The 576716-nt window shown below is 43.1% G+C and overlaps 14 protein-coding genes, 2 long non-coding RNA genes and 4 pseudogenes across 41 annotated transcripts in view; 9 read left to right on the top strand and 11 right to left on the bottom strand.

Annotated features, from left to right (window-relative positions):
• The window catches only part of Myo9a (myosin IXA), a 191584-nt gene extending 133322 nt beyond the window's left edge, over window positions 1-58262 (bottom strand). For all 4 annotated transcript variants that reach the window (XM_032909329.1, XM_032909330.1, XM_032909331.1 and 1 more), the window contains exons 1-6: window positions 57859-58262; window positions 20210-21120; window positions 16732-16826; window positions 12147-12209; window positions 8019-8118; window positions 6412-6468 (exon numbers count right to left, since the gene is read on the bottom strand). In XM_032909329.1, the coding sequence (XP_032765220.1) occupies window positions 6412-6468; window positions 8019-8118; window positions 12147-12209; window positions 16732-16826; window positions 20210-21049 (1155 nt within the window). In that variant the 5' untranslated portion in view covers window positions 21050-21120; window positions 57859-58262. The remainder of the gene's footprint in view (window positions 1-6411; window positions 6469-8018; window positions 8119-12146; window positions 12210-16731; window positions 16827-20209; window positions 21121-57858) is intronic.
• Window positions 19206-19390, top strand: LOC116907144 (annotated as a pseudogene).
• A 286-nt stretch (window positions 58263-58548) lies between the features above and the next one.
• On the top strand, window positions 58549-72769 carry Senp8 (SUMO peptidase family member, NEDD8 specific). 2 transcript variants are annotated; one of them, XM_032909325.1, is made up of 3 exons: window positions 58555-58626; window positions 70098-70117; window positions 71211-72769. In XM_032909325.1, the coding sequence occupies exon 3, from the start codon at window positions 71247-71249 to the stop codon at window positions 71913-71915; it is 669 nt and encodes a 222-aa protein (XP_032765216.1). In that variant the 5' UTR covers window positions 58555-58626; window positions 70098-70117; window positions 71211-71246; the 3' UTR covers window positions 71916-72769. The 2 variants fall into 2 exon arrangements, with proteins under 2 accessions (XP_032765217.1, XP_032765216.1); XM_032909326.1 differs by lacking the exon at window positions 70098-70117 and having other exon boundaries at window positions 58549-58626.
• On the top strand, window positions 66750-67227 carry LOC116906588 (small nuclear ribonucleoprotein Sm D2-like). The gene has a single exon (XM_032909327.1). The coding sequence runs from the start codon at window positions 66773-66775 to the stop codon at window positions 67127-67129; it is 357 nt and encodes a 118-aa protein (XP_032765218.1). The 5' UTR covers window positions 66750-66772; the 3' UTR covers window positions 67130-67227.
• A 19362-nt stretch (window positions 72770-92131) lies between the features above and the next one.
• Window positions 92132-126571, bottom strand: Gramd2a (GRAM domain containing 2A). The gene is given in 13 exon segments (XM_032911472.1): window positions 92132-92240; window positions 93337-93497; window positions 93602-93826; window positions 95229-95291; window positions 95894-95965; window positions 96242-96340; window positions 96933-97036; window positions 97591-97666; window positions 97997-98054; window positions 99255-99347; window positions 114817-114908; window positions 114940-115241; window positions 126550-126571. Coding segments are annotated over 13 exon segments (1476 nt in total).
• On the top strand, window positions 111729-112175 carry LOC116907843 (histone H3.3A-like). Its single transcript, XM_032911032.1, has one exon. The coding sequence runs from the start codon at window positions 111729-111731 to the stop codon at window positions 112137-112139; it is 411 nt and encodes a 136-aa protein (XP_032766923.1). The 3' UTR covers window positions 112140-112175.
• A 1441-nt stretch (window positions 126572-128012) lies between the features above and the next one.
• Pkm (pyruvate kinase M1/2) lies at window positions 128013-149504 on the bottom strand. 2 transcript variants are annotated; one of them, XM_032909251.1, is made up of 11 exons: window positions 149225-149504; window positions 140505-140671; window positions 139930-140021; window positions 137384-137515; window positions 136924-137110; window positions 136096-136366; window positions 135100-135250; window positions 134722-134874; window positions 131850-132016; window positions 129213-129394; window positions 128013-128658 (listed from the first exon to the last, which is right to left on the bottom strand). In XM_032909251.1, exons 2-11 carry the CDS (start codon window positions 140656-140658, stop codon window positions 128552-128554), a joined length of 1596 nt encoding a protein of 531 aa, XP_032765142.1. In that variant the 5' UTR covers window positions 140659-140671; window positions 149225-149504; the 3' UTR covers window positions 128013-128551. The 2 variants fall into 2 exon arrangements, with proteins under 2 accessions (XP_032765142.1, XP_032765139.1); XM_032909248.1 differs by lacking the exon at window positions 131850-132016 and adding an exon at window positions 131307-131473.
• A 2924-nt stretch (window positions 149505-152428) lies between these two features.
• On the bottom strand, window positions 152429-152603 carry LOC116908447 (annotated as a pseudogene).
• Window positions 152604-157866: 5263 nt separating this feature from the next.
• On the bottom strand, window positions 157867-189938 carry Parp6 (poly(ADP-ribose) polymerase family member 6). 10 transcript variants are annotated; one of them, XM_032909427.1, is made up of 24 exons: window positions 189784-189938; window positions 188488-188728; window positions 184972-185166; window positions 184304-184381; window positions 183434-183528; window positions 183027-183087; window positions 182706-182796; window positions 182081-182147; window positions 178804-178953; window positions 177485-177695; window positions 176921-176974; window positions 175344-175439; window positions 174761-174853; window positions 173001-173126; window positions 172162-172227; window positions 170967-171034; window positions 168774-168822; window positions 168415-168527; window positions 167667-167739; window positions 166984-167053; window positions 159220-159299; window positions 158783-158846; window positions 158554-158638; window positions 157867-158227 (listed from the first exon to the last, which is right to left on the bottom strand). In XM_032909427.1, exons 3-24 carry the CDS (start codon window positions 184972-184974, stop codon window positions 158125-158127), a joined length of 1896 nt encoding a protein of 631 aa, XP_032765318.1. In that variant the 5' UTR covers window positions 184975-185166; window positions 188488-188728; window positions 189784-189938; the 3' UTR covers window positions 157867-158124. The 10 variants fall into 10 exon arrangements, 6 of the variants coding, with proteins under 6 accessions (XP_032765318.1, XP_032765322.1, XP_032765323.1 ...); XM_032909431.1 differs by having other exon boundaries at window positions 177545-177695; XM_032909432.1 differs by having other exon boundaries at window positions 168415-168524; window positions 177545-177695.
• An 11330-nt stretch (window positions 189939-201268) lies between these two features.
• Window positions 201269-230693, bottom strand: Celf6 (CUGBP Elav-like family member 6). Of its 8 annotated transcripts, none has more exons than XM_032909772.1 (13): window positions 230218-230693; window positions 226060-226142; window positions 217469-217517; window positions 205137-205265; window positions 204966-205045; window positions 204687-204830; window positions 204455-204587; window positions 204224-204373; window positions 203951-204013; window positions 203605-203685; window positions 203372-203515; window positions 202221-202376; window positions 201269-201641 (listed from the first exon to the last, which is right to left on the bottom strand). In XM_032909772.1, the coding sequence occupies exons 1-12, from the start codon at window positions 230477-230479 to the stop codon at window positions 202249-202251; spliced, it is 1446 nt and encodes a 481-aa protein (XP_032765663.1). In that variant the 5' UTR covers window positions 230480-230693; the 3' UTR covers window positions 201269-201641; window positions 202221-202248. The 8 variants fall into 8 exon arrangements, with proteins under 8 accessions (XP_032765663.1, XP_032765664.1, XP_032765666.1 ...); XM_032909773.1 differs by having other exon boundaries at window positions 203605-203682; XM_032909775.1 differs by lacking the exon at window positions 203951-204013 and having other exon boundaries at window positions 203605-203682; window positions 230218-230692.
• A 13550-nt stretch (window positions 230694-244243) lies between these two features.
• On the bottom strand, window positions 244244-270338 carry Hexa (hexosaminidase subunit alpha). The gene is made up of 14 exons (XM_032909515.1): window positions 269918-270338; window positions 254816-254908; window positions 253582-253647; window positions 252550-252596; window positions 252076-252186; window positions 251341-251442; window positions 250252-250384; window positions 248618-248798; window positions 247552-247635; window positions 247242-247314; window positions 246522-246705; window positions 246255-246345; window positions 245629-245733; window positions 244244-244843 (listed from the first exon to the last, which is right to left on the bottom strand). The coding sequence occupies exons 1-14, from the start codon at window positions 270168-270170 to the stop codon at window positions 244780-244782; spliced, it is 1587 nt and encodes a 528-aa protein (XP_032765406.1). The 5' UTR covers window positions 270171-270338; the 3' UTR covers window positions 244244-244779.
• Tmem202 (transmembrane protein 202) lies at window positions 270131-295909 on the top strand. 2 transcript variants are annotated; one of them, XM_032909516.1, is made up of 7 exons: window positions 270131-270226; window positions 283443-283588; window positions 289530-289736; window positions 289934-290180; window positions 294191-294340; window positions 294797-294928; window positions 295282-295909. In XM_032909516.1, exons 3-7 carry the CDS (start codon window positions 289656-289658, stop codon window positions 295500-295502), a joined length of 831 nt encoding a protein of 276 aa, XP_032765407.1. In that variant the 5' UTR covers window positions 270131-270226; window positions 283443-283588; window positions 289530-289655; the 3' UTR covers window positions 295503-295909. The 2 variants fall into 2 exon arrangements, with proteins under 2 accessions (XP_032765407.1, XP_032765408.1); XM_032909517.1 differs by having other exon boundaries at window positions 270167-270226; window positions 283447-283588.
• A 2536-nt stretch (window positions 295910-298445) lies between these two features.
• Window positions 298446-325573, top strand: LOC116908183 (annotated as a pseudogene).
• A 299-nt stretch (window positions 325574-325872) lies between these two features.
• Window positions 325873-425848, top strand: Arih1 (ariadne RBR E3 ubiquitin protein ligase 1). Of its 2 annotated transcripts, XM_032909513.1 has the most exons (15): window positions 326442-326581; window positions 343608-343675; window positions 360273-360340; window positions 378396-378540; window positions 387221-387313; window positions 387722-387777; window positions 398977-399043; window positions 400806-400912; window positions 404655-404697; window positions 405137-405208; window positions 406791-406921; window positions 411115-411172; window positions 417949-418209; window positions 419498-419610; window positions 421043-425848. In XM_032909513.1, the coding sequence occupies exons 1-15, from the start codon at window positions 326551-326553 to the stop codon at window positions 421125-421127; spliced, it is 1398 nt and encodes a 465-aa protein (XP_032765404.1). In that variant the 5' UTR covers window positions 326442-326550; the 3' UTR covers window positions 421128-425848. The 2 variants fall into 2 exon arrangements, with proteins under 2 accessions (XP_032765403.1, XP_032765404.1); XM_032909512.1 differs by lacking the exon at window positions 343608-343675 and having other exon boundaries at window positions 325873-326581.
• A 9863-nt stretch (window positions 425849-435711) lies between these two features.
• Window positions 435712-469273, top strand: Bbs4 (Bardet-Biedl syndrome 4). 2 transcript variants are annotated; one of them, XM_032910291.1, is made up of 16 exons: window positions 435712-435997; window positions 445513-445564; window positions 447429-447508; window positions 449048-449111; window positions 450331-450442; window positions 451461-451533; window positions 457136-457189; window positions 459590-459717; window positions 461959-462013; window positions 463460-463528; window positions 464451-464603; window positions 464701-464872; window positions 466477-466546; window positions 467070-467211; window positions 467621-467822; window positions 468229-469273. In XM_032910291.1, the coding sequence occupies exons 1-16, from the start codon at window positions 435974-435976 to the stop codon at window positions 468339-468341; spliced, it is 1563 nt and encodes a 520-aa protein (XP_032766182.1). In that variant the 5' UTR covers window positions 435712-435973; the 3' UTR covers window positions 468342-469273. The 2 variants fall into 2 exon arrangements, with proteins under 2 accessions (XP_032766182.1, XP_032766183.1); XM_032910292.1 differs by lacking the exon at window positions 435712-435997 and having other exon boundaries at window positions 445545-445563; window positions 447427-447508.
• On the bottom strand, window positions 436965-438289 carry LOC116907142 (60S ribosomal protein L13-like). The gene is made up of 2 exons (XM_032910111.1): window positions 438274-438289; window positions 436965-437685 (listed from the first exon to the last, which is right to left on the bottom strand). Exons 1-2 carry the CDS (start codon window positions 438287-438289, stop codon window positions 437012-437014), a joined length of 690 nt encoding a protein of 229 aa, XP_032766002.1. The 3' UTR covers window positions 436965-437011.
• Window positions 469274-470575: 1302 nt separating the features above from the next.
• Window positions 470576-472721, bottom strand: LOC116907357. The gene is made up of 4 exons (XR_004388818.1): window positions 472370-472721; window positions 471963-471996; window positions 471655-471726; window positions 470576-470854 (listed from the first exon to the last, which is right to left on the bottom strand). It is a non-coding gene; the product is annotated as an uncharacterized LOC116907357 (long non-coding RNA).
• On the top strand, window positions 471568-474150 carry LOC116907358. The gene is made up of 2 exons (XR_004388819.1): window positions 471568-471730; window positions 473127-474150. It is a non-coding gene; the product is annotated as an uncharacterized LOC116907358 (long non-coding RNA).
• A 599-nt stretch (window positions 474151-474749) lies between these two features.
• Window positions 474750-500514, bottom strand: Adpgk (ADP dependent glucokinase). 2 transcript variants are annotated; one of them, XM_032910289.1, is made up of 7 exons: window positions 500230-500514; window positions 493734-493959; window positions 487418-487480; window positions 479982-480102; window positions 477170-477366; window positions 476535-476633; window positions 474750-475567 (listed from the first exon to the last, which is right to left on the bottom strand). In XM_032910289.1, exons 1-7 carry the CDS (start codon window positions 500460-500462, stop codon window positions 475019-475021), a joined length of 1488 nt encoding a protein of 495 aa, XP_032766180.1. In that variant the 5' UTR covers window positions 500463-500514; the 3' UTR covers window positions 474750-475018. The 2 variants fall into 2 exon arrangements, with proteins under 2 accessions (XP_032766180.1, XP_032766179.1); XM_032910288.1 differs by having other exon boundaries at window positions 474750-475570; window positions 500230-500462.
• A 42012-nt stretch (window positions 500515-542526) lies between these two features.
• LOC116907014 lies at window positions 542527-543384 on the bottom strand (annotated as a pseudogene).
• Between the last annotated feature and the right edge of the window lie 33332 nt (window positions 543385-576716).

Genomic DNA, 576716 nt, shown 5'->3' with positions numbered 1-576716 from the left:
TGAAGTAGCAACAAGAACAATTGCATGGTTTTCCAATTTAATCCAAGACCTCCCTAATATGAGGAACTGTATTACAGGGTTACAGCACTAGGAAGGTTGAGAACCACTTTGCTAACGGAACATAAGAATAAAATGACTCCTAATGACATATTGCTATATAGCACACAGATCAGCCCTTATCAGATAAGCTTCTTCTTGCAGTAGATGGGAAATACAGAGGAGACCTACAATATGCAAAAGGTAGAGGCTTTGGACTGGGCAACCCTAAATGGAATGAGTGTCTTCATCAAAGCCCTCCTCTCAAGGCTCAAGGATCTACATGAAGGATAGAGAAATATCATACGAACCAGAGGTGGTAGATGGCTCCAAAGAAACAGCATTTACAGATACAACAAGATCGATGCCTATGAACTCCATAATGAGAAAGTGACCACAAAGTTACACCAAAAAAACTATTTGGAACTGGTAACTCCTAGGAAAGGGAGCATCAGTTTTTAACAAATGGGGTGACACTGGGGTATATCAAAAATACCCCAAAACAGGCCTAATGCCCAGGAGTAGTTGGCCAACACAAACAGGATTCCAGACTTTCTGTGTACTTTTCAGTTTAGTTTGCTTTTGGATTATTTTTATTATTTTGTATTATTGTGTTTTTATTTACTTTGTTTTTCCGTTGAGAGAGAGTTGTGTATACATCAAGCTAGGTGAGTAAGAAGGTAGAAAACATCTGGGAAGAATTAAGGAGAGGAAAAAGAATATGATCAAGTATATCATACAAAAATCTCGGGGTTGGGGATTTAGCTCAGTGGTAGAGTGCTTGCCTAGGAAGCGCAAGGCCCTGGGTTCGATCCCCAGCTCCAAAAAAAGAAAAAAAAAATCTCTTATATAAAAATAAACACAATTTCTCTCTGGAGTTCAGGCAGGCCTGAACCCACAGCAAACGTCTTGCTTCAACCTAAAAGTACTGGGATCACAGATGTAGACCATCACACTTAGTCACATATGTAAACAGTGAAACATTTTTAAAGGTTTTTATTTAACCAAAGGCCTCCGTTTATTCAATTTAAAGTGTATCATGCATTTTTAATAATATGACAGAGAGTATAAGCATGTTTATATAAATGCAACATATACAGCAGTGAGTCACAAATGACTTGGTTCTTATTTGCTGCAAAAGTGAGTGAAACAGGAACCTAACATACTGGGAAAGTGAAGTAAAAATAATGCTGAAAGAGAAGAGAGATCTATCATACTTGCAGTCATCCTCAGTCAAACTTTTTTTACTCACAAGTATAATATGGTCTCAGGAAACACTTTTTTAAAACTATCTTGATTTCCGTAACTGTTTCTGTAATGAGAGTTGCAGAGAAAAAGCAAGGATAGACTTGACTTCCTACACCAAAACTGTCCTTATTTTACAAGAGACCCAGTAGCCAGTCTTAAAACACACTGAGATTCAAAAACAACTAGAGGAAGAAAAAAATCTAAAATATGGAAAAGGTAGCCTAAACATCCTGATGAAAAGCAACTTAGAGGAAAAAAGTATTTATTGAGCTTATAGTTCCAGGACAAAACCCATCATTTCAGGGACATCAAGGCAGGAACTTAAAGCATCATATCATCAGTCAAGAGCAGAGAGAAAATAAACGTATGAATCCTTGCGTGTCTGGCTGCTTACTAGTAGTGCTCACCTAGTACTCTCTATCCTCAGGCAGGAAAGAGCCCTAAATTATGAAATGGCACCACCTACAATGGACTAGATCTTTCTATATCAATTAACAATCAAACAGTCCCTCACAAACAATGCCCAGAAGCCAATAAATTTTGACAATTCCTCAATTAAGACTCCTTTGTCAGATGATCTAGGCTGTAAAAAACTAAAAACAACCATCCCAGTGTATTACTAGAACTTGATCCCAAAGCTACCTCTGGGAAACAACATGAAACTAGAACTGTGAGAGTTGTAAGCACTGTTAAGTGTAAACATAAACATATTTAAGTATAAACGTATACTTATCTCTAGTTTTTAAAAAATAATTTTTTTGCTAAATCATGAATAAACTGGAGTCTTGAGAAAATAAACAAACAGAAAAGACTTTGAACAATTACAAGGCTGGCCTTTAGACTGAAACTGCACAGAGCAGGATTAAGTCACAATGGGAAGAGATAATAACATCTTATCAAGCTGGGCATGGTGGCCTATTATCTAAGCATGAGGTCAGATGAAGCTCCAAGATTGCCTCAGACTTGGAGGTCATTCTGAGCAGCAGTGAAATCAAGGCAAGACAAAAATAACAAACACAAAAACATCACACAGTGTAAGCATTTTATTTATCGTCCACATTTTATAATTGACAAAGCAAAGGCCAAGAGAGCCTAAAGATAATGAAAAGACATCTGCATATGCTATTAGCCATTGAATATGGAAAATATACATTTACTAAATATCTACCCACCAGTCATATCATCTCTTAGTCAGATATACTCTCTATAATCTCAAGATGAAGAAACAATCTTATATATAACAAAACAGATTACAAGTTCAATAGTTGAATACCTTATAACTAATTAGCTAGTCAAACCATAATGCATCTGTTGCAAATACTGTTTTCTCCCAAGCAACAGTACTCCTTGAATTGAACACAATAACTCTAATTAACTTAAAGAACTATATAACGAACAAATGTCACTCCTTAAAAATAATTCTCTCACTATATGTCCCCTTGAGACTATCTGTGTATGGTGTGTGTGTGTGTGTGTGTGTGTATAACATACAATTCTGTTTATAATACTAGTCATGTAAGTTCAAATAACTTACATGGGACAATGAGGTTTAATTTATTCCCCAAACATACTATGAAGAAAATCTAATAGGAAAGAATAAACTATAAGATACACAGAATGATTACTTGATTTTTAGAATTCACTCAGAAGAAAAGAACCAAGAGCGGGGTGTGGTAACGAATGTCTTTAATCCTAAAGGCAGAGACAGGAGGATTTCTGTGAGTCTGAGGCTACCAGGGTAAGTGTTAACATTAATACATATAAGCATAAACATATATTTATCCCTATTTTTTGCTAAATCATGAATAAACTGGAGCCTTGGGAAAATAGACAGAAAAAATTTAAACAATTACATTACATACCAAGTTCCAAAACAGCCAGGACTAAATAGAGAGGTAATCATGGTCTGGCTCTAATTATTTGAAAAGTATAATAAACAGGACTAATTGTGCTGAAAGTAGGATTAAGAACAGGAAATTATAGGCTGGGGCAGTACTCCAGCAGGTAAAAAATTTGATCTGCAAGCTTGAGTTTAATCTCTAGCATCCACATTTTTAAAAGTTGGGCATGATGGCAAGTGTCACTAGGAGGTGCAGAGAAGTGGGTCTTGCTGGCCAGCCAATCTAGCCTACTTCCAAACTGCAAGCCACTGAAAGACATGGTCTTAAAATAAATGTGGATAGCACTTGAGAACAACAAAATTGTTCTCTAGTTTCTACATATGTGTACCTACACAAATAAAAACAAACAAACAAACAAACAAACACACACACACAAAGAAATTATGGCTACAAAATTCCTTTAAATAAAAAAGATGTACTCCGATTCAAATGATGGCAACAACTATAGAAGTAACATTTTTTTCCTAGCACTTCAGTGTTCAGTTCTCTATTAAATTCTACATATATATTGTCAAATTAATACAAACTCTGAAGACCATTTTTGAAAAATATTTTTTGTTTGTTTTTAGAAAATTTCAATATTTAGCTCAATCTGGCCTCATAGTTGTTAAGTAGCATAGGCTGGTCTAAACTTAACATATTCCTGCCTCAGCCTTTCTGAGTGCTAGGTTACAGGCCTATGGTTTTTTGAGAGAGTCTTGCTATATATCCCAAAATGCAAGAACACTTGCATGGTGACATGAACAAAACTACTGTTCTCTGAAATAGAAGGCAGAAATAAAAGGAATTACTAAAAAAAAATTAAAAGAAAAAAAAAGAATTATGTGAGCTTCTGAAGGTGTCATCATCAGTAAGTGGATGAGCTAGTGTCCTCACAGCAAACCCTTTAACTTCAGACAAATGCAGACCAATCCACAGTTCCATAGCAAAGTATGAACTAATAATCAATCACATTTGCAGAGAGTTTGCAGTGGTCTACCTGCTTTCCAAAGAGGCATGATTCACTTGATGTGATAAATGAAAGATAGACCAGAAGAGCTTTTTTGGAGTAAAATAATTATTTCTTTTTATTTTAATTCGTCAATAATACATAAACTGAAATGTCTATTTCCCAAAATATTGTCTGAAACCAATACATTCTTGATTATGAAATGGTGATGAAAGTATACTTTATCTGGAGGAAAAACCTAGCACCCACACATGCTGATGCTCCACAAGTGACATAGGCAAACTTTGCAATTAGTATTGTTTATAATGACATGCAATGAGAAAGCCGAGAAAGCAAAGATTAAGACATGCTATGTTTAGGAGAAGAATAATTTTAAAACCTAATTCATTAGTTAATAAATATAGCTAGATGTTAACTATGCTTTCAGCCTTTATATAAGTGACCTAACTGTAGACTGAAAGAAAGTCATTTTTGTCATCCTTTATGGTTACAAATTTGTACTTATATAAAGTATACCATAGTTACACATAGTCATCTTCTACCACATATGCCTTTATGTAACTCAGTTAAAACCTCCCGTAATCTTTTAAGATTTTTATTTCTGTGTAATGTCCATGTATCTATGTATAAGTATATAGACATGAATGTAGGTTCCTTCAGAGAGCAAAATAGTACACAGGTCCCTAGACACTCGTGAGTCAACATGAGTGCTAGGAACTAAGCCATGGTCCTCTGCAGTAGCAAAAGTGCTCTTAACCTCTGAGACATCTTTCTAGCTCCATAAAATAATCTTTTGTTAAAATGTACATTAGTGTTTTGCCTGCATGCGTGTCTGTGTGAGAGTGTCATATCCTGAAGTTACAAACAGTTGTGAACTGCCATGTGGGTGCTGGGAATTGAACCCTGGTCCTCTGAAAGATCAGTCAATGCTCTTAACTACTGAGCCATCTCGCTAGCCCAATAAAATAATCTTGCTTATAAGAATATCAACAATTTGGTGGTGATTAAGGCAGAAGGTTTTGTGTTTGGTTGTTTGTTTGTTTGTTTGTTTTTCAGTTTTTGAAGACAGGATTTCTCTGTGTAGTCCTGGGTATCCTAGAACTCCCTCAGTAGACCAAACTGGCCTCAAACTCAGAGAGATTCACCTGCCTCTGCCTCCCAAGTGCTGGGATGAAAGGCACCTTTTCCCTGCAAAGCAAAAATTTTATAGGAGCTTCTCTTATACATTAACAAACAAAAAAAAAAATCAGAGAAAAGGAACATTTATTATAAACATTTATTATATGAAAAAGATTAATACCCAATACATGTGAAAGGCAGAAACTGACATCAGGTGTCATCCTCTAACACTCTCCACCTTATCTATTTGCTACAGGATCTCTCAGACTTGTAACTTATTATTTCAGTTAGAATGTCTAGCCAAGGAGTTCCTGAGGTCTGTCTTTGTATGCCCTCAGCTGTGGAGTACAGACCTACACCACACCAGGATTTTATATGGACACTAAGAATCTAAACTCCAGTATTCATGTTTGTACAAGAAGCATTGCCTCCAATGAGCTTTCTTCCTAGTTCCTAAAAAGTGAAGTCACTTTATTTTCTAAAGATTTATTTTTATTTGATTCATATATGTGTATTTAAATGTGAATGGGGTATATACCCTCAGAGGCCAGAGGGCACATTAGATCACCTGGAGCTGGAGTTACAGACATTTGTAACAAGCCACTTGAAACTGGGTGCTTGGAACCAAATTCTCACCCTCTGGAAAAGCAGCAAGCACTCTTAACCACTAAGCTATCTCTTTAGCCCACTAAAAATAATTCTAAGAAGTAAGTATCAAACTAAGGATGAAGCTTAATGGTAAAGAACATAGCTAGCAGTCACACTGCACTAAAACAAAACAATAAAAACCTCAAGGAGGAAGGGGAATTACTGGAGTTGAAACAGAGCCACTTCAGTGCTGGAAATCAGGTACAGTCAATTTACTGTTCGTGAAAGTGAATGTTAAATCGATTAATAAAATATATAAATATTAATAAAGTATATAAATTTATAAATATATAAATATAAAATGTATGAATATATAAAAATAGAAAAATGGGCTAGCAACAAACTATTACATGCAAATCAATCATTTAAAGTAATAAAAACTAGTGATCCTCTTTCCTCTCACTGTTGGTGTATCAGCTCATTTTCATGCTGACTGATGATGGTGAATGCAAATGAGCAATGTGAAGTCCCTTTAACAGGAACCAAAAATATTTAGGTACTTGTACTGACCGGCTCAGAATCATAGCAATAATCATCCCAGCTCTGTCTGAGGGGTTTCTTTGTTATCTGAAAGTAAGGCACATTGATTAGGTAGAAGTTATTAGGGTGGAATGATCCTTCTGTAATATCTCTGAGATGCAATATTCAGAAAGCAAGACTATTTACTATCCAAAGAATAGTTATTTTGTATAGTAACATACTCTAATAAAAACTAGATAAATATTCAGATTCTAGGAGATTGTATGTTATTCTATTCAACTTATACATGTCTTTGCCCAGTGGCTCTGATATTTGTATTAATCACTAAGTTCTTTACTATAAGTACTGATATTATGCAAGTATGCCATAGCCATTCATTACACAAAAAGTCAGAAGGACTATAAAACACTGAGTCAGTAAAAACTATCATCTCATTCCTAAGTGCTTACAACATGGTTTAAAAAAAAAATTACTCAGGGGCTGAATTAGTAATTTTTAAAAATACACTTAATTTTGTATAGTTAAAAAATTCTAGCATTCAAACAGAAAGTGATGTAATTTCTAACTTCTGAATCTATTAACATAAAGTTAAGGTAGTTTATATTAATATGAAGTTGTAAAGTTAGAAAATACCAGGTAGAGCACACTGTACATTTGAGGAAAAGTCCATTGTGTTGCTTTTAAAATGTTTAATAAATAATTTTTTACTCACTCAAGTATATTTTAAAAAATTCCTAAGGGTATTTTTCATTGTCATACAGAATTTTTCCCATAAATATTATATTTTCCCTCAAATAAAATGAGGGATTATTTTATTCTTTAAGTGATATAATATAGATTATTTATTCTTTAAGTGATATAATAATTCCATTACTAATTGGATTTAGAATTTTAATATGAAGAATAGAAAAATAGAGAAATCTATATCCTGAAAATGCATGGTCATTCTTCAATATGGAAGTTTAAAGCTGAATTTTTAATTTTAAAGAAAAAATATATTCTCTAAATCTTTGCTTCTGAGAAATTTCATAATGATGCTTTGTTATATTTTGTTTTTACCATGAGATGACAATGTAGCCCAAGCTGCCCTAGAATTCATTACATAGACCAAGCATGGTAATCCTCTTGCATCAGCTTCCCAAATGATAGAATTACAGGAATGAGCTATTATGCTTGGGTTCCTTCCTACAGGATGTTTAAGAGGACTGTTCATTAAATTATACAGTGATACTCTATGCCACTATCATAGCATGCAGGCATATGTGCATTAGATTGCAAACCATGCAAATCAAGTTCAAAGCATCTCTTTGCAATTCATAAGCATTAATCAACAGTTACACTTAATATCCTGGGGTATGTAAAAGGTCAGTCATGACAAAAAAAAAAAAAGTAACATTTTTCTGATAAGAAAGTACCCAGCTTAATATTCTTAAAAGAATCACACAAAATTCACATAAAACATACATAATTTTATCACTATCTGAAGTAGATAATCCTTTTTAAATTTGGAAGGCATACCACGTAACTTTTTAAACAGTCTACATAAATGCAAAACATACAAAGGCACTACAAAACTTTCTCAGTAATAAAATTTTAATTATTCCCTACATTTCAAAATGTTTTTCATGAATTCTTACCTGGTTGAGAAAATGATACTCCTCAGGCTGCTTAAGGTGGAATGCTAACCTCTCTTCTTCACTTGCTCCTGCGAGGAGGTAATAGAATACATGATAGTTCCTGTTGGGAACAAAGCACAGAATGAACATTCTAGTTACGTTTTTTATTTTGTTTTGTCATAAAAAAGACAGTTGTCTTTCACCTGTTCCTACTTCCTGCCTAATTTGCTTCACCTGATGCTATTTCCAGAGACTTGCTCCCAGAACAACTTCAGAAATACCTGCTGATTCCTGAGGACCTCAGTTCATCCAGACTTTCAAACAGATCCAGTCAGAACATCAGTCTAGCCCTGAACTTTTTAAGAATATAGAGTGGGGCTGGAGAGATGGCTCAGTGGTTAAGAGCACTGACTGCTCTTCCAGAGGTCCTGAGTTCAATTCCCAGCAACCACATGGTGGCTCACAACCATCGGAAGTGTATGAAGACCAACTACAGTGTACTCACACATAAATAAAATAAATCTTTAAAAAAAAAAAAAAAAAAGAAAGAAAGGGAAAATAATTCTAAAAGAAAGTCCTTTTTTTTTTTTTTTTTAAAGATTTATTATTTTTTTATTTATATGAATACACTTTAGCTGTCTTCAGACACACCAGAAGAGGGCATCAGATCCCATTACAGATGGTTTTGAGCCACCATGTGGGTGCTGGGAATTGAACTCAGGACCTCTGAAAGAGCGGCCAGTGCTCTTAACCACTGAGCCATCTCTTCAGCCCCCTAAAGCTAGCTTTCTTAAGTCTAACCTCTTTTTCCAATTTTCCTACCCCTCCTCAGCCCTTAAAAAAAATAATATTCATTGCCACAATTCAGCAAAAGAAGCTATGGAGGGGTTATCCCGATTTGTTGGATTTGGGTGTCTAGTTATGGTTATTTTGTAAATTATAAATTTTCATTTTAAGGGATAATTTGAAAATGATCGTAATTTTGGGCAGGGAAAAACTAAATAGTGAGCTTAGACTTGGGAATTTCTGTCTTTCCTCTTCTCTAGCCTTTCTTTCTTAGGTAAAGGAAAGGGAGTTGAAAAGAAAAAGAAGGGTAGAGTAATATAAGAAATTAAGATAGGGGTTGGGGATTTAGCTCAGTGGTAGAGCGCTTGCCTAGCAAGCCCAAGGCCCTGGGTTCGGTCCTCAGCTCCGAAAAAAAAAAGAAGAAAAAAAAAAAAAAAAAGAAGAAGAAGAAATTAAGATATATGGGATATGGGATGGATTACTAAATTTACTCTTATACAAAAATTTTACAGCCATAATCTTATATTGGTAGAACTCAGTAAATTCTGATGCAGAATTGAAGTTATATTTTCCTTCATTGATACAAACTATATACAATGATACAAGTTTAAAGTTTTCATTGGTATAAATCTTTGTATATTGATACAAATTTTAAATTAATTTTGTTACAGTTAGATAGGCATTGTGCCTATGCAACTCATTCAAGAATACAAAGTTAGACCCAGTCCTTCTAATAGCTGCTATTACAAACTATTTAGGATGATTAAGTAATGCAAGTAGGTCAGGTAGTAAACTCATGGTAATATTAGATTCTGATTTAATTATAATAAAATGTTTTCAATATTATTCAAATAGTAAATAGCTAAAGGTGTAACAGTTTAGATACATTATATACATATTGATTTGTCTTCAAAAGCATCAGAGATCCACAGAATATGACATATAAAATCAACTCATTATTAATAGATCTTTTGACTAGGAGACATGTCTGCTAAGCCCAAGTCACAATTCAAAGACACAAAGCATCATTACCTCCATATGGAGTTGCTCCAATTGTGGCAAGGTAGCCACAGGGCAAGAACTGCAGACAGAAAATACTGTCCAAGGGTTGGGGATTTAGCTCAGCGGTAGAGCGCTTGCCTAGCAAACTGAAGGCCCTGTTCGGTCCCCAGCTCCAAAAAAAAAAAAAAAAAAAAAAAAAAGAAAGAAAATACTGTCCAGGGGTTGGGGATTTAGCTCAGTGGTAGAGCGCTTGCCTAGCAAGTGCAAGGCCCTGGGTTCGGTCCCCAGCTCCGAAAAAAAGAAAAGGAAAAAAAAAGAAAGAAAGAAAATACTGTCCAGCAAAGGACACATGTTGATTGACAACAGCTTAGCTCTACCAATACAGGGTAAGCTAGTCCTTCATAATTCCTGCTTCACTTAAAATCTGTCAGATGGTTCTGGGCCAGAAGGCTGAAGACAGATGCTCCAATGTTATTAGGACTAGAGGGGACTGTCCAAGCAATAAGCTGGCTCTACAAATTAAGTTTTGAAAACAATGTTTTTGTTCTGCGTACATATTCATTTAATATTCAATTCATTCTCAGACCGCTGACGGGATTGAAGAATAGTTATATAGCCTCAAAATCAAACTTAAGTTGTTTAGCATTCAGGAAGATGTTCTAGATTTGAAAGGGTAGTTTTCAGATGGTAATAGTTAAAATCAAAACATAGTTCAGGTATAAAATTGTAAACTCTCTAAGACTAAATGATAAGAGTATTGTATCTAAATTGACAAAATTGATGCACTAGATGCTATAAATGTATACAATTTACATAATTGTTATAACTGTGCTCAATTTATATCTGAGAGAAAAGAGCATTTTTAACTGGACAAAAAGGGGGGAATGCACCATCAGGAAAAGTTAATGTCAGGCTTGGCAAAATGGCTCGGTGACTAAGAGCATGGCTCTTTCAGAAGAGCTGAGCTCAGTTGCAACACTGTCAGGTCATTTATACCTGCCCTTAATTTCTGCCCCAGAGAATTGAATGCCCTCTTCTGGTCTCAGAGGGTATCTACAAAGTGTATATATCCACACATAGATACACATATACACATAATTATAAAATATTTGTGGGCTAGAGAGATGGTTCAATGGGTAAGAGCATTGAGTGCTCTTCCGGAGGTTCTGAGTTCAATTCCCAGCAACTACATGGTGGCTCACAACCATCCTTAATGAGATCTGATGCCCTCTTTTGTGTCTGAAGACAGCTACAGTATACTCATATACATAAAATAAATATTAAAATAAACAAATAAAATATTTGTATTATATATTGTATATATTGTATATGCATTTATTTGTACAATCCTTTAACTTAAAAGAATCAATGTCCATTTTGGATGCAAAATGATGTTAGAAAGGAGAATCACTTGCATAGTTTTCAATCTGTAATAAGAGTTTAGTTTTACTTCTTATATTTTATCTCAAAATAAAAAAGTTTGCAACTTTTAAAAAAAGGGGGGTAATGCTTTGAGTTTGGACTAATGCTACTTGTATTATGTTAATTTGGGTCCCCAAAATTGCACAAGAATCTACACGTCCACATGTAAAACACTGAGAGAACCCTGCCCCCAGTTGGTTTTGTTTGGTAAATAAAGTTGCCAGTGATCAATAGCTGGACAAGGAAAACAAAAGCAGGACTTTTAGGAATTCCAGGCAAGGGACAGAGGAAGGAGAAGGAAAGGAGAACTGTCATGCTGAGAAAAGGAGAAACAAGACTCTGAGCCTGAGAATATGCGGAACAGAGAGCACAGTCAGCATGTAGAAGCTAGGGAAGAGTGGCCCCAGGAGGGCTGCCCAACTGGGTCCAGGGTAGCTAAAATGTAGTATAAATTTTAGTAAGTAATGACTTGGGAATATCAGAGAGAGGTGGATTAGCCATGTGGACATTAGGAAGTGGCCCAACCATTGAGCTATTTAAGGAATATCAAAATATAAATGCTGTGTGTATGTGTCTTTCATTCGGGAACCCAGAACATTGGGGCATGTAGTGAGGAAAGTACCTCGCACTGCTGGGATCAATTGGAGTATCTACCTGGGTACTGCTACACAGATGTCTCAAGAATAAATAAATAAGTAAATAAACTACGTTCCTGACCTAAATTTATCTAGAACGAAGAAAGAATAACAATTCTGCATATCCAATAAAAATCTTCCACCTGAATTTAGAAATATAGCATTCTACCCAAGAAATAGTAGTTAATACAAATACAAAATCTATACATAATATACAGTGAATTAAGGATAATAACATACAAATAAAGAAAATCTGTATTATGCTGCAAATTTGATCTAATTATACAAATAAAAAAATATATACCGTTCATTATGCTCTTGATAAACAAGTCTAGATTTTTCCAGAAGATATTTTTCAACATAGGCCCTAGAAAAAAATAAAATTGGTTGAAATAATAAAAATTAGTTCATATAAATAATAAAGTTTAATATACGGTAGATTTTATTTATTTAGAAATTCAAAACTAAAAGGATCATTTTCTAGATGCACATTCACCATTACAACTGTTATAGATGATATTAGCATTATCCATGTTAAATTCTCAAAACCCTAAGTCATCAAATAGCTAATGAGTGAGATAAGCAGGTGAGCATATCAAGAGTAAATACACAATGAAACCCTGTTTCAAAAAAAGAAAAAACAACAAGACAAAAGCATCCACTAGTAATCAGCAACACAACCACTGTAGAAGTATGAACCCATGCCTGATTTCACTACAAATCAAATCATTCAATTTTACTATTTCCTAGACATCTCTTTTTCTTTTATCCTAATCTCTGAGTTCTACTAGAACAATAATTACCAATTCAGAGAATGAGATAGTCATATTATGCCTCTACATTTATCTGCTCACCACAATGCTGAGCATATCATATGTGTTTGGGATTCCATTTAAAACCAGCATGGAAAAAGAAGAGACAGATGAATTAAATATGGCAAGACTTAATCATTGTTGAATCTACCTAGGATGTCCTTTCTCTGTTTTTTCTCTATTTTGTGTATATTTGACTTTTAAAATAAAATTATCTAAAATTTACCTCACAATGTCAAGATTATTATATTAGTTTTATATTCAATTTGACCATCTGACCTCTATGACAATGCTATACCCATTTTTCTTGCCTCTTCAACTACAACAAGATGTTGTTATAATGGCAGTCATTTACTAATGATAATTCCTCACTTCATAAAATTATTTCCTAGTCCTTCCACTTGGCAAATTTTTAATACCCAACATAAAACCAATATTTTCCATAAGGCCTCCAGAAACACACTTCAGTCAACTTATCATTTACTGTAATCAATTTATGAGTATCTATTTCCCCAACAAACAATGAAAATGTCAAAGGTAAAAAGAACATGCTTACATGGGGTTTTTTTAATCTTCAATATTTAGAACAATGCCTGTTACTCAAAATGCACCCCACAAATCTATGCTTAATAAATAAAACATGATGCTAAGCAACCAGAGCTTCCAGGACTAAGCCACTACCTAAAGACTATACATGGACTGACCCTGGACTCTGACCTCATAGGTAGTAATGAATATCCTAGTAAGGGCACCAGTGGAAGGGGAAGCCCTGCGTCCTGCTAAGACTGAACCCACAGTGAACTAGACTGTCGGGGGGAGGGCGGCAATGGGGGGAGGGTGGGGAGGGGAACACCCATAAGGAAGGGGGAGGAAGGGGATGTTTGCCCGAAACCGAAAGGAATAACACTCAAATGTACATAAGAAATACTCAAGTTAATAAAAAAAAAAAAAAAAAAAAAAAAAACTCACCCGAAATGACAGCTGAGGTTAAAACATAAAAAATAAATAAATAAATAAATAAATAAATAAATAAATAAATAAATAAATAAAACATGAGGGGTTGGGGATTTAGCTCAGTGGTAGAGCGCTTGCCTAGGAAGCACAAGGCCCTGGGTTCGGTCCCCAGCTCCGAAAAAAAAAGAAAAGAAAAGAAAAAAAAAATAAATAAATAAATAAATAAATAAATAAATAAATAAGCATGAGTTAATAATAATGTTCAATTCAAATATGTTGTTTACTCAGTTTTTGTTCACCATGGAAAAGTTTATAAACTTCTTTATGCAATCAACAGAAGCGCCTGCATTCCTTCAATAAAGGAAACTAGACATCTATTTCCTAATTCACTATCTTATTCAATGAAGATTACTATTACATTTGAGGTTAAAAGCAATATACATGACTTTACCTATTACCATTCTCTTCTGAAACACAATGCTAAGCCTAAGTCCTTGACTATATCCCCCTTTTAAGAGAAAAAGTAACAAATGAGCTTTTATAAACTAGTAAGTCTTAAGAACCAAGAGAAGAAATGACTTATGAAACAGCTATTGAACATCTCTCATGGACTTTTGTGGTTGTTCATAACATTGGTTTTAGGTTCTTCATAGATGGGCCAAAGTATTATATACACAGTAGTTTTGGCATGCTTTTTTTTTAATGCAGAAGTATATAAGACTGAGATATAATTCAAATAGCATAAAAAATAAGCTGTCGTCTACCTATTACTTGGGATATTAAAATCATAATGATAACCATCAAACAGAAAAATAATAATTTATATGTATGGTATATATGCATATGTTTGTTTATACTAACAAATTTTTCTGAAATGCAAAATAGTTCAATATTAGGGAGAAAAAAGTACAGTATCAATGTATCTCAGAAGGAAGACATGATATCTACATACAGCCCAAAAATAACTGATGAAATTTAATATGCAAAATTAACATGAACTCAAGACAACTCAAATTAATATTGAATTAGTTAATACAATAAAAGTTCTTTAGCTTGAGTTTTACTTAATGGAGAAGATAGTATTGACATAAAAGACAAAAATAACATAGTGGTATGTGTAATGGCCTGGCTTTTAAATCCTCTACAAAGGATCATAGGCTAAAGACTGAACCAGCAGCCTATAGTACTAGAAAGAAGGAGGCAGCCTCAGTGGAAGAAAATTAGGTAATTAAAGTATGCCCTTACAGGGGATTCGAGCATCTTCCTCTACCTTTCCCTCTTCTTTGCTTGCTTTCTAGCCATGTTGTAGTTATCATCATGTAGTCTATCCCACAATCCCAGCAATGATACTCTTGCCTGCCACAGAACCACAAACAATACAGCCAATAGATCATGGATTTATACTTCTACAAAGACGACTCTAAACAACATCTTTCCTCTTTTATCTCAGGTATTTTGTCTTAGCAATGAAAAGTTGGCTATGTTAGTTACATTTTCTCATTGCTGAGGCAGAATATCTTATAGAAAAAAATCTATGAAAAAAAATGATTTCATTTTATCTCATGGTTCAGAGACAGACCACCATGGCAGAATGGCTTGGTTCAGAGTGGGAGCTTAGAGCAGTTTGTTCCTCTTCTCAGCAGCACCAGAAGCAGAGAGCTAGGGCCAGGAGTAGGACTAGGATATAACCCAACGGCCAAGCCCAAGTGAGCTACGGGTCCTTTTACAAGTACTATAATACGCTTTGAACAATCAAGACAGCCAGTAAAGTACCATCAGTACATCAAAGCACTGATGTAAAACTATAAAAATCAATAGATTCACCCACACGAACAATAAGCAGTAAGAAACCATTATGCAAGAGAAAAATCACACCCATAATAATATACTTAAAAAATAAACTCAAATATACAAAAAAATTAAGTACTTCTAAAAAGTACAAAGATGTCAGTCATCTCTAAAATAACCACGAAATTAAATGTTAAGTCAATAAAAGTAACAGCTATAGAAGATCCTTAAGTACACAGTTACCAACCTGAAAAAGCTGCATACAATATGATTCTATCTCTACATTTTGGAAAAAATGGTATGGAGATAGGCAAAGGTCAGTAATTACCAAGACCTGAAAGGTAACGAGGCTGAATGAGCCAAACGCAGACTGTTCTGAGCACAGTGAAGCTATGCTGTCTGTACTAAAATGACAACTGCAAATGGCATCTCTGCAGTTCTCAAAGCCAAAAGAATGTAAAACACAGTGAGCAAACTTTAATACAAGTTATGGATTTCACAATTAACATGGATGCGGCAACAACACTGCTCATCAACTTTAACAAACAGAGCACACCAACACCAAATATTTATAGCAAGGGAAGCCATGCTGGAAGAGATGGAAATGATACAGGTAACTCTATAACTTCCATTTCCTTCTGCTATGAATCTAACTAAACCTGGTCTAAAGAATTCTCTAGAACGTTACTACAACAATCAGATGACTTGTCACAGAAAATGTAAAGGTTTTTATTGTATCAAAATCAAATACCTTGATTGGGAGAATACTAATTTGGATATGTAGGAAAGTGTGATTATCTTCAGAAATAAAATAATTAAAGTGTCATTTCCTAACTTGAAAATAAATTTTTGAAAATTTATAATATGAACTTAAATGCATGAAACTGTTAACAGTTAACAAGTATAAGTATGTTAAGAATTATAATTAGTTTTACAACTTTCTCAGTTTAAACCGACCAAAAATGAGGAAACAATTTTTATGCAGATACCAAGGTCATAATTCATAGTTTATGAAACTAGTAATAACTAAAATACAAATAAGCTCCAGGAGCTGGAGAAATAACTCAGCAATTAAGAGCACTGCCTGCTCTTTCAAAGGATCTGGGTATAATTCCTAGCTCTCACATGGCAGCTAACAATCATCTGTAACTCCAGTTCCAGGGGATCTGATGCCCTCTCTTCTGTCTTCCAAGGACACTGAATTTATGTGGTATACACATACACTGAAAATAAAATAGATTTTAATATATGTATGTGTATATGTACCAAACACGTGTGCATATATAATACATATACATGTGTGTGTGTGTGTGCTTCTAAAGTAGCAGTACTTACCCAAGTACAGTGCCTGTTTCTTGGTAATTTACTTGAATAAACTTGCCGAAACGACTTGAATTGTTATTATGAGCTGTCTTTGCATTTCCAAAGGCCTGTAAAAATAAATAGTTTTTATTTAAAAATAACTTTTAAGCATTCTTTAGTCTTTAGACTAATGAAAAAACAGTAAGGCATATTTGATGGAGAATAAAAGAAAATAATGGAAAGCTGAACAAAAACCATAGATTTTCACCTTACTCTAATAAAAAATAGCTCAGTTCTTTAGAGCACTTGCTGTGCAAGTGTGATGTGAATTCAGATAATAACACTCTTGGAAAAAGCCCAGTGTGCAGATGAACAACACCTGTAATGCAAACACAATAGGCAGACAGAGAGGGGGAAGGTCGAGACTTGCTGGCCATTCAACTGGTTCCAGATTTAGTGAGAGACCCTACCTCAAAGGAATGATGACAGACAATCTATGTCTACAGGTATCTCCACCCACATACATATGTGCATATAACATACATCCATACATATGTACACACACAAAATTAATAAAATGAAAATGTTTCTTTGCCAGGCCATGCCTTTAATCCCAGCACTCAGGAGGCAGAGGCAGATGGATCTCTGTGAGTTCGAGGCCAGCCTGGTCTCCACATCATTCCAGAACAACCAGGGCTACACAGAGAAACCAAACACTATCTAGAAAAACAAAAACAACAAACAAACAAAAAAAACCATGTTTTTTGGTCCCACCAACCTCAGAATCATGGGAGCCATAACAGCAACCACAACTGTAAGCACCAGAAGTACCCAAGAGGTTTAGGAAATGCTGATGGCTTAAATCGCCATAGGACCAAATACAACAAATATGGGCAGGTGACTCTAAACGGCACACTACCAGTTAAAGAGGAACCAGAGTTTCTGCCTGTCAACTTTGGAAAACTTTGGACATTGGTGAGTGAATAGACATTGGTAAATGCTGCCTAAATCAGGACTAAGGCTGCCCATCACTAATGTGAGGCTGCATAAGCAGCCTGTCACTGTGAAGACCAGATGCTTATGCAGAAAAGCAAAGGAGAAAGTAAGGATATAGAGTGGGTTTTTCCCAGAAAAGGGAGGGTTGGAGTATGCTGATGGCTTGAAGCCACTCAAAGAGGCTCACTGAATACTAACAAATTCTTTTAAAATAAAATAATCTCATTAATGTCAAGATGTCTTCATATTCCAAGGACAGCACATTTCTTAAGTTTATACTAAAGCATTCTGCAAAGCTGAAAACACTTAAGAAAATAGTTATATAAAGACTGATCATTCTAGAAGTACATAAATAAAATTCAATTAAGGTATTATAATTATCTATTTAAAACAAAGCTATTGTACAGATGATAAAACAACTATATGCTCTCTGTATCATGACCCAAAGTGTATACCAGCTAAGGGAATAATGGCAAGCAATGTGGACACCTCTAGATAGGGCTGAGGTCATCACGATTTAACCTGTCTACCATTTCCCAGGAAAACTCTCACTCTAAGGGTTGTCTTTATTTAAACCGACTTACTGATCACTCACTGAAAACAGCCTCTCCATACCCATAACCACCATGTTTGTTTCTCCAAAACAATCAGAGGCAATTGTTTAAGCACTGAAAATACCTAAGGTGATAATAATAAAGTGAGGATTGGTGGGACCTCATAATTACATGTATAAAATGGGCTTGAAAAGGTATGAAAGACAGGACTAGATAGGCGACTTGGCAGTTACAAGCACTGACTGCTCTTAGAAAGAACAAGGATTCAATTCTAATGGGGCTAATATGCATTGAGAACTTCAGCTCCCAGAGATCCAATATCCTCTTCTGGCCTCTGCCAGCATTGAACACATACAAACATGCATGCAGACAAAACACTCATATACATAAAATAATGTAAAATTTCTAAAAGAAAAAAAGGTATTAAAAATTGCTATACATAGGGGTTGGGGATTTAGCTCAGTGGTAGAGCGCTTGCCTAGCAAGCGCAAGGCCCTGGGTTCGGTCCCCAGCTCCGAAAAAGAAAAAAAGAAAAAAAAAATTGCTACACATGTAGAAAGACTTTTGCAAGGAACATATCTATATTCAGGAAAGCGTTCAAACTTGTGTTTGAATTTGAGGCTGCATGACAGTAGAAAATAAAAGAGAAAAATTGATATTTACCAGATTAAGGGTGAAAAGAGTGCTTCAAAGAACATACAAAATCTCAAAGAAAAACCTGAGAACATTAGTATGTATGGGCATCTCTACATGTTCCCATTCTATCATAACCACACAAAAAAAAATGGAGAATTATATGATCCCATGTAAAAAAGAATACAGTATTTAAAATATTTGTTCACAAATCATAAAACAACCAAACAGGAGTAACAAAACTAATAGGTCTCTTGTTGCAGCAATGCGAGTGGGAGCATCTGGAGCACAAGCTCAGAACGAGAATCCACGAGTTGTAAGAAAATGGCAGACAAGTCAGACATGGGGGAGATCACCAGCTTCAATAAGGCCAAGCTGAAGAAAATCTGACACAGGAGAACACCCTGCCGACCAAAGAGACCACTGAACAGGAAAAGAGGAGCGAAATCTCCTACAAGCCTAGGAAGATTTCCCCACCCCACCCCTTCTTCTCCAAGACCCCCTCGTGAGGTGGACGAAGAGCCACCTGCAAGATGGATGGGAGCCACAAGCTGCACTGTGAACCGGGGCACTCCGCGCCGATGCCACCAGCCTCTGGGTCTCTGAAGGGGACTCCCCACACACACTAATCAGACTGCCAAATTTCACTGGTTTGCTCTGGGATATTATAGAAAATTATTTGTATGATTGATGAAAATAAAACACACCTCGTGGAAAAAATTAATAATCACACCTCCTGGAGAAATTTTATTTCCAAAAGTATCACATTAAATTCCAGTTTTCATCTCCTTTGTCAAGCCAAATACAAATAGAATTTTGCCCTGCTTCTTTGTAAAGAGATAGACAACTATTCCAGTGACTTAAAAGAAACTCTTTTGGCTTTCTTCTTTTGATGGTACTGGTATTAGAATCTATGGTTTGCACTTATCAAGTAATGTGTGCTTATCACTGAGATTCAATCCTAACTCATATAAGAATCCTATAAAATTAAGTTATTACTATCATAACTGCCTTGTTTCTTTGCCACTTTGAGCTTCCCTTGGTCACAAAAAATGATGTCTATTCTAGTAGTTTCATTTCATCTTCTCAGATTTACCAATCGTTTCTTTTAGATTTAAGAAAAGTACTTCTAGCTGACTGTGGTGGCACATGCCTTTAATCCCAGAACTAAGGAGGAAGAGGAATGTGGATCTCTATAAGTTCAAGGCCAGCCTGGTCTACATAGTGAGTTGCTGGACACATGACAGCTAGAGCTATATAAAGAGACTTTGTCTTTAACAAAAGGGAGAGTGGGTTGAGAAAGAGAAAATTATTTCTATATACCTTACCTCAAGTACTGGTCCAGCTCCAAGAATAATCTGTTCTACTCCACTGGCAAATCCTTTCTGGCTGAGGGCAGTAAGGTGATGAATAAGAAAGTTTGTGCTTTGAGTCTTCCCAGAACCACTCTCTCCTGAAATCACAATACACTGATTCTTTTTGCGCTGAAGCATGGCATGATAAGCAACATCCGCCACAGCATATATGTGGGGTTCAAGTTTTCCCAGCTGGTGGTTATCATACATTTTGACATATTTGGGGTTATAAATAGGAAGAAATTTGAATGGATTAATAGCTATTAGAATACTGCCAACATAAGTATAAATTTTTTCATGCTTAAAGCGATTCCGTAGGTTTTCTAAGAGAGTTTTCTCATTCAAATCAGGCAAGCTACATAAATCATCAAAGTCTTTCTGTTGAGGCTGTGGAAGAAAACCCCGCTCCATCATCCTTCGGCGTTCTTCGGTTACCCGTAGCCATGACTGGAGGCTACCATAATGAATTGATCCATCGAGGTTTTTTTCTCTCAGAAGAAAGCGGTAGTCCTCTCCACTTAGGCGATTTTCCAAAGCCATTCGGGGCCACAGCATCATTCGCTGAACTGGACAGTCGGTTGGATTGAGAATCCATTCTTCTCCACCAAATTCCTTTACCTCTGCTAAAACGTAGCATTTTGTCTTGTCTAGGTGAAGTCTGTTTATAAGGGAGTCAATCACCTCAGCAGCTGTGGAGTTTTTTCTGGCAGGAATTGGACAGTAAATTGTTCCTTCTGAAATTGTCCCAGGATATATTCGCAATGTGTGTTCATTATCCTCAAAGCGTCGTCTTCCTCCATCACTTACATTCATATTGGATCTTGTCCCATCAGAAAGGACAGTATGTGTTCAGGACTGGGCAAACCATTTTCTTGGCAAAAGAACTGGAACACAAAAGATAGAAACATGAGCAGTCTCATTGAATATTATTTTCTGTATCCAAAAATGAAAACCTTAACAACCACATTGACTGCAGCTTTCTGAACATAACTCATAACTCACTGTATAAGAACAAGTATTAAGCCAAGCATGGTGACACATGCTTACAATACCAAGAAGAGGCAGTAAAATTAAAGAGTTCTAAACTATCCTTGGGTATCTGATAACTTTGTGGTCAGCCAAAGTTACTGAGATCTTCTTTCCAGGGGGCAGAGAAAATAATAAGTATCAAAAATAGTCTCATTGAAATCATATAACAATTAAGTTTTATTGTCCAAGTCAGGGTACTTTCTAAAAACATCAATGCTAAAATATGTGGCACTATTTTGTTATTCAACAATAACCCAAAAAGTAAAAACAAATTACTATTCTGCTATATCTTTGAAGAATTTCACTAAAGACTGAATTAAGGGGACAGAATAATTACACAAAACTGATTAATCATCTTATAAACAAAAGCCCTTAGAAATAATGCAAAAATAAAAAAGATGTCATCAATGAAACATGTTTTATGAAACTAGAACAGAAAGATGAAGGGGGAATAAAAATTAAGGTTATAGGGCTGGAAAGATAGCTCAGTGGTTAAGAGCACTGACTGCTCTTCCAGAGGTCCTGAGTTCAATTCCCAGCAACCACATGGTGGCTCACAACCATCTGTACAGAGATCCGATGCCCCCTTCTGGTGTATCTGAAGACAGCTACAGTGTACTTATATATAATAAATGAATAAATCTTTTTAAAAAAATTAAGGTTATAAAAGAAAACAATCAGAAACCTACTATTTAAACATTTTCAGGGAATTCTTGGGCCTCTAATGGTCAAGAAAAGGGATTTAACAGGATCAACTCAAAGATCATAGCCTTAACTTGTTGAGCAAAGCTGACAAGATTACAAGTAGGTAACATTACAAATTTTATTATAACCCTTCTTTGTCCTTCAATGCTACTGATCTACTTTTATCAACTTGATTCCATTTTTCATATCCTTATAATTTCTAAAATTCTATATACACTACTTCCAGATAAATTATTTTAATTTATACAAGTAACCTAAAACCTTATTTCCTTTAAATGGTTTCTCTACCTCAATTTATTAAATCTCTTCACTACCCTTCTGCTACTATCTACAAAAAAAAAGCCTTTCTAAAACTAACAAAAGCTTTTCAACCTTCATTTGTAATTTATCCATCAAGTTAAAACAAACACACACTTGGGTTAAGGAAATGGTTTAATCTGTACAGTGCTTGTCACACAAGTTCAGATCTCAGAACCCACAAAAAAAGCCAAGCGTGATAGTGTATGTCTTTAACCCCAGGAGCAGGAGCAGCAAAGAGGTAGGTCCCTGGAACTTTCTAGCCAACCTCTCTAACCAGATTAGTGAGCTCAGGTTCAGTGACAGACCCTGTATGGAAAATAAAGTAGAAAAAGACAAGGAAGACTCCCAACAACTGGACCTCTGTCCTCATCTACACACGCGTTCGCGCGCACATATGTACCACAGAATATTCTTTCTTGTTTTACTTATTTCATCCTTTAACATAAAAATAAGGGCTTGTTTAAAAATTCTGCTGGAAAATGGGATAAAATGCTTAACCCACAATGCAAGGGTGATGGAAAGAAATAAATTGTGGGGGTTTCCTTTTCATTTAAGTTCAACTGTAAGTCATTCATGAATTTATGTCTACTGTAATTGTGTTTGTAACTTTCCACTAGAATGTGTTTTGGATGATCTTGTAAAATTTCAAAGAAAATTCATAGGCTTCTCCCCCAGCGTTCAATGAGAAAGCTGAGCAGCCACATAGCTGTAATGCTTGGTTTATTTATGTGAAAATTATAGAATATATTAATGAAAAAAAAAATTCTGCTGGAAACTTGATCTTATACAGCCAAATCAGCCTTGAAATAACTGTGTATATAAGGATACCCTGAGCTCCTGATTCTCCTGCTCCTACTTACAAAATGCTGGGCACATGTGCTGCTATGCCTAGTAAATGCGCAATTTTTAATTTCAACATTTATTTCTTTGTACATGTTTGTGTGTGTGTTCCATGTTTGTGTGGGTCCTATTAGTGGCCAGAAGACAGCACTGAATCCCTTGTACCGAGTCGTAAACAGTTGTCTACCACCAGTCATGGGTAATGGAAATTAACTGGGCTCCTCTGGCAGGACAGCAAGTACTCTTGACCACTGAGCCATTTCTCTAGTTCCTAATGTACTCTTTTCTAAAAACAAAAAAATTTCAGTTGCCTTCATTTTGTGCTGCCACATATTTTGCAAAGACCTCTGCCCAGAAATAATCTTTACTTTTATCCTAGATGGCCTCTAAACAGATACATAAAAGATAGCCATATATCCATGGCTCCAATGCAACAAGTTTGGAACATAACCATTATCCTGAGGTTGGTATTATGTTGATACATGTTTATTACCTGGATAAGTTTCCATAAATTATATATAATATTGTTTGCTTTTTTTAATGGATGTGCAAACAGTGCAGATTGCTTGAAGGTTTCAGAGAGGAAAAGAGACTGTAGGAAACTGCACTAGAGACCATTCAAGCTATGCTCTGGCAAATAATCTGGATGTATTCTGTATTCTGAAAACTTGACTGAGAATGAATTCAAATGCAGTTTGCATTATGAGATAGCTAGCTATGAGCCTAAGGGAGTTAGGCTTAAAATTACAGATTTGAATGGGAAACATCCACCATGGGCTCACGTGGTTCACTCACTTGACTCACAGACAGCAGCACTGTTTGTAAAGTTAACACATACTAGAAGCTCTCATCACTATCAACAAATTCTTAGCTGCCATGCCTCCTTCACCACGAAACTTAAAATCCATCTTCTCTTAAGGTACTTTTTGTTCTAGAAACTAATGAATGAACAATAAATGAAATAATCTTCAAAGCAGCATTTGAGGGTAACTGAATTATTTCAAATGGTTTAGTAATGTCACTACTATTCTAGGAAAATTAAAACAAGTCTCAAAGAAATCCTAAAACAACTTAAAGCACAATGTATTAGACTAATTTTCACTTTGCCAAAAAATAAACATTGAGAAACATAATTCAGTTTTGGAAAATGCTACTATAACTGAAAGGAATTTTTCTTACAGACTATAAATACTATTCCCTAAAACATAATGGGAATATGCTTTTTTATGAGATCAAACATTTCACTTTAAAGCATCAAAATTCACAAAACTGTACAATCCTAAATATATTCTAAGCTTAAGTAAAGATAAAAATTTATTCTAGTAATTAGATAATTGAAGTAAATAATAATCTATTAACTTAATTGATTTACTATAGTAATTCAGATCAGTGTTCAATAATGATTTGTATGCATACAAATGGAAGAAAATTTAATTATTCACGTGTGATGAAACAATACCCTTTTAAAATCTTGGGAGTAGAAGTGCAAGAATCACAGATCAAAGCTATCCAAGGCTACATGGTGGGGTACAGTAGAACGGGCCTGTTAATTCTAGCTTTAAAAATATACAAAGAACAAAAAAAAAGCATATACTATCTAGGCAAGACTATTTAAGAAAATATAAATGATTTGCCTACAACTGTAAATATTATGGGGAATAAGCCATTAAACATTTTGAACTTATTTTAGATTCATGACTATAGGAAAATAGTGTTCAAGACCTAATATTAGAACTGGGGAAATGAGTGGCTAAAGCTCTTACCATACAAGCATAAGGAACCTGACGTCCAACCTCCAGAACCCATATAAAACCAGACACATCAACACACATTTGCTGTTACAGCACTTCTATAGTGAGATGAGAGGTGGAGACAGGAAATCCCCAAAAGCTCAGGAGTGGACCAGCAGGCAGTAAACTTAGCAGTGAAGAAGAAACACTGTCTCAAACAACGTGAAAGGCAAGGACCACCATCTAATTCTGTCCTTTGATTTTCACACATTGCAGATTATGCTCAAATGGGAATTCCTAAAAAGAAGCTTTCCCTTATTCCAAAATAGCCCTATAGAAAGAAATAAAACAAAATTTTAACCAAAATAATCCTTTACTGTGCATTTTCCTATCTGTATCTCCCCTTTCCCTGACTTACTTATTTTTTTAAAAAAGATTTATTTATTTATTTATTTATTTATTTATTTATTTACTTAATGTATGTGGGTACACTGTCACTGTCTTCAGACACACCAGAAGAGGGCATCAGATCCTATTACAGATGGTTGTGAGCCTTCATGTGGTTGCTAGGAATTAAATTGAGGGAATCTGGAAGAGCAGCCAGTGTTCTTAACCACTGAGCCATCTCTCCAGACCTATTACTTTTTAATCAGAGAACTTAATACACAACCTAAACTTACAATTATTATTTGGGGTTTTTGTTTATTAAGTTTGGCATGCCCACTAAAAGGTAAGAGAGTTCCGTGATTTCGTCAGGAGTATTCATACCTTAAAACACATGTAAGAGGAAAAGAAGATGGCTCAGTTGTTAAGAGCGCCTGTTGCTTCTGCAAAAAACCTGGGTTCAGTTCCCAACACTCATATAGTGGCTCAAAACCATATGTAACTCCAATTCTAGAAAATTCAATACCCTCTTCTGGCCTCTGCAGGCACCTAAAATGCCCATTACACACATACATACATGCAGACAAAACATTCACATGTACAAAAATAAGATAAATAAATCAAAAATGATTTTAAATATGTTAAACAGAATAAGAAAATCACCTATTAATAAATATGTCAAATGAGCAAACATTTTTATTAAGTTAATCTTTTTATTGAACTAGTTAGCTTTCCTCCTTTCCCCCACTTTGTCTAGTCAATTTTTGAAACAGGGTCTCCCTTGTGGCCCTGATTGGCCAGGAACTCACTTTATAGACCTTGAACCCACAGAGGTTAGACTGCCTCTGCTTCCCAGAATGCTGGCACTAAAGGAGTACATCACCACATCTGGTCCTTATTTCTTTTCCTATTTATAACATTTGCACACTGCTTTTATCTGACTTCCTACAAGAATTGTCTTCAATAGTCACAGATGACATTGTCTAGCTTGTATGTAGGTACTTAGAGAATAGGTGCACAGGATTTCATGAAATAAGTGTTATCAATACAAATGGACATTGGATCTGAATTTTGTGAATATTTTGGGCATTTGGGAAAAAAAGATGGCACAGTAACACCAATGGAAGCTTATATTCCTAAAATTTCATGCAATTTGAGCTTAGTGGCCTTATGGAATTTAATAAATCTCCAACACTAAGAAATTATTTATTTTATGTGTACAATTAGCAGTAGGCATGTGCCAAGGTGTGCATGTGAAAGTCAAAGGACAAATTGCAGAAGTCAATCCCTTTCCTTCCATCATCTGGGTCTCAGTAATCAAACTCAGGTTCAGGCTTAGCAGCAAATGCCTTTATCCACTGAGCCACCTCACTATTCCTACCTCAATTTATTACTGTTGTTTTCTTTTGTGAGTCAACATATCCCAGAATAACCTGAGCTGCCCTCAAATTCACAGGATTCCTGGGGCTAAGATGAAAGACAAGCACCAGCTAACTTAAACACTTGAAAATCTTAAGATGATTTCTAAATTACTGATAAGGACAAAAGAAAATTCATACTATTCAAAAATACTGTTATAAAATAATACTAATAACAAGAAAAATACTACCTTGCAATCCAAATTCAATAATTCATTGAAAAAGATCATGTATCATGACCAAGTTGGCTTTAATTCAGAGATACAGAGGCTATTCACTAAATCAGTAAATGTACTATAGAAATTACATGATCATCTCAAAAGATGAGGAAAAGACCTTTAATAAAGTTCAGTGCTCTTTCATAATGAAGGCCCTAAAGAAACAAGGAAGAGAGGCAACAGCATTTTAAAGGTTATATATGACAATCTATAGGCAACGGTGGTGATTTAAATGAGATGTCTGTTCCCTATAATATGTCTTGGACATTTGAGTTTGTGGTCCCCAATAGATAGTCTTGGTGAAGGGATTATGTAACGGGGGTGGGCTCTGATATTTCCAACAACTCAGGCCATTCCAAGTGTGCCATCTCTTTTCTGTTTGTGGATCAAGATGTGAACTCTCAGTTGCTGCTCCATCACCATGCCTGCATGCCTGCCTGTTACCATGATCCCTGCTGTAATAGTGATGGACTCTTACCAATCTGGAACCATAAATCCCAAATAAACTTCTACAATTTGCCTGAGTCATGGCACTTTATGACAGCAATAAGTAAATAACTAATACCAAAATGAGCTATTGCTGATCATGTCGTGGAAAACTTTGGGACTTCAGATCAAAAAAGCAGTTGAATGTTGTAAGCAGAGGGCTTATAGGGCCATCCTAGTAGAAGCTTAGGATAGTATTTGACAGCTTTGTGGACTGTGAAGGCCCAGCTCAAGAGGCTTCAGAGGGAATCTAGAGTTTTAACAGTATCTGAATTAGTGGCCATTCCTATGATATTTTGGCAGACTGTGGGTCTACCCTAGTCGTAAGAATTTGCCTGAGGCTATGTTGAATAGTAATGGACTAATTTCTTTGGTGGAAAAGATTTGAAGACAGTTTAATAAAAAAAATTAATGTTGACTCTGTTACATGGTTATTATTTATCACTCTGATGCAAGTCTAAAGTTGAAAAGAGCAAGTGAAGCCAGGCATGGTGGCACATGCTTTTAATCCCAGCATTTGGGAGGCAGAAGCAGCAGGAACTCTGAGTTCAAAGCCAACCTAGTCTACAAACCAAGTCCAGGAGCACCAGGGCTGGTGTCATACAGAAAACCCTGTCTCAACACACACACACACACACACACACACACACACACACACACACGGGGGGGACAGAGAGAGAGAGAGAGAGAGAGAGAGAGAGAGAGTGTGTGTGTGTGTGTGTGTGTGTCAGGGACAAAGAGAAAGAAGAAGGAGGAAAAGAGCAGGAGGGCAAAAGGAAATACAAAATATACAATTCAAAGAGAAAAAGAACACTAAAAATGGGGGCAGCAGTTCACACCTTTAATTCCAGCACTTGGGAACCAAATACAGGGAGATCTGAGTTTGAAGCCAGTCTGGTCTACAAAGTGAGTTCTGAGACAGCCATGGCTACACACGAAAGCTTGTCTCAAAAGGAAAATGGTGGTGGTGGTGGTGGTGCCAAGGTCTGTGCTAAAAAAGATAAGGACATTAAGAAGTAAGATCCAAAATGGAATAAAGGGAATGAAGCCCATAAGGCAAGATAAGATAAGCTTCCAATTTATGAAAAGAAAAGGCCTAAAGAACTTTCTGCCCCTAAAACACAACAAAAAGGAAAGCTGCTGAAAATATGATTCAAGAGAGGCAGGCTCCATCCCAAGTAGGCAGCTGAATGTGGCAACATTGTCTATGTGGATTTGGCTTCAGAGTCATGAAGAATACACAAATGGGTTGTAGAATCTTCTTCCATGGTTAAAGAAAGTCACTGAGGCCAGGCACATGGCAGGGGAGACCCTGAATGGAGGCCCCAAGAGACTGTGAAAATGAAGCATAGATTAAGTCAGAAACTCCAAGACGTCAGAGGTACCAGAGCCATGGAGAGATGCACACAGGAAGTGGAAACAACACAAGAGAGAGAAGTTTGTTGCAAGCAGCAAAACCAGAAGGGCAGAGTCATCTCTCTGACATCAGACTTGGAGCTTATATTGTGAATGATTGTCCTCCAAGACAAGCAATAGCCATATTGAGGAGTTGAGCTGTGCCCCTTGCAAAAGACTATCCCCAGCTGAGCTAGTTAACAGCATAGACCCAGGCACAGAGGCATGAAGTAAAGTCTGAGAATTTTTTCCCCTGAATTTTCAACTGCTCCCTACCACCTGGCAATGCTGAACATGAGCTGGAGGAGGAGTTAAGAGTACATAATACAGGGTTGGGGATTTAGCTCAGTGGTAGAGCGCTTGCCTAGCAAGAACAAGGCCCTGGGTTCAGTCCCCAGCTCTGAAAAAAAAAAAAAAAAAAAAAAAAAAAATCTTTTTTTTTTTTTTTTTAATTATTTTTTTTTTTGGTTTTTTTTTTAAAAAAAAAAAAAAAAAGGGGGGGGGGGTTTTCGCCAGGGGGGGAGCGCTTGCCCCCTTAGGGAGCGAAAGGCCCGGGGTTCGGTCCCCCACCCCAAAAAAAAAAAAAAAAAAAAAAAAAAAAACATAATACCCACAGCTCACTGCTCCCAAACCCCTTGGGAGAGAGCTCACCGCCCAAAGAGGTGGGCACTCCCGAGACTGCAGAGCAGGAGAGACTGCCACTTCTGCCCACCTTTGCCCACATCCCTGGCCCAAGAGGAAACTGTATAGGGCCTCTGGGAACAAGAAGATAGGGATAGTCAAGCTGCAGGAGCCCTGGGGTCCAGACTGCGCCCGGATCTGAACGACCCGGTCAAACAGCTCCCTGCATCCAAACCCCGTGGGACGGTGAGCTAGAACTTCAGAGGGCAGACACACCTGGGAAACCAGAGGAGACTACTCTCTGTCCACATTTCTGACTTTAGAGGAAAATGCCTAGTGCCATCAAGGCCCCCTGTGCAGAGGGACCCAGAAGTAGGAGCAGGCCCTTCTGGTTGCTGCCCTCACAGAGAGCTGAAACCCAGCCCCGAGGAGTGACTTCAGGCCCAAGACCAGAAGTAACACCAACTTTTCTGCTCCAAGTGACCTGCTTGGTGGACTCAGGACACACGCCTACAAGAACAGCTGAAAGCCAGTGGACAGGAACGACTACACTCCTGAAAGCAGAACACTCTGTTCCCATAACTGGCTGAAAGAAAACAGGAAAACAGGTCTACAGTACTCCTGACACACAGGACTATAGGACGGTCAAGCCCCTGTCAGAAATAGCAGAACAAGGTAACATCAGAGTCAACCTGATGGTGAGAGGCAAGCGCAGGAACCAAATCAAAAGAAACCAAGACTACATGGCATCATCAGAGCCCAATTCTCCCACCAAAGCAAACACTGACTATCTAAACACACCAGAAAAGCAAGAACTAGATTTCAAATCACACATGATGGAGGACTTTAAGAAAGACATAAAGAACTCCCTTAGAGAAATGCAGGAAAATACAAGTAAACAAGTAGAAGCCCTTAGAGAGGAAACATAAAATTTCCTGAATGAAATACAGGAAAACACAATCAAACAGGTGAAGGAATTGAAAATGGAAATAGAAACAATAAAGAAAGCACAAAGGGAGACAACCCTGGATATAGAAAACCAAAGGAAGAGACAAGGAGCCATAGATTTAAGCATCACCAACAGAATACAAGAGATAGAAGAGAGAATCTCAGTAGCAGAAGATTCCATAGAAATCATCGACACAACTGTCAAAGATAATGTAAAACGGAAAAAGCTACTGGCGCAAAACATACAGGAAATCCAGGACTCAATGAGAAGATCAAATCTAAGGATAATAGGTATAGAAGAGAGTGAAGACTCCCAACTCAAAAGACCAATAAATATCTTAAACAAAATCATAGAAGAAAACTTCCCTAACCTAAAGAAAGAGATGCCCATAACATATAAGAAGCCTACAGAACTCCAAATAGATTGGACCAGAAAAGAAACTCCTCCCTTCACATAATAGTCAAAACACCAAATGCACAGAACAAAGAAAGAATATTAAAAGCAGTAAGGAAAAAGGTCAAGTAACATATAAAGGCAGACCTATCAGAATCACACCAGACTTCTCACCAGAGACTATGAAAGCCAGAAGATCCTGGACAGATGTCATACAGACCCTAAGAGAACACAAATGCCAGCTCAGGTTACTGTATCCAGCAAAACTCAATTAACATAGATGGAGAAACCAAGATATTCCATGACAAAACCAAATTTACACAATATCTTTTTATAAATCCAGTGCTATAAAGGATAATAAATGGTAAAGCCCAACACAAGGAGTCAAGCTACACCCTAGAAAAAGCAAGAAACTAATTGTTTTGCAATAAAACAAAGAGAAGAAAAGCACACAAACATAATCTCACCTCCAAATACGAAGATAACAGGAAGCAATAATCACTATTTCTTAATATCTCTCAACATCAATGGACTCAATTCCCCAATAAAAAGACACAGATTAACAACTGGATACGTAATGAGGACCCGACATTTTGCTGCCTACAAGAAACACACCTCAGTGACAAAGACAGACACTACCTCAGAGTAAAAGGCTGGAAAACAACTTTCCAAGCAAATGGTCTGAAGAAGCAAGCTGGAGTAGCCGTTCTAATATCAAATAAAATCGATTTTCAACCAAAAGTCATCAAAAAAGATAAGGAAGGACACTTCATATTCATCAAAGGAAAAATCCACCAAAATGAACTCTCAATCCTAAAAATCTATGCTCCAAATACAAGTGCACCTACATACATAAAAGAAACCTTACTAAAGCTCAAAGCACACATTGCACCTCACAGAATAATAGTAGGAGATTTCAACACCCCACTCTCATCAATGGACAGATCATGGAAACAGAAATTAAACAGAGACATAGACAGACTAACAGAAGTCATGAACCAAATGGACTTAACAGATATTTATAGAACATTCTATTCTAAAACAAAAGGATATACCTTCTTCTCACCACCTCATGGTACTTTCTCCAAAACTGACCATATAATTGGTCATAAAACAGGCCTCAACAGATACCGAAAGCTAGAAATAATCCCATGCGTCCTATCAGACCACCATGGGCTAAAGTTGGTCTTCAATAACAATAAGGAAAGAATGCCCACATACAGATGTAAGTTCAATAATGCTCTCCTCAATGACAAATCAAAAAAACCCTGAGATTTCACCTCACACCAGTGAGAATCACTAAGATCAAAAACTCAGGTGACAGCAAATGCTGGTGGGATTGCAGACTGGTACAACCATTCTGGAAATCAGTATGGAGATTCCTCAGAAAACTGGACATTGAACTACCTGAGGACCCAGCTATACCTCTCTTGGGCATATACCCAAAAGATGCCCCAACATATAACAAAGACACGTGCTCCACTATGTTCATAGCAGCCTTATTTATAATATCCAGAAGCTGGAAAGAACCCAGATGCCCTTCAACAGAGGAATGGATACAGAAAATGTAGTATATCTACACAATGGAATATTACTCAGCTATCAAAAATAATGACTTGGGGTTGGGGATTTAGCTCAGTGGTAGAGCGCTTGCCTAAGCGCAAGGCCCTGGGTTGGTCCCCAGCTCGAAAAAAAAAAAAAAAAAAAAAAAAAAAAAAAATGACTTTATGAAATTCATACATGAAATGGATGGAACTGGAAAATATCATCCTGAGTGAGGTAACCCAATCACAGAAAAAACACACATGGTATGCACTCATTGATAAGTGGATATTAGCCCAAATGTTTGAATTACCCTAGATGCACAGAACACATGAAACTCAAGAAGGATGACCAAAATGCGAATGCTTCACTCCTTCTTTAAAAGGAGAACAAGAATACCCTTGGGAGGGAATAGGGAGGCAAAGTTTAGAACAGAGGCAGAAGGAACACCCATTCAGAGCCTGCCCCACATGTGGCCCATACATATACAGCCACCAAACTAGATAAGATAGATGAAGCAAAGAAGTGCAGGCCGACAGGAACTGGATGTAGATCTCTCCTGAGAGACACAGCCAGAATACAGCAAATACATAGGCGAATGCCAGCAGCAAACCACTGAACTGAGAATAGGACCCCGTTGAAGGAATCAGAGAAAGGACTGAAAGAGCTTGAAGGGGCTTGAGACCCCATATGAACAACAATGCCAACCAACCAGAGCTTCCAGGGACTAAGCCACTACCTAAAGACTATACATGGACTGACCCTGGACTCTGACCTCATAGGTAGCAATGAATAGCCTAGTAAGGGCACCAGTAGAAGGGGAAGCCCTTGGTCCTGCCAAGACTGAACCCCCAGTGAACGTGATTGTTGGGGGGAGGGCAGTAATGGGGGGAGGATGGGGAGGGGGAACACCAATATAGAAGGGGAGGAGAGGTTAGGGGGATGTTGGCCTGGAAACCGGGAAGGGGAATAACAATCGAAATGTAAATAAGAAATACTCAAGTTAATACAATGGAAAAAAGAAAAGAGTACGTAATAGTTTAGGGAAGACTAGAATAAGGGGCTCCATCTATGCAGCTAAAGAAAAGCCTTCAGCCCTGCTTGTTAAAGACTTTTTAGGTGTGGCAGATTTGGAGAGGAGTACCCACACCCCTGTAAGTAACCCTTCACCCAAGCTTTGTCAGAAAGCCCAACAAATTAATTGGTTCCTTTGAGTGAATTTTGGTGGAAACATGTCTGGGTTTCAGGGAAAAGAACCCTGGGAGGAAGTTTAGCAACAGAACTACAGAATTTGAAGTTTGTTTTGCTGGGTTTCCTTCTTGCTTTACTGGAGTACTTCCCCTCTATTCCCCAACTTCTCTTTTTTAGAATGATAATACCTAATCCATGTCACTGTATGACGGAAGCATGTAAGCTCACTTTATAGGGGACTACGGTTAAGAAACTGCTCAGAAGAGATTTTGAACTTTGGACTTTGAACAGATAGACTGAAAAACTATGGAATTATTTTTATGAATTATTTATTTTTTGTATATGAATACACTGTAGCTGTCTTCAGACACACCAGAAGACGGCACTGGGTTCCATTACAGATGGTTGTGAGCCACCATGTGGTTGCTAGGAATTGAACTCAGGATCTCTGGAAGGGTAGTCAGTGCTCTTAACTGCTGAGCCATCTCTCCAGTCCCCAACCATGAAATTTTTAAAGTCGTACTAAATGTATTCTTCATTATGTTATGGCCACAAGAGGCCAAGGGTAAAATATGATGGTTAGAAAAATGTCCCTATAAGTCTCATGCATGTGAATATCTGGTTCCAAATTAGCAGCTGTTTGGGGAAGATTCAGAGATTGGGCCTTGATGGAAGAAGTATGTCCCTGGGTGTTGGCTTTACGGAAACCCAGTATGCCCTCTCTCCATGCTGTTTGTAGATCAGGATGTAAATTCTGAGTGGCTGTTCTATCACCACCTCTGCCTGCTGCTGCCAACCTTCTATATAGTCTTTGTGCCCTGAAACAATAAACCCCAAATAAACTCTTCCTTAAGTTGACTTGGTCACAGTATTTTATCACTAACAATACAAAAGTAATTAATACACCAGTATTACACTAAATTGAGGAAAATCAAACCCATTTCCTCTAAAACCAGGAATGACACAAGAATGTGCATTTTTTTCACTTTTTTAATACAGTGGTTGAAAACAACCAAAGCAGTATAAATAAGGAAATAAGAACTCAAATTATCCTGTGCTTAAAAGACCCTACAGGGATCTGGAGAGATGGCTCAGTGATGTTCCACAAAAACAAGGAGCTGAGTTGTTGATCCCAGCATCCATATAACAAACTAGGCAAGGTCCTGTGCATACCTGTAACACCAGCACCACTGGAGTAAGAAAAACATGGAGACAAGAGGACAGCTGGCTTGCTGACTGCCAAGCTAGATGAAAAGTAAGTTCCAGGTTCAGGGAACCCTTCCTCAAAGGAATAAGGTGAACAGTAACAAGAGGGCACTCAAAGCCCCCCTCTAGCCTCCATACAAACACACACAAGTATAAATACACACTCATGTATACACCACACAGAGACAAAAAAGAAAGAAGAGATTTTAAAAAAGATCCTAGAAATGATGCAGCCAGAAAATTCTCAATTCTGATGTTCTGATTAACACTTTCAGCAGTAGTAGGATAAAATAAATTAATAATCAACATAAGGAAAACAGCCTTTTTCATACAGTATTAAGCATGCTGGAAAAAAATCGAATCAGGAGACAACTCCATTCACAATAGCCTAAAACAGAGGTGAACAACTACAATGAAAACTTTATACTGCCAACATTAGAATATAAAAAGATGCCCCATGCTCATGGATCAAAACTAGTATCATGGGAAGAGAAGATGGTTCAGCAAGTAGTTCACCCTTGTAACATAAGCATCTCAGAGTTGAGATCTCCAGAATTCACATTCAAAGATGGATAAATAAGGCAACCCATTTGTAACGCCAGCAGATGAGCATAAAGACAGGGACTCTCCAGTGCGAACTGACAAGTAGACTAACTAAAACAAGCAGCTCCAAGTTAGGTAAGAGAATTTACCTTAATAGATAAGATGGAAAAAATAATTAAGAGACACAAGAACCTACAGCTATCTGCACACACAAATGAACTTTCATACACACATGCAGGTAGGACATGCAAACATATAGAAAAAACTAATATTGTAAAATAGGCTTTGTTAGGACTTGAGAGACAGCTCAGGTCAACATCACTTGCTCTTCTAGAATACATAAAAAAATTTAGATGTTAAATAATAAAAGTAAGCTATATATTTAACCCAATCATCACCAAAATGGAGGAGAGGGGGTCAGAAGCTTCAAAACATTTACTCCTTATAATAAAAGTATTTAACATTTTTCAGACATTACTATTTTTAATGATGTATTAATGGTGAACATTACTATTTTAATGATGTATTACTAGTGAACAATTATTGATGTTATTAATAATGAATAACTGATAATTGTGTGTATTTTAATGATGTACGTGTAAATATGTATGCATGTGTAGGTATGTCCTTCCTGACACTTTAGGACTCCTCACTCTTTCTCCAAAGCTTCTACTCCACCTCCTTTTGCATGTGACTGTTTACCAATCCTCCATGCCTAACTCACAAAGTCACGGTTTTCTCTCTTCCTTTTCTCCATCTCCTTCCTCCAGGCAGTTTTCTTGCCTTTGGACTTTTCTTTTAGACTGTAACAAAAATATGTCCTCAAGCTTTTAAAAAAAGGGGTGGGGGCTGGAGAGATGGCTCAGCGGTTAAGAGCACTGACTGCCCTTCCAGAGGTCCTGAGTTCAATTCCCAGCAACCACATGGTGGCTCACAACCATCTGTAAAGAAATCCGATTCCTTCTTCTGGTGTATCTGAAGACAGCTACAGTGTGCTTATATATAATAAATGAATAAATAAATCTTTAAAAAAAAAAGGGGTGGGAGTTAATACAATAAATGTCAAACTATTACAACTGTCGACGTAGGCAACAGATCAGAAGGACTAGTAGAGCTTAGCACTTGTGAGGTAAGAGAGGGTTAGGGGAGAAATCAGAAAATGGTAATTATAGGTAAGAAATAATATATATTACTTACACCCAGCAGCAAATTTAGAAGTAAAGCAAAGTAAAATAAGAGTTACTTTCTTCATATTTTATTTTTATCCTAAAATTTATTTTTTATTAACTTGCATTTACACACTTCTTTGGTGTGTCTTGGGAATCAGAACTATGGTGAATATATCCACAGCTACTTATGACTTCCATAAAGTCTACATAGTTAATGAAGACATATGTACTTAATTGAGGCAAGACAAAAAAGAAAAATTACTGGGTTGCAAAAATGTAAAGAACCATTCACCTTCAATCTAGTTTGTGATTCCAGTTGCCTAAGACTCAAAAAACTTCTTAACTAATGATATGACATTCATTTTCCTAAAGACATCTTAAATAAGGATGTCTGAAACAATAAACTATGTTTGCTTAGAAGCAAAATACCTGTAACCCTGAGTTTAATTGTAGGAGCACTCCTCTCTTATTCTTAAACTCAATTCTTTCAGTAACTCATATATTTTTAAAGAGCAACCTCATATAGTTTCACTTAACTTTCTTTTTTTGAACTTTGCTTAATTTTTGAACCTTGTAAATTACAACTTTAGAAACTTATAAAGACACAATCACACATAAACACAGCTATTATAAAGATACCAAAACTATCTTCTCTCAAGAAGATATACCCATGGCTCAGGAAATGAAATGGATATTTCATTCGTGTCCCTTTTCTTAAATGTCTGTGCATTTTCAAATCTAAAGCATATACTTCCCCTTATCTCTACTTAATAAATTCACTAACTTTGCTGTAGTCTATGAAACAACCGAAAACTCAGCTTTGCTTTAGTGGAATCCGTAGAGTGTTGATGCTTCAGGCTACTGGTCTCAATACTAAGCTGTCTGCTTGTCACAATATGAACATTCAGCATCGCTTTCTACATTCTCACATCTATCCATAAGGACAGCACTTATTCGGGATGACATCTTTCAACTCAAGTGGTTTTTCTGTGGAACACATGCTTCCACAATGGGATTGTGTGCATATGGTTAGTGACTTTTCAGACGTATCAGTTCAACAATTTAAGAGATATACTTTATAGACTTATATTTGTACCTCTGATATATACAATTATGATACTTGTTCAGTCATATTAGCTGATTGTTTAACAAACCACCTTTGTCTATTTTGGAAGAAGTCTCAACTACCATTTTTATCACTTGGTCTTCTGACCTTCGAACTACACTTACATTTTTGTTTTGTTTTGTTTCATTTTGTTTTTTGCTCAGTTCTTTCACACAATCAACATTCCAAGACTCAACAAGAAAATGTGGGAGGGTGAGAGGGTGGGGTGGAGAAATGGCTCAGCAGTTAAAATCACTGATCGATCTTCCAAAGGTCCTGAGTTCAATTCCCAGCAACCACAGGTGGCTCACAACCATCTGTAATGGGATCTGATGCCCTCTTCTGGTGTGTCTGAAGAAAGCAATGACAGTGTACTCATATACATTAAACAAATAAATAAATCTAAAAAAGAGAAAAGAAAACATAAGGGAGAGGGTGATGGGCAAAGCTAGGAAAGAAATTAACAAAGTAATTTCATAAAGTACTTTTCTGTAAAGGGAAAGAAAAATAGTAAATATTTTATACTTTGGAGAACAGAATCACAGTAAGGTTTTCGTTTGTTTGCTGTTTTGTAGCTTTAAAAACATGAAAACTATTTTTAGCTCTCAGACAAGACAAAATCAGAGCACCATTAGGATTTGGCTTGTGGGCAACAGTTTGCCTATCCTTATACTAAAGAGCTCCAGCATGCTATTTTATTTATCAGAGGCATTCAGTAGTTTCTGCAAGGCAGGAAAGCCTAGAGGGAATGTTGAAGCCTATTATACTAATTGGGAGATGTGCTTCAAGCTACAAGGAATGAAGAAGACAAAATGTCTCAATCAAGAATAAATTTGGAACTTTTGAGAAATGAAAAGGAATCATTGTAGTTCAAGACAAGGAGAGGAGTAAAAAGATTAGGTCAAGCACACAAAAAGATCATATTACACAGTACTTTGTAGTCTGGGGTTCCATTCTAAATGCAAAAGAAGATACCAAGAAGATGCCTCAAGATGAGACCCATATGGTAGAAGGATACTGTAAGTTGTCCTTTGAAGTCTGGGCACACAGGCTCGCACGCACACACGCACACACAATGTTTAAAGAAGTAAGTGTAGGGCTGGAGAGAAGGCTCAGTGGTTAAGAGCACTGACTGCTCTTCCTAGAGGTCCTGAGTTCAATTCCCAGCAACCACATGGTGGCTCACAACTATCTGTAACATATTCTGGTGTATCTGAAGACAGCTAGCTACAGTGTACTCATATACATTAAATAAATAAAATATTTGTTTAAAAAAGAAATAAGTGTAAAAGAAAAGTCCCTGTGTTTCTGGTTTTGCTATTTTTTGATTTTGTTTTTTTTTTTTTTTTTAAACACAGTTTCTTGTATCCCAGGCTATCCTCAAATGCTATGGATTGTCCTGAATTTCTGATCCTCTTGCCCCCAATTCACAGGTGCTGGGATTACAGGCATGCACAACCATACACACACTGCTGTAATGGGGCCTAGAGAGATGGCCTCAAATTAAGAGTACTTACTGTTCTTCCAAGGGGACCAGGACCGAGTAGCTCTGGGGAATCTGATCCACAATTCTATCTTCTGCAGGCTACCCATGAATGTATATGGTACACAGACATACATGCAAGCAAAATACCCATATGCATATTTTCTTAATTTTAAAAAATGGTAATAACGATAGCCAGTTTTTTAAAAATATTCCAGTAGGGAACACTGAAGAATGACTTGGTCTAAGTGTTTTGCCATACAAACTAAGAATCTGAACTGGGATTCCCAGACAAATATTTAAAAAGCAAGAGACTGCCTAGAGACCCTCAGAACTGGGAAGGTGAAGAGGATCCCTAAGTCTTCGCCAACCAACCTGACTAAAATAGTGATTTCCAAGGTCAGTGAAAAGTTGTCTCAAAAACAAAGTGGAGGGGTTGGAAAGATGGCTCAGCAGTTAAAAGCACTGGATGTCCTTCCAGAGGTTCAGCTCCAGCATCCACATGGTGGCTAGAAACTGTCTATAACTCACTCCAGTTCCAGGGGTTTAACACCTCCTCTAACCTTCATGGGCACTGAGCACACAAATGATATGCAGACATTCACACAAGCAAATCATTCTCACACACATACAAAATATAAATAGCTGAATCCTTTACTATTTTGTTTTGTTTTTTGTTTCTCTGTGTTCTGGCTGTCCTGGAACTATGTAAACCAGGCTAACCTTGAATTAAGAGATCCACCTGCCTCTGCCTCTGAGTGCTGGAATTAAAGGTGTGCACCACCACTGCCAGGCTATAAGAAATATTTTTATTTTGGTTTATATGTAAGGGTGTTTTGCCTAAATAAATCTTTTTTAAAAAATATAAGGTGGACGACATCCAACATCAATATCTGGCCTACACACAAAAGTATAAATAAATGCATATATATATATATATATATATATATATATATATATATATACACATACACACACACATATATACACACACAAAACTGCATACATGTATATACAAACATACCAATGTGTATACTCATATAACCAAGATATTCTAATTGCTTGAAGGATACTAGATTAAAGTTGGGGGGTCAGGGAGAACAGTTGTGGGTAAAGCTCAAGTATCACTTTACATTAATCATTTAAGCTCTAAAGATCCTAAGACTCTGCTGGTGCTTTGTACCCACTTCAATCTCCAGGTCTGTCTCCTGTCTCCTATCTCATTCCTCAGTTGGGGTGTTGTGGATGGAGGTATTAAAATAAATGTTATAGTCAGTTTTTACCAAAACAAAAAAAATCCTAAGACTTACACTTGCCTGTTTAAAAGCTCAAGTATTATGGGAAAAAAATAACTTATGGAAAGGGAGGTTTGACAAACTATTGCTTGACAAGTTATTACTGTACTTCAATAACAATAAAAAAATCATAAACTCCTATAGCTTCTACCATCTTCAGTGGAAATCAGAAAAAAAACTTAAGTTACCCCATCATTCCAGCAAATACTGAGAATTTTCACTCTAGTCTGAATATAGGTCACAACAAAATCTCTAACTTACAGTAAGAAAAAGAAAGGGCTAGATAAACTATAAAATCAAAATTGTAAAACTCATCTGACAGCTGAGAATACAAAAACACAAAACAAAAACCTAAACAAGTTCAATTCCTGGCAGCAAGAATGAATGTGGTGTACACAAATTCATGTAAGCAAAATACCCGTACATATAAAACAATATTTAAAAAATATAATTTAATGTACCCAAAGAAAAACACCACATTATTTTGAGAGTAACAAGAATACAAACAGCTGCTTTCCACAAAAAAATAACAGAAGCTAGAAAACAAGAGGTAACACTTGTCTTAGGTTGTTATGCTGTGAACTAACACCATGACATTTAGTCCAGTATCAAGGTGGGAGCATGACAGCCTCCAGGCAGCCATGGTACAGGCTGAGCTGAGAGTTCTACATCTTCATCTGAAGCCTGCAAGCAGAATATTGTCTTCTTGGTAGCTAAAGTGGGGGTCTTACGCCCACACCCACAGTGACAGACCTACTCCAACAAGGTCACACTTTGTAATAGTGTCACTCCCTGGGCCAGGCATATACAAACTATCACAACACTTAAATTTCTAAAAGAAACAATCTGCCAACATAGAAATCTAAACTCTGAAAAATATCCTTTTCTTCCGTTTGGTGGTTTTTGTTGTTTTCTTTTTGTTTTTCTGGACAGACTCTCTGTGTAGTCCTGGCTGTCCTCAAACTCAGAGATCCATTTGCCTCTATCTCCTGAGCGATGGGATTAAAGGTGTGTTCTACCACTGCCCAGCTTAAAAATGTCCTTATATATTTAAATTAAAATGTTTATTTTCAGACAGACAAAAGCCAAGAGAATCAATACTAATAGACATAAAATACATGAAATGTAAAAAGAATTTTAGTTCTTTAATAGCAGAAAGAAAATTATGTCAAAAAGAATCTGAAGGAAAGAATATACTAGAAAGACTAAAAGCCTGATGGCTCTATCTACTCCCATCGTTTCTATTCGCTATTATAATAGGGTGATAGACAGTGTCAAGGAGGGAAAAATAAAAATTATCTTTAGTATCAGACTATATGTCATATATAAAAGACCCAAAGGAATACACAAACATGTAAAACTGACAAATGAATCCAGAGTTCAAAGGACACGAACAAATAAATTTCTCAACAATGAAAAGTGAAACTTGAAAAGCAGTATCTAAAAAAGATTTTAAAATGAGTATTTAGCAGTAAAGCTAACAAAAAGATACAGAAAACCTCCAAACAGAAAACTATAGGACTTTCTTGAAAGAAATAAATACCAACAAATGTAAATATATACAGAAAGATAAGTATCCTTACAATATAAATTTTACACAAATTGATCTACAGACACAATATAATCCGAATCAATACCACAGCAAGATAGTGCCTACAGAAACTAATTGTAATTCCAGTTACCTGGGAACATGTAGTGGGAAGTTTAATGTCCGTATGGGCAACAAGAACCCAGAAAACGTAACAAGACAATCTCAAACAGAAAAATAAAAATTAAAACAAAAAAAAAAGAAAGGAAGGAAGGAAGGAAGGAAGGAAGGAAGGAAGAAAGGAAGGAAGAAAGGAAGGAAGAAAGGAAGGAAGGTCTGGAAGTATAACTCAATGACATGTTGACCTAGCATTGTTCAAGAACTCTAGCCTCAATCCGTAGCATTAAAAGAAAAAAGAAGCTTTCTGCCATCTTCTCTCGCCACCACCATGGTGCGAATGAATGTTCTCCCAGATGCTCTCAAGAGCATCAATGCTGAAAAGAGAGGCAATCACCAGGTCCTCATCAGGCCATGTTCCAAAGTCATCGTTTGCTTTTTAACTGTGAGGATGAAACATGGATATATTGGTGAATTTGAGATCATTAATGATCACAGAGCTGGAAAGATTGTTGTGAACCTCACAGGAAGGTTGGACAAGTATGGAGTTATAAGCCCTAGATTTGATGTTCAACTCAAAGAACTAGAGAAATGGCAGAACAATCTGCTCCCATCACAACCGTTTGGTTTCTCTGTGTTGACAACCTTGGCTGCATTATGGACCATGAAGAGGCAAGATGAAAACATAAAGGAGGGAAAATCCTGGGATTCTTTATTTTTTTCTCCATCTTTATTAAATTGGGTATTCCATATTTAAATTTCAATTGTTATTACCTTTCTTGGTTTCCAGGCAAAAATCCCCCTAAACCCTGCCCTTCCCCTTCTATGAGAGTGTTCCCCTACCCATCCTCCCCACATTACTGCCCTCCCCACAAGAATCCCATTCACTGGGAGTTCAGCCTTGGCAGGACCAAGGGCTTCCCCTTCCCTGGTAGCCTTTACCAGGCAATTCATTGCTACCTATGCAGTTGGAGCCCAGGGTCAGTCCATGTATAGTCTTTGGGTAGTGGCTTGGATCCTGGAAGATCTGGTTGGTTGGCATTGTTCTTCAAATGGGACCTCAAGCCCCTTCGCCTCTTTGAGTTCCTTTCTCTAACTCCTTCAACGGGGGTCCTATTCTCAGTTCAGTGGTTTGCTGCTGACATTCGCCTATATATTTGCCATATTCTGACTGTGTCTCTCAGGAGAGATCTACATCCAGTTCCTGTTGGCCTGCACTTCTTTGCTTCATCCATCTTATCTAGTTTGGTGGCTGTATATGTATGGGCCACATGTGGGACAGGCTCTGAATGGGCATTCCTTCAACCTCTGTTCTAAACTTTGCCACCCTATTCCCTCCCAAGGGTATTCTTGTTCCCCTTTTGAAGAAGGTGAGAAGTATCTGTACTTTGGTCATCCTTCTTGAGTTTCATGTGTTCTCTGCATCTAGGGTAATTCGAGCATTTGTGCTAATATCCACTTATTAATGAATGAATACCATGTGTGTTTTTCTGTGATTGGGTTACCTCACTCAGGATGATATTTTCCAGTTCCATCCATTTGCCTATGAATTTCATAAAGTCATTGTTTTTGATAGCTGAGTAGTATTCCACAGTGTAGATGTAATACATTTTCTGTATCCATTCCTCTGTTGAAGGGCATCTGGGTTCTTTCCAGCTGCTGGCTATTATAAATAAGGATGCTATGAACATAGTGGAGCATGTGTCTTTGTTATATGTTGGGGCATCTTTTGGGTATATGCCCAAGAGAGGTATAGCTGGGTCCTCAGGTAGTGCAATGTCCAATTTTCTGAGGAACCTCCAGACTGATTTCCAGAATGGTTGTACCAGTCTGTAATCCCACCAACAATGGAGGAGTGTTCTTCTTTCTCCACATCCTCGCCAGCATCTGCTTGTCCCCAGAGTTTTTGATCTTAGCCATTCTGACTGGTATGAGGTGGAATCTCAGGGTTGTTTTTGATTTGCATTTTCTTTATGACTAAAAATGTTGAACATTTCTTTAGGTGTTTCTCAGCCATTCGGCATTCCTCAGCCATGAATTTTTTAGCTCTGAACCCCATTTTTTTTTCTTTTTTTCGGAGCTGGGGACCGAACCCAGGGCCTTGCGCTCGCTAGGCAAGCGCTCTACCGCTGAGCTAAATCCCCAACCCCTGAACCCCATTTTTTAATAGGGTTATTTGTCTCCCTGCAGTCTAACTTTGTGAGTTCTTTGTATATTTTGGATATTAGCCCTCTATCAGTTGTACGATTGGTAAAGATCTTTCCCAATCTGTCAGTTGACATTTTAACCTAACAACAGTGTCCTTTGCCTTACAGAAGCTTTGTAGTTTTATGAGATCCCATTTGTCGATTCTTGATCTTAGAGCATAAGCCATTGGTGTTTTGTTCAGGACATTTTCTCCAGTGCCTATGTGTTCGAGATTCTTCCCCACTTTTTCTTCTATTAGTTTGATTGTATCTGGTTTGATGTGGAGGTCCTTGACCCACTTGGACTTAAGCTTTGTACACGGTGATAAGCATGGATTGATCTGCATTCTTCTACAAGATGACCTACAGTTGAACCAGCACCATTTGCTGAAAATGCTATCTTTTTTCCATTGGATGGTTTTGGCTCCTTTGTCAAAAATCAAGTGACCATAGCTGTGTGGGTTCATTTCTGGGTCTTCAATTCTATTCCACTGGTCTATCTGTCTGTCTCTGTACCAATACCATGCAGTTTTTATCAATATTACTCTGTAATACTGCTTGAGTTCAGGGATGGTGATTCCCCCAGAAGTCCTTTTATTGTTGAGGATACTTTTAGCTATCCAGGGTTTTTTGTTATTCCAGATGAATTTGCAAATTGTTCTGTCTAACTCTACGAAGAATTGGATTTGAATTTTGATAGGGATTGCATTGAATCTGTAGATCACTTTTAATAAAATGGCCATTTTTACTATATTAATCCTGCAAATCCATGAGCATGGGAGACCTTTCCATATTCTGAGGTCTTCTTCAATTTCTTTCTTCAGAGGCTTGAAATTCTTATCATACAGATCTTTGACTTGCTTGGTTAAAGTCACACCGAGGTATTTTATATTATTTGGGACTATTATGAAGGGTGTCGTTCCCCTAATTTCTTTCTCAGCTTGTTTCTCTTTTGTGTAAAGGAAGGCTACTGATTTATTTGAGTTAATTTTATACCCAGCCACCTTGCTGAAGGTGTTTATCAGGTTTAGTAGTTCTCTGGTGGAACTTTTGAGATCACTTAAATACACTATCATATCATCTGCAAATACTGATATTTTGACTTCTTCCTTTCCATTCTGTATCCCTTTTATCTCCTTTTGTTGTCTGATTGCTCTGGCTAGGACTTCGAGAACTATATTGAGTAAGTAGGGAGAAAGTGGGCAGCCTGTCTAGTCCCTGATTTTAGTGGGGCTGCTTCAAGTTTCTCTCCATTTAGTTTAATATTAGCTACTGGTTTGCTTATATGGCTTTTACTATGTTTAGGTATGGGCCTTGAATTCCTGCTCTTTCCAGGACTTTTATCATGAAGGGGTGCTGAATTTTGTCAAATGCTTTCTCAGCATCTAATGAAATGATCATGTGGTTTTTATCTTTCAGTTTGTTTATATAGTGGATTACATGGATGGTTTTCTGTATATTAAACCATCCCTGCATAAGCCTACTTGATCAGGATGGATGACTGTTTTGATGTGCTCTTGGACTCGGTTTGCCAGAATTTTATTGAATATTTTTGCGTCGATATTCATAAGAGAAATTGGTCTGAAGTTCTCTTTCTTTGTTGGGTCTTTGTGTGGTTTAGGTATAAGAGTAATTGTGGCTTCATAGAAGGAATTCGGTAGCACTCCGTCTGTTTCAATTTTGTGGAATAGTTTGGGTAGTATTGGTATGAGGTCTTCTATGAAGGTCTGATAAAATTCTGCACTGAACCCATCTGGACCTGAGCTCTTATTGGTTGGGAAACTTTTAATGACTGCTTCTATTTCTATAGGAGTTATGGGATTGTTTAAATGGTTTATCTGTTCTTCATTTAACTTTGGTACCTGGTATCTGTCTAGGAAATTGTCTATTTCCGCCAGATTTTCAAGTTTTGTTGAATATAGGCTTTTGTAGTAGGATCTGAGGATTTTTTTGAATTTCCTCAGATTCTGTTGTTATATCTCCCTTTTCATTTCTGATTTTGTTAATGTGGACATATTCTCTGTGTCCTCTGGTTAGTCTGGCTAAGGATTTATCTATCTTGTTGATTTTCTCAAAGAACCAGCTTCTGGTTCTGTTGATTCTTTGTATAGTCCTTTTTGTTTCTACTTCGTTGATTTCAGCTCTGAGTTTGATTATTTTCTGCCTTCTACTCCTCCTGGGTGTATTTGCTTCTTTTTGTTCTAGAGCTTTTAGGTGTGCTATCAAGCTGCTGACATATGCTCTCTCCTGTTTCTTTCTGCAGGCACTCAGCGCTATGAGTTTTCCTCTTAGCACAGCTTTCATTGTGTCCCATAAGTTTGGGTATGTTGTACCTTCATTTTCATTAAATTCTAAGAAGTCTTTAATTTCTTTATTTCTTCCTTGACCAGGTTATCATTGAGTAGAGCATTCTTCACCTTCCATGTATATGTGGGCACTTTTCCTTATTGTTATTGAAGACCAACTTTAGCCCGTGGTGGTCTGATAGGACACATGGGATTCTATCTTTCTGTATCTGTTTGAGGCGTGTTTTGTGACCGATTATATGGTCAATTTTGGAGAAAGTACCATGAGGTGGTGAGAAGAAGGTATATCCTTTTGTTTTAGAATGGAATGTTCTATAAACATCTGCTAAGTCCATTTGGTTCATAACTTCTTTTTTTTTTTTTTTTTTCTTTTTTTCGGAGCTGGGGACCGAACCCAGGGCCTTGCGTTTGCTTGGCAAGCGCTCTACCCCTGAGCTAAATCCCCAACCCCGGTTCATAACTTCTGTTAGTCTGTCTATGTCTCTGTTTAATTTCTGTTTCCATGGTCTGTCCATTGATGAGAGTGTAGTGTTGAAATCTCCTACTATTATTCTGTGAGGTGCAATGTGTGCTTTGAGCTTTAGTAAGATTTCTTTTATGTATGTAGGTGCCCTTGTATTTGGAGCATAGATATTTAGGATTGAGAGTTCATTTTGGTGGATTTTTCCTTTGATGAATATGAAGAGTCCTTCCTTATCTTTTTTGATGACTTTTGGTTGAAAATCGATTTTATTTGATATTAGAACGGCTACTCCAGCTTGCTTCTTCAGACCATTTGCTTGGAAAGTTGTTTTCCGGCCTTTTACTCTGAAGTAGTGTCTGTCTTTGTCTCTGAGGTGTGTTTCTTGTAGGCAGCAAAATGTCGGGTCCTCATTACGTATCCAGTTGTTAATCTGTGTCTTTTTATTGGGGAATTGAGTCCATTGATGTTGAGAGATATTAAGAAATAGTGATTATTGCTTCCTGTTATCTTCGTATTTGGAGGTGAGATTATGTTTGTGTGCTTTTCTTCTCTTTGTTTTATTGCAAAACAATTAGTTTCTTGCTTTTTCTAGGGTGTAGCTTGACTCCTTGTGTTGGGCTTTACCATTTATTATCCTTTATAGCACTGGATTTATAAAAAGATATTGTGTAAATTTGGTTTTGTCATGGAATATCTTGGTTTCTCCATCTATGTTAATTGAGTTTTGCTGGATACAGTAACCTGAGCTGGCATTTGTGTTCTCTTAGGGTCTGTATGACATCTGTCCAGGATCTTCTGGCTTTCATAGTCTCTGGTGAGAAGTCTGGTGTGATTCTGATAGGTCTGCCTTTATATGTTACTTGACCTTTTTCCCTTACTGCTTTTAATATTCTTTCTTTGTTTTGTGCATTTGGTGTTTTGACTATTATGTGACGGGGGGAGCTTCTTTTCTGGTCCAATCTATTTGGAGTTTGGCTTCTTATATGTTATGGGCATCTCTTTCTTTAGGTTAGGGAAGTTTTCTTCTATGATTTTGTTTAAGATATTTATTGGTCTTTTGAGTTGGGAGTCTTCACTCTCTTCTATACCTATTATCCTTAGGTTTGATCTTCTCATTGATTTCCTGTATGTTTTGGACCAGTACATTTTTCCGTTTTACATTATCTTTGACAGTTGTGTTGATGATTTCTATGGAATCATCTGCTCCTGAGATTCTCTCTTCTATCTCTTGTATTCTGTTGGTGATGCTTAAATCTATGGCTCCTTGTCTCTTCCTTTGGTTTTCTATATCCAGGGTTGTCTCCCTTTGTGCTTTCTTTATTGTTTCTATTTCCATTTTCAATTCCTTCACCTGTTTGATTGTGTTTTCCTGTAATTCTTTCAGGGATTTTTGTGTTTCCTCTCTAAGGGCTTTTACTTGTTTACTTGTATTTTCCTGCATTTCTCCAAGGGAGTTCTTTATGTCTTTCTTAAAGTCCTCCATCATCATGATCAAATGTGATTTTAAATCTAGATCTTGCTTTTCTGGTGTGTTTAGATAGTCAGTGTTTGCTTTGGTGGGAGAATTGGGCTCTGATGATGCCATGTAGTCTTGCTTTCTTTTGATTTGGTTCCTGTGCTTGCCTCTCACCATCAGGTTGACTCTGATGTTACCTTGTTCTGCTATTTCTGACAGGGGCTTGACCGTCCTATAGTCCTGTGTGTCAGGAGTACTGTAGACCTGTTTTCCTGTTTTCTTTCAGCCAGTTATGGGAACAGAGTGTTCTGCTTTCAGGAGTGTAGTCGTTCCCGTCCACTGGCTTTCAGCTGTTCTTGTAGGCGTGTGTCCTGAGTCCACCAGGCAGGTCACTTGGAGCAGAAAAGTTGGTCTTACCTCTGGTCTCAGGCCTGAAGTCACTCCTCGGGGCTGGGTTTCAGCTCTCTGTGAGGGCAGCAACCAGAAGGGCCTGCTCCTCCTTCTCCTGGGTTCCTGTGCACAGGGAGCCCAGATGGCACTAGATGTTTTCCTCTGGAGTCAGAAATGTGGGCAGAGAGTAGTCTCCTCTGGTTTCCCAGGCGTGTCTGCCCCTCTGAAGGTCTAGCTCTCCCTCCCACGGGATTTGGATGCAGGGAGCTGTTTGACCGGGTCGTTCAGATCCGGGCGCAGTCTGGACCCCAGGGCTCCTGCAGCTTGACTATCCCTATCTTCTTGTTCCCAGAGGCCCTATACAGTTTCCTCTTGGGCCAGGGATGTGGGCAAAGGTGGGCAGAAGTGGCAGTCTCTCCTGCCCTGCAGTCTCAGGATTGCCCACATGTCTGGGCAATGAGCTCTCTCTCCCTCGGGGTTGGGAGCAGGGAGCTGTGGGCTGGGATCAGTGAGGTTCGGATGCCACTCCTTTTAACTTTTCAATGTGAGTAGGTTTTATAATTTTAAAAATGGGGTGGGGAGCTAAACTAAAAGAAAATAAAATTGCCAACATTATTCAGAAAAAAAATGATTGAATCACTTATAAAGATGTCTAATCTGGTGAACTTCCTTACATTAAAAAGAGATTATTCAGCCTACTATCAGATGATCAATAAAAGTAAGCAGATTTCAAACAAATACTTAACACACTACAAATAGCAATAGTACTAAATCTGTCAATGATTTAAGGAATGTCTGTCATTGCCAAACTGAACACATCCTGTAATGAGAACCTCACCCAAAATACACTCTAATATCCATTAACCCTGCATACTGAGATAACAAGAAAAGTCCATGGTTTTACCAGGAATCTCACTTACTAGTAGCCCTTGGCTAGCCTGGAACAAACTGTGTAGACCAGGCTGACCTCAAACTTGCAGCAATCCTTCTGCCAAGTACTAAGATTAGGATATTTAGCACCATGCCCAACAACATATTTCTTCCAAATATTTTGAACTATAAAATATGGCAACTGAAAGATAGCTTATAAATTACCCTACCATTTATTTCTGTTGACAAAAATAACAAAAAAGCCACAGTAATTAGCCATTTATCCTAATGAAATTCCTAAACATAACAAAGGATACTGAAGAAAGCTTTTACATACTCAACTTCAGGCAGGCTCTGACATTCACCTGTAATCCCAACTGCTATGGCCCAGGAAGTCTGTAAACAGCCTTGCCAAAAACTTATCAAGACCCCACCTCCAGCCTGACAGTGGTGGCCCACACCTTTAATTCCAGTACTCAGGGGACACAACAGGTGGATCTCTGTGAGTTCAAGGCCAGCCTAGTCTACAGAGTGTGTTCCAGGGGACAGCCAAGACTACATAGAGAAAACCTGTCTCAGGAAAAAAAAAAAAAAAAACAAAACAAAACAAACAAAAAGATCACACCTCCAAAAACAGAAAAGCTTAAAAACCATGTGAGGAAAAAATACTATCACCCTACAGAAAATAAACATACATCCTGAAGCGCTCATGTGTTCAGTAAGTGACTAGAATTTGAATCCAAATCTGTTGAAATTCCAAGGTTTAAGAGTCCATACTCTTAGCCTGGTGGGGGTGGGAGCAGTGGATCTCTGAGTTGCAATTCCAGGGCAGCCAGGTGACTACACAAAGAAACCCTGTCTCAAAAAGAAAAGAAAAAAGCCCAGATTCTTTTTTATGTAATTAGACAAAATGGATTTAATATTAATGGAGAGAAAAGTCTAACTAAGGAGAAAGTATGCTTAAAAGAATACCTAGAGATTCAAAGAAATATAAATACCTTATGGTTTAAAAAAGTTAACAATTATTGCTAGTAGTTAAAAAGAAGCATTTTTTTCCAAATTTAGCTATGACACAGGACTTTCCTCACTCTGAGGAAAATTACACTCCAGTTGCCTCCTCGATGACCCGGGTACTCCTGGTTGACAACACACAGCAACATAATTCATATTAAAATCCAAATGCCAAACACAATTTTGAAAATAATCTGTATGTTTACTGTACCTATTCTAAGTATGTTCACCATTAAAATTAATGTTACTTTCACCAAATATACTTCAATTTGTCTAATCTTTTATACCACTTTACTCCAACAAATCCTTCCAAATACAAACCTTCTATACAATAATTTTAGTATAATGTGGTTTTCGCTTGTCTACTGCATAAAAATAAAGCAACTGTGTTTTTTTAATATAAGTTATATATGGTCTCTGTACAAACACTAGAGAGATGGCTCAGCCGTTAAAGGCTAGGCTCACAACCAAAAATAGATGGTCTCTGTACAAAATCAAACTCCTACCTATCATGCCTATTTAAAGATATACTCAGGCTGGAGAGGTGCCTCAGCAGTTAAGAGCACCGACTGCTCTTCCAGAGATCCTGAGTTCAATTCCCAGCAACCACATGGTGGCTCACAACCATCTGTAATGAGATCTGATGTGTCTGAAGACAGTTGCAGTGTGCTTATATATAGTAAATAAATAACTCTTTAAAAAAAAAAAAAGATATACTCAAAAGCTGCGTGTGGTGGAATACACCTGTAATCCTAGTACTCAGGAGCCAGAAGCAAGTGGACCTTGTCTCAAAGACAAACAAACAAAAATTTAATTCCAGCATTTGGGAGGCAAAGTCAGTCAGATCTCTTGAGTTTAAGGCCAGCCTGGTCTACAAACCCAGTTTCAGAAAAGTCAGAGCTACAGAGTAACCCAGTCTTAGAAACAAACAAACAGAGAGAAAAACCTTTATGTTGAGTTATTACATTTAAAATTAAATCCTCTATGAAATGGATTAGGATTAGAAGGCATAAGGTGGCTTGGAGAATTCTAGTAATATTCTGTTTTGAGATTCCAAGTACTGTTACATAAATATTTACACGTGATGAAAACTCACTAAGCTGTACATTTATTATCTGTGTACTATAGATGGAGTTAATTTATAACAGTTGGACTGTCTCATGGTACAAAAGCAGTACTGTGACACTAACCAACAATGGTATTACCAGGTTTAGTTGTGTTAATATTTTTAACTTACAATGCTTTATTAGAATGTTATAATTTCATGGGAAATTTAAAGTATGCAAGTAAATGCAGCCCTATAATTCTAGCACTAGAGAGACTAAAATGAGAGGATTGCTGTGATTTTGAGGATAGCTTACACTACTCCTTAACCTGTCTCAAAATGAGTGAATACATACATACATACAAGAAAATAGGTCAGTAAGATGGGCTCATTTGCTGCCAAGCCTGATGACCTGAGTTCCAATCCCAGAAACCTATATAGTGAAAGAAAAGAACTGACTCCATTAAGTTGTCCCCTGACCTACACAAGGCCCATGTGTGCCCACAGGCATACATACACACAATAAATAAATAGAACCTACAATCTACATACCTGTGTTATTATAGAGCACTTATACTATCCCCTTTACCAAAAAAAGTAAAACCTAGAAAGAAAAATAGCCCACAGAGGTCTGTCACAGACAAAAACACACTTTAATCCAGAAGGAATTAAAAAATGTTTCCTGACAAAAGATATACCTGAACTGAATCCTGGAGGTCAGACAGGAACTAACCAAGCAAGGAAAGAGTTGAAAGGAAACAGAGCATGAAGACAAGGAAACTAAATTCAGTAAAAATGCATTAAAGAATTCAAGGGAGACAGCAAAGGAAGAAAAGCTCAGAAGGCTGAGGTAGGACAGGCCATATTCAAGGCTAGCCTAGGGTACAACTCAAAAAAAAAAAAAATCCCAGCACTCAGGAGGCAAAGGCAGACAGATCTCTGAGACTAAGGTCACCCTGGTATACATAGAAAATGACAGGACAGCCAGGACTTCACAGAAAGACTGTCTCAAACAAAGCTAGAGAAAATGTGAGTTCTGACACCCCATGCTACAGCTCAAACTCTATCCTGAAAGCAACAATAAAGCACTGTAGACCTTTTAACTGGAAGGACAATTAAATGTGCATTGGTATTATCCATGTCCTTGACATTACCTTCAATGCTTACCATCCCATTTTATAGGAACTAGCCTGCATACTACCATATACTTTGCCCTATGCATACATGTACAAATATTACATAACCAATACTGAATGGCCAGGAATAGTCATTCAATCTTGTTAGCAGCCATTGGGAAGAGGAGGGGAGGGAGGGAAAGCAAACAAAAGAACTGAGCCAAAGAAATTGTTTTGTGAGCACTCAAATCAAAAAGATCCTAGACTGCAAAAGATTTGCTCAAGAATTGAAGTGTAAAAGAGAGTAAATCAGAAAGCAAGGTGTTGCGGTTGGGGATTTAGCTCAGCGGTAGAGCACTTGCCTAGCAAGCGCAAGGCCCTGGGTTCGGTCCCCAGCTCCGGGGGGGGGGAGAAAGGTGTTGGCATGGTAATGACATGGTAGTTACAAAAGACAGAAATGGGGATTAAATGGAAGCTATAAGACAGAAGAAAAAGGGGTTGGGGATTTAGCTCAGTGGTAGAGCGCTTGCCTAGCAAGCGCAAGGCCCTGGATTCGGTCCCCAGCTCTGGAAAAAAAAAAAAAAAGACAGAAGAAAAAACGATTATATAAAAACTAATAATAATGCAACAACTAAACTAAAGTAAAATCTAGGTCTTGAGTGTGGCTCAGTAATAGTGAATAGCATGCACAAATCCCAGGTTCTGTTCACAGCACTGCCATAAATTAAAGTGAAATGTCTTCTCCTGCTTCCAACTTAATAGGTCCTTTTCTTACATCAACTTGTTTCATTTTTCCTGGGTTCGTTCTTGCATGTGCACATGTGTTTTCCAAAAGCACTCCTTAACTACGTAAGATAATCTGAGTCTTCTCCTTGCAACTGTAAGAACCTAAAAATATTTTTAGAACACTTATTTTGGCAGCAATGAAAAGAATATACAAAAAAGTATAGTGAAACCAACAGCAGAAAGCAGAAAAACAAGACCACTTGGAAAGCATCACGGAAGCCTAAAAGGCATTTGAGTTCATTTAAAATAAAGAATACAGGAGAAAAGGAACAATAAAGATGTAAAATATTTATTATGATAAAGAAGGTGTGAGATATAATGACAAACTGGATATTGGTAGTATGACAGACTAGAGTAAAAGATGATTTTCATGGGTTCCTGAAAACTTCATGAGAACAGAAGGTGCCACTGCCATTCAAAATGAGAAATCAAAATCAACTGAGTTGCAGTTTCTATCTGCTCTGTTCCTAGTTTTGTGGGGAAGAGAGACAGAGAACGTTCTGTATTTTTGGACTGGAGTACTTACAAACTAGGACATCATGTATGTGGTCTATTACCAAGTGGTTTACAGAGGTGTAAAGGAAAGACAAGGGTTATAAACAGCCTCTGTAGACACAAGAATCAATATGTAAAATTAATGTGCCTTTGTTGTCAGGGAATGTGTTTTGTTGTTGTTTTGAGAGCTATTTGTTCTTTTATGGAGACGGAGTATTTCTACATAACCAGGTTGGTCTTGAATTATTAGCAATTCTCCTGCCTCAGCCTCCCAAGTAATGGAAGTACAGGTCTATAATACCATGCTTGACTCAAAGTTGATGTAGTTTTAAAATAATCTGAAAAGACTGTTTCCTTTAAACTGTTAATATACCTAAGAAATTCAATAATTCAAATTTTAAAAGTATTAAAATTCTTGGTCAACCTTATTCTCAAACTTTCTGGACTTGTTTGAAAATATTAAAGATTGACAAATATCTACATAATTGCAAATGATTTAAAAAGATGGGGGCTTATTATTACTAATTTCTACCATAGCTATATTTCTTTTAAAGGATGTAAATTTAGCTGATCATAATGATACACACTTGCAGTTCCAGCTATCTAAATTAGGTATTTGAATCAAGAAGATCAACTGAGCCCAGAGTTCAAAACACACCAATAGCCATGTACAATGCATCAAGATCATCATCAAATTAAAAAACAAAGTAAAACAAAACCAATGAATTTAATACCACCTCCTCAAAAACAATATACTACTAAATTAACTAAAGAAAAAAATTGTTTAAAAACCATTGTGCCCTCTGTGGTAGCACCTATAATCTGAGAATTTAATATGCTCAAGACTCTGAGACCAGACAAAGCTAAATTGAGAATTCTAGGACAACTAGGCTAAATGAAAACACTATTTCAAAAAATAATCAGACTTGAGACATAGCTCAATTGATAAAGTGTCTGCCTAGGTACACACAAAGTACTGGGTTCAATCCCTAGCACTCCATTAAACAGACATGGTAGCACATTCATGAAATCCTAGCATTCCAGAGGTAAAGATAAGGAGTTCAAGGCCAGCCTAGGCAACATGGTGAGTTTTGAGGTCAGCCTGAGGGGCATGAGACCCTCTTACAAAAAGTAATGATAGTGGGAGCAGACATTGTTCAGAAGTTAAGATCTCAACCTGCTCTTGTAGAGGACCCAGAACCTATATCCAGTTGCTGCAATTTCCTCTAACTCCAGCTCTTCTAGCCTCCAAAAACAATGCACTCAAATGCACATAAGCACACACAGATACTCTAATAAACAAAAACAAATATTTAAAACAGTAATAGTAGTGGTAAAAACAACACATTAGATTGTGATTTATTTTCACAATAATTAACTTTTGAAGAGAACTTAATCTAGGTATTTATGTGCTTTAAATATTGAGTTTCTGCCTGAAATCTTTTCCTTCTAACTATACATCTTTGCCTCCAAAATTTACTACTGACCAGAATCTGACATTATGAATTTCTGCCGTAAATTCAGCTACCTAGTAGCCATTTATTTAACATGCCACATTTAAAAATTAAAATCTTCATCATATGGATCCTCATATAAGGAAAAAGAGTGACCGGATATCTACAATTTTGTCCTCTCTGTATCCTTTTCCATCAAATCACCAAGACTTGTCAACTACCAATATCCGAATTCAGAATCATCATCACCCTTCTAATATATTTCTGGCTTTAGCTTTATTCTACTTTTAATCTACTCTAAAGTGACTCTTAAAAATGCAAATCTGAACATTTTGGTCCCTCACTTCAAATACTTTAATAATTTTTCTGATAAATATAATTACATCAAAGCTAGTCACACAGTTGTAGCTCAACAGAGTCCATGAGAATTTTACTTTAGATACACTTCTTTGTAGGTTCAATATAAAAAGAATTATCAGATTTCTTCAAACCATGAAAAGCATTTATACATATAATATCTGATACATTTTAGAATAAAATCTTGCAGTAATTTTTAGAAAAAGGACTAAAAATAAATCCAAGTCCATCAAAAAGGAATACTATCCAACCAGTAAATGAGACTCTTCCATGAGTACTACTGCTGAAGGATCTCTAGGACTTAGCAGTATTATGTGAAAACGGAACCATTTGTGTATAGTTTGTGAGTCTTTAAAATGTGAACAGATATATGCTTATGAATGTTGGAAATATCACATCATACCAGTTATAGAAGCTAAAAGATAGAAAATGAATAGCTGGAGACCGGAGAAAGAGAGACTTTTTACTACACTATTCTTCTGACTGTTTTTGACTTTTAAACTGTGTCTCCTTAGAATCTACAATATAAATTGGTTTTTCTCCCTAGATTACATGCACGAGTACACACAGAAAATGAAAAAAAAAAAAACTTAAGAACTAACTACAAAGGGGTTGGGGATTTAGCTCAGTGGTAGAGCGCTTGCCTAGGAAGCGCAAGGCCCTGGGTTCGGTCCTCAGCTCCGAAAAAAAGAACCAAAAAAAAAAAAACTAACTACGAAAATATTACTCCCCACCCTTACATAAACATTAAAATCATACACTTAACACTTAACATTACGTTTCCTTCCTGACATCTCAGGAGTACAATTTCAATATTTTATTCAATACTTTACTACTGAGAAAGCTGTTAATAATGACTTCAATACTGAATGACATTTATACTTGGTCCTTGGAGAAGACAGCAGCACTGGCTGTTAAAATTACTAAAAATACTAGTCGTCAAGGATTAAGAAACAGCTATAAATCCTGTTTTTCTAACAAGTTCAAAAACAGTAAATCTAAAACTCCTCTGGTTAAAAACCTATGTATCTGTATAAATCTACAAAGTGTTGAGACAAATACTATATGAAGAGTTACTTATCTTCATTGGTGTTAATGCAACTTAATGCTTACAGAAGCCCCAGAAGTGTCAAGACTTAGACTGGTTCTCTCATTCTACTGAAGAGACAATGAGGAGCAAGCAGCTTGCCCTTGTAACAGCACACACACCCTCCCTTGCTGGGCTTCCACACTCTTTCCCCTCTTTCCTTTTCAGCATCCAGTCCTGAGGCTCCAAACATAGGTCTCAGTCTGACTTCTTAAAATCCAATGGAGTGAATACACTAGACTAAGTAAATAACCCCTTCAAGTTTTCCTGGAAATTTCTTTTCAAACAAAGATCCCGATTGGGTAGAAAACAGGTAACAAGGTCTGCTTAAGAAGAGGTCTTCTAGAGAAGTGTAGACCAGGACAGGGGGGCGATCCAGCACTCTGACGGTGATTTGAAGGGCTGACCGGAGACCTACCAGGTAAGAACATCATGACATTGGGACTATCTGAAAGCTTGTATGGGTAGGGGGAAACCTAGCAAACCGGGCTGGAAGTAAGCTGCGTGAGAGTCCCTATGAAGGCTCAGGTAGCGATGATTCGTAGGAAATCCAAAGATCTGAGACATAGCAATGGATTGGGAAGCAGTAGTGGCCTTGGCTCCAGCACTAGAATCCGCTCAGACATAACGGAGTCTAGAGGCTCCAGTCAGAGTCCTAGGAGAGTCTAAAGGGGTTCTAGCAGGAGGTGGAAGGGGGCCGGTGACAGAACCGCCCCGGCCGCTGTTGGACAGAATGGTGTCTGGCCAATGAAAGGTATGAGAGAGTAGGTAGAGTCTGGGGGTGGAATCCGGGCAGTATTCCGGCGTTCGCTAGGCTTTAGGGGCAGAGCTGCTGGCGGGGCGTCTCCGCCGGGGCGGGGCGGGGCAGCCCTCCGGGAGCCAAAGAGCCGAGCGGGAGACGTGGGCCGGGCCAGGCCAGGCGGCAGGGCCGCTGGGTGCTGGGGCGGGTCTTACCTCTGGCTGCGCCGCGGTGGCCACCACAGCCCCTTCCTCTTCGGCGGTAGCCGCTTCCCCGCCTCGGTTTCCAGGGTCAGGCCGGAGAAAGCAGAGGCCAAGGCCGCCGGGGGTAGGATGGTTCCTCGAGGGTGGGCCCAGCCGCCTCAGGGTCCGAGAGAGCGGCGGCCGCGCATCCCCCGCCCTGTCAGAGAGACTCCGCCCGGCCTGGGTAGGCACATCCCCCGCCGCACCCCGCCCAGAGAGCACGCGTTGGAACGGCCGCCTAAACCGCGGTCTCTGCTCTTGCCCGTGGGACCCGTATCTCCGCCGCAGTCCCTCCCTGTCCTGCCAGGACTTTCCGACAGCCACCGCCAACTGCCTCCGCGTCCACAGTCCGCTTGGGCCTGCGCGCCCCCGACCCCGCTCACGCGGCCCCGCCCCGCGCGGCTCTCCAGCAGCAGTCGAGCAGGCGCGCGCGCACTTACCTCCCACGCCCCCTGCTGCCAAGCCTCAGGCAGCCCCGCCCGGCCCCGCCCCCGCACGTGACGCCTCTGGAGCGTGCTGCATGCGCTTGCGCAGACACGCCCAGTTTCCTCCACCCTCCGATGGCCCCGCCTCCTCATTCCTTCCTCACTTTACGGCTGAGGGTAGAACCCCGTGTTAGAGTCTCTACTGCTAGTCGTAAGGTTGGAGAGGCAAACTCTGGGTTTACGACCTTAGATCTCACTTTCCGGTCAGTACCGAGATCCCTGAAGGCTGGTTGGGCTGGTGAGGCCTGAGGAATAGGTAAGAAGCCTCCTCCCTACTTAGGTTTGTCTCAGTTTGTGGAAACAGTGGATCGCTTTGCAGTCCACGCAGACTCTAGTGTATCCGAGGCCCTTCCCCATTCTGCGGCTGGATTCTCAGCGCCGCCCCTTTTCCACACATGCACGCCCCTCCCCCCACTTGTTCCCGCCCCCGTGTTCAAGTATTTCTTTCCATTCATTCCACAGACTTTTCACTGAGTTCTTTCTATGCTGTAAAACCCAAAATATTGAAAGAAAATTAAGTAATCTCCGCTTTTCGAAGCGCTGTGATGGAGGGGAAAAAAAGAATCCGCAATTGTAACAGTAAAATAACATGGGATGGTCTGAACACAAACTGGGGGGTCGGGGGGATCCTTGATTGCAAAATAGGACTTTTCCCAAATGACTTTAAGGCCTGTGGAGAACTTGTGTTAGAACCCTGCTGAGTCGTAACTGGTCAGAAAGAAAATGGGAGAAGTAGAGAATGGCTAGTACAAAATCATGTGACCGCGACCTAGAAGACTAAAAGCAGAAAGATTGACATACACCTAGTAAAAACCGCGCAGGTAGACTTCCATTTGAAACAACCAGACTATGTAGCGAGTGGGTTTAAGGCCAACCTGGAGTACGTAGCAAAATCTTGATCACAAGGGGGTAAAAACTTACTATAACGAGTGAAAGAAATGAACCAGATGCATTCGCAAAGGCTGTTTTTAAATATGACCAATTGTCTGGGTTGTCTGGCCTGTTAGCTCCTGAAAGAATAAGGCAGCTAGATCGACAAACGGGAAGCCAGTCTGAACCAATCGGGGGGGGAGGCAGATGCGGTGGTACACACCTTTAATTGCTACATTTGGGAGCAGAGGCAAGCCAGCCTGGTCTGCATGGAGAGTTTCAGGCTAGCAAGGGATACATAGTGAAACCCTGTCTCAAAGAATAAAGAGTCGTTTAGCTCAGTGAGTAGAACACTAGATTCTGGTCTGTGGTTCAGTCCTGACTTGAGGGGGTGGGGGGCAGTAGAACGTGAGGAGTGAGTGAAAAGTGAACCATGGTACCTGAAAGTGAGGAGAGGTAGAGAAGAACCGCAGAAGAACACGAGCCTGTTTGTTCATCAGAATCACCCGGGATGCTTTTTATTTTAAGTAAAACTAATATTATTGATCCCCTCCAGTAAGCTAAAGCTCACTGGGTGACTAGCGATAAGGATGGAGCCCATCAAACTACACAGTGGAGTGATGGGTGGTGGGAACAGACAAGAGGTTGAGGGGGTTGATTTCGCAGCCTTAAACGTTGGAATCCTTTAACAACAAAGAATTGAAGATGAGAAGCTCAAGCAGAATACTGAAATAAATAACTGCTCTGGGAACTGAGAGAAGGAAGCCACGGCGTGGGAGAGGATGGAGGGCATGAAGGCGGGAAGTTTGCAGCTAGTGCTTTGTGCCTGCTAAGCATTGCTCTACCTCTGAACTCTAACCCCAACTTCTTTCCGGTTTTTTTTTTTTTTTTTTGGTTTTTTTTTTTTTTTTGCTCTTGCTTTTGGTTTTTGCAACAGGGACTCACTGGGTTGCCTAGTAGCCTAGGCAGACCGTAAGCTTTCGGATCCTCTTTGCTTCAGCTACCAGTTCTGCTTCCCATCTCCAATCCTAGTCAGATCCACCTCAGTTATTGACTCTTCCTCTTCCTGGTAACCCGGTTTATAAGCTATATGTCCAGGCTCAGAGCTCAAGAACCATCTACATTTTTTCATTCCCTCCCCCAAAACAGAGATGAGCCAATGATAAAATTCTATGCCCAGCATCCACTCCACCAAGACATTCCTGTACCCTCTGCCTGGACAGTTTTAAGTGTCTTGATCATTTATTAATTTAAGAGCAAGATATAAAGATGTTTAAAACAACCCTCTCACAGTCACACAGTATTGGGGGAAACAGGCTTTTAAACAAGGAATAATTCACTTGACAGTTAGAAAAAAATTGTATGAGGGAAAGCCCAAGAAAGCATAGCTGCAGTATGTTAACTAGGGTTAATCAAAAACCTGTCATTCTGCCTCCAGATAAGAGTGTTGTCTGATAAGGTGAAAGCATAGTATGAGGGAAGAGTAGAGGTGGGAGAAAGATGAAGATGATAAAATGTGAATATATTATGAAGAGCCTTGAAATCCATGTTACAGAACTTAAATTATCTACTCTAAGCAACTAATAAGTATAAGTGACCAAAAACTCTTAACCTCTTACAGTCTAGATGCCTTTGGAAGTTTGGTTTGTCAACCTGATCTCAGGAAATTCACTTAAATGTATACAATAAAACACGTAGAAATAAGAAACCAATGTTAAGTACTTAAACACCTTAAAATATGCAGCGTAGTTACAGATGTATTTCTTTGCAAGTTAAGTAGCGTGTAGCAACAGGTCTAATTATACAATGTCAAAATAGTAATGAATATAAATTATATTGAGATAACCTGCAACAACTTTAATATGATGTGAAAATAGCAGATTTTTGTGACAAAGACTGTTAAGACTACAGTGATTGCCTATAATTATTGAAGAAAATGCTAAATGTTAGCCAGGATGAATTGTAAATAAAGGTAGATTTTTTTTCCCCCATCCAAGCTCTTAAAACCCTTCATTTTTAATCATGCCCTGCTTTATGGATCCCCAGTTTCAAAATCCCCAGTGTAATAGTTCTAAACAAAAATATGGCATAGTAGATCTGAAATTGGAAAAGAAGATAGGTTGGGGTGAGCATAGAGAAGTGGTTGATTTTCTGTTCCCTAATAGCCAGAACCTTCATTGGCAATAACGTTTTGTGTACAGGGGGGCTGGAGAGATGGCTCAGTGGTTAAGAGCACTGACTGTTCTTCCCAAGGTCCTGAGTTCAAATCCCAGCAACCACATGGTGGCTCACAACCATCTGTAATGGGATCTCATGCCCTCTATATAATAAATAAATATTTTAAAAAATAATAATTCAGGAAGGTAAATTGGAGCTATTGTTAGGAAGTATTTATGGCAAGCTACAGCTTCTGCTTCATCAGAAGATAATGAAATGTTACAGTTTTGGAAGAATATGATTACAGTTCTGTTTGAAAAAGTTAATGCAGAATAGTGCCTAAGTTAGTTGTTAAAAAGAGAAGATAGGGGTTGGGGATTTAGCTCAGTGGTAGACCGCTTACCTAACAAGCGCAAGGCCCTGGGTTCGGTCCCCAGCTCCAAAAAAAAGAAAAGGAAAAAAAAAAAGAGAGAGAGAGAAAGAGAGAGAGAGAAGATAGAGTTGGTGTGGTGGCAAAGGCTTTTAATCCCAGCACTGAGGAGGCAAAGGTAAGTGGATCTCTGAGTTCAAGGCCAGTCTGATCTACAAAGCAAGTTCAAGACAACCAGGGATACATATGAAGACCCTGTCTCGGGTGGTGAGGTAGAAATCAAATGATTAGCTAATAAAAATAATTTGACACTTGAGACTCAATAGGATATTGAATATCTGTACTCCCAGCACTTGAGAGGATAAAGCTGGAGGATCCCTGAGAGCTTGCGCTGGCTTGAGACTCTATCTCAAAAAACAAACAAACCAAAAAAAAAAACAACAACAACAACAATAAAAAAACCTAGATTGGAAAAAGCACATACATCCCCAGTCTGCATCAACTGGTATCTTATGTGACCGAGAGGTAAGCCCAGCCTTTAATATTACTAGTTCTTTAGTATTATTAGTACTTCTGTAAAGCAAACACTTAACCACACGCTCAGAGATATTAATAACAGGTTCTCGATCAAACTGCATCTGTACATGTGTATATCGTGTTAGACTTGAAGTCAAGACACCTGTTTCTCATCTACAGCCATACCACCCTACAGAAACCAGATCTCATCTGATTTCAGAAGCGAAGCAGGGTCAAACCTGACTATTCCTAAGATGGGAGGACACTTCTCTTCTTGCCAATCCTTTCAACCCCTAAAATGAATAAAACTCATTAAGGAAAAGATTCTCAAGGCCCAGATAACGATCTCCTTCAGACACCAATGGGTTACCAACTTACTGCTCAAATCCCAGTTGGTACCCAAATTATGTGCTTGTTAAGTGTACTTAAAACATGAAAGGGGGTTTCAGAACGACTAATCAGAGTGAGTAAAGTTTCTTAACTTCTAGAGCCAGTTTCTCTGAGAAGCCATCTTCTTTAGCATAACTTGCTTATACTGACTTTCCTTTCAACAGACTAAAAACTCAAGCTCTGTAAAATGTGAGGTTCTGCTATTCGTCCCCTTTGTGAGGTGGGTGATGGGAACAAGCCTATCTGACATTGGAAATAACACTAAAAGCTAGTGAAGCATTTTAAGAATTTCATTACTTACAGAAAAATCTCTGTAAGGTCCTTTCTCTAACTTCCAATTAAATAGCTGCCTCTTCCATAATTATCTGTTATAAAGGTACTGTATCATACTTTGGACACCGAGAAACCCTCAGTTGTCTCAATTATAGCTATTATCTTGAGAATCTGTATTATAGGTTCAAAGATCTCCTACCTTCTCTGGTGGCCAATGAATAAAACTCTCTCAGAGTGGTCTGATAAACTCTGTTCTACAAAACAGAGGCTTGGGAATTTCTACCCCTAAGCTCCTTTCTTTCACAAGTGTTTTTGTAACAAATTTTAAGTTTACATTAACAACTAAACTAAATAACTCAAAATAGCTAGCCCTACTTAATATATGATTCAACCTTGGTCCACTACTGTGTAAGTGGCTGGTTGGTGGGGTTGTCTGTTTTGTTGTTGTTGTTGGTTGGTTGTCCATTTGTTTTGGTTTTTTATTGTTTTTTTCTGGCGGTTGGTTGTGCTTGTTTTTAAGGCAGAGTCTCATCTTGAATTCACTGTATAGCTGAAGCTGGCTTTGAATTCCTCATCCTCTTACCTATACCTCCCAAGCATTAACAGAAAGTTGTAGATATCACGACTAGATCCCATTAGAGTCCATATTTCCTTATTATAATAACACAAAAACATGATTTCTATTACTCATTAGCTATATACTAAAGCCCTACTATGTCTGTGTGACTCCAGTAATTAATTACCTCTTCACTGCTAGGCTTTGAATTTTACAGAAAACATTAAAAGATGTCCCCGGCATCATGATGCACATCTTTAATCTCTATGAGTTCAAGGTCAGCCTGGCTACCTAGTGAGTCTAAGGTGACCAGGAATACATGGAGAAGCCCTATCAAAGAAAAAAAAAGACCCAGGCATGATAGCATATGACTGTAATGCTATCACTAAAAGATACAGCAAGACCATCAGTTCAAGGTCATCTTAAGCCACTTTGCAAATTCAAGGCCAGTCTAGGCTACATGAGATCCTGACCCTCAACAAAGGATTTAATAGTACTTTATACAAACTAAGTTTACATTAAAGGCAAGAAAGCATGACAGTCATAAATTGTACTCCTGAAGTCAAAAAGCTAAGTGATGAATAAAATTCCTTTCATGGTCTATTTTGTGTGTGTGAGTGTGAGCGTGCTTAGACTTGGATTTAGTGTGCTGTGCATGCTTTGCAAATGCTTCACCACTGTGCTATATCCCAGTCTTTTGTTTTTGTTTTGTTTTGTTTTGTCTTGAAACAGTTTCTTAAATTGCCTGCCTAACTGACCTCAGATTTGAGATTATAGGCATGGGCCCTATGCTCAGCTGAAAATATTCTCTTATTTACATTGGTGCACCTTTCTCTAGAAGAAATTCTTCAATGTGGAATTGCTGGTCTTAAGGATGTATACACTGTAAAGTTTAATAGCTACTGCTTAAAGTTCTTTTTCAAAAGAATTATAACTCCTCCAGCAGTGCAGTTTTCTTAGACGTTTTCCATATATTAGAGATTATTAGTAGTACGTATGTGTCTCCCTATAGAGTAAACTATCATTCCTACTGGGAAAAAAATAGGTGTATTTTTGTTTTATGTATTTTTTTTTGCCTGCATGTGTGTGTACCATGTGCATGCAGTGCCCTTAGAGGCAAGCAGAGTGTCAGATCCCTGGGAACTGGAGTTCCAGATGTTTATAAGCTGCCTTGTGGGTACTGGGTATCAAACCCAGGTCCTCTAGAAGAGCAATCAGTCCTCTTAACTGCTGAGCCATCCCTCCTGGCCCTATGTCTTAACCCCATTCTCTTTAGTGATGAAAATGAAAAGCCTACTGGCATTTTTTTTTTTTTTAAGATTTATGTAATTATTTTATATGTAAGTACACTGTAGCTATCTTCACACACCAGATGAGGGCATCTGCTCACATTACAGATGGTTGTGAGCCACCATGTGGTTGCTGGGAATTGACCTCAGGAAGAGCAGTCAATGAATGTTCTTAACCGCTGAGCCATCTCTCCAGCCCCATATTAGCATTTTCTTTGTTTTATTTTTTCTCTATTATATGTTTGTAACTTAGATCTGTTTTGTTAATTTTGTCTTCTCACTTTTCCTTTTTAAGAACTATTTTCTTATAAATACTGCAGATAGTTTATATGTATAGCAAATATTCTCCATCTTTATTACTTGACATTAAAGATGGGTTTATTTTATGTTTTTATGTCTGTCTTGTATGTCTGCAGGTATTTCTGTCATTCTGCTTTATAGTCTTGGGTTTATGTATTTTAGTTACATGGAAGGCCTCTTCTACAAGAATAAAAATTGTGTTGTGTTGGTTTGAATGAGAATAGCACCCAGAGGCTCAATATTTGAATACTTGGTCCCCTGTTGGGGAAACTGAGAAGGGTTAGGAAATGTGGCCTTGTTGGAGGAGGTATGTCACTGGGGTGGGGGAGGTGGACTTTGAGGTTTAAAAGGCCTTGGCATTCCCAGTTAACTCTCTCTCCTTGTGGTTGTATCTCGGATAGCTCTCAGTGACTGCTCAGCACCATGCTTCCCTCCCTGTTGCCACACTCCCTGACATGATGGTCATGGAGCATGATGGCATGACATGGAGGTCATGGTTAAACCTCTTAAACTATACCCTAAATAAATTCTGCTATAAGTTCTTTAGTCATGCTATCTCATCAGAACAGATAAGTAATACTTTCAGAACTTAATGTTTTAACTTTAGGTTTTTGCCCATTGAAACTTTTCCTAAGTTTTTGGAGGGCTAATGAAATAAGTCATCATGAATCTAGACTAGAGTTGAACTCATGATCTTCCTGCCTGTGCATCCTCAGTGTTAGAATTACAGGCATGTGCTACCACACCCAGCAGCTGCAGAACTTATTTTTAATCATTTGAAGTCCAGTTTTATCTTCTTTGTCACCCTTACAGACCCATTTATATTCTCAAGCTGTTTAAGAATGGCATCTTGAGCTGGAGAGATGGCTCAGTAAAGCACCTGCCACAGAAACACAAATACTTGAGTTCAAATCCTTAATACCAATGTACAACAGCAGACATGGTGGCTATATCCCTGGTCCAGAGCATAACAAGGGGCAAGCCAGATGGCTCAGTAGATAAAAACACTTGCCTCCAGTCCTGAGTTTAATCCTCAAAAGTCTCACTTGGCGGAAAGAAGAAATCAACTCCCAAAAGTTGTCTTCCTCTGACTTTCATGTGTATGCCATGACACGCATAACCTCTAACATACACTAAATAATAATTGTAAATGTTTTAAAATACGAGCGAAGGCCCAGCATGGTGGAGCATTCCTTTAATCCCAACACTTGAGAGACAGAGGCAGGCAGATCTCTGACATTGAGGCTAGCCTGGTCAACAGCGTGAGTTCCAGGACAGCAGGGCTACACAGAGGAACCCTGTTACAAAACAAAACAAGAAAATTTCCTTTATGATAGTTTTGTGTTTCTAAGAAGTTTTCAGAAGGAATTCTCTATTTTACTCAGGTAAAATATCCACTTATTAAATCTCTCCAGTTTGAGAGGTATTAAAAATATATGACTCCTTAAAATACTTGAAAGAGGGGTTGGGGATTTAGCTCAGTGGTAGAGCACTTGCCTAGGAAGCGCAAGGCCTTGGGTTCGGTCCCCAGCTCCAAAAAAAGAAAAAGGAAAAAAAAAATACTTGAAAGAGTTATATATAACTTGATGGTAATTTTTATACACCTTATACAATCCCCAATGCTTTAGGGGTCCATTAAAAGGAAATATCCAGGGAGTGATCTGCTAGCGAAACCTTCACCATGAGTCTCCTCAATAAACCCAAGAGTGAGATGACCCCAGAGGAGCTGCAGAAGCGGGAGGAGGAGGAATTCAACACAGGTCCCCTCTCGGTGCTCACACAGTCGGTCAAAAACAACATGCAAGTGCTCATTAACTGTCGAAACAGCAAGAAGCTCCTGGGCCGGGTGAAGGCCTTTGACAGGCACTGCAGCATGGTGCTAGAAAATGTGAAGGAGATGTGGACTGAGATCCCCAAGAGCAGCAAGGGCAAGAAGAAGTCCAAGCCTGTCAACAAGGACCCCTACATCTCCAAGATGTTCCTGCACGGGGACTTGGTCATTGTGGTGCTGCGGAACCCGCTCATCGCTGGCAAGTAAAGTGGAGGCCAGCCTCAGCCCTCTGAGAGCCTGCTCCCTGCCCAGCCGAGTCCTGCAGAGCCCTGCCCAATGAGTTAGAAATAAAACCCTGTGCTTTTTTTTAAAAAAAAAAAAAAAAAAAAAAAAAAGAAATATCCAACTAGGGGAATGGAAACAAAAGATAGGTTCTCTCTGTGTAGCCCTGCCTGCCCTGGAACTCACTCTGTAGACTAGGCTGGCCTAGAACTCAAAGATTCTCCTGCCTCTGCCTCCTGACTACTGGGATTAAAGGGTGTGTGACCCAGCTAGGCCTGATCTATAAAGATCAAGTTATTTTCAAATGTTATTTTTGAACTATCTCCCCATCCTCTGACTGTAAATCTTTTGATGACATAATAGATATCTATTACAATCTTATGCCTTAATCTTTATCTTACTGATATTTCTTCATTTTACACTGACATACCCTATGATAAAAGTTGTACATTGATAGTCTCACTTTCCAGAGGATGAAATTGTGACTTAATGAAAGTAATTTGTTTTACACAGCTGATAACATAACAGAACATGTAAATATTTAGGTTGAAAGTTTAGAGTTCTTTCTTGGTCAGGGTGGTTTGGCCTAAGCCTAGTTTAGTTCTGTTTTCATTAGAATTCAGGGTGTTGAACTATCATGGTTGTACTATATGAAGTTAAATCAATCTTTGGTCTATATACTTGATTTTTTTAATTTGTGTCTATGTAGGTCTCTGTGTGTGTGTGTGTGTGTGTGTGTGTGTGTGTGCGTGCGCGCGCGCGCACATGTGTGTGTACACGCGTGCGCTCGCGCATGCATGTATATGTGTGCATGTGTATGCGCACACCCAGTTACAGAGAAGTGAGCATCAGACCCTTTGGAGTTAAAGACATCTGTGAGCTGCCTAGGAGAGCAGTGAGAACTCTTAACTGCTGAACAATCTGTCCAACCCTCATATTGGGAGTTTTAAACTCAGACAAATCATAAAACTTTTCCCCTGTTTTTAGGTGCTGGGGATCAGACACAGGGCTGTGTATATACCAGGCAAATTTTCTCCTATTGAGCTATCCATAAAAACTATTTGAATAAAATCTGAGCTTCACTAGGAATGGTGATTGACTCAGAAAGCCAGCTAAGGCTGGAGAATCAGCCAAAGTTCGGACAATCTTAGACTACATGAAACCTTGCTTCAACAAACCAGTAAGTAAATAAATAGGAAAAATGCCTTTAAGTATGTAGAGTGTGAGTGGAATAGATGGAGTGTAGACAGACACAAATTAGAAGATGAGTATATGGTAGGTAGTGACAGACTGAACACCATGTGTAGTCTTGTAGTCACTTCCTCCAAGGTGAGGCAAACTGTTGGGGTACTTGTCTTACAGGCTCATTTATATTTGTAACTGGCTACTAACATGAGGGTTGGAGAGAGCTAACAGCTCAGATATTTCCAAGGTTATATATCCTGACATGCACCCCTATACTATAGTTCTTGATGGTATAAAACAGTGGTTCTCAACCTTTAGTAACAGTTCCTCATGTCATGGTGACCTCCAACCATAAGATTATTTCTTTGCCACTTCATAACTATGATTTTGCTACTGTTATGAACCATAATGTAACTATCTGACATGCAAGATATCTAATAATCAACTCCCAAAGGGGTTGCAACCCACAGATGGAGAACTTCTGGTATAAAGGAGGACTGTGTCCAGGAAGCCTAGCTTGGCATATGTGACTAGCCATTCCCTTTATAATAATATAATCTTATATCAAGTCCAAGTACTTAGTTTCCACCAAGCTGCACTAACAAACTGACTACACTGTCATTTGGTGTCAGCCTTAGTATTAATAAGATCATGTTTCAAACAATCTTATTTCAACTTTTACATCTGTCATAAAGAGCATACAAATTATGGTATAAGATGTTTTCTTTTATGAATATCTCTTGAGAAAAAGAAAAAAAACTATCAAAAGCCTGAAGTGATAGCTTATGCTGGTAATCAACTTGGGCGGCTGAGACAGAATCACTGTGAATTAGAAGCCAGCATGGGCTACATAGCAAGTTCCAGGCCATTCTGGACCCTGTCTCAAACACAAATAACAAAACTCTTAGATAGTGCTACAAAGGATGCTGTTACATCTCCTGAGTAAGCATTTTATTTTTATTTTATGGACATTGTGAATATTTAACTCAACTCTCTGATTAGCTGCCAAAAAGCTTCAAGCCAAGTTTGTGGCTTACCCATAACCAATGTGCTCTATGCCTCGTTGACTTCACTCTTGACTCCAGTTGGTCTGAACTCTAGTTATTCTTTCCTCTTCATACCCCCACCCCCACAGTCAGTGTTCTTAACTACTGAGCCATCTCTCCAGCCCTCAAAATATTTTTAATCTCTTAATTTATGGCATTCTATGTATTCAAAAATACATGTAGTTTCTCATAAGCAGCCTTATATTGTTTTTGAAGTTTTTCAGATTATCACGTGCTGGGTGTATATAGGACTGTCATTATCACCTCATTTTACTTCTTAAGATACTGATACCATTAACCGCCTCATTTTACTTTAACATTTTGTCTTGAAAGGTATTTTTTTATATACAACTTTTTGTGGGTTTTGTTTGGCTTATCAAGACAAGGTTTCTCTGTGCAGCCCTGGCTTTCCTGGAACTGGTTCTGTAGACCAGGTTGGTCAAACTCACAGAGCTCCACCTGCCTTGCCAACCAAGAGCTGTGACCTAGAGTTATGCACCACCACTGTCCAGCTTTGCTTTGAGATTTGTATGGTATGGTTTTGATTACATGGAATTGGTTATATCAAACTTGTATGGCTTTTTGAAGTAAAACCAAATAGTAAAAATAATTGATCTAATAGTTAGGATTGGTTAGATTAATATCATAATTCTGTTTTCTTATATTATGCTTTGTTTTTTTCTTTCAATCTGCCTGTGACTCTTTCTGCTCTCTGGTTTTAGAAGTACTGCTGAGTGGCCAGGTCAGTGCACAGCAGTTATCCAGTCCCTCAGCTGTCTGTAGACTCAAGTAAACCATCTTCTACACCTGCAGACTTGCCTTTGTTAGTACAGCCTTGGCTGTTCACATGCATGTTAATCCCAGAGACACCTTTCCTGTGTTTCCTCTGAATTAACCAACCTGTTAATTAAACAAGTAAATATGAATATTTTGTTTCCAGCCCCCATTTGCTTTAATTGGTTTGTAGTGCTAGTTGGAGTTTCTGATTATGTCCATGGTGTCATCTAGTTGATAGCCTGAATATTATATGTACAGCTTTTTAACTCTTTAAATTCTGGGCTTATTTGATGTATGCCCTTAATCCCAGCACTCAGGCAGCAGAGACAGAAGGATTTGTTTGTATTCAAAGCAGATCTTCATAGTGAGTTCCAGGCCAGCCAAATCTATATAGGAAGAGCCTGTCTCAAATAAATAAACTTTTTAATTATCTTCATGGGAACTTATTTGGCCTTCTTTGCAGCTCTGAGTTATGTAATGTTCTTTTTTAAGATGTTCTTTTTACTGGTGACCAAAACCAAGACAGTGGGTCAACAATGTAGGTTATCAAGAGAAAGCACTTGCAATGCAAGCCTGGTCACGTGAGTTCAATATCCTGAACGACAAGATGGAAGGAGAAAATTAACTCCCGCAGGTTGTCCCTGACCGCCACATGTGCATCATGACATGCACAGTATAAAATTAAAATTCTATGTTGTCTCTGAAATTTTTTGTTTTCATTCTAATTATTCATGTACAGTACATAAACTAAACTTTCTTTAGTGTGTTTTTTGTTTGTTTTCTTTTCAAACAGGGTTTCTCTATGTAGCCCTGGCTACCCTGGAACTCACGCTGTAGACCAGGCTGGCCTTTAACTCTGAGACCCACCTGCTTCGGCCTCCAAGTGCTGGGATTAAAAGCCTGCACCACCAGTGCCAGGCTGTGGTGTTTTATGATGTTAGCACTGGTGGAAATTATTGAATAAAAGCTGTAGAATTATATGTCATATTTACCACAATTCTGTAAGAGTAACCCAATATCACTTCAGCAGTAAATACTGTCTTCTGACTCTCCTTCAGCTTCTGGGATTTCTGAGAAGCCCTGCTCAATACAAGATGGACCCTGTGGTCTTGAGTTATATGGACAGTCTATTGCGACAATCAGATGTCTCACTATTGGACCCTCCAAACTGGCTCAACGACCACATTATTGGGTTTACCTTTGAATACTTTGCCAGTAGTCAGTTTCATGATTGCTCAGACCATGTCTGCTTCATCAGCCCTGAAGTCACCCAGTTCATTAAGTGCACCAGCAGCCCTGCAGAGATTGCCATGTTCCTTGAACCCCTGGATCTTCCCCACAAAAGAGTGGTATTCTTAGCCATCAATGATAATTCTAACCAGGCAGCCGGAGGTACCCACTGGAGTTTGTTGGTTTATCTCCAAGATAAAAATAGCTTCTTTCATTATGATTCCCATAGCAGGAGCAACTCAATCCATGCAAAACAGGTAGCAGAGAAACTGAAGGCTTTCTTAGGGAGCAAAGGAGACAAACTGGTCTTTGTGGAAGAGAAAGCCCCAGCTCAACAGAACAGCTATGACTGTGGGATGTACGTGATATGTAACACCGAGGCCTTGTGTCAAAATCTCTTTAGACGACAGCCGGAATCCCCACTGCAGCTCCTCACCCCGACATACATCACAAAGAAGAGGGGAGAATGGAAAGATCTAATTGCCAGACTTGCTAAAAAAAAAACCAAAGTAGCTACTGAAGAATGCTTGTGATGTTTGAAGTCTGGTCTTTCTGCCTTTCTCTATGGTGACAGCCTCAGTGCCTGAGGGAAAAACACTAGTAGATGAAAGTTTACTATTCCTGCTTCTTTATTGTTCTGAAAGAATGTCATCCTCTGCGTTCTCTGAATGGGAAGTTTCACTGTAACCCTGAGGAGAGCAGTGCATTCTGTGAAAATGTCTGGAACTTATGTACCAAAACCTTAAAAAAAAAAAAAAAAAACTCATTACACAGTTTCAAGTAAGAGTCTTCTTTTCTTGTTGGTATAAAACTATTGTCCCTTTTGGTCTCCCTTCCTCGTTGGCTTATTCCAAAGAAGTGATATTCCAAAGCAAACCAATAAGATATGAGATCTAAAGATGTGCCTGAAGAAAACAACAGAAGAACCAACATCTTTGTCTCATAGCCATAGTGAGAGGCATCTGACTGGAAGTGGATCGTTACCTAACTCCATTTATGGCCTTCGATTTATAAAAATAAGGTATTCTCTGGTGCAAAGGCTTTCCTGTCTGCAAATAATATAGATGCCTTTAGCTCATCTTTATCTATTTCCTGGAATGCTTTAAGAACATGGAACTTCATTAAAATAAATGCCTGTGGGCTGGGAAATAACTTTGAGGAAGAGCACCTGCTGTGGTGTGCAGGAAGCCTTGAACTCAATTCCACACTGCAGTAAATTTAACACAACAACCCCCCTGCTGGCGTGTGGCGCATCTCTTGTTTCCCTCAGTGAATAGGTGACTCAGCTCTAAGTGTAATGACTTCCCTTTGCTGTGTCCTTTACAGGTACATAGTCCCTCCCTTTATCTCACATGCTTTGGTTCTAAAACTCACAGTTGATAACTAACCAAGATTAGCTGTTATTTCAGACATGTTTCTACTTTTGGTAGCTATAGCTTTTACACTAATCTGGCATAATTGTTTTCAGTTATGTCGTGGTAATCTCCATACTGTCGATGATCTGAAACACAGAGGCAGTTTATTTTTTAAATATAAAGAAAGAAAAAAGTCACCTTTCTCAAACTTAATCCAAAATGCAGATGGTATAATTTTAAAATACGGAACTGGGCTAGAGAGATGGCTCAGCAGTTAAGAGCTCTTCCAAAGGCCCTGAGTTCAAATCCCAGCACCTACATGGTTGCTCAAAACCATCTGTAATGGGATCTGATGCCCTCTTCTGGTGTGTCTGAAGACAGTGGCAGTGTATTCACATACATGAAATAAATAATCTTTTTTAAAAAAGTGAAAATACAGAACCAAGACTCAGAAGAAATGTTATCCCCCACAAAGCTATTGATAAATTTTTCTAGTTGTTTCAAATAATTTACACAAAAAGTTGGACACACACATTAACTAGACCCCGATAACAATTTGTAATGCATATAGGATATAAAACCCAAAGATGTGATTCACCCACTGAAACTGACTTCAGCTACTTCTCCACTCTAATCCTGACCCTAGCCTTAATGACCCAGAATAACCTCTCCAGTCAGCAACTACAGAGGTGGATACTCAGTTCCCTGGAGCCAGGAAGGGGAAGATGATAAAACTATAAAAGCACAGGCTACACACAGGCTTCAGTGTATGGGATCTGAGGCAAATTAGAAAAAGCCAAAACAAAAGGGCGGGGGGGGCCCATTTCAAGTTAGTCTGTTTCAAACCAAGAGACTTAATAAAAGATAGGCAGGAAAATGTTAGAAACTGGCAATGAGCCATAGATGAAACAAACAGAACAGGGACACCAAGTATAGGGACATAGGTTCTGATAGGCCACCAGTGGAGACAAAGGCAGCAAGCAGTGTCATTTCAGTGACTGTTGACTTAGGCAGTTGATCTCCACGTCGGAGAGTCTGCCCTCTCAGGGGAAGGTTATCTTTCTTTCTTATTTATTTATTTATTTATTTATTTATTTATTTATTTATTAATATGTAAGTACACCGTAGCTATCTTCAGACACACCAGAAGGAAGCATCAGATCTCATTACAGATGGTTATGAGCCACCATGTGGTTGCTGGGATTTGAACTCAGGACCTTTGGTAGAGCAGTCAGTGCTCCTAACCACTGAGCCATCTCTCCAGCCCGGTTATCTTTCTGATAATACAAAGTCTACTTGTTTGTTTAAACATCAGCCTGTTTCCCCTTTAAAAGCTAATGCATGTGAGAGCACTCTTGTCTAATTCCCTAAGGTTTGTCCAGAATTATTTTTTAACTAAATTATTGTCTTTATTTAAAAATATAGAAATGCACAGTCTTTTTCTAAATACATAATGTGTTTGAAATCACACATTATGATAGTCTTTTTTAAAAAAAAAATATGTTGAGTAGCCTTTGTGAGACAGCCCAGAGGCTTAAGACACTTGTCACTAAACCTGATTTGACCTCCAGGTCCTACTTAGTAGGGTGGGAGAATTGGCTCCTTGTAAGTTGTCCTGTCTCCCAATGTACACCTTGGCACCCATGTAACTACTCACAATATATATAAATAAGTGTAAGAGAATCTTGAGTATATCATTTGAAAGTGTTGGCATTGTAAATAACAGATTTTGAGCTGACATATAGTATTTCACTAGATACTAGAATAGTCCATGAGCTATATACCTGCTTGACCATACACCATTAATGTAATACTAATAATTCTATACTACTAATATAAATAATTTAATGATACTATTAATATATTTTGATTTCAAATATCCTATTGTGCTGTTCCATAAATATATTTGAATATGTCTAACTGGGTCTCAACATGGAATTGAGAAGTTACCATATATAAACCCAACATTAGCTGGGTATTAGTATTACATATGTATTCTCTACCTCAGGGCTACACTTTGAGCCCTATTTTTTATTTTTTGACTTCATGTTTTTGGTTTGGTTTGGTTTTTTGAGAAATAGTTTATGTAGCCCTGGAACTCATTTTGTAGACCATTCTTTGTCCCATAAAATACATGTGCACATATTGCTATATTTTAAAGTACTAGATAACAATACAAAGGTTTTATACATATATAGTCATTTTTTTCTTGTCAGTTGTTTGTTTTCAGGGGTAGAGGAATTGAAAGTCTCTTGTAGCCCAGGCTGGCCTACAACATGATAGATAGACTCACCTTGGACTACTTCTGATCCTCAGACCTCCAGCTCTGGAGGGACAAGATTCCAGGTAAATGCCACCACCCCTGGCTAATCTCATTTATTCTAGCATTTTCCAGGTGGTCTTATTCCTGCCTTATAATAAGTAAATGCAACATCAATCATGCCGGCCTCTGTCTCCTCAGTCCCAGACCAATGCCTGGTAGTCCTTGCTTGAACATTTTCTAGTGCAGTCTTGCTTTCCATTCTGAATTGAACATGTTCTGCTGGTTCACTGCAGGAAGCAGCAATATCCACCATGTAACTGCTAGGCAGCAGAACCTGAAGGGTTACTGGCTTTGTTTTATACATTAGGTCATCTTTGGACTGACTCCTGATGTCGATGTACTGATCTAATGTTCTGGAAAAAACCCTACAGTGCACTTCCTATTTTAAATGGCCTTTCATATTCTTATATATGAAATATGGAGAATAAAACAAGAACAGACATCTGGATAATCTATTAAAAATGGGAAAGAAGGCTTTAGGAATGTGTCAAAAAGTCAGTACTAAGCAAAAATAAAGCGATTCTCCACAACATAGGAAAAACCAGTCACCAAGTTCCAAGATGAGGCTGAATTTTCACTAAGGAAAATGAAGTGTTAATGTACTCAAAGAGAATGTTCTTGTAGCTGGAGTCGGCTCAGTGGTTGAAAGCACTCACTCTTCTTGCAGAGGACCCAGGTTTGATCCCCAGCATACACATACATGGTGGCTCACAACCATTGAACTCCAGTTCCAAGGATTTGACACTCTGAATTCTGCTGGCACCAGGCACACATGAGGTACACACAAATATAGGCAAAATATATTTTTGTAAGTAAAATTAAAATGTTCCTGAGTTAGAAGCAACTAACAGGTCTGTGTGTCAAAGGACACAGCAACTGTCTTTAGTGCCCAAAATAGGGGGATGTTTTTATGCTGGAAAACAAAATTACTCTTAAACCCTGCAGTTTGTGTTAAAAGACAAGAAGGGCAGCTCTCTGGGTTTTCTTCACATACTAGTAACTAGTAATCCCCATGTAGGGCGGGCCCTTTCCCCACAGGGCAAGCTCAGACAAGATTTCTGAAGCAGTTCTGACCTAGACTCTGCTCTCCCAGCTCACACTCTGCTCAGCCCACACTTCACTCACACCCTCAACTCACATGCTCCTCACCACTGCCTTCTACCTGTGTCCCACCATCTCCGAGTTTCCACTCCTGACAGCTACCCTCTCCATCCGTGGACAGGGACTTTGTGCAAACAATTCCTTTATACATATATCTTTGGCCTTCACACGTTTCTGGCCAACAGCTTTAAATGTGTGAACTCTTATCTTTCAAAATCCATGAAGGCATGTCTCCCTCTAAATACTAGCTTGTTAACTTCCTCCTCCTCGGGGCCTCACCCAAGGTGTCTGTACTGGGCTTTGTAACTGCTTTCCTTCCTCCGGGTTCTCAACCCACTTTAATCTGGATTCTGCTCCTGTTCCTCCACATATGACCCTCGCTAGTACTTGTTATTTTATTAGCAGAGTACATAGCATTAAATCCTCCTTCTCAAACCATTCTTCCTTTAACTCACGTAAGACCCAGTTTTCTCTCTCCTGTCACTTTCTTGCCAATTTTTTCCCCCACACCCTGTATTCTCAGGGTTTAGTACCACAGCCCTATTCTCACCGGACACTACCAAGACTGATGACCAATGTTGGCACATAAGACCCATACTCCTCTTCCAATCTTCATCCTGGATGTCCATGTGCCTGCTGTGCATCTTCACATGGGGCTTCCCTAGCATCCTCACATGCACCAAATCCCAAAGCTCAACCATCTTTCCCCATCCAACCTGTTCCCCATTCTCTCCAGAGTCTCCTAGAAGTCCTCCTTTACTATTTCTCTCACATAACCACACCCATCTGCTTTCTAGTCCTGTCGATTCTACATGCAAATATCCTCTAATTCATGTTCTTCTGTTTCTGTCTCTCTGTGTGTCTGTCTGTGTCTCTTTGTGTCTGCCCCACCCCATTCCAAACAACCACTCTCATACCAGGTATGGTGATGAACACCTGTCATCCCAGCCCTTGGAAAGCAGAGGTGGGAAGAATATTGAAAGTCTGAGCCTGGTCTACACAGTGACTCCCAGGCCTGTAGTTCAGATGATTATAGAATGACAGCCCATCTGGAAAAGACAGAAACAAAACTGAGAAGACAGCCACTCTAAAGTATATTCCAGGGCGCTCATGCTCCCCAGACTCTACTCCTCTCTGTCTTCTGCCAGTGTCTTCAATACAGAGCTGGTTCCCCTACTCACCTCACCTCTTCACCAGCCCCTCATTCTACCTTAGACCCCTCTGTCCCTATTTTTTCCAACACGCACATTCTTTCCCCTAAACGTCTCACACAGGACTTGATTTGGCTCCGAGGTAGAGTGCTTGACTACCTAACACACATAAGGCCCTAGGATAGGAAGAGGAAGGACAGGGAGGTAGGGAGGGTTTAGTGAGCACCAGTCTGCTGATCCTCCTCAGGTGAATCCTCTCTGAGGCCCCAGACCCATTTGCTTCCCTTGTTTATTCCCAAAATCAGAAGTCCTCTCAGTGGGTCCAAATCATATCATTTTTGGTATTGTGTCTCTCCTACTAAGTTGTAAGAGAGACACCACAAAAGTACTCCATATGGTTTGCTAAATGGATAAATGATAATATAGAAACTATTTATCAAAGGAAAAAAAAAAAGAAGCCCACCTTCCTTCCGTGGCACAGCCACAGAAATCAAATGCTACACTAATCTATATGACTTTGCGCGCTTGCTTAAGACTGAGTTATCGGGGGAAGAGTCGATGAACTTAAGTAACCTGACAGAAAATAAGGAACCCACCAAACTGGCCAGTCTAGCTACGGACATCTTCTCAACTGCCCTGCTGCTTTCTCGGGGGTTTCACATTTTACCTAATTCCAACCCATGTGCAAGCACTATTTTAAAGGTAACAGGGAGTTAGTTATATCAGGCTAATAGAGTCATTTTCTAAGCCATGTTTGTCCCACTGTTGGATTTGGTTAGTTCTAACTTCAGGCTCTTAGGAATTCCACTGGTATAGCGATGCTTCAGTGACTTTCTTTTCAATTTTTTTCCCCTTAAAGGGCCAGGGAGATGCCTCAGTGGGTAAAGCATTTGCTGCCAAGTCCAGCGTCTGAGTTCAAACCTTGGAGATTCACATGGTGGAAGAAAAGCAACTCCTAGAGGTTGTTCTCCAATCTCTCCAGGTGCACATACAAAATAAAGTATATTAAAATGTTAGGTAAAATACTTAAGAATCAAAATCTCCTTGAGGAGTAAAAAGGTATGGTTTAGACATCCAAGCACTCTAGAAGTAGGTATAGTTACTATGTGTCAATTAAAAGAACATACCAGAGCAAGGGATGGTGAAACATGAACTATAATTCAGATCTTAGGAAATGGAAGCTGGAGGATCAGGAGTTCAAGACCCAGTCTCAGCCTCATGAGATCTTGTCTCAATGTCCTGCCCAATTCCCTCAAAAAAGCTATCAAGTATATGTACAGTTTACATTCTTTCAGATAGACAGCCAAAATGGTCTAAAAAATCAGTATGGACTGTTGTATAATATAAAACTATGTCTAGCTCCACATAGCTCTGCCAGTTTTAAGTTTTATGTTTGTTTATTTACTGACTTTTGAGACATACTATGTAACCCTGGCCAACCTGCAACTTGCTGTATAGACCAGGATGATCCTCAAACCTAAGGCACTCTTCCTACCTCCTGAGTGTTGGAATCACAGATGTGCACCATCATAAACAGCTTAAATTTCTTTTTTTTTTTTTCTTTTTTTCGGAGCTGGGGACCGAACTCAGGGCCTTGCGCTTGCTAGGCAAGCGCTCTACCACTGAGCTAAATTCCCAACCCCAACAGCTTAAATTTCTTTCTTGGAATTTAGCAGATAATAACTAATGTTTGTTTAGTCCTTTCTACATCCCAGGAACTTCTGAGGATGTGGCATGAATTTTCTTGTATGATAATCACTGTTGATCTGAAAGGAAAGCTGAGGTTAGATAGCTCTTACAGGGTTTTCTATTCCTCACCTCATACTGTACCCAAAAACTCAGATTTGGGAGCTTGTTGGATTTTGGATTACGGAAGGCTCAACCTGCACCATGTTTTATAACTTTTTTTTTTTTGGTTCTTTTTTTCGGAGCTGGGGACCAAACCCAGGGCCTTGCGCTTCCTAGGCAAGCGCTCTACCACTGAGCTAAATCCCCAACCCCGGCACCATGTTTTATTATCTTTAATTATTTGTAGGTATGGGTGTGTGCACTGGGCAGCCAGTGCCCACAGATACCAGAAGCATCAGCTCCTCTGGAGCTGAGGGTACAGACAGTTGTGAGCTGCCTGATGTGAGTGCTGGGAACCAAACTAGAGTCCTCTGGAAGAGCATCAAGTGATCTTAACCACTAAGCTATCTCTTCAGACTCAACCTGCCCAATTCATCCTTCTTTTGGAAAAAAGGACACTGAGACTTGGAGTTGCTCAAGCCAAGTAAATACAAGTTTAAATGCAGATATAGTGATTCCAAGTCATGTGTCCCTTTTCTGGTGGTAGTGGCAGTGCTGCTGCTGCTGATGATGATGATGATGATTGTGGTTGTGGTGGTGGTGGTGGTGGTGGTGGTGGTGGTGGTGGTGGGTGCATGAGAGAGGTGAGGGAGAGTTAGAGTTAATTTGTCTAGTGAAGCCCAGCCCAGGATAGCTTTAAACTTACTCTGTAACTGAGGATGACCTTGACCTCCTGATCCTGCCTTCCTTTCCCTCCAGTGCTGGGATTTACAGTGTGTGGCTCCAAGGCCAACCAGAATTTATGTTCTTAACCAACATGTGTTATTTCTTGATTGTTAGTGGTATTGGTGCTTTTTCTGTTTTCTTCAGTAGAGAGAGAATACTATTAGAGACAAAAGCTCCATGTAGCCTCCCTAGTCTCCAAGGGTGGAAGTGCACCCCTTTAATCCCAGCACTCAGGAGGCAGAGACCTTGGATCTCTGAGTTCAAGCCCACCCTGGTCTATAAGAGGGAGCTCCAGGACAGCCTGGGCTGCCCAAAGAAACCCCGTCTTGAAAAATCAAAATTAACTACTTAACTAATTAATTTTAAAAGGAGGGACTAAAAAGATGACTCAGTGGTCAGAGCACTGGCTGCTCTTACAGAAGACTTGGGTTTGATTCCCAGTGCCCACTCGGCAGCTCACAACTGTCTGTAACTCCAGTTCCAAAGGATCTGGTACTTCTCACATTTTTGGGACTCACACATATATATGGTGAACATTTCTGCATGCAAGCAAAATACACACATAACAAAGAAGTCTTAAACTTGACAGGTAAAGCAAAAAATATATTTTAAAAAAGACTAGTCATATGTGGACCAGGAGGATACAACACAGAGCAATTATTACAAATAATGAAGGAAAAGAAATTTGGGGTTGTCAATGGATATCTCAAATCGAGTGAGGCCTAGAACAGAAAGTCATGGTGAATGTCACGGAGATGGAAGCATTCTAGAAGCAGGCAGAAGACAGCAGGGGCTATGCAGGACACAGCTATTGAGGAATGTCTTACTACTGTAGAGAGTGGCTGTCCAGTTTCTCCAGTCAGACATCTACATGCTCAGTTTGAAGCTTTCTACTATGTACTGTAGCATTTTGCTAAGTCTATCAGGCATGTCCAACCTTTTGACATTGCAATGTGATGAAATTATTTACAAAGTTCACAGTGGGGAACTGTGCAATTGAGTTACCAAAAAAAAAAAAAAAATTGAAGAAAAAAAGGAGAAATTAAATGGCTCAGCACATAAAAGTGCCTGCTCTGCAAGCCTGAAGGCTGAGTGGGGAGACCACCATGACTGCCACCAACTCCTGACTGCTACACAGGTGCCGTCACACACACACACACACACACACACACACACACACACACACACACACACACACACACACTGACCTCTGAGATTCCGGTCAGTCAGTGCTACATAGTAAGACTCTGTCTCCTAAACAAAAATCCACAGAAGATACCTCTAGGCTTCTCCCCTACACTCAGGCTTCCTAACCCATCGCTCACTTAACATTCCCACTTGGCTAAAACTTGTCTCAGATTTAGCATGTTCAATACTGTAATTTCCCTTAATTATCAGTGGGGGTACAGTCGGATGACAGCTCAGGGAGTGGGCTGTCTCCTTCCACCCTTCGTGTCCCTGTGGTTAACTCAGCTTGTCAGACTTGGCAGCCTTTGCCCCCTGAGCCACCTCACCTCCCTCCAACACTCCATCTCCAATCTGTCTCTATATCCTTTCGAGCCACAAATCATGAAGTCCTGCTTAAGGTCCACAATTCCCTATCTCTGGTTTAACCTGCGTTCTTGCTTTCACATTGAGAACATATGCAAGATCAGTCCATTCTGTTTGTCTCCGCTTTTGGTCAGATTTTTTGGCATTCCCTAGTTTAAGTGCCTCTTGGGTAAGACGGGCTTGGGGGTAGATTGGGTAGGAACTGAATCCTGCTTTCAGCTACTCTCTTATCTCCAGGACATTATCTATCACATCAGTCTCTGTTCTGAACTGTTCTGATGCTCCTAACAACCTACTTCTGAAACCTCTTAGGCCCGGAAGTTCCTTAGCATCCAGATTTCCTGTGCCAAGGAAATGATTTTACTTTATCAGCTATTCCCAAAGTCAATAGACTTGATCGGAGTGCTAAGAAAATGCTTGCTGAGCTGGCTGCTGTTGCCCAGGGGCCGCGTGTATTCAGTAGTGTAGCACAAGACCTGGGTTCCCTCCCCAGCACTGTGCACACACGTGCGAACACACACACACACACAGCAACAACAAAAGTTTAAAAACCTGTCAATAGTCTGATGTAAATCTTTAATTACTGCCCATCCAGATACGTGATTTTTCAATTGGAGATAGTTTGTCCTCTCTACAAGAGACACTTGGCAATAGGAGGGGATAGTTTGGGTTGTCACAATCAGAGATAAGGGGTATATCAGCATGATATGCCTAAGCATCTTAACATAGAACAACCCCCCTATAATGAAGAATTATCCAGCCCCAAACACAAGGCCAGTGAGCAATTCATCTAGACTATTCTATGAGACTTTTAAAACCATCAGCTTATTCATCATTCCTAAGCTGTCATTCAGTAGCTCGGAAAGACTGAAGAAGTCTCACATCTTCACTGCAACATCGGATCCTAAGAGCTTTTGCAGGAGCCCTGCCTCTCTGAAGGGCTCACCTGCCTTCCTTCCCAACCCCATCCCTTTCTGACCTTACCCCACAAGCACATGACTCTCCTCTCATCGAAATCTCACTCAGGCTTTGAAGCCCACACATGCTGCACACCTATCCGCTGACTCAGTCTTACCCATAAGTCCCAAAGTTAGCTCATGCCTCTAGCTTGCCTCTCACTAAACTTCCTGAAGGTGATCCATGTCATATCTCAGACTTAATCTGTCTTAGTATTGACAGCCAAGTGTGAAAGCTTTGTGGCTATTCTAAGAGTCAAATGAGATACTGAGCATAAAAGCGCATTGTACAGGGCCTGATGTGCTGTTAAATGTTCAGAAAATGATAGTATCCTAGTATCTGCAGAAGCATACATTCAGGAGCTAATAAACTGCTCACATATAGTTGTGTGCTGGAGAGAGCATGGCATTCTGATTAGCCTGCTATTTGGAACTAGCAGCAAAGAAAAACTTCCATCAGAAATCCTACACCAACTAATACGCCTTCACGCTCCACTGAATCTAGGAGCAGTGGGTGTCACATTTTCCCAAGCCGTGCCCAAGCCAACCTTTCTGCGTTTAGCAAGTTAATGAACAGCTTGTGAGTAACTCTTGGCCCACTCCAGCCCAATTTAGAAGGCTGCCACGGGGATAAGATATCAATACGGCACAGCCTCTGCTCTGCTGGGGACCCAGCTCTGTAGTGTCCTCCTCTCCCCACCTGAGTGCTCCTGTGTTCTGTCACAGGAGAGTCTGAGGTCCTTAGAAAGAAGAAGTCAGCCCAGTGTGGTGAGGCCTCACACAGGCCTGGCCTTTCCCCCAGGCAGAAGAGAGACCTCGTTGGAGATCCTGTGAGAGAAGCGAGTGGGGGCATCACATTCCAAGCAGCTCCAGGTTTGGCTGGGAGCCAGGTGCTAAGTGCCAAACAAGAAGGAACACATTCCAGGGAGTCAGGGAGCCCTGCCGACATGAAGGGGCCCAGTAAGCAGGGCCCCCGCTGGGCACCAGGTGCTGCTCATCTGGAGATCAGTCATGCAGGGGAAGAACTCCAGTTTCTCTGGTTATTGATTCAGAGGCTTAAATGCCAACCCCCTTTCTCACACTGCTGGCAGACAAAGCATCTGTAAAAGTCACATGTCAAACCACCCTGTGTAAAGTAGAAGGAGGGTGCTGTTGACATCGTGCTTCACACCCAACCGGAGCCAGATTTCTTTCATTCTGTGCCCAAAAGAGGATGCTAATAACGACAAGGTCGGATGGGAGCAAGGAACCTGGGTTCTGTGTCCTTAGACACTTAGCTCCCCACCCTTGGCGTTCCACCCATGCTTTTCAGACACACCTGCCCTTCACACCAGCCAGCCCGTCTTCTTGGCAGCCAAACCTTTAGAAAAGCTAGAGGATCCTTGAAAGTGCTTGCCGGCCTTTCTCTACTCCGGGAGGCAGGCGGAGGCAATGAGGGGGCAGAGGGCAGAGCTATTTCTATTGGGGGGAGACGGCCCCACCAACTGTCTGAAGAGTCTGTCCTTCCATTACAAACCAGAAGCCTGGGCCAGATTTCACCCAGCAAGGAGATAAACTGGGAGGGACTTGTGCTGAGAATGACGTCTTGTTGCACTTTGCTGCCACCTGGTGGGGTATTTTGTTTTCTCTCTATCTTGCAGAGCAAATGTCCTGGAAGAAATTTCTCTTAATCATTATCTTACTTCTGTGGCAGAACAGCTGTGGGGAGCTCATCTACGTGGCAGGTGTCCTAGGGACACGGTAGTCAGTTGCAAGGGCCCTGCTGGCTGCGTGGGCACCTGGGGTGGAATTCTTAGTCTCATGATACTTTGGCTAGGCTGAGATTCGTGCACCCCTCACTCCTGAGAGCTCTTTCCACTAGAATCCCTCTCCCTTTGGGACCATGTCCCCTCTACTCAAGCACTACCACGGATATTCATCTCATGATCTCTGCCAGTAAGATTAGTTCATTTCAACAAAAACTGAGAAAGATGGGATCGATTGTGTGCCCTGCCTGCGACGCTGCTGCTTCTGAGGATGAGAAGTGGGAGTGTAGTTTGAAAAGGTTTCTTGGACTTTTCCTACGTTCTTCAGAAGTCTGCAACTGGTCAGCCATATTTTCCAGTTACATCCAAATGTTTATTTCTTCTAGTCCCAGAAAGCACTTGGCTTCAGCAACCACTAAACAACCTACCACCCCAAACTTTCAACTCCTTTGAGTACATATCTGTGGTGATTTGAGAAGGAATGGTCCCATAGGTTCATGTGTTTGAATGTTTGACCAGAGGCACTATTAGGAGGTGTGGCCTTACTGGAGGAAGCATCACTATGGGGGTTAAGGTCTCCTATGCTCAAACTATGCCCCAGTCTCCTTCTGCTGCCTGAGGATCAGGATGTAGAGTGCTCAGCTCTCTAACATCATATGTCTGCCTGTGCACTGCCATGCTTCCTACCATGGTAATAATGAACTAAACTTCTTAAACTGTAAGCCAACCTCAAAAGTTTTCCTTTATGAGAGTTGCCATGATAGTCATGGTGTCTTTTTGTAGCAATAAAACCTACTAAGACAGTATCCCAAAATGAATGACTAGGTTATCTATTTTTAATTTTTTGTTTAGATTAAAAAAATCATTTGTCTTGTCACAGCAGCAATGGCCTTCCTTCCCTTGGTGCTGGGAAGGAGTGCAAGGTCTTGATCAAGCCACTCGTGCGTTCTCCTATCCCAGCCATAAGACACATGCCCTCCTTTCATCAGAGCAGCAGAGGTCAGTGCACCATCTCCTCGTCGACACCTGTAATTTTCTGCGTGACAGCACCTTCCTAACCATTGTGACAGCCTCTTCGTGATTTTTAACTTGAGTAGAAAAGCTGATCGGTTTTTTAATTGGGTATTGACTATTTTCTAAAAATCCTTTGCCTATTTTCTAATTGGGTTATTTGTTGTTGTTGTTGTTGGTGTTGGTGGTGGTGGTGGTGGTGGTGGTGGTGGTGGTGGTGGTGGTGGTGGTGGTGGTGGTGGTTGTGGTAGTGGTAGTGTGAAATGGAAATTTTTGGTTTCTTTGGAGACTCAGTTGTGGTTTTGATGTTTTTTTCTGGAAACCGTTGATATTTTGCTGAAGCAGACACATAAGAGGATGTTTTGCTGAGGTGGACATGTGAGAGGATGTGTGATGTTTGGAAGGAGTATAAACAGAACCTAACAGTGAAGGATGCTCATTGGTTCGCCTCACAGCACTTTGCTCGTCTTTGCTGATCTTCACTTGTTGTGACTTTGTAGAGAGAAAAGCATCATGGAACTTCTTCCAGCTGCTTCTTGTCGCTTCCACAGACACCTGCCAGTTTGGCCGAGCTTCCATTTTTCTGGATCAAGCTGCTGCACTGATTTGTGTTTGGTGTTTGCTGATCAGGCTGGACTGCCACTAAAGATTTGTGTTTGGAATCACCCCAAAGAACTACTTCTAAACTCTCCACATCCCCCATTTCCTTATGAACCTCTCTTCTCCTCTACTTCTGGTCAGTGGGCTAGAGGAGAGGTTGAAGCATTTGAGAACTCTTATTAAAGTAGGTTTTGAAAAATCTAAGCCTACAGTGGTGGGTGGTTGGGGTTTTTTTTGTTTTGTTTTGTTTTGTTTTTGTTTGGTTTGTTGTTGTTGATTGTCTGAGGTAGGGTTTCTCTATTTAGTCCTGGCTGCCTTGGAACTCACTCTGTATATCAGGATGTCCTGGAACTTACAGAAATCCCCCTGCTGTGCCTCCTGACTGGTGGGATTAAAGGCATGCACTACCACCATGGTAGTTTACTTCTCTAGCCTCTTTAAATTTAGTTCTGTTATTGTATTATTGTTGTTGTGTATAGTGCGTGTGTAGGCACATGAATGCCATGGTATGTTATGTGGAGTCAGTTCCCTGTGCTCAAACGAAAGTAGTCAGACATGTATGACAAATGATTTGCCCACTTAGCTGTATGCCCAGCCCTCCAGCCTCATTTTTTAAAGTATTTTATTATTTACTTATTAGTATTGTGAGTATGTGTTCTTGATGGGGTTGGGGTGAGTGCATGTGTGAAGCTCAGAGCACAGTTTTGTGGTCAGTTCTCTGCTTCCAGCTTTACATGGGTCCCAGAGTCCAAGTGCAAATGCTTGAGGCTTGTGCAGCAAAGACATCTACCTACTGAGCCATCTCATCAGCCTCTCACACGTTTTTTATTACTCCTACCACACTTAACTGGTATTCTAGAGTCATGTAGATGGTTTCTCTGTTTCTTAAACATAAATGTTCTTTCCCAACTGAACCCACTTGCAGAAATGGCTCTGGTTCCAGCTAAGTGTGGTGTCAGAGGACTTTCTTGATGACCCTGCATGAAGCCAGTTTCCTCCTTATCTTACATCACAGCTTTTCCTTTATGGAACCCAACCAGGAGCTACATTACCCAGCCGTGCACACACTTATTAGAACTCACCTTTATGTGGAACTCCATCTTCATGTGAAATTTAAGTCAAGCTCCAGTGCCTAGCATGCTGGCACACAGTGTGGATTCAGTAATATTTATTGAGTGAATACCCTACTAGAAGAGGGCAGAAAGGTTGGAAGAAAAGGTTGATATGGTCCAGCGAGAGGGCTCTGCAAGTAAAGTGCTTGCTGCACAAGCCTGCCAACTGGAGGTCCATCCCCAGAATGTACACATAACATAATTTAAAAATTATGGTTAAGGGCTGGAGAGATGGCTCAGCGGTTAAGAGCACCCGACTGCTCTTCCAGAGGTCCTGAGTTCAATTCCCAGCAGCCACATGGTGGCTCACAACCATCTGTAATGGGATCCAATGCCCTCTTCTGGTGTATCTGAAGACAGCTACAGTGTACTTATATATAATAAATGAATAAATCTTTAAAAAATTATGGTTAAACTAAAAATGTTATATTAGTCAAGCATGGTAGCATATACTTGAAATGGCAGCCCGCAGGAGGCTACTGCAAGAAGATAGAGTTCAAGGGCAGCCGAGGCGACATAGCCAGATCCTGGGCCAAAGGAAGTTTTAAGAGGGATGGGAAGATGGCTCCACAGATAGAAGTGCTTGTGTGCAAGTATGAGGCCCTGAGTGCAGATCCTCAGAACCCTGTAAAGGCAGATATGGCACCAGATGTGGCAGTGTGAATGTCTGCAACCCCAGTGCTCCCACCCAGGGACAGAAGGCAGAGACAGAAAAGTCCTAGGAGCCTTGGTACAAGCAACCCTGTCTCAAACAAGATGGTCTCCATATACCTCATGGCCATGCACACCCACATTTATATACATGACTTTGCAAAAAATATTAAACAAAGTTTTAATTTTAAAAAGGTAAACGTGGGGCTGGAGAGATGGCTCAGCAGTTAAGAGCACCCGACTGCTCTTCCAGAGGTCATGAGTTCAATTCCCAGCAACCACATGGTGGCTCACAACCATCTGTAATGGGATCCAATGCCCTCTTCTGGTGTGTCTGAAGACAGCTACAGTATACTTACATATAATAAATGAATAAATCTTTAAAAAAAAAAAGAAAGGTAAAAAAAAAAGATAAACTTGACCACAGGCGTGCACCATGATAAAGCAGGCCATGTGAAACTGTTGCTTTGAACTTATAATGAGCTTATGGAATGAAACATATCAATATCCTTCTGTAACTTCCTTTTCTGTAATAGTTTATCTGTGAGGTAAAATTTTGTAAAGAACTTTTGTCTAAGGTTTAAAAAAAAGACTAAAAAAAAAATAATCATGGCTGTTGGGTTCTCCCCCATCTACCGTGCTATCGTGTGTGTGTGTGTGTGTGTGTGTGTGTGTGTGTGTGTCTGTTTCTTCCTTCCTTTTTTTCCTTTGTTACTTTTTCTTTTCCTTTCTCTGTGAAATTACCAAAAGCCATCAGCTTTTGGACCCAGAATAGCAAGAGAGAGTTAAATTGCCAGAAATCATTAGCCTCTGACCACCAGAACAGTAAGAGAGAATTTGCCTGCCACTGTGTCCCACCTCAGTACCTGACCCTGTTGGAGCTAGCCCCTGGCATGCATATAAGTATGAAGGATAAAGATCAATGTCAGATGTCTTCATTGATGACTATCTTTAAAAGAAGAGTGTGGGTGCGTGTGTGTGTGTGTGTGTGTGTGTGTGTGTGTGCGCGCGCGCGCGCGCGCGCGCGCGCCAGAGCACAAGCATATATGTGCCTGGTGCTCCTGGGGAGGCCAAAAGAGGGCATCAGATACCCTGGAATTAGAGTTGCACATAGTTGTGAGCTGTGTGTTGTGGAGGCTGAGAACCTAACCTAGTCCTCTGCAAAAGGACCAAGAAGTTGTAAGCCCTGAGCCATCTCTTCAGCCTTCCACCTTACTTTTTGAGACACAGTCTCTGCAAACATGGAGTTCATTGATTTGCTTAGGCTGGCTGTTCTGTGAGTCCAGAGATTATCTATCTCTGTTTCTTCCATGCTGGGTGACCAAGTGCGTGCCCAGTTTGTTTTTGTTTTGTTTGATCTGACCTCAGGTCCTTATGCTTACCTGCTAAGTACATTACTGAGTTGTCTCCTACCAAAATAAACAAAAGTGATTTTATATGTATTGGCGCTTGGCCTACACGTGTGGCTGCTCTTCTTGAAGACTTGGATTCAGTACCCTAACTACTGTCTAACAACTGTCTGTCACTCTAGTTCCAGAGGATCGAATGCCCTCCTCTGACCTCTGTGGGTACTGTATACATGTGGATAGACACCAGGTAAACATAAAAAATAAATAAAATCTCAAAAAAATTAAGATAAAAATGGGGACTGGAGAGATGGCTCAATGAAGTGCCAGCCACACAAGCATGATGGCCTGAGTTTATCCTACCACCTAAAAAAGCCAGGTATGGTGGAGCATGCTTACAACTGTAGCACTAGGAAGATGAAAACAAGATCCACTGGGGCTGACTAGGCTAGGCTAGCCTACTCTCATCTCAGTACAGCCCATTGAGAGATCCAAGCCGGCCCAACTGACCATCTATTCCGTGAAGTACTGGAGCATGAAGGGGTCAGTCCTGCAGGATCTGAACAACAACAGGATCCGACAGGAGTCCCAGTGAGGATCCAGTACTAATGGTGTAACAGAAGCCAGAGGCCTCCAACCAGACCAATGCCTCGTTGCAAGTAAAGTTGCATGAACAAAAGTCCACACTGCAGTTTCCATGGAGAAATTTTTTTAAATGCACTAATTTTTTTTCTTTCGGGGGGGAAGATTGCAATTATAGAAGGCAGATACAGAGGGATAGGGGAAATGAGTGGGGTTGGGGTGCATGGTGTGAAATTCAAAAGAATCAATAAAAAATTAAGAGAGAGAGCTCCTGTCTCAAAGTGAATGGTGCCTGAAGAACAATACCCAAAATTGTCCTCAAATACACAAACACCACACACACACACACACACACACACACACACACACACACAAGCATGCACAAAGTGAAATCCACAGGACACTAGAAAAATCAAGGTTTTTATTTTTTAAAAAACATTTTTTTCAGTACCTGGGAATTAACCTGTTTTTCAAAGGCTGATGCCAGGGTGGAACAGCCCACTCTTGTTGAACCAAACCCTCAGAGAACCGGAGGGGCATTAGCCAGTGCAATCAGGAATGTATAAATACCCACAGATCATGAATGATCACAACTGTCACACAGCTCCTCCAGAGGAGCAGGACGGGCAACCACGGGGAGGAGCAAAGAGAGGACCCTTCAGAGGCATGGACACACCCATATCACTCAAAGCTCTGGCCTCAAGTCTACCTCCAAAGTCAGCTAGCTGCCCTACAGCCCGCCTCCTGCCCTCTCAGCCATGGTTGGAGAATGGGCTTTCCAGAGCATGTTGGCACAGCCTTGTGACTTGGCACCTCTCATGAACCCTGGCTCAACCTAGCAAGGCTCAGAGAATGGATCCGTACTCTCACGTCTCAGCAGGGACCAGGGAGGGAAAGCACTGGGGCAAGGAGGATTGTTTCTGTTATATGATGGGAAACACAAAAGGATGGATGGGCACTGGAGGATGGGCATCTGACAGTGTGGCCCTGGAAGGAGGACCAAATGGGCACTGGGCTTCACCTGAGATGTAAAGATTTGGTACAAATAGCATACAAGGCTGGGCTCCATGTTCAATCCTAGGAACCAGAATAGGGAGATGATGGAGAGCCCTCCAGTCTAAGCTCAGGAAGTTGTCACCCACTGTCCCTTTCTCCAGTCCTGCTGGGATTTGTCCTGAATGAGACAACCACAGCCCTGCAATCATTTCCACCAGGGTTTCCTCCCCCAGTTAACTTGACAGCACAAGAGGAAGGGGGAACAGTGGCTATTCCCAGTACCACTCCACCCACCACCTGTACCTTTCCTTAATACCACGGACTTCCTCCCTAAGACCCTTCTAGAACCTTCAAAGCCACTGTCTTAGCAGATGAGAGTCCTGAGGAGATGAACAAGAGTTCTTTTTAGGAAAAAAGTAGATGGGGAAGATTCTCTACGGCAAAACCATCAGTGTGCACCAATCTCACCATCTACCCATCCTCTCCCACCAAGGGAGTCAGAGATCTCCTCACCTGGTCTCTGCATGGAGCCTGTCCTTACTTATGATCACTGGAATCCTATGGAATGTCCTAGAGCACATGGACTGCAGGTCCATGGCATGAGTGAGCTCTGCCAAGAAGGCCACCGCTGCAGCTGGATCTCACTGCCCAGTCAAACCACCCCGACAAGTGCAGGTGGCCATGCAGGAAGTATACCAGCCACTAGACCTTAAATAAAATTCCCTGCCTTCCTATTGCTAATGTCTAGGACCTTGGGAATGTCTGTGACCAATGGGAATAGACCTACCACCAAATACCCAAGTACCGGTTCCCCTTGTCCTACCAAGGAGGAGACTGCTCCAGAATGGGAGTTCTGGGACCTCCAATCTCAGCCCTACACCCTTCCTCTCCTGCAGGTGGCATCTTCCCAAATTCAGCTAGACAACTCTTGCAGGGCCAGCCCAGAGTCACCCAGCTCAGCTCAGAACACTAAGATTGGTCTCTTGATAAGCCCTGCTCTCTTCTCCACATCCCAATCTTCCCAAAGGCCCCAGTGCTCCCTGAAGGAAAGTCCTGTGGGCTCCAGAACAAAGATTCTGAGAGACCTGAGTGAGATCACAGAATGCTGGTAGGGATGCAGCAGAGCCCACACAGCAGTTTGTGCCTCCGTTATTTCTCCAGCACACACACACACACACACTCCCTACACTCACTAGAGTGTGTCATGTGACAGCAAGCAGCAATCCAGGTATCAAAGCCCTTCATCCCCAGAGGTGGCCCCTAGGGCTCTGTAGGTGTGCCAGAGCCATTGCTTACAATAAAACAAGGTGAGTGGTCGCTGGAGCTTAGTGTGCAGAACTCTTCAACTGATTAAAACACAAAAACAGTCTAACATTTTGTTTGAGTCCAAAAATTGTAGGAGCCAGTTAATCTGTAAACAAGTACTTCAGATCGCGCACTGGGGAAGAAGTGTTGGGGGAGGGGTCTGGAGGAAGGATCTAGAATAAGTTCTTCATACTCAGTCCCAGCACAGCTGCAGTATAAACCCCAGGAATCCTTGGCAGAGACAGCACCCAGAGCATCCTTGGTTAAGGTGTGCAGATGAAGACCAAATGGCTGTTACCTGCACACAAGAAAGATGCTTAGGTCAGAGGAAAGGCCTGAGTGAGATCTGTGTACCCTGCACACACACCCAACCCTGCTTAGGACCAAATTCAATCAGTGGCACCCTGGCCCTTCCCTTCTATCCCAAAGGTATTGGGAAGAGAAAGGGCCTTACCTGTCCCTTGGGAGTGGACTGCCCCAGTTCAGGGAACATAACTGCTGCTCCAGCCGGGAGATTCGGAATGCCAGATAGGACGAGGACAGGACTAGAAAGCAGATCCTAGAGAAACAGACAACGAGGGCTTGACTCTTGTCTTGTTCTTGATTTTCTGGCTTTGTTTTGATTTAAATATTTATTTGTATTCATGTGTGTGCAGAGGCCAGAAGAGGGCATCAGATCACCTATACCTGGAGTTCCAAGTGGTTGTGAACTGTCTGCTGTGGCTGCTAGGAGACAGAACTCCCGTGTAGACTTAACTGTCTGCTCTGATTAAAGAACTCTATTTTGGAGGTGCCCATCCTCCACCCTCTTCTCCCATATCATCTCAATTCACTCCATCTAACATTTGGTACCAAAACCAGGAAGGGGTTTTGGGGTCCCACATCCCAGCCCTCCCTCTCTGGGTGCCCTTTCCTATCTCCCCTTACCCACCTCCATCTTTGTGAGACCCAAACCACTGAGTGCACGGCTGCTTGCCCAGCTTACTAGGTCTTAACAGCCATCCATCTCAAGCTGAAACCTCTGAGGTTTTAGTCCAAGTAAATGAGTTTGGGTCTTCTATCTGCCTTCCTTTTTCTATCCTGCCCCCTTTACTATCTCCCAAAATCAAGAGCAGAGGCTCACTGCCAACTGTCTACTGGCTTGCACCCACCCCAAATCACTGGAAGGGAAAAGACACCGAATGTTAACCTATGGCTTTCATGTGCATGGGCATATACATGCACTCACATACATTTGAACATGCATACATCATATGCATGTTAAAAAATAAAATAAAGCAGGAGAGGGAGGCAGACAAGCCAGGGGTCCTGAAAAGTGTCCTGACAATAAGCAGTGAGGGAACGTGTGTTTCCCTGGCTACTATTTCTCTCAGTGATCTGATGGGCTCCTTAATTCTGTTAGCCCCTTCTCTTCCCAAGCCAGGGAAGCAACTGTTCCTTTTCTCAACAGTTTGCACTGTCTCTTATCACAGCACTGCCTGAATTCTAAACACAGGAACTCAGAAATAAAGCTGGAAGGATGAGCCACGAGGCCTTCAGAAACCGCCCAAGAGCTTGAAGTTGACTTGAACATTCCCTCGAGTCTACGTAATAACCACTCCACCCTCTAAACCCTGATTTCAAACACCTAATCCCCCCCCAGTATAAACACCTACATCACAAAGATGACCTTGAGGAGCCGGGAATCCCACAGCCTCAACTCCTGGTCCGTGGTGGGCTCTTCCTCCAATGCATCTTTCTCACAGACGGCCTCTGCAATGGGAGAGCAGCTAGATATCTTCCTGGGGCGTGAGGGGCCCCAGCCAGAGTGGGGCAGCTCCCCTCCCACCCAGCCCCCACATCATGTGCTGAAGCTGCCTGGGCTCTTGGATTTTCCATATGGAATTGGACAAAGAAAGAAACGCCTCTCAGAAGCCTGGCCAGCCATGCCGCGCCCTTTGCATAGAAGAGAAACGGTTAAGCCTCGAAAGCAGTTGCCACAGATGAGATCCTGAACTCACCAGACCCTGGAGGCTTCATGGAGGAAAAGCAGCTATCGGTGGAGTCTGTGGGTATCCGAGAGACACAAGAGATGTTGTCTGGGAGTGACAGGGATGGGGAGGCTGAGCACGCTTTTCTCCACTTCATCTCAGGGATGAGGACTTCCTGCAGAGAAGACAGAACTGAGTATCTCTTCCTACAACACATCTCTCTTAGCTACCCTCTGGGTGTACCCTCCCTCTGCCAAGAAAACATCTTCTATGTATTAATAACTTTAATTATATTATTCAGTATAATTACTAAAATGACATTTGGTTGAATTTTACATCACTTAAAATAATTTCAAACATGGGAGAGCACCAACTGACTACTCTTCTAAAGGTCCTGAGTTCAATTCCCAGCAACCATATGGTGGATCACAACAATCTGTAACGGAATCCAATGCCTTCTTCTGGTGCATCTGAAGACAGCAACAGTGTACTCATATACATAAAATGAATAAATAAACCTTAAAAATAATAATTTCAAACATATATACAATGCATCATTTCTCCTACAAGCATGGGCAGCTTGCCAGTAGTTAAATCACCAAAGAAAATAAGAACCCCTCCCCCAAAACAATATCTGTGAAGTCCACAGTGGAAAAGTATAGTGGCTATGTTAGGTCAGACAATCTGGTACATGCTCAGATCTGAGTCCAAGACGGCCTCGAATGGTACAAATTATGGCCTCTCCTAAACCAGGCTCTTAACTGAACCAGCCACTGACCTTGGCAGAGGTGACTTGCAGTTCCTATCAATACAGCAGGGAACATCGCCTTCTACCCCTTGCATGGTGTTCCGTATACCCCATGCTTGGCTAAATGCTTAATAGTTACTGAGGAGGGGCCAAACACCTTGAGGCCACTGTCATTCCATCCCTGCCCTCAAACTCAGCTCTCCCTACCCCAGGGCCTCAGCTCCCAGAGACCACTGGAATCTGGAATCTCAGCAAGGCAGAAGTCTGGGTTGTCTGTGACAGCCTTGAGGTTCCTTTTAAAATGGTTTTGTGTGTGTGTGTGTGTGTGTGTGTGTGTGTGTGTGTGTGTGTGTGTGTGTGTGTATCCCCTAGAGCTCGAGTTACAGATGGTTGTGAACCACCATAAAGATGCTGAGAATTGAACTCAGGTCCTCTGCAAAAGCAGCAACCACTCTTAACCACTGAATGCTATTAACACTGAGCCACCTCTGTAGCCCCTGGCCTTGGAGTTCCTCTCTAAGAATATGTCTGTGGCTTTGAAGGTCCTCCCTCCTCCACCAGAAGAAAGAGTGGATGACTGGCTCTGCATCCATCTGGCCCAGCTGGCCAGTGTTGGAAGGATAGGCTTCTGTTCGGAGAGAGCTAGTCTGCTAAGGGCCTCTGTGGTCTGCTAAGGGCCTCTGTGGTCTGCATGGCATGTAGTCTAGGACACTCTCTGACACAATATGGCCGCTGACTCTAGAACCTGGTGCGCTAATTCTTCATGGTGGTCCCAAAGTTTTGAAGACCTGCTCGCTCTTAGGCCCTTGCTCCCAGCCACAGCTCTCACCGGGGACTCGAGTTCCGCTTCTTCCGGAAATTTCCGTATACTCAGACTCTTCTTGCTGGAAGGCTAGGGAGAAAAGGGAACAGGCAAGATCAAACCTGTGAATAAGGTACCTGGTGTCAGGCAAAGCCCAGGTCACGGCAGTGTGTTAGGGCGTATTTCATATGACTGTAGAGGGGCAAATCCCAGGCAACTAACTCTTTTCCTTCTATACCCCTGCTCCTCCCTACTTCTCCTTGTTCACCCTGGCCAGAGGACATACTGAGAAGCAGCCATGTGCTCCTGTCTATTTGCATACCGAGGAGGCACGAGTGAGGCAAACGTACACATGAGCACACCCAAGGACAAACCAAAAGATGTTCAGTGATGCTCGGTCCAAGTACAGCCTCTGGTGCTCTGAGCCCCCACGTTCTCCCATTCTCCTCTCCTCTCCCATCCCCTCTTCTTCTTCTTCTTCTTCTTCTTCTTCTTCTTCTTCTCCTTCTTCTTCTTCTTCTTCTTCTTCTTCTCTCTCTCTCTCTCTCTCTCTCTCTCTCTCTCTCTCTCTCTCTCTCTCTCTCTCTGCCCCCATTCCCCATGCTAGAGAGACAGGCTAATCTCCCCTAACAGCCTCCTCCCAAGACCTGAGTGCAGTCTCCCAGCTCAACCCTTGCCTCTGGGTTCCATACCTGTAGGTGAGTGCAGACCCTCCTCAGCATGTCATATACGCTGTCCCGGGAAAGCAGAGACACAAACACATACTGAGCCGTGAAAAGAAAACAGAAGCACTAGGGTAAGCTGGGACTTCTTAATCCAGGGGCTGGGGAGGGGGTAAGCCCCGAGGTTTATGGGGCCGTGGCAACCAACAAGACCTCCCACCTGGGAAAGCTTCTCCAAGCTCATTAGCCTGAAACACCTGCTGGAATGCTACCTTGCAGGGACAAGTAAGGGTCTAGGAGTAGGCCAGTGTTGGGACCTGAATTTCTGGAGCTATGATGGGGAAAGGACAGGAGATGTTGGCCCAGAGACTCACAGACCTTCTGGCTGGTGTTTGTGGTGATGGCCAGTCCGTTGGGAAGGAGCCGTGCCATCTTGTGCTTTTTGATCAATTGCACAGATGCCACAGGAATGACCACCTGAGAGAGAGAGAGAGAGAGAGAGAGAGAGAGAGAGAGAGAGAGAGAGATGCTTCTCTTAGGACTTACCCTACAAGAACACAGACCCTCAGCTCTCTCCACTGGCTCTCCATAGCTAACACTCAGCTAATGTTGCTCACCCTGGGGAAGCCATGTTGTGTGTGGTAGCAGGCAGGCATCTAGAACTTCCACTTTCTCATTTGGGGTGCCCTTCCAACTATTCCCCCTCCTTGCCCCAGCCTTGATAACTCACTGCTTTAGAGTCCGAGTCCCCTGAGCTGGCTCTTAGTGACTCCCCCTAAAAAGGACACTGTCCTCGGACCCTGAAAGCATTTCTGAAATACATGAAGCTAGCATAACTTAGCTGTCACTGTTCAGGCCAGATGTATGGTCAAGATCAGGCCTATGTTTCAGAAGAACCACTTCCCTGCACATGGGATGAAATAACTTGATACTGCTCATCCAACCAGTGACAGGCCTCACCATGTGCTGAGCACACAGAGGGACAGGAATGGCTTGAGGCATGCCCACAGGACAGAAGACCGTCCCTGGGCAGGGGCCTTCCTGGGTAACAGCAACTCATCATTACTACCTTGATATCCTTGCCAAAGAGGCTAGCATGGAAGCAAAGCCAGTTGGGCGAAATATAGAGCCGACCATGGAGAAGGAGGTCTCTCTGGAGGGCACAGGAACACACTGAGAAGTCACAGGAGAAGAGACAGCCATGAGTAAGGTTATCCCAGAGAACCAACTTTTCACCTGTCCTCAAACTCTCCTGTCCCCACCCCAAACAATCTATCCACAAGCACTCGAAGGACCCTTCCAAGAATCCTGAGTGTCCCACCCCACCTCACCAGACTGCTAGATGTTTTCTCTTTCTCCATTACCCACGAGGTCTAAACAACTTCCAGTCCAGATCTCCAGCACTGGATTTCTGTTGCCTCAGGATGAGACTTTACCCTGCCCTGAGAAGGGGGTCTAGATTGTGCAAATATCCCTCCATGCTCAGTGAGAGGCCTTGGAAGGGGACAACACTCACTGGTGAGAGGGAACAGAAAAATGGCAGTCTCACCTTTTGTCAAGCAAACCTGTCTAATTCAACTCTACATCCCAAACCACCCCGATTCCTCATGCTTTTGAAGAAAAAAGGACCAAGTGCCTCTAAATTGTTCCCTTATGTAAATTAAGCATAAAGGTAGCCCAAGTAGATGACCTGGGTGCTCACCAGCCATGTGCTGGAAACTGCTCACCTTTGACGACCATCTCCTCCAAGGGGATATCTTTGAACAGCTTGTGGTATTGTTGGTTGTATTTGTTTAGTAGTGTCTGCAAATGTAAGACCAGCTCTGTGATGCTACAGGCTAGAGATCAGACCAGACAGGGCCTCGCTCCAGCCCTCAGGAGATAACCATAGGGACCCCCTGGGAAACAGGTATGAAGGGCTAAGCCTAGCTCATCCTGTTAGAGTTGAGTTCTGACAGGGAGCCAGTGACTAGAGGGGACACATTATCCCCACCAAGGCAAGGGCACTCACTCAGGTCTCCTGGGTTCTTGCTATAACAGGCTTGTAGTGTAGCCAAGGGGCCAATAGTGAGTTTGGGCATCCCAGGGCACTTCCCTCAGTGAGCAGTACAAAGGCAGCCCACACACACTTACCCCTTCCCGGCCATACTTCTTTATCTCTTCACCCTTTGAGCCTTCTGACCAGTGCAGACTGCAAAGGAGACATTCCATTCCAGGCACAAGAAACCCTTGAGTCCTGCCCATGTATCCTCAGTGCCAATTCTGCCCTGGCTTTGAGCCAGAAGATTGGAGCAGAGATTGGAGACTAAGGCCCTTCTCTAAGAAGCACCGTAAAGTGATAAGAACTTCAAGCACACTGCTCCTCTCTGGGGAAGGGCACTCACAGGGCCCCTTCTCAAGAAGAAGCGCCACACGCAGGAAGGTATGCTTGGCCTGAGCAGCCCAAGATGCTGGGTGCAGACACTCGGATTTCTCTAGCCAAGGAGTGAGCAGAGGCACAAGCAATGCGGATTCAGGGACCACAGTTGGGAGGTAAACAAGGTGGAAGCATTAGACTCACAGCTCCAGGGCCATGATCTGGACAGATCTGTCCTCCTTGAAGCCTCCTTGGGCAGCCTGCAGTTCCTCATTGAGATACTCAGCACACTCAATGACTTACTGAGGCTGCTGAACTCACTGAAATGCTTAGCTTTGCCCTGGCCAGGTGGGCGGGGTGAAGACGAGTAACCTGAGAAGCCTGGCCCTGCTAGGTCCCACTGCACAGGGGCGGGCTGGAGGGTGGGAGGAAGAGGCCTCAGCAGTCTGGGTCCAACCTATAAGGCATGCTAAGGGATCCCCCTCCCCTTCCATCCCTCCATCCCTCCCACTCTCGCTCTGTCTCTCTGTCTGTCTCTCTGTCTCTGTCTCTATCTCTCTCTCCCTCTCCCTCTCCCCCCCTCTCTCTCTCTCATTTGTATGTGTGCAGGTATGCATGCTTGTGTGCTTGTGCTTGTGTGTGTATATATACTTTTATATGAGAGAGAGAGAGAGAGAGAGAGAGAGAATGCACGTGTGTGCATGCCAGAGGATAACCTTGAATGTCATTCTTAGGAAAGCTTTTCACCTCCTTTAAGGCAGTGTCTCTCACTAGTCCAATTAGGCCAGACTGGCTGGCCAGTAGGCCTTGCAGATCCTCCTGTTTCTACCTCCCCAGAATTACAAACACACACCAACATAACGGGCCCTTTTCCTTTCACATGGGGCTTGGGATTGAATTCAGGTCCTCACGCTTAGACAGACAAGTACTTTGCTAGCTGAGGCATCTTCCCAGCCCCTTAAAGTCCCCTTGATAGCCAGGTTATAGCCTGACAATCCCCACCCTTCCCAGTCCCTGATTGGAAAGGGGCCTCACCTGCTATCTGGGGGCTCCTGGACCTTTCCTGGTTTCTCCATGCAGGACACATGGCTTTTCAGAGGCGCCATCTTCCCATGCATTTGTTGGTTGCTAGAGGGAAATGTGTCCGTGTTAGAAAGGGAACTTTGGGGGCATCTTTTCCTATTAGCCCCACTGTGCCCAGGGCAGCTGCTCTGACTCTCTCCCCTTTGATGTACAGAGTAAAGTTTAAGATGTCATAGTTTGGAGCCACCTTCAAATGCTGTGCCCATTAACCCAGTGGCCAGCATTCCGAGAGGGGACTCATGTCTCCACACCCAAGCACTACCCTGCTTTTCTCACCCCAGCAATCTGAAAGGCAAAAATACATCCTCTTTATTTGCATGTTGTCACTGATAGGTGTCTTCCACAGCACATTGCCTAGAAACCTAAAACTCAGTTAATGCCTGGCCCAGAAAAAAATAAAAATCAGTCTGTCAACCTTCTTTTAACTCCTAGGCAACTGCTAGTCCGGCAGAGTGGAGCCTCCTGCCCCGCCCTTGAGGAAGAACACAGACTTGTTCATACTGAAAGCAGAAGTTTGAAAGGTGCCCAGGCAGCTACTGTAAACTATCAGATTCTGGGAGAGGCCCCTTTATCAAATGTTAGAGATGTGGAGGGCGGATTGCAGTCTGCCTACCTGTGAGTGTAGCTGGGATGGGTGCGGCTGCCCCAGACTAGGAAGTGGTGGCCTCAGTCACCTTCAGACAGTTGGAGTACCTCAGCCATAATAGCCAAACTATTTAAAAAATGTCTCAACTTGGAAGGAAGGAAATGTCCTTCCCCTGGGCAGGTGGGCCCCCCAGGAGTCCCACAGACTAGGATTCTTCCCTTCCAGCTTTTCCATCAGTAAAGCCTGAGATTTCAGCATAGCCCCAGCTGAATGAACTTAGGTATTCTTAAGGAAGAAGGGTGGCCAAGAAGCAGGGTCAAGGCAGGGCAGTTCAGAGTCTAGAATATGTAACAAGGTCCTGTGTGCTGGTCCTGCTGATGTAAACAGCTGTTGGCTGAAGCCTGAGAATCCCAAAGGCTCAGTTCCTCAGTTCTGTGACCAGACCACGGCAAAGCTCTCTTTCTTCAGGCTGGGGAGAGAGCTCAGTCTGTGAAGTATTTCCATGCAAAATCAAATCTGAGAACCCACCTAACAGAAGACGTGGGGCACACACATTGAAACCCCAGGCCTGGGAAAACAAAGGCAGGCAGTGGGCTCACTGGGCAGCTAGCCAGACCTACTAGGAAAGCTTCAGGCCAATGAAAGATTGTCAGCTCCTGAGGAACACCACCCAACGCGGCTGATCTTTGACTTCCACATGTGTCTGCACATATGCACATATACAACTGCAACATATGTGTGTGCCCTCACATACAAACAAACAAGCAGCTTATCTTCTTTAGAATTACAGTCTTAGCCCAAGGTCTCCCAGGACCCTTGGAGTTTTTCCACTCTGACATCCCCCAACCATAATACTGCCCATGTCAGGAAACTTAACCCCATTAAGGGACAGGCCCTGTCCAGGGTTACATTGTAAAGGTCCAGGCAAACCTCACTCATAAAACTGGCCTAGTCACATGTGACCTGGTGACCTCTGTACTCAACCTCACAGAAGGTTTGACACATACATCACCATACACAAGTATACACTGTGTGCCATTTCAGTGGGTGATGGGCATCTCGTATCTAGCACCTGAAGATCACCCCACCCAGTGATGTCACAGGCATCCTCCACCATGTTTGCACAGCAGCAAAATCTACTCCAGACACAGTTCTCAGTATAGTTCTCTGTGGTGAAATGAGACATGATTGTATTTTACCAAATGAAGTGACAGGTTATGTTAGTGATTCGACCCTCAGATCCGAAGGTTAGTTTCTGGCTGGATGTGTCTGGTTTTATCACTTTCCACATCACAGAGGTTTTTTTCTTTTTTTTTTTTTTCTTTTTTCTTTTCTTTTTTTCGGAGCTGGGGACCAAACCCAGGGCCTTGCGTTTGCTAGGCAAGCGCTCTACCACTGAGCTAAATCCCCAACCCGAGGTTTTTTTCTTAACCTTTATGTATTCTCTGTAGAGAATATGCTAAGAATAAAGCACTTATAAATGAAGCCATCCATTCCATTACAAAATTCCCTAATTGCTGGGGAGCGGTAGCACACATCTTTGATCCCAGCACATTGGAGGCAGAGGCAGGTGGATCTCTGTGAATTCAAGGCCAGCCTGGTCTACAGAGTGAGTTCCCCTGGATCTACAGCTGCCTGTGACTGGGAGCTGCCTCATGTAAGTGCTGGGTAAAACCCAGGTCCTCTGCAAGATCAGGACATGCTCTTAACCACTGAGCCATCTCTCCAGCCCAAAATTTGTATTTCTTCACTCAAAGCCACAATAATGAAAAGGATGGAATGGGGAAATGGCAACATCTTTCAACAGTAAAGGGAGGACCAAGAACTGGAAAACTCAAGGTTCTCTCCTGAGCTGAGCCAGGTCTAACCCAGGCAAGCAAGCCTAGGGGAGGGCGCAGCAGGGGTCTGCAGCAGGGGTCTGGAGCCCTTGGCAGGTACAGAACTCCTGCCCAATCCCATCCTTTCCTCCCACCTTCTCTCCTACACTCCCTCCCTCCCTCCCTCCTTGGAAACTTACTGAGGTTATCACTGCTCCTGGCCTGGGGTCTAGCCTGGGCAACAGAGTGGGTTGGGCAGCAGCAAAGGGAGAGGCCGAGAAGTGGTGGTGTGAGAGCAAAGAAAGGCAAGGGAGTCAGGAGCGAGGATGCAAGTCTAGCTGCCTCCCACAGACATCACAGAGAGGTCCCATGGGTCAATATCCTCCCTGACAGACACTCCCAAATCTAGATCTCTAACCTGGACAACTCATTCCCTGCTGAGTCCCAGTGACCACAAAAGGGTCGACCTCTCCCCAGTTACCTCCATCCAGAATCCTCAGCTCATTCTCTTTCCACCACCATCACCACCACCACCATGATGCCCCCCACCCCACCCCATGGTTCCGAAAGTGTGACCACCACTTAATCACAATGTCTATTTCACCATTGAAGATACAGCAGGCAGGCCCACGCAACCTCTCCCTGGCCAAGCCTGCCCCCGCCTCACCCTCGCTCACTCTCTCTCTCCAGCACCCACAGTCATCTGCAACCCAGATCTGCCCCTGCCTTTCTCTGCTGACTGCCCTGCAGCTCCTGCCTGTGGCCCACTCTCCTAGTCTTCCAGTTTCTCCTCACCCCTCTCTCTTTGCTGATTTTTTTGGGACAGGCTCTCACTATGGAGCCCCAGTTGTCCTGGACAGACTTAACTCATTGTGTAGACCAAGTGGGATCTCAAAGACACCCACCTGTCTCTGACTTCCCGATGCTGGAATTAGAGTTTGCCACCATGTCCAGCCCTGAAGCTCTTTCTCCACTCACAGTTGCTGCTCTACCTCAGGCACTCACTCTCCTTGCCAGAGCCCCTCACAGTGGAGCTCCCTTGCCCTGCTTATCTACCAGGAGAGTTCCGGGCCTCCTTTGAACTGTCTCAGCCCTCCCCTGTACGGAATGTGTGGGCCACTCCCATCTCCCTCACTGGCCCCTCCCCTCTGTGCTCCTCACCCTTCCCCTGCTCCGTTCACTCCTTCCTCAGGTGACTCCAGGCTCTGCATCCCTCACCATCAGCAGTCAGTGCTGGAGAGAGAAAGAGAGGACACACACACACACACACGCATGCGTGCAAGGACACAAGGACATGGACACACACAGAGAGAGAATATGCATGCTATTGCCTAGTGGAAAAGGAAGAGAAGGGACGGGCAGATGGACAGATGGATGACAGAAGCTGGCAAGCTCACCCACACTGGATCCTTCCTTTCAGGAGCCCTGGTCTGTGAGGGAGGCAGGCAGTCCTGGCCTAGCACCAGGCACTAACTCAGCCTACCTTGACTGACTGATCTAGAGGGACACAGACGGCACATAGAAGCACAAAGAGAACCAGCTGTGGTGCACACATCTGTAATCCCGCACTCGGGAAACAAAGGCATCAGGACCAGGATTCATGGCCATCCTTGACTACACACTGAATTCCAGGCCAGCCAGGATATGAGAGACTGTCTCTAAAATAGAAGGAAAGAGAAGAGAAGAGAGAATAAGGGGGAGAAGACAGGGAGGAGAAAGGAGATAGGTAGGAAGAGGAGGAGGAGGAGAAAAAGAGGAAGAGAAAGAAGAGAAGGAAAAGAAGTGTTTGGTTTCAGACCCTGGGACAAGGGGCTGAGGTGCATATTTTACATATCAGGATCTCCCAGCATCCCTCAGTCCCCACCTGGCATACCCTACCCCTAAACTTGAACTATCCAGACAGGGGCTGCACTGCCCTTCCCCAAGAAGCTCTTCCCTATAGAATCTAGACATTTTGGTCTCTCACCCTCTCTCCCCTTCGCCTTCTCTCTCTTCTCTCTCTGCGCCCTTTCTCTCTTCCTCTCCCCCTCCCCACATTTCTCTCTCCCCATGTTAACTTCCCTAGTCTCTTGGGGCCTTGGGGCCAGTGAACTCACCTGAGAGCAGCTTCCCAATAAACCTGCCTTTAGTAAAATCTAATCTGGCTTGAACTGGCTCATTTCATCAATGGAGAAATAGCCTATCAAGAAGAAATAGAAGGAGAAGGAAGAGGAAAGAAGACAACAGGAGAAGAGGATGATCACAAGACGATGTGAAATATCTATTGTGTTGAACACATAGACAAACCCTGCAGCCTCCATTGTAGGAGGCTGCACCCCTCCAGGCCTGTCTGTGCCCCCTAACAATGCTCCCCAAGTTTACTAGCCCCTTCCCAACCTCAAAGCAGTGCTCATCTGAGCCCCTGCACGTAGCAGTGCCTATGGGCTGAAATCTCAGCCAGGCCCTGATCCCCTGAACCAGAAGGGCCCTACAGCTCCCAGGGGAGTGGTGACTTCTCTCCTAGGAAGGTACCCACACTCTCCCAGGTTGACTTCTTGTGGATTTCTGAAGTACCGGAGCTCCTTGTGGGTCCTGCCAACTCTTCTCAAAGCCAGGCCCAGTGCCAATGCCACCTTCACAGTCAGCCAAGACACTAAGCCTCTGTGGTCTCCAGGGAGAGAACTGCTAACAACACTGCTGTCCTCAGACAAAGGCCACATCACCATGCAGGCCCCTGACAAGACAAACCCGAAAGATGTGGAAGCGGCCACAAGGAACAGGAAGCTGGGTAGACTTCTGGCCTGGGTAGAGCTTCTAAAGCCAAGGCTCGGCAGCTGAGCTTGGGTTGAGATTCTGCCAAATCCTCCAAGCCTCTCCTCCCCACTCTCATGTCTCAGCTCACCTCCCACCTAACAGAGGAAGGACACCTCGTGTGAGCATTGATGTGGAATCTTCTCACTGATTCACTTTCAGATGACAAGACAGACGAACAAACAAAAACAACGCTGTGGTTGGACAAGTCCTTAGTTCCTGCCCTCAGAGGCTAAGGCAGAGGGAGGCGAGGTCAAAGCCATCCTACAATATATAGTATGTCTAAGGATAGTCCGAGCTATATCTAAGAAATAAAAGTGTCTGAGAAGATAACCCAGTGAGTAAAGCATTTGCCAGGCAAGCATGAGGATCTGAGCTCAAATCCTCAGGACCCAAGCAGAGCTCACTGTAACTCAGTGCTCTGAGAAGCTGAGACAGGAGAGTCCTCTGAAGCTTGAGGACCAGCTAGCCTGGCTTACAACAGCAGTAGAGCTCCAAAATGAAAATAAAAATAAAAATAAATTTAAAAAAGAAAGAAAGAAAAAGAAAAGAGCCTGTTTCAAACGAGATGGGAGGACAGCACTGACACCTTAAGCTGTCTTCTGACCCCCACTTATCTGTGCCCACCCACACAAACACCTATAAAAGAAAAAAAATAAAGAAGAGGAGGAAGCCTGAGCCCTCCTGTTTAAGAGTAGTTACCTCAGTCTCTAAAGTTGTACTGTTCAATACTTCACTTTTCCTTCCTGCCTGCCTTCCTTCCTTCCTTCCTTCCTTCCTTCCTTCCTTCCTTCCCTCCTCTCCCCAACCCCCTCTGATAGGGTCTTTCTATATAGCTCTGGCTGTATTGCAACTCACTAAGTAAATCAGGCTGGCCCTGAACTCGAGATCACCTCTGGGGTTGAGTTTAGCTCAGGACTAAAGGTGTCATAAGGCCATCAGTTAGGTCAATCAAAAAAGAACACAAAAAAAAAAAAAAATCACACCTTGGGGGGCTGGAAAGAGATGGTCAGTGGCTAGAGCCCGACTGCTCTTCAAAGGTCCTGAGTTCAATTCCCAGCAACCACATGGTGGCTCACAACCATCTATAAAGAAATCCGATGCCCTCTTCTGGTGTATCTGAAGACAGCTACAGTGTACTTACATATAATAAATGAATAAATCTTTAAAAATAAAATCACACCTGGACACCAGCCCCCTCTTGTGCCTTCTGGCTTTGCCCCTACCATCCCAAGAAGCATCATCCTGACATCCGACAGTTGACTCCCTGTGCTTCCTGTCCGGCAGAGTGGGACTACATCATCTGTCTCCCAGTGCATTTGAGAGACTGAAAGGCACACCCACAGTGCTGTATGTCTGTCTGTTTGGGTCTTGATTTTTTTGAGACAGTCTCCTGTAGCCCATGTTGGCTCGGAACTTGCTATGTAGCTGCAGATAACTTCGAACTTCTGATCTTCCTGCTTCCATCTCCCACATGCTAGGGTTACAGACCTATGCCACCATGCCCAGTTCATGCACTGTTAGGGATTGAACCATAGGGACGAGTGCAAGACCTTGTGCTAACGTGTTAGGCTGGCACTCTTCCAAATGAGTTCTATCTCTAGCACATGCCGTATCGTACGTGTAAAGTGCATTTTCACTAGCCCCTCCACTGTATGGATACACTGTAACTGAGTGCTTCCCCGTTACTAGCGACAGGCTTCTTCCCGTTACTAGCGACAGGCGTGGGCAGTCTCCAGGTTTGGCTTGTTATGAAAGCAACAAAACCTCTGCTGCGGGCCTTGTGAACCCAAGTCTGCGCTCCTGTGGGTGACACTGGACGGCAGCATTGCTGGGTCACAGGGCAGGTCACAAGCTTCTGGCTTTCAAATGCTCCAAGGTGAACTGAAATCAGCAGCCAGAGTTAAGAAGCCACTGGAAGAACCCGCCCACTGTGTCCTCTCTTTGGGGTGCACAGGGAAGAACATGCCTCCTTCCTCCCAAGGCCAGTTGGCTTGACCGGACCAAGAACCTAGGGTCCTGACCATACCAAGTTTCAGGCACAGACAGGGTGGGAGGCTCCCCCTTGTCTGCCAAGGCCACGAAGCCCATTTCCCGTGCTCCGCCAGGAAGTGTTACAGGTTGGTTTTTACCATGTGGCACAAGGTAGTTTGGTATCCCTGGAAGAATAACACAGAATTCTTTGAATGGCAAGATCCCCCTGAGGACAAATAGGACAACATGTATGGAGTCACTGATATGCTAAAATGTGAGGATAAAAAGGGTTTCCTTCTTGTGCAAAAATAATTCTGTGGTTGCTATCTTTTTTTAAAAAAAAGATTTATTTATTTATTTAATGTACACTGTCACTCTCTTCAGATACACCAGAAGAGGGCATCAGATCTCATTACAGATGGTTGTGAGCCACCATGTGGTTGCTGGGAATTGAACTCAGGACCTCTGGAGAGCACTCTTAACCACTGAGCCATCTCTCCAGCCCCCTGTAGTTGCTATCTTGAGGCTACACCTAGACAACATGTTTATTGAGAAAATGGCTAAACTCTTCTGACTAGAATGGGGAGGGGGACAGAGACAGGAGAATCCCACAGCTAAATTTCATACTGGTACAGTGGGGCAGGATTAGTAAATTGGAGGTCCCGATCCAATGGCCCCAACTCAGCAACTCTGGAAAATGGCTCTCAGAGGAACTACACTTGTCATAGGCCCTGCCCAAAGAAGGGTCTGAGCCATCTAGACTAGGAATGGACTGTTTCCTTTTACTGTTTAGGGAAGCTCTGAGAGGAAACAGGTATGTGGTGGGCAGAGGCTCTTTATCTGGAGACGATAGAAAGATCACACCACAGCAGCCAGAAGCGCGTGTGTGCTCCAGACCCAAGCAACGCCATCTGCACTTGGCCAGGAGTTTCCTGGTAATCACGTTCCCTTTCCAATGAGGCCAAGCTGGGAAACGGAAGATGGGGGCAGTGTGCAGTCAGTGCGAACAGCAGCGGGAGCTGTGCAGATGGTCTATAGGAAGGTCTAGAGCCAAGCAAGAGACTACAGAGTACAGACCCAGGGGGTCACAGGCCAGACCTCCAGCCTAGGAGAGAGCAGAGGGATCTGCTGTCCTTGGCTGTCCGTTAACTTCCACTTCTGCTTGCAGTGCCCAGTGCTTGCAGCCAAACCTTCAGGCCAGGTTTGCCCCAAACGTGTACCAGGCACAAAGGTTAGATGTCATTTAGGCCATAGATGGGGCAAGTTGTGCTGCCTGCATTCCCTGGCTGGAGAATGGGAAGCAGCTGGATTCTGTGACCTTATGGGGCTGGACCACCATGGTGAGTCCAACAGCTAACCCTAGGTCATGGCCACATGGGCATGAGTCTCGAGGGCCAGGAAGAGGAAGGACTGAAGGGCACATTCAAGCTTCCTTAGCCCAAGGAACTATGTTCCTTTCTGGGGTGGTCTATGACAAACAGTGAACAGGTCCAGCTCAGGTTGCCGACCATCTGACCCTCAGTCCAGCTCTAGCCCTGTGAGAACAAAGCACTCCCAGCTAATGGCCCTCCCTCGTTCCTGAGTACCTGGAGAACATCATATGATTCACACTCCAGTCTAGACGGTTGTCCTTCTTTCCTGGTACCATGTATCCAGTAGCCTCAACTCACATTGTAGGACAACCTTGGATCTGAACTTCTGTCCTCTACCTCTAGAGTGGCTAGGATTACAGTCATTTGCCACCAAACCCAGGATCAGTGGTGGGGACAGAACCTGGAGCTTCATGGATGCTAGACAAGCACTCTCCCAACTGAGCCACATCCCGTGCCCATGGTGCCCTTTTCAATATAGCACACTCCAGAGATTCTGCCCCACCCCTTGTAACTTTCCCTGGATGCAGGGTAAGGCCACAACTCCTCGAATAGACCCTAGGAGAGAGGATTGTAAAGAAACCAAAGAGGTACTCCGGAGCTGAGGGGACGGCCCAGAAGCCCTTCTGGGGAACGGAGCTCTTCTCTACTCAAAGAACAAACAAGCTAGGCGAGCTAGCAGCTCAGGCACAGGCATGGGCAGGCTCAGCTACCTGGGAGGTGGATGCCGGCTAAACAAGAACGAGCTCTAACCCTATCAGGAGTTTCTCCTCCCTTCAGGGAGCTCAAAGACCCCTGTTTTCCTACCCGGTAGAGAGCAAGGGTTGAGAGCAAGGCTGCCTCCATCTTCTTACTGTGGCAGCTAAGGTATTTATTTGCCTGTGTGTCTTGCTTCAGCCCAGATCTGCCCTGCCCCCCAAGTTCTTCACTGCTTGGGTGACTGGACCACCCCCTCGTGGTCTGAACCCTTTTCTCCTGTTTCCTGACCTCCAAACCCAAGTCTGGGCTCTGAGGCTGCCAAAGGGACATAGCTCCTTGTGAAATAGAGGTCACAGCAAGGTGCTCAGCTGGCCTCACCCTGGAGAAGAGGGGGTGGGGCGGGCTGATAGCTGCTCTTCTCAGCTGTGGCTGGGCTATGCTTGGCCAGCCTGCTCCTGCCCAATCCCCTTGTCCTCGTCCTCTAGCACCTCTCCTCCCTGAAGCTGTACCTGCGTCCAGGGATAGAAGTGACCTCCATCCTGTCCCGAAACGTCCTGGGCTGAGTCCTAGCACTCAGTCTCTCACATTCCAGGGACTTGCCCAGTTCCATGCATACAGTTAGTGCTCAATAATAGTCCAAGGGCTAAACAAACACTCCCAGCCGAAGGGCTCCTCTATGTGTACAGTTTGTTCAGAAATGGAGGGCTCTTAAGGTACAGACACAAGCCTGAGGTGATAGCATTCTCTGGTTGGACCTTGAACCTCTGGAGATCCTGTCACTGCTTCAGAGCCTCTACAAAATAAAAGCACATAAAATCCTCTTGCTTATGTGCTGTATGATGATCTGAAAGGGGTCAAAGTGAAATCCGAAGTGGGGAGGGGTCCCTACAGCCCTGCCCTTTGAGCTTCTAATCCCTTACCAGTACAATGAGAGCTATAGCCCCATGTCCCACCACACTCCTTGAAGGATTCATAGAGGTCTAGCTAGCTCCTTCCCCACAGAACTAACAACATGGGAACACGACCGGGCCTCATGGGCACCCACAAAGCTCCATACATGCCTTGAATGCCTAAATCTTTCCTTTGACCTATGACACGAGGAAGCAAGGGGCTGCAGGAAAAGGCATTTGGGCTCCTAGGCTGCACCAACAATGGGCTCCCACCTGCCTACCAGGAGACACAGCTCCTCAGACCCAGCCACCCTCACTGTCCCTCCCTCCTCCACAGGAAGTTTTCAGACAGCCATTGCTGTTTCTGTCCTGCACAGAGCACAAACGTCTGTGGAATGGAAACAGTCACTAGGAAGACAGTCAGGGACAAACAGCTGAAACCCAGGAGCTCCCCTTATGGGACACCCAGACTTTCCTACGGAGCCTGGGCCACATTGGGGGAAGCAGTGGGTTCTGCAAACCGACTGGCTGTCACCAAGCCCAGCAGCAGTGCCCACAGCTGGGGCAGCATCTGTTAAGCTGGCCCCCCTGGATCTGATGACAGACCACTTTTTTTTGGCAGGCTCCTTGGGACCTAGCCATCTCCACACAAGAAGCTGGCCATTCAGGTCTAGAAACAGACTTGCATTCAGTCAGAAACAGAACACCCCTGTACTCCCAGTGGCTACTCTTCTGAAGGGAGGTGCAGACAACCTTGGCCACACAGATCCCCCGACTCAGGCTGCCAGGGGTGTGGCTAGTCTCCAATGACAAGTCAGCTCTGTCTACCGTGGATACTGTCCAGCAGAACCCACTCTAGCCTCTGAGGATGTCCATCTCAGAATTGCCGTGGCCCCACAGACGCACCAGACTCTGCTCAGAACCACAGGCAACTGCAAGGCCCTAGGGCCCTGGGAGAGACAGGGTGGGGTGGAGGCAGGGAGGCAGGCCAGGAACCACAACTTCTGCCGGGGCTTTGAAGAAGCCGCTGTCGCTTTCTGGGACAAGAAAGTCTCCACTTAGGAGGTAAAAAGCAGAGGCCAGGAAGCTAGATGACCTACCCTGCCCTCTGTTAGAAGGACTTCTGACCCAGAAGGGGAGCATGCTCAGAGGACTGCCAGCTCCCCTCCCTCCTGCCCTCTTTCTACAGATACCAATTGTAAAAGGAATGCTTGCCATCTGACTTTGGGTAAGTGCTGTGTGTTCCAGGAAAGGAAAGTAAGGGCCTACCCACAACACGCCTGCCCAGGGAGGCAGACACGAAACAAATATTTACATAAACCAGTACGTAATTATAAGTCTATAATGTACACCCCGAGGAAAATCACGGGAGCCAGGAGAAACTCTGTCAGGGGTGGGGCTCACCTGCAGCCGGCAAGGGTGACTCTTCTAGCACAAAGGCCCTGCAGCTGATCTCCACTGGATGGGTCACCAGATGGTGGTGGCCACAGAGGGGTCATTAGAGAGGTCAAAGGGCAGGAGGCCAGAGGTGTGGGACTGCATGAGGCACTAACAGAGGCCCTGTGAACAGTCCTGATGAATAGTAAGGAGGTGAGTAGTGAGGCCAGAGGTGGCCAGAGCTGGATACTACAGACCCTGTGAGCCTCAGTGTGAGTCACTACCCACAAGCAGTGGGTTCCCAGAGAAGGGATTTAAAAGAAAGGGAGAATACTAGCGACTTTGGGGTATTTTTAGCATAAATATTTTTATTAAATTATTTATGTGTATAGATGTGGATGCATGTGTGCCTATGGAGGTCAGAAGGTAACTTCAGACAGTTGGTTCTTTCCACCATGTGGTTTTCAGGGACTGACTTAGGCTTGTTAAACCATCAAGCTGGCTCAACACTAAACTGTATCTTTAAAATGGTTAAGAGGCTAAGTTTTATGTTATGTGGATTTTGTAAATCACACTGCATTCACTCATTCATTCGTTTCGAGGCAGGGCCTCACGATGTCTCACAGAAGTCAGCTTGCCTCTGCCTCCCAAGTGCTGGGATTAAATGAATATGCTACCAACACCCAGCTTGACAGTTTAAAAAAGAACCCGCAACCCAACAGAAAGACCGATAGCCCTATTAAAGAGTGGCACATATTTGAAGCACTTTCTCAAAAGAAGATACTAATGTGCAGGAAGCGTGTTAAAAGGCCATCAACAAATTGTGTTCGCGCGCTGCCGCCGCTCTCTAACACCAGTGCCGCCTCTCGCTTGCTGAGCTCCAGCCGAAGGAGAAGAGGGGTGAGTAAGGAGGTGCCCATAGCATGGCTCGTACAAAGCAGACTGCCTGCAAATCCACCAGTGGTGAAGCACCCAGGAAACAACTGGCTACAAAAGCCGCTCGCAAGAGTGCGCCCTCTACTGGAGGGGTGAAGGAGCCTCATCGTTACAGGCCTGGTACTGTAGCACTCAGTGAAATCAGATGCTGTCAGAAGTCCACTGAACTTCTGATTCCCAAACTCCCCTTTCAGCGTCTGGTGCGAGAAATGGCTCAGGACTTCAAAACAGACCTGCGCTTCCAGGAGGCAGCGATTGGTGCTTTGCAGCAGGCAAGTGAGGCCTATCTGGTTGGCCATTCTGAAGATACCAACCTGTGTGCTATCCATGCCAAACATGTAACAATTATGCCAAAAGACATCCAGCTAGCACGCCACATACGCGGAGAACATGCTTAAGAGTCCACTATGAGGGGAAACATTTCATTCTCAAAAGAAATTTTTTTCCTCTTCTTCCTGTTATCAGTAGGTCTGAAAGTTAGTTATTTTTTCCATGGGGTCAAAGGTACCTAAGTCTATGATTGGGAGTGGAAACACAGGGGACAGAATCAGGTATTGGCAGTTTCTCCACGTTCATTTGTGTGTGAATTTTCATATAAATGCACGATGTAAAGCATTAATGCAAGCAAAATGTTCAGTGGACACATTTCAATACTTCAACTTTATAACAATTATAAATAAACCTGGTAAAATTTTCTGGACAATGCCAGCATTTGGATTTTTTTAAAATAAGTAAATTTCTTATTGATAGGGGGAAAAAAGCCATCAACACCCTTCATCACCAGGGGAAGAGAATCAAAGCCACAAAGCATGCCACTCCACGTCCCAGAAGATGGCTGTTGATGAAGGTGGGGGTGGGACTGTGGAGAGCAGGACCCTTTCTCCCACTGGTAGGAATGTGAAATAGGGCAGGTACTTTGGGAAACAACCTGGTGGTCCTTCGAACCGCTGAAGTTACCATACAACCTGGCAAACAGCCGAAGGCACATACAAACAAGAGTGAAAATGCGTGTTCAGAGGCTGGAGAGGGGGGCTTGTCTGCTCTTCCAGAGGACCAGAGTTCAGTTCCACTACCCACATCACAGTTCACGAACACCCGCCACTCCAGCTCCTGGGCGCCTCTAGGCCTCTGTGGGCACTTCACATGCACATACCCACGCACAGACATCTCTCCAGCCCCCAATTAAATAATTCAAAGCAATGAAACAGATAAACAAAAGTGCGTGTCCACACAGAATACTCTGCATGAGTCTACAGCAGCATTATTCAGAAAAGCCAAGGGATAAAAATGGCCCAAACCGCCAAACACTCAACAGATAAACAAAATATTTCTATTTAGCTCTCAAATAGAGGCCCAACAAACAAAAATCACTGACACGCTAAGCTCAAATGGGTCTTTAAAAAAACAAACAAAACAAAACAAAAAACAAAACCTCATGCAGTGGCATAGGAAGGGGTGGCTGATTGCAGTGAACACAGATGAGGGAAGAGGACGTCAGGTCCCCGGAGCTAGTTACGGGTAGTCAGAGCCAGCTGGAGCAGGCTGGGAACCCAACCTAGCCGCTCTAAACTACAGAGCCATCCCTCTAGCCCCCATAAGAAGACCTTTACAGGGCTGGAGAGATGGCTCAGTGGTTAAGAGCACTGACTGCTCTTCCAGAGGTCCTGAGTTCAAATCCCAGCAACTACATGGTGGCTCACAACCATCTGTAATGAGATCTTATGCCCTCTTCTGGTGTGTCTGAAGACAGCTACAGTGTACTCACATATAATAACTAAGTAAATAAATCTTGTTTAAAAAAAAAAAAAAAAGGGGTTGGGGATTTGGCTCAGTGGTAGGGCGCTTGCCTAGCATGCGCAAGGCCCTGGGTTCGGTCCCCAGCTCCAAAAAAAAAGAAAAAAGGACCTTTGCAATGCTGTTAATGAAAGAAGCCAGTCACAAAAGACCACTTACCCTATGGTTACATGTGTAAAGAAAATACAAAACTGGCAGATCTATACACAAACAGAAAGCCAACTGGTCCTTTCTGGGGGACAGGGCACGAGCAAGCCAGTTGTGATGCCTAACAATACATTTAGTTTCTTTGCAGGGCAAATATTCTGGAATTAAACAGTGGTCTTGGTTACACAACTGTATGAACATTATAAACATCACTGGAAGGGGTTGGGGATTTAGCTCAGTGGTAGAGCGCTTGCCTAGCAAGTGCAAGGCCCTGGGTTTGGTCCCCAGCTCAAAAAAAAAAAAAAAAAATCACTGGATTGGACAGGCAGCAGATTGCTTTGTAGCACACGTGCTTAAGGCCCTAGTTTATCTCTAGCACTGAATAAAAAAAGCAAACAACATGAATTTTATGGTTATAAATTCTATCTCAATGTAAATGAGGAAGAAAGGAGGGAAGAAGGAAGAAGAGATCCAGGACTTAAAGACTGTATAGAAGAAAAAGAGAGGGGTAGTCCCCAGAAGAAAAAAAGCCAGGCAATGTTGGCACTGGCCTTTAATCCAGGCACTCAGGACGTAGGGACAGATTGCTGAGTTCAAGGCTAGCCTGGTCTACTGAGTGAGTTCCAGGACAGCCAGGGCTACACAGAGAAACCTTGTCAGGAAAAATAAGACAAAACAAATAGGAAGATATAAAGTTTCAGGTGAGTACATTGCCATGAAACAAGGAAGCATTTCCGAAGGACTGGGCGAGCATCAGGACAAACTGTGTTGAGGTTTGCTGAGAGTAAGTAACGGCAGAAGTGAAGGACAGACCTTGAATTTGGACATGTGGACGTGTACCGTAACCTTAGCAAGGACACTTTGGTGCTGTGATGGGCCTGGCTCCTCCTTCCTTCCTCCCAGACTGGTGACTGGGAGGGACAGTGAGCCTCTGACCACATGTGAGGAAACCGGGACACCAGCCAGCTCAGCACCACAGCAGCCTGGGATGATTGCTTCTCCTCACTTCCCGTAAGAGATGGTTGCCGGGGTTGGGCAGGGCTACACACTTCTCCTCTGGTCCTAAAAGGTTCTTGGAGACCAGGTGCTGCCTCGCTGCCTGGTCACATCCCCCCACCCTCCAGCCACTCTCACCTGCAGCTCCTCCACCCCAAGGACGCACCAACCACAGTTTCTTTGCTAAACCTTCCCTGGAAAGGACCGGGAAGACCAAGGTCCCTCGATCCCTGGTGGCAGCCACACCCAGAATTCCAGTACCACACTTAGTGGTTCCCAAGGCGGCGCCGGCAGCGACACTGATCGCGTCAGTATGGCGCGGCCCGGCCCTCTGCCAGTTGGTGAGTCGAGCCGGTAGCACAGAGTACATCGGGAGACCTGACGTGAGGGCAGGAGCAGCGCCCCCACCAACCGGCTTCCCGGGATGCTAAGCCTGCGCTGGGCTCCTGGAGTGGTGCCCAGTACCAGAGCTGGCAGCTGGCCGCGACTGTGCACACCCCTGGCAGGGCTGGAGTCCACACCCTGCCGCAGGCTCTCGACAACGTGGCTCCCCAGGCAGATTCCTGACCAATGATCCAGTCTTGAGCAGCTTACTGGGTCCTGGGGCCTCTTCCCCAAGGAGCACCCCAGACTATGCAATTGATAAAAACTCCTAGGGAGTGCCAGCTCTCACCACTGTTAATTCAACCCTTGGAGGTTGTACCTATTGTACAAAGGTGAGAAATATAAAGATGTATGTATTTAAAAGAAATTGTTGGGCTGGAGAGATAGCTCCACTGTTAAGAGCACCGACTGCTCTTCCAGGGGTCCTGAGTTCAATTCCCAGCAACCACATGGTGGCTCACAACCATCTGTAATGAGATCTGATGCCCTCTTCTGGTGTGTCTGAAGACAGCTACAGTGTACTGACATATAATAAATAAATAAATAAATCTTTTTAAAAAATTGTTATTTGATGGTATAAGGAAAAACCTAGGGGGTTGATGAGATGGCCTAATCGGTAGGAACACTCGTCATGCAAGAATGAGGGCTTGAATTTAATTCGGAGAGAGGAGATGGAGAGCAATTGAGGCAGACACTTGACCTCCGAATCAAGTGAGCAGGAGAAGCAGGCACACGCACAGGCCCACGGAGAGACAGGGAAACTGGAATACCTTGACCATCTTGACCGTACATAACTAACACAGTAAGAGATGCCCGGAGTCCACTGAGGGGTTCGGCATTACCCACCTCGCTGTGCACGGATTCTACCACCCCACCCAACTACATCCCTAACCCTAAGAGTTCACTACTATTCTAACTGCTACAAGAGCAACACGAAATCTACAGCTGGCTGTAGTGGGCCATGCCACATGATGCTGAGGCAGGAGGATCATGAGGCTGAGTTAGAGGTCCACCTAGGTTACATAATGGGAGGGTTGGGGGAGAGGTAAATTCTTCTGAGTTGACTAAATGGCCTTATGTTTCATTTCATCTGGAAGACTGTATGCTTAAGAACAGTCAAAAATTTTTTGAGAAGAAAATGTGAGGTTTCACTTAGCCAAAGATCAGAATAAATTACAAAGGTATTACTCACTTACAGACAGAGAAGCCAGCAAATGATCTTCGGATGTAAGAATTTTGAGTGTATAATGAAAAATATTTTGAGAAAGAGAAAATAAATTGTCTAATGAATGCGATAGGACATGGGCCATCACACGTCACTCACAAAAATATATCCCAGGCACAGTAAACATCTGTATATCTCGGTTAAATGAGACAGGGTCTCGGTCCCCAGCTCCGAAAAAAAGAAAAAAGAAAAAAAAAAGAGAGAGAGAGACAGGGTCTTGCACTCAAGCCAATCCTCCTGCATCAGCTTTCTGCATGCTGAGATTACAGGCATACATCATCACACCCAGCTAAATACCTATAAGTCTAAATCTATAAAGAGTTAGAAAAAATAGAAACTTGTTTTAATATCAGAAGAGTTTCCCAAGTAAGATACAAGATCTAGAAAACATAGATTTAACTGTACAAGGGACTGCAGAGATGGCGCAGTGGTTCCGCACACTGGCTGCTCTCCCAGAGGACCCAGATTCTATTCCCAACACCCATATGGTGGCTCACAACTGCCTGTGACACCAGCCCCAAGGGAGCATACACTTTGGTACTTGAACTCACAAATATATACGCATTGCAGACACGCAGACACCTATGCATAGTTTTACAGTAATAAAGCTCCCCCTACCCCCCTCATTTGGTTTTTGAGACAGGGTTTCTTCGTGTAGTAGCTCTGGCTGTCCTGGAACTTGCTCTGTAGACCAGGCTGGCCTCAAACTCACAGAGATCCACCTGCTTCTGCCCATCCCACCCCCAAGTGCCCAGCTACAATAATAAAGTTTTTAATTGCATAAGAAACGTTAAACTATTCTACATCAAAATGTAAACTTTGATGAACAAATCAAAGCTGGGCTGTGAAATGTGCCCATCGTTCAATGCCCTGAGACTAAAGCAAGCGACCTGGGCAACGCAGTGGGAACTGTGTTTCTGAAACATTTGCACAAATGATTAGAGTTTGTAAATATACAGTGAATATATCCAAGTCATTAAGTAACTTAGTAGAAAACAGTAACACACACACACACACACACACACACACACGTAATACATAACATTTTGAAAATATAAAAGAAATAGAGTTGAATTTGAGTCTATGATTATGTCAAAAGAAAAAGCTTATTTTTGAAAATTAACTTGGGGCTGAAGAGATGGATTGCAGAGCTGGGTCCCCATGCCGGTTTGACCACTCACACCTCTAACACCAGCTCAAGGGGGATCCAAAGGCTCTAGTCTTCGAAAGCACCTACATGCAAGTGCACATTCCCCCACACAGACACATACCCACATTTTTAAAGAAATGAACTTTGGCTGGGGTTGGTGGCACATGCCTTTTATCCCAGCACTTGGGAGGCAGAGGCAGGCGGATCTCTGTGTGATCAAAGTCAGCTTGGCGTGCGGAGTGAGTACAGAGTGAGTTCTGGGACAGCCAGGGGTGTAGAGTAAGACACTGTTTCAAGATGCATAAGGAGTAAGTAAACTCTCATCTGGTGTCCTAGTGCTTGTTGCTTTGCATTTGTCTGGCTGGCTGGCTGGCTGGCTGGCTGGCTGGCTGGCTGGCTGGCTTTCTACAAGCTCAAGAGCTAGAGTTCTCTGAGAGAGAATCACAACTGAAAAAATGCCTCAGTAAGACTGGCAATGGAGAAGCCTGGCAAGGGTTTCTTTTCTTTTTCTTTTCTTTCTTTCTTTCTTTCTCTCCTTCTCTCTTTCTCTCTCTCTCTCTCTTTCTTTCTTTCTTTCTTCCTTCCTTCCTTCCTTTTCTTTTTAAGATTATTTATTTTATGTGAATACACTGTAGCTCTTTCAGACACACCAGAAGAGGGCATGGATCCCATTACAGATGGTTGTGAGTTACCATGTGGTTGCTGGGAATCGAACTCAGGACCTCTGGAAGAGTGGTTAGCGCTCTTAACCACTGAGCCATCTCTCTAGCCCAGGATCTTCTTAATTAGTGATTGAGGCAGGAGGACCCAGGCCCATTTAGGTGACTCCACACTACTCAGATGGTCCTGGGTTCTATAAGAAAGCAGGCTGAGCCGGCTACGAGGAAGGAGCCAGTGAGCAGTGTCCCTCCATAGTCTCTGCCTCAATTCCTGCCCCAGGTGCCTGCCTTGAGTTCTTGCCCTGGCTTCCCTCAGGGATGGAGTGGGGCCTGAGAGCTGTGAGCTGAAACAAACCCTCTCCTCTGCAAGTTATTTCTGGTCATATTTCATCACAGCAACAGAAACTGTAACTAAGACCTGGGGGTGTGGCTTAACCGTAGAGTGTTTGTCTAGCTTGTGCAATGTCTTAGGTTTATCCTGAGCACTGCAAACCGTAAGTAGAATGAACTTTACACCTTAAAAAGGAAGCCAGAGGAAGTTCTTAGAGCTGACTCTGAATCATGAGGGATCCTTCCAGCTGGAGGCACTTCGGAGGAGATACTTTTTGGTGAGCAAGTAGTCTCTCTCAGTTCCACAGCCTGGGGAGGTCTGACAAAGCCACAGTTAATGGCTGACAAACAGTGAATGAGGAGCTCAGAGGTGAATCCTGTACAGTAGGACCTCAGACCTAGATCTCTCTGAAAACTTGGATTACTTGTATGGCAAGTTATATTGACTACCCGGAAATGACATAATGGACCAAAGAGAGAGAGAAAGAGAGAAAGAGAGAGAGAAGGAGAGAGAGAGAGAGAGAGAGAGAGAGAGAGAGAGACAGAGACAGAGACAGAGACAGAGACAGAGACAGAGACAGAGACAGAGATAGATAGAAAAGCCCACCCCCCTACACATTCACACCTTTGTTTGAGACAGGGTTTCTCTGTGTAGCCCTGGCAGTTCTGAAACTTACTCTGTAGACCACGCTGGTCTCAAACTCAGAGATTTGCCTGCCTCTGCCTCCTGAGTGCTGGAATCACGTGCACACATACACACACACACACACACACACACACACAGAGCTCAGGGTATGAATACGGATAAGTGGTAAGAGTTATGGCCTACTCTGAGGCCCCAGGTTCAATCTGCAGAACCAACACAAAGCAAAAGACGTACCCGAGTACTTGAGTACTCCAAAGATGGAGTTGGATTTAAAACAAAATGTGGGCCCACTCCAATAGTTTCATCCTCAGGCATGTGACTGCAGCCATGACTCTAAAACCCAAACGGACCATCCTCTAGTTGGTGACCCTTCACCCACAACAGTTCTGTCAGTCAGCTGCTTCTCTGATGGAACTTAATCATTCCTAGTCTGATGGGTGCAGCCAAGGCCATGTCCCACCCCCACCCCCACCCCCACCCCCACCATGTTGCCTTCTCACTTTCTGCTCCTCCAAAGTCTCTTCCCACAGTCCAGACCCCAGCTGACAGGCTAACCCAGTGGTTCTCAGCCTTCCTAATGCTGTCCCCCTTCAATGCAGTTCCTCCTCTTGTGTGAACCCCAACCATATAATTATAGCCTTTGCTACTTCATAACTATACTTGTGCTACTGTTATGAGTAGAAATGCAAATATCTGATATGCAAGATATTTGCTACATGACCCCCAAGAAGTAGCTGGTTGACCACCAAAGGGGCCTCGACCCACAGGCTGAGGACCGCTGGTCTAATGTAAGCCACATTCCCTCTGGGGTGGACACAGGTTGCAGTGCAGAGGTGTGAACTCCTGGGGGGGGGTGGCAGAAATATCCTTAAAACCTCATCATCAATAAAACAGATTCAAAATGCAGGCCATGAAAGGATATTACAAACACACACATAAACAAGAAATAATAAACCCTGGCTTCACTGTGGTCTCTGAGTGCCCTCCCCAGGAAAAGGAACAGGGTGTCTTAGCCAGCTGATTCTGAATCCGAAGGAAACGCACAAATAAGCCAGAAACATCTAAACCTACCCAAAATGAGGGAGGGAGGGAGGGAAGGAGGGAGGGAGGGAAGGAGGGAGGGAGGCATCAAAACTATAATCATGGCAAAGACTCATCCACACCTTTGAAAGTTTGAGTACCAAGGAGAATGCTATTTACAGTGGACTACAATATACACACCATGCTGAGATCTGTGAGTCCATGATAACACAAGCACTGCTGAACACTAGAGACCCATCTCATAACTTTGAAAAGCAGTAAAGTAATTCTTTGAGATTTTATTTTATTTTAATGATTTGTTTATTTTTATTTTATGTGAATTGGTGTTTTGCCTGCATATATATATCTGTATGAGAGTGTCTGATCCCCTAGAACTGGAGGTACAAATAGTTATAAGCTGTCATATGGTTGCTGGGAATTGAACCTGGGTCCTCTGGAAGAGCAGTCAATGCTTTTACCACAGAGCCATCTCTCTAGCCCCCAAAAACTAGTGAACGAAAAGAGAGAGCCAAGTGTTTATTGTGTCTGCACAGTACTAGCTATCCTCAGAGTAGCCACATAATCAAAGAGGGGACCCTTCTTTGAAAAGCAAGAGTCCACCTGATAAAAGAGCAACTTGCAGAATTAGATTTGTGACCCTTTTGGTCTTTAATGAAATCAGTTTGGATAGAACCAGACATTGGGGTTTTCCTGAAGTGTAAAATACCCTCCCTACTTGCCCAGGGACCTAGATCCACCATCCCGGGGTCTGAGAAGTCTTCCTTGTATGTATGTTTGTCTGTCTGTGCACTCTTGCAAGCCTGGTGTAGAAGCAAGAAGATGGCATCAGATCTTCTGCAACTGGAGTTACAGATGGTGGTGAGCCACTGCTTGGGGGCTGGGAGCAAGCCTGAGTCCTCTGGAAGAACGGCTAGCGCTCTTAACTGCTAACCAACTGCTAACCAACTGCTAACCAACTCATCAGCACCATCGATATTTTAACCACCACCACCAACGTGGGACTTAGGCACTGTGACTCACACCTGGAATCTCAGTGTTTGGGTGGCTGAGACAAGAGAATCCCCACGAAATCCATTTCAGGGCAACCTGGGCTACAGTGATATTCTCTCTCTCTCTCTCTCTCTCTCTCTCTCTCTCTCTCTCTCTCTCTCTCTCTCTCTCTCTCTGTCCCTGTCTTCCACCTCTCTCTCATATACACACACTCTTAAATGAAAATTTAAAAATATTAAACACAGAAAAAAATTTCAGTTTCTTTGGTAACAAAGGAAGCCTTGTGATTCTGAATGTCACTGAGTTACCATAAAATTAAGTTTCTGAGTAGGCCTTCAAGGCTCAAAAGTTATTTTGGGAGCTTGGGACATAGTTTAGTGGTAGAGTGAATGCTGAGTGTGTATGAGTCCCTGATTTAGATTCTCCAGCACCACCAAAGAAAAACCAAAAAGTCCCATTGAAGGTAACAACGTAAATAATGTTTTGTGTAGCCTGAGTGATCACTGGCAAGCTCTGAGTCATTTTGGTTAATTCAAACACAGTTGAAAATATAGAAAGCAACAGTCTTATGACCAAAGACAGTCATTTGCCCAGGCAAACCAAGGTTGCCACTGACCCTCAGTCAGAGAAAACAGGGAGCTGATGAAACGAAATACCAGAAGGATTTTGACAACTATTTGATAAGCCTTTGATAAGCTATGTCAGCACATGAAGAAGGAAAGCAATTCACTCAAGACTTAAACAAATTCTTCAAGTGCTTTTTATTTAAACTTTAAAAAAAAATAGTTTCAAGCAGGCCTTAGAGCCATGAGCTTGGAATTCTCGCTCCTCAGGAGAATTGAGAGTTCAAGGACAGTATGGGCAATTTATAAAAACCATTAAAAAAAATTTAAAGGGCTGGAGAGATGGCTCAGAGGTTAAGAGCACTGACTGCTCTTCCAGAGGACCTGAGTTCAATTCCCAGCAACTACACGGTAGCTCATGACCACGTGTAATGGGATCCACTGCCCTCTTCTGGTGTGTCTGAAGACAGCTACAGTGTACTCATATACATAAAATAAATAATTCTTTTTTAAAAAAATTAAAGAGCTGGGAAGCCAGATGTGGGGGACCAAGAGTCAGTGGCAGGCTGGCAAGATAGCTGAGACAATCCCTGGCAAAAGCCTTGCAAGCCTGAAGACTTCAGTTCCTAGAATTTATTATGGTGGGAAGGAGAGAACCCCCCAAATTTTTCCTCTGGCATGTATTGAGGTGCATGCCTTTAATCCAAGCTCTAAGGAAGTAGGTATTCTCCTCCATACACATGAGCCTGAGACTGTACACACACGCTAATGAAGAATATAAAAGGGCTGGAGAGATGGCTCAGTGGTTAAGAGCACTGACTGCTCTTCCAAAGGTCCTGAGTTCAATTCCCAGCAACCACATGGTGGCTCACAACCATCTGTAATGGGATCTGATGCCCTCTTCTGGTGTGTCTGAAGACAGCTACAGTGTACTCACATACAATAAATAATTCTTTAAAAAAAAAAAAGAACTGGGGTTGGGGATTTAGCTCAGTGGTAGAGCACTTGCCTAGGAAGCGCAAGGCCCTGGGTTCGGTCCCCAGCTCCGAAAAAAAAAAACCAAAAAAAAAAAAAAAAACAACAACAAAAAAAAAAAACTCAGGGTTATTTTTTAGCTCCACATGAAGTATGAGATTAGCCTTGGTGACATGGAGGTCCTGTCTGAAAAATCAATAATAAATAATAAAATATATTTTCTTAAATAACTCTGAAAGAGTTGGGGATGTGGCTTAATGATAGTGTACTTGCCTAGCCCTGGAGCTGATCCCTGGAGCTGCAAGATAGGCAGATAGGTTGGTTGGTAGGTAGCCTAAAGTAACTTTAAACACCATTGAGGAAATACTAACTTAGAACAAGGATTTAAAGGTCAATTCAATTACTATAAGTTATTCCAACTAGGTCTAAATTCTAACCAAGTATTTCTCAAATAACAAAATTGGGCACGTGTGGGAGAAAGGGGGAGGGGAGACAGTTTGTCCCTTTGAAGCCTTTATGCTTAGAAGAATGCACATTAAAACACACATGGTGGGGTTGGGGATTTAGCTCAGTGGTAGAGCACTTGCCTAGCAAGCACAAGGCCCTGGGTTCGGTCCCCAGCTCTGAAAAAAAAAGAAAAGGAAAAAAAAAAAAGAAAGAAAAGGAAAACACACATGGTATGCACTCACTGATAAGTGTATATTAGCCCAAAAGCTCAAATTACCCAAGATGCAATCCACAGACCACATGAAGCTTAAGAAGAAGGACAACCGGGGTTGGGGATTTAGCTCAGTGGTAGGGCGCTTGCCTAGCAAACGCAAGGCCCTGGGTTCAGTCCCCAGCTCTGGAAAAAAAAAAAAAAGTACTGACTGCTCATCCAGAAATCCTGAGTTCAAATCCCAGCAACCACATGGTGGCTCACAACCATCTGTAATGCGATCTGATGCCCTCTTCTGGTGTGTCTGAAGACAGCTGCAGTGTACTTATATATAATAAATAAGAAGAAGGACAACCAAAGTGGGGATGCTTCAGTCCTTCTTAAAAGGGGGAACAAAAATATCCATAGGAGGGGATATTGAGGCAAAGTTTAGAGCAGAGACTGAAGGAACAGCCATTCAGAACCTGCCCCACATGTGGCCCATATATATACAGCCACCAAAACTAGGTAAGATTGATGAAGCTAAGAAGGGCATCCTGACAGGAACTGGATATAGATCTCTTCTGAGAGACACAGCCAGAGCATGTCAAATACAGAGGTGAATGCTAGCAGCAAACCACTGAACTGAGAACAGGACCCCTGTTGAAGGAATTAAAGAAAGGATTGAAAGAGCTGAAGGGGCTTGTAACCCCATAAGAACAACAATGCCAACCAACCAGAGCTTCCAGGGACTAACCCACTACCTAAAGACTATACATGGACAGTCCCGTGGCTCCAGATGCATATGTAGCAGAAGATGGCCTTATTGGGCACCAATGGAAGGGGAAGGCCTTGGTCCTGCCAAGGTTGGACCCCCAATGCAGGGGAATGTCCATGGGTGGTGGTAAGGGGGGGTGGATGGGGAAGGGAACACCCTTATGGCGGAGAGGGAGGGGAGCTTATGGACAGGAAACTGGGAAAGGGAATAACATTTGAAATGTAAATAATAAGATATCCAATTAAAAAAAAGAAAAGGGGGTTGGGGATTTAGCTCAGTGGTAGGGTTCTTGCCTAGGAAGCGCAAGGCCCTGGGTTCGGTCCCCAGCTCCAAAAAAAAGAACCAAAAAAAAAAAAAAAAAGAGAACTGACTGCTCTTCCAGAGGACCTGAGTTCAATTCCCAGCAACCACATGGTGGCTCACAACCATCTGTAATGAGATCAGATGCCCTCTTCTGGTGTGTCTGAGGACAGCTACAGTGTCTACTTACATATAATAAATAAATAAATAAATCTAAAAAGAAGAAGAAGAAAGCATACTGCCACGACAGGCAGGTACAGTGGGGGAACTGTTAGTTCTTGATGATGGAGGAGGTTCATTCCTGTGTGTGTGGTAGGTGAGTACCTGTGCACATGCAAGGAGGCCAGAGGAGGACATCTGGTGTCCTGCTCCACCACTCTCTTCATTCCCTTGAGATGGGGTCTCTCAGAGCCTAGACAGAGGCTGGCAGCCAGTGAGCCCCAGCAATGTCTCGTCTCTCCTTCCTATAGTGCTGGGGTTACACGGCAAGTAGCCACTCCCAGCTGGAACTCATCTTTAAGCCACGGTTGCTATCTATTGTGCCATCTCCCCGGCCTCGGGATTTCATTCTTGGGGTTTTCTGCCCTAATCGCCATCCTCCATTACATTAGTAGTAATGCATCCTGCTGTCAGGACAATAATCCTACTGTCAGGTAGGATTAGTCAGAGCTTACAGGTTAGAGACTAGGAGCTGAAGGAGCCCTACAGTCTTCCTGAAGAGGTACGGAGGCCAAACCTGACCTCTATCGAGTTCATAAGCATATCAAAAATGGTTATGGAATTAAGGGAAACTTGCCCTCTCCTCTCAGAGAAGGGTGAACACATCATTTTCCAGTCTCCAGACTCAGATACCTGACACGGAAGTGGCACCATACACCCTTTATGATCTGATGGGCTTCCGAGACTTGTCACAGCAAAAGGAAGAATAAAAAAAGAACTGAGACACCTCTAGGAGTGGAGGTGGAGACTCGTTAGGTAGAACCACTGACTGTGGAGGGGTGATCTTTAGGGAGCCCAAGTCACATCTCTTCTTACTTTATGGTAAAGCAGGCCCTGAGACAGAAGTGATTTGTTCCAAGTCGTGGCAAAATGGGAAGAGTGTTTGAATTCATCTCTGACTGAGTGAAGAAGCTGCTCGTGTCAGTTTTATAAATAGGGGACTTGCCTCTCAACAGCCAGAGCAGCAGCTTAGCCAGCTTAAGGGCTGGGTGGAGTCACCTTGACGGGCACTAGCAGATCATGGGAGAGCTAGCTCCCTGGAGGCTACCAGGCATAAACCGTCCTGAATACTGTGTCCTCACCCCTAGTGGGGTCACCAGAACATCCCCAGCAAGTGAATTACCATACAGGTACTTCTAGTCCCAAATAAAGTTTTGAGGACCAACCTGAGCTCAGAAATTTTAAAACAAGCACCAACAGGAAGGCCTGGGTGGTGCTCAGGCTGATCTCTCCAGGCTATTTAGAAACTTCTTGCCCTCTGGGAAGCCAAGAAGACTTCGATTTGGCCCCAGCAGACACCTCCTGGAGGCTCAGGAACAACTTGTCCGCTTCGCCTTCTGGATCTGCTGGCTTGCCCCAAGGTGCCCACCGAGAACCTTTATGACTGTCAAACTATAACCTTTACTCTAAGAGTGCCCCTCTATGTTGCAGTCCCACTGGCCCTGAAGAGACTGCAGAGCAGTACACGGGGTGAGAGACACCCATCTCTTTTGGCAATACTTTAGTCTTTACTGCTTTAGGAGTAGGAGGGCACCTTTGCACAACCAGCCACGGATGTTGGAGGAGGCAAACACAGAGACAAGGGCTGATAACAGCTAACTGGACAACCCACTCCCTCAAAGCCCTTAGACGACTGAGCAGTTAGCTCCACACTCCTATGTATCAAGACTGATGTGAGAACATCACATTTGTCCCACCTCAATCCGTACTGGGTGGCCAGTGATGTCCAATTGTGCAGGCTTGGGGCTGAGCGCGAGTAAGAATTTACAGTTTCATCAATGGGCTGCATCTTCCCCCAAATAGCTGGACCTGAAATCATTATGTAGACCATTCTGTATCTCAGCTCATGTAAGCTTCCCAGGAGCTAGCAAACATGAACCATCTTGGATACAGTGCTGGGATTGTAGATGTGCATCTATGAGGATCAAATCCAGGACCTTATGTATGCTAGGTAAACACTAGACTCCCAGCTACCATTCTTGATGTCATCTGTCATGTCGCCTCCCCCCTTAACACCCCCCCCCCCGCCCCGCTTACTCTCCACTACCTGCAAGAACTTTCCTTTCCTTCCAAGTCGACTTTGAACCAGCTCTCTGGGCTTGGAGACCAGCCCCAGCCCGCCCGGGCCTGGTGCACGGGTGCGGCCGAGTCGTGCTGGGACAGCTCCACGTTGCCTTCTAGAGTAGATCCCCGCTGGAAGAGGAGAGGAGAGGAGAGGAGCTGATTTTGCAGGGGCCCACAGGGGAGCACCAGGCTGGGTGTGGAGACAACCGGGACGGGGATTCGTTATCGTGAGAAATGAATGAAAATACAAATGAATGGACCGCGAGGGTGGCTGACGAGGTGAGCCCAGGAGTGCTCGCCTGAAACCACTATACCCTCGGACACATCGCACGGGACTCGCACACCTCAGTCCGGCGGAGGCGCAGGGTCCCCTCCGCACCGCTTGACCGGAGCCGAAATTCTTGCGGTTGGGAAGTGCCCAGCCCGCAGGCAGAAGGCACTCAGGCGCGGCGCTCCCAGAACCCGCCCTGACCCTCGCAGGAGCCTCCGGGATCCGAAACCCCAGAACGCCTCCCTTACCTGCTCGCCTCGACAGGTTCGCTATGGCTCAGGGCGATCATCCCAGCGCCTTCTCCAGGAGCCCGAGGCCGTGCGCCAGACCCAGTGCTCTCCTGGGACCGCCCACCCCGGGAAAGACCCGCCCCCACACGCCTATTGGCTACTCGCGGGGAATGGGCCTGGCTCAATTGGTGAAGCCTCCCTGCTCCGAGAGCGCCCTGATGGGTCGCAGCTGCAGGTAGGTCTTCAAAATTCTGAGGTCCCGGAAGCCAGGGCCGGGGTCTGCAATTATGGTCCCTCACATCACAATGTGAATTCCCTCAGGGCTCTTCAGTTCGGTCTACTGCGACTTCCCACCTCCTTTACTCCTTAACCTGAGCCCTGGGTGCTCCAACTTCTCAAGTTCACAGGCCTCAGCCTCCGACTGGGTCACTTGGCTGTTGGGAGTGGCCAGGAACAAGTAAGGTTTATGCAGTACCTTATTCCAGAGAAGGCAACAGGAAAACAAGAGACCCTTTGTGCTGAACTGTTATGGGGCCTGAGGGTTTTGTGAAGTTTTTTGTGAAGTATCAAGCAGGATGAACTCATCCTATAGCTCCCTCAAAGGGCCTCTACCACAGGGGTCAGCCCACCAAACCCCTCCGGTCTACCCACCATTACAGGTGCTAGCTGAACCTGTCCTGTCCCAGACCTTTCCAGTCTGTGTCCTGAAATAGAACAGTGAGCTTTCCAACACATAGAGAGCCCCACTTGGTGCTGTTGGAGGAGGCAACCTATATACTCGGCTCCAGGCTGAGCCTTTAGGCCGGTTGTCATTTTCGACTGCTCGGAGGATAGGCCTCAACCACGCCCCCCAGGAAGAAAAGAACCGAACACAGGTGCTTCCGCTGCCGTTTATTGACATTCAGGTGGGCACTATAGCAACAGGCCTGGAGACGCTGCAGAGTACAAGGTGGAGAGTGGAACATCTGCAGGGACAGCAGTGGAGTGCACGAGGAGGAGGAGAGAGACCAAAGCTGTTGGGAAAGCAAGTCAGGGCCAGGGCCAAAAGTCATCTACATGGGAACCCTGGGCCCCCAGCCTCTGTTCTTGCTGTCTCCTGATTCCAGGCCAGGGCTGGGAATTCTCTGGAAAACTTTCTACAGGAGCAAAGAACACAGAGATAATGCTGCCCTTCTGTGATAAAGTCAGAGGGTTTCCAATCCTGCATTCCTCCTTCACCCCTGGCTCAAGTAGGGCCATGAAAAAATAGCTGGGCTCTATTGCATGTTTCAGAGGCATTAATTTTCCCTGGTGTCCCAGCCCACCAGCGCCACACTATGGCCCAGAGTGAGCACTACAAGCGTTGCTGGCCTAATGGATAGGATAGGGGAGGGGAAGGGGCAGGGGCTAGAAGAGGAGCTCCAGAGGATCATCATGGTACAGGCACTACACGCATGGTGTTGGTGAAGCCAGAGCCAGGGCGCCATCCGGTCAGCACAATGACCACATCTCCCTTCTTGAAGAAGCCTCGTGCCTTGCCTGAAGGGAGAAGGAGGTTGGTGAGTAGAGGTATATACAACACTTGGGGATAACTGCAAAGCCCTACCCAGTCCTAACTGAGCAAACAGTACTCTCTCCTACCACAAGGTGGTGCTTTCTCCCAACCCAGACACAAGCCTAACCAGGCAGGTACAAATGCCCTATTGTTTCTAATCCGAGTAGGAGAGCAGGTTGCCAGTTACTTCTTTTTACCACAAGGTGGTGCAAGTCTCCTAGCCTAAACAAGGGCTGAGGCAAAACTCAGACTGCAGGGACCTTTGGACACCATTCAGTTTAGACTCTAGAGTGCCCAGCCTTGCCCAAGGTCAGGGTCAGCTGCTTCCTTGTCTCTTGATATCCATCCTTATATAGGAACAAAGACCACAACAGCTTGTGTGCCCCACCCCACAGGGCAGTAGCTCCAATTAATCTTACAAGAACCTAATGAGGCAATTAATTTTGCCTTGGGCCCAAAATTGGGTGAGGGCTTCAGAAAATGGTAGTTTTAGGCTCCCCATTTCCCAGCACCCCATCCCTTGCTTCCAGCTACATACCAACATTCATGGCCAAGTTCACACGAAGATCAACGTCCTCGGCCCAGGCATCCAGTACGGCATCCTTACACAGCACAGGGAAGATGCCACGGTACAGATGGGCCTGGCGGGCTGTCTGGGGATTGCGTGTCACAGCAATGATAGGAGCCCTTGGGCGGTACCGGGCCACTTGGTGAGCACTCCTGAGATGGTGGGAAGAATGGCCATTAGGTATGTGTCACGAGACCCTTACAGTCAGCCAAAGGTGGCACCCTCTAGTTCACCTCTAGGCCACAGGCTTTGCCCACTTACAACTTACTGTTTCAGTGCCTGGCCACCCCCTCAGACCTGTCCTGTCCTTTTTAGCTCATTGTCCTGATCTCAGTGTGGGCAGTCCCATAGGACCACGGCTGGCAGAATCCCTCCCACACTGTGAACCCTTCCATCAGGCAGTGAGGCAGCTCTGGCCTAATCTCACCAGAACCATCCTGTAGCTGCCAGCAACTTTTACAATCCGAGCACCACGTGCCTAGCTCCTGACTTCTGGTATCTGCAAAGACCCTGGAAGTGGACAGTATTTGCCAGAGCCGTAGTATGCTGCTCCTTTGGGAGTCTTATCAGCTAAACTTGGTGCTAAAAGAAACCTCTGAATTTCTATGGTTTTTGGAAATCTAGGTGTGACCAGGCATGGTTAATATCTGGCCAATCAAGATCCTTTGGGAATGTAGGGAGCCCCTCTCTTCTCAACCGATAACAAATGATAGTGTTTACTTCTATCAGATCTGTTTCAGGCTTACTGAATTAACTAGGCATCTTGAGGACACACAAGGTATTGGGGGATGTGGCATTCCACAGCAGAAAATACCCTGCTTCATGCTGGCCTACACGGGCTTTGAAGGAACCAGGAACTCTTCAGAGAAAGTCCAGGATTAGCATAGAACTTGTATCTTGGAGCTCTCGAAACTCCAGGACTTCAGAAAATTAGTTTTAGGGTCCCCATTTTTCAGCACCCCATCCCTTGCTTCCAGCTGCATACAATGTTCATGGCCAAGTTCACACAAAGGTCAACATCCTCAGCCCACACTGATTTTCATGTGTTTGGCTTTCTGTATCTAGGCTGTTGCAAAATTTGCTCAGGTTAGACATATCTTGTGATCTTTCTACCTCTGTGCCACAAGTGCTGGGATTACAGGCACACAGGTGTGTTGGGCACCTTCCTTCCCCTCCAGCTGTCTGGGTATTCTGACCACATGCATCATATAAACATGTATGGCTGGAAGTTAGAAGAGGGCATTAGATTCCCCCCAGGACTGCAGTTAGACAGCTGTGAGCTGTCACGTATGTGTTGGGCTTCTGAAAGAACAGTGCTGGCTGGAGAGATGGCTCAGCGGTTAAGAGCACTGACTGCTCTTCCAGAGGTCCTGAGTTCAAATCCCAGCAACCACATGGTGGCTTACACAATCTCTCGAATCACCCTCTTCTGGTGCACTGAAGACAGGGACAGTGTATTCATATGTAATAAATAAATCTTAAAAACCAAAACCCCAGTGCTCCTAAAGGCCTAACCACTTCTCCAGGTGACTTAAAAAAAAAAAAAAACAAAAAACCCAAACAACAACAACAAAAACCCACAGGTGCCAGATCCAAATCCAGATTGCCAACACTTTATCCACTGAGCTCCCTCCAAGTGGGATGAGAAAAAGCGTTACTGTATATGTCCTTGGGCACGCTTGTAAGTTACCTTTCTCCCTCCTCCATGGTCTAACTTGTGTAGCAAGTAGTATTTACCAGCTGAGTTATTTTTGTGAGCTAGGGCTCTGTCCTGGAACTTGCTTTGTAGACCAGACTGTCCACGAATGCAGACATTTGCCCACCTCTTCTGCCCGAATGCTGGGAGGATTAAAGGCATGTACCCATGCCCAGCTTCCACACTGTAACTAACTAAGCAAACTGCATATATGCCTCAGGCCCTGAGGCAGGCTGTGCACTGGCACTGGAGCCACCTGATCTGGTGTACCTGGGAGTGCTGCCTGGAGTCCTTTGGTGGCAGCCAGGGGTCTTAAATCAGCCCAGAGCTGCTCTGGGGATCCCCAGGGAGCCACTGCCGCCTCCTACCTGCCAGACTTGGTGAGCACGATAATGGCCCCACTGCAGCACTTGAAGGAGGCCTCCACGGCACCCACGGCGGCAGCTTCTGTGGGGTCGCTGGTAATGGGCGCCAGGCGGCGGAGTTCCTCGAATAACTGCAAGTGGTAGATGGCAGCCTCTGCCTCTCGGGCAATCTAGGGGAGCAACATCCGTCCAGAGGGACGAGGAGGGGGGACAGGGCTTTGTCAGAGCTTTGTCACAAATGGAGAGGGAGGAAAGGAGTCACAGGCAACTGGGAAGGAACATGTCCCTGGGCACAAAAAGCCAGGAGAAGATGAGTCACTACACGTTCTGAACTGAGCAAGATTAGAAACTCCACAGGAACCGTCCTGAGCCAGTGCCTGTGACTTCCACTGTACCCACAAGGGAATCCTTGGTCCTGCCCTATCGTGGCCTCCTTGGCTGCCTTCCTGCAGGAGAGAGGGCTATGCCCAGGCTCAGGCACACAGTGGGCCCTAGTTGTGTGAGAAGCTGGTTATCTTATAATGATACCTGCCCTCAGGGCCCTACCTGCCGGATTCCGTCAGAACTATCAAAGCTGCTGCTAAACATTTATAAGAGGCCTCCACGCTGCCCATGGCCATGGCCTCCAGGGGGTCTGTGGATTGACTGGAGGCTCTCGCAAGCTCTTCAAACAGCAGGCGGTAGAACACGGCTGCCTCAGCCTCTCGAGCTATCTGTAAGGTTTAGGGTAGGAAGGATAAGGAAGAAGGATGAAGGCAAAAACAAGAGACAACACATGGAAAGACAGGGAACTAATGAGAGGAAGGAACTCTTAGGTTAATCTTTTCTTCTTCATGCAGATGCAGAGGCAGGGTGGTCAACGCCCACGGGCTCCTGGAATGGTATATGTGGGATTTTGGGTGGCTCTCTTTTCTGTTCAAACACAAGGAAAGATCCTTCCTTCCCTTCTGGAAGGATAGTATCCTTTTGGGATTTTCCTGTTTCTAAAAACAAACAAAACAAAAAAGCCAATTCTCAACCCCACACAGGTTTGAATAGGATCTTACCATAGCACCTACTGGCCTTGAACTTGCCATGGTCAGCCTCAAAACCCCACCATTTTCTTTGCCTCAGCCTCCCAAGTGCTAGGATTAATAGGCACGCACCATCCATCATTTCTTTTGTTTTTGATTAAAGCTGAGAAAGGGACCCTGGCATGGAAAGATGCCGAGGTGGAGCCAACTACACTTCCGCTTGACCACACTGCCTCCTGACACAGCTTATAGGAAGAAAAAGGCGTCCCCTCCTCACATGGCTACGTGGTTACAAGGCATCCAACTCCGCCTACACACAAGAGTGAGCGCTTGCACTTGGCTTGCAGTGGAAACACTCGGGCAGCTCTGAAAGCTGGGGGTGAGGGTCAAAAGAGCCAAAGTTGCAGTGCACAAGTTCTAAACAGAACAGTGGTCGGCTGGCTCACTTGAACACGGTACACTGAACAGCCATGGGAGGAGGCAGACGCCTGGGAAAGCACGCAGGCCTTTCAAGACACAGATTCAAACTCAATAATTAAAACGGTTACAAGATAGCAAATGTGTTATACACAGACTACCTGTTCAAGGAAAACCAGGCATTAGAAATAAAGTTTTAGAGAGTGCAATTCCAGGTATCTTAGTACAGGAATGACATGAAACCAGCACTCGATTTTATTGGTAGCATTAGCAGATTTGCAAGTGGAAAGTAATCTTTTGGTTAAGCATGGAATGCAGGCAAGCCCAGAGGACAAGAGGCATGGACAGGAAGCAACCACAGCTGGGATGTCTAGCTTTTAATTACAGGTTTTGAACTGCATCAGTTAGACACAGGAGGAAACAGCAAACAGATAAAGAAAGGGGAGAAGCTGTCCTAAGTGTTAACTGATAGAGAAATCTGTATCCCCTGAGGGGGTAGCCACAGTCTAACCCGGACTCTGTGACTCATCTTCTGAGCAGGGCCATGCAGTCCCAGCCTCGAGGTTCTAAGGTGTCTGTTCACAGGAAAGACCAGGGCATGAGGAAAGGACAGGACACCAGAACTAACTCATACACATATAATTAATTGTAATTAATCCCATCAACCGCCACTTTGGGCAAGGTCTTCTTGAGCTATCCAAAAATACATTTATGTGACTGCATGCTTTAGAATACCTGGTCAAAGTCCTGTTCCTGACCACTGTGAGGCCAGGGAAGTAGAAAAGGGGTTTTGGTGTAAACCAGGAAGGCAGCTACTGTGGGGGAGACTGAAGGAAGGGAACAGTCTTCTGGGAGAGAATGCCTGCATGAGAAGCTATGAGGACGAGCTCACAATACCAACCAGATCAGGTGATGACCAGCCGAGTCTAAGGGCTGGTCTGTTTCAATATAGGCAAACATCTGGCTACAGCTATAATTCAGATAAACCATGGGAAGATCATGGAATCTACAACGCTCATACACAGATAAAGCAAGGTAAGACGCCCAATCCAGAGGGTGCTGGCTTTCTTTTCTTTCACTTGTCTTAAGTTTGGGGGGCTTGTGGGAAACTGGAGCCACAAAAGATACTGTGGTTCTTTGTTGGCTGAAAAGGGAATAGGAAACCACCAAAAAGCTAATCCACCATGCCTTCATCAGGCAAAGGTCCCTAACTGATGCCCCAGATAACTGTTCTGCTCAGGAAGTTCTGGAGCAGAACACAGAAGACGGAGGCCTGGGTGGAAGGTCAGCAGGGACAGGGCAGCTGACGCCTGTTGCTTCTACAAGATGTCTTATTCCAGTCCAGCCTAGCCTCAAGCTATCTCCCTGCCTCTGGCTGATCGCTGGAATTACAGGCTTGAGCCAGACCCTATCTTACTGAAACCAGAAGACTTAATCAAAAGAGCACATATATGCCTGAGAAGTCTTTATAATTCCTAGTCCAGATAGAACCTGCTAAATTCAGCACCCATTCCCCACCCCCAGAGCTATTTGTAGCCCTGCGTTGGGTCTGGCACAGCAAGGGAGGAAGTCCCATGTCACTGGCACCATGCAAGGCCAGCTTAAAGCAGCTCAGTATGGCTACAGCCTGCAGTGGAGAGAAGCATCTGCCCATGGGACAGACCACCAGGAGATCCAATGAGAAGCTAAACAAGGAGAATAGCTGAACAAACTCTTGGTTCCTTTAGAATAGAACTTGGCCCTCTGGGTGGTCCACAAGGAAGGCATCCCTTGACTGCATCCTAGGACCTTGATATTTTAGCCAGATGTGGCCTATGTGATCCCCAGAGCAGGACAAGGGGCGGGTGCAGGCAGTGAAAGCACAATGAAACTCAAGCACACCTCCACAAACCTCACTCTCCTTGCTGTGATGGGAGCAACGTAACAAGACTGGACAGAGGCCTCTCCGGCAGAGCTGCTTCTACCCCAGGCTCTGAGGACTTACTCACCAGGTGCTGCATGCGAACAGCCTCCAGAGGGTAGTCCCCTTTGGCTGTTTCTCCGGACAGCATGATGCAGTCAGCTCCATCTAGGACTGCATTGGCCACGTCACTGCCTTCAGCACGGGTGGGGCGTGGCTTCTTGATCATGCTCTCCAGCATCTAGGAGGGGACAAGCAAGGGCTTTTATTAAGTAAGAGACCACCGCTAAATGAAAGTCACTAAATAATGGAAGAGCAGGACATCTTCAGTGATGATTGCCAGGGCAATCCCCCGAAGCTTGCACAGGTACGCAGGTCATAGCTGTGTGCGGGTACGTGTACCTAAAGGCCAGGTCAAGACCAGGTCTCCTAGGTGGAGAACACAGAAGGAAGGGATAGCACATGCCTGGGTGGCGCAGATGACCGGCTTTCCAGCTCGGTTGCATCGTCCAATCATCATCTTCTGAGCCAGGAAGACCTTCTCTGCCGGAATCTCAATGCCCAGGTCACCACGAGCTACCATGATCCCATCGCTGGCCTCCAAAATCTCATCAAACCTGATAAAGAAAGAGAAAGATGCTATAGAACAGGAAGTACAACCAAAGAATGGACAGAGCTTTCCTGGGGCCCTGACAGAGATGCCCTCCCACCACCTTGATGAAACCCACAGCACAATAACCATTTTATTTGCTGGGCTTCTGAAACACCTCTATGGATACATCAAGGGGATGAGGTTCAGTTCCATGGGTGCTTCGGTCTGCATCTCACAACCCCTGTATCATACTTCCCTAATCAGCACTTCAAAGACAAATTGAGGCCCACAGACCTACAAAGGCCCATGCTCCATTTAGTTAAGGGTCCTTACTAGGGTTGTTAGTGCTGTCCTTTGAGCTGTTCCACTCCCCACCTCCTCCAGGGCTGAACAAATACCAAGGCCACCAGCACCTATGGCTTATCAAGAGGGAAAAATTGCCCAGTACAAAGGACACAGAGCCAAGGACAAGTGTGTGTGTGTTAACAATTACCGCCCTAACTCTTCCAAGCCCACTCGTAACCCACAGAAGTAGGTCTAGGGGAAGTGAGAGAATGCCAAGTATGTATCACTAAACCACTCATCCTTATGAATGACATCTTAACTAAAGCATGCCTCCCTATGGGAAGCTGAATGGGCCAGTCTTCCTCAGCACCATTGTCAGGCCAGATGACTTCCAAGGCTCTATCTAGGTGGACACCAGGCCCGAGTTTCCAAAATGATGACTAAAACTACTTGGCCTTTCCAATGCTGACCCAGATGTTCTGGACCAGTCCTGGCAGGCTTTATTTTGCTGAGGACACAGCACAAACACACCTCTCTCTCTCTCGATGGCTGGGTAATGTGAAAAGGGTCTCCACCAGGACTCACCTGCGGACACCTTCATGGTTCTCGATTTTGCTGATGATCTTGATGTTCTTGCCCTTCTCTCCCAGGACCTTCCTAACCTCATGCACGTCAGCCGCCTTGCGGATGAAAGACGCAAACACCATGTCCACGTCCTGCTCCACCCCAAACTTCAGGTCCTGGATGTCCTTTTCTGACACGGCAGGGAGGTCCACAGCAGCACCAGGCAGGTTCACACCCTTCTTGCTGCCCAAGGAGCCACCATTTTCCACTTCTGTCACCAGGTAGTCAGCACCTGTGTGAAAGGGATCAAGACCATCTATCTCAGTTTGCAAGAAGCCACCAAGAGAACTCTAGAGCCATGATTAAGCAAGCTAATAAATCAGTTTCCTCACTTATAAACCCCTGCCCACAGGCTGCTAAGAAAATCTGAGTTTTTGGGGTGGCAGCGCAAGAGGCACATGCAAACAGATCAAGTTCAAAACCAGCCTGGCCCACACAGTTAATGCCAAGTCAGACGAGTGAGACCTTGCCTCAAAATAAATGAATAAACAAACAGCCCTGAATGGTGATGTGTATTCTTAATGCTAGCATTTGAGAGGTGGAAACAGGAGAAGCAGGAGTCCCGAGTGCTGGAACTAAAGGGTAGCGGTGTACACCACCTACATAGGCCTCTGTAGGTTATTTGTCTTTTTTTCTCAGGCAGTGTTTCAGACAGGCCAGGGATGCAGACCAACAACAACCTTAAACTTTTGATCCTTGGGAGACCGATTCATACATGCTAGGTTAAGTGCTTACCAGAGTTCTGGGGATGGGAGTGGCATTGGGCCATGGACTGTGCACCACACATACCTTTCTCCTTCACCTGCAGGGAGATGAGCCCATCGTCCACGTAGATCTTGCTGCCCACCTCCACCACCTTGCAGATGTTCTTATAGTCCAGCCACAGGATGTTCTCGTCGCACTTCTCCATGTAGGCGTTGTCCAGGGTGATCTTCAGCTTGGCTCCCTTCTTCAGCTCCACCTCTGCGGTGCCGCTCTAGATTAAAGACAGCACAGGCGTGTGACTGCGGACGCCAACACCCTGATGGCGGCGCTCAAACTCTGGCTCAAAGCCCCAAGAAACCGATTTACCTTTCTGTAAATCCTGAATTTGTATATTGAGGGAAACAAACAAAACAAACAACAAACCAGGTCCCCAGAGTGAGACTTAAGTATGTTATTCACATAGCAAAAATGTGCACCTATAATAATTCCTACCAGGCAGATGAAAAATATTCTCATTTAAAGACCTAAACTCCTGGATACTCACGCCCTTGATGAGCCCAGTCCGGATCTCAGGTCCCTTTGTATCCAGAGCCACCGCAATGGGTCGGTAGAGAATGGGATCAGATGCAAAGCTTTCTGTGGCTGCACGGACATTCTTGATAGTCTCTGCATGGTACTGGAGAAAGAAGGGGAAATTGACAGGTGTTCTCCACACCCAAGTCCAGTTCCCATGCCCGGAGACCCTGGAGCCAAAGATGATCAATTAGCCAAGAAAAGTATGTCCAAGTCCTGAACCTCACCTTACCAAGATCCATTCTCCCCTCCACATAACAGCATCAACTCCAACTCGAAGAGTATTAAACCTGTCTTACTGTGTGTCTTCTGTTGTTCTAGTGTCCCTAGGACTCACCAAAGAATGCTAACAACCAGGACAGGCAAAGACCTAGGACTTGTGTTTGAAGATTTGCGCCCTGGCTGTCTGTATCTGTTTTCACTATCGATCCCAACCTCAATTCAAACTCAAAGCTGTTGACTTTGAACAATGGCCGGAGCTGAAGAGCCCATTGCTCTGGTCGTGCAAACATTGCTTTCACAATCACTTTCTCCGACCAGTAGCCTGCCCCAGTGGAACTACCTTTGCTATTCTTCACTTGCAATAAAGTTCCCCCAAACAAAACCTTTTCCCTTTCCTCTTTGGGACACAGAGCCACGATGGCAAAATAGTCTGTTGCCAATGTGCCTCCAAGTGACACAGCTGACAGCAGACCATTCAATTCAGCAATGACAAACTTTCTACTGCATGTATGTAAAACTGCATTAAGATTAAGTGTCTGATGGTCCAGCAACCTTCTCTACACGGGAACACTTCTGGGAGGTAGACCGTGCTTTCCACTATCACAGCAATGGTTTTCCTGGCACACAACCAAATGGTGAAGACGAGTAGCCATCAGTGCTGTCCTTGTAGAGGCTCTAAATTTAGGCTGCTTAAAAGTCAGTGTGGGAGTGCAGCACTGCCTGTTCAGCAAAAGGGACACATCCTGACCATGTGAAAAGCAGGAGACGGGAACTAGAAGACACTGCCAAAACTGCCCAGGGATCAGGTGCAGCTGACTGGTCCCGTCAGAGGGAAGGAGCTCGAAGGAGCTCGATTCATTCCGTCTCCAGGAATGGTTAAAACCAAGACAGACAGCCACAGCCCCTCATCGAAGGTGCACATGGAATAAGAAAGCCCTGGTGAAGCTTTAATTATGTGACATAAAAAGGTTCAAAGTACAGCTAATCTCTAATGCCTTAGAGTTAGAATCAAGGCAGAGCTGAGCTGCCCAGTGGTCTGGACTGTCTCACTGTCCCCTGTCATGTCGGGGCTGCTGCACGTGTTATTTTACTGGATCTAAGAGCCCTAAAGGTCAGTGTCTCCAAATCTATTTTTGCCTGGCTGAACAGACCTGAGGACCATGGCAAATGGATCTAGTTCTGACTCAGCTATGCTTACCTTTGCATTTAGTCCTGGGAGCTCTGATGGAGAGCAACAGAGCCCGGAAAGCAACGACCTCTCTTGGTTTGCAATAGGATCTTAGTATGTCACCTCAAGCTGGCCTTGAACCCACATTCTGTAGCACCAAATCCAGCAAGAATGTATCAAGTACTGCTTAGGTGCCTGAGGGACCATCGTACTCCCATGACATTTGGGGGCTAGTCTACAAGCTATTTATAGAATATGGGTTAGGGAATCTATGAAGATCCTTATGTTCTGGGAAGGAAGGGTTCGCTTCTTGGACTGTTCTTCTCCATCTATTTTTAGTCCGAACAACTTCAAAGGTCAGAAGGCAAAATAGCACAGGGTTAATACTTTTACTCTAAATAGACAGAGAAACCAAGAGGCAGGAAGGAGTCTCTCCCTCCTCCATCAGTGCCAGTAGGAAAGGCTGTCAAGTTAGAAAGTCAGAAGGCGGATCATTGGACGCCCCCACCTACCCATCTGCTCAGAGCGGGTTGTTCTCAAAGTGAGCAGGGCCAGGAATGGACCCTTCTAACAGCTGCCACCTGCTTCCTAGGCACAGCCTCTCCATCAGTGGGGCCACCTAATAATAAACAGCCCAGGTCATCCCTACCTCACTCCTAGGGAGGGAAACTGATGATGGGCAGACAGTGAGTGCAGCAGGAGTAAGTGGGATATCCCCAGACCGCACTGCATTTGTGTGTTAGACTCGGTCTCACGGGAAAACCATCTGCACCTACCTAGCCATCTGGGACCTGAACTAAGCCAGAATGTCTTCTGCATGACCTTTTGGTTCACCGGACTCACAGGAGCCACTGTAGAAAGCCCGAGGCATGGGTGCCAAGTGCAGTCGAGACACATGATGGCCTAGAGTTTCCAGCCAAACCCTTACATAAAGGGTTTCCTTCACAAAGCTTGATGGTAGGGATAACCCTGGCTGGCGACAAAGCAGGCCAGGTTGTTGATGCCAATGAAGTTGGCCAGAGGGGAAGAGGGAGGTCAATGCTAGCTAGAGCAACACTCCATTCACTGAGAAGCCTGGAGCACAGCAGCAACAAATCCCGAACCTCCTGGATCAAGCTGCCACTCACCTCATGGGTTCCATGAGAGAAATTCAGCCGAGCCACATTCATCCCAGACTTAATCATCTCCTTCAGCATCTCCACAGATCGGGAAGCAGGGCCTACCAAGAAACATTTAGAGCCACAGGAAGAAAATCATGATTCTCAGGTAGGAAAGTATATGAAATCTGCTCACTATCAAAGCAACTCCTTGTCCTTTGTTTTAAATCACCTCCACAAATTTAGAGAAAGGTCTTTCCAAAGTCCAGAAAGACTACTGTGCTAGTCAACTCTCTTAATTTATATGTAAGGAAGAACACTATCATTTTCTATAAATTCTGCAGAAAGTGGAGGGAAAACAGTTTTCTCTACCTTCAAGATGTCTGATTGTTAGTGACAGCACAGGAAAAAGATCTGAAGTCCCTGAACTACTCCTGCAAAGGCCCACTAAGACCACCCTGAACCTCGCCAACTGCAGAAGAAGTACACCAATACTTCCTCTAAAAGTGTGGACAGTGTCCCTCAGAACCTAGGTTAGCCCTGCAATGGTTATTACGCCTTTCAAACCAGGCAGAAGCCCTGTGGAGGGGGCCACACTCACTCACCAATGGTACAGATGATCCCAGTGTTGCGGGCCGTGATGGGTGCAGAGTCAATGTCCAGGCGGCACATGTGTTCCAGGAAGGTGTCAGCCATGGCTGCATGGAGCTGCTGGGTCTGAATGAAGGCAGTCCCTGCTTCGCTGTCTGGCTTGGGCATGGTTTCTTCGATCCTGGATCCCGGAGATTTGAAGAGTTCAATTAGACTAGGCAGTGCTTAATGAACCACTTGGCATAGGAGGCTGTCTCCCGCTTACACATTAACCCAATAAGACTGCTTTGTGCACAAGTCACTCAGAGGCCTGGCACGTGCTGGTTATGTGGGTACTACTCAAATTGGGCAAAGGGCTCCTGTGACTATGAAGGAACAGCAAAGACCTTGGTGAACAAAAGTAGCTCCCTTCCCAGTGCACATACACACCCTGGGAGCCAGTTTAAGGAGGCTTCTTACACCAGCTGCCATCTATTTGAAGAGCTTTCACACCAACCCTAGAGAGAGCATCACCTTCCCACACAAGGAAACCTCCCGACTCCTGCAGAGCACGTAGCTAATGTGTCAGCCCACGAACATCTGGGAAGCCTATCACGACAATGTCAAAACCTGCTTTGGCACTGACATAGCCTCTTTATCATGTTCGCCATGACCTAAAGCGATCCTGCTGCCAAGAGACGAACCCTGTCCCAAGTCCTTTCTTTTTAAAGTCCTAGGTTTAAGGCGTCACATAAATGTATTCCTTAGCCTCTATCCGACACAGGAATAAGGTCCAAATTACAGGCAACAAGTTTTTTTCTGGACAAGAAGCAAAAAACAGCACCATGTACAAGATACACAAAGCAAATTTTGCACAAGGACATTGAAATGGCTCCAAAGTCATTACAACCTCACCAAGGAGTCTTCAGTAACCTAGGAGATGGAATCACACAGTAGCTAGTCTATGCTGGCCTGAAATCCACTGTGCAGCCGAGGTTGACCTTGAAAGTCACTGCTCTTCCCAAGGGCTGACATTAGACCCAGCTTTCCCAGCCCCAGTTCTGCTATCTAGAGTCTCCTCTGTCTGATAGGGACCGCACACAGTAGTCTGAACATCTGTTCCAGGCAATTAACCACCCAGGTCACAATCCCAACAGCTGCCCTGACCTTTGCTTCTACTTTATTACGACTTACAGCTAAGCACTCACTGAGCTGGATAGTCGGCTGAGTAAGCGAGAAGCTGGGATGTACCTCACAGAATACCAGAGACTTGAATCAATTTTCAGGCCACGAGGCTCCTTTCAAACTCCTGAGCACACAGCCTGCACTCCACATCTCCTTGCTCTTCCCTGCCTTCCCAAAGACCCGCACTCTACCCTGGACAACGGCTTTTCTGGATACCTAAAGAACACGCACCCAAGCCTGGCTCTGCCACCTGACATTGCAGCCACCCACTAGTGATCAAATATCAGAGGCCTGGAGATGAAAAACTTTGAGGCAAGTTCTCATATACAGCCCAGGCTGGCCTTGAACTCATGACAGTCCTGACATTCCAGCTCTTGGGTGCTGGGATTAGAGGTACACCACTACATTCCTTGCAGAATTGAGAACTTTTAAAGGAAGAAGAAACCAGTGGCCAACATTGGTCATTCCTAACTCTACAAGACACATTAGGTACCAAGATGTCAAGTCAACCTCTTTTCCAGGGTCTACTAGTTTTCCCTCTCCCCAAATCTGAGGAAGTCCTGCATATAACAGGATATCCTAGGCAGCCAGGTCCTTGGTCTACTCATGGTTGAAACAACTCATGGTTGGCAAACCCTCATGGCTCCCAGCCAGGCTTAGGTTAAGTGGCCACTAAGGGACAGTACAGATGGTACACAAAGCCAAAGAGGCACAAAGGCCTTGCTGTGACCACGATGGGACTATGAACTATGAAGTCCAAATGAGTGGGGCAGACATTAGAAGAGTGTCTGAAAAGTACTGAAAAGCCAGCCACTAGGCCCTTCTCTCCACCGGAGACAAGTGTATCTTTGCAAATTCCTGCTCAGGGCCAGGCGATCAGGTCATACCTTTGGATCTCTGGGTCTGGGCTTCTGTTGACATATTGCCGTTTTTTTGACCCAGATTGGCTTGATGGCCCCACTTGGAAAGACAGCTCAGAGCTGAGTATGCTCTGCCCTGAAGAGCTACAAGGATTAAGGGAAAAGCTGAATGTGACTAAGCTCTTTGTGAAAATGACCTTAATGACAAGGTAAAAGTTACTTTTAGAGATTCAATTACATTAAAATAGATGTATACTGGAGAAGACAAAAACCCGGTGGTAAGTGACCCCTCACTGGATCCCCTGAAGTACTTTATTCCCAACACTTAAAATTTACTATTTAGTTTTAGGGGTTACATGGTAGACGCCGTATAGAGATCAGAGGACCACAAGTCTTCTCATTCCTTCTATCTCTCAGGTTCTGGGGATAGAAGAACCTGAGTCAGCAGAAGCAAGTTCCCATGTCCTCCCAGCCATCTGTCTCACTGACCCTCGTTGCTTTGTTTCCCCCTTCTTCATTACCTGAGTGGTAGCATGTATTATGACATTCCCTCCCCCCTTCTGAGACTGTTTCTTACTATGTAAGGTACAACATAGGCCAGAGTGGTCTCCAGCAAAATCCAACCAGCATATCCTTATTAATAAAGAAACTGTTGATGTGAAATTAAGAACAGTCTTTGGAAATGCACATTTATTTCCATGCATCCTATAAACTCATTGCGAAGTTCCACACATCAGCCCTGTGTCCTTCGGAACTACCCTAAGATTCAGTAACAGATGTGTTCTCTTTGCCCCCCCCAAGTGCTCAAGCTGGGCAGCTTCATTCACCTGGGAAGGGCAACTTAATCCATTGATTTAAAAAGCCACCTTCCCCAAAGTGTGTCTAATCCATGGAAAAATTTCATGACCACAACCTATCAGTTCCATGCCAGAGTCCAGCAATTTTCTTTTCCTGTTTTGACTGGTCTCAGGCTTGACAGAACAATCTTTGTTGTGCTGACAAGAATGTTCTGGTAGACAAGCACTGCTGCCTCCAGGGCTCAGGGCACAGTCTAGCAGGTAAAATCTCAAATATACAACCCATTTCTCTATCTAGAATTAAACCTGAAGTCTGCAGAGTGGACTTATCCTGCTACCAGATACAAAGTGACAAGTGGAAATACATGTGTTTCAATGGATTGATACAAAATAGACTTCTAACAAAACTCACAAGCGTTCCAACTCTCCTACTAACCTTATCCCTAGAACCCAGTTCTTTTCACTCAAGGCTCTGACCCCCCACTCTCACCCACCCATAGCTCTTCTGCCTGTCCCATGGCATCCAGAGCCCCAACTCCAGCCAATCACCTACCTATAGTATAGTATAAATAGAACACCCTACTCTTGGTGTCTTTTCCTGGTCCACCTTTGTCTCAGAGTAGGGGGCCCTCTGGGCAGGGCTCAAACTATTGGCTAAATACCTGCATAGATTGATAGCTGTGACTGCCAGGACATGCGGCCCCACCCATGCCAGCGCAACTCACTACAGCATCCTCCTTAGGAGGCACCCACATGCACAGCCAACCTCCAACCAGCAGCAGAAGCCCGGTGTGTCCCACGGCAGCAGCAGACACCATGCCCAGAGGCAGGAGCCTTACTCTTGAACCTGAGGCCCTGCAGCAGGATGTTCCTCAGAGCCATTGCCCCTCTGTGAGAAAGGAGACACACCAGCCCAGGCCTCAGTGCGGGCTGCAGGTTGGAGCATGCACAGGCCCGGCTTGGCTGATTACCTGGTTCTGCCCTTTCCTGTCTCGGGCAGTTCCTTGGCCCTTCACATTCATTTCCCTCGTGTCAGGAACAAAGGTCACTTAAAAAAAAAAAAAGTCCAAAACCCCAAATGCCCAGTGCCACCCTGCTTTTTATAGAGCCAACTCTTGTAAGGTCATGCCTCACTCCACCAACAACTACATCTTCATGTAGGTCCGAACCATTGCTTCCTAGGCACGGGGCTTTGTAGCCACCATTTTTTTGATGTCATCTGAAGCCTACTTTCTCCAGTACCCAAGATCACCTAGTTTCATCCATCAGAAAGGCTGCAAGATGACAGGCAACATGCTGGTCACCCTGCTCTCTAGGAGCTTCCTCTGGAGCAAACAGAAGAGCTACAGAAGTGACCCTAGCCCACAGGCTACACCAGGGTCCAAGCAGCTGACAATTCCACCCCCAGAAATTGGTATGGTCTGGAACACAGTACCCAGAATACAACAAAATTAAGTCATATATGGTATTGGGGGTACAGATCACTTAGGCAGAGATTAGGTTGGGGGTCAGATTCTAGACAGGGTTTCTCTGTGTAGCCTTGGTTGTCCTGGAATTCAATAGACAAGGCTGGCCTTTAACTCAGAGACCTGCCAGCCTCTGCTAGGTGCTGGGATTCCAGGCGTGTGTCACTACAGCCCAGATTATTTGACTTTTTTAAGACGAGGTCTTACTATCTAGCCCTGGCTAGCCTCTGCCTCCTGAGTGCTGTGATTAAAGGCATATGCTACCATGTCCAAAGAGAGTATATTCTCTCAGAAAGGCCTGGCTTACTAGGCTACCACCTGGTGAAGTCAAGTTAAACTCCCGTGGTCAAAACTACTAGAGAGAAAAATAAGCAAAAACCAACTTTTACTTAACCTTAACCTGAACAGTCCTACTTTAAACTCTTTCCTCAAAGAGAGGGATTTCCTGGCTTCTAGCTCAGCTGTGCAGAGCAGAGAACTAGCTAGAACAGGAAGGAGGGGATTTGCAGAAGTCTCTGTTCTGTCGGCACATGCTGTCTTCCTTAGCAGTTAGAAGGACCAGTGTTTCTGGGAATGATGCCCGTGCCCCTCTAGACCCTGGAGGACCAGGTGTAAGCAGAATGCACAATGGCCTCAGCAACAGGAGGCACTGGCTCAGCATTTAAAGTGCCCTGAGCCACAGTTGGGGGTGGGGTGGGGGTGATTAAAGAAGGCAGCACCAGCTGTCCAAGAGCACTGACCTACTTACTACTTCTGCCTACAGGGGTTGCCTTTTTCCCAAGGAGGAGTGGAATCCAAAACCTATTTCTCCCACCTAGAACTTAGCATTATCACAGATTTGTGTTTTTACATTTTCCAAAAACGAAAAAGGATTCTGATTTTAATAAATTCATACACAAACTTGTTTTTTTCCAACTCATAACTTCTCCAATCCCATTGTCCTTTGCTCCCACCCTCAGCTTGATTACAGACACGTGCTACTATGAGCATACTATGTAGTACTAGGGATGGAGCAAGGCTTTATGCACGATAGGCAAACATTCCATCAGATCTCTATTACCAGCTCCTTCCCTACTTTTTTTTTTTTTGAGACAAGGACTCTCTACATAGCCCTGACTGTCCTCGAACTCAGTTCCTCCTGTCTCTGAGATTAAAAACACATGCCACCAAGCTCAGCCCTTCTTTACTTAAGGTCAAAACTTTGACTCCTCCAAAATGGGCATGGCATGGGGTAAAATCTCTTACACTCATTGCTGGAGACACCAGGAGTTTAAAGCCAAAATATGACTGCAGGTCAGTCACACATTTGGAATACTGCTTCCTTTGGAGGCCTCGGGAGATGCTCAGAGCTCCCGAGAGGCCACTGAAGGTACTGCAGCCCAGACCTCCCTCCTACGTGCAGACAGGCACAAACCACAGCAGGGGTGTGGCCTCACTGCATAGCTAGTGGTGGCCCTAAGACCACTCCCCAATCCTCAGCTGTTACACCAGGCCTTAAGATCAGGCAGAGGTTTGCAGGCCATGACCATGTAGGCTCCCCTCTCCCACTACTAAGTCTGCCTCTTGGTAAAAATTTCAAGACTCACGAGAGTTCCACAGCAGGAAGAATGTTCTTTGTCATATAGTCTGTCATTTACTCCTATTATAGTTTCTATGAGCGCAGTTTACAGAGATGACTCGGTCTTTTACCAGAAGCGGTAAGGGGAAAAAAAAGAAACCAACAAGTTAACTTGGCTCTGGGTATTTGGGATGATTCAGAGACTGAAAGACATGAGTCATTTTCCTCTACCCCAATCTCGAACTTAGTTCTTGCCCAACTCATCTCGACTTGCTGCAGAAAAGCTAAAGATGCTAAAAATAAATAAATAAATCCAAGAAATGAGTTTAATTCGAGAAAGTTTTTCTACCCTTCTGTCCATAGCTGCTTCCTCATTTCTTCCACTCAATATTAAGCAATCAACAGCTTTAACAAGGTTCCTGTGTAGCTCTGGCTGTCTTGGTACTTTGTAGACTAGGCTGGCCTTAAACTCAGATCTGCATGCCTCTACGTCCTGATTGCTGGCAAAGATCTCCTCATTATAGAACAAATTTCCCTACAAATAATTTAAAATATAAGGCTTAAAATGAAAATAGCTAGGTACTAAATAAGTGACTAGCATTCATAGAGTTTGGCTTAGGCAATAACTCAGAAACGCATTCCCAGAAACTGCCGTTCTGGATACTGGTGGTTCTGAGAAGCTGCTGTGTCACTCAAAAATGAAGATATGCAGACTAAAAGCAGCCACTCCACACTTCCGCTCCTATGGCAGCATAAAGGTCACCTTCATTTACTTGATACCCACCACCTACATGGTCTCAAGCTCACAGGTCTAGCCCTTCTTCCTCAGTGCTGGGATTAAAGCCAAAGGCACACCACACTCAGTCCTGGTGAGACGTTTAATTTAGGGAAATGAACTATAGTATTTGACTCACTTAAGAGGGGATCTTACAACACCTTGGAGAACAAGTGTGGTTTCCCCACTCACCCAAGGAAGAAAATTCTCTCAAAAGCCTCTAAGTTGAAAGGTTGAGTCATCTTGCCCAGACCCGGTGATGGTTTACACTTTCCCACAGAACATTCTCATTGCCTTCCCTACAACATACTCAAGCCAGCAGAGGGCAAATTATTTGCTAACAATGCTACCTTCAGTGTTGACCTAAGGCCTCCCCTCTGTACCCTAGAATGTAGCCACACCCCGAATTTGGAGGCAACAGTACTGCAACAGTAGTACCAAATGTAACTTCCTGCAAGCCAGAAAGCATAAAAGTCTTACATGAACAGAGACCAGACTCGGAAGGCTATCTGGATACCTGTTTCTTTGTTTCTACCCTCACAGCCAAAGACAAAGGCTGCACAGATTTCTCCTTTTAGATGGTTTTTTTCTCAGGAGAGTTGCAATGTAACATTAGTTACTTTGTAAACACCGACGGGGTTCCAGAGAGAATTTGTTTCCATGTGAATAAGTATTCGGAGCCTACGGGCTTCCCCAAGCATAACCTTAACCTGCGTAAAAATGGCAAAGAGACAGACTGAAGTTGGTGGTCTTCAATGTAACTACTTCATTGACAAAAAGGATATATGCATTCCCTTTTGGGCATTTCACCAGAAATTAGGTCGAGGATGTCGTACACACAAGGAGATAAGTAATTTAGCAGCCTGGAGTAAATGTTTCCACTCATGACACAGGACGAAAAAACCTCAGATATTAATAAATGACAGCGGATTCTAAAACGCAGCTGCCGCCACATACGAATGAATTTTCACTATTAGGTTCACTTTTTCCGAACTACCAATGTCCTGGATTTGGAAAAGGTGATCGAGAGATATCTTACTATGAATGGGTCTTTATATAGCCTCCAGACTAGAAGATGCCCGGCTCCTTCAAACCTACTATGCCGGCCACCTTGTGCATGCAGCCCCATCTTCCTCATAGCACTGACTTGACAAATTCTGCTTCCCTAATTAGACTGAGCTCTGCGGGCTGTGTGCATTCGGGTCGCGTCGGGCTCCAGCTTCTGTCCGGAGCAGGTATGAGTTGGCCGCCCACCCTCCCCTCTCCAGCACGTGGGAGCAGACGCCCCGCAGTACGTGCAGGCCCGCCGCCGCAGGATGGAGCACGGGAGCACGCAGGACCCTGGTGCGCCAGGAGCCTAGCCCATCACCACAGAAATCTGCGGGCGCACAAAATAGGCAGCAATAGGGCCAACCTTTCTTGCCTGGCCACCGGAATTACAAAAATTACATAATTTGTAGCTGCATTACCTAGGATTGCTAGTGATTGCATTCTTCCTACATGCAACGGACCACGAGGGCCAGAGGGGAGTTCGCGGACGTGACTAGAATGAGGGGGAGGGGAAAAGCTGCGGGGAGGGGCGAGGATAGGGAGGCTGAAGGGATGCTATGGCGCGGACGTGACCAGAAAGGAGTGGGGGAGGGGCGACAAGGAGCTGCTAACCCAGGCGCGGGAAGAGCACGCTGACCTGAAAGGAGGATGAACGTCGGTGCTGAAGCGGGAGGGGGGGTGAGCAGGGGAGTTATTTCAAGGAGAGATTACAAGGAGAGCACCGAATGATGAGGGCACAGAGCTAAGATGAAGGTCGAAAGTACTAGTGAATGTAGGAGGATGAGCACTGGAACAAGGTGGCGAGGATAGCAATAATAAAATAAGAAGTTGGAACCAGATTGAGAAAGGAGAGCAGAACCAGTACGTGGGAAAGGAGCTAGCCGCCCCCCCCCGCCTCAATTTGGAAGATTAGTACTTAGACTCAAGTGTAGCCTCTCCCCCAACCCGGAATGGGATGCTCGATGCCAGGCGCCTGGGTCCAGCGTGGGCAAGCAAGAAGGCCTGCGTTGCGCACTAGTGGGCATCGGCTCTGGGCACAGATGGCACAGGTTCTCCCCGCTCACCTCGGGCGTACTTCGGATCCTGTTGCAATACCTAAAGCAGACGTCTGTCGACTTAGGACCGGTCGCTGCTGTGCGGGGCTGCGCAGACTGGGCCTCAAGGTTATCACTGCTGCGGGCCGCCGCAATCCCTCCGCAGCCCCGCCCCTCGCCCAATCCGGGCAGCAGCTAGCAGAGCCCCGCCTCTCAACAGGCACCCGCACCTTCTGAGAGAGTCGCAGGGTAGGCGGGACAAGCAGGTTGCCCTTTTGAGGGGGACTACCTTCCGTGGCGGAAGGACATTGCAAACCAAAATTGCGCATGGGTTATTCTGATGGCCAATGGGGAAGTGGTGAGGGAGCAGGACCCGCCCTCGGGTCCACCGCCGCCACCACCCCTAGATCCCGGGGTGTCACCGCCACCTGTTGCTTTAGGACCTCAGCGGCTACATAATCCCATTTTGGAATTCTGCCCAGGTCTCCCCATCTGCCCTGGCCTACCAGGGCGTTGCCCAGATTTATAGGTCCCGGACATTCCTCCAGCCCCGCCCGGTGACTCTCCACCCTCCCGGCGCTCGCCCGGGTACACCCTCAGAGGCTGAGCGGAACGGGAAGCTAGGGTGATGGGAGCAAGAGAGTGGTGGAAAGTCTGGGCTGCTTCCTAGAGGGTTCCAGACTTAGAGACTGGGTAGGGGGAACTTAGTCTCTCTTTTGGAAAGTGAGCGCGACCTCCTAACAAGGAGAGCCAGATTGGACCCATGCTAATCTTTGAGTAGGATCTCAAATCTGCATTCTTAAGATGCCGGGAAGCAGCAATCCAAGGTAATTAGTGCAGAACTGACCTTCGCGAAGCCATTATCTGTTCTGGAGTCAACACTGGTTTTTGACTCAGTTGTGTATGTATTTAAATTTATAGTATTGGCGTCTTCTTTAACAAATATTTTCCCTACAAGGTATTTTCTAACTTCCCAACTGTTAACGCTGGTCTCCATTCCGCAGTTTTGAAAGCAGACACAATGTTGCCACATTCTAAATGGGAAGACTGTACCTTAGTGGGGGGGTTTTGGTTTTGTTTTGTTTTTTTTTTTTTTTCTTGGAAAAAGAAGGGTGTGACCAACTCAGGCAGACACTTCTTTGTAGCTGAATCACAGGCCTTCATTTCATTTCCTGTCAGTTTAGATTAGAGGGGAGGGTAACAGCATAAACACAATTTGTAGTGAAATAAAGTTTAATTTACTCTGTAAGCCTTTCGCGGTCCCCTTAGTTTAGGGGAGGAAGTAAATGCTTGGTTATTAAGGTGGAAAGAACTTGAAGTTGGAAAAAAAAAAACCCGACTATATCTGTGGAGAAAATCAAATTCCTTTCTGCCAGAGAAGGGGGTAGAAGAAATGATCTCTTTGTGCCTTGAACTGAAAAAGACTAAGAACCATAGTGCACAACATGGTGACAGCTATCTACTCATGCTGAGGCTCACTGTTCACACTGAGAGTCAAGCATAGTGGCTCACACCTGTAATCCCAACACTCAAGAGGCCAAGTCCCGAGAAACTGCGGAGCCAAGGTCAGCCTGAGATAACACTGAGCTCCATACACAGTGAGATCTAGGCCCACCCCCACTAGAGTTTTGGTCATAAATTCATTCATTCTCTCCCTCCTTACCTTCCTCTCCTCTCTCTTTTACATGAACACACACGCACGCACACACAAATCTAGATTCAAAACTAGGTGTGCCCAAGTCTGTTGTCTTGGCACTTAGGAGACTGAGGCAGAACTGAAGGCCAACCTGACGTGCATATCTATTAAACTGGAGACTGGTGGCAGCTGAAAATTGCTCTTCATCTGGAGGTTTTAATGACCTGATAGTTACACAAATGGGATCCATGGGAAGTGGCAGACTATGGTATGTCTTGTTCACATTAGATGACAGAATGTGTCAGAGTGACTTCCTAAAGGTTACTGTCTTACTTCTGCTGAGAAATCGACGTGGTATAGAAGAGTACATAGTTAGGTTGTATCTTATCTTTGTTATAGTTTAATCACTAGCCCTATGACTATTCCTGTAATTTAACATCTACAGTCCGTTAAAAGTAACTTGAGGACAATCCCTATTTCACAGGGTGGGGTTTGATCAGATAGTTATATGTGCATGAGTCCAACAGTGCCCAACAGGCAACTTCTTCCTCTAGTAACTGCAGTCTTAGAGGACTTTCTGTTGACCAGAGCAAGACTGCTTTCTGAATTCAGATTTGCCTTCTCTGAACCACCCTTCTGAAACTTCAATCTACAGCAGCCCCAAGGTCACAGGAAACCAGGGTTGAAGGACACAGGCCTCTCATCCAGCCTGAAGTAAGCCCTTCCTTTGTGTTTACAGATTTGGTCAGGATGGGAGGGTAAGCTGCTAGACTCACTCATTGTTCTGCAAATTTTTGGCCAAAGGACCACAGGATCTGGTTTGATGGCTTAATGGTTTTTAAAATTCAATGGGAGTTCTTTGGGGGAAGGTATGTCGTAAAAGCCATACTCCAATGCAAGATCTGCAAAATAAACTTTGGCCCTGCTGGAATGGTGAGGTTATAAAGTGGCCCATATATCATATGACTTCTTGGTCCCTGGAAAAGGTAGGGTCATTTCTGAGGACAAGACAGACTGCCAGAGCAGCCCACGAGCTTTGAACATCAGGTTTAAAGTAGAACTTAACACTTCAGACCTACCTCCTCCTTCTAAAACTGGACCTACTGGACTTGTTTTTGAGATAGGGTTTCACTCTCTATATAGCCCGCTATGATTGTGAATTCATATGAAAATCTGAACCACCGTCACAGCAAAATTTCTCCCAGACAAACCCTGGAAAGGAAAAAACATGATGGATTTTTGGAGTTAAGGATGAAGAGAAAAAGAGTTTGTCTCTGTGGGAAAGAGGCAGCTTCAAGGAGAAAACATTTTAGCTGCACATGAAAGATTAGTTTAGGTATGGAGGCCTCTCCAGAAGTTGAATATTCAGTGCATGTAACTTCATTAAATACTGAAACTATTCAAGTGTTCTGAATGCAACTCTGTGTCTGGGCTTTCCCAGCATCTTGCAAATGCAGCATCAGCAGTGAAAGGCGGAAAGAGATAACAGCTGTGTGATGAGATTGAGGATGGGTCTCAATCAAGATTTGGAAGACTAAGGGTCACGAAGGGCAAGATGACATCCACCAGCAAACTCACCCAGATAGTGACGTCACATGGCCTATCAATAAAGTCCCCTTGCAGAAGAGACATTCCTAAACTCAATGCCTCAGAAACATTGAGGCCAGTGGGCTTCCCTGTCTCCTATGACTTTATATCATTCAAGTGTTCAATTAGCAATAATCGCGCCTCGGATAAACCTCATTGGCTACGATACTGCCACTGTGCAAAGCTTATATCATTCAAAAGGACATATATCTTCAGGTTGCTGCTAAGTCAGGGGCAACCAGACACCACAGAAATATTAAAACTATTACCTTAGAAACACCTATGACTCAAGAAGAAATGGGCTTTATCCATGTGAAAGTCCAGAATGATCATTGTGGTTACTGTTCATCATCAGACAGAATGATTATCTCCAATAAGGGTCTTTCAAAATGATCAGTGAAAAATTATATATTAAACCACTTTAACATTCTGCAGCTGTGCAGCGTGATGAACTCTTCTAATCCCAGCACTCAGAAGGAGGCAGAAACAGGTGAATCTCTGAATTTGAGGCCAGTCCAGTCTGCAGACTGTTCTAGGACAGCCAGGGCTACACAGAGAAACCTTGTCTTAAAAAAATAAACAAGGGGCTGGGGATTTAGCTCAGTGGTAGAGCGCTTACCTAGGAAGCGCAAGGCCCTGGGTTCGATCCCCAGCTCTGAAAAAAAGAACCAAAAAAAAAACAAAAAAAACAAAAAAAACAAAAAAAAAAAACCAAATAGGGCTGGAGAGATGGCTCAGTGGTTAAGAGCACTGACTGCTCTTCTGAAGGTCCTGAGTTCAATTCCCAGCAACCACATGGTGGCTCACAACCATCTGTAATGGGATCTGATGCCCTCTTCTGGTGTGTCTGAAGATAGCTACGGTGTACTCACATACATAAAATGGATAAATAAATCTTTTAAAAAATTAAAAAAAAAAAACAATAAAAAATATTCTGGAAAAAACAAGGAAGACAGAAAACAATAGCTCAAATGCACCCTTCCTAAAATGTGTTCCTTTTCCTTAGATGTGTTTTTCACATTATGTCTGTCCTTACAGACTGGTTGCCTGATTCATTCATTCCAAGTACAACTAAAACTAAAGAGACTGTGGGTCATCTCCTGTGCAAGTTATTTCTGCAGAAAGTTTTAAGAAGCAGCATCTCGGGCTGGAGAGATGGCTCAGCGGTTAAGAGCACCCGACTGCTCTTCCAGAGGTCCTGAGTTCAATTCCCAGCAACCACATGGTGGCTCACAACCATCTGTAAAGAGATCTGGTGCCCTCTTCTGGTGTATCTGAAGACAGCTACAGTGTACTTATATATAATAAATGAATAAATCTTAAAAAAAAAAAAAAAAAAAAAAAGATTTATAAAAGAAGCAGCATCTCTGGCCCTATGGTGGTGACAGTGTGAGGTGGTCTGAAACTCAATTTGTGTAAAGTCCTATGCTGTAGAGGCTAATACGCTGTCTAAATGAACTGAAGCCTACCTTTTTCTCATCCATGGGGCTGGAGGGCTCCAGTGGAATTGTGTCATCCAAGGAGCTTTCTCCTCACCACCTCTAAGAAGCCAAGATATTCCTAAGTCTATCTGGAATAATTCTGTGAGTCCGTGAGAGCCAGTAATGACTCAGCAGCAGACTCAGCTGCTCCTTCCCAGCTAGAGGTAAAGGCAGAAGGAAGCTCCTCCCCAACCGATGGCCACATCCTCACCACAAACTGAGTCATGGCCACACCCAGCCTTTATGGAAAACTACCGAAGGAAGGAAGGAAGGAAGGAAGGAAGGGGGAGGGAGGAAGGAAGGAAGGAAGGAAGGAAGAGAAGTTCAAGGAGTTTTTGACTTTGGAGTCCAATATACTCTATGTAGCACTGGAGAAAACAGTTTTTTCCCTACCCTATTCCTAATCAGGTATGTCTAGGTCTAAGTGAGGCAAGATTGCTTACACCCAGGTAAGTGACAGGTGGGCTGTCACTGTGTATGCAGTAAGAGCTCTGGCCTCTGGAGCTCACACCTGTCTTCATGGACCCCAGCCCTTTCACCTAAGTAGCCAGGCCCTCAAGTCTCCCACCATGGTTGTGAGCAGGTAGCTCTTGAAAAACACAGGACCCTACCAAGCAATTTGCTCTGCAGTGAGGGCATTCGTCTGTCTGATAAGGCTTTTTCTTCCTTACACTGTTGAGGAATGAGCCCAGACCTTTTAGGTATTAAGCAGAGGTCCAATACCTAACCACAGCCCCTGCTTTCAGAATACATTCTTGATTTTGGCTAGAATTTTTAATCTGATGTTTTGAATTATCAGGCATTATGACCTTCTGAGATCAGCTTTTCAGTAGAGAACTATAAAATATGTACGATTTCACTGATAGGAAATGTTTATAAGTAGGAAATTTTTCTTAATTTCTAAAATTGGCAAAAATGTTTTATAACACGTGAACAGCCACGCACCTAAGGTCCAGGTAGGGCATCAGGTGATTGAGTTTTGGGTGCCCAGTGTGGTGGGGCATGCCTTCAATCCCAGCACTCTGGAAGGAGAGGCAGGATTTCTGTGAGCTGGTGTATAGATTAAGTTTCAGGCTGGCCAGGGATACATAGTAAAACTCTTTCCCAAGGGCAGCATATCAGATGTGCTGCACATCACATATTTATATTGCAAATTATAAAAGTAACAAAATGAGTTATGAAGTAGCAACAAAAATAACTTCGTGGTTGGGAGTCACCACAATAGGACAAACTGTATTAAGGAGTTGCCACAGTAAGAAGGTTGAGAACCATTGCTCTAGACACATTTAAGATCTCTGAAGGAAATGTGTCTTCCACCTTTGCTATCAGCAGTAAATGTGGCTATAATCACAGAACCAGAAAAGGAATTCTGGAATCAGGTTATTATGATTAGCTGTGGAATACAGCAAATTACTTTTCCTCCAAGATTATTTTCTCATCTGCAAAATGGGAATAATAGCACCCATTTCTGAGGCTTTTGTGGGAATTAGGAGTCAATATATGTAGCATACTTACAACAACATATACTAACACAGAAATATGTTATCAAAATATTAAGGTACTTTGCACACTACCTGGAAGCTAATTTATGAGAACTAAAGTATGTTAGCTATCTCTGATACCTTATTATGGGTTACAGAGTCTTCCCGGGAGGATTTTCAGTTGCATGTCCCACTGATAGTAATTTATTTGGTGAACTATTATTTCTGTTAGGCCTGAGCCTTGGAAGACTTGAGAGTGTTAGAATATACTAGCTATTTCCTTTTTGAGATGGGATTCTTGGCTAGTTGCTCAAGTTGGTTTTGAAAACCTGAGGTTAACTGGTTCTCCTGCCTTGGCCCCAGGGGATAAGCTGGGACTATAGGTGAACCCTCCCATACTCATTTATAATGTACTAGTCAGAAGGGCTTGGGAAGACAATGGAGACGGGCTTTAGGAGTGGCACTGACTTGTTCAAAATGTCAGGAACTACAACACAAGACACCTAGATAAGAAGGTGCTCTGAAACAGAATGAAGGTCACAGAAAACAATAACTAGTCTACTGAAAGCAAGAGCTATAGAAGATATGAATTCATTATCACTGGAAAGCTGGGCTTTGCCAGACATGATGTTGTGCCCACCTTTAATCTCAGCTCTTGGGAGGCAGAGGCAGGCAGATCCTTGTGAGTTCCAGGACACCCAGGGTTGTTGCACTGAGAAACCCTATCTTGAAAAAACATGAGAGAGGGGGGTGCTGGCTTTTAAAGTTTTGTGATATTTTCTGTATTTACATCTGGTTTTCATTAATATCTAATAAAATATTTGGAAATGTTCGACACATCTCAGCTGTGCTTAGAATTAGAGAAGGGCACCCGGCATGGCAGTCACACCTTTTTTTTTTTTTTTTTTTTTTCAGAGCTGGGGACCCGACCCAGGGCCTTGCGCTGCTAGGCAAGCGCTCTACCGCTGAGCTAAATCCCCAACCCCGCAGTCACACTTTTAATCTTAGGGTCTAAGAGACCCAGGCAGGTGGTTCTCTCTCAGTTTGACACCAGCTTGGTTTATACATAGTGAGTTATAGGCAACCCAGGGCTACATAGTGAGACCCTATCTTAAAAATTAACTAAGGGTTTTTGGGTATATGGAACAAGTCTGAAAGGCCAGAAGCTTCCTTGATAAGACAAACTAAATCTTCTATGGTTAGCCAGAGGTAAGAAAGGCAGTGGTTTCAGGACACCTACCTTTCAGGGAATTCCAACATTTTCCTGGTGAATTCTCACACCAAACCCTGACAGCCCACAGCCCCCTTAGGGCATCATGCACACTAAGCAAGCATTTTACTACAGACCTATAAGCCTTTCTTAAAGGACTTCCGGTTAGAGAACTTTCTCGTACCTGCCAACTTACCTCCACCCCTTCTCTTCACCTCACTTATCCCAACTAAAGGCCAGGCAGGGGAATAATGAAGAGTCTAGCATCTGAGATACAGAGCAGGCATGGCTGACAGGGCTGCTTTGGTGTAGAAAGCAGCCGATCCCGAAGGTTAAAAAACAAACAAACAAACAAAAAACCTCAAAGCGGCTCTGGCTTCAAAGGCCCATTTAAATCCTGAGTGACAGTCATCAGTTGTATGCTTACCCTGATTATTTCATCTACATCACTGATAAACTTCACTTTTTAGTTATTTGGTTAAAAATACTCACATATGAGGCTGGAGAGATGGCTCAGTGGTTAAGAGCACTGACTGCTCTTCCAGAGGTCCTGAATTCAATTCCCAGCAACCACATGGTGGCTCACAACCATCTGTAATGGGATCCGATGCCCTCTTCTGGTGTGTCTGAAGATAGCAACAGTGTACTTGTGTACATACAATAAATGAATCTTTAAAAACAAAACAAAACCTAGTTCCACTGTAGAAGTCATCTGGCCGTTGTTCTGTGTGTTCTGGGCTGGCTGTCACATGACACGGCTTGATCGTCACTATGCCTTTCCAGCTAGACCTCCCAGCTCAGAGGCATCTCACACCCAGCCGTTTGGCATGGGCCTTGTCTGTCTGATATTTAGGTATTTTAGGTACTGGGATATAGCAATGAATAAAACCAAATTACTTCCTTAAAAGAAAAGCCTAGGGCTGGAAGATGGCTCAGTGGTTACAAGCATTGACTGCTTTTCCAGAGGTCCTGAGTTCAAATCCCAGCAACCACATGGTGGCTCACAACCATCTGTAATGAGATCTGATGCCCTCTTCTGGTGTGTCTGAAGACAGCGACAGTGTACTTATGTATAATAAATAAATAAATCTTTTTTAAAAAAAAAAAGAAAAGCCTAACATACCTGTAGAATACAAAGCTGACTAATCGATCAGTGCATCTCTTACTTTAGGAAACACACAGTTCCAACCTTCAGGATATTCATTCATTCTCAGATCAAAAACCTTTGCCTCAGACCTTAGATAGGTGCTGAGCCCAGGCTAGTCAGACCACAGTGATCATATCCAGTCCACAGCACCTTCCATTTTATTGTTTTATTTACAAACAGGGTGAAGTCAATTGGGCAAATCAGAGGTGGGAGTCAGTCAGGGCCATCTAATGTGGAGTAGTTCCTGGATCAATCTCCACCATGAAGGCCACCTCTTCTTTTCTTGCCCCTTGGATTTCTCAGGGCAGCCTCACTTGCTGCTCCTGAGCCCTTTGACAAGGGCAGATGGATCCTGGGGGAACAGGGTGGTACGAGGGCTGGGGCCCCCTCAGTTTGTGTAAACCTGAGTTCCGATCACACGCATGATTTCCTTCTGTATCTTGGGGTCCTGAGTATTAATGTTGGCATCGCCCACTTGCCCATCCTCATATCTGCCAAAGACAGCCAAGTGTAAGCATAGGAGGAAGTGAAGTACCAAGGTAATGTCCACCAGAGGAGCTGTGTTTTAAGACATGGCCATTTCATCCTGAAGTCAAAGATCTCGTCACTGCTCTTCAGGATGAAGGGGTCAGCTGAGCAGTATTCCTCTACACAGACCCAAATAACCTATCCTACCCTAAGGAAGAGTCCCAGTGCTAAATCAGACAGCAAGGGAAGGGACCCAGACCACAAGATAACGTCCTCAACAGTCACACACCCCCCACCCTACCCCCTACCCTCATTCCTCAAGGAATTCCAAAAGCTCCTTTGGACTCACACAAAGAAGAACCTTGTGCAGACATGGTCAGACACAGGGCACACCCAAATGTTTCCATGCTTCTGGAGGTCCTTAGATGTAATCACTGGAAGAAAAGGAGCCAGAAGTCACAGATAAGTTCAGACAGTCCAGGTAGGGAAGAAGGACATAAGGTTTCAACATAATTTTTGGATGACTCATGTGCCACAGGGCATGAGAAATAAAGCCATGAACTGGGCGAGTTGCATACCTTCACAGAGTGCTATACAGTTTAGATTCCGACTCTGCAGGAACCTTGACTGAATGGATCGGGTCTGAAATAGAAAGAAGCAAAGGAGAGTAGAGCAAGGTAAAGTGTTAAGAGTTTGCTCTCAAAATGGTCAGTTAGTTATTGATTATGGGGATGACAGGGATAGGAACTCAGCCTCCTAAGCTCCAACCATTTGAATCTGCTTACATACAGTTACCTAATGGGTCCACGGCCTCCATGTTCATCTTTTCAGTTAAAAGCCTGCCTTCGCTCTCATACAGACAACACAGATAATATATGACTACAGTAAGATCGTTACAACCTGTTTAATGCCTTTAAATGATTGACAGTGACCCAGCTCTACTATTCCCCCATCCACTATTTTTAGCAGGATACAGGGGAAGATTCCTAACTTAGGCAGAGCCAACAAACAATACCTGGGGGATGGTGTTCATCCTGTTGTATCTCTGGACCAGCTCGTCCTTGGAAGGCATCCTGTGCTGTCCTTTGCCCATTCCTGTCACAGAACAACCACCTCAGTTAATTTGCCCATTTCCTAAGTATTTACCGATGTAGTTACTATATATGACGGATACCAACCTAAGATGCTTGGTGACGCATGGTGAGTAAAACAAGCCTTTTTCTGCGTAGAATTTGGTCTAGTGGAGACCGCAGGCAAGGAATAAGTAATTACAGCACAGTGTAGTGAGGATCATGATAGTTTATAGAGCATTGTGTGAACCCTGTGAAGGGGAACCACCCTAGCCCAGAGTTTGAAAATGTCCTGATGCAGTAAGGAAGAGTTAGTATAATAGAATATGGAAAACACAAACATAGATAAAGCCACAGGACTTAAATTGCACATATTAGGAATGAATATTAGGAAAATGGGAAAAATAATGTAATAGATGTTAGCTAGGGTCAGATCAAGCAGGGCTTATGGGCTATTAAAACAACTAGGGTTTATCCTCTAAAAACTTCAGGGAACCACTAAAGGGTTCTATTACACAACTTAACACATGGCTCAGGAAAGAGGGGCCTAGCAGAATAGGACACCTCAGAATCAAATGACAAGCCAGAGATATGAGTTAAGAGAAAGCAAGTAGAAGAAGTTCAATAAGCTGTAGTTTAAAAGTTACAGAAAAGACTGGCCATTCATAATAAAAGGAAAAAGCTGAATCCTTCCACATGCATTCTCCACAGATATTTACAATGACAACCACCTTGAAGAATCCTACCTTTAAAAAAAGTACCAACTCCCTCTCATGTCTACATTTCTACATTATTGCAGTGCATAAATTCTCTACCGTTTTTCTTTGTTGAAACAAGGTTTCTCTGTGTTCACAGCCCTGCTGTCCAAAAACACACTTTATAAACCAGGCTGACCTCGAACTCACAAAGATCCACCTGCCTCTGTCTCCCAAGTGCTGGGATTAAAGGCATGTGCCACCATGCCTGGCTTTTTTATAATAATAATAATAATAATAATAATAATAATAATAATAATAATAATAATAACAACAACAACAACAACAATAATAATTCTCTATCATTCTTAGCAGTTACAGAGGAGACCTTGTTTAGAGACTGAAAACAGAGTTCTTACTTAGGTATCAAACAGTACCTGTATGTTCCTACTCCCAACTCTCTTTTGGCCTAAGGACAGGATTTCAGTCTGTTTCTAGGCTTCTTATAAGTACAGCCCTACCAGTTAGGGGTATGTAACCAAGGAGATGGGATAAACATGAAATCGATGATATGATCATTAAAGCCATGAACAGGGTTCCAACCTCACCATTCTACCTCATCACAATTTCACTCTGATTTAATTCTTGGTTTTGCCACTGGCCTTTTATTTCAAAAGTTTAAACTTAATTTTATTTATTAGGTGTCTGTGATGTGAGTGCAAATGCACATTGGAGGTTAAAAGACAATTTTTTGGGTTTTGTTGTTTTTATTTTGTTTGGCTAATCTAGAATTCACTATGTAGACCAAGCTGGCCTCAAACTCATAGAGCTCACCTGCCTCTTTGAGTGCTGGGATTGGTGCTGATCACACCAAGTTTAGAGGATTGTTTTTAAGAGATGGCAGTGATCAAACTCAGATTATGAGGCTTGGGCATCAAGCACCTTACCAGTTGAACTATCTCAGCAGCTTACTCTTGGTTTCATCAGTGGTGTGGGGTAGAAGGTGGTAACCACTGGACTTCAATCCTTCACTGAGCAAAAAGACTGTCAACTCAACACACACTTATTTTTTTGTCAATCTCATGACAAATTCACGGCCTGAACAAAATTCAGCTTCAACTGCCAATCCCTTCCTCCTAGGACAGAAACCCTCTACTTCCACAATCCTTAACAGGGCTCAACTCTGCATCTAAACATCACGACTTCAGCCCAGATTATTTCATTGACAACATTCTAAAAGAAATTACCATTCAGGTTCTACTCCAGAAAAAGCAGGCAGAAGAAAAAATAATAATTTTATTTCTCCGGTGAATCATAGAGACGGCACTTGAAGTAACTGAAATCTTGTTCTGTCTCAAACCTGTGGTACTGTCCCATTCATAATGACCAAATGATTAATCTATTCTTGTCCTGGGACTAATAATCTCTGGAAACTTTGTGTCCAGAATGAATCTCTAAACAGAACTAAACAAAGGAAATTTCCAAATCCATTCACTGTCCCTAATTTCTTCTGATACTAATGGCCAAGTTATCAGCAGTGCCATTGGTCAAATGCATGCTCTCTGTTCATATTGATTCCCACCTGGAAAGCACATCCAATGTTGCCAACCCAAAGGTACCCTGAGGAAAATGAAACAGAAAACCAGAGCAGACTAGGGAGAAGAGAGCATATATGAGAGTTGGTCAAATACCAGAGTAAGAGGAGTAAATGGAACATTTGTGTACCCAATGTTGCAAGATTCCTATTCATCTTCTGGGACCCCCCCCCCAGACACAGTGATCCAAACAAAGCCTCCCCTTTTCAGTCCAATGTAATAGTGAGAACAATGGCCTAAAAGTCAGGAGACTTGGATTCCAGTCATATCTCTGCTACTCAAAGCTGTATGACTCAGAAAGTGTTTGCTTTTCTATATATCACTTTCCTTATCTATAGAATAATGAGGAATTGGACTAGATGATCAATAACTCCAATAGCAAATCCCTACTGAAATCCTTTGGTAGTCTGGATCTATATTCATTGATAATTTCCAAACCACTGATATGGATTGAAAAGGGCGGTGTGATACGATACTTTAATGTAATTGGTAAAGTGTTAAGGAATGACAAGAAAGAATCTATAAAGATTCCTAGCTCCATCTGGTAACTGAAGGTATTCAAGCACCCACTGACCTGAAGAAAATAAAAGAAAGAGAAGAAAACATCTTAATAAAAGGTAAGAAAAAGAAAGGGAGAGAACATAGACACTAAAAGTCATGAAAATCTGATTACTTGGAAAATAAGCAATTAATCAGAGGAATGCTCAGGCTGGAAAAAAGATAAACCCTGAAAATTCTGACAAAGAAGACAAAAAAGACTAATTCAGCCCCTTTCCTATTTGAATCTGAAACACAGCACATGATTCACTCACATATTCCGGATGCATTGAGCGCCTACCCTGTGAAGATTAAACAAGCTATTTCAAGACACTGACTCTAATCAACAATACGTCTTAGAGGAACTGCTGCTCTGGAACTTACGTAACATTTATTCTGCAGCACTGGGAACTGACCCTAGAGCCAACACGTGCTGGGCAAGTGCTCTACCATGAATGACATGCCCAACCCAGGGTTTGAATTCTTTCATATTTTCATTCTTATCAAGTTTATCATGTATGCCCCTGTTAAGTTTGATTTTGTCTGCCTTTGAGCAATATAAACACACACCACACAGCCTTCTGAGACTTGCCATTTGTCAGTATTTACTTATTTATTGTGCATGTGAATCCAAGTGCATACATGCCACAGTGTGTGTGGGTGTCAGAGCACAACTTCAGAAGTTGATTCTTAACAAATCCACCTGGAGGCAGGGTCTCTGTTGTCGTCTCTGCTGTGGCTAGCACTGAAGCTCTCAGGTGATTCTCCTGCTTCTGTCACCTATTTGTTTTTTCTTTTAAGATTTATTTATTTTATGTATGCAAATCACTATAGCTATCTTCATGCACACCAGAAGAGGGCATCAGACCCCATTACAGATGGCTGTGAGCCACTATGTGGTTGCTGGGAATTGAACTCTATAAGAACAGCCAGTGCTAACTGCTGAGCCATCTCTCCAGCCCGGATCTAACCTTGTTGTGTAAGTTCTAGGTACTAAAATTGGGCCATCAGGCTTGTCCGGCTAGCACTTTAACCTACTGAGTCAAGTCCTCAGCCTGACTTGCTATTTTTAATCAACATTATGAAGAATGTTTATGTTACTTCATGCTACTGATGTCCTTCATTTTCATTGCTCAATAATTATGTGATTAGATCAAATAATTTGTGTCTTATTCCGATGATGAAGATCTGCTCTATTTCTAAGGTCTGTTGCTGCAAAGAGTCTCGTGAGCATTCCTGTACATCACTGAGTTTGCATATATAGGAACAAAAATGCTGGGTCAAGACTGAACCCCCAGTGAATGTGACTGTTGAGGGGAGGGCGGTAATGGGGGGAGGATGGGGAGGGGAACACCCAGAAAGAAGAGGAGGGGGATGTTGGCCCGGAAACCGGGAAAGGGAATAACATTCGAAATGTAAATAAGAATTACTCAAGTTAATAAAAAAAAAAAAAAAAAAATGCTGGGTCAAAGAGATAAACTATGTTGCTTTATAAAGTAAAGTCAAATTGTTTTTCTGGTCCAGAAAGATGGCTCAGTGGGTAAAAGCACTTAATTATAACCAAGCTTCATGACCTAAGTTGGACCTCTAGAACTCTCAGTAGCAGAAGACCGACTCCAGCAAGTGATCCTTCTGACCTCTAAAAGCACAAATACGTGTGCACACACACACATGTGCACCCACATACACATATAATACAATAAATGAACAAGAAACATTTTTCCTAAAATGGCTGTGGAGACAGTAAAGGAAATCTTGTGGATTTTTACAGCCTTTAATATAATTTGGTATTATCAGATTTCTTACTTTTTATTGATCCGCATGGGTACTAAATAACAAGTCACTTTGGTTTTATTTTATTTCCCTCTAGAGGTTACACAGCTTTCACATGAGGAGGAACACTTCTCATTTATATTCTCACCATGTATATATTATTTACTTGCTTTTCTAATAAGCTCTGCAGACTAATATTCTTTTTCACATCACTTGAGACTGAAACTCAGGACTTGGTATATGTTCTACCACACACACACACACACACACACACACACACACACACACATATATATATATGCCCTTCATTTACAATCTGAGAGGTCTTGTTAAGTTGCCCACACTATCCTTGAACACACACACACACACACACACACACACACACACACACACACACACACACACACACACACAGCTCACAAAGGCCATGTAATTGTGATCATGCTTCCCAAGATACAACTGTATGCCACTATACCTGGCTAAGAAATTTTAAGCTACAGTTTAAATTATTTATTAATAGATGTGTAAAATATTGTGCACATAACTGTGCACTATGTGCAACTCCTCAGAAGCCAGAAGAGGTTATTGGATCTGAAACTGTGTAGATGCTGGGAATTTAATCTAAGTTCTCTGGAAAGCAGTCAGTGCTCTTAACCACCAAGCAAGCCATCTCTTCAGCATCTTTCAAATACATTTTATGGTCAATCTTCTGTTTTATGCATCTTACAGGTGCCTTCCCCAGTCTGTAGCATGTCTTTACACTTCCTTTAAAATACATTCTTATGCCAGGTGGGTCTCTGAGTTTGAGGTCAGCGTGATCTACAGAGTGAGTTTCAGGATATCCAGGGCTACATAAAGAAACCATCTCAAAAAACCAAAAATATAAGTGTGTGTTTGTGTCTCTGTTTGTGCACATGCACACTCTGATGGAGAGCTTTAGTTTCTAACAATCTAACAAGTTTTAATTAGTTTTTGCAATTTCTCTATTTTCTAGACTTTTATTTTCTAGACTTTTACCTAAGATTAAAACAAGTTGCTCCTTTATAGTGTAAGACTTGTAAGATTATGGGGAGAGAGAGATAACTTAGAGTGTTATCTCAATACAGTGTTTATCTACTCTGTTCCAAGCCTGAGTTCCATCCCTAAAGAAACAACCAAAACCCCAAAATACTGTCACATTTTCCTAGCTTTGTCAAAAAGTTTCAAATGATTGATTTAACATTTACAGACTTTACCCCTGAGCTTTAAAAATGGTTTCATCTGGAGGTATGTTGGCTTCTTGGTTCCCATTTCTCCAACTCTTAAACTAACCATAGGTCTATCAGTTGCTTTCGTTGTGGCCTCACCACACGTGCTAGGCAAGCACTGTACCACTAAGTCACATCTTGGTCCCCCATCTTTTAGTCTGTTTGGCTTTTGAAATAAGGCCTCGTTGTGTAATCAAGAGTGGCCTGGAACTTATTTTATAACTCGGATGGCACTAGAACTCATAGAGGCCCCCCTCCTCCAAGTCTACCTCCTGGGGGCTAGGATTAAAGGAATGAGTCACCAAGTTGCTTAAAAGAATCACCTGGTGTTTTCAGTCCTGCCCTAAGGCCTCTGTATCAGCACACTCATTTTTCTTTCTACCTGTCATTGCCTCTTCCTTCTTGATTGGTTTGTTCTATCATTAAAAAGGGTTCTAGATTTGTTTGGTTTTTATAGTACTGAAGATTGACCTTAAGGATTCATGCATGCTAAGAAACACTGCACCATGAACTTATATTCCCAGACATTCTATAAGTTTATTTTAAAACAGGCTCTCAATAAGTTGCCAAGACAGACCTCAAAGTCATGATCCTCTTGCCTCAGCCTCCTGACTATCTGGGATTACTGATATATACCACCATAACTAGATTATTAGTTTTGTAGTTATGTGATTCTAGATATGTTTTCTTATTTTTGTAATGACTATAATTACCAAAAATACTAAATAATAATTTAGAAGAAAGATCTAGTGTAATTGCCTTCTTATAGAGCACATGCAACTGCATGGTGACCATTGATCTACTGATCAAGAACAAAGCAGACCAGAGAGGAACATGACCCTAAATAAACTCAGAGTCCCGATTCTAGTTCTTTTTCTGAGCTAGATAATGCTAGAATCATCACCTTAGACTCTGGACCTCATTCATGTCTTTCTCTTGTACTCAATGTGACTATTATAATAATGTGTGATTACAGACTATTTAAATTTTAAAAGGGGGTTGAAGGAGAAAATAATGTCTTCAAAAACATAAGGCCAAAATAAAATCTCCAAAAATTCTAAGACTCTAACACTGGAGAATATTCACACATAAATTCACATGTACACACATAATTTAAAATTGTTCATATCAAAAATGTAGTTTACAGGGGTTGGGGATTTGGCTCAGTGGTAGAGCGCTTGCCTAGCAAGCACAAGGCCCTGGGTTCGATCCCCAGCTCCGGAGAAAAAAAAGAAAAAAAAATGTAGTTTACAGGGCTGGAGAGATGGCTCAGCAGTTAAGAGCACTGACTGCTCTTCCAGAGGTCATGAGTTCAATTCCCAGCAACCACATGGTGGCTCACAACCATCTGTAATGAGATCTGGTGCCCTCTTCTGGCCTGCAGTCACATATGCAGGCAGAATGCTGTACATAAAATAAATAAATCTTTAAAAAAAAAAAAATGTAGTTTACATGGGCGTGGTGACACATGCCTGTCGTTCTTAGGAGGATCAGGAGTTCAAAGTCATCTTTGGGCACATATTGAGTTCTAGAACAGCATGGACTACAGAAGTCTGTCTTTAAAAAAACAGAACAAATCTGGTCTGTCTATAAAAATTCTTTTTTTTTCTTTCCAGTTCTTCATTTACCCATCCCCAGGGCCTAGTTCCTACACTGCAGAGAACGCCATTTTTAACAATAACTACTCTTGCCTCATAATCTAAGTTTCTAGTGAGAGAAACTGGAAAGAGACAGATTATATGTCCATGACTGGAGAAGGTACTGACAAAGACCAAGTACCCACGACGAGAGAAGAGACAGCACAGATCATGTGGTCACAAATGAATGCAATACAGAGTCAAGGTAGTCAGAGTATTGCTTACCTGAGTATCCAAAGGAAATACTGGAGATGGGGCTCAGGTAGATGCCTTTGCCATAGGCTGCTCCATGCAGCTTGCAGGGAAACACCAGGATGAATATATGAGCCTGGGCCCCCATGGCTGTATATTAGGCATCCACAACACTTAACAGCTGTCTGTCCTTCCATCTACCTACCTTCTCACTCATCCAAGTAACTCTAGGTACCTGCTCTGAAAGCTGATTGGCTGGGAAGTGGGTAAGGTTAAATTGCGTGCTTACAAAGCACTAGAGATCACTGCCTTAGAGAATGGGGAATAGCAGAGCCGTTGAGTCATGGCCTCAGCATTCACACTTCTGACCTTAGGCCTTCATACATTTTCATATTCTCAAACAAAGGGACTATGGAAGAGGTAGCAGGAAGAGGAACAAAAACCACTCCCAGTAGTTTCCCAGGACAATGAAATAAGTCTTTGTAACAAAACCCTGAAGAGCCTTAAAATGGAAATTCACTGTCATTATAATAGGTTAATTCTCATTCCCCAAATTACCAAAACACACAGCTCAACCTAAAATATCAACAGCCACATTCATTCCTAGGCTGGGGATGAAGATGCCAAGGCAGGAGCGGGTTTCAAGTACTTTACAGCAGACTACCATAAAGGGAGTGAGGGAGGGAGTGGGAAAGGAGAAAGGGGCATAGCCTCACCTGCAGTTTAGTGTAGGATGCATTGACCAGCCCATTGCGCAGGATTGAATGCCAATTCTCAATGTGGGACCCACTGTAAGGCAGGATACTACATGTCTCCTCACTGTATGAGATTCCTAGTACTTCAAAGACCGATATTCCCACCCTCCTTACCCACACAGTCTGTGCAGACGGGCAGACACACCTATGACTGACATGCTCACAGACAGAAGCACACACACACAGTCATAAGCAGCAAGCTGTGTGTGTGGTTAAACCTTACATCTGCGTTCAGCTAACCACATCTTAAACCACCACCTATAGGCTCAGTATTGTCATTTGTCTATTGTTTTGGTGTTTCAAATTCAAGAAATTCATCTCAAATCCAACAAACTTATCACTGATCTCAAATATTGTTTTCTGGTCTGAAATCATATCGTATTTTTTTTAAAAAGTACTCACACTCCCTCTAATTTACCCTTAATACTTTTCTCTTTCTACACCTGTTAGAAATACATTGTAGATTTCTTTCCTTCTAGCCTTCTCATCTGTTCCTGTACATACATGTAAATATTCTTTCTATTCAACTATATCATAAGCAATTTAAAAATAAAAACCATGTCATATGTAGCATTTTAATCCTTTATAACACCTACCACAGTAGCATTTAATAACTGCTGATTGGTGACAATCGTGAGAAAACATAACTCATATCCCATGCCCTACTCCCCTATCCCACCTACTGCTGCCCAGCCTCCACCTTCCTTACTGGAAGGCAAAGGTGCTTCCGTAGAGCTTCTTGGCGGTCCGGAACCGAGCCTCCTTGGCAGGAGGGCTGCTCAGCAGGAGGAATTGGTGTGAGGTGTGCATGAACTTCAGCTGCTGCCCAGGGTGGGGGTGGGATAAAAAAACAGAGCAAAAATAGAGATCAGGGAGGGAAAGGTTGGAAACAGGAAACAAACCATATTTACACTAACCCTGAACAAAAGAAATTCCTTTAGACTCAAAAGACTTCTAATGGGCAGTACCAACCAAACTAATTAGAGCAGAAGATGGTGAGTGGGCCTAGAGCCCCTCCTTGCCTCTCACCAGAAGTTTGAAGCTTACAGAGGGAGACTAATCACTTACCCTGCTGAGAGGTAGTTTGACAATGTGTGACCTGTTGCTAGAAATTATCCTGGGAAGAAACAGAAAATGGGAAGGGACAGAGTAAGTACAAGGTAAAGCTATCCTGAAAAGCAACTTACTTCTAATCTGGGAACAACTGATAAGACATCAGCGTCTGAACTGTGTGCTTGTATCCAAGCCATATTGCTATTCAAATGATGCTTATATATAAACTATATATATGTATACACTATATATGTATTTATAAATATCATCATATATATAAATAAATTTTAAAGAGAAGTTACCAACCAGACCAACTAGTTATCAAGGATTAAACAATGGATAAAGGAGTCAAGGGGGAAAGCTGTTAAATACATATAGGGAGAGAAAAGCATAGAATAAAAAGAATGTTAGTGTTACCAATTAGAGAGGTGGGGGCCAGGTTAGGTCTGACTCAAAAACAGCTAAACTTGTGTCTGGGGTTTAAAGTCTCAAAACTTAGACTCAGGAATCATCTAACTTATGTTCAAAGGAATCATAAAGGCTCTCAGGGATGGGAAAATAGAAAGATACTATACAGCTTGGGGGAGCGGGGGACCCAGAAGAAACTAGAATGGTTTCTGAGGAGTCAAGGGCAAACTGGGCTGTCTATAGGCTAATCACAGAGGGCAGGAGCACAAAAGCATTAAACACTGAGGGTTCAGCAAGAACACTATTGCCTACAGTGGATACAATGTATTTTCTGTACCTAATCTAAGTATTTATTTTGTGGTTGTTTAAATTTTTGTGTATGTATATGCAATTGTACATTGGGTAGGTGGCACAGACACACATGCCTGTGGAAGCCAGATGTCAACCTCAGGTGTTGTTCCTTAAGAGATGACCACCTTGCTTGTATAATTAAGCCTTTCACTGGGACCGGGGGCTCACTGATTAAAGCACTTTGGCTGCCAACGAGCCTAAGGATTTGCCTCTCTCTGCTTCCCAGTGCTGTGATTACAAGTGTATGCCATCATGCCTGGTTCTTTTGTGGGTGATCACACTCAGGACCCCATGTTGTATGGTAAGTCTTTCACCGACTTAAGAATCTCCTCAGGATCTCACCGTGAACTTGGGAGTCTATGTCTGGTAATTACTCATGCTATGAGGGAGTAATTACTGCACTGGCTTCTTAGTGTCAGAGGCTGACTTGGAAGGAAGCAAACTAGAGAGAAGTGTCAGGAAAATGGAGACTTCAGCAGGAGGGAGGAAGAGGAATAGAGACTAGTCCAGCTCTTTGCTAGCTGTAGAACAATAGCTTATCTGGCTCTAGCCCCTACACGGCAGAGAAGGAGATAGCAGATGGAGATGAATTTCTCTGAACACACAGAAAAGTTGAAATGAACTGGGATGTGATAAGAAACTCAAAACCTACGATAGTGGCAGCTATAGTTAACAGCGTTAGATTTTTGAAAATTGCTAAGTCATCCTGGGCAATAACAGCACAGCAACCAAAAGCCTCTGATGAACCATTTTATAATGCATGTTGTACATGACACATAAACATATTGTATATATTTTAAAACCTTACAATTAAAAGAGATAAGAAAACCACCAGGCTGGAGAGATGTCTCAGTGGTTAAGAGCACTGACTGCTCTTCCAGAGCTCCTGAGTTCAATTCCCAGCAACCACATGGTGACTCACAACCATCTGTAATGGGGATATAATGCCCTCTTCTGGTGTGTCTGAAGACAGCAACAGTGTACGCACATATGTTAAATAAATAAATAAATCTTTGAAAAAAAAAAAGAAAGAAAACAACCATTGGGAGAAATCATGTCAGAATGTGTGAACTCTTCGTAGGATTTCAGTTACTGTTCAAGTCAAGCCTTGCCAGCATATCACCAAGAAAAAGCAGTCATACTTATGACCTGGTAAAGAATGCTGAAATGCCTCTAGAAGAAGATACAGACCTGGGCTGGGGAGAGGGCTCAGTGCTTAAGAGCACTAACTGCTCTTCCAGAGGTTGTAACTTCAAATCCCAGCAACCACATGGTGGCTCACAACCATCTGTAATGGGATCTGATGCCCTCTTCTGGTGTGTCCGAAGACAGCAAGTGTACTTATATTTAATAAATTAATAAATCTTTTTTAAAAAAGCAGGTGCAGATCCATGCCTCACAACTCCATCCTTCCCCACTGCCTATGAAGCCTAGCCACTGTATCCATACCACTGCAGAAGAGGATGGGCCAAGGGATCCAGCTTGTCCATCTGCTTCTTGATTTCCAAATATGAGCCCTGTAAGACAATGACCATAGATTATCCCCCAGGACAAGAAGGGCCTCTTCCACTTTCTATAGACTACTGGGACTCAAAGCAAGACAGGCAATTGGAGGAATGAAGACAAGGGGTTCCCACCCTCAAAGAGGCCCAGGTGGGTTGGGAAGACTCATAAATATGAAAATGCTGAAGATGCTTACAAAACAACATGCAGGTGGGTCTCCCTCATTTTATGCAATTCCTACAGCTCTAAAAAAGTTGCTTATAAATCAAAAAATAAATAAAATCAATGTCCCCCCAAATTAGGCTAAAGAAACCTCTATATCTTCACATAAAACAGTCTTTCTAATCAGTATATCATCCCTTCTAGGTGTACCTTCTGTGTTAATCTGCACTGTGATATATAGGATTTGCTGAGAAGAGGCCCACCTGTAAATGTGAGTACAAATGAATGTCTATCATGCGGATACTGCAGACGAGGGGTGGGGAAATCTGGTGAGGGACAGCCTTGAGTCAAAGGATGATCACTGCTCCGTGTGGCTGCCCCACCCCTAGAAGGACAGAAGATGCAGCCCCTGGATCTAGCTCCTCATTTTTGAGCCTCCTCTTCAACCTCCCAACCTCGAGCAGAGGTCTTTCCCTCACTTCTCTAATTCCCTAAGAACTATGGAAAACATTAGCATATGGACCACTTGTGAAAGATCAGCAGCAAAGATAGTGTTGAAAGCAGAAAGAGACGCAAGGAATGAAAAGAACTGGGGTAGAAAGCTAGCAAAATAAAGAACAGGAACTGGGAAGGTTACAAAGGGAACATAAAAAAATCTGGGGTTGGGGATTTAGCTCAGTGGTAGAACACTTGCCTAGCAAGCGCAAGGCCCTGGGTTCAGTCCCCAGCTCCGGAAAAAAAAAAAAAAGAAAAAAAGAAAAAAAGGAAAAAAAAAAAAATCTAAGAATTGGGGTTGGGGATTTAGCTCAGTGGTAGAACACTTGCCTAGCAAGCGCAAGGCCCTGGGTTCGGTCCCCAGCTCCGAAAAAAATAAAAAAAAAAGTCTAAGAATCTGAGCATCTTCTCTGAATCCTTATTCTAGTACCGTGAATTACAAGCAGGAAAGGGTGTAGGGCTAAGCAAAGAGAAGGCAAAATACCTGGGTCATCTCCCGAATGGACATCACACTATCCAGAGCTTTCTGAAGCCGCTCATAATTCTTCTTCTGTTGATAGTCAATGAGAAGAATCAGAAGAAGAAATACAAATCAGATACAAAGATACAATGAGGAAGAAGGTAAGTTTAAGTCTGACCTAAGTGTGCCATGGAAATACGAATTTTATTAGGAAACTCTGGAGATACATGCTGGTCCTCTTTTAGCAGCTGTAATTAAGTGAGTAAGTCATTGAACACATTTACAGTTATTCACAGCCTTTTAGCTGTTCTTCTGGAGAACCCCCATAGGGTATTTTATATATATTACCTCTCGTTTTTATAATAATCCCAAAATAACGGGCAGGGCAGTTGAAAATGAGAAAGATTAAGTACCTTCCTAGCACCAGTCTACTAGGAAGCCAAAGGTTTTCTGATGGAATCTAGGTCTGGCTGGCTCCCAAAAAGCCTATCTCCTTCACTGCTGTTCTGCTTTAATTTCCTTCCAGTCATGGTCAGCCTGAAATTTACTATGTAATCCAGGCTGTCCTCAAACCATAAGCAATTCTGCTGCCTCAGTCCAAGTGCTGGGACTGCAGGTATGAACCACCACATCTAGCCCACACCTATGTTCTCCTCCTCATGATTATAACAGGTACTATTTTTCTACCCTTCTTCTGACAGCTCAGCTATTTCATCAGATTAACCCTAGAGTTAAAGAGTACCCAAGAAACAAGCATTCCATCTCTTCTCTCCTTTACTTCAATGTAGGTACTGAAATGACAACCCAACCTCCCACCATTTACCATTTCTATTCATTAGCTTTTCCTTCTCAAATGACTATACCTTAGGGTTAAAGGCCAGAGTCTTGGGATCAGTGGGGTCCACCACAGAGGGATAAGGCTCGAAGATGATGCTTTTTCTAGGGGACTCCAAAGCTGCTCTACACATGGCCACCAGCAGATCTACCACCTTAGGAGAAAAGAAAGGGGAAAAACTAAATGACTGCCCAGTTCTGGGAGTCAAGTGGTCTCCAGACTGCAAATACTTTTTCATACATTTCTAATTAGAAAAATACAAAATTATAAAAATACTAGGTCTTCAGAAATGACTCAATGGGTAAGAATACCTGATGCTCTTGCTGAGGACCAGGGTTCAGTTCCCAGCATCCACTTGACAGTTTACAACAGTCTGTAGCTCTAATTCTAAAGGATCTGATACCTTCCTTCTGACCTCTGTGAATATCAGCCACCCACAGAGTACACACACATACATGCAGGAAAAACACTTATACACATAAAATAAAAATAAATCTTTACCTGAAGTTCAAATACTAGCAAAATGATTAAAGAAAAGAAATACCGGAGCTGGAGAGATGGCTCAGAGGTTAAGAGCACTGATTGCTCTTCCAGAGGTTCTGAGTTCAATTCCCAGCAACCACATGGTGGCTCACAACCATCTCTTCTGGTGTGTCTGAAGACAGCTACAGTGCATTCGTATAAATAAAATAAATCTTACAAAAAATTAAAGAATCAAATAACTGTGGTCTTGGAATGTTGACTCAAAAAATATAAATAAAAATTAAAAAAAAAGAAAAGAAATACCATCTCAAATTCCCAAACAAATTAATTTCTTCCCAACTAACTATAAAATTTGATGAGTATCCTTCCAGATATTCTTTTTTTTTTTTTGGTTCTTTTTTTCGGAGCTGGGGACCGAACCCAGGACCTTGCGCTTCCTAGGTAAGCGCTCTACCACTGAGCTAAATCCCCAGCCCCCCTTCCAGATATTCTGATATACAATCTGTTCTTTCTTTCTTGAGCAAAGAGGGCTGGGAATGATCTGAGGACCTCACCTGTGCTAAGCACTTGCGACTTTTTAACTGAAGAAACCCTCCTGCTTTGGCTCTCCAAGCAGCTAGGAAGCTGAAGGAACATGTCACCACCACAAGCCTGACTTGGTGTTTGATTTTGGACATAACTGTGTATTACAATTTAATGTGTATAAATAACATATATAACATATATTTATATGTTATTTATATAATAACATATAAATAATATCTGTACAGTATTTTCAATGTAGGGATAGGCCATAATTTGAATGGACCTCCTATAGTCTATTATCCATTTTTAAAGAATATTTTATAAAGATTTTTATTTTTATTTATTATGTATATAACATTCTGCCTACATGTACACTGGTAGGCCAGAAGAGGGCACCAGATCTCATTATAGATGGTTATGAGCCACCATGTGATTGAACTCAGGACCTTTGGAAGAGCAGACTGTGTTCTTAACCATTTTTGTTTCATTATAGCTTTATATTGTAGTGAACACCATTAAGCATAAAAGTATATTTGGAGGCTAAATTCCAAGGAATGAAATTGCTGGATTCCTTTGCTTTTGTTTTGGCTTTGTTTTGAGATAGGGTCTTGCTATATAGTTCTGGTTGCACTGAAACTCATATAGAGACCAAGCTGGCCTCAAATTCAGAGAACCTCCTGCCTCTGCCTTCCAAATCCGGAGATTAAAGAAAGACATGTGCCATCATGCTTGGCCTCTTCTATTGTTCCTGATTCCAATTCCCCAGTGTCTTTTTCCTACCTCTGCTCCTGTAGCCACTTCTTCTGCAGCTCCAGACATGACTCCCAGTGTGTAGAAGGAGAAGACACATAACTCCCGAGTACAGACAGCTGGCTAAAGGGACACATAAAACAGACAGTGGAGCTATGGGTTATGCATTGGGAAGATGTAGGGAGATAGAACTGACTTTATGCAATTCTAAAGTAAGACTAGAATCTGGGGTGGGCAGGGTATGTTGAAAGGGACTATTAATCAAACTTTAAGTGCCTTACTAGTAAGTGTGAGTGATTTTTGTCTACCTGTAAAGTTTTCTCTGGTCTTGAAGGTATTTAGAGGTTCTCTCTTCTGAGTTTCTAGAACTCTGCTCCTTACTCTTAAATATATACACATAGATTATAATTTATAGCTAAGCGTTCTGCCTACCCACTGAGATTTGGAAACAGCCAAATGCACACAGATCAATACCAGACCCTTGTCTGTAGTCCAGAGAAAATAACTATTTGTAGAGTTTACAGGATTGAGGACAGAACTCATCCTTTAATGCAGGCCGAGGAAGAAAAGAGAGACGGTCAAGGAAGAGGGTCAGAGCAGGGCCTGCCTATACCTTGAGCATGGACCCATTCTGGAAGACGTGCTGCTCATCACACACCACACAGTACTCATTCAACGTTGGAATCCTCTGCTCTGCATACTTCATAATCTGGAGAGAGAAGAGACCCATGTCTTTTGGAATTACAGATATTATCTGGTTGTTTGGAGACAATGGAAACAGTTTAAGCTTTTCTAGCGTAGATCTTGAATTATACAGTAAAAACAGTATGACCTTTGAGACAGAACTCTTGAGTTGACTTCTACATCCGCTATTTACTATCAAACATGACTAGGAGAGTCAGATAAATTTAGCCTTGTTTTCATTTATAAAGTGGAACATTATGCACCTCATAGGTATGCTGCAAGAAATGAGATGTATCTATGGGAATATTCAAATTCTGGGGGAGGGCGTCAAGCCTGTGACCCATATACAGAAGGAAAGAACCAACACCCACAAGTGTCTTATGACCTTCACATAAGTGTTATGGTAAACAAGTGTGTGCATGCATACACACACAAACACTCTCTCCCCCTCTGATTAATTAAATTTAAAAGTGAAATTTTAAGCCAGGTACCAATGGTGCATGCTTTTGATCTGAGGACTCCTGAGGCAGAGGCAGGTGGATTTCTGAAAGTTCTAGGTCAACCTGGTCTATATAGTGAGTTCCAGGACAGCCAGGGCTATTACATAGAGAGATTCTGTCCTTGTACCTTACCATGCACTCTGGGAATTTGCACAACAAGTGCTTTTTACCAGCTACGCTGTTTTAAAGGCTCCCATGAAAGTATTTTATTAACAGGTACTAATTAATCAGCTGAAGTGGTTATAGTCACTATAGACTTTTTATTCAAGATTAGATGTTGGAAGGCAGAGCTTAAGCCATTTCTACCATCTAAGGCAATTAGCCCATCTCCTACACTACACTACACTACACTACACTACACTACACTACACTATACTACACTCACTCACACACACACACACACACACACACGCGCACACACACACACACCATACTAGGAAGATGGCACAAATCCAGAGCTCTTACAGCAATATCTTAAAACTAGTTGGTTTTAAATTTTTTATTTAACACTGACTTAATTTGTTCTTGTGTATAAATCAGGCTGTTCACATTTACATGTTTTGGGGCTATTTAGCCTATAAGTCTGTGGTTCTAAGCTTGGGGGTCAAGACTCCTTTGGGAGTGGAATGAACCTTTCACAAAGTCATTTAAAACCATTGGAAAACACAGAGATTTACATTATGATTCATAACAGCAAAATTACAGCTATGAAGTAGCACCAAAAATAATTTTATGGTTGGGGGGGGTCACCACAACATAAGGAACTGTACGAAAGGGTCGCATACTAGGAAGGTTAAGAATCAGTGCTGTAAATGCTCTCAATAATGCTGTGACCCTCTGAAGGATGGGATGCAGGCTCTCTTTTCTCTTATTTACTCAATCAATACTCATAGTTTTGGGAACAAATCAACTCAGGAAATAAGTAACTCAAGAGCTAGGAAATTAAAGCAGTTGGATGGGTGAGCAACAGGAAAGAGCTCTGGAAAAAAGATCTGAACTTGTTTACCTGTACAAGGAATCCATACTCCAGAGTGGGGATGTTCTTGCAGTGACCACTGACCTAGTGAGAGGACAAGACAAGAGGCCATTAGTCTTCAATTAAGCGGAACTCAAACACACCTCATTCAAACCCAAAACCCAGGTTTCTCCTAAGATTACTAAGCCTTAGCTCACATCAGCCTAAGTAATCACAAGGCTGGAAAGATCTTTAGAAGTTTTTATTAAAGCTTCTGAAAAAGTTCATCTGTCTTAACCATCTTCAAAGTTAGAACAGGCTCACACAGCAACTTACTACCAAGTAGTAACCATGACCTACACTATACATGAATTCTCCTTGTCACACCAATCTCCAGACTCTGCTTTATAAACTACTATCAGACAAACCTATCAGACATGACAGTTTAGATACAAGAATTTAATAGTTAAAAACTATACTGTTCTATACATTCATGATGTGTGTCTGGACTTGACAGGAAAGCTCTACCCCACTCCACCCCTTTAAAAAGTTATCCCCTTCATTCCCACCCCTACCCATCTGATGCCCACATCAAACCATCCCCAGCCCATGTACCAAAGGAGAAGTCCGAGCTGGGGGAGGGAGGCCCACGTGCTGGGGGCACAGGAGACCTGCCTGGGGGCTGGGGGGATAGCCAAACACCTCTACTTTTGGGTTCTTCATGGTGCAAGAAATGGAACGATTCATAAGGCGTCCAACTCGAAGCTCTGGTACACCCAGTTTGCCTTTCAGCATGGAGTCCTGTATGATAGGAAAACTGGGAGACCTTCAGAGAAAGAGCAAAGAAAAAGTAATCAAAGCTGAGCAGTGGAGACGAATGCAGAAGATCTCTGTAAATCTGAGGCCCACCTATCTACAGAGTGAGTTCCATGCCAGCCAGGGCTACACAGAGAAACCTTGTCTTGAAACACACAGACACACAGACACACACACAGACACACAGAGAGACACATAATAAAACTTGGAATTCACTATGAGCTCTAGAGGAGTACAGAAAAGAACATCACAGGCTACCAACGATCACAAACCCAAGCGACAGCCTATTGTTATCTTAAAGTGTCAAAAGAGAATAACAACGATTAGCTTTCATATCATTATTTTTATATATTTTAGGTTGTAGTATAGAAGAAAGACGGAGGCAGAGTCTAAGTCACCATGTCATTAAGTATGGCTAAGTATATTCTTTGACAATGATCTTTTATTGTGAGAGAGGACTAAGCATTCAGTACTACGCTAGGCAAGTAGCTGCATCCTAAACCTTGCCTAATGTCAGCTGTCCAACCATCAGTCGTGATCCCTGGGACACCACAAATGTAGCTTTGTGTTCACCTTCAGGGAATCACAAGACACTAAACTGTAGAACTATAGAACCGGGGTCAAAAAATGGAGCAATGTTTCTTTCCAGAGCCTAGAAATCAGTACATATGAGAAAGAAGTTGGTGTGTATTACTCTGTCTATGACAAGAAATAAGGAAGCGAGAGCTGAAGATAAGATGGAAAAATGAAGGTCTGGGAAGATGGCTCTGCTTTTGCAAAGGATGCAGGTTTAATTCCAAGCACCCACATGGCAGCTTACAGCCATCTGTAACTCCAATTCCAGGGGATATAACAAACAAACTTTAAAAATAGGGACAATGAATACACATGCCTCCAAAAGCTAGATACTGTGCTTTACACAAGGGATGAGTTACAAATACTGAATCGAAGCAAAGGGTAAGGATACGAAGAGGACCAGAACCTTATGTTATTATCACTAGCTTTAGGGACGCAATTCAGTAGACTCAGAGAAAAGACAGAAGAAATTAATCTAGGCATTCGAGAAGGAAACAAGACAGGTATTCGGAAATTATAGACTCTACGGAAGAAATGCTTACTTGGGAATGGGTGAGAAGATGCTGAGGCCAGCTCGGAACTTCTTGATGGTACCACTCGCCTTGAACCAACTGTGTCTCTTCTCTTGCTGGGTCTTCAGGAAATCATTGCTCAGATGCTTCCATTGTTGGGATGTAAACATACACAGGATTCTGGGGAAGATCGGGCAGAAGAATAGGACTAATCCACAGCCTCACAGAATATAGAGCTAGTGATGATAGAATAATATATGACTAAAGCTCCTTGATATCACACTGGTACATGGAAATACTGTCCTAAAGCACCTTCTTTATCCTAGGAATACTCACTCCTATTACCTAACCCAAAGGGCCAGAACATTTCTGGAGAAACCATAAAGGTGAGTCTTTGGTCTGGAAAGGTTTACATTGAGAAGAGAACAGAGGTGTTAGGATAGAAGAGAATACAACCTTCTGCCTGGCAAATAGTGCAGTAATTATGGCCATGAGGTACCTACTGCCAGTGTTAGGTGAATCCCTGAATGTATGGTTTCACCTGGCAAACCAACTTGAAAATCATTTGTCCTGGACAAACTCTTTGTAGGATTACTCTATGCTATTGAGATAAAAATCTCATCAGCTTCTTCAAACTCAAAACTTGACCTATAACCAATCATCTCTTTTTCTTCTCATTAGAGAAAACCATGAGGTGTCTGTTTCCCTAATTTTTCAATCCTAATACAAAATCTATTTCTACTTCAACTCTTATCTCCAACCCTTCATTTCTGGAGACAGGTGATCCTCCTAGGTAAGCCTGACTTCTCTATTTGGGCTCTATCTATCTCTGCCTCTTCTTGTCTTTAGGGATCATGATCACACCTCCCTCCCCAAACTCAATAAAATACTTCAGTTCCTGCATTTCAGCTAGGCCATGCGCTCTGCCTCTGAACTGTTCCTGAAGGGTCCAGATTCCTCTGACCTCGTTTCTGTGTTCCTTCTTCCCAGTCTACCCTTTTGAAAGCTTGCTTCTTGGCTACTTCAGGCGTTTAAACATTTCTGGCCCTTGATTCTATTTTCTTTTCACCCTCTCATTCACCTTTAAAAGTTGCACTTCCACTGTTGGTAAGTCCCACCCACACTGATGCTTTCTTCCAACCCTAACTGCTGCTGTAAGTTATCAACTTGATATATCATAGAGTACTGTGTATATTCCAAAGCTGCCCTTTACCAGCATGTTTAAAGCGCTTATCCTACAAACATGTTTGTCTTCTTAACGTCCTTAGTAGTACTGTAAGGTTACCCAGATATTTGGATTAGAAACCAGGAGTAGGGTTGGGGATTTAGCTCAGTGGTAGAGCGCTTGCCTAGCAAGCGCAAGGCCCTGGGTTCGGTCCCCAGCTCCGAAAAAAAGAAAAAAAAAAAAAAAGAAACCAGGAGTAATTTTCCAGGATTTCTAGATTCTCAGAACATTCAATATATCTAAATCAGTACTAAGTTTATATCCTGTAAATCTTCTGTTTGCATATATGTAGGAAAAACATTCACATATAATATGAGTAACTCTAGTTTTTCTGTTGTTTGTTTCTTTTGAGACATGGTTTCTCTGTGTAGCCCTGACTGTCCTAAAACTCGATCTACAGAGGTCAGGTTAGCCTTAATTCTGAGATCCATCTGCCTCTGCTTCTGGGATAAAAGGCATGAGCTACCACCAGTCAACAATAAAATTTTAAACAAAAGAAAATTATTGTAGTATTTTGCATGCTGCCAAAGTGGTTTTCGAAAACAAAATCAGACCATGTCCTTTCTTGGCTGAAAGCCTTTTGGTGGAGGCTGGAGAGATGGCTCTGTGGTTTAGAGTGCTGGCTTGTCTTCTAGAGGACCAGGGTTTAGTTATAGAGCCCATGTGGGCTCTTACAACCACTCTTTAACTCCAGTTCCAGGTAATCCAGCAACCTCTTCTGGCCTCCACAGGCACTACCACACTTAAATACATGTAGGCAAAATAATACACATAAAAATGTTTAAAAAAAAAAAAAAAACCAACCAAATTTCAACAGAGGCCGACAAGATGACTCAGTAAATAAAGACTTGAATTTGATTCCAGGAACCCACGTATTAGAAAGACAATCAACTCGCACAAGTTCTCTTCTGATCTACATACACACACTGTGACACATGTACAATGACACAAACATGCCCACATAATAAATGTATAATTAAACAAACCAACCAACCATGTTTCAGTGTCCCCATTGCCTAAGCCAAAAGCTCAGTGTCTGCCTGGATTTGAAGCTTTCGTTTCTTGCACTTTATCATCAACATCTCCCACATACAAGATGCTTCCTATGGCCATATTCTTGCAAGTGTCAGCCATTCAGTCTATATGAAGGATTCTTAGCCATATTTAAAACCCATTCCTCCTCCTCCTTTCATTCCTTCACTCATGGTCCTTCCTTCCCTGCCCATCCGACCTTCCTCTCTGTCCCTCTAAACTGTTAAATATGTACTGACCTTCATGGGAAGGAAGAGAAGGTAGGAAAAATGTACGTAGCTCTTTTTGTGCACCAAACACTCAAATATCAGACCCTTAGCATAAAAATCTTAATACATTCAGTTATTTAAACTTGTCTAAGCCCCCTGGATCCCCACTAAGGAAACCACAAAAGAAAACCATAGTGTGGCTCCGATTCCAGGACTGTACTTTTCCTTAAGCACTAATGACAAATATCTCCTTGAAATTCCAGAAAGTGTCACATCAGACACCCAAAAATCACAGGCTTTCCCTCCAAAACCATAAGTCTGGCTTCCCAATTTTATTTTAACTTTTCCAGGGAATATTTGAGAGGAAGATTTTTTTTAGAAGAAAACGTGACATTCAAGGCTCTGACACATCTGCTGTTATAGTCTAGACTATGACTGTCCACTAAAGGTTAACATGCTGAAGGTTTAGCCCCGAGTCTGCAGCACTATCGGGAAGTGGGGGATTATTGGGGAGGTGGAAATCAGCAGAAGGAAGTTATACCCTTGCAAGACAGATTGGTACCCTGACCCTCGTGTGTGCATGTGTCTGTCTGTCCATGTTTGCCAGCCACCGTGAATTAAGTTCAATAGACCCTTTCTACCACATGCTTCCACAATGATACAGCAGCATGCTGTCAAAGATCTAAACAGGGTCAAGAACTGTAGGCTGACACCTTCAAATTGTGAGCTTCTCTTCCCTCTAGGCTGAATAATGCAGGTATATTGTCACAGAAATGGAAAGCTGTCTAACGTACATTTCTCCCTCACATGTCCCTGACCAAAAGAAAAAAAGAATTCTTACTTTTTCAACTGAAGACCTAGCCCAAACCCTTCCTTATTCGAAGGCTGGAAAACCTCGATTGATGGTTCTGCAGAGAGAAAAGAAAATTCCAGTATGTGCAATCTCTAATTTCCACAGAGTCCTCGGATTCTAGACATAGGAGCTGTTAGGCACTCAGACACAGCCCACTTGCAGCGAAGGACAGCTGTGATGTGGCAGCTGAACGCAAACCTGCAACTGACGTAAAGTGAGGAGGCTTTTGCAGTGGTGGGGTAAGTCTAGTGCTCAGTTCTCGAGTGTGGACTGTGAAGAGGACAGTGTTGGAGTGTCAAGGAGCTGGACATGTCTACATGGTGGTGAAAGAAAACCTGAGACAGCAGTAGATCTAGAAGGTATTTAATAAATGTTGAATATCTTCATTAGAAAGAGGAGAGGTTATGGGAAAAATAGATATCATCAAAGGAAACAATTCCATAAATCAAGAAGAACACTATCAGATGACTGGGGACGAAGATACTGTGAGAAAAAATGGAAACAGACGAGCACAAAAGTCTTATTTTTAACTTTATCTCTACTTCAGTTAACTTAGGACTTTGGATCAGACCACACTCAGGTTACCCACTTGCCCAAAGTCACTGCCCTTTACCTGGTCCATCAAGGTACTGGGAGAGAGAAAACCGTAGCCTCAACACAATAGGTTCTGTTCGGAGGACCTTCCAAGCTGTAGATACTTCTTCCTAAAAGAACAAGGAAATTACTTCTGGTTTATAGCTTCTGGTTTATAATGGACTAGAAGTTTCCTCTATATGTCACACACATGCACACAACAGTAGAAAACACTGTTTGTTGATGGAGGAAAGACAGAGATATAGAATATATGTTCCAAATATAACACTCAAGAACAAGACACAAAGTCTATATGGAAGAATCCACAGAGCAAGCTACATGTGCTGTTGGCACTACTTACATCGAGGAAGCTGATATTAATGTGAAGGTCAATGTCCACATCATCGATAGTTCCATATTCTCTACAGAGACAGACAACCACAGGGGAGGCTCATTAAGAGAGAAAGAAAGCAACAGCGTCAATGTAAAGAACTGAACCTGGCAACAGGAGAAAGGGTGCAAGGTAGCTTGATATTTAAGAGCTTAGCTACATGTCAAGCCTTTCTCAAAGGTGACACTAATGGAGTAGAAGCATTGGGAATGAAAGGGAATAATTAAGAAGTGGTTCTAACCCCTAGACCCTCTTGTCAGCCATCTTTAAATACTCGGAACAACCTTTTATTACTACATTCATAAATTCATCAGTCCATCATGCCATAAGAAGGAAATTCTAGCCTTTTGAAGATCCTTGTCACCCTGGAGTCCCACCTGATGGACACGGAGTTCTCGCTGTAGATCTCCTTCACTGCTTCAATGTCTGCATCAAGCTGTGGGTGTCTATAAAGGTCAGCTGCACAGCTCCCCTGATAAAGCAGTAAAATTATGGATGGTAGCAGGGATAGATGGAGTTAGAAAAAGGAGAAGAAAGAAAGAAAGAAAGAAACAAACGAGAACATGAAGATACACCAGGAACAGGAGACATGATGTGCAGAACACAGGTTCTTGGTGGTAATCCTAGCACAAATTTCACGAATAAGTCTCTAAGAATACTTCAGCAGGTCAACAGATAGACTTTGTTTAAAGAGTGTGCATGCTTCAAGCTCCAGCTTTTCCTCTCTAACTTTGTCTTCTATGTAAAGTCGAAGAATCCTCTCTGAAGGGCATTCTGAAAGTGTGAGCAGCTTTGCTCAGGCTGTGTTCTAGGTAACAATGAGCACTCTCTAGGAGCCACTAGGATTTGATCCTAAAGATGACATGACCACCTCTGGCTAATGAGAGAAGAAAACGATTACTTTTTTTTTTTTTTTTTTTTTTTTTCGAGCTGGGGACCGAACCTTGGGCCTTCGCTTGCTAGGCAAGCGCTCTACCACTGAGCTAAATCCCCAACCCCAAAACGATTATTTCTAACTAGCATTTGGGTAGCTTTTGCGTAAGGGACGTAGTCGTCGTCTACTGTTGCAGCATGACAAGTCCTAGGCATGAGTAAGGACAATGGATCAGTTCTGAAAGACTCATGTCAGACCACATCAATATTACATCTCATTTTATTTCTGTTCAGCAGAACTTCTTTCTTTCTTGATGTACCCAGCAATGAAATCTAAACCATCAAACACTGAGTTTTGGGGAATGCAACCTCACCTGAACTCCATACAGAAACTCCTCTGATTCATTATCTCCTTCTGAATCATCATCATTCCAGAACTGGCCTTTGATGTCCTGGAGATAAACAAACAAACACAAAACCAGAGGCACATTCCTTTGTTAGATCCTTGTAAGTGCATGAACTAGAACAGAATAAAGAACAGGGAGACAGATGCTCACATTCCTTGGGACAGAATGGCTGGAGCCTTAGTCCTTTTACCCTTTGCACGTCTTTCTTCCTGAGTCCAACAGCACCCACAGCCTAGCTGACTCAGTGGGACAGGGGACAGCACACTACGCGCTGCCTCATCACTCCCTCAGCTCTTGTTTTATGTGCTATCTCTGAGGCACAGTCTCACTCTGTAGCCCTGGCTGGCCTGAACCTTGTAGCAATTCATCTGCTTCAGCCTCCCAAGGGGGGGAGGGGGGAGGGTAAGCCACCACAGCCAACTCTTAGAGTGTTTACTTCTCCCGCCCCCTTCCTTTCAAAGAGAACAGTCCTACACACAGCTCAAGTAACACTGTTTCCACACTCCTCCTTCCTTCAACTTCAAATAGCTACTGTCAAAAGGGCAAGAGGGAAGAATACCAGAAAAAGGTGGTCAGATTTTTGTCTATCTACCCCTTAGATGATCAGTTAGTAGAGATGAAGAGTCAGTCCTCACCATTGGGTCAGTGGGTTTCACACACACTCTCAGGTCAGTGCTAAGCAGCACCCCTCCATACCACCAACTAAATCCAAGCCAACGAGATGAGCATTTAGCAGACCACAGAATGAGACAAAGAAGGGGATGATGTCATAGGTGCTGGCAATCTGCTGGGGATGGCAGGCTCTGTTGTGGTGGTAATAAGTCACTGTCCTGTGGAAAGTAGATAACAGTTGGGTTCACCACCTACTAGCTCGGTAGTAGATATACACATATGTTTTATCCATCTATAGACACATGTAAAGAGGCATAATGCATGCAAATATACATACACATGTATGCATGTGTGTACATGTACACACGCATACACACACATACAATTTGTAGTAGTTCTACAACCAAACTGAAAGCACTCTACAAATAGAATATACATCTTTCTGTTCCACTCAAAGTTGCAAGTTGGGACTGGAGTTTCTGCTCTAGTTTATAAGGTCACAGTAACCTTCAAACCAAAAGAAACAGAGGAAGGATCAACTACTAATGCTTCTGTATCTAATGAGTTCATTATGAATGGCTTTCACAATACTAATCCCCAGCAGCCCTATTAGACTCTTTTAGACTCTTGGCTCCTATTTTTCCATATTGGGGCATTATCACTTTTTCCTTTATATGTATATATATGAAGAAGAAAAAAGGTCTCCAAGGCTTACTTCAATCTTTCTTAATCATTCTCTGCCTGAGACAAGGTTTCTCAATAAACCTGTATCTCACCAATACAGGTTGGTCTAGCTAGCCAGCTGGCTGAGATCCTATCCCCACATTCCTAGAGCTGGAACTACACATAGCCACCATGCTCGCCTGACATTTATGTAGGTTCTGGTGACCCACTCTAGTCCTCACACTTGCATGGCAGACATTTTAACCAACAAGCCGTATCTCTAGCCCCTCATTATTGCTTTTAAAACTTCAGTTTTAGTTGAACTCCATGGTATACACCCATAGTCCCAGCAGTAAAAGGCGGGGAGGGAAGGGACAGAAGACCACATGTTTGAGGTCAGCCTGGACTACTCAGAGGATAAATCCAAGAGGGCTGGAGAAATGGCTCAGTGGTTAATACTGCTAGCTGCTCTCATAGAGGAGTCCCAGTATGGACTCCTTGTGGCTCATAACTGCTATGTAACTCCGGTGGATCCCCTACACAAACATTTATAAAACTAAAAATAAATCTTGAAAATAAAAAGCAACATTACTACAAACCTTTCTATAACAGTCATCTAACTTAGAGCTCTCAGTAGCACCAAGGATGCTCTGGTAAACACTGAGCTGTCATGACTAAACAATGCTCCAGGGTCATCTTGGAACCTAACTTCCACAGTTACAGCAATGGTCCAATGGGCACTCAGAAAAGACTAACCTCCTCCTCGCTTCTAGTCCTAGAAGACCTCCATCCTATACCAGCCTATTTTCAGCCTCACTGAAGCCTTCTCTTACATCGGGTCAGGAGAAAAACACTCAGCTATGAACTTAGGAAGGCTTAAACTATAGATAATGTCAAAGCTGTCAGAAGGCCTTTAAAGCTTTCTGCTGCTCTCTAAATCCGGTCACAAACACCTATACATTGAGATCAGCTAGCACACACCCATACCCCACAACCAATTAGTAAATTTAATGGGAATTGAGCCTATATATCAAATCAGTTAAAAGCTCTACTTATTAAGCCAAAATTAGGAATCACTAGTCTAGCCTCTCTTGGCTCTACGGATGCCTCAATCTAACCCATTCCAAATTCAGGGGTTTTCCTGGTCCTTACTGTGATTCTACCAAGCCTTATTTTTTTTCACATCAGTGGTTCTAAGTGGAATAGCGTGCCTACAGCATCAGTATCAGCTGGGGATTTGTTAAAATGCCAATTCTTCACCCTCACCCCCTGAGATTTAATGAAGTAGAAAACTCAACGATATTTTAACAAGTCTTAAAGATATCATGCTGCATGATAAAATTTGAGAACTATTCCTCTAAATCATTACATCTTCCAAGGGTCTGAAGTCTATTCTCCCATACCAAGGTAAACCTAGCAACCGCTGCAATATAGGGCTATAATGCACACACCAAAGCAAATTCTGCATGGCAGTTCTTGAACTGACAGTACTATCTGACTGATCAAAAGACAACATGCAAAAGCCAATTACAACTAAAGCTCTTCGAGGAGATAACCTCCTATCTGACAAGTGCTTTCAGAAACTCCTTGGGGAGGGTATGAGTAAGATACAATTATTTATATGCTAAAAACTCATTGAAGGCAAATCAGAACTTTATTTTCAATTTAAAAAATTAAGTATTACCCCGTTCTGAATAAAATAAGTAGGAAAACAAAAGAAATTAATTTGGCAAAATGCTGTAACTGTAAAGCAAGCATGGTTGCACGTGTCTTTAATCCCAGCACTTGGAGGGCAGAGGCAGGCAGAGCTCGGGGAATTCAAGGCAAGCTTGGTCCACAGAGTGTGTTCCAGGACAGCTAGGGATACCAAGAGAAATCCTGTCTCAAAAATTAAAAAAGAGGGGTTGGGGATTTAGCTCAGTGGTAGAGCGCTTGCCTAGGGAAGCGCCAAGGCCCTGGGTTCGATCCCCAGCTCAAAAAAAAAAAAAAAAAAAAAAAAAAAAATTAAAAAGAAAACAAAACCCAGAATTTTAAAGGCAGAGGCAAGTGGATATCCTTGAGTTCTCTACATGTGAGTGTGGTCCACATAATGAGTTTCAGGACAGCCAGGAGCTACATCTCACAAAACAAACAACAGCAACAAGAAATGGTAACTGATGAAGCTAAGGAACGTGCACAAGGGTTTCCTATACGCCCGACTTTTGGTACATAGTCGACAACTTCTACAATTATAAAATCAAATATTTTCCTTAAGAGTCAACTCTAAAGGTTAAAGGAAGATTCCCTTTGTCTCTCTGCGTTTCTTCAAACACAGCAAGCATGTAGTCCCACTATACATCTTGTCTCTACTGTTCTCCCCTTTTAGGATGCCCTTTTAGATATCCACAGTCCGGTCAAAGGTCACCTTGACTGTCCCATATGAAATACCCATAACAGCATTCATTCTCTGTCCCCCTCCACATTACTTTCTTCCCCGCAGCTCTGAACACTCTTACAGTTATCTCTTACCAGATTGTAAGCTCGCTCTCTATATGAATGCTCCGACTTCAGACACACCAGAAGATGAAATCAGATCCCACTACAGATGGTTGTGAGCCACCATGTGGTTGCTGGGAACTGAACTCAGGACCTCTGGAAGAGCTGTCAGTGCTCTTAACCACTGAGTCATCTCTCCAGCACAACTGTAACCTATAAGCAAAGATTCTACTGTTTTCACTGTCCTCAGTCTCTATAACACATTTACTGAATTAGAAAATGATCCCTCAGCTGTGTACCTAGGCTCAATAGGAGGTAAATATATAAGAACTTAAATGCTGCAACTAAACATTGACACAAGTCACACCAAATGCTTTTTTAAAAATGAAGACTTCATTCACCTTCAAGAGCAGCTGAGGTGCCAATTATGAAGTTTGGGGCCAGGGTTCTTTTAGATTTGAAAACAGTCAAATGCTGCTCTGGTTGATGAGGGAAGCGCTACAGTCCAGCCTGGGTTGTCTTGGGGTGAGCAGTAGAATGAGGGCCGCTTAGGCTAGAAGTGCCAACTTTTTCAAGGTCTTTCACTGTAGAAGTCAAGAAAAACTGAGCATCTCTTCAGGGTTTGCTGTTTGCTTTCTGCTGCTATTAAAAGGAGGGGGGAAATCAGTTTTTCTAAGGAAAAGATAGTTATGAAATGACCAACTTTTCAAACCAGACTGTTTTAGTGAAAAAGACTTGACTCTTCAGCACTAAATGCCCTTCTCTCAGGGATGGAAAGTAGATTTTAAAACTGGAGCGTGGGAAAAGGCAGATAGTGGAACATGGAATTCATAAACATAAAAAAAAGAGGGGGCTGAAAGATGACCTAGTTCAAAGTTTTCATGTTACACATTTAATACTCCAACCTAAGGAGGTCACACAACTTGCATAAGTAACTTGAACATTTGATAGGTCCCAAATTTATCCATTTTTTTTCACGTGATGAGGCAATAACAGGCAGCAGTTCAGAGGTGAAACTATAGGAAAAAAAAAAAAAAAGAGTCTCTAGCAAAAAGAGACTATAAGAGTGTCCAGAAAAGTGTGCTGTTAAGCTCAATGTTTATTTTGGGTGATGGCAGCTCTTGTAACATGCTTGGTCTATGTCTATGAGATCATGCCAAAGGTAAATATGCCTTAGGACGACTCACAAAGGTCCTTTTCTCTAGGTCCATAGGCACTTTTCAGAGTGACCATTTAACGTATACCTAGTTAAGAGACACCTCTGATCTCAACGACTACTACATCCTGGGCTTGACTTCCAGCTCAGTGTGCTAGGAGAGGAGAACTCCACTCCAACAGAAGTGTCAAAAGGACTAGGCTACTAAACAAAGGGCGAAGGGGGTGCGGAGGGGAGACACCCGCGGGCCAGCGCTAACCCAGGCACCCGCAGAGGAAGAAGACCAAGATGCTAGCGAGGACACCTGCGCATGCAGGGCAGGGCCTGAGGCCTCTTCTCCAGGTGTCCCCCAAGGCCCTCAGCTCCGGCCTTCCCGGTTAAGAAGCCGTTTGCCGCTCATCGCCGCCAGCCGCCCAACCGAGCGAAGCCCGTCAGCATCCCTGACTCGGTCCCTCAGGCAGGGCGGACCTTGTCCGCCGCCCGCCCGCCCCGCCCCATCCCCGCGCCAGCCTCCCCACTCGCCAGCCTAGAGAGTACTCACGGCGACCCCGGGCCGCGCGCGGCCGCCGCGGAGGGGACGAGCGGCCCGGGACGCCCCGCGGGGGCGGAGCGGCAAGCCGAGGGGCGGGGACCGAGGCGGGAGGGTGAGGTCGCGCACCCCACGCCTCAGCGTGCGGTCTCCGGCACGCTGGGCCACTCTACGCATGCTCGGACGAAGTCACTGAGATCAGGTGTCCTCTTCCGACCAACCGCGGTGTGAGCTGCACCTGGGCGTGTCCCCGCCCCAGGATGCTAGCCAGGGCGCGCGTGCGCAGTGATCCGTAGTTGAAGGTGTGAGGAAGCGAGAGAGTGGCGCCTGCGCCTTGTGTCCCGGAGGGAGCGTGAGGAAGAGGTGCTCCTGACTCTACAAAATACAATGTTCTTCTTTGTCGCCTCGTGTGGTTAGGAGGATTGCAAAAGAAAGGCAATCTAAATTGCCTATATAGAAATACTGAGGTGCCCCTTTGGTGCAGCTTGAAGCCAGGCAAAAATAGGAATCAAAAGTTAAAATTCTGAAATCTGACTTGCTCCCATGCTCTTTTGCTTCGGTGTACCGACTGCACCCTGGCTTTCTCATCAAACAACCTTAGGGGACTGGGGATAGCTCACTTGGAAGAGTGCTTGCCTACATCCACAAAGCCTTGGTTTATGCACAGGTGTGTAAATCCTGTGTAGTGCCTGTAATCTGTATTCTGTAATTTCAATATTCAGAAAGTTGAGGCACAAAAATCAAGTTAGAAGTCTCCAGCTACATAACCAATTCATGGCCAGCCTGGGATATATGAAACCATCTCAGAAATTAGCTAAATAAAATATTAGTTGGGATGGAAGAGATGGCTCAGCAGCCAGGAGCAATGGCTGCACTTGCCAGATGCCTGGCTTGGGAAGGCTGCCCAGCACCTACAAGGCAGTTCACACTCTGTAACTGCAGTTCCAGCAGATCTACTACCCTCTTCTGGCCATCACTGGCAGTAGGAACCCATGTGGTACACATGTATATTCAGGAAAACACGCGCAAGCGCGCGCGCGCACACACACACACACACACACACACACACACACACACACACTTAAAATAAATTTTTAAATTTTTATTTTAAAATTTAGTGCCAGGCAGTAGTGGCTCATACCTTTAATCCCAGTACTTGAGAGGCAGAGGCAGATGGATCTCTGTGAGGCTAGTTTGGTCTACAGCACTAGCACTAGGACACACAAAGCTACATAAAGAAACTGTCTCAAGGCGTTGGGGGTTTAGCTCAGTGGTAGAGTGCTTGCCTAGCAAGCACAAGGCCCTGGGTTTGGTCCCCAGCTCCGGAAGAAAAAAGAAACTGTCTCAAAAGAATGAAAGAAGGGAAAAAAGGGAAGGAAAGAAGAAAGGAAGGAAGAGAAAATTAAGTTATTGTTGTGGTATCCAAGCTTGGCTTGAACCATTAGGATTGTTCACTGGGTTCTAGTTTTTCTCCTTGCCTACTCGTGAGTCTCAACTGGATCGAGCCAAGGGTCCCCAGGAAGCTGACTGCTAACAAATTTTGGTGTTTGTTACATTGTAATAACTAAAGAAAAATGAGGGATATACTTCAGTCTCAGAGTACAAAGTTCACAGTAGTTCAGAACTGGTTTGTCTTACTCATGACTTAGGGTCACACAGTCTTCTGAGAGCCATGCTCTGTGGAAATGTGTTCAACATAGTGTTTTTAGGAAAACACAAGAGTTGTGTCTCTATGAATGAAATGTGGAATGGCAGAATCCCACAACCTCTCAGGACTCCCTCTCTTTAATCCTTTCCGTCTCGTGCTCAACGAATTTCAACTGCTTTATAGATTATTATGCTCTTCCTGGCTTTCTTCATTTTCTTATGCACACATATCTATGTCAGTTACTCCCTCTCTCCCTCCCTCTCTGCCCCCCTCCTTGCCTAACTTCCTTCCCGCCTCCCCTCCTCCCACCCTGCCTCCTCCCTTTCCTTCCTCCCTGCCACTGTGTGTGTGTGTGTGTGTGTGTGTGTGTGAGAGAGAGAGAGAGAGAGAGAGAGAGAGAGAGAGAGAGAGAGTCTCACCAGAAGTGCTGTTCATAATTGGATAGACTAATTAGCCAGCAAGCCCCAGGGATTCTCTTGTTTCCTCCCCTCCAGTGCTGGGATTACAGATGGTGCTACTGCACCCCACTTTTACATGGCCAATGAGTATCTGAATTTGAGTCTTCAAGTTTTCACGCATATTTTTACTGAGTCACCACCCCAGGACCTACATCACTATAATCACAGTTTTGTTAGCATGTGTTGTAGAACCCTGTCTTCTGGTCCTAATAGTCAATACCACCTTAATCAGAGAAGCAGTGGTTGCCCCAAGTGATAACGAACTGATCACAGGATCATAGAGAAAGTGAGGGCCATTGGACTTTAATGTAAGATCCCAGCCACTCCCTTTTGTGCCTCCCTCCCAGCGCCATGGCTTCTTGGCCACAGTGGACTTACATTTCTCTGAAATCATGAGGCAGACACACATCTTTTGTTCCATAGGCTGTTTCTGTCAAGTATCTTGTCATAGCTTCGAGAAGAGTGATTAATAGGTAAGTGAAGACAGTCACCTGGCTTTATAGACTTGAGCTTGTGGGTAGACATCCTTTCTAGTCAGTCCAGCCCACGAGCTCATTCTTTGGAAACTGTGTTTTCTATATCCATGCTCGAGACACAAAGCCCTGAGTATGTTTCCCGAGACTTCTGGTGCCTAAATTGCAATTGACTGAGCTGTAGAGTGGATTCCTAATCCAAGCTCTGTTAACCAGATTGTTCTGGTTGGAGATTATGAGATTAGGCTGAGAGATTGAGAGTCTGATTGGACCTCATCCCATCTATTCTGGAGGATGAGAATAGAGAAAGACAAGCCGCCAATGATAATAAAGGAAGAGAGGCAGAGAAATGGGAGATTTGTCTCAACTTCCTGACAGCTTCCATGACCTCTGACCTCTGACCTGGAGAGGGTTGTCTATGACTCACTCTGTCTAGACTAGTGCTTAACTCCAATAATCATTCTCTTCCAGTCTTAATATTCCAAATGGGGCAAAGAATTCCTTCCAACCCAAGGCTTTTCTTTCACTGTGTCCTGCATTTCCCTGTGTTTTGCCTTGTCAGCAACTTTGCTCCGTCCCTTACTCCTGCCCCTTTATCTAGATTCAACTGTTCTCTCCTATTCTTTGATCTCAGCGTATAAATGTGATAAACGAACTCAGCCTTTAAAAAATTAGTGTATGTGCATAAGTGCGTGTGTGTGTGTGTGTGTCTGTGAGTGTGTGTTCAGGGTTCATGAAGAGAGCATCGGATACCTTGGAGCTGAAGTTACAGATGGTTGTGAGCCCTGAGAAGCAGTGTAAGAGAGACATGGCATTTGTTTGAACCCCTTGTGCAATCCTGCATGAGGTCAGCCATGCACCTACACTTTTCTTCCCTTCCTACGCTTTTTTTGTGTCGATCCCTGTCCTGTGTGACAGAGTCAGTCCTAATCCAGGGAATCAAATGGAGTATGAAAGCAACAGGCTACACAACACTCAGCTGGTGGAACTGAGGTAAAATGGAAGTAATTGGTCATCCTGGCCTGGGAAGTTAGGAATCCACTGTTATGTGATATGATGAACCATTTATACTGAGATATGGGTCACATATTCATCAACAGTGGAGATTTCATTAGAAAGGAAGATGTCTGAATGTTAGAGCATGCTGGCCTCTTCCTAACATTTTCACTACAATCTTGCTGCCTTAGGCCATCAATCCAGACTGCCAAGACTAAAATAATTGTGCACGTTGGTAATTATGACAGTCAAGTTTTCTTTCCTAATCTTTTGTTCATTTTCATATGTGTCTTATGCCTGTGTGTGTATATGGATGTTTGTAGGTGTAGGGCACACATGTATGCTCGCCCATGAGAAGGTCAGAGGTTAACGCTGTGAAGTCTTCACCACAACTCTTCTGTCAGGTCCAAAAGAAAAGTGACCAGTGGTCAACTGTGGTGTCTATTAGCATGCCAAAGAGCTCACTGGCCTCTGGCTCTCTCAGCAAGCCCTTCACTTTCCAGCTTCTCTCAGCTCTATTCACCCACCCTCTATCCTAAACTTCTCCAGCTCACAGGCTCCCCCCAGCTCCCCATTTCTCATTTCTATATAGCCCTGCCATTTTGGCCATGTGTCCTCTTTTGCCCTCTGTCCTCCTGGCTCTTTTTCAGGCATGTCATGTTTAGTCTACTTCTTTCTCTCCCTACTCTAGACTCTTCCAGATGCCTCTGGTTGTGCTCTCCCTCGTATCTATGATAAAAACCTCCTCAACCAAACCTTGGAGCGGTCATGCCCTCATGTCCCTCCTCTTTCACCTTATTCATCATGGCAGCATCTATCAATCAAACTCAAAGCTCGCCTGTATAGCCAGTCCCCCCACCCCCCGCAACTCCCAGGCAGCTTGCTCTGAAGAGCCCATCTCTTCTCTATCCCTTTGAGGCTGGAATTACAGCAGTCCATGTCCTGGCTTTTTATGGGAGGCTCTGGGGATCGGAACTGTGGTCTTCATCCTTGTGCAGCAAGCACTGTAACCGCTGAGCCATCTTCCTAGCCCTCGTTCCCCAATATGAAGTGAATGAGAGCAAAAGGACTGAAGTGGGAAATCCAGGAAATAATGGAATTTAGGGCTTAGGAGTTTCCAGAAAAAAGGCCAGAATCCTGATAGTCAAAGCCACACCTAACTACTTCTTTCCTCTTCCAGATTAAGATTTACTTGGCTTGGAACACAATGCCAGGCATCTGGCACTTGTCTGTCCATCCTGTACAATGCATTGGGCATACATAAACTTCATGCACCTTCTCGGATGCTATAAGTGGCCTCCTCCTTGCGCTGTGCCCTGCCTATGGCAAGTAGTGTCTCTGCTTCTACATCTTCGTAGAAAGGCACATTGGCCTTCCCAACACTCAGGGAGCAAATGATGCCACTGAGAAGTACCTGGGATTTTTGGGATGCCAGTGAAAAATAAGAGATGAGGAAGGGTGTGTAGATGAATATACCCTTTTGAAGTCCCCTTGGTGAATTATTCCAAGATGCAGCTTCTCCTTGCAAATGCCACATGCTTAGAAACAAACCTAGCACTGTCAGGTGACTTGCTCATTCCCCACAGCTTATTTAAAGCAGTTGTCATCACAGGGCTAAATCATCTTTTAATTGCCTCTTCACCCCCCCTCACCATCATGGGTGTCAAGCCATCATTTTAATCTTTGTCCTGGAGTCTGTTTTCCAGAGGACTTGAGATGCAGAGATGAAATCAAAGTCCTCATCTTAGCACGGGGTCCTGTGGATGGGTAGCTGATTTTCCTATTCAACTGCAATTAATCTAGCCTGGATGGATGGCTTTCTGTTGGGGCCCAGAGCCAAGGCGGTATGTCAGGGCATTTTTGACTACTTGAAGATGAAGCTCCTTCTTCAAGCATTTTTCCTGAGTCCCTGAATTTTCTGCTAAGTACCAAAGGCATCTCCTGGAAAATGCCAGACTCAGATTTCAGCCTATTGGGTTTAGCTGGGTAAGTGAGGTCTGTAGAGATGTGACCAACAATGTGCCAAGTGTCAACTCGGAGGAGGGCAGAAGAGAAAGCTGGGAGTACAGATCCAAGCTGCAGGCTGGGAGCCAGAGCCTGGCCTGCTCTGGTTCTAGCTTGTTAAGAGCAAAAAAACAGCTGTGTGACATATAAATATACTGATCATGGGAGAGGCCCAGAAGCCACAAGCAGACTATTGAGTTCCAACTTAGTGATTTCTGGCTCCTTCTCATTCCCTGGCTCCTTCTGTCTTCACCTGTGTCTAGCTTGCTTGTTCTCTCTCTCTCCAACCTGTCTCTGTAAAACTATCCCAAGGAAACCGCCTCCGCCCCCTCCTGGACTGCCCCTCAAGTAGCTTCCCTTTCCTCTCTCATGAAGATTGGGCATATCCTTTCCTTTTTTTTTTTTTTTTTTTTTTTTTTTTTTTTGAGGTGGGGACCAACCCAGGGGCCTTGCGCTTGCTGGCAAGTGCTCTACCACTGAGCTAAATCCCCAACCCGGGCATATTCTATTCTATCAATTCTTGCTCTGATTCATCACTTTGTCTGCCACTCAATTACATCACTTGGTTTCTTCTGCAAACTAATTTTTTTTTCTTTTCTTTTTTTCGGAGCTGGGGACCGAACCCAGGGCCTTGCGCTTGCTAGGCAAGCGCTCTACCACTGAGCTAAATCCCCAACCCCTCTGCAAACTAATTTTAACTTCATTGTTTGGGACTAAAGGTGTATACTAAGGGTGTGTCTAGATTCTAGCCAAAGGGACCAAAGGTGTATGCTAAGGGCTAAGCCACACCACAACTAGAAAGATTTTCAGTAAATAATACTATCTTGGGGTTCACGGTGTGATCAAATACCCTGCAACATTCTGCTACATTGAGGTAGGGTGAGCCTCCAGACACAGTCAGAGCACACAGCAGCACAGCCTGGGTTGTTTCTAAAGTCAGAGGTCACCATGCTTGTCTCAAACCAAATGGCTTTTTCCCTCTGTATTCAGGATACCTGGGTTGCATCTAGGGAAAAATAGTCCTATTGAGGGCTAAATATTCTGTTCACAGTCTCCAGGCCATTTAGGTTTCAAAGGGTTGCAGATCCAGCATTAGCTGACAGGGCCTCCGCAGTAGTCTTTTGATGTAGCCTCCACGTTAAAACTGGCTGGAGAGCGAGGCGTGCAGGAAGTTGTAGGCTGATGGCCAGATGAGTACTTGGGTGCCTCAGTCCTGCACAAGTATCTTCTTCAGGCTGACACCTAGATGTCAGCACCATTCAGGATTTTGACTACCTCATGAAGGCTAATATTGCTGGAATATGACCATCCAAGATGGAATGGCAGCTGTCTCTACAGCATGATAGGTGGACGGTTATAGAAACCATGGAGCTGGAGTAGAGGAATATTCATATTGTGACCTAGTTATTATGGTCATTGTCGATTTGACGAAACTAGAATCACATGGTTGAAGAGGAGTCTTCTATTCTTTTTTTTTTTTTTTTTTTTTCCGGGGCTGGGGGCCGAACCCAGAGCCTTGAGCTTGCTAGACAAGCTCCACTGAGCCAAATCCCCAACCCCTAAGAGGAGTCTTAATGAGGAATTGTCTACACTGTTGAATAGGCTGTGAGCATGTCCGGGAGCGGTTGTCTTGGGAGGAAGCAGCCTACCATGGGTCTTTCTTTGTACCAGTCCCTAGGCAGAGTGTCCTGAATGGTGTAAAGGTGGAGAAATTGAGCTGAGTACAAGCAAGCAGGCCATTGAGCAGGCTTGTACTCATTTCTCTCTGCTCTGGGATGGGATGTAATATGACTCGATGTCTGATGGTCCTGTTTGACTTCCCCACAATGATGGGCTATGTCCTGAAGTTGTAAAGTTGTCCCTATCTCTCCTAAGTTGCTTTTTGTCAAGGTATTTTATCAGAGCAACAGAAATAAACCTAGAGCAGTTGCTAAGGGATATAATTTCTGAGGCCCGGATCAAGACTTGAAAAAAAGAGCACTCAGAAAGTTTATAGAAACGACAGCAGTTCCCAACCTACGACGAGCTCGGGAGTCAGTTGAACGTCACAGCTGGTGAATGGATCTGGGGGTGCTGAGTTACTAAGACAATCCTTAGACCCAAAATTCATGAAAAAAATGGATGCTTTCATTCTATCTTCTCAGGCAGGTCCACCAAAGGGCAATAAAGGAGATATTTCCCAATGGAAAGGAGCTAGAGCAGCCATTCCGCTGTCCAGAAGGAAGTGTTGCAGATTGGACTCTGTCTTATTCCAAATGGAAGAGTTTTGTAAAGATTATGGTCTCATCTCCATCTCCTATTTTATATTGGTAATGTGGGAGTGGATAAATCATCTTTTGGGGGCACATATTGCAAAATTCTTAAGAATAAATCTAGACCTGATCAAGAATTGCACATCCTAAGAAACCAGGGCTAGGTAAAACAATTGTGTTTGGAACTGCTTGGTCTCCCATGAGGAAGTGGATGTTGTATGCTTTGGTTGGGCCTAGGATTGTTACACTGTCAGGTAGTCGAAGTTTTGGAATTGTATGTTTGTCCATTAAAGTTTAAGTGGATGCAGCAGGAGGTAAAACGTGCTGGGTGAATTGCATATCTGCTGCTTATCTTCCCTTCGGGGAACTATGACTCCCCCTTCCTCATGGACCTGGAAGAAGTGGCCCAGTTCTCCATCTGAGGGGATGCACATGCTCAAGGCTGAGAAAGGCCTTCCCTAGGGCTTTAGATCTAGAAGTAGTGAGATCAACTCTAAAAGGAAGCAGAGTCAAGCGGTAGAGACATCATTTAAACCCCTAGACCTAGAGATTCCTAGAGGCAAGTATGTCCTTTGACCTCCTGTAAAGCTTTCATTTCCTAAAGACTAAAAGGTGTTTGTGTTAAGTTTTTGATACTTGCAAATGAAAAGGGCCAGACTATTACATGCACATACAAACAGACGTAACACCAGGTTGCTCAAACTTAGACATTCTACAAATCTTCCATTACCTTAACAAGGGTCAGTAAACTTATTGTCTAAGGGACCAGATAGATGTTTTAAGCTTTGTCTCGACATTTTGTTTTGACAACCCTTTAAAACATACAAAAACTGGACTGGAGATATGACTCAGTGGTTAAGAATATGCACTGCACTTGCAGAGGGCCAAGTTCTGCAGAATCCTCATCTGACAGCTGACAAACATCTGTACCTGCAGTTCAAGGAAATCCAATGTCTTCTTCTGACCTCTGTGGGTACCTGCACTCATGGGCCTTTCCCCACAAAGAGGCAGGCACACATACTTAGAGTTTAAACGAAAATATCAAAATTCTTGAAAAAAAAATTTAAAAGGTATTCTTAAAAAATCATTCTTAATTTGTAGGTCATACAAAACATGTCACAGGCCAGGTTTGACTGACAGACCATAGTTGGCCAACGCTTGATTTAGACCACACCAATCCCTGCAGCTTGGGAGTCTAGTGTCTGCCAATCCTTCACTCATGCCCTACAGCATGACGTCAAATAAGTTCAATTGTTTCAAATGCCTTGACATGAACCTGAGTTAAGGTTCAGAGTAGCTTTAGGAATAGTAAAAGAATCTTGACTTATTTATAACATAATAGGAAATATGAAATATGTGATATGTCTTGGTCATAAATACTTTTTCGAAATGATGCAGTTGTTCAAAGACTTGTTTGGATATCCCAGGTCACCCTTGGTGATTCTGTGTCTTAATCTTCAGGAAGACTTTCATGGATCTCGCCCAACATTTGAGCCTGAGTTAGTAGTTTTCTTGCTGGTTTAGACCACATGTGTCTTGCCCTGTGTGCACTTTAATAGTCTGCTTCCCCTTAACTCCTGGTACTTGGTAGTTACCTGAATACCTGAGGTTTGTTTCTGTTCATGCCAGTGTGTATAAATATACATGCAGAGGCCAGAGTACAACTTCAGCTGTCATTCCTCAAGTGCCATCACCTAGCTTTCTTTCTTTTTCTTTTTTTTTTTTTTTTTTTTTTTTTTTTTTTTTTTGGGGATTTTTTTTTTTTTTTTTTTTTTTTTTTTTTTTTCCAGGCCTTTAACCCTTTTTTAAATCCCCAACCCCTTTTTTTTTTTTTTTTTTTCTTTTTTTTCTTTTTTTTCTTTTTTTTTTTCAGAGCTAGGGACTGAACCTAGGGCCTTGTTCTTGCTAGGCAAGCGCTCTACCACTGAGCTAAATCCCCAACCCATCACCTAGCTTTCTTGAGACAGAATCTCTTCTCAAGATTCACAGAATCTGTGCTCAAATTCAGCTCACCAATTAGGCTGAAATGGTGGCCAGTGAGAGCCACAGTTTGATTGGTTTGTTGCCCCAGTGCTGCATGCCTGGTTTTTGTTTTGTTTTGTTGTCTTTGTTTTGCAGGGGTTTGTTTGTTTGTTTTGGTTGGTTAGTTTAGTTGGTTTTGTTCTTTAATGTGGGTTCTGAGGAATTGATCTCAGGGTCCTGTGCTTGCAAGGTAGACACGTGCTGACTGAGCATGTCCTAGACCCATGAATGTCTGTTTGTTCGAATGGACAGATGTTGCCTATCTCACCTGGGCCTGAGGTACCCATCTAGGCTAGCACCAAGCTGGTGTGTATGGGCCTTGCCACCAGTTCCTCTCCCAGCTGACAATTATTTGTGGAGGTAAACCACACCATGCCTGGTAATATCCCTGACAAATCTAGTTTTCATTCTCATTTCTTCCAAAAACTGGCCAAAGGCAAGGGACAGGTAGGAACACTTGTCCTTAGAGAGGGCCTGGAAGGGATTATCCTCTCTCCTACCCACATCTTTCACTGTCCCAGTGAAAGATATCAGATGGCAGTTCTCCAGTGTCAGACCAGAGTATCTCCCACTCTGTGAGACCTCAAACTAGGTAGATCCATGACTTCAGGATAGGAATGTAAATGACTCCCACAGGAAAACAATGTACTCAAGATCCCACAGGCCCAGGAACGGCTGACCCGGGTGAGGTGAGTGGTGGTGTTCTAAGCCGAAGCGTTTGCCCATCTCACAGAAGCAGGCAGGAAGCACCACCGTTGATCAGCTTTATATGGCACCCACTGTACAGACAGACAAGGACAGACAGACAGCACACACCACTTCTAAGCTGAACACTGCTCACCATCTAAAAGCACCTTGGGTAAGCACATGGGAGACACGCTTGCATAGGAAAGATGTACTTTTTAAAGGAATGAATTAGAATTTTGGCAAAACATCTACTTCCCTCCCAGGTCCTGGGTAAAGAGGGACCTCTAATTCTGAAGCTTCTACATAGTGAAAATGATCCCCGTCTCAGTGGCAGTATTTACAGCAGCAAGCCTTCCACGTCTGTTGTCACAGCCCTCTACATAGATCTTGAATCTACTTTACAAGTGGGCAAACTTAGACTAAGAGACAGAAGGTGGCCTGGAGCAAGGGGACACGGGGGGGGTCACAAGGGGAGGGGAAACAGGAGGTGTCTCAGCTCAGCCAAAGGCGAGGCCTTGGTCTACGTGGCCTGGGAAGGAAAGGCTCTCTCTCTCTCTTCCTACCTGGGGAGGCTGTGGCTCCACAGGAAAGGTGTCAGGGAAGAAAGACAGGTTCCCACTTCTGATGGCTGGGGGCCTCCTAAGGTAGCAAAGACCAGAGCAGGCCTAAGCTCCTCCCCAGGCCTCTTCAGGGATACTATCCGAGTTGTGGGGCCATGGGCTCACTGCTTCCATAACCCTCTTGTTGCTTGAATATGAGCCTAGACTTCACGTCCTTTATCATATTCTTAAAGGGTGGGGTGAGGGAGTGGCTTAAGAAGGAACGAGACACAGGACAATCTTTCCACAGCCTCCTCTGCCTAGGCTGGGGCTATCAAGGGTCTCTTTCACCCTGTCTCCTGGGGATATTTAAAGGCAGCTTTTATGAGACTCTATACTGTCTTTTTTTTTTTTGTCTCCTGTTTTTTTTTTTCTTTGTTTTAATTTATATAGATATATATATATATATTCTTAAAAAAAAGCAATAGTCCTTTGGTCCCTAAACACTAAGGAATGATATGATTTTGAACGAAGTAAGTCTGGGCTTCCCTTGCTGAGAAGCCCTTGGCACCCCCGAGGCTCTCTGCTGGTTCCCTTAGATCAGTCGATCCTCAGCCAGCACTGGTTGCCCTGCCAGCCTGAGCGCTCCATGGAACAACCCACATGATGAGTGGCCTGAGCCCCAGGCGCCAGCCCTGGGTCCGATCCACCTCCGTCCACCGCCACTCCTTCCAGAAGGGCCGATCCAGCATTTCTGTGCTTTTCCGTTTCCTTTCTTCACTCTTCAGTTTCTGTTGTTGGGTAATTAATTCATACGGAGACAGGGGAGGGAGAAGGCAAATTTCACCTTAGAGGTTAAGACAAGAGCAGCTCAACCCTCCACCCCATCCCTGCACCCACCCCACCCCTATGATGTCTCTGCTAACAGCATCCTGCTCACAGAAGCCAGCCCTTGCCTAGATGCTAGGCAGATCACTGTTGCCAATGTCCTACAGAGAGTTCTGGAGCAGCTTGAATGAGGTGAGGCCAAGGGGGCCTGCAAGGACAGCACATCTCTCCAGGTTGCAGGACCTGGACCTTGTCACCTCACAACTTGTTGCCCAGTAAGCACTGTAGGTCTAGCTCCTGAGGGCTGCTGTTTCTCTCCCTTTATCTCCACATTAGCTGGTCTCTTCTTCATTCAAACTGCAGCCATTGCTAAACTAGAGTGGGCTAAAGTTTCCTGGAAATCGTCTGTCCAAGACTGTGGAAGCATCAGGGATGTCTGAACTCATCTTAGACTCTGGGTTGAAAGAATGTCCATCTCTGTCACCTTGAATTTCTCAGAGGACAGTACCCCAATGTCATAAGGCTCGAAGGGTCAAGCGCACCTGTCTGTGACTGGTCAGCAAGCGCAGATCAGTAAGGCCTGTTGGCATCCTTAGGTCTCTTTAGCTGGACCTTGAGCCTCTTCATGCCGATTTGAAAGCCATTCATGGCCTGGATGGCAGTCTGGGCACTGGTTGGATTGTCGAAGCTAACAAACCCTGGAGGGTGTAGGCAGACAGGTTACCTGGGAGTCTAGCTGGTCAGTCTCTCTAATCGCCAGGCTAGGGCCATCATCGCATGTAACCTTTCATTGCTTAAACATGTGAACATGTATGTGTGCATAGTAAACATGTGAACATGTATGTGTACATAGTAAGCATGTGAACATGTATGTGTGCATAGCAAATATGTGAACATGTATGTGTGCATAGTAAATATGTGAGCATGTATGTGTGTATAGTACATATGTGAGCATGTATGTGTGTATAGTAAATATGTGAGCATGTATGTGTGCATAGTAAGTATGTGAGCATGTATGTGTGCATAGTAAGTATGTGAACATGTATGTGTGCATAGTAAATATGTGAACATGTATGTGTGCATAGTAAATATGTGAGCATGTATGTGTGCATAGTAAATATGTGAGCATGTATGTGTGCAAAGTAAATATGTGAGCATGTATGTGTGCATAGTAAATATGTGAGCATGTATGTGTGCATAGTAAATATGTGAGCATGTATGTGTGCAAAGTAAATATGTGAGCATGTATGTGTGCATAGTAAATATGTGAGCATGTATGTGTGCATGTATGTGTGCATAGTAAATATGTGAACATGTATGTGTGCATAGCATAATAGAGGCAAATCATTCCTAAGGGTGCGATTCCCGAGAAGCTGGGAAGGAAGTCTGGTGTGAGGAAGGGTATTTCCCTGGTTTGGGTTCACTGCTTTCTCTGCTCCAGTCCTCCGTTCCGGCCTCGGAACCACAGCTGGAGGCTGCGGGTGTCTCTTGACTCCAACCCCAGATTCCACCCGCTCTGGACAGACTCCCGAAGCTGAAGCCTCCCTGGTCGCTCACATTCTAGTTACCCAGACTCTCGGGTGATTTGCAGTAAGGCTTGCTTTGCCCATACTTTGTGCTATGACATTCAGCCTCTGGAAGCCTTGTGTACGGTCCCTAGGGAATCCTGAGGCAGGGGGATGGATCAGCTCACCAAAACACTTGCTCTGGTTGGTGGCGCGGTCCACAAAGACTTTGGCAGAGACAACAGCTCCGAAGGGCAGGAATGTCTGTATGAGTTCCGCATCCCCAAACTCCTGAGGCAGGTGATAGATGAAGAGGTTACAGCCTTCAGGACCTGTGGGAACAGTAGCAGGCTTGTTCAGGAGAGGGACCCCGAGGGCTACCCCTCCAAAGGCCGCTGATCTCCAGCTCTCCGACCCTCACCTTCTCTTTGTTGCTGAGGCAGAGCTGAAGGCTGCTGGGGAAAAGCTGTGCTCACTGGGGCATAGGCCGAGGGATAGGCTGCTGGAGACAGAGGTGGGAGTAGGCAGTGACGCCCAGGAGCCCTTTCCCCAACAGATCCCCATCTGCCTGGCCAGCTCTGAGAGATTCAACCCAGTTCACCATAACCCTTGACCCAAGAAAGGTTGCTGGGGACTGGGGCTGAATAGGATGGAAGGGTTGACTCCTTGGAACAGAGCCTAACCCTCCCACAAATCTCCCTATTTCTTTCTGAGGCCCTTTAACACCCCACACCCATGCCCCCGGGCTGGGCAGCACCAAATGAAACCTGCATAGTGATGTATCCCAACGTAGGCCTGCTGCAGGGGGTCAGCCACACCGGGGCTCTGGGCTGGAGAGAGAGGGGGCCCAAGGCCCACGATGAATGCAGGTGGACAGGGGCCAGGGGAGAGACCCTGGGTGGGAGTGTGGGAGGTGGAGGACCGCTATGAAAGGCGCTGGGAAGATGGAATTCTTTCCCCCCAAGCAGGTCCTCGCTTGGAAAGTCTCTCTTCCCACTCCATTTCAAGGTGGGTTGGGTCAGTAGAGTAGGGTGACCCACCTGGGTAAGGGGAAAGCCCGTTGTTATAGAGCGAGTCGGAGCCTGGCTGTCCGTTGGTCTGTGAGTTCAAGGAGCCGAATCCATTGACCCCCATGGGCGCTGGAAGGCCAGGGAGTGCACCAGGGCCATTACCACTAGGCGATGTATTGGCTGTAGGTGAAGATGAGAGAATTAGCAAATGGCACTTCAGTGGCTATCCCAACCATGGTTCTAGTCTCTTGGGTCTCTTACCTGCAGCAGGCAACAGCGGAGCAGCCACCAGGCTGAAGGCCGCCACGTGCTGCATCTGGGCGGCCACCGCAGCCACCTGGCCCAACCCGGGACCCTGCGCTGCGGCCAGCAACGCTGCCTGGTGCTGCAGGATCTTGGAAAAGGAAGGAGGGCGTGTGTAGAGAACTCAGAGACTAGCAACTGCCAAAGGATCCTATTCCCCTGGCCCCGCCCACCCTGGCCCGCTACCTACCGCAGTGGTATAGGCGCCACAGGCCCCGAGGGGCAGCGGTGCCGGGTGGAAGGCGCCCAGCTGGCCAGCCATTTGCTGCATCCTTCGCAGCGCGCGCTCCCGGTCAGTGTCTGCCAACTTCACCACCAGGCTGGATGAGGCGCCCTGGGCAGAAGAAGGGCGTGGTGACCAGGGCTGACCCTAACAGTGCTCAGAGCCCAGTGCCTTCCCCAGCAGGCCTTTGCCCTGGGACACTGACAGCTTGTGGCCTCACCCTTAGCCCAGATCCCCAGCTCTCACCGTCATGGTCCGGCTTCCGTGTAGTCCCTGGATAGCAGCTTGAGCTTCCCCTTGACTTCCGAACTTCACAAAGGCACAGCCTGGTGCAGGAGAGAAGGATGGAATGACTCTGCTGCAGAAGTCAGAACTAAGAAAAGGTCATCGGGAAATCCCAGGGGTAGTTCAGGTCACCTTTACTGGTACCATCGGGACTCCGCAGGACAGTGCACTCCTCGATATGGCCGAAGGGCTGGAACAGACGTCTGACATCCTCCTCACCCTGCTGCTTGCCCAACATTCCCACAAACAGCTTCCGGTCCTCTGGGGACAAAGTCAGGAATGACCTGGGGACCCTAAGTTCCTAGACTCCCCAGAGTTGCCTGAGGAGCTTGGAAAGGTGGCTCACCAGTCTAGCTCTGGGAAAACATTTAGATAATGGAAAGGCCATGGGACCCTAAAGCTGGGTCTCTCACGGGGCTGGGAGGCTGGGGAGGTAGGGTTGGGGTGGGGAGTGACCTACAGGCAGATCTTCAGGGAAGAAATTCAGCTGAAATTTCCATCATGAAACCTGGGTCCTGAAGAAGTTCACAGACACTCATTGCTGCTCTTGTGGGAAGTGATGTAGTCTTGAAAGTCTCAGGGGAGGGGGTGGGGAGCAGAGCCCTATACATATAGTGTCGTTATTGGACCCTTGTTGTTGTTAAGAGTTGGGCAATGCTACTGGAGACTCAGCATGCTGGAGAGTGGGATGCCTGACCATGGCCTTACTGGTCAGCTTCCTGACAGTGGCCAAATCAATGCCCTCTCTTGCTCAAATTAAGGAGAGCTCTGTCAAACAAACAAAACAAACAAACAAACAAAACAAAACAAAACAAAACAAACAAACCCAACATAGAAAACAGCTATCCTAGCGTCTTACTTACTTAGCTCTGGAGTATCAGATCCTTACCCCCAGCACCAAATCTAATCAAAGAACTACAGAGGAAGTTTGCTTTTCTGAGCTTCTAACATAAGCATTTTCCCCAATGTGCTTGTTGAGCCCCTGAGCTCCTCTCCTAATTTCCAGATCTACCCCCTTTCCTTCTCCTTGCCTAGCTTCCAGGGCCCTCACTGAGCCCTGTAACCTGCTTTTTGGCGTGTTCTCCGTGTTAGGTTTCGCCTCTGTTGTGTGTGCTTTGGAAGAACACGTTCTGTCTGTAGACCTAGACGATCAGCTGAGAGCAAGTGATCCCTCCATGCACCCACATTTCCTGTGGGAGTGACAGAAAGGGATGGGGCTGTAAACTGAGCCTGTGTCTCAGGAGCAGAGTTAGAGGGCTTGGATTTGAACTGGGGATTAGCTGTATATCTTCCAAGTCAGACCTCCGAAAGCACTATCTAAAAGCTGGGATTGAGGGGTAGAAACCAGTGGACCTATTGTTTGGAGTAAGTCTCCAAACAAGGGGCGGGGCTTGCCAGTGCACAGTGAGGTGCACGCTGGGAAAGAAGGGTGAGTTGAGAATCAGGCTTCAGCTTTTCATCTTCGAGATCCCAGAGCTTGGAAAACCCAACTCCTGAACCTCTTTACTACCTCACACGCTTGGAGTAAGAGTTCAATCCCACAGGTGTTTTTTGCTTCCACAGGCTAATATTAGCGGGAGAATTGAGCCCATGGAACAGATCACTGGCTTCCAACCTCTTTAAAAAGTGGCAAAAGATATCGTTTCAGCAAAAATATTAAGAAAGCACTTTTCTGCCAAGCCTGATGAACCCGCCTAGTGAAAGAAGACTACTAACTCCCACAAGTTGTCCCTGAACACCACATGCGCTGCTGTGGCGTGTGTGCGCCCAAACACACACGATAAACAAATAAGGAAACAGACCAATAAAGTATTAGGGTGAAGGTAAAAATGTCAGAGAAAAGCGGAAATGCCTGGACCAAAGCCAGGAAAGGGAGCTGAAATCTTCCCTGTGTGATCTAAGGAAAGCCCTTTGAAACCATTAAAAAAAATAGAGGTAGAGTTCCAGATGACTCGAGAAGACAGGAAAGACCAAGGGGCTATGCAAGTGGCTAGGAGACAGGAACATCAAAGATGGGGCTCTACCTTCCAGGAATAGAAGGAATTGGAGGATGGTTTCAGTGTGGATTTGAGTTTTGAATAAATATGAAACTAACGGTTTTGCCCTAACATTGAAGAACAGGCTTCATGTCGTCAGGGAAATGTCCAATATCAAACATTAAGAAGTCTGAGCAATTGTTCCAAGCTTTGACATTAAAATATGCTGAAGTCTGCAAAGGGCCTGCACCTGTCTAGGGAGGATCCTGGGCCCTCCACAGGACTAAGGGAACTCCCTTGGCGCTCTAGTTTATATCGGAGCACGTCACTGACAGGGTCTGTGAGATGTCATGCTCCTGGACCAGCATCCCTATGTGAGAAGAGAGAGCACAAGCTAAGATGAAACCCTAACACAGGAAAGAGGTTTGAGTGCACAGTGGCCTTCCAGGTCTTCATCTAAATGTGGTGTTGCCCTTTTTTGTCCATGGTGTACATGGGGGACAAAGGTGGCTTAGTCCAGCTATCACACACACACACACACACACACACACACACACACACACACACACACCTGCCCTAGTAAGAACCTCTTGATTTAGTAATTTCCACCAGAGCATTGAGCTGATGGTTCTGGATTACTGGGATGTACAGAACTCATCATTGAAAAGAATATTCATTATGAGCTAGGTTTTTAACCTGTTTCCATGGTATCACTTGAATTCTGGAACTCTTTTTTGCTACTTTCCAAGGAGTTAATGTTTCACAGGACAATGAGCAGGGTAACAGTGACCATGAACTATGGCAATTCGGAATGGTGAGATAACTTTAAGAGACTTTATCAAAGACTAGGCTGGACCCTTTAAACATAACTCCAGATTGATACCAGTGCAGACTGTAAGGCTTACTGATTCCCCCTTGGATAGAAGTGCTGGTGTTACCAGCTCAGACATACCAGTTTCCTCTAAGTCAAACTCTACCAGTTGGTTTAAAAGAGGATACTATAAAAACGCGGAATAAATGTGGAAGTGGAACTGGGGATGTAGCTCAATAGTGGAACATAACGAAAACTTATAGCATGACAAAGCCCTGTAGTTCAGCCCCAGCACTAAAACAATCTAAAAAAAGGATCCCACAGAAGCTGGAGAGATCACTAACTAGGTAAGGGCATCGACTGTTCTTCCAGAAGATCCAGGTTTGATTCCCAGCATCCTTATCATGGTTCACAACCCTCTGTAACTGCAGTTCCAGGGGCTCAATATCATTCTCTGGTTTCTGTAGGCTCCAAGAACACACATGGTGTACAAACATATATGCAGACAAACCACCCATGTGCATAAAAAGTCATAACAAAGAGTATATATCCTGTGGATGGTGAGAAGGTCCCTACAGGTGACATCAGTGGGAGTCAAGGCCATAGAGGTCGATGGCAGAATCATATTTTACTATTGGCACCTAAAATATACTAATTGTCATTCTACCAAATGTTTTTGAACCCCAAGCAAGTGGCTTATGCTAACACATGTCCATCTCCACGAAGCTTCTTTGTGTCTGTTTGGTCAGATAGCTCAGGATTTTTAATATAGAAAGGGATGGATTTAAAAGCCCTGAATCAATTTTATCTTCTGAAGAAATACCAGGATGCTGACAAAAAAAAAAAAAAAAAAAAAAAGAGGCTTTTACCTAATGTGTACACATGTCTGCCATTTAGGGCCTTTAACACACTTCCATAACTATGAGAAAATGTTGCAACCCTTGAGTACCAACCACCAAATCTATTCTGAAAATATTTAGTCTATCTTTCAATCCAAAGACAACTCCAGAAAGTCCTGCTTGGGGCACTTGCTGCAGTAAAGCCTCTCTCCCTGGAGTTATGCTACAGCATAAGAAGCCAAAGAAGACCTAGCAGTGGTGGCACATGCCTTTAATCCCAGCACTCAAGCAGGCGCCCCTGCCCATATCCAGGGGCAGTAGGATCTCTGAGTTCAAGGCCAGCCTGGTCTACAGAATAAATTCCATGAAAGCCAGTGAGACACACACACACACACACACACACACACACACACACACACACACACACACAACTCTGTCGAAGAAGAAGAGGAAGAAGAAGAAGAAGAAGAAGAAGAAGAAGAAGAAGAAGAAGAAGAAGAAGAAGAAGAAGAAGAAGAAGAAGAAGAAGAAGAAGAAGAAGAAGGTGCCCTTAATGGTTGAGTCACCTTTTAAAACAATTCATCGTTAACTACAGTTGCCATACTCTGTAATAACTAAAACATGTTTCTCTGCTTAACAGAAACCTGGAGCCTTTGGTTAATATCTCCCCTTTTTCTAGTCCCTTCTCCCATCAGCCACCATTAGGCACCATTCTCCCTGAATCTGTGAGTTCCTTTTTAGATTTTACACAAGTGAGATCATGTGGCATTTGTCCTCTGGAAAAGCAGGTTCCTAAGGATATGTCTGCATCCTTAGTTACAATGTTATTAATCACCAAGGCCAAAAGGTGAAAGTAACAGACACACCCACTGGCAAATCAGTGGATAAAAGAGATGCAGCACTCATATCCAGGGGGCTGCCACTCAGTCTAAAAAGGAAAAGAGTCTGACTTATTCCACTTTGAGGGATGAACCTTTAGGACATTGTGCTGAGCTAAGACAATCACCAAAACACACTCGCCACCCACTTTCACCCACATGAGTTATCTGGAATGTTCTGACTCTTAGAAAAGAATAATAGGGGTTGGGGGCTACAAAGACGGGGAGGAGTTTAATGGTATCGAGTCTCAGGGGTTGGGTTTTGTGTGTATGCATGCACATTTCTTTGTCCATGTTGTGGGGAGTGCGTGTGCACATATATATGAGTGGATGTGGAAGCCAGAGGTGGACACTGGGTGTCTTCCTCAATCACTTTTAATTTTTGACACAAGGTCTATCTTGAACCTGGTGCTCACCAGGCGAGGTGGCCAGCAAGATCTAGCAACTCTCCTGTTTCTACCATCCCAGGACTGTGATCACACATAGGCATCGGGTCTTCAAGCTTGCACGCAAATACCTTACTGAGTCCTCTCCCCAGGCTGTTTACATTTTGAAGATTAAATTTTTCTTGAGACTGGTTGTACAAACATGTGAATATACTCAACACTAGTAAGTATAATGGTTAAGACAATGAATTTTAAACATCCTCATTATTTTATGCATACAGGTGTTTTGCTTACGTGTGTGTATGTACACCACATGTCCTTGGTGCTCTCAGACCCAGAAGAGGGCATCAGTCATCCAGAACTGGACTTACAAATGGTTGTAAACTGCTATGTGAGCCTCAGAACCGAAGCCAGGACCTGCAGTACCCTTAACTACTGACCCACCTGTCAGGACCCTGTTCTCTGTATTTTACCATTAAAACATAAAAACGGGGGCTTTAAGAAGGATGGCAGCAAAGAAACTTAGAGCAAGAAATGGCCCCTTCATTGTGACGCAAGAGAGCCAGGCTGGGTAAGAACAGTGAACCGATCTGGTGCATGACTTTCTTCCCAGTACTTGGGAGGCAGAGGCAGGTGAGTTTCTGAGTTTGAGGCTATCCTGGTTTACTCGCTTGCCCTCCCTGCAAGTTCCAGGACAACCAGGGCTACACAGAGAAACCCTGTTTTGAAAAATCAAAACAAACAAACAAACCAGGACCCTAAAGAGAGAAGACACCTCGGGGTGTGTTTATCTTCGTGGGCTGCACATCTGTGTCTGAAGGTATCGGGTCCACTGCAGCCCAGACCGGAGAACGTTACATCATCGGATCAGCGTGACCTGAGCCCAGCTGAGACGCAGAAAAGCAGCTTTCTTTACCTTCAGAGGCTGAGCACATTGCAGGAAGCACAGTTAACTTGAGGTGTGTGCGTGTGGGTGGGGTGGTTTTAAGAAGCCTAAGGGTCAAAAATAGAAATGACTATCAAGGGGTTGGGGATTTAGCTCAGTGGTAGAGCGCTTGCCTAGCAAGTGCAAGGCCCTGGGTTCAGTCCCCAGCTCCGAAAAAAAGAAAAAAGAAAAAAAAAATAGAAATGACTATCAAGTGGGTGGAGAGATGGCTCAGTGGTTAAGAGCACTGACTGCTCTTCCAGAGGTCCTGAGTTCAAATTCCAGCAACTACATGGTGGCTCACAATCATCTGTGGTGGGCATCTAATTCCCCCATTCTGGTGTGTCTGAAGACAGCAGCAACAGTGTACTTACATACAATAAATAAATCTTTAAAAAAAAAAAAGAAATGACTATCAACTGGTATTACGGCAGCTGTTGCTAATGTATGTGTCTGATTTAAAACGGTAATATGCAGATGGCTGTGGGGTACACAAATTTACTCCCAGGACTAGGGAGGCAGAAGCAGAAGCAGATGGACCTCTGAGTCTGAGGCCAGCCTGATCTACAGAGTGAGTTCCTGGACAGCCAAGGCTATACAGTGAAATCCTTTCTTAAAAAAGAAAAAAAAAAAAAAAAAAAACAGAGCTGGAGAGATGGCTCAGTGGTTAAGAGCACTGGCTGTACTTTCAGAGGTCCTGAGTTCAAATCTCAGCATCCATACCAGCAACCACATGGCGGCTCACAACCATCTGTAATGAGACCTGGTGTCCTCTTCTGGTGTGTCTGAAGACAGCTACAATGTATTTATATATAATAAATTAATGAATCTTTTTAAAAAGCATTAAACAAAACAGTTCTTTCTGCTCTTCCTGAGGACTGACATTAGCTCCCAGCACTCAAACTAGGCAGTTCACAACCCCCCATAACTCAAGCTCCGATGTCTCGTGCTGGCCTCTGGGGCATCTACATATTTGGCATACACTCACACAGTCACACGGTCACACATTAAAATTAAAAAAATATTTTAAGAAGAACGTGTAGGCTCTTTGAGCTCAGCAGCTCAGCAGCAGAAGCAAGATGAAGACTGGAAGGTCCTCCTTTGAAAGCATCCCAACAAGCTGCAGTCAGTGCGCTGCCACCGTGACTTGCAGAAGTGGACCTGTGGCAAACGTGGCCACTCTGCCAAGCACAAAAGACTGGAGGCTAAGAGAGGAAACGCCATTAGGACCCCGCAGACGAGGCACCTAAAGATCGGCTACTGAAGACTCAGACAGCGATTCTGTGAGCGAACACCTACATGCAAGAGGGCAGCTCTGCAGCATCCAGTTCATCTTGAGGAGGAGGAGGAGGAAAAGAGAGACAGGGGTCAGGGAGACTAAGTAAGTTGGGATTCTAGAAAGCGCTTGATTAGATAATAACATATTTTTATTACTTAAAATGCAGGCTTATAGCTAAGCAGACCCTTGCAAATGTGGGCAGCAAGTACCTCACAGTTACGGAATGATAATGTGAAGGCAGATAACTGGCCTTTACGTTAAACCAGATTTCAAAATGTAAAAACAAGCAAACAAAAGTGGATGACTTCAAGCATATTTAAAATTCTGAAGAAGACAGTTTGAATGTAACATTAATAGTTTAGTCATACGTTAAGAAGCTATGCTATATGCTATACTATGTGCACTCACATGCTGTGAATGTCATAGCTAGTAATGAAAAGGAGGCCATGAATTTGAAAGAGAACAAGAGGAGTGGATGGAAGGGTTTGGAGGGCAAAAAAGGAAGGGAAAATGATGCAATTATAACCTCAGAAAAAGAAAAGTAATAATTTTCTTTAAATTAAGGAGTTGGAAAGATGGTTCCGTGGTTAAGAGCACTGGCTGCTCTTTTAGAGGACCCAGTTTGATTTCCAGCCTCACTTACTGGCTCGCAACCATCTGTCGCTCCGATTTTAGGGGATTCAACACACTTTTCCAGTCTCTGCAGAAACTCCACACTCATGGAGAATATGACAAATGGGCACACACATAAATACTTAAAAAAAAATTAAACCAGGGTGCTGTAGTGAACACTTGTAATTCTAGCACTCTGAGCCCGAAGCAGGGAGATTAGAAGTTCAAGCTTTGAATTAATTAATTACTTAATTAAAAAGTAGAAAGAGTGTATTGATTGGGAGTATTGATTACTTAATCTATTTCTGTACCTTAGGCATCTTGGATGTGTAAAGATTTGTGTAGCTAAAAAAATGCAGCCAAGTTAGGAAGTAGGACAAACAGAGCAATCACCATTGTGCTTTATTAATTTACTGGCTATATTATAAATTGAAAAGGAAGAAAATACAAATTTAGTGGTTCACTGATCTTGAAGATTTCATCATGACTAAAGCTTATTTTCCAATAAGACTATACTTACAGTTTAACTTATTATTAGTGTATCCAAAGTAGAGATGGTATAAATAAGAAAAATCCATAGTGGTCCTCATACTGAACGACAAATAATGACAATTTATGTAGTTATCATTGTCCGAGTGACTTGGGATCCTGACCTCTAATTTTAGATAATTTGAAGTTAATGTTTCTCATTCAAATACATAAATCTTGGGATCTTAATCTCAGGAAACTTTTTTAACTTATTTATTGAGATAGGGTCTCACTGTTTTGCTCAAGGGTTCTCTTGCCTCAGCCTCCCAAGTGTCTGGGACTAGTCACATGAGTCACTGCATCTGGTTTCAGAAAGCATTTAGTGCTCACTTTAAAATAAATCCAAACGCTGGAGGAAAAGTTTCTGATGCTATGTAATGTCAACACAGAACAAATATTACTCATGTGATCGGAATTGGCTTCATTCTAGGAAATTCATTTTTCTTTAATAGATACCCTTTGATGTACAGTGCGCGCACACGCACACACATGCATACACATACACACACACACACACACACGGGGGGGGGAGAAACATGAAATCTTTAGTGTTACCGATCTAAACGGACATCAGTGTGTACATTGCTTATTACTACCACAAACTTCGTGTTTATTGATTAAAAGAATGCATTGTATTGACCTCAAAATTCAACACCGGAACACTAACTGTTTTTGAAAACAGGCTCGTGTGCAGGATAGAATATCTCTGTGTGGACGCGAGGGTAACTGCAGTTCAGGTACCAAGGAAGTTAACCAGCTGGGTTTATCTGGGCTCTCGCAGTGCACTTAACAAAAGGCTGAAGTAGTTTCCATTTTAGTAATTTAGATGTAAATTTTGTAATAAGTTGTAGGGTTACTTTCCCAGGCTCCTGAAATTACTTTCTGACCCCTATTTTATGAAAAAAAAAAAACAAAAAAAAAACCCCAAGAAAACCCATATAATTCCTTCCAGAAGAAAACCTTTTAAATTAAAAGGTTTAATTTTAATTTAAAATTTGCTTGCAGGGGCCAGATTTAGGTTCCATTTGCTGCGATATCTTTTACATGGCCTGTTTATTTGGTGTGTGTGGGTGCTACATGCCATCTGATGGATGTGGTGCTAAGAGGACAGTTTGTGAAAGTCAGTTACGTTTTCACCATGTAGGTCCTCAAGAGTGACCTCAGGGAATCAGGCTCAGCAACACAAGGGCCTTTACTTGTTGACTTCTTTTACCTGCACCAATGTCTTTTTATTTTTTAAGAATAAAGGTTTGGTTTTTGTTTTTTGAAACAGGAACTCACATCTTAGCCCAAGCTGCCCTGAGACTTCCTATGTAGCCCATGATAGTCTCAAACCCATGGTAATTCTCCCGGTTTAGCCTTCCAAATCCTGGGAGTACAGGTATGAACAACCTTGATATCTTTTCAGTTAAGGTTTCATTAACACAAGCGTCCTTTTCAGACACAAACTATTAGTAATCAGATGTAAGCTAGAGGCTTGGACTCCAGCAAGAATAAAAGCATTTAGGCTCACCAATATAGTATACAGGAAGAGGTATGACCAGCTTCATAGACTATTTGGGCTCACCAAAATAAGACTTTAGTGGGACAGACTGTCTCGTCTTGGTGTCATTTATATTTCAGAGACAAGAAATCCAAAATCATTTTTAAAAATGTGAGCTTCTCAGCCAGGCATGGTGGTGATGTACGCCTTTAATTCTAGTGCTCAGGAGACAGAAGTACGTGGATCTCTGAGTTCAAGGCCAGCCAAAGCTATAAGTAAGACCCTGTCTCAAAAACAAACAACAAAATCAGCTTCTCACATGTTAGACAAGTGTTAATATTCAGCAAGCCCTAGAAGAGCTATGTGGTGGCTGTAAAGGTTGCTCAGTGGTTAGAGGGCATACTGCTTTATTGGAGGCCCAGAAGGCAGATTCATTCCACCACCCATACCGGGCAGCTCACAAACACCTATAAGTCCAGCTCCAAGGGATCCGACGCCCACTTCTGGACCTTGCAGGCATCCATATATATACACACCTACACCCAGAGACATACATACGCATAATTTCTTTCATCTAGAAGAGACAGGTGATCTCCCAGAAGAAGAGCAACAAATTGTGATTAGTCACAATTTCTAGAACGCGCAGATCAGTCAGTAAATAAAATGGTTATAAATGGCAAAGGCCCAGCTGCTTCGCAAGATTTACTACACTCACCCGTCTCCAGAATACGGAGTGAGGAGACAGCGAGAAAGCCGACCGTGCATATTTGCAAGGACTATTCAAGGAAGCGTTCAGAATGCATAGTTCTTGAAAGTCATCCCTTGTCAAGAAAAATCCATGTAACAAAATTTCAGAAGCAATAAAGTCAGCTGTTAGGAAGATTTGTCTTTTCAGTCAGATTCGTTTGTTCTGCCCCTGGACTACTCTGAACATGAGCAGGTGGACAGTGAGGTGCTTCGTGGATAGCATTTGTCAGTGATGTGACACCTGCAAACTTCGTACAAAAACGAGAGGAAGAAATTACTAATTCTTTTGCTGGTGTCAGGGTGGCCAAGTAGAAGTGTTGCTGCCTGGGTTTCCTCTGAGCAGCCACTGGCTGAGTTCTGATGGGATATGCAGGACAATGTGCAGAGTGCCTCAGGACATGGACCAATCCCTGAATACGATGCCAGGTTTTACCATATCCTCCTGAGCTCTGGGGCCTTTGAACATGCCCTTCCCGCTGCCTGGAGTGTATGCTCCCTCTTCCTTTCTCTGCCTAGCTCACCTGGCCCTCCCCGCATAGGTTAGCACCCCAGCACTGCATACTACCTTTATTTGTGCTCCCGGAAGTCCCAGCCTGGATTTTTCCTTCAGAAACATTGTTGACACTGAATAACGGCCCCTTGTTTCTTTTCCTGCCTGTTCTCTCCTAACCTGGGGGCTCCGTGGGGCCAGGTCTGCCAGGCATCTGTAACCCTAAGGTGGAGTAACTTAGAAGAAATTGCTTGGATGGCTGAATGAACTACAGCTCGTTCTGTTTGCTTCTCAGCTCACTCACCTGCTCGTGGGTGACTTGTTTGTGGGACTGTCTCATGTATGTGGGCTGAGCAGGGTTTAGAATATGGCCAACAGTGGCCTTGATGCCTGGCAGAGCTTCCTCAGGAGAACAGTTTTTGAACATGTTTGGTTTGCAGCTGGACCTTCAGAAAAGCCTGTCTGGAAAGACCAAGATGAAAAAGGAGGAAATGCGTGGGAAGAGGAAAGGGACTTAGAAATATCTCTCCAAGGCAACGAGGAGCTGATGATATCTGGACCCGAGATCAGGAATCAAAGACAAAGGTCTGAGAATCTAAAAGGAGGGACGAATATTTATGGAGACCAAACAAAACCCTACTGCCACCAAAGCTCCCAGTGATGATAGTAGACAGGAAATCAAGAGAGGGTGTGAAGGACTTAGTAGGATGTCAATAAACATCTCTATCCACTGGGTTCCATTCTCTCCTAAATGAGTTTGAGATAGACTCATTCTCATAACACAGGTCTGATCTTGGGTAAGATAGAGAGGGAACGAGTCTGTTTTATCAGAGCGGGAAGAGAGTTAGCAGACATCCCGAAAGAGGTAGGCAGATACTCCAGCATAATCTAAGATCCAAAGGCAAGAAAGATACTAAGAACTGATTCAAGAAGTCAGTGTTGCCTATCTAGTAGGGAAGCTAGCCAGAATACAGCCGTTAGAAAGCTCCACACCACTCATTCTTAAGAAGCAGCGGGCTCACTAGCAGGGAAACGGCGCAGCTAAGAGTATTTTAAAGATGTCTGTGATCCCCAGTACACAGCTAAGTTCCTTACTATGACTCTCAATACATGTCATGCCAGCCTCATCTCCTGTGGTGATTAATCAGGCTGTTATGGTCCCCTTCTGTGGACCCAGATGAATCTAGAAAAAGAACAATCCCGCTTGCTTCTCTGTGTACCTGTAAATTCTACCTAGCAAGGCAGCAGTGGCCATTCTCCAGGAGAAAGGCAACAAGAGCTCCCTTCCTCCTCTGCCCTGTCTGTCTCTTCTGGTCTGCGCTCCCCAGAACCCTATCCTTCCTCCGTCTGAATTGGAATGTTTGAGCTCTTCCTCGAGATGTACGATTCCAGCTTCACTGATCTAGGCTGGTCTAGTCATATAAGACTTGGCTTAGGACTATCTCCAGGAATGGGCCCTCCCGTCCTCTGCACAGGCGCCACTCTGAGGTTTCTCAGACAGGGACGTTACCTCCTCGGCCCTCACTGGCAGCCGGCTTCACTTGGATCGGACGATTCATCTGAAAGACACGGGACCAACACACCCATTTAGCATGACTGCCTGGTCCCAAGGCCTCATCTTTCTTCCCAGTGAGCTCCTCGGGCTCTGAGCCCCAGTGCCCTTTGCACACTGCACCCCTCCGTTCCCACTGGGATTATAGATTCTCTCCAAGATTCCTTCCTTAAACCCAGGTATTTAGAAAGTGCTGGAACCTGAAGAGCTGGGTGGCAGGAAGCTCAGTAGCAAGCAGGGAGTGGATACAGTGGGCAAAGACATTCTTCTGTCAGACTCAGGGTGACTCCGTGTGGCGCCTGTTTCCTCAGGCTCCTGGACTTACATAAAGGCTTTGAGTGAGTGGAAATGGGTGGGAGGGTATAATTGCTATAGCACATTTGTGGTTATGTCTAAAACTGAGAATATAGCTGTGTGTAATTTAGATTAAACAGTCTGGGACTCAGACTTAGTGCTATATACCCCTAACTCTGCCATTTCCTGGTTGTATGATTTTAAGTAAGCCACTGTCTCTCAGATTCAGTGTACTAATCAGGGACGACATTTCCCACTGCCTGTGGCCTCACAGTCTCTGCACCCCTTCCATCCGTGCTGGCGCCCCTTTCACTGACAGTGCTAGGGTCCTCTAGGCGCCATCTTCTTCCTGCTCATCTCTCTTCCAATTTCTCTCGGATCGCCTCACCCACACCCACGGCCTCAGCCTCAGCAGCTACCCAGGGATGACTCAGACCTCTGCGTCTCCAGCCCACTCTCTCTCCTGAGCCTCAGACCATGTTCCCAGCTGCTCGCTGGGCATCGTGGTTTGAAAGGCCCACTGGTACTTCTCACTCGACACAGCAGAGCCCGAGCTCATCTCCCCAAACTCGCCTCCATCACTCAGGTTATAGAAAACAACTAGAAAGCAACTTAACTTTTCCCCTCCAACCCTTCCCTCCTCCGGCCAGATTCACCTTTTAATTCAAGGGTTCCCTGATTAGACATGGTTAGAAATCACCTGGGAACCATCTTAGATCCTTAAAGTGGGGGACTGTATAAACCTGGAAAAGCTCCTAGGTGATTTAATATATACCCCCACCTTCCCATCCCCCAACCACCCTAAGTGAATTCATGATTGAATGCCCATCTCACCTTCCTCTCTCATAGGTGTTGTGGGGATCACATGAGGTAATGGGGGTGCAGAAGGTCTTAGTAAACTGCCAAGAGCTGGGTGCGTGGGATGTGAGGGATTGATGTTGGGGCAGACAGCTGAGTGCCGGGAGGAAGGGACAGCGGCCTTCCTGTTCCTGGGGGAAGGGGTAACTGATGCCCATCTGGCCTGAGAAGGTGATGATCTGACCCCTCCCCTCAGGAAACGTACTGTTTTTGCACCAATCAGGGGCCACTCCATCCCTTCCAATGTGCTCGTTGCCGAGACAACAGGCAGCTTCCTGTTACCATAGCCACAAGTGCTACCCAGTAACCATGGTAACACCCTGGCAGTCACAGCTGAGCAATTTCTTTGGATCAAATTTTGGGGTGGGAGGGGTGAGGAAGACTCATTTAAAAAAAAAAAAAGAAAGAAAGAAAAAGAAAGGAAAACAGTCCAAGCCTGAACCGTTGTAATCCTCCCTCCCACCCGGCTCTGACACACCCACCCTCTGGTAGTGGAGCACCTGCAGTGTACCAGGCTGTGGGTGGGGGCCGAGACACCGACAGGACTCAGGTTGTAGTCTAGAGGGGATGACAGATCAATCCAAGCAGATCAGGGCGAGCTGGACAGGTCTGGACTGGCCTGGACCAGGGACCAGGAGGACAGGACCAGTCCCTAGGCATGGCCACCTGTGAGTGTGGAGGAGAAACCAAGAGACAGAGCTATGGAGAGCAGAGACATGGGAGAGATGAAGAAACACAGCAAGACAGAAATTATGGGAGAAAGTAAGAGACAGACCTAGAAAAGGGCAAAGAAAGAGAATTACTGGTGAGAATGGATAGGAAAGGAAGGGACAGAAAGCAGGTTGGGGGAGCAAGGCAAGCCTGGCAGGAGGAAGGACAGGGCAGAAGCCCGGGCTGGGGAGGCACTGAGAGTGAGCAAAACCATCATTATTTTATTAGTTCTTAAATAGAACCTGAGGATTTTTCTCTGGAGCCTAGAGTGACGAGCGCATGTGACAGCAGCGGTTTCCATGGTAGCTCCTGGCTGGGTTTCCTGGGAGATAGTACTCATTGGTGCTCTGGGGGACGCTCCTTTCCCTCCTCCCAACCACCTGACCTTTTGACGGAGAGTGTATATTAGATGGTACATATGAAATCCTACGTGGGCTCACCAGGGTCTGGTCCTCAGAGACTCGAGGACTAGGCCTTCTGTCAGTCGGGCAGTGCTAATATTTTTGAGCTCTGGGATGAGCCCCAGTGATGCTTAGATGGAGACTCCCTTCATGGGCTCACAGAAAAGATAAGGCCCCCATTCCTGAGAACCAGTCAGGGGCCAAGCCTTCCCCTCGGACTCTATACATAAGTCTTCAAATCTCTAACCATTCCAGGAGGTAGTGCATGTCTGTAACATGTCCCCAAGTTACAGATGAGAAAACGGAGGTCCAGGGAGAGCAACACATTTGTCTAGGACAGTGAGAGAGAGAATGAGAGCAAACGAGAAAAGCTCGTTTGGTGGGTACTCTGGGGTTCACAACAGGTCTGCCTGATGGTAAAGTTTGTGATTGTTGCATCCTATCGCACAGCTCCATTTACTTATTTGCTTGTTTGTTTGTTTGTTTTTAAGATAGAGGTTTACTATATGGGCTGTCCTTAGAACTTGCTAATAGCCTAAGCTAGCCTCAAACTCATGATCCTCCTGCCTTAGCCTACTGACTGCTGGGTGGTACATAGCATCATGCCAGCTAAAATCCACTGTGCGTGCTTGTCCATGTGTATGTAAGTGTGTGTGTGTGTCTGTGTGTGTCTGTGTGTGTCTGTGTGTGTCTGTGTGTGTCTGTGTGTGTGTGTTTGAAAGTCTGAGTTGATTTAGTTGTATTTTAGGTGTTTAGGTGTTTTGTCTACATGTATATCTGTGTATCATGTATGTGCATGGTGTATACAGAGACTAGAAGAGGGTACCAGATCTTTTGGAACTGTTGTCACAGATGGTTGTAAACATCCATGTTGATGTCGGGAATGGAATCTGGGTACTCTGGAAGAGCAGCCAGTGCTTTTTACCAAGCACTCTCTCTATTTTTTTCAGTTCCTGTCTCTTACTCAACCTGGAGTTCTCTGATTCAAGCAGAATGGCTGGCCAGCAAACCAAGGGATTTCCTGCCATGGTGGGATTACAGGAATGAATCATCGCTGTTGGCTCTGTATGTGGGTTCTGGGAGATCAAACTCAAGTCCCCATGTTTGCACAGCAAGTAGCTTACTGACTGAACCATCTCTGGCACTCAACTCCATTCTTAAGACATGAATACAGGGGCTGGAGAGATGACTCAGAGGTTGAGAGCACTGAATGCTCTTCCAGAGGCCCTGAATTCAAATCCCAGCAACCACATGGTGGCTCACAACCATCTATAATGGAATCTGATGCCCTCTTCTGGTGTGGGTGTGTCTGAAGACAGCTACTGTGTGTGTGTGTGTGTGTCTGTGTGTGTGTGTGTGCGTGTGTGTGTGTGTGAACGCAAATGAGACACTGAGGTACCAAGGCCTTGTTGACACGGCAAGGTGAAGAGTTATGAGTGAGGGAGGCCGGCTGCAGCTCAAGAGGCTGACCAGGAAACAATCCACTGAGGCACTGTTTGACTTGAGCCTCATAGGTCAGAGTGAGTAGTGTTAATGGGAGAGCAAGGCTGGCTCTCTGTTCTGAACACCTACAGTACAGACAGAGATCATCGAGTCTGAGAAGCCAGGGCTCAGCTTCTGAAGGCCAAGCTGCTTGTGAGACAGATGTGAACTTAAATCCTAGTTCATCGATGGCCACTTCTAAGGTCTTTGAGTCTCAGAATCCGCACTCATAAGAGGGAAAACCATGTCCTATACTTTGGGGCTATGGTGAAATTCGCAATAGCCAGATCTTAGTAGGAATACATGGCAGGCTTTGTTCATCTTTCTGTGGACCTCTTTTTAAATTTTTGTTTGTTTTGGTGAAAGGGGGTGAAACAGAAAGTCAGGAAGGGGCCAGACCAGGGCAGGTTGTACATGCATGTCAAGGATTTGATCTGGCTATATTTCAAACGCTATAAGGATCCAGACAGGTATTTTAAAAGGAGGAGAGGGTGTGGCCCAGTCTGTTTGCTCTTAGAATGCATCCCATAAGTTGTCCTGGTGCAGAGAGAGGAGTTGGGTGAGAAGAGGCAGGAGGGTCAGTGGTGCAGGTGGGAGGTGAGAGAGACTTGAACCATTGTAAAAGGAAATGGACAGACCCAAAAGATGTTCAGGACCAATGAACTGATTACAGCCTTGTGGAGAGTGAGGCCGAGTGAAAAGAGGACACACGGGCCGACTGTCAGGTTTCTGGCTCAGGAATTGGGAGAGTACTGCTTCCCAGGCTCTGAGCCTCAGTCCCACAAGGCAGGCATTATGGGGAACATCTGAGGTTTAGGTGGGCTGCTCATGGCTGGAGGAGAAAGCTCTTGAGAGCTACTGGGCAACCCTGCTTGTTTTAGTCCTGCTGTAAGTAGGGGACAAAGCTGGGGTGCACTTAGGAGAAAGGGGCACTGACTCCTCAACCACAAACTTGGCATGGGATTTGAGGTGAGCCCTTGCCTTGGCTGATTGCCTGCTTCCTGAAGAGTTTTCCAAGCCCATGTCTGTCAGGGCTGTGAAGGGGAAATCAGCCTTGAAAACATGAGAGAGAAAAGAGCAACCCTACTGCAGGAAGCAGGGGGAGGAGGCTCAGAGGCAACAGGACCTGCACAAGGCCCGGTCCTGTTGACCCAGTAAGTGACTTCTCTGACAGACTTCTAAAACACCCGTCTCAGGGCTATCTGCTGTTCTGTGCTGATTCTATCCCTCGCCCAGCATCCCCTCCCCATAGGAAGAGGGTTTATCAGTATTCTCCTGAGAAGGACTGTTGGCTGAGGGGCATGAGGGGCATACGTCAGCATCGTCATTTTCAACACTTGATTCTACCACACTTCTAACCCAGCTCACTCTCAGATCCCATGAGCCTCCGGAGCCCGTGTGCATGCCATCAACCCATCCTTTCCCTCTCTGTGCCTGCACCGTCCCCGCTCCTGCCCAGCATGCATCGAAGTGGCATTGTCCTATCCCTCCACTGTCGCTCCCTCTTCAGCTCAGTCTTCACACTGTAGCCAGAGTGACCTTTAAAGCTTCATCCCTAACTCTTCCTAAATCCACCCATGACTGACTGTCAGAACCTGTGTGATCCGTCCCCTCTGGTCCCAACACGCACAGTGCTCTCCACTCACACACAGCCGTGGCCATCTTTGCTGGGGGACATCTTCCCATCCGTTCTCACATTATCCTCAGAATTTCTGAAGTGGTCTTTGGCTTTTAGGTTTCCAGACCCTCAGATATGAAGAAAGCATATGATAGCATCTTTTCTGAGACGTCCCTCCTTTCTCCCCACTCCTGAGGGAGGGGTACATGCCTTGGTGTAACTCCAGCGGGGTACAGTGGATTGCATATGAACTGGAAGCTTCCTGAGGGCATAGCTTGGTCCTTAGAATGTAGCTAGATTTAACTCCTACTTGCTCTCCTCTCCCAACGACTTGTGCAAGCAAACACATGCCTCAATTTGGGTACTGGCCTCCTCCGTAATCTCTGAAGGGGCAGATTCCTCCAAAGAAGTGAGGTCATGGACAGGGAGATAGACCAACCTCCTAATCCCAGAAATGGGAATGGATTTGGCCTCATTTTCTTCTGGTGGATTCTAGAACCAGAGTGAGGCTCAAAGAAACAGCAGTACAGTAGCGACATCAGGAAAAGGCTTCAGGAATTGGGAGCCAGGTGGGCCAGATGGCTGCAGTTTGAAGGAAGTGCTGAGTAGGGAGCCAAGCTTCAATAGATGGCAGAGACTGGCAGTGGGTAAACGGTGGTGGGGGGCTCTGAGAGGAGATTTCACTCCAGAACAGTCTGTGCTATTTCCCGTGAATATCCAGGGGTTCTTTTTGTGGATTCGCTCAACCTTTACAGGCCCGCCAGATTCCAGCAAAGCTGCAGAAAGAAGTCTTACCCCTGCTTCTCCAGCAGGTGGCGGCTACGCCCAGGACTCAGTACCTGCAGAAAGCTAGGCGCCTGCCTGTTCCACTCTGGCGAGAAAGTCGCTGCTGCCCCTGGCAAGCGCAGAGGAAAGATTGATGGCATGGATGTTGCCGGGGCTAGCCAACAGTGCCATTGATTTTCATTTAGGAGGATAATTAAATATTAATTTTCACTTTGTTAAGTTGAGAAGGGGGAATAAAGCCAATGTTGGCAGTAACAGAGGAAGCCAGGCCACACTGGAGGTCTGCAGATGGAAGGAGGGTAGAGGGCAGAAGTCCTCACTTGCCATACTCTCCAGAAACTAAGAGCCCCGTCTGCTACCATGTTTGCTCATGAAATAGTGGAGCAATTAAATGAGTAGACTAACTGGGCTTAATGCCGTAAACTTGGGCAGTTCACTTTAAGACTCAGTCTTCTTATCTGTAAGGTGGGGGTACCAAATCAATACCTTCTTCATGAAGGATTAAATGACTTGGCACATGTAAAACGCCATGAACATCAGAGCTGGTGACTGTTGGTCATTACCTTTTTGCTCTTCTCCTTTAGAAATCCTTCCAGGTTTCTAGAGCTTTGCCATCCTTTCCCATTCTTATAAAACCCCACAGGCACGGGAAGTCTTTTTCCCCCAGGGCTTTCCAGGTAAAGTCCAAATCTCCAAATCTTGCACTCCCCCCCTTCAACTGTAGCCCTCCATAGGAATCTGCCCCCGTCTGGCCCAGGCTCTCTTGGATCCTCCCCTGTGGGCCCGCTTCACACCCGCTGTTCCTTCCTGCTCTGAATTTTTACCACCCCGTTGCCTGCACGGGTGCTCCAGCTTGTCCGAGCTCGCAGCAGGAGTCGTTTGCTCCCACGGTTAGATGAACGAGGCTTTCTACAACGGCTCCTACTAGCGCTACCCCTTCACTTACTGCTGCTACTACCACCCGCCGGCCCATACTGCGGGCTCACTTTCTGCTACGTATTTCACACGCCTAAGCTCGTCCCCATGAACTCAGTCTTGTAGCTGAAGAAACTCAGGCGTTTTATCTTATGTTCTGAGACAGGGTCTCAACTTGGAACTCGATATGTAGACCAGGTTGGACTCAGAGTTTCAGAGCTCTGCCTGCTTCTGCCTCCGAAGTGCTGGCTGGTATTAAAGGTGTGCCCAGCAAAGCTCAGGTTTTAGACTTGCCCAGGGTCACAGAGTCAGTGAGTTCCTGTAAAGTTCCAACTCATAAAACAAAGCCAAAAAGGGTACCTGCTTCTTCCTCTAATTGATCTTATTCTTGACATCTGGGACCATCTACAGAAAATCAAGTCCTTCGTCGGGGTCTTAAGGCAGCAGTCATAGTTACTGGGACTTTCCTTACTGCAGCCTGATGAGCTAAGTTCTCAGTACAGCCCACTCCCTACAGAGGAGAAAACTGAAGCTTGAATTGAAGGAATTGCAGAAGAGACATAGGTGATAGCTAAGTCTGAAAGGCTAAAGCCAAGTATCTTTAATTATCGTGTTATGATGCCTTTCTATTAGAATCCCACTAAACCCTCCCTTCCCCAGATCTACATCTGCAGTTTATTTGAACACATCTCAGGGTCCATTTGGTGTCTTTGTGTCTTTATTCTATCCTGGTCTCTTTCTAGACTGATGATTTTCTTAAGTCTAAAATGAACATTGTCCCAGACTTTGCCTACCCATGACAGTGGAATGTCTCTTTTTCTAGACCAACGCTTCTCAGATAGGAGAAAATGAGGCCGGGAGCCATGGTTTTCTCTTGGCAACCCATGCTCCATCCTAATTGGCCCACCACATGGATGGTAGGCTCCAACTTTCCTTTGCTTGTGACCATCCATTAATTGAGACCAGATCATAAAATTCTGAGTGCCTATAAAATTGAGATGTCTCCTTTAATTTTAGTTATGTTTTATCATATGGAGTGAAGACAATTTTGATAAGTCAGGGTACCCCAAAAGGATTACAAGAAAAAGACCACAGGAAAGTCCCATCCAGGAGCACAAGGTTGGAGAACACATGCAACTACATACATGCTCACAGGAGCGACAACAATACCTGAAACCACGATTTTAGTCAAAGTGGAAAAATTCTAACCCAACCCACAATGTCGATGTCTCTTGTTAAAAGATAGGTTGAAACCTATCTTGAGACACCCCCCCCCATTTTTGAGCCAGAAGACTGAATATAATACAAGACTTGACTTGTTCAAGGAACACACATACATAAACCCTTTCGTCAGTAGATAACCTTGTTTCTAGCTGCTGGTGCCAACTCCCCATATGGTGATTTGACGTTTGTAGAGCAGTAGAGCATTGCCTCAAGCTTGAGGTAATTTTCACCCATCCCACCCCCGACCTTGGTTGACTTACCCCTGGCAGGGTCTTCTGCTCGTGCAGGGCACTCTGGGCTTTGAGAGCAGAGTCTCGGGCGCAGTAGGTGAGGAAGGCACAGCCTGAGGAGGAAGAGCTTGGCTCAGGGACTTTTCTGAAACCCCCTAAACATTCTTTTTTGGTAAGATCCAAGTAAGTTAACAAACTTGGGGTCACTATCCTGTAAACATGAATACTGCCTGGGAAGTGTTCTGATGGAAAGTCCATGTCCCATGTCCCAACCCATGTCCCCATGTCCCAACCCATGTCCCATGTCCCAACCCATGTCCCCTGTCCCAACCCATGTCCCATGTCCCAACCCATGTCCCATGTCCCAACCCATGTCCCATGTCCCAACCCATGTCCCCAAACCCAAACCCATGTCCCATGTCCCAACCCATGTCCCATGTCCCAACCCATGTCCCATGTCCCAACCCATGTCCCATGTCCCAACCCATGTCCCATGTCCCAACCCATGTCCCATGTCCCAACCCATGTCCCATGTCCCAACCCATGTCCAAAACCTATGTCCCATGTCCCAACCCCATGTCCCAAACCCAAACCTATGTCCCATGTCCCAACCCATGTCCCTATGTCCCAACCCAATGTCCCAACCCCATGTCCCATGTCCCAACCCCATGTCCCATGTCCCAACCCATGTCCCATGTCCCAACCCATGTCCCATGTCCCAACCCATGTCCTATGTCCCAACCTATGTCCCATGTCCCAACCCATGTCCTATGTCCCAACCCATGTCCCAGGGCTCCGCTCCCTCTCATTTTCTCCTGGCCAAGAAATCATCCGTACATCTGGGCTCATTCAGTCCCAGAGCACAGCGCCGCTCCCCACTCCCTCCATAAGTCCTGTCAGGGTTAAACTTCCCTCAGTGGCTTTGCCCTTTGATACAATGCGGTACCCTGCCCCTCTCCAACACCCATCTATTTTAGACATAGTCTCCAAGGACCAGCCTCAATTCCTTCCCAGTCCAGCTCCAAGTGGCAGGAAAAAAAGTGTGTGTGTGTGGGGTGGTGGTGAAAGGTTGAAGGCCAACTACTTCCTGATACTTCCTTTCCTAAGCTTGGAGCTGAGTGAGGCTTGGTTCAGGTTTAAGGGCTTTTTGTAAGTAGGAAATTCCAGAAACTCCATAATCCTATTCAAGACCTTGGTCTTTCATGACAGGGCCTCTTAAAGGGTTATTTGTGACTCAGCCTGGACTCCTGCAGGGTTTACTATCCCACTGTGTCAGCTTCAGAAACTGCAGTCTTCTAGAAAGCAAGCATCTCTTTTTTCCAATATTCACTGAGAATACACCATCCTAAAGATATCCAATACTTACTTATGGTTGGGCCTTATGATGGGTTAGAGATGGAGAGGTCTTGGAGATTAGATGCCGTGAGGAGCACCTGAGTCTGTCTCCAAGGAGACCCTGAGGACGGGGATGTAACTCAGTGGTAGAGTTCTTACCTAGCATGCATGAGGTTCAAATAATGGTGATGATAAAACAGAAGACATGAGTTCTCAAGAACAGGAACCGTGAGTCCTTTAGAACCAGGTGAGGAGTGTGGCTGTTTCGTTTGGGAGGAATGAAAATTGAGCCAAAAAGTGGTGTGTTGGAGAAACGGATAGGAGAAGGCTAGTATAGGAGATGTTTTGAAAGTATGAGCAGAGTGGCTAGTGAGGAATGCAGGCGTTGGGTTACAGGTAGCCTTAAAGACTTCAAATAAATTTTGTCCTCTTTCCTAAGAGCAATGGAGAAGCCACTAGAGGGTGTTCACTAGGGATGCGACATGATAAGATCTGTATTTTCAAAACGGACCTCTCGAGTAGAGGAAGGAGAAGGAGCAAAGGAAGGGCACGTGCATGTGGGAAGCCATTCCAAGCTGGTGCAGCTTTCCACTTAGAGAGCAGGCTAGGAAAGCGAGTGGGGAGTGTTTTATTTTATTTTTTCAGTAGCATCTTCTATAGACCTGCCTCCTAAAGATGGATGGATTGCCTACTGTTTATTGAGAATTCCTAGACAGAATCTTGTCCTATCAATAAGGCAACAGAAGCCAGACATTGTGTCAGTCACAGTTTTGGGATCTTTGAACTCCCAGGCTAGGGTTGTTTTCAAAGCACTGTGGCAGTCTCCCTCAGGACTCAGCTGTCAGAATGAGAATGAGTCACTCTGGCGTTCAGACATCGTGGTTGCTGGGAAGAGTGGGGATCCTGACGTAGAGACCCTCCAAGTTGCTCCATATCTCACAAGGCAACATCCACTCTGGGGAGGTGTAAAGTGTTTGAAGGACTAAATCACTGAACCCCGAGTTTCACATACATTACTGTTCTGCCACTAAACCATAATATGTCCTCAGACTGGAAGGGAGCTTTCTAAAAGACTTAGGGAGTCCAGGTGCTATAGAACCCATGGAGATTGCTTGGGTTAGAGGGTGAAAGACTGGAAGATACACAGAAAGTGTGGCTGCCTGGGCAGATGAGTAGGGGATGAACAGGAGGGATTAGCACTAACTGGGAAAGGAAACCGGGTGAGGGAACAGTTCAGGCACCCAGTATTTGAGTGAGGATTGCAGCGATTCCACATACCTGCTTTAGTCTACAGATCACCTGCAAAGACGAGGTTTATGTTTGCTCACTGAACTCACTGTCTAGAAAAAATGCCACAAGTGACTAGGCAGGAAGACAGCCCAGGGGGTTGGGCTGCATTATAGGAAGTCTGGATGATGTGGCCTTGTCCTTATGGGACTTTAACGTAACCACACCCCAAAAGGTGGAAGATGTACCCCTACTCGAATGGCTTAGCTCTTTCACAGACATTTTCTCAAAGTCCTCTACTTTAGTATTCCAAGGAATGCCCTGGGATCTCCCAGCTAGAAAAAGATATCAGTCTGGCGCTAGCTCACAGGCCTTCAGAATGAACCTGCCCTCCAAGACCTGTTATTTCTCTCTTAGGAAGATTATGGAGGATGGTTGGTAACCCTTCCCCCACAAAAATCCCGAAACCACATTATTTCCCAGTAGGGAAATAAAGATGTGTCTCCTCAAATTATTATTATATGGCTCTGGCTCTTATTCCAGCTCGGCCTGGACAGACTTTCTGCATGTAAACAAGTCTCCTCCCTTCTCTACAGGAAGAAAGGGGTGTGGCTGGACAGGACCATGGTGCCTCTGTCTTCCTAGGAAGGGCAATGAGAAGAGTCTCCATCCCCTTCTTCCTCATTTAGATCGACCCACCCTGAGAGTGCTCTGGTCTGGGACTGGCTGGCAAAGAAAGGAAAACAGGAGGCCATCAAGAGGATTGAGAGGAAGCGGAGATACACAGGAGTGGGGATTGTAAGGGGGAAAAGTATATTCATGCAGGGGAAACCCAAAGATGAAGGGTATACAGCAGGTGGATGTTCCCATCTGAGGTTGGGATTCTGGATTCAAATCAGAAGCAGTAAAAAGCATTGGGTTCTGGGAAAATGTATAGAATATTGGGTTATTGTCAAATGTGAGAAGGCATTTATCTCTGAGAGCCTCCTGGGGGTGGAGTGAATTGGACTGTATAGATTAGGTCTGAATTCTGAAGAGGAGAATTTGGGTATGGGGTATTTAAGGCTGTCAGATTCAAAAGTTAAATGGGAGCCCTAGGGGTTGGTTTGCGGTTGGAGGCCAGAAGGAGGAGTGCAAATCCAAGATGTGTGAGCGATGAGGCCTGAGTAAGGTGGCGAGAGAGAGAGAGAGAGAGAGAGAGAGAGAGAGAGAGAGAGAGAGAGAGAGAGAGAACGAACCATGGGTCCAGGGGTCAGGAGACCAGGTATTCCAGAGCTGGAAGGTAGAATAAGTTTCCAAATTCCAGGGTTTGGGGTGTCTGATGGAAGGGATGGTGACCAGGTCCAGCAGGGAGGTGGGAATGGCTGGGATGTGAGAAGTGACAAGGGATTTAGAGGTTAGAGTGATGAACGTGTTAGGGAACCGGAGTGAAGCTCAGAAGGATGCTACAGAGAAAATTCTGGTTCTGGGGCTCTGTGGCCTGGGGAGGGAGCAGAACTGAGGTGGGGCAGGTCCTGAACTGGACTCAAGCTGGGGTTGGGCCTGCGTTTGGGGCCGGAGTTGGGTTGGGCTGCGTTCTAATTGGATTGGGGCTGGGCTGGGCTGGGCTGGGCTGACCCCGCGCACCTTTGTGGAGGCCGGTGAGCCGGTCCTTCAGTACCGTCAGCTCGTAGATGCGGCCGAACTCCTCGAACAGCGGCTTGAGGTCCTGCTCGTCCAAGCCCCGCGGGATCTGCCCCACGAAGAGCTTGATGGCGTCGTGGTCCTTCATGGGCACCGCGGGACCTGGGTTCAGCCCGCTCATGCGGACGCCGCTGTCCGCGGTGCTGAAAGCCAAGCGCGGGCCGGGGCCGGCGGGCGGCGCAGACCCTCCGGGCGCCGCGGCCATGTCCCCGCCCCGTCCGCCCTCCCGAGCGTCCCGCCTGTCCCGCCGTCCCTTCCCTGGACTGCTGGCGAGGGCCTGGGGGAGGGGGCGGGGCCCGCCTGCGAGGACGGGGGGCTGCCCAGGGGGCGGGGCCCAGACGAGAGCGAGGGGCGGGGCTGAAATGGGCGTGGTCTAGGGCGGGGCGCCGGGGTCCGGCTGGAGTCCCCCTCAGAGCTCTCCTGGCTCCCGCCCTAGCGCGCCAAGCACAGCCCCGAGCCCCAGCCCCCGAGCTTAGTGACGTCAGACAGCTAGCAGGGCGAGTCTACGCAAGTTATTTGCATAATGAGATAGCAGTGGCCAATCAGAGAGGGAGTTGGTTGAGCTGGGGCGGGGGGTGCGAGAGGGGCGGCTGGGCTCACGCGCTCCAGCTCTCCATGGCAACCGGACCCTCAGCTGCCCTGTGTGTGGAGGGTGTGCGGGCGTGGCAGTGGATGGGAAGTAGCTTCGTCATGCGTGGCGCTGTCTGCTGGAGTCGGAGACGATCCGTTCCTGCACACCTTCAGCAGCTGGACCGTTTTCTGTAGGGCAGATAGGGTTTCTACCTCTCTACCCCTACTACCGAAGCCATCCTGCCAGGATCATCGCACACCTCTACTGAATCTTCAACCTCTCCTTGCTCCTGAGCCTCAGACACTTCGTCTCTTGTATTCTAAAATAAGCCCCAAGCACTGATTCCTTCCTCAGGAAAGCGAGAGAACTTATATTATCATATTTACTCACAGCTCGTGTCTGGCCCCTCCCTATTCTGTGACTCAGGAGTGTTAGCTTCTTTTCCTGAAAAGGATGCCGTGGATCAAAGAAGTTAGGGCGTAAGGCGCCCCTAGCATTTGCAGAGTTGAGGGCAAAAGAAGAAACGGAAATTGATACTTCGGGTGTGTTAATATCTTAAAAGCTATCGGACAAATCACAGTGTTAAAAGTGTTTACCTCCCCATACCCCCTTTCACAAGCGCACATTCATAAAGATGAAGGGTTGGCGAGATGGCCAAGCATGTAAAGGCTTTTAATAAACAAGCTTGATGACTTGTGTTGGATACCCAGAACCCACATGGAAAAGCCAGGAGCAGAGCTTCGCATCTGAAATACTAGACCTTCTGTGCAACAAAGGAGGAAAAAACAGAGTCACGAGGGCCAGCTAGCAGAGGGACAGAAACAAGAGGAACCCTCCCAACATGGAATGGAAGAGTCCACTCCCGATCTCAACAAGCACGCCATGACCCATGTTTCTGCCCACACACATACACATATACACATCACACAAACATACACACGCGGGGTTGGGGATTTAGCTCAGTGGTAGAGCTCTTGCCTAGCAAGCGCAAGGCCCTGGGTTCAGTCCCCAGCTCCGAAAGAAAAGAAAAAAAAAAACATACACACGCATACCACACACATCACATACACATCACATACTCACCACACACAAATGACACACATCATACACACACACATCACACACCCCACACACACCACAGACACAGAGACACAGTAAATTTATAAACATTTGTATTATGTGTATGAATTTTGCCTGCCTGCATGTGTGTGTGTGTGTGTGTGTGTGTGTGTGTGTGTGTGTGTGTGTGTGTATGTATATATGTCTCCCTGTGGGTACTGGGAATCAAACCCAAGTCTTTTGCTGCTCTGAACTGCTGGGTCATCTCTCTAACTCCATGTTTTTGAGACATGGTCTCATGTCATTCAGGTTGGCCAATAACTCATTATGAGTTGAATGGGACCTTGAACTCCTGCTCTTTCTGCTTCTACTCCAAGTTCTGAGGTCACAGGAATGGACTCTCATGGTCATTTATGCATCCCATATTTAGTAGTTCCTTTGGGGGAACATCTACTTTTCAAAGTGTGTTTTCTTGTTGGTGGAACAGCTTTTTTTTTTTTTTTCCTGTTTCTTTTCTTTGACAGGTTCTTGTTACATAGCCCAGACTATCCTCAAAGTCAGGGTTCTTTCCTGCTACAGTGCTAGGAGTGTGCAGGTGTGTACTCTGCCCAGCCCTGAACCGATCCTTGCTAGGCAAGTAAGTACTCTTCCACTGAGGTCTACCTCCAGGCATCACGGTTACTTTTAAAGCCGGTAACTAGGGGCTGGAGAGATGGCTCAGTGGTTAAGAGTAGTGACTGCTCTTCCAGAGGTCCTGAGTTCAATTCCCAGCAACTACATGGTGGCTCACAACCATCTGTCATAGGATTGGACACCCTCTTCCGGTGTGTATGAAGACAGCTACAGTGTATACATAAAATAAATAAACCTTTAAAAAATAAATAAAGCAGGTAACTTTAAAAGTGGGCATAATTGGGTCTTTCAAATTTAAAAATGGTTTTATTTATTCTGTGACAAATTGAAAATACCTTCAAAGCTCCACTTTGTTATCTTTTGCTACCCTGTTACTGTGGACAGTCCTCTTTGTTACCTCGTGATACCTTGTTACCTACTCTGTCCCCCAGTGTCCATAAACTGCAGAGTCAGCTTGCCAATGCTCATTGTGCTACTTTGCTTTCTGTTGCCACGATGAGCACCACGATCACAGAAAACCTCTGAAGAAAAAGGTTTATTTCAACATATAACTCCAGGTCCCAAGCCGTGCATCACTGAAGGAAGTCAGAGCAGGAACTGGGGAGAATGGCATTTACTGGCTTGCTCCTGCTGCTTGCTCAAAAGCCTGTTTTGCAGCCCAAGCCCACCTGCCTAGGGATGCTGCCACCTACAGTGGGCTGGACCCTCCCACTTGACAAACATGGCCACAGAACAATCTAATGGAAGAAATGAGGTTGGAGTTTCCACTTTCCAGGTGACTCTAGTCTGTGTTAAACTAACAATCACTAAACCCATAAAAAAAAAGCTTTCTGGAACTTTGATTTGATTTGCACTGATGTAGTTCATATTGGGAGAGAAAAAATGATACAAAAAAAACCTGGTGTATCGATAAAGGCACTTGCCACCAAGCATAAGGGCCTAAATTTACTCCCACATGGTAGTGTGAGAGAACCAACTCCCACAAGTTGCCCTCTAACCTCCACTCATTTGTACTATGGCATGTACACACACATACACACACACACACACACACACACACAAATTGTTTAAAATGTTATTGTAATGATATTGAATCTTCCTTCACAAGAGAAATCACCACCTATTTGCCTCCTTTTTCATTTCTTCATTCGAGAGTGGCGGGTATATTTTTTTCTCTCTTAAACATGCCACACTATTTTTGTCCTTGTTTCTCAGTAGGTGGATGGGATGTTTCTGCTGGTTGTCTCCTGACCCCAACTCTCTGTCTTTCGTTTTCTGCAGTTTAAATATGATATGCTTAGATGAGGGTTGTTTCTAGTGTTTATGCCGTTGGGCCCTCATGGAGACTCCTGGATCTTTGATTTGTTGTCTGTCACTAATTTTGGGGAAATTCTTTGTCATTATTCCATCATTAATATTCTCTTTATGTGCCTGGGTACTTCTGATTATATGGTAGGCATTGTGTTGAGAAATATTTTTAGAAATAATTGTACATTGGGGAGGGTAGTATTTTCTTCCTCCAGAAGGAACTTATATTTGTTCTTGAAGGCACCCGGAATCTCGATCAGCTTGAGATAAATTAATTTTAGTGATTAGGAATGGTTCAAAGCTGAGCTGTGGCCTCCAGCGCAATTGATCTCTTCCCAACTCACTCTTCTATTGGGACTTCTGAGTGAAGAGTTTTTTAGGGTCCATTCGTGTGTGTGTGTGTGTGTGTGTGTGTGTGTGTGTGTGTGTGTGTGTGTGTGTGTTGTGCAATCATGTGTGTGTACACCCCTGAGTGTTCATGCAGAGGCCAAGAGAAGATATCGTGACCTGCTCGCTCCTTAATCCCTTGAGACAGGTCTCTCATTGATTCTGGATGTATAGTGGGAGCAAGCAAGTCCAGTGATTCCCTTGTCTCTGAATCCCCCCTAGTCCTAGGATTATAACCATGTGTACAGCCATAATTAGCCTTTAAAAACAAACACATGAGGATGCTGGGGGCTGAAACCTGGGTCCTCATGTTTGTACAGCAAGCACTTCTAGCCACTGAGGTATCTATCTCTCCAGCTCCAGAGAACTTTTTGTGATCCTTAGAGCACAGCTTTGAATTCCCATCCCAGTGACGTTATCCAAAGTGTTTTCCAGAAAACACTTAATCCAGCATTGGCAGTTGTGCCCATGGTGGAACATTGTCTCAAACGCTAGGCTTTCAGTGCTGAATCGAAGTCTTTCTCAGATCTCATCTCATCCATGACTTACAGTGTTTGATCTCTCTAGTGTTTCCAAGCCTTTCTCATCATCTCCAGGGGGAAAACCTGTTCCCAGTTACCCACTCTAGCATCAGGACAAATAATAGGCTTCAGGAGGGGTTGTTTGGTTTTGGTTTGGTTTGGGGGAAGTGGTTTCTCTGTGTAGTCCTGGCCTGGCCTGGAACTCACTCTGCAGACCAAGCTGGTCTCTAACTCAGAGATCCATCTGTCTCTTCCCACAGGCTGGGATTAAAGGCGTGCTCCATGGTATGGAATTTTTAAATTCTCCTCTTACTTCAGTGAAGATGTAATTGCAACCTTGTTGTTTTTAAATTCATAGTTTTGGTCTGTGTTATTTTCACAGGAGAACTAGCAAGATTCTAAGTTGGTTTTCTACCACATTCTATAGGAATCCAAGAGTTAGGAGTCCTCATGCTAATTTTCAGTCTAATCTCTATCCCAGTGTCTGTATATGAATAAGCTCTTTACTGGGTCTCATATCCTGTTTGGTGAGTTTGTTTATCCCTGATCCAATAGCTCTATCATTAAAGGTATGTATGTATGTATGTATGTATGTATGTATGTATGTATGTATGTATGTATTTATAGTCAGGGTTTCACTGTGCAGCACTGGATGGTCTAGAACTTACTATGTAGATCAGGCTGGACTCAATCCTACAGAGATCTGTCTGCTTCTTCCTCCCTAGTGCTAGGATTTTGCAGAGGAATGGTTCTCAAGCTTTGATTTAATCAGGAATCTGTGTTTACTGATGCTGAAGGACCTTGCCCCCAATTGATTTTTGATCTATCAATAAAGATGCCAGTGGCCAATGGCTGGGTGGAAAGAAAGAGGCGGGCTTCCAGGTTTCTACAGGGGAGGAAAGAGGAGAGGGTTGGAAGAGGAGATCCAGTTACTTGGGAGAGAGAGACGGAACAGGGAGCTCTAGGGGAGATCTTCCAAAATGCAGGCAGAAAAGGAAACTGGCCCATGGAAGGGCAGCTGGAAAGTGTCTTGGGCAGCAAGACCATTGGATTTCACAGAAGATATCCAGCAACTAAGTTGAGGGCAGATTTTAGAGTTGTTGAGCCAGGAGTAAAGGGAACTAGGCAACTACATTGAGGGATGATTTACAGGCGTTGAGCTAGGAGTAAAGGGAAGGGCACACTAGCTGCAGAGGGCTTAGGAGAGCCTAGCCCTAGAACCAAAGGCAGATTTAAAATGAGCTAATATGTGTGTGTCTTTCTTCTGCGGATGTGAGATAGCTCTTGGGTGGGTGTCCACCTACGACCAGCTAAGAGCACAAAGTAGGCAGCTGAAACTACCCGCTACAGGATTTAAGTGTGCGCCACCACGTCCACCTCCCCATTTATTTTATTTATTTTGTAGCTTAGAATGTCTCATATTCACTATGTTTCAAAGGCTGGCCTTGACCTTCTAATCCTCCTGCCTCCTTCTCCTAAGTGCTGGGATTATAGGCATGTATCATACCTGATTTTATAATGACTCTTGACACCTGGTATTGTCGTGGCAATATTCCACATAATATGTGTGTTGGTCTTTAAGAAGAGATAATGGACCAGGCAGTGGTGGTGCATGCCTTTAATCCCAGCAATAGGGAGGCAGACGCGGGTGATCTTTGTGAGTTTGAAGCCAGCCTGGATTACACATGGAGTTTTAGGACAATGAAGGCTACACAGAGAGAAAAAGAAAAGGAGGAAAAAAAGTAATGTGTATTGGGTTGGGCTTGGTGAATGCACTGGGGGGGTCAGAGGCAAGAGGATCTCTGAAAGCTAGTTTGCTCTTCAAAGGAAGTTCCAGAACAGCCAAGGCTGTACAGAGAAACCCTGTAGACACATACACACACACACACACACACACACACACACACACACACACATTGCGTATTGGCTAGATATCAACACAATTCCATCCTGCAATTGATTTTCTCTTCTTGAAAAATAGTTTGTTACTCTTGGCTTTTTATTCTTTCAGTTACTTTAAAATCATTTCCAAGTTCAACAATTTAAAAATTGAGGTGTTAGCCTAGCATGGTGCCTCAGGTCTTTTATCTCAGTACTCAGGAGGCAGAGGCAGACAGATCTCTGAATTTGAGGCCAGCATAGTCTACAGATTTCCAGGACAGCCAAGATTACACAGAAAAACCTGTCTTGAAAAACCAAAATAAATAGATATAAATAAAAAATAAATAAAAACTGAGGTCCTAGAAGTGCACCTCCATGGTAGGTTGATTGTTTAGCATGTGCAAGGCTCTAGTTTTTAATCCCACTATTGCAAAAAAATAAATAAATAAAATGGACTTCCCTGGGTTTGGTGGTACACACCTTTAATTTCAACACTTGAGAGACAGAGGCAGATGGACCTCTCTGAGTTAAAGGCCAGCCTGGCCTACACAGGGAGTTCCAGAACAGCTAGGGCTATATAGTAAGACCCTGTCTCAAAAAAAAAAAAAAAGAATTTCATTTGGAATCACATTGACTCTATAGACCATTATTAAGCTCTTGCTATATTGAAACTTCTCATCCATGATTATGTCATATATCTATATATGGGTGTGATGGCTTGTATATGCTTGGCCCACGGAGTGGCACTATTAGACAGTATGGCCCTGTTGGAGTAGGTGTGTCACTGTGAGTGTGGACTTTAAGAAGGATGCCTGAAGCCAGTCTTCTGCTAGCAGCCTTCAGAGGAAGCTGTAGAACTCTCAGCTCCTCCTGCACCATGCCTGCCTGGATGCTGCCATGCTCCCACCTTGGTGATAATGGACTGAACCTCTGAACCTGTGAGCCAGCCCCAATGTTGTCCTTTATAAGAGTTGTCTTGATCCTGGCGTCTGCTCACAGCCGTAAAACCCTAACTAAGACAATTGGTCTTCTGTCTTTCCAAACATTTAATAACTTTTCCCATAAAGTTCTGCTCTGGGGAGTTTTTGTTTTGAGACAGGGTTCCATGTATCCCAGGCTGACCTCAAGCTCATTTTATAGACAAGGATGGCTGAACTTCTGGGCCTCCTGCCGCCTTCACCTCCCAAGTGCTGAGACTACAGGTGTATTCCTGCACTCTTGGCTGCTTTGATCTGCACGAGGTTTATTCTTAGGAACATGTGATGCCTACTGCTGTCACATGCGGTCCGCTGATGTTTATCTAGACTCACATAACCAGACATTTACATTTATGGAACTGTCTGCCCATGGTAAGGAAGTGTCATCTCTTTTGCTTGGTCAGTCTCTTTCCTTGGAGATAATACAGGTAGAGCGATAGGAGATGGCACTTCAAGACATGGCTCCTGTAGAAGCAGAAAGCTGGACTTCCATGCTGGGTGATCTAGTGGTAAAATGAGTTTTAAGAACTAAAAGAAATTTAGAGTGGAGCGATGTCTTAGAGGGTGAGTTTTGTGTTAGGAAACTCACAACTTCCTGTAACTCCTTTTAGGGCATCTGATGCTCTCTCTCTCTCTCTCTCTCTCTCTCTCTCTCTCTCTCTCTCTCTCTCTCGGCTTCTGTGGGCACCTATATTCAAATACATAAACAACACATATGCATAATTACAACTTTTAAAACATATTTTTCTGGGGCTGGAGAGATGGCTCAGCGGTTAAGAGCACTGACTGCTCTTCCTGAGGTCCTGAGTTCAAATCCCAGCAACCACATGGTGGCTCACAATCATCTGTAATGGGATCTGATGCCCTCTTCTGATGTGTCTGAAGACAGCTACAGTGTACTCATATAAATAAATAAATATAAATAAATAAATAAATAAATAAATACCTTCAAAAATATTTTTTGAAAGCTTTGGGTCACGTGTATCCACTAGGATGTGATTCTAAATGTGCCAAGCCTGAGCAAAGGTGGAACAGTGTAGACAGAAATAAATGGACTTAGAATTGTTGATGTAAAATGAGCACATATGAGTAAAAATTGGGATAGAAATCCTCGATTGATTGATTGATTTTTTTTCTGTTTTTCAAGACAGGGGTTCTCGGTGTAATCCTGGCTGTCCTGGAACTCGCTTTGTAGTTCAAGGCTGGCTTGGACTCCGAGATCTGCCTTTCTCTGCCTCCTAAGTGCTTGGATTAAAGGCGTGTGCCACCACTGCCCCAGCCTCCTGGATTTCACCTGGAAGCACTAGTGGAGTTGTGCAATACTGGAGTGGTGAGCTGTGAGGAGGTGTGAGGGACAGTCAAGGGATAGGCAATTCTGCGGGTACGTACATGTGGACATGTATGTGTGTCCTTGTGAAGAATCCTACAAGTGACATCATATAGAAACACAAAGGTACTTATGAGAAAGAGTAAGGCACTGGAGTTTGCTTACCCATGGATAAGATTCTGTGGAGGAACAAAAAGACTGGGTCTGTAACTCCGCAGCCGAGCACTGCTCAGCGTAAGAAGAGCACCAGATTCAATTCATGCCTGCAACTCCAGTGCTCATGGGCTAAGTCAGGAGGACCGTGACGAGCTCAAGATTCACCTGGGTTCCACAGTGAGTTCCAAGGAAGGGAAATGGCGAACCAGCCTGCCTCCGTCTTAGGCTGAAAAGCCATCTTATAGTGAGAACAAACTAGGTTCATTCTTGTTTGGTTTTCCAAGGGTTGGGTTATGCCCCATCTGTAACCTTAGCTATAAATAGTTCTGAACTTCATATTCCAGGAATGGCAATGATGTGTTTGTTTCAAAACGTTATTTATAACCGTCTTGCAACCCTTTGTTCCAAACGGTTACAAGACCACCTACTGACTACCTGTTAGGACTATGACTACCCTGCTCCTCCACCTTGCAGCCATGCCTTTGTTTCAAGAGGTCATTAGGGACTAACTTATTAGTCCTGCTCCTATAACCCTGCCTGTTTCCTCTCCCTACCCCTACCCCTAAGCTACAAAAGCCTTGTCTTCCTCATATTCAATGCTGACCTCTTGAACATGGCCTTAAGGGAAAGCAGCTTGTTTTAATTAATTAATTAGTCAATCAATTAATTGCTTTAATTAATTTGACCACGATGATTTGGCTTTGTGATTGTTCTCCTCCCATTTTTGGTATTAATAAAAAGAAAGAAAGAGGGAGGAAAGAGAGGAGGGAGGGATAAAAGGAGGACGGGAATCTCTCAGCTTCAGCACCATTGGGTGAGCATTGTTAAGAGTGCTGGAGGGTGGCCGGGAAGAATCTCACAGAATCCTGGCAAGGGAGATTTTCGAGAGGGATAAGTAAAAAGATTCAAAATACAAAATCAGGTCACAAGATACACTGCTTATTATTGAAATGTGTCCTGGCTTTAACATGCAGCTTGTCCCGGCTTTCCTTAGAAAGGCTCTGGATAGGGCTATAAAACCAAAGTGCAGTGTCCTGGGCAGGACGGGAAGGGAAAAGTGCAAACAAGTCAGTGCCAGTGAGAAACCCCATGCTGGGAGGCTTTAGCCATTAGAGAAAGATGGGATGCGTGCCATGGCAGAGGGAAGCTAGGGCTTAGCTTGGTAAAATGCTGTACACTCCACTCCGTAGTGTTGCACAGACTGAGCATGGTGGTTCACAACTGGGATCCCAGCATACAGGACATAGAGGACCAGAGGTTCAAAGGGATCCTCTGCTATCTAGTGAACTTGAGAGCAGTCTGGGATACACGAGGCCCTGTCATGAATAAAAATAAAACTTGACTCGTCAAGATGTAGCAGAGTAGCCAGCATCATATGTGTGTCATGTGTGTGTCCAAACAAGAAGACATCTAATGTAGTGGCCAGTGGTGGCACAGTAGAAGGTAGAGTTGAGCTTGAAGCTTCATTCTCTAAGCAAATGCTTACTTCAATTACCTGTATAATCATACTGAGTCATGAAACCTTTCGGTCTGTCCCTGTGACGGTTGTCAACTTGGCCGGATGTAAACTCAGCCTTGGGTGTACTCGTAGGTGATTATCTAGCTGATATTAGCTTCTGGGAACACCTGTGAAGGATACCTTGGTTTTGTTAATTGCAGTGGGAGGACCCACCATAAACGTAGGTGTCACCGTTTGGAGGGCTGAAGCCCTGGGCCCCGAAAACCTGCAAGCATCCTTATTGCAGATGCAATGTGGTCAGCTGCCTCAAGTTTCCACAAATGTGACTTCCCCCCACGGTAAACTGTAACCTCAGACTATGAGCCCAAACCTCCTTCCTTCATAGGGTACTTTTATCAGGGTGGAGCCCAGTGAGGATAATGGTGATAATGGTGACATCAATAACGGGATGAAATGAACACCCACTGGTATGGTGGGTGGCTCTCCTACACACCAGGCAAGTGTCCTACCACTAAGTTACATCCTTAGCCCAACATCATTGCCGAGTACTCTACACATTTGACATAACCAACACAGAGGAGTGCAAAGTGTTTTGTTGCCCAGAATTGTCCAGGAATTCAGACTTACAGAGACTAGGTAAACATCAGCAGTGTCCTCCGAATTTCTCCATTCAACAATCCTTTTTGAGGATCAAGTATTCAGGTAACTGACCACTTGCTCCCATTCTCACACTTAGCCAAGTGGAGCACACTCCTATCTTCCTTCAGTGTCTGCCTATCAGCAGCTCTGCCTCTTTTACACCCTTCTGAAGTTTCTAAGACCGTCCTCCTGCCCGGTAATCTGCTATAATGTGATCCACAAGCAAGTTATTAATGGATGGGTATGGCGATGTATGCCTGTAATCCCAGCACTGGGGATGTGCGGGGATGATGTCAGGATTTCAAATAGTGAATTAAGTTTAGCCTGGGTTATATCACATGAGACGTGTTCTTTGTGTAGCCCTGGCTCCCTGGAACTCCCTCTGTAGACCAGGCTGACGTTGAATTCAGGGATCTGCCTGTCTCTGCTGCCCATGTGTGGGGGATTAAAGGTGTGCACCATCCAGCTCAAAAAAAATAATAAAAGCAAGAAAATCAGCTAAGTATCAGACACTGCGGAGAAAATGTGATTTAAATTGTTATGGAAAGTCCCTATTTTTTTTCTGTTTTTAAAGTTTATTGCATGCACACTCCTGAGCCACAGAACTTCTATGAAGTCAAGGAACAACTTGGGCTTAGTGGCAAGCACCTTTACCTGGTGCGCCAGCCTAGCAGTCCCACGTTTCTTCTTTTTAAAGATACATAGCTTGGGCAGTAGATGTGGCTTGGTGGGAGAGCACTTACTAACATGCTAACATGCACAGTGTCTTGGGTTCTACTGGTTACAGTGAATGGAAGCAAATGGTTGCTGAGATTTTTTTTTTTAAAGATTTATTATGAGGGGTTGGGGATTTAGCTCAGTGGTAGAGTGCTTGCCTAGGAAGCGCAAGGCCTTGGGTTCGGTCCCCAGCTCCGGGGGGGGGGGGATTTATTATGAGTACACTGTTGTTGTCTTCACACACACCAGAAGAGGGCATCAGATCCCATTACAGATGGTTGTGAGCCACCATGTGGTTGCTGGGAATTGAACTCAGGACCTCTGGAAGAGCAGTCAGTGCTCTTAACCACTGAGCCATCTCTCCAGGCCCTAATTCTTATTTTCAAAATAGAGCAAACACACACTCTTGTCATGCCAGGTCATCAGACTCTTAATCTAGACCATGGGTCAGGCTAACCTAAGTTACTGATAAAAATTCCATAGACAGACCTCATCAGTATTAGGGATATTAGATGGGAACTCGTGTGTCTCATATGAACACAGATCACATCATTCATAACTTCCCAGTTACTGACTTTCCTCACTTCAGTGGTCCCAAAGTTTCTGGACACCACCACAGCATTCTTAGTGCTGTAGTGGCAGCTGGACCCCCATGCCCTGATGATCAGTGGATCCCTATGACCCACTGATGTGCACTTGAAGACATTGGGGACACCAGTCAATAATAGTCCTGGAAGGTGCATTACCCGCCACTCAGTATCCACTCTTACCAAGGAAAGGGAGGCCATGCGCTCTCAATCTGCTCCCTTTTAATTCCTATTGGTCCTGCACTTCCTCCTTACATTCAGAGGAGCACCAGGGCCAATATGGGTACTTCTCTGCCCCCTGGTGGTGCATCAAGAACCCTAGCAGGTCTGATTCTGTGCACTGTACACATTGGTGCTGGTTGTGAACCGCTTCCTATGGGCAGTCTAAGTCCTGACACTCTTCAGATAAATGACCTCAATGTCACAGGACACAAAAAAATCAACAGGGGAGGCTGAAACAAAAGAGCACTTGCTGCCTTGTCTTGACCAGGCTACAATTAAAAAAAAAAAAGTAATAACATTAAAGAAAATGTTTCAGCGAGTATAAGAAGTCACAGAAACTTAGTTCTAAGACCTATTTTTGCGGCTTCTTTCTCACTGATTTGGGTCAGTGCTTGCTCTTTTTCTGAACATTGGCCTAAACAATAGGAAGGCCTAGGATGTCCCAAGAGAGGGCAGGGACATTTAAGTTCCTTGACAATGTTTTTGATCTAAGAGTCTGGGGGCTGGCAGCCCTAATAGGGCTCAGCCACCAGTCCTCCACAGGCCAGTGAGCTGCAGAGAGATCTATTCAGTGTGTGACACAAGGGCCTTCCTGTGCCTTCTCCTCCCAGCATGATGCCATTGGAGGGCTCCCAGTTTGGAGTGAATTGTCCTAAAGAGACCGATACCTGGCTGGGGACGGGTGACACGTACATCTGTAATCACAGCGTTCAGGAGGCAGACAGATTTGTATGAGCTCCAAGCCAGCCAAGGCTACATGGTGAGACTGTGTGTGTGTGTGTGTGTGTGTATGTGTGTGCGCGCGCGCGCGTGAGTATTGGTCCATTTCTGTAGAGTCCTCAGCAGGAAGCACCCTCAGGCTTCTGAGTATCAGAGATGAAGGAGCTCTTTTGGTGTAGTGGTGAATTAGAATATGGCTGTAGGTTAGAACCCCAGGCTTGGCTAGGTGGGACTGAAAATTCCTTAAGAATTTTGATCTAGCAGAAGGTGGTCACTCTCAGGTGTTGTAGAAATGGCAGTCACAGAGGCCAATTCTAGTGGCCAATCAGGTCCCCAAAGAACCTGAGTGAGGGAATGAAGGGTAGAAGTTAAGGACCAAGATTGGCTTAGATAGACTCTCAGCCCGGCTTCTGCAAACTGCTACCTGAAATCTCTTCATTGCCTCGGCAGACCAGGCAAAGGGACCTGCAACCAGCAGGGGGCAGCAGCAGGACAGTTTTCTAAGACAGTTCCTCTTAGAGAACACCAGGCCACACCCTCCTCAGGACACTTGAGCTTGGCCCCAGGGCTTCACTTTCCAAGTCAGCTGTGTCAATCACTTGCCGATCCTGCAGGCTGAAACCAGGAGGGAACAGTGGGAGCCTGTGCTTGGCCCGGACGCCTCAGAAACAAGTCCTTCAAATTCAACACTTGGGTGTGAGTGTTGGTGTGTGGCAACCTGGGAGGCAGAAGGCTCAGAAAAATTCAAGGCCATCAGGTTCGAGGCTAGCCTGACTCACATAAAACTCTTGCCTCAAAACAAAAGGAAAATTGAAATACTTTATCTCAGCAGTGTGTGAACCACAACAGTACATACATAGTGGGTCATGGAAACTCAGGAACCCAAGAGACAGTAGAGCAGAGGCTCAAAGGAAGGGACCACTGGGACCAGGCTCAATCTGGAGCTCCTCTAAGCTCCCAGAGCATCTTCTTCCATATACAGAAGCCTTGGAAAGGACACACAATGAAGTGACCTTTCTGAGGACAGACATGTGGGAGAACTGGCAAAGTATCCATCGCCTTTGAACCTGTATGACCCAGGCGCAGGTCCTGAGTCTAACCAGTGGTGACCCGTGGGCCATTCATGCTTTTTTTCTTTTTTACACAGGTGACCCAAGCTGATTAGAGAAAATGCCACATAGATCTTTATTGAACACCAGTGCCAGCACCAGCCTCCTCCTCTCTAGTCACAGGAGCACATGGGCAAGGGGCTTTCTTCCCCCTGCAGGGAGGCAGTGGAAGCCTAACCCGGGAACTGCTCTCTTAAGGCCAGCACCCTCCTGGGTGCTCAGTACTGCTGGCTCAAGTATGCTCAAACTCCTGCTCACAGTAGCCCACGCTGATGGGCTGGGCCTGGATTCCTCTCCTGTAAGAGAGCACAAAGAAATGGAAGATCAAGTATTTGGCTTTGGACTATGGCAACACTGTCTCACAAGAACCAAGAGTCCCCTTCCCATTTCAATGAATCTCAGAATATTACTGTATTCAAATTACTTGTGACCTCACTCCAAGGTTCCTGCAGGTCTCTACTCCCCCCAAATTCAATTACTTTGGAAAAGAGGCCAGGCCCTGAAGGAGTCTGATGTTCTTGGCCCACTCAGATGTCCACTCCTACTTATTTCTAATGTTCTTTAAGCACAGCAGTGGAAAAGACTGAGCTGGGGACCAACCTGTCCTTGGAGCTAAGGCTCGATGTCCTAAGAACTGACCTTTAGGGACCTCCAAGCATACTGCCATTATTATTATCAACAACAACAACACAAAAAAAGAAACAAAACAAAAAAACCCAACATGCTTGGAGGTAACCAAATACTAGCTCAATCGCTCAATGTCTTAGGGCCCATGATGCAGGACTCTCGGCCATGTCTGCTGTTTCTAGGCCATCAAATGACTGCTTACACAAGCCACAGTCAAGGGAGGTACAGGTATTCATGAGAGTCAGTCAGAGCTGACAGGTTCAAATCCTGCTTTCTACCGATTTTTAATAACGTACTCAGGATACTCTGAAAATGAGGACAAAATTTTCCAACCTGTGGACTATGATACAAATTTAACAGGACGGAGCTGTCAGTAACGGTACCTGGCACAAGAAGCTTCCAAAAGTTTCGGCTTTTACTCTTTTCTTCTCAGATCTGCCCATAGCCTGCTTACCTCAGCAGCTCACAGCGGAAATGGGACAGACGTTTAAAGGCAAAGTCCATATTAGTCGTCAGGTTACTGCTCCACAGTCTTTCGGCAATGGCACCTGCTCTGGGCCTACAGGAGGGAGTGCACAGCAGATTGGGCCCCGGGTGTCTTCCTTCCCAGACACCTTGTTCAAGGCCAACAACTGGATGAGGGCTCTCAGGCAGTTCCACTCCATTAAAACCATGCTCATTAGTACAGAAACAGTGATCCCAAGCTGCTCCTCTCCCAGATACAGGAACAAGGGCAAGCCTCAGAGGCATGTTAGCTGAGAGTTAACTTGGCGGACCCAACAGTATTTGGGAAGGCCACCGAGAAAATGCCTTTACCCTTGGGTTCTTCATGGTGCTGGTTTAGTGGAGACAATGGCCATTCTCCTGCATTCCTAATGCTTTATTGGAAGGAAGCACACACAGAGGAGCCATGTGGGACGTGAGCATCCCATGCAAGGAGAAGCATCATCTTAGTGCCCTCCTCTCAGGGGGAGGCACTGGGTAGCCAGAAGGAACTGAGACTGTGAGGTCTAAGCCTGGCCTCAAGCCTAAGCTCTGCATCCTCTATTCTACCCTCCCAGCCTCACCCTAAATCCTTACCAGAGCCTGGGGACAAGGTTTGTGCTGTCCACATACTCTCCCCACATACAGGCTTCCCCTCCAATGACCAGAGCCTTTTGTGCAAGTGTACCTGAGGGAAAACAACAGAGCATGGTGGTGAGGCTCCCTTGTAACTATCCTAGTGTGGCCTTCTTCTCAGAAAGGCTATTTCATTTCCTAAGCTACAGTGTCTTCGTCGCCCCTCTTAACTCCCGGCCTGCATCTGTGCCCAGACTCTGGCCGGCTCACAGAGTACTCCACTCTCACCACGAAATGCCAGGGGCTCCACTTTGTACATTTCCTTCCAGTCAGGGCCATACTTCACCCGGTTCAGGTACCAGGGAGCAGACAGCAGGGCCCGGAAGCCAGCCTGGGTGATGGCCTCTATCTCCTTCATGTACTGGACCGGCATCTCTTCCCGCCACACCTGTATGATTGTGTCTGGCCGAACCTGTCATGAATGGTCAGAGGCAGTCATGACACGGAGTTCAGAAGACCCTCCAGGTTCATTCTTATGCTTCATACCCAGGCCACCGAGAGCTCCCTACTTCCCAGCAGCAAAGGGTGCTTCGGACTCCGTCCTTGATCTCACACACATCCTTGGCAGAGTTGAGGTATCCACTACTTAACAGAGCTCCCTGGTGCTCCCCTCCCAGCCCCACTGCAGCTTCCCTGTCTACATGAAGAAGTAATTACTGGTTGAGAGCTGAGGAGGAATGGCGATGGGGTGCAAAGAAACAGGATCTAAGTCCATGACTCAGGAGGAGACACAGCACATCAAGCCTCAGAAGCCCAAACAGCCACAATTAGATACGAGGCCCTGACTCCGAACACTAGCAGTCACACTTCTGTAGCTCTTCAGAGAGCTGGAGAGCTGCCACGCGGTGCTGACCACAGAGCCTACTGGCAACATGGCTGGTCCCTACAGAGGTCGGGGAGGGCCAGAGAGATGGAGACAGGGGCACCTCTCCTCTGCCCCTGGCTCACCTTCACTTTATTATCAAATACTTCCTGCCACACCACATAGCCCTTGTCATAATCAGAGACGATGTCCAGCAGCCTGGAGAGGAGAGGAGCATCAGCAAAGTGTCACTCGGCTGTGTGTGCCAGCCCTCTAGGTGCTGAGCCTGGCAGGGCCTATCTCTCCTGACCACTCTAAACCTGAAAGGATAGGACAAAGGGACCCTGGGGGTGGGGGGCAGGGAGTGGTCCTAGGGGCTGACTCTGGTACTGAGAGCAGACACTATTCCCCACAGAAGGTGATTCCTACCATGCCCCGCCCTCCTCCCTTTCTCACGTCTGGATGTAGAATGACTCCAGCTGCTTGTAGTCAGTAAAGCCCTTTTTCTTCATGAAGGCCTGGATGTTGGGGTTGGACTTCCTGAGAAGCCAGAAAAGAGGCATGATTAGCTCTTCCATCAATTTGAAGCCATGACAACCTATAAGTTAGTCATCTAACCTCCTGCAAGTGCCCCTTTCACCTAAAATATCAAAACCACAGAGACAGCCAAAGGTCTCTAGTGAAACTGTAGCCACGCAAAGCTGTATGGAACAACAGACACAGGCTAAGAAAGAAAGAAGCCTGCTCTTGAGGAGTCTCGAGTCCACGCTCTCGGGGAGATGCATCTTCCATTTGCTCTCTGGATCACACTGGTTTCTGCCTCTGCTGTCCTCATAGCCTATGACCTCTGACCTGCTGCAGACTCCTTAACCTAACCTGTGTGTTTGCTTCCAGGCTTTTCTCATCATGTTCCCAAACACAAACTATTTCCTCAGACTCAACTCTGAGGCCTACCTCTCAGAGGCCCCTTGGTCCCTTTTGGGCCCTGTAGATCTGAGAGTTTGAACTTTACGACTTAACATTAATTAGGTCTTTTCACTTATTAATCCTGAATTCTGTAGTTCATGTAGACTCATGCTTTTAGATTTAAAACTTTATGTGTATGTATGTGCATGCATGTGTGCAGGGTCCCACCAAGGCTGTAAGATATCAGATCCCTGGGCTCTCGAGCTATAGGCATTCCTGAGCTGTCTACCGTGGGGGCTGGACTCCGACCCCAGTCCTCTGGTAACACCAGTCAATGCTCTAGCTTGCACTAGACTCGTGGATTATTTTAAGCCTTCTTACGTGGGGATTATTTTTCTCTATCTTCCATTTTTCCAAGAGAGTTCTAGGTTCAGAATGAGGACATCCTAACTATCTCAGGGATGTGCGGAGGAGGAAGGGCTCACACCAACAACCTTGTTCCTCACATAAGGGCCTCTCTGGGCTGGGCCATGACCCCTCAGAAGTGGGTCCTTAAGTATTGGCACACTGAGCAACCCACCCTTAGGCTGGTGCATGAAGTCCAAATGGTTCATACCAGCAGGTGAAGTCAACTTCATCTCCTCCCAGGTGGAGATAAAAGTCAGGGAAGACAGAGCTGATCTCCAGGAAGAATGTGCTCATGAAGTCGTAGGTGCTGTTGAGGCTGGGGTTCACAGGTCCATAGGTGCCAGAGAGACGGGACCCAGAGTAGCAAGGTGTTAATAATCCAGGGACACCTAAGTTAATAGAGAACCCACAAGTGTTACAAATACACTTGCCAGTGTATACTCCTGCACATTAGGCCCTACTGTAGAGTACATGACTATGTTCATCCACATGTGTAGTACTGGCTATTCACAGACATCAGTAACAACCTGTTTAGTCACAATCAAGTAAATACAAGTGTATCCACCATCAGAGACTGAGGCTGGGTTACAGGTATTAAACACTGATGTGTACGATCTTGTCTCAATACACGTTTTCCAGCTCCTCAGGGCTACTGTCTGTTCTCCAGGGGACGGCCCGACAGCACCCACTGACAGCCTCTCCACTCTAGCTCCTGCTGCCCAGTTCCACATTTCCTGAGGGCTGTGTCTGGGCCTGGAAGCTTCCAGGTGTGGCTGAGGCCAGGTAGCAGCCCTTTCTAATCTCCCCATAGGTGTCATCTGGGGGTTCACTCTGGGTTCGTGGATACAGAAGCAAGTGAGTGAGCAGGAAAAATTACCATTTAGTGGTGATCTCTGGAGGCTAGCCTCGATCTTTTTGTTTTGTTTTAAGACAGGGTTTCTCTGTGTAGCCTTGGATATCATGGAACTCACTCTGTAGACCAGGCTGGCCTTAAACTCAGGTATCCGCCCACCTCTGCCTCCTGAGTGCTGGGACAAAGGTATGTGCCATCACCCCCAGGTCCCATCTTCTTTCATACAAGTTCTACCCAAGGGGTCAAACTCCTCAGTATCTACTCTAATGCATAGAAACTTACAGCAGTGCCTGAGAAACACTTGATTTGGTTAGGGGAGGGGGCAGGGAAGAGGGCAGAAGCCTGAGTCACTTATGCCTCAGGCTGACATTGACTTTGAGATGCTCTTGCCTTCGTGGTTTCCTAAGTGTTGGGTTTACAGATGTCTACCAATATGCCTGGCCCCTTCCCTTACACAAATACATACACACACACATTCACACACACATTCACACATACATACATACATACATTTCAAGGCTTGTTTTATGTATATGGATGTTTTGTCTGTGTATGTGTATTTGCACACCAAAAGATATCAGATCCCATAGGACTACTGTTATAGATGCTAATTATCTGCCAGGTGGGTGCTGGGAATTGAACCTAGGATTTCTGGGAGAACAACCTGTTCTCTTAATTGCTGAGTCATCATCTCTCCAGCTCCATCTGCCCATAATTTTAATAGTGAAAGTGCTCTCTGCATAAATTAAATTTTTCCCAGGAGCAGCCTGGGGCAGGAAGACTCTGCGGCCAAGACACACCTTTAGAAATGACTTCCGTAGCAGGAGGCAAGGGTGAGGACTGTGCCGGTAGGCTCAGTTGAGCCACCTCCTTGCCACCTCTGGAATGAACTTCCTCTGGGCAGGAGTTGATGGAGGACAGTTGGACATATAAGAGCCAAGGCCCTGGAGCCCCCTGAGCAGACCCTCCAACTGTGGCACTATTCTTACCTGGCCCCCAGGACAAAGTGTGGCCAGGAGTGTCAAATTCGGCCAGCACTCGGATACCCCGAAGCCTTGCATATTCAATGACCTCCTTCACATCCTGTGCTGTGTAGATGTGGGTGACAGGGTTGAAGGACCCCTGAAAAGCAGAAGATACCCTTCAGATTCTCATTCTCTGTGGCTATTTGGAACAGAAGCTATTCAAACACCCTGAATTTTAGAACACTTGTCTACAGCCCATGTGTACTGGTGACTTCTTCAAGAGTCTAATATGATAAAACTATAATAATAAAGTTTCCCAAAAGCGATCACAGCTACTGCTCCCTTCTGTGGAGTGTGCATACCTGCATGCAGCAGCCCCATTGCGTGTTCCTATACAACGTTCTCTTATTTTCTGAGACAGGATTTGTAATGGTTTGAGTAAGAATGGCTCCCATGTGGGCTGGAGAGTTGACTCAGTGGTTAAGAGCACTGACTGCTTTTCCAGAGGTCCTGAGTTCAATTCCCAGCAACCACATGGTGGCTCACAGCCATCTGTAATGGGATCCAGCGCCCTCTTCTGGTGAGACTGAGTGACAAGACAGCGTGCTCATATCCAGTGGCTCACTCTCCCATAGATCAGCTGCCTGCATGATGACAATGGACTAAATCTTCCAACTGTAAGCAAGGCCCCAATTAAATGCTTTTATTCATAAGTGTTGCTGTCATCATGGTGTCTCTTCAGAGCAATAGAATATTGAGAGCAGGGCCACTCACTGAACCTGAACCTCAGCACTGAGCTCCACGGACCCACGTCCATTCTCCCCCTCCCCAAGTCCTCAGCAGACTGCCCCACCTTCCCAGGACATCTTCTGCTTTACCTGGGATTCTAAGGCTAATGACATAGATAAGGAATTATGCCCATTTAACAGAATGTGTGTGACTAACATCAAACACCAAAACCAGGAGACACCGAAGGCTACAGAACAGTCTGATGTGCAGACTTTAATCCGTGGGTCTCATGTCAACGCTGCTGCTCTTTCCCTCCGGTTGGTTAGGTTGAGAACTACTGCCCTTGAGAACCTGGAGACCACGCTTGTGTCAGGTGACTCATACCTTTCTGGTGAGCTCTGGGAAGGTGAAGCTCTCGTATGGGAAGGAAGAGTCGTCCACCAAGTGCCAGTGCAACACGTTGAATTTATTGTATGCCATGACATCCTGGAGGGGTCAGAGCACAGATAAGAACCCCAGACTGGGCAGACTGCTCTACACACAATAGCAAAACTTAACCTTCCTCAAGTTCCAGGGATGCACTTATATTTCTCTAAGTCAGATCTAGGGCAGATCTTCCTGTGAGCAAGCATGTTTCAGAGCCATCTTCCAGATGAATTCTGACCGCAGCACTGAGGAGAGTTGCAGTCACTGTAGAGCCCTCTTGCTTTCTAAAGTCCTCCTGTATCTCAGAGCAACACCTCCTGCTCCTCCCATCTAACTGTGAGGCCTGCTGGGAACGCAGCTGCCCCGTAGCTTAACTCACAGAGGCCAAGGCTGACATCTATGTCAGCTCCCCCCGGTTCCACCAAAGGGACAAAGAAAAGGAGCCACGTGCGGCAGGGGAACAAGAACAACAGACACAGGGGGTTAGCAGCTTCCCCAGCACGGCTTTAGAGCAGCTTTCCTACCATCTTGACCTAATTAAACTGCAGTCCCCAGCCTCAGAAACAGTGTGAGCGACACTGTATCCACGCCCACCTTATCCTGGAGTAGGCAGTCTTCTCCTTCTCCCATGGCTCACAGAGTTGCATACAAATGCTCTATTGTGCCCCACCACCCAGAACTAGGCCTGCTTACCAGTGTGTTCAGGATGCTAGATAACGGCAGGTAATGGCGAGATGTATCCAGCAGTATGCCCCGGTGAGGGAATCGAGGAAAGTCTGTAATCTTTGTCTTGTTGATAAAGAACTGTGTGGAACAAACACTGAATGTATCAGGATTCAAAGAGAACCTACCATGGGGACAGGAGAAAGACTCTCCCAAGATCCCCAAAATGCAATGTGTGAATGTTCTCCAAAGTAACTTCTTCTACTCTTCCCACCAACCTCTCCCCATCAAAGATCGAAAGCAACTGTCCCTCACCAACCAAACACAAGCATCCCATGTGCTACTCAATCTTCAAACTGGAATTTCCCAAAGTCAGCAGGCTTATTTTCTTCAAAGCAAGATGGCATCAAGATAATTGCTAAATGACCCAAGGGAGCCACATTACAGTATCTCCAAACAGACTCTACCCGATTTCTTCCCAGACTCCTCTGGGGCCAGACTTACCGTGCCCTCAGCTGACTTCCAAACAAGCTGACTGAAAGTCTCCAGACCTGTGGAGGAGAGGAGAGGCAGAGTGAAGACCCTGGGAGTGAAAGGTGTGTCCACTTGAAAAGGAGTACCCCAGTGTATTGAACACTTGGAAAGGGTACGCCAGTGTGCTGACCATAACGTCTCCCAGTGAACCATGAAAAGAGAATCACAACCCTGAGATCAAGGAATCTGGACCCACAGCTGACCCTCTTCTGTTTCTGAGGGGGCTCAGATGTCGAAGGCTGAGGTATTAGAGGCAGCAACTACCCTCAGGGTCTGCCTAATCACCAACACTGACTTGGAGTCTACTAAGGCCCAAGTACTAGCAGACTGAGTTCAGAGTGTTGCGTATTCTCAGTGGCTTGGGCCCTACTTTGAGAAACAGAAGTTCCACAAAATATCCTGAGTGCCCAGATTTCAAGATAAAAGACTCATCAGACCTCAATGGTTAGGCAGGACCTGTAAAGTACTTTACTGTGTGCTGTCTGGACCTCTTCCCACTTAAGAGTGAGATCTCAAATCTGTAGTACTGCACCTTTTGTGAAAGAGAGCAGAGGACAGAGTGGGGTTTGTGTATTTTTTCTTCAAAGTATACAGGCAGGTAGTAGATTAACAGAAACTGGGACTGTGCCTCAACCTTGGCCTCCTAAGAGCACATACTACAGCATGAGCCATATCCTGCCTGTGTGTTCTCTCTCTCTCTCTCTCTCTCTCTCTCTCTCTCTCTCTCTCTCTCCTCCCCCCCCTCCTCTGAGATGGCTGGTAGTCTAGCTGTATTACCCAGAATGAATTCCTAGCTCAAGTAATCTTCCTGCTTTAGCTTCCTGACTTGCTGGTACTATTAGCACACACAGCTGGCTTGCCTGGGTTAGCTTTCCTTCTTAAAGACTTCCCAACTGTGTCTGAGTGAGCAGGACAGCAGCAAGTTACACACAGCTGCAGGACGAGCAATGCCCAATTAGCCTCTTTATTTCCTAAGTGTCACAGCCTTCCCCACTGCGTTACCTCGCAGAGCGCCCCAGACAGTCTCAGAGGAGAGTAAACACTGGTCATCATTAATGGTTAGGGTGTCTGAAATGACAAAAATTAAGAGTGTGGACCAAGTATCCTGTATCAATCTCTGAATAAACAAGAAAGCAAACAAACAGGACTGAGGACAACACAGGGTAGGATGCCTGCATCACGGGGATTCTCAGCATCCCTGTAAAAGCCAGAGTCAGTGGCACACACAACTGATGTCCCGGGGGAATGGGGGGCAGGTGGAGACAAACAGATCCCAGGCGCTTAGCCAGTTAGTCTAGTGAAATGGCGAGCTGCGGGCTCAGGAAAGACACCATTAGGTGTCTCCACCATTAGGTGGAGAGTGACCAAGGAAGACACCTCAGACAACAGTCTGGCTTTCATGTGCACACACGGACAAACAGACACATTTCACACATACAAATGAGTAAATAGACCAGCAAACATTCAAACAGCAGGCGTGGCCAAGGATACATGTGGTTCACCCTAGGCAGGGTCCTCTGCAAAGCACCAACCACCCAGCTTGTTGGTTAAGTTTCCCCACAAGAATCGTGAGATTCTTCCTATTAGCTTTCAGCCAAGAAGTGTGACCTCAGCTGGCCTGCAGGCCCCATCCAGGAAGCGACACTGACAAGCCTTTGCAACTTACTACCTCAAATTGCCTTTCATCCAGGCTTCACCAATTTACCCAAGAATCTGAGGAAGAATCCAATACTCCAATATTTACATTGGAGACTTCAAAGTCCCAAATCTGTAGCACAGGACCAATGACTTAGCTTCACTATAGTATAAATGACCCCATATAATTTCCCTCCAGTATCCAATGTCCTTGAGAAAACCCAGCAGAGTGTCCACACACCTCTTTTTTTTTTCTTTTTCTAGACAAGGTTTCTCTGGGTAACCCTAACTGTCCTAGAATTCCCTTTGTAGACCAGGCTGGCCTCAAACTCACAGAGATCTGCCTGCCTCTGCCTTCCAAGTACAGGGATTAAAGGTGAGTGCAACGATGCCTGGTGATGTGTCGTCATTTCTTCATCAGTCCAGAAGGCAAGTGTTCCATGGGGCTTAGTTAAGAGTCTATGTGGCATTTTCTGTGAGTCTTGACACTTGGTGAGCCCCAGTCCCTAAGGTCACTCAGCAGCAGCCTAACCCAGGATAGCTGGAAGGACAGTCCCAGACAAGAGCTTGATTTGAAGACAGAAAACAGAATGGTACTTACAATTTTCTACGGACTCCAAATTAGGAAACTCATTACATTCGGCTGTGACGACAGAGACCATCAGAATGTTCTTCCCCAACGGCTGCTGTTTTTCTGTGAAGACAAAGTAGTCTCAATGGGCTGACCTCCCCCAGAGTCAACAGGCAATCCCACAGCTCTCTAGGAAGGTCCCTAGCTCTGGTCCCTCTCAAAGGGAGGGCATTTCTTCTTGGCCTTGGCCCCGCCTGGGCACGGTCAGCCTTTGCTCAGCCCATGCTCCTACCTCCCCTAGCAGCCAGCTCTGCCGCTGCTGCTGCCATTTGAACCAGCCGGCATCTTTCCCCATCAGTCTCCTCTGTGCAGCCCCAAGCACAGTTTCAAAGTCTCCACGGCAGCTGCTCACAGAGAAGGCTTCAGGACACCCTGATGTGCAGCTCTGCTGCTACTTGGCCACCACATAGGAAGCTACCAGGCAAACCAGCCATGTCACAGGATTCATTAACATTTTCTCCCCCTGCCGCGAAACATTTTTCCATGATCAATTTGTTTTGACACAGAATCTTGCTTTGTTGCCCTAGCTGGCTCAGAACTTGTTATGGGGACCAAGCTGGTCCCCAACTTATGGCAAGCCTCTTGCCTGTCTGCCCACTGAGGGCTGGGGTTAGAATTAGGAAGCTGCCACACCTAAGGTCACATCTGGACTGGATATGTGCACCCTTACCTTATTGTAGACCAGGACACTCTATACAGTACTGCTTTTCAAAGTTCCCCATAAAGGAATTCCCACTTTGTTAGAGCCCACAAGGTAAGGCACAGACAGAACAGTGGCCAGGAGGCCCCGGTGATGAGGAGACTAAGCCCTCAGAGACGGCTAGGCCATCAGCCCACGGCTAGGCCGTCAGCCTATTGCACTGTCCTTTCCCCGGCAGGTTCTCTAGGTTACATTTCTGCTCTCAAAGGGAAAAGCCCTCCTGCATGTGCCAACCAGTCCGCACTGCTGACTACAGACCCCAGGTCACGCAGGCAGAAAGCCAAAGCATTTCTCTCCCTACTTTCTAACTCTGTGGATTTCAGAGTGCTCTTTTTTTTTTTTTTTTTGGCTATTTTGTTTTGTGAGACAAGGTATTGCCCAGGTTAACTTCAAGTGTGCAGCAATCTTCCTGCCTCGGTCTCCTGAGTGCTAGGATTTCAGGCATGTACCACCACACTCAGCTTGCAAAGTGGTCTGCTTTTACTGCTGTAAGCTGAATGAAGCTCTCCGCTCTTTCCTGGAGCTGTATGCATGTCGCTGACTCTACAATACCCTTAACACCTTTCAAATTACAATGTCAGGGAGAGGGTGGCTTGGCAGAAAGAAGGCAGGGAGAGTCTTCAGAACCAGAACAATCCCAAATGTTACCCATCTCCAAGCAGAAGGGACCCAAGTGCCATAAGCCTTGTGAAGAAAGTCAAACCAGAGATGCTAGGCTTTGCCGTGTGTCTGTCTACACCTCAGCTCTCAAGATGCCAGTCACTCAGTATCTTTCTACCCCCAAAGTCAAACAGATCTCTCCCCTCACACTAAGCATCCTGTATCCCCAACCCACTAATCCCTACTTAAACCTCTCGGGGAAGAGAAGAAAGGTCCTAGGCCTCCTTGTCATCCTCTTGGTCCTCAGTCTGCCCAATGAGAAGTCACAAGTCACCCACATTTATTTACCACCATCACAGTCCTGACGGAAAAATGGAGTCAAGCTGCAAACTGCAGACTTGTCTGAGCCACCACTTGGAAAGCAGGGAAATGCCTATTTTTTTGTTAAATGTCGCATTTATTTTTCTAAGCACACACACTTGCTGCCCCTGATCTGGGTGAGGAGATGTGTCACAGAGTCTTTTGAAGACCTTGAGTAGGAAAGCCCTTCCCCTCAGATAAGGATCCCTCTCCAGCTATAGTGAGTGAACCCTGACACTCCCAGGACTGCCTGGCTTTGTGCTGATAAAAGTCAATGCCAAGGCTGGGGCTAAACAAGCTCCCAGAGGAAAGGTCTGGGGGAGGTGACAAAACAGGAGGGACACTGGGTCATCTGAAAGGATGTAAACACTGTGTCACCATTTGTTTTCCGCCTCTATGCTGCTACTGTGCCAGCTCTGAAGAAAGCAGGAAACAGGTAGGAGTTGGTACAGCCGCCTCTCCATTCACCGACACTCCTGGATTAAGAACCGAGGTGGGGGAGGCTGGGTATGGTAGAATCCACCCAGCCAGCAAACACCGGGTGTGCTCGCCAGGAGGTCAGCTGGGAGAACAGGAAGCTGTGAAGGCTCAGGTGCCCAGGCGCAGCCTAAGCAAGCTTAGGGCTGCGAAGGCTGGTTCTGCAATGGCCAAACCAAGCAGGTCTTGGGCTTCCACAACAATGCTCGGGTGACCACATTCCTTCTCCTAAGACCGCATGACTGCAGATGGACAAAGTTCTCCAGGGTCCTACGTCATGTCCTCTACCTCCAACCTTGCTTGGCATCCTGCTTTTATCAGTTTAAATGAAATGTTCTCTTCTTTGGGTTTATAAAAAAGTTTGTATCCTTTTCTGACTGAAGTTACTGAAAAAGTAAAACAGCCCAAAGGTATCTGAATATTAAAAACATCGTAAGCATCGCATCCCCGTCCTCGGTTCCCTCACTGCCAACCCTCACTCCTACCGACATGGAATTCTGACAAGGGACTTCTCATCACCCAAGTCCCACACAGGCAGTTTCTCTGGGTTCTATCACACAGTTCCCCCACTTCTTGTCTGTACATCCTCTCCTGCCTGTTTCCTTACTTGCTGGGCAGACACATAGGAGTAATGGCAACAACTGTCAATAGCCTGTCTATCATAGCCAAGGAGTAAAATCCTTCGTCTGCCAGCTGGGCCTCAGTCCTGTTCTTGTACCTCCCCAGGCCTTGGGGGAGAGATACAGAACAGCAGGACTGGGTTACTCTAAAAAATCTATCCAAGTTCTTGAGGCTCCTGTGAAAGTCTTCAAGGACTGGGTAGATGGCTCCGTGGTGAAATCCTTGCTATAGAAGCATGAGAAACTGAGCTCGTGCCTGAAAAGCCAGCAGACCTATGATCACAAGCATGGGAGGCAAAGACAGGAGAATCCTGGAGGCCTGCTGGCCAGCCAGTCTGCCTAATCAGCGAGCTCTACCTTCAATGAGACTGTCTGAAAAGAGATGGAAAGCAACTACCAAAGACATCTGACGTCAGGGTTGGGGATTTAGCTCAGTGGTAGAGCGCTTGCCTAGCAAGCTTAAGGTCCTGGGTTGGTCCCCAGCTCCGAAAAAAAAAGAACCAAAAAAAGAGACATGCATCCAAAAAAAAAAAAAAAAAAAAAAAGACATCTGACGTCAATCTCTGACCTCTACGCACATGCACAGACAAATACCACACATACGTCAGACAACAACAAAAACCCAAGGAGGTTGTCTCTGCATCCTCTATTGCCCCTTCTAGTCTCTGGAACGTCTACTTCAAGCTTGTGCTGCCTTCAAGTCTATACCTGATCGCACCTCCCTTACTACAGTAGCGGGAGATGGCCCGCCCACTTTCCTTTCCTTTCCCACCTCACAGCACACCTGCAGCACTGCGCTTGACTTTACCGTCTTCTCTCTCTCCTCCATGGAAGACACTTCCCTTCACCTGTACTCTGGACCTCCTCCTCTCCTCAGGTCCCTCTCATGCACCACTCTTACTCTGGCTTTCCTGCCTTAGAGAAAATGGAGAGAAGACACAGTCTGGGTGGTTGGGACTGAACTCCAAAGCCAGGCAGATTGGAATTTAAACACTGATGATAGCTCTTTTTAACTGTACGGCCCTGGGCAGGTCAGTCACTGAATTGTGGCTTCTCATCTGTAAAGTGAGGAACCCATCATCTATCTTACCAGGTAGATAAAAGGAAGATGAATCTGAACGTTCTGGTACATGGTAAGTTCCAGCATGCCTGCACCTGCTTAGTCTTCTCTCTGCAGCCACTTCCTCACCCTCCACAACACGCTTCTCACTTCCCTGCTCTCCACTATGACCTGGCTTCCCTAGACACACGCTTTTGAAAATGGCTTCACCAAAATTCTGTGCTTCTGTAACTAAGTTCATGGGATCTTTTCCAGTTCATTCATTTATTCATATCATACAGTCACTCAATATTTACTGAGGGCCTACTAAGTGCAAGGCTTATTTCCTAGGAATACAGCAGTGATCAAAATGAACAACAACAACAACAACAACAACAACAATCCCTGCTGTCAGGAAGATCCTGCTGTCCTAGAGACCACGCTCCTCTTTCTGGATGTCAGGCATCCCTGATAAAGCCTGAACGGAAACAAAGCTCCTCTATGTGGCCTCTGGTAGCAAAGGGCTCTAACCCCGGCACTTGGGAGGCAGAGGAAGATGGACCCCTCTGAACTCGAGGACAGCTTGATCTACATAGTGGATTCCATGCTAGTCAGGGCTATGTAATGAGACCCTGTCTCAAAATGAAAACAAACTTCCACTGACTTACGGAGACTCTGCTCTCTTGGTCTTCTACCTCCTTGAACATGGCCATCTTTTCAGATGCCAGCCTTTCTCTTCCTCCTCTGTGGAGAGCTTTTGGGGCTGCTTCTGGGAATTTGGCAGGAATTTGACATTGGGCTGGGATAAGGAAGTAGGCTCGAGAAGATACATCTGAGGAATGTGTTCTTTGTATCTTGATGGGTCTTATTAAGATTCTGAGTACAGTAATCAAGGGACCTTTGTTTGTGCCCTACACTGACCAGTGTTTTGTATGTACCTAGAATGACAGACATTTTCTTTTTAGGCCTCCCTCCTCCTTGGTCACCCCTCATTCTGTTTTTCTGGCCAGTCCCTCTGTGGAGCGCTACAACTGTACACATCTGGCCAGGTGAGTCAAGAGCTACTGCATCTTCAGCGGCCACGTCTCTGCTAACAGTGCATATCCACCCGCCCAAAAGTATCCTCCTGAACACTTTCCACCTAGGAGATTACAGACCCACTCACTCAGAACAGTGTTACCTGTTAAACATTGTCCGAAGCTCTAAAGGCTCAGCAGTTAAACAAAAAATCCCATTAAGTCTTAGAACAGTCATCGACTCTGAGCCTGTGCCACACCCTGACTGGGCCAAAGCCTCAGTTCAGCCTGGTGTACTTTCTCTCCCACATAAAACACCACCCAGGTGGTCCCTCCCCACTGCCACGCATTCCTCACTTCAATTCGCTACCTTCTGGGACTCTATCGGCATGAACATCCGACCATGACGATCTCCAAGTAAACCTCCTAATGGGTCTGGGGATGCAACTGGGAGAAAAACCCCTTGCCCAGCATCACGAAGCTCATGAAGCTCAAAGATTTGACACCCAGCACCAAAAGCAAGAAAAGATCCTCTGGTCTAATAGTGCCCCGTGGTTTTCAGGTGAAGCCCAGAGGCCACTGGACGATGACCTTAAGGCTCATCTTCTTTCTTGATCTATTCAGGAATTCTCATCATAGCAAAGTGAGCTCTTCCCAGAACCCTGGAACAATCCTTTCTTATCCATACTTTTCTCATTACAAATTGCTTCCTGCAATTAAAACAAACTTGGCAACACTTGTTGGGCTAAGAAACAGTTCTGGTTTTCCTTTTACAAGAGTCTTTTGGCTGTTCCCCCACCCTTTCCTGAGAGCTTCCTATGTGACCATGGAGTACACACACATTTTTCATAACACTTATCTTAACATAAGCTGTCTATCTCCTCACCTAGGCTGTGAGTTCCTCAACAGCAGGGACCAATCTGTGTCTTTGTGTTCCCAGTGCCTGATACACGGTAGTCAGTCAATAAGTGTTTGCTGAAAAAATGAATGATGCTAGAATTAAAATATGCACATTTAATGCTATGGATGCATAATGACTGCTACACCATAGTCAGCCATAAATGGTAAACAGTTAACCTACAGAGTCTTTACACACCCAAATCTGGGAAAGGCTGCTAGAACAGACCCAGGCTTATACAAAGCGCCTTTTTTCAGACACTCTCTGAAGAACTCTGGGGCTGTAAATCAAAAGCTTTTAGGCCCCTCCACATCTCTAGAAGGGAAATTTTGTAGGGCACCTGAGAACTACAAACCTTCACCTTAGTGCAAAACCTCCTCTCCCTCCACCCAGCTCACTCTTTCCCAAATCAAAGGACCCCATCTGTCGTGCACTGGATACAAAACCTTGGCAATGCAGAAAAAAATGATTGGGGTTGTTATAAAGTGGCATTTGGTTTGGCCCCTAGAGGACACCTTCCCACTCTGCCTACCCTGCCTGCCCCATAGGCTCTGGCATTCTAAAGTGACAAGGTTTGTCCTATGGGCACTCTGTCCTCCTCCCTCGTCCACCTCTCCACTCATCACATGTGGGCCTCACCACTAAGACACATCAAGCACTCACTGTGCATCTCCACAGTTCTAAGTGCTGGGGCGGTTAAAAGAAAAACCTGCCCTGGTCCCTGCCCTCGAGGAGTTCACAGTGTAGTGGGAAGACACATGGTTATTACACCCTGTGATGAGCTAAGGCACACAGACAGCACAACTGCCTCCAGAGAGGTAAGATGGCTTAGCACCAGAAAGCCCCTGTGTATGATCTGGAAGCACGACTGTGTTCTCAGAGGTCTCCAGCAGCATGGGACATACATATTTAGGTGTGAATAGGGTAGGCAGGGTCACTCCATACAACTTTAGATTTTTATGTACATGAGCATGAGATTTGTAGATCTTTAAATATCAAGGGGAATCCACCATTATTTGTAAGTAGTGAACAAACTGAATTAATTGAACATTCCTTAACGTATCTAACTCCTATTTATGACATTGAAGTTTCTGAATTTCAAAATCTTTTCTCCCAGCAAAGACAAGGGTTCCTGTGTGTTAATAGCTGACTGTCCTGAAACTTGCTTTGTAGATCAGGCTGGTCTCAAACTCACAGAGGTCCACCAGTCTCTGCCTCCTCTGTGCTGGGATTAAGGGTGCACCACCACGCCCTACTATTTTAAAACTTTTAGTTTGGGTGTAGGGGGTTCACAACATGTATGTTGTATGTGGGGGTCAAAGGACAACATGCAGTTAGTCCTCCTCTTCTGCTGTGGTGTCCGGAAGATCAAAACTGGGTTGTCCAGCTTGGTGCAAGCACTTTTACCCACTAAGCCTGTATGCTTTGAAGGCCCCTAATGTTTCTAATTTTTTTATATTATAGCAGGTGTTTATGAGAATTTTAAGTTTTTGTTTTTGTTTTTTTAGACACGGTTCTATGTGTCTTGGAACGTGCTCTATAGACCAGGCTGGTCTTAAACTCACAGACAGATCTACCTGACTCTGCCTCCTACGTGCTGGGATTAAAGGTGTGGGCCGCCACCACCCAGCTGCAGAACACTTTTTTTTATTTAAGAGACAGGAATATTAGGCAAAGATATGAAACTTTTTGGTTATGATACTTTCAAATGTTTTATTATTTGCAATTGAAACCCACAGATGTGAGCCAATTCTCCATATTCTTTCACCATTAGCCCTTCGCAAGTCTCTCTCTACTAATCGGTTAGGAAAACAAAAGAAGAGCTGGAGAGATGGCTCAGTAGTTAAGAGAGAGCCTGCTGCTCTTCCAGGGGATGAGTTCAGTTCCCAGCACTCATATGGTATGAGTCACAACTACCCATAACTCCAGATCCAGGGGGTGTGATACCCTTGTCTGGACTTGTGAGCACTGTCACACACAGCCACAGAGACGTTCAAACATTCAAACAAAAGCATGTTCTCATTAACAACTTTAAGCATTGTTCACAATCACTAGTGTACCACCATGCCTGGCTAATTATTTTTCTTTTATTGCTTTTTGAAACTCTTTTTTAGATTTTTAATCTTGTCTGCTTTATTTATGTAAGTCCAGAACTTTGCCGGGTTTAGGCAAGTGCTCTCTCTACCACTGATGGAATCCCAAGGAATTAACCTTATCTTTTTAAGATGCAAATACTTGGCCTATTTTATCCACTTTTCTTTTTTTTTTTTTTTTTTTAAAGATTTATTTATTTATTATATATATAAGTACACTGTAGCTGTCAGACACACCAGAAGATATCAGATCTCATTACAGATGGTTGTGAGCCACCATGTGGTTGCTGGGATTTGAACTCAGGACCTCTGGAAGAGCAGTCAGTGCTCTTAACCACTGAGCCATCTCTCCAGCCCCCACTTTTTCTTTTTATGTTGTTTTTTGGAGATTGGTGTTTTGAAACAAGGTTATCTCGTGGTAATCCAGGCTTGTTCAGACTTGGGTAATCTTCCTGCCTCAGCCTCTGAAATGTGGGACAAGGGCTGGAGAGATGGCTCAGCAGTCAGAGAACTGACTGCTCTTCCAGAGGTCCTGAGTTCAATTCCCAGCAACCACCTACTGAAATGTGAGACTACAGATGGAAGCCACATGCCCCTCCTGATCTTTAATTTTGCAATTTCTTTTAGTTTTCATATAGCAAATAGTTTTTTCTTTATGTTTTCACCTATTGCTTAGAAAGGCTTAGGATTGCAAATTACCAATAATGCTTTTATCTTAGAGATTGTGATCTTTAGACATTTAATCTATCTGGAATTTATGTGTGGCAAGAGATAGTTTACTTTTTCCAAATGGACAACTAATCATCCTTATATATATTTCCTGATAGATCATCTCTTCACTCTGGACTGGAAACAGTCTTTAGCAATATGCTAACCACGTAACATACCCTTGAACACACGTTAAGTTCCCACATTAAGTCTTGCTGGTCTATCTCCCTGGCAATTTTATGGTCAAAAAAAACTATATGAGCCCCCTGGCTCACTTTATGCTACACTCCCATCCAGTAAGGTCATCCCCTTCTCTCCACGACCCCTGCATCACACACCAGCCACCTTTGCACACCCTTTATGGCTACTTAACCCCCACACCACCAGCTCTCTCCATTCCCTCCTTAACTGTAGCCCCGTTCTTTCCAGAACAATGCCCCCCACCCCCACACCTAGCTCTGAGAAGTGTCATCTCATCCTAGAGCTGAGACGTGGTGCTGCTTCTGACCATCTCCCTGGCCGACCCTATTTCCATGCCTGTCTTCCGTGACTCAGGTTATCTAGCCGTGGAGTCTGGAGTCTCTCCAACCACGGCACTCTGTAAGCTCCTAGGCACTTTGGTATGTACACCATGTGCCCTGGAGTCTTGTGGCTGTCATAAGACCTGGACAATCAGAGGAAGAACTAGCCCACATTCTGGCTTAGTAGTTTCCTAGTAATGTCAGTAACCTACTCCTCCTCCTCAAACAGCCTCCAGCCATTGGCAGCCAGGGGAGTTCAGGGACCTAATGAACCTTCTGGTCTCTGGAATCTCCCAAGCTTTATTACCGCTCAACTGGCTATGATGCCCTGTACTAGACACACCCACAGTTAGACTTACAATCAGTCAGATCAGTCCACCCTAGGTCTCTTGGTCAATTCTTTCTCTTTTCACTCCTTAGCACTTCCCCTTTTCTTCCTCTATTTTTGTGAATTGGCAGTGAGTTAGAACAAATACTCACACTGCTAAATGGCAAATATGGGAGTCATCTTCAGCACTCCACCCTCATCCTAACTCTAGACTTCCAAGCACATCATCTCTGAAACCCCTGGGCAGTCCAGAGAGGCTAAGTCCCTGCAGCCACCAACTAGTCCAGCTACTGTCATCACTAACCACCACAAAAACTGCTGTCCCTGCCTCTAAGTATTACCACTGATGCCCCCGAGGCCACCAACTTAGCTGATGCTACCTGTGTAATGATACTTGCTAGCCTTCTTCTAATGCTCCTACTTATGACTGCTCACTAGGTGGCTTGGCGACTCTATTCAGAACTTGTCCCGCCTGAGATCTGTTCAAACCAACCACATAGACCTTGAGTGTCTTGAATGAGGCTTAAAAGGCTTCTTTACAAGACGTTCTCTGGGGTGGAATAGCTCAGCATCACCGACATCTTCTAAGAAAAGCTTTTCCAAATACACCTTCCCCACATCCTTACACTTGGGTCAGTCCTCCTCTTCTGTAGTCATCAAATATCACAGAAAAAATAGACTATTGTATGTTTATATCTTCACTTTCAGGGACTGTATTTTTTTTTTACACACAGCCGTCTTCAAATGCACTACACAGCTGAGGAAGATCTCCTTTGAGGTCCTCCTGCCTCCACTTACTGAGTATTTGGATCATGTGTGGCGCCACGCCCACTGCGTGCACACTAACCCAGGGCTTTGTGCATGCTCCGCGAGTGCTCTACCATCTCAGCTACATCCCCAGACCGTAATTGTTAATTATTTAGGGATGAGAGCAGTTTGATTAATATAGTCTTTGAACTTAGCACTAATAACTAATTATAGTTGATTAATAAGCACTGATCGTAGTAAAGATGGAAGGCAGGAAGGAAGGAGGGAAGCTAGAAATACTTTTAGGAAGTGATAAATGCAGACAGGAAAGAAAGCACTCATTAACTGAATGGTAATGAGAAGTCAGATGTTAGATGATTCTATTTGAAGTCACTAACACTAAGATATGATCAGAGCTTAATTTTCCCAGAGGTTAATAGTCTTCCAAATGACTAATTGTCCTGACAAAGATCTTCGTGAGCACTGTAGGGATGCCAAGAAGAGAGAAAATCTTGATGGACAGATCTAGATGGAATCGAGCCAGGAGCTGTGTAACTATGACAGCCGTTCTGCCTTCAAGTCTCATGCAAACAGGAATGACACTGGCCCACGGAGCAGGCTGACAAGACATGCCAAACCGTAAGTGCCTGCCACTCAGTACACACATTTCCTTGCCCTTTCGGAAGTCCATTTTGCCGCAGCACACCCTATTATGTGGCACTTACCCAGAGGAGTTCTGGGAGCGGGTGCCTTAGAGTATAACAATCAACTTCAAGGGCTTCTTCCACCCGTGGGTGTTGGCACACATGGCAAACAGCCTGACAACCCCAACACGCAAAGAAAGGGAGACTGAAACTCCTAATCTGCCCAATCCAGGCCTGCAGTCTCAGTACACGTGTCCTCTTGGCTACTGTACTGTGACATCAAAGGTGAACAGTAGAGAGAGGTGAGGGTAGCACCCTGTACCTGATAAGCAGGCTCCCCCATTTCTGCCCCAAAAGTTTTACAAAAGTACCAGGCTGCTGGCTGACTGCTCAGCTGATGGGCACCCCCACTTCCTGCTCTGGAGCAGACAAGTCCATAAAAGGAACTCTGGCCACACTCACGCCTGACCAACGGGCACACCACTGTTAGCTGGGGAAACTTAAAGTCACAACTTAAGACAGAGGCAAAAAAACAGAAAGAGAATACCTCCTGAGCATGGTGGTATTTGCTACAGCAAAGAACACAGAAGAAAACTCAATCTGTTTCTCTTAAGACTGTGAACTTTTATGACCTTGAAGCAGGTCACATAAAATATTGTACATGTTCACACACCCCTTCCATGTCTATATACCTAACCCAGTCTCCTGAGCTTCTCAGATTGTTAATAGCTCTACAATAGTGGAGAAAAAGCTCATTAATCAGATTGGTTAGACATACATGTATGTATGTATGTATGTATGTATGTATATGTGTATGTATGTATGTATTGACAAAGTCTCCCTAAGTAGCCTGGCTGGGACCTCACTATATAAACTAGGCTGGCCTAGAACACAGAGATATCCTCTTGCCTAAGGTACGTGCCACAATGCCTGCTTTTGGTTCAAACATTTTCTTGAGGGGTGAAGGAAATCAAAACCTATGACTTTAACAATCAAAAAAGCTACAACATACCCAAGCATGAGATCTTAGACTTACGCTTATAACAACTGCTGTTGTAAAGGTAACAAAACAGAACCAATGGTCAAGTTCACCAAGGCCCTACTTTACTCGTCTGAAATGAAGTTGAGAATAAGGAAATGGGAGGACGGCATGCCAGAGTTTGTGTTTGTGTTTGTGTTTGTGTGTGTGTGTGTGTGTGTGTGTGTGTGTATGTATGTATATATATATATATATATATATATATATATATATATTATTCTCTCATTATTTTGTTGGTGGTGATCAGACGCAGAAATTTGTGCACGCTAAGTGATCTACCACTAATTGGGGGCTTCAACTACATTTTATTTGAAAACATCACTGAGTCTTCCCCACTATTATACCTTCCTTCAAAGAGTGCAAAGATGTTTGCAGCTACTTTGTTTTATTACCCCCAGAAAGGTTCCAAGTGTCGGTCGGGTGATAGAAAACAAAACAAACAGGGGTGGAGGGGGAATGAGGAAGAAGCATGGAGTCTGGAATTCAGGCTCCTATGAGGCCCTAGGATAAGTGATGAATACATGGTGTTTCAGAGTTCAGATCCCTCAGTGCACACAGACTTCAAACACAATATCCAAAAGGCAGGGAGAGCAAGTGCAGCCCAAAGAAACAAGACTCAAAGATTTCACATATCATACATAAACTTCATACACCACCACAGGAGCTGCGCTTCTCAGGCTTGGAATTAGCCAGACTTATTCCGAAGGCATTATGATCTAAGTAATAAGAAAAAACCCAGGGCTGGAGAGATGGCTCAGTGGTTAAGAGCACTGACTGCTCTTCCACAGGTCCTGGTCCTGAGTTCAATTCCCAGGAACCACATGGTGGCTCACAACCATCTGCAATGGGATCTGATGCCCTCTTCTGGTGTGTCTGAAGACAGTGACAGTGTACTCATATACACAAAATAAATATTAAAAGAAAGGAAGGAAGGAAGGAAGGAAGGAAGGAAGGAAGGAAGGAAGGAAGGAAGGAAGACCACCCAGCCCGTTGAAGACTATGGACAAAAATCACCCAAGGCCTTGAAAGTTCAAAATGAAATATATAATAGATAAATATATATTTTTGGCTCTCATCTAAATACAGTTGTTCCTAATACCTACCTCCTCTCTAAAGATATTTTATCATTATTTCTCATTATGTATCATTTCAACATACTCTATGTCATCAAGAAACTTTCTTCCTCTTTGAAAGCAATAAACGTAAAGGCAACCCAGTCTTCTTCAAGAATAACCACAAGGCCACTTAAGAGCGCACAGGTTTTTTTCACTTGTTTTGAGATAGGGTCTCTGACAGCCCAAGGTGGCATCAAATTCATTAAGTAGCCAAAGATGACTGTACTGGCTGGTTTTGTGTGTCAACTTGACACAAGCTCAAGTTATCACAGAGAAAGGAGCCTCAGTTGAGGAAATGCCTCCATGAGACCCAGCTGTAAGACATTTTCTCAACTAGTGATCAAGGGGGAGGACCCAGCCCATTGTGGGTGGTGCCATCCCTGGGCTGGTAGTTTTGGGTTCTATGAGAAAGCAAGCTGAGCAAGCCAGGGGGAAGCAAGCCAGTAAGTAACATCCCTCCGTGTCCTCTGCATCAGCTCCTGCTTTCTGCCCTGTGTAAGTTCCTGTCCTGACTTCCTTTCATGTTGAACAGTAACGTGGAAGTAAGCTGAATAAACCCTTTCCTCCCCAACTTGCTTCTTGGTCATGATGTTTGTGCAGGAATAGAAACCCTGACTAAGACAGAGGACCTTGAACTCTTGATTTTCCTGGCTCTACCTCCCAAATGCGTATGCCATCATGACAGGTTTTATGAGATGCAGCAGGGTATTCAAAACCCGGCTAACTGCACTTTACCAACAGCCCGTAGAAAGGAGAGTTCTGCTCGTTACTCCTTCCCAGCCCAGCTGCCTGACCTGTGTCTCTCCTAAGTTCCCAAGATGCATTTCGCATTTCCAATTCTGTGACAAAAGGAGTCTGGGCTGAGACTACAAGGTCCCTGTTCCTCCAGCTTCCTCGAAATCAGCAAATCAGAAACCTGCACATCAACTTCTCTTTTGATGATCTTAGGAAAAATTAAGGAGGATGGAGATGCCATGTGGAATAAATCTTCTCTTTTAACAAATGATTTGCAATTACCTAAGAAAGGTGCTTTTGAGACAGTTTTAACTCGGGAGCAAAGACAACCTCACCGCCCTCCCAACCGCGCCACCCACCTCCAATTGTGGACGGCAAGGTCTCACATGCCAGAAAAAAAGAAGGGAAATGGCAAAGTATTCTATTTGATCCTTGACTGCTGTGCACTGTGACAAGCTGCCTCAAGCTCAGGCTCCTAGGCTCTCTCATGAGGGACTCATTCCTCTGACGTCGAGCCAAAGCGGAGCTTTTGGTAACAAACACGAGAACAGGAAAGAACCAACCTTGTATCACAGCTCTTTCACACAACAGAGCTAACCATGTTGCTTACAGGCACCCTTAGGGAAGAAAAGTCCAAAGGAGGCAACTTAGGAAGACTCAGACTATAATGACCTGACTTACAAACAGCCACTTGTTTACTGCCCAAGGATAAACTAATCAAATACCGATCCCGGCTGCAGAAGAACCAGATGTTGCTTTCAACTCTAGGATAAACGGACTTGGGAAGGAGCAAACTTGTTCTGCTTAGCATCGACGGTACCGAGGTCCGATACGGACAGGCACTCCAACACTGTTCACATCCATCCTTGTGGCTCCCCACACCCACAGGGTCATCACAGCCACCTGGGCGTCTGCTCCAGTCGCCTCTGCCTAGGTCTCCGGAAGCTCTTTGCCTTGGGTTCTGATTTCTCTCACATTTAAACATTTACTAACCAAGTTATGTGCCAGACACATGCTGGGTTCCGCTCTGCAACCCTGGTCACTGACTCACGGGAATCCTGACCACTTGAACATGTTCTAAAGGATCATCTTAAATGTCTATTGGCAACGTTATCGCCAATATTCTGACAGCCTGATTGAACTTTGGTCCTACAGTAGGCATTTCTAAAAAGTGAAAGCCTAAATAGAGCTCTCGAAAGGAGGATTCCGGATAAACTGTGACCCCAAGGAGTCAGATTAATGAAGGGGTGAACGGAGAAGGGGCTAGGCCCGGGAGGCCAGCTAGCTGGATAAAGAGCAAGGGGAGAAAGGTGTGGGGGGTGACTGACTGGGCTGTGCAGAGGCCAATGGGAGGGTGTCTGGGAGCCCGGCCGGGGCTGACCCACGCACGGAAGGCAGCCTCTTCGGAGGGAAGAAGCGGGCAGTGACTCACTTGAGAAGCTGGGTCGGGGCCAAGAGCCGGAACCGAAGAGCAGGCTACGGTAGCGTCGAAAGGCCTCGTCGAGGACAACGCAGCCCGCCTGCGCGGCCGAACCGGCATGGTACCGGAACTGGAAGTTGTTGGGGTACAGGGTGTAGCGCCGGTGGGAGGTTTGGATGTACTGGGGCCAGGGCCACAGCGCCGTGGCCAAGCAAGCCAACGCCGCCGCCAGCAGCAGCGAAACCCAGAGCCTGCAGCCGGCCATGGCCCACCGGCCAGCTCCCCTTCCAGCAGGCTGAGCCCACGTGAGGCCCCGGTCAGGTGAGCGGCGCCCGCGTGACAATCGGAGGGTCACGTGAGCGAGCGGGAAGCAGGCAGGGCGGGCTCGATCTTTGCGAACGTTTGGCGACCGATTCCAAAGCTCCAGACCCGGTGGGCGGGAAGGATCGATCCCCGCCCTTGCCAAGCCTCTGTAACCTAGAGGCAGACTCCGCCCCTGGGCATGAAGTATTAGCAGGGACAAGGAAATACCGGAAGAAGAACAAGAATCCAATTAGTAGCGTCAACTGTGTGGCAGAAAGGGCACTTGAGCAGTATAAGTAATCATCAGCTCTAGGGCATTCAACCTGGGGCAATTGAAAGATGTCCCAGAGTCATGTTTTTTTAAAAAATAGTTTGTGGGGGCTGGAGAGATGGCTCAGTGGTGAAGAGCACTGGCTGTTCTTCCAGAGGTCCTGAGTTCAATTCCCAGCAACCACATGGTGGCTCACAACTATAGTGGGATCCAGTGCCCTTTTCTGGTGTGCCTTAAGATAGCCAGGGCGCACTCATCATATTTGTAAAATAAATAAAATCTTTAAAAAAAATCGTTTGTGGTGACTCCTGGTTTTGATACCAGAATTTGTGAGGGAAAGGCAGGAAGATTGATGGATGTCTATAGCCAAGTCTGGACTATCTAGTGAGTGCCAGAACCCGGTGTGTTGGCATAAGCCTATAATCCAGTGCTCAGCAGGTCAAGGCAGAAAGATTGTTGCAAGTGCAGAGGCCATATTTTTACTTCTGTAACTGAGAACTTAAGAAAATTTCTCTTAGCTAGAGGTGTAGCTCAGTGGTAGATAACTCATAGCATGCATGAGAATCCAGGTTTAACCCTCAGCCCTGAAGTGAGCAAGAAGAACAGTGGAAGAAAAGAAGGAGAACTTTCTCCTAGGTCTTTAATTGTGCTAAACCTAGTATCCCATAAAGTGATAATTTCTACAACCATAGTCCTAAGGCTTGCAGTCATCTTAAAAACAAAACAAAACAAAACAGGGCTGGAGAGACGGCTCAGTGGTTAAGAGCACTGACTGCTCTTCCACAGGTCCTGAGTTCAATTCCCAGCAACCACATGGTGGCTCACAACCATATGTCATGGGATCTAGTACCCTCTTCTGGTGTGTCTGACACATCATTGTACTCCTATACAAAGAATAAATAAAATCTTTAAACAAACAAACCAAGCTTTAAGAGTCTTATGAAGCCCACGTTCATGTATGGTATGAAGACAAACTCTCTACTCTCTGTGATATATCATAAGCACACCCCAGCCTCGCCGTGTTTGGGGGAGCATGTTACATGTGTGTGGGTACATGTGTATATGTGAACGTATGGGCATACGTGTTGCTTGTGTGTGAACCAGTTGGCAGTGTTTGGTGTCATTCCCCAAGGATCTCCCTGGTCTGGGGCTCCATAGTTAGGCCACTTTGGTCTAGTCAGTGAGTAGAAAGGATTCCCCGTCCCTGCCTTCCAGCACTGGGCTATCAAGCATATACTGTCTTGACTGTGTTTTTTCCCCCATATGTTCTGGAGATTGAACTCAGGTCCTCATACTTCTTTTTTTTTTTTTTTTTTTTTTTTTTTTTTTTGGGGCTGGGGACCGGAACCCAGGCCTTATGCTTCCTAGGTAAGCGCTCTACCACTGAGCTAAATCCCCAACCCCAGGTCCTCATACTTCTGAGGCACGCTCATTACTGACTGAGCCTTACATCAGGTAGTCAGAAGGTTTCTGAACTGTAATAGGTTTTTAAAAATGGTAATGCAAACAAATGTCCAGAATCTAGCATAGAGATAGAAAATTTTGAAGACTTATTTATTTTTTTTATAGGTGGTTGTGAACCACCATGTGGTTGCTGGGATTTGAACTCAGGACCTCTGGAAAAACAGTCAGTTCTCTTAACCATTGAGCCATCTCTCTAGCCCCGAGATAGAAAATTTTGAATGAATCAACATTCATAGCCTACTATGGCTGCTGAGAACCGGACTCCAGTCTTCTACAGGAGCAGTACACACTCTCAACCACTCCGTCATCATCCTGGCCCCGACAGCTTTTACTCGAAGGAAGACAAACAAATGGACAGGAAACTGGCTGAGTGTGATGGTGTACATCTTTAATCCTAGTATTGGGAGGCAGAAGCAGAAGGATCTTAGTTTGATGAGAGCAAGGACAACATAGAGAGATCCTACCCCCTCCCCAAAACTAGACAAAAGGGACAGACGTGCTGGCTATTTTTCTATCAACTTGACACAAGGCAGAGCCTTAGGAGAAGAGGGAGCCTCGATGGGGAAAATATCTCCGGAAGGTCAGGCTCCAGGCAAACCTCTGGGCGTCCTTTCATTAGTGATTCATGGGGAGGGCTCAGCCCATTGTGGGTGGGACCACTCCTGAGCTTGGTGGTCTTGGAAGCTTTAAGAAATCAGGCTGATAGAGCCAAGAGAAGCAAGCCAGCAAGCAGTGCTCCTCCGTGGCCTCTGCATCAGCTCCCACTCCCAGGTACCTGTTCTGGATTCCTTCAGTGATGGACAGTGAAGTAGACATGTAAGCCAAATAAACTCTTTCCGCCCCAACTGGCTTCGGTCATGGTGTTTGTTTCACCGTTGCCATAGTAATCCAAACTAAGACAGCATGAAGTGGAATAGTACAAGCACTCTAATAATAACGAAATCTGAAATGGCAATCTTAGCTGGAATGAGAAGAAATTTCCTTTAGACCCACGAGTAGGTAGCAGAGCCCAGTGCAACGTAAAATGTTACCTGGCTACAGTAGAGAGCCTACAAATAAGGATTGCCTTGGCCACTCCCATAAACCCCGTACATCTCCTCCATTCATCTCTATGCCTGTCACAAGCTCCTTTGTCCTGTCTAGCTAACTAACACATTTAGGGGACAGTTCAAAGTTCACATCCCTTGTAAAAGATTTTCCCAGTCAAGATTTAGCCTTCCCTGTTCTTCATGTCTGCAGGAATGACTCTGATTTTTGGGCAAAAATCTTCCCCCCACCCCACATTTCAGAGCTATATAATAAATTAATTCATTTGACCAGCTGCCTTTTGTAAATGAAAACTGTAGAAAACAACCAGATATTACACACTCTATACTACATATGCCATTGTTAATCATCTGCCATCAAAATGGATGGTGGTGTTGGGCCTCTGAGATAGCTTAGCCGTTAAAAGCATTTGCTCTGTACTCAAATACTCTGAGTCCAACCAGGGTCCCGAGGTCCACATGGTTGAACGGAGAACAGACTCCCAGAGATTTTCTGTCCTTCACGTGCATGTGGTGGCATGTGCATATATTGCACACACATATACTTACCTTTTTTAAAAAAAATCTTAAAATGTTGCTTAAGGGCATATTCTGTATTCATTGTGTTCTTCCTCCCTCACTATCTGTTTTCTTTTTTCTTTTTTTCTCTCTCTGATGTTTAGGATAGTACACATCCATCCTGAAAGATCTTTTTTTTTTTTTAAAGATGTATGTATTTATTTTATGTACAGCATTCTGCCTGCATATGTGACTGCAGGCCAGAAGAGGGCACCAGATCTCATTACAGATGGTTGTGAGCCACCATGTGGTTGCTGGGAATTGAACTCATGACCTCTGGAAGAGCAGTCAGTGCTCTTAACCTCTGAGCCATCTCTCCAGCCCCCTCTGTTTTCTTTTTCATTGTGTACTTATCGTTTAGGAGTTAGCCTACAGTGTGTGAGTCATGGAGGGCCTTGTATTTACAGATAAGCATTAGAGGCACCTGAAGTGTCAAACACTCACAGGATGCCTTCAAAGGAAGGGATGCCTATTATCTGGCCAGAAGGCTGGGAGCAGAGGTAGTTGATGCCCTGGTGACCTTTGTCCTATCTATGTGGATGAGACCACCCACTGAGTCTTCCCCAGACCCTTATGTGAGTATGTTTTTCTCAACCTATAGAGCCCATCTCTATGGAAGGTGTCACATGTGCTTACAAAGAGTTTTGATGTCACGTCTGATATGTATTTAGCTTACACTGTTCCTTGAGGAGATGTCTCCTTTGTTGTGCACATGGGGTTGAAAGTTTTTGCCAAGTTGTGCTGTGCTTAAATATGCCTAAAACAAAGTACCTGAGGTCGGACTCCTGGAGTTTGAACCAGCACCGATATTTAGTCATGTTGTACCGAACTACCTTCTTGCTTCCCATGGGTCACTACTCTGCCAGCCCTGGTGGTTGCAGAGATCCTATTAGTAGAGGATTTCAACAAGTACACTGTGATTATAGAAGAGGTGATGAAATGGGGTCACAGGGCTTGGGGACGCTAGTATCCTGGCTGACACCCTCCAAGGAAGCATGGTCATTGTGCATGTGTGCTGTGAGGATAAGGGCTGTGTGAAGCATCGTCTCGTCTCCATTGCTTTTACAGGGTTCATTTTAGTCCCTTTGTTTGTCCCCATAAGACCACATGATGAATGAGACCATTGTGCCCTTACTGCCTAAGCCAGGACTCTGCAGGCAGGAAGTGTTCAGTGAGGGCATGAAGGCAGCACTTGTGTTAGATTTCCAAGCCCAGCCTGACTCAGTGCGTAGAGAAGAGGGCAGCCTGTGGAGGGAGGCAACGGTCAAGGAGAAACAATGATGTGCTCACTCAAGGATCCAAGGTCCCAGAAGAGCCTGGCACATAGCAGACATTTCATGAGTGTATGTCGGATGACTAATACGGGCAAACCAAAGCAGAGATCTGTGGGGAGTCTGAGGAGGCACCATCGAACTGCTGTATCTGGCTAGAAAAAAAGAAATAGTGGAAACTGGATCATGAACTAAGACTGAAGTAGAAAATCACCGAGTCGTTCACTCTGTACTAGATATGTGTCTTGTTTCTTGTCTTCCTGCCATGATAAACCATCTGGCAAGAGCAATTTAGGAGTTAGGCCCTGGTGGCCCACACCTTTAATCCCAGCACTCAGGAGGCAGAAGCAGGCAGATCTCTGACTTTGAGGCCAGCCTGGTCTGCAGAGTGAGTTCCAGGACAATCAAGATCACACTGAGAGACCCTGACTTAAACAAACAAACAAACAAAAAACTAACAACAACAGAGGCAACTTAGGAAGTGAGGGTTCGTTTCGGCTGACTGAGGTATTGCTCACCATCTAGGGGAAAGCAGGCCGCTGGAGCGTGAGTGAGGCAGCCAATCACATTGAGTCCACAGTCAGGAAGATGAAGGAAATGAGTGGTGGTGCTCAGCTTGCTTTCTCCTCGTTGTTCAGTCTAGGGCCCCAGCCAGTAAGAGGTGCTACCTACATTGTGGTTGGCTGTGGCAGTCTGAATGGGAATGGCCCCCATGAGCTCATATCTTTGAATGCTTGGTCACCAAGGAGTCAAAGGATTACAAGAATTTGGAGGTGTGGCCTTGCTGGAGGAAGTGTGACATTGGGGTGGGCTTTGAGCTTTCAAAGACCCATGCCAGGTCCAGTCTCTCTTCTCTCCCCTTCCCTCCCTCTCCTCTCCTCTTCTCTCCCTTCTCTCTCCACCTCCTCTCTCCTTTCCTCTCTGCCTGCCACCCAAGGATCAGGATGTCGGTCTCAATTACTGCTCTAACCCATGTGTACCACCATGCTCCCTGCCATGAAGATAATGAATTAAACCTCTGAGCAAGTCTCCATCTTACAAATACTTTTCTTTATAAGAGTTGCCTAGGTCATGGTGTCTCTTCATAACATAGAACAAAAACTAAGACAGTAGGTTTTGCCACCTCACTGAAGCTGGAAATGCCCCTGTGGGCAGACCTAGAGGTGTGTCTTCTAAGTGATTCTAAATTTAACAGCATTTACAATCAAATTAACCATGAGGCTGGAAGCCGGGTTTTTATTTTTTGAGACAAGGTTTATGTAGCCCTGAATGTCCTGAAACTAGCTCTACAGGCTGGCCTTGAGCTCACAGAAATTCACCTGTCTCTGCCTCCCAAGTGCTGGGATTAAAGGTGTGCACTACCTTGGACCCTGTGGTTCAGGATTTTAATGCCAGCACTGGGAAGGCAGAGGGAGGTGAATCTCTGTGAATTGGAAACCAGCCTGGTCTATATAGTGACTTCCAGGACAGCCAGAGTTATATAGTCAGACCCTAGGTAAAAAACAAAACAAGGGCTGGAGAGATGGCTCAGTGGTTAAGAGCACTGACTGCTCTTCCAGAGGTCCTGAGTTCAAATCCCAGCAACCACATGGTGGCTCACAACCATCTGTAAAGAGATCTGATGCCCTCTTCTGGTGTATCTGAAGACAGCTTCTGTGTACTCATATAAAATAAATGAATAAATCTTTAAAAACAAAACAAAACCAAACTGTGGTGTTATCTTATTTTTTTCCTCATAAATGTTGAAATTTCATCTTTATCTCTATTTTACGTGGGCAGAACTGACTCTGACAATGACAATAACTCGACTAATCCTTGATCGACTGACTGAGGTCAGAAAAGGAAATGAGGAAAGCAAGAAAAGATCTTTGCAAGGTCTTGTTTTATTATTCATATATCGAAGGCCGGCCTCCAACTCGTAGCAAAGAGGGACCTTGAAATTCAGATCCTCCTTTCTCTACCTCTTGAGTGTTCAGAATTATGGGTATGCACCAGCAAACTCGGTGTATATGCTTCTAGGCATCAAATCTAGGACTTAATGCATATAATCCGGAACTCTACCAACTGTGCCACATTCCCAGGTCACTTTAAAATTTTAACTCATTGCACCATCACCAGAGTCTTCTTTTTCTAGATTATATATCCGGTTGAGTCATTTTCCTGAACTAAAAGGTTTTTTTGTTTTTAAGACAGGGTTTCACTCTGTAACCCAGCCCAATAGAACACGTGTGGCCCTCCTGTCTCTCCTCCCATCTTGCGTGGCTAGGATTATAAACATTTGCCCTCAATGCCTGGCTTGGATTCCAGAACTATTATTTTCTAATGTCTACAAATATTTACCTGAATATATCTAAGTGCGTTGTGTACCTGCTTGGTGTCCATAGAGGAGAGAAGGCACCAGACTGAAGTGACAGACGTTGTAAGCCACAATGTGGATGCTTGAAACAGAACCCATGTATTCAATTGCAAGAACAGCAAGTCCTCTTAACCCCTGAATCATTTCTCCAGCCCCTCGGTCTGCAGATTTAATGGCCGTACGGTACTGTCAGAACAAGCTCCAGTGTCAAGTGTCCTAGTTTGCTTTGTATTGCTGTCATAAGCACCAAGACCAAAAGCAACCTCAGGAGAAAGGGTCTGTTTTGTTAAGTTTCTATCACAGGTTATCATTACTCGGGGAATTCAGAGTAGAACTGGCAGCAGGAACTTGTGCAGAGACCATGAAGGATCACTGCCCACTGGTTTGCTTTCTGTGGCTTGTTCAGCCTGTGGAAGGACAGTCTGACCTTCAACTGTGTTTATTAGTCCTCACAGCCAGGGAAGCTGAGGGGTGTGCTAGGGGCAAAGCTGTCTGGGATCATTTGTAAAGGGGACCTGAGGAGCTTGGAAATGAAATTGTTGCAAACTGTAAGGAGTGACATGTCTCTCCTTCCTTAAATCGTTTGCCCAAGACAGACAACCTCGGAAGACAGGCTGTCTCGACAGATATTCCTTTCTGTGTTAACCAGTAACAGCTGAGCGAGGCACTCACTCTGTCAGTGTGTATGTAGTCTGCATGTGATGAGGACATGTGTGTGGATGTGCGCTGATGTGGGAGTCAGAAGATAATGCCCACACTCATCTGTGATCTCCCTTCTACCTCAGTCACTGAGGCAGGTTCTCTCAGTCAAAGCCAGCGTTCGCCGTTAGCCAGTTTGTTCTGGGATCCCTTCTGAGGTTGGTATCCCAGGTGGACCACTATAACCACCCAGCATTTACATGGTTTCTGGAGATTTGAACTCTGTTCCTCGGGCTTGCTCATTAGATGTTTAACCACTCCATCCAGATGTTGACACTTTTGACAATCAAAAAACATACCCGGACCAGTGACCCCTTTTGCAGAAATCCAAAGTGCTTAGAATCCTGTAATAGTCATCTTGGGGGTTTGCCATGGAAGCTGGATTCTGAAGAGTTGAAAAGACTAGGCACCCCCAGGCAGCACAGAGACCATGCTTGAGGAACATGAAGAGAACTTCATTTCCCATGTTTGAAAACATTATTCTTCTGGGCAGAGAAATGAGTGTAGTTGGATTCTTTGAGTAACTGGTTATTCATCCTTGGCTGTTGAGACAGATCCTCAAAAAAGAATACGGCTTATCAGTGTGTGGGGATGTATTTAAAGAAGGATTATCTCAACTTCTGATAATGACTGTCATCGGAAGAAATGTTTCTAAGACTGATCTCAGCTGGTTGGTCTTGAAATAACTCTGTGCGTTTTAATGGCAGTACAGCTGAAACTGCAGGGCTGTCACCCTGACTAAACAGACCTTGGCTACCCCTGCTGCCAGATGGCAGCCCGTAGTGATCAGTGCTATGAGTCATGAGGACTGGCTTAGACAACCTTATTTGATTTTATGGTTCCGCTAGTAGTGGCCACTGTGATCGTGTGGTGATGTCATGACCTGGTTCAGATGTTCCCTTTCAATATCAGGTGGACAAGCGTCTCTATGTATATACGTTCTACCTGACTGCACCTTTCCACTGATTAAAATTTTGCCTTAGTTAAAGTCGGTTAGAGGCACTTAACAAAGAAAAGTTCCACTAGTAAAATACTGATGGTGTAACTAACCAGTTACAGGGTAAGGATAAATGGAGCCAGTAAAGCAGACCTGTGCTACATAAATTCTTCCTATGAATTCTCACACCAGGTTTCCGAAAAGCCCTAGGCCCAGGGTCGAGGAGATGGCTCAGTGATTAAGACTGCTTAGCGCTCTTGCAGAGGACCCAGGTTTGATTCCTAGCACCCATGTTTAGTGGCTCCAACCCTCCTGTAACTCCAGCTCCAGGGGGATCTGACAACCTCTGGCCTCACGCACCCACACCAAGCATCCCGGTTTCTTCCTCTGTGTGATAATGTGCATATGGTGTCTTTGGGCCCTAAGGTTCTGTGTTGTTAAAACAACGTTGTGCTCCAGCAGTCTGTTCTCTTACCCTGCACTAGACTGAAAGCCTTCCAGATGTAAGAGGGCTCTTGGGTTATGACTGTGAAATGCCAACCGTGAATCAAAAATAAGTAAAAGACTCCGTTTTCGTTTGTTTAACTTTTTTGTTTTTTTTTCTTAGTATAGAATAGAGTTTATTTAGGAGATGGGGAGGGAAGTTGAGGAGGTAGTAGAGAGAGAGAGAGAGAGAGAGAGAGAGAGAGACAGAGAGAGAGAGAGAGACAGAGAGAGAGAGACAGAGAGAGAGGGAGAGAGAGAGAGAGAGAGAGGAGAAGAGGGGAGGAAAGGGAGAGGAGAGAGGGGAGAGAGAGAGAGAGAGAGAGGGAGGAGAAGTAGAGGAGTAGAGAGAGGCTGGCCATGAGCACAGGGAGAGAGAGGGGTGAGGGAATGGGGAGAGAAGGGACACACTGTGAAGAGGGTGAGGGAACACGAGAAGAGCAGGAGAGCCAGAGCCCTTTCCGTCTTTGTAAGTAGTAATTTCTTACTCCTGTGAACGTGTGTGTGCCACATGGATACAGGTGGCCTTGGAGGCCAGAAGAGGGCGTTGGGTACCCTGCAACTGGGGTTGCATGCAGTTCTGAGCCACACTCCAGGTCTTCTGGAAGAACAGCCAGTGCTCTTAACTGGGGAGCTATTTCTTCAGCCTCTTCCTCCTCCCTCTTCCCTCTCCCTCTGCTTCTTTCTTAAGATTATTTATTTATTTTATGTATAGGAGTACACTGTAATCGCTTCTCAGTCTTTTGGCTAAGATCAAGTGTAGGAGTACACTGTAGCTGTCTTCAGACACACCAGAGGGCATCAGATCCCATTACAGATGGTTGTGAGCCACCATGTGGTTGCTGGGATTTGAACTTAGGACCTTTGGAAGAGCAGTCAGTGCTCTTAACCACTGAGCCATCTCGCCAACGCCTGTGCCTTCCTTTCTAAAAAGATCTTACTTTACCACATAGCCAAAGCTGGCTGAAATGTGAACTCCTCATGCTTCAGGAGTCTTAGTGTTGAAATTACAGGCCTGCACCGCACGGGGCTTTTTAGATTTAGCAGTTTGAGGTTTTTGTTCTCTTGTTTTGGACAGGGCACTTCTTTTCATCCTCACCTTACTACCTTGAGAAACTTTTCCTAGCTTTTTCTATGCCCCTAGGCATAGAAACCACCCTCCACCACAGGAACTAGTACCTCCCTGCTATCCCAAGAGAAGGTGTGGCAACATTGAAACAAAACCCCAGGATGGAATGTAGGAAAGCCTTCCACCCTGGCCTTGAGGCTCACAGGAATTCTCTAGCTGGCCCTGGAAGCTTTGTCTGTCAGTCTTTACCTTCCTCTCATTCTCTCATCTCCTTCCTTTTGACTAACAGCTCACCCCCAGCTTTTAGAAACCTATAGCATTGGGGTTGGGGATTTAGCTCAGTGGTAGAGCGGCTTGCCCTAGCAAGCGCAAGGCCCTGGGTTCGGTCCCCAGTCGAAAAAAAAAAAAAAAAAAAGAAAAAAAACCTATAGCATAGAACTTCTGAGACCTTCTGTGCTGTGGCCATTCACTAATATTTAGCTTCAGAAAACGAGTGACACGTTACTGTTGCAGTTTCCAGAGTGGCTGAGATGGCTCAATGGCTAAAGGTGGAGCCTGAAACCTGAGTCCATATGGTGGATGGAGAGGTTCCTTCACACCTACACAAAACAGAAAATATAATTTTCAAATAGCACATTTCACCGATCTCTTTTGGGGTGTGGGTGTGGGTGTGGGTGTGGGTGTGGATGTGGGTGTGTGTGTGTAAGAGCAGTGAACTTTCTTCCTAAGGATCTAGGTTCAGTGGCAGCACCCACTGCACCACAGTTCCAGGGAACCCAACACCCTCACACAGGCATACGTACATATATGTACCATATATACCAATGCACATAAAATAAAAATAAATATAGAAAATAACTTATTCTTTTTTAAAGTAACTTCTATGTGAAATGCCCTTTTCTTGTCAGTGCTGGGAATCAAACCACCAGCCTGTGCATGCTAGGCTGGTCCTGCACTCTTGGCCGCCATCGCCTCCTCCCATCTGCCCTAGTGATTCTTGTGGATTTCTTTCTTTGGCACAGTTTTCTCTGTGTATGAAGCATGTGCATGCTGTGTGGATTTTTGCATGTGTGCACACCTGCACGTGTGTGTAGAGTCCAGAGGTCCTCGCTGCGTTCCTCCTCAGTCGCTCTTTGCTTTGTTTTTTGAGATGAACTCTCTTGTTGAACCTGGCCAGACTGAGTCAGTGAGCTGAGGAGAGCCACTTGTCCCAGCGCTAACGTTACAGATGTGAGTGGTCAGTCCAAGCTTTTCAATATCGGTCCTGGGGATCTGAACTCAGGTCTTCACGTCTACACAGCATGCACTTTACCCACACAGCCGTGTCCCTAGATTACCTCTCCTCACTTAAAAATATTCTGTATAGCTGTGTATAGTTCCTCCTCTTAGACTTTTCCTTCATGTGGGAGGCGTGTGCTGGCATGCATACACACACACACACACACACACACACACACACACACACACACACACACTTTTATGCATCCTTCCCCTGGGAAGAGATTTAGAAAGGGATGGCAGGGTGTTTAGGACAAGTGAGCTTAAACCAGGTCAAAATGGCTCCAAGGCATCGATAGTGATGTGGGCCACACAATACGCCATGTTCTTTAGAGGTTAGGACTGAGGCTCTGGCTGTCCCTGCCCTGCCCTTTACTCTTCTCAGGAAGCTGGCAGAGTTAGAGCCACATTAGACCACTGGTCAGAACGTAATGCTGTCTTCACAGAGACTCAGGGAGAAGCACCACTCTTGTCAAATCAACAGACGCAGTTTGTGTGTTTGAAAGCTTTATTTACTCCGCTATTGTATGTGTGCATGAACTAAGGGAACAGAAGAGCTCTTCTCACCCTACAGCATCTGGAAGGAGGCTCAGCTGAGAGAACGTGGCAGATGCCCTGGGTTTAGTTCCCATTGCCCACACCAGGGGGCTCACAACCACCTCCAGATCCAGTTCCAGGGCGTTTGACACCCTATTCTGGCCTCTTGACCCCTGCATACATGTGGTGCACATATAAATGGGCAGTCACACTCACATACACATAAATACGTACTTAAAATATTAGTAAGCTAAGAGAAATATTTGAGAATCTTAAATATTAAGAGCTAGATGTGATCTTGGAAAAACCTAATCTGCGCCTGTCATGTAAGGGGAAGGAACTGGGGACAGGAGCATGACGTGCTGGTCCTCAAGAGCCAGTTTACATCTAGTGACACTTTTCAGCACCTAGCACCCTCGGGGTGCATAGTTGGGTATTCAACAGTTATAAGATTAGTTGAGGAGAGCTTGTGGGGCCACTTCTAGGAATTTGGCAGGAATTTGACATTGGGCTAGGACAAGGAAGTAGGCTCAGGTAAATGCAGCCCAGGAATGTATGGTATTTCTTGTTTCTTAGTCTTTCTGATAAACCCCTAGGCACAGCGACCTAGGGACTTTGTTGATTACCTCGTTTATTTACTTTGATTATTCTCCTGTCTGTTCCTTGATTGCTTTGTTTATGCCTCAGGACTGACCGTATTCTTTGTATGTACCTAGAATGATATAAAAGCAGACTGGAAAAAAATAAACCCTCTTCAACCTCAGCACTGGCTGGAGACATGTTACAGTATTGTCTAGTTGTCTTTTTCTTTTCAATCCTCCCTCCCTCCCTGGAGACCCTGATGACTGACTGAGCTGGCTTGGTCAATTAATAAATGTGTCCCTTAATGCATGTAGCACAGTGCAACCCCGTACATTTTCTCTGCTGCCCTGGTTTTGAGACAGGAAATTGTTATGTAGCCAGTTCATGCTGGTCTTGAACTTACAGTCCTCCTGCCTCAATATCCTGAAAGTTAAGATTACAGATATATATCACCATGCCTGAGTCAAATAAAATTTTTTAAGTGAAATTATTCTACTAAGGTGAAATATGTCCAGTGAGTGACAGGAATGGAATGGGGAATGCATATGTGGACCCCCTGTCAGGAAATCTGTCTGCACCCCTTGGATTCTCCCTCAGAGATGCTTAAGGTCATGTGGTATCCTTGATATTGAACGCAGCTCATCACGCCCATGTCTGTATTTTATTCTATTGCCTTATTCTAGAAAGGAGTGATATGGCCTTGAACTTGTCAGCTTTCAACAACCTAAGAACTTCAGAAGAAAAGAAACAACTTGTAAGCTCAGGATTTGGATAGGGTCAACATTGGAGCAGCATCTGACTACTCTTCCTAAAGGAACTGCACAGAAAGGTATCTGCTCTCTTCCTTGGGTCCTCGTTATCCAGACAGTGCCAGAAGGCCAGTGGAAAGATAAAGGGTGTTCAGCCAGCAAAGGAGCAAACTGGCAATTGGGGAGAGCTTACAGCTCTAATCATGGAGACAAAGGCTGAAGAATATGAATCTTCCCATTTCCTGAGTGATGGGAGGCAATGTAAGAATGACCCAGAAATGGGAAGATTCTCTGTATCTTAAATGTAATAATACACTTGGTGTCCTTCTCCAGGGGACGCTGTGATTTATACGGCCAGCAGCAACGAGCAGGGGACAACGCAGCGGTTTGGTTCAATGACTCAGTGTGGGTTCAAATTCCAGGAGTTGGACCACAAGTGGTTTATTTTAGGCATAACAAACACAATTTGGTGAAAATTATTCAGGTGAAAATTAACTCAATCCAATGCATACTATAAAGCAGATACACACACACACACACACACACACACACACACGCACATACATACACACGCACACACATTTACACATATACACATATATACATATATATATATACTTTTCTTCATAAAGCCCATAAAGATAGGTTCTATAGATTGATTGAAATAAATTTACAATAAAGGTCTTTGGGAAGATCTTGTGCCAGAAGATTTCTCGACACACAGACAGCATAAAGGTCACCAGGTACCTTCTGGGCAGATAAAAGGTTATGTATTCCTTCTCTTGAAAGAGCCCAATGTGCTTAGCATTCCAAGCCCCCCTAGTGAATGTCTGTCTTTGCGTACACACATGTGTGCATATGTATTTCACACGCATATGTTCACACACACATAAAACACATAGAGAAGCACCTTATATATACGCACACGTAGAAAAAGTTAAAGACATGATACAGGTTTCAGTTCTAAAAGTTGAACCTAGGGTTGCACTCCTGCTACCTCCAGTTCCTGTCAGAGAACTTACTAGGAATGGAAGTACATGTCTGTAATCCCCCTGTCCCTATCTCCAACAAAAGCAGAGATGGGGATGTATCTCAGTTGGTAGAATGTTTGCTTAGCGTGTACCAGTCTTAGTTTGACCCTCAGCACCCCATCGACCTGGTGTCTTGTGCCTGTAACCCCAGCATTTTGTGGAAGGAGGATCGGAAACTCAGTGTCTGCAGAGACAGCTTCAAGGTTAAGAGCACTTGCTGCCTTTCCAGGGGTCAAAGGTTCAGTTCCCTGCACCCACATCAGGCCGTTGTAGCCTCTAAAGGTGCCTGCACGTGTGTGTCAGACACTCAGACAGACAAGCAAAAATTTGAAAAAATGTTGAAAAAAATTTTTAAAAGAAGTTTAAGGGCTGGAGAGATGGCTCAGTGGTTAAGAGCACTGACTGCTCTTCCAGAGGTCCTGAGTTCAAATCCCAGCAACCACATGGTGGCTCACAACCATCTGTAATGGGATCTGATGCCCTCTTCTGGTGTGTCTGACAATAGCTACAGTGTACTTATACATAATAAATAAATAAATCTTAAAAAACAAACCTTCTTTAGAAGAAGTTTGAGTCTGTCCTTGGCTGTCTAGTATGCGCCAGGCCAACCTGTCACAGATGAAGAGACAAACAGCTCCAGCCTTGAATGGCCGCCAGTGAGAACAGAGTCACTCACAAGGGGATGTGGAGAGTGTTGATTTCACTTCTTTATTATAGACACCATATGTAGTATTTAATGCAACCATCACAATATTGTGTGTAGAAAAAAAGATCCTCAGTTTACCAATTCAATACACAGGGACCAACAGCTTCTCCCCAGAATAGCCTTATTCCTAACTTTAGGACCCATGCCCCAACCCAGGAAATATTGGAATTACCTAAAACCTAGACATAATTCGGATGTGTGTTCCTGTGTGTAAGAGGTATGTGCCTATGTATGCACAGGCATGTGAAGGTCAGGGGTCAACCACAGGTAGTGTTCTGTTGGCATTGACCACTTTTTTTTGAGTCATGATCTCTCCACCTCTTGGAGCTTGCCTAGGAGGCTGGATCTGCAGCCCAGTGAATCCGGGATCTGGTTTTGCTCCCCTGTGCTGGCATTACAAGCAGATGCCTCCATCCCTGGCTTCTTGAAGTGAGAGCCAGGATCTACACGCAGGTTCTCAAGCTTTCATCAACTGACCCGTCTTACCACTATGTTCCCTGGGCTGGCCTAGAACTTTCTTTGTAAACCAGGCTGATTCTGAAACCATGAATCTACTCACCTCTGCCTCTCGAGGAGTGTTGATATTAAAGTTGTGCGCCTGGTAAAATAATTCTTTTTTGTTGTTGTTGTTAAAGACTGTCTGTTCATCCATCCATCTGTCCATCTGTCTGTATATATGTCTGTCTATATGTATGTATGTATGCATGTATGTATGTATGTATGTATGTATGTGTATGTGCTTGTGTGGGCAGGTACCTGTATGACCTGCAGTGTTCAGAAGAGGTTGTCAGGTTCCCTGGAGTTGGAGTTGCAGGCAGTTGCGAGCTGTCTGATGTAAGAACAGCACACGCTCTTCACTGCTGAGTGGACCTTTCTGCCCTAAAGAGTCTTTACATGTCCTAGCAGGAAGTTCTTAGCTAGATGTGTATACTGTAAGGTGACGCTCCACTCTGTAGATTACCTGTTTGCACTGTGGGTGCTGTTATTTGGTGAATAGAAGTTCTTAAGTTGAAGGTCATCCTATTTACAAAATCTTTCTTTCTTTTTTCTTTCTTTCTTTCTTTCTTTCTTTCTTTCTTTCTTTTCTTTTCTTTTTTCTTTCTTTTCTTTCTTTTTTCTTTTTTTTTTTTTTTAAAAGATTTATTGATTGTTTATCATGTTCTACCTGTATGCATGACTGCAGGTCAGAAGAGGGGCACCAGATCCCATTACAGATGGTTGTGAGGGGTTGGGGATTTAGCTCAGTGGTAGAGCGCTTGCCTAGCAAGCGCAAGGCCCTGGGTTCGGTCCCCAGCCTGTCCCAAACAGATGGTTGTGAGCCACCATGTGGTTGCTGGGAGTTGAACTCAGGGCCTCTGGAAGAGCAGACAGTGCTCTTAACCTCTGAGCCATCTCTCCAGTCCCACAAAATATTTCTTACATTATCTTTCTCAGAGTGAAAAAGATGGGCAGTGGTTATGCATGCTTTGGAATCACAGTATTTGGGAGACAGCCACTGGCAGATCTCTGTGAGCTCAAGGCCTGGTCTAAAGAGATCCAGGACAGTCAGAGATATACAAAGAAACCTTGTCTCAGAAAACCATAAATAAATAAATAGATAGATAAATAAACAAATAGTTATTCCACATTTTCTTCTTATAAGACTGCTTTTCAAAACAGTGACTGTGGTTTGAATGTATACTAACTGACAGTGTACATAGCCACTGGATTTACACGTGTGTTTTGTTATACCCATCACAGTCCCTAGCAAGGTCCTAGCTAGTCATGTGTCCTGTGCTTTGGGGTAAGTGCTCAGGATAGGCCTGAGAGTCAGCTGGTGCCAATCTGTTCCTTTAAACAGTAGAGTGTTTTATTCATTAGTCACTGTCCACAAATGGTCTGGTATTCCACATTACATCAACATCATCTGTTTGGTGGTGTGCTTGTTTAATGCCACCAGTGAAGGGATCCCAGGGATCCCAAGGCTAACAGTTTTCCTACCAATATTAGTATTTTATCTGTTGTAATGTGGCTTGTGCTGGGACTGCATTTGAGCAAGCTTGCAAAGACAGCAGAGGGGCTGCGAGGATGATCCAGTAATACTCAGCATCCAGCACTAGGTAAGACTTGACATCCTTCTCTCCTCCAGTGGCCCGCATCATACCTGCTGGCTCTGTGGAAGCTGGCCAGCAGGGCAGACATTTAGAGGTCAGGCCCTACTTAATCTCCCATTGTTGTGTGTCCTACAACCAGAGTGTGACAGACCTTCAGCAGTGGACTCACCACAGCCATCTAGTTGTGGTGAGCGACATACGGTGTTTTTGTTTTGTTTTGTTTTGCTTTGTATTTTAGACAACATCTCACTCTTTATCCAGATTGGCCTGGAATCTCTTCTGTAGGCCAGGCTGGCCTAGAACTTACTCTATAGCCCAGACTAGCTTCAAACTCATGGTGATCACCTTCCCCATGACTTCTCAATGATGAAATCACAGGTGTGAGCCATCACACATAGTTGCGACCTTTATTCTGTACCTAGTAGAACCCAACTGCTAGTGTCCTAAGAATCTCAGGCCCTTTGTGGATTCCTGTCTTGGGACAAATCTTCACCCCAGATGTCCTCCAGGTTGATGACCTGGGAAATCCTTTAAAATATAGCTGCTCCTGTTAGTGGTAACAACTCTTTCCACTGTACCAACCTCAGTGAGTCGTCTAGAAATCTGTTGGTCTCCCAGCCTCACCACTTAATACTCGGCCTGTGTTACACCAGAGGAGCTGTGGTGATAGCTCGGTTAGAAAAGCACTTCTGGGGCTGGAGAGATGGCTCAGTGGTTAAGAGCACCCGACTGCTCTTCCAGAGGTCATGAGTTCAATTCCCAGCAACCACATGGTGGCTCACAACCATCTGTAAAGAGATCCGATGCCCTCTTCTGGTGTATCAGAAGACAGCTACAGTGTACTTATATATATAATAAATAAATAAATCTTAAAAAAAGAAAAGAAAAGAAAAGCACTTCTGGCTGCTCTTCCAGAGGACCTGAGTTCGATTCCCAGCACTCACATCAGACAGCTCACTAGAGATCTGTCACTCTCTTCTGGTCTCTGGAGACACCTGCACTGACATGCACGTATTCAAATACATATCATAAAAAGAAAATGAAACCTTTGAGAAAAGAAGTGCTTGTCACACAATACCCAATACTCTCATACAAAGCCTAGAGCTGTGGCATGCATTTGTAATCCCAGTGCTGGAACACAGAGAGACAAGGCTCCCTGTGCCTTGCTGGTCAGGCCAGCCATATCGGCAAGCTCTGGGTTTAATGGAGACCCTGTCTCAAAAAAATAAAGTGCGGTCTGATCAAGGGAGACAACTGTTGTCAAACGACAGTTCCCTATGCATGTTTCAACATGTACCTGCATACACAGGAGCTCATATGAGGATACATGTCCCATACAAATACACCACATCCACAAGAGGAGTCTGCATGTTAAATAAAGCATGGGCATATACTAGGGTGTAGAACTAGTAGTTCTCGCCAGCTGAAATACAGAACAGGCTTCAACAGGTCATGGGAATTGGGAAGAGGGTGTGCAGGCAGAAACTTACAGTCAGGCATGCGGATTCAGATTAGATTTAGGAACCAGTGTTTATATGTGAGCAAATCAAGAGCTGGTGACGTGGCTGAGGAACAGAATGCCACCTGCACTGTACCTTTGACGTAGAGTTCTTAGGAGGTAAGGGGTGAGGCTCAGATGCAGACAGTTGTGTAAGGCTAGTGTCACTAGGGCATCGGCTGGGCTTTCACGTAGAGCCCAGCACTGCCTCTGAATCTTGCAGAGTTATCATTTTTAGTGCCTCAGATTTTAGTGTCCAGGGCAATGGTTACCAGCATTATAGTGGGCCCTGTCAGCAGAGTATCTGTGGTAGAGCACTCGTCCATGAACAGAAGATATTGAAAAGAGGGAATGAAAGGACAAAGAGAGAGCTAAGCAGGTAAGGGTACTTTGTACAAGCTTGGTGACCCAAGTTGGAGTCCCAGAACACATGTAAAGACAGAAGGCTACACACACACACACTCTCTCTCTCTCTCTCTCTCTCTCTCTCTCTCTCTCTCTCTCTCTCTCTCTCTCTCTCTGTCTCTCTCTGTCTCTCTCTCTCTCTCTCTGTCTCTGTCTCTCTGTCTCTGTCTGTCTCTGTCTCTCTGTCTCTGTCTCTCTCTCTCTCTCTCTCTCTCTCTCTCTGTCTCTCTCTCTCTCTCTCTCTCTCTCTCTCTCTCTCTCTCTCTCTCTCTCATAATTTCTTCCTAGTGTTCTAAGACTGAAAACGATGAATACAACGAAAGAGAAAAGAGAAACAGGGTCTACACCCAGGATTCTTCTGCATGTGTGAGGAGGTGTGAGACGAATTCCGTGGCAGTTGAACTGGTTGCCAAGATGGAGAGGAGGAAGGAACAAGCCATGACCTTTTACAGTCCCAAGGTCCACAAAATAAAGGGGGACCTGAAATACCAACAGGTGAGGAGATGTAGGCCAGAGGGGAGGAAGAGGGCGTGACTTGAGCACAGAGCTAGATAGAAAAGAGCACCTATGAAATTTTGACTTTTAAAAAGAGGTAAGATCAAACCCACCTGGGGATATTGCGGTAGAGAGAGATAGGAGACCTCAGGGATCTGGGATTAACTTCTTGGGCAACATTTCCCTCATCCTTGTAGCCTACCCTTCCTACCAACAAACAATCGATGTCAGCCCAGAAGCGACGGCAGTATTTGAGTGAGGCTTACACCTACACCGGGATGCTCTGTGCCAGCCTCTCTGGCTTTAGCCTCTTGCTACTGATCTGCACGTCCCCAATGCACTGGGTGCAGTTCCTGGTGACCAACAATGGCCTTGAGCTCAACGCAGGACTCTGGACCTTGTGCAACCATGAGCTGTGCTGGAGCCACATACCCAAGCCACCCTGTGAGTGCCAAAAAAATCACTATCACCAGCCTCACAGTTGCAGGCCTGACTTTCTTCCTTCAAGATCTTTGGGTCTGAGACAAGTTGTGAATATGACTGCCCTTTTTATTGGTATCCTGTATATCCTCTTTCCTCTCCTGGGTTGATTCCTGTCCCAAATGAATAAAAGCTGCTACTATTCTTTAGGTAGAATTCTTTTGACATTTATAAGATACTATCTTGGAACAGGTTTAAATTCAGGTGACCCACATAATTGATGCTGGAGTGTCCTTTTTATCTGGACCACTCCTCTTTCTAGATCAAGGCTTCTTTTTTTTTTTTTTTTTTTTTTTTTTAAAGATTTGTTAATTTTCTTTTGTTTATTTTATGAGTACACTGTCACTGTCCTCAGACACACCAGAAGAGGGCATCAGATCCCATTACAGATGGTTGTGAGCCACCATGTGGTTGCTGGGAATTGAACTCAGGACCTCTGGAAGAGCAGTTAGTGCTCTTAACCACTGAGCCATCTCTCCAGCCCTAGATCAAGGCTTCTTACTGATATATACACGTATGGGAGGTCCTAAACGTTTTGAAACTTTGACAGCTAAGCTTGCTGACCTTCAGAAGCTGACGCTCACTGGCAGAGCACTCCCTCACTTGCCATATGCAAAATACGTGGAGGGCAGGGATGTGGTTAAATTGGCATGTGTTTGCCTACCATTCACAAGGTTTATGCAAAGCATAAACCAGCAGTGATGGCACTCCTAAGGCAGAGAGAGTAGGATCAGAAAGGTTTGAGAAAGCCTGACCTATACAAAAGCCTATTTCTAATCATGTGATCTTGTCTCAGGAAAGAAAAAGTAGGTGGTTGGGGATTTAGCTCAGCGGTAGAGCGCTTGCCTAGCAAGCGCAAGGCCCTGGGTTCGGTCCCCAGCTCCGAAAAAAAGAAAAAAGAAAAAAAAAAAAAAGAAAAAGAAAAAATATGTTAAGCATGGTAGGCAGCACATGCCTGTGATCTTATTCCTGGGTGGGCTGAGGGAAAAAGACATCGAGTTTGAGAGGAGCCTGGGTTACATAGCCAGACCTGTTTCAAACTGTGTGTGTGTGTGTGTGTGTGTGTGTGTGTGTGTGTGTGTGTGTGTGCGCATCAGTGCAAGCACAAGCATGTGAATGCATGTTGACATCTATGTGTTAAACATTTATTTATTTACATTTGTGTATGTCTGGTTATGCATTTGCTGTGGTGATCAGAGCTCAACTTTCTGGAGTTGCTTTTCTCCTTTCCCTGTGAGTCCCAGGGATCCAACCCAGGTTGTCAGGCTTGGTGGCAAGTGCTTTTACCCACTGAGCCATCTTGCTGTCCCCCCAACCCCAGTACCGGAACCATGTGGACTGGTTAAGTGGAAGCTTAAAGGTGAACGTCTTAGAAGATAAGGGAGAGATAATGTCATAAAGTCCAAGGGCAGGAAGTGCAGAGGGTGTGAAGGGACTCAGGACTGGGCTCTCAGACAAAGACAACCAGGCCATCCAGTCTCTCAGGCTCTCCCGTGACCAGCTGACACTCATCATTGTTTATGTTTGCTTTTATCTCCACAGCCCAGGTTTTCCTGTTTATTAGGGTGTCAGTGCCAACAGCAGGCTTAGCCTTACAACTCATTAGTTCACACAAGCAAGAAGAAATCCACATTTCCAAACCAAATAATCAAATAGATCCAACTTAGGCCAAGTTCCCTGTCTTGTCCCCTTAGCTATTCTTAGGCAGTTGTAGGCAAAGATAGGCTATTTGAGGCATCAAGAGCTAAATACTACAAAATATACCTAGCTGTAGGCTTCCTACAGCTCAGTCCCAGCCGCCACTTCTTAAGGTTACATGGACTGTTCATTCTCAGTGACGCAGTCCTTATAAAATAAGCTACTTTTAAGTTATTTTCTTTTTAATGTGACTAACTTGATGGGGGCCTCAAAGCAATTCACCTGCATAGTTAGGCTTATGAATTCTATCAGTGGAAATAATGATTTTTACCATAAGGAGCAGGCTATGCTATCTTTTAAAAAAAAACTTGAATTTTTTTTTTTTTTTTTCCGGAGCTGGGGACCGAACCCAGGGCCTTGCGCTCGCTAGGCAAGCGCTCTACCGCTGAGCTAAATCCCCAACCCCAAAACTTGAATTTTTAAGTAAGTATGTTTAGTACACATGAGTGGAGGTGCCAGCAACGTCCAGAAGAGGATGTTGGATCCTCTGGAACTGGTACTTTAGAAGGTTATGAGTCTGGTCTCTGCCAGAGTATTACATGCTCTTACCTGCTCAGCCATGTCTCCAGTCTCATGAGACATAATTCTTTGGTATTTTGGTTGCTTTGTTTTGTTTGGTTTCTTCTTCTTTTACTTCTACTTCTATTAGTACTACTACTACTACTGCTACTACTGCTACTACTGCTGCTGCTGCTTCCTCTGCCTCTGCCTCTGCCTCTGCCTCTGCCTCTGCCTCTGCCTCTGCCTCTGCCTCTGCCTCTGCCTCTGCCTCTGCCTCTGCCTCTGCCTCTGCCTCTTCTTCTTCTTCTTCTTCTTCTTCTTCTTCTTCTTCTTCTTCTTCTTCTTCTTCTTCTTCTTCTTCTTCTTCTTCTTCTTCTTCTTCTAATAGGGTCTCAAGTAGTTTCTATGGCCTCAAACTGACTATGCAGTTGAGGAAATCTGGAACTTCTGTTCCTCCTGAATCTATATTCTAAGTCCTAGGATTACCTGTGTGTACTACCTCACCTGGACAAAATTGAAATAATCTTTGTTTGTTTGTTTGTTTGTTTTAAGGCAAGGTCTCTCTATGTGGTCCTGGCTGTCCTGTTGACTAGGCTGGCCTTGAATTCACAGAGATCTGCCTGACTCTGTCTCCTAAGTATTGGGACTAAAGGCTTGTGGCACAACCAATCCCAGTAATGGGAGGTTAATGTAAGCCAGTTTCTCTTACTCTGTTGTCTAAGTTGGGCCCAAACTCAGTAGATAATGAGTTAGAATAACATTCTTTCTCTAAATAAATAAATAAATAAATAAATAAATAAATAGCACTTATGAGGTAGAGACAGAAGGATGGAAAGTCCGAGGTCTTCAGTTATTTAGCACGTTTGAGCCTAGCCTGGGCTACATGAAAGCTGTGTCAAACAAGAACAACAACAACAAAATAAGGTAAAACAATGCAATAGATGCTAACGATGGTTACTTCTTTTTTTTTTTTTTGTGACTTTTTTTTTTTTTTGGTTCTTTTTTTCGGAGCTGGGGCCCGAACCCAGGGCCTTGCGCTTCCTAGGCAAGCGCCCTACCACTGAGCTAAATCCCCAACCCCACGATGGTTACTTCTAATCAGTGAGAATGTGGCTGTCTTCTTGTTTCATTATATTTAGTGCTCATTACCATATTTAGATTGAACATATATTGCTTATAGAACTAGAATTAGAAAAAAAGGTCTTAAACTGGTTTGTGATGGCAGTTCTTTCATAAACTAATTTACATAACCTAAATATTCATGTATTATCCTTAATTTACCAACAAAGGCTTTGTCTTCAGTGAAGAAAATCCATGTAGCCAAGTATGGGAGTGTACCTATAATTTAGCACAGGCATAGGAAGGTCAGCAATTCAAGACCAGCTTGGGCTGCATAGTGAAACCCTGTCTCAGAAGGGGAAAAGGTATTTTAAGTGATAATGAAAACTTAAGAAGAGAGGTTCTTATTGGTGTCCATGGTACTACATGGCAAACTCCATATCCCTTCTTTGTCCTAGTCCCTTCTCTGAGACTTTATTGAGCTTTAATTAGTTACCTGTTTGTTTATTTGTTTGTTTGTTTGTTTGAGACAAGGTCTCAGGTAGTTCAGGCTAGCCACTATGTAGCCCAGGCTGGTCCAGACCTCCCTAGCTCTCCTGTTGCCATGTCTTGAGTCATCCTGGGATGACAGGTGTATGACACTATGCCTGGCTCTCCAGCTTTCCTAGAGGAAGTCAGTTACTGGACTGACCAGGCCTTTCCTCCTCTCCTTGCAGATTATCTCCAGTATTCCAGGGCCTTGTTCATCATCTCTGTCCTCTGTGAGCTTATTGGCCTTGGCTTGTTCTTCAACTCTTGCCACCCTACAGAAAGAATAGTATCCTCTGAGTTGGATCTGAAGGTGTCCATGCTCAGCTTCTGCTCAGGTATGGACTAGCAAGGTAGTAAATGCACCAAGGTAAAACAGTCAAGGAAACTGAGTGTCTCTGGGGGGCTTTTATAGTCTTTCCTATGCTATATGTCTCTTCAATATCACACCAAGTAGCCGCCGTTTCCTTGCTCTATCTCATTGCACGGAACACACAGCCTAATTGTCTTTTTTTTTTTTTCTTTTTTCTATTTTTCGGAGCTGGGGACCGAACCCAGGGCCTTGCGCTTGCTAGGCAAGCGCTCTACCACTGAGCTAAATCCCCAACCCCCAGCCTAATTGTCTTATACCAAGGTAGAGACCCCTTCTTTCTCATTTGGCTAACCCCCCAAGTTTTAAACCTTTTGATCTCTGCCCTGGGTATGATCCCTACAAATGAAAAAGGAGCTGGGGGTGGCAGCCAAGGCTGACAGAAGATGCTGATAGATTGTGCCATCTTTCCTTTTGGTCCCAGCCATCTGCTTGCTCCTCTGCCTCAACCTGTTTCTGGCCCAGGTTGAATGGCACACCAAGAGTGCCATGGAGTCGGAGCTCCTGTGGACCTATTATCTTAACTGGTGCAGTGATGTCTTATCTGTCTGTGCCGGTGAGTCAACCCCCTGCGCTGGGCTCAGGAGGAGGGAGCAGGAAGTCATTTCTGTAAAATGAGGTAGAGTGGAGAAGAAATGGACGCACGGCAGGTCTGTACGTGGAGAGGTAGGGGGTGTGATGGGAAAGCATTATTTTGACCATCAAAAGCCTAGAATTAGTAACTTGTTCTGAAAATGAGGGATGGATGGGTTAAGTCATTTGGGTTAAGGGAACACAGAGAACAATAGCACCATCTTTGAAATCCCAAGGAGTGAGGTGTTACTCTCATCAGACCATAAAAGGATGAATACGAATTTTAAGAGCTAAGTGACCAACTGTTAAACCACATCTCGTTTCTCCCTCCTCTAGGGATCATCTCATTTCTCAACTACGTAACTTTCCAATCTCATCCTCCTGATGGGAGTGTCAGCGAAGATCTACAACAGAAGTACAGGCTGGGCTTTGGGCCAGTACCAATGACACTGCCTGCTACAGCTGAAATGTCACCTTCCAAGATGCCGTTTCTAAGTGGGAGACAGGAAAAACTACGGAATGTGAAAAGGGGAAAACTAGCTACCACAAGACTGTGATTAGAAGACAGAAGGCTAAATCCTGCTGTCTTAAAAATAGAGAGGGTGAGGTCAGTGGGAAATGATTGTGAAGTTCGATGAAACCTTCTGATATCATGTCCGTAGTAACTAACGAAATGTCTTTTGTGTGCACTGCATCCAAAATATGTAAGACAATTATAGAGAAAGGAGGGGAGGGCTGGAGAAATGGCTCGGCAATTAGCAGTGCTAGCAGTATAGTCCTGGGATTCAGAGTTGGAATCCCAGCACCTACAGAACAAGTCTCAAAGACTAGGTGGAGATGAGGGGATAGGACATCAGCATTCTTTTCTGGAGTGCAAGTGCGTGTGAGCACATGCACATAAATATGTCTTGAAAATAAAAGAGGAGGTAGTGAGAATTCACCGAGAAAATATATTTTATTCTTGAAAAAGATTGCAAAAGATTGATTTTTATTTATGTATATGTCTCTTTCTCTCTCTCTCTTTGTGTGTGTGTGTGTGACCTGTGTGTGACCTGTGTGTGACCTGTGTGTGACCTGTGTGTGAGTGCCTACAGAGACCAGAAGAGAGAATAGGATCTCCTGAAACTTGAGTTATACTTTCAACTATATATATAGTTGTGAGCTATATGACTTGAGTTATGGGTGCTGAATTCAGGTCCTCTGAAAAAGCAACAAGTACTCTGTAATCACTAGAGTCCTCACTGAGATATTTTTAAAGAAGAAGAAGGTGGAGGAGGAGGAGGAGGAGGAGGAGGAGAAGAAGAAGAAGAAGAAGAAGACGACAATGACAGAATTTAGGGTCATAAATGAAAAAGGCTAGCAATAAATGCCCTATGTGGAGCAGAGAACTTTTCAGGCACTGGGGAATCCCATGAACCAAGTGATCCTTGATGAAGGTAAACTCTGAGTTGTTTTCACTGCCTGTAGCTTTGGGCATTCTCAGGATGAAGACAGTTGGGCAATACTCATGGATAGGGATTGGAAACCACCAAAGGAGAAAATAACTACCAAAAAAAGCTGAGAGGTACTGGGTAGATTCTGGGGAACCCATAGAAATGCCAATTCTTCTGAGGACTGATAGTTAAACTGCTATGTCCAGCCTGGTCTACAGAATAAGTTCCAGGGCAGCCAGGGATACACAGAAAAAACCCTATCTTGGGGTGGGGAGGGGAAACTCTATAGTTAATCACATAAAAATGATTCTTAGCTCCAGGTGAGGAGAAAATTTTAATGAGGCATTCACAAACCCATTGAAATTCTCTAGGACATTTGTTGTGTACAAGATGGAGGGGAAGAGGGCGTCAAACCAAGATAAACAACTTCACACATCTGAAACAACATCGTCAGCAACAAACAAAACAGAAGCTGGGGGTTAATATAATCTCAAGATTTAATGTGCTTTCAACTCACCAGTGAGCAAAAGTAAGGAGGAAGGAGAGCCCTGTGGGGTACCAGGGACTCGGCATGCTCTTAAGACAGATTAGGGTCAGGCCCACAGCTTTAACTCAAAAAAGTTCTAGAAACTTGGTTGAGTAAGCAGTCACCAAGCACTGGCTGAAGCTGTAATTCATTTAGAACTTGGGCTCAAGGTGCAGAAGATTGCAAACACAATAAAGAGGCAGACTATCAGGTCACTCACTGCTTCTGTGGTGTTCCTGAACAGCATAACAGAGTAGGAGACCTAAAGTTCTACATCAGAAGGACAAACTCCTCATGTCTGGGTAAAGTGCTTGCTGTCCATGGGTGAAGACCTGAGTGTTGAGCCCCAGAACTAAGATAAAGTTGGACACAGTAGCACAGGTCTGTCATCCCAGGCTCCCACAGGAGACGGGAGGCAAAGCGGGGTCTATCTCAGCACTTGGGTCTGGAACATACCAAAGTGAACACTAAGAGACCTTGTCTTAAAGTGGAAGACAAGGTCAGATGCTCAGTGTTGTCCTCTCACCTCCACATGCCTGCACTCACAAATGAGCTCACACACTAGATGGGAGGATAGGAAAAGGAAGGAAGGAGAGGGGGAGGGGAGGATTAAAAACAAAACCTGACTTTAGGCAGGGCATCTTTGGCCAAAATAAGGAAACCCTAAAGCAATCAGGATGACTGCAGAGAGGAAAATGACACTCCCCACCCCAAGTAGCTGAGTCATGAATCTCAATTGGTAGGATGCTTGCCTAGCCTGCACCAAGTCCTCAATTCAATCCCTAGCACCTGACAAACCCAGTATGGTTGACACACACCTGTGATCCCAACATTTGGGGTGTAGGCAGGAGGATTAAGGTCTTCAGCTACACAGTAGGTTTCAGGGCACCCTGAACTATGTGAGAGCCTATTTTATTTTATTTTTCAAAGATTTATTTATTTTTATTTTATGCATATGGGTGTTTTGCCTGCCTGTATGTACCGTGTGCATGTTGGCCAGAAGACATCGGATCCTCTGGGACTGGAGTTACAGACGGCTGTTGATAGCCCTGTGGATGCTGGGAAATGAGCCATCCCTCTATGACACAGGGTTTCTCTGTGTAGCCCTGGCTGTCCTGGAACTTACTCTGTAGACCAGGCTGGCCTCTAACTCAAGAGAGCTACCTGTTTCTGCCTCCTGAGTGCTGGGATTAAAGGCGTGTGCCATCCCTTCTCAGCAAATACCTTTTTTTTTTTTTTTTAAAGAAATTGCCTGTATATAGGAATTCCAAGGAAATGTTTACACAAACTGAACAGCTAACAGTAGGGGTATTAATTCATTCCACTGAAGTAATTGGGGGGTACGGATGACAAAACATTAGACTAAATTATGTGACAACTAATAAAGCAAACCCATGAAAGAGAAATTAAAAATAAGTTTAAATGGAAAGGAACTAATTGAAAATCATGGACTTGGAGTCGTTGTGCCGACCCTGGACGGACACGGAGCCCCTTGAGCTCTGTTTCCTGCTTCCATTTTTTTTCCCTCTGAGCCCGGCAGGATGGCACACAAGCAGATCTACTATTCAGACAAGTACTTCAATGAGCAGTACGAGTACCGGCATGTCATGTTATCCAGAGTATTCTCTAAACAAGTCCCTAAGACTCATCTGATGTCCAAAGAGGAGTGGAGGAGACTCGTGAACAGCGGAGTCTAGGCCAGGTTCATTACATGACTCATGAGCCAGAACCTCATGCTCTTCCTTTTAGATGACCTCTTCCAAAAGAAGAACAAAAGAGAAGTACAGCTGGATCATCTAATCTTTTTCAAATTTAATGTATATGCGTATATAATGTTGTATTCAGTGAAGACTTGAAAAATGTACAAATCTTTCATCCATACATGTGCATGAGCTGTATTCTTCACAGCAACTGAGCTCAGTTAAACGCAACCGCAAGTAGGTTATTTTAAGTTGTTAAAGATAAATTTTCTTGTAGCTTTTTTCTTAATATGAATGCCTGTTTTGCTTTACCTGTTTTGTTATATAAGGTTTGCATATTGCATTTTAAAAAAAATCATGGAATTTTCCAGGCATGGTGATGAACACTTTTAATCCCAGTGCTTGGGAGGCAGAGGTAAATGGATCTCTGTGAGTTCAAGGATAGCCTGGCCTACAGATTGAGTAACAGGACAGCCAAAAGTACACAGAGATATCCTTTCTTGAAAAACCAAGAGAAGAAGAAGAGGAGGAGGAAAAGAAGTCATGGATGTTTAAAAAGTTGGTGCTGGGGGTTGGGGATTTAGCTCAGTGGTAGAGCGCTTGCCTAGCAAGCGCAAGGCCCTGGGTTTGGTCCCCGGCTCCAAAAAAAGAACCAAAAAAAAAAAAAAAAAAAAAAGTTGGTGCTGGAATAAAGATTCAATAGAGTTCTAAGCATCATGGCTCATGTCTGTAATCTCAGCACTCAGCAAGCTAATGCAAGAAGATCAAGAATTTAAGGCTATCCTCTACTACATAGCAAGTTTGAGGATAGCCTAGATTATCTGGAACTATATTTTATATAGGACTCGGCTTAAATTGTCAAGTTAATACAACCTAGAATTACCTGACAAGAGTTTCAAGAAGGAAATTTCTACACTGGGTTGTGATTTATGGGCATGTCTTTAGGAGATTGCCTTAAGTTCATTGATGTGGGAAGATCAAGCCCACTGTTGGTGGCAGCATTCCCTAGGCAATTCTAAGAGTGGAGACTATGAGCTGAGCACAAGGAAGCAAGCTAAAGTAAGCCTTCTTTCCCTTAAGTTGCTTTTTGCTAGCATTTTTTATCATAGCAATAGAAATGACACTAGAACATAGGATATAATCTGGAACACACACTCAATAAAAGAGAAAATAGCAAGACTTAGTAGTAAATACTTTACAATCTCAAGAGACCGAGGCGGGATGAACAAGTTTAGCTATAAAGGAAAACCCCTAGTCAAAGAAAAAGAGAAAGGCAGGACAGAGGGAGAGAGGCAGGGGAGGAAGGCTTTTCTTTTCTTTTTAAAGATTTATTTATTTATTATATATGAGTACACTGTAGCTGTCTTTAGACACACCAGAAGAGGAAATCAGATCTCATTATAGATGACTGTGAATCACCATGTGATTGCTGAGATTTGAACTCAGGACCTCTGGAAGAGCAGTCAGTGCTCTTAACCACGGAGCAATCTCTCCAGTCCAAGACTTTATTTTTTTATTTTTTTTTTTTTGTTCTTTTTTTTCCGGAGCTGGGGATCGAACCCAGGGCCTTGCGCTTCCTAGGCAAGCGCTCTACCACTGAGCTAAATCCCCAACCCCAAGACTTTATTTTTAAATATCTAGAATATTTTTTAAAAACTATGACAGTTTCAAATATGCTAAAAGCTGTCTCTTTATTTCACTTGTTTCTTTATCCTAATCACAATAAAATTAAATTTAATTCAATTAACACAATGAAAAGAAAGGCTTCTCTATTTTAATAACTTGTCAATGTAGATAAAACAGAGTCACAATGGAAGTGACAAGCTATTTGGAACTAATCAAGAATGAGTTTTGAAAATTAAATCCCTAAGGGCTTTAGCTCAGTGGTATCATGCTTTCCTAGCATGTTAGAGGTGTGGGTTGAGGCTCTAGTACTACATAAAACTAAAATGAGATGCTAAAAACATTTACTAGAAACAAAAACTTATTGCTTAAATGAATGAGTGATGTATATAATTTTCTTTTTTTTTTAAAGATTTATTTATTCATTTATTATATATAAGTACACTGTAGCTGTCTTCAGACACACCAGAAGAGGGCATCGGATCTCTTTACAGATGGTTGTGAGCCACCATGTGGTTGCTGGGATTTGAACTCAGGACCTCTGGAAGAGCAGTCGGTGCTCTTAACCACTGAGCCATCTCTCCAGCCCTGTATATAATTTTCAAGCCTGCAAAATAAATTTTCACATTCCAGCTCCAGGGTATGGAATGCCTCTTTCCGACATCCCTGGGCACTTTCTCTCTCTCTCTCTCTCTCTCTCTCTCTCTCTCTCTCTCTCTCTCTCTCTCTCACACACACACACACACACACACACACACACACTCTAAATCTTTTGGGAAGAAAATATAAAAAGTCAGAGAAACATTTCAGATTCTAATTTTATCATCAGTATATTTCAAGCCAGTAGTAAGTTCTTTGGAAACAGAATATCAAATTATCACTACCCCAAATGTCTGTTGGCTCCAAGGGGGAAAATCTACCTTTGCAATGGAAATATTTGGCAAGTGTCACAGTATCAAGATGACACCACACAATGTGCCTCTTGATTTGACGTAGTGGGAGGTATGCACAATCACCACTGCAGTGTTTTGCTTAGCAATATTTGACCTGGTTTCATAAGAGAAAGAGTCACAGAAATCCAGAATGTGGAGTTTTCTAGAGGATAACTGGTCCATCTACAGAAGGACATAATATTGTGAAGAACAGAGTGAGGTAACAGAATATTCAAACTGAAGACTGGAAACAATGTAGGCAGATGAAATGCTTTGATCTTGAACTTCTTAAAAGTGTTTAAACATTCTCTCTTTTGACAACTGGAGAAATTTGAACACAGAATTTATGTTGGTGGTTGTATTAGATTAATGTGATGTTTCCCCTCCAAATTAGTAATATTGTGGGTATGTAAGAGAATATCCTTGTTGCTTAGGAGGTAAACTGAGACATCTGGAGGTGAAATGTTGTGATAGTTTGTATATGCTTGGCCCAAGGAGTGGCACTATTTGGATGTGTGGCCTTCTTGGAGTAGGTGTGTCACTGTGGGCATGGGCTTTGAGACCCTACTCCTAGGTGTCTGGAATTGAGTCTTCCACTAGCAGCCTTCAGATGAAGATGTAGAACTCTCAGCTCTTCCTGCACCATACCTGCCTGGATGTTGCCATGTTCCCGCCTTGATGATAACGGACTGAACCTTTGAACCTGTAAGCCAGCCCCAATAAAATTTTGTCATTATAAGAGTTGCCTTAGTCGGGGCTGGGGATTTAGTTCAGCGGAAGAGTGCTTGCCTAGCGAGTACAAGGCCCTGGGTTCGGTCCCCAGCTCCGAAAAAAAGAAAAAAAAAAAGAGTTGCCTTGGTCATGGTATCTGTTCAATAGAACCCTAACTAAGACACATACCATGCCTGCAGAAGTCAGAAGAAGGAGTCGAAACCCCTGAAACTGGAGTTACAGACAGTTGAAAACCTCTGCAGATGCTGGGAACCAAACTGGGAGCCTTTGCATGACCACAAAGTACTTTTAATGACTGAGTCATCTCGCTAGCTAGCCCCACTCAGTTTAGTTTTGAAGTAAATCTGTCACTGTACTCCAAGTTTTCATATTCCTCTAGACTGGCTACCATTTCTCTCTGCCTTTCCAGCACTGGGGTTACAGTTGAGTCACCACGACTGGCATCTTATGTGGTGCTCTCACTTGCATGGCAATTGCTTTACCAGCTGAGCTGTCTCTCCTCCCCAGTGTCGTCAATTCCTTACTTACTGTTTCTGCCCACACTTTGGAGTTCAGCTGTTTTTGCCCCCGAGTTGCCCTAAGCAAGGCGAATAAGAGTAAGTCCATCTCATCTACTCCCACCCTCTAGATCTTAATTTTTGCTTCAATTAAATCTCTAAGGTCTACAATTCCTCTCTATCCCAAATCTACAGAAATGCTTGTTTAAGGTTTTCCAGAGTCCAGTTTCCTGCTTGCTACTATCTGGTTCTGACTCAACCTTGTCTACCTCATGCCCCTTTCTCTTTTGCCTCAAAACTTCAATTCAGCTTCTTTGACCTCTTGTTTTAGTAACATTTCTGCCCATTATGTTACTATTTCAGTCTGTTTACTCTGAATAATAAGTATACAACGCTTATTAGATGTTTTCTATGTGTGCCAAGTACCGTGTTGAACATTTTATAGATAACATCCCATAGGATCTTTACCCACAACTACAAATAAGGTACTATTAGCTTCTCTACCTTACAAATGAAGCCAAGACAGGGTAACAGAAAGATTACATAGTTACTGGTCTTTCTGAATTTGAAACCAAGCACATAGACTTCAGGGCCTCTACCTTGTTTGCTCCAAGAAAAGCAAGATGAAAGAAGCAAATTCCAGCGTAAGACGAGGGAAGGTGACCTTATGCTAGGAACCTGCCCCTTTGCATGCTGGGTAAGCACACTACAACTGCCTGTGATAGAGTGGATAGTTAAGGATATATATATATCTTAACTTATATATCTTAACTTAGTGTTTTTGTCAGTCTTGGTTGACCGGATCTGGAACTAGCTAAAAGACAAATTGTTGGGCAATCTTGTTAGGGAATTTTTCTGGTCAGACTATTTGAAGTGAAAAGAGCTGCAGTAACTGTATGCAGCACTTCCTGATAATAATCCAGTTAAAGAATCATCATCATAATTACTGTTATTATTTATGACAAAATCACTATGTAGCCCAGGCTTGCCCTCAACTTGTAATTATCCTTCCTCGGCTTCCTGAGTGCTGGATTATAAACATCAGTGACCACCCTCAGCCCAGTCAGTGTATTGTGCCCAGTATAGCAAAGCACTGCTCTTTGTAGATATGTAGTTTCCACAGAAGTAAGTTATTCTGGCAGACTGCAGTATGGGGGCTGGAGAAATGGCTCAGTGTGAAAGTCCTCTGTGAAGCATGAGTTTAGATCCCTATCACCCAAATAAAATCCAGACGTGAGGGTGCATGGCTGTAACCCTATCAGCCCTGGGAAGGGAGTGAAGGGAGGCTTATTTGGGTTGCTGTTCAGGGAGTCTAGTTAAATAATAGAGCTCCAGCCCAGTGAGAGACTCTGTCTCATAAACTAAACTAAATTAAACAAAACTATGGTGGTGAGTGATAAAGAAGTTATTTGAAATTGACCCCTGGCTCCACGCCCTACTCCATTCATACCCACATGCACACGCCCTCTACATACACACCCAAAGAAAAAGGAAAGAAAAGCAGTCTAGGCCCTTAACATTTTCTCTTTTCTGATTGTCTTATTACTTGAACTCATGTGTCTTGGTGTTTATCAAGCCTAGTTCCCTTTTGAAATGAAAGCAGAATTAGGACTTAAACAGCCTCACACCCAAACTCTTATTCCATAAGCTGCAGTCTATTGGGAGAACTAGAAAGGTCTGAGAAAGAATGAGCAGACGGGGTTAACCAATAAAGTCTTCTGGCTTCAGGCACAGCTACAGAAGCCCAAAGCAAGTCCTTTGGTTCCTCTGCAACTGTTTAGGCTCAACAAATTCAACTGCATTTGCTTGCCATCTTTCTGCTCCTTGGGAAACCTTTCAATTGACATTTTGTGTTCTGCATCTTATTTTGCCTAGAAGTAATAAAGTGGGGGAATTTGATAGTTAAAATGAATAGGTGTAAACCGGGCAGCGGTGGCAGATGTTTATAATCCCAGTCTTAGGGAGGCAGAGGCAGGTGGGTCTCTCAGTTTGAGGCCAGTCTGGTTTACAGAATGAGTTCCAGGACAGCTATGGCTATACAGAGATGTCCTGTCTTGAAAAACCAAAACATATACATGGACTGACCCATGGCTCCAACTGCATATGTAGCAGAGGATGGCCTTGTTGTGCACCAATGGAAGGAGAAGCCCTTAGTCCTGCCAAGGTTGGAACCCCAGTGTAGAGGAATGTGGGGGAGGGCAGGAAGGTGGGGTGGATGGGGAGGGATACATCCTTATAGAAGAAGGAGAGGGGGGTGGAATGGGGGCTTATGGGAAACCAGGAAAGGGAATAACATTTGAAATGTAAATAAAAAAAAATCCAATTAAAAAAAGTTGCTTAAGGTCTGGAGAGATGGCTCAGTGGTTAAGAGCACTGACTGCTCTTCCAGAGGTCCTGAGTTCAAATCCCAGCAACCACATGGTGGCTCACAACCATCTGTAATGAGATCTGATTCCCTCTTCTGGTATGCCTGAAGACTGTAACAGTGTACTAATAAATAAGTAAATAAAATTAAAAAAAAAAAAGTTGCTTAAGGGGCTGGGGATTTAGCTCAGTGTTAGAGCGTTTGCCTAGGAAGCGCAAGGCCCTGGGTTCAGTCCCCAGCTCCGAAAAAAAGAAAAAAAAAAGTTGCTTAAATCAGAAAAAAAAAAGAAAGAAAAACCAAAACACACAGAGAGAGCGAGAGCGAGAGCTAGAGCTAGAGCGAGAGCGCAGAGAGCGAGAGAGACAGAGAGACAGAAGGGAAGGGGAAGGGAGGGGGAGGGAGGGGAGGCGAGGGGAAGAGAGAACAGTTATGCATACCTAAGTGTAGAAGCAGCAGGCAGGGAAACTGAATCTCTGCACCAGATGGAGACAGGGAAGAGAGACTCTCTATGCAGCTGCATGTGAGGGATCAGGGTGCTGCTTCAGAGTGAGAAACCTCAACTATTAGAGAAATCAGACTTAGGCTCTGGCCAGCATCTAAAGGACAGAGAGAGAAAAGAAAAGGAGAAATTAGGTTTTCCTGAAAGGTGGGTATTTCTAGCAGTGTCCAATCATGGCTCCTCAGCTGGGGCTCGAAGTACACAAACTTTAGGCCTTGTAAACTAACATGGATAAGTCTTGAATGTTCTCCTAGCTTGCTTACTTTCTGCCTGTGTGAATGAACATATATGCTGTGGGGCGGTCCTCCAGCATGGATTGTGACTGCTTTATTTTCAGTTTAGCTATAGATCATGACTTTTTCCAGATGAATTTACAGATTACAGCACCATTTTTTTTTTTTTTTTTTTGGGGTTGGGGACTGAACCCAGGGCCTTGCGCTCGCTAAACAGCGCTCTACCGCTGAGCTAAATCCCCAACCCCTACAGCACCATTTTTAATGATGACTTTAAATGTTTTTCTTATTTGTTAAAGGCAATTCGATTCATTCCCTGGACTCTTCCGCAGGTGAATTTTAAAGCAAATTTCTTTAGATCAAATTATTGAGGGGTTGGGGATTTAGCTCAGTGGTAGAGCGCTTGCCTAGCAAGCACAAGGCCCTGGGTTCGGTCCTCAGCTCCGGAAAAAAAAAATTATTGAGTTACCTATTTCCAGATGAATAGGCATGCTAACAAAGCTTTTATTTCTTTCTTTTTTTTTTTTTTTTTTTTTTGGTTCTTTTTTTCGGAGCTGGGGACCAACCCAGGGCCTTATGCTTCCCTGGCAGCGCTCTACCACTGAGCTAAATCCCCAACCCCAAAGCTTTTATTTCTCTTTTAGCTTATAACATACTTTCTAGAAAGGCTGCCCCCAAAATTCTTCTCAGCAAGTATATATTCTTTAAGTACCGACCAGGAGACCAGGTGACCCTGCCTAGCTTTTCAGATCGGACAAGGTCAGGTATGTATGGTCATAGACTTGGCAGGTAGTCACCTACCTATCCCTGTTAGTCTGTTTGATTTTCTTTTTTGAATTATAATTCAGCATTAGCACTTTAGAGATATTTTGTTTATATTTTGGAACAGTGTGTCTCTGTGTAGCCCTGGCTGTCCTGGAACCCCCTTGTACACCAGGCTGGCCTCAAACTCAGAGATCCACCTGCCTCTGCCTCCCAAATTCTGGGACTAAAGGTGTGTGCCACCACCACCCAGTGAGAAATGTTTGAATAGCTTAATATAGTAGCTTTTTTTTTTAAAGATTTATTTATTATATATAACTATACTGTCACTGTCTTCAGACACACCAGAAGAAGGCATCGGATCCCATTACAGATGGTTGTGAGCCACCATGTGGTTGCTGGGAATTGAACTCAGAACCTCTGGAAGAGCAGTCAGTGCTCTTAACCGCTGAGCCATCTCTCCAGCCCATATAGTAGCTTTTTTTAAAAAAAAAATTACAGCTATTTGCCAGGTATAGTGGTACGGGCCTATGACCCCAGAAAAGGCAGACGCAGACAGATCTCAATGAATTTGGGGCCAGTCTGGTCTATGTAGTAAGTTCAGGACAGCCAGGACTATATAGAGAGACTCTGCTTCAAAAAACAAAACTAACTAAAAAAAATAACAACAATAAAGTTGACTTGTTTTCTTGTCATTTTCTTGACCATTTGGAGTTCAGTTTATATACAACTTTCAAGCACATAACATGTACAAATGTGTTTCTTTTAAATTCATATGAAGCTTTTACACATCAGAGATAATGAACAGTGTTGTTCCACTGATTTACCTCTACCTTTTATTTGTGGTATTGTTTTTACACATGAAATCTTTCAAGTGTGTAATCATACACATTGATATTCTGCTTATAGACATTATGCTTATTCTTCAAGAGGCTCTGGCTACCTCTAGTTGTTCAGTGTCCATCAAGTTCTAATTCTATATTTTCTTTACATTTACTTTTATCTTCATAGGGCAAGATTCTAAAGATTTATTTATTTTATGTATATGAGTACGCTGTAGCTGTCTTCAGACACACCAGAAGAGAGCATCAGATCCCATTACAGATGATTGTGAGCCACCATGTGGTTGCTGGGAATTGAACTCAGGACCTGTGGAAGAGCAGTCAGTGCTCTTAACCGCTGAGCCATCTCTCCAGCCCAGGACAAGATTTTAAACTGATACAATAAATGGAGAGACCAACCTTCCTGCTAATTATTCTATTTCTTCTAGGTATCAGACCCTGAACTACCTAGTTTGCAGTAGCTGGATCCTCTGTCCTTTTCTATCCCACCAGACTCAGATGATATTCCACAAAGCAAATTTATTGAAAGCTAAGAAGCACTAAGTTCTTATGGCAGTGTATAATCTGCATTATATGTTCTGGTAACTCTTGAGCAACTGGTCATTCACAAGACAAGTTGAAGGTGAATTAAAGTAAATAACAGGGGCTGAGGAGGTAACTTCATCGGTACAGTTCCTGCCTAGCATGGATTTGATCCCTGATTTCGATTCCAGAACTACATGAGTAGTTAAGGTGGCACATGTCTGTAATCTCAGCATCTAGGAGATGCAGGCAAGAAGATTGCAAATGTGAGTTCAAGGTCATCTCTGCCTATACAGAAAGTTTAAGGCTAGCCTTCCTGTTAGTTTGTTTTGTTTTTTTTAAAAGATTTTTATTTTATGTATGAGAGTACACTGTAGAGTGAGTACACTGTAGCTGTCTTCGGACACACCAGAAGAAGGTTTTGGATCCCATTACAGATGGTTGTGAGCCACCATGTGGTTGCTGGGAATTGAACTCAGGACCTCTGGAAGAGCAGTCAGAGCTCTTTTTTTTTTTTTTTTTTTTTTTCTTTTTTTTTTTTTTTTTTTTTGAGCTGGGGACCGAACCCAGGGCCTTGCGCTTCCTAGGCAAGCGCTCTACCACTGGGCTAAATCCCCAACCCACAGTTGGAGCTCTTAACCACTGAGCCATCTCTCCAGCCCCAGAGTTTGTTTCAAAAGTAAACAAAAGTGACAAGTGACTTATCATTTCGGTATCTGTCAAAATCTGATTGTTGCTTAGCTGGGTTGCCTATCTCAGTATTCAGTACAAGAAAATGAAGCAATGGCCCAGGCTAGATCATCCACCTGTATGCCTGGCTACAGAAAGGTCTGATTTCATGTTTGCTCACATAGTTAGTTATTGGCAGGATTTCGTCCATAGGCTGCTGGAGTCTTGAGCTTTTCTGTGCCACTTCAGTTTCTCAGTGTTTATTGGCTAAAAAAACTGCCTTCACATCCTTGGCATGTTGTAAAAGTATCTTTTATTCTCCTGTATTAATTTTCATCTCAGAGGCTTAATACCTCAGTCTGTTAACCTAGGCTTCCTAGCCTGAAAGCTTGTATGTAGCCTTTATACAGTCTTTAACCTAGGCCTGGAATATTTTTAGCCTCTGGGACTTATTGGTGAATAAGCTCACCCTTTCTAGTTCTGAACTCGGGATGCCTGGTTCAACTCAGCTATTCTGGCTCAAACTCTTCTCCAAGCTGACTGATTCAGTCTGGGTTCTCTTGGCTTCTCCTGAATTGCTGTGCAATTCTTGAATTACACCATACTAACTTTAATAATCTAATCTTCTGGCTCCTTCTCATTCTTTGGCTTGTTCTGTCTTCACCTTTGTCTAGCTTCTCTCTCTTCAACCTGTTAAAACTGCTTCTCACCCCTCTCTCTCTCCCTCTTTTTTCCCCCTCCCCTCCCCTCCTCTTCACATCTCTCCCCCCATCTCATCTGTCTCTTCTGTATCTCTTCCTCTTCTCTTCTCCTCTCTCCTCTATGCCCTTAAGAGGCCTCTCTTCTTTCTCTTCTCCTGAGAATTGGGCATATCCTATTCTGTCAAATCTTTCTTTGCCACTCAATTAGACATCATTTGAATTCAATTTTGTTTTGGGGCAAGTTTTGGTAAACTGTTTATACAGACCATCTTTGTGAAGTAAACAATTAGCACTAGTATCCATATTCTTAATTCTATATTCAAGAGTAAAATGAATGTGTTCACACTGAAAACCCTAATTTGAATTCATTTCTGGCCTGTATAAAACTAATATATTGGTGAATTAAGCATTCAAAAAGCATTTCACATTTGGTAGAACAAGCATGTTTTTTTATGGAACAGAGACAAAGAATAGTTTAAGATGAAGCCATGCACAGTGGCATATATAACCCTATATAATCCTAGCACTCAGGAAAACAAAGTAGGCAGATCTTGAATTCAAGGCTAGCCTCAGATACATACAAAGATATGCTTCAAAAACTTAACAAGAAAGCTTTAGATAGAATGAGCTGAAGTTGAAATATATAAACTTTAACAGGTGGATGGTGCTGCACACTTTTAGTCTTTGCACTCAGGAGGCAAAGACAGGTGGATCTCTGAGTTCAAGGCCAGTCTGGTCTACAGAATGAGTTCCAGGATGAGAAGCCCTGTCTCACAAAGAAAGAGAAAGAAAAGAAAAGAAAAGAAGAGGAAAGAGGAAGAAGTAAGAGAAATGATATCGTTTCTCTCTCAACCATGTCATGAGTAGAGCTTCATATTAATGTTGTTCTATCCTTTCCTTCCCATTATGTAAACTCTATTATGAATGTACTCCCCTGGACTTGCACAATTTAGTATTCTTGAACTCAGCCATGCAAGTATGTGCTTATACATTTATCTGATTATTTAAATCTGATGCTGTCAGCATTATAGATTTTACTTGAGTTCAGGAAATTTAATTTCCAAATTATGTCTAGTATTTGGTTAGATATTTAGTAAAACACAGAAGTAGGATTGAACTGCTAATATTACACTATAAGAGATCACGTACTATGAAAGTCACAATCTCTTGCTCCGTGCATCCATTTTTTTTTTTTCCTTTTTCTTTTTTTCGGAGCTGGGGACCGAACCCAGGGCCTCACGCTTCCTAGGCAAGCGCTCTACCACTGAGCTAAATCCCCAACCCTCCGTGCATCCATTTCAACACAGAAACTGTTGTCTCTCTCCACAGGGACAAGTGTTAGTCCATGAAGTAGGGCATGAACAACATTACACTTCTTACACATAAAGCATATATGATATACCAATGTGACAGAAATTGTACAACATTTATTTCACCAGATATGGTCACACAGGTAGCCCTGGTTAGTGTGTCATAAAACTAACTGAATAGACATGAATGTAAAAGAGATATTCAGGGGTAGACAATTCTAAGAAGGTAGGTGGTGCATGGTGTACATGTGTGAAATGTCTAAGAATAAATTTAATTAATAATAAAAATTACCAGAAGGAAGATGGATAGAAAATTCTAAAATATGGGACTGTAGTTCAGCTGCATAGAATGTGTGAGGCTCTGTAAGTTTTGGATGTTCAATCAAAACAGTAAAGCAAGCAACCTGTCACAGTCTCCTTTGCAAAATATTACACCAAGTGAATAAACATTGTCAAAGTAACAAGTAGGCTGGAGACAGGAATTGGGCTTTGAATTTTCAGGTCTAGGAGCAAACTTTGACAAAGTTACACAAAGAAGGGAATAAAACAGAAGAAAAAGGTAGATGGGATGGTAAAGAGTAGGGCTAAGGGCATTTTTGGTAGTTTATTTATTTGGGTTTCTTTGAGACAGGGTCTCACTATGTAGCTCTGGCTGTCCTGGGAACCACTGTGTAGACCAGACCTAAACTAAGCTTTGTGCTTCTATGTTCCATATGATGTGAGTCCTTTACATGAACTTAGTCTTTTGCTACAACCCAGTGGAGGAAATAGTTACTATTTTATATTCAGATGAGATATCAAGTTCATAAAATACATTGCTTAAGGTCATATAATTTGTGGGTTTCCTGTTCTGAAGCCTATGGTGCTAACTGCTATATGATGGTCCCTTTAAAAGTTAGCTGAACTGAGTCAGGCATAGTGATGTCCAGCACACTGAAGACTAATACAGGAAGGCCTCAAATTCTGTCCAGCATGGGCTACACAGGGAGACCCTGTCTGAAAAAAAAGCAAACAAAACTAGAAAAAATTTTCCCCTAAAGCAGGGTATTGTGGTGTATGCCTTTAATTTCAGTACTGGGAGGCAGAGGCAGGTGGATCTCTGCGGGTTCAAAGTCAGTGTAGTGTACATATACAGTTCCAGGACAACCAAGGCTACAATGAAGAGAGAGAGAGAGAGAGAGAGAGAGAGAGAGAGAGAGAGAGAGAGAGAGAGACTTGTCTCAAAAAATAAAACATATTAACCAAAACCCCAAAATAAAAAGAACAGAATAAAGGGAACGGGCTTATTTTAGTCACAAAGTCCTGGCCAAATTCATTTCCCAGTACCTCAAAGAAAACCTCTCAGAGTTAGAATGTGGCTACTTTTCTACAACATCCCTTTGAATCTGATCGTCTCCACTTGCAATCTCCTACTATACTCATATAGAAAGTTAGTCTCACAGATTTCATAAGCCTTGGGAACGTGCCTACGCATACCTTGCCTTTGTTATATAAAGGAATATTCCATTAGATAATATAGCTCTTTGGGACTATTTTGTTTAATAACATTGAGAGACAATGTAATGATTTTAGTATTTTATTTTCCTTTAAAATGTGAACTCTAATAGTGTTTTGGCAGTGAAGTATGTTAATCACACTTCTGAGTATGTTAAATTCCCTACTTTTTTTTACAGCTAGTATGTGTGCATGCATGTGCCCACGTTGCATGGTGCATATGTAAGACAAAGGACAACTTGCAGGAACTGATTCTTCTGCTACCACGTGGGTCCCAGAGATCAAGTTCATGCCATCGAGCTCAGTAAAAAGTGTGTACCCACTGAGCAATCCTGCCAGATCAACATTATCTGTTCATAAGAGCAAAATGGGAATTAATTCATAGAAAATTCTAGACAAGTCATATACCACAGCTTTCCGTTATTACTCTACTCATGTTTACTGAGGGACTACAGAATCCAGATCTCTGCCATCTTCAAACATGACTGGAAGATGTAACGTTTGGTCCATGGATGTCTAAGAGTTGACATTCAGTTCCTGGAGTTGACAGAGATGACTGCTAGTTGTAGTTGTTTGGTACTGTGGAATTCAAGCACAGGTCCTTGTGTCTGCTAGGCAGATGTTGTAGTATGAAGCTATGTCCCCAGCTCAATTATAAGTTTTAAATCATGGTATTGTTTCTAAAAGAAGAAACCAGAAGAACAAAAAAATCAAAATAAAAAAAAGACAGAACAGCTTTTTCATTTCTGAACGCTTTGATGTTTGTGGACACAACCCAATGCTGCTGTTTCTGGGTTGTGGCAGTTAATGTCAATCTGTAGTCCTTCGTTCATTGACGAACCAGCTGCACTATGGTCTTTGCATCCTGTCTACTTCGACTTGCAATGCAGTATTAAAAGCTGGTAATGAGGGCAGTTAGAAGGACATGTGCCTCAGAGAAGTCCTAGATAAGGACTGGGACAGAATAAATGGACATCCAAGCTCCCTCTCCTCTTTCTTCTCTTTCTCACAGCTTTCAAGTTCTCACAAAGACCTAAAAGAATTAGCAGATGACATACCAATGTTTATTTAATTTTGGCTAGATCCAATATACTTTGAAGTAGGACGTCAATAAATGCCTATTGGTTTCCATCTTTATAATTAACCCCACACCAACCAAAACCTATTCTTGTTGCAAATGGAAGATACAAGAATGTTTCACATTCTAGGCTTTAAGTGCTGAGTTTGAAATGATTTGATAAATAGCAGTTTTGAAACACATGGATTAGATAAGTAGAGAGGTTAGGCAGAGTAAATAAGAGATTTAAAAAATTTTGAGGCTAGAGACTTCTTTTAAAATTACATTTATTTTTTTCAGTGTGTGTGTATATGTCTGTGTGCACATATGTGTGAGCATATGCACAGACATGAACATGTGTGCATTTGGATTCATGTGTCACAGCAAATATGCAGAAGTCAGGGGACAATTTCTAGAGTAGGTTTTGTCCTTCCACCATGTGGCCCCTGGGATTGAAGTCAGGTTGTCAGACTTGGCAGCAAGTGTCTGTACTTTCTGAGCTTCTCTCCAGTCTCCATATTGTGATTTCTTAGAATAACTGGGTTAGTGACTCTGCCTCCTCTGATCTCCTTTAGCACCTCCTATGTTTTTTGGCTTGTGACATCTCTTCAACTACATGTTTATAATTAGATTTTTTTTTTTTAAAAGTACGGTCTCTTTCTAAATGAAATCATGATCTCCTGTATGGCAGAATCCTTTTTTTTTTCTTTCTTTCTAGAACACCTGGAAAGATGTTATATGGTAAGATAGAATTAACTATTGATTTGTTGAAAAACAGTAACAATGACATCACCTTACCTTCTCTATTACCAAAAGGATGGCCTATACTAATAATAATCATTTCAAAAAACTGCTATTTTTACTATTCCCTTACAAGAGCCAGAGAGAACAATTAGCTTTTACAGTACCTACTTATAACAATACTCAACCTGTGAGAAGATACCCATGGAAAGTTTATCCTTAAGCAATGTTAAATAGTCCAACTCTAGGTCAATATTTTGTACAACAACAACTTGAAATAATTGTAAACAGGGACTGGAGGGATGGCTCAGTGGTTAAGAGAACTGATTGCTCTTCCAGAGGTCCTGAGTTCAATTCCCAGCAACCATATGGTGGCTCACAACCATTTGTAGTGGAATCTGATGCCCTCTTCTGGTGTGTCTGAAGACAGTGACAGTGTTCTCATACATAAAATAAATAAATCTTTTTTTAAAAATTGCAAACAATTTCCTCAATCCAAAATTTACTATTATATGGTTGTTGGCCGATTGTGATGTAAATACATTAAAGAGAATGTTTAATGAAGCAAAAATGATTTTACTTACTTGGGTTTTATAGATTGTTCCTGAAAAAAATACAGAGAAGAGATTCTACTGATCATCCAGGATTTAAATTAAATCAAAAAAAGGTTCAACCACAAAAGGTCAGATCGGAAGAGAAGACCTTCTGAACCTATTGGGAAATGTTAACTGGTTACGGCCAACTACTAATTACTCAAGAGTTGAGTAATTTGTTTCAAACTTTACAAGGTGATTGAACTTAAACAGTTCTAGTCAATTAACACCTGAAGCAGAAGAGTTGACTGAGGCAGAGCAAAAATTGCAGGACACACATGTAGACTACTTAGATCCCAAACTTGACTTCATTCTAGTTATCTTGCCTTCTACTCATTCCCCTATTGTATACTGTTATACATATTGAAGACAATATTTTAGAATGGATGTTCTTAGTACATAAACAGAGTACAAACTAAAAACTTATGTTAAAATGGTTTCTGATCTAATTGTGTGAGAAAGAATAAGACTTTGTCAATTATTAGGAACAGACCTATCAGAAATCATAGTTCCTTATCCTAATGCTGAAATTACCTAGTTATGAGTAATTAATGGAGATTGGCAAAGAGCTTGTAGAAATTATTTGGGAGAAATTAATGACAAATATCCCAGGCTGGCTTTGAAGTTACAATGTAATTGAGGATGACCTGAATTTTTGATCCTTCTGCCTCTAGCTCCCAAGTGCTAGAATTACAGGCATTACCAAAAAGTTTACTAGACCCAGTCCTGTGGTGCTGGAGTTTGAGTCCTATGGCTTTGTATATCTAGTGAAGCACTCTACCAATTGAGCTGTCCTCACCCTGACCATTTAAATTTTAAAGATGAGGTAAGGGGATCTCTTAAGAGATGACAGTGAGGGGGTTGGGGATTTAGCTCAGTGGTAGAGCGCTTGCCTAGCAAGCACAAGGCCCTGGGTTCGGTCCTCAGCTCCGGGGGGGGGGCGGAGAAGAGATAACAGTGAGAAATCTAGGGTTATATTTTATTTATTATGCTTATACTAGGGTTATATTTTTTTTTTTTTTTGGAGCTGGGGACCCGAACCCAGGGGCCTTGCGCTTCCCTAGGGCAAGCGCTTTACCACTGAGCTAAATCCCCAATCCCTAGGGTTATATTCTTATTATTATGCTATTATCTCTACCATGCTTCCAATGAGTAGATAACCTGTTTCTTTATGTTTTATTATTATTTACCATTAAGAATCAGTGAAATAAAATCTTTTCAACAATTGTGTAACATTTAGTGGATGTTTTATAAAATATGTGACTTAAATAAATGTGCATTTTTAAAAATACAAAAAACAAAAAACAAAATTAGTTTAGCATATTGTTTAGTACTTTCCCTAAAATTTACTTTTAAAGTTAAAATTTAACATTCTTCTAGATTGACAGACCACAGGAATACCTGGACAAATAAAAGTAAACAGTGGGGCCAGAAAGATGGATCAGTGGTTAAGAGTACTTGCTGCTCCTTTGGAGAACCTGGGTCTGATTTCCAGTATCACATGGCACTTAATCATCTGTAATTGCAGTTTCAGGATTCATACCACCCTCTTCTGGCTTCCTCAGGCACCACATACTTTTTCATACATATATATACACACATACATACTCATACACATAAAATAAAATTTAAAATGTAAAAGGAAGAAAAAAAACGAAGTAGAGAAAGAGTTGGTATAGTGGCCCACACATTTAGTCAGAGAACCTGGGAGGGAGAGGCAGATGGATTGCTGAGTTTCAGCAATCTGGTCTACAAAGTGAGTTCTAGGCCATCCTGTGCTACACAGAAAAATCCCATCTTGAAAAACAAAACCCAAAACCACAACAAACAACACACACACACACACACACACACACACACACACACACACACACACACACACACACACACACACACAAGAGGGAGGGGAGGGAGAAGAGGGGGGAGTTATATGCCTTTAATCCTGTTAATCCTGTACTTGGGAGGCAGAGGCAGGCACAGCTCTCTGAGTTCAGGAAAGCCTGGTCTACAGACTGAGTTCCAGGACAGCCAGGGCTACACAGAGAATCACTCTCAAAAAATAAAACAATACAAAACAAAAAACAAATGACTGAACAAATGAAAGGAAAGCTATGCGATGGTTCAATGTACAATTCTGATGTATTCCTGGAACTCACGTAAAGATGGAAGGAAAGAACTGACTACACAAATTTGTCCTCAACCTATTTCTCTCTCCCCCACCCCCCCTCTCTCTCTCTCTCTCTCTCTCTCTCTCTCTCTCTCTCACTCCCTCACACACACACACACACACACAATTTTTTAAAGAAAAAAAGGTGTATTGAAACACATTTGATAAATCGAACAACAAAGCACCTTTTCTCCACCTGTTTTTAGAGCCAATTATATACCAAAATTTTAGTGGTGTGCTCTATAGGGTGACTCAAGCATCCCTCACCACAGGACTTGTTTTAGCATTGCAAATCTCATGTCCCCAATCAGGTACTGAGGTACCGGACTGGTTAGTTATTTTAGTAACCTGTTATCACCTTAGGCTTTGGTATGGGTCATGGCTCTATTATCTGCCCTTAGAAAAATTACAGTGCTATTCCAATTATATTTAAAAAGCATGTTGGTATTTAGTTCATACTTATTTCATAAGTATTGATTTACAGGCTTTGCTCCATGAGTAATAAATATTTAACTATTTTGTGAGTTTGGGGTTTTCTGAGACTGAGTCCCTTTTTATAGAACAGGCTGGCCTTAAATTCATGATCCTTCTGCTTTCACCTCCTAATGGCTAGGATTAGGTGTGTAACTATGCTGAGTGAGGCTTTGCTGTCTAGGCTGGCTTCAAACTTCTGCCACAGCCTTTTGAGTACCTAAGACTACAGATAAGAATCGCTGTGCCTGGCTAGCTAGGGTCGTGTCTTGTCTTGTCATTTCTCTCTCTCTTTCTTTCTTTCTTTCTTTCTTTCTTTCTTTCTTTCTTTCTTTCTTTCTTCCTTCCTTCCTTTCTTCCTCTTCCTTCCTTTATTCCTTTCTATATTATTATTAATATTAATATTATTATTATTATTATTATTATTATTATTATTATTATTATTTGAGATAGGGTATCTCTATGTAGCCTTGGCTATCCTGGAACTTACTCTGTAGACCAGGCTGCCCTTCAACTCACAGAGATCTGCCTGCCTCTGCCTTCCAAGTGCTGGATTAAAGGTATGCATCTCCAATGACTAGTGCTAGTATTTTTTAAACCTCATTCTGATATAGGAATGAGAGTACTGCATTACCAAAAATTATTTTTTCCTGTACTCAGGAAATATTTAACTATTTTCTTTTTCCAGGGCCATGTCCTGTTGTTTACAGAGTACTATACTTCCACCCAGTAATCATCATACTTGAGACAATAATAACACAGGCAATACCTTTAAGAGCAAATCATTAAAAGAAAAAAACAAATCCCTAATAATGTATGTAGGTCATCTCTTGGCCAATCTGGGACTTTAGAGAAGCTGTTCTACTGGTTTTCCTTAAATAGCATCACACACCATAAGCTAACCTCTATCTAAGATAGTTTCCAATTATGAATGGAATGACTATTGCCAAGAACCTGATTATGAAAACTTATCCTGGAGTAGGAGAACTAAAAATTCAGATGCATTCTGATACTTCTTATTACCTTAGTTTTTAAAAAATCCGTGAGATCACAGAAAATTTCTGAGAAAAACAGATGAATTTTCCTTTCTAGAAATTGGGGGTGAGGAACTTAGGAGATGGCTCAGTTGGTAAAGTGCCTGAATTTGCACCTCAATACTCACTCGAAAAGAGAGATAGGCAACTGGCTTCTATAGTTCCAACACTGGAGAAGATAGACAGATCCCTGAAGCTCTCTGGCCAGCCAGCCAAGCCAAATGTGGGAGCTCCAATTTTGGTCAGAAGCCATGTCTCAAAAACTAAGGTAGAAAGCAAGTGAGGAAGACAACTGATGTTGGTTTTTGGTTCACACATCTCCATACATACAAACATGAATATATATCATACATATATGCAAACATACACACACTACATGTGCATAACCCAAAAAGGAGGCTCTAGGATGTATACATATTTGCATAATTAAAATTATATAAAAGTTTAAATCTAATTGGCTACAGTTTTCCCCTTGGGTCCAGGTGATTATGACAGTTTGGGTTTTTTTTGTTTGTTTTCTTTTGGAAACAGCATTTTAAATGTACCCCTAGTTGTCCTGGCACTCTTTCGGTAGACCAGGCTGGCTTTTAACTCAAAGATCTGTCTGCTTCTACGTCCTGATTGCTGGGATTAAAGGCAATTTTTTAAACTTGTAATTTTGTGAGTACCTAGCTAAATGCCAGGTACTGACTCTGACATTTCATCTACTCTGAGACAGGACCTTGCTAGGTAACCTTTGCTATCCTGGCACTCATTGTTTAGCTCAGACTTGTTTCAAAGTCACAGAGATCCAATTGCCTCTGTCTCCTAAATATTGGGATTAAAGGTTTGCACCCGGCTTCAGGTACTTTAGATAGAGTCTTCATTTGACACAAGTAGTGTGTGTGCCTGTGCTTGTGTTGTTGGGAACTGGACCTAGAGCTTCACTCATGCTAGGCAAATGCTCTATTACAGAGTTACACTCCCACTGCTATATGAGTGATCCTATGAGAACAGGAATTATGACCCTTTACAGTAAAGCTCATAAAGCCAATGATTTTAAGATTACAGACAACAACTAGAAGCACAGAGGTACATTCTGATCTTCTTCATGGCTTATAGTACTTCACTTATATCCAATTCTGCTTCTCAATACAGTAAATATTAAGTCTTATGAAAATCCCATCTCCATGTCTAACTCTTTTTGATTTTCTGTTTTGAAGAGTAGTACATGGTATTCTTACTTAATAACTCTACCTTGCTGCCTAATAAGAAAACAATGTGCTGCCTTAGTTGCTCAAGCCCTAAATCTTGTAGGCAGCCTTGATTCATCTATAAATGAACAATCTTAAAGCAAGTTTTCCCTCCCCCCTTGTTGCAGGATATTTGATCATACTGTGAACCCCAAGATTGTGTTACTTATTGAAAATAATCCGTTTCTGGTTGTAGTGTGGCTCAGCCTTGGCGCACATCTTTAATTCCTCTGGCTGGAATTCAGACTTGCCCTTGAAATGCACCTTTAATTCCAAGCAATGAAGGCAGGGCTAGTTTGTAGAAGGAAGAATGCATGTTTGAAAGTGGTAGATAAATGAGTGGCAGAAGATGTGACAGAATAGGATATGCCCAATTCTCATGAGAAGAGAGGGGGAAAAGAGGCTATTTAAGAGAAAAAAGGGTGAAAAGAGGCAGTTTTACTGGAACAGTTGTACAGAGACAGGTTGCAGAAAGAGAACAACCCAGACACCGGTGAAGACAGAATGAATTATAGATCCTGAGTGCCAGGATAGCAAAGGTTACCTGGTGAGATCCTGTCTCAGAGAACAAATGAAAAGAAGAATTGGAGTCAGCACTCGGCAGAATGAAAAGCTAGGAAATCAGAACAGATTGCTAGAGTTAGTTTGAAGCCAAGCACAGCAGTTGAGAAGCTGAGGGAAGGCAGATTGAATCAGTCAGTTTGGAGATGAGTTTGACTCAGAACAACTGAGTTAAACCAGCCAACAGAGTTCAGAAAGAACTAGAAAGGGTGAGCATATTCAGCAGTAAGTTCCAAAGGCTGAAAACATTCTAGGCCTAGATGAAATTGTATGGAGGCTATAAGCTTCCAGAACTAGGGCTAGGTTAGCAGACTGAGGCAGTAGCCTCTGAGATGACAATTACACCAGGCAAATAGAAGCTTCTATTCCAATCCCTTGAAATGATTTATTTTGGCTCATTGTGTGAGGGGATGAAGTACACAATGAGAAAGAGGGCATGACAGTAGGAAGAGCATGAGTGACTGGTCATAGTGCTTCTGTAGTTAGGAAGTAGATAATAATGAGTGTTGGCATTCAGTTGGATTCTTTCTTCCCTTATTTTTCAGTCTGGGAATCTAGTCCATGGGACAGTGTCACCCATATTTAGGTTGGTTTTTCCTGTCCAGTTAAGCCTCTCTTGAAGACATTTCAAAGTTTAACCAAATGTAGCCAGACTAATGTCCAAGATGATCATCACAAGTGTACCACTTGTCAAATCTACACCAAAACACATTACTTTAACCCTAACTTTCCATTCCTAGTCATCAAAGGCTCATTCTAAATGGGACAGCTACAGCATTCCTTCTAAAGCTCAAGGACCACTGCAGAAGGTGAGGAATATATGTAAGCTAGAGAATGGGGAGATGTGTAACAAAAAGTCATCTTTTGGGCATGACATAGTCATTGCACTTATGAACTGCAGTTGTCATTATCCACAAAGACCTGCATCTGGTTGGATCTTTAATCATTTTCATCATGGATTGGGGAGGCCATGAGGCCCATACCCTTTTTCAAGTAGTAGTCAACCATTGTTGAGATGTCATTTTCTTCAATATTGTAGCTACTGATAAGGTGTTTTTTTGCTCCAGTAAACAACCTCTCACTACTGTAACACACACACACACACACACACAAAAGTAGGAAGGGAAACTGTTATGAAGGTTTTTGGTTGTAGGAGGAGGAAGATGAAAAATGGGAATGTAAAAATAAAATTAGTTATATAAATGTATGATACTATCAACTAAAATTTTAGAAAAATTTTAAGGTTCAAAGTCTCTTTTGAGACTCAAAGCAATTGTGAGCTGATTACCTATAAATAAATAAGTTGTACAGAATAAGCACTCACAATCTAAAAGAATGTGGTGATGGTGAGGAAAGAGTAGCCAAAATAACACCAAAACCCAGCAGGAAAACACCACATCCACACTAAGCACAGGGATTTGTGTTGGCATGTCCCTAAGATCTCTATTGTAATTTTTCTTTGTCTCATTCTTTTCTTTTCTTTTTTTTTCCTTTTTTTTTTTTTTTTGTTTTTAAACATGGTCTCTCTACATAGCTTTGGCTGGTCTCTAACTTACTGAGGTTTACACATTCTGCCTTTCAAACACTGGGACTAAATATGTGTAACATTATGTCAGGCTCCATTGTAACTTAGTCGTCACTGAAAGTTTCATGTAATGATCTCCTTATAGGTAATTTGACCTTGCTTCATGTTGCCTGACCTTTTGGAAAAAGTCCCCATGACTCTTTTAACTCTTGCATTTTGTATGTCTACAAAACTAGCTCCATGAATGATGCTTCCAAAGTCTGCTGGAGCTTTCAATGTAGCTTTTTTTTTTTTTTAAACCACCATACTTTAGTTGCTGCTGTGTAACTTGGTTGCTCAACCATGGGGACGAAGCTTCCCTAGGCAGGGAAGAAACCCATCCACAGAATTTTCAACTCAGGCTCATCTTTTGAAGTGAATTTGCACTTTTACAAGTTGGACTCATCAATGATGGAGTCTTGTCCTCAGGACATGATTCCTATTTTCCAGTGCACAGTGAAAGGTTTCTTTTTACCAGTATTCATGTATTTGATAATCACAGTTGATCCATGTCTACTTTTAAAAATTCACACTCTTGGAGGGAGAGATGGCCCAGAGGTTAAGAGCCATCTTTCAGAGATCCTAAGTTCAATTCCCAGCAACCACATTGTGGCTCACAACCATCTATAATGAGTTCTGATGCCGCCTTCTGGCATGCAGGTACACCTGCAGACAGAGCACTCTAAAATAAATAAATAAAATCTTTAAAAAATAAAAGTCACATTCCTTTCTTAGTTGGACTGCAAAGTTGGACTCACATCTTTCTGCTGTCATTGTAGCACTTAGAACAGTGAGCAGTAACTGTGCTATAGCTTAAAGGTTATACTGTCTTGAAATTTCTAATACCAAACAAGTTAGTCTATTACCTTATAATTCAGCCTCACTCAGAATTTTCAGAACGTGGACAGAATGTTTTGAAGTTCTTTCCTAGAGTGGAACATAAGTGGCCTCTAACACATTAAGAGTCTCAATCTTCTCCAAAACCTCATGAACCCAGCCGGCCTCTATTGAATGCATTTCTCTTGACTTCCTTTTTTTCCAAACTCTCACCAGAATGGCCCTTTAGGCTCTTGTTTACAACAATCTAGGGTATCTTTAGTCTGCAGTGCCAAAAATCTTTCAAATTCCTCCTGAAGCCAATTTAGAAAGTTCAAGAACCACATGGTCAGGCTTATCACAGTATCTTGGTACCAATTTTCTACAGCACTTTTCTTGTTGCTGTGACAAATAATAGCTGACAAGATCAGCTTCATGGAAAAATGTTTTTTTTTTTTTTTTTTTTTTTTTTTTTTTAGAGTTTGAACAGATACAATGTTAGCACAGCAGGGAGTGCCATGATTGTAAGGGGCTTGGCACTGTGTCTGTAGTCAGAAATGGAGTATGCTGGTGCTCCCATCACTCAACATGTGGGGACTACTTTCAAATCACACCCAGATTTAATCACTCATATCTCTAGTGCTTTAAGCAAATTCAAGCTGTTATTCTTCTTCCCCTGGATTTCTGAGGTGGTTTCATAGTTAGCAGTTGTCACTGGAGCCCATGCTATCTTTTTTTTTTTTTTTTTCTTTTTTCTTTTTTTTCGGAGCTGGGGACCGAACCCAGTGCCTTTCGCTTTCTAGGCAAGCGCTCTACCACTGAGCTAAATCCCCAACCCCCTATCTATTATTTTTTAAAGATTTATTTATTTATTACATGTTACTTTGTCTTCAGACACACTTGAAGAGGGCATCAGATCCCTTTACAGATGGTTGTGAGCCACCATGTGGTTGCTGGGATTTTAACTCAGGACCTCTGGAAGAGCTGTCTGTGCTCTTAATCACTGAGCCATCTCTCCAGCCCCCAGCTATCTTTTTGAGAACAAGGATCATATTGTTTTGGGTTGGGGATATAGCTCAGTGGTAGAGCACTTGCCTAGCAAGCGCAAGCCCTGGGTTCGGTCCCCAGCTCCGAAAAAAAAAAAAAAAAAAGGATCATATTGTTTTATTCTTCTGCTTGAAACCCTTTCAAACTTCCCACTGCCCTAATATAAACTTCTTAGGATAGCTCATGATTCCCCTCTGACCCCTGCCTCATCTGCCTTCTCAGGTTTTATCCTTTAATAGTATCTAGCTGCTCAGCAAATTTCAGTAATGATATTTTCAAATACCAAAATTTTAAACATGGTTCAGATGTTTTCAAATTTTACTATAACTTAAAATTCATGCACTTGAGAAGACTAGAAAAGGCAAATTTGGAGTGAATTTTGTTGCTGGTAGTTTGTTTGAAACATGGTCTCCTCATGGAGCCTAACTTGGGTGGCTTCAAACCTGAATCTTCAGTCTTCAGAGTTTTTAATATTATAGGTATGAACTACCACCCAAATATTGGGTTGGAGGAAACTAGTTAAGGTATGAAAGAAGTCATATTATGAGAACAAAATTTAAAACTTAATAGTACTATTCAGTAGTAGTATTTAGGGTTCAGCTGCCTTTGTGATTGAAACTTAGTAATAGAATGCACATTGCTATGCATTAGCCTAAAGGAAGAACCTAAAGGAAGATGATGCAAAGGGTTTTTAGAGCCTTGAAATTGTTATGGTTAATATCAACCTGATGATCCCAGAATTACTCAAGAGATAAATCTCTGGGCAGTTTTATTACTTTGTAGATCCAATAACTGAGGTGGGAGATCCATTCTATATGTGGACTCCTAGGCTTAATGATAATAAGAAAGTGATCTAAAAATCATTGTTCACCTCTCTCTCTGCTTCCTGACTGCTAATACAATGTGACAACTGCCTCATACTTTTGTCATCATGCTTCCTTGCCAGGATAGATCTTGTCCTCAAAATGTGATCATTAATCCCCTCCTCCCTTAACCTGCTTTGTCTGTTATTTTGTCACATCAATAAGAGAAATAGTGAATTAACGAATACACAGATATTCTTGAATTACTTCCACAGGTATAACCCTACAGGGATGGAGAAGAACAAAGGGTGTTTGTGTCTACGGCTTGTCTCAGTTGTGGCAATAACTTATAATTGCTAAATAGAAACACAATGACTCAAAGGACAAAGAGAACCTAGAGCTGATGTTAAGTGCTTTGATTTGAGCTGGGCATGGTGGTGCATGTCTCAAATTTTAGCATTTGGGAGACAAAGGCAGGAGGGTCAGGAGGGTCAGGAGTTAAGGGTCATCCTTGAGTACATGAGACCCTATCTCAAAAACAAAACAAAACGAAACAAAACAAAACAACAGAAAAGGCTCAGCAGGTACAGAAAAGCACTTTCCATGTAGCCTGATAACTTTACCCCAACTCCTAGAGTCCACACAGTGAAAAGAATGGGTTGTCTTCTGATCTACACTTGCCATGCCCTCAACTCAGTAATTATATATAGAAAATAAATTGATCATTTGAGAACAAAATAGACAAACCAATATGTATCTTTATATTTTCCACTTTTCAAAGTTTTTTTTAACAGAATATATATCTTAAGCACTGTATCTATTAAGGATTCAGCTTTTAAAAGATTTTCAGACTGGCCAGTCTTTCAAGTTACTGGAAGAGGGAGGTTCTTATGCCTCTCTTCCTTCAAAACACTTTCTTGGCTCTCCTGTCCTATTTTCAAGGTATTAAGTCCAAAGCAAATAAAAGAAGATAAACCCAGCCTTGGAAAGGCATAAAGTGCTTTGTCATGACCTCTAATTTGCCCAATATTTCATTTACTGATTTAAGTTTTAAGCTTCAGTTTTGTAACTACCGTGAACTTTGTGTTGAGACAAGGCCATCTTCCTTTCCTCCTTTGTTGAAGTAGCCATCCATCAACACTGCTTACTTCTGCACTACTTCCAGATAAGCAGTACTGCTATATTTGGTCTTTGTCGATGTGGTTTGCCTATATTGTTTCCTAGAATTATTACTGTAATTTTCATGCAATGTAAGACATATTATGTATCAGAAAGCCTCTTTGCTCCACTGCTGGGGACTGAAACTGGGGTCTTTATGCATGCTGGACAAGTGTATGCCACCACAAGGTATACACTTCGATTTTTAGAGCCTCAAGTGCCTCAGCTATAACCTGGGTACTAGGACTCAGTGAAAAGGAGCGCTAAACTATGGAAGGCCCTTAGTGATCCATTGAGAAATTGATGGCCTTTAGTAATCAATTGAGGAACATGACTGTTGACATGTTTTGGACCCTCAAGAAGCACTAGTCAAGATGAGTTCAGGAACCGTCTCTTTACGATGACGTCACCTCACGGGGACCCGAGAACCTCTATAGATCCACACGAGTGGACAGCAACACTCTGACTACCTGTCACACGATTTGGAGGTTCCGCGTATTACCACCTTCCAGGCAGTTACTCGGGCAACCGGAATTTTAGCTGAGCAGCGGCCGGCTTCCCGGAACTAGCCGGGGCGTGTCAGAAGTGTCTGCGAGGCCCGGAAGCGAGGAAGGTCCGCCACGAAAACCACCGCTTGGCCGCTCCCCGGACTCCTCCCCACGACCGGAAGGCCTCAGCCTCCTCACGTCAAGGACCTACAGCTTCTCAGTCTAGCCTGGCCACCGCCGCGCCGCCGCACTCCCGTCCTCCTCAGGCCGGGCCGTGGGGTCTCCTCAATTACTACGCAGGGGCCAAGGGGCGTGGCGCGGTGACGTACAGAGGACCGACGCGATGACGCAGCGCGGCGCGGTGACGCACGCCCCTTTGTTGGCTCAGTAGCGGTAGCAGCGGCCGCGGAGGTGGCGCTGGGGACTGTTTTCCGTCCGAGCCCGGAGCGGAGCGGCGTCTGATTGAGGCCGGCAGTAAGCGGCCCCCGCGCTCCCTCCCGCTCTGCTCCGCGCCCTCCCGGCCGCCGCCGCCGCCCGCCTCCAACCGCCGCACCCGGGGAGCAGCCGCGGCCCACGGGGCCGGAACCAGGCCTGCGTCCGGACAGCAGCCGGAGCCGGAGCGAGAGCCGGGGCCTCGGCGTCCCCGCCCTCTCCGCGCCGCGGCCAGCGTCTGCCAGGCCCGCGCGCGTCGCGCCATGGACTCGGACGAGGGCTACAACTACGAGTTCGACGAGGACGAGGAGTGCAGCGAGGAGGACAGCGGCGCCGAGGAGGAGGAGGACGACGACGAGGATGAGCCGGACGATGATAACCTGGATCTCGGCGAGGTGGAGCTGGTGGAGCCCGGGCTGGGCGTCGGCGGGGAGCGGGACGGACTGCTGTGCGGGGAGACTGGCGGCGGCGGCGGCAGCGCTCTGGGTCCCGGAGGCGGTGGCGGCGGTGGCGGTGGCGGCGGCGGCCCGGGGCACGAGCAGGAGGAAGATTACCGCTACGAGGTGCTCACGGCCGAACAGATCCTGCAGCACATGGTGGAATGTATCCGGGAGGTCAACGAGGTCATCCAGGTGAGGGGCCCTGCCACGCCATCTGGCCCTGGAGCCGGCTTGGGGAGCGGACCCAGGCGGCCTGTGCGGCGCGGAAGAGCAGGCCAGGGCCTGGCTGGTCCCGGGCCTGTCTGCCCTGCCGGCCGGTCGGGAGGTGCGCTTGGGCGGTGCTTCCCAGAGTCCTGGCATGGCGGAGGCCTGGGGCTGCCTGAGCGGCTATGGCCGGCCGTTCCAGCATGACTACGGCCGGAGTGCCTTTCCTCAGGAGTGAGGGTGGGATTCAGGGGCGGGCTAGAGCGGGGTGAGGTGGTGAGTATGGAAGAGGTGTCAGAAAGAACCCGGCCCTTTTCGCAAGGTTTATCCTAGTCCTTGAGTCTCTTGAGCAGTTTCATATGGGATTAGGGCAGGCCCTTCAGAGCAGCTTTGGTGTACGATTGCCCCAAGTGGGCACCGGCTAATAAAGAAATGGATCTCCTTGGCAGTCTTAAGTGGCTACTTAAAGGTGGGGGAAGGGAACTATTTCTCGGAAGAGGTGCTGATGGGCCTTATTTTCTGATGTTGAGACTTATGCCTACATTTAGGGGGAGGGGAGGGACATATTTTCTGTTTGGGACCTGCCTGCTACTACTTCCAGTGGTAACATGTAACTTGATGGTAACATGTAACTTGATGGAAGCTGTTGGAATAGTTACTGCAGATTTCCTATCCACTCTTGCAGCTTCAGCAACAATAAAACGCAGTGTTGTCTAATTGGACAAAACTCTATTGTGAATTAGAAAGAGGCATTCCAGCTTCTGAACTCCTTTCTCTGTAGGTTTCTATTTTGTGCATAGAAAGTTAAAACTTGCTTCAGGCCAGTGACTGCATCTCATTTAACACTATATACATCAGAGTTTTTGAGCTTTAGGAAATTAATTTCCATTCGTTTGGGGGAAAAGTTACGAATGGGATGATTGGAAAGTAAAGCTGACACGTGACCCTTTGGTGAAAGGCGGAAATTTCAGCTGTTTAGGAGGTTGAAGCAGATGGATGATGGCAAGTTCAAGTCCTACCCGGACTACAGAGTAAGCTCAAGGCTGTCCTGGGCAACTTGGTGAGACGCTGTCTCAATATAGAGTAAAAATGGGGATGTCGATACAGGTTAGTGGAAGAGCAAAAGTTCGAGGCTCTAGATTCAGCCCTCAGTGTTGCAAAATGAAAAATCAGAGTGAAATCTTGATTCATTTTAACTGTAACAGTAGTTACATGGAAGGAAACTACATAGGAACAAGAAGTTACTCTTGCTTTCAAGCACATTGCTTTCTTTTAAACTTTATTAGAATGGGTTAGCTTAATATTCATGGACAGATTATCAATGTCACTGCCTACTTGCTGAATTTCCATGGCTAACATGTGTATGGTCTCATCCACTAACACCGTTTTGCAGATCTAGGCATTAAAGAATGTATTTGGAAAAATGGAAAATCTCATCTAGTGTTGTTAGTAGTGGAAATCTCAAGTTTCAATGTAGATGATGATGCCTCGGAAATAAATGAAAGGATTGTAGAAGTCAGATTAAGTTTCATTGCTCTAGTTCTTAGATAATCCAGATTTCTTTCTTCCCTTTATTTAATAAACAAAAAGGAATTGCATTAGCAAGGAATTTGTGGTTAAAACTTGAATTATTTTTATTTACATGCAGTGAGATAAAACCTGATGTTTTTAAACTCACCTAGCTTACTGGCATTATAAATAACTCAAGGGTATTTATCAGAAATAACTGACTTATAAATGTGTATTTTACTTTAGTTAAATCTCATCCAGTTTTGTCAGTTCCTAGATTTATCTGAGTTACCAGGTCAGGTAGCAGATATGCATGACATCATTTGTGGTTTAAAGAAGAATAAATGCTGATGAACTACTAAGACCTGTAAAAATCAGGGATGGGGGGATACTTTTCCACATTTTCTTGCTTCATTATTCTAGTCTTTATAAGTAAGACTGATTTTTTTTTTTTTAAGATTTATTTTTATTTTTATGAGTACACTGTAGGTACACACACTAGAAGAGTGCATCGGATCCCATTCCAGATGGTTGTGAGCCACCATGTGGTTGCTGGGAATTGAACTCAGGACCTCTGGAAGAGCAGTCAGTGCTCTTAACTGCTGAGCCATCTCTCCAGTCTGAGGCTGGATTTATGAACACCTGAACATGTATTTCTTGTTGAAAGTTCATATTTAGAAATACCAATCAAGTCAAAGATAGGATATATTCCATACCACCTTTTCTTGAACTAATTAATATTCTTATACATCTAAACAAGGCTTGATTCTGTTTTAGGTATTTAAATTCAAAGCATTGCACGGGTAATATGTGTACAGTGTAAGAAAAGAAATCTCATCAGTAAAGAGAAACTTAGAGGCAAAATAAGCTACCAAGAAACTTCAAAATGTGAGCTGTAGCTAGTTTTCTGGGACCTGCATAGCCATACATATTTAAAAAAAAAATGATTGTGTGTAATTTGATTTCAGTGGGGAGAAAAAGCAGGTTTCAAAACCAGAAAGAATTTCTGAAGAACTTTCTCTAATAAGTAACTACTCTGTTAAAGAGCGTAGTGATTACACATTAATTTGTTTAACCTGTTGCTGGCTTTTTACAGTTTTTAATTTAGAAGTACACATATCCTCAGAGGTCATACATAGAATGTTTTCTTATTTCTTGGTATAAGTCCACTTGTAGAATTAAAGAGAATGGCTCATTTTCAATGCTTTGAGATGTTAAGTGTTTTCAAGTTAAACTAGTTGCCTAATTGGTATCAAATGGTCAATTAAAAAATTTGCTTTGGGGGTTGGGGATTTAGCTCAGTGGTAGAGTGCTTGCCTAGGAAGCGCAAGGCCCTGGGTTCGTTCCCCAGCTCCGAAAAAAAGAACCAAAAAAAAAAAAAAAATTTGCTTTGAGGAGTGAGGCATATTGGTGCATGCCTTTGGAGGCAGAGTCAGGTTAATCACTGTTTGAGGGCAGCCTGATCCACGTAGTGCATTCGAGGACAGCCAAAGCTACATAGTGAGATTCTGTCTCAAAAAACAGAACAAAACAAAACAAACCAAGCAGGGTTTGATATATAGTTCTTGTTTTCCTTAAACTTTGAATTCTCCTGTAGTTTGACTCAGGGCCTGGCATATGCTAGGCAAGTATTCTATCCCTGAGCTATACCCAGGACCTAATATATTTGTGTATGTATTTTTGAGACAGGAGTCTGATTGCACAGCTCAGTGTGTCCTGGAACTCAGGCTGTATCATCATTCTATTTATGACATAGCATATATTCATTCTTTCCCCTCTTCCTGCTTTTCAACTTATTTTATTTTGTGTTATTTTAAGATGGAATTTCCCTACGTTGACCAGGCTGGTCTACTCCTGGGCTCGATGATGGTCTTGCCTCAGCTTCTTGGGTGCCAGGACTACAAATGTGTCATACACACCAAGTGCTAACCACAACAGGGTGCCCTCTGTTTTGGCTAGCCACTACTCTTTTTTTTATTTGTATTTTTTTTTTTTTTTTTCTTTTTTTTTTTTTTCGGACCTGGGGACCGAACCCCGGGCCTTTCGCTTGCTAGGCAAGCGCCCTACCCCTGAGCTAAATCCCCAACCCCTGTATTTTTTTTTTTTTAATTGGAAAAAAAAAAGACTTTATTAAAATTGTGTATATGTGTGGGTATATGGATGCCTGCAAAGGCCAGAAGAGGGCACAGCATCCCTGGAGCTGTAGTGACCCATGGTTGTGAGCTGCCCTTAGTAGATGGTGGGAACTGAACTCTTGTACTGCAAGAGCATCTGGTGTTACCTGCTAAACTATCTCTCCAGCAACTTTTTTTGTTATTTTTCTTCTAATGTTAACTACATTAATAACTATAAATAGCTTAATTACCATATAAGGTAATATAATAAGTAGAAGAATATGTTTAGACTGTATTTGATGATTACTACCTTTTGGATGAGAAAATGATCATGATTCTAGTTTAGGTTGACTGGATCCTTTGGAACCATGGTGACAATAGTGTCAGTCTTTATTATTTTTAGTTCAAAACCTAAAAGTTTTTTTTTTTTTTCTTTTTCTTTTTCCTTTTCCTTTTTTTCTTTTAAGACAGGCTCTTTCTGTATTCCTGGCTATTCTGGAAGTCTAGCCTTGAACTCAGGAGATCAGCTTTGCCTATGATGCTCAGTTAAAAGCCTGTCCTTTTGAGCTATAATAGGCTTTTGCAATCATATGATTTAATTTCTTTTCCAAAAATTTTGGTTTTTTTCAGCTTTAATTCAGGGCTAAGTGCCCGTGCAGCTTTGTTTGGAATAATGTCATCTCATGTCTTACGGTGTATAGCAGTAGATGGCTGGGTAAATTGTTGTATAGTATGGAATTTTAGAACAAAGCTTGAAAGTTGTTACTGAGCAGTTCTGGCAAGTCAAATTTTCAAAGCTTTACTTAAAAAAAATTAGTTCTGGTTTTTAAGCTAAAATTTAGAGTTGAAATCAGGAGTGGCATATATCATAGGAGTTTACCGTGTAATGTTTTAAAGTGTACACATTGCTCAGTAGCTGTTTTTCTTTCCTCTCGTTAGCCCCTTTTAAGGGGATTGTCAGAAGTGACTTTATACATACGCTTTGGCAAAAATACACAAAATACTGAAATATCAGTAACATTTCCTAAATATTGAGACATTTATTTAGATATACTAGAAATAGCTATAATTAATGACACTTTTTCCTCAGGCTTAATTTTTTTTAAAAAAAAAATCAAACTTCTAATTCAGACATATTACCAATTCTAGTTACTTGACAGTGTATCTTTTAGATATAATTTTTCAATTTTAAGAAATACTTAGTGTACTGATTCCAATTAGTTTGACAGTATATCTGACCATTTTCTAAGTTTTAAAAACAGCCAACTGTAGAGGCAGGTATTTCCTGGTTCTTAGCAAGAGTTTACAACTCAGAGTCACTACTGTGGGGTTTCTCCTAGCACTGGGACATTTTGGATGGACCCTTCTTTCTCTTCCTGTGGGTGCAGCTCTTTGATTAACTTACCTAATCTTAACTGTTGAGAGCCGTCCTTCGTTCTCTTTCTAAATTTTCTACCAGTCAGTGGGGGTCAGACTGATTACCTTTTTTCCTGTTTCTCTTAATAACTGATCCTAATTGTGGGTCTCTAGTTTTATTTTGGTTTTCACCTGCCATAGTGCTGTCAAACACATGTAGAGGTTATTCTTTTGCCAAAAAGATTTTGTTGTTGTTGAAAGTACAGCTCATGCTCCAGTGGCAGTCAGTTTCCACTTCAGTGTCATCTAGTTTTTCCATCTCAACTGTTGTTGTGCCTGGTCTCCCATAGCCCTGACTGCAGTGTTTATAACATACACTTAGAGAGCTCCCTGTCTCTATCTGTGCTGCTACCTCTTGTTGTAATAGCTTTTCTCTTGAACTACTTCAGGATTTCTTCATCTTTTGCTGGAGTCTCTTCATCTACCTTTCCAATGCTTTCTTGTTTGCTTAGCACTTTATATGGATATTTTGTGTAGCCCACAAGAGCTTGTAATATAGCGCTCTTTATATCTAAGTCTTTCTACTTGACTAAATAGGAGGGCTTTGATAAAAGCTGAAACTCCTTGGTCTTTGTGTGTACAACGTACAGCATACTTAACGTAGTCTGAAAGAAAAATACTAGGTAAACATTTTGAAATTATTCCTTATTTATCAGATAGTCTGTAAACTAAAGGAAGCCAAATAAGATTATTTTTTAAGTACTAGTAAATTATTTTATGGCTTCTGGATGCTGCAAATGTGAATAATGTGAGACTACAGTGTTTAAATTCTAAGAGGACAAGCTTTTATTTTTTTTGGATAGGTTTGGAGACAGGTTTTTCTCTGTGTAGCTCTCTGGCTGTTCTGGAACTTGCTTTGCAGACCAGGCTGACCTCAAATTCAGATCCACCTGATTGTTTGTTCTGGAATTAAAAGGGTATGTTACCACACCCGACTAGGAGGGCAAGCTTTCAAAAGTCCCCTTATTTAATCTTTGTTTTTTTTTTTTTTTTTTTTTTGAGACTAGGTCTCAACTGTGTAGCCTGGTTGGCCTGAAACTTGCTCTGTAGACCAGGCTGGCCTCAAACTCAGAGATCCAGCTACCTCCCTCGGCTGGGATTAAAGGGATGTGTTAACACTCACTACTTGTTAAGAGCACAAACTTTTAAAAGCCCCTTTACTTAATCTTTGTTTTTTGTTACTAGGTCTCACTATATTACCCTGGCTGGCCTGAAACTTGCTATGCAGACTAAGCTGGCCTTGAACTAAGAGATCTGCCTGGCTCTGCCCACTGAGAGCTGATTTAAAGGCATGTACCACCATGTCTAGCCTAAAGACTGTTTAGATCTAACATTTAAATTTGTGTCATTCCTTGGCTCTTTATATGAACTGACATAATGGTTGATTATGTCAACCAGTTGATTTTCAAAGGATTGTCCACAAAGGAGCTGTTTGACAAGGTGTTATTTCTCTTTATAAATGTTTTAGCATTTATTCATGGTATAGAAGCAGTGAGTAGATAAAACTTAAGATACATAGCAAGAGTTACTTTAATATATTGATAAGTCATCATGTTCTTCCTCACCACACACACTTTCACTTATTCTAAATGAGACAGTAAGTTCAATACCAGTTCTTTTTTTTTTTTTTTTTTTTTTTTTTTTGGTACAGGATCTTAAAATTGCATAGTCCAAGTTGGTCTGGAACTAACTATGTAGATTTCCTCCCCTGCAGCTTCTCAACTGCTAGGGTCACAAATGTGTGTGCTACCATACCTGGCTTGCTAGTTTTATTATGCTGTAAATGTACATCTTCTCAGCTTGTGGGTTAAAATGGGGTGTATGCATTAAAATACTTCTGCAAACTAAAGTATGATTATTTGACGTAAAAAAATTGTACTCGGGGCTGGAGAGATGGCTCAGCGGTTAAGAGCACCCGACTGCTCTTCCAGAGGTCCTGAGTTCAATTCCCAGCAACCACATGATGGCTCACAACCATCTGTAAAGAGATCCGATGCCCTCTTCTGGTGTATCTGAAGACAGCTACAGTGTACTTACATATAATAAACGAATAAATAAATCTTTAAAAAAAAATTGTACTCAACTTTTGACTTATAAGCTAAATGTTGAAAAGACAGCATTTTTACTTGAAACATATATTAAATTATGGTCATTTAGATTTTTATTCAAGGAAAACAGCTAAAATGTTGCTGAATTTGAGGTTTATATGATTTAGAATTTTGAGAAGCTTTATCTGCCTTTGTGAAATAGCTTCCTAATATCGAAGAATTATATAATAAAAATACATTATCATTTGGAAGATTCACATAATGTTATGAACTAGTATTTCCAGAGATTTTTAGGAATGAGAATTCTTAGAAATTTCAATAACCTAATGTACTGACTTAAGTTTTTGGTGTTCTGACTTTATAGCGAAATGACATGACTAGGAGATCGCTGCTCTCACTCATTTTACTTACTGCAGTAGTGGTACTCAGGAGAATTCTAGGTTCAATATAGGAATCCATGACGTTTTTTGTAACTAGTTTTATCTCATTTTCATTGGGGGCAGGATGTGGGAGCATGCAAGACAAATCCTGTCACTAAACTATATCTCAAACTTTTAAAAAATAATTTTAAATCCTGATATTTTAGAAATACTATGTGTGTTTTGCCTTTGTATGTTTGTGTAATGCATGTCGAGGGATGCCAGAAGAGGACTTTGTATCCCCTGGAACTTAAATTGGAAGATACAGTATCTAAAATTAAGCACTAATTAAGGTGCATTTAATAGCATATTAGACAAAAGAGGTCAATAGGAATTATTGGAACTGAAGCATGGAGAAAAGAAGTACTCTAACAAGCAGGCCAGTAAACACAGGAGAACTAATAAAGGTGCAAATATATGTGTGGCTAAAGCCTCAGAAGAACATAAGTAAAGGAGGATGGTAGAGTTTCCAAAACCATTAAAAAAAACGTTATGCCCACAGCAAAAAATCTGATTTTATCTCATGACTAAACACAAAAGAAATACTGACTAGGCTTATTAATGGAGTTTTTTGGACTTTCGAGGACAAGGAAAAAAATTTTTTTGAGATAGGGTCTCTTTATGAAGTGTTGGCTGTCCTGAAAAACTATGTAGACCAGACTGACTGCAAACTCAGAATGATCTGCCCACCTCTGCCTTGTGACTGCTGGAATTAGAGATGTGTTCCACAGTGCTTACTAAGGGAAAAAACAAAACAAAACAAAACAAAAACAAAAAACCTCCATACCATTCTTACAATGGAACCCAGAAATCAACACAGTAATTTTTTTTTAAAATTTTTTTTTTGTGTGTGTGTGTGCATGTGGTGCCAGGGCCTGCACTTGATAGGCTGATAATTTGCCCTGAGATACATCCCCCAGACATGCTTGCTTGTTTGAGAAAGTGGTTTTGCTCTATATATAGCTCAGACAAGCCTTAACTTGCTATTTAACCCAAGCTTGCCTTGAATTTATGATTTTTATGCCTCAGTATCCCAACATTGTATAGGCCTGTAGTCATACTTGGCTAACAGTAACTTTAAAATGCAAAGAACTTAACAAAACTGCATTTTGGGGAACTGGAGAAAAGGTTCAGTGGTTAAGATCACTGGCTTCTCTTCCAGAGGAAAATAATTATAGCTTCCAATTCTAAAATTTCTATTTGTTTTGTATGTTGAGACAGGCTCATTATGTATTGCTCTGATTGTTACAGTGTTTTTCCTGCATCTGCCTCCCAAATGCTAGAATACAGGTGTGTCTCATGTCTGTCTTACTATTTGATTCATTGGCATAAACTACAGTGTTCTCCCGATTCCTTCTCAGGAATTTTTGTGCTTTGTTCCATTTTCTCTAGGATGCCAGTCATTTAGTCACATTAAAAGTGTGTGTGTGTGTGTGTGTGTGTGTGTGTGTGTGTGTGTGTGTGTGTGTGTTTTAAAGTTAGAAGTCTGAATTAGCTATCAGTAGGCAAAAGCTCAGGGTGTCAGTAGTGTATTTTTCTGGAAGATTGAGGGGAGAATACTTTTTTTTGGGGGTCCTTTTCCACTAATAGATACTACTGTATTCTTTGGCTTGAAACTTTCCTCCATCCTCCAGTATCAGAGCATCTTCAGATTTCTCATTCTGCCTTTTTCTGAAGGACTAACATGCATGATATAGGGTAATCTTACCTCAAGGTCAGTTGCGTATCAACCTTAGTTCTAGTTACAAGACTAATTTCCCCTTGCATTGTTATATAGTCTCAGATGCTAGGTGTTAGAATGTGAACACATTGGGGTTGTAAGGTCAGATCTACCATGCTGTCTGTCAGCAGTATCTTGGGATAGATGGTCAAGGTGCTTGGTAGAAGTACTGAAAAAGGTGGGTGGGTGGGTGGGTAAAGGGTACTAAAGATGCCACTTGCTTTGCCCATCTTTTTCCTAGTTGCTTTGACCTAGTTTCTATGGTTCTCTGTTTCTGGACTTGGTCTTGCTTGGTTTCCAAAGTTAAGAATCTTAGTATGCCATCCTAGGTCTAGGACCTATCCTTCTAGTTTGTATTTGTTTATTTATTTGGTTAGTTAGTCGCAGGGTCCTCATTCATACATTGCTCTGCCTCTGAATTACACTCCCAGTCCCTTAAATTCTATTTTTATGAGAGCTAGTCATTAATTAGAGTGGTCACCTTTTGAACACGAGAACCCACGCTTAATCATTAGAACTCAAAAAAGCAGGGCATGGTGATGCATACTTATAATACATGAAGTTGGGTGCAAAAGAAGGTAGAGAAAGATCTGGAAGGAGTTGGGAGGGGAAGGATTATGATCAAAATGTATTGTATGAGACTCTCTAAATTCTCAAATAATAAATAGTTAAGAAAAAAGCAAGAAGAAAATGAGCCCAGGCATGATGGTGTTTACTTCCAGCACTCTGTGACTTCTAGATATAAGACTCTGACTCAAAACCCAAAAAAGAATAGATGCTGTTTTGATATTTTATGGATAAGGAAGTTGAACATAAGAATAATTAAATTACTTGCCAAAGTTGTCATAAAATATCTTACGACCAGGTGATTGTGATGCATTTCTGTAATTCCAGTACTTAGGAGGCAGAGGCAGAGGCAGGGGCAGAGGGGGCAGAGAGGGGCAGAGGAGGGGCAGAGGGGGGGCAGAGGGGGGGGCAGAGAGGCAGGGGCAGAGAGGCAGGGGCAGAGGCAGAGGCAGAGAGGCGGAGGCAGGTGGATCTCTGAGTTCGGTGCTATCCTGGTTTACAGAGCAAGTTCTAGGATACCCACATAGGGAAGCCCATTTTGAACAAAACAAAATGTTTTAAACAATAAATTAAAACAGGTGTGAATCTTTTGTCTCGTATTGAATTTTTTTGCTTTACTAGAATTACTTTCTTGTAATTCACTAGAATTTTCTTTCTTGTTCCCATGAGACTGACTTGAACAGAATTAGTCAATGGATTCTGACTTGTAACCATTACTATAACCTATAAATAAAATACAATACAGTAAGAAGTCTATCCATTTTATATTTTATAACTAGATATAATGGCATACACAAGGATTTGGAGGCAGGAGGATTGACAGTTCAAAGATAATCTGGGTTGTACAGTGAGTCAATCTGAGCTACACAGTGGAACTCTGGCTCAAAAAAACAGTTGTTGAAGGTTAATAATATTGTAGATTAGGGGCTTACTATTTTCCCCGTATGTTGAATATCTTGGGTTTGGTCTCCAGCACCACAAAGACCCAACTTGCATGCAGACATCCTCAAGAGAAATTCAGACCAGCTGTGTATAGGGGTATACTCCTTTATCTCAGCACTCAGGGATCAGACGTTAGCTAGCCTAGTCTACATACCGAACTCCAGGTCTGCCTACATGGCAAGACCGTGTCTTGAAAATAAATAAACTTTTAAAACAAAATTGCCATTATAACATTTTGGTTTGCTTTTCATTCCATTGTAAGTAATTAAAAAGAATAAAGTATAATATAATGTCTGGAGTGTCGTATGTAGATCATGGTCCACAAAGCCCAGCATTTTCTTTCCAACAGAAATAACAAAAGGTAATGGAAGAGTAGCATCTTGAAATTAATTGTTATTGGTATCAATATACTAGACAACATATGCTTGCTTTCTCTTTCTTTACCTACCTCCCCTTGTGTGAGTTTGGCAACCGTTACTGAGGACCTGATTCAGAGCCTTGTGCACATTAGCCAGACACTCTTTACTACTTAGGTACTGCACAGTCAGAGAAACACTATTTCTAAAGGGAGAATACTACTTTTTTTTTTTTTTTTCGGAGCTGGGGACTGAACCCAAGGCCTTGCACTTGCTAGGCAAGTGCTCTACCACTGAGCTATCCCCAACCCCGGGAGAATACTACTTTATTTATGCAGTGGTGCCTGTGTAGATGTGAAGTGTCTTCCTTTATGACTTGACCCGTTTTTGTGTTTTTAAGATTTTATTTTATGTGTATGAGTGTCTTGCCTGCATGGTATGTGTAGCACATGCATGCCTGGTTTCCACAGAGATCAGAAGACATTAGTTATCAGAACTGGAGTTAGGAATGGTTGTAAACTACAGTTCCAGTGCTGAAAATCTAACTGTGGTTCTCCACAATAGGAGCAAATGCCCTTAACCACTAAGTCAACTCTTTGGCCATCTTTGCCTTGTTTTTATGAGGCAGGGTCTCTCATTGAACCTGAAGCTCAGTAATTGGCTGCCAGACCTTCTTTCTGCTCCCTCCAATCCTCTTGTTTCTGTCATTTGGTGCTAGAATTTAAAAGCAGGCTACTATAAAAGTGTGCTTTGGATCCACACTCAAGTTCTCATATTTACATTGCAAATACTTTACCAGCTAAGCTGTCTGCTCAGGTCCAAGAACAAACCTTTAGAGATGTTTTTAGAAATTTTTTATTAAGAAAATGCATTTATCTTTATTCTTCCACTCATTGTTTCAGCGCTTGCGCGCTCGCTCCCCCCCCCCTTTTAATTTATTATTTTATGTGTTCAAGTGTTTTGCCTGCATGTTTGTCTGTGGTACCACATGTGTGCTTGGTGCCTGGGGAGACCAGAAGAGGTGTACCAGATTTCCTGGAACTGAAGTTTCAGATGGGTGCCGGGACAGGAAGCTGGATCCTCTGGGAAAGAACCTGGCATTCTTACCACTTAGTCAAATCTCCAACTGTTACTGATTCCATTTTACTGGCTCCGAAATCTGTGTGGTAGTGGTCATTGTCCTCTTCCTTCATCTTCTTCATCTTAGCTCCTACTGCCTTGGTATAGTTATTGCTGGACTCTTAGATTATGTGACTGCCTTGGTATAGTTATTGCTGGACTCTTAGATTATGTGACTGTCTGAAGCTTGATTAGTGTTGCATTTCATCCAGATAAGGCCAAAGTGCTCACAATTCACCAATACTTATGAAAGTGTAAAGCTGGGTGTACTGGTGGTTCCTTTAATCCCAGCACTTACGTTTGGGGCCAGCCAGGGCTACACAGAGAAACACTGTCTCCAAAAAACAAAACAGAGGGGCTGGAGAGGTGGCTCAGTGGTTAAGATCATTGAGTGTTCTTTCAGAGGACCTAGGTTCAGTTTCTAGCACCTACATAGCAGCCACTGTTTGTAATTCTAGTTCTAGAGGATCTGGCACGCTCACACAGACATACATGCAGGTAAAACACCAAGGCATATAAAATAAGAATCTTAAAAAAAAAACAAAAACATCAATATGTAGTATTTAAGTGTGTTGAAAAGTTAAGGGTGACACAAAGCTTATCTAATGTTAGATTCATATTGAAGTCCATGTAAGTTTTGATTACCATGTAGTCAGGTGAACAAAATTGGAAGAGATCTTCATGGTTATGATTGATCATTTACTGAGTACTACCTCCCTGTTATGTGATCCCTGAGCTTATTCCTAAACCACCTTTGTGACTAAACTTCCATAGCTTTCAGAAGTGAGCACACTTTCATGTTTGAAGACCTTTCACTTAAGTTCTAACATACTCTTAATATGTCTCTCTGTAGTGTTAAAAGTCTAAATGTATAACTCTTCCTTGTAATAAGCTTGTCTGTAATTTTAAAAGACTAAACACATTTGGAGAATGCAATGCTTTATTTAGCCTATATCCAAGTAACAGTTTTTGAGGGGAGTGGTGGAATAAAACTTCCCTTCTTATAAATTGTTGATTAGAAAGATTGTTGTGAGGGGTTGGGGATTTAGCTCAGCGGTAGAGCGCTTGCCTAGTGAGCGCAAGGCCCTGGTTCTGTCCCCAGCTCCTAAAAAAAAAAAAAAAAAAAAAAAAAAAAAAAAAAGAAAGATTGTTGTGCATTGGTAGTTTGGATTCATGCCTGTGTATGTCTGCATTAGTTAAATAAGGTAGAAAGTACGCTACAGTGGCACATGGACACCAGACTCAGTTAGTGCAAATTTGTTTGTTTATATCTTGTTGAAATTCTGGTGGGTTTTGCAGTAACCAGTGAATAAAAAGTCATTCCTCTTGTGTAACTGCTTTATTAATAGTTTTGAGTTCTGCGTACTTCTGACTCTGCATTTATAAATATAAAAGCAGTTGCTAGATAGTATTAACTAGGGAATTGTGAATTTAAAAAGAGTTCTTGTATGATAATCTTGGATTCAAGTTAGATTAAGTGAAGAACATTAAAATTGCCATGCAAACTTTGTGAATCAGGTTAATTCTTCTTTTTCTGTGTAACCAAAACACTCAACTTTAATGTTGAAGATCGTATGACTCAGTTCTCCTTCATAACTTCTGATTTAAAAATAAACTGGGCACAGTAGCTAATGCTTATAATTCTAATAGAAGCATTACTCTTAGTTTGAGGTCAACCTGGGCTATATATTGAATTAATGATAAGCCCCAATACAGAATATGTGAGATTGTTTGAAAAAAAAAATGGAATTATCTAGCAAAACAAAGAAAAAGATAGAGGCTGATTTAAAAAAAAATGATCATAATCTGAACATGGTGGGGCACACCTTAAATTCTAGCTCTCTAGAGGCAGAGGCAGGGACAGGCAGACCTCTTGAATTTGAAGCCAGTCTGGTCTATGGTCTACATAGTGAGTTCTGGGACAGCTAGGGTTTTGTAGAGAGAACTTTTCTCCAGAAACTGGCCAGGGAGTGGGGGGAGGGGACAGAAAATAGAAATAGTTAATAACTTACTAAGGCAGCAGACAAAGGACTGGTTAGTGGTCAGGGTGTTGAGTGAATGGTTAGATGCTGTCACTCCTGATTATTGGGAAGTACAGTGATAGGAGATGGACAGTCAGTAAGAAGGCAGTACATGATTTTGAAGGATTTAGTGTAATGCTGTTGAGATAGACTTATTCGCTGGGGCTGTATTCCAGCTCTGGTGGAGTTAGTGCAGAAGCACCTGTTGGCTACTGGTCATTAGTGAGAAATGGTGAAATAATTTACAAGAAAACATAATTTTGTTAAGCATTTAAACATCTTGGAGTCCTAAATTCAGTTTCAGCTTTGTCTTTGCTCATCTGTGTAGTTTTGTGTCAATTCATTTTGATGAATTCTGTTTTCTTACCTATAAAATAGTGTAACTCTAGATTTAAATAGCATTTTAATAGTCTTGACTGAATTGCTATTGTGTTCACACACTGAAATATACCTGTTTGGTATACACTGCAAACTCCTTGCTTTGCTGGTTTTCCTAGATAGTTAAAATTAAATGGTAGCATTAGCTTGGCACAATAGACCGCATACTGTGCGTTATAATAATTTGTGAATGTCCAGAATAGGCAAATCAGTAGAGAGAGAAAGTATTAGGTCAGTAATTATCAGAGGCTAGATGGGAAGAATGGCGAAAAAATAGCTAACTTTTATAGTGATTAAAATGTTATGAAATGAATGTTTGACATCATTGTGAATATAATAAAAACCACCTAACCATTTTAGAGTTAATTTTTTGTGATATGAGCCATGAAGATTACCAGAAATTTCTTCAGCTATCTAATAATAATTTTGCTTGTGTAGTGGGAATTGAACTTAGAGTAGACAAGCCTTCCCTAGCCACTGTTATGTTCTTAGTCCCCTCATATCTTTAAGGCAAAGATCAGGCACTGTATTTGGTTATTGTCTTGCTCTGGAGTGGGAGATAGTCTTAAGTTGAGTATGAAGGACTACAGATTCAGGTGACTGTGAATGACAGGTTCCACTGGAAGTGGTTATGTGAACTTTTTATTGTCAGAACAAAAGAATGTTCCAAGCCAGTGTGTTTGCCGTATTTAATGGGGAATTCGGGTAGACAAATTAAATCAAATCTGGGAAGTCTCTGCCATAGATCTGCCATAGATGGAGACTATGCAGTCTGTATTAGCTTTTGGATTGATGGAAGCTAGTAGTCTGCTAATTACACATTTCTAATGTAGTCTAAAGAGTTTACCTGATAGTCAAAAGGATATTAGGTCAGTACAGAGATGGATAGTAAGTGGGTATTAAGATAGTTGACTTTTTTGTCTGTAATGCCGACAGGGAAGTGACTAGTCAGTCTGTAGAATTAACATTGGTGAGGCTTTTTTCATGACTTAACGTCATCCCTTTCCCTGTTCAGGTTTTAATGGATTACAAGGAAAAATCCCTGGAAATAGAAGGATGAACAAAACCTTTCCTTTCTTAAACATGTAGCATGATTGTTTTATTTTAGACTCATGTAAACAATTGATTAAATTACTGCTTTTGCCTGTACACAAGTATAATACTTTGACTGACTTGTCAGCATTTTGAAATATTAAGTAGAAGCCTCTTGAAATGGGACTATGAATTTGAAGTTATAGGCTTTTTAAAAAAATATTTATTTTATTTATTTTATATAAGTACACTGTAGCTGTCTTCACACACACCAGAAGAGGGCATCAGATCCCATTACAGATGGTTGTGAGCCACCATGTGGTTGCTGGGATTTGATCTCAGGACCTCTGGAAGAGCAGTCAGTGCTCTTAAACCACTGAGCCATCTCTCCAGCCCAGTTATAGACTTTTAAAACTTCTAAACTTTTAAAAATTCTAGTTTAGAGTTATATCTATCCATCCATCCATCCATCCATCCATCCATCCATCCATCCATCCATCCATCCCTCCCTCCCTCCCTCCCTCCCTCCCTCCTTCCCTCCCTCCCTCCCCATGCTTCACTATGGTAATGTAATGGGCCTTGGTACCTCTTGGTACTGTTAGTGAGCCTTCAAAGCAGTCTTATGTAGGTGTGCTAGCAATCCTACTTTATATAATAAAACAATGTAGAATGGTAAATGCTGAATTAGGAGTTTTATTCTGTCATTTTTACGTTTCTTTCTGTAATTATGAAGACATTAGTGTTCCGTTATTTTCTGCATGTGGTAATTGGTAGGTTAGCTTTGGTATAGAAAGTTTAGATGCGGCAATTGGTTGTTTATGAAGAGTCACCTCTATTTAAAGAAATGGGCAGGGTTACAAAAATACCTGCTGTATCTGTTAACTACTGTAACTGATGCGTTTTTGTTGCATGTTATGTTGGTATTTTACTGTACTTGTGAAAAAACTTGTAATTAAGAATACTTTGTTTGGGGCTGGGGTGTAGCTGAGGTCACAGAGTGCATGCACACAGCGCTGGGTCTAGTTCTCAGTACTGCATAAAACTGAGAACGATGGCACACACCTATAATCCCAGTATTGGGGAGGTGGGGAGAGGAGGCTCAGGGTTGGGGGTCAGGCTAGCTTGGGCTATATGAAGTGCAGTTTCAAAAGAATAAACTAGATAAAAACAAGAAAAGCAAAAAGAATAATTTATCAAGTATGGGAGGGTTACAGACATCAAGTTCAAGAATTTTGCTATAGACGGGTAGAGGCAGATACTTTTTCTTTTCTAGTTTTGCCCTCCCCCTGGTATACCTTGATTTTAATTTATCAAGTCTGTGTCTCTGGCCTTTGCCGCTGTGGCCCATTGATCTGTCCATCTGTCTGTTACAGTGCATATTGGGTACTTCCAGAAGTTTGAATTCAGTGATGCAAAGGACAGGCGGGCTGCAGCAGCAAAGGTAGGACAGAATCATTAAAAAGACAAGCCATTAAAGGATTATTAAGTGCATACACACACACCAGCAGCAAGTACTTCATTATTTAAAGACCCAACATTTATTCTGTACATCTTTATGGGAAAGCCTGTTCTAGGAAAGCAAACTTAAACTATTTGTAAAAAGCATGAATTGATTTATTTTATTCTGTGGTGTTGGGGGTAAGTCCATAGCATATATATATGATTGTAAAACTACTACTGAGTTAAACCCTTATTTATTTCATTTAAACAGAGGGCGACCACTTGATTGACATTTAGACCAATAAGTAAATAGGTATTTACTACCATCTTTGTTAGAAATATTGAGTGATTAAAGATGATTTGATGGTGGATATTATATTAGTATGAGCTTGATTTATAGACCAGACTGATTTTTGGGAGATTATATTGTAATAGGTACCCATTTTGGAAACTGAGAAGGAGGAAGAATGGGTTGATTTTGCTTGTGTATATGATAAAAGGAGTCTGCATCTTGCAGGTTGTCCTTTCATAAATGTCTTTGAGACACTCTAATGAATTCTACTTAAATATTTGCAATACTGATATGCTATATGACAATTGCAGTAGCAGCTCCTATTTGTTTCTCTGCTGCTTTTTAAATATCAGAATGAAAGGAAACTAGCCTTTTGTAATGTCTTCTGTAACTTAAGTTACCGATAAATTTTAGGAACTTAAGTTTTACCTATGGCTAAGGATGTAGTTCCAGCACAAGTTCTGGTACTTGCCTTGAATACAGGTTGGATATGGTCCCCAGTACTCCTAAACACTTCCCCAAACAGAAACCATGAAGTACATAGTACAGAAACGTTGCTTAGATTGTTGTGGTTGGCTGTAAAGTAAGGAACTGCAGAGATAATGAATGGTGACCGTATTTGCAATACTTTTTTTGTTTTGTTTCTGAAAGGAAAGGGATTTGCTTTTTTTTTCCTGGAGAAATTAATACTGTTGCTTCTTATGATTTCCCAGATAAAAAGGTAGATTAAAATGAGTATTAGGTCTTCAGTGAAGACTGTTTAGTTTTCAGAATGACTGTAAGCTGGAATTGTTAAATGTCCTTATGTGAGGTTTAGTACTAGAGGCTTCATGGTGGCGGTAGTTAATATTGTATGTAATAAACTTAATCTACTGTGTTGAGATCTAGTAGTGTAGGATCATTTGGAAGTGAATCTTTATGGCATACCATAGAAAGAGTGTTTTGAATTAAAAGTTGCAAAACAAAGTTTAGATTTAAGATAGTATTCTTTTGCGTCTTTGTTAATGTTTTTTGCTTTTTTATGCTTCATCCTCCCCAATTGTATTTTAGGTACTTCAAAGTAAATCACAAGCCTTTATTTTTAACCTCTTTATGATATGGATATTGAAAAAAACCTGAATTCATAAAGGATTTCTTAAAAATCACTAGACTTAATAGCCCAAAGTAAAATAAATACAAATAACTTGTGAATATTAGAAGCCTAGGATCTGATTCTGGTTCTGCCACTATTAAATGTAACTTTTGTTTTTTACCTTTCTTCTCTTCAAAAATGCATACTATGCAAGAAACCTAGAAAAGGGGAAACTATGACAAGAGAAGGCTGGATGGCCTGTAGGGAAGAATAAGGGCACTCTGTGGCAGAGGCATAGGGAAGAGACAATGTGGTATGGATCGATATGGTCCAAATACATCATGTGAATGTGTGATGATACTGCAATGAAGTTCATTACTTTGTACATCTAAGTTACATTAATAAGAATGAATATTGTGGGTAAAGACAGGTGGTACCAAGATTGATGACAACCAGAATTGATTCCTAGGACTGATACAGTGGAAGGAGAAAACTGGTTTCTCAAAAGTTGTCCTGTGGCATGAGTGCTCTCTATCCATAAATAAATGTGGGGAAAAAAAAAAAAGGAGAAGAAAGAAAAGAAAGTTGCGACGACTTGATACAATTTGATTAATTTATGTTCTTATGAAAATTGATTCAAGATGAGAATGAAGCTGTGAATTTTCTAAACTTTTGAACTTAATCTTTTAACTAAATCATTACTCAGTGATTTGTTTAAAAAGCATTTCCTTAATTTCACTGAACTTTCTGTTTTAATGAATTTTTTTTTTCAGTACTGGTGATTGACTCTGATCTCATGCATGCTAGGCAGGTGCTCCCCACTGAGCTTTATCTCCAGTCCTGTCAGTGCATTTTAACTCATAACTGGATGATCTGTGAAGAAAATGGTCATATTTGTGCTTATTTTTGTCAAATACCATTTTACTTCTGCAGACTTAGTTCTCATTTAACAGTATACTGTAGATTATTGTAGGTTAAATTCACTGTAGATTTATACTGTAGATTACAGGATTATATCACTTACCATACTTTCTTTTTTCTGTATTCTATATTGGTTTTTCATTTGCCCAGTTGTTAGTCATTCTGGGGTGTGTGCGCGCGCGCGCGTGTGTGTATGTGTGTGATGTTTTCTTCTAATAATTTTTATGAGTAAAGATGATTTCAAGTTTTGGTTTCCTTTACACCAGTGTTGTATATATTGGTTTCTTTATGTGGATCTTAGATATTTTCAGATTTTTATTAGTCTGATAAAATTTTTCTTGTTTTTAATTTACATTTATCCAAAATTTTATTTCATTTCTCACACACACACACACACACACACACACACACACACACACACTTTTCTGTGTAACTAAGAAAGACCTTGAGTTCCTAGTCTTATTTCCCCAGAGCTGGGATGCTAGGCACAAATCACTACTATCACCTTGCTTGGCTTTACACCTGTCTTAATGAATCCCCACCCTCCACCCTCTGCCCCCTCCACACTCTCCTTTCTTTCTTTTAAATGTGTATGGGTGGTTTGCCTATTTGTATGTCTCCCTGGTCCAAGCAGAGGATAGAAGTGGGTATCAGATAATGGAACTGGAGTTATAGATGGTTGCCAGCCGAGATTTGGACTCTAGGAATGGAACTTCTGAGCAAATATAAATACAGCAAATAAGATAAATTTTGTGGCTTCTGGCCATAAGTAAGAACAAATAGGAGCTGTATTTTCTAGTGAGTTGCATATATACTACTCTTTGTTTCTGTTTTGCATCTTTGGCACTCTGCCTTTCCTTTTCACATCATGCCTTTCACTTTTCTCTATCCTCTTTGAAAAATCCTACTTAATGTTACTTTTTTTTTTCTTTTTTCTTTTTTTCGGAGCTGGGGACCGAACCCAGGGCCTTGCGCTTGCTAGGCAAGCGCTCTACCACTGAGCTAAATCCCCAACCCAGTTAATGTTACTTTTTAAGTCTTTGTCTTATAACATTTTATAAATTGCTTATGCTGAATTTGTTTTTGAGACATCATCTCATGTATTCTAAGCTGGCTTCAGAATTGTAGCCAAAAGTAACCTTGCTTTTCTGTCTCCATTGTGTATAGCACTTACAGATTTGGAGTGCTATGTCTGGTTTTATGTAGTGCTGGGGATTGAACCCAGGGCTTTGTGTTAAGCAGGTATTATACCAACTAAGAGATGTGTGTGTACATATGCAATCTCTATCCTTAGCCCTAACTTGAATTTAAGTGCTACCATTGAATGAATCATGGTTTAAAAAATATTATTTAATGATATCACTACATCAAATGATATTTCAAGCAGTATATTATGCTGTTACTACTTTTTTTTTTTTAAAGATTTATTTATTTATTATATATAAGTACACTGTAGCTGTCTTCAGATACACCAGAAGAGGGCATCGGATCTCTTTACAGATGGTTGTGAGCCACCATGTGGTTGCTGGGAATTGAACTCAGGACCTCTGGAAGAGCAGTCGGTGCTTTTAACCACTGAGCCATCTCTCCAGCCCGCTGTTACTACTTTTTAAAAGTTATGCATATGGGTGTTTTGTTTACATGCATTTCTGTGTACCATGTGCATTCCTGGTACTCATGGAGGCTAGAAGAAGGCATCGGATCCCCTCAGACTGGAGTTAAAAGACAGTGAGCTGCCCCATGAATGCTGGAAATTGGACCTGGGTTCTAGAAGAGTAGTCAGGGCTTTTAACTGCTTAGCTCTCTCTAGCTTCATATTGCTACTTACTTTGTATGTATGTGCTACGTTTGAATCCAGGGTCTGTTGTTCATGCTGAGTGATGCCTGTAGCTCTACATCATTTTTACAGACCTAAGTGTCGACGCCTGGGCGTCGTGTGAACAGGCGTTAAGATCAGTTGCATCTTCTCTGCACTCTACTTGGATTCCTTTTTACAGCATTTGCTTTCCCTCAATTTCTTTTCATGCATTTTCAGCTATACCCTTTTACACCATTGTTTGAGCCTTTGATCTTGGAGCCTTTGATCCTTAGATTTAATGTTTGAGATCCTTAATCTAAACATTTTCAAAGATGTTAGTCACTATGCCCTGATAATTTTTGAAGTCCTTTCAAGCATGATTATGAGATTATCTAGAAGGAAACTATATAGATGGAAATCTTTGTGGTAGAAAATGCCTCTGTCTTCATTGTTGCTTATATGAATGTCTTCCTGGGATTTTCTTTTTTTAGGTTATAACCTTGGTATTCCAAAGAGAAGTTTGTGAATCTTGTAGTTTGTTGTGCTAGGTAGGCCTTTAGCACTCTTTTTTTTTTTTCTTTCTATTTTTCGGAGCTGAGGACCGAACCCAGGGCCTTGCGCTTTCTAGGCAAGTGCTCTACCACTGAGCTAAATCCCCAACCCCTTTAGCACTTTTTGAACTGTAAAACTTATGTTTGTTCATAGCTTGGGGGAATTTTATTTATTCTGAGGTAATTTTCACCTCTTCTCTCGGACTTTGTTATTTAAAAATTAAAAACAATGAATGGAGTTTAATTAAACATTATGACTTAATTTTTCCAAGAAAGATTAGAGAAAGGTACATGAAGTGCAGTGCTAACCCACTAGGATGTTGATAGATATTATTGAATATGAAAACAGAAGAAACAAAAGAAAGTAAAACTGAAGTCAGGTGTAGTGGGCAGCTTTAATCCTGGGGAGGCAGAGGCTGGAGGATCTTTTTGAGGTCCAGGATAACCTGGTCTACATAGTGAGTTAGTTCTAGGACTTACAGAGAGGCCCTGTTATTTTAAGCAAACAAACTAAAAACTAAAAACAAAGGTCAGTGTAGTGGCAGTTCTAACGTTCTGGAGGCAGGGACGGGCAGTCTGGTGTACAGAGCAAGTTCTCATGGCAGCCAGGGCTACACAGTGAAACCTTGTCTCAAAACAATTTTTTTTTTTTTTGGGCTGGAGAGATGGCTCAGTGGTTGAGAGCACTGACTGCTCTTCCAGAGGTCCTGAGTTCAAATCTCAGCAACCACACGGTGTCTCATAACCATCTGTAATGATATCTGATGCCCTCTTCTGGTGTGTCTGAGGATAGCAACAGTGTACTCATAAATACATAAATCTTTAAAAAAATTTTTTTAAATTTCTTCTATAAAAATTTAACTGTATACCAATGGGTATGTTAATCAACAGGGTATATTTATAAACAATAAAAAAATGAATGCTTGATAACAGAGGAGCTCAAGATTTAATATTCTATGCTTCATCATTTTTCCCCCATACTTCATCATTAAGAACCAAGTCACATCCATCTATAATGGGATCTCTGATGCCCTCTTCTGGTGTGTATCCATATAAATAAAATAAATTAATTAATAAAAAAATAAATTAATAAAAAATTAAAAAAAAAACCCAAGTCACTTCCATCATAAAGTGAGCCGAGTAGCATAAAATTTGTATGTGACCTTTTTTCTCTGAAGATGATGACTTACTAAGAGAGGTTGTAACTTTCGAATGTAGAGTGCTACTTGTGCAAGGTCCTGAGTCTGGTTAGGAAGGAGGCAGGAAGAAGGGGGAGGATCTATTTTCATTCCCAGTTGCACGTGCTAAGTCAGTCTTTAAGCTGCCATCAAGCTGCAACTTAGTTTCCAACTACTTAATAACAGAATCGCACAGTATCTACACCAGCTCTTCTTTCACAAATACATTTTAAAACCAATATCCTTACCAAATAATAGTATAGAATTCAATAAGTAAAATCACTGCGAAATGGTTCAGTGGCTTAGTGTACTTGATGCCCTTGCACAGGTTTAGATCCCAGCATCCATATGGTGACTCTGTTCCAGAGGATCCAGTGCTCTCTTATGGTCTCCATGTGCTTCTACACACATGTGGCACACATATACCAACTTAGGCATATACATTTAAAGTTAAATATATATATGTGTGTGTGTGTGTGTGTGTGTATATGTATATATTACCTCATGTGGACTGGAGAAATGGAGAAGTGGTTGAATTTTAGCACTATTCTTACTGAAGAGAAGCTGGATTCTGTTCCTAGCACTTAGAATCCAGTTCTAGAGGATTTGATCCTCTTTTCTGGCCATTGAGGGGTTCCCAAAGCTATGCAGTTTGCATATACTCACACAGCCTCACGTAAGTCTATGAATCAAAAAACGGTTTAAAAAGACTCATGGCAAAGGAACACGTGGCATATAGGCACTATGTAGTTTTAGGGTGTTTTAGAAAAAATACCAAATTTAATTCAATCAAATAACTGTTTTGGATTATTTTACTTAATACATACGTAGAGTTTTATAACTATAATAGTATATTGTCGAAATCTTTTTAAAAATTTTATTACATTATAAAAATTGTGTATGTGCTGTGGCTCGAACATCCTGAAGGGGTTGGCTTTTTTCCACTTTACGATCCTAGGACCAAACTTAAGTCTGTTAGGCTACGGCAGTAGGTGCCTTACCTCCTGAACTATCTTCCTGGACTATGTTTTAAATCTTTGTCTGACTTCAGTCACTTCTAGAGAATTTAATTTGTTTGGTTTTGGTTGTTTTGCTTTTAAACTATGTAGCCCTGACTGTCCTGGAGTTCACTATGTAGTCAGGCTATCCTCAAACTAAAAGATTTGCCTGCTTCTGTCTTCTGAGTGCTGGAATTAAAGGCATGTTCCACCTCCGCTGCCTGGCTAAGAAATTATTTATTTTACATTGATTTATAGATTGATAGCACTGATGTCTCTTTGTAAATTTTTTTCTAAATTTTTAATTTTTTTGACATGTATGCCAGAAGAGGGCATTGAATCCACTGGAAATGGGGCTACAGACTGCCACGGGAAGCTGCCATGTGTGGTTTGGGAACTGAACCAGGTCCTCTGGAAGAGCAACAAATGCTCTTCTTGAGCCATCTCTACAGCCCCAGTAGAAACATCTTAATTATTGGTTAAACTCATGACATTTTGTGTGTGTGTGTGTGTGTGTGTGTGTGTGTGTGTGTGTGTGTGTGTGTATGTGTGCGCGCGCGCGCGCGCGCGCACATCTGGTCACTCAAAGGCTGCAAGGTGGTTGTCAGGTGTCTTGCTTTTTTTATCTGAATATTATCTGAATTTTGTCTAGATTAGTTGTCCATCAAGCTCTCTAATCTGTGTCCTCCAGTGCATGATCATGTCTGTTTTTCTACTGCTGCTAGAGATCAAACTGACGTCCTCATTATTGCTTAGCCTACACTCTTGCCCACTGAAGCCATCTCCTGAGTCCTCATGACTTTTTCCTTTTTCTTTTCTTTTTTTTTTTTTTTTGGAGCTGGGGACCGAAATGACTTTTTCCTAGAGGTTGAAATCTCTTTGATCTTCTAAACCTGACATTGACAGAAAGAAACAATTTCCTTCATAAAATGGATAGACAAGTGATTTTCCAAACTTAAAATGACAAAGCAGTTTTCTTCCTGGGCGGGTGAAGAACCATGGTGGCCTTTGCCAGGTGTACTTACAAGTGTTAGAGCATCTGGATCATATTTAGTTTGTGTGTTCACTTAAGGAAGGCTTCAAAGTACCATGGATCTGCTACATTAGTATAGTCAATTAAGCATTAAATTTTGATTTGGATCCCTTAAAATGTGAAAGTAATCTGTTGGAAAGATCTTTGGGGAATCATCACAGTACAGAGGACATTTCTTTTACCTTTCACTTTTATTTTTACCTTTCTTTTACTTGGGGGTAGCTTAGAAATGACTATTCAAACGGGAATTTTGTAAGTTCTTTTTGTCAGAATGAGGGTGGAGACTTACAGCTTATTTTATCCTTTTTGCAGATACCCTTTTCCTAGTGTATCTCTATATGAACGACTTGTCTTCATCGTAGTATTCTTCCTCTTCCTCCTTCTCGTCCTCAGTCCTCCTTCATTCTTTTTTTCTAATTCATCTCACTCTGTAGCCCAGTCTATTTTGGTACTATCTACATATACAGACTGGCCTCAGTTTTGTGGTTATCTTCCTGTCTTAGTCTCACAGATGTTGGGATTACAGTGGAAAGCCACAATAACAGACAAACAGTATCTTGAGTTTTGATGAATTAAAATGTATCACTTTACTCTTAAGGATTGTGCTTTGGATGTTGTTTCTAAGAATTATTTGCCTAACTCAAGATCATAAATATTTTTTAATTTTGATTTTTATATAGTAGCACATTAAAGGCCAGCTGGGACTAAGTCAGAGCCTGTTTTAAAACAAAACAAAACAGATTTAATAATTTTCTTTGTATATTTGGAGTAAGGGATTTGAGATTGTTTCCTGTAGCTGAGTTTGGCCTTGAACTTTTATTCCTCTTGCCTTTGCCTCCCTCAGTGCTGTGATTACAGGAGCACGTCATCATTTTGGATTATCCATTCATCTACTTATCTATAGAGCTGGTTGTCCTGGAATGGCTGGCTTCAGGCTCAAGTAAATCTGCCTGCTTCTGCTTCTTGAATGCTGGGGCTGAAGAGGTGTGCCATCAAACCCTGCTCTGGTTTATTATTATTATTATTATTATTATTATTATTATTATTATTATTATTATTATCATCATTCCTTTTAAGATTTTATGTGACAACACCCACCGTCACTCTCTCTAGACATCCAAGAGGGCATCAGATCTCATTACAGATGGTTGTGAGCCATCATGTGGTTGTTGGGAATTGAACTCAGGACCTCTGGAAGAGCAGACAGTTCTCTTAACCGCTGAGCTCTCTCTCCAGTCCCTGGTTTATTATTTTTTTTTAATGGACTTTGGATGTGATTGGATTCATATCTTTACTTTTCTCTTTGTATTTTATATAGATTTAACTCTTCCTTTAATGTGATAACAATTTTTGGTTTGACAGTTTTATGCTTTGAAGAATTCAGGAGTAAAAGAGATAGTAATTGTACCAAGTTAAATAAAAACACAGAAAAGTAGCTCATAATAATTAGATATTTACCCTTGTTGCTTTTTTCTGTAGTCCATGTTTCTTTCTTGACTTAGTTTGACTTAAGTTTCAGATGTTCACTCTTAAGAGGTGACTGTTTCACTGTTTACATTTTTTTTCTAATTCTGTTTGTATGTGTGTGTTTTGGGGTGTTAAGTCAGAAGGTGGTAATGTGTGGGAGTTTTCTCCTTCTTTCCACCTTCTGACCTTCCATCCCCAGAACTCACATCATCAGGTTTGGAGGCAAACCTTTACCATACTGAGCCAGCCAACTCACTGGCCCCTGAAATTCTTTGATGATTGTAATATCTAAAAATGAACTTTTATGGTCTCCTTTGAGAATCAGTAAGAATTTGTTTTTGCTTTTTCTGGTGATTTGAATTCTATCTTGGACACTTAATTTGTTTTAGTAGACAAGTCATCCTAGGTAGACTACAACTGCAAGTTCTTTCTCATCTTGTACAAGCAGAGTTCCATTACCTGTTAGCCTTTAAAGACTGTGCTAGGTTTGTATTTGCCTCTATTCCTATGTAGGGGTGTTGATTCTAGAACTTCAGTAGTGATTTGTATTGTAATTTGTTCTGAAAGCATCTCCTGTAAGTCTTTATATGTGCCTCATATCAGCTTCAGTCACAGTGATATATCACTGTACAGTTTCTCTATGGTGCATACTTGGGTCAAAACCAGGAGAAAACCTAATGGGACATTCAACGCTATCTTACCTCTTTCTGTCCATCTGTCTGAATTTGCAGTACTGAAGATTGGATTCAGGGACTGTTATATTGTGGGCAAGCACATTACCACTGAGGTTGATCCTAGCCTTTTAAAAATCTTTTCATTTGCCCTGACTGGCATTTAAACCTGTGAACTATAGCTTCCTGAGTATTGGGGATTACAGGCTTGCTCCTCCAGGCAGCTTCACTACCATTTCATTTGGTTGTTCTTTACCTTCCCACCATACAGTCTACCTGCTGTTTATTTTCAAGGTTCTTTGGGCCTCTGTTAGTTGTTTGTACACATTTGCCCCCTGCCCCTATGTGTGTACATATTCATACATGCATAATGTCTTAGTTAAGATTTCTGTTGCTATGATTGCCTACCAGGTTTGGCACTGCCCACAGTAACCTGGGTCATCCCAAATCAGTCAACCAACCAACCAACCAATCAAAAAATATCTCACAGGCTTCTTCACAGGCCAATCTGGTGGAGTTTTCTTTCTTTTCTTTTCTTTCTTTCTTTTTTTTAAATCTTTATTAACTTGAGTATTTCTTATTTACATTTCGGTTGTTATTCCCCTTCCCAGTTTCCGGGCCAACATCCCCCTAATCCTCCCCCTCCCCTTCTATATGGGTGTTCCCCTCCCCATTCCTCCCCCCATTACTGCCCTCCCCCAACAATCATGTTCACTGGGTCTTCAGTCTTGGCAGGACCAAGGGCTTCCCCTTCCACTGGTGCCCTTACTAGGCTATTCATTGCTACCTATGAGGTTGGAGCCCAGGGTCAGTCCATGTATAGTCTTTGGGTAGTGGCTTAGTCCCTGGAAGCTCTGGTTGGTTGGCATTGTTGTTCATATGGGGTCTCGAGCCCCTTCAAGCTCTTCAGTCCTTTCTATGATTCCTTCAACGGGGGTCCCATTCTCAGTTCAGTGATTTGCTGCTGGCATTCGCCTATGTATTTGCTGTATTCTGGGTGTGTCTCTCAGGAGAGATCTACATCTGGTTCCTGTCGGCCTGCACTTCTTTGCTTCATCCATCTTATCTAATTGTGTGGCTGTATATGTATGGGCCACATGTGGGGCAGGTTCTGAATGGGTGTTCCTTCTGCCTCTGTTCTAAACTTTGCCTCCCTATTCCCTGCCAAGGGTATTCTTGTTCCCCTTTTAAAGAAGGAGTGAAGCATTCGCATTTGGTCATCCATCTTGAGTTTCATGTGTTCTGTGCATCTAGGGTAATTCAAGCATTTGGGCTAATAGCCACTTATCAATGAGTGCATACCATGTGTGTTTTTCTGTGATTGGGTTACCTCACTCAGGATGATATTTTCCAGTTCCATCCATTTGCCTATGAATTTCATAAAGTCATTGTTTTCGATAGCTGAGTAATATTCCATTGTGTAGGTGTACCACATTTTCTGTATCCATTCCTCTGTTGAAGGGCATCTGGGTTCTTTCCAGCTTCTGGCTATTATAAATAAGGCTGCTATGAACATAGTGGAGCATGTGTCTTTGTTATATGGTGGAGCATCTTTTGGGTATATGCCCAAGAGCTGGGTCCTCAGGTAGTTCAATGTCCAATTTTCTGAGGAATCTCCAGACTGATTTCCAGAATGGTTGTACCAGTCTGCAATCCCACCAACAATGGAGGAGTGTTCCTCTTTCTCCACATCCTTGCCAGCATTTGCTGTCCTGGTGGAGTTTTCTTAATGAGGAGGTTCTATTTTCTCAGATGACTCTAGCTTGTGTCAGTTTGACATAAAGCTAGCTGTAATAATTGACCCATTGTCAGCTGGACACACAAACATTATTCAACTAGAACTTTTCTTATATGCCCCCAACATTTCATATCCATAGCACGATATAAAATATTACAAAATAAAATAAAAAAATTTAAAAGTCCCACATTCTTCCACCCCCAAATCCAAACATACAGTTGGGTGTAGTGGTGTACACCTTTAATTCTAGCAAAGGCATACATACTGTTTCTAAAAAAATAAAAATAAATTCAAACAGTCTCTTTAAACCATCCGAAGTTTCTCTAAAATATTTAGAGTTTCCCTAAAATTCCAAAGTGTCTTAACTTGTGAAAAAAATAAGCTAAATCATCCAAGAGGGAAGAATCTGGGCACAGTTAAAATCAAGGCAAAACCCAAGTCCATGAGGATTCAGTAATGATCTTCTGGGCTCCCTAGGGCTTCATTTCTCCAGCTCTGCTGTTGGCAACACAGCAGCTTGTTTCCTTGGCTCAGGCTGGCTTCACTTCACAGCTGCTGCTGTCCTTGTGGTTGTCTCATGGTACCAGCATCTTCAAAATGTTGGGGTCTCTGCTGTTGCTGAGCTGACCTTTACCTTTCCTGGACTCTTCAAGGACTGTGGCCCTGCCACATGATGGCAGGCCTCCTTTTTACATGATTCCTCAAGTCTTCAAAACCAGTACCACCTGGGAAATGCTTACGTATTATGAGGTTCGACTGCCAGCGTGAAGTTCTCCCAGCTACTCTGCAGGCCGAAGGTGGAAAATCACAGTAAATGCTTAGCCCTCTCTGGACCACAGCTTCTGTAAGCTGACTCCGAGGAAACATTTCCCAGAAGATTTTGAGCGTCAGTGTTTCTGTTGTCCTCTTGAGCACAGCTGATTGTTAACCCTTAGCTGACCATCATCAATTTTATTATCCAAGCAGAGGTTTTCGCTTTAGTGGTCTGGTCTCTTGTTAATCACAGCTGATTCTAAAGCTCCTGTTGACCAGAAGCATAGATGTTAATTCAATTTCAGGTGGCTCTGATAGAGTCAGGGCCTTTCTGTGTAGTACTAGCAAGCAGTCTTGGAACTTGCCATATATTTCAGACTGGCCTCAAAGTCAGAGATTCTCCAGCCCTAGCCTCTGTCTCCTGTGTGCTGGGATTAAAGGCATGGACCACTGTGCCCAGCTCCAATAGAGTCTTGAAGGGACTCTCAAAACTTACTTCTGAAACTTCACAAGCAAGGTTTCTATTCTGTTGTCTGCACAACTCTGAACACTCTTACCTAGTTCTGAGTACTGAGTGGCTTTTCCAAACTGCTGGCTAGTTTTATGTCAGCTTCATATGACATAAGGGAGCTTTAACTGAGGAAATGTGCAAGTACATTTGCCTGTGAACAAAGGCCGTGGTGTGTGTGTGTGTGTGTGTGTGTGTGTTTTCTCCACGTGGAGAGGTTTAATGAGAGAAGAAGAGTAGAAGAGGAGAGGAGTAGAGGCCGGCCATGAGCACGAGGTGGGAGGGGGCAAGGGAATAAGGAGAGAAGGGACAGAGGGGAAGAGGGAAAGGGAAAGAACAAGAAGCAAGAGAGCTTTTTTTTTTTTTTTTTTTTTTTTTTTTTTTTGATTGATTGATTTATATGGAAGGTCAGCTCACTTGTGGGACGCTCCACTCCTGGCTTGGAGGTCCTAGATGTTATAGGAAAGTAGGCTGAGCAAACCATGGGGGAAAAGACAGTAAAGCAAGCAGCATTCCTCTTTGGCCTGTGCATCAGTTCCTTCCTCCAGGTTCTTGTCTTGAACCCCTTTCTTGATTTCTGAAGATGATGGACTGTAAAATGGAATAAATTCTCTCAATTATCACAGCAATAGAAACCCCAAGACAGTGCTCGCTTAGGCAGCATGTATACTAAAGCCAAGACTGAACCCTCAGTGAGTGTGCTTGTTGGAGGGAGGGCGGTAATGGGAGGAGGATGGGGAGGGGAACACCCACATCAAAGGGGAGGGGGAGAGGTTAAGGGGATGTTTGCCTGGAAACTGGGAAAGGTAATAACAATTGAAATGTAAATAAGAAATACCCAATTTAATAAAGATGGAAAAAAATAAAAGAAACCCCAAGACAATCCGAAGTTCAAATGTTGCCACAATCCTCTCTCAAACACACGGTCAGGCTTGTTTGTCACAACCGAGGACCAGTTTCTGTTTTAGTTTTAGGGTTTGTGTGTTCTTAACCCAATTGGGTGTATCATCAATCGATGATGTTTTCCAGTTCCTGTATTTCAGACTTTGCCATTGTTTGCAGTTGAGACATCCACTGGGGATCTTGAAACATACATACCGCTGCCAGGGCCTGCTGTATCCATAGGTTACTTTTATGTGACATTCAAAATACAGAACTTTTTTTAGCCCCTCAAGAAGTTCCTAGTGCTTCCTTGTATTCTGACTGCTCTTCCTTCCACCTTGTTCTGAATAACCTTTTGGTGGGGAATGTAAAGGCTGTTAGTACATGACCAGTTACAGTTATGGGTTAGTAATAGTCCTTCTGGTTCTGCTCCCTGGTATAATGAAAGGAGCAGTAAGGACAGACTATCACAGTTTAGGTTTACAGGCGTCCTGCTTAATGCCTGAGGTGAGGTTTTTTTTTTTTTTTTTTGATTCTTTTTTTTCGGAGCTGGGGACCGAACCCAGGGCCTTGCGCTTCCTAGGCAAGCGCTCTACCACTGAGCTAAATCCCAACCCCGAGGTGAGGTTTTGTAACCTAATTCTATTTTTCTCATATTTACAAAGGTTTTTAAAGTTAGGCATGAAGAGAGTGGGTCTGTGATCCTAGCACTTGGGAGGCTAAGCAAGAGACTATTACATGCTTAGATGCAGGTCTTTCTTAAAAACAAAAATGTAAAAAACAAGCTAGCCAGTAAAGTGTGCTTTCAGAGTGCTTTTTTTTTCTTTTTTGTTTTTGCTTTTTGAAACAGGGCCTTAACATTCATTATGGATGGAACTCAATATATATATCTTAGGTTGGCTTTAGCCCTGCAGTAATTCTCGTCCTGACTTTGGGAGTGCTCATGTAACAGGCGTGAGCCAGTGCCTGGTTTACAGAGTGCTTTGAGACTTAAGTAAGCTGTATAATGTAGTTAATATATGTCCTGTTATAGAATCATTGTGATAGATACAATTTCACAGCAGCTCTCTTTACCAAGTTTACTTACAGTGATTAGCCAGCCAGTTACTCTGAAGCAGTCATCTAAGTCATTTGGCAGTGAGTGCTTCCAGGTGAACTTGCCTCATACTTTATTAAATAATGTGAGATTGAACCTAGGAGTCAAGAAAACCTTCTGTAGAAGGTTTTGATAAAACCAGCAGTCGGCTACAATAACCTATTGCTATTAGAACTCAGAAGAGGCACTAGCGACCTTTGTTATCCTTTCAGTTTCCTTTGTAAGTTGAAACTTAATTCCTAAAACTTTCAGGAACACTGTTTAGTGGAGGTGTATAATTTGATTGTTAATGACACTCTTATTAGATTATTTTAAGTCAACACTTCATTAATACCATTATTAACCACAGTGAAAGAGGCTACAGAGGTATTTTTGCACTGCTCTTTGATATAGAAATTTGTACATGAAACGAGTGAAAACAGACCTGAGTTTAAGCTCTGCTTCCTACACTGTGCAGTGCTTTCATGTCTTTGAACATGTCAGGATTCCCTGACCTTTTACTATCCATTGGTTTCTGGTTTTGTGACAGGGCCTCATTCTGTGGCATAAACTAACGTGGAACTCGGCAGTCTCGCTTTAGCCTCCCCAATGTTGAGATCACAGGTGAGCTACCACATCAGGCCTCATTGTGCTGGAAGTTAGGAAGTGTGCTCAGATAGTTAAGCTTGCTAGTTTAGTGAGACATGGGGATATCTGTGACAACAGCAGACTTTACTTCAGAGTTTTAGCGTTACTTCTGTAAATAACCTGATATGAAAGAGCACCCAAGAACACATATGTGTTGTTACATGGCACAGATGTTTTGTTGGTTTAGTTAAATATATGTAAAGTATACGAACTTTGGATTCCTTTAAACTGTTTGATACATATGGGCTTACAGGTTTTATTAATTACATTTAGAGTGCTGATGTGATAGTCTGTTAGATGCTCTGTACAACAAATTAATTTTAATCAATGCCTGATACTTTTGGTTTGCGTCTTAAAATAGGATTTTGTTATATAGTATGGACTTTTTCCTCAGTTTCCCGTGTGCTGGGGTTATCAGTGTAGGTCCTCAGTTGGCTTAATACAGTATTTCCTTTGCCATTTTCTTTCTTTTTGGCTTATTTTGAACCCTATAAAGGATGTACTATTACATGGTGAGCTATTTAAATAAACTAAAATTTTGTAAATTTTATATCTCTTTTGAAACATAAATATGTAGGAGAGGGTATTTTGGGTGGGACTTAGTGGTACAGCAATGCCTTTTTTTTTTTTTTTGGAGCTGAGGACCGAACCCAGGGCCTTGCACTTGCTAGGCAAGCGCCCCACCACTGAGCTAAATCCCCAACCCCCAGCAATGCCCTTTTGCTCCAGCAGTGGTGTAGAAAAGAAATATATCAGGACAGAAAACTTTGATGCATTATCAGGGAACTTGAAATCCAGCCTGTGTTTTTATTTTTACATGTCTGAAAGAGCTAGGTTTGTTGCATGCAAACAGTCCCAGCACCTGGGATTTGGGAGCAAGAGAATTGTGAATTCAAGGCCAGCCTAGACTACACAGAAAAAAACAAAACAAAACAAAACACATACACACACATACAAAAAGCCAGTGAGATACAATTACTTTAAAATGTTTTTTTTCCCCCCTCCTCCTTCAGAATCCAGCAACTATCACGAGAATACTCCTTAGCCACTTCAATTGGGATAAAGAGAAGCTAATGGAAAGGTAAGAAACTATATTGTTAGCTTTGTACTTAGAAGTAACACAGAAAGCCACTGAATTGAATTTATAAGCAAGAACTGATTTATTTAATAGTATGCATGTAAGCAAACCAATGTGTAAGTAATAATTGCTACAATTTCTTGCATTGAAAATTTTACAGTGAACTTAGTGTTTAGGAAATATCAGGTTAAGTTCTGCTTTATTTTGGAAATGAAATGTAGGCTTTACCTCAGCTTATTAGATATATCTTCTTGAATATCACAAACTAAAAATACATTTTCAAACCACTTAAAAACTTTCTTGGAACACATAAGATCTCCCTATTAGTTTAGTTAAGATATTATTCATCGATGTTAAATCTGTATTAGGCATATAAATGACATTTATTCAATAAAAACGAAAATGAGAAATTGGTTAGGTCTCCTAGCTGTCAAACTAGATGCTTGGCTTGGTGCTCTGATTTTAGAGCAGGGTTCTGTTCTCTTGGATGTTTGTTTATAAAGTTTGCCTCTCAAAATCGGCCTAGTTTTAAAAGAGTAAAAGTTACTGAGTTGGAGATTGACAGTATTAATTACCCCCTTGGTTCATTAAATTGGATATTTGGTGGCTCTTGTCAGGGTAACAGCTTCCTTTTACTCTTACCAGCTTTATAAGCAATCTTAATTGTAAAAATTGCAGCTTACTAGGAACTGAGAATATAAGTTCTGAAAAATGAATGGAAACATTTTCCTATTTGATTTTATATTCAAGTTGCTGTTTAAGTCAGATATTAAGTGATTTTGGAAGTAGAACTTCCTTTATACACCATGTATTTGAATTATAATTTAATAGTGACTCCATTATCTGTTAGATACTTTTTGATGTTATACTTCTGGTAGTTTGTTTTTGTTGGTTTTTGTTTTGTTTTTAGAAAGAGTCTTACTACAGCACTGGCTGGCTTTGGCTATGTTACCTCTGTATGTAGACCAGACTGGCTGCAAACTCACATAGATCTCCCTGCCTCTGCCTCTGCCATTGTCACTGTCACTGTCACTGTCACTGTCTCTGATGGGACTAAAGACATGTGCCACCATGAATTATCTCCTGCTAGGTTTTTTAGGGCTAGAAACTATTGCCTCCACTTACTTGATAACAGTGTTTTGAGAGTTAAGTTATTCAACTCAGCTTTGTAATACAAAGCCATGAATATGTTTGTTAGTCCCTAAAACTTGTGTTAAACGTTCCATTCAGCTTTCCCTGTGTTTGTGAAGGATAAATGCTTCTTGGCTGCTTTGACCCCCTTCCCTGAAATGTGTATTGATTTTTATTGTCATTTGCTTTCAGGCTTATTTCAGACCTCTCCTAACAGAAAGTTTTCAATTGACATTACAGTCTTGGGGTTTTCTTTTGTAACACTGTTGAAAACAGTTTTTAATTAAGTATTTTATGTAAATGATATGAATTAAAAACAAAACAAAACAAAAAACAGGTTTCTACCTGGATAGTGGTGATGCACGCCTTGAGCACGCAGGAGGCAGAGGCAAGTGACATTTCTGAGTTTGAGGCCAGTCTTGTTTACAGAACAAGTGTCAGTGTCTCAAAACATAGCAAAACAACAAAAATTTCTTACAGACTGTTGGGAACCTAAAGGTTTTTCAAATTGAATCTTAAAGTGCTATTTTTAACAGATATTCATTTTATTTTAATTTGTGTGTATGCTTATGTATCTGTATATATAAATGCAGGAACCCTTGGGACCAGAGGTTGGGATCCCTTAAAACTAGAGTTACAGTTTCTAATGGGTTCTGGGACCTGAACTTGGGTCCTCTGCAAGGACATCAGTTGCTCTTACCCACTGAGTTCTCTCTCCAGCCCCTTTAAACACTGTTTTTCTGTGTAGGGTTGAGAATATAGCTCAGTGGTAGATTTGAAACCTGGCATATGGCAACAACAAACAAATCAAACTGGTATAAAATATCTGTCTCCTAGTGATATTTACATTTCTGTAGTGTCTGATTTCTGTGTGCTTTCTAATTCTAAATATTCACCTGTCATGGGTTATTTGCTTTTAGATACAACCTTATCAAATAACATGCAGGTGATTTTTTAAAAACTTAAAAATTGTAAATATGATAATTTTTGTTTAGCTTTAGTTAAGTTGTACTCTGTCATTTTTTGTTTATTCTATTAACACTATTGGATTTTTCTTTTGTTAATCTATAGTAACATCCATGTTTTGTGTTTCACTTTTCCTGGTAATTAGTTTATACATACAGATGTGAAACTAAGCTTAGACTAGGTACAATATCTGTATTCATTTTCTATACAACATGAACACTATCACATTTGTTCTTTCCTATCCTTTTCTCTTTCCCCTTAGCTTGATAAGTTGACGATAATTTATTAGTAAACTATTTCTTCCTCTCTACCACCCTGGTCTATAAAAAATTTCTTTTTGAGGGGCAAGTGTGCACGTGTGTGTTTATGGTCATGTAGAGGTCAGAGGATAGCTGTTAATGAAAGGACTCTTAACTCAAATACACAAAAAACTCTTAGAACTCAACAACAGCCTGATTAAAAGCTGGCTAAGTGCTGGCCTGGTAGCACAGCACCTTTAATTCCAGCGCTTGGGAGGCAGAGGCAGGCAAATCTCTTGAGTTCAAGTCCAGCCAAAACTACATAGTGAAGCCCTGTCTCCAAAGGAAAAGGAAAAAAAGGGTCAGGCATTATTGGCACATGCATATGATGTTATCTTTTGGGAGGTTGAAGCAAGAGGACTAAGCATCAGAGGCCTTGATTATATAATGAGTTCTAGACCAGTCTGAGCTTTATATCTAACCTTATCATCCTTAAAGTTAAGGGAAGGAAGTAGAGAGGGAAGGGCTGGCAACTTTAGCAGACATGGATGTCTGTGATAGAAAATAAACATATTTTAAAGATGTTTAACATAGGGATGGGAGATATGGTGCGGCAGTTAAAAACATTCATTGGGTGCTCTTCAGAGGACCCAGGTTCAATTCCTAGAACTAGGTGGTAGCTCACAACCATCTGCAACTCCAGTTTCAGGGGATCTGATGCTATTTTCTGGCCTCCGTGGACACTGCAGAGTGTGGTACACAGACATAGATACAGACAAAATACCCATATACAAGAGGGTGAACTCTGATGTGCCATGTATATTAAAACAATGGGATACTACTACAAGCTGTGAGAAGAGTGAGACTCTAAACTGCTCACAGCACTGACTGGGTGGAGAATATAAAACATTAGGAGCACTCACTCATTGCGGTTGGGAATGGAAGACAGTGTAGCCACATGGGAAGGCTGGCAGTTTATTAACAGAACAAAGCATGTCGTCTAAATTATGGACTCTGATGATGTCAGTATAGAGTTATTGAATGTACCATTCTCTGGTAGGATTTTGATAGTAGGTTGCACTTGTAAAGGAATGTGGTGTGGGGAGGGTGGCATGCTTCTTTTTGCTATGAACCAACTACTCTTAAACAAGAAATAAGGTATTGGTAAATGTGATGGAGAAAGAAAAGGTACAAATCAAACATACTTATCCCTTAAGGCTGTTATAAGAATTAAATGAAGTGTATGTGGTGCTACATATCTTTAAATCCCAGCAGTAGGGAGGCAGAGTCAGTGGATCTCTGAGGTAGAGGCCAGCCTGATCTACAAATGGAATTCAAGGATACCTAGGGCTTAGAGAAAGACAGTCTCAAAATCAAAGGGGTCGAGGTATTGGACATAATTGTACTTCTTTTACCTGTAGTTTTAAAAGTTTAGAGATGAAAATTTCTTAGTTGCCTACCCACCTTCCAAGGACAGGTTTAGAAATAGAGTAAGCCAATAATCATAGAATGTAATAGAGTAAAATAGTCTTATCTTCCTCTAGAAGGATTAGGTAAAGATAACATAAGAAAATCATGTTTATTATAAAAATAGCTGTTGAATCAATAGATATTTAAATAACTGAATGAATTAATGGAGTACAATTTCTCCTAGGAATGCAATAGATTATTAAGAAAAATTAATCTAGGGGTTGGGGATTTAGCTCAGTGGTAGAGTGCTTGCTAAGCCCTGGGTTCGGTCCTCAGCTCCGGGGGGAAAAAAAAAAGAAAAATTAATCTATGTACTTAATACATTAGCAGATTAATGAAGAGAAAGCAAAACATAAGTATAGAAGTTAGTGAAACTGTACATTTACCAAACATTAAGTAAAAGTAAAAAATCTTAGTAAACTAAAAAGGTAATACTCGTAATTTATATCACAATTATATTCAGTACCAAAACACAGTAAAGAATCATCACTTTAGCTCTTAGGTTTGAAGCCAGCCCTGGCAACTTATTAGGAAACCCATTTCACAAGACTGCAAATACAAGTAGTGGATACCACCACCATTTAGATACAGTGAGAGTTCTGATAACATAAGGAGCCAGGCTGTTGACACAAAACCTATGATCCCAATTATTTGGGAGACTGAGGTATAATTATCAAAAGTTCAAGCTTTACTGAACTACAGAGAGTTCAGAGCCAGTCTGGGCAACTTGGTGAGACTGCCTCAAATAAAAAATTTAAAAAGGCTGGATATGGAAACATTGACAGAAATTGCCTATTTTGTATGAGGCCCTACTACTGCAGAAAAATATGAAGAATTTAATTTAATGGCCTGAAGAAGGAAAAAGAAGAAAGATAAAGATTGTATATGAATAGCAGCATCATCTGTATAGGAAATCCAAAGAGAATCATCTGATAAATCAGTAAGATGACTGCCTATTAATCATCCAAGAACTAAAACCAAAGTAATTATCAGTGTCCAAGGTCCTTTCTCTCGTCATCCCCCGCCCCATTGGAATCCTCAGTTAATAAAAGGCATGAATTGTAAATATGCTGATGAGCTTCAGTTATACAGAATTATAATAAACGTGGGCAATGTTGATTTTTTTTTATTTTTAAGATTTTTATTTATTTTATGTATGTGAGTGCCCTATATGTATGTATGCTTGCATGTCAGAAGAGGGCATCAGACCCCATTATAGATTGTTGTGAGTCGCCATATGGTTGCTTGGAAACAAACTCAGCACCTTTGAAAGAGCAGCCAGTGCTCTGTACCACTGAGCCATCTCTCCAGCCTGGCAATCTTGTTGTTAATGCTTGTTACATTGTTTTTTTAATTATGTGTATGCGTGTATGCGTGCATATGAGTGCAGGTGTCCATGGAAACCAGAAAAGGGGTTTGGATCTCTTGGAGTTGGAATTAGAGGAGATGGCAAGTCTATAACCTGATTTGGATACTGGGACCCAAATTTGAGCATCCATCCATCCCCTTTGTTTCCCTCCCTCCTCCCTCCTCCCTCCCTCCCTCCCTTCCCCACTCCCCCTCCCTCCTTCCCCTCCCCTCCCCTCCTCCCTTCCCCCACCCCTCCTCCCTCCTTTTCCCTCCCTCCCTCCCCACTCCTCCCCCCCCTCCCTCCCCCTCCCTCCCTTCCCCCTCCTCCCCCCCTCCCTTTCCCCACTCCCTCCCCCCCCCCTCCCTCCTCCCTCCCTCCTCCCTCCCCCACTCCCTCCCTCTCCCCACTCCTCCCCTTCCCCACCCCTCCCTTCCCCCAACCCCTCCCTCCTCTTCCCCACTCCCTCCTTCCCCACCCCTCCCTCCCTTCCCTCCCTTCCCCCACTCCCCCTCCCTTCCCCCACCCCCTCCCCTCCCCCCCACTCCCCCTCCCTCCTCCCTCCCACTCCTCCTCCTCCCTCCCTCCTCCTCCCTCCCCTCCCTCCCTCCTCCCCCATTTCCTCCCTCCCTCCTCCCTTCCCTCCCCTCCTCCCTCCCTCCCTCCCCCCTCCCCCTCCCTCCTCCCCTCCCTCCCTCCCTTCAATTTTTAAACAGGGTCTCAATACAAATCATATTTTTAAGTCTTGCTTCCTTTTTGGTAGTACTGAATTATTTAGCTATTTTTGCTTATTTTGATGTACTTAACATTTTTGACAAAATAATTTTCCTGCTTTTTTCCTCATTTTATTATAATAAGTCATATCAGTATATCTTTTGTATTACATTTTGTGAGCCCTGGTGCCTTGAGTTGATGGTCCTGTAGGAGAAATAGAGCATTTATAATTCTTCTTATTTGCATCCATACTTCTTAGTCTACAGTTAACCTAATTTACTACATTCTAAAGATAAATATAATTTATTATTTAAAATTATGAACTTTGGGCGAAGGGTGGAGAAAGAGTGATCCTAATTTTATTGTCTCCTGGTCTCAAACAGCTTCTCATACTTTGTTTCTCCTTTTTCAGTCGTCTTTGTTGTGCTGGGGATCAGACCCAGGAGGCATTATGTGTAGCAGGCAGATGCCCCATCACTGAACTACACACCAACTCCCTGTTCTCTGTCTGTGTCCGTATCTCTCCCCTACAGCCCAAAGCCAGTGTATGCCTGCCTGTGTCCACTGACTGTGACTCTTCTGTTTCATAACAGTACTTTAAATAGGGATTTTTGCACTCTCCTGGTTTTCTCATGCTCCTCTGGGTGAAACAAAGCAGAATCAGAGCTGCATCCACACCCTTGTTATCTTGCCATTGTGGATTTTATGTGATGTTGCTTCCTTTACTTCTTCCTTTTCTGGAATACTAGAGTTAGCAGTTTAAAACAAAATTTAAATGGTTAAGTTGAGAAACAAGCCAGGTGATGTCCCAGTTACCTGGAAAACCATGACAAAGGATTTCTTCTTTTTTTTTTTTTTTTTCCTTTCTACCACTGAGCTAAATCCCCACCCCTACAAAGGATTTTGATATCATTTGAGAGAGCCTCTTAAAAATATTTCTTTAAAGACTGAGAATCAGATTTGTGCCACTAAGAAAGTATCAGAAGCACTGTTAAAGTGAAGGTGGCTGTCTCTCTAGTTTTACTGTTGAATATTGCCTCTTGAGACATCTGAGAGATGGCTGTCTCTGTCTATTGAATTGCCTCTTGAACCTTCTTTTAAGTCTTAAGTTTTTGGTGACTCTGCTGAATGCGTCCCCCAGAGAAAGGAGGGAGCAAACCAGAGTTGTTTTCTTTCTTGACGAGGCTAAAAAGCTGCTTCTCTAAGCTTTCTACTCTGCCTTATGATGTCTGTTTTCATGTTGTACTTAACTAGAATAAAAGGTTTAAAGGGGAACTGGCAAGATAGCTCAACAGGTAAAAAGCACTTGGATATGTTCTGTGATGACCCGAGTTTGCATCTTGGAATTTACCAAGGAAGAAAAAAAAAAATGAATGCCTGCAAGTTGTCCTGACCTCCACAGATGTACTGTGCTGTGCTTACATGTGCATACATAGAAAGAAAGAAATGTAATTTTGAAAGTCTTTAATAATTTCTAGACACCGATTTTATTTTTGAGGTAATGCTTAGGTTGGGCATTGAAGAACAGGGAAAACTTGGAAGGCCTGAGCTGGTGACAGTGAGTTCCAGGGTCCTTGTAGGCTCCAGAAGTTTAACTCAAATTGCTAAGTAGCTCAGGTTGCAAACATCTTAGTCCACCACACCATTTAACTGGCTTTAGAAAATATTTTAGTCAGTCGACTATTTTTAAGCTTTCTTTTCTGAAATAGAACTTTATTAAAGTTATGATATTATTACAGATGTTAGAAACAAACCACCAAAAATGGCGCTGGAGAGATGGCTCAACAGTTAAGAGCACTGACTGCCCTTCCGGAGGTCCTGAGTTCAGTTCCCAGCAACCACATGGTGGCTCACAACCATGTATATATAATAGGATTGGATGCCCTAATCTGGTGTGTCTGAAAACAGCGACTGTGTAAAATAAATAAATATATAAACAAATCTTTAAAAAACAAATTAAAAATGGAGTTCCTTTTAGAGTTAGAAACAAGTAAAACAGTTTTTTTGTTTGTTTTTGTTTTTGTTTCCTCCACCTTGGCCTTTCAGATTCATAATGACTAAATGTAAACTTTAAATCATTTTAGTGGTATAAAATGGGTGTTAATGAATTAGCTGATATGTGTAAGGTGTACACAAATGCAGGGTTTTTTGAGGTATGATCTAACTAAGTTTATCCATGCTAGTCTCAACTTTATGGGTTCAGGTTAGACTTCTTAATAGTCCTAGGGCTATAGTTGTATGCTACCACTTCCTGGTCTTTCCCAAGTCCTGTAGTTGTTCTGAAGCTTACTACTGCTAAGGAGTGGATGAAAGAAAAGGGCACTTAAGAATGGTGTTACCCGGGTTGGGGATTTAGCTCAGCGGTAGAGCGCTTGCCTAGTGAGCGCAAGGCCCTGGGTTCGGTCCCCAGCTCCGGAAAAAAAAAAAAAGAATGGTGTTACCCTTTTCTGATTTGTGTTTCAAAAGACTTTGATTTTTGTTATGAAATATCTACAACTATTTTGTGAAGAGGTTCGATGAAAAGTTAGTGCCTATATGTGGTCGTGATGCTACAGATAGCGCTTTCCAAGCTGTTTCTGTGTAATAATATGCTTCATAATAACTTGCTGAATGTGAAAATGAGTTTGGTTTTTCTGAAACCTTGCTTTTGTGATGATATTCACCATTCTTTTATAATAACATAGGTGGTGGTTGTTGTTGGTGTTCCTGTTCAGTTGTTTGGGGCAGTTATAGATGTAAATAAATAAATGTCTCATCACACTGTAGTGTAAACATTGAATTTCTGTTGCTCTACTTACTAGATGTATGAGCTTGAAACAATCTTCTCTACTAGTTACCTTATATCTGAAGTGATGAGGCATCCCTTTAATGCCAGCACTTGGAAGTGTAAAGCAGAAGGATTGAGAATCCGAGGCCAGCCTGCACTTCCTTTAAGACCCTGATTGAAAACAAAACACAAAACAACAAAATCCTCCCTAGATAGGTTTTTCTTTTGTTTTCTCTGTTCTTAGTTTATTTGCTTTCTCAAGGTTTCATATATTATAATAACTTTTTTTGGGGGGGGGTTCTTTTTTTTTGGAGCTGGGGACCGAACCCAGGGCCTTGCGCTTCCTAGGCAAGCGCTGTACCACTGAGCTAAATCCCCAACCCCTATAATAACTTTTGAAAACATATCAGTTATGTCTGAAATGCAGGCTAAGATAGTGTGGTATTCAGAGGGCATACACAGCAGTCTCTTTTCTAACGATAGTTAGTTGCTCAGGAATATACAAAACATTTCTGATTTGGTTAGGAAAGGAACTCAATCTGTAGACCAGGTTGCCCTCAGACTCACAGAAGTCTGCCTGCCTCTGCAGTCATCATCACACTCAGCTCAATGAGGACGTTTTAAAGCAAAAGTAGTTTTATTATTAATTCAAGTTAGATTAGGAAAATACTGTTTGAGTGTGTGAGGTGACAGTTAAATTGGCAGAAAAGACTAGGTAGAAGAAATGTAAGTAGCTCTTTCCATGAGAATACAGGGGATCCCGTAGTTGCAGTAATTTGGGCTCTTCCTTTCCCTAAAGGTAATAGGAGTAGTTAGATGAATACTGAAACAGCTTTTTAAAAAATAGAGCATCAAAGATTTTGTAAAATAGAGTTGGATAGGAAGGCTCAAGAGAAGCTGTGAATCTGCCAGTCTATAATACTAATTCAGAGGTAGTTTAAGAATGGAAGAAAAAATGAAATAAAAGGACAATGAAGTACGGGAGAATTTGATCACTACTTGTAAACCCGAACATTGACTTATGTCAGTGAAGTGGTTTAGCAATTCAAGCTCTAAACTTGAGTTAAGATGGTCACAAACTGTTACTATCCCTATGCCTCTAACAGCAACAAATACAGATCTGACTAGGGAAAGAAACTTAAGCTCTCAAACTACTTCCTCAAATTATTATCCCCACTTTGTCTGTTTGCTTATTTACATTAGTGCTCGTGTTCATGCGCGTGCACATGATGAAGGTCAGAGGAGTTGGTTCTTAACAGCATGTGAATTCTAGGGATCAAATAAATGCAGATTGTTAGGCCTTGGTGGTAAGAGGCCTTCCTTCCTTACTGGTGTCTTCTTGATGGCCCCTTCAGTTTAGTTCTCTTATTAAACCTGCCAACCAGGGACTTGACATATTTCACATAGAGACTAAATCTAGTGTGCCACTACTAGGAAAGATGAGCACAGATGCTTTCAGATGTAATAAAAGTCAGTTTCTGTGACTGAGATGTAAAGTAATGGCAATTTATGGCAAGATGGGACAAAACTAAAAGTAGTTGAAGGTATTAGAGGAATTAGAAGCTATCCAATAAAAGATGAAAAATATAGAAGAGGAGAGTTTCCAGATAGGTAAAATAATAGTCTATATGCAAACCTGTCCTTTCCAGTGCAAAATAAATGCCTATTTAATTGATTCTGAGATACAACTTTCTTCCTCCTTCTGTTGGCTTCTCTATATCCTCCCCTTCTTTTGTTTAAAATATACCTTCCCCACACTGGCTGCTTGGACCCTCTGTTCTAGACTATGCTGACGAGGTGGAATAGAAATGGATTTTTAAAATTAATCTTTCATTCATTCAGTGTTTTGTTGGGGGGGGGGGCATGGGTTTCTGTAGACCCGGCTGGCCTTAAACTCAGTGCATGTGCCCCACCAACTCTTTTTTTCTGAGCTCTGGGGTTAAAGGTGTTGTCACTATTCACCCCTCTTTTGGAGACAGGATATTGTTGTGCATCTCCTACTTTCCAAGTGCTGGGATTATAGGCATGAGCTAACATGGGGAGCAGTTTTTCATAATTTTTAAAGGAGATTTAAAATAAATCTTCTTAAAGATTTATTTTGATTTTGTGGCCCATAGGATCCAAAAGAAGACATCCAGTCGGGGTTGGGAATTTAGCTCACGGTCCCCAGCTCCAAAAAAAAGAAAAGGAAAAAAAAAAAAAAAAAGAAGAAGACATCCAGTCTGAAATTGGAGTAATAGAAGGTTGTAGGTTGACATGTAGATGATGGGAATTAAACCCTACTCCTCTGAAGACCCAAGTGCTTCTAAACAGCTCTCTCTCAAGCCTCAGTTTTGTTTTGTTTCAGTCTATCTAAACCTTAAAAGATGGAAAATTTGACGTATATAAAAATTTCCTGTCTTCTGGTTAAAGCATGAAATTTCAGGTCCAAAGCACTTGAGATTTAAAGACATCTGGTAAAAAGAAAGTCACCCTTAAAATACATTAGGTCAAGCAAGATAGTGTGCCTGAAGGCTCAGTACTCAGGAGGCAGAGGCAGGAGATTGAAACAGACAGACACACCCCACCCCACCCCACTTTAAAAACAATTGTAATGGATGCAAAAGGCATGAAATCTTTAAAGCATCAAACTGTAAATTATTTTTGAAAGTGTATGTATATGGCATACTCCAAAGAATGGGCTTCTTAGTAGTAGCAGCAGTAAAAGTGGTTATTAAAATAATAAGTGAGATGAAGAGAAACAAACTACAGTCTGTGTTCATGGACTGTGTTCATAAATAGTGCGTCTTTTTTTTTTTTGGTTCTTTTTTTTGGAGCTGGGGACCGAACCCAGGGCCTTGCGCTTCCTAGGCAAGCGCTCTACCACTGAGCTAAATCCCCAACCCAATAGTGCTGTCTTAATGAACAAGCAGTGGGCCTCAGAACAAAAATTTGAAGTCTGCAGCCTTACTTTGATATTATTTTCCCCCAACAATTTGCAATAGTTTGAAAACCAGACAAACATTAAAATGATGACAAAAAAAAGCTTTGTCATAAATCCATGAAATAATGGTAAATTAAACATTTTGCATAAATTTCACACAGATTTTACAGAGAGCCATATGTACCGGAGGGGAATGTAAAGTGGCAGGATTAAATCTCAGGTACATGTATATTAACTGTAGTACCTACTTGGACTACCTGGTAAATTTATACCTACCTCCCGTGGCTTCTACCTTTAGCTTAGGCACTATATTTAAGTATAGTGTCTCTTTGAGGTAACTTCCTTAATGGTATATAACTGACCTCCAGGCTTGTGTGCTTTCACCATTGTTGTGACTTGAATGTAAAATGTCCCTTATAGGCTCAGGTGCTTGTTTACACTTGGTCCCCAACTTGGAAGAAGTAGGTCATTAGAGGTTGGTCTTGAGGCCTTAAAACTTAGCCCCACTTTTTGCTCTTAGCCTGCAGCTTCTGATGTTTTCCTGTTTTTTCAGGTTTTCTTCCTATGGTAGACTTTAATTTTTCTGGAATTATAAGTTAAATGTTTCTCCCCTAAATAGCTTTTAACAGGATATTTGATTATAACAAGAAAATAATTCAATCATTTATCACATATATTAACATACAAAATATGTATTAATTGACTGTTTGTCAACAGCAAGTTCTTAGCATTTCAAAATTTGCAGGAGTCAAAAGAATATATCTAGCAACTTACAGCAAGTATATTGCAAGCTTATAGCTCAAGTGGTAGAATGTTTGCCTGAAAAGCCAAAGACAGTAGGTTTGTAGCATGGCAAACGGGAAAAAACCTGAGTTAAGAATTTTCACTGATTCTGAATGGTATTAATTTGTTGTAAGTTCAGCTGAGGGTTTTTATTTTGCACATACAGTTTGTGACTTTAAATTTTCCCTTTTTATATTTATGAGTGTTTTACCTGTATGAATGTGCAATTTTGTACCCTGTTGTGAAGTGACCACAGAGATCAGAACAGGGTATTGGCTCCCCTGAAACTGGAGTTAGAGATAAGTGTGAGCTACTATATGGGTTCTAGGAATCAAATCCAGGGCCTCAGCCCTGTCTCTTTAACCGCTGAGTCATCACTTCAGCCCAGTTTTGTGTCTCTTTTAAGCTTACATTGTATTCCTGTAGGAAGATTGAAACTTTATTTTTGACTTATTTAAACAACCTTTTGACTGGACTAGGGGAGATACTGTATCCTGTGTTATACTAGGATTTATAGCCTTACGTGCATATGTATAGAAACAAGTAAGCCAAATATTCATCTTCAAAGTATCAAGTAATGAGTTATGTGTGGATCAGTGTGATAGCTCAGCAGTGAAGGCTCTCAAGTAAAAGGCTCCTGCTGGCAAGTCTAACCCCTCTAGTTTGATCTTGGATCCACATGGTGGAAGGAGAGAATTCATTGCAGCAAATTGTTTCTGGCCTCCACAAATATGTCATGGCACATTCATATGCACATACAACATAAATGAATATAAATAAAACCTGCCTGCCTTTACTTCCCTAGCATTAGGACTATATACTTGATTTATAAGTGCTAGGGATTGAACCCAATGCTTCATGCATTACAAGCAAATACTCTACCATCTGACCTTGAGAAACATTTCCATCCCTAGAAGATAGATTCTAATATCTTCCAAAGAGCCTTTGTTGGGTCAAGAGTAGACAGACCTTATATATAATAAATGCACGTTAAAACAAAATCTTTTGTTAGCCTAGGAAAGGAGCCAACTTCCTGATCTGTAAGGCCCTATTCTGGATGCTTTGCTATCTATTTCTTCCTCTTACCCATATTGGCTTTGGGTCTTATGAAAAGGAGAATCCCATAAAGAACTTTGGATCTGTAAGCTCTGCCTCTGATGTTAAGAGAGTGGAAACAGACTGAGTTTTGTAACTAAGGCCTTGGAGCTGCTTAGGCTAGACTCCTGTGTTTCTAGAGGTATATACACTGTCATAATGTGAGTAACAGAAGAAATGAAAATCTGTGGGGCATAAGTAGTCTTGGAGAAGAGTCTGAAGGTGAAGAATCATGGGTTATGAGAAACACTTCTAGATACTAGAAACTGGTTTGGGGATCCAGAAGTACATTGGTCTCTAGGTATCATATTTGACCCACGCTTTGGTATATACAGCTTTGACCTCTTTATGGTACTGGTTAGGCAGGCTCCAGTGTCACAGGTGACACTGTACAGGGCAGGTGACATTGGAAGCAAACAGAATCAGTAGAGAAGCTAAGTGTAATCCCAAAAGAAATGGATTATCTTCATGTCAAGTAAATTCTATCCAAATGGCTAGCAAAATATTCTCTGGGAAATTGGGCAACAAAACACTTAAATTGTGTATTTCTTATAAATGAAACTTGACTTTTAAAAGGGGGGGTCGGGTGGATGGACCTCTCAGGCCTCCCATGCCAGGGAATATTTGTTGGTTCCTATTCATGTTCCTTCAGGTTCTCATGTGACTTAGACTTGTCTCCAACTTGATAACATAGTCAGAGATAGCCTTCAACTCCTGACCTTCCTGCCTCTATCTTCTAAGTTTTGAGTTTGCAGGAATATATCACTATACCAGGCTTTGCCTGGGGTGTGTGTGTGTGTGTGTGTGTGTGTGTGTGTGTGTGTGTGTGTGTGTGTGTGTGTGTACATCATCATCATTAAAAATATCTCAGCGAGGACTCTAGTGATTACAGAGTACTTGTTGCTTTTTCAGAGGACCTGAGTTTAGCACCCATAACTCAAGTTAGATAGCTCACAACTTCTGGCCTCTGTAGGTACTCACACACAGGTTTCTCTCTCTCTCTCTCTCTCTCTCTCTCTCTCTCTCTCTCTCTCTCTCACACACACACACACACACACACACACACACACACACACACACCTTTCAAAGGGATAATGCCAGAAACTGTGAGCTCAAGCAGATTAATGGAATATACATTTCTGCTTATGGAATAGCAAAGAAAGCTGATGCTTATTAAGAGAGAGATTTGCCTTCAGTGAGTACATTATTCAATAGGGAAAAAAGGTTCTTCTAGATTCTAGGGCTGTGGCAATAAAACATAGTTGTCAAGAGATATGCTTTCTCGCCAACTTGTGGGTGGGTGGGTATGATTACAGTTAGTAACATGCTACAGGGTAGTGTAGAGTATCATTAGGATGTAATCTACAGGAGCCTTTACCTGTCAGAGAAGGTGTAAGGAAGCGCAGGAGGTAGTATTCCCACCCTTCAGTCAATAACTAGCAATTTGAATTACAACAAATGGAATTGCAGTTTTATGTAATCCAAATGTATTTTCCACATGAATAAGAAACTGTAACAGAAACAGGTTGAAGGAAAAATCTTAACTTGTGAATAAATGAATAATCTTGGGTTGGAGAGATGGCTCTGTCATTAAGTGTTACATACTTGGTGCCTTTGGAGCAGACAGGAGTTTAATTCTTAGCACCCACATAGAGTCTCACAATCACCTATAACTCCAGGAGCTCCACAAAGTCTTGGGATCTCTGGGCATCAAGCACACATCTTAATATGTGCAGGCACATACATGTGCAGGCAAGACCCAGCTGGTCTCAAATTCAGTTGATCCACCTGCCCCAGTGCTGGGATTAAAGGAGTGTGCCACCACTACTTGGCTCAAAAGGTACAGTTACTCTTCCAGAGGACCAGAGTTTGATTCCCAGCTCCGAGGTTGAGTGTCTCATAACCTCCTGTAATTCCAGCTTCAGAGAGCCACTTTTTCTGTCTTCCCCCAGGAGCACCGTTGGATACCACACAAAACCAGACATACTTAGAAAATAAATTGTTTTTTAAAAATTTAAACACGATTAAAAAAAGTTAAAACATTATAGAACTGGGGGAAAAATAATCCATGAGACAAAGGTTTTTTCTTAACTCTTCCTGTTTACATTCTGAACTCAAAAGTATATAGACTATTTATGAAAAGAAAGTTACAGTTTCTCTAATGGAGCAATAGAAATCTTGATAATTTCCACTGTCAGATGGACCAAGAGTTCAACTTAGGTTTTATGTATGTGGACCATCTAAGTGCCAGTATAGGATTTATTCAGTATGTTATAGTATGTACCTGCAAACATGGAACACCATGCAGAGATGTGTTAACAAAAAACCAAATACTGCTTAGTGAAGAGTTTAAGGTGTTTAGGGTGGATCTGCATATCCAAGAGAGTGGTTCAATTACATCTCTATGGCTGAGTATGCATGGAATGCTGTTTAGAATATTAATATAATGTGGAGAGTCCACTAATTCAATTCAATTATTGGGATAACTGAAATTGTCTTTATTAATATGGATTATTCTTTTTAGGGTGATGTTTATGGCTTTCCAAATTCATATTTAATTTTAGTCTCTTCTACTTTCTGCTTTTTATGTAGTTTGGTTTTGTGCTTTGCTAGATTTTATTATGTGAATTAATGACACCTTTAAGTTTACCAGTTTCCTTTTGTAACAAGTTGTTTGATCAATTATTTGAATATTTTTTTGAGAAACACAAGTTATGTAAAAGTACTTATAATGTGATTTGTTCTCAGATAAGTGGTTTTTCTATAGAAACACCTATTTCTATATTTTTAATAAGTACTAAAGAAAACTTTCATTAAGCAAAAGTTATTGGAAATCTAGGCTAGTGAGAACACGTGCAGATAAAGGTGCATCCTGCTGAACCTCATGGCCTGAGTTGGATCTGCAAGACCCACATTTTAAAAATACTTGAAATCTTGGTTGAGGAGATGGGCTCAGTGGACAAAATGCCAGGCAAGCATGATGAATTCAGATCCCCAGAAACCCACATATAACAAACAAAAAGTTGGCTGTGATGGCACATACCTTCAAGCATAGTACAGGCAGTGATAGGTGTGTCCCTGAAGTTTGCTGTTGTGTCAGTATAGCTGAAATGGGGTACACTCCAGGTTCAGTAAGAGATTGTGTTTCAAAAAGTAAGGCAGAAAGCAAAAGATACCCACAATTGCTTTCTGGCCTACACACACATACTCTCTCTCTCTCTCTCTCTCTCTCTCTCTCTCTCTCTCTCTCTCTCTCACTCACTCACTCAGTGGCATGTGTATCAACACAAACAGATGGTGGAAATGTGGAAACCTGGGAACAATAAATATACCTATAGCCTGTCAATAGACTTAATAAGGAAGATAAAAATGGTCCCAGTTCTCTTCCTCTTCCTGTTTACTGTTGTTTTTCAAACTTGCTCAAGTTGTCATTAAAATGTAGGAATTCTTCTGGAATTTATTTTACTATTAAAAGAGTTGTGATTCTTTTAATTGAGATCCTTGTATGTATATAAAGAACATAACTATTTAAAACCTTGGATAAAGCTAAAATACAATTGCACATATTCTTTATTAAAGGGGCTGGAGAGATGGCTCAGTGGTTAAGAGCACTGACTGCTCTTCCAGAGGTCCTGAGTTCAATTCCCAGCAACCACATGGTGGCTCACAACCATCGGTAATGAGATCCGATGCCCTCTTCTGGTGTGTCTGAAGACAGTGACATTGTACTTATATATAATAAATAAAGAAATCTTTAAATAAATGTTTGAATTGATTTACAAATTGAAAATTGTTACTTCTTGTTTTCCCTTTGAAATACTTAGATATTTTAGGCTGGTATTTTAGGGGTACATGCCACCACTTGGAAGGCAGAAGCAAGAGGAGCTCTGTGAGTTTCAGGACAGTCACAAGCACGTACTGAGGCTCTATCTTTAAAAAATAAAACAGAACTGATGTTTCCGGGTTTGGGTGCAACTGGACGGACAGTGACTGTCATTTGGGAAACATTTTTCTTGGCATTTACCATTGTTATGAAATAGTTCACCATTTGCTGTATAGATAGCACTAGGTACACTGTTTCCTGATAACATTATGGTTCAATTGTGTTACATCCAGGTATGCATATGGGCATATAATTTATTTGATGTAAATTAAAGAAACAATTTAAAGGAATATGTAGAAACAAGTTCATTGTATACAAGAGATATAGTCATTTATAATAGGGTAGTTTGATTAAAATGAGTATGAAATTGTATCTATAATAAAATATAGCCTAGTATTAAAATAGATTATTCTTCTCAGGCAGCTAACTGTAGTTGTAGCACAGCTTTTATCCTAAAGTTTTAGTCACAGTTGTGTTTAATACTAATTGCTTACCTTCCACTTTGCATATTTAAAAACAGTTAGAAAATGAAGAACAAAGAGTCAAAAGTGACCCTCCGCGCACATACCCTCTGTTTGCTGTCCTTTAACCATGCCCCACTTTCTTTCTTGACCACGATAGGTTTGACCTTTGATTTTTTAGTTTAGTGAATTACTTTTCCTTACAGAAAGTCTTGTTTCTTGAGAGCTCTAACTGTGCTATTTGCTGGGCTCTCATCCTTTCTGTTTAAATAATGCAGGTACTTTGATGGAAACCTGGAGAAGCTCTTTGCTGAGTGTCATGTAATTAATCCAAGTAAAAAGTCTCGAACTCGCCAGATGAATACAAGGTCATCAGCACAGGATATGCCTTGTCAGATCTGCTACTTGAATTACCCTAACTCGGTGAGTACCTGGTAGTTTAAGGCTAGCACTGTGTAAGAGGGTAATTACACAAAGGACAGTTTGGAAACCTGGGAACAATAAATACACCTATAGCCTGTCAGTACATTTAGAATAAGGAAAGGAAGGAAAAGGTCCTATTTCTCTTCTGTTCCCATTTCCTGTTTGTTTTTTAAACTTGTCCAAGTTGTCATTAAAATGCTGTAATCTTTCTGGAGTTTATTTTACTACCATTTGGAGAACTGTGTAATAGAGGTGAAAATAGATTTAAAAGTTTAACTTATTCTCAAATTTTCAAAATGGAAATTTTTAGGGTACTTTCAAGACTTCATATTTTTTAATAATATCTATTCTGACATAGATTCTTAAAACATGGCAAGTGGGAGCCGAATTAAAATAGGATAGAAGCAAATAATAGAGGTTTCTTTAAATGAAGTCTTCATAGGAAAACATTACCTTTTTGGTAACCATGGGAAAATTCTATTTGTGGCATAAAGATGTTCAATTGATTAGAATGAAGATATTTTTATAGCTCTACCTTAATTACATCCATTTTGCTGATGGTTTATGTTTGACTGTTGAGGATTTCTCATTGTTAGTCTTAGACTTTTAGATAAGTATCTACAGGAGTTCATTTGTAAGGTGCCAACTTGGTCAAATGATCAGTTTTTCTTTTCTGTCTTAAAGTTGTTGTTGTTGGGTTTTTTTTTTTTTGTTTTGTTTTGTTTTGTTTTGTTTTTTTCCTTCCTCCCTCTCTTTTCGTAAAGTTAGAGAAAAAGAATGATCAGGGAAAGTGCAGAACTTTCTGAGTTCTCATGTCCTAGCTGTGGTTCTTAACTGAGTGTTTTTCTCTTGGAACTGACTCACTAGTTTTACTTGGATTGAAGTTTTATTTTTCAAATGAGTTGAGTTTGGACATCCTTCATTTCTTTATGGCCTGGGAGATATATCATTTGCTTCCTTATATCATAATGTATTTTTTTATACAATCGCTGGAACTTTGAAATACATTAAACTCAGGTTTTAACATTGTTTTATCTTGCATAGATTGTTTGTTTATGCCAGTTAATGATTTTTTACCATGGGCTGGAGAGATGGCTCAGTGGTTAAGAGCACTGACTGCTCTTCCATAGATCCTGAGTTCAAATCCCAGCAACCACATGGTGGCTCAGAACCATCTATAATGGAATCTGATGCCCTCTTCTGGTGTGTCTGAAGACAATGACAGTGTACTCACATTAAAAAATATAAATAGATAGATAAATAAGAGTAAATCTTAAAAAATTTTTTTTGCCCTGCCTACAATTTCAAAGGTGTCTGTGAGGTAGTACTAAGATTTAAATAATTTATTTCAGTTTATAAGTACTTTTCTTTTGCCCTTTCCTTTGCTTTCAGTATAGCCACTTTCTCCTTTATTCAAATCTTTAATATTAGAGTACTGGAGCTAGTTAATAGAATTATGAGTTACATTTTCAGTGCCCTCGGTATTTTCCAAGATTCTTAAGAAAAACATGAAAATCAGGACCAGACATTTGTAGTATATATTTTGGCTTTGTATATTGCCGATGATGGAGAACTTAAGTCATTAACATTGCAGGAACAGTTCTAAATTTTAAAGACATAATGGAAAATAAGCATATAGTTTGCCTTGAATGATAGGCAATCTGAGAATAAATGATAGCATAGAAACATGTTGAAGGAACCTGTGTATTTACTTCTAGTAAGTGTTACATTTACTTATTTACTCTGTATGTGAGTGGGCATGTATGGAGGTCAGTCAGATGACAGCTTGTTGGAATTGGTTCTCAACTTCCCTCATGTGGGTTCTGAAGATTAAATTCAGGCTGTCAGCCTTGGCAGCAAGTGCCTTTATCTCTGTGCTGTCTCTTCAGCTTGCTTTTCGTTTTGCTCTGACCACATACCTTCATGGCATATGAACTTATTTTTGCTTATGCTTAGAGTACACAGTCCATCATAGCAGGGACGGCACAGTTGTGGGAATGGAATGTTAAATATTTGATTGTCTCTACAGTCAGGAAGCAGACAGTGCTGGCTTTCTCCTTTCCACGTTTTATTCCTTTTGAGTCTCCATACAGAGAATAAGAGTTCCATCTGCTTCAGGGTGGGTTTTTTTTCCATGGTTAATTTCCTTTGGAGTCCTCTTCATAAGCAAACCTGTCTTTTCTCCTGGAGACAGAAACTAAATAGGTTGAAAATGAATGTTAAAACTCTATGGAGTTGACACCACATGGCCACAGTGCGAACAACATTGGTTCACTTTCTGTTGCTGTGACAAAATACCTGAGATAAGCAGCCCGAGGAGAGACAATTGATTTGTCTCATGGTTTCCAAGGCTTCAGGTTTTGATCTTCTTTTCACAGGGGCATTCTGTATTTACAGTTAATATGACTAAAATTCCAAATAATTCTTACTCCTAAAGGTTCTACAACTTCCAGTAACCTCATGAACTGTGGTTTTAAGTCTTCAATATACCGGCTTCAGGGGACAACCCACAATAGGACACAGTTCATTTATGGATTCATAGGAATTGATAACAGAGGGTGTGATAAACAAGACAGGAAAATGTAGCAGAAACCAAAGAAAAAGTAAACAAAGTAAGAGTGTTATTGACCTAAGAAAAGAAAGTCAACTTGAAGTTAAGGAGTTCATTAGTAATCTCCGAGAGTTATTTTAAGTTGCCTGATTAAAGAGCTGTGAGTGGAAACTACTAATGTTAGTGGACAGTAGAACACAACACAATTAGTTATGTTCTCATCATCTCAAGGTCAGTCACTCAGATGATTGCTTTTGATCAGTTTTAGCAGTGTCACCTGAATTCCTTTATGGAATTTTATTAATGTTTTGTCATTTCTTTTTTTTTTTTTTTCTTTTCTTCGGAGCTGGGGACCGAACCCAGGGCCTTGTGCTTGCTAGGCAAGCGCTCTACCACTGTGCTAAATCCCCAACCCCTTGTCATTTCTTTAAGAAACATGTTTATTTGTACTGCTCTGTAAAACATTAATAATTTCTTATTTACGTAAATGTACCTTTATTTTCCTAGAAAGCAATTTTACCTTTATACAGTAGACATATGAATAGAGGCTTTTAAATAACTTGTGTGAGAGTGGTGTGTGTGTGTGTGTGTGTGCGCGCACCCTTTTTGAAGGGTGGGGGTCGTTTTGTTATTTTCTTTTTTTCTTTTTTTCTTTTTTTTTCCTGGAGCTGGGGACCGAACCCAGGGCCTTGTGCTTGCTAGGCAAGCGCGCTACCACTGAGCTAAATCCTCAACCCCCCATTTTGTTATTTTCAATAAGGTAGTATCATGTTGTCCAGGTTGGCCTGAATCTCATGATGATCTTCTGTTTCAGTTACATTACAGGCACATATTAACACACTTGGGCTACATAAATGTTTCTAACATCTTACATAGTACTTTGGAATTAATTGGGAGAGAAGGTCTCACTTTGATTTACTAAGATTTTAGATTGAACACTAGGTAAATTCATAGAGTCACTACTTTTATTGCACCTTAACGGTGCTTTTTTATTTTGAATCAAAATAGCTTAAAAAGTAGGTAAAGATCATGTGACCCTACAAAATGCTGTGACTATAGGCATGTTCTACACCACTTTGGATGTGTTGGTCCTCACTTTTAATCACAATTTTTGGGAGGCAGAGGCAGGGAGATCTCTGAATTTGAGGCCAGCCTGGGCTACAGAGTTTTAGGACTACACAGAGAAACCCAGTCTTGAAAAACAAAAACAAAAACAAAAAACAACAAACAAACAAACAAAAAACCAAGGACAGAGTCCCATCTCCATGTTAAAAATTCCACATAGAATCTTAGTGCACCAACACTACTTGGAAGAATCTTGTCTAGGTCTAATCTTATTTTACTTTCAAAGAAGTTTTGTTTTAAATGATGTATATGGTGGAACAGCTTGTGCATGTATGTGTGACCCATACAGGTCAGAAGGGTCAGATTCTGTGGAGCCTGGAGATGTAGACAGTTGCGAGCTGCTGCTTGACGTGTGCTGAAAAATGAACCCGGGTCCTTTGCCAAGCAGTATGTGCTCTTCATCTCGGACCCCTCTCTCACAGTCCCTCTCTTTTTAACCCATTTAGTTTATTAAGCTCTTGAGAGAACTAATGTCTCAATTATTCTGTTTTTACAAGCAGAACTGCTTTAATTTTGGAGATTATATTTCTGATGGAGGAAAGATGAAAATTTTTAAAATATATATTTATCTGATCATGGTTTATTCTCTCCAAAAAGATGATTCTTACTGAACTTTAATAATATGCTATTAGAAAAAAGACCTTTAAGTCATTGGGAGTGGGGTTACATGGGATAACCCAGTAAAAACTGAGCAAATTATGGGAGGAAAATGCCTGAGGAAAGAAACAGACTGAATAGGTACTTCCTACTCCTCCCCACCCCCTACATGCACAAAGTTGAAACTTTTACTATTTTTAAAAATGAATTAAAACTATTCAAATGGTTATGTGTGTGGATCTTGGAGGATTTATGAGGAAGAATTAGAGCAAATATGATTTTTTAAAATTACATAATATACTTTCAAAGAACAGCCGAGCATGGAGGTGAACACCTAGAGTTAGAGGCAGGCAGATCTATGTGAGTTTTCTGCCACCCTGGTCTCCAGAGAAATCTATCTAGAAAAATAAACAACCAAAAACAAAGAATTTTAAAAAGTATATTTTTGAACCTAAATAATTTGTTTTTCAGATATTGCATTGGTAAAAACGCTGACGAAATGGGTGTGAGAAACTGGGTGTGCTGCCACTTGTGACTAGAGGACCTGATAATAACTTTCAATTTGTATTTATATCCCTGTCATCTTCTATGTATTTCTTCTTTATTATGTCATGTATCTACAAAATGTATTAGTCAATGTGACAGTGGTATGAAAAGTGCATTAATAGTGAACTCTTGAAGAAATTGAAGTTTTAAAGTGGTAAACCATAGGACCAGAACACTTGTTCTGTTCTTCCTGGAGTGTATGTAGCCAAGTTCAGTTCTCATCACCACATTACACAGCCACCAAACAAGCTGCAGGGAGATTTTAGTAACACTGGTTTCCTTGACTACCTACACATATATGTGTCTATTCTCCATCCCTTCACATACACACGGAATTAAACAGTAGACACAGCTTTGAAGAACAGACAAAGGATAAATTAGTGTGTCATTATGGAGTCACTGCAGAGATTAAAAACCCAAACAATGAAAGTAACAAAATATAAAAGAGAGCATGAGACTCTCTTCCTGTATGTGCACATTAGGTTATCTTTGCATGTATGCACCAAAATTGAAGACAGACGGTGTTTCTGAGTAAATGAGGCAGAATAGGGCACAAGCAAGGTTATTTCCACATAAATGCACACTGCAAAGGCATTTGCTCTCCTCTGTTCAGATCACACTGTCTCACAGTGTTGCTCAGGTTGAAGGGCAGTAACTACTCACACTTTCCACACCACTTCTAGTGCTTAGCACCTGGTAGGGCTCCATAGCTGAAGCCCCTTTTTATGTTGAAATAGTTTGTTTGCCTCCATCTCCCAAACATCTGGAGGTACAGGCACATGCCACTGTAAACACATTAACATTGCTTGAAAGCTCTCACATCCATGTCAACACAGCTTTACCAATCTAGCATGATAAATGAATTACTTGATTCAGTTTTTAAAATAGAATCCTCAAAGAATTTTTTACAGTGCATTTTAATGTATTGTTTAAAATATCCTAAATTTTTATACTACTCAATATTAGTCATAACTATTGTAAGGTTGGTTTTGTTTTCTTGTATTTATTTGACAGTGCTAGGGAATCTAACTTAAACATCAGACAAATTAGATAAAAACTGCCTCTGAGTCATTGTCAGGTAAAAGCAAAATAAGTTAACCATTTATTTGAGTCTTAAGCCTTATAAATACACTATACTTCGTTTAAACATTGTCTTTACAATTACTTTTTCTAAACATTGTAGGCGAGGATTAAAATACAATCTATTACTAATCTTTCTTTGTTCTGAGGCCATGTCTTAAACTGTTTGTCTCAGGCTGTCCCTAATCTCTTTGATTCTCTTTCCTTAAGCCTCATAGTGCTGGAATCATAGGCATACATTTCTATGCCTGACTTTCTATTGTCCTTAACTATTTATTTTATAGTTATGGTAATTAATCTTAGGGTCTCATGCTTGCAGGCAAGGGCTTGAACACTGAGCTGTATTCCATGTATTCAAGACTGGTCCTAAATTCTTCATCCTCCTGCATTTACCTCTGAGTTCTAGATTATAGACAGATTAAAGACACTATATTTGGTTTTGCAATAAGTATCTTGATTTAATACAAATTTATTAATCATTATTAATTGCTTTTCTCAAGACAAGAGTTTCACTGTATAGCCCTGCCCGTACAAAATTTTAGTTTTGGTTATTTTTTTTGTTTTTTTTGTTTTCCCTCGCGGAGCTGAGGAACGAACCCAGGGCCTTGCGCTTGCTAGGCAAGTGCTCTACCATTGAGCTAAATCCCCAACCCCGAAAATTTTAGTTTTTAAGTCACTACATTTCACAGAATTCCATGAAGTCCTGTATGTATTTGAAAACATTCAGAAATATAGGTTTGTTAAGTTTAGTGCTTTTGTAATTATCTTAGCATACTATTTAATATGGCTTTTGCTATATTCATATTTTTCCATGATCGTAATTTTTAAATTTTAAGTATTTTTTATAACCTCTTCCCCACAAAACCCAACAAACCCATACCTTTTGATATTCACTTCTCCTTTCCCCACAAATCTACAGCCCTAGACAAACATCTTTTCTTTTTCTAAAGACTTGTCTGTTTTGTACCTTTCACCTAAATTGTGTGAGATCTTTTGTTGGCTATTTTCATTTAGCATGTTTTCGGGGTTTATTCATGTTGTAACATATATCAGAACTTTATTCCTTTTTGTTACTAAATATTCTATTATATAGCTGTTTCACATTTATCTGTTCATGAATGTCTTAAGTTGTTTCTTTATTTTGGCTATTATGCATGATGTAACTATCAATACTGTGTACAAATTTTTATAGGGATGCATATTTTTTATTTCTATTCAGTAATATACTGTGGGAGAATAGTGGGTGGGTCATATGGTGTGTTTTGGATAAGAGTGGTTTGCCAGCTATGCATCTGCCTCTCTGTAAGCTGCTCAGGGGAAGCAGAACACAGTCCGTGATAGATAGGGGTCCCAGCTAGTGGTTTTCCGGGCAAGAAACGGGATCTGGGACAGATACTGTGGTTCTCAATCTCCTGTGTACCCAGACGCTAGCGACCATATGGGGATTTGAGAATGGGGCAGCTGCTCAGTGATTACCCTATGGGCCAGACAGGAAGTTGATGGGTGAGTGATTCCAGGACAAGTTGGAATCCAGTTTGGTTTGGTTCTGAGTAAGTGTCAAGAGTACAGAGGCCATCTCTGAAAGAGAAAAGGCCATCTCATGGAAAATTAGCCAGGGCTCTTTACAACCACGCCCCCATCCCTCATCCTTGATGAAGGAGACAGTTCTTACTTGTCCAAACTGTTTTGTTTCATGGTGGATGTGAGTGGATATGTCTTACTCTTGGGGCAAGAAGGAATGGCCAGGAAGAGAAGCTCATTGGCTAAATACCTGAGATCTATCGACATACCTCATTAGCATGGAGAACTCTAGGGTTTGTTGTTGTTTGTTTTTATGTTTGAGTTATTTTTTTTTTGTTTGTTTTTTTTTTTTCTATGTGACCATTTGTCATAGTCCCTCTCAGTGGGCTGTCATGGTTACATGTTCTAGGACAGGTAAAGCTTGGCAAGGAGCTGATTCCCCAGGGATTTTGTACCTGCTCAACTGTACTAGTTCTTCTGTCTGGTAGCACAGTCCACTTGCCCCACAGTGATTCTCACAGGCTCATATATTTGAATGCTTAGTTCCAGGTTGGTGGAACTGTTTGGGAAGGATTAGGAGATAGTGCGTTGATGTTTCAAAACCCTGTAGACTTTCTAGTTAGGTGTTTCTGTCTTATGATGGTGGATCAGATGCAAACCTTCATGCTGCCATGCTTTCTGCTATGATGGTTATAGGCTCTAACCTGAAACCATGAGCTCCAAATTAAACATTCTGTTACACCTTGCCTTGTCATGGTTTTGTCACAGCGTTAGAAAAGTAACCAAGGCAGAAATTAGGACAACTGCATTTAGTATTTTGAGATAGTTGTTGCCTGGTTGTTTTCCAGAGATTTTCATGAAGCAGTATATTGGAATAGGCTTCCAATTTGTCCATCTCCATACTTGGTAATATCTGTTTTTTTAATTATAGCTCTCCTAGTGAGTGTGATACGGTATCTCATTGTGGTTTGATTTGCATTTCCATAGTAGGTAACAAAATTGAACATTACCATTTTGTGTTCAGTAGTATGTTTTTCATACATTTGTATATATTTAACTCAGACTTGTTATTGTTTACCTCTAAAATTTGTAAAGATTAACCACAGATGCATTCCTGTTAATTAGATAGTCTGTGTTCAAAGCAGATTTTAGGATATTTTGGGTTATTGTTGAATGGGCATTTTAGGTACTAGGTAGTTTCACTTTTTTCTTTTTAAAAATAATGTCTTTGTTAAAATTCATTTTTAATTTTTGTTACAGTATTTTACTGGCCTTGAATGTGGACATAAGTTTTGTATGCAGTGCTGGAGTGAATATTTAACTACCAAAATAATGGAAGAAGGCATGGGGCAGGTAATTTGATTTTCATTTAAAACATTTATTTGTAATGTTTAGACCCTTCTATAAATATAATCAGATAAAAGTTTTGGGATTAAACATTTTTCTAGATTAAAAGTCTTAGGGGAAAAAAAAAGATTTAGGATGTGACATTCCCATTAATCAGCCTAATGTTGGTAATGTTTTCGTAGCAGGCGTCAACTCTGATGAGCTTTGTTTGCTTTTAACTTTCCCTTTCTATGCTGCAAAAACAGTTACTTAGAAGGATGGTTAGACTCAAAGACATACTTCTGAGATATAAAGGGAAGGGATTGAGAGCCTGCACACAGGAAAGTGTCATCAGAATCTAGGGAATGCAGGTGATGGTGAGCGTCCTGTAAGTGGTGTTAATGAAGGCATGGCTGACACTTGCATCTCTTTCAGACTATCTCGTGTCCTGCGCATGGCTGTGATATCTTAGTGGATGACAACACAGTTATGTAAGTATTTCTCATCGATTCTGCACATTGAGTATTGCTTTGTTGGTTAAACCAAATTAACTTTTATTTAGTACCTCTGAAAATTATTAAAATTCAAGAGACTTTTATTCCCCACTCATTTCTTTATAATATAAAAGGTCTATTGCAATTTGCTTAGGTGGTCATTCGTATGGTATGTTTGGCAATAAGAGATAGTCAAACTTTGGTAAGTCTTGGAAGTGTATAATGGGGTAATGAATGTTAATCGGTGTCCTCTGGGTAGCAGGCTAAGACAGAATCAGAGTGTTACTCAGTGAGTTGCCTAGCCTATGTGAGGTTCTGGCTTTGATTTCCTGCATCCATAAAAAATAAAATAAAAATAAAATAAAATGTGAGTCTGTGAAAATGTATGTGCTAGATTAAAGAGGGAGACCAGGAATGGATAGACACAGTACAGGTACATACTACCTGAGAAAGAAAAAAAAAAACATTTTCCAAAGGAAGAAACTCAGCTTATGATGCAGCTGAGTCAGGCGGTCTTTGAGGAACTCCAACACATTGAGTCCACAGAGGACTGCCTCAGTAAGCAGAAGGCTGCACCAGAGTCTCCTTGATCTATTAGCCCCCCACTGCACTGCTCAGGGATAGGGTGTTTTCTGCTGGAATGCTGCTAATAATTTCAATGGTGCACTGCAGATGGAGGCTGTAAACTAGTTCTCCTGTACAGATGTTCCTCTGTGGATGGAAGAAGGAAACATGGAAAAAGAAGCATAATGAATTCCTGATAGAAATCCCAGCTGCTTATTTCCTGGGCTAGTGTTATTTTTGTGGCCTCACGTTTATCAGTTGACTTAATTTCAGGATGCCAAGCACGTTGAGGTCTTGAGTGATCCATATACAAATTGTATAACTAGTTTTAGGTAATTGCCTATACAGAAAGTTTTTTTCTGTGATTAAAAAGTAGTAAAAGAAGGGCTGGAGAGATATCTCAGTGATTAAGAGCACTGGTTGTTCTTCCACAGGTCCTGAGTTCAAATCTCAGCAACCACATGGTGGCTCACAACCATCTGTAATGGGATCTGATACCCTCTTCTGGTGTGTCTGAAGACAGTGACAGTGTACTTATATATAAAAAAGGAAGGAAGGAAGGAAAAGAAAGAAAGAAAATGACAGCAGTGTGTTTAATAAGTAAATTTATCCTAATAAACCTAAGTTAACGTGACTTGACTTTAGCACAGCTGCTAAAGCTCCCACTTGGGTAATTTTTTATTTTATTTGTGTGTGCGCAAGTACCACAGTGTATGTGGGTCCCAGAAATCCAACTCAGGTTGTTAAACTTGTTAGAAAGTGTTCTTACCTTTGGCAGAAAGGCTCAGTCAGCTTCCATTCTATTCTACCCACCCACCACCCTGACACCTTTAAACCAAGGTTTCTCTGTGTATCCCTGGCTGTCCTGGAACTAGCTCTGTAGACCAGCCTGTCCTTGAACTCAGACTATCTGCTGCTTCTGCCTCCTGAGCACTGGGATAAAAGGTGTGCGCCACCACATTACCCTTTGCCACCACCATCACCCAGCTCCATTCTACCTTCTTTGTTTCAGTCTACTTGGGTTTCTTTGCAACATATTTACTGTTAACTGTTCTGTTTTTAATCTTGCTTGTCTTCTATTTCCATTATTGTTGAAGTAACTAAAAATAAGTCACCATTCTTCCTCCTGTTTTCATCTTGTCCCCTGGTACATTCATACCCATTTCTTCTTCTTCTTCTTCTTCTTCTTCTTCTTCTTCTTCTTCTTCTTCTTCTTCTTCTTCTTCTTCTTCTTCTTCTTCTTCTTCTTCTTCTTCTTCTTCTTCTTCTTCTTCTTCTTCTTCTTCTTCTTCTTCTTCTTCTTCTTCTTCTTCTTCTTCTTCTTCTTCTTCTTCTTCTTCTTCTTCTTCTTCTTCTTCTGCTTCTTCTTCTTCTTCTTTCTTCTGCTTCTTCTTCTTCTTCTTCTTCTTCTTCTTCTTCTTCTTCTTCTTCTTCTTCTTCTTCTTCTTCTTCTTCTTCTTCTTCTTCTTCTGCTTCTGCTTCTGCTTCTGCTTCTGCTGCTTCTGCTTCTGCTTCTTCTGCTTCTTCTGCTTCTTCTGCTTCTTCTGCTTCTGCTGCTGCTGCTGCTGCTGCTGCTGTGTGTGGTAGTTTCATCATGCCTGCCATCCAGTGTAACTGTATTTTATGATTCATTCCAGAAATTAGTGGGAACTTCTTTGGTATCATACATAAAATGTCATTCCCCAAAAGGTTCATAATAATATAACATAAAAGTATATGTAAAACAGTATTCAAAGGAAACAAATTATCTCTTACAACTAAAAATAACATAAAAGGAGTAAAGTTTAGGGGTGAGGAAGTGCCAGGAAGGCTAAACAAAAAAATATCACTATTTTTAAATAGTCATGAGCTTTTCTCTTAGGTATTTTATAGTGGCTAACCAGATACTGGAGGGGTTATTAAAGATATGGACAAAAAGAGTTTAACAGTTCATAATGGAGTTTTGTCATAGATACTAGTCAAGGCTGTAGTAATACGTGTATTTTAAAAATACAACATTGATGTAGTGGAGGGTGAGTTAAGACTGGGGGAATATTGGTTAATGGGATTGGTTAATGGTTATCTGTAATGTAGGTTAAGTAGGATTTGGAGTCAGTATATCAGTGGGAAGCAAGTAGAAACAACAGATTTTAGAAACAAACTGTGTTACATGAAAGCTTCTAGTATAGTTGTCCATTCAGTTAGGAACTAGTTCCCTTTAGGTTTGGAATCTAATAAACAATGTAAGTAACAGTTAAAGTAACAAGAAAGGAAACCACTCTTGGGAGAAATGTAGAATTTAAAAAAAAAAAAAAAAAAGACCAAAGTTTTAGTTAAAGAGTAGTAGTCAGGCATGATGGGTGGTACACTCCAAAGGCTGAAGCAGGTAGATTGTAAAATTTACGTTATGCTACATAGAGGAATGTAATCTCCAGTCTAAAAAGAGAAAGATGAGTTAAATGTAGTTAAAGCCACTTAATTGGGTGGTGCTTTGAGTGAAAAGGCAGGAACCAAAGGATTAGAGAATGCCTGGCTAGGGGTTCAGCTCAGCTGGTAGAGGGTTTGAAAGCCTTGGTTCTATTCCTACATGAGACTAGATGTGGTCTCTTATCTGCATAGTGAGCAGGTCATTACATAAGATATTTAAATATGGTGCAAAATTCATGTAGTTGTCAATTAAATTTAGATTTTTGTTATTTTCTTTTGTTTTTTAGTATTCCAGATTAGATAAAGATGAAAGACTTTTGGTAATATCTAAAGTAATGGGAATAAAGTACCAGAGGGAGAATCAATTGTAGCATTTATGAATTGATGCTTGACATTTTTCAAAATGCATGAATTCTTGGACTTTTAGTAATTATTAGCACTTGGGGTACATTATTACACTATTTTTGTTATTAGTTTTTTGCTGATGTGCTAGTAATTTTCAGAAGATTTGGATTCTGATTTGTCTAGTTAGTTCTATTTGTCTGTCCTGTGTACAGAGCTTTTTAAACTCTGGATTCAGAAGTTAGTAGTTTTTTGTTAAAGTTGAGAATGTTTTACTTATTTCATGGGATAGAGGTAAGTCAGCATATCACTATGTAACCCTGTCTGGCCTCAATTCACAGATACCCTTTTTGCTTCTTGTCATAGTATTGGATTAAAGGTGTGGGTGCTCTCCAGAAGAGGCCATCAGGTTCCCCTGGAGCTGGAGTTGCAAGTGGTTGTGAACCAACTAATGTCAGTTCTGAGAACATAAGTTGGATCCTTTAATAAAAGAATAGCTGCTGCCCTTAGCTACTGAGTTATCCCTTTAGCTTGGTGTGTTTATTAAGACAAGACCCCCATACACCCTAGGCTGGTGTTGAGCTTGATATGTAGCTGGGGAAAACCTTGAACTCTTCCTATTAGCCCTACCTTCCAGATGCTGGGATTACAGGTATCCGTATCACTGTGCTCCACTAGCACGGTTATTTCTTAAAACACCTTCCCTTCTTTGTATGGGAGTGTATGCGTATGTGCCTACAGGAGCGTGAATATATGTGTGGAGATAGAGCCAAGGCTAACCGTGGAAGCCTTAGTCTCTTGGCTTTATCTGGCCATCTTGCTCTAGGGATCTCTGTCCCTGCATTATTTATCTATGCTTGGAGTATAGGTGGGCTACCCTTCATATTTGTGGGGGTCTGTGTGCACTGCAGTTTCATGTTGCTGTTGTTATTATTATTAATGTTATTTTTGTTCTTTATTGATCTCATTCCCACTACACCCATTGATGTTGGAAGATATGCTTGTTTTCATTAGTACATTTATTTTCCTTTTACTTTCCAAACACTTAAAAGATTTCTATTGATAAATCTTGGCTCAATAGACTATAACTTCCCATTACTTGTTTATTTTTCTGTGTTGTCTGATTATGATTTTGCCATCTTATGTCTGTTGAAACCTTTAGTCAGGATTTTATTTCACTTACTCATTTTTCGTTTTTCAGGGCTGGGGAGTTAAAATTAATACTTTTCAATTATATAATTTCTAGCTTAATAGTTTTCTGAAGATTTAATTTATTGAGAGACTTCGGTGAGTTTATTATTAAAAACTTATAATTTCTTTGTATCATAATAGCTTCATAAGAGGCTGTGCTAACTTAGACATTTGGGCTCTCACAGTTCTGTTGATTGCTTTCCCTCGAATGTGAAATGCATTTTGCTCCTCTCTATATTAGCTACATAATCTTTAGTCGAAAGTGGGACCTTTTTTAGATAGTAAATTGTGCTGTTTTCTATAGCGCCCTGCTTCTATTCCTCTCTTGCGTATAAGCTTTGACTATTTGCTGAGTTGGTGTTTCTTTCTAGAATAGTTTAAATGTCTTTGCTAGTCGTTCAATGTAAATACACAAATTTGTACCTCCAACTCATAATCCTCTTTTGAACTTGGACTTCTTTATCTTAAGACTTGTCAGCCATCTCCATGTGTGTATTCATAGATTGCACCATGTCTCGCCAACACCATTCTCAGCCATCACCTCCTTGTAATCGTTTTTGCTTCTCAAGTTAATACTGGGTGTTAAGGACTTTACCGAATTACTAGTCTTGATGGTATTCTAGATTTGCCTTTCTCCTATCTTTGGTACTTACTCTTATACCAAATTGTTTGCTCACCCTAACATCTTCCAGGCTATTCCTATTGCCATCGCCATCTTTATTTTTGCTGGAAGTTTGATGTTGGCTTTAAGTGATCTTTTTTTTCATAGTTTCATAACCTTCCAGTAGTATTTTACAAATGCTGTCCTATGCTGTTAACCTTTTTATTATCTTCTCTTACATTTTCTGTTGCAGCTATACAGGGACTTGGTCTCATAAAAATATTGTGCATTTCATTTGCTTTTGATTTTTACTGTTTTTTCTAGTACCCCCTCTCTATATCACATTTACCACTCGTTCTCAATCTTTAATTCTAGTACATTCATCCTTTGAGTTGTTGTTCAAGACTCAGTTTGATTTTAATTTTGATTTGTTCAACTTCCTATAAATTTCTAAATTTACCTTCTGTTTTACTTATTTTTGTTGTTGCCTATACTTTGGACTTGCATGATGCAAAGTTATCTTGCTTACATTGTCTGAATCAGTTATCATACCCTGAATGTACTGATCCTCTGGAGTCTCAGTAATTTTTGAATTTTTAAATCACTCCCACTTCCTCTTTAAGATCCAGGTGATTAAATACAGTGCCTCCTGCGTTCTAAGCCTATTTCTACCTCCAATCTATTTCCCTGTTCTAACTCTCAGATGTCTTATTTGTTTCTCAGTGTTTGAGATCAAACCTGTAGGGCGGTGATGTTGGAGGTAAGAACTCTACCACTGAATTACATCTCCAGTCTTCTTAAATACGTAATAGTGGTAATTGAATGCATTCACTTTTTTTTATGCCTTAGCATCTTTGAATGAGTATTTGAGGAGATAGATTATCATCACTATCACTGGCCTTCAAAAATAGCTCATTAAAAATTTATTTACCATCAAGACTTAGCTTAAATGGTCTTCCCTATACATTAGTCTCTTCTAGATTTATACAGATGCTATACTTTGAGAATTTTTTTTTGTCACACGAGTTTCTTCCTTGATGCCTTCAAGAAATTAGTGAAAATTACATATCATTTATTACTTATGACCACATGTGTTATTATTCATTGTAATAGTTGATATTTTTATTTCATTTACCTGCTTAGGGTCTCTATCTGTGTCTGTCTGTCTGTCTACACACACACACACACACACACACACACACACACACACACACTTTTATTTCTATATTATAAAGTCTTTCAAGATGTTCAAGTATTATATTCACTCCCATCTTTTTTATGGCAATAGCATCTCACTTTGTAGCCTAGGCTGGCCTTGAACTCAAATTTTCTTGGTTAGTTAGCCTCCTAGGTTTTGTGACTATAGGTGTATGCCACCATGTCCAGCTATTTCAGCGCATCTTGAATAACCAGTTGTAACAGTGTCATCTGTGATTGTGATGGCTCCTGATTCCACATCCTCTGGAGTGTACCTTTCGTTTTTAAGTCTGGATTTTAGAGGAATACAGACTCATTGCCATTTTTTTTTTTTTTTTTATGAGAGCTCTTTATCCATTGTTTTCATGTCTAGTGGGGACTGTAGTTGTCACTAACCAATAGTGTCTGTCCTTAACTTTAGTAAAGTCTTGGTTTAGATCCTAGAAAATCTCAATCTCTCCCTCCTCCCTCCCTCCCTCCCTCCCTCCCTCTCATTGGCTCATTGACTACTAAACTAAATAATGCTTTTGAAATTAAGCACTGTTCCATCAACTTTAAGCAGTTCTTCTTAACTCCCTACTATTTATTATGAAGTAATTGTCTTTATACTCTGCTTCATCTTTATTACTAAACCTAACATAACAAGTACGTAGTTACCATACATTATTAACTGGCTGTGTTCTGTCACTGATTTCTTTTTATGTTTTACCAGTGCTCTTAACTGCAAATAACTGTGAATCACCTGTTTTTGCCAATTCCTGAATATCATTTAAATGGAATGATGTTTTATATTTTATTTTTTTTAATTGTATTGCTATTGTGTGCACGTGTATATGAGTTTTGAGTGATGGTACACACATGCCACTGAGCATATGAGGCTGTCTCTCCTGTCACTTGGGTTTCAAGGATCATCAGGCTTGCTCAGCTGAGCTGTCTGGCCTATATTCGTTTGTGTTTGGAATGTTCCTCATGGGCCCGGTGTGTGTGCCTATTTGTAGTTACTGTTGTTGTATAATGTTTGATTCTCTGCGTAGTAGAGACTTGAAGTTTTGAGTGGTTTGTTTTTGGCCAGTGTATAAAACTTCAAAGAATATTTCTATATGTCTTTTGACAGACAAAAACTGATTTTCTTAGATTATATCTGGACCAAAATATCTTTAGTACTTTAATAGATAAAACGTTTTGTAGATTCTGCCAAAATATTTTCTAAAATGTATGTTGTGTTGTATATTCCTCACTAAATATGAGAGTTCTAGTCTTTTAGCCATTCTTGTGAGAATGTGGATTTAATTTCCAATTTCCTGGTAGATAATAATATAAAGCATTCTTTTACATTTATATCAGTTTCGGCAACTCTTTAAAAAAACTTTTTTTTACTATAGTTATTTTATTGTGTATGCATACCATGGCACACATGTGAAGGTGAGAGAAAAACTTGTGGGAATTGCTCTCTTCTATATAGGCCTTGGGGATCAAACTCAAGCTTCTGATAGCTTGCCTTTACTTACTGAGTCATCTCTCTAGCCCTCCATATAGCCTTTTTAATGAAGGAAGTACTTATTGGCTTGCCCTTTGTCTCTTGAGAGATGACTTATTTTGATGAACAAAGTTTTCATTTTGTCTTTAAAAGTTTAGAGAATATGTGGTTTAGAATTGCTTGTCTTACAGTGGAACAAAATAAATGCCCCTTTATTTCTGTGCAAAGAAACATACAAAAGTGTTGATTTTGATAGTCTATGTAGAAAGTCTAGCATGAAAACCTTTTGACATGTAAAAAATGAAACCATTTGTCAAGATTTGACAGATAATGCTGGAGAAACAATCTATTGTTTACTGGTAAAAGCCCAAGACATTTTAACTTCTAAAATGTTACTTAACAACTGTAAACGTAAATACATAGATTGAAATAGGGAGAAGAAAGAAGTGAATGTTCGGGGAACCTGCTCAAGACAGTGTGTGGCCATTATATGATCTTTGGCCATCACATAATGTATTTAGCCATGTGACTGTTTTAAGGAGAGGAGTTACAGAGTCAGAGAGGAATGCTTTGACGGTTTGTTGGGTTTTGAAAAGTTTTATTTTTGTGTGTCTGTATTTTAAGAGAATGAGCAGGATAACTGAGTTTTTGAGGTCTTTGGGATATTTTGTAGGATCTTGCTTCAAGAAAGGAAGGGAAAGAAGGAAATAGGGAAAGGAGAGGTAGTTGCATATTTACAAAATGATAGACAAATTCATAGAAATGGTGAAAGAATTATGTGATGTGATTTAATTACTTGTATTTGTTTGCAGTTTTATATCAAAGGGGGAAAAGACTTGAAAGGAAAATGTTTTTATTATTGATACTAAATTATAGAATAAAGATTTTTTTTAACCTATAGTGCTCTATATGTGTAAGCAATATTTTTAGTAATTGTACTTGCTAGTTTTATTTCAACTTGATACAAGATGTAGACATCAGAGAGGAGGGAGCACCAGTTGACAACAGGCCTCTGTACTAGGCTGCAGGCAAGCCTGTAGGGAGGGTATGATTTATATGGGAGGCCCAGCCCATTGTGGGTGGAGTCACTACTGGGCCTTTGATTCTGGGTTGAACTTGCCTTGAGGAGATACAGTAAGCAGTATTCCTCTATGGCTTCTTGCCTCCAGGTTCCTGCCCAATTTGACTTTCTGCCCTAAATGCTTTCCATGGTGAACTGCTATAGAAGTGTAAGTGAAATAACCCATTTTTTTCCCCCAAATTGATTTTGTTCGTGTTTTTTTATCTCAGCAAAGTCACTTGATTTCAAATCGTGGTAGCCTTTCAGTTTCTTTGTTAAGGCAGGAGTGATTCCTAAACTTGAGGGTAGTTAAATGCTTCTGATGGTGTGTTCGATGTGTGTTTTAGGGTTTTATTGATGTGAACAGACACCATGAGCAAGGCACGGTCTTATAAAGGACATTTAATTGGAGCTGGCTCAGAGGTTCAGAAAAGTATCATCAAGGTGGGAGCATGACAGTATCCAGGCAGGCATGGTGCAGGAAGAGCAGGCTTCCAGACAACGAGGATGAGGTTCTTAAAGCCCACACTCACAGTGCCATGCCTACTCTCTTGTGTCAACCTCCTAAATTCTAGGACTATAGTTAATCCTAAAACATTTTTATTATTCTATTTCTATTCAACCATTTACACATCTTCAATACCTTACCAAGCACCCACCTGGTTTCTGTGAGTCTATCTGGTTTCTCTTGGTCTAACCTAGAAATCATATGTAAATGAAACCATAATACTTGGTTGTTGTTGTTGTTACTGTTTTTTCCCCTTTTAGCTTCATTGTTTGGCATAGTTGTTTTTTGAGATTTATTAACTCTGTGACATGAATCACCACTTAGATTTTTTTTATTTTGAGTTGCATTCCATTATAACTGTTTCTGCATTTTTGTGTGTTTTTGTTTTGCGAACATTGTGTGTAATGTTTTGTGAGACACCCATTTTTAATTCCAAGTGCGTGTGTTTAGGAGGGAGGTTGAAGAGGTTTATAATGGTGGTCACACTGTTTAGGAACTGCAAACAGACTAATTATTGTTAGACTTTGCTTTCAACATGAATATGAAGGTTGAATGTGAAGCCCCCATTTGGTCTGATAAGAATACACTTGAAAGTAACCGTACGCTGTGGTCTCTAGGAAGAACGGGGGAGGATTTGAAGCTAAAGAAGAACAAAAGGGCTGGGCATGAGTGCGCATGAAATAGCTCATGCTTTTAATTCTTGGCACTTAGGAGGCAGAGGCAGGAGGATCTTTGTAAATTCAGGATATAGTGAGTTTCAGGATAGCCACGAGTACACTCTGCACAGTGAGACCTATCTTGATAGTAGTAATGCTGGGGGTGGTGGGGGTGGTGATGGTAGTAGAGGATTAACTATGAAGCCAGAGCATACAAAGCTGTCTCACTCAAGGATTGGACTGTATATGCATTGAAGAGGTTATTTTGTCAGTGGCCATCTCCCACTACCACTCTGGTTTTAATACCACCTAAACCCCAGCAATAACAACAGATCCCGGATAGTACTTCTTGAACGTGCTTGCCAAATGCTTAACTACTTAGCTATGTCTTCCACTCTTACACCATTTTCCTGTGACATTAAGAAAGATGTTTTCATTACACTAATGAGACTTCAGCTTCACAGTTCCTTATGTAATTTTTTTAAAAAATTATTTATTATATATTAGTACACTGTAGCTGTCTTCAGACACATCAGAAGAGGGCATCAGATCCCATTACAGATGGTTGTGAGCCACCTGGTGGTTGCTGGGATTTGAACTCAGGGCCTCTGGAAGAACAGCTAGCCCTCTTAAGCACTGAACCATCTCTCCAGCCCAGTTCCTTATTTTCTTACCATTGTGTTAGGAGTTTCAGAAAGTGTGCACGTGTGAATAGGACACACAGAGAAAACAGACTGTTATCTGTTTTTCCATTTACTTGCCAAGAACTACCACATGAAGGCAGCTCTCAAAATTATACACAGATAATCACCACACCTGGTTCTGTTCTTTCACACTCTTGGTGACAGCATCTGCTTTATTTCATGTACTGAGTTCAGTGTATAAAGAAGGTAGTCAGGAATTACAAAAAATCTGCAAGGGCCACAAACTTGCAGTCCTTAGGCCCTAACATGTACTTGGGAAAATAGAATATTTAGACAGAGGAAATTGTTTATCCAAGTCAAATTATAGAAACTTGAAAATCACCGTTAGTACAAATAGTTGGATTTATTGATAGTATATTTTGATATTTTCAACTTACGTAGTTTTATACCATAGCATAAAACAGTTTTGAAGTTACATTTTCTTTACACATGTCATTAAACTTGGCTTATTAAACTTAAACTTAGTAACTTGTTTTATTCTTGGTTTCAGGCGCCTGATCACAGATTCAAAAGTTAAATTAAAATATCAGCATTTAATAACAAATAGCTTTGTAGAGGTAAGTGGTTTATGTTTCTCTAATTTTAACTTTCAAAATTCTGTTTATTAATAGAAATATACTAGTTGTGTTCTTTTTACTGTAGTTTTGTTTTGTTTGGCTTGGTTTTTGAAATGTCTCACAGGGAGGCCTTGGTGAGCTTTTAACTTGTCAGTGTCCACCTACCTCTGCCTTCTAAGTACTGGGTGTCCTGACATTGTTAGTTCTCTAATTGTCTTCTTTGCTAATAAAGAATATGGTAGTCACTGGGCTGGAGAGATGGTTCACAGTTAAAGTACTGGCTCCTTTTCAGAGGACCCAGGTTCTATTCCCCAGTGCCTTCTTCATTAGGTGTGGGCACCACTCACTAACATGGTTCACAGACCTACATGCAGGCAAAAGATGCCCCCCAAGCTCCCCCCAATAATTCATTTCATACAAATTTTTTTAATAGACCAGTTGTCACCAAATTACGGCTTGCCTGTATTTGTAAATACAGTTTTATTGGAGGTAGATATAGTACTGCATGATTTTAAAACCCCAGCAGTCACGGAGGCTTAGACAGGTGGATCTCTTTGAGTTCCAGGACAGCCAGGGCTATGTAGAAACACCCTGTCACAAAAACAAACAAAAGTATTTACTGGAAAATGCCTGTTGCATATTTGTTCTTACTGATTTTGTGCTATAATGGCAGCTACTACAGAGGATCCTGTGTATAGGTTACAAAACAAAATGATTTTTTTCCTCAGGTTCTATTAAAAGTGCCAGTGCCTATTATAGTAACATCAGTATAGCTTGGCATTTTTGTCCTTGAAAATAGTCTTTATCTGTGCTAAAGATTAAACGATAAAACTACAAATTAATGTATATTGTGCCTTTTGAAATGATCAGTACACTTAAGGTTTTGCGTGTACCTTGGGATCTAGGACTCTCTGATCTATCTACGTGTTATGCAAGTGATCTCCTGATGTGTTATATGTCCACCCAATAAATTGATTTTTGAAACCTAGTACAGAATGTTGTTTAAGGCATATCTTGTTCATGTAATAAATATACTTAATAGCTTGTGTCTCATCTGGTTGGGGTGGAGTATACTGGGAAATTCCAGCATTGAAATGGCTAGGTCAAGAGAATTGCAAATTTGAGGGTACTCTGGTATATCTAGTGAGAGACCTCATCTTAAAACAGAGAGACATACAAAAACCAAAATTAAACAGTTTAAGGCTCCATGGGATTTATAGGTAGAATAAAAGATAGTTCTTACGTTTTGTAGAACTAGAAGTTGAAAGATAAATAATCTTGTGAGGGTCTAGGGATACAGCTTTGTGGTAGGAGGCTTCTCTGTCAGACAAAAGTTTTGATCCCTAAAACCAAAGCAAACAAATAATGAAGCCACAAACTTAACAGCACACTAGAGTTGGGGATGTCACTCAGTTGGTAAAGCACTTGCCTAAGGTGAGGTCCTTGATTTCCTTCCCAGAATTCAAATAAATAAGTTGCAAAAATGCTTAACATTGAATAAATGTCAATGTAATCTGCCATATTTTTAACAGAGTAAAATAGAAATACCATGTATCTCCCCAGATTCAGAGCAAGCTAACACTCATTTCTGATTAAAAGATAGTTATCAAAAATCAATAACACATCAGGAGATCACTTAAAAAGCATGATTACAGAACATGACAGCAGGTTTTATATGGTTTTGTTATTTCTCTTTGATCTTACTAGGTGTTGTGTAGTTTAATTTGTTCTGGTTTTTAAGATGTTGTAACTTGTGTTTCAGTGCAACCGACTGTTAAAATGGTGTCCTGCCCCAGATTGCCACCATGTTGTTAAAGTCCAGTATCCTGATGCAAAACCAGTTCGCTGCAAGTGTGGCCGCCAGTTTTGGTAAGCTGTGATTCCCTAGATGAGGGGAATAAATAGAGGATTTCTACCTCTTCTTTGAATCTTGATAGTAAAATGGGAAACTTCATGCTGGGAAATAAATGACACTGGTTAAAAGTAGTGTATATTTCTTTTAAGTGAGATACAAACCATGTCTTGAGTTTCTGTTCTTGATGCTTTCATCTTTTGGAGAGATGTGTATGTGTATGACAGTGCAGCCTGTGTTTTGTTTAAGGGAGTCTCATTTTGTAGCCCAAACTGACCTCAAACTCATGTTAATTCCAGCTCAGTGTCCAAGTGCTAGGATAGGCGTGTGCCATTCTACCCGTTGAATGTATTGTTCATTGGGGGAAATGAAACTATAATTATAATTTTCTTTATATTTCACTTTAACTTTTAATGAGAGAAAACTTATAAATCTGGGTTAATTGCCTTTTTTTAACATTCAGGGGTTGGGGGGAGAGGAAGAGAGAGAAAGGGAGGGTGCGTGCGTGCGTGTGTGCGCTCTCCCATACATGCTTGATGAGGTGTGGTGGTGTCTTAGGGATCAAACCCCAGTCACAGCTGAATGGCAGTGTTGGCTGTTAGATTGCTGTTTGTTTGACTGTATTTTGTTCCATCTGGCTCTTGCTGTCTTCCTCTATATTGTCACAGATTGAGAAATAAAGACTGTTTTATTTAAAAATAATAACTTTCCTTGATTTAGACAAATTTTTTTTTTAATCTAATAAGAAAATAATGCAGGTAATTTTGTTTGTTTAGGCCGTCTGTGTTGGTAACATGGAACTTCTGTAGTATATTCTTCTCTTTCTGAACACTAGATGTCATCTATCAGGAACTTTTCAACACCAAATATTGGGGAACATCTTAGTGTCTCTGAAGTGTTTAGCTGGCTTTTCTTTTTTTTCCCCCTAAATGGGAAGGTAGCCTGAGAATTTCTCAGTTTGAAAGTTTTTGTTCATTTTTTACATCCAAGAGCCCAGCTTTATCTTGAATATTATTTATTCAATCAAATATTCACTTTCATTGTCCATTTCTACCTTGCATAAAACAGTGTGGTGCAGACAATTATTAAGTCAGATTCTACTTTTTGCAGTGAACAGTTGTCCTCTAGTTCGTAATTATCAATTACAAAAATGTCAGAGACATCACCAGAATGACTTTTCTTGGCTTTAGCTCCACAGAGAGTCTCTTTAGGACTGACTGATGTGTATTCTCAAGATAACTGAAACCATCATCAAGTTTCACCACAATCAAGATAATTAATCTATACATATATTCAAGATAATGTATTTCTTTTCTAATACACATCCCAACCCCTGTCTGTTACTTAATTCCAAATCAGCTTCCTCATTTTAGGCTCACTTTTCATTAACAATGTCCTTTCTTAGCCTTGTGAGTTCCTATAACAGAATACCAGGATACTTTAGTATTTACGTGGCAGGAATGTAGTATGCAAGCTGGGAAGTCCTGCATCCGTGTGCTGGTGACTCTGTGTTGGTGTAAGTTTACTTTTTGCTGTATAGAGGATACCTTGTGATAACCTCACATAGTAGAAAGAACAAGGTAGCAGTGTTCATTTCCTTGTTATATTGTTCATGAATGCAGTCCTTAGGACAATTACCTTACAAATGTCCCAAGTATGTGTTTGTTGAGTAGAGCAGGCGGTTGTGTTTTTTTGAGAGAGGAATCTCTCTATATAACCCTGGCTGTCCTAAAACACATTAGTAGATTTGACTGGCCTCTAATAGTGCAAGAATTAAAGGTGTACACCATCATGCCCAGAAAGCCCTGCCTTTTAATGTTACCTTACTGTTGATTAGATTTCAACATTGGAATCTGATTTGTGCACATGAAGAATATAGCAAAAAGGTAAAATGATCTTACACTCGTTAAAAGAAAAGGAGCGATGTGGAGCTACCAAATAGATGTTTTGCTAGTATTTTAATATTCTGATTCTTTAAAGACAGCCATAGAATTAATAAATATCCAAATTATTTAATATCCAACATAATAGCTAAAGAGCAAATCACAAATTCATAAGCATGTTTAAAGTGCAAATTGTATTGATAAAGATCAACAATGTGTTGGTAGTTTAAGAGTTTAGCCCTTTGATCTAGACAGATGGGACAGAGTTATGAGCTGAGTTCCAGAACCACACAAAGCTGGGCACCTAACATGCACCTTTACTTCATGTGTTCCTGTAGTGAGATAGGAAGCAAAACCAAGAGGATCACTGGGAGTTTGTGAGCCAGCTACCCTAGTATACACAGCAGTGAGCAACAACAAAGGGAAGACAGGGTTTCAAACAAGGTCAAAGATGAGGAAAGACATTGTCCTCCACCTTGGAAATGTTTTACTGTAGCACATGTGTGCTTGCTACCACACATAAAATTTACCTTTGTAACATATTACATACCTACTTTCAAATTTATTCTTAAAACATTTCTGTTTTGTAAATATTTATTTAATACAGTTAGATTTATTTATGCATATGAGTGTTTTTCCTGTTTATCTATATACCACATGCACTTGGTGTCCTCAGAGACCAGAAAAGGGAATCAGATCTCCTTTAACTGGAGTTAGGAATAGCTGTCAACCACCACGTGTGCACCTGCAGTCAAGCCTGGGTCCTCTACAAGAGCAGCAGTGCTCCTACTGAGCCGTTGTGTCTTTCTGCTAGGAGATAGATGTGGAATTAATTTGAAGCTCCTCAGTTCCCTGTTCATCATGTGCCCCGTGCCTACCTTGTTAGAGAAATAATTTCCTTGGCTTCATTTCGCACTCTCTTTGGCAAACAAATTTTCTTTTGACATTCTTTAAATTCCCTGATAATATCATTAATCACTAATTTCATTTCGTATAACTTTTATTAAATTCGTTGACAGTTCCATACACATTTTGATTATTCTTGCCCTTTACCACTGCAGCCTACAGAGCCCACAGCCATATCTTACTTTAAGACTCACCGAGTTCACTCTGTGCAGTTTGCTACTAGTTTGGTGGGCTCCTTACCCGTGAGTGCGCTGTCATGTCCTGTGTCCCCCTGACCCTCATTTTCAGACAAGGTGGTATGTAGCCTTGAGTTCCCTATTCTCTCTTGAGACCTAGGATTCAATAGCTACCCTGCCCATAAGCATTTACTTTTCCTTCATTTATACCTCTTAAATATATATGTGCTTAGTGCTAGAATTAGAGGTGTGAGCCACCGTGCCTGGGCTTTTTGGCTTGCTTTATATTGCTTTGAATAGATTGGTTATCTGTTCACATTATTCAAGGATTTGCCTCTTTGTTTTCTAATGTATTGTTTACTGTATATTGAATAAAGTTGTGAATTAATCTGTAAATTCAGGTTTTTGTTCTTTAGTTGGAGTACTGAGTGAATTACAGGTAGAATGTGTACCAACGGAGCATTACTAGAATCTTCTCAGTACAATTCGAGTGAGCTAGTTAAGCGAAATTACTGTCTAGTTGTTAGCAGGGCATGTTGTCTTCATGTGTTTAACATCTCAGTGTGTACATACTGAGTACCTACTACATGCTGGTCCTAGTGCACACCAATTCTAAAAAAACTTCACTATGAAACAAACAGACACATTCCCTGGCTTGGTATTCCCAATAATTTAGAACGTGCTGACAGTACTGGAGAACTGTAGAATGTGAAATGGTTGATTTTTTTTTTTTTATCCTTTTTAAGTTATGCTAAGTAGGATTAATTATTTTAAACTCTTGGTGTTCTTTTCAGCTTTAACTGTGGCGAAAATTGGCATGATCCAGTTAAATGTAAGGTGAGGTTGGCTTTTGTTTTTAAGGGGATGATACATTTCTAAGATTTGATTAAAGATAATAGCTGATGCCTGTGTTAATTAACAGAAGATTTTATTTTATTTTATTTCAAGTGATCGTTGCAGGTAGTCTGTCCGTGCATTCCATGTGTCAGGCTCCCGTTTGTTCTTAGAATATCCGTTGATTAGGGCAACTCAGGTTTTAGGTTAATTTGACTTTTCTTCAAGATTCCAGATTCCCCACTCAACTTTAACCAGACAAAGTTGTTTGGTTGATCCTGTGTAAATGAGAATTTATAGGTACAAATATTCCTACTTTGAGTATATGTCTATTGAAAGTCAATTGCTTTTGCGTCTTACATTTAAAGCTTGTCTTTAAGTGCTGAAATAAACGGCTGTTCTCAAGCCGAGTTAAAATCTAACAGTTGTTGTTTTCAAATAGTGGTTGAAGAAGTGGATTAAAAAGTGTGATGATGACAGTGAAACTTCTAATTGGATTGCAGCTAACACAAAGGTTGGTCCATCTGTGTGTCTCCCCCGACCCCAGCCCCAACCCCAACTTGATAATGAACATGGATATGGGTAAGTGTGTGAGCATTAGCAAAAGCAGTGCGAGTTTGTGTCGGTATGGGCCTTGTGGTAACTTTTATCCACCCCCACGCCACCTCCTATGGTTGCCTATTTATTCACTTTCCGGTGTTTATTTTTTGGAGCACCTCTAAGGCAGTAATAGCTCTTTTATTATAAAAACACTGAGTTTTTCTGTACAAGTTAAGCTTGCTGCTCAAGTATGAGGAACTGAGTTCAGATCCTCAGTACCCATGTAAAAGAAGCGTGGCCGCATGCACCTGTAGCCTGCAGTGCTGAGATTCAGAGATAGGTGGATTCCCTGGAGGTCAGTGAGGGTGTCTCAGAGGAACAAGGCTGAGAGCAGGGCACCCAGCATCATCTTCTACTCTCTTGTACATTCGTGTATACAAAATATCTACATCACGCAGATTTTTTTAAATGTTTTGTTTTTTTTTAAAGCCAGGTGTAGTGGCTCATGTTAATCATTGCACTTGGGAGGCGGACACATCTCTCTTTGAGTTTGAGGACAGCCTGTTCTACATAGTAGTTCTAGGGCAGCTAGAGCTTTGTAGAGATATCCTATCTCAACAACAAAAACCTCTTAAGTTTATTTTTTGAAAAATGGAAATTTTGAGCTTCAGTATGAGTTCAGATTGAAGGTTAAGGTCTGCTTACCTGCTTACCTGACTCTGTACGCCAGATTGCTTATCTATGGATCCTACCTGACCTAGAATTAGTTTCTCTGTTATTTCTATTTTGTCATTTATTCATGAGACAAGCAGGAATAAATAACACCCTTAAAAGATTTATAGGTTTCTGGTGCATATGAAGCCCTGAGAATGTGGAAGGACCGCGCAGCTAGGGGACGGCACTAAGCAGTGTGCTGAGTAAAATCCTTAACTTCAGTAAAATTTACTGTGTGCTTAAAAATACTTTGATGGTTTTTATTTGGGTGGGGAGATGGCTCAGCAGCTGCTCTTCCATAGGACCTTGGTTCAATTCCCAACACCTGCATGGTTGCTCACCACTTTCTATAATTCTTTCTCTAGAAGATATGATGCCCTGTTTTGGTTTCCATAGGCGCTTGCATACAGATGGCAAACAGACAGACATAACCATAAAAACAAAAATAATTCTTAAAAAAGCATTACATTTTTGTGTCTATTAATACCCAGTAATAGCCAGTTGGTGATAGTGTGCACCTTTAATCTCAACACTAGGGAGCCAGAGCCAGGTGGATCTTTGTGAGTTCAAGGCCAGTCTGTCTACAAATCAAGTAGAACTGTTACATAGAGAAATCTTGTTTTGAAAAATACAAATGAAAAAAAAAATAGCAAACAAAATACCAAAACAGACAAAAAGAACCAGTAATAATAATATACTTTACATTTAATGATCTTTATTAGATGCTTACTACTTTTTAAAGTAACGTATGTGTATGAATGCAAATAAATGAAATCTATAACTAGCGTCTGTCCTCAATGGGAGATAGCATTGACACCAACTCTATAGTTTTTTTTCCATAGGAATGTCCCAAATGCCATGTCACAATTGAGAAGGATGGTGGTTGTAATCACATGGTCTGTCGTAACCAGAACTGTAAAGCAGAGTTTTGCTGGGTGTGTCTTGGCCCTTGGGAACCACATGGATCTGCCTGGTAGGTTGAACAAATGGTAGAATGCGTTCATATAGTTATAGGATGTATACCGCATGCAAATGATACTTCTGCCTTGAGCTTAAAAAAAAAAAATAAGGCGTTTCAACAGTGTATTTAAGATAACCACAGAGAGGGATTTGGTAGTCATATTTCCCACAGGAATTAATAATTGAGATAAACCTATCCATTGAGATTTCATTAGTTGAAAAAGTTGGAAACAGTAAAAGGAATACTGTGAACAGAGGTGGAGTAGTGTTTTTTTTAGTTCATGATTTTAATTTTAGTTACATTGTCTGATATGTCCTCTAGGTGGAGGTTGTAAACAAGAGTTTATTGTCAGAAATTTAACTTGTGTGTTTTCCTTATCCTCCACATTGTTAGACAACAGTTTTGTTTTCTAGCTAAAAATTAGAAAGCTACTGAGCAGAAGTCGATATATTTAGCTTCTCTTTGAAATAGGCTTGCATTCCTATTGGGACAAATTACCTAGAACTGGGAAGTAGTCCTTCAAATGTCCCTCTATTGTCTAATTTTATAAATTTTTCAAGACTGGCAGTTAATGTTAGATGCATCTGCAGTTGTTAATTAGTTGAATCTATTGGAGATGAGCTCCAGGACGCCCTGTGAGTGCCAGAGTCGGAGCGTGCTCATGGTCATTCTGTATACCAGCATAGTATTTCACTTGCATGCCTCCTATTTCTAGGTTATTTAGCACACAATAAATGTTTTGTAAACAGTATTATTTAAGGAATAATGACAAGAATAAAGAAATCTGTGTTCAGCACAATTGTGACTTTTCTTTAAAGGTTGTGAGGTTTTGTTTGTTTGTTTTGTTTTTTGGCGCCAGTAAAGATGGTTTCCATGAATGGATAATCCTTGAATAAAAGGCAACCCTTGTTAAATGGCATTGACCCATGTCCTTCTGTACTAATAGATAATTTTGTTACATGCCTCTTTATTTGGGAAAGTGCAAGTTAAATTGTAGATGCATTTTGAAAAACACAGGAACTAACACATTTCCTAATGTGAATTGAAAATGTTTCCGAGTGTTATAATATACAAATGACCAACTTTTTTTGATTTGTGTTACCTTCCTGCTGACTCCCTACTAAGTTGTGGGGGACAGAGAAAGTAAGGAGGTAGACTGTATTATAAAGTGGTAGTAAAATAGTTTGGATCTTGTGGAGATTTAAGTAGAAGTGGTACGGGTTTGGTGAGAGGGTCTGTTTTGTGTGCTTGAAGTACATTGTCAAATAATTCTGGTGCTTTGTGGAGACTGGATAGGCTAGAAGAGGGTTGCAAGGTCAAGACAAGATAAAGGAGATATGAATTTGAGAAACAAAAAAGGTCTTTGCTTTTAGTTAATTGTGACTTGTATTAGTTACCACAATTAAAGAACTAATAATAGGGATTACTTCTAAAGCTAATTCTAAGGTAAAAACTGGTTTGTTAGTGGCAAATTTTGCCATTGTCAGAGCTGAAGACTGATTCTGAGACAGCATACTATAGACTTATTAGGAACTAAAATAAGGTCACTGTATGCTTTTATAGGCAAGCCTAGTAAAAGGGGGAAGGGGGGATAGAGAAAGTGTGGGAAGACCTATGAGTTTGATGACATCTTCAATTACAACTTAGACTTTATGTTATCTAAAGCAAAAGAAATCAACCATAGGGGCTGGAGAGATGGCTCAGTACTTGAGAGCACTGACTGCTCTTCCTGACACCCTGAGTTCAACCCAGCAACCACATGGTGGCTCACAACTATGGGTAATGAGATTTGATGTTCTCTTCTGTTGTGTCTGAAGACAGCTACAGTGTATTTATATATAGTAAATAAATAAGTCTTTAAAATAAAAATTAGAAGAAATCAACCACAGACCGAATGGTGACCTGAGAGAGGGCCATGACTATTGCTCACTGACCTTGCAAATGTATCCTCCTTTGTCTTCTCTGTATGCCTTAAAATGCCTCTGACTTGTCAAAACAAAATTCCAAGTAGCACTAACTGTTACTTGAATTAGAAGTATAGAGAGATCCTAAATAGCTTGCTCTGCTAGTCTTTAAATCTGTGCTAGTTTTGGAAGGGAAATCCCACATTAAGATGGTGCTTTAAGACACATTTTAAAAAAATCACAAGGAGCTAGGAGTGACATATAACCATTAATTTCAGCAATCAGGAGGCAGGCGAATCTCTGAATGACAGGCTAGACTGGCCTATATAACTAATTCCCTGGCAGCCAGAATTAGAGAGACCATGTCACAGAAACAAACTAAAAAGAAAAGTTAAGATGGTTAGAAGAAAGGAAGAAGAGAATGTTAATAGTTAACCAAGATTAATCAAGGTAGTGAACTTTCAATTAAATTAAGCAAACTATTATGTTGAGAAGTATGAGTAACCAGGTGAAAATTAATATTAAATCATTCATTAACTTGTTATCCGTGTTACTTTAAGATCAGTTGGGTTATTTCTGAATAGTGTGAAATAGGCGACTGTCAAAAATAAGCAATTGAAAGTATAATTTCAAATTAGAATACTATGAACCATATTATTTCTGTAAAATGTGTGGGTTCAGAAATTTGTACCCTATGTAGTAAATATGGGTAAGAATATTTGGAATTGTTTGGCATTTTTGGAGTAAACATAATAGTATTTTATTTTTCTCAGAGGAATATCTTTAAAAGCTTCTTAAAAACCTCCCCCCTTCTACTTTCTGATACATTTTTTTTATAAGAGATTATCTTATCCCTCAACACCTGTTACTCAAGCATGTAAGTTGAAAGGAAGTTATTGAACACACATATATACATAGACAAATACTTTCTCTTAACTGCTTTCTGATGATGGTTAAAGTCAAAGATAATGTGTATTTATGTATGCAAGAAATATACACACTGAGTCACTTCTGAAAGGCTGAGGATAGTTCCTTGGCAGAGCATCTGCTTAGCATGCAGGAGGCTCTCCATACCTTAGCACCATGTGCACACACACATACTGAAATAACAATTCTGAAAAAGTTGGTAAGTCTGTACAGCAACTTAATATTAGATTTGCATTTTATTTCATTTGTGTGATTGTATATTACACAGATGCTCACTTATGGTTTAAAAACTGCCTACAAGACCAGAAGAGACCGTTAAGTAACTTGGAATTAGAGTTCCAGAAGGTTTCTGGCTGTCCATTGTGTATACTGGGAATCAAACTCTGCCCCTCTGTAAGTGTAGTAAGTGCCCTTAGCCATTGAGCCAATCCTTAAACTTCATGCAGTTTACTTTTAACATCTAAATTCAGTTTTTTAAGTTTGGGATGGAGGGAGAGATGGCATTTGTTAAAAGTCTTGTTATACGGGCTGGAGAGATGGCTCAGCAACAGTTAAGGGCACTGACTGCTCTTCCAGAGGTCCTGAGTTCAGTTCCCAGCAACCACATGGTGGCTCACAGCCATCTGTAATGGGATCCGATGCCCTCTTCTGGTGTATCTGAAGACAGCTACAGTGTACTTATATACAATAAATAAATAAATCTTTAAAAAAAAAAAAAAAGTCTTCCTATAGCTCTAGTAAAAGGTTCAGTGTTAACACATGCTGCAGCATCAGGTTAGCTCTCAGCGTCCTGCTCTGAACCACCTCTGTGCGTTAATGAACTCTGGACCACTCATCGAACGTTCACTGCAGTTGCTAGTTAGGCATTAAATAAATACCCAAAATGAGAATGTGGTCTCTAATGAGAGGTATGTAGTAGCCAGGTATAATAGCATGTAACCTCAATCTCAGCACCCGGGGGCAGTGCTAGGCAGATCCCTGTGAGCTCTGGGTCAGCCTGGTCTGTGTAGCAGATGTCAAACCAGCCAGGGCTACTTAGTGAGAACCTGCCTACACAACAAAACAAGAACAGAAGTGCCAGTCATTTTCACTCTGAGGAGTTTCCTTCTCTTTCCTTTTTTTTTTTTTTTTTTTTTTTTTAAATACATATATGTCATTCTATTTTCAGAGACAGCTAATATCATCGTGTGTAAAAGTCCGTAGCACAATCAACTCTTTGTTGGTTCTTTGGTTTGTAAAAGGAGAGATACAGCTTAGGAGAGAAGACGATCTCTTTGGAAGTGGAGTTAAAAGTTCAGGCTACATGTAAAAAATAAGCAGTCTTTTCATTTTATGGGTTTATGGTTTTCTGAAATCCTCTTAATTTCCTTTAAGGTACAACTGTAACCGCTATAATGAGGATGATGCAAAGGCAGCAAGAGATGCTCAAGAGGTGAGTGCAGCCACTGCAGCACAGCACAGCACTGGCTGGGGATTTCTGACACACATTTTTTGGGGGTAATTTTGAAAGAAACATTCAGTTTGAATTGTGCAGACACTACAGTAAATCCTAGATGTCTCCTTATACTTAGAAGGGACTCTTTTTATAGTACTTATTAGTTCACTTTTGTTTTCTGAGATAGGCTCCCTAACCCAGATTGGTCTCAAACTCATGATCCTTCTGCCTCTGCTTCTTCCAGAATGCTGATTATAGGCATGTGATTGTGTTAGTCTTTTTTGTTTTGTTATTTTGAGATAAGCTCTTGCTTTGTACCTAGAATTCCCGATCTCATCTTTCGAATGTGAGTTCCCAGGAGAATGCCAGTCACGCTCTTCCATGAGGACAGTCTTGGTTTTTTTTTTTTGCTTTCTTTGAGTTGAGGCAGTTACGATGCTTACTTTTAGGTCCTAGTGGTGGTGTGGTATCAGCACTCACTTCCACATTGTGCTCATTCAGAAAGGAGAGTGGACTGTGGCTTTCTTGTATAGAGCACACAGTGTGTTACTTATTTTTACTTTGTTTTGTCTTTACTTCATTGTTCATGTACTTCTGATAGGTCACTTGATTTTGAAACAGAATCTCAGGAGTTGGGAAATTTCCTGTCATAGGATAGAAAAGTGACCTGCTATTTGGTTAAGGATTCAAACAGTAGATTTGGATTTATAATACTTTGGAGTGTGTGTGTGAGAAATCTAGTAATTTTATAGTAGTTGTAGAACCTTGGTTTTTGGGGTTTTTTTTTTGGGGGGGGGGTCTACTTAGCCATTTTGTTGTTGAAATTCCTAGAGACAAAAAACTCTTTTTTAAAATGGCTTTCCCAGCTGGATATAATCGAAAACATGCTTTGCAAATGTTTGGTTTTGTTCAATTTTTTTTTTTTTTGGAGCTGGGGACCGAACCCAGGGACTTGCGCTTGCTAGGCAAGCGCTCTACCACTGAGCTAAATCCCCAAACCCCGGTTTTGTTCAATTTTTAAAGGCATTTCTTTATATTTTCTAGGTGTGGCATATTGTTGTGTGCTTTGTAATCCCAACACTCTGGAGGTTTGTAGGATCTTAAATTTGAGTCCAGCTTTTGGCTACATAGGAAGTTTCAGATCAGCAAGACTATTCCCACTCAACACACACAGACTTCTAATCTTTTTAATTATTGGTAGAAATAAAGGGCACTGTGTCTTTTTAAATTACAAATAATGAATGTTTGATAAATGTATGTGATACTTTGGTCCTTTTAGGGTGTGTAGGTCAGATAAAGCCATTTATTTTGCTGGCACGGATGTGTAAAAGGCTTGTCTGAGCTACAGAGAGAAGTTGATAGCCATTTAGTGAATTGGAAGCAGTTCAGTGAGATTCTGTTTCCAAAGGATGCTGTCTGTGGAATTGGGGAGATGGCTCATTGTTTGAAACTCAACTTAAAAATGCAAGGACTCGGGGCTGGGGATTTAGCTCAGTGGTAGAGCGCTTACCTAGGAAGCGCCAGGCCCTGGTTGGGTCCCCAGCTCCGAAAAAAAAAAAAAAAAAAAAAAAAAAAAAATGCAAGGACTCAGATTCTGATCTTTAACATCCACATTGTGGCTGCCTGTGAGACAGAAACAGGATTCCTGTGGATAGCTAGCCAACTGGATTGGCCATAATCAGCAGGATCCCTATTCAGCGAGAGTCCCTGCCTCAGCAAATAGAAAGTGGTCCAGAATGTTGGCTCTTGACACAAACACACATACAGGAAGGATAAAAGAGGGCCATTGAGATGACTCAGTGAGTAAAAGTAAAAGAAAATATTTACTTTATGACTTTGAGAAACCTGTTTATGATCCAGTATGGAAAGAGACAACTGATTCCTGGAATATTTACACACACACCACACACACACACACACACAGAGTTGAATCTCCATGTTAAGTTTGCCTAGTATGTATAAGGCTTTGATTCCCAGCACTCAAGTGGGAATCAAATACTACCTGTAAACTATATGTCCTCCATATATTCAACTTTGTTTTTCCCCCCTATTGCTAAGGAAGCCATATGCTTTAACAGATGAATGTGACTACTTTGAAAAAACTTTACTTACTAAAAGCAGTTGGTAGCTATATTTGGCTGGTAGGTTAGTTTGGGTTATTTTAGGAACTCTTTTTCAAATCTTAAACTTGTTTCTCATTCCATATCCTGGTGTTTATTAGAAAGATTTTGTTATTTGTATCGAAATTTTCTTTTTTAGTGTTTTGTTTGTAGAGTTGATATATTATTAGATGCTGCTGCTGCTGAAGATGATGAAGATATGGTCTCCAGTATATAGTCTTGTCTGGTCTGGCAACCAGGCTAGCCTGGAACTAAAGAATCTACCTGCTTTCTCCTCCTGAGTGCTAGGATTAAAGACATATACTACCACACCTAGCTTCATTGAGTTTTAATGAGAAATACTTTAAGAATCATCAAGTATATTAAAGTCCTCTAGTACCCTATGTGTTACTAGTGATAAGTTAGGGTTTCTGTTAGATTTTGGGAATTTGACAAACGTGCAGATAGTAGTACTTAGTGGAAATTTGTCATGCCAGGAAGATTAGTTCCCACATATTATATTTGCACGTTGGCATGATTCTTAGCTCATAACCATTGGTTTTGTACCTACCTGGGCCTTAAAATAATACAGCTTTCCCCGGTATGGTTGATGTGTGGTGTAAATCCAGCTCTGGAAAACTGAGAAGCAGAAACAGGATCTTTATTTCAAAGCTTCTCACATAGAGAAGGTGTAAGCAAGCACTGTGAGCTGCCTCTTCTGAAGGTGTTCAGTGTTGTGTATGACATGTGGCCATGGGATCACATGAAGTCAAGGATTAGAGCTGACGGTTAAGATAAAGACCACCTATCCACCGACCTTCCTATCAGTCTTTTCTTTCTTGTCTGCCTTCCCTCCTTTTCTTCCTTCCTTTTTTTTTTTTTTCCTTTTCTTTTCCAAGACCGGTTCTCTGTGCCATGGCTGTCCTGGAACTCACTCTACAGACCAAGCTGGCCTCAACTCAGAAATCCTCTGCCTCTGCCTTCCAAGTGTTGGAATTAAAGTAGTGTGTCGTCTTTATATTTCTATATGGAATATTGTATATATTCTCAGATATACATATAAATACATGTTGTAAATATGTGTACACAAATTTAGACATGCACACACAAATTAGAAAGTATATATTAGAAACCTCTGGATATCTATTATTTTTAGACTTTAAATCATGAAGAGAGAGAAGTAGAACTGCATGTGTAAGTGTGGTAAGATCACACTTAATATTTACTAATCATTTTGCATATATTCCTGAGTGCTAGAGATACCAAGTGTACATTTTAAAACAGTTGAACAGGGGTTGGGGATTTAGCTCAGTGGTAGAGCTGGGTTCGGTCCCCAGCTCCGAAAAAGAAAAGAAAAGAAAAAAAAAGTTTATTTTAAAACAGTTGAACAATTCTAGAGACTACATAAAAATGTAGGAAAATTTGGGTTAGCTATTTTTGTGAGAATATAATGCAAAAAATCTCTCAAGTCAAAAATTATATTATTTCATTAATAAACAATAGGCCTTATTGAATACAGTTATTGTATGTAGATGTGTTGGCTGAATGTTTGAAATTGAACCCAGTGACTAATGCCAATCACGTGCTTTACTCCTATACTGTATCTCTATCTCCCCAGCCCTCACCGTCAGGTTGTTATTGTAAGTATGTATGTATTTGGTTGTTCAAGAGAAAGAGAATAGGGGAGGCACAGACAGACAGACAGGGTCTAACTCTGTAGCTGTGGCTGGTCTAGATTTATGCTGTCCTCAATTTTGGCAGTCCTCCTGTCTTCTGCTTTCTAAGTGCTGGCATTACAGACTTGCATTTTCACACACAACGTCATATTTAAAGTTATCACTTATTTGAATTTACTATGATTTCAATTTTATTATAAATTTCTTTTTGTTTGGTTTTGGTTTTTGTTTTGTTTTTTGTTTTTGTTTTTTTGAGGCAGGATCTCATGTTATAAAGTATTTATTAAAATTTAAATGTGGGGCGTGTATGTGTATACACGTGTACATATGTGTGCATTTTCACAATGGACAATTCTCAGGATGTGGTTTCTTCCTGCCAGTTGTGATCTAGGGATCAAATTTAGGTTGTCAGACTTGTGCATAAGTACACAGAGCTATCCTGCTTGCTCATACTTTTTTATAGTTAGTCCAAATAGTATCTCTTTGTATTATTCCCCTCTCCCTCCCTTTTTAAAAAAAATGCCAATTGTTTGGCTTTTTTGGAGTCAGGGTCTCACTGTATAGTTCTTTCTGGGACTCTGTATAGACTAGTCTGTCTACTTAGTAATTCTATAAAGTGTTGTTGTAAAAATATAAAAAATAAAAAAAAGTATTGTTGTCTTTTACCTCGCTTGATCTGCACCGCAGTGCCCCAAGATATCTGCTAGATATCTCTGCGGAAACACATCCCAACTTTGCCGCAGTGGCCCAGTGTCTCCAGCCACCACACACTTTCCTATACTCAAACCCTCACATAAAAGAACACACAATACAATAATCTTAGATTCAATTGATAAGATATAATTGCCAACGTAAACATACAAAGCCGGGTACCATCCATCCCTTAAGAACATTGATAACAACCTGTAAATACACAGAGCAAGATCTTTATGTCAGCCTCCATTGTCCTGCCATGGCTTCTCAGCTTCTCCTCCTCTCTTTGTTCCAGTCTCCTCCTCTTCCTTCAAACTTTTCTCCCGCCCACCCTTCCTTCTCATCCAATGACAGGCCTTCTTCTATCCTGTACCTGCCTCACCTGTGACATCATCCCACAATAAAGCTAATAAGCAAATGCAGACTCAGTGACAACAAGATTGGACACTTAGTTGAGGGCTTGAAGATTGATCAGTGGTTAAGAGTGCATTTACTGCTCTTCCAGAAAACCTGTATTCCATTCCTAGCACTTACATAGTGGCTCACAACCTTCTGTAACTCTTGCTTCTAGGGGATCTCATGTCTTTTTCTGGCTACCTTGGGCACCAGACACACATATTAATAAACATAAAAGTTTTTTAAAAAATTACTTTTTAAAAATGCACTTTAAAAAAATAACTTAGTTGTATGGAGGTGCATATCTTTAATCCCAGTACTTGGGAAGTGGAGACAGGTAGATCTTGAGACCAGTCTAGTCTACAGACTGAGTTCCAGAACAGCCAAGGCTACACAGAGGGAATACACCCACCCCAAAAAAAAATAAACAAAATAAACAAACCCACTTAGTTGATTGTACTGTCTACTTTAGTTACCTTGTCTGAGGCACTATTGTGTTGTCTTTTTGCCTCAGGGTAGTTCTCTATTTTTGCTTTTGAGTACTGGGTTTTCAGGAAATTTGCTTAGCTTGTAGAAGTCACTAGATTCAGTTACCAGTAACACACACAGCTGCTTCTTGTTTTCTAACTCACTGCCTTCTCTCTGTCTTCGTTAGGGTTTTACTACTATAAACAGACACCATGACCAAGACTACTCTTACAAGAACAACATTTAATTAGGACTGGCTAGGTTCAGCCCACTATCATCAAGGCATAAGCATGGCCGAATCCAGGCAGGAGGAGCTGAGAGTTCTATATCTTCATCTGAAGGCAACAGAGTACTAACTTCCAGGCAGCTAGGACAAGGGTATTATTAAAGCCCACGCCCACAGTGACACACCTACTCCAATTAGGCCACACTTCCTAATAGTGCCACTCCCTGGGCTAAGCATATATAAGCTATCACACTGTGCAGACTGCTGTCCAGTGGAACTTAGTGAAATGCAAAGCACTTCTTTAGCACCATTGTTTAGTTTGTTGGCTACATGTGGCTACGTGTGGCACATGGCAGCTCTGTGGGAACTAGTAAGGTATTTATAGCAGTATAAAATAACAAAGGTAACTAGAGAACTATTTCTAATTTAAACTAAGTTACTATTTTATCTGCATATATATTAATTTTCAACTAGTACTTTAGTCAAAAAGTCAGTTATACATTCATGGAAACTGATGTTTTGATATGTATATGATGTTGATTGATGGTTCTAGCTACATAATTATTTTTGTCACTTTGGGTACCTATTGTTTTCTATGGTTAGAGTTTTGACATTTACAGTGTTTCGAATACACTGTATTCCCTCCTGTAACCTCATTTTAGTCTCTACTTTTCTGAGTACAGTGTTTTTGGATTCTTCATATTCGTCAAGATTCTGTTTGTATATGTATTTCTGTACACTTAGCATGTTGTCTCCCAGAGTTACTGCATATTACCAACATTTGGTTCTTTCAGGCTGAACAATCCTCCACTGAAATATGCCATTGATTTGTGAATGAATTCTCCGTTGATTTGTGAATGAATGAACTGATTCCATGGTTTATTTATTGCAAAGAATAAAGAGAAGTACAGACATACTCAACATAATTATTTCAGTTTTTACTGGATGCCCAAATGTGGTGATACGGATTGCTATGATGATTTTTAGTTTTTTGAGGGCCTTCAATGTATTTTCCATAATGATTCCTACCAGCAGTGTCCTACAAGAATTCCCTTCACTCCACATTATTGTCAACTCTTGGTACCTTTGCTTTTTCTAGTGATGAGCTGTTTTAACATATAAGATGCTATGTGATATTATGCTTAATTGGACACCAGCTTTTGTATACAATATGTATGTCATAATTCGAGACCTTTGTTTTTCTTACTGGGTCAGCGATCTAGGGCGGCCCTGCAGAGGTACCTGTTCTACTGTAATCGCTATATGAACCACATGCAGAGTCTACGCTTTGAGCATAAGCTGTATGCTCAGGTGAAACAGAAGATGGAGGAAATGCAGCAGCACAACATGTCCTGGATTGAGGTGCAGTTCCTGAAGAAAGCAGTTGATGTCCTCTGCCAGTGTCGTGCCACACTCATGTACACTTATGTCTTCGCTTTCTACCTCAAAAAGAATAACCAGTCCATTATCTTTGAGGTAAGACTAGCTCCTGGACATGGGGAAAGGATACCTTGTTTCATAGAACAGACTTTTATTTAAACAGGAGGAGGTGGAGGGGGGCGGGGCACTTCATTGAAAGGTAAGAGAAACTTTGTAATACTTAACTGTATTCAAGTGTATGTGGGTTAGCTAACTACTTAACTATACTGGTTCTATAGTCAGTCCTAGATTTTAATTTTGACTTTTATCATCATTTACCTCTGAAGATTTGCAGCAGATTATTTCTCCTCTTATTCCTTTCCTTCTTCACCTGGTAGTTTTCCTTTTTTCTAGTTTTTTTTTTTTTTTTTTTTTTGTTTTTTTTTTTTCCTTGAGATAGGAGATAGGAGGGTGGTTTAGCTATGTAGACCAGGCTGCTCTCAGCTGTTCTAGCTTCCAAAGTACTGGGAATAAAGGCTTATGCTACCACACCTAATTCATGCTTCAGTTTTAAAGCATCTTTATTTGGAAAACCTTTTCTAGCCATCATGTCAACTTTCAATATCGAGGCAAGATTTGTGATTATTGAAAACTTATGGTGTGCCAGGTGCTGAATAAAAACAATTTATATAGATTGTGTTACTTAAACCTCATGATATCCTAGAATGGTATTAGATTCTCACTCTGATCTGAAATAGAGAATAGCTGGTTGATGGCACAGAGGAAGGCACATCTTTGTGAATTCAAAGCCAGCTTGCCTGGTTCTATGCTAGCCACAACTACATAATGAGACCCTATCTCAAAAGAACAAAAAATAAAAACAAAATAGCAACAAGAACAAAAAATAATCCATAGAATACTGATCTTGCATATAGTGTGAAATAGATGTATTCATCTGACACTTGTTTTTAACCTCAGAACTCCAGAGGCAGGCGGATCTCTGTGGGGTTGAGGCCAGCATGAGTTACACAGAAAGTTCTATGCCAGCCATGATTAAACAGTAGATGATGTCTTTTTAAAAATAAAGGGCTTGGTCTGATTCCCTCTTCTGATATGTCTGAAGACAGTGGCAATGTATTCACACACACAAAGCAAATCCTAAAAAAAAAAATTTGAATATTTATGGTTAAAACCTCTGTTTACAGCCAGATTTATGCATCAACATTTGTTTTTCTTTTCATTTTTAATCTTAAAAGTTTTAATTTTTAGTTTTTTACTTGTTAAAGTGCTTATCAAAATGACTATATCCGTGTTGAGAGTAACTATATAGTCAGTAAATTAGCTAAGATGGATTATATTTTAGCTTGATTTTTAAAGCCAAATTTTACTTTATTTTCTTTTTCAGAATAATCAAGCAGATCTAGAAAATGCCACAGAGGTGCTTTCGGGCTACCTTGAACGAGATATTTCCCAAGATTCTCTGCAAGATATAAAGCAGAAAGTCCAAGATAAGTACAGGTGAGATTTTTAATATCTGATGGACAAATGGTGAGGCTCTGTATTGTTGATGTAGCTGCTGTGCCTCCCAGCTTCTTTCTGTCTATTTCAAGAAGTTGTGGAGGGTATATTGATAAGTATAGAGGAGGAATCTAGCCACTTATTCTAATGGCTTACTGTACTGGTTGAAATCCCTACAGTGCAGGAAAGAAAGGTTTTAAAAGGAATAAGTAGCCATTAGCATGAGGGAGTGGATAATAGGGTTTTGGTTCTTTAGAGCTTTTTGTTAGCTGTTATCTTTTAGGGGAAACTTAACTGAGCTCAGGGGTAAACATCAGTTTTTGATGCCTTTTAAGTTAAAAGTACAAAACCATGTTTGATTTCTGAACAAAAAGCTTTCTCCCAAAATGTTTTCCTCATATGCTGGTATCTTTTAAAAGATGATTTTTTTTTTTTTAATTTATGTGTGTGCATGTCTACCTGTGTGTGTTTGTGCATTGTGTGGATATCCATAAAGTGCAGAAGAGGATATCACATTCCCTGGAGCTAGAGTTAAAGGCAGTTGTAAGCCAATAGGTGTGGGTGCTGGGAACTGAAATGATACCAAGAGGTGGAAAGATGTCTCAATGGTTACAACATTCCTGGTATCTTTTTTGTTTGGGTTTCTTTTCATGGTTGTTTTTTTGAACCAGAGTTTCTTTGTGTAGCCTTGGCTGTCCTCTGTAGACCCGGTGTCCTTGAACTCGAGAGATTCACCTGCCTCTGCTTCCCAAGTGTTGAGATAAAAGGCGCATACCACCACCACCTGTCCCCAGGTATCTCTTGAATAATAGTAAGGAAACTAGGAAGTTGGAAGTTAGAGATTTAATCCCAGTGTCTTCACTTCCTTTGGTTGTCATTGTTACATTGTATTTATAATGCTTGTATAGTTTCCCAAATCTTTATTTGATAGATGGGAATAAATGAACTATAAAGTTAACTCTATAACTTATACAACTATGGGTTTCAGTCATTGGTTTGAAGTCACATTGTAACTTTTAACACTTGAAGACTAAAATTTATTTCTAGAACTGGGAATCTGGGTTTAAAAAAATGTCTTGGCCTGGGAGGAGAGATCATTGGTAGAGTATTTGTCTAGCTTGCACATAGTCCTGGGCTTGGTTTCCAGCAGCCAAAAAAGAGTCCTTAGAATAGGTAGAGGCGGGGTTGGGGATTTAGCTCAGTGGTAGAGCGCTTGGCTAGCAAACACAAGGCCCTGGGTTCGGTCCCCAGCTCCGAAAAAAAAAAAAGAAAAAAAAAAAAAAAGAATAGGTAGAGGCAGTTTGATAAACCTGCACATCTGAGTCTGAAAATGTTGATAGCAGGTGCTTTCTTCAGGGTAATGCTCTTTATAAACGCCTCTTTCATTATCAGAGGCTGACAACAAGCTTTTTTTTTTTCTCTTTGATTACAGATACTGTGAGAGTCGACGAAGGGTTTTGTTACAGCATGTGCATGAAGGCTATGAAAAAGATCTGTGGGAGTACATTGAGGACTGAGCCTGGCCCTGCATAAAATGAACTCTGAAAACTTTACCATCTAGAGTGCTCATGCAATTAAAACAAACACAAACAAGGAGGCACTAAGCCTGTTCTGACACCGCTGGTCTCTAGTACCAGAATTCTGTTTTGTTAACGGAAAGTTTAAGTAAATTATATTGTAATAAAAAAGGTAGATAAACCATTGTACAACAGTATTCTAGGCCGCCAACAGTGTGACAGACACACAAAAGCCCTCCAACTCTAACTTGTAACGTAGCTTCATTCTCAAAGCTGACTTCCTTTTCTTCTTCCTGAGTGTAGTACAGTTAAACATTCAGACAGCTCCTCGACACTGCTTTTCATGTCCAAACCAGCCATTTTGTTGTACTTTGGTAAAGGACCTCTTCCCCTTCCTGCCCTGCACATACACACCTCCACACACAGTTGGTTTCACTTTCTCTCATACCCTAAGGTCATGAGTGAATAATGATTATTAGCTACTTGTAAAGGAAATTCTTGGGAGGGAGAAGGGGGTAGGCAGCAAGAGGATTAAACAAAAAACACAAAAACTTTGTATATGACTTTTAAAACAAGAGGACAACACAGTATTTTTCAAAATTGTATATAGCGCATATGCATGGATAAAGCAAGCGTGGCACGTGTTTGCATAATGTTTAATTACAAAAATATTTATTCTTTAAAAAGCTTCAAGATTATGTCTATTTGCTGTGCATTTTCTTTCAGTTGGCTTTATCTTTCCAGGGTTGGGTTGGGATAAAGGTGTTTGTTAAGCCCCTCTGCAAGACCTAACTAGAGTGCTTTCCCCTTCCTGAGGTCAGTTTGCCCGCTGTGGTTTGGTTGTATCTTTTGCTGGCCATGGGCCTCATGCCTAGAATTCTCAGCTTCTGGATCTAGATCCAGGAATTCAAGTTCTAAGCAAATGGCTTGGTCTGTTAAAGGGTTTAGTTGCTTCAATTCATGAATGATCCTATCCCAACCTACTCCTCAGTGGCCTTGATGTCCCCATTTTAGCCTGTGTGCCCATGCCATGCACACAGCGTAGGCTTTCTAGGATCCCCATCAAGTCTGGAGGAGGCATTTCAAAATCTCCTGTTTTATTTTTCCTGAATTGCTGCTTTGAGCCTTTTAAGTTTTTAGTTCTGGCTCGTCTTTCATCCCTTCTTATGTTAGGGTGTTGAATACAATGTTTTCACTTTAAATATAAATAAATAGCCATTCACTTAGTCTGAGATTGTGGATTAAAATGGTGGATACTGAAATTACTCGTGTGTGTTGCGGTGGGTTCAGTTTGAAGGCAAACACCACTAGAACATGATACTCCCATCCAGTGCATTTGAGTAGGAATCACTGAGTTTGCTTCTTTTCTATTGTCAGCATATAGGAGAATAATGCATTTTAGCTGTGATGTCCATTTTTATGAAATTTCTACTAAAAGCTATGTTAAAAGTAAAGGGTGGTGGTGGTTTTATTAACTATATACTTGTTTAGGCCATTCTGCCTGTGGTATTTTTCAACAGGTCAGCATCCCTAAGACTGTCAGTTTTATATAAGAGTGCAGAGTGAACTAGGCAACTAGATCAAGAGGTAAAACTGTTAAATGCCAGCTTTGGCTGAGGACCTCTTTGTCTTCCTTTAACTGTCTTGTGCCTAGGGAGTGTTTACCATTTGTGAGGCAGCTGTGTCTGTTCTTGCATTGTACATCTTCTTACTCCATTGGGAAGTAGGCTCACTTTCCTCTGGCCTTTTGCCTAAGTTAGGCTTTGCTGAATCACCCTACTTTTCCTTTTAGAAAGGTTGTTACATGAGATGCACTTGCAACTGTTCTTTTCCCATCAAAAATCAGTGAATGTTTGCTGAGTATATTATGCTGCTTCCTTAAACCACTTGTCGCTTTAGGATCAACTTGTATCTTTTTTCTTCCCTTTCCTTGTCACCTCAGGTGGCAAATCTGAAGTCAAGTGTCTGTTTTCCATCCTCTCTTTGTCCTATCATTCTCCATTATCCATTTGACTTTATTTCAAATAATTGCACCGATCTTAAGACATTTATCAAAACCAACGAGATTTCAAAGAAAGCTCAAGTATGTTCCTTTTCCTGGTGACTTTGAAAAGCAACCAGAATTGTCACATAGACTTGTGGTCCCTTAAAATGCTTCGTGTGTGTGGTGTTTAAAAAGAGTTAACTTCACATTATCTAGGTCTGAGTGTCATAAGTTCTCTTCATGCCCTGCCCTGCAACAAGCGTCTAAAAAGAGTGTGCATCTCATAGTCTCCCACCATGGAGGGATAGTGTAGTTGGTGACACTTTCTAGTCCCAGTGCTCACATGGGACCTGAGGATATTGCACTCACAATTTGTGTGGATCAAGGTGAACTGGCCCTTCTGCTACATCCAAGTTTTTAACAACCGTCTCCATATCTGACAGCATTTCCAGAATTTACCTGCTTCTGTCAGTAGCTAGCTTCAGTGCTCCCATCTGGGACAGGCAAGCCATATTGTTAACAGCTTCCCTATTTGACCTACCTAAGTCTCTCAGAGGGCTCTACTTACACATCAGGGTCTCCCTGTGGTGTTGAGATCAGTTACATTGTCAGTGCATGCTTCATTTGAGCAATTCATTGAGCAACAGGTGAATTTTCAATGATTTACAATAAAATTTTGATCCAAAGCTCAGGAGACATACCATAGTGGTAAATGGAGTAGCATATAACATTACCAGACTCTTAAATTCTTTGTAATTTGCTGCAACCCAGATTGTATATGTTTTATGTGTGTTCAAATAAATATATTAAAGACACACGTGTATCCATACACACAAATAGATCCAAGACTGACTTGATTTGAAATCGTTGAATCTGCAGTGTAATGTGTGGTTCACCTGTAAGTAGGACTTGAAATTTAGAACAAGAAGAGTAAAGGCTTAAATGTAACAAATTCTTTTAGCTACATCCGGTATAGAGCACTTGGGGGATGGGATGGGGTGGGTTGGTGAGACAATCAGATCGATAAATTGATTAAATGCTCCTAACCCTGTAATTTTGTGCATAGAGCACCTTGTGCTGTGGAAATAACTGTTCTTAGATTTTCATTGTAACTGGACTGTTCAGGTTGCCCAGAGGGAAAGAACATTCCTAATTCTAATAAAATAAACTTTTATTTTGTTATTCCATTAGTTACTTATGTTTATTTTTATAGTTGAAAACAGATACCTTAGGTGGGTAGCAGCCACCTGTACAATGTGCCTTATTCACTGTTCCTATTTAATATAAACTGTCGAGATTTGGTTCAGGTTCAATGGAGGGAACTGTGAATGAGACTACCCCAACATTTAATTTGGCTAATTGAGACTTTCAGAAGTGTTTCTGAAAGCTTTCTGTATGTTGAACATTGACTTTAGATTGTTGTTTGCGTTGTAGTAGTGATATACATTTAGATGCTCTGTATAGCTTGGAATGTCAGTTTTTTAAAGATGAGATATTTAAAACATTCTCAGCTTCAAAAGGAATCGGCTTTCACATAAAGCTGATAGTCCCTGTGTATGGATATTGACACGGTACTCTAATCAGACCAGACTTGAGTTTTATCACAGCTATACTCTAGTTTGTCACTTTCTAAAACAAGTGGAATAAAGATTGCTGTCTCGCTGAAGAGGGAAATAGAAGATTTAATAACTTGCCTAAAGTTTCACAATTTTCCTCTGTTTGGGACCAGAGACATCCAACTACCTCTGTACAGTTTTCTTATTCTGGTCTCAGAATGATGTAGCATCCAGAACCGGAAGAAGTGGCTTTCCCATACTTTGACAACAGTAATGCCTAGCAGTGCTCCTTTGAGCGGGTTACTGCTTCGTCCACCATTGTCCTGCTTCTCCGAGAAACCAGCCTTGAGTAGAAAAGAGCCCCTCCCTACCTACAGATTGGGTAGCCAGTCCCTATGTTCACATTTGAGGTCATAGTCACCAGTGGCAGCCAGACCAGAAGGTGCAGTTGAAAATAAATAGCTTAGTGTAATTCGATAGGCTATTTGCAGTTGTTGACCTTGTCTGCTTCCTGTATAGAGAAGTTGGACACACTGCTGGGACTTGTTACAGGATACCTTTTATAGATGATAGCTGAAAATGCACAGAGCAGCTGCTAATCTTTTGAGTTCTTCTGAAGACAAGTTCTCAATGTAGCCCAGGTTGTTCTAGGATTTGTGTAGCCAAGGATGGCCTTGAACTTCTGATCTTCCTGCTTCTACCTCTTAAGTGCTAGGATGACAGGCATGTGCCACTAAGCCCAGCTCAGCATGTAACCATTTGATCTCAGCCTTTATCCCTGCAACTGGAGAGTCTGGTAGGAGTTTTCTTTTTCCTTTTTCCTTTTTTCTTTTTTTGGGTTTTGTTTTTAAAACAAGAGTATCAGCACTGTAGCCCAGCCTGACCTCCAATTTAGAGCTTTCCTCCTGCCTCTCTTCCTATTTACCGGGATAAAAGGTGTGCACCTATCAACGTGGAGGTATTTTGCTTGCTTGTTTTTAAGTTAAACAATGGGAAATTGTGGCTCCTTCATAAATGAAAACTGTGCACTCTTTTAACTTTTTTTTTCCATATATCTTTGAGGAAGTTGGTACTTATTTTTAGAAATGTGCATCTGTTAGTTTTTCAAGTTGAATTAACCAACCTAGAAGCTCTCAATTGGAAGTCAATGTGACTAAGAATAAAGACGACTTTAGGATTTTCTTGGTGTGTGTTGGTTCTTTTTTTCCCCTCCAGCTGCTACTACTGATCTTGCTCTAGGGGAAGTGATACGGCTTTCTTCAGAAAAACCGTTTGTCCACTGATACTGATTGGGGCTTTTAGGTGGTTTTCATTGTAGTTGCCAATTTACAAGCCTGTCACGTTGGTACTTAGCTTCTCTAAAAATGAATCCATGTGGGATCCAGAGATATCAAACTCAAATGTATACACAAGTATACAAGGTAAATAGGGATAGATTGCTCCTGTTAGCTGGAGTCTAAGAAAATACTGTCAAATCACTAAAATGTTAAGCTGACTTCATAGTCTGCCCATACTTGTATGGTTTAATATATTCTATAAGCTATGTTTTTCTTTTGACATAGGAATACTGTAGGGATCAAAGAGTGGGTAAAAGAAAGCCTAGTCAAGGGGTTGGGGATTTGGCTCAGTGGTAGAGCACTTGCCTAGGAAGCGCAAGGTCCTGGGTTCGATCCCCAGCCCCGGAAAAAAAAAAAAAAAAAAAAAAAAAGAAAGCCTAGTCACAAATCATAATTACCTAACTTAGTTCTTTTGCTTGCTAATAACTTTTCTATTGCTGTGGCAAAGCACAATGACCAAAGCAAGGAAAGTATTTAGTTGGGCTTACAGTTTCAGATGGTTAGAGTCTGAGAGTCCATATCTTGATCCTCAAGTAGGAAACAGAACACACTGGAAATGATGGTATGAGATTTTCAAAACCACAAAGCCTGCCTCCAGTGGCATGCCTTCAGCAAGGCCACACCTCCTAACCTTTCCCGAACGGTTTCACCAACTGGGAACCAAGTATTTAAATATGAGCTTACATGAACCATTTTCATCTAAATCACCACAGACCACATTCCCCCACTCCCAACCCACAAATGGTAGATTTGAGTTCCTTCTATACAGTGTTGGGCAATGGAGGTTCAGCAGTCAACAAAAGGGGTCAATTTGTGTGAGGCTAAGGCTTTCCATCCAAATGGGTGGTCCTATTAGCCAGCTACCTGGTGGAGGTACATTTGACTGCTTGACACTGTTCAAGTAGCCTTACTGGAAGTAGTGCCAGTAGTACCTGCTGGGTTTGAAAGATCTCCCTCCTCTCTCTCCTGTTGGTTCTGACAGGGTTTCTCTGTAATAGCCCTGGCTGTCCTGGAGCTCATTCTGTAGACCAGGCTGGCCTCAAACTCAGAGACCCACCTACCTCTGCCTCCTGAGTTCTAGGATTAAAGTCATGTACCACCATTACCCACGGCCAATTCATTTGACTTTAATATTCAAAACGGGTTGCTTTTGTTAAAAACCTCAGACAAACTAAGCAATTTCTCATGTTTATGAGCCCTCCTAATTTAGTGAGTTAAGAAATTCTAGGGCCTTACATTTCCAGGCCCTTCAAAGATGGCCAATCTGACATGACATTGGCTCTATATGCATAAAATAACATTTCCTGAGGATAGATTTTTGCCTTAACTACCTGTAAAGCGTTTTTCACTGACTACACCTGTGTGAAAGTTGGGTCATTAGCTTTGCAAGATTCCTTCAGTCTGCCAGAGACAACAGATAGCTAAGATTTTCTGTTTGCAAAGTCTCATGCCCTCAGGAACTAGCTCTTCTGGAACAGTAGTTTTAGACTGCGATTCAGGAATTTAGATCCTAAAATTTTTAGGGACCCTATCAAAAAAGGAAATGTCTTAGCTTGTTGCTCTTGGAAGGAGAACTCTGCTTACTCATTCTGTAGGTCTCCTTAGGGTGTAGTATGAAATGATCTGCACTTCCTTTTGTGGACTGACTTAGCAATAAACATTCGAATGGGATGCTATAAGGTTGTTAACTATACCCACCTCAAGTCATAACAACTGCTGGTATAGATGAAGATGTTTGCTTACTAATAAATTTCTATCACATATTCTGGCTTGTGGTTCATTTCTACTTGTATAGGACAGAGCCTAGATCTAATAGGAAAGTATGACCAGAATACTCACTTGATTGGGAAAGATGTGCCTTAAGTTTTTTAATTATTGTGAGACATGATCTTACTATAATTATATATAGAACCAGCTAGGGTTTCAAAATTGCAACTCTCTTGGTGCTGGGATTAGAGGTTTGTGCCACTATATCCTATTTAGGGGATGATTTGGAAGGTCAAGACTAAACACCAGAGAATCCTCCCAGTGAAGAGTAGTGATAGTGTTCCTTTATGCTTCCTCCCACCCAGAATTTTGTTTTGACTAGCTTGCAAAAAAGTCAACAAAGTATTATAATTTAAAAGGACTCCCATGATATGTTGTAAAAATCAAATGGGTACAATATGTGCCTTCTAGTGACCAAGTGTTGGCACATGAACTCATGGTCTCAGATGGCTGCTTCCATGACATTGCTTCCCAGATTCCAAATGCTGTTTTTCTCATGGACATGTGACTGTATGTCTCTAAATTTCATAATCTAGGGCCTTCCTCTGAACAGAATCGAGCCCACAAATCACACTGATGAAACAGTTGAAAATAGAGATTTCTCCTCGATAAACTGTGCACATCTGGTTTAGTGGGGTGTTTTAAGAACTGTGTATATGTGTGTAATCACCCACAGACGCAGGAGAGCACTAGTAGGCTCCATTGTTTTTGAGACCACTTTCCAGTGCTCACCTGCTGGTTGTTAGTCACTGAGAAGCAGTTTGCTCACGTCTGAACTTTATATAAACGAATGTGCTCTTGGATGGTTTAGTTTATAACGCTTTAAGATTCCCTGTTGTGTGTTAGATCATTCTTATTGCTGAATAGTTGTGCATTTTGTACATACACCAGTTTATCCAGTTTCTTACCAATAACTTTAATGTTTCTCATTTGAGGCAATAGGTTTTTTTAAATTATTATTTTATGTGTATGAGTGTTTTGCCTGAAAATAGATCTGTGTCTTTGGAAGGCATTGAATCCCAGTTTATCATTTAGGAAGAATTAATATTTTATTAGGGATGAGTTAGTCTCTCTCCATGAACATGGTGTAATATATCTTGACATTTATGGGGTTTTTTCCTTGTGTTTTGAGGTAGTGTCTCATGTTGGCTTTGAACTTCCTATGCCTAACTTGGGATGATGTTGAATACTTCCCAAGCACCGCTTGGTTGCAGGAATGTGCTCCCAGGCTTGGCTATTTAGGTTTTCTTAATTTTTTTCCTAGTAGTGCTTTTTTTAGTTCCCCATAGATTTTCCCCCTGGTTATTTGATATTATACCTACATCATATATCCATTTTTGGTTTTTTTTGAGACAGGGTCTACTACTTGTAGCACAAGTTGTCCTTGAACTCAGATCTTCCTGCGTCAACCACTTGAGTCCTGATATTTATAGATGTGATGAACACGTCAGGCTGATAATTGATTCTTTTAGCATCACTTTTTAAGTTTCTTTTTTTTTAAAGATTTATTCATTTATTATATATAAGTACACTTTAGCTGTCTTCAGACACACCAGAAGAGGGCATCGGATCTCTTTACAGATGGTTGTGAGCCACCATGTGGTTGCTGGGAATTGAACTCAGGACCTCTGGAAGAGTAGTCGGGTGCTCTTAACCGCTGAGCCATCTCTCCAGCCCTTAAGTTTCATTTCTATTTTTGCTATTATAAAAAGTAAAATTGACCTTATATATTGATTGTAAAGCCATTGCTAACTCTATTCTAGAAATAGCTCTGTGAATTCCATGTATGCACAAGCGTGACTGCAAATGATGGCTTTACTTTTTTTGCTTTTAACATTTTATTTTGTATGTTTGAGGCATACATATCTGCCACGGCATATGCGTGGAGGTGAGAGGATAAAATTCTTGTCTTCCACTTAGCTGAGGTAGTTTCTATCGCTTCTGATGCTGTTTGGCTTATGTCAAGTTAGCTAACCCACCACTTCTGGCTTTTCACCTGGGAACCAAACTCAGGCTGTCACGTTTGTGCAGCTACTGCTTTTACCTTCTGGACCAGCTCCATGCACCACCCCTTTTGGCTTATGGACTTGTTTTGTCTTTTTTTTTTTAATGTTATTTATTTTATGTATATGAGTACACTGTAGCTGTCTTCAGACACATCAGAAGAGGGCATCAGATCCCATTACAGATGGTTGTGAGCCACCATGTGGTTGCTGGGAATGTTTTCTCTTTTTCTTGTGACAAAATCTAGTACAGTGATAGAAAAATGTGACAGTGACATTCTGATTCTGTTCTTAGTACATAGGTAAAGATTTTATTGTTTTTCTTTTTTTTTTTTTCCCGGAGCTGAGGACTGAACCCAGGGCCTTGTGCTTGCTAGGCAAGCACTCTACTACTGAGCTAAATCCCCATCCCCTTTGTTTTTCTATTAAGTGTGATATTTAGGGGTAAATTTTTTTCATTTACCTTCCAAACATGTGGAAGATTGTTTCTGTTTTACTGAATGTTTTGGTTTTGGTGGTTGTTAGGTTCTTTGAAGGTTTTTTGGAAGCATTGCTAAATTTTATCAGATTCTTTTTCTGGTTCTGTATATCATGGGCTAAATTCAGCTCATAGAATTTTGTACATCAAACACTTGACCTATTTTTAAAAGGTTAGGCTGCTGGCTTTCCTTCAGTTACTGTCCAGCCTGCTGCCTGAGTATTTGTAGGCAACCATTCTGTTTAAAGGGAAGAAGGCTCAGCAGGTAAAGGTGCTGGCCGCTGAATTTGATGGTCTGAGTTGCATCCCAAGTCCTACATGGTCAGAAAGAACCAACATCTGCAAGCTGCCCTCTCACATACACCCACACACAATGCACCTCCTTCTCCTAATAAGTTAAAGGGAATTTTAAAAAATGGAAAGGGAAAGGTTTAGGAAAGGGAGAGGAAAAAGACAGAAATGTGTGCAGTAAAGCTTAGAGTACTTATTTCCTCTCATTCTACAGTAAGGTCCAACTTAACTGTCTGTGATGACAGGAATATGCATCCAACTTGAAAATATGGTAGTTAATTAGTTATTGAACACATAAACGTGACTAGTATAAATGGAGTTTTACTTTCAGTGAATTAAAATTTAAATAGCCTATTAAGTTCTGTATGACTGTAGAACTAGAAATCATATATATGACATATTGTACATTGTAATTTATGCTTTGTTTTTTATATATTTATAAAATTGAGAGCACATACTATTATTACTCATATTTTCCAATAAATCTAAGGTATCATCTGAATGCCAGAGACTGAACTCTATCACCCTGACTTTTCATTGGTTGGAAAATGCATTTTGCTTTTTTCTTTGTGAGAAATATCTTTGGGTATAGAATTGTTAAATTCTATTTGGGACAGTCTTATAGTAGCCCTGGCTGGCCTTAAACTTGCTCTGTAGCTAAGAACTTTTGATCCTCCTGTCTCCACTACCCAAATGAGTATGGCTTGTGTATAGAATTCTAATTCCATACTGACCTTTTATTCTTTCAGGTCTTTAAATAGGTTATTTAATTATACTCAGCTCATGGGTGTATTGATCATTTCAAGTTTGTTTTTGTTTGTTAGACAAAATTTCTCATTGTAGCCGTGGCCGTCCTGAAACTCACTCTATGGACCACGCTGAGCTATAACTCAGAGATCCACCTGCCTCTGCCTCCTGAGTGCTGGGATTAAAGGTGCCTGCCCAAACCGCCTGGCTCGTTTCAGGTTTTTTTCAGCCTGCAGTGCCCCTCCTCCCATAGTCGCAGTGTTGGTTTAATTTTTAGGAAGCTCCTAGGTAAGTTTTCTTTTTCAAAACCTTTTTGTTATTTTAGAATTATGTGTATATGTGTGCCTGCATGTGGGTGTGTGCACGAGTGAAGGTATCAGATCTCTTGAGCTGCAGTTATCAGTCGTCGTAAAACTGCCTGACATGGCTGTGTGGATTGAACCCAGCCAGATCTTCTGGAAAAGAAGAAACTCTTAACTGGCGAGCCATCTCTCTAGCCCATTTTTGTTTGTGTAGGCATTGCTCACTTTTCACATCAGTTGTCTTTCATCAAACCTGGACAGTTCACCTAGTTCTCATGCGCATAGTCTATCTCCTGTATGTGGATGGCCCCATCATCCTCTAGGTGTTGGATTGCCCCCACCTCTTGTTTTCAGTGTGCACACTTTTAATTATCTGATGTGCTTTTCGTTCTGTTAGTTGATTTGGTGTCTAGCCTTCTGTTATGCTTGTGTAGTAACCATTTACTGCCAGTATGTCCCACTTCTCTTGACAGTTGTGTTCTGAGTGTTTGCTGCATTTCTCTTCCTGCACATATGTCTGGTGCTTGTGGTTATCACAAAAAGATCCCTGGAACAGCAGTTATGGATCGTGCCGGCCTTAATGCGGTGTTGGGAAACCAGCCGGCTCCTCTGCAAGAGCAGGTGCTCTTGGCCACCAGCCATCTCCACTGTCTTTCTTTTTAAAGGATTTGCTGTCTTCATTTTTATGTATTTGTAGATGAAGGACTGTTGATATACTCTCCACAGAAGCCAGAAGCGGTGCCAGTAACTAGAGCCTCAAGTACTACAGAACTGCCTTTCATGGATGCTGGGAACTGAACCCCAGTCCTCTGCAAGAGTCCTAAGTGCTTTTAATTGATGAGCCACCACTCAAGCGACAGTTAATGTTTTTAAATACCACAAATGGGAGCACACCATATTTTCTTATCTTTTTCATATGTAACCTCCACCTGCTTTTTTTTTCTTTCATATCTTCAAGAATTCCTTATAAGCTGGATTTTACAAGTAATTTTTTACATCTTACTGTAGCATCTTACCTGATTAGTTTAAATTTTCTTTGGTGATAGTTACTTGGATATGTCTAGTATATCTTTTTTCTCACAGGCAAAGCAGCATTTATCTATACTTTTTGCCTACATTCCCTACTGATTACTGCTATTTGTACTGTCATGAATGGAAAATATTTCATGAAGAAATTTAGAACATATGACTGCTTAGTGTTTTTTTTTTTTTTTTTTTTTTGGTTCTTTTTTTTTTGAGCTGGGGACCGAACCCAGGGCCTTGCGCTTCCTAGGCAAGCGCTCTACCACTGAGCCAAATCCCCAACCCCAGTGTTTTTTTTTTTAAAGTAGGCATTTACTACAATGCTCACTGAGTTTTTGGAGTTAATGGTGTGCTCCTGGGAGGGCTGGGTACTTTGTTGTTGTTCTTGTTGCTAGTTTTGGTTTTTTTGTTTGTTTTGTTTTGAGACAGGGTTTCTCTGTGTATCCCCGGTTCTTCTGGAACTTGCTCTATGGACCAGGCTGGCCTTGAGCTCTCAGAGATTCACCTGCTTCTACTCAGGAGTACTAGGATCAAGTGCACTACCACTTCCAAAGAGACCTGATATGCTAGAGTTGCCCAGCAGAGGGCATCAGAACAAAACTGGCTGAGGACCTTAACAAAATCCTTTAATCCGTGCCTTCTTTAATTCCAGTACTCGTGTGGTAGAGGCAGGTGGATCTCTGTGAGTTCCAGGCCAGCCTGCTCTACAGTGTGAGTCCAGGATAGCCAGGGCTGGTTAGTTACACTGAGAAACTCTGTCTTGGGACTGGGGGATTGGGAGAACAGAAGTTAAAATACTAAAAACGGAAAAATGTCCTCTGACCTCTGCACATGAGCCATGGTATATGCACCCCTTCTCATAATAAATGTAAATTTAAAAACATAGTAGAGGATTCTACGTATTAAAAACTATTATTTAGGGGGATGGATAGATGGCTCAGTGGATAAGAGCACCGACTGCTCTTTCAGAGGTTCTGAGTTCAGTTCCCAGCAACCACATAGTAGCTCACAACCATCTGTAATGAGATCTGTTGCCCTCTTCTGGTGTGTGTGAAGACAGAAACAGTGTACTTATATATAATAAGTAAATAATTCTTTAAAAAAAAAACAACTATTATTTATCCTCATATGGCCCCTTCCAAGGAAGTTTTATTTATTGGGAAACAGGAGCATGAATATTATACTAACATCATCCATAAGGATCTCATATTTGTAACTGGCTGAACAATTCAGCTAATTTGTGTTTAAAGTTAGAAACCTGGCAGTATTCCTTTGACATGAATTTCCCTCCCCATTCACCAACATCAATTTGTATGATCATAGATGCACTCTGCTTCCCGTATTTCTCTTTATGTTTCTGGGAGGTTAAGGTCTTGCTATACAGACCAGACTGGCCTATTTTAAGAGTTAACCTCCTGTCTCTGCCTCCTGAATTACAGGCAAGTGTCATTGTGACCAGGCTGCTTGTTTTGGAAATAAGGTCTTACCATGAAGCCAAGCCTAACCTGTAACTCACTTGTAACTCCCATGGTAGCCTCACATTCATGGAAGTCTTCCCTGAGGGTTAGGATTGCAGGTATGAACCACTGTGCTAGGACTTTTCTTTCTGCTCTTCTATTTCTGTCTGATATGTCTATCCATCTATCCAGAATCAGGATCTCGTCCATTTATCTGTCTGTGTATCAACTGGATTTCATGAAGTCAGGTAGGCTAACCTGGAACTCACCGTTACTAATGCTGTTTATGAATTTCTGATCTGTCTGCATCCTCTCAAATGTTAGGTGTGTACCTCCACCTACCTGGTTTTCCATTTCCGGTGCCATCTCTTGTTCTCTAAGCAAAGTGGTTCCTCTTAGATGATCAATTCTTGGCATTTATTTTATTTTATATGTTTTGAGACAAGGTCTTGTTACATAGCCCTGACTGTCTTGGAGCTTATAGTGTAGATCAGGCTGGTCTTACACTCACAAAGATCCATTTGTCTTTGCCTTCCAAAGAACATGGGTTAAAGGCATGCCACCACACCTCTACTCAGTAGTTGACAAGAACGTTAGCTGTTCATTCAGTACAAGCCATTCCTTGCTCAGAACTCTCTAGGGCCCTCCCACTGTTCTTTCAAGTAGACTCATATGGCCTTGGGAGGTCTATATCACCTCAGGGTCGAGGTACAATTTCTTGCCTTAGAATTCTTCCCTAGTCAGTATGCTTCCTCAGTCTCCTCCAGCAAATAATGCCTTATTTTTTAAATGTAATTTAAAATCTCTTACTTAGAAAACGATTTCTACCATAGTCTAGGTTAAAGCCCCTGGTTATTTTCTCCTGCTGTTGTACATTACTCCTTCTTAACAGTTGCCACAATCCTGATGCTATGTGGTATGTTTCATTAATTTATTACTGGCATAGATAATATGTCCATATAGAGTAAAATTAAAAATTCTAAACAGTGTACTTCTATTCTTTGCATCCCTGCTATACAGTTCTCTTCCTTAGAGGAAACCACTTTCAATATCAATATCCTCCTAGAAATATTTTCTAATAAATAATTGTGTACATAATATTCTTACTTCTGCTTTCTTATTAACATAGATACTATCTGCATTTCTTGCATATTGTCATTATCTGATAATAGTATACTTGGCAGTTCTTATCTTACCATGTAAATAGTTGTCTCTTTTCATATGCCACACAATATGAACTTCTTATAATTTATTTGTTGGGTATTTAGGTTGTTTGCCAGGCGTTGGTTTATTCCAAACAATGACACGTCGGATACTTCTGTATGTAAAACCATGTCTTACGTCTATACGTATAGAATAAATTCCTATAATTGAAACAGTTGGGTTAAAGGTTATGTGTATTTTTAATTTTGGTAGTTGCTGCTAAGCTGCTCTTATTGGAAGCTTGACCAATTTGTTTCAACTGGTGATGAAGTGAAAACTTTTGTTGTCAATGTAAGACGCAGACCGAATCTCTTGGAAACATCAGTTTGCATTATTTCTCTTCCTGGCAGTTTTATTTTCGTATGTTGAGCTACCTGTATTTATTGAGTGAACTGTTTCTTTATAAACTGCGCTTCATTATCTAATATCTAACTGACAACGCTACACTCCAGTTCGTCCAACCCGCTGCAGAGCTGTCTAATCTCCGGCTGCGAGTTCCCTCACCCATTCCTTCCGAGCTGAGTCCCTGTGGCCGAGACTCCTGGAACTCACCGACCTCACCACCGCTGCCTTCCACTCGGCAGCTTAATTCCTTACTGGCTCAGGTTCCTCCTTCCTTCCCTAGCTACGACTTCCGGCTCAGCTGGTCGTCCGGGAAACGGTCGGCTTCCGGTTTCGAGGCGGTGGGCGGAGCCAAGATGGCTGAGGAGAAGCTTGGGATGGTAAGCGAGGAGATTCTCTGAGGCGTCGTGGCTGCCTCAGGGCGGGGCGTCCGGGCCGGGCGGGGCCAGGAGGGGCCGGGTCGGGGCAGCGGTCCCGGGCCGGGGCAGCGGGGCCCGGCCTGGGCGTACGCCGAGTAGTCCCTGCGGGAGGCGGCACGGCCGGGTCCAGCTCCCCGCCTGGCTGGGCGTTTTGGCGAATGCGAACCTATGCAGCGCTTCGTCTCTTTTGGGACTGTCCTCTTCCTGGGTAGAAGAGAGAGTTTCTTTGGAAATGGTTTTTTTCCTACTCTCTTAGAATTTTATTTTGGGGCGGGGAGCTGGTGAGGTGGGGGTACTGCACCTTCACTAGACGGTTTTGATAACCTATAGATTGGTAATTTAGTAGGATGAAGCCTGGAAACTTTCAACGCCTCTGCCTCTCTGTGACTGGTGTATGTTTTCCCAGTTGCGATTAGATATTGGAAAAGTTCTGTTTCAGAGCTCAGGTGGTTTAAATTATTAGTTAATTGTACAGAACAACTTATGTGAATGGCTGACTCAGTAGTAACTGACTTTTTGCATCACGAATGACCTTGCTTCTTTGTGAGTCTTTTATGTACATAGTATTTGTACTGTTCATGCAGGCTACGGATTAGCCTCAATACTCCACCTTTAATCCCCCAAATTCTGGGATTACAGGAGTGCGTCATCACTGCCACCTACAATTTTTTTAAATTCACTTATAATTGTACATTTATGAGGTACAGTGTGATGATACTTCGGTACAAGTGTACTTTGTATATTGGTCAAGTCAGCATCATTAGCATTTCCATTTCAGCATATAAACCGTTGCAAATAGTAGCACTTGCTTCTGTCTATTGGTACTTGGTTCCTATTATTGGATGTTTCCATCTTTTCCCCTTCCTAACTTTTATCGACCTCTTGTTCTACTATATATTCCCATAAAATCAACTCTTTTGTTGTTGCCTTTTTTTTTGCTTTATGGAAAATTTATTACAACTCTCCAGCCCTGCATTACTTCTTCTCAACGTCTTGCTCTGCGGCTTCTTTCGCTCTCTTTGCTCGGATGCCGAAGAGCCGGGCATTGGCTCCGGCCATGCGAAGGCTGGCGAAAGCCTTAAAGTTCTTCTCCTCTTCCGTGATGGCTCTGGCCTTTTCCTTTTTGTACACATTCCGGATGGGCATCACAGGTCCTGTTAGCTGCGTGGCCAATTTAAGTTCTTCAGCAGAACTGTCTCCCTTCTTCGGAGCAGAAGGCTTCCTGGGGAAAAGTATGAGCTTGGAGCGGTACTCCTTCAGGCGTTGCACGTTGGCCTGCAGCGACTCAGTGGATTTGTTTCGCCTCCTCGGGTCCACAGAGATGCCGATGGTGCGTGCCATTTTCTTGTGGATACCAGCCACCCTGAGTTCCTCCAGGCTGAAGCCCCTGCCAGCCCGGACCTTGGTGTGGTATCTAACTGTAGGGCACCTCAGGATGGGCCTGATGGGACCGGACGCGGGGCGAGGGGCGATGCGGCGTGCTTTCGCCTGCAGGGCCTTGTGTCTGCGGATCTTGCGGGCCGGCTGGTTGAACCACGTGTCCACTCGCTGCTGCCAGTCCTTGTGGAAGTGGGGCTTCAGGATCATGCCATTCCGGCTGGGCGCCGTGGCTGCCTCCTGTACAGGAGAACGGCCGAGCGGAAAGGCGCCTTTTTTTTTTTTTTTTTTAAAACATAGGGTAGGGTTTATTTGTGTAACCCTGACTGTCCTAGAACTGGCTTTGTAGACTAGACTAGACTGGCCTCCAACTCAGAGATCTACCTGCTTCTGTCTGGGATTAAAAGTGTGCGCCACCCCTTTAAGATGAGCTTTTTAATTTTCACATTGGGGCAAGGACATGCTTTGCCTTTCTCTGCTAGCATATTTTCCTTAGCATAATTTTTCCAAAGTGCTACAGATTATGCCTCATTCCTTTTCACGGCTAAATAATGCTCGCATATTATTGGGGTCCAGTAATTGCCTCACAAACCACACAAACACTGATGTCAGTCAGACAGGGTGGTTTATTGAGCACATGTCCTAAGACTGGTTGACCAAGGCCACGGTCCAGATTCGGGAACTGAACCATTACCCCAAGTTAAGATCTTACAGGGTTTTCCTAGTAGTAGCAGAAACATCTGAGAAAGTTTCCTTATAATGGCAGGATAGTCAAGTAACTGTTACCCAGGCCTTACTTAACATTTTACCTAGGCTTTAACATTCCATCTAGACCTTAACACACACCACAGTTTATTTACCCGCTTGTTTATCCATCTATGGGCAACTCCATTGAATCTCTACTTTGATACTCTGAAGAATACTGCAGTAGATGAAGAACACAATATCTTTTTGATAGAATGGATGTATTTTATTTTGGTATGTACTCAGTAGTAGGATAGCTGGATCATAGGGATGTTTTGTTGTTTTTTGAGATAGGGTCTTCTCTTTTTTTTTTTTTCTTTTTCTTTTTTTTTTTTTTTTCAGAGCTGGGGACCAAACCCAGGGCCTTGTGCTTACTAGGGTACCAACCCCGGGTCTTCTCATATAGCCCAGGCTAGCATCAAACTATAATTCTTTTGCCCCAGCAGCAAGGTGCTGGGATCATAGGTATATGCTGCTGTGCAAGGATTGATTATTCTTTTTCTAGTTTTTTGACAGTAGTTGATTTTTGAGGAATATGTGTGTAATTGTATTTAATTTCTGAGACATTCCAAATATGAAATCTTGTCTCTTACTTTACTGTTGGGTTTCAAACCCTGACCTGACTAATAGAATGATTTTAGTTTTTATATTGCCTTTTTTTTTTTTTTTTTTCAGAGCTGGGGACCGAACCCAGGGCCTTGCGCTTACTAGGCAAGCGCTCTACCACTGAGCTAAATCCCCAACCCCTTTTATATTGCCTTTTAAAAAGCACCATGGAAAACAGACAAATTAGTTGCTCATGGTTGACAGTTTTATATTGAGTGTTGTATCTTGTAGGCCCTCTGTTGTTTACCACTTTATTTGCAGAGTGATGCCAGCAGAAAAGCAGTACAGAGAAGGAATCTCATGCATAAGCTAAGAGATAAAGTAATCTGATTAATATTACTAAGTTTAGGATATTGGCACCATTGTTGTGGGATACTCACCAGAGAAGACTGCTCAGACGCAGATTTGAGGCAATAGAAAGTATATTATCTGGTTGGCAGGCGACTGCACTGGGTGCTCAGGATCCTTTCTCAGGATGAGGTTTTAAGCACAAACCCCATCGTTTGAGTTGACACACTTCAGTTAACAAGAACAATTAGCCAGAAGCAGAACTACAAAAGTCAAGAGCAAGGCTAGCACATTTAGCGACTTTCCTCGAGTTACGGACTTTGGATTAGACCTTTGCTTTACTTTTGGCAGGTGACACTGTGTGCTGAGTCTTATGACTTGAATGGTACTCTCATCAAGTACAGTATGTGTGTAGGTGTACATATGCTACAGCACGCATGTAGAGGTTAGAAGACATCGTCTTTTAGAAACCAGTTCTGTGTTTCCACTGAGTTCCAGTGATTGTACTCAGATTGTCAGGCTTGTAAGGCAAAAGCTTTTACGTGCTGTGCCATTTTAGCACATAAAACCCATGAGTCCTTCTTTGTTTAAAAAGTGTTTATATTTTATTTGTGTGTGTGTGTGTGTGTGTGTGTGTGCGCACACGCACATGCACATGTGTGAAGTAGCACACTAGCAGAGATCAGAGGGCCTTCTACCATATGGACCCTGAGGATTGAACTCATTAGACTTTGTGGTAAGTACCTTTACATTCTGAGCCGTCTTACATTGCTGTGAGGACCAGTACACTGGGCTTCAAACCCTGCCTTTCTCATGCCTGATCTCTTTGTCCCTCTCTTGCCTTCCAGGGGCTTCAGCTTATGATAATCAGCTGTTCCTAATGACATGTGTGAGGCAGTTCATCAGAGGCTTTGATTTCCCTTGTATTGTCTTGGGTTATGCAGCTTTTGGCTCAAGGAAGGTTGGGTAGAGTTACAGCTATGAACAGACACCATGACCAAGGCAACTCTTACAAAGGAAAACATTTAATTGGGCTGGCTGAAGTGTGGCAGCATACAGGCTGGCATAACGTTGGAGGTGAACTGAGAATTCTACATCTTGACCCATAGGCAGCAGGAGACTGTCACACTGAATGTAGCTTGAACACAGGAGACCTCAAAGCCTGCCTCTACAGTGACACATCTTCTCCAACAAGGACAAACCTACTCCAATAAGGCCTCACCTCCTAATAGTGCCACTCCCTGTAGACCAAGCATTCAAACACGAGTCTGTGGGGCCGCAGACAGTTACTCAGTTGCTTGCCCCGTGGACTAAGCACATTCACTTCTGCGTTTATAGCCTTGGAAGTTAGGCTGTGAGAGGCTTTTCATTTCCCATTTCAAAGTCTGCCCCTAGTCCAAGAGTTCAGATTCAGACAGTTCCTGACTGTCAGTTTCCTATTCAGGGCCATTATTGAGGTCTCTGATTGCACACTGAATCATAGACTTTTCCTTTCCTGTCTTGAAGGTCAGACCTGAGGGACATCTTCTCACTTCTGTCTTCTTCCCTAGTCCAGTTCTTCCCATGGGTTTCAAGTTCTTGGGTCCTAGAAAGAGCTCTTCAGATCTGATGTGTGTTCTTTCCATTGTACTCTGTCAGCTGTAAGACACAGCAATAACATCTCCATCTCATTCTGCCTTTCTCTCGATAGATCAGAGGCTGCTGCAGAGGACAGCACCTATGTCTTTTTCTTACCTGGGCAGGTTCTTTGGGGCAGACAGCTGAGCCTCAGTTGCATGTCTTGTTGTACAGTAAGGTCTGTAATAGCCGATACAGCCTGTCCCATGTGCACTCCTTTCAGAGACTGCAGTGTATTCTCTACACACCAGGGTGGGAGTTATCTTCATACACACATGGTGGCCACCCATTATCAAGGGAGCCTGTGCATACTATACCCCATTCTGGGACTTCTCCCTAGGGACACTTCAGCCTTAGATGGCAAGCCTTTGTCAGATGTCTTATCATCATTGCAGAGTGCATGCAACTAACAGTCCAGTAAGGAGGCACGCTGTGCCCTACTGTCTGGGGAAAGAGAGCCATGTCCCGGGATTAGTCCTCCATCCTCAGACAGATCAGCCTCAATTAACGTCTCCTCATTTATCATCACGGGGACCATGCAACCATTCCTCCCCACTCATTTTTAGTTCTGTTGGTTCCTGTTTGGGCACCAGTTATAACAAACCAAAGCTTATTTCCCCTGACTAGTTTGGTGAATACTGGGTTTCTGTGCGGTTACTTATGGGGTCATAGGTGACGTAAAGGCAGCTACGTCACTGAAAACTCCATTGAAGCATTGGTAATTGCTCCTCAGGCCTGCATTTCTGCACAGCTTTCAGTAAGTCCCACCAGACTGTCTCCACAGCAACTATTACTACTTCATGACCTTGCGTGTCTGCCCCTTGAAACTTCTGAGCTTCATGAGAACAATGTGTTTCTTCAACTCCTTGGTTCTTACTAACCTCCTTTCTTCTTTCTTCTTTTTTCTTTTTCATGAGTATTGAAGACATTTTAGAATGTGGACTTACATGAATACTTATTTCTGCTTGCTATAGGGTCATCAGAGACTTTATTCCCATTGGCATCTGCCTGTTTATTCCATGGTTTTTAGTTTTGTGCTTCTGTCTTGGCAATACCATGAGCCACACTTTCATCTTTCTCTGATGCTGACAATACTTAACATGCTTTTACAAATTCATTTGCTCAGTTCACTCCATTCCAATTGTTTTCTTGTTTCTTAATGTAATTTCTTTAGAAACTTAAGCATCTATAAATTGAAATTCTGAGTCTTATACATTTGCCTATTATTACTATTATAATTGTTGTTGTCATTTGTGGTGCTGGGAATTAAACTTGGGTCTCATACATGCTAGGCATGTTCTATACCACTGATGGCACCCCAGCCCTGTAGAATCTCTTGTACTAGGGCTGGATCTCAGTGGGAATTGCTTAGTATGCAGTTTCTTTCTTTCTTCTTCTTCTTTTTATCTTTATTAACTTGAGTATTTCTTATTACATTTCAATTGTTATTCCCCTTTCCAGTTTCCGGGCCAACATCCCCCTAGCCCCTTCCCCTCCCCTTCTATGTGGGCTTCCCCTCCCCATCCTCCCCCCATTACCACCCTTCCCCCAGTCTTGGCAGGACCAAGGGCTTCCCCTTCCACTGGTGCTCTTACTAGGCTATTCATTGCTACCTATGAGGTTGGAGCTCAGGGTCAGTCCATGTATAGTCGTTAGGTAGTGGCTTATTCCCTGGAAGCTCTGGTTGGTTGGCATTGTTGTTCATATGGGTTCTCAATCCCCTTCAAGCTCTTTCAGTCCTTTCTAAGATTCCTTCAACGGGGGTCCCATTCTCAGATCAGTGGTTTGCTGCTGGCATTCGCCTATGTATTTGCTGTATTCTGGCTGTGTCTCTCAGGAGAGATCTACATCCGGTTCCTGTCTGTCTGCGCTTCTTTGCTTCATCTATCGTATCTAGCTTGGTGGCTGTATATGTATGGGCCACATGTGGGGCAGGCTCTGAATGGGTGTTCCTTCTGCCTCTGTTCTACACTTTGCCTCCCTATTCCCTCCCAAGGGTATTCTTGTTCCCCTTTTAAAGGAGGAGTGAAGCATTCGCATTTTGGTCATCCTTCTTGAGTTTCATATGTTCTGTGCGTCTAGGGTAATTCAAGCATTTGGGCTAATAGCCACTTATCAATGAGTGCATACCATGTGTGTTTTTCTGTGATTGGGTTACCTCACTCAGGATGATATTTTCCAGTTCCATCCATTTGCCTATGAATTTCATAAAGTAATTGTTTTCGATAGCTGAGTAATATTCCATTGTGTAGATGTACCACATTTTCTGTATCCATTCCTCTGTTGAAGGGCATCTGGGTTCTTTCCAGCTTCTGGCTATTATAAATAAGGTTGCTATGAACATAGTGGAGCACGTGTCTTCATTATATGTTGGGGCATCTTTTGGGTATATGCCCAAGAGAGGTATAGCTGGGTCCTCAGGTAGTGCAATGTCCAATTTTCTGAGGAACCTCCAGACTGATTTCCAGAATGGTTGTACCAGTCTGCAATCCCACCAACAATGGAGGAGTGTTCCTCTTTCTCCACATCCTCGCCAGCATTTGCTGTCACCTGAGTTTTTGATCTTAGCCATTCTCACTGGTGTGAGGTGAAATCTCAGGGTTGTTTTGATTTGCATTTCCCTTATGACTAAAGATGTTGAACATTTCTTTAGGTGTTTCTCAGCCATTCGCATTCCTCAGCTGTGAATTCTTTGTTTAGCTCTGAACCCCATTTTTTTAATAGGGTTATTTGTCTCCCCTGAGGTCTAACTTCTTGAGTTCTTTGTATATTTTGGATATAAGCCCTCTATCAGTTGTAGGATTGGTAAAGATCTTTTCCCAATCTGTTGGTTGTCATTTTGTCCTAACAACAGTGTCCTTTGCCTTACAGAAGCTTTGCAGTTTTATGAGATCCCATTTGTCGATTCTTGATCTTAAGAGCATAAGCCATTGGTGTTTTGTTCAGGAAATTTTCTCCAGTGCCCATGTGTTCGAGATTCTTCCCCACTTTTCTTCTATTAGTTTGAGTGTATCTGGTTTGATGTGGAGGTCCTTGATCCACTTGGACTTAAGCTTTGTACAAGGTGATAAGCATGGATCAATCTAGTATGCAGTTTCTTATTCCTCTTTAGTACTTATTTTTGTTGTTACTGTTTCATTTTTAATTTTTTACAAAAGATCACATGTATGGATGTTTTATCTGAATATGTTTAAATACACAGTTTGCATGCCTGATGCTCACAGAGGCCAGAAGAGGGTACTGGATCCTCTGAAACTGGAACCACAGACTGTTGTGAGCCACCACATGGGCGCTAGCAGTTGAGCCTGGGTCCTCTGTAAGACTGAGAACTCTGAACAGCCAACAGTCTTCAGCTCCTGGTGCTTTGTTTTGTGGAGAGGGTTTGCCTATCTCTGTATCCCTCGTTAGCCTCAAACTGGATGTCACCCTTTCTTAGCCTCTTAAGCGATGGGATTACAGGCATGCATTACCAGGCTTGGCTTGGTACCTTTTGTTAAGGTATATCTGAGTGTGGAGTTTCTTTTGCCAGTTATTCAGGTACATATGTTGTCTATGTTGAAGAGGCAGTGGTTGAAGGATCATGAGTTTTAGGCCAGCCTGGGGAATTATTTGTTTTGGAGCTGGACGGATGGCTCACTGGTCACAATCATTTGTCATCCTTGCAGAGGATCCAGGTTCTATTCTCAGCACTCCCAGGATGGCTCAAAAACATCTATGACACTAGTTCCAAGAGATCTGATGCCTCTTCTGACATCTGTGGACATCACACACACACACTTGGTGTACATACATGCATGCAAAACATTTATATGCCTAAAATAAAAAAAAATTGCAGCCAGCACTCCCTCTCCCCTTATATTAAGGCATATAAATAGCCTTGCTGTTCTTGTTTGACAGGGTCTCACTGTGTATCACTGGCCATCCTCCAACTCTGAGATCCTCCTGACTCTGCCTTCCTGGGTAGTAAGATTAATGGCATGTGCCACTACTACTGGCCTTTATTGTGGTATATGATGTATAAAATTACGGAACTGACAAAAGAAAAATCCACTTAAAGAATTTCTAATAGTTACAGTGTAAGTTAGTGCAATATCGTCAAATCCAGCATCTTTCTTAATTGCTCTCCACCTAATTGTTTTTAGCCAGGGTCTCTCACTGTACTGGAGCTCATGATTTTTCTAGGCTGGAGATGGTGAACTCTGCAGTCTCCTTGTCTCTTCTTTTCCCAGTGCTGAGATTACACACATGCTGTACTCAGCTTTTTCTTGGTTACGGAACTTGGGTTTTCATGCTTGTGCCACAGGTTCTTTACTGCCTGAGCTCTGTACCCTCACTTTATCAACAGAGACCATGGCTGGTGGTATGGCTTAGCAGATAAAAGGGCTTGCTACTAAGCTTGACAAGAGTTAGGCCCTCAGAACCCACATCACAGAAGGGGAGAAAAGATCCTTTAATGCTGTCCCTTCTGTATATACGTATTCATGTACACACACACATACAAGTGTTAAAAAATATTTTCTGATTTGGCTGCTAAGAAGTAGAACATTAAATATTATTTATGAGGTATTTAATAATTTAGTATATAAACATGAGTGTGATACATTGTAATTTTGGTACATTATAAATAAACATATAATATGCATTATACACAGTGAGCAAGTAGGATAACTAAGGAGTAGTGTCGTATATAAGTCACATTCAGAATGCCTCTTTCTATGTCTTTTCATGTTATGAATTGAGAACATGACTGGTAAGTTACTGATCTTTCTTGTTATGTGAATGTGCTATCAGTTAGCAATAAATACATGGGGCTGCTTTAACACAGGTGACCTCTTCCATTTCAGAAAACTCAGGTTCCTGCATCTATTGAATCTCAAAAACCCAGGCCAAAAAAAGGTCTGTATTTAATTTCATTTTATATATGTATATACATGTGTGTGTCTGCGTGTGTTTCTGTTCCATACATACCAGAGCTTTGTAAAGTATGTTAGGAAAAGCAGTAATGGTCCAATTCTCTCTCTTTTTTTTTTTTTTAAGATTTATTTATTTTATATATGTGAGTACACTGTAGCTGTCTTCAGGCACACCAGAAGAGGGCACAGGATCCCATTCTAAATGGTTGTGAGCCACCATGTGGTTGCTGGGAATTGAACTCAGGATCTCTTAACTGCTGAGCCATCTCTCCAGCCCATGGTCCAGCTCTTATAAAATGACTAGGTTTCATTTTATCCAATTAGATTTTATTGGCCTGTAATGTATTTAAATGGTTTTTGGTTATTATGTCAGTATTCACTAATATCTATTTGTGTTATAAACATTACATTCTTATACATATCAAACCTCCACTAATTTTATGTATGTATTAAGTAAGTGTTGCATTGACTTTTATTTAAAATTTTTTGTCTTGAGATAGGGCCTTGCTTTCTGAGTTTCCTGAGGGAAACATGCCCTATTTATCTCTCAGACGGGCCTGAACTCCTCGTGTAAGCCTAGGCTGTTGACTTGGGAGACTTTCCATGCTTCAGTCCCCAGTTACTGGGACTATGGATGTTGCATGCTTGGCTAGTGTGCGATTTCACAACAGTTCATGCTTGGAAGCCTAGCGACGACCTGGACGGTGAACTGCTACCTTTTTGGTCTCAGAGAGGTGATGTACTGTTGACTTAGAGGAATGAGAGTCCTCCATCTGCTAACCTGTAACATTTTAGGACTGACTTCAGGTAATTCAGATGGGATGTCCTCCTCCTCATCAGATATTAGAGAAATACCTGAATATTGTTAACAAAAAGGCATTAGTTCTGCCATCTATAGAGATGCTTGTTTTAATTGAGTTTTTGTGGTATCAGGGATTAAACCTAAGACCATGCACATGCTAGGCAAGTGCTCTCAAGCTGTGTCTCCAGCTTCCTCTTTTATTTGTGTCAAAACTTGTTTTTAAATGTACGTGTGTTACAGAACCTTCATGGAGTTTGTTGTCCCTCCCACCTTCACCTGGGCTCCAGGATTGACTCAGGCTTCCAGGCTTGTGTAGCAGGTGCCTCTGTCTGATAAGTCTTGACTCTTACCTTCTTTTACTTTGAAGGAGGGTCTCATTAGTTACTCAAGGTAGCCTGGAACTTACCTGTAGCCCAAGCTGGTCTTGAACTTAAAATATGTCTTTCTCAGCCTTCTGAATAGCTGAGATTTAAGAAACTTGGTTGTAATTAAGCAAGTATCTGACATCATTACTAGTTCGTTTGTTTTTTAACCATTTCTGGATCTGAGAATCATCCTGCTGCAGTATGTTACCTCATAAATAACTAGATGATTAAACTAATTAGGTAGAGTTAGTCTATGTTGTGACTGTCATTTCAGTCGTCTAGAGTCAGACCCTGTGGGTTAGCTGATCCCAAGTCTAGAAGAGGACTATATATCAACCAGGAATTATCCAAAGGGCCAGGAAGATGGCTCAGTGGGTTAAGGCACCTGCTGCTAAGCCTGCTGATCCAGATTCAATCCCTAGGACCCATATAGTGGAAGGAGAGAGCCAACTTCTTCAAAATTGTCCTCTATGTACGCTATAGTATAAGTGTACGCACACTTGGTACAAAATACGCAAATACAATTAAGAAAACAAGATATTCTCATACATTTCCAAATTCCATGAAGAATTTAATGCACTACTGTAATTGCTTGTGGTTGGTTTAGACATGAGGACTATGATAAAGGAGAAAGTTTAACACTGACTGTATTGTTTGTTTTCCCAAAATATGCTCCGTAGCTCCAGAGTTTCCTATTGTGGAGAAGCTGAACTGGCTGATCCATCTCTACTATATCCGGAAGGATTATGAGGCGTGCAAGGTGAGAGAGAGACAGGCTGGGCAGCCACGGTCCGTGTCTGCAGCACCGTGTGGCAGTTAATAGCTCCCTGCTTTAAACATCAGTATTTTGATTTAAACAACAGTTTACCTATCAGCCTTGACTTTACTCTTGTCTCTTTTCAGTGTGTTTCTATATAGCAAATAGGACCAGGTTCCTTCCTGCTTACTGTAGGGTTGTCTTATTATACGTAAACCCTGTAGTGTGACACACTGTCCCCTCTGACACTCTTATTTGCCTTAGCTCCTCTCCCACCCCTTGACAACACACAGTTTGAAGCTTTTCACTTTGGGAAGCCTTCTTTAATTCTCTGAGATGGCTCCAGATGCTGCCTTTTGAGCTAAAGTGCCTGGGCCTAGCCCATCACAGCATGGAACCCCACAGCACACAGCTCATATGATTTGCTCTATACTGAGAACCACTAGCGTCTGTCATGGTGCTTGAAAGTTTTCTTATGTTTTTCTAGTGTGCCTACGTAGATTTTAAATAGGGGTTGAGGAAATTTTCTTTCCTGGACTAGATAGTAGCTTATTTTAAATTTATTTTTTGAGATAAGGTTTTACTCTATGTCCTTGGTTAGCCTTGAACTTGCTAAGTAGATCAGGCCACATTCACACAGCTCCACCTGCCTCCACCTGCCTCTGCCTGCTGGGTGTTGGGATCGAAGGTGTGAGCCTCTGCGTCTGTCAAGGCAGTAGCCTAGATGGCAGGGTTATGTAGTTATTATCTGATACTTGTTTTTGTTTCGTTTTTGTTTTTGTTTGAAACAATTTCATGTAGCCTAGGTCAGCCTCAAACTCAGTAGGTAGTAGATGACTTTGATTTCTTGTCCTTTTGTCTCCACCTCCCGAGGGCTGAGGTGGTGGGCATATACCACAGTACATGGCTTTATTTTTTCTTAAATAATGCAAAAATATAAAACTTATTCAGAAATTGTAAAGTATATGTGTATGGTGTTTGCCTACACGTATGTCCATGTGCCACGTGCAAGTAGTGCTTGAGGAGGCCAGAGATGTCATCAGGGTCCTTGGGACTTGGGACTGCAGTTACAGAGTGACACAACTGTACTGTCTACACAGTTGTGAGCTGCCATTCGGGAGCTGGTAGTCAAATCTAGGTCCTTTGGAAGAGCAGCAGTGCTAAAGGTATTTTTTTTTTCTTTTACAAGACAGGGTTTCTCCGTGTAGCCCTGGGTGTCCTGGAACTTGATCTGTAGACCAGGCTGACCTCAAACCACAGAGCTCCACCTGCCTCTGCTCCTGAGTGCCGGGATTAAAGGCGTGTACCACCTGCAGGACCCTAAAAGTATTGTAAATGAGGGGTATACTTACAGAGGTATCCTGAGAGCCCTGGCTAACCTCATTCTAAAGTAAATGATTGTAAGAGTTGAGATGAAACCAGAAATCTGATGAAACCACATTGTTTTCACTGCCGTGTCCTAGGTCTTATGGCTGTCCCTTGTCTGCCTCTGCTGTTGCTTTGCTAACACTTAACCCCTACTCAGGTGTTCTTCTCTTTTAGGCTGTGATCAAAGAACAGCTTCAGGAGACTCAGGGGCTGTGTGAATATGCTATTTATGTCCAAGGTAAGACATATTATTTCCTTACTGGAAAAATATATTTAGCCTAGGTTCTTGGAAAACAAAAAACCCAAACAATTTAGGAAGACTTAAATTCAAATAATGTCTCAGAGAAGTCTTATTTACCAGCCTTTGAAACACAATTCTGTGTGTGTATTGTGCACACATCTGGAGGCCAGTGCTTGACGTTGGGTGAACATTTTTTTAAGTATATTGTAAAATTATTTTACATGTATTTGTGTTTGCCTGGATGTATGCCTGTGCAACATGTACATGCCTGGTGCCTGTGGAGGCCAGGAGAGAGCACTGGGAACCCTGGAACTAGAGTTAAAATTAGTTGTGAGAGGCTGGAGAGATGACTCAGTGGTTAAAATGCATTAACTTTTTTCAGAGGTCCTGAGTTCAATTGCCAGCACCCACATGGTGGCTCACAACCATCTGTAATGGTATCTGATGCCTTCTTTTGGTGTGTGTAGACAGAGCACTTACATACATAAAATTAAAAAAAATAAAAAGTGGTTGTAAGCCACCATATGGATACTGGGAATTGAAACTCAGTCCTCTACAAGAACAGTAAATGCTCTTAACAACTACCTCTAGTTCTTTTTTTTTTTTAATTTAAAATTATTTACTTTATTTATAGATGGTTGTTGGTTGTGAGCCACCCTGTGGTTGCTGGGAATCGAACTCAGGACCTTTGGAAGAACAGTCAGTGCTCTTAACCACTGAGCCATCTCTCCAGCCCCCTACCTCTAGTTCTTAAAAATGTTATTTTTTTTTAAGATTTTATTTATTTTATGTGAGTAGTGTAGCTGTCCTCAGACACATTACAAAAGGGCATCAGATCCCATTACAGATGGTTGTGAGCCACCATGTGGGTGCTGGGAATTGAACTCAGGATCTCTGGAAGAGCAGTCAATGCTTCTAACCACTAAGCCATCCCTCCAGCCTATTATTCTTATAAAGAATTTCCGTGATCTGCAAAAGACTGGTTATCTGGGTATAGATGCTGGGAGCAGACTGGGTAGATCTAAGTTAGCTTATTACAGGCTTTCCCTTGCTCAAACTTTGCTTGCTTCTACCCGTTTGTTGATGACTGATTGGATTAAACAGTTATCCAGAGGCTTTTTCTGATCTTAGCTGCTTCTCCTCCTCCAGTTTTTCTGATGCCAGCCTCTACTTCTAAGAATATGGCTTATTTTCTGTGTTTTCTATTACTTGGCAGCACTGATTTTCCGCCTGGAAGGAAATATCCAAGAATCCCTAGAACTCTTTCAGACGTGTGCCGTTCTCAGCCCACAGTGTGCTGATAATCTCAAGCAGGTGGCCAGATCCTTGTGAGTACTGGAGCAGTCACAGAAGACCACATCAGATGCTGCCTTTTGAAGTGCATTTTGGGGAGACCCTGTTGCTATAGCAGCCAGATGTTTGATATGTAGGATAGTGAGTAATAAGTGATGGGCTTCATCTGGAGGAGTGGGAATCCGTCTGGAAGTCAGCTAGTATTGAGGAGCTCAGGACCTTCTGGTTGGATGAGAACAGTGTATCGTCCCATGACTCCTCTATACTCGTGTGGGCAACTCATAGCTTGTTGTTCTGATATCAGTTGGACTATTTGACATACAGGACGTGTGTTATATTGAGTGAATGGCCTGTGGATCCCTAAGTGGAACTTCTGAAGTCTTCATGAACTGTTTCTTCCACCAGAGTTCTGTGCTGTGCCATCGCACGCTCCTCCCTCCCACATTGCCTTTCCTCCTACACCATTTTCATATAGAGCTCAGTTCTCTTTAAATTCATGGTCAAGGAAAGAAGTGTGGGTTCAGGAGGAAAAGGATACGCCCTTACTGGGAGAGGTTGGTAAATGACAGTGGCTCATGCTGCATGGTGTATCGTTTGACTTTTTGTTGTCTTTGTCTATTTTTATAAACCATTACAGGAAGTAGTTGCAGAAGAGTGCCACCAACATTGGCGTGATGACAGGAAGGCCTTAGAACAACTGCTGACATAACCCCTGCCTCAAGAGCTTTTGCTCTGGGGCACAGTGGAGCCCCTTGCCTTCCCTATACAACCAGCTCAACTTTTTAAACAAAGCGTGTTCAATTTTTAGCTCTGCAGTATGTGTAAATGTGAATCTGTGGAGGTGGCCCTCCCGGAGGTGAGGGAGCTGGGTGTGGCAGTGCACAGCTGTAACCTAGTACTTGGAGCTGGAGGCGTGAGGGTCCATCCGTTGAGCGCCATCCTTGGGTGCACAGTGAATTGGAGGCTAGCCTGAGTTACAGAAGAACCTGCCTGAAAACCACCAAAAGTAATGCGATTTGAAGCTATGATAATTATAGAAATGTGTCTTCACAGATTTCTTCTGGGAAAACATAAAGCCGCCACGGAAGTATATAATGAAGCAGCTAAGCTCAACCAGAAAGACTGGGTGAGTAGAAACAGTGTTTTATTATGAAGGAACATTTTTTTTTTTTAGATATAAGGCCTCAGTCTGTGTAGCCCTGGCTGGCCCCAAATGCACTGTGTAGAGCCGAGCAGGCTGGCCTCAAACCCAGAGAGATCTGCCTGCCTCAGCCTCTGCCTCAGCAGTGCTTATTAGAGGTGCTCAGCCGCTGCCTGGCACTGGCGAGAGCTCTCAGATGTTCAGACGCCTTTGATTCTGTCCTCAGCACAGCATGTTTGCATAGCTCTGTAGACTTTGGTTTGTAGTCTGCAGCTGTTAGTCTTACGGACAGCTTTCTTCTGGCCTGATTCTAGCTGTGACTACCCCGTCATTCCCAGAGCCTGAGAGGTGGGCTGGGACCTTTGGAGGTGGAGAGCTCAGTAGCGGATGTCTTCTTATGTGCTTTGCTAATTTTCCCTGTCTGTTTGGCAGTTGGCCAGCCGGCTCTATTGCCTTTCTTTGGGCTATGAAAACTTTAAGTGACTCTTTTGATTATTTTCCCTTCATCATCTTCCCCTTCTTATTAGTATTTATTAATTGGATCAAACAGTGGATTTCACTGTGACATTTTCATAGTTTGGTCATAGTCACCTTCCTTATCCCCCTATTTTCATCATGTACTTATGTAAATTGGGGATTATGTGTAAGTATGACACAAAATCAGACTAAACATTGTCTGTATAAATTAAGGGTTTTCCCTGCATGAACCCACATCATGGGTTTTGAAATTCATTTGGTCCTAGAATTTCAGGGCATGGTTAGGCCTGGTTAGTTAAACGATGCCTGCTGCAGTTCAGTAGTATTAATTCTTAGAAAGGAGCTCAAAGAAGCAAGGAAGAGCAAGCCCCAGAAGAACCTGTGCTGTGTCTCATCAGCCATAGCCTCTGAAAGGGGCTGGAAAGTACTATTTTACTCTGGAACCATTCTTAACTGGGGTAGGGTTCTGTAGTAAAGGGAAAGAGAAATGAGTCTCTGGAAGATGTGCAGCTCTGCTGCTGCACTCATTGTCACTTCCTGTCAGACATAGCAGCTTTGTGGCTTTTACTTGCCTCTCCTTTCTATTATTTTCTTCCTTCCATCCAAGGACATTTGCTCAGTCTTATCTCCAAGGGTGCCATTCTTGCTTCTAGTTGTATGTATTCGGATGGCTTAGCCTTTCCCTTAATTTCAGTACTTGTATTCTGATTTCAAAGTACTTTGTCTTTTCCTCTCTTCCCTCCCTCCCTTCCTTTCTCTTTTTTGTTGTTTGTTTGTTTGAGACTGGGTCTCACTATGTAGCCCTAACTGTCCTGGAATTCACTGTGTAGACCAGGCTGGCTTTGAACTCAGAGAGCTCTGCTTGCCTCTCTGCACTGAGATTAAAGGTGTGCACCAACAGTTGGCTCTTCTTCTTCCCTTCCCTTTTCCCCTTGTCTTGTGCCCTCTTGTGTCTCAGTCTTAGTTCTGCTGCTTCCACAGTTACTTTTCTCTTGTGCTTCCCTTTAGTTCTTTTCTATACTGTTGGGTGATCTTGCAGAGACGTCCTATGTCAGAGAGAAGTCCATCGATTATAGTAGAGAGATAACACGGTCTTTCCTTGGAGTCCTTAGGGCACTATTTGTTAAAAGTTTAAAAACATTTTACGGTAGTGTGCAGGGGTGGGAGTGGGGACGACCTGGGGAGCTTGTTCTCCCCCTCTACCATGTGGTTCCTGAGGATTGGACTCAGGTCACTGGACTTGGCTACGAGTCCCTGTACCCAGTCAGGTGTCTTGCCAGCATTATCATTTTTTTAAGTATACTCCAGTCTCACATTTTTGCCCCCTTTGGATGTGAAAGTTATTAACTTTAACATTTTTTATCACATGTATTTATTTTGTTTATGTGGTATATGTGTATGTATATATGTGAGGACATACATGCTATTGTGTCTTAGGGTTTCTGTTGCTCTGAAGAGACACCATGGCCATGGCAACTCTTAGAAAGGAAGGCTTTTTTTTTTTTTTAAAGATTTATTTATTGAATGTATACAATTACACTGTTGTTGTCTTCAGACACACCAGAAGAGGGCATCAGATCCCATTACAGATGGTTGTGAGCCACCATGTGGTTGCTGGGAATTGAACTCAGGACCTCTGGAAGAGCAGTCAGTGCTCTTAACCACTGAGCATCTCTCCAGCCCCAAAGGGAAACATTTAATTGGAGCTGCTTATACTTTCAGAGGTTTAGTCTGTTACCATTATGGTGAGAACCATGGCAGTGTGCAGGCAGATATGGCACTAGAGAAGGAGCTGAGAGTTCTACATCTTGATCTGCAGGCAGTGGAAGGAGACTGAGCCACATTGGGCATAACGAGCATGTGACCCTAAAGCCTGGCCTCATAATGACACACTTCCTCCAATTAGGCACACCTCTTAATAGTGCCACTCCCTATAGGCTAAGCACTCAAACACGTAAGTCTATGAGGCTATTCCTTTTTAAAGCACCACATGCAATGAGTGTGCATACAGGTTAGAGAACATCTTGCAAGAGTTGGTGCTCTGTGTCTGTAGGTCATCAGGGGTGGTGCTTTCCCACTGAGTCATCTTACTGTCATCATCCCCCTTGTCTTTGTAGACAAGGTCACATTTAGCCCCTGGTGGCCTTGAATTAATTGTGTATCAGATAATTCCTGATCCCTCCTCTTAAGAGCTGAGCTGATCTGAATCATTAGAGGCCAAAGTAAAACTACACTTACAGTTAGATTAGAGCTGGAAGCAGCCTAGGAAGTCCCTGGGTACAACCTGCATCGGAGCACCGGTGAATACAGTCATTTACTTTCTAATTTTTTGTCTTTCAGAAAAACTTGCATGATAAGTTTTAAGTTCTGGTAGTATATCTAAATTGAAATCTTTACAGCATAGTTGGATATAGAATCATGATGTTCTGGGCTGTATATGAACATTTTAGAATCAGAAACAGGGTTAGTAACTGAAACCAGAAAACTAGTTGAGATAGTCTGTAGTGGATTGAGGACGGCGCTCAGGAAGGGCAGGACAGAGAAACAGGCAGGAGGTAGATGAGTCAGGAGGTCTCGGCGAAGGGGAGACGAAGTGTGGCTGCTTCTCCATGCAGTCAAAAGAGCTTGGTGATATTACTCACTTAGAACAGTGACCAGCCAGATGCTGCCTGTGTGCCCTATCTGGTAAATGTCTATAGCGAACCTCTTATCTCTACTTATCCTCATCGAGATAGGCCAGTCTGCTTCCTGCAGGAGACAACAATCCTGCATGCCCGTGTGTTTGCTTCTGCAACAACTTTTAGACAGGGGGGATTTCCACTAATGACAAATGAGAAATCTGAGGCTTTGGATAGAATGATGTGAGACTGCCATCTAAAGCCCGAGCTCTTTCTGTAGGGTCTGCTGCCTTGGGAGGATGCCCTGGATACTCCTATCTCATGAGAGTTGGATCTGACTCCAGTTTGTTGTTTTCCTGTGCTCTTAGTTGTTTAAGGCACACTCGTGCTTTCTTTTCAGATATCACGTTCAGCAGTGACTCATCAGGGGTGAGTTAGGGATCAGTGTATAGAGCATTAAAGGACAAGGACGGTGGTATACCATGATGAAGTGGAGAATATACGGGTTTTGGAGACAGGCTTGAATTGAAGGCACAGTTCTTGGTGATGTAGACATTATTTCAATTGTGGTTTAAGAGAAAAATAATTTTAAAATGTGAGATCTTTATGAGACAGTTTTTAGGTTTTTTTTTTTTTTAAGGTGGGATAATATAAGTTTAAAACACTTTTTAAAAAACTTATTTATTTTCATTTTGTGTGTATGGGTGTTCTGGCTGCATGTGTCTGTGTGTCTGCATGTGTAAAGTGCTTGTGAGGCCAGAAGAGGATGTCGCATCTCCTGAAAGTGAGGCTACATATGGTTGGTTGTGAGTCGCAGTGTGGGTGCTTTGAACTGAACCCAGTGGAAGAGCAGCCAGTGCTTTTAACTGCCCAGCCATCTCTCCAGCCATGGATTTTTTTTAAAGACCATGTCTTTGAGGACAATGCACTGAAACACTTATGAGTGAAGTGTTACATTATCGGTACTGTAAAATAACGGTCACTAGGATAAGGCCTGGATGGTGTGTCAGGGTCATGAGTCTGTGGCTGTTTACGTTTAAACATGGTCAGGATACAAAACTAGAGACAGACAGAAAGCATCCCTGCACTGGCACTTCCTGTGTTAGGTAAACTAGCTTCCCTGAGCTTTGGTTTTCATAAAACCAGAAGAACTATACTGATGCTGCAAATTTCTTAGAGAATTAAAGTAAGATATATATGAAAACAATAGGCATCGAGCCTACTGCATAACATGCTCTGTCACTCAGTGTTTCGTTGTTCGAGGAGATGTGGAACACATTAAACTAGCTGTCTCTGAGCTCTGGGCTCTGCTTCTGACACAGGGCTACATCCCTACCACTCACAGAGTGCTTGGCCGGCCCTCTTGCCTTCCAGGGACACCCTCCTTACGTCTGGTTTCTCTTCTAAAGCTGTTAAAGTCAGACTTGTTACAAAGGAATTCCGTAGATTTCACAACACTTAGGCCAGGAGATACGTGTTAGTCTTCACAGTAAACTGGAAGTAGAAAGTTAGCAGCAGCCGAGGTAGTTACTGTGGAGTTTTGACTCCTCTTTCTTTTCTGCAGGTCACAGGTGTTTACAAAAAAAAGAGTAAACTCTTTTTGTAAAGGACTATTTAGGATGTAGCTATTAAATGTATTTATATAGTATTATCGCTTTCCCACTGTTGGAAGTACTTAACTCTGTAGTTCTGGTTCTAGTGTGGAAGGGCCATAGGAAGGAACTTTACAGACATGAATGAACTTGTCCTCTGGCCTCTGCTATAGATTTCAACAGATAGCTTCAGAAGTCCATGTTTATCACTGTGGCTCCAGGTGGAACCACTGGTCCCAGAGTCACATCTAGGGAAGGTTGTACTTGTCACTGGCCAGAGCTCTTTCCAATCCCAGATTCTTATAGAAAATGCCCGGGTATTAAGACTTGGGGAGATAGGAATTCCTTAATAGTGGAGCTGCTCCCCCCCTTTGCAGTCCACTCAGCAGAGGCTATAGGGAGTTTCTCCTTAGAAAAGGACACAGTGGATCCTAGGGGCACAGACCATAAAGAACTACTTAGATCTGGGAAAAGTCTGTTCTTTTGCATTTTATAATTTTTTATAAAATGTGTCTGAGTGTCTTTATCTAGGTGAATATCTGTGCACCTCATATATGCCTGGTGCTTAGAGGCCAGAAAGGGGCACGGGATATCTTGAACCTGGAGTTAGCGATAGGCTGTGGGGTGGTATGTGGGTGCTGTGACTCCTAACTCAGTACTGTGCAAGTAGCCAGTGCTGTTAACTGCTGAGCCAGCACTTCAACCATACATTTATCATCTCTGTTTAAAAGTACACGTAGGAATTTTTTTGTAGAATCACAGGCATTTGTGAACACAGAAATCCTTGAGTGTAATGAATGGTTCAAAGGGCACACCTTGCTGAACAGTGCAGTCTTTGGGCTGCTGTGCTCTGGTGCTGACAGTGGACCAACACCTAACTCTGCTTTCTTCCGCATGCAGGAGATCTGCCATAACCTGGGAGTGTGCTACACTTACCTAAAGCAGTTCAGCAAGGTAATTCCTAGAAACTAGAAGTCACTGGGGTTCATTTGTCACAGAAGAGCCACTGTCCATTGTGTGTTGGTGCTCCTATCTGCAGAGCTTTGGAAGTAAAAGTTGCCTTTTATAGTTATTGCCGTGTAATACTTGTTATCACTCTTTTTTTCCTACTTTTGATAAAAAAAGAAGTGAGGGAAATTGTAGAATGTAAAAGGCAGTTCAATTGCCTTCTCTCTCCTTTCTCTCTATCTCCTGTTACTATGGTTTAGTATAGAAACTAATGTCCAGTAAGACACTTATCAAAAAGTGGACCTTTGCAGGTCACTGTGGCACACTGCTGTATTTTCATCAACTAAGAGGCTGAGGGCAAAAGGATCTGAAGTTGAGACCAGCTGAAACTAGTGAGACCCTACTGTTTCAAAGACAGACAGACAGACAGACACACACACACACACACACACACACACACACACACACACACACACACGAGCTAGTGAGGTGCTGTTTCAAAGAAACACACACATACCCTTAAGGTATCCATGACCATAAGAACCATCTTATGCTTTGATAACAACTGATTTTTGTTTGTTTTGGTTGGTTTTTGAGACAGGGTTTCTCTGTGTAGCTCTGGGTGTCCTGGAACTCACTCTGAGACCAGGCTGGCCTCAAACTCAGAGATCCACCTGCCTCTGGAGTGCTTGGATTAAAGGGGTGAGCCACCATACCTGACCTTCAGTTTTGCTTTTAAGGTCAGTGAAAGTTAATTTAAATGGATTGAATTTTGTTTCATGATGAGACTTTTTTCTGCTGGGAGTTTATATTTTACTCTGAACAAACTTCGTGCTCTAAATAAGACTTGCTGTCAGACAAAGCACGTTTTAACTCACTTTGGTGCTCAAATTAAGGAACAGATAACTAGTTCTTCTTTTTCCTTTAGTGGGGATGGGGAGGAGATCTTGAGATTTTGAGGTTTCTTTTTGTAGTGTAACTGACTGTCCTGAAACTAGCTCTGCAGGCCAGGCTGGCCTGGACCTCCGAGATCCGCCTGCCCTTGCCTCCTGAGTGCTCTTGCCTCCTGAGTGCTGGGACTAAAGGAGTGTGTGCCACCACTGCCTGGCCTGCTTTTTTGTTTGTTTTTAGTTAAAATTTTGACATTTTTTATTTTATGTGTGTATGGATGTTTTGCCTATATGCATGTCTGTGCACCACATGTGTGCCTGGTCCCTTTGGAGGCTAGGACATCAGCTCCCATAGAATTAGAATTAGAATTAGAGATGACTGAGCCACCAACTGGGTGTTGGGCATTAAGCCATGTTTCCAGCCTTAATTGAAGAAGAGATGAGTTTTCGAGATTCCTGAAAGGTGGTGATGGTGGTTAGGGGGCTCTCCTTCATAACTAGAGGCTGTGTAGCTTGTTCTTTTTCTGCTGCCATCAAGACTGACTCTCACTAATAGCAGTCTATGAAGGCTGACTCTGTCATCTTTGTGCAAGATGATGGTATAACCTAGTCTATTTCTCAGAGCTATGAACAAATATATGCATATTAGCAATTGAAGTATAAGAATTAATTTTTGTAAGACATAAAATATATATTCAGGGGGACACAGAAGCTTTCTTAATGAATCTAGTTTTGTATAGATGATTAAATTTTTCTCTTCACAGAACAGTTTGACCAGGCACATTCCTGTTTATAGTATAGTTAAGTCAGAGGACACACAGGATTAGTCTTTAGACCTCTACTGAGGTAGAAAGTTATATTTCGACTTATTATAAAGCTCATCGGGTTAAATAATTATAAGTCCTGGCATTTGTAGAAGCCCTCATTGAGTCAGTGAATGAATAAAAGCCTTTTCATTCATCTACTAAGATGTAGGCTCCCCCAGAGCAAAAAGTTATTTGTTTATTCTCTGTTGTGTGGTGTTGGGAGATTGACGCCAGGGCCCCTCACAAGGCAGGCCTAGCCGTAGACTTATTTTCTTAACTCTAGCACATCAGGCATCTAGACCAGGAGGCACTAAATGAGTACTTGTTGAATTAATAAATAAGAACAACTTTGTGTTCATTTGTTTTCATATTGTCAAGGAAATATGGTTCAGTCAGGCTAAGGTTGTCCAGGTAGTCAGGAGTATAGGTGGGATCAAGTTTGGTGTGGTATTCTATACTATACTATGATGTCCCTTTGAGGTAATAATAACGTTTACCTAGCATAGGTGTAAATGTCAGAGAACATTCAGGAAGTTGATCATTCTATATGAATTCAGCAAGGCCAGCTAGGCTATGCTTAGGTTGTGAAAGCTATTTTTTCAGACATGATGTTCTCACATAAGTACATCAAAGCTCTGTGTTCTTCACATGCACCACTGTCCTACAATGGTGCTGATTTGGTTTTCTTTACTCTATTAAACTTTAATTAGGCGCAAGACCAATTGCACAGTGCCCTCCAGCTTAACAAGCATGACCTGACTTACATTATGCTGGGGAAGATCCATTTACTGCAGGGAGACTTGGATAAAGCCATTGAGATCTACAAGAAAGCAGTGGAGTAAGTGTCCTTTTCACTTGGACTTGGACTAGAGTGTCCACCCTTTTAACATTGCAACATGAAGTTATCGCCCACAGAGTTCATGCTCAAGAAGAGAACACTGAATAACAAAAACTTGTATACACACCCCATGATGTTTTCGGTATGTTTGCCATTTTGCGTTGGGACAGATTGACAGCCATGCTGGGATGCAGCCCACAGGCCACAGGTTGACACACCTGCTGGAAGCAATGGGACCTTTGAGAACAGATGCTTGCTTTCTTCTGCAACAGTGCTGCTCTGGGCTAGCTGCCTCCCAGGCCAGCTGCTGGGGATTAGTTCCTTGTGTGGTTTTTTTCTCCTTCAACCTGAGTAACATGTTCCAGGCCATACTGAGGGAAGATGATACTTGTAACTAAGTGTGGAGTAAGTACTCTGGTTTGAAATAACTGCACACAGAGTCTGCAGTTGGAATTAGGAGAAAACAGCCGCAGCAGGAGCAGGTGGACCATGCACTCAGCAAGAACTTGGGCTGGGTGATATTCTGTAGCCGATCCTCTGTTCCTGGTGATCATATTAGGAACAGAAGTTCCCTGGCTCAGTAACGGACATCTGCCTTCATTAACCTGAGACCGATATATCTTGTGTTAGTTATTTTGGTTTCTTATGCTGAAAATAGAATCTTACCTGTGCTTACCTGAGCACAGGTGCTACAACTCCAGCCACATAACATGTTTTACTGCTGATCTTTGTTTAAAAAATCCCATTAGGGTAGTCTAACCTGTTGACAATGGATGACTGAATTTCCCATCCCAAGTTTCTTCTCTAGGGACACCTAGAAATTTGGGGTTTTTTTCTGTGTAGTGTCATCTTGTTTCACTTACTTCTTTTGAGGCAGGGTCTCAGCATGTAGCCTTGGCTGCCTACAACTCACCACGTAGATCAGGTTGGCCGGGAACTTGGAGAGGTCCACCTGCCTTCTTTAAATAGCACAGCTGTAGTAAAATGCTCAGGTGTCATGTTCGGTCATAGAACATGTATGACTCACAGACTAAGACTCTGAACTGGTAAAGAGTACTGGCTACTTCTTAGCTTTGTCCAGCACAGGGTGAGCTTCCTGGCTGTGTCAGTCACAGCACTACTTTCTGCATTTTCTATAACCACATTTTGTGTCAGAAAAATCTCTTAGGTTTGTTGGTAAGCTCAGTGATTTCCATTATCAAAAGGTTAGGCTTCTGTGGGTCGGTAGGAACCATGAAACAAGTCAAGAGCTCCTGAGAGAGTAAGGCCTGTTCCTGACACTTGTCCTGTACAGGGTGGCATTTGAATTAGTGCACATGAACTCCGGTGAGGGTGTGCAGACAGTGACTACTCAGACTTGAATCACTCATCTTCCCAAAGGAGAAAACAAGAGCGCTGAGTATTTGAGATGAGAGCTTCATGGCCCTCGGCTTTGGAAAGGAGTGCTGTCAGGGGACAGACCCCAATGAGATGGGAAAGGTGGGGAGCACGAGTTCATTATGTGGTGTAGGAAGGGGTGTGCTCAAAGTGGACACTTCCTGTAGGAAAGTGAGACAGACACTCGGCTGTACTGAGAGAGAGTGTGCCAGCTCAGCACAGGATAGGCTTTGATGTGCAAGTCCTGGACTTCCTCAGGGTAACAAGCAGGAGCATTTCCTCGCTCTTTGATGCTTTTCAGGTGAAACTAATGATCCTGTGTTCAGATGGTCTCAACTCTGTTGTTTTGGCTTTTTGAAAAATACAAGCATCAGAGAAAAACTGAAAAGGCAGATAATAGGCCAGTGTTTACTCCAGGATCCAGTATCTAAGTCTTTCCAAGGATGGATATATGCCTTCTGTGTTTAGTTGGCAACTTAGTAAGTATGGTGCTTTGTTTAATTTGGAAAGCACACGTCAGGGACCTTGGAGTCCTAAGTGACATAGGAAGTAGGCTGCCTAACATTGTCTGCACAGGGAAAGTGACAGAGTTCTCCACAGAGAGACTAGCATAACTGTATCCTGACTTGGCTTAAAATTTAATTATTTTCAGTGTGATGAATTATTCCACAGTTGTTTTTTTAAGGTTGCTGTTGGTCCAAAAGAAGGGCTCTGAAAAAGGAGTCTAGGTTCCAAGCCCATTTCCTTCTGCTGAGCAGATCTTCTCTGTCTCCAGGACTGAGCTGATTCGCTTTTGAAGGGTGTTGGCTCTACAGGTCTGTGTCTCATAACAATGGTTTCCTTGTGAGCATCTCTGTGTTACAGGTTCTCTCCAGAAAATACAGAACTTCTCACAACTTTAGGATTACTCTACCTACAGGTAATGAGACTGCTCATTCACATGCTGCTCTTAGACGTGCCTAAGTTTGTCTACAGTGCTCTCCTTCACTTTTCTACTTGGAACATTGTGTTAACGGTCACAGTACACACAGAAACCATGGTTTGTTTTAAATACTCATTGCTAACGGGATTAACATTTGCACCCAGGTCATGATTCTCTTTCAGCCTTAGTGTAATAGCAATTCTTATACAATAGGGAAAGAATATATATGAGAAACTGCTGTCTGGCTTGGGGCTGTTACCTTATTGTTGGGGGAAAGGGGAAGAACTGATATATTTTACCACTCTATGCAGTTCACTTGCTATCCAAGGTCCTGTAGGCGAGAGCAGCAAGGGGTAGGTTTTTAGAGAGGAAATACTACCTTTCTTTAACATTGCCAAGTGTGGATGGGACTCTCTCTCTCTTTTTTTTTTAATTCTTAAAGGTTTGTTTATTTATTTATTATATGTAAGTAGACACTGTAGCTGTCTTCGGACACACCAGAAGAGGGCATCAGATCTCATTACAGATGGTTGTGAGCCACCATGTGGTTGCTGAGATTTGAACTCAGGACCTCTGGAAAAGCAGTCAGTATTTTTCTTTTTTTTTTGGTTCTTTTTTTCGAAGCTGGGGACCGAACCTAGGGCCTTACGCTTCCTAGGCAAGCGCTCTACCACTGAGCTAAATCCCCAACCCCTCACTCAGTGTTCTTAACCACTGAGCCATCTCCCTAGCCCTGGATGGGACTCTTTAAGTCTGCCACTTGTGTTGGCCTGAGTACCTGAGGCTCCAGATCTCTGAGCTGTCTTACCCTGCTCACTGTACAGTCTCCCTGTTCAGCTGATATGCCTCAGAAATAGCTTTTATAACTATTGCTTTAAGAACCTAGAGTTTAACTCTGGGTCCTCTGGTCTTTGGCTTGTGAGGAGGAGCAACAGGACAGTCCCTGTCAGGAAGCATTAATATCAATCAGCATGAGTGTTTTTTTTTTTTTTAAGATTTATTCATTTATTATATATAAGTACACTGTAGCTGTCTTCAGACACACCAGAAGAGGGGATTGGATCTCATTACAGATGGTTGTGAGCCACCATGTGGTTGCTGGGAATTGAACTCAGGACCTCTGGAAGAGTAGTCAGGTGCTCTTAACCGCTGAGCCATCTCTCCAGCCCATGAGTGTTTGTGAAATGGTTTTCTGGCCAAAGATACTTCAGCTTTATCAGGAGAAAAATGAACAAGAATAAGGAAATCACAAACATGGACATTTTGTTTTATTTGGTTTACCTACTTTATTTTTATTATCATTACTATTTTCAAGGGTTGGGGTATGGGTGTCCAAAAGAACTTTACAAATGACTGCAGGTTACCATTCAGGGTATAGTTGCCCAATTGTGAACTGACATATCCCTGCTGAGGTAAATTCTATTTGGTTTGCTTTCTTTCAAGCTTGGTGTTTACCAGAAGGCATTTGAACACCTTGGGAATGCACTGACTTACGACCCTGCCAACTACAAGGTACTGCGTGCTCTGGTGCCCCCGTGGCCCTAGAGATGATCAAACCTAGAAACAGCACAGCCTTTTTACTTTAAATACGCAAGAAGGCAACTTTGTATGTATGTGTGCTGGTGCTGCTGAGCAAAACCAGAACTTTGTGCATGTTAGGCAAGTAGTCTACAATGAGATACACTACCATGCCTCAAAAATTACCTTTTATTCATAATCCTTATTTTTAAAAGTTAGTTCTTATTGAAGCTATTGTAAAGTGTTAATGGTCAGTTTCTTCAAAAGGGGTACAGTTATGGTAATAGGATTGTTAATCTTTGCTGCAGGTAAAGTTAGCATGCTGCTAGAATTTATATGTTAATTGAGAATTTAGCCAAGCTTCCACAGTTGTTGAAGGACTCTTGATCCTAATGAAGTCACATAACTTCCATATGTGACTTGAGGGTGAGAAAATCAAGTGAATGAACATTACTGAGGGAGATGCAACCAGATAGGGTTTAAACACAAACTCGGTCAGTTTAGGAAGTCAGTAGCCTGGCTCTGTTGTCTTGGTACCTTTCCTTAAAGAAGTGGTAGTGCTGGACAGATAAAAACTAAAGGCAGCTCACATTGCATCCTGAGCCAGGCAGAACTGAGTATTAAGTGGGCACAGCAGGTATGTGTGAGGTGTCTGGGCATCTAGTGTGCAAAGCAGAGCAGACAAATGGCAGCAGCTGTCAGATACTGAGCCCCCTGCTAGACTAACGGAGCCAGAGGGAGCCAGTGTGCTGTGCATTCCGAAGGCATTCCTGAGTCCTTGGGTATATTTATGTACCTGAAGTTGTTCTTGGTCGTGTTTGAGGATGAGCTTACTATGTACACTCAGGAGACTGTTCCATGGTCTTGGGCTTTTTGGATGGCTGAAGTACTAATTTTACATGCACTGTGTTTTCAGGCCATCTTGGCAGCAGGCAGCATGATGCAGACTCATGGGGACTTTGATGTTGCCCTTACCAAATACAGAGTTGTAGCTTGTGCTATTCCAGAAAGTCCTCCACTTTGGAATAACATTGGAATGTGTTTCTTTGGCAAGAAGAAATACGTGGCAGTAAGTATTGGAGTCCTTGCTCTCACCCATCCATGTGGTTATGGGGCCTGCTGAGCTTGCCTTGCTTGCCCTGGGCTGAGTGCTCCTGTGTCTGCAGGCTATCAGCTGCCTAAAACGAGCCAATTACTTGGCACCCTTCGACTGGAAGATTCTGTACAATCTGGGCCTTGTCCATTTGACCATGCAGCAGTATGCATCGGCATTCCACTTTCTCAGCGCAGCCATCAACTTCCAGCCAAAGATGGGGGAACTCTACATGCTCTTGGCTGGTAAGGGGCATGTATACAGAATGTATTCTTCTGAGTTATGATGATGGAGAGTGGATTGGGATCATACATAGCTTAATAGCTAAATGCCCTAAAGAGGGAGTTGAACTCAAGTCTCAATAGAGATCGCTAGCCTCTGCCTCTGGAGTGCTGGAGTTAAAGGTGTGCACCACCACACTTACCTTTTTTTAAGAATTTACATTTTATTTTTAATTCTGTGTATGTGTGTATTGGGTTATGCATGGAAGCAGTCACTGAGCTCTTTGGAACCAGAGTTACAGACCGCTGTGAGCCACCAGGTGTGGGCGTTGTCAGAACAGAACGGGTCTTCTGGGAGAGCACTGGGGCATTTTTCTAGTCCCACACAGTTCCCTCCTAACAGTTCTTTCTTTTTCCTACGGTAGTCTTTTTTCTTGTTGGGTGGTGGTGGTGGTGGTGGTAGTGGTGGAAGAGGAAGAAGAAGATGAAGAGAAGGAAGAGGAAGGGGAGGGGGAGGAGGGGGGAGGAAGAGGAGATTGACCCCTTGATCCTGCTTATAGCTAGGCAGACACTCTACCACTGAGCTAAACTAACAACCCCCATACTTATTGAACCCAATTGATTTGAGCTCAATAATATAATTAAGAACCTGGGTGTGAGTGGAGTTCGGCCTCCACTGCTAATTGTATGTATGCATGGTTGACGTGAGGATTGCATGAGTAAACATGATGAATATTAAATCTTTGGGTTTTGTCATAGTAAACTATGTCTTAAACAAAAGCCTAACATTAGAGCACACTGCACATGTAGAGGTGAGAGGACAAGAGGCAGAAGTTTTTCTCTTTCTAGTATATGGATGCCAGGGTCCACTCAGGTCACTGGGCCACCAGCATCCTTCCTCACTGAGCCGTCCTATTGGTCCCATCATTATTTTTGTTAACATGGCTGTTCTTTGGTAGTTCAAAGTATCATTCTATTCCCAAATTCCATCTGTGCTGTATGAAGTAAAATTAAGCTGGGCAAATGTGGATCATATCTATAATCCTAGCTCTTAAGGTAGAGGTTGTGAAATAATGAATTTGAGGCCAGCCAGAGCTACATTAGTGAGACCCTGACACTGTTTCAGAAAATACAACAAAAGTCATTTTAAAGTACTAACTATTCCTTTTAGGGAATATTTTCTCCATAAAACAAACTTAGAAACATTTCCCATAGCTTCCTTGGTAGTAGTCTTCTGGTATGTATTTTGGTTTCTGTGGTGTTTTCAATTTATGAGAGAAAGGTCAAAAGCGACTAAATGGTGGTTGTTTGAAGAGCACCAGAATACAAAGCTAGCTCAAGTTCTGAGAGGCAGAGCCTTGCTGTAAGGTAAGTCAGCCATTCTGCTTATACTGTGGCAGAAGCAACAGTTCTAATCTGACAAAATAGAGTTAGCCTCCACATGGGCCTGACAGACAAACTGAACTTTGAAAAGCAGTGGCAAAGCAGAACATGTGACACTCCGCAGCCAGTTAGTGTGGTGAGGCATCTAAGCTGAGGGACCGAAAGAAAGAGGCTTCATTTTGAGAGTGGTCTAGAATATTATTTTTGGTAACTAAAATGAGCTCTCCTGGTTCTCTCTGTGGCAGTGGCTCTGACCAACCTGGAAGACATAGAAAATGCCAAAAGAGCTTATGTAGAAGCTGTCCGCCTGGATAAGTAAGCATCTGTTCTGTGGGAAAGGGTCAGGGTGTGATTACCAAAGACTGCCATAGGAATGCTGCTGCCTGAGTCATCTTAGCCTCCGCGTGGCATCAATGTGGAAGGCTGTGGTTCCTGAGCAAGCAAGAACGAAAAGCCTGAGAAATACTTCAGTTCTCAGCTTAGTAATCAGGAATCCAAAGAAAGTCAAGAGCTGGCAGCACTCTGTCGTGGGTTGCTGATAATCTGTGGGCTAACTAGATTAGAGTGGGACTCTGGGCTCAGCTTAATCAAAGATAACTGAGGTTCTTGGGGCAGTTGTGTGGGTGTCCACAGGATTTTGTTACACAGCTAGTCTGAGGTGGTTTTTTGATCTGCCCTTCCCTGGGTGGTTTTGTTGGTGCCAGACTCAGTCACATAGCATTCTGCTGTATAATGAATGGGGACAAACACTACTTAGTTTTTGAACTTCATATAATGAGAAGGATATTCAGATACCTAATTATTGCAGAGCCACAGACGCCCTGTCTCTCTGCCATAGGTGTAACCCTTTAGTAAACCTGAACTACGCTGTGCTGCTGTACAACCAGGGTGAGAAGAAGGGTGCCTTGGCTCAGTACCAGGAGATAGAGAAGAAGGTCCATTTTCTCAAGGACAACAATCCTCTGGAATTTGACTCTGAGGTATGCCTTCTGTTAGCTCCTACACATCATTGAGTAAGCCATTAACAGACCAAAGGTGATGTTTCTTTGGGCTTCATGTTGATTGCAGCATGAATTCAAAGCTATAGTCTTTGCTAGAAAAAAGTAACAAAGTAGTTCAAGGTTACTAATATGTTTTCATTAATATAGCAGGAACAGGCAGAGTTTGGCCAATGATGCTTCAAACTTGCGTTGTTGCATTTTGAAATCCTGTAAGGAAACCCCTTGACACCCCATAAGCAACTTGTAATCCTAGCATTTGAAAATGATGTCCTTGTTTTAAGTACTCCTCCTCCAGTTGCTGGTACCAGCAGGCACTGGTTGTAGGTCAGTCAGTGGCTGACTTGGCTCTGCTGTCAATAGCTTTCTTTCCTCCCCATTTGGGCACAAGATGGTAGACATGGCTCAGAAGTTGGGAGCTGCCCTCCAGGTTGGAGAGGCACTGGTCTGGACCAAGCCAGTCAAAGATCCCAAGTCAAAGCACCGGACCAATTCAGGCAGCAAATCTGCTACTCTCCAGCAGCCTCTGGGCTCCTTTCAAGCTCTCGGACAGGCGATGTCTTCGGCAGCTGCACACAGGAAGATCCCTTCAGGTAGGAGACAAAACTCTGAAGATTTAGTGGGGATAAGCTACCTCTACCAGCAGAGGTCACAGCTTTGAGCAAGGCTTGCACTCTGCAAACTCATGGCCAATTTAGTACTAGACAGAGGGAAAAGCCCAGAGTGACCAAACTGGCATTGGATTCTGAAGATCTGAGGTAAGCTTAAGACAGGGTGATAAGCTTTTGGATTTAGAAAGGCATTACTAAGTGCATGCTGTTGTACATTCCTGCCTTAATTTTCACAAGCTAATGTTTTATTTATTTATTCCTTCAGTTATGGGCATCCCTCCTAGGTGCACAATGCACTACAGTCTTGATAGATAATACAGAATTCCCTCTTTAAGTGGTTTCTTCTAAAATAAAGTAACTGAGATTTCAAGTTCTGTTTCTTTGCAAGGTGCTGTAGGAGCCCAGCTCACAAAGCCGCCATCACTTCCACTGGAGCCAGAGCCAGAGCCCACTGTGGAGGCGAGTCCAACAGAAGCATCAGAACAAAACAAAGAAAAATAGCAACAAACATGAAAATCCAGGATGACCCTGGAGTAGGGGGCGTCTCTTAAGTGAGACCATATAGAAGGTGGTCACATGACCAGGCAGATGGAGGCCATCACTTCCTCCCTGGGTGGGCACTGCAGAATAAAACAGAACCCAGGGTGTGTTGTGATGATCAGGAGGAGCCCAAGCAGCTCTTGGCTGGCCCCATCATAGGAACAAGGGAGAAGACATGCTACATAGACTTGAGGTCCCGCATGTATACTCCAAGACTCAGCAAGGCAAATGATGAAAGACCATTACTCAGTGAAGGACTTTATCTTGATAACGGGAAAAGGACCTCTACTCAGTAGGCTGTGGTGATGAAGCTTCTTCATTCTAACTGGACTGTGGGAAGACGTAAGTCTCCACTGGAAACAAACCTTGGATTAAGAACCTAGTTAAATATGGCTTCCACACAACCACCACCACCACCACCACCACCACCACCACCACCACCACCACCACCACCACCACCACCACCACCACCACCACTCCTTTTAGATTAAGTTGAGATCCAAACTGGAATGAATCCAGCTATATCTGCCCAAAGACAATCTAAAACAAGTCCTTATCTCCATTCTTCAGAGAGGTCAGAGTCTAGAGCCAGATCATGTCAGTTTAAGTAGAGTCAAGGACTGGTCAGGAATCGGCGCCAAGAATTTAAAAAAAAAAAAGTGGGTAGGGTGACTGAGGACATAGCTCAGTATCAGAGCACTTGCTTAGCATACACAAGGCCCTGGGTTTAATCCCCAGTACTGATGAAAAAGAACAGAGCTTTTAGATAAGGAATTTTAACCAAGACAATCAATGATGAATGCTGACAGATGCTCTCATGGCCCATTAGCAGCCTTTGTGAAAGATTATGGATCTCCAAGAGGTCACATTAAAAGATTTTTAAAAAAATAAAACTATGATCACCGTCTGTTTTTACCTATTTCTGAGCCTGGTTTGAAACTATTACCACCTCAAAGCCAAGTTGCTCTTGGTTGTAGTGCAGCCACACAGCAGTGTAGAGGTCGGCCTCCTCTGAGGTAGGTCCAGTTGTTGTATAAGTGGCAGCTACAGAACTGACACACGATCACGCCAGTGTGGAGACTGATACTTCAGCTGGGTCTGACGCGGCAGACTGAACAGAGGTCCTCTTCTGTCCTCTAACCCGTGAAGGCAAGTACAGTACCGGAGGCGATGCCTTGCCTGGGTAGCAGGTCTGCCATGCAGCAGTGGAGAAAACCTCTAGGTCAGCATGGAGGGCGGTATAGACTAAACTGACTTACAGAAACTAAAAGGTCTCGATGAGAGGTAAGAATGTAAGCTTCTAAGAGGAGAAAGGCCCTGAATCACCAGAAAGGAGGGTCTGCTTGCTTACAGGTGGCAAATGAGAAGAGACTATATAGGGTAAATACTCATTCTGGACTTAGGACTAGAAATCTGGGTGACTAGGATCAAGACACTTCAAGCCTGTTTGTAGGCATGTCTCTGAGATAATCCAATGATCTTTACTAGACACCTAACTAACCTGACTTGGGGAGCAAAGTCTGTTTGAAGGGTCTGCTAGAGCACTGTTCTTATCCTTTGGGGGTCACACATCAGGTGTCCTGCATATCAGATATTTGTAAGTCATAACAGTACAGTCATAAAGTAGCAATGAAATAATTTTATGGTTGAGGTTATCACAACATGAAGAAGTGTATTAAAAGGTCGCAGCATTAGGAAGGCTGAAAACCACTGTGCTAGAAGAATCTGGATTCAGCGAAAGCTAAAAAGTACAGGCTTAGGAAGTCGCAGAGATGGAAGGAAAACAGTGTTTAAGGAGAAAAGTGGCATGGTGTTAAGGAAGGGAGGTCAGCCTTGGGAGTTTACCACAAAGTTACTGTCAGAAAGACCAAGTCTACTGGGGAGGAACCTGCAGTTGGAGGAGAAAACCTGTTTTAGAAGGTACATGTCAGGCTGCACTGGATTTGAACCTGGGGCTCAGTCCAGCCCCTATCCATCATGAAGCAGGACGCCCCCTTGGAGAGCATGGTGGTGGTAGATGTCCATGCAGAGATTAAGCTGCTCATTTCACAAGGCTTCAGAGGAGAGGAGGGATCTCTGAGGACAGAACTGAACTCTACGCTCCGAGATGACTTTACATGTTTGGTTTTGAGACAGGGTCTCATGTGTGGCTGGCTTCACACAGTGTAGCTGAGAGAATATAGCATTTACTCCTGATAGCCTACTTCTACATCTAAACGCTGTTCTGGCTAAAATCTTAACATGGGGGTATACAAGTGCAAAGGTGCTTTTCTCCTCGGTGAGGTATGGCAGAAACCGAGAGGCCTGTTCATTTTCTCCTGTTCCTCAGGGGCAGTAGGGTACCTTTCTTTCACAAATAGTCACAAAGCAACACTTTCTATAGTACCTGGACTTAGGTTTTCTTAGATAACAGGCCATACATGTCATACATGTCCAGTCTTCTGAGCATCTGGTTTTGCAGTTTCTCATTCATTCTAAAAAGAATAAAAAGTTATTTTATGAAGGCAGCTCACAAGACAATTTTAAAGATTTAGGAAAATGAGACCAAATTGATAATCACAGAAACAATTCTGACCCATTAACAAGACTAAAACTAAGAACACTGCCAATACTATTAGCAGGGGTGCGGCACAGGTGCCTTGGAACTAAATTTTGCAGATTCCTTTAAAAAAAAAAAAACTAAACATACTTTTATCTGATCCAAGAGTCATACAAAAGTATTTGCCAAAATGAATTGGAAGCAATCACATAATCCCTTACACAGATGCCCAAACTAAGAAGCAATCACGATATCTGTTTACGAGTGGATGAATAAACTTCAATGGAATCAGACAAAAGGAAAAGTGCAAAAAGAAGCTATCAAGCTGAGAAAATGTATTAAGTGAAAAATGCCAGTTTAAAATACCCACATGGGGGTTGGGGATTTAGCTCAGTGGTAGAGCGCTTGCCTAGAGCGCAAGGCCCTGGGTGCCTAGGAAAAAAAAAACAAAAAAAAAAAAAAAAAAAAATGGTTTAGTGGGGGATTTAGCTCGGTGGGAGAGCGCTTGCCTAGGAAGCGAAAGGCCCTGGGTTCGGCCCCCAGCCCCAAAAAAAAAAACCAAAAAAAAAAAAAAAAATACCCACATGATCTTAATATTGTATTCTGAAAATCTAGCCATTCTACAATGTGCATATTTCAAAACTTTGTTATCTAAAATTATTTTTTATCAGTAAAGAAATAAATATGGCGTCAGGATACCACTGTGCATAGGAGTAAGTCGAACTGATTACAGACCTGACTGTCAAAGCCGAGTTCACAAAGCTCCGAGAGAATCTGAGCTTGCATGATGATGTGCCATTTTGTTTCCTGGGTAAGACAAATGTGAGGACGTTAACCTGAGCATCAGGCTGCAGCCTGTAGAGAGCAGACCTGACAAAGACCTTATTGTGTCTGAAAACATGAAGAACTCTTACAGCTCAATAAGGAAAACAAGCATCAGGCCAACACCGACACCTAAAAGGAAAGTATAGGAGTGGCTAATGAGCACTGAACAGGTATCTAGTGCTTGTCACGTGGGAAATAGAAAAACAATCAATACCCACCTAAATGGCATAAGCTGAACACTGAAGAGTCCTGCTGTGGGCAAGAACAAAATAGAATCAGGTCAGTTGTCAGCAGGAGTGTAAAGTGGTCTAGCCATTTCTGTAAGGGGCTTTGCTTGGCCATCCTGGTCTTACAGGTCATTTTAGGAGGACCTATTCAGGCTCTTGGTGAGCTTATTAACCTGAGAGTGGAAGCCTGTACGTACTTAGAGCCATGAAGATACATGGGTGGCTCTACAGAACGCCAGCCTCATACCAGGACCAGGCAGTGAGGTTTCACTCATAAATCCCAGAACACACAAAACTACTTGTTTACAGAGGAAAAAAATAGTTGACTACAGGTCAAGATTAGGAATGGGATGGCATAGAGGATTTAGCTGGTGATGGGAACATTTGCCGAGACTTACCAAGTGATGTACTTAAATGTGTACAGCTTCATCACTTAAGTTTTTACCCTAAAACACAACAAAAGAAGAAAAACCTAGATTACTTCAACAGCTTTCAAATAACCTAAAATGGTTAGACCCAGAAGTTGCCTGTTCAGCTTATCGAGAGGTAATTACTAAAATTGTGTATTGCATGCTGTGCTAAATACTTGCCCTAGTTATCTCCTTTATCAACAGAACGCAGGGGAGCTACCAGGATAGCCCCATTTTACAGCTGAGCTAAGTGAGGTTAAGCCAAGGGAACCTGCCAGATAATATCAAGTAACATTTCACCAACTCAAACACCCTTCATGAATTTGGATTGTGCCTACTGATGTTTGGCTAAAGGTTGGCTGCTTTTGGCTGCATCCTACCTCTTAGTGGTGGTGCAGGCTACAAATGCAACAGGAAGTGTACATTTTCTAGGAATCCTGTTACTGTCTAAGGGGAATTTCAAACCCTTTGTGCCCTTATTAATCCTTAGTCAGATGCTGTTCAAAGCCTAGGGTTGAAGAGCACAGCCCCATCTGTTCAGTTCCTTCCACTCATCCCAGCCTTGATCACAGAAAGGCATTCTGCAGACAGGTGACTGCTCTGTCTAGCCTGTGTACACTCATTATATACAATAGTTATTCTCCTCTAACAGACGTTCTGGTACATTTTATTCATCACAAAATTGACCTACCAACTTTATAATAAACAACCAAACCCACCTTATTTCTTATGTTTGACAACATAGGTGCCGGGATCTGAACTTGTGTGGGGCCCTCATGACTGCATTCTTCAGCCACTGGATCTGGCAACTGTTACAAGCCCATCTGTTAGCAAAGACTTGGATGCTGGGTCTGGGGCTTTAGGCCAAGCTTGCCCTTTAATAATTCTCAAGGGCTACTGGCCTAGGTAGGTGCTCAGTACACCTCTCACCCTAGTCTTCACTGCCATTACCAGGAACACTTGGACGGTGTTGAGACTATAGTCTAGGCAGGAGTTGAACAAATACTACGGAAAAGAACACAGAGTTTACAGAACGTTGGTTTAAGAAAGTTCTCTCACTTCAGCTTTCCTAAGAGGTGGAAGCATGGTGATGCACACCTGTAGGCTCAGCACTCGGGCGAGCCCACCTGAAAGGGAAAAGTGTAGAATTTTTTTGAGATAGGGTCTCACTGTGTAGATCTACCTGACTAGCCTGGAACTAAACTCTGTAGACTAGGCTGGCCTCAGACTCAGACCTCGTATAAAACTAATTGTAACTGAGTTTCCTTAGAGGCAGAGGATTAAGCAGCAGCCAACATCCTCCATAATGAGATTTGCTTTCACTTTCAAGATGCAGAATTGTATAGGCTTCAGTTTTCTTTGAAAGTGTTAAGTCTTTTCTTTTTACCCAAATCAGGGAGGGGAGATCTGCCATTCCAGGGCTGGTATGAGTGGCCCTTGTCCTGGGCAAACATCTTATACTTTGGACTAGAAAGATTTTGGCTCTTTGAAATGGCTGTGCTCCAGCTTCAAGGTAGCCCCACAGCAGTGTCTCTGCAACTTTAAGCCTGACAGACCTACTGCTAGGGTTCAGCTTGAGGGACTGCCTAACCCAATGAATGGCAGGGACCAAAGAACAAATGCCTCAGTAGCCAAGTGACATGTAAGTCGTAGGATCTGTCCAGAGTAGGGTTGAGAACAAAACTGATTAGACTTAAGATCCCGGAAATGTAAATTGTTTTAATATTTTTAAAAGCACACAGAAATCTTGATTTATTAAAAAAATAAATATACAACACGACACATTTATTCATGATCCTGGGGCTCTTAAGAGGTCAAACTAATGGATGTGTCAAAACAAAAACACAAAACACATGATGTGTTCTACACAGAAGCACTTTCCAGTTGTGAGACACATCTCTTGACGGCTCAGAAGAAACGAGAACCAGCCTCCTGCTGCAGAAAGCATTTCCAGGCTCAGCACTGAGGCCATAGGGCCTTTTCTCAGTCAGCCCCAATCTCTGAAGCCGAGGCAGGAAGGCATGATGCTCCCAAGCAGGTGCAGAATGATTAGGTGGCTCAAGGCTCTCCCAAGAATCTCCAATCCTAGCCCATAAAGCACAGGACTGTTTTGTCCTCTCTTGCGGCTCTGACCTATGTCTGAGAACAGGAGGCTGAGAAGGTACACATGTCAAATATTGTCACTCTAACACTGAATGGACAAGCTGAGTCTGCCAGGAGCATAAGGTGTCATGACTGCCTTCACCAGGTTTCATGAGTGGTCAGGCTTGGGGGGAAGGACTGCCTTCTCTAGAGGGCAAGGAGGGAAGTACTTTCTGTGGCCGGATGAGACTCTCCGGAGTCATGGCACATCAACTGGGGATTCAGAGAGGTGTTCTTAACCTTTGTAGCACACACAAAAAACAAAAATCCAGTCTCGTTAGTAGATAGCTACGTTTCGATTACCTGAAGTGATTTTATGCTGCCCGCAGGCTGGAATGTATCTGTGCAGTTTAATCTGCTGTCATTTCTTTGGCTGCCTTCCAATTAGATCTAGGAACTGTTCTGACACCCACAAGCCTATTTCCCAAGCTATGTTCGTCCTGGAATTCTTAAGATGGGTGGCTTTCCTTCCTCATATAACCGTCTACAGCATTCCTAATCAGGGTATGCTTCTGAATAGAAGAGGCCTTCAGCAGAAATGGCATCACCAAGGCCTACAGTTCGAACAGGGTCTTTACACACCAACACAGGTGTGAAGTGGAAAGTGATCCCCTCCCTGTGCCACTCCACCACTGGCTTATTTGGGTTTAATACAATCCTGGAGCCGGGCTCCAGACGGGATGTCATAAACTCCTGAGGTGCGCTCAGAGATACTCGGTTGGCGTCTATGGTTTCCGTGGCACAGGCTTGTGTCCCAGCTACACGAGCTCCTGCAGCTACAGCTGCAAGCTGGTTGGCCCAGTGTCCGTCCACGGTTGCCAGAATGTGGTAGACCAGCGTGTGGAAATGGATCCTGGTGAGATCCGAGGATCTGCTTTTGCTCCTTCCATGTTCTTTCAAGATCCAGAAGAGGATATCACTGACTATGCCCACATCAGGAATGCCGTCCCAGGAGGAGAGAGAAGCATGGGGTCCAGATGCTGACTGGCTGAGAAACAGCAGCTCCTGTTCATTCAGCCCAAGAGAAGCCACTGCGGGAAAGACCTGCTAACAGAAATAATGACAGGTCTTTTTTGGGTGGACACAGCTTCGCTCCTTGTGCATTAGGATACAGCCAATGACTAGAGGGGGCGTCTCTGAAACTAGTTTCAGGTATTAAATCCCCAACTGTCTCCACCTTCATGACTACCTGGGAAACTGCAGAGTTGCTCAACACCCTCCAGACCTGCTCTTGTTAAATGTCACTATAAAGGGGCAGAAGACGACACACAGTGGAGCTCTTCCCTCTGCAGAGGGTTCAAGGGTGTCAGTAGGGATCCTGCAGGCCTTATACACATCCATTTTTCTTACCCATGCACAAAATAACACTGGAGCGTCACATGAAACTGAGAAGGTTCCGAGGGCACACTCGCCCTCCATCTTTTTGCATTTTCTGGGTGAGGGTCATGTATTACTGAGCTCACAGAGCTAATGAGCAGTCAAGCTGACATGCCAGCCAGCTGTGACAGCCTGTGCTGAGGCCTGGCTCACTGGGACTTACCCAAATGCTCCTAAAGGGAGATGACATAAGATACCTAGCACTAGGAAGCCACGCTTGCCTGACACTCATGTTTAATTGAAAGCAGCTGGGTTAGGCTTTCAGTTTTTGTCTCTGAAATTTGAAAAAAAACACAAAAAACAAAACAAAACAAAAAAAAACAAAACCAAACAAACAAACAAAAAAACCAAAACAAAACAGAACAGAAAACAACACTCTTCATTTTAACATCCTCACTCCAAAGGAAAAAAACATGGCTCAGGCCTATCGGCTGCACTGCCACAGTCCTAACCCAGTAGGAGACATTATCCTTAATGTCCATTCTGGCTCCCCTGTCCTCAGATCTGGGTTACACATCACCCACGTCAGTCAGTAGACCTGTCAGAGCCCAAACACCTGGGCTTATAGGAGAAAACAACTTCTTTCTGAGGCTCCCAGGACCAGAGGCAGCCTGTGAATGGCCCATGTGGTTACCTGATGCACAATACTGCTCATGAGCTCCCTGTTGGTCATACTGGCCAGCTCTAGGTGAACTGGAATACCAGTAGGGATGTCAGAGATGGAGGTCACAACCTATAAGGAGGAGGACAGCAGTGTCATTAGGATAGAAGGCAGGCAGGAGGAAGCAAGCAGCTCAGATGTGCTCAAAACACCCTTTGCATCCTCATGAATTAGAAGCAGTGTGTGTCCCCACCTCTGTGGCCAATAGCTGATTGTCCCAATAGAAAAACTCTACTCTGTAGGGAGCTACCAGAGTTATAGAATCAGAGGACACAGAACTACCCTTGTATGTTCACGTTGTCTCCTATTCCTGGGACCTAAATTGAGCAGTTGGCCCCAATGTATAGAGATCTATAAGAAGCACGGTGTAGCCGGTGTGAAGTGAGATGGTACAGAAAACACAAAACAGAGCTGCAAACCCTGCAGCTTGCAGCCACGCTGAGTTAAACACAGGACACAGAAGCTGAGGCAAGATGTCCTCAATTGCTCTACTGCTGCTACCTAGATGTAGCAGAGCCTAAGACAAGGCAGCATCAGCTCGAGGCTCAATGGCGGAGCCTGAAGGAAAACACCAGCTGAGACCTGTAAGTCCGTAGCAGAGCTATTACCTCCAAGAGCCTCTTCCTCTGGAGCTCCTTGCTTTGTCCCTCCATCATGTGCAATCCAGAAAGGACCACCAGGTCAGGCTGGAACTCCTCCAGGCTAGACACAAACACCTCCAGCATATTCATGGCCCCGTTGGAGAGGTCGTGAGAGAAGATGAACCGGTTGGCCTGGGGAGCTTTAAACGGGCCCCACTCCTCCCCTAGAAAAGCCCAGTCAACACAATAGGAAGAAAAGGAAGAGGCTTTCAGTCTCCCAACTGCAGGAACTTGCTGGTGCCTCAGAGGACCTTTGGCTCTGAGCGGGCTGGTCTGTGGACAAACAGACCCCTACAGTGGTGCAAGGTCAGCAGGGTGCTGCATCCAGGGCAGGACCGCAGTAGATAAAATCCTAAACCCAACTCTAATAAAGAAACAAAAACATAGGTTGAGCCTTGTCTGTTAACGTCATTAGCTTCTCTTAAGTTCCAAGAAAGCCCTGCTGTCTGCTGAACTCAAGCATGGGCCATGAGAACAGAGCGCATGACTACTCCATACCAGCACACCCAACAGATAGGCCAGGCTGCCCTCCCGAGAGCAACACCCTGAGTACTTTTCAGAGTTGGAAGCTAAATAGGCTGAAAACCTGAGCCTTAGCTGACCTCGCCTCCTCTTGCTGCCCCTGGAGATCTCTGAGCTCGTGGATCTAAGGCTATTAGCTGTTCCAATCACTTCTGCGCAGAACTGCTGTGGAGTGGTGACTGTCCTGACAAGTTAAAGTGCTACTGCCTCTCCTGGCACAGATCTGCACTGACCTATCAGGTAGCCACTGAGCTGAGGGCAGGCCTGTGCTTCCCTCAACACATCCCACTACTTCACGATGCATCTGCCACACAGCCACAAGAATGAAGGAACAAAGAACAAGGGAATAAGGAAACAGACAGATGACCTAAATGACTACGAGGACAAAACAATCCCGCACTTCTGCAATCATGACTGCACAGGGTAAAAACACACTTCCTAGAGGACAATGCTAGGAAGCACTATCCAGCTTAGCCTAGGGAAGAGAACCACACAGGTCTCCAGAGCAGCAGAGTTCTTCAGGGAGTGGAAGGGGAGAATAAACACGCTTCTGCAAGGCAGACGAGAGAGAATGTAGAGAGCTGCGATTTTCACAAGACACAGGACTGATGGAGCGGCCTGAGATGATGGGTCTCGGCCTGTGATAACAGCTGATGTGCCTTTCCTCACAAAACTCTGTATTCATTTCTCTTCTCAATTTATCAACCCAGTGAAACTTCTGTGGTGACTCACTTAATTCCCAGACTAAAGCGGAAAGTAAACTTTTCTGGGGTGCTCTGGTGAGAGAGAAGAAAATGAAAAGAAAAAGTTGACAGATGCCCTTGAAATTTACCAATCTAAGCTACAGAGAAGCCAGGAAGTGCTTCAGCTGAGGTTGCCCTGAGGGCTACCCCTCAGACTGTCTCTCCTGGAGCCTGTGGCAGTACAGCTTCACAGGAGGTTAGCAAAAGGCCTGCTGTTTTGTTCAAGAAAAGAACTAGGCATCCAAAAGCGAAGCTTATCAAGCCAAGGACAGAAGCTGTTTTCAAGAAAGCTGAATGGGCTCCCTCCCTACCACAAGAGTCAGAACTCTGACACAGGGCACTCTCAACCTCCAAGCCACCATGAGAAATTAACTACAAAGCACGCAGGCAGGCTTGGGTGCCTACAGAAGTGGCAGGAACAGGCCCCACACCTCAGCTATTCAGGACTTCCAGGCAGTGGTCCTACAGCAGTTCACAAGCTTTAAACCCACTCCCAGGTTCATCCTCACTGTTTACTATGGTAAAAAGTGTTAAACCTACTTCCTATTTGGGAAAACTGAACTCAGTAACTCAAAGCCTGTATATTATGAAATGTCCATTCTTACTAAAACATTCTACTTCAAATTTTATATCTGCCCTCCACAAGTCCCCAGATGTTTCTAGTATGTATCAGAGAGAACTTGGAAACAACTAATCCCTTCTGTGTTCTTGGTGACAGGGGTACTTTTCAAGAAGCATATATTGTATCCACATGACTCTAGGTGAGGGTCACTGACTTGGAAGTGACTCACTAAAGAGCATTAAGTACTGCTTTAAGGACACCCACTGCTGTGTGGATGCCAGGTCCTTTAACACGAATGACATGTTGACTTGGAAACTAAAGTGTTCTTGAGTGCAGGAAACGATATAAGCGAAAAGCACAGGTATTAAAGACTGGTCAGGAATCAGACCTCCATTCTTGTAAAAATCCACTGAGATGGGTTACTTTGGGTTCAATAACACTGGGATATTATGTAAGAGAAACAAACATACATAATGCTACGTTTCACCTCCAGGAAAAAGGGAAGTGCTCCCATGAAAGCTTGTCAGAGGCCTGGCATCAATCTTAAGCAGCAGGAAGGCTGGGCCTGAAAAGTCCCAGACAGAATCCAAGAGAGCTGAGCAAACATTTGCTGCCTTTTTTAGCTCTTGGTAATAAAGGGAAACTTTATTATAACATCTTCACTTTTAACCATGACGGCTCTCTCCTGCAGCCTCTTTCCCTGGTTTCGGACCAGTGCTTTCTGCAGATGGAAGCCCTACCTTTAATGCTGTTATACCTATCACCCCACATGGAGACAGTGCCTCCCGTCAGCTCCTTAGACCAGTGCGATGGAAAATCTTTGGAATGTGAACCCAAACAGGAGCCCGCTAATGGACAAGGACTTCTGGCAATCACACTGTGCACTACACATCTCTACCCATCCTCCCACCAGGACTCAGGACTCCTCCGCTCACATCCTCATCTTCCTTACCTGCCAGGTACTCTAAAATAAGGTGGAACTCATCCTCTTCCTGCAGTGACTCTGGCGGAACAAACACATTGTCATCAAGAAGTTCATGTAGCTTTGGGCCAATTGGACCACAAAGAAGAACCTAGAAACAATAAGTAACATCAAGTCAGTCTCCCAGGAGATCGGTTCTGAACTCACAGAATCCAGGCAGTAACCAGCAAGGTGTGTTTGAGCCAGTCCTATTCAGTTTAGCAAGCTATCAGAATCCAGGTGAATCTCTTGATTTGGAGTTTGTAGCACAGGAGCTCTTCATCACCAGACATAGGTCTCTAGAGTAGGACTACAATGTACCTAGTTTTGCAGAAAGACAAAGTCCTAGTTGTTCAGTATCCATGCAATTTCTGTAGTCTACACTCACAGAGTGAATGTGTCTTCCTCAAAGTCAGACACTAAAGGCCTAACCACGGTGTGACACTGTTTTGAACTAGAGCCTTTATGGGGACAATGATTAAATAAGGTCTTAGATGATGGAACACAGTTAGTCACCCATAAGTCAACAAAAGTGCCCTTAACATCTCCATGAAACTTTCTTTTTGGACCTTTCAGCCTCCAAAACGTTGAGAAAGTAATTTATTGTTTTAACACTGTTTATAGTATTTTATTATATGACAGCCAAGGCAGGCACACAGACACACACAAAGACACACACTCTAATGTCAGGGGCAGGGTAAGCGTATTTCTTTCTTTTCCTGAGATGGTGGGCTAGCTGTGTAGTCTAGGCTGGCCTCAAACTCATCATCTGCCTGCCTCAGCCTCCTGGGTGGCTGGGATGGCAAGAATGTATACTATGTGAAGCTCCCATACAGTCTTCTTAAAAACTCCCTTGTATTCTGTGTAGGCAAAAAGACATGGGAGTGTTTGCTCAAAGCTGCCAAATAAAAAGACTTGTTCAGAATTTTTACAGTATAGGGAAAGAGGACCACTTCCTTCTACCCAATGTCACTGGTCAGTGAATTAATCTGAGACTGCACACTCTCACTACGCTGGACTGTTATATAACCTCACAGCCTTTCAAGCTTGGGGAGCATGCTCTGCAGCTTTTCCAAACCCTTTGTCTTCAGTCCGAGCCTGGCTTCCTCCTGGCTGTTATCTCTAGAAGCCCCTTCCTATCCTGGCTGAACCACAGTCCAGTGAAGGTTCTGTCACACCCCTTTCACCAAACTAACAGACTCAAAACGTCAGAGCATTTTGAAAAAAACCCTAGAAACCATTAACTTTGGTTCAGATCGACACACCCCACTCAGTCACCTCACAGCCGTCTTCACTGACAAATGAGCGCTTTAGTTTATGCTGTTTTATACAGACTCGTTAGCTTCTGAGTGGAAGTACGCCTCGCTGTCTGCTCTCCACTCTGATATGAATGCCTGTCAGTTCTGAGAATTCTTGGTCCTGCCACTTTACTTCCTTCCCCTAATTCTTGCCTGGACTTTCACTTCTGAGATAGTGGGAACCACATGCCTACAACAACAACAGAACAGGTCAAATCTAGGAAGTGACAATTCCAAGGCACTTGGACATCAGGCAGAGGACAACACTCCATATAAAGCACAAATGAGCCTACAAACACATCTCACCACAAAAAGGCTTCCAGATGCTCAAAATCTGGAAAAAGTTACGACTCACTAGCAGACTTGCATCAAAGGAAATGCTATTAATAAAAGGAAGTCCTTCGGGGGAACAGCACAAGAGGAGGTGGAAACATGGACTGAGAACATGAACAAAGAACAAGGAAAATGGGAACTCTAGAGACATAGCTGCTTAAAAGATAACGGTAAGGAAAGACATGAACAGCACAGTGGAAGACTTATACCGTGTGTAAAACAGGTGAGGCAGCATCAGTAAATCCTGAGATGGCTCTGCAGGTAAAAGCACTTGCCACCAAGCCTGACAACCTGAACCTGATGCCAGGGCTGTGGTGGAAAGAGAGAGATGGCTCCCACAACTTGTCTGTCCCCTGATCTTCCTAAGTATCACTGTGCATGCTCCGGCACATGTACACTGACACACAAACACAAAATTAATATATAAAAATATATAAACTGGGCATGGTAGTGCATGCCTTTAATACTAACATTTCAGAGGCAGGGGAATCTGTACCATTAAAGGCCTCATTGGGGAAGATGAGCCTGGTCTACATAATGAGTTCTAGGACAGCCCAGGCTACACAGTGAGATCCTATCTCGAAACAAAATATATTTACATATTCTACAAAATATGGAAAAACTCATTTTTAAAAGGAGGTAATTATTAAAATCTAGTATATTTAAAATCCTTTGGCAGTTGGTCTACAGAATGTAGCATTAAGAGAGGAGGTTTTCGGGCTGGAGAGATGGCTCAGCAGTTAAGAGCACTGACTACTCTTCCAGAGGTCCTGAGTTCAATTCCCAGCAACCACATGGTGGCTCACAACCAGCTGTAAAGAGATCCGATGCCCTCTTCTGGTGTGTCTGAAGACAGCTACAGTGTACTTATATATAATAAATGAATAAATCTTTAAAAAAAAAAAAAAAAAGAAAAGAAAGGAGGTTTTCAACATTTGAAAGTTCTTAGAGGACGTATGTTGGAGAATGGGTGTGCCACTTGGGGCTGGAGAGAGGGCTCAGTGATTAAGAGCACTGGCTGTTCTTCTTCCAGAAGGCTCTCTCAGTCCCCTGCATTCCCTATCATGAGATGCAAGCTCTCTCCTAATGTAGCTGCTCTCTGCTTCCAGCCCATCTCCTGTAAAGGTTTCTGAGGGTAATCTTGTGTCAGTTTCTTCCCAGGAATCTGTAGTTCTAGTCTCACTATTTCTAAGTCTTGGTTGTAATAAACTGTGAAATGCTGTTTTCCAGGGATACATTGTTATCGTCCCCTTGAATTCTAAGCAGCTGTGATCACCTAAACAAATACTGTGCCCATTAAAGGCCTCATTGGGAAGAGAGATTCATAAGGCCCCAAACTCACAATGTTCTGTTCTCCCCCTCTCCAAGAGGCAGTTAATATTCACCAGGAAAAAGATGAGGTGTGTGTGTGTGTGTGTGTGTGTGTGTGTGTGTGTGTGTGTGCGCGCGCTTCCTTTTATCACCTCCATGTTACTATAATTAATTCCTCTTTCATACTCTTAAAATCAACACTAATTAAACTCATTGGTTCTGCATGCTAGATTTGAGTGAATTCCTTACTTTGGTCTGTGGTGGTGCCCTCTGTGCTGTGAACAGACATTTGTCTCCCTATTTATCACACAACTGTGATAAACTAAAGATAGTCAATCTAAGGCTGGAGAGATGACAGGGTGGTTAGAAGCATTGTCTGCTCTTCCAGAGGACCTGGGTCCAATTCTCAGCACCCACATGGCAGCTATCAACCATCTGCAACTCCAGTTCCAGGAGAAATGATGCCCCTTTCTCACTTCTTTTTTTTTTTTAATTAACTTGAGTATTTCTTATGTACATTTCGAGTGTTATTCCCTTTTCCGGTTTCCGGGCAAACATCCCTTCTCACTTCTATGGGCACTGTGTATATGCGATGTAGAGACGTACATGCAAGCAAAACACCCATACACATTAGGAAAAAAAAAGTTCAATATAAACCTTAAAGAAACTGCTGAAGCGGGGTTGGGGATTTAGCTCAGTGGTAGAGCGCTTGCCTAGGAAGCGCAAGGCCCTGGGTTCGGTCCCCAGCTCCGAAAAAAAAAGAAACTGCTGAAGGGTTGGAGAGATGGCTCAGTGGTTAAGAGCACTGACTGAGTTCAAATTCCAGCAACCATGTGGTGGCTCACAACCATCTGTAATGAGATCAGATACCTTCTTCTTGTGTGTCTGAAGACAGCTACAGTGTACTTAATATAAAAATAAATAAGTAAATTAAAATCTTGTCTCCTGAAGTTACTTAAAAAAAAAAAAAAAAGAAAAAGAAAGAAACTGCTGAAATAGCAAAACTAAAAACCACAGCCAGTGAGTCAAAGAAGGTAAAATTAAGTGAAACAAATATAAAACAAGAAGATTTAAAAGTAGGGCAAACAGAAACAAATGGCAAGATGTCCAATTTAAATCTAACTCAATATGCCAATAGCATTAAATGCAGATGACCTATATACCTCACTGTCTCAGTCACTATTCTATTGCTGTGAGGAGACACCATGACCAAAGCAACTCTTACAAAAGGAAGCATTTAACTGGGGCTTATAGTTTTAGACTTAGTTGTTGTTGTTCTCCTCTTCCTCCTCCTCCAAGGTGCTAGAGCAGTAGCTGAGAGCTTTACATCCTGATCCAAGGGCAGCAGAGGCAGAGAGACTGGGCCTAGTGTGGGCTTTTTAAAACCTCAAAGCCTACTCCCAGTGACACGCCTCCTCCAACAAGGCCACTATTGTTCCTACAAGGCCACACCTCCTAGTCCTTCCCAAATAGTTCCATTCCCTGGTAAGTAAGCACTTGCATTCATGAACCTATAGGGGTCATTTCATTCAAACCACCATATCCACCTAAAGGCAAAGATTATGAAACTGAATAAAAAAGCAAGTCCCACTATATAATATCTACAAAAACCATATTAAATATGAATATGCAAATAGGCTATAAACACAAGGATGGAAAAAGATATATACCACACTAATACACTGACTGGGCAAAGGTTGGAGAACAGTTAGAGATGACCCTGGCTCTGTGCAATTTTAAGAATTGAGCATCAACACCAGAGTTAATAGTAGATGTTATTCAATGCTGACTAAAGAGGAAATAGACCAAGACAGGAACTGGCAGGATAGCTCTACTTGTTCCTAAAATCTTAGACATAGACAGAACAACCCAGAAAAGAATATCTTATCGTCCTTTGCATTGTTCCAATGGCCACTCACCAAAGGACCATGTATATAAAAAAGGAAACCTGGCTTACCCAACAGTAGCAATAAGTAGCAAGATGGAGAAAGAGATTTATCCTGCTGGGCAACTCACCAGGAATGCCAACAGAATGGGACAAAAATAGAAATTAGTTAAAGAATGACATGTAGAAAGCTCTCAAGTATTTAGGAATCAACCAGCACACTTCTATTAAAGGGTGCATCTTAAGAAATCAAAGAGATTGGATTGACCCAGGGCTCCAACTGCATATGTAGCAGAGAATAGCCTTGTTAGGGCACCAGGGGAAGGGGAAGCCCTTGGTCCTGCCAAGGTTAGACCCCCAGTGCAGGGGAATATGGGAGGGCAATAAGGGGGATGTATAGGGAGAATACCTGTATGGGGGAGGGGGAAGGGAGGGAATGGGGGCTTATGGACGGGAAACTGGGAAGGGGAATAACATTTGAAATGTAAGTAAAGAAATATATCTAATAAAAAATTAAAAAGAAAAAGAGAGAGAGAAAAAAAAAGAAAGTCTAACTAAAAAAGTAAAAAAAAAAAAAAAAAAAATCAAAGAGATAACACAAACTTCTGAACCTAATAACAACAACCTTCCCATATTGAAAACCCAAGGCCCAGGACATGGTCAAATCTATAAATATTTGGGACGGTATAATAAATACCAAAATTTATATAGATTCTTTTTAGAAACTTGAAACGAGGCAGGCAGATGGCACAGCGGTTAGGGCATTTGTTGCCCGGCCTGACAGTCTAATTTGATCCCCAGGACCCACGTGGTAGGAGGAGATACCCAACTCTGAGGACTCATTCTCTGACTTCCAGAAGAGAGTCATGGCAGGAGTTACATGTGCACGCCCTGTGCACGGATTAAAAACCCACCCAAAAAACGAAACCAAATACGCGGACATGCAAGGAGGAGGAAATAAATCTCAATTAATTCTACTACACAATGCCATTAGTATACTCATAGCAAAATAAGACACTGCAAGAAAAAAACAGAAATCACTATCTTCCCACAGAAAACTGATGTAAACATTTTAAACAAAATTTCAGTAAATGGAACCTAACTTACAAAAAAGTAATGATAAACGCATAGTTTATCCCAGGGATGCAAAGTTGGTTTAACATAAAATAAGGCTGGTGGTGTAGGTTAGTAACATGTGCTTTTCCTGCATGCAATGGCCCAATAACATATTAAAAAGGAGAAGCAGCAGCAGCAGCAGCAGCCCCAGGCATGGCAGTGCATGCCTTTAATCCCAACACTCAGGAGGCAGAGGCAGTAGATCTTTGAGTTCAAGCCTGGTCTACAGAGTAAGTTCCAGGACAGTCAGGGCTACAGAGAAGCCCTACTACAAAAAATAAATGAATGAATAATTGAGTGATTGTTTAAACGAGCATCCGTGTTTAAGAAAAGGCAAACAAACATTTTTTAAAAAAGGAATGTGCTGGAGAGATGGCTCAGTGGCTAAGAGCCCTGGTTGCACATGTACATTTGATACACATACACAAATGTGTACACACACACACACACACACACACACACACACACACACACACACACACACACACACACGGGAGTGGGGGACAGACAGACAGACAGAGACTGACTTTTTGCAGTGCTAAAAGGTCACACCATGGCTTTGCATATGCTGGGTAAGCACTGCACCAAGGAGCTAGATCCCTAGTCCCCACAAATGTCCTTGTTAAAGGCACTCTCTCTTCTGCCACCTGACTTCACTCCCACCATGCACTGACTTGGCCTTTCCTAGACTCTCCAGGACTACTAAGAAACAGAGTACAGTTCTAAAGCTAGACTTACGTGGATTCAAATCATAGGTCTAGGTAACACTAGGCAATGTAACCTTGAGCTGTTTAGACTTCTGTGCACCTCACTTTTCTATGTCCAAGGGGGATAATAAAAGGAGGACTTCCCTTGCAGGCAGTGTGAGGATCAAATGACTGTCTTTGTGTGTGTGTGTGTGTGTGTGTGTGTGTGTGTGTGTGTGTGTGTGTGTGTGTAAAACACTTCAAACAATGCCCGACTAAGTAAGAACTATGTATGTGTTAGCTCTTACCACCACCTTTGTAGAATCTAGTTCTTAATTTTGGTAGTTCTTGGAAACAGTCCATATTGGGCAAGTTAAGCTGAATTCCTGAGAGAACAGTATAGGCAGGTAGTCACTCCAAAGTGTAGTGTTTGAGTTGCAGCTCTGGCAAGCTGCCTATGGAATCTGAGCTCCGGACTGTATGAGTGTGAATGTCTCTAGGTCTTCATTTTCTTATGTAGAAAGCAAAGGCAGCCCCAGCGACAGCGAATGATAGCCTTACAGGACTGAAGGATCGGTCCACTTGGTAAACACCCAAAGCATTAGTTACTGCTACCATTCCAACACAACACTGCCTTCTGAACAGACGCCCAGGTGACCCACAGACTGATTAAGGAACCAAGACCTACTCTTGCTCTTAACATTAAGAAAACACAAGTTGAATTTGTGTTTTAATATTAACAGGTTAAAATTGTGTTAAAATGTTAACACAATGTTTTAATTTGAAAGTGAGACTTACCTTTAAGTCTGGGTTGGCAGCAAACTTCTGTCCAATTAAAGCGGCATTTCCTCCTACATAGTGCTGTAAGACAGTACAAGGTTACTGGCATTGGAACAAGTGTACGACCCGAGTTTAATCATTTCTAAGGTTAAAACATAGCCCATTTCTACCCCAACGTTTTTTCCTTTTCTTGAGATTTATTTTTATTTTGTTTATGGGTGTCTTGCCTGTGTATGTCTGTGCATCCCATGTTTGCAGTACTTGAGGAAGCCAGAAGAGGGCACTAGATCCCCTGGAACTGTGAGCCCCCATAAGGTGCTGGGAACTAAACCCTGGTCCTCAGAAAGAGGTGTCAGTGCTCTGACCTCTGAGCCATCTGAAGCCTCCCACTAACACATTTTGATTTTTCTTTTTTCCTGGCTTTTTGAGACAGAGTTTCATGTAGCTCAGACTGGCCTCAAGCTCACTATGTAGCTGAGGATGGCCCTGAACTTATGATCCTCCTGTCTCTGCTTCCCATGGGCAGAGATCACAGGTGTCTACCACCAGGCTAGCTCCATCAAAATGTTTTGAGGAGACTTGACAACAAAGGGCACAAATGAGGTTAAAAAAACTGTGGAGCAAGTGGACCATGCCACCAGACAGAAGAACTGGTAAGGCGGGGTTGGGGATTTAGCTCAGTGGTAGAGCGCTCAGCTCTGAAAAAAAAACCAAAAAAAAAAAAAAAAAAAAAAAAAAGAACTGGTAAGGCTGAGGGAGCTCGGAAGTGAGGACAGGAGTAGAACCACTCCCTGCCTATGTCTACCTGCTCTGGAACCACCACACTCCAAGGAGGACCAGGGCAATCAGTCATGTAGCATAAAAACCTAGAGTTCTCTATGCTAATGAGGTACCTAGCTAGGCCCCAAGCATTCAGCCAATGAGCTTCCCTTCCTGGGCATTCCTTCCAGCAAAATGTATTTAATCCCTTCACCCAGAGGTGTATGCATGCATTCACATCTGCCATCAAATAAAGCAGTCTGAACAAGCAAGGTCTGTCTTTTCGTCATGGGGGATGTGAGGGGGAGGGTGTGGCTTCAGGCCTTCTTTGTAAAGAGCTTCACCTAAATCTGGAGAACGCCTTCTCTCTTCTCTCCATATTCTCAGCACTCATTTAGAATCTAAACAGGTTCCACCCCTGTCCTTCCCCTTTCTGCCTGGCAAGTGGGCGCCTTTAGTGGAAGTGTGGACCAAGGACCCTGTTCCCAACTCCCATTGGTAGGCTGGCAGCGCCCTGGTACACAGGAGACCAGGTACTGCAGCAAATATCCCAGACTGCTGTTTCCTACCCTCAGAAAACATAGGCTGAGGACGCCCCCCACTCCCCATTATGGATTTCATTCTGCCTCTCCTGAGCGGCAAGCTGGCAGCACTCAGGGCACCCCAGCAGCGAGGCAGATGTGCAGCCTGGCAAAACAGAAACAAAACCAGGCTTGGGGTCCAAAGCTTTAATCCAAGCACTCAGGAAGCAGAAGCAGGCTTACTTATGTGAGTTCACGGTGAGCCTTTATTACAAAGCAACTCCAGGACTGCCAGAGCTACACAGAGATCTCATCTCAGAGCAAAACCAAAAAAACCCAGAAACACAAGGAATAATTAGGAAAGGTGGAGAGAATAAATATGAAAATTAGTATGATTGTTTGAATTAGATAAAATTTGGCCCTGAGCTAGGTAGCTCAAACAGATAACAAAACCCACAAAAAGTATGACTCGACCACACATTATGATTCCTTAAAGGAGCAGATGACTATGCCATTCTCCTCCTCCATACCATTCCATACATGAACACATTCTCTTCTAGGGGTTGGGGTTTGAACCTAGGCCCTGGGAATGCTAGGGAAGTGCTTTTAGCTGTATCCCCAGTCCTAAAATGCAACTAGGTGTTTTCTATTGTTTAATTTGTTTATTCCTCTGCCTGTTGAGTGCTGGGATCAGGAGCATGCATCTTCCTTCTGGGCTCTAAAGTATAACTTATTTTTGTGGGGTTTGGGAATAGGGAAGTGGTTGACACAGTGTTTTGCTATGTAACTTAGGTTGGCTTGAAACTCATAGCAGGGCTGGAGAGATGGCTCAGTGGTTAAAAGCACTGACTGCTCTTCCACAGGTCCTGAGTTCAATTCCTAGCAATCACATGGTGGCTCACAACCATCTGTAACGGGGCTCAATGCCCTCTTCTGGTGTGTCTGAAGACAATGACAGTGTGCTCACATTCATACACACACACACACACACACACACACACACACACACAGTAAGGAAACAAATAAACAAATTCATAGAAATCCTCCTGCATTGCATCCTAAAGTGCTGAGATTACAGGCACGAATCAACATACCTGATTATGGTAATCATAATCAACTTATAATATAACTTTAAAAATACGTATTTTATTTAACTCAATGTCCAGAATACAGGTAACCTTTATTTTGTTTGATTCCAATATACATGCATAAATTCCAGCTATGAGCATTTAATTAAATGATATTAGTTTCTCCAACAATCCAGCTTAATTTCAGCTTCTATGGTAAGTGTAAATAATTGCATAAAGTACAAACTTTACTTTTAGATTTTTCAGTTTACAAATTACCTTAGCAATAAAAGGTGTGCATTAGCAATAATGAATCTCATCATCTCTTTGTATTCTACACATCTGTTACTCACTTTAGGAATGGACTGCAAAGCACGTTGCTATGCTGCCTCTGTTTCTCATTGTTAAACCCATGTGAGATTTACAACAAGGAATGATCTGAAGGAGGACGTGTAATAAAGGACAAAAAGTGACAGTGTCTGAAATGGATACAGGTGTGACTAGCAGCGGCATTACTGAGGGCTGACACTGACACTGTTCATGAGGGTGTAAGAGGGTGTTTAGAGCCTTTCTTGCTTTCAGTCCATGCTTTCTCTCCCATCTATACTCTGCCATGTCCTGACCTTTCACCCTTGCTTGCACCTCTCCAAGTGAGCCTTCTTCTGTGTCTCTGGGCCTTTGACTAGGACACCTCCCCTTCTGTATTAGGTATGGCTCTGAATCCTTTCCAACAGTGTATGACACTGTCCCTGCTCCCTTTCCCCATTGACATCTTAGCCTCCAAAATGGTTTTCCCAAGACAGAATTATAGATCTCTTCCCATCTAACCTGAGCAGCCTCTAATACATCTCCAACTCTTGGGTGATAAACATCTGAGGCACAAACAGCTCCTCAGGGAGTGATCACTTTGTTCTTAGAATATGCCTACGTAAATGTTCGTTGCTGAGTTTTGAGAAAGGATGAACTCGACACACTGATGTCTTTGGAAATACCCTAGTAGTAAACACTCGAGGACAAAGACCTTCATATAGGGCAACTGCTGCTCTCCCCGTGCTGCAGCTCTCATCTAGAAGGCAGACAATTCCATCTGGTACTCATGTTGCTAAGCATGGATCTGGGTGCCTTGGAAACCCAAGCAACAGCCAGTACAGTTGCTGCTCTATTCTGAAGCTAAGAAGCCTGAGAAGCTCCCCTGAGCAACACTCCACCTTTCTGTCTGTTATGGTTTGTCTATGCTCAGCTCAGGGAGTGGAGGGAGGGGCACTATTAGAAGGTGTGGCCTTGTTGGAGTAGGTGTGTCACTGTGAGTGTGGGCTTTAAGACCCTCACCCTAGCTGTCTGGAAGTCAGTATTCTGCTTGCAGCCTTCAGATGAAGATGTAGAACTCTCAGCTCCTCCTGCACCATGCCGGCCTGGATGCTGCCATGCCCTTGTCTTGATGGTAATGGACTGAACCTCTGAACCTGTAAGCCAGCCCCAATTAAATGTTGTCCTTTATAAGACTTGCCTTGGTCATGCTGTCTGCTCACAGCAGTAAAACCCTAAGACACCATCCTTAACCCATGCAAAGACTGAACAACTTATTCTAGATGCTGGCTGCCACTCTCATCCCACGCTCTGGGCCAATCAATCTCTTGTTTAGACAGGACAGGGTTAGCTTTCTTCATAAAAATTTAGAGCTTTCTGTGATATGTAGCTTACATTTGGCCTACATGTCAGATTTACTGTTTTTCTTAACTAGAATGGATACAGGATTTTACTATGAAATGTGGGGAAAATGTTAGGATGTGTACAAAATGGACACTTGGTTTTCATAGGATGGTTTATCTGTTGGTTGTCTGGCAACCAGTCTTACAAATGACGGTAATATAAAACAGTATCAAACTGAGGCATCAGTAGAAACTGAGCACAATGTTTAGAAAAATTTGGACCACCAAAAAAGCAAAATTAATTTTCTGTAGGACTCCCCCCACCCTCTCATCAAAGCAGAAGACACACAAAGCAAACTAATTTAAATACCAAGCTCATACAGACTGGTAGACTTACTATACCACAACTAAGGTCCTCTCCTGAGAGGAGTCTTACTACTAAGCTTAGCTGTCAGGATGACAAATTACTGTCCCCTTTAGAAACTTGACTGGCTAATATCTGGCCCATTTCTAATGGTCAAGCTGACTATTTCAAAAGACAAAAGAGATTTAGCTCTCAAAAGTCATCCAAAAAAAAAAGTGGTCACCAAGGTTTGCCTGTGGCTGTGACCAATTAAAAATGTACTAACAACTTCCTAGCTTGTAGGGGCTGGTCTGGTGCTATGTACTCAGATGCTAAATACTGGCCCCCAAGATCTGGTTGCCCCCGTGCCCCAAGATCCTCACATACAAATATGCTGTGTAACCTTGCTCCCCAAGTTAACTGGCTAAAGTCTGTGATTGGGAGGTAGGTAGAAGTAATCCGGATTTCAGTTACCTGGTTGCGGGGGGAAGTGGTTTGCAGGTAAAGAAAGGAGACAGACAGGAGGAAGCCCCCATGAGAGGAGAGGAACTGTGAGCACGTGGCCAGGAGAAACAGCTAGTAACAAAGGATATATGGCTAGGGTATAAGTTAGCATAGCTCCAAAACCAGTTCAATCTAGGCTTACAGCTTGTAAATAAAATACCGGTTTGTGTGTCTTTTATATGAGCTAGTGAGAATTCTTCATTCCTTTTACACTAGCTACAACTACAGGCTCTAAGTTATGTAAGACCTTTCTTTTGTATAAAAGGAAGGTCCTACATAAAGAGGAGGAATTACCTGGGGTCTAACAGTGCTGAGATAAGAGAAATCGGAACCAGATCTCATCCCCAGGTGAGGATATGCATGCTGGTGAGATGGGAGAGCTAAGGTTGTATCTCCAACTCTAGTACTGACCTTTCTACCACATGCTGTGGGTCTACCATGCAGGATCCAGGATTTTGTTTATAATTACAGGTGAGCTAGGAACCACTGAAGTTCCTCTGTCTCTACTATGTTTTGCTCTATAAACAAGTGGCTCTCAAAACAAGGTTTTCAACCTAATAGTGTTAAACCAAGAAACTTGCTTGAAAGGTAAACTCTGTTTCTACAGACTGAACAGGAACTTAGAGCAGCAACAGAATTTCTTTAGCAGCTCCCCATTCCCCCCCTGACCCCCGTCGTTCTTCTATGCAGGAGATTGCAACCAGGATGACTTTGCTGCCCTCCTCTTCCCCATAGGAAACACAGGAGAGGGAGATGTTTTGGCCATCACAAGTGGGGAACAGAGCCTTGCACTAGGTGACCCAAAGCAAAAGACTGCTAACAACTGTATAGCAAATAGGACAGCCTTTCTTACAGAGCATTACCCACTCTAAACAGTCAGTAACCTCTACCCCTTGAAACACCCTGATCTGGACAAACAAAACAGAGGTGAAGACACTCCCAGCTCCCTTTCCCACAGGGCTTTAGATCTAGATCTCTGTGGGTTTACCTTTTTTCCTCTAACTTAGGTAGGACTCAGCCATATTAAGATTACTGCAAACAGCCTGGCATGTTGGCCAAGCAGAGGCAGATGGATCTCTGTGAGTTTGAGGCCAGCCTGGTCTACAAAGCAAGCTCTAGGACAGCCAGAGCTATTATACAGAGAAACTCTGTCTCAAAAATAAAAGCAAAACCAAACTAAACCAAACCAAACCAAATTATTGTTAATAGATACTTAAACCATGCTTCCAACCTTTAGTCTGGTAACAAAAGGTGAGGGGGTTCTGGGAGGCTATTGGGTGACCCAGAATAGAAATCTAAGTAAAAATAGTAAAATTAATGACAGCCCAACACAAAATTTTACAAAAAGGACAAGCCCCATAAAATCGGATCACTATCTCACCGTACACTGGAAGAGAAAGCTACTTCTAAGAACCCTGTAAAATGGCTCTTCTCCACCCACCCACCCACTGCACTCTCAACATAGCTTTATCACTGCTGAGTGGGACAGACCTGGGCTCCTGGGAACTCAGACGCAGCCTGGGCAATGTCATGAAAGGTCTCTTTATCACTGAAGAAGCGTTCAGCAGCAGCTCCCTTCCCCATGAAGTGGACAAAGGCTTCTTCCAGATCACTTCTTGAGTGTAGAACAGCATGGTCTCTTCCACTCCCAGGACTTAGGCCGAGTGCCTGAAGGAGCTTCACGCCAGAGATGACCACATCCACACAGGCATTGACTCTGGAGGAACAGGAAAGATGAAAGGGAGCTGAAATACAGGGGTAGCAACCAACTTCGGTTTTAGCTACAGACCAGCTTGGAAGAACTGCGTTCACACAACAAATAGCTGTGTCGTTAGTTTGATACCAGAGCAATAAAGCAAACATCATGTAGCTAAAGAATAATTTTAACTGAACTACATAATTTTATCTGAACTCCTTTCAAGAGTCCAGCAAACTTTTATTGCCAGCTACAAATTAAGAAGGCTTGGCACTCAGAACAACAATATCAAAGTAACAAAAATTAATTTATGAAAAGATGCTGGTAGAGTTATGCTGTTTGGATGCAAGTCACTTTAATTTCTGAATCTTAGTTTCCTTGTCTAGAAAAAAGTAACGATACAAGTTAACTTACAGTAAAGAGTTAATACATTAAGGTACAAAATAAAGTTCTTGTCAAAAGACACTTTCCCTCCAAAAACAAGAAAGGACATTAGTCAGAATGAGCTGACTACTGAACACTCTGAGCTGAAGTTGCATCTTGGAACTGAGTGTGGCTTTGAAGATTTGGGCATGCTTGTGTGGCTTTGTAGTGACTCCATACTGGACAGGCGTTCACAGAACCAGTCTGTGCACTCCAAAGGGCTGGTGAGAAACAAGTACAGCATCACCTGCTTGGTGGTATGAAGTTATAAAACCTCATCAACTTAGCAAGACCTTGTTTCAGAATGAAAAAACAAACACTGGATGTGTTGGTACACGTACACACACACACACACACACACACACACACACACACACCCCTAAAACTTACAGAAGAAATGTTAGTGCCATCTACTTATGGGAAGATACCATGTGTACTTGTCACATCCTGTCATCAGTGAGGGACTCTTCCTCTGAACCTAACAGCAACATCAACATCAACAAGCACACTGCTTAAGTTTCACGGTGAAGAGGAAATGGAAGGAAAGAAGCTAACAGAGTACAAATCATGCTCACTTGATAGGGGAGTAGAATTTCAAAACGTGTAAATGGCTGTGTAATACATAATATGGAGAAAACACACATGAACAATCAGGGACCAAACAGGTCAAAGATGCCAAACGTCTTCCTAAGGAGGAGGTCAGAAATGCACTGGAAGCCCGAGCTTCCTGGTCGGTTTGCAGAGACTCAGGTGGAAGCAGAGTTCTTCCTCCTAACCTGAAGCACCTCAAAGATGAGGACACTTTCTCACCACTCACCCCCTTGCATCCTCTTGTGAAATGTTTCCTAAGGTTCCTTTTACCATTAGCACTCTCTCTTCCTCACACATTACAAGGACTAACCGTAACTACAAGCTATCTAGCTAAAAGAATCAAGGGTGGGGGAAGCTCTGGCCTGGACGGTGTCTCTTTCTGAGTTAGGAAGGTTCTTCAGACAAGGAACACAAAGTTAGAAACAATCGAGATTAGTAATTAGTAACCAGTCATCACTGCTCCAGCTGAGAAAAGCTACAGTAGAGATTCATGTTTCAGAAGGGAGCAACTTAATTCAAAGCTAGATTTATCTGATATTAAATTCCGAGTAGGGGCACATAATGCAAAGCTGTGGGTGAAAGAATCATGTCTTAGGACACAACATGAATGGTGATCCAGAGTGGAGAATTCGGAGGAAGGGAGCAGAGCTCAGGGCAGACAGATTCGGAGTGAACGTGAAGGGCTTCACTTTATCCTATAAGCAGTAGGGACCAGGCCCCAACTCAGAAGCAGGGAGGAGTTACACTCCTAGCAAGTCAAGGCATGTTCCACTTAAGTACTGACATCTTAAAACATGCAGCCCAGTTCTAACTCCAGCCTCATTCTCAGAAGCCATTTCATCCGAAATCCACAAGAACATGTAGTCCCATCCACTCAAGTCTAGCTTATCTGCCTTCACCATCTCCTCCTCTGTCCCTTACTATGTCACTGGGTGTGACCATGAATGCAGAGGTGGCAAAGACCAGTCTTACATTGTACTTCTAACACCCATGGCTGAGTGAGCATGGGGAAGCAGTATTTCTGAGATATTTAATCATCTGTGGTGCTGTTAATACTTGGAACCATCTGCCTCATGAAGTCGCTCCTCCTCCTATGGAGGGCCTGCTTCCCTTAACTGCCAATTTACCCTCCAGTTCCACTGACAATGGTTTGGGTTCTTTCCTCCCTTTACTGGAGCCCTACAATGTCCTCTTTACCAGGGCCATGGTGTCCAGACACAGCTTGCCTTACTGATTACACTAAATTTTGTGTTTTGAGTGAGAAATTTATCAGTGTGTCAAACTATAATCCATTCCCACTCCAAAATTAAATTCTGGTACATTTGCTCCCCCGACGCCCCCAATGCCTTTACACTTCAAAAGGTGCTGAGCAGTTAAAACAGGTTAAAATGGCTGCTCAAAGAGCTACTTTCCATTCCCATCAGAAATTCTCAACAAGAAACCTAGTGGCATTTGCCTGTTTATAAACCTTCACAGCTCTTTGCCATTACTAACTTTGAATCAAAAGACCTTCGGAGATCCCCTTCTCAGCAATCTCTTTCTCAATATCTTGCTAATGTAGTCCACGATGGCCCCAGTCGTACAGTCTTCCAGTGAAGAGAGAATATAACATGTATTGTCAGTAAAAAGGGTAGACTAGAAGGTGGGACATCCGGTAGGGAGAAAGGGTTTCTGGGATGGAGCCAGGTGGGCGGATTTGCCAAAGAACATGGAGGACAGAATCGTGAGAGCTGAAGACAGATAACTAGCCAGGTGGTAGAACTTAAGATTAGAATGGGATATTAATTTATGTGTTGGTTGGAGGACAAACCACAGCTTATGGCCAAGGTGTTCATAAGTATGAGTCTCAGAGTCGTTATTGTGGAGCGTGGGGCCAGGAGGAAAACCACCAACATTTACACTCCTGCCTCAGCTCCCAGAGCTGTAATCACAGTGTGCACCACACCTGACTGCATCGTTTCTTTACCCTGGACTCTTGCCAGACGGTAAACCTTCCATACTCAGTTCTTCAGTAGATGTATTTGGTCTCTTGCCTTGACCTGAAGAAACCTTTTTGTTCCCTCTAGTTCTACAAGTTAACTATGGACTATATTTTCTATGATGGTCTCAACAAGATGTCCCATCTACATGGTCTAGTTATCATGTAATTTTGATATTCCTTCCACCGAGGAGTGAGTGCCCTCCCATTAAAACCTGGTAAACTAGACTCTGGGAAATCTGATCCTATGGTTAAATCATAAAACATTAAGCTACCTGTCTGTTCCTCTTTGGACATTCTCCTTGCCTAGTCTCCCTGCTGTGAGAAATGGCAGATGGCTCCTGTAGGTGGAAAACCTCAGTGGAAGTTCTAGCCTTGACTGATCTTAATGATAAATCTAGTCCCAGCCACCATCCTATTATATAGAACTCTAAGCTACAACTGCTTAGAGGAACCCAATCATAACTCAGACTAATAAAGATCACGAGCTATGGCTGTTTTGAATTACTCCATTTTGAGGTGATTTATTACTATATAACAGAAAATGGAAATCTTCTTAGAGCTTTCTCTACTACCCCGTCCTGGGAGGAATTAGTAATTCTTTGGAATAGCTGGAGTGCCTTGCTCTTATTGGTAGCTGAACACAGACAGCACTTTTCACAACTGTTATGGACAATTTCTCTCCCCTACCTCACCTCAAATTGTTGTATGGAAACCCTGTGGTCTGAATGAGAATGCTCCCTATTGGTTCATAAGTTTAAATGTTTTGTCCCCAGTTGGTGGAACTGTTTGTGAAGGGTAGGTGTGGCCTTGTTGGAAGAAGTTCACCACTGGGGGTGGGCTTTGAGGTCTCGAAAGCCTATGCCCTCCCAGGTAGCTATTTTCCTCCGGCTTGTGAATATGGATATAAACTCTCACCTACTGCTACAGTACCTGCCTGCCTGCTGCCACGCTCCCTGTCATGATGGTCATGGACTCATCCTCCAGAATTGTAAGCCCCCATAAACGCTTTCTTCTACAGCTTGCTTTGGTTGTAGAGCTTGCTATGGCAATAGAAAAGTAACTGAGACAAACCCCAGTCCTCCGTGACTGTATTTGGTTTTAGGGTCTTTCAGGAAGCGATTAAGGTTAAATGGGTGTTGGGGGTGGGCCCTAATCCAACAGGAATGGTGTCCATATAAGAGAAGGACACATCACTCTGGAGAACTATACGGTAAAAGGCATGTGAGAACACCAGCAGTTGGCTAGCTGCAAGGTAGGAAGAAAGGCATCCCCAGAAATCAGCTTCCTTAGAAACCACTCTGGCACCTTGATTTGGGACTCAGGCTCAGTCACCAGAAAGTCTGTCATTTTAAGCAACTAGTGCGAGTTATTCTGTTCTAGCAGCCCAAGCTGCTTCCAGCAGCACAGACCTGGCTTCCTCCATACATACATACACCCTCAGAGCCCAGCACATATGTGACATAGCTCAAAGAAAGATGATCAAGAGCCCAATAAAGTCATGCCTTTAATCCCAGCACTAGGGAGGCAGAAGCAGGTGGATCTCTGAGTTTGAGGCCAGCCTGGTCTATAGCATGAGTTCCAGGAGAGCCTGGACTACACAGAGAAACTCTGTCTAGAAGAAAAGTAAGTATATAAAAATAATTTAAAAATAAAACAAAACTAAGATTAAAAAAGAAAGAAAGAAAAAGAAACAAAATTAGACAATAAGGGCTAGAGATGGCTCAGCAGTTAAGAACAGGGGCTGCTATTCCAGAGGACTGAGTTCTTTTCCTAGCACAAGTTTGGTTAACTCACAACCACATGTAACTTGGCTCTAGGGGATCCAACACTCTTTTCTGGCCTCCAAGGGGACCTGCGCTTACGTGAACACACCCACTCCCACACATATAAAGTTTAAAAATTCTAAACCTTAAAATAAGACTTTGATAATGAAGGCTAGAGAAATGGTGCTATGGTTAAGAGCAGGTCCTCCTGAAGAGGACCCAGGTTTGAATCCCAGCACCCCTGTAGCACCTCACAATTGTCCACAATTGCAGTTCCAGGGAAGGGGGGGTCTTTACAGGCACTGCATGGAAAAAACACATACACGAAGAAGAGGGGGTGGTTGGAAGAAGAGGAGGAAGAAAAGAGGAGAATCTGATACGAGGTAGGCAAAGAGACTGAACTTTAAAGAGTTAAGAAATACACAATACATAGGTTTGTATTGTGTTTGAACATAAGCTAACATAATATATTGGGTAAATATGATTATTTCATTGACTCAGGTCAACTTTGCTTTACTCCACCTAGCCACAACATTCGAACAAAAAAGAATATCTGACTGGTGTGTTTTTGCACAGGCCTCTTCTGCATGTAACACCAACATAGGAAGCAGGGGCAGGCAGATCTAAGCTTGAGGCCATTCTTGATCTCCTTATGTTCCAGACCAGCCAAGGAAGCTGTAGTTCAAAAAAAGAAACAGCAACAACATAAAAACCAAACGAAACAACCCCCCCCCAAAAAAACCCAACCAACCAACTCCAACCTAAAGAAAAACATCACAAAAAATTTGCTGATGCATGGTGTCCTTGAAGAGAAAATCAAGCCTAACTGAAAGAGGGACTGAAGTTAGTGTAAAAAAAATAACTACATTTCTGTGAGTTTCACAAAGAAAGGAGTATCTGTGATTTGAGAGAGCCTTAAAAATATGAACCACCACTTAGTATGGGGAAGAAAATAGTTTCGAGAAGGGCGTGCTAAACTCGAAAGGCGCAGAGAGCTGATAATGAAACCTTAACAAAAAAATGTTGAATTTGAAAAGGCGTAGTTTTTGTAGAGTTGTCTTCAGACTGGATGACGTAAAGAAATAAAGTCAACAGCTAGAGACAGAAACATTCAGCTTTAAGTACATTAGGAAGAGTACTAGAAAAACAGGAAAGCCCAAACGTCGTGACCACCTGAGAACAGTTGGCAGTAAGGGCTGAAAGACAGGACAACGGAGTAACCTCAAAAAATACAACTGACAGGTTGAGTTGTATTTAAGAGGCTATGAGAGCTGATTGGTTTTACACTGACAAGAGAAGAGCAGGGCGAGTCGAGAGAGCTGATTGGTTTTACACCGACAAGAGAAGAGCAGGGCGAGTCGAGAGTAAATATGCTGACTATCCCTGCAGCGATGACGAAAAAGGTTCGTCTCACACGTCCGACACTTTCCGCCAAGAGGGCAACCCGGACACCACCGAGTCCCGGGCGGACCCCGGAGCGCGCCCACTTCCCGGGGAGGCCCAGAGCCACAGACAGGCCCCGCAGGCACTCACCCCACAGCCACGCGGCGCCAGCGCCGGGCGGGCTGCACGATGAGGGCATCCCAAGCGGCCGCCAGCCGGCTCTCTGGGGACAGAGATCCCGGGGGCACTGGCGCGGGCCCCAGCCTCAGCGAGCTCCAGAGCGAGCGTAGCGCTGTGCCCGGCAGCTCCGGCTCCAGCAGAAACACGCAGCCCACGGCCAGCGCCAGGAAGCCGGCGCACGCAGAGCCGCGCCACAGCGCCATGTGGACACACTGCCGCACTGGAGACTACAGGATCCTTTCTCGGCTCGCGCCTCCTCCCAGCTGGGCGCGTGCTGACGTACACGCGCGGAACGTCACACCCGCGCGCCACAGGCTCTTCCTCCCGATGGGCGGAGCTACTGAACTGTTGCCCCAGTTATGGGTGGAGTTATAGGTGGGCTAGACAAGGGGGCGGGCGTTGGGGATTCACTCACTTCACTTTTTGGCGCCCGCGCTGGGCGGTGTTGTTGTGCGGTTCTGACCTTGGATGAACAAAGGCAGCAGTGTGGCCCCAATCCGTGCACGTCTTCCCGATATTCACTGCAGTCCAAGATAGAGTGGGGGGAAATATGTTTACTTCCCTAGTAAGATAAGACATGCAGATACCGAAGAAGCAGGCAAACCTCGCGATTTCCGTAAGAGTCAGTTGGTCTCCCATTAACGCGAGCCACGCTGTTCTCTCTTAATCCGTCCATCCGCTAGTGTTTGCTCTCCATGGTTTTACAACGCCGGTTTCTTTCAGAGTCTGATGCATTGGCTAGGCGGAGGGACGGATTAAGAGAGACGCTGGGAAGGGCTTCCCGTGGGAGGAATCAGCTCAGACCCTAGTGGTGCTGGGCCAGGGGATTCCACCTCTTGAGATTTTCAGCTACTCAAAGGCTTCCGCTGAGATGGAAGCGATCTTGTTCAATCTAGAGATCAGATTCAACACTCAGACCTCTTAGATAACCCTTTCGGAGGTGCTGTTCTTTTTAACAACCTCAGAATAAGCCGTAAAGGATACAATCGTGTACAATATGGAGGGACTATAGACTCCAGTTTAAAAAAAAAAAAAAAAAAAAAACTCCTGGGTTTCGTTGTTCTCGGTGATATCACAGGAATCCAGCGCTGTCTTCTTTGGTGTGACATTTCTGTGTGGGAGGGTAGATTAAGAGTCAGGGAAGCTAGGCTTGATGTCCAGTTAATTCTCAGCCTCATCTTCTGGCCTGGCTTGTTCTAGTTCTGCTAGCGCCTGACCAAATTTCTATGGTGTCTATGATTTTTGGACTTGTTAATAGAAATGTATTTCCCTAGCTTTGATCTTGGACATTATCACCTCCATCCCCCGAGTGTCCATGCCAAGATATTCCGGAGAAAAGGTTTCTGTCATGGCCCTCAGCTGTTAAGTCTCCCTGCCACCCAAAGTGACCACACCATCCTCCATTTTCAAAACAATAGATCCACTGACCAGCCAGAGACTGTTTACTAGTTTGCTTATTCTCTTATGTATTTATTAAATAGGGTCTCGTGTAGCCCAGACTAGCCTCAAGCTTACTGCGTTGTCAAGGATGACTTTGAACTTCCGATCCTCTTGCCTCTACCTCTTCATTACCTCCTGGAATTACAAACGTGTATCTCTGTACCTGGTGCTCAGGGAGGAAGGGGAGGTCTGTGCCTTCTAGACAGGCGCTTTACCAAATGAATAGCATTTTTTAGCCCCTGTGTACTGAGAACCAATGCACCAGGTGATTAATTGATTTGGGAGATTGACTGGCAAAGTCACTGGTTAAAGGTTGGCTAGAGCCCATTAAATATAAGTTCCCAAGATCAGTTTTGGGAAGAGCAGAGGAAGCTGAACTGTAACAACACACACTGGGAGGCCAAGGGGAAAGCTCCCTACCAGCGTGGTGGTCCCTTGGAAAGCTGCTGGGTTTCCAGCACTTTGCACCCTATTCTTCTTTCCAGGCTTCCAAAAACTTCTGTTGTTTAGTCTCAGAGGCTAACTGACAAGAGCTGGAGTAAAATCGAAGTTTATTTCTCATGTAAAAGTCCAGATGTGGTATGTGTGACACTGTGGGCTGGGCTAACAAGCAGGATCTCATCTGGTAGTTTTGTGGGGGATGATCTGGGCCTCTTCCTGATTGGGTCAGTCAATGTGAGTTTGTACTGGAGCAGATAAGGAGATGAGAGTTGGCCTCAATTCCAGCTGCAAATTAAGAAATCCAGAGCTCCTGGAGCTGAAGGACAGACGCCAGCAACACTCCACAGAGCCCAGTGTGACTTCTAACCAGCTACACAGTCCCAGCAACCTTGATTTCCTCTCCCATTTTATCAGGGCTCAGGGAACTACAGTCCCTCTTGAAATATTTCCTTAGTGAATGACAAGTCATTTCAGATTATCTGTTTGGCATCTGGAATGTTTTGCTAGCCAGTGGCTTTTCTAGAGGACAAATTATACCAAGTAGTACTGAATAAGCAGACAAGGCTTTACTGCCTGAGCTGAGCAAAAACAAAAACAAAAACAAAAAAACCTGAGAGAGCCTCATGACCACCCCTCCCCCAACCCAAATTACTTCCAGATATGGCCTTTGCTATTGGTTCTCTCTCCCAGGACCTTAAAATGAGAGAGAGAGAGAGAGAGAGAGAGAGAGAGAGAGAGAGAGAGAGAGAGAGAGAGCACAACAATTTCATGCCAGAGAATTCAGAGAGCAGCATAGGAGCATAGGCCCCAGGTGTTCCACCCAAGACCCTGGCCCAGAAGGCCAGAAGGCACACCTTGGATGTAAACAGAACACCACTCCACATCACCCCACAATCTGAAAGGTTTCAAGTCTGCTTCTATTTTGGAGCAAAATGCCCCCATGTTGGCTGGGTTAACCTTTTCCACAGCTCAGGGTCTCTGGGGCTTCATCCAAGCTGCTTTCTAAAAACAATCCTCTAATCAGGTGTTTGTTGATGCCAGGCACCCTGCCAGCCACAGATCAGAGCAGAACTTTAAAGGTTATTTAAAAAAACTCTAAAGAGACAAGATGGGGAAGAAAAGATCTCAAGACCTTCAAGAAAAAGGTCTGTGTTCTGAGCAATGGGTGCCCTCCTCTCTGTCTGGCACTAATAGAGCCCTGGAAGGGCTCAGGGGATGAGCTGAGGCAGGGGCATAGCTAGACTGTCAGCAGCAGAGACGGGTGAAGGGTAAGGGATGTTCCTTGGTGGTAACAGGAGTACCCCGCCTAGACTGGAATGGCATCTTCTCATCTTGGGAGGTGAGGCACTGGCCCAGGACTTTCCTTTGGGCTGAACTCCGTTGAAGGGGAAATGCTGAGCCTGGAGAGCAGGAGGCTGAAGCTGTTGGGATGTCTGTCTTTTGGGAGCCCAGGGACTTCTACACAGTGTTCCCTTGACATCTCAATTTTCCTATCAGACTGCCAGCCAAAGCCCTTCAAGCTCACAGACTCTGTCCTCTGAAGGTGTGGAAACCAGGCCTGTTGGCAACCAGATAGCAGATGTTGCAGGGATGTGGTTTCTATTTCTGTAATACAGTGGTTTGGAAAGAAAGGGAAAGTTAGCCTAACTGTTGGCCTTTTTCCCCTTCGGCAAGCAATCTGGGTTTGGTTCTCAGCATCCATGTTAAGTGACTCACAACTCCTATACATCCACCTTCAGGGGTGGATACTACATCTTTGGCCTCTTAGTGTACCGGCACTAGCACACACATACCCCTCCACTCCCAAGCACTTACACACAGTTACACATACTTTTTAAAAAAAGGAATTCAGGCACGGTGGCACACTCCTTTAATCCCAGCACTTGGGAGGCAAAGGCAATTGGACCCTTGATAAGTTAAAAGAAACAAACAAGCAAACATACAAAGAAACAAAGAATCAAACAAAGAAACAAAGAATCAAACAAAGAAACAAAGGAAAGAGAGAGGAGAAAAGGACTGGGTAAGGATTACAGAAAAAGGGGAAAGACAGAAATAAAAGGAGCATTTGGGGTGTGCCGGAGACTATGGTAAACTGGGCTGAGAAGCCTTACATGGCTTCGAATGAACCTGAAACCTTGTAGGAAACCTATACAATCAAACCCAAAAGCACATTGCAGTGTACATGCAAGCGTGGAAACAAAATATTAGGGAACAAGAGAGAAAAAGACTACCTCATGGGTGAATGACTGGTGCAGCCCTGCTGCACTGGAGGGACCAATGCTCCCTGGGGTTCTGTCATATGGGGGAAGGGAGACTCTAAAACCTTTCCTGGTGGTTCTTACGGATCTGTGCAGTCTATAGTGGCCTCCTCTGGTCCTTTAGGTCTGTACTTTCCACTCTAGCTAAAGCTTTGCTAATTGGAAAGGGCTTCTGCTTGGGCCACGATCCTTCATTTTCCTGCCTGCTTCACTGCAGAGATCTCTCCTGGCTTCCTGGGTTTGTTTACAGACCATGACTCTTGCAAAGAGCTTACAGTGTATTGTCTTTACTGTTTACTTTCCTTGAGTTTTAGGGTTCTGCTCCAGTATTCAGAAGTCTGTCCGCATTTTCTTGCCAGTTATACTGTATGAGGGTAATTATCAATGATCTTCTTCAACAAAAAGACCTTTTACCAAAAGAATCATGTTCTGAATTCTGGGGGTGTGGATTTTGACTTTGTGTGTGTGCACGTGCTTGTGTGTATGTGTGTGTGTGTGTGTGTGTGTGTGTGCATGTGTATGTGTGTGTGTGTGTTACATGTATGCATGTGTGTGGGTGCACATAGCAGTATGCATGGGCATGGAAGCCAGAGAAAGATAGTAAATGTCTTGCTGTCTGTTACTTTATCCTCTTGAGACAAGGTCTTTCACTGAGGTGGGAGCCAGGCTTGAGGACGGCAAACCCTAGCAATCCTCTAGTCTCTTCCCCCTCTAGCTCTGAGGTTATAGTTGCTTCCCATCATGCCCTGCTTTTTATGTGGGTGCTGAGGTCCAAACTCAGGTCCCTATGCTGCACTACAAGTATGCTGACCCATGGAGCCATTTCTCGAGCCCCAAGATTTCAACTTTCGGATTTCCTGGTTCAGGAATGGAGAATTACTTTCAGGCCATGTTCTCCTTAGTAACCTCTGTAGCCACATTGGCATTTTTTTCTGTTCTTTGTTACTTTTTGCCTATGGTATGTTACAAAAATCAGACGTATTTTCTCCCACATCCACATCTCACCAAGCAGTAAAAAGTCTGCCCTCTCTCCCGGTGTAGGCTATGGCAGAGTGATGTTCTAGTTCAGAGTCAAAGCATTAAGCAACATGCTTCCGCTCTTTTGAAACCCCCGCATTAACACATGACCAACCCACTAGATGTGAAAGACACATGGCCTAGCTGCTCCTATCTCCCCAGCTCAGAGGCAGACAATCCTAAGAAGGGTAAAGCTGCCCAGCTGGCTGGTGCTAGCCAGCACCCAGAGTAAGACCACCCGGGGCCAGAGGAACATCCCGGCTGGACCCTGCCCAGCTTCCTGACTTACATACTATACATTCAATAAACAGTTGTTACTTTTATGCCACTAACCTTTGAAGGTTTTTGTTTGTTTCCCACAAAGTGAAATCTACCCAGTACCCATCCCGGGAGTATTTGCTCTGGCTCTCACCTGTGCCCTGAGGTCTGCATGCCCGACTGTGCTCCAGCCTTTATATCCTCTCAAACACACCGGTTCCAGCAGGTCTTCTCTGAGCAAGCAGCGTAACACCATCAACTTAGGGTTGCCTCCCGCTTTCTCTTCTGTCTAGTGGTATCAATGTTTGATGTGTCCCCATTTGTCCCTATGTTTATGGCAGCCTTACCCTGTTAGAATATGAATTCCATGAGACCAGGGAGCATGCGTACTCAGGCCAGTGACTGAGTGCCTGACAGTCAACAAGTAGCTGTTGAACAATCAGATTAAGAGTCCTCTAGCAGGGGTTGGGGATTTAGTTCAGTGGTAGAGCGCTTGCCTAGCAAGCACAAGGCCCTGGGTTCAGTTCTCAGCTCCGGAAAAAGAGTCCTCTAGCAGGGGCCTGTGAAATACTGTCAAGCCTGACAACCCGAGTTTGATTCCCAGGCCCTCATGATAGATGGAGGGAACCGACTCCCAAAAGCTGGCCTCTGACAAGTGCTGTGGCACATAATAAATAAATGTAATAAAACGTGCTTTAAAGAAAAGAATCCTCTAGCAGTCACACTATTTTCTCATTACCTGGATGTTGTAGGGTCGTTTGGTTGGCTGGTTGGCTTGGTTTGGTTTTTGGTTTTTAGAGACACAAGTTTTCTGTGTAGCCTTGATTGTCCTGTAGCTTGTTTGGTAGACCAGACTCACAGAGATCCACCTGCCTCTGCTTCCTGAGGGAGGCCACCTCCTGGCTCCCCACTTTGTTTTTAAACATGAACACAAGAATCAGAGCAGATTAACGTTGGCTGTGGTCACCTCCTTCTATAGCACAGACAGACTGGCCTCAGTGCCTGAGCCAGAAGTAGCTGGTCTCTCAGTGGCCGGCCCTTGGGGGAAGGGGTCCACAAGGCTTTGACAGCAGTGGCTGGACTTGCAGGTTCTCATGTCGTTTTTTCCCAACCTCCCAGAAGGAGCAAGAAATTCATCAGATTCCCATTTATACTTCAGCCCTTCCCCCACTCCCAGTCAAAAAATGCTGCAACTAATTCCCTTCTAAATCTTCCTTCGAAGGGACATCACGGTTCCTTGAAGTCTGTTGCAAGCAAGATTACAGAAACCTTGAAACCGTAGTACATAGGTGTTTGCTGGCACGATTTTCTGTTTGGAATAATAGAGATTAACTTCAACTAAAAAGAGCGAATGGTAGTTCAATGAGAAAATAGTCTAACAAATGCATGATATTTTCTCAAAAATACTACATACGTAGCAATATACAAGCTGAGCATGGTGGGACAGGCCTACATCTCTGTGAACCTGGTCTCTCTAGTGAGTTCCAGGTCACCCAGGGCTACAATAGTGAGACCCTGTCTCAAAGAGAAGGAGAGGAAGAGGTAGAGGGGGAGGGGAGAGGGGAGGGAGAGGGAGAAACAGGGATAGGAAGAGGTAGGGAGGGGAAGGGGGAGGGAAGGGGGAGGGAGGGGGGAGGGGGGGGGAGAAAAAGGGAGAGGAAGAGGTAGGGAGGGGGAGGGAAGGGGGAGGGAGGGGGAGAAACAGGGATAGGAAGAGGTAGAGAGGGAGGGGAAGGAGGAGGGAAGGGGGAGGGAGAAGGAGAAACAGGGGTAGGAAGAGGTAAAACCTCACAAAATGAACAGATTCTAGTGCTTGCTTTTCACCAAATCCCACTAACAGGCAGTTTCAGTGTTTCCTCTGTGCCTGGGAGGATCTGGGAGACCTGCTCCAGTGTGACAGTTTGATTTGTCACCACAGACACCATTCACAGGATGACGTTAAGTAGCTTAGAACTGACAACCCAGAGTGAAGGAGAAGAGATTCTGCCTCCTCTTCACTAGGATTCCACCCATGTGTTCCGATTTGCACTGAGCTAAAATAAGAAAGAAACTACACCTTGCTACATGTGTGCAAACTTCTTGCAACAATGACTTGGCACATGTATCTATTACTCAACCATTGCAACATGAGTAGGTGCGCACTCCACTTTATCTCCAGTAATCCCCACCCCTCCGTACTAGGTGTAGATTGAACCTAAGGCCTTGCCCTTGCTAGTCAAACACTATTATTATTATTCAGGATCTCTTTGAGTTGCCCAGTCAGGCCTTGAACTTTCAGTGTTGTTTTAGCCTCCTGAGTAGCTGAGATCCCAAACCTGAACCATCAGGGTTTGTTTTTGCAGTGTCTTTTAGTCTATGACATACCGGTCTGGTCATGCTACAAACCCTGCTAACATCAACACTGAAATATTTATTGTCACCCTGGCATTCTTCATAAGGAGCGTCTCTTAGGGACAATTATTTTGTGGCTCTCTTGGGAGTCAGGAAAAGCAGTGCCTCACTAACCACACCCTTTACTTTCTGATCCAACTCTTTAGGCCTTTTGGGGTAGGGAGAGAAAAGTGGGATTTTTCTGCTGAAAAGCAAGCCCACGACTTGCTTTTAATACACACACACACACACACACACACACACACACACACACACACACACACACACAAATATGGCTTAGAAATATAGAAGAATAAAAATAAATTATTTTTATTTTATTTTTGAGACATGATCTCACTGTGTGGCCCTGGCTGGTCTGGGACCCACAGAGATCTGCCTGCCTCTGCCTTTTCAATAGTTGGGCTAAAGGCTTGTGCCACTCTGCCCTGCTTACAAAGAATGTTTTGATTCACCCCTGAACTAGTATTCAATTTTTTATTTCATATTTTGAAGAGTTTTTAAGAACTTATTGAACCAGCGAATAAAATTACTTTAATGTGTACACATTCTTGCATCTCCAAAGAAATGAACTTTTATTTGTTTTCTCCTTTTGGGGGGGTGGTGGTGCTTGGGATCAACCTAGGACCTGGCACATGCTAGGCAAGTATTTTATCACAAAGTTACAGCCCTGGCCCAATTTTATTATATATCTTGTATTTTGACATTTTTTACTTATCCACAGAGTGAGCATTTTGATATGTCACTAACACATTTTATTGAATGGTATTTTTCTTGTTGGTGTAGACTGTTATTTATTTAAAGTCTAAGAAGGTAAGACTGCACAAGTGTGGACTGTTGTGGACAATGTCTAAGCATGCTTCCTGCTCTGCTTCCTAAGGGAGGCCACCTCCTGGCTCCCCACTTTGTTTTTAAACATGAACACAAGAATCAGAGCAGATTAACGTTGGCTGTGGTCACCTCCTTCTATAGCACAGACAGACTGGCAAAATCTTTGCTGAATTTCTTTTCTTATTTTTTGAGACAGAATCTATGTAGCCTTAGCTGTTCTGGAACTCACTATGTAGACCAGGCTGTCCTTGAACTCACAGAGATCTGCCTGTCTTGTTGAGTTTTTAAATTGTCTTCTTTTGGTCACACAGAAGAACTTTCTAGTCCCAAGAGAGTACCTCATGCTGTGGTCAAATTTTTCTAAATGAAGTAATCCTACCTCCTTTGGAAGTAGGTAAAGACAAGCCCACCTCGCACTCACACCTATCTCTGTGCTCTGTGAAGTTTCTAGATCAGGGAAAAGTGGGTCCGTGGTGCAACATAAACAAGGCAAAAGTCTCTAGGACAAGTCAGGGGGCCGGACACATAGGCAGGAAATGGTGGTCCTGGGTTAGGGAAGTCCTTAAGGTCCCATAGTGGGCGTATTGGGTTGGATCTGTGGGCTGAGGTTTCACCTAATAGATATGGGATACCACGGTAATGAAGTTGCAGGAACGCAGCACTTGAGGTGCAAAGAACTGAGCCCAGTCTGCAGGAGCGACCCTGGCAGCTGCAGGTACTGGCTGAGCCAAGATGCTGCAATCCCAGGATGCGTCAAAGCGCCTCCTCGCCAGCAGGGGGCGCTGCGAGCACACAGCCAGAGCCGCCGCGGACCTTGCATTTTCCTTTTCACCAAACAGAATAATACATATACACAGACACTGACAGACACTCAGACAGACACTCAGACAGACAGACAGACACACACACACACACACACACACACACACACACACACACACACACACACACACACACACACTAGAGGCCTTGGGTTCAGCTTCTCTGGTCCCGCCCTTTCACCCACACAACTCGGCCCAGCTACTCAGCTCTTGTGGGTCAAACCTCAATGCCAAGGTCGCCTTCCTGAAGTCCTCCCGGACCCTCCAGCTCTTTGTTTGTAGACACACAGAGGGTCCCTCACCATTGGACATAAATGAAAGGGTCACTTCTATTTCAGCCAGCACATGGGAGGGCCAGTGAGGAGCATTGCTCCATCCCAAACATTTAGGGAGACAGAGAAAATAAGCCAGAGGCAGTAGGAGCTGGCAAAGTGCCTGTGTCCCCCGTGAGGAGAGGAAAGCCAGCCTGGGTGGGAGATTGTGCCTCAAATGTGTGTGTGTGTGTGTGTGTGTGTGTGTGTGTGTGTGTGTGTTGTTCTCTTAAAGACAGTGTATATGCACGTGGAGGCCAGAGGACAGCTTTGGGAACACAGTCTGCCTCCTTTGAGCTCCAGTCTCTTGATAGCCTGGAGCTCACTATTGAGGCTAGACAGACAGCTGCGCCTTAGGAATCTTCCTGTCTCTGTCTCCCTAGGCTGAGATTTCTAAGTGTGCCACCATGCCCAGCATTTTTGTGGTTTTTGGGATTCCAAATTCTTCTATCATCTGTCTTAGGGTTTTCTTGCTGTGAGTCCATACCATGACCAAGGCAACTCTTATAAAGGAAAACATTTCATTGGGGCTGGATTATAGTTTCAGGGGTTCGGTCCACGTCATGGCGAGAGGCATGACAGTAGGCAGGCAGAGATGATGCTGAGACTTCTACATCTTAATTGGAGGACACCAGGAGACCTCAAGCTATACTGGATGTAGCTTGAGAATTGGAGACTTCAAAGCCCACCTCCACAATGACATGCTTCCTTCAAACCGGACCAGAACTTCCTACGGGCCAAGCATTCAAACACAGGCATCTAGGAGGCCAGGCCATCTCCCCATCTATCTATCTTTCTAGTTCTATGGATATATATATATATATATATATATATATATATATATATATGTGTGTGTGTGTGTGTGTGTGTGTGTGTGTGTGTGTGTGTGTGTGTTGTATTTGAGACAGAGTTTAAATGTATAGCCCTGGCTGTCTCTGGAGACCAGGCTGGCCTTGAACTCATAGAGATCCACCTCCCTCTCCCTGTCACCACTGCCTGGCAAGTCCTGTTATTTAGAAGGTAAGCACTTTATCAGTTGAACTCCTCCTCAGCCCTCCCATCCCCGAGGTGAATGTATGTGTTTTGGGCATGTGTGTGGACCCATGTACATGTTATGATTGCCTTTGTGTATGACCAGAGGTCAGTGATGAGCATCTTCCTTGGCAAGGCTCCACTTTATTTATTTACTATTTGAGACAGTGTCTTACTGTGATTTCCTGGCAGACCCAGAACTCCATACATAAGCTGGCTGCAAAGATTCGCCTGCCTCTGCCTCCCCAGTTTTGAGATTAAAGACCTGTGCCACTACACCAGGCCTCATTTTTATATTTTGTCACAAGGTTTCTCGCTGAACCTGGACTCATCTATTCATCAAGGCTGATGGCCAGTGAGCTTCAGGAGTTCACCAACATCGGCTCTTCCGGTGCAGTGGTCGTGAACACTCTGCTGCTGCTGACCTTTCCCTGGGTGCTGGGGATTTGAACTCATGCTTGTTCAGCAATCACTTTACCAACCAAATCATGCCCCTAGTCCCCAAAGACTATTTTAAGAAAGAAAGAAACATGTATCTTACACAGATATAAATTAAGAACCTGTGTGTAAGAGATTGTTTAACTCATGAGTGGGGACTGGTAACATGCTCAGAAGACAGTAGGAAGACTAAATTCACAAATGGCCGGTCGAGTAGACGGTGGGCTGAAGTTCATAATTGACTCAAAGCTGGCTTCTCACATGGGTGGGCAGGAATGGAGTGGGAGTCATTCCCTCTCCAGTGCACAGCAGCCGCTGGTGTCGCCTTGGTCAAGAGTAATTTGTATTATTTTCAGTCAAAGGGAACGAGAAAATGGAAATATCTGCATGCACTCAGATCACCTCACGTGTACACTAGCCCAGAACTCCACGAGCTACGTTCTAATCGCTATTTCAAAAGCCGGTCCAAGCTTTTCCTGGCTGCTTCGACAACAGGTATGGGGTGCAAAACAGTTTCTAAAACAGCTTAGCAGCCGTGGGATTCATTTATATGCATTGAGTGATTTGTTCCAGTTGACTATGTATCTCTGTAGAAAGTTGAACAGTTCAGAAGATGTTTAAGTAAAACAGTAGCCCTGTCTTCATGTACCCCCCTTCTCATTCTTTATACCCATCAGCTTCTTTTTCTTTCTTCCTTGTGATTTTCTAAATATATGTATCATCTCAGGTTGCACTGTGGTTATATTTCTCTTTTTTTGTGGAATTTCCCCCATGAATTACTTTTATTATTCACTTTACATCCCAATTACAACCCCCTCTCACAGCCCTGCCCACAGCCCTCCCCCACCCCTCTCCCTTTTATATAAATACAATTTATTATTTCTAATCTATAATTCATGTGCATGTTTGCCTACATGTATGTGTGTGCCACATATGCGCAATGCCCTTGGAGGCCAGGAAAGTTTGTCAGATCCCATAGAACTGGAGTTATAGTTGGTTATAAGATGTCATGTGGATGCCAGGATTTGAACCTGAGTCCTCTGCAAGGACAGCAAGGGCTCTTCACCACTAAGCCATCCTTCCAGCCCTCTTAGCTTTTTCTGCAGCCGATGATTCCTTCGCATGCCTGTGTAAACAAAACAGGCACATGGAAGAGCTTTAGTGTGTGCCCGAGGCGACGCCAGCGTGAACAGAGGGCAGAGGAGGATGGCGGGAGTTTGCTCAACCACTCTCCACCTTACTCCTCTGAGACGAGGTTTCTCCAGAACCTGAAGCCAGGCTGGCAGCCGGCAAACCCCAGCAATCCTCCTGCCCCATCTTCCACAACACTCAGGCTACAGAAACCTGTGCAACCATACCTGCTTGGGCGCTGGGCATTCAAATTCGTGCTCTCACGTGAACGACTTAGCCATTTTCCCAACCCACAAGCGTACATTAAAAAACACAACTACAGTAAACACAGTATGTTTTTGTATCTTATTTTTTTTCAACCAAAGACTATATTGTGATCATTTTTCCATATCAAAATACAGAGGGTTAATTCTTAATTTTATTTTATTTTTATTATTTAATTTGTTAATTGTTTGATTTGCTTGTAAACAGAAGGCTACATTCTACCACTGAACTATACCTTCAACCTTACCTCAGTATTTTGAATGTTTAATAATAGACCATACTTTCTCAGCTGCCTTTGGGCCAGTGTGGCCCAATGCCATTGACACAAGTAACGTAAAACAGGAAAGGCCTATTTTGGTTCCTAGTTTCAGAGGATTCGCTCAGTCCATGATTGCTCAGACGTTTGGACAGAATATGGCATCGAGACCGTGCAAAGGACAGATTCTCGGGATGGACAGGAAGTAGGGTAGGTGGAGTATAACCTTTAAATCAAGCCGTCTTCTACTTCCTCCAGATAGTTCGCAGAGCATCCCAAATGCTCGCTGCCATCTGGGGACCAAGAATTCAACACAGGGGCTGGGGAGATGGCTCAGTGGTTAAGAGCACTGACTGCTCTTCCTGAGGTCCTGAGTTCAAATCCCAGCAACCACATGGTGGCTCACAACCATCTGTAAAGAGATCCGATGCCCTCTTCTGGTGTGTCTGAAGGCAGCTACAGTGTACTCATATACAATAAAATAAAATCTTAAAAAAAAAAAAGAATTCAACACAGGAGCCTGTGCCCCCCCACATCTTATGTGCATATTCAAACCAAAACACCCAAGTCTGTGGAAGACATTTTATATTCAAAACAAAACATAAAATGTGATATTCTCAATTTGCTTAGAATTCTATTAATGGATACTTTTTTTAAAGATTTATTTTATTTATATGAGTACACTGTCTCTGTCTTCAGACACACCAGAAGAGGGCACCAGATCCCATTACAGATGGTTGTGAGCCACCATGTGGTTGCTGAGAATTGAACTCGGGACCTCTGGAAGAGCAAATTGGTGCTCTTAACCGCTGAGCCATCTCTCCAGCCCTAATGGATACTTTTTAATGCTTCTAATTATACGGTATTATCAACAAGTGCTACAGTGAACTTCTTTAATTTTTGTAATAATAAAAAGTTTTAATTTATTTTTATTTGTATGTGTGTGTGTGTATGTGTATCTACTTGTCTTTTTGTATATCACATATGTGCATGTGCACAGAGGATGACACATGCTCTGGAGCTGGAGTTATAGGCAGTTGTGAGTTATATCACAAGGATGCTGAGAACGGAACCTGGGTCCTCTGCAAAGCCGCCAATGCTCCTAACTGCTGAGTCATCTCTGTAGTCCCAAACTTCCTTAGTCAAAACCAAAAAACCCTCCAAACACCAGTTGCTTTAGATTTTGTTTATTTTCTTCTATATGAGTATGTGTGTGAGCCTTCATGAGTTATACATACTACATGCATGCAGGAAATCACAGAAGCCTGAAGAGGGTGTTAGATCCACTAGAACTGTAGTTACAGGCAGTTGTGAGCTGCCATGTGGATGCTGGGTACTTAACTGGAGTCATCTAGAAGAACAATACGTATAACTGACTATCTATCGCTCTGGTCCCTAATTTTTTAAAATTCCGAGACAAGGTCTCAACTAGTTCAGGCTGACCTTGAACTTTCTGTCTAGTAGAAGATGACCTTGAACTTATGATCCTTGCCTTTCTCTCTGGAGTGCTGGGGTTTTACATGTTGCTAGGCATGGAACCCAGGGGCTTCATGTATGCCAGGCAATCGCCCTACCAGCTGAGCTACAGCTCGGTGTTCACTATTGCAACTTATCATCCTGCCTTACCTCCTGGGTGCTGGGATTACAGATGCACATCATCACGCCTAGCTTAATTGGTGTGTGTGTGTGTGTGTGTGTGTGTGTGTGTGTGTGTGTGTGTGTACATACTTTTAGCAGTGGAGTTCCTGGGCTTCAGTGTAGCTCCATGTAACACCTTGACATATACTGCTGAGCTACTTTTCCCGGAAGTCGGAATAATTTATTTTCTCACAAATGTCCTCCTTTACACTCCACTTGCATTGGGTCGTATCAAACCATTAAAGCCTTGCCAATCTGATAGAGAGAAATGGCACCTTGTAATTTCAGCACACTCTTCGACAATTATCTCTAGCAGCTAAAAGACTCTCGTTGGTGAGAAACTGCTTCGGTGAGAGCTCTCTGAGGAAGAGCTCTCGTGCTAAGGTTGGAGGACCCTGGGCTGCCGCAGATGCTCTGGGTTCTCGGATCCCGGGAGGCAGGCTCACTTGGTGTATATGCATTTCCTCGGCTTTTCATCACTGTGGGGCTATGTGCTGCCCTGGCTTGTTTGTGTCTTTGTGCTGCTGTGTTCGTGTCTCTCTACTGTAAGAAACAGACCCACTCACGAGATAGGCAGTGATCTCTCCCGCTTGGAGGAAGCCCGGTACCTGGACTTCCTGCTTAGGTGTGGGTGGGGCCCAGAGTCCTGTTCATCCTTCATGCTCACGCTTGACTCTGCACCTCCCATGAATCTGCTTCCTTTTCCGCCTGGTCTATTTGTTTCTGGACCCAAAGCAGATACCCTGACCTAACTCTGCCTTTCTGTCAGTTCAAATGTTCATTGCTGCCTAGAAGGATAGCTCAAATATCCAAGAAGTCAACCACTCTGTATGACGGGGAAGAGGTGACAGACACTAGAGTGCCCATCGAGAGGGGCTGATATGATGACCGCAAGCCTCTGCTCTATCTCACATGCCATTCTTGGTAAAGTATCTGGCTGGATGTTGGAATCATTGTCCGTGGACATTTATATAGAGAAAGCAGGGACTGTGGAAGGAGACAGATCTGGGTTTTAGTTTCATTTGGACCACTTATTGGCTATGTGTATTAGGGCCTTGATTTCTCCTGGTCTTATGGTTTCATCTGTAGGTGAACGGTGTCCACCTCATGGACCATTCTGAGGGTCGAATGACATAATCTATAACAGACTTTCATAAGTGACTACTCAGTCAGCATAGAAGTTCTCTCTCTTCCAGGTGGCATTTTGATGGTCACACTTCTCAAAGTCACAGTTTCACAGAGCATCAAGGAGCATTACACACCAGAAGCACAGGGAATCCATTCCTCTGCTGTGCCCATTTGATAGCAGCCTCAGGGCCTGGGCAGGACTTAGGGAGTGGCAAGGTCTGCTCTGACCTGCTCTGCCCTGACCTGCCCTCTTGTGACACTAAGGTGCCTTATGCCGGTAACTTTCAGCCACACCTGTGAGTGGCTTCATTCAGCGAGTTGGTTCACACCTCAAACCTTTGCTTTGTCATAGACTGTCCTCTGTCCAAGTGTTCTCACTGAAAATGCATCCTTAGGGGTTCTGTGGAGATTCAGTCAGTAAAGTACCTTCCAAGCAAACATGGGGACCTGAGTTCAGAATCCTAGCACCCACAGGTGCAATGGTGTATGCCTGTAACCCCAACAATGAAGAGCAGAGACAGGAGGATGCCTAGGTTCAGCAAGAGACTCAGGCGTGATGGTGAATTAAAACAGCTAGAAGGGAACAAGTCCCACGGATGTTTAGATAAATGTGAGCTATGGCGTGCACATAGGCTGTAGGCTCACTGGAGTGGGATGTGGTTGAGGGGATAAGAGGAGTGTTTGTGTGCTGGTAAGATTCTCTTTCCTTCCTCCTTTCAAAAATTATTCTTAGTAATTTAATATATGAATACAATGTATCTAGATCATATTCACCCCAGGTTCCCCAACTCCAACTTTTCTCAGATCTGCCTCCCATATGCCCCTCCCTACTTCATGCCACCTTCTTCTTCCTCTTCTTCTTCCTCTTCCCCTTCCTCTTCCCCTTCCCCTTCTCCCCCTTTCCCTCCTCCTCCTCCTCCTCCTCCTCCTCCTCCTCCTTCTCTTCTTCTTCTTCTTCTTCTTCTTCTTCTTCTTCTTCTTCTTCTTCTTCTTCTTCTTCTTCTTCTTCTTCTTCTTCTTCTTCTTCTTCCTCTTCTTTCCAATTTATTCCAATTAGTGCTCTCCATCTGCATGAGTGTGGGGTGTGCTCCTCCACGGGAGCATGGCCAATCTACCGAGGATACACAAACGAACCCGCTGCCTGCTCCGCCTGTGGCTACTGTTGACAGCTCTTCAGCTAGGGGTGGAGCTGCAGAAGCCCCTTCCCTCTCACTGTTGGAATTCGGGCCGATTTCATCTTGTGCAGTCTTGCATCAGCAGCCATAGATTCTGTGAGTTCACAAGTGCAATGGCTGTCAGGTCCAGAGGACATTATTTACCAGTAATCATCCCTGACCTCTGACTCTTAACAATCTTTCCTCCTCTTCTTTCTTGATTGTCCCCGAGCCTTGGAAGGAAGGGTTGTGAGAGTTGGTTCCTTTTGAATGTGCTTACCTCCTAAGAATTCCCCTATCTGCAAGTATCTCATATGTATGATTCAACAGCATTTTGGCAATGCAAACTGGACTTCGGATAATCTTTTATTGAATGTCTCTGTATATGCATAGTCATGTTAGTGTGAGCATGTGTGCATGCAGATGTGTGTGTATGTGTTTGTGTGTGTGTGGGGGGGCTAGAGGTCAACAATGGTTATCTTTCTCAGTTGTTTTCTATCTTCTTGTGACTGAACACAGAGCTCATCATTTTAGCCAGGTCAGCAGGCTGATGACCTCAACGTATCTGTCCCACCCTACTGGGGTCACAGACAGTTGCCACCACACTCAGTTTTTATTGCCTGGATGCCGCACAGCAAGCTTTTTACCGACTGAGTCATCTCTGCAACTCCATGGACTTCATATAATCTGAAGCCCAGAAGACTTTCTCAAACCAAGTTTGGAAACCTAGATCTAAGAAAGAGAGAGATTTTTGACTTTAAGTATGCATTTTTAATACATTTTGTGGCAAGATGTTGTAAGCAAAGTCAAAAGACAAACAGATTTAGAAAATATATTTGCAATGCAGATAATAGACAAAGGTTAATCACTACAATATGCAAAGAGCTCTTATACATTGATAAAAAAAAAAGATAAAAATCCAAAGGCGAGAACAGGCGATGAATAGGTTGTTCAGGAGGGGAAAATCAAACTGTACAGAAAGATGCTTACATTCATTAGAATGCAGGGGAATGCAAATTAAAGTAATAAAAGATACTCATTTGCACCCTTCTGGCTGACAAAATTAAAAAGAGCTTCTACGGCGATTGCGTGTTGGGGGGAAAGCCCCCGCTCTCAATCATTGCTGGTGGAGATGTAAATTATTATAGCATTTTTGGAAATCAATCTGGAAAAAATCCATCAAAATTAAAAATACATATGCCCTTTGACCTAGCAATTCCTCTCCTGGGAATCTAGGCCTGGAAAATGAAAGCAGCCGAGGGCCCATGGGTGGGGTGTCGATCCCAGCACTGTTTGCTGATGTCCGCGGTGTGTGCCTGTGCCCCTGCATGTGCACACACAGTGGAAACAAAGCAAATGCCAGGAGCAGAGAAGCCGTAAGAACAGCTGCTCTCCTGTAGAGCTCAAAGCGAGAGGCCTAGGGGTCCCTCCATCTTAGCACACAAAGTCCTTCCCCTGGGGCAGAAGTGGACAGTGGGTAGCAACCTGCCCTCCTTGATTCAGCCAAGACATTGACACCAGAGCAGGCATGGAGGGGAGGTTTCTAGTATGGAACCCCTCTCCATGACACTCAGGTTCTGCCACTCCAGGATGAAAGAAAGAAGAGCAACTAAAGAAGGTGACAAGGGTGGCTCTTGGGGACAACAGTTGTCCCACCTAGACTGGCTTTCCCAGGCCCAGCTAGGCAAGCATCTCCATGATGAATCAACAGCAAAGAATGACTTCTAAAACCTGCACCTCCTTTTCTGCTAGGATGGTAGCCCCAACAGGACTCATATTGTAAAAGACATCATAGCATATGTGGAAATGTTTGAAATTATAACCAAGCCACTAAACTGCATTAAAATATTCTACTCTTCTACACTGAAAATACATGTTCATAGACTAAAAGGCAGATCTTGTTGAGGTTTGGTCTGTTACTATGTGATGCAAAACTCTATACTTGAAGGTCTAGGCCTAGGAGTGACTCCTGTTTACAAGCTTTTGCTGTGCAAACTTTGTTTCTTGATGTAATACTACTGGGTAAATAAAATTGACTATAGCCAATTAGTGGAGGGATTAGAGGTAGGTGGATTTGAGGTGACCTGGTTGGAGGAGAGAGACAGGGGAGAAGAAGGAAGGAGAGGAGAGAGAGGAAGCCACCAAGGGGGGAGATGGATGGTGAGCACATGGTCAGGAGAAACAGCAAGTATCTGGGGTACACCACTGAGGAGGTGTCCTGGCCAGCAGTTAGAAGAGTGGACTAGGGATTACCCCCAGTAATTGCCAAAGCCAAATTAAATATAGTCTGAGTCTCATTTATTTGTAAGTTAGTCAGGGATAAGCTTAAATTGGTTGTACTACAAGATCGCTTATCTTTTTTTATTTCTGTCGTCCTAGGGATTGAGCCAGGTCTTGGCACTATGCGTGCTAAGTGTGTACTCTTCCACTGAGTTTACTGTTCCAAGCAGCCCAAGCCTGGGCTGAGGATGGTGTCGACTTGCGATCTTGCTTCAGCCTCCTAAGTGCTAAGATTACAGGCACATGTCACTATGTATATATGTTAGGTATAGTTATGGTTGGGATAAAGCTCACCGATAGAGTGTTTGACCAGAATGCCCTCAGCTCAATTAATAAGAACAAGAACAACACACACACACACACACACACACACACACACACACACACACACACACACACACTTTGTAACATATCTTTTCATTGAATTTAAGTTTCTTGCTTTCCTTACTGCAAAATTACTAATTATGTTGTTACAATCAAGATTTTCACACAATTTACATTCTGTTGGCAGTGATATAAAATTGGTCTATCTTTTTTGAGTCACTGTAATTCTAAGATAATTTTAAAAATTATTTTTGATCTAAAGAATGCTTTAGTAATACGAGGAATTGCCATCAAAATTGTAAAAACAACCTTTAAATTTGGAAATTGAATTGTAAATTTTACTTAACTTAGTTGAATATTTTAGTGATGTCGCTGAGAGGATACAGTCACCAAGGGCTGGCAAGATGGCTCTGGAACTAGGAGTGCTCTTTGCTCGGCCAGTGGACCCGAGCTCAGTTTCCAGTATCACTTTGCAACACTCACAACTGCTTGTAACTCTAATCCCAGGGAATCTGATGCCCTCTTTTGGTCTCCATAGCACCTGCATACACACAGCACATACACACATACAAATAAAAGTCTTTAAAGAAATCATGGATACTACAGAAAACACTACACATTATTTTAATTTCGTTGTGGAAATATCTGTCTTTTAAATGACAATTACATATTGGATAATAGGAGGAGTTTTGTAGAGCTGGCCTCCTCATATGAAACAAATCCAAAAGTAGATGGATGTAGGGGGTGGCTCTGATGTTTTGATTGGGAATCTGTGTGTGAATGCTGAAGGTCCTGTTCCCCAATTGGTTCTTGATCAATGAATAAAGATGTTAGTGGCCAATGGCTGGGCAGAAGAGGTGGGACTTCTAAGTTCCTGGAGGAAGGCTAAGAGACTCAGGAGGAGGAAAGAGGATTTACCATGCTTTGGAGGGAGAGAGATCCATTTTGGGTGGAGTGGCCATTGGCTGCTTCCCTAACTGGGCCTGGGGTAGCAGGTGGGAGATTAGAAATGCAACTAAACGGAGGGCAGATGTAGAGATGTTGAGCTGGGCGTGAAGGTAAGGGTACGTTAGCCACAGGAGGCTTAGAATTGTCTGGCCATTGAGCTAAAAAACATATTAAAAATAAGGTAATGTGTGTGTTGTGTGTGTGTGTGTGTGTGTGTGTGTGTGTGTGTGTATTTCATCCACAGATCCAGGGTTGTCTGCCTGGAGCTTAAAGTGGGGTAGTAGAAACTACCTGCTACAGACAGAAGCGATACCGTAGCTGAAATAGTCCTTGGCCACCGTGAACAGCTGCCAATACCATGGTAATGTGTAGCCCCCTCCTGCAGCAGAGCAGAAAGACCAATATGAGGTGGACAGGAGGCCCTACTGGGAAATGGGGTTGCACTATGTAAGAAACCACTGCAGTCTCACTATCTGAGCAAAAGGATTTGACAAGTTAATTAATTTGTCTTTTTCTTACCTAAGTGCTTCTGCCACTCAAACCCTTCCTGAAGTCTGGAGTGGTTTCTATCTCTGGTGTTAGCAGAGACACAACCCAGGAGCCTCTGTGACATCCAGACGCAGCTGTCTTCTGCATTGGGGGACACAGGGCCAAGGGTTGGGGAGCTATGTTTCCCTGGAGCCTGAACAGTGTTGTCACCGGGATTGATGCTCTGGCTGTTGTCTGTTGAGATGCTGGTGCAGAGCTGATGCTTGTCCTTGTGTTTGTGACGTGTGAGATTTCGAGAGTGAGGCTTCTTGAACTTTACATTCTGCAAGGTCTGATTTTAATCTCCCACTCTGATAGAGCCATTCTTCTGTTAAAGTTAAAAAAGAAATAAATTGCTAGAAAAGCAACTTTTTAAAAAAATAATCTATACAAGTGACAGTATTTTTATTCCTCTCTCAAATTTCCTCCCTACCTGATTGAATAGTCATGTAATAAGAACTTAGAAGCTACCTTTGCTTAAAGGAAGGAAGGAAGGAAGGAAGGAAGAAAGAAAGAAAGAAAGAAAGAAAGAAAGAAAGAAAGAAAGAAGGAAGAAAGAAAGCAAACAAGGGGCTGGACAGATGGCTCAGTGGTTAAGAGTGCTGGCTGCTCTTCTAGGGGACCCAGGTTCAATTCCCAGCATTCACATGGCAGCTCTTGCCTGTAATTCCAGTTCTAGGGGATCCAACAGGTATGCATACAGGACAAACACTGATGAACACAGAATAAAAATAAACTATACATTTAAATCCCAGATAGTGGTGGCACATGCTTTTAATCTTAGCACTCGGGAGGCAGAGGCAGGCAGATCTCTGACTTCAAGGCCAGCCTGGTCTTCAGAGTGAGTTCCAGGACAGCCATGGCTACACAGAGAAACCTTGTCTTAGAGGTGGGGGAAGCCAGCAAATGAAAACAAAACAAAACTCTTGATGGCTCGGTGGCTAGTACTGCTCTTGCAGTGGACTTGAGTCTGATTTTCAGAACCCATGTTGGGTGGCTTATAGCTGCCTGTAACTCCAGTTCCAGATCCGATGCCCCCTTCTGGCCTCAGTAAGCATCTGCACTCACATGCACATAAACATAATTAAAAGTAATTTTTTCATAAGATAATTTTCATGTAAAGCTAGTAATCCTTGCTTTTCATGGCTGAAGGCAGTAAGCTTTCAGGCACAGGGATCTGCAGGCCTATAGCCCCATGAGGGAGCTGTGCCTAAGCAGGGGTACTGGTTCACCCTTTAAACTGTAGACCATCTTGGGCTGGGTGATAGCACAGTCAATGAAGTGCTTTCAAGCATGGATCTGCATTTGATCCGGTTTGTAATCCCAGAGCTGAGAAGTTGGAGGCAAACTTCTCAGTGGGGGTCCCTGGGCTTCAGTCAGCTCAGCTCAATTAGTGAATGCCAGGTAATGAGAGACTATCTCAAAAATCAAGGTCCACAGTGCCTAAGGAATGGCAGCTAAGGTTTTCCTCTTGCCGCCGAAGGTGTACTCCTCACACACACCTGAACACACACACCTGAACACACACACACACACACACACACACACACAACCATAACCACACACACACACACACACACACACACACACACACACACACACACACCCCCAAACCACACACACACACACACACACACACACACACACACACACACACACAGCACACATACATACCACACACGCACACTAAACACATACACACTATACACACACACACACACATCACACACACACCATACACATGCACACTATACACATGCACACCACACACAACACACACACACACACACACACACCATACCACACAGCACACACAGCACACAACACACACAGCATACAACACACATCATATACACACACACCACACAAACATCGCATGCCCCCACACATATACCACACACACACAAACAGCACACACACACATATGGACACCACACATACACTCACACACACACACACACACACAGCACATAGCACACAGCACACACACACACATCACACACATACACATATCACACACACACACACACACACACACACACACACACACACACACATCAGCTCACACACACACACACACCACACACACACCTCATAGTACACATCACACACACACACACACACACACATACACACACATACCACACCACACATACACCTACACTACACATCACACACACACACACATCACACATTACACACCACACACACACATACCACTCATCACACACATCACACACACACACACACACACACACACACACACACACACACACACACACACACACACACACACACACACACACACTGTAGACATCTTTTCCCAGAGCCCACAGGCACTCAGAGACTCGGACCTGAAGTGTGGTAGAGCGTACCTCGGTCTAATGGAGATTTCTTGGCCTTGCACACACCCTCTTGTTCCTCCTCCAGTTCTTTCCCTGCACACTTCCTGGGATCAAAGCCGTGCCTGAGGACATTTAGTCTCCCTCTCTTCCCAGCATGGCTCTACTGAATAAATTCCTTTACTGTTTCCCTATTATCTTCCCACTTGACTTCTGGGGAATATGGCTGGACCTGGTTTTGGGTAACTCTCAAGTCAGACCTAAGAACTTCCGTGACAGTCACAGGACTGGGCGCTGCGGCTTTAAGCTCTGGACACAAGGGTAATTCCCAAGGAGGAACCTATAGCTTTGATTTTGGAATTCCCAGGTTCTGAGAGGTGGGCTGCTCTGCTCCTCCCTCTGGCAAACTCGAGGTTAACAAACCTGAGTGAACCCTGCTCCACTGCTTAGCAGTGAAACTAGGCCACCTGTCCTGTGCCCGCGTCACCTCGCCCTGTCCAACGGGAGTGGAGCAAGGAGAGGCCCTGAGGACCGCAGCCAAGCACAGTCCACAGGCAGCCTGAGGCGGACCTCAGATCTTCCACAGGCCACACCCGCTGTGGCCTCTTTACGCTGACACCTGCTGGGAGGAGGGAGGAGGGTCTGATGAGCAGACTGTGACTGCCACCCTTGGGCTACTTAACCATTCTTGCTGCTTACTGCTGTGGGATCTTCCCCTCCCAGAAACCAGAATAGAGATACTTGTTGTCTGGTAGAACTGGAGGTGCTCTCTCTCACACACATTCTCTCTCTCTCTCTCTCTCTCTCTCTCTCTCTCTCTCTCTCTCTCTCTCTCTCTCTCTGTGTGTGTGTGTGTGTGTTTCTCCCTGCCATGTTGTCTGCAATGTTAATAACCTTAATAAGTCTCATACCCTCAAGGACAATTCAACTCTCAAATCAAACCATCTCTCATTTCCTTCTCTAAACCTAATGCTGAGTGTTGATTCCCAAAGGTAGACATCTTTTGGGTACAACTGAAGAGAAAGAAGCATAGTAGCTCAGTATAAAGGGGTAAATAAGCAAGTTATGGATTGAAATTCAATACCACGTTAATCTAAGAAGAGGCCCAGAGCCAGCAAGGACATTGCGGTTTAGCTCAATTCTACCAGGCGTGGGAAAGGGGGAGGCTATGTGTTTGCGGTGACCACTCCTGTCTTTGGAAGCTGACAAAATCAATTAGAAGACTATGACCCTGCGTGGCCTTGCCTGGGCGACATATTCATACATGATGGACTAGACAGGCTGTTAATACTGCACAGGATTCTAGCCGTGTTCTTGTATCATTTGGATTATACAGCCTTCTGAGGCAAAGGATTTCTGAAATACTGTGAAATATTTATTAAGTTTTGTGGCTATTCTGGCAAAAGACTCTTAAAAATCCTCAGATTCTCCTAACTTTGGTAGTTTTTTTTGTTTGTTTGTTTGTTTTTGCTTGCTTTTTTGGTTTTTTTTCTTTTTCTTTTTTTTTGAATGCTAATGTGCTGATCATGGCTGGTAGCTTCAGGGTGAGGTCTGGTCACTGGAAACACTGAGTAGATTAGAGAAATGGTTTCCTGGGCTGAGGCGAGGGGCTGGAAGCTGCTGGTTGGTTCTCAGAGGCCAATGATGCAATTACTCAAGTCTGCGCAGAGGAGCCTCCATTAAAACACCAAGGAAGCTTGTGGACACCACCATGCCTGGAGGATGGTCCTCCCAGCCAGGGCTGCTCCCCGCACCACCTCTCTCTATGTGAGCTTTCATCCGTATCCATTGTAATGTCCTTTGCAGTAACTGGTCAACTTAAAGTCTTACAAAATGCAAGCTCCTGATGTATGTGTGTAGGGAAGGAGGAGTGTGCGCACGTGTTTGCGTTTTGCATGGTAAGGTCAGAGGACACTGGGTATCCTGGCCTATCAATGTCTACCTCAGCCCTTGGGGATAAGGTCTCTCACTGAAACTGGAGCTAGGTTGGCAGACGGCACACCTCAGCCATCCTCCTGTCTCTGCCCCCTGGCGGCACCTGTTTTTTTTTTTTTTTTTCTTTTTCATGGGAACTTAAACTTAGGTCCTCATGTTTATGCAGGTGGCCCACAGAGCCGCCTTCCCAGCCCAAACCAAACTCCAGTTAAGAGAGAGGGAGGGAGGAGTGGGGAGAGAAAGAGAGAGAGAGGAGATAAACATTTATCTCAGTTTCTGTGTGTACTCACTAAGGCCTGTCAATGGAGCGGGTGGGGTGGCACACACCTGTAACTTCAGAACTCAGGAAGTTGAGGCAGGCAGCAGGATCGATCTCCAGTTCAGTGTCAGCCTGGGCTGCACAGCAAGACTCAGTCAGTCTCCTCTCCATTCTCAAAGACTAGGACCAGTGTGGGGACAGGCATAGACCATACACATGGGGACACTCTATTCCCTGGGTGGGGCTTCTCTTGTCTCTACCTAAGGGTGGCATCAATAATCTTGGAGGTGTGGTAGGCAGCTCAAGAGGCTCCTTTGGGCCTGGGGCTGCTGGGACACTCCCCCTTTCTGGTAGAGCCACCAGCAGAGGGCAGATGCTTCCCTGAAGTTAAGGGTGATGTAGACAGCCTGCCTCAGTCTTGATGGCTGACGCTGGGGTCTAGAACTGAGCTGTCCTGGTTGCTGTATGTGTAAGAGAACCGGGGAAACGGTCCTGTGCCTTAGGCAGCAGCAAATGGTTGGGTTTGGCCAGTTTATGGAGATCTGATCGGAAAGCCCACAAACAGGCTGCTGGCTGTAATACGCCATGCAGAACTAAGAAAGAGCAGCTGCCTCCCCGAGGTCAGTGGACCAGCAAGAGGAGATTGGGTTTCCATGATGCCTTGGGCTTCCTTATAATCCCTACCTTGCCAGGATTCTACCTACATAGATGTAGATGATTCCTAAACTCACTTTAAATTCTCTGCTTTTATCATTTTTCCTCATGGATCCTTTTGCATGAGACGTGACTACCATAGATTCATTTAAGCTTCAACCTTTTTTAAAAGTGTGTATATGTGCATGCTCATGCAGGCATATATGTTTTATGTATGTGTACATCAAATGTCTTCCACTGTAACTTTCCATCTCAGTCTCTTGACAGTCAGTGGACCTGGAACTTGAAGTCTTCCTGCCTAGGCTGCTGGCCAGCCTGCCCGTGTGATCATCCTGTCTCTTCTCCCTCAGTGCCCATCTTACAGGTGTGCACGGCTTCAAGACATTTTTAAATTGACATTTATTTACTTGTTAGACGTGTATGCCTACCACAGCACATAGACAGAGGTCAGAGGGCAACTTGCAGGGACTGGTTCTCTTTCCACCGTATGGTTCTCTGGGATCGAACTCAGGTCATCTGGCTTACCTCCAAGAATCTTTACCCACTGAGTTACCTCAGCAAACCGGTGCCCATCCCCAGCCCCTGAGTGTATGAGTTCTTCATGCTTGTCCCCAAAACGTTCTTACCCCAAAGCCATCTCTCAGCCCTCAAGTGCCCACCTTAAATGTCTAAAATCAGAAAGGAATACAGACCTGTACAATACCGTAGTTGGCTTTTATCATGTCCATAGCTGTGATCTCAGCCCACTCCCAGTAGTCACGGGCTTTCACAGCTACTGATGGTGGTTCTTGACCAGCTCTTGTCCCTGTGCGTAGAAACACCTGTCTCTCTCATCATCCGCCTGGGGGTAGCAATGTCCTGAGCAGTCCCCGGGGGCGGCCAAATGGAGAGGAACTGACACCTCTGGCCAAGAGCTATGAGTAGGTTTGACAGCAGCTCCCACAGCTGCCCAGGCTTCCGGTGGCTGACATTCTCACTGCAGCCTCTGAGCCAGGACCACCCTGAGGAATTCTTGTCACTGTATAATAAACGGCATAAATTTAAACTGCCAAATGCAGGGGTACCATGCTATGTTAACAATACAATTTTCATTTCTCCTTCAACACCTGATCATTCTGGTTTTTTTTCCTCCTCTTGATAGCAAAGCTCTATAAAAGAACCATCTATTTCTCCTCTTTCTTCTACCCAGTCCCATCTACTCTAATCCATCCATCAACCAACGAAGAGGCTGTGCCGGGGACACTAAATTCTAACTCTGTAGATTGATGTCATTATGCAGGTGAGGCAGACACAAGATAAACCCAGGCCTGTCATTGGATGAGAAGGAAGGGAGGTGGGAACAGAGGTTTTAGAAGGGAGGGAGAAGCAGAAATGCATCTCCACGTAGATACAGGTTGTTATGAATATTTCTTAAGGGATGGATTTCTATAGGTCAGTTATCTTATCTAGGTGGGCGGTTTATATCCTTATCAATTGTTGTGAGTTTGCTGTGTAGATGTACTGTGGATTGAGAATTTAACCTATAAATCTGATTGTTGGGTTGCAGTTTGTGGAGTCTTGATTTTACCGGGTGGCTGGGACCAGAGAGTTCGTGGCTAGCAGAGAGCCGCCGGGAGAGATTCTAACCAGAGGTAAATCATGGTTAGTTCCATATGGCCCCACGGGTGCCAGCACTAACTCTAGGGACCAGTGTGGCAAGATGCCACCCTGGACCGGCACGAGGACAGCCTGGGTCTGAGAGGACTTGGGGGGCAGCTACCCAGCAGTGCCATGTGGCCCTGGAGGTACTAGTGCTAGAGCAAGTTAAAAGGTTCTCAGAGAGGACTTGGGGGCAGAGTGGAGCTGCTAAGATAAAAGTCCCCCCCAGTGCCATGTGACCCTACAGATGCCGGTGCTAGAGAGGGTTAAAAGGTTTAGTACTTTATATTTACCACAACATAACTAGTTGAAGATTTCTTTTTATCTCTCTTAGATGCATGCCACATGTCCCAAAAGGAGGATTCTTGTGTACTTGTTTGTGGAGGTGACTTGCTTAGAAAGTGTTCTCGAGAGACACAGGACAAATAGATCCTTTGAGAGGTTTGGAGGAATTTCATGTTGTATTTAGGATGATGTCTAGTTCTCCAGAACCTGGGCTGCTTTGATGTAGAGTGGGGAAAATATTAGCTCTGTGTGTGTGTGTGTGTGTGTGTGTGTGTGTGTGTACGCGCACACACGCACGCGCGCGTGCACATGTGTCTGTCCGTGCGTGTGTGCGTGCATGTGCACATATAGCTTGATGATGAAAGTGGTTGATAGCTTGGTAGGCTGATGAAAAGCATGTTCACGGAGAACATTTTTTTTTTTTTTTTTTTTTTACCTCTAGGCATCAGGTAACCGTAGAAAGAGTAGTCTTTCTAGAATCAAGGTCCCCAGAGCTAGAATATCAAGGATACTGAATATAGTCGGCCCAGTGGCAGGCTTTGGAGAGAACCCCAAGAGTGGGCAGTGCGAGCGCTGGAAGCAGAAGGTGCCTGGGCAGTTAGAAGCCCTGCCTGGAACTGACAAGGTGACCCCTGCTGTGCTCTGGTGCTTGAGCGGACCAGACTGCTTAGACATAAGGGGAAAGAAACTCCCCTTCCCGGGAGAGGGTGGCAAAGTCAAGTTGCCAAAAGGTGGATGCAAGGGATTGATATTGCTGTGACTTAATATTGATATTAAGTGCAATTGGCCACACCCAACGTTGGGCGTTTCAAGCAAGCATGTGAGCACTCAAGTGGGCGGATTCTGCTGGTAAAATCTTCCTACATAAGACGTTCTTCCTGGCGCTGGACAGTCACCAATTTGAACGAAAGGAAGATTTTTCTGCCGCAGCTTTCCAGAGATAAAAGTGGATCTGAAGCCTTGGTTCTTGCTCACTGCTGACCTCTACTGGAAGAGCACAAATCAGTTACTCCCACCAGTGTCTGTCTAGACCCCGCCTTCCCTCTGCCCAGCTCCATGTGGCGAATTCTCCAAACCTAGTCCTGACCTGGTTTAAGGTGGGAGAGGATTAACTGAGCATTGGGTAGGATTTCGGGGTGTAAGCCCTGGGTGGTTGGTTGGTTGATCAAAGGAGTGTTTGTAGGAGAGTCTCCACAGGCTTCGCTAGATTTCAGTTCTGGGAAAGTATGCCTTTTGTAAAGATTTGTTGAAGTTCCTTCCTCCATGGAGGTGCAAGTATTATCGCTTTCCGTGACAAGCTAAAGGCTCAGCTCAATTCTTCTGCGGGGAGGTTGCCACCTCATTGAACCCCCAAAGCGTCCTCAGCCAGCCCACACGGGCAGAGACGGTAGGGGTAGGGTTTCTAGATACATATAGGAGGAGGGTAACCACCATGGTCGGTTAGAGCTGTGCCTCCCTTTTCTATCGGAGGCTCTCCTGATAAAAGGTGCCTAAAAGCACCCTCGGAGTAACTCGAAACTTCCGCGTTCTGTGTGGCGCAGGTGTGGTCCAGTATCTGTTTGAAGCATTGCAGCCTGTCTTCATTGCGTGATGGTTACCAGCTCCTCTGATCCTTGAGCTGCCTTCAAACGATTGCTAGCTGGAGAGCTGAGTAGAGCACCCCCCCCCTCCACACACCACCTGCGCTTCAGAAATTACCAAGATACTGGACCGCTGTCAGACGCTAGGGGCGAGTTGTAGGGTGCACTCACTCCAGTGGTTGATGAAATGGTGCTCAAGAAAATGGTGTCCCGCTGTGACAGACAGGTAGTACTTCGGACACCTCCCTACCTCTCTGTATGTTCTGGCGAAGGTCCCCATGGATCTTCCTGGCAAAGACATTTCACACGTTTTAACTGCTTGGCAAGTGGCTTACAAATCCTCCTAAATACAGCAGATTAGGCAGCAGAAATCCAAGATTTTAGAAAAAATTAATTGAAAGAGCTATTGAATCGAGGAGGGTTTGCTTGAGCAAATATTTCCTCTGTGGAATTCTGATCTATTCATTTAATAATCCTAATCAGGGTTTTGTTAATTTGGGGGTCGTTGTAGAGAGAGTACCTTATTCCCTCAGGACCATCCCTGGGTTAAGAGGCTTTTGTTTGTCATCTGTGATGTTCAAAGTTAACAAGAAAATGTGTTGTCCCTGTCCCCATGCACCCCCTCTCCCCACATGGCTGGTTCCTTGTATAGCTTCTGAGGATTCATAACAGATACACACAGGGGTGAGGGGTTCCCCCCTGTCTCTTGGCTTCAAAATATTAGCCAGAATGTGAGAGCAAGGGAGAGGCTGTCGGAACTTTGATGTCTTTGTGTACCTAATGTCTTTCTGAAGCGCTCTTTCTTTTATTCTTTTGGTAGCCCCTCCTTTGCATCATTCTTTGGTTTTAACTCAGACCTCACTTCCCTTGGGCAGTCTTGTCTGATTCTGTGTCTACACCAATAGTCGGACTCATTCTAGGAGCTCCAGGTAAGTCTGTTGATGTTGAATGTTTTACCAGAGGCCTTGTGGGCACCTCAAACTAGGCATGGCCCACATTGGATGCATCGTGGCCCTCTCCTTCCCACCTCCTTCTCTTTTCTGAGCCTGCTTGTTTCTCTACACTGTAAGTCTCCAAGCAGGGCATTGCGGATCACCAAGGACATGTACTGGTTTGTGTAAGCGGATGTTCAAGTCTGGTGTGGTTTCAGAAATGTCTAAATCCGAGGGCTTTAGAAAGCTGTCTCTCAGCTCTGCTTTTTCTCCATTGGTTCTCTTTGTATAACGGCAAGAGAACTACCTATGGATCTAGAAAGTTCCATTCTCACAGGATCAAATCCAGAATCCATGTCTGATCTAGTTACTTTTACTTGTCAACTTGATGTCATCTAGAGTCTTCTGAGAGGAAAGCCTTGACTGAGAAATTATCTAGGCCTGGTTGTCCTGTGGGCATGTCTGTGGAAGATTGTTTCAATATGGTTGGGCCCAGTCCACTGTGGGCAGCTCCATTCCCTGGGCAGGTGATCCTGGGCTGTTTAAGGAAACTAGTTAAGCATGAGTCCACGAGTGAGTCAGCAGTTCATGTCCTTCTACTGTTTCTTCTTCAGGTTTCTGTTCCAGGTCCTGCCCTCACTTCCCTGAGATCCTGGATGCCCCTTTTCCTGCTGCCCTGTGGTCCCTTTGCTTTCTGTAGCTATAGCGCGCTCTTGGGTCGCTGTGGGTCTCTCTCTTTCAGACTGTGAACTCCTTGACAACAGGGGATACCTTTGTAGTTTTCTCTTCCCTGTACCTGACACAGATCTTAGCCTAGAGTGGGGACCCACTCTTAGGATGAGGGACAAGAGAATCTGTTGGGAGAATGCAGATGGCATGGGGACCTTATTCTTTCATGTCATCAAGACAAGAAGAATAGCCAGGATCATGAGTAACAGAACTGGACCAAATATGCAAAGGTAGAACAAGAAGAATCTTAGGTGGATGGATTGGGACTGAGGAAAAACAAAACAAAACAAAAGATTGGTTTGGGTGCAGAGTGAATGTGGTAGGGATATCTGGAAGGTGCCTGGTGGTCTTCACGAGTCTTCTTTAAAATGCTGACGTGACTGTGTGTCACATTCATAATCACTTTATTACTCAGCCACACATGCTGATGCAGAAGCCACAGGAAGTTTCCTAACAGACAATCCCTGCAAAGGGGGGCTCTGTGCTTTTGACCACAGTGGCCTTCAGAAGTGTGGCGTCATGTCAGACTTTATATTTCCAAAGACCTGCACAAAGTTTCTTGTGCAAAGGAAGGTGATCATTGGTTGAGAATTTTTACTTTTGTCAGTTAAGGACACAGGAAAAAGCCCTGTCAGAAAAAGAAGGGCACAGGCTGGAGAGATGGCTCAGTGGTTCAGAACGTGACTGTCCCTGCAGATGACCCAAGTCTGGTCCCAGAACCTGCAACAGGTGGCTCACGACCACCGCTAACTTGAGCTCTAGGGATCTGAAGCTTCTGGCCTCCGAGGGGAGCTCATGTTCACACCACCCCAGCTCACCCCAACATTAAAAATGAACAAACAAGAAGAAGGGCATAATCTAAGATGAAGAGCACACTTAGTTTTAGGTGGAGCCCCGGTCTCAGCAACCCCCAAGGACAGCTAGGACCTCACGAGTTATTAGCAAGGGGTGCAGATTTTACTGATGATTTGATGACAGAATGAATGAGGAGGTGAACTTGCAAACCAAGCTGCATGAACAACGTGGTCCACAGTCTGCTCCACAGCCCAAGGCCACGCCCACATCTCATCATTCCCTGAGCTAGTTGACTGCATTATAGTAAAAATTCACAGACTGAGGCTGTAAAACAGATGGGGAACCCTGGGGAAGGTGACTCTGATGTGCTGGGGGTACCCCAAGTTGTCCTCCAGCAAAAGGCACTGGGATGGGGAAGCAGGCCTGCTCACCTCTTAGCAAGCATTTTTCTCCGGTCTCTGGCTGTTTTTTTTCTTTGAAGAGCCCCCTTTCCAAGGTTACCGCTTGGGATAACTCACAAAATTTCCTGAATGTATTAAGCAGTGCAATTTAGCTTCCCGATTTCCCCTCCTCCAGCCTGAAGCAGCCCTGGGGCTTCTCTTTGCATAATTAAAAGATCCATTAAGGTGTTTTCCCAAACAAAAGAGCAGTTTCTCTTCCTCAGAGGATTCTGTTGTCCTCTCAGGACAACCATCTCAGCTGCAGTCGGATTTTAAAATAATATAGATACGAATAACACACACACACACACACACACACACACACACACACACACGACATGCACGAATGCGCATGCTTATGCTTGCACACACGCACGCATGCACAAATAAAGAGTCTCTAATTTCTTTTCTCTAGTTATGTGAAGAGAGGTGGCAGACATCTTTTTCTGTGTTGGATGCACAGGGAAACAGGTTGTCAGCAAAGCTGAGGAGTGATTTGCTAGCATGCGTGACTTCAGGGCCTCCGACAGACAGACACAGAAAGAGGTACCTTCTCCATGTTTGCCCGCACAAAGGGAGTGTGGAGCTGTGAGCAGAGGGCTGGGTACCTCCTCGACTCAATGAGATGGCTGCCCTTCAGGTCCCAAGACATCCTGGTCTGCTGCTACCAGATGGTGTCCGACTTCACACACAAGCGTGCTCAAGCACTGCGACTTTCTAACTACTGCGTTTGCGTGAGTCCTGACTCCACCTCCCTCCACGACCTTTCTCCTTTTTTTTTTTTTTTTTTTTTTTTTTTTTGACTTTCCCCTTTGGAACTTCACTCATGCATTAGGTCCCACCAGACCAGAATAATCTAAAATGGAGCGACTTATGTTAAGTTCTACATAAGCAAACTGAATTGTGAAGATAAGCTTTGTAAAACTCAGTATGATGTGGCAGGAGTAGGTGCCTCAGTGGGCCCATACTGAAGCATCCCTCCCCCTCCCTCCCCTGGGTATCAGTCATAAGACCGGTCTAGTATAAAATGGAGTGTATTTGGGGGCATTGAAAGGGGGGGGTTGAGAAGGGAGTAGAGGCAGAGGGGGGGGACAGAGAAGGATATATATATGTATATATATATACATATAATATATATATATATATATATATAGAGAGAGAGAGGAGGAGGAGGAGCAGGAGGAGCAGGAGGGGAGGGAGGGGAGGAGGAGAAGGGGAGAGGCTGACTAGGAATACTTGGAAAGGTGGAGAGAGGGAAGAATGAAGGATGGAGGAAGGGAGGGAGGGAGATTGAGAGAGAGAAATTAAGAGGGGATGAGAGAGAGAGAGAGAGAGAGAGAGAGAGAGAGAGAGAGAGAGTCAAAGAGAAACAGAGAGGTCAGAGTCCTTTATAGCAAGCCAGGCTCATACCTGGCTGTTGCTAGGTAACTGTTGGGCGGAGCCTAGAAGGAATGCTAACAGGCTAAAACCCCCAGCAGACTGACTGGAGAACAGGAGAATCCAGGTTACCAAACTCATGCCATAGAAAGTCCCCTCTGCTTTTACGGTAGAGACAAAGTAATGTGACTCTGGCTGGATACACCTCTTTTCTTCATAAGGTAGCCTTAGATACCTTGTTATTGTAACCATCAAAGGACTAATATGGACGTTATGACTGACTGCAAAAGTCATTTTTTGGTGAGCAAGGGCTCCCAGAAAGAAGCTGCATTTGCAGAGACATTGACAGGAAGGTAGTAGCACTGTGAAGAGACTGGGATGGGGTGGGCCCAGAGGCTAATTACCTTATCTTGCACTGGTTCTAGCTCTCTGGAGCAGCCATTCCATGCCCACCTCTGTGTCAGAACTAAGGTCTATGACTAATAGGAAGCCTTTTAGAATCTATTAATTTAGCAGACCACTAGCTTCCACCAATTCAAAAGCTAAAAATGTCATCAGACAGCACCTTGAGCCTTTAGAAAAGCTTCTCTCATTTCTCTGTAACGGCCTTTCTGATGTACCCACCAGTGTATTCTAAGCTTGCCTTGATTTATGCCTTTCAACTGCATGAAACTGCTTCCACATTGGAATGTGGAATTTGGGATAACCTAAATCTGTGTTCCCAGACCATTGGTCACTCAAAATGGTTCCAGAACAAACTCTTATTCCCTTTAAGATGAGAGCTGTGGCTTTGAGTCATGAGGCAGGGAGTAGGCCCCAGGCAGCCCTGCCCCAGATGCCTGCCTTTGACAAGGTGGCAAGGTGGGAGGGTAGTCTCCTTCACTTTGCACGCTGTGGGAGAAACTTTGTATTTGGGAAGATGACTCCCAAGGTGCCCGGTGGGCCCAATGGTGCTTGTCACAAGTAGCAATGTCTGGTAAACACAGGCCCTGGCAAAAGGGAATCAGATTTGCAGCTGTCGTACATAGGCATCTGACCAGCCTCTCTCATGACCACTGGTCGGATCCCTCCAGGACTCTCAGAAACATGTGGACTGATATGCAAGCCATGGGCTCCTTCCCAAGCCAGAGAACCAGAGCCTGCTGTGTTCTCCATCTTTAGAGCTTGCCCGCAGTCTCTGAGGGTGAGGGGGTAAAAGCAACCAGGTTTTCTGTGGAAGAAAATAAGATTTCACCTTTGCCCGTAGCTAGATGTATTCAAACAGCTGCTTCCTGGAAAGGGCAGGGCTTCCAGACCTCATGTGCCTTCGAGATGAGAGGTGGCCTGGCAGAGCTGTTGGTGGCTGTGGTTCAGGTTGTGAGGGCTTCGGGGCTGGGCTATGACTCCAGACTATACAGACAGTGTCTGCCGCCAGCACCTTCCATTCCTCAAGGTGAATGCTCTCTCCAGCGGGTCATTCTGGCTGCGTCTGAGTGGTTTTCTGCTGGCAGAGTCATTTATTTCTGGTGTCAGGGAGGCCCAGACGGCTTTTCCCACTGGCTGTAAATGCTCTGAGCATCATCGATTCCTCCCATCCCTGGAAATCTGCTGGAGCAGCAAGTCTGGGATTCCTAGTCAAGGAGGGGAGGGCAAGGCCTGGCGGCTTTGTTCCCTCCTTTTCAGTGGGGGTGGGTAGAGCGGTAAGGCCTCCTTGGGTCCTCTGGGAGCTGCTCCACAGTTCAGACATTGTGTTGCTGTTCTCCCTAGCCTGAAGCGGGGAGAATGTCTCTGCCTCTCTGTCTGAACACCCCTAGGCTTACAATGCTATTGGACACTGGCCTAGGAATAGCCCCACCACAGCCCAACAACGTGGCCAGTGCATTTTCCTCCCTTGTGAGGAATCTCAGAGAACCCTAGTCCTATTCCAGTCCATGGCCCACCAAACAGTGGCTCCTGCTGACTACCAGGCTGTAGGCATAGGTGTCCCCAGCTTCAGGGTGATCTGGTGTGACTCAGCACGATACAGGTGTCTCCCATGTAAACCTCATGTAAATATGCCTGCAGGAGTGCCTATGTGTGTGTCAATAGCACGTGTGTGTGCCCATGTCTTCTTTGTGTTTGTATTTGTCCCTGAGTGATGGTGTGCATGCATGCTTCTTTGGATACGATGCTGTGAGCATTGTCTGTCTGCACGTGTGCTACTAGTGTCTGTGGTTGTATGTCTGTTGTGTGAATCTATGTGCGTGTTCATTGTATGTTGTTGGCATGTGAGTATGGAGCATGAGCACACATGCGTGTGTGTGTGTGTCTGTGTATATGCTCATGGAGTATGTGTGTCTGCATGGGAGTGTGGTGTGTGGGCATGCATGTTGTGGTAGTTTGAATGAGAATGGCCCTCAAAGGCCCATCCATGTATGTTTGAATGCTTGGTCCCTACTAGAGCTGTTCAGAAGGATTAGGTGGGGGCTTGTTGGAGAGGGTATGTCATCGTGAGTAAGCTTAGGTTTCAAAAGATTTGGGCTATTCCCAGTGTGTTCTCTGCTCCTTCTTGTGGTTTGAGATGTGAACTCTCAACTGTTGCTCCAGAGGCCTGTTGCCTGCTACCTCCATTCATGAACTCTACCCCTCTGGAACTTTAAGTCCCAAATAAATGCTTTCCTTGTAAATTCTCTTGGTCATGGTGTCTTCTCACAGCAATAGAAGAGTAACGAAAACAAAAGTTGGTACCAGGAGTGGGGCATTGGGACAGACCTGACAATGTGGGATTTTTTGGATGAATATGGATGACTTTGGGAGTTTGGACTAGAAAAGCAGCTGAACAGGTCCATATAGGAGCTTGGGAGACAGTAATGAGTGCTGAGATTGTAGAGTTCCAGACACTAGAGAGGCTTCAGAGGGAAGGGAAGACTTTAACAGCAACCGGGATAGGGGCCATGCCTGCAGTATTTTGACAAAGAATCTAGCTGCCTTTACCCTTGTTCTAAGAATTTGCCTAAGGCCAGACTGAAAAGTAATTTCTGACTTCATTGGTGGAGCAGATTTCAAGACAGCCTAATATTGACTCTGTCACATGGTTACTAGTAATCACTCGAATGCAGGTCTACGATGAGAAAGAGCAAGTTGGGTAAAAGGAAGCACAGTGTACAATTTGAAGAAAAAAAGAATACCAGGAAATTTAATGCTGGAGCCAAGGTTCATGCTACAAAGCAACAACAAAGGAAAGATGCAGCAGATGCATCAAAGGGTCCAGGCTCCATCCCAGTCCGGCTGTAGACTCCTGAAGGACATATAAGAGAATGGACTGTGGAATCTTCCTCCTTGCTTGAGGAAAGCTGCTGAGACTGGGCACTGTGTGGCTAGGCAGTCTCTGAATGGAGGCCCTCTGAAGGCATGGACCTTGAAAGGCCATCGCATGAAGCTGTGTAGGTGAAGCCTAGATTGTGTCAGAGACCCCAAGATGTTGGAGATATTAGCGCTGTGGGACATCTACTAAGAAGAGTTGCAGAGAGTGAGTGGAACCAGCCCAAGGGAGAGAAGTGTGTTGCAGTCAGCAAAGCTGGAAGGGTAAAGTCATCTAAGTCCTCCGACATCAGACACGGCACTGCAGGCTTGCAGTTTTCCTGCTGGGTTTTGGTCTTGCTTTGATTTGGAATTTTGTCACCATGCCCCAATTATTCCCTTTTGGAATGGTTAATGCATATTCTGTACATTAAATGTTGAAAGCATGTAATTTGCTTTTTGATTTTACATGGGTTTATACTTAAGAGATTGCCTTGAGCCTCAGAAGCGATTTTGAACTTCAGACTTTTAAACAGTGTTGAGACTGAAAGACTACGAGGACTTTTGAAATTGGACTAAATGCATTTTGCAGTATGATATGGCCATAAGCCTTTGGGGACCAAGGAGTGAAATGTAGTGGTTTGAATAAAAATGGCCTCCATAGGCTCATATGTTTGAATGCTTGGTCCTCAGTTGGTGGAACTGTTTAGGAAGGATTAGGAGGTGTGGCCTCATTGGAAGAGGTATGTCAATGGAGTGGAGTTTGAGGTTTCAAAAGACTTGTGCCATTTTCTGTGTGTTCTCTACTCCTTGTGGTTCAAGGTATGAGCTCTCAGATGTTGTTCCAGAGACTTAATGCCTGATACCTCCATTCTGCTATGAACTCTGCCCCCTTAAACTGTAAGTCTTAAATAAATGATTTCTTTTATAGGTTGCCTTGGGTTATGGTGCCTTATCACAGTGATAGAAAAGTAACTAAGACACATGTTTGTGTGTGTGTCTCTGTGGGTATGCTTATGGTGTAAACTTGCAAGTGTGGGACACGAGCATAAATGCGTGTGTGTGTGTGTGTGTGTGTGTGTGTGTGCATGCTCACATGCTTACAACATGTGTGTCCTAGTGTTATCGCTCATGGCACATGTGCCATGTCTGAGTGAGATGTGCAGGAGCTTGTGCAGGGCACAAGAATGTTCCTGTGTGTGCACCACTATTCGATGATCCATTGTCTTGTTCTTTCCTTCTTAACACCCAAGGGTTTATGGGAAATTCCAGGAAGGAGGTGGTGTCTGGAGAAGGAGACTTCAGATACAGTGTCCCTGCCCTTGAGCTGCTCTGGAGTTGGAGGGGACCATATTTCCTAGGCTTTAAAAGCCTCTCGTGAGAGAAGAACATCCATCAGCTTGTCAGGGGAAAATGGTCTTTTGTTCAGGTCTTCAAGGACCCAAGGGCAGGGCTGGGCATGAGCTGCCCTTTTGCTTGTTCTCAGCTCGGGGCATGTGATCGTGAATGACTATGTGCTCCAGAGCTGGCACAGTTCAGGGCTTGGTGTGGGTAAAGGTGAGGAGCTGAGGGAAGGTGGCCCAGATGAGGATGTGCCTGGGCTGCCTCACTTGCCCGTGACAAGAGGCTGAGGATAGTGGGTAAACTTTGAGAATTAAGAAGGGGATAGTGCTCCTTTTGAATAGGCTGGGGGAAACATGACAGGCTTGGGACCAACTCTAACACTAATGTTCAGAAAAGCAGGTCAGGAAGGGAAGGCTCTATTTAGACGTTCTCTGGGGAAAGGTCAACTTCCCTATTTCCCCACCCTTTATCCTGTACCCTTTCCTTAGTGCCTAGGACATTAGCCTGGAACTCTGGACTCTAAAGCTCAACTCCAGGCCCAGGCACCCTCTGGGCCTACTTTTCTACCTTGGTGGAGATAGGGCCCCCTACACTGCTCATCCATGACTGTGGGGAACAGGAGACCATGCTGTGATGGGAAAGTCTGCCAACCTCACTGCTTTGTCCCTTTCTGTCCTTAGCCCAGCTGTTCATCTCAGCCCTGTGGGGAAACGGTTGTGCTGCAGAGCTTCATAGAGAGCCCCTCGCTGTCAGGGTAACACAGTCATCATGACACCCAAGATACTTGCTGTGGCTTCTCAGATGGCCTTTCTGGGCTTGGTCCATGTCCAGGTGAATGGGGAGAGAAAACATGTACATGCTGGAGCCTAGGGTAAGGGTAGGGGATACAAGAGAAGAGCTGTGTGATTTCTCTCTGTGTATGAGCGACTCTTCAGTTGGTGAGGAAGGTCCATGTTCATTTGCTCATCTGTCCTGTACCCATGAACTCTCACACTCAGTCAGAGCCTCTCCTTTGCTTGGAGCATTCCATAACCCCTGGTCCTTTAGACTCCTAATATACCGAGAAATAAAAGTCTCCAATTCCCAACTGCTCTAACCCATTCAAGCAAATGAGATGCAGCTAAAGGGACAAGGGGAACATGGGGGTTTTAAGTCTGATCTTCAGGGGAACTCGAAGCCTCCACTTTCTTTCCCAAAGGAGCTATGCAGGCTCCTAGAAAATGAACAAACGCCGTACAGAATGAGTGGGGCCCAGCCCAGCCCGACGGTGTCAGCCACCCCGGGGCTGAGCATGAGAGCGAGGCATTCTTTAGCTTCTACATTCCCAGCGGAGGCAGCAGCTGGCTGGGAGTCCACGAGTGACTCAGCAGAAGCCGTGTGTGGCAGAGACAAATCGCCCAGTGGAGCACATCCTGCATTGCTGAGGCCAGAGCTCTAAGTATCTGATTTTTTTTTTTAAATGTATGTAGTCCAGGCTAACTGAAATGGAAATTCGTACATGGGTCTGGAGTTGCTACTATAATAAGGTTTCACAACACGTGGGCAAACTCTGGGACTGAGCTATGGCTGGAGGCTGGTAGATAGTGCAGAGACTGGCAGTGGTTGTTGCAAGGACATGGGGGAGGCGGGGATGACAGGAAGGGCAGCCCGTGTCATCGTGTGGCGGGGCAGCTAGTGCTGTTTGGAGAGGAGAGAATGTAGAGAGGGAACCTGAAGACCTGGCTTTGACAGTTCCCATGACAGAGGCTGGGTGTGCCTGTGGGCTTCTTTGGGCTGCACAAAACAAGCATCATAAGAGGGAGGAGGTCCAGGAGTCACGGAGTTTGCAGGCGAAGGTTAGAGGCTGCAGACTGAGTCCAGAACAGTCTTCCAGCGAGAGGTTCTCAAAATACGAAACATTTTCCAGGCAAAGAATGGATGAGTATTGAAGCAGTGAGGTCCTTCTGGACTTCAGAAAGACTTAAGGTGGGACTGTGTGGATGGATCCTTTCCGGATGGGCGGGTGAGTCTCTAACACAGCCCAGGCACCTCCTGGAAACAGAAAAGGCTTTGCTTAGGGAGCAAATGAATGTGCAGTTTGCAGCTGTGGCCTGGCTCCAAATCAGATTTATTGGAAACTCACAGAATGGTAAAGAGAAATCGTCTAACAACAGCAATCCAGCCCCCAAGCACTTCGGTTTCAAAAGGGCTAAAAGCAGTAAAATAAAGAGAGGGTCTTGGGCTTCCACGTTCCTGTAGGTAGGAAGCCCTCAGAGATGGAACTACCACTGAAAATACAATCCATTACTCCACAGAGAGGGATGCCTTGGAAGGTGGATCCCAGAGGGCAGAATGTGAAACTAAGAATCGAGGACAGTGGAAGTCTGACTTGTGGGCCCTGTCTATAGTTCCAGCAGCACTCAGGAGGTGAAGGCAGAGGAGTCATGATTTCAAGGCCAACCTGGGCTACATATTGGGTCCCATGCCCACTCAATGCCAGGCTGCCTTGAAACCAAAACAGGACAATAAACAAAAGAAACAATGAAAGGAACGGCGGATCAGAAAAGCACTTCCCCTGAGGAGAGAATGGGTCTAATCTAGTGATGCTTTTTGCTCCTAGAGTTGGAACTGACCACATCTACCCAGATAAATTTGAGTCACTGTGGGACAGTGATTACATTTCTGTGCTGGTTGGTTTTTATTGCCAGCTTGACACAACCTAGAGTCACCTGGTGTCTTGGTCACTGTTCTGTGGTGAAGAGACACCATAACCAAGGCAACTCTTATATAAGAAAGCTTTTTCTTTTTCTTTTCTTTTCTTTCTTTCTTTCTTTTTTTTTTTTGAGACAGGGTGTCTCTTGAATTTGCCTTGACTTTCTCTAGCCTTGACTGTCCTGGAACTCACTCTATAGAACCAGGCTGGCCTTGAACTCACAGAAATCTGCCTGCCTCTGCCTCCCGAGTGCTGGGATTAAACGTCTGCACTATCCCATCACTTCCCAGCAAAGAAAGCGTTTTGTTGGGGGCTTGCTTTAGTTGGAGGATTGGTCTATTATCATCATGGTGGGGAGCATGGTGGCACACAGTGCCGGAACAGTGGCTGAGAGCTACATCCTTATCCGCAGGCCTAGAGAGAGAAAGAAACACTGGGCCAGGTGTGGGTTTTTGAAAACCTCAAAAGCCATTAAAAGCCCGATGACACACTTCCTCCATCAAGGCCACACCTCTTATCCTTTTAATCCTATCAGAGAGCTCCACTAGTAAGTATTCAAATATGTGAACCTGTGGGGAGCCATTCTTATCCACACCGTCTCATCTGGAAAGAGAAACCTAAACAGAGGAGGTGGCCTATATCAGTGGCCATGTCTGTAAGAGGTCGTCAGATTGATGAACGGTGTGGGAGGACTCACCCCACTTTGGGCGGCGCCATGCCCTAGGCTAGTTGGTTTGGGTAATATATAAAGAATGGCTGACCGTGAACCAGTGAGAAGCAGGTAAGCAGAGTCTCTTCATGACTTTTGCTTCAGTTCCACGTGTGCTCTTGTCCTGAGTTTCCTTGGATGGATCATCATGACCTGGAAGTATGATTCAGATAAGCTCTTCCTCCCCTGACTTGCTTTTGCTCAGAGTGGTTTTTGTTTGTTTGTTTGTTTTTGTTTTTTTCACAGCCACAGAAATCAAACTAGAATGACATTCTTCCCACTTACCTTCTTTTAAATGGCATAACTGATTATGTTTCACCATTCTGACTTGTGTTTGTTGAGGTCCAATAACCTTTTCTTTTTTCTTTTTTTTTTCAGACTCAATTCATTTATTTTTCTTGTATAAAAACCCTTATGTGGTAGCCACAACTGGAGCCTGGGTCCTCTCAACAGAGACTCTGGCGTGGGTTTTCACAGGATGGTCAGTGAATTCCTGATAAGGAGACTTGGTGAACACAGTCTCTTTCCAGACTATCTTGGAGATGGCATCAAAGGTGGCCTTGGCAAAGTTGCCCAGGGTGGCAATGCAGCCCCTGGCTGAAGTGTAGCAGTCATCTATACTGGCCATCCTCAGTAGCTTCGTGGGCACAGGAGCAGAGACAATGCCAGTGCCTCTGGGGTTGGAGATGAGATGCACCAGCACAGAGCCACAGCGGCCTGTCACCTTGCATGGCACAGTGTGGACCTTGCCAATCTTGTTCCCCCAGTAGCCTCTCCGCACCGGGACGATCGAAAGCTTGGCCAGGATGATGGCCCCTTGGATGGCAGTGGCTACCTCACTGGAGCACTTAACACTAAGACCAAGGTGGCCATCATAGTCCCTAATAGCGACAAAAGCCTGGTCTGCTGGCCAGCCCGAGTCTGCTTCTACACTGACATGATTTTCAGAACCTCACCCTTTAGAGATGCACCCAGGAAAAAGTCAACAATCTCAGACTCCTTAATGGGCAAGAACAGGTAGATCTCCTCCAAGGACTGGATCTTCATGTCCTTAACCAGGCGGCCCAGCTTGGTGACGGGGATCCACTCCTTGTCTTTAGCTTTACCTCCACAAGCCCCGAGATCTCGACCACAGCCACGGCCTCGACCACGACTGTGGCCCCTAAGACCACTGCCGAATCCCCCGTGGAAGCCGGAAGCTGCAGCGGCCTCCTAATCCTGGGTCCCCGGGTCCCACGCGCCCTTCCGCTGCAGCGTCGTCGTCCACCATTCGGTGTTTTCCCGAAGAAGAAGAACCTTTTCTTTTCAATTCATCAGTCTCTGGACGAACATAACTCAACGCAAGCTCTATTAACCTCTGTTTCTGGGTTATGTGAGCAACAAGGGTTGCTCCTCACAGACCCTGGCCTTTTGGGTACCATCTTCCTTATGTGAAGAACGGGTAACCTAAATGCTTTCTCGGATATCTCCAAAATCATCTTCCCCCTTTTCCTTTTAAAAGATTTATTTAAGTTTTAAATTTTATTTTATGAGAGTGTGTGTTTGTGTGTGTCCCCAGAAGAGGGCGCCTGATCCACTGGAACTTACAGGAGATTGTGAGCTGCCTGATGTGGGTGCTGGGATCTGAACTGGGGTCAGTAGGACGAGCAGGATAACTTCTGAATCACTCTCCAGTTCCTGTTCTGTGATAGTTTGTGTATGCTCGGTTCAGGGAGTGGCACTATTCGGAGGTGCGTCCTTTCTGGAGTGAGTGTGTCATTGTGGGTGTGGGCTTTCAGACCCGGAAGTCAGTCTTCTGCTAGCAGCCTTCAGATGAAGATGTAGAACTCTCAGCTCTGTCTGCACCATGCCTGCCTGGATGCTGCCATGTTCCTGCCTTGACAATAATGGACTGGACCCCTGAACCTGTAAGCCAGCCCCAAATAATGTTGTCCTTGTAAGAGTTGCCTTGGTCATGGTGTCTGTTCAGAGCAGTAAAACCCTAAGATACATTCTTCCCTTTTTTGAAGGGCAACAAATATTAACAACTGAGTAGTTTTAGTGGCTGATTTTCTGTTCATGGAAGCCCAGAATTCTGGAAACTTTGACTTTCAACCTGTCTCTGTCTCTTTTGGTCTCAGCTAATAGTTTCTAGTGACAGAAGGTTTTCAAAGTCTTTGGGATTCCTGTGTATGTCAGGAAAACTCATGTTATTGAATCAGAATTCTCTACAGTTCCTTTTTGTATGACCCCATCTCCACTTCTGGCATCTGTTGTGATGGAGGGTTGGATCGATCAGAAGGTTGTCCAGGTCTCCTGTGGTGTCGTCTTCAGGGCCGTCTTAATAAATCTCTTCTAATATGGATAGGTTGAGAATTCCCCATATCCTCTGGTTATAGCACAGAGAAAGCGGAGCGCTCCTTCCTTATTCTGCCTGGGGAACTCCTCAGGTAAATATCCAGTTCATCACACACCAGCTCCCCTTCCTACTCACCTAGTCTGACTGCAGTGCAACCAGGCTCTCTCTTACCTTGGAACAAATCGTCTTCTTTCCAACATCAGATAATGTGCTCTACAGTTCTCGAACAACACCAGAGACATCTTTTAAAAATTATTATTATTTTGTGTGTGTGTGTGTGTGTGTGTGTGTGTGAGAGAGAGACGTGCGTGCATGTCATGTATGTGAAGGTGAGAAGACAACATTTGGGAGTCAAATTCTTTCATGTCACTATGGGTTCCAGTTATAGAACTCAGGTTGCCTGGCTTGCATAACAAGACATTTTACTCACTAAATTGTGTCACAGGTCCAATAGGGCCTTTTATAAAGACATCAGTCATTACATTAGGGTGTCCACTGATCCAATTATGACAACAATTTGGCCCTCTTTCTCATTAAGATGACATCATAAGGTTTGAGTTGGGGACAAGAATCTTGGGGGCGGGATACTTTTTAATCTAGTATTCTTATGAATTGATTAAGATTATTTTAGTTTTGTGTGTTTGAATGTTTTGCCTGTATGTCTGTACACTATATGCCTGCAATGCCGTAGTGGCCAGAGGAGGTCATTAGATCCCTTGGAACTGCAGTTACAGATGCCTGTGGGCAGCTATTGGGGAGCAGGGGATTTGATACAGGTTCTCTGGAAGAGCAGCCGGTGCTCTTAACCATGGAGCCATTGGCACAGCCCCATGTGCATTAAATTTTAACTTCTACAGTCCTCTGAAGAATACTTTTGCAATTGTTTAAGCGGAGTCCAAGAGACATGAATTTATTTCAAAAGGGACAATGGCAATCATCTGCCCATGTGTCCCTCTCCTCCCCAGCTGTTGTTTCTATACCATTCATTGTGATCGTCTGTCCCTCCGAGAGTATTTTCGGGACAGTGATCTCTGGTTTATCCCAACTTAAGACTCAGCCTCTTAGGTACTAACATTTTAAATCCTATGTCCTTGGTTTCTGGTCTTCGTCATTATTTATATTTTAGAGGTTGGAGAGATGGTTTAGCCAGTGAAGCACTTGCCTTGTAAAAGCGAGGGGCTCAGAGAGCTATGCCTAGAGTACTCATTGAAAAGCAGTGTGCACACCCGTAATCCCAGTCATGGTGAGACAGGACGCAGAGGCAGAAGGATCTCTGGGGCCTTTCAGGCTAAGTTCCCGGCTAGTGGTAGCCCCTATCTCAAACGAAATGTAGAAGGTTCCTGAGGAATGACACCTTGGCCTTTTCACCTACAGAAAGGTATGCGGGGTGGAGGGAGGAGAGGACAGAGAAGAAAAGAGAGAAGAGAGGAGAGAGAAGAGACGTGTGTGTGTGTGTGTGTGTGTGTGTGTGTGTGTGTGTGCGCGCGCATATCTGCACATGCACCCGTGCAAACACGCATACACATACAAAAATCTTTATTTTACCTTTTCTCCTTGCTCACTGTTTACGTCTCTCATGAGAATAGTCTCTGAGAGAGGAAAGGGTTTACTCCTCATTCTATATTCTTCTAGGACCCATAACAATATCTGGAACACAGTGGGTACTCAAAAGTTCTGTCCAATAATGGGATATGTTCTTATTGAGAGAGAACACGTCTGGGAAGTGGGCATTTAGCTGCTGTAGGCAGGAACCGTTCTTCTTTGAACAAACATTTGCTCTCTCAAACTACTTAGTGAATCTCCAGATGAGGCAGGGTCAGGGCTCCGGATTCCTTGCTTTAAGCCCCATTGGTCTGAAGATTTCACACTTTGGGAAAATAATTGGAGTGGTCAGTGGACTGGAGGTAAGGAATAAAGTAAGAATTGAGATTCTCTGGGGCTGCTGCTGACCCGTGGTTCACTAGGCCACCTTTGATCTATCTTTCCTGGGCCCTGGCTCCACACTCAGACCCTTTCACTTGGGTGTTTAGCAGGTAACCTCATCCTCTCCTGGGCTGTTTCCCTAGGATATGGGAGTTAAAGACAGAAAAGTCTCAAAGAAAACCACTTTGAACTGCTCGGAGGAGGGTGCCGGCTAAGCGGAAGACGTTATTAGTCAAAGACAACTCCTTTGAAAACAGAAATTGCTGTATCACACAACCTCTCCCAACCATAGGGTGGAATTAATGAGGAGTTTGCTCAGAATTCACAGCTTCAAAATGATCTTCCAGGTGGCCAAAGGAAATTTACATTTACACTTCAATCGGAAACCCCTCTGTAGACACCGTGAGGGGGAGGGCTTAATTTTCTGAGATCACAAATGGCCACCCCCTTCTCGAGAAGAAGAGAGCCCCTGATAAAGACAGCCTGGTATCTGGGGACCCTCCTGCTAATTAGAAAAGTGCATCTAATTTCACGGAGTTCAGCTCATATTAATTTATCCTGGGCTTGTTGGTAATGAAGCCATGTGCTTGCTTCTTAAGAAGAAAACATCAGAGAGGAAAAGGATGCGTATGAGTTTGTGCTGCCTACACCCTCTCCCGTCTGCTAACTGAGGGAGTAGCATACAGCTCTACCCGTATCGCCCCATCACTGAGGCCGCACTTGTGACTTCACTGTAGTTGGCCCAAAGTTGGGCATCTATTTTAATCTGACTGTGACACTGGTTGAGCAGTGTCACCAAGCTGTAAGTCATGAGTGTACCTTCAGTGTTGACCGAAACTGGTATAACTATTTCTACAAACAGTCTAATCACGGTCACCCCAACCTCTCATCGCCTATCCTGTCCTGGTGTGAAAGGCCACTGTCCCTTGGCCTTGAAATTCTAACATAGCTAGCATTGAACACATCTACGTTTATCGTTAGAAGCAGGTGGTGAGTGGTGGGCACACACCAGAGCTTAACACTGAGTTCTGTTTTCACGGCCTGGATTTCTGTTTTGCTCTGCCGCACACTTGTGTCATCACATGCTTGTGTCGTCGCACACTTGTGTCATCACACGCGTGTGTCATTGCACGCTTGTGTTGTCTTGGGCATTGCTCAGGTGCTTTTTATTCTCTCTGAGTCCACTGAGCTCTTTGTTCGTGTTTTCTTTAAACTCTGGCGTTTTTGATGAAAGTTATTTATTTATTTATTTATTTATTTATTTATTTATTTTAACACTTTATTTATTTATTATATGTGAGTACACTGTAGCTGTCTTCAGATACACCAGAAGAGGACATCAGACCTCATTATAGATGGTTGTGAGCCACCATGTGTTTGCTGGGATTTGAACTCAGGACTCTGGAAGAGCAATCAGTGCTCTTAACCACTGAGCCATCTCTCCAGCCCAAAAGTTATGTTTTTTTAAAGTCCTGCATTCCTGGGGTTCCTATAGGTAGTGCTCATTGGAGAACACTTTGGTAAGACTGGTGAGTTTTTTGTGAGGCACCTACTGTCTTGGCCTTTCATAGCGTTTGTGTATTTGTGATGAGACTGGGGTGTGTAGGCTTCTGGTATTGGTTGTTTACCTGATATGAGACTCTAGGCTGCCTCAGACTTGACCAGAGCAAAGGATGTGTGACCCAGGCTGGGCCTGGAGTGGGTGGGTCAGGATCAGGTGGGCTCAGCAGATTGCTGATGCACAGATGTGCCACAGGGCCAAGCTTGGACAACGCAACACTTCTGACTCGAGCTGACCGGATTGCTTACTCTGCGGAGGCTTTGGGTTGGGCCTGGGAAGATTTTTTTCTGGCCCCATCTTGGATGCCAGAGCCTCTGGTTTTCCTTAGTTCCAAGTTTGTTCACAGCCCGCTGAGACTAGCCTACCCAGAATTTCATATTTATTTAGAACATGTGGACCTCCGCCAATCTCTAGAGCATGGGTCATACTGATACCTAGGTCAGAATCATTCCATGATGCTGACAGGCTAACGAAGGGAGGTCCAGACAGGCCTCTAGGGGTAGACGTTCCCTTCGTAGCTGGGAAGAAGAGTGCAGAGAGCCCTGTGCAGTAGTTATTCTTGGGATGCTGTAGGACGATATCCACGGAAAGAGACTGAGGGATGTTTGACCTAAACTCTGCAGTCTGGATTTCTCTAAAAAAAAAAAAAAAAAGAGTACTTGGTAGTTTGAGACCCACATTTCCAAATGTCAGCAGAAGTGGGCCCCACTACATGGGCAATGTCTACTGCAGTTTGCCATGGTCCCACTAGCACATCCTGCAGGGTCACTCTTGCTGAGGACAGGACAGTTGGACCTTTCTTCTTTTGTTGCTCTCTTCCTCCCCCACCCGCAGCCTCCCCATTTGCCTTTTTATTGAGCCTTTACTTCTTATTAAACCCTGGGCCGGCCACAGAGAGAGAGGAGGCGGGAGGAAGGAGGGGGGAGGGCTATTGAGTAGCCACTTGACACAAATGGAAAAGCAGGATCTAACTCTCTGTCGCTGAATGACTTGGTCCAGCAAGCGAGACTTTGGTAGCTTGCACAGCCCCTCCCCATACCTCAGACTTGTTTCAGAAACAAGTTGCTCTCTCCACCCTTTGTACCTTCAGGACCCGTGAGGTCCATCCTTACCCAGTGAGGGTGCTGGGGCCTAGGGTTTCAGCAAGCCAGTTGGACAGTGTCCATGTGTCAGGGACAGCTGGGCACAGCCTCCGTGTCCTGGCTGCACACCTGTTGGAAATTATATTTAGAACAGTAAATCTTGGGGAATGGAGAGGGAGAAGCCAAAGGAAAAAAGTGGGGGTTCGGGGGGGGAAGATAAAGCCTAGAACAGGACGTTAATACTGGAGTAGAAAAGCCACAGCCTCTTCTGGGCTGCTCCATAGGGGTAAAGAGGAGATGGTGGGGTTGTGGGCATGGAGTGGGGGAGGGGCAGAGAATCCGTACTGCAAACTGCAATCAGAAAAAAAAAAATCTGGCTGCTGACATGATTGGGGAGTGTCAACTCTGTGCTAGCACCAAGACATCTCCTGAGAACCATATAAATGTATTATATATATACATATATATAATGTATATTATACACACACACACACACACACACACACACACACAGACTGTGTTTTTCCTGTCGTGTTCCTGTGTGTGTGGCAAGTGTGCAGGTGTGCATGCACAAGTGTATGGAGACTAGAGGTTGATGATAAGTATCGTTCTCTAACTCTTTTCACCTTATTTCTTGTGATGTGGTCTCTCACCAAACTTGGAGCTTAGGCTGCGCTGCTGGTCAGCTCCAGGGCTCTCCCCCGCCCCTTCCGAGCACTTGGGCTGCAGACCTCACGCCCACCTTTGTGCCTGGGTTTTTATGTGGATGCTGAGGATCTGAATCCAGTTCCTGATGCTTACATGGCAAGAACTTTGTCTACCAAACAATCTGCTCGGGTCCTAAAAAAACCTCTTCTAGAATTGGGAACCATCCACTGAGATACAGGATAAGAGCTTTGTATTCTCACTCACTTTCCGGGCTCCTGTAGGGGGGAAAAAACCCTCAAATGTTACAAAGAGGGAAAAACATTAAGTGGACTGCAGTTAACAGGCTACAGTCACCTGCATTTCCACCAACTGATCGCCTTAATAGAATATAAACAACCAGAGGGTTTCTATATGCAACAAAGTAAATCCTCTGAAAAGCTGAAAGCAAGTCAGTAGCTTTCTCTTACTACAAATGCTCATCCATTGTGTGGGCAAGGGAGGTGTGAGCTATCTGCATTGAATACCAAACTTATATGACCTTGAGGCCCAACACTCAGGGATTAGAATTCGAGAACTATGCAAATCTGGACCACTGTTAGGACTTCCACTTTAACCTAGCCAGCCAAGACAAGCTACAAGCATAATGGTAAAGCTAATTTAAAGAGACGGTTCTGGTGCAAATAGCAAGAAAGCAGCCAGGTCAGGGGAACAGGGTGAAGGACTGACCACAAGACCTTCCCCCGCAATGGAAACCCCGGGATTGTTTTACAATGTTGCTAAGTGCTATGTGGCAGACAGACTTCTAGCAGAGGGCACAGTTGGAGTCCGGGTAATTTTAGTTTACGAACAGCACATTTTAGTAACCCTCGGTGACTCACTCATTAGCGTAGCAGCAAGTAACCTTCAGTAGACTCAACACATGAGTCACTTGCCTGCAGGAATTAAAAGGCCCTGGCCCTGTAGGTCGTGTTCCTGTGGCCTGGCGGGGAGCCGCAGGCCACTTGTGTACACTGCTCTGACGGGCTTGTCTCTTTCATTATCTGTTCTCCACGTAGCACAGTATCATCAGAAACCTCGGTACCATACCCATCAGCGTACAAACAGACCTTACTGATTTTCACCTTCAAGCCTGTTTCCTTGACTTTATACCCCATCCAGCTATGAGCACAATTCCCTCCTTGACCCTGCAACAAAACTTCTCAAACGAGCTGTTTGTGCAGTTGGCCTCCTCATCCACAGGTTTAATCAAATGAAGATAAATATATATTATATTTGAGAGCTGCAGAGATTTCTCAGTGTTTAGGGTGCTTGCCATGCAAGTATGAGGACCTGGGGTCATAGTAGATGTGGGGTTGGTATGGTATCCCCCTTCTAAGTCCAGCCTCTGAAGGTGGAGATAGGGGAGTCCAATAGTAACAACAAGACCAGATATGGGGTGAGCTCTGGGTTTGATTGAGAGACCCTGGTATTGTATGACTTATATATTCTATCTAGCCTGTATAAAAGACACACAGTCCTGGTCTCCCCTTTCTCTCTCTACTGCCCAATCACAGGCTTTAGCCTTTTATTGACCAATTAGCTTGAGGAGCAAGGTTTACACAACTAAAGCTGGTGTACCTGAGAAGTCACTCTGGTCTTGGGGCAACCAGATCACAGGACACAGAATTTAGCATTTGAATATGTAGCAGCATCAGACCAACCCCAACAAACACCCTAGTTCAATGAATGAGGTAGAAGAGTGATCTCGCCCACTTTGACATCGACCTTAGGACTCCTCAGGATGTGTATATATCTGCATATGTGTGTGTGCACACACATGCAAACACACACACATGTATGACACACACAAAAGTGGGAAAAGAAAAATCATGTGGCAAAACTTGACTCTATCTAACTTGTATAGATATTTTGTTGTTGTCAGCATTTCCTCGGAAATACAGTGTGATACTGTGTGCAGAGCCAGTGATCGCTATTCTAGAGGGGTACCCAAGCTGCTGGAGGATGAGCGCAGGTCACAGCAATTCTGACATCGTTTTGTATAGACTTTGGTACCTAAGGGGGGTTCTGAAACAAATTCCTGTGGAGAGAAGGGGCAAAATGTAGGGTCCCAGATTTTCTCATTCTGTTTTGACTCATTCAATTCAACTTAATTCAATTCAATTCAATTCAATTCATTCATTCATTCATTCATTGACTCATCTATTCTCTTTCTCCCCCACCCTCTTCTGGTCTATTCTAGACGTTTTGGTTCACAGCATTCTATCAAAGCAGCACTTTCCAGATCACTTTCTCCCATGAGCACCCTACCATTCTCCTTGATGTTAAAACTGTACCAGCCCATTTCCATTTCTTGATACTGACCCAAGCTTTGAAGCGTAGTCTCAGTCCAAGTTGCCAGTGAGCAGTGCCCTCGATATCCCTGAGTCCACTGATATATAGTCTTTCTCTGACTTTCTAGCAGTCTTCATTAATTTAATCAATACACTGCACATAGGTAAAGCATATAAGCGATTCCACTTGGCTTTGCATATACCCAGGAAGCCATCACGTCATGCAGGGCCATGAATATCTCTATCAGGCCCCTAAATCTCCCAACGCCCATTTATAACGCCCTCTCCTGCCTTTCACATAGCCCCCTACTACACATGGATTGCACTTTTTATTTTTGTTATAAAACAAATAATCGCATACATCATCCACTTAAACCAATAAACATTGTTTCCTACTTCTGGGTCAAGAATGTGAGGCTATGTGGTCTGCAGGGTTTCTTCAAAGGTTGTGACCAGGCATTGACTGAGCTTGTGATCTCCTTCAGTGGCTTGAATGGAGGAGTCAACATCTATACTCATGGTGGGAAAAATTAGTTTCTCACAGCTATTGAACAGAGGGTGTCACTTTCTCACTAGTTATTATCTGAAGACCTCACAGGAGTGTGTGTGTGTGTGTGTGTGTGTGTGTGTGTGTGTGTGTGTGACAGTGTGGCAGGGAGAGAGAGAGAGAGAGAGAACAAGAACATAACAGCCAGCAATATGGAGTCCACCATCTGTTTATAACTTTAATGCCAAAGCTGGAATAATTTTACAACATTCTGTTCATTAGACGTGAGTCACCCTTGGCAGCTAGAGAGATGGCGGCTCAGCAGTTAAGAGCACTCACTGCATATCCTAGGCCAGGTCCCAGCACCCACAGTGGGTGGCTCACAATCACATTACTCTAAATCCGGGGGATCCAACCCTCTTCTGGATTCTGCTGATATTACACAGACACACACACACACAGACACACACACACACACACACACACACATACACACACACAACACACCACACACATACAACACACACACACCACAACACACACACACATATACACACACACATACAACACACACACACATATACAACACACACACACCACAACACACACACATACAACACACACACACACATATACACACACACACACACATAATACACGCACACAGCACACCACACACACATACAACACACACATATACACACACACATACAACACACACACATATACAACACACACACATATACAACACACACCACAACACATACACATACAACACACACACATACACACACACACACACACACAGTTACTCCAAAGCCTGGTCAATGTGCCAGGTGTGAATACTGTCAGGACATGGTAACAAGAGAGCCACTGAGGAGCTAACCTACCACAGTCACTAACCTGTTCTCTGTCCCTGCAGAGTAGTTTATGTTTTCTAGAGCTTTATTTAAGTGAAGTCATTCAGTATGTACTCTTTTTTTGGTCTGTCTTCGTTCACTTAGCTATTTATTCTGTTGTATTTATTAATTATTACTTTTCATTTTTGAGTAGCATTCCACTGTATAAATGTCTCTGTAGAGAAAATCTCTTTTGTACTGTATGGGTGTAACACCTGTCAATTAAAGTTGATTGGCCTCTGGTTGAGGTAGGAAATAGACTGTGGGACATCCGATAAGCAGAAAGGATTCTGGGATAGAGCCAAGCAGGGGAGGACAGGGCCCCAGAGAGAGAGGAAGACAGTTGCATGTAACTAAGGACCAGGTAAACAGACACATGGCAGAACTTAGATTAGAATAATGAGATTATTAAATTATAAACCAGGTGGGGAACGTGGCTAGCTATGTAGGCTAGGTATTTGTAAATATATTTGAGTCCCAGAGTCATTATTTCTGGGAGCTTGGTCGGGGAGGAAAAATATGTGCTTACAGAAAATTCCCTGCTACATAGCAGACAATTTGCTTATCCACTTATTTGCTGTCGTGTATTTATAGTTTTTGGCTATTATATATACATATATACATATGTAGATGAAAAATAATTCTTTAAAGATAAGTAATTTAAAAGTCTTTTTTAAAAGTCTTAAAGTTGGGCACTGTGCAGTGACACTGATTATAATTCTAATTTCCATTTCCTGGTCATTAGTGTGCCCTTATGTGCCCATTCACCATTCACTATTCACTATTCACTACTCATTATTCACTATTATCTTTGGTGAAGTGACTGTTCACATCATTTGCCCATTTTTATTTTAGGTTATTTATTTAGTTTTGAGAGTTCTTCGGATTCGTGTCTGTTATTGTTTGAGTCTGAAATGTCTCCTATCGCCGCCCGGCTTATGCTTTGAACTCCCTGTTCTGTGGTAGCAGGAAGCTAGGCAACCCGTAGGTGGGGGGACAGTCACTAGGGGTGGTCCTCGAAGACTATAAATGGTCTCTGGTTCCTGCTGTTTGCTCCGCCCACCCCTCAGTCCGGGTGATGCTAACAGCCTCTGCTCATCCTCTTACCTCCAGGAACCCGACCACTAGCTGCTGCACCTTCCCCATCACAAGAGGCAAGAGTCGTCTGAAAGCCTGAGCTGAAATAAATAAGTCTTCCATATTATCCTGTGTTCATCAGGCACATCAATACCTGTATAGCTGCAGGCGCGCTGGGCGCAAATTTTTATTTTCAGTCTGTAGTTTGTCTTTTACGGGCTTATCATCTTTCAAAGCCAAGAAAACGTCATTTTCATGAGGTCTAACTGGCTCATCTGGGCAATCTTTGCCTGATCCAAGGTCACAGTGTATTTCTCTTACATTTTTTTCTATAGTTCAGTTATAATTAAACATGCGATTCATTTTGAGTTAATTTATATAATGACACAAGATACGCACTATTTCTATGCTGTTGAAGGCCCGCTCTGTTGATTCTTCACCCAGTCACACATTCCACGGCTGGAATCAGTTGTCTGTAACAGGCAGATCGACTTCCGGATTCTGCTGGTTAATCGATCTCTCTCTCGCAGCGCATCGTGAGGACTACAGCAGCCGTAGAGCAAATCTCAAGATTAGGTGGTGTTGACCCTCGAACTTTGTTCTTCTGTTACAAAGCCGTCATGGTCCTGCCGGGTCTCTTGTATTTCAATACAAATTTTAGAAGCTGCTTGCCCATCTCTAAAGGAAAAGCCTTCTGGGGTTTTGAGTGGGATTGTGCCAAATCTGTCCATTGATTGAGCGAGAAGTAGCCCAGCGGGTTATCCAACACGAGACCACAGATAACATCTCTCCATTTAGTTCGGCTTACTTTAATTTTTCCCATCCATGATGTATAGATGTCGGGTGTTCAATTGTTTAATATATCTTTCAGATTTATCCCTAAGTATTTTTATATATGTTTATATCTTGTGGGTGATTTTTAAAAATGTCAGTGTCTGACTGTTTATGGCTGTTATCTAGATGTATAATTGATTTTTTTGGCATATTGATTTTATATCCTGCAAACAATGCTAACTAGTTATTGATTCTGGTAGGGATTTGTTTTGTAGATTCCATTAGATCTTCAATAGAGCCGATCATATCGCTTATACATACTGCTTTTTATTTCTTCCCTTGGCCCGACTGCTTAGGCTAGGACCTCTAATTTAATGTTGAGTAAGAAGTAGGGAGAATAGGCATTTTTGCTTTGCCCTGATCTTAGGGGTATGTATGTATGTATGTATGTATGGATGGATGGATGGATGGATGGATCGATGGATGGATGTGACAGTCATGTTTAACATTAGCTGCAGGCTTTTCATAGACTTTTTTTGTTAAAGTGAAGAAATGGTTTCCATCCCTGTCTTGCTAAGGGTTTTCAAATAAGAGGATGCTGGATTTTGTCCAAATAATTTTCTGCATCTATTGCAATGACAATATCCTTTTTCCTTCTTATTAATATGGTGAGTCATGCTGGCTCATTTCCTGATGTTAGATTAAATCCTCATTCCTTGCATAAACTCCACCTGGTCATGATGCATTTATCCTCCATCAATATATTGCTACTTGGACTTGCTAACAATTTATTTGGAATTTATGCATTTACTATTGTGATGGCTATTGATTTAATGCCTACTTGGGATGGCTTTGGTTTTGGTGTAGGGGTAATGTCACCTTTCAGAATGAGTTGGAAATATGCTCCCCCCTTAAATTTTTTGCAAGAGTCTAGGTACACTTAGTAGTTCCCCTCACTTGTGTTTAGGATAATGCTCTGTGGCTTTTAGCTCGCGCATGCTAGGCGAAGCCACCTGGGCCAGAGCCTCTTTGTGGAATCTTTTGTAGGCTACCATGTGGTTGCTGGGAATTGAACTCAGGACCTCTGGAAGAGCAGTCGGTGCTCTTAACCACTGAGCCATCTCTCCAGCTTGTGGGATCTTTTAAACTAAACTATTCAGTCTCTTTGACAGATCTATGTCGAGTTACGTTAACTGCTTACTCTTGAGGGAGCTTTGGTATTTTGTGTCTTTCAGGAGAGTTGGCATTTTCCCCAAGTTGCCACAATATTTAGCTTTTCACAGCACTACTCTCATTTTGAGGTCTTCAGCCTTTCCATTTCTCTCATTTCCATTGCTAAAATTTATATTTTTCTCTTCTTAGCAACCTAGGCGGTGGAGTTTTATTAGTTTTATTAGTGTCTCAGAGTAATTGCTTCTGATTTTAATTATTTATTTTCTATTGTCCCCTGTCTTTTATTTTTGAGGTGGGGGTGTCACTATGTAGCCCAGGCTAATCCAGAACTCACTACATAGACCAGGCTGACCTTGAACTCACAAAGACCTGCCTGGCTTCTCCTCGTGAGTACTGGGATTAAAGGTGTGCAGCACCGTGCCAGGCTCAGTTTTGTCTTTGTGTTTTGTGTGCTCCTGTCTTCTTACTGCCAGTTCTATAGGCTCTTCTTTTTAGTATCTGAATATATGGTTATTTCTTTCCTAATAAAGGGGTTATTGTGCTTAAATTTATAGGTATTGTTTTAGTTGAATTTACACATTTTTGTGTATGCTTTTGTTCAGTTAAAAATACCTTTTGTTTTTACAATTATCTATTTGTGTGTATATGCATGTGTATGTGTATATATGGGTGTGTTTACATGTGTGTACACATACATGTTTATATGTGTATATGTATGCACATGTTTGTGTGTGTATGCATGTGTGCACATGTGCTGCACCATGTGTGTAGAAGAAAGAGGATAACTTTCAGGAGATGATTCTCTTCCCTTCTACTTTGTGAGTTCTAGGAAGTTCAGTTGGAATTGAACTAGGAAGGTAGGTTTGGTGTCAAATATCTCATCCACTGAGTCCTCTCTGCTGCCCCAATACTTTCATTATTTTCTCAGATTAGTGGCCCTTCTCACTCTGGGGTTTCTTGTATGTGTGCATAGGTGTGATTTTCTGCTCATGTGTGGATACCAGAGGTCAACGTCTGGTGTCCTTCATCGTCGCACTTCACTTTACTTTTGACATAGGCACCCTCGCTGAGCCTGGGGCCCAGCAATTCTGCTGAGCCAGCTGCCAGCGAGCTCCAGGGGCCTCCTTGTCTCTGCTTCCCCAGTACCGGGATCCCAGGCGTGTGCTGCTGCATTGGCTTCTTTCTCTTTTTCTTGTGGCTTCTGGAAGCTCAAACTGGACTCCTCACGCTCATGCGGCGAGCCTGTTTACTGACTGAGCTATCTCCCAGCCCTGGCCTTGAGCTTTGACCAGGCTCTGCCTGAGTCCTCCCTTCCAGTCCTAGAGAGAACTGTCAATTGTTTGATGACTAACCTCTCGCAAACCATCGCTTTCCATGTTTTCCTGCTGCTTTTCATTGTTTCCTGGGCCGAATTCTACCAGACCCTAGCAGCGCAGGCATTCCGAAGCCGTGTAAACTCCTCCAGGCCACAGAAGGTAGATTATTCAGCAGCCTCTACGAGTCTGGTGTGACACTGATTGGAGCATGGAGAAAGCCACAGAACAACGGCATAAAAAAGGAAAACCCGAGGCTAATAACCCATGGATAACAAGGTGGAAATCTTCAACAGACCAGCTGGAGCCGGAGTCCTGGGATAGGGAAAACATAACGTGTTGTGGCTGATTTGAATTTTTTTCAGGATCCCATGATTGATTCAATACTAGAAATTCTTTTAGTGGAGCAGAGAGAAAGCACTTCTGTTTTACTTGTTTTGTTTCAGCTTTGGTTTGTTTTGAGGTCAGTGTTAGGATGAAAATTTATCCTACAGTTACGGAGAAGAGTCACAAGGTTCCAAAGTTCACACAACAAGGTGTATGCTCTAAGATTCTAGCTCTGTTCCTATTCCTTCTACTACCCCCCTCTTTTCTCATTAGGGTAATCATTGTGTGGTGTGTGTGTGTGTGTGTGTGTGTGTGTGTGTGTGTGTGTGTGTGTGTGTGCATGTGTGTGTGTGTGTGTGTGCATGTGCATGTGGTATGATGTGTGTATTTCTGTGTGTTCAACTACATATATGTGAATGTGTTCCCCCATGCAAATGGATGTCAGGATGACCTTGATGTCATTTCCCAACAGGAAGGGTCTCTTTCTTGTCTTCTGCTGTGTAAGCCAGTCCACCTGGCCCACTAGCTTCTGGGGGTTCTCCTGTCTCCCGTCTCCCTGTAGGAATGCTGAGTGAGATTACAGTCGGTCAGTCTAGTCATGGAGCTTTTATGTGACTTCTGGGGATTCAGTCTCAGGTCAGTTAGTCCTCCCCTCCCATGTCTCCCACTCTGTAACGTTTCTGAAAATCCACCGCGAACTACTCGTTGGACCCTCTCTCATGGGATCCATTCTTAGACACAGCAACAGAGGCGGGCTGACTGCAGCAAGGAAGTGAGTCCGACACTCGAGATCCATTGTGTGTGAGCCAGGAGCCTGCTACGAGGGAGCATCCCTGAAGGAGAGTAACTGGGTCCCCAAAGGGTTCAGGCTACCTTGAAGTGTCAAGGACATTCCAAAGCTCTAGACTGGTGCACTGTACTGTGAAGTGGGCTTCTAATCACTGTAAACAAGATCTAAGATCTACCGACTAAGCTTGGGTTGCTTTCTGTGGTAAAAAGCATCCGCCTTGCTGGTCTCTCTGCCCAGTCCTCTATCAATGCTCAGCTTTATCCTGTGCCTGTGTTGGATTCTTCAACCTATGACCCAACCCGGAATTCCCCCATGTTCCAAACCTCCATATTTCTGTCTTCCCCACCCCGTAGTGAAAGCCTTCTGAGTTGGATCAGTCGGGTCTAACAGGTAATAGGAACCATTTGAAACAGAGGGTGTGCATGCAGGGGACTTGAGCAGGTTAAAGAAGGGCTGAGCAATGAAACAGAGGGCAGTGGGACGGTTCCAAAGGCTGACAGACTCACTGTACAAGGCACCAACAGCTGCTACAGAGGCAATCTAATTTGTTCCCACCTGCCAGCCCTTAGTGGCTTCAGTGAGATGTGCTCTGCTCCCTTCCGCAGCCCCTCTGATACACGTCTGCAGATTTTGTTCACGTCTATGAAGCAGCAAGTTCTGTTGGGAGGAAAGGAGCTTCCCAGGAAAGTGTCAATCAGTTTGCCACCACTGTGCAACATGCCTCACTAGCCAATTTAATGACCTCATAGTTTTGGTCCATAATCAATTGGCCTGCAGATTTGAGCCTGTAAGGAACTAGGGCATGGGAGAAGAGTGTGGCAAAGGAAGCTGCTTCCTTCAAGGTGTCAGGGAGTTGGGGAGTGAGGGGAAGACAGGGAGAGGGAGGAGGTACCCATAACGTACTACTACCATTTTTAGAACTGCAGGTGAGTCGCGTGGCTGGAGCCCCAGCCGTGAAGGCTTTATAAAATAAGCAAACAGAAACAACCGTTAGTGGATTTTATGTGGAATGGGGAAGACAGGACTAAAGGTTGCCGCCTCAGCACTGGGAAGGGGCTGGTACCATTCGGTCTAGTGCTCACAAGAGCTATCTGCACTTAGACTGCTTGTGATGTGAAAGTAAGGGTACGGTGGGGATAATTAGGAATATTTTAGTAATATCAAAGTATGAGGTTTCTATTGAGTACCAAATTGAGAAGACCAGGAAGTGGTTAGATGTATGAGCTGGGGGCTTGGCGTGCTCTAAAGATGTCAACTTGCAAGCCTTCTGAGGTTGGTCAATACCTTGGTCGCCTACAGGAAGCGTCACGGCAGAAAGTGGATCCTTGGGAAATGCCAACCCTTAAGAAGCAGAAAGAGGAAGTAGGGATGGAAACACTGGGGAAGAGACCCCAAAACAAGATTTGCAGGAGTGAGTGAGCCATCTCTCTCCTGTCGGACCCATTTTCAGTGCAGGCATCAATCAGGTTTGAGTGTTTGGCTATTTTAACAGCTGACTCATCTCTTTGACTTCAACTCTCTCTCTCTCTCTCTCTCTCTCTCTCTCTCTCTCTCTCTCTCTCTCTCTCTCTCTCTCTGTGTGTGTGTGTGGGTTTGTGCATGTGAGTACAGGTACCCATGGCGGCCCCTGGAGCTGGAATCATAGGCAGTTGTGTGCCCTTCCTGAAGTGGGTTCTGGAAACCAAACTTGGGCACTCTGGAAGAATGCTGCACATTCTTAGCTGCTGAGCCATCTTCTAGCCCCTAAAATAGTTTTATTGAGTTATGTTTTGCAGAAAATATATATCTTACACAGAATTTGCCTACAGATAGCTTAATGAGGTTTTTTCTTTTGTCTTTTGTTTTGTATTTTTGTATATCCATAGCATTATGAAAGCTATAATGATATAATTTTAGAACATTTCCAAAACACCATAAGGAAACTCTAGACATATTAGTATGTAGATAATTAGACAAATTATTAGAGAAATGCCATTCCCACTCCATCTCTGCCTCCCAGGGTATCGCTAATTTGCTCTCTGCCTGTCTATTCTGGGTATTTCATCTAAATGAAGCCACACGATATGTGCTTTTCAGTGTCGCTCCACACACTTAGCAGAACATGCTCATCTGGGTCATAGCATCCGCTGTTATATCAGGGCTTTTGTTGTTTTGTTTCATTTTGTTTTTTTGAGACAGGGTTTCTCTGTGTATCCCTGACTGTCCTGGAACTCACTCTGTAGACCAGGCTGGCCTCAAACTAAGAGATCCACCATCCTCTGCCTCCCAAATGCTGGGATCAGAGGTGTGCCACCACTGCCTGGCTTGTCATCTCAGTTTTTATCGTGCAGTAATATTCTACTGTGCAAATATGCTGCTGTTTGGTTTACCTATCAGTTGAATGGATGTGTGGATTCTTTCCCTTGAACATGTATGTATGAACATGTATCTATGAACATGTATGAACACGTATGCATATGTTTGATTGTGTAGGCATCTGTTTCCATTCTCTTATGTAAGCCACGAGGGACAGAATTACTACATTATATGTTCACAGTTTTTTTTTCTTTTTTCTTTTTTTCGGAGCTGGGGACCGAACCCAGGGCCTTGCGCTTGCTAGGCAAGCGCTCTACCACTGAGCTAAATCCCCAACCCCATGTTCACAGTTTTTAACATTTTGAGAAACCAATAACCTGTTTTCTGAAGTTTTTTACATCATCACCAGCAACATGTAAGGGTCCCAGTTTCTCCCCTCCTCACCCCCATCGTCACTGTCACCATCTAAGCCTTTGACATCTATGAGCCATCCTAGAAGTGTGAAGTAGCCGTGCAATCTGGTGTCTGTACAGTTCTGTAACAATCAGCCACTTTTAGACCTTCTTTAATGAAGGAGCTGTAAGAGACCATGCTCTCCTCTTGGCATGAGCAGGCGCATGATTGCAAACACTTCATTTCATCCCGTGGGCTGTCGTTTCACTCTCTTTACAGTATCCTCGGAAGCATAAACAATTTTCTTTTTGATGGGCTCTAGTTGATGTATCTTCTCTTTTTGTCTTGATGTCCTATCCACTCTGAATTGTCTTTATTGATCAAATTTGGGGGATGTGATCCCCTCGTGCGGTGGTATTTAGAGGTGGGTCATCCAGGGATTATTAAAATAAGGGAATGAAGGGTTCTCTTAACAGGGGCAGTGCTGGAATCCCTGTCTCACGTTTGACTTTGGTGGGAGGCTGTTCAGTATTTCTCTGTTAAAACACATTAGCTGTGCGCGTTCTCCAGGAGGGGCTGTCTTCCAACACAGGGAAGAAGCAACAAAACATGTGGAGGCTGAACCTGGGGTCGCCCAGAATGTTCCAGACCCCAGCTCACACCGAGTGCTAGGATTGCCATCTTTTCTTCTTAAAACTATCTGGGACACTCCTCCTGGCACCAGAATAACAAGACTGTCCCTTTTTCTCCCTTTAAGAAACCCATTTTTAAATGCAGCCCTGGCATGCGATGGGAGAAACAGCCATACAGTTAATGAGTCTCTGGTGTGGACAATTATAGCCTAGACTGCAACTTGGCTTGGTTCTCTCCCACTCTGCTGCACTGTCTGATTCAGTCATACACACCTACTCACAATTACAATCCTGATCTCCGAGAGCTCTGCCTGGCAGCAGGCCAGCATGAACACACACACACACACACACACACACACACACACACACACACACACACACACACACACACACACACACTCAAACGCCCATGGGGCCCTCACATGCTCAGAGACAGTTTTTTGTAATAGATACATTTGGGGTTTCTTCCCAAACAACTCCAGCTCCTTGGAAAAGGCTTGCCATTGTACCTGCTGAGGATGTAGGTCAGGGTGTCAGCCTGCAGCAGGTGCTTCAGCCTCTCTCTGCTATCAGCCATGTTAATTGGACCAGGTGGTCACTTGCCCTAGGCTTCATAAACACAAGTGCTTCACTTTCGGAAGAAAGGAGAAATCAATATATGTTCATATTTTTTAACCTATGTTATACACACGCACACACACACACACACACACACACACACACACACACACACACACACACACACACACACACACAATTTCAAATGTCCTAAGACATTTGTCTTAGGAATCAGGCTTTCACAGGAGCATGGGAAAGCCTTACAGACTAGAACTGTGGCCTGGAAGCCGTCGTCAACCAGGGAGACTGGTTCCCTTTCTTCTGCATTCTCTCCAGGCCAGCCAAGTCAGTCTTCTCATCTTACTGAAATATCTGCATGCCAATCGCTTTGGAGTACTTATAAAAAATTCAGAGCCCCGAGTCTCTGGAGGAAAAGCCAAGGAAACTGCATTCTAAAGAAACGCCCTTGGTGAACCTTTGGCCTGTGGACGTTTGAAACCCGTAGTGCTAAGGCGGTTCATGATCCACACATCTTTAAGACACGCCCTCCTGGATCGGGAGGTGCCAGCCAACTGAGTCAGTACGGGTGGTTGTCCTGCACCCAAGGGCTACGCCTGTCCATGGGAGGAATGCCGTGGTCCGACCACGAACTGCAGAGCAGGGAGTTTATAGCAAAATGCTCAGAACAGATTCCCTCTTACTTAAGTTGGCTGAGTAGGGTTACTGCAGTCAAGGGACACCTAAGGCACACGCGGTCAGAGTAGCTCAGGCACACGTCCTCATTTTCTCGCACACGGACAGACGCACACCAACTCACAAGCCCGCACCCAGCATCCTGGGCACTGTGGGAGAGATTGATTCTGGTAATAATCTCTTTGTAGCTCAGTCAGACTATAAAAAGGGTTGAGAACCTTTATTAATTATATATCTTACATTCAGAGAAACATGGTATTTAATTTAAATAATTGCAGGAGGCAGCTTTGATTCTCTTTCCAGAACAAATGGCTTCTCTCCCTCACTGGCTTGCTGAGTTGATCTCTCATGATGAAAGGCCAACCCAGTCTGTCCCTTTCACAGGACTTTTGTCCTAGACGATGATGAAACGCTTCCCCAACTGAGTACAAAGCTGGGGCTGCAGTCACTTGGCCTGCTTTGAAAAGGGAATCCCCGGGAAGTGTATTCATTTCATCCTTTCTAAACAATGGACTGGGGAGACAGGCCTTAGAGTGGGATGCTGGAGTCACAGCCTGAGAGGCTGACCAGGGGAGGCAGGTATTCTGTGTAGATAGCCCTACAGATGTGTCAAGAACGAGGACCATCTTGGTCTCTCTCACTGTATGACCATGTCTCTTGATCATGACCATACCTTCCATGGTGGCAACTATCAATCTTATGGCTGTTGAAAGCATCTGCTGATCACTGCCCTTCAAAAATCTCCAAGTGAGGAAGGTGGGTGGAGGACTGGATGGCTCAGTTGGTAGCGTGTCTGCCTTGAAATCATGAGGACCTGAGTTAGTATCCCCAGAACTCATATGAAAAGCCAGGCATGATGGCGAGTGCCTGCAACCCCAGAGCTGAGTGTGTGTGTGTTCTGTGGTATGAAGACAGATTGGCCCTTGAAGCTCACTGGCCAGTCAGCTTAGTTAAAATCGGATTAGCTGAGGGACCTCAGGTGATGGAGGAAAGTCACCTGCTGTCTTTGGCTTCTACACACATGTGCACATATCCACACTTTAAAGTATATACACTGTGCACACAACACGTACCACACTGTGCACACACATAAAGGTTGGTGACCTTTTGACAACTACAGAACACCCAAAGACTCTAAGAGTGAAAATTGCCTAAAAACTAGAACCTCAAACAAATCGGCTGCTGGTTCTGTTTCGACAAGAGTTTCCAAAGCTCAGATGGCTGGAGGACCCAGGGCAAGACCTGATTAGAAGGCAGGACCGTAGGGCCCTGCTTTACCTTAGTCTCCAAAGGGATGCAGTGGGCTGTGTCCAGGCCAGCTGGGTGAGCGCATCCCTGGAATCCGTTCTTCCCTTCCTGAAAGACAAGAGACTTGGCATAGAATGTAGGTCAGGTTTGTGTCCAAGATTCTTTTCTCTTTTTCCAAGACAAAGTCTGGGAAGGAGCTGGGATGGGAGCGGAGAGAATTTAAGATTTACCGAATGTCTCTGACACATTGGGTACTGAGGCTGTACTATGAATACCACTGCACTGATCTTCACAAGGCTTGCCAACTTGGGATTCCTGTTGTCCCCTTCATGGGTAGGGAAATGGAGCCTCTAAGAGGCCACCACTTCTAAAGATACAGAATCTCCAAGGACAGGCAGGGTTTTAAGCGAGACAGTCTGGCTTTATTACACCTCCTACATGAGAAGGGAGAGTTGGGGCTCCCCTTGCTGGACCTTGTTTTCCCAATGGGGCCAGACAGAACTCAGGACTCTTCGGCTTCTGCCAGTGAGTTTCCACAGGCCTGACCACTGTCATCTGTTCCACATCTCATCTTCACCAACCGGACACCTTCCAGCCACTCTGAAGCTAAAACAATGGCAGCCAGGGATGGTGTCACATATCTGACATGCCAGCAGTCTAGACATTGGGGCAGTTAGAATAGAAAATTCAAGGGAATCCTGGACTACACAGTGAGACTGTCATTTAAAAAGCCAAAACAAGAACCCTAACAAAGACACAGATAGACCTCAGCATTCTTCCAATAGTAGCCACCATTCTCTCTCAACAGACCAGCACGCTCTATTTCCCAACACAGCTCTCCAGAAGTATCATTCTGATTCTGGCACTGTGTTCCTATCACTTGCCTTATCCTCATGCCAAACTGGATTCTTCTCCCAGTTCTCCACACAAGGTGCACCACCATGACCATCAGTTACCTTTTTGAAAAAAAGTTTTTTCTATGTGTGCATGCTGTGTGTGTGTGTGTGTGTGTGTGTGTGTGTGTGTGTGTGTGCATGCTGTGTCTGTGTGTGCATGCAGCTATGCACTTGCCACAGCATGTATGTGGATGCTGAAGAATAGCATTGTATATCTGGTGGTCCTTGTGGTTCACCTTGTGTGACCCAGGGTTTCTTTTGTTGATCATTACTGTGGACCTCAGGCTAGATGGCTTAAGAGTATCTGGGAATTCTCCTGTCTCCCATCTTGTCAGGCATTACACGTGTATATTCTCACTTCAAGCTGTCTGTCAGTTCTGGGGACTCAAACTCACATCCTTACACTAGTACAGCAAGGGCTTTGATCCACCGAGCCACCTCCAGCCTTCAGGTTACCGTGTTGCTGTGAGACTCGTCAGTCTTTTTCCATTCCCCTGGTGTTTGGGGCTCCACAGCAAGACACTTAGCTATTTCGTCTTTGGTGTGTCTTCTTCGGTGGAGACGAACTTTTGCATTTTCCTTTGACCTCTTGCCTACTCCTTCTCTGCCTTCCTTTCAGACTCCCTTTGCTCCATTAAACTTTCTAGTGTCCAAGTTTTCAGCGTCTGGCCTCAGTCTCCTCTCCTCTTGTTCTGTGATTGTTCTTCAATGTCACCCAGTACACTCCTGTGGCTTTAAACCTCCATGTCATGTCTCTGTCCTGGGTCATTCCCATTAGCTCCAAAGCCAAGTTTTCACCTGTCTATTTAAGGGTTTTGGGGATCTCCTGCTGCAGGTGAAGACACGACACATACAGCGGCCTCCTGAATCTGTGTTTTCCATATCTGCATCCGCTGGACTGAAAATAAGTTTTAAAAACCTGTGTCTATACTGAACACAAACAGACATTTTTCTTGTCCTTCCTTACAATACACCATGATAACAACTTACATAACATTTATATTGTATTAGGTATAATAAGTGATTTAGAGATTATAGAATATGGAAGATATTGTAGGATGTGCAGACGTTTCATCATTTAATACAAGGGCCTTGGGCGTTCCTGGATATTGTGATCTTTGAGGGGGTCCTGTGGATACCAACAGATGGTGATCATTTACGCCATAGCTGGGTTCTGGTAAAATTTTGTATACAGACATTGACATTAGAGCTTCATATAATTCCATGTACCAGGAAATATTATTCCCTTTTTTTTAATTCTTCCAACCAAGTTGAAATTTAGATAATATCCCCATGTCAGGAAATAATGTTCATCTTTTAATTTTACTAACTATTACACATTTTAAAGACTTTGTGTAATTTCTCATCAGAAAACATTCCTCTTTTGATCTTTTTCTACCATTAAAACACTAAAAGCAGGGGCTGGAGAAATGGCTCAGCAGTTAGGAGCACTGACTGCTCTTGCAGAGCACTGGTTTGGTTCTTAGGACCCAATGACAGCTCACGGCCTTCTGTAACCGCAGTTCTAGGGGTCAGATGCCCTCTTCAGGCACTGTATGCATGTGATGCACATATTATATATATAAATATATATACACATATATATTATATCATATACATGTGCACGTATGCGCATGCACATGTACACACACACACACACACACACACACACACACACACGATAGAAAAAAAACCTTTCTTTTAAAAAAGCACGGAAAGCAGGTGGCAGAACCAGCTTGCTACTACCTACACCTTCGCTGGTTCACTTGGCTGTCTCATGAGCATCCCACACCGACGTGTTATTCAAAATCTAACTGTGGACTTCCAACCTCTAGATCCCAGTGTGCCCAGCTCAGGACTTACAGGCATAGCGTTTTTGCAACCTACTTTAAAAAAGGGTTCAACCTCTCCTCTAGCCCCACCACCCAGCAGAGATAGCTGAAAAGTTATTAGCTTGGGGAGGAAGTGGAGCTGTTCAGCAACAGTTCTTGGGGGGGGGGTGAGCTCAACCTTCTTTCTTAGCAGTTCAGTCCTGTAGCAAACACCAAATACAGTTCAGCAGCTTCAGACCAGTCCTCTCGGCAGGCACCAGGCATGGACCAGCAGCTGTAGTCCAACCCTGAAGGAACCACAAGCTCACCCACAGGCCTGAGGTGAGGCTGCGGAAGCAGCAGGTTGCAGCAGGAACCTCACAAGCAGTTCTTGGGCGAGTTTCTCTTAATGGCAGCGTTATCACAAGTTGAGCTCAACAATGCTATGTCAGGCAAACCCATACTTGTATGTCCTTAGCGAATAGTAATGAGGCAGAACAAGCAAACCAAAGCTCAGTGGTCGCCTCCCACTGTCTGTGGGGTCACAGTTATACACTTCTTCCCAGGCCCTTCCACTTGTTTGCTACATTAAAACATCCTTTCACCTGTGTGCCCCAGCAAAACCATCCATTTGACATAACTTCCCAAAGGAACGCTAAGTTTCCACTTCACACTTTTATACACTTAACTGCTTGGTATAAGAAATGTGAGAGTTGTTCTTGCTGGACCCTATCTTCCCTCACTTCAACCCTCCCAGCTTTATCACCACATCCTATAGATTTTCTCTCCTAAATACATGTAGCAGGACAACATTGAGAAATGTGTGCTGTGGCTTTTATCTTGGAAATTCCCAGTTGGCTTGTTCTCTTCTTTCCTACCTACACTGTCTCAAGCGTATCTGAGTCACTCTGTTTCCTACTGCTGTAATGGAATACACAAAGTTGAGTAATGTACAGAAAAAATAGCCTGTGTGGTGCCATGCGCCTTTAATTCCAGCAGGAAAGGCAGGTGGCTCTCTGTGGTTCAAGGCCAGCCTGGTCTACAGAGTGAGTTCCAGGGCAGTCAGCCTTTGAGTAGAGACTCTGTTTAAAATAATAAGTTCATGGAGCTCCAATCTTTGGGGCGTGTTTCCAGGACATGCTGCTCCCATTGTCTCAGCTCTGATGGGGAACTCGTGGCACACAGTATTACAGCAAGAGTGCCTGCAGGAAGACTGCAGAGGGACTGTCCTCCTGCCTCTCAGGAACTAACCACCTGTAAATAACGTTCCTTCTGAGGACATTGACCACCCAGTCCTCTAGGTTCTCCTCTTAAAGGTTGAATCATTCCTTCACATTGCACACCAGGGGCCAGACCTCCTGTACAGGAAAACTTTGGAGACACAGTTAGACCAAAGCATAAGGTCTAGCCTGGACACCCATTTTTAACATGATAACCTTCCCCCATTCATGAACCCTTTATTTAAAAAAAAATCTCTCTTTTTGTACATATTTGAAAACAGACATTACATTTTACCATAGTAATATTCGTTGTCTCTCTTTATTGGAATGCCAGCTCTACAATGCAGGACTTTTTCCGTGTGTGTGTGTGTGTGTGTGTGTGTGTGTGTGTGTGTGTGTGTGTGTGTGTGAGCGTGTGAAGGTCAGAGGACTACTTGCAAGATTCAATTCTCTTTTTCCACCCCGTGAATTCTGGGTATCAAACTCATGTTGTCAGGCTTGGCAGCAAGCACCTTACCAGCTGAGCCATTCCGACAGCCCAAGGACAGCGATTGTTTTAATCTGTCTGGGCATTGATGTGTCATTTACCTGGATCAGTGCCTGGTCGTGTAGAAGGGGCTCATCTGAGATGCGTCAAACAGCTGCCGCTGAGGCTTAGATCCTTTCTTGAGTTGCTCAGGCTCAGTTGAGACAGTCACAGCTACTCCTAAAGGGAATCTTTAAAGCAGTGGCTCTCGGCCCTGGCTGCACGTTAGAATCATCTGGAGCTTTAAATCCCCCAGATGGAGAGTACCCCACAGAGGCAGCAGTTAGACAGGCTGGAAAGAGTCAAGGATCATTGAAGACATAGCAGCAGCTGTACATCACACCAGGCTCTGGCTATAGATGAGCTTTAGGGTAGGAAGCAGGGGGAGCCTTTGCCCCATTTCTTCTAGAAGTCTACAGATGATCAATGGTGGAACATTTAGAGAGGGAAACCCACATTGGTATTTATTCTGCTTTACTCCAGACCCTTTCTCTCTCACAGGCTTATGAAGGATGTAAGAAAATGGCTCTTGGTCTAAAGAGAAGCCAAATGGATGGTGTGGATGAGGACCACCGACCTCAGAGGCAGGAGAACCCCACAGGGATGAGGGAAGGGATGCTTCAGCAGGAACGAGAAGCGTTCGGTTTCTGAGGGTGCCTGGGCCAGAGGAAGGAGAGACTGGGTTTGGATGATCCAGCAGGAAGTAGATCACGACAGATGAAGTTAGCTGCAAAAGCAGAGCACAAGCCGCACTGGCAAAGGGACACTGCTGTAGGGATGGAGGGCAAGGCTGGTCCGTGGGAGGCCTCCTGGATGTCTCCATAGGGCTTAGCAGGAACCAGAGGCTAATGCATTGACGTGGAGCCCTTTCTAGGCCTCACAGTCTCCCAAACCATTCTAGATCTGCCTCCTGTTGCTCCTTTATATGTCTTCCACAATTATTCCATGGTGACGTGGGTAATCAGGATCACTTTCTGTCTGGACTATAGGCCCATGAGGGCAGGATCCATGTACGTGTCCCTAGTCTAACGGAACAGTGCAGGCCACACAGTGTAGAGAATTTTAATGAGTACACAGAGGAAGAAGTAGGAGTCACACCCTCAGGCCAGGGTTCCAGGCACTGGGTGCGATCGTGTAACCCCTTCAGGTGTGGAGGGAAGGAGAAGCGCCTTTTCTATGGGTGCCGACGACAGGGACCACAGGTTTGCTGATTTGAATAGGCCTGGTCTTGTTTGCATAAAACCAGCATGGGATCTATTAGCCTTGGGTGCAGACATTAAATTCTGTCACACCAGGTTTCCTTCAACTGCCTTGATGACAAGAGGAGTCCTTGTTCTGGTCAGGAGCTCTCTAGCTCTCTTAGACTCTCCATCCTCTAACACTCTACTCTCACTGGGTGTAGGGCTTCCCCCTACCTTCTGCCAGCGGAGCCCCTGCCTCCCAGCATCCTTCTCTTCTCTTTCCTGTCTCTGGACCTGAGGCCTCATAAAAAGTCACTTTGGTCTTAGTCAATAGTCCATCTCAGTAACAAGGGAGATGTTGGCTTGCTGAACGGAGCCTCATAGGCTGGGACGGGAGCAGACAGCCTTCCCTTTCCGGATGGTACATTAAGCTGCATCAGCAGGTTTTGTTTTTAAGTGAGGGTATATATGACTCCCCAAAGGATCAGGAAAGGCAAGACAGTGCAGAGGACAGTGGAGGGGCATTTATCAAGGTTCAGCTCCATTCTTTGCCCCCTCATGTTCCTTCACCAGGTTCTCCCAGGCTGGCCTTGAACTTGCTCTATAAGAGAAGATAGCCTTGAACTTCTGCTCCTTCTGCCTCTACGTCCTGGGTGATGGGATTACAGGCATGCGCCACCATACCTGGTTTTATGCAGTGCTAGGGGTGGAATCCAACTCAGTCCCATCTCCATCTTATCCTGACTTTCAGGAACCCAGTATCATCCTATGCTCATCCACACGTCAGCCTGCCCATGTGGGCTCACAGCTACCCATGTGCCTCCCTTACATAGGCTGCCACTACTTTGGCTTCCTGAACTGCCTCTGACTTGTCCACTCGCCACATCACCCAGGCAACTCCCAACCTTCTCTCACATACCGTTCCTCTCTCTGGTCATTCTGTCCTCTGGTTAAATGTTCCCATGGTGCTAGGTGCCTCACTTTTACAGAAGACATTTTCTGCAGCTGGACTTGACGTTTATTTTAGTCTTTGTTATTATGTGACTTACCCACTGGTCTGCAGGTGAGAACGACCTCTTTGCTCTCTCTTCTTCAGTTAGCTCGCTGTCTGGTATTGAGTAGGTCCTCATTAAATAACTGCAGACGGGATTAATTGATGTGGTGCGTGTTTTTGGAAAGAATTTCAAGTCTTCAAGTGATCCATACCATATCCTGGACTTCTGAAGGAGGGGTCCCCTCTCTTTGAGTGTGGTGGTGACCTGGTGATTTGCATCAAATGAATGGAAGACAGCAAAAGTGGAGTGGCCTGAGGGTCCTCAAATCCATATGCTGAAATCCTCAGGCATTCAGTTAGTAGAAGGCTTGCCTACCAAGCATGAAGCCCTGAGTTCAGTCTCTAGCATGTCAATCAGGCAGGGTGGACCAGGCCTGTAATTTCAGCACTTGCAACATAAACACAGGGCGATCTTCAGAAGGTCAAGGTTCTCCTTAGCTACATAGGGAGTTCAAGGCCAGCCAGGGCTACCTGAGAATGGTCTAAAAAAATATCAGTTAATCAATCATTGTAACTCAAGACATGATGGTAGAGAAGAGTGGTAGACTCTTGGGGAAGTGATTATCTAAAAGGGCCTTGACTGTGACAGACTGACATGATGGGCGTTGTTTCTGAAGCCACTATGTCAGATTCAGGAGTTACATAGCCAAAGAACTCAGACAGTGAATAGATAATGAAGCCTTCAATGGCTTGTTTGTGTATAAGCCTGTCTTTACCATGATGAATACATTCAAGTTTCTCCTGGGCATCACTCTGCCCTTACTCTGCTATGCAGAAGCAGTGTTTTCATATACACACACACACACGCACACACACACACACACATGCACACACATGCACAGATACAGACACACATGCACACACATACACATGCACACACACATGCACACACACATGCACACACATGCACACACACATGCACACACACATGCACACACACACACACACACACTCTCAAGGGGCCCCAGAGCAGACCAGAGCACCAACCTCATTTGCAAGCCACCCATGCCCAGTTCTCTGAATGAACTCATCCTCGCAGGTCATCCTGCCCAGCCCTGTGTAACTTCTGAGGCCAAAGCTATGAACTGCCCAGGAATCTTATCAGAGACCTCAGCATTATATCTGAGCAGAAACAACGGGGAATGGGAAGGCAGGGATTGTTCCTCAAGTGCCCCCAGGTCTCCCACTCCATTCACTCAGCATGTCTCCTCCGTGGGTTACAGGCCTGGTCCGGTCAGCACAGCAGAGTGCAGGGGGAGCGCACTCTTCCAAGTGGACAGTAGGAGCCCAGCTGCCCCTGGCCAGTAGTGAATACCCTTTCCCCATTTGCTTAGTCCAGCTTCCCAAGGCTTTGGAGAGAAGCCTCCCTGGCTGGGGACACTTGGGACCTTTCTCTGGAAATCATTTCCAAAGCACAAACAGTACTTAACTGCCAAGGGGAGAAGCTTTTGCTTATGGCTAGAAACCTCTAAGCTGGGCCAGTTTACTGGTGGCGCCAGTGTCCTTTCTTGTGTGGTGTCACTGTGACAAAATACCTGGCTTATGGTTTGAGGGTCCAGTCAGCCACGCTGGGGAAGGGATAGTAATGGGAGCGGAGAGAATCGAAGTCTGCGGCTGGGAAGCAGAGAGAGGTGAATGCTGGTGATCCGCTCAGCCACGCATTTCTATCCAGCCTGGGATGCCAGCCATGTTCAGAGTGGGTCCTCCCTCCTCAGCTAATCTAATCTACAAAATACCTCACCAACCTGCTCAGAGGTTTGTCTCCGTGGTGATTCTACATCCTGTCAAGTTGATAATAATGACCACCCCATGGTGGGAGGGCAGGTGCTGCCTGAGAGCAAACACTGCTTTCTGCTCTTTCAGTAACCCCGCCCAGAGACATCTGCCTTGCTGTGTGTGTGATGAAATTGTTCAGTCCAGAGTTGAGGCCGCTGAAGAAGTTAATTGTCTGCCAGTGTGTCCAGCCTTTTGACATTGCATCATGACCATATGGTGTATATGCAGGGCTGCATTTCTAACTATTCTGGGACAGCAGGCTGGACACTCCTGGACACATTGTCCCTCAAGCTATGCTTCCCGTAGGCAGGTCCTTGGCTCCAGGCCTAGCCTAGCTGTTGACCGTTGTCTGTGGACTCTGTGGGGTCCGCTGGTTCAAGCCCAGAACAGGAGTTACAGGCTCGCACGTAAAGGCTCTTGTGAACATCAGCGTATTTACAGGCACTGGCTGGCCAGAGAGCCAGGTGGGGTTAGGGTCTTATTTGAAAAGTGAAGTTGAGAGAGCTTTAGAATGATCAGTGGTGAATCCTTACACTGGCTTCAATCTGTGTATCCATAGATACCTGTGCCCCATGTGTTATAACCCAGGCCTGTATGTGCTTGTCTGTGATGGTAACCAAAGTGGGCCCTGTGGGTTGGGGCGATTGCTCAGTGGGTAAGTAAAGTGTTCGTAGTCACTGAGCAAGCACAAAGACTTGAGCCCAAATCCCTCAAGTCCACATGAAGAGCTGGGCGTGGTCATGTACACATCTTTAAGCCCATCACTGTCAGGAGGATCCCTAAGACTAGCTTATTGTCAGCCTAACTCCAGATCTGGTGAGAGACCTTGTCTTAAGAGAAGAAGATGGAGGGATATGGAGCAATGGAATTCTCTCTGGCTTCTACCTGTGCATGTGCACCTGTACACACATGTGTATGTACCCCATATGTGTACATGCATCACAACATACATCTCTCTTTCTCTCTCTCTCTCTCTCTCTCTCTCTCTCTCTCTCTGTCACACACACACACACACACACACGTGAGTGTGGGGGAGGGAGAGAGAGAAAGAGAAGGAAAGAGAGAAGAGAGGTAAAAACAAGTGGGTACTAGTATCTTTCATGACTAACAGAACTGAAAATCTAGCCATAATCATCTATCTATCTATCTATCTATCTATCTATCTATCTATCTATCTATCTATCCATCCACCCCTTTACGGTCTTCCTATCCTTACCATCTATCTACCATCAATAGCTGAGCAGTTATGAACATCAAGAAATTCACAGTCTAGGGGGCCAAAACTCACAATCAACAGTCATCATAAGACCATCATTTGGTTATGCTGGGAAACTTCTTATAAATGCCCCAGGAACTCTGAAGAGCGTGAGAGAGAATTAGAACCATTGGTGAAAGCCCCATTAAAGGCTGAGGGCTGGGGCTTCCTGGGTAAAGCATTTTCTTGTGATGACCAGAGTTTGCATCCCTACTGCCCATGTAAATGTCAGATGGACATGATGGCCTGAGGAAGCTGACTAGTTAAACTAGTCCTATCCGTAAGCTCTGGACTCAATTGAGAGACCCTAGCTCCCCAAATAAGGTGTAGAACAATTGAAGATTTCCCAGGCCAACCTCGGGCCTTTATGTGCGCTTGCATGCATGCATTTAAAAGGGAGCTTCTTGAGAACGTAAGACTTGTCTGAGTCTTTAAAAATAATTTTTAGAAAACACTTTATGTGTGTGGGTGTTTTTCCTGCCTGTGTGTATGTGAATCACATGTGAGCTAGGTTCCTGTGGAGGCCAGGAGAGGGTATCTCATCCCTTAGAACTGCAGTGACAAGTGATTGTGAGCAGCTGTGTGGATTCTGGGAGCCTAGCCTGGATCCTCTGGAAGGGCAGGAAGTTCTCTTAACTGCTGAGCCATCTCTCCAGCTCTGTCTGATTCTTTTCATTAACAGCTAGGTGGTTCTTTGATGCAGATCTGTGGTAGGAAGATCCATTATTCTTTGCCTGTCCGTAGCTGTCCAGTCCTAACCTGTGGAATGTGAGGATGTGTTAGATTTGAGGAATGACTCCTACAGGTGGAGTTAAAGTTGCTGAGCAGCTGATGTGAAAACAGAAATAATCATGGCTTTCCCTGGTGGTCTCTAACCACACACAAGGGTCTTTGGAAAAGGAAGGATGGAGAGAGAGAGAGAAAGAGAGAGAGAGAGAGAGAGAGAGAGAGAGAGAGAGAGAGAGAGAGAGAGAGAGAGAGACCTTCCAACTGGCTATTCCTAGACTGGAAGGGGAGGGACACAGTCAGCGCTAGAAGCTTGAAAAGGACAGGAAGGGCTCTTGTTCTTGGAGATTTTCGAGAAGAAGGCGGGCCTGCCAACATGGAAGTTTAGAATTCCAGACTTTTGACCTTAGGATTGTGAGTGTGTGGTGATTGTTATGGCGGTGACCGGAAACATGTGAGGAAGGTTCCAGGGAGGTGAAGTGCAGGCCAGAGCTGCCACTGGCAGCAGAAGAGAAGGAGATCCGATGGTCACAAGGGCCTGAATCTAATTCTGCTCTGTGGAAGTGATGACATCGTCCCCACCCCACCCCTGTTCCGGGAGTGAAATGTCTCAACAGAGAGCATAGGGCTCTGGCTAGAAATGGCTGGGCCCTGCCAGGTGGCCATGGAATGACATGTGGCATTCTCCTGTCACTGTGGGGACAACTGCTACAGAGACAGGATTGCACCAGCCACACTGACCCGATGAAGCCCTCAGCCCCTGTAGGGTATCATGTTGCCCTGGCGACGTGCCCTGGTGGCTTCCCTGTGTTCTAGTGAGATACCCTAGAGCACCTGTCATGACTGGACCATGTGTTCTCCCTTACCCTTGGGATATAGAGAAGCAACTAAACCTGCATATATTCCAAGCATGCTCCCACCAGTCACTTTTCCCGACATCGTCCGTCTCAGGTGTCTCTTGGGTTTCTGGCTTGAAGCCCCTTGGCTTGGAATCCATGAGCTCAAGGCTTCCGGAGCCTAAGCTTGGTGAAGGCTTTTCCTGTTTAACCTCAGACCGTTGGTAGCAGAAATGGAAGGGGAAGGACGTGTGGAGCCAGAGTGTGTAGGGGGAGGGGATATGTTACGGGGGTCTCTGGGGATCTTTACAACTGGCCTTGCGTCAGCACCTCCCAAAGCTGCAGGAAAGCTGGGGCTCTGGGGGATCAGGGTGTGTGGATCACAGCTCTATTCCACCGTTCACTAGCCCATGACCTTGGGTAGGCAGTCTAGCGTTTCTGAGCTCTGTGTGCCTTACTGCGAAATGATAAAATGCTAAGAAGAGGAGATCACGAGCTCTAAGGATAGCCACTGTTATCTGTTATTACCAATGACGTCCTTCATGTCGGAAGGTCCTAATCTCTAACTGTTTCCAGTTACACTCCCCAAACATCTTTGGCCTTCCACTTCTTGTCTATCCGTTTCTGATTTATTGAAATAGAACTGACAGACAATACATTGCGTATTAAAGTTTGGTTATCTTGACATATGCACACACTGAGGAAATTATCACTAACATCAAAAGGACAGAAAGACCCATCGCACCCCCCAGCTTTCCTCTGTGGTTCCCCCTACCTATT

Source organism: Rattus rattus, chromosome 8 (genome assembly GCF_011064425.1).
Source record: "Rattus rattus isolate New Zealand chromosome 8, Rrattus_CSIRO_v1, whole genome shotgun sequence".
NCBI classification, from domain to species: Eukaryota; Metazoa; Chordata; class Mammalia; order Rodentia; family Muridae; genus Rattus; species Rattus rattus.
The sequence above is the reverse complement of the archived record's forward strand: the minus strand, read 5'-3'. Positions and strand labels throughout refer to the sequence as shown.

Bases quoted from the DNA above. Each gene is read 5' to 3' on its own strand.
- LOC116906588 (XM_032909327.1), top strand. From the start codon at position 66,773: ATGAGTCTCCTCAATAAACCCAAGAGTGAGATGACCCCAGAGGAGCTG.
- Senp8 (XM_032909326.1), top strand. From the start codon at position 71,247: ATGGACCCTGTGGTCTTGAGTTATATGGACAGTCTATTGCGACAATCA.
- LOC116907843 (XM_032911032.1), top strand. From the start codon at position 111,729: ATGGCTCGTACAAAGCAGACTGCCTGCAAATCCACCAGTGGTGAAGCA.
- Pkm (XM_032909251.1), bottom strand. From the start codon at position 140,658: ATGCCCAAGCCAGACAGCGAAGCAGGGACTGCCTTCATTCAGACCCAG. The intron at 136,367-136,923 runs GTATGTGTGGTG...CCTTTCACACAG, and splicing joins CCTGCAGGTGAAGGAGAAAG to GTGCTGACTACCTGGTGACA. The intron at 129,395-131,849 runs GTAGGGCCCTGA...CCACCATCTCAG, and splicing joins GTTCTGACGGAATCCGGCAG to GAGTGCTCACCAAGTGGCCC.
- Parp6 (XM_032909427.1), bottom strand. The intron at 177,696-178,803 runs GTAAGCATTTCT...CTTTCTCTGAAG, and splicing joins ATCTTCTCACCCATTCCCAA to GTCTCCCAGTTTTCCTATCA. The intron at 158,639-158,782 runs GTATGCAACTCG...CTTTTCTTCCAG, and splicing joins CTGTATAGCACTCTGTGAAG to TGATTACATCTAAGGACCTC.
- Celf6 (XM_032909772.1), bottom strand. From the start codon at position 230,479: ATGGCCGCGGCGCCCGGAGGGTCTGCGCCGCCCGCCGGCCCCGGCCCG. The intron at 226,143-230,217 runs GTGCGCGGGGTC...CTTCCTCCTCAG, and splicing joins GCTCACCGGCCTCCACAAAG to GCTGTGCCTTCCTCACCTAC. The intron at 203,516-203,604 runs GTGAGGGTCGGA...CTGTTCCCACAG, and splicing joins GCCTCAGCAACAAAGAGAAG to GTCCTGAAGGCTGTAACCTC.
- Hexa (XM_032909515.1), bottom strand. From the start codon at position 270,170: ATGGCCGGCTGCAGGCTCTGGGTTTCGCTGCTGCTGGCGGCGGCGTTG. The intron at 253,648-254,815 runs GTAAGTACCATT...TTGTCATTTCAG, and splicing joins TTTGGAGTCCGTAGAAAATT to ACACCCTAACCATTAATGAT. The intron at 247,636-248,617 runs GTATGAACCATT...CTGGCTTCTCAG, and splicing joins GAAGTTGACTTCACCTGCTG to GAAGTCCAACCCCAACATCC.
- Tmem202 (XM_032909516.1), top strand. From the start codon at position 289,656: ATGGAGAGGAGGAAGGAACAAGCCATGACCTTTTACAGTCCCAAGGTC. The intron at 289,737-289,933 runs GTGAGGAGATGT...TCATCCTTGTAG, and splicing joins GGGACCTGAAATACCAACAG to CCTACCCTTCCTACCAACAA. The intron at 290,181-294,190 runs GTGAGTGCCAAA...CTCTCCTTGCAG, and splicing joins CCACATACCCAAGCCACCCT to ATTATCTCCAGTATTCCAGG.
- Arih1 (XM_032909512.1), top strand. From the start codon at position 326,213: ATGGACTCGGACGAGGGCTACAACTACGAGTTCGACGAGGACGAGGAG. The intron at 399,044-400,805 runs GTAAGTGGTTTA...CTTGTGTTTCAG, and splicing joins TAACAAATAGCTTTGTAGAG to TGCAACCGACTGTTAAAATG. The intron at 411,173-417,948 runs GTGAGTGCAGCC...TTACTGGGTCAG, and splicing joins CAGCAAGAGATGCTCAAGAG to CGATCTAGGGCGGCCCTGCA.
- Bbs4 (XM_032910291.1), top strand. From the start codon at position 435,974: ATGGCTGAGGAGAAGCTTGGGATG. The intron at 464,604-464,700 runs GTAAGTATTGGA...CTGTGTCTGCAG, and splicing joins GCAAGAAGAAATACGTGGCA to GCTATCAGCTGCCTAAAACG. The intron at 464,873-466,476 runs GTAAGGGGCATG...TCTCTGTGGCAG, and splicing joins ACTCTACATGCTCTTGGCTG to TGGCTCTGACCAACCTGGAA.
- Adpgk (XM_032910288.1), bottom strand. From the start codon at position 500,462: ATGGCGCTGTGGCGCGGCTCTGCGTGCGCCGGCTTCCTGGCGCTGGCC. The intron at 480,103-487,417 runs GTAAGTCTCACT...TATTGTTTCTAG, and splicing joins CTGCCAACCCAGACTTAAAG to GTTCTTCTTTGTGGTCCAAT. The intron at 477,367-479,981 runs GTAAGGAAGATG...GGGCTTTTCTAG, and splicing joins TATTTTAGAGTACCTGGCAG to GGGAGGAGTGGGGCCCGTTT.